Source organism: Pseudopipra pipra, chromosome Z (assembly GCF_036250125.1).
Source record: "Pseudopipra pipra isolate bDixPip1 chromosome Z, bDixPip1.hap1, whole genome shotgun sequence".
NCBI lineage: Eukaryota > Metazoa > Chordata > Aves > Passeriformes > Pipridae > Pseudopipra > Pseudopipra pipra.
In genome coordinates this window covers 1,300,689-1,867,022 of record NC_087581.1, presented here as the reverse complement: position 1 = coordinate 1,867,022, position 566,334 = coordinate 1,300,689, and the positions used below count along the sequence as shown (strand labels likewise).

Sequence of the window (566,334 nt, the reverse complement as noted above, 5' to 3'; positions counted from 1 at the left end):
AACTCAAGTACTCTCAGGCATTTTCTGACAGGTTTTTAGTGTGCCAAGTTTGTTCCCTCCTGAGAGCAGGAACTAGGCTCTGTTAGAGATGGCTCTAGTCTGGCACCTGCTTGTAATGGGATTGAGTGTGGAAATTGGCAGGAGGGGTAGGGAGCTGCCTCATCTTCATGCACATAATCAATAGCAAAACATTACTTAAAAAGTAAAGTGGTTTGATGGTGTTTCTGTAGGGCAAGACATGCCCTGCATTTTCAGTCTTTGATTCATACTGCTTAACATGCCATGAGATGGAGCTCGGCGAGTGACTCACATTGTGAAAGCTCTCCAGTTAGCTCCTGGTGCTCCCTCTCAGCAAGTGTGTCATGGTTGTTTCAGCATGTCTGCGTCTGTTCTCCATCCCAGATCCATAAGCCTTCAAGGCTCTGTTAGGGAAATCCCTAAGCCCAGACATTGGAGGGGTGGCACCAAAGCATGTGTGAGGCTCTTGCCAGGATCAAGGAGCTCTCACTCTGGATTAGGTCCAGCCTGCATGAGGCAGAGTGTGATACAGCTCAGTCCACCTGCAGACACCAGGCAGAAGCATGGAGGGCTGAAGGAGCTGGAGGAGCTCAGCCTGGAGAAAAGGAGGCTCAGGGGGGACCTTCTCACTCTCGGAAATTCCCTGACAGAAGGGGAGAGCCAGATGAGGGTTGGGCTTTGCTCCCAGGGAACAAGTGACAGGAAAAGAGGAAATGGCCTCAAGCTGTGCCAGGGGAAGTTTAGATTGGATATTAGAGAAAATTTCATCATGGAAAGGTTTCTCAAGCTCTGGCACAGCTGCCCAGGTCTGTGGTGGATCCCCATCCCTGGAAGGATTTAAAAGCTGTGTGGCACTTGGGGACATGAGTTAGTGGTGGGCTTGGAAGTGCTGGAGAACGGTTGAACCCGATAATCTTGGAGGTCATCTCCAACTGAAATGACTTTGTGATTGATTCTCTGACAGGAAACCCATGGCTCAGGGAGTACAGGCTGTGGCAAACCACTCCATTTTGCAGGAGAAAGGAACCTTGCTCTCAACTTCCACCATGACTGTGTGAGGGTCAGGCCATTCCCATACAAAGGAGATGTCATACCAAAAATTCTCTGAATTAACATCATCATGTCCATTGCAGATGTATACACATCCGTGCTTCTCAAGTGTCAGCCTTTCTACACACGAGCTGCTCATCCATGTACTCCTGTTCCAGTGTGGGATTCAGCCAAGGGCTCCAGTGGTCCTTCTTTTAGCATTGCAAGGTTGTTTGCTGTTCTCCAATAACCTGGTCATTGATTTTGATCTGGAGCTGCCTCTTCAAAAAGTGACAAATCTTGATAGGATTCTTTGTTTATACACTGAGGATGTGGGGAATGTTCCCTTTCTGTTGCCTCCTGTTCTCGCCTTGCACTGTTAGAAATCTGACTCTACTCTTCTTCCCTGGAGATACACTGGGGTTTCTGTCAGTTTGGGTGGGATGGGAGCAGTCTTTGGAGAAGAGGTAGGAGTTGGGAGGCCCTGGAATGAGACTGCTTTAGCTGAGAGAAGGACAGCACGAAGGAAAGACAGCAAGGGACTTGGAGCTCGGAAGATCTCCAGTCAACAATAGCCTAAACTAACAACTGAACTAACAACCTGTCTGGGTTAGAAGTGAGACAGAAGTGCTCACATGTGGGTGGTATCATAGAATTACAGAATGGTTTTGGCTGGAAGGGACCTTAAAGCTTATCTTGTTCCACCCCCTGCCACAGGCAGGGACACCTTTCACTATCCCAGGTTGCTCCAAACCCCGTCCATCCTGGCCTTGAACACTTCCAGGGATGGAGCAGCCACAGCTTCTCTGGGCAACCTGTGCCGGTTCTTCCCCACCCTCACAGTCAGGAAATTCTTCCTAACATCTAATCTAAATATCCCCTCTTTAAGGCCGTTAATACTCCTGAGGATGCTGCTCCTTTTCTCTGGACTCCTACACCAAAAGCAGTGACAGAATTCCAGCTGAGCTCCAGAGGAGCATGAAGGGTTACGGACACTTGTGTGGTGACAGGCGGTCCTGGGCAAGGCTGAGCACGTCCTGTGGAGCCCAGCCAGCAGGGCTGACCTGATATAACTGGGAGCTGGCACTGGATGCTTAACTTCAAATGGCCCAGGGACTGAACAGATGGCTCCTCTTTATTTGCATGCTACTTGGATTTGTGAGTCAAGCAGAAGAATAACTTAATTTTTGACATTTGCTTCTCCTCAGAGCCCAGCACAATTTATGTTATACTGGCATTTGCGTGAAGGATGTTGCTTTAGGCATAAAACCCATCCCGGCTTTAACCCTAAAAGGAGACAAATAGGCAGGAACCATGTTCCTCCCCAGCTTTTTTGTAGGCTCTGCCAAGGGATATCACACTTACACAGTGACCAAAGAATCAGGAGAAAACAGTCATTTGGGGCTTGTGGAAGGAAGGGGCAGGGTTGGAGTTAAACTGGACTGGAAAAATATCTCATTTGTAGGCCTGAAATGAGAGACTGTTTGTGGATGAGGTTTACCTCCTATTAAAAATACCCTTCAAGGCCTGTGCAGTTACTCTTGAGCACGGGGGATAAATTTAGTAGAGTCTTGTTCCTGCTGACATAGACTTAAGTGAAAATAATATATACGGCCAGGGCACAACATCTGCAAACCAATTAAAAACCTGGCTGATCACACCCCCGATGACAGTTGCCGTGACTAGTGTGTCTGCATGCCACCCCTTTGAGAGGGAACAAAACAGATCCTGCTTGGCTGTGCAGCATCTCTGTGCATCTTCCAGTGCCTGTAGCAGCTAGTGGTGATTATTTGATAGCTCAAGTCCCAACAGTGAGTCCTCCTCGCCCTCACGGCTGTGCCTGCTGCCCCCAGTAGACTTGTGTGGTCACATATGTGATATTCAGGGGTTTGACTGCAGGTCAATAGTAAAAGTCACAGGATATGAGAATAAAGCTAATTTTCTGGCCTGACTGGCCTGACTGGAAGGTGTGAGAATTAGCCTGGGTAAGGCTGTGTGTGCTTTGACCAGTGAAAACACACGGTTTTTTTCAAAGGCTGTATTCTAAATACTTAGTGCAAATACTTAGTCTTTGTTTTCCAGAGGGCAAAGTGCAGTTCTTCTTCACCTGTAGTTTTAAGCGAAATATCAGGTGTTGTTAGCGAAACTGTGAATGGGAGATAAAGCAGCCAGAGCAGGTAGATCCATGCCCCTGAATTCTGGGGCTACAATCTGTTTTCCAGACAGTTTTCAGCATCTCTTGCGTTCACTGTGATCCCCCTCTTGTGGTTGGTCCAGCGCCTGCAAAATTTCCCTACCTGTGCCTGTCCAGCTCAATGACATCGTGTTCCCCAAACAATGCAACTGGAATATGGTGGCTCCATGGTTAACTGCCCCTCAGCTGAGATGCTGTGACCATCCTGGTGTGTACTAGAAGACAACCCAAATTGTGAGGCGAACTGCATCATCTCAAACCTCTCCTGTTGACTGTTGCCCCAGCAGCCTCAGTTACCAACCTTTCATGGAGCTGCTGGCCTTGTGTGAGCTCTTTGGATGCTCTGGTTGGGAAGTAAAACATGGTTTAAACCATATACATGGCAAGTTCAGCTGATACAGTTTCCTTCGCCACATGGACAGGCCATGAGCACACACAGGAAGGATTTAACAGCCCAGCTCAAGGGCCATAACTTGTTATATTACAATAACTTGGTCACATCTGATGGAGTGTTTCACATTTGGCCTGAGCCCTCAGTGAATAAAACATGCCTGGAGCACTCAGCGATTGCAGTGCTGCTTGGAGGCAAATAAGTCTTCTGTATAATCTCCTCTACATCCCATGTGAAGCATGAATATTGGGAAAAATTTCTTCATGGAAAAGGTGGTCAGGCATGGGCACAGGGTGCCCAGGGGCAGTGGTGGAGTCCCCATCCCTGCAGGGATTTGAAAGCCATGTGGATGTGGCACTTGACAGTGCTGGGGGAGTGACTGGAGCAGCCAAAAGGTCTTTTCCAACCTAAATGATTCTGTGATTTCGTGAAAAACTCCATTTCAGTTCTGACCTTGTTGAATTGGTCACTTTGAAAATGAGACTGTGTCCAGTGCTCATGTAGAGGTACTTGGGTTGGGAGCCATGGCATGGGGTTCCCATTCCCCTCAGCTGGCCCATCATCTCTCTTGTGTCTTAAGGGTGGCCAGGACCTTTGTGGATTGAATTCCTGTCTGTGAAGGCTTTTTAAGGTCATGGCCCACTATTCCCTATTCCTTCAGTGCTACAAGGAGGGGGGACAGACACACTGAGCTCTGTGTCCTCTTTAGGACCCATCCATGTGTTCAGATCCAATCACTGGAGATTGGAGAGAGATCCAGAAGTGAGACCTGTTTGACTCTCCTCTCAACTTTCCATCAACTGTTTTTTCATTCCAGAAGGGAAACACCCGATGTTGAAATAGGCTGGCAATTTGTGTGAGCCCTTTTTTGAGACGTGACACAAGTGCATGGTGATGCTTCATCGTTTTCTCCATCCTTCTCCCCGCATGACTCTCCACAGCCCCGGGCCTGCACCAGACCCATGCACAGCTGAGGCACAGCTCGTAGCCCGAAGGCTTCTCTGATTAGGAGTAGCGGGGCTGTGCTGTGTGGAGAGAGTAAGGAATTGCACTCCCTCTCGTGGCTATGCTATCCCCTACCTTTTCTTGGAGCAGAAGACCCTAAAACTTCGCTTACACAGCACACCCATGGCCAGTGCAAGTCCCCAGCATAACCAGAGTCAGCAGTGCAGCACAGCCCAGCACTTAAGGCACTGGTAATTAGGCTTAAAGTTTTGCCAAACTATTAATTGTTTGGGGAAAAAAAAAAATTCCATGCCAGATGTCTGCCTTAGGCTGAAGTTCTCCAGAAAGTTTCGGCCAAACTATTTTGTCCATTTCCAAGAATGAGGGGAAAGCACAGTGTTTTGTCCAGATTTTGAAAAGGAATAATTCCATGAAATTGAAATAACGGAGAAAAGCCTCCATCTATTGAAGAAAGAGCATGCAATTTAGTCCCACTGTCAAAAAGTGCCATTTGCTACTTCCAGGAAAGTTTGTTTAATTTTGAATTAGTTATAAGCTCTGCAAATCATGGTTTGCATGTGCTCAACAGACCCAGTCACAGATTAACAGCTCTGCTCTCCGAGGACTGTCCAAAGCAGGCACGCTCCAGCTCAGGGCTGCAAAGGCTGGAGTATGGAATGGCTGCTTCCAACACGCTAGAAATAAGAGTTGTGTGAGTGAGGAGAGCTGGGGAGAGCTGCAGGGTTCAGAGGTGGGTGCTGTGATGGGGTCAGAAATGGGTAGATGCTGCTGGAAATCTCTTTATGAGAGGGATAACACAAGCTGGCCTAGAAAAAAATAAGGAGTAAGAAGATTCCATGAGAGGTAGAGCAGGCACCCTCTCTCTGCTCCTCCAGAAGTGTTTTTCCTTGGGAAAGGAAGGACAGATTCCAAAATGACAAAGAAGGTGATTCTGCCACTCTGCCCCCTCAAGTGGGATCCCCCTGCAGAGCTGCCTCCAGCTCTGGGGAACAACAGCACAGGGATGTGAAGCTGCTGGAGAGAGTCCAGAGGAGGCCACGGAGATGCTCCAAGGGCTGGAGCCCCTCTGCTCTGGAGCCAGGCTGGGGGAGCTGGGGGGGTTCACCTGGAGAAGAGAAGGATCCAGGGAGAGCTGAGAGCCCCTTCCAGGGCCTAAAGGGGCTCCAGGACAGCTGGAGAGGGACTTGGGACAAGGGATGGAGGGACAGGACAAGGGGGAATGGCTTCCCACTGCCAGAGAGTTAGATGGGATATTGGGAAGGAATTCCTGTCTGTGAGGGTAGTGAGGCCCTGGCCCAGGCTGCCCAGAGAAGCTGTGGCTGCCCCATCCATGGAAGTGTTGAAGTCCAGGTTGGACGGGGCTTAGAGCAATCTGGTCTATGGAAGGTGTCCCTGTCCATGGCAGGGGGTTTGGAATGAGATGGTCTTTAAGGTCCCTTGCAACGCAAATCATTGGATGAATCTATGATCCTGTACCCCCAATGCTGGGTAACCTCCTGCTCTGAGCAACCTTCCCATGCAAGGAGAGTTTCTTCTCAGAGCTGCTACAGGGGTGGCACTAAGAGATTCAGATTTGGGCTGCCGCGCCGTCATCCCAGAGGCAATTTCTGAGGGAAAGCAGGAATGCCTCAGGAGCATGTCTAGGGGACTTTCAGCTGATATGGGATGGAGATGCAATGACTGATCTGTGGTGTCCATGGGAGCATTTTCCACCCGGCAGCACAACGTTGCAGGGACTCGGGGCAGGCTGACTGGAGCTCTGGGCTGCTCCTCCCGGCACCTCTGACATCTAAAGCTTGCACTGGGTGTCTGGACAGAGCCCCACAGCGTGCCTCGTAGACTCGAGTGCAGATAGCATCTGACTCTCTTGTCCTGGCAAGAAGATTGTCTTCCCTTATAATGCTGCCATCCACATGCCAAAAATGCACTTTTGCCATCCAGTGGAGGGAAGGTTGTTAAGAATGGAGGCATTGACACAACCTGCCTTTGGGGGAAATGGCACAGAGCAGCAGCATCCCTAGTTCAAGAGGCTGTCTGAGTTTAGCAATAGTCTCTTGTTCCCAGGCTCTGGGCCAGGGTAAATTGGCTGCAGTGTACTTTGGGAAGGAAGATTTTGCCTCCAGGAGAAAAAGAGCTTAGCACAGCTCTGTCAGGAGTCCCCCTTAAGCTCATCCACACAAAGGGATGGGTGCCAGTTCCTCGGATGGGCTTGTTACTGGCCTTCCTTGGGTGTAGCAAAAGCTGCCGTTAGCAGGTACAGTGAAGAAATCCTGATGTGGGGGCAGAGGGGAGGTAGGGAGGCAGGAGGGGCCCACGGATTTAATTTACTTTTCTGAATTAGCCTGGGTGGATGGAATGGCCTCTCCCCGAAGGGAAGGAGAGGAAGGCAGAGACTAGGATGGCTGCTGTCTCCGTGCTCTGAGCTTTGCGAACGCGAGCGCGTGTTCCCCACCGTGCCAAGTATTTTAATGCATCACGCGGTATCTGGGAACAATCAGAGCACAAAGAGCCCCAGCTCTCCTCCCTGCCCAGCCCCTGCTGCCCTGGATGCATCCCTGCCCCTGGGTCTGGGTGGTGGATGAGGCAGGAGCCGGGCGAGGTCCTGCTCTAACTGAGAGGTCCTGGGGGCTTCTCCATTGGCTCCATCCAACTGCTTTGCCCAGAAGTTCTTCAGGTTTCAGGACTGTTTGCACTGCGAGGGAAAGGGTGATTTGGAACAGGCACAACAACTGGAGTCTTATGGCTCCCATCCTTCATGGAGAGGAGTGTGGCTGTGGCTCAGGTCTCTGTGTTGCCTAAACAAAGGTCTCTTTTATTAGCTGAGGTGTTTGAGGCTGTCTCTGGGCTTGCCTTCAACCACCACTCCATGACATGTCTCCTGTGAGCCCTGTCATGCCCACCAGGCTCCATCTCAGTATCTGGAGCATCCCAGTGGCATTGGAGACCTACTTTTAGGTGGGTAACTGAAGCAAGCCCTTGACATTCATGCACCACAAAGGTTGTCCTGGGATGTGCCATTTCTGCTGCTCAGCTCAGCAGTAACTTTCTCAGATGCTCTGTTCAGCCAGGTTGTCTGGATGAATGGGAAGGTGTTGGGGTTGTTTAGCCTCCCTCTGCAGGAGAGACGATGGCCCCAAAATTCATGTCAGGGAGCAGAACAAGCTTCACTTCCCCCACCTGGGGGCTTCAACCTTCCCCACACATGGATCAGACATCCCCATTTCCTACCTGAGATGCAGTAAGGCAGCAGGATAGAGACCAAAGACAATCTCTTTTAATGGTTGTTACCTGGAGCAAGTTTTTGTTTTTAAATTACATACACCTTTAAAAATAAAGGATAACAGCTTCTTGAAAGTCCCACGCTTATTACACTCTATTAAATTTCCTTAATTACCAAATTTGCAAATGTTACCAGAGCAGTGGAGCAGTCACAGCCAAGGTAAAGCATATGAAGCCCTGGTTTCTTGAGGGACTAATACACCTTTTTACAGAAGTTGAGTTTTCCGCAGATTCAGGGAGACTATTTATTTCATTTCCATTTGCTTGCCTTGCTCAACTCAATGGTTTCTTCATCCAGGGCTCAGAAGAGAATTGGCAACTGAAATAAGCAACAAAGCGTGCTTTAAACAAGCAACAAAGTATGTATTAGTCCTCCAGGGATAAAAAAATGAGGTGTGAAAATCCACTAGTTCTAAAAACCTGATTTATGGTCGCTACATACATCTGTCAATTTGGGTCATGGACAACGGGACTTTCTTCATATAAGTCAAACTGGTGTTTCCCTTTCTATTTATCCAGCACATTTAGGCTTCATCCCTAAGAGCTCTGGTCGGGAGCTGTCTGTGCTGTTTGACTCCCTCATCCTTCAAAGCAGGGTGGCCCTCTACAAACTGCTCATGGGGTTTCAAGGGCCCATGAGAATAAATTTGAATAAACTCATTAATAACCCATTTGTCCACTGCATTACATTCCATTAAATTCTGTGATTTGGTACAAATGAGTAAATACATGTGGAACTTCCATTGTTCTATAATGCAAAACATCTATGTTTTAAAATCCTGAAAAATGGGTATTCATTTATATGGTGACCTAAATATGTGTTTCTGTCACAAAGCAGAGCTGGGAGGGACCTCAGCTGTTCAGCTTGTCCATTCCCTACACCCCAGACAAGGTTTGCTGTGACTTTTTGCCCAGTTTCATCTCATTTGTCATTACTGATCTTCAGTGATGGTTATTCCATGATCCCCACTATGATCACATATCCACCTACTGAACAAAATGTACCAATGATTTATAATTAGGTGGAAATCAGCATATTTTAATAGTTACTAGCAAATGTCCTATGGAAAAAAATAATTCTCACAGCAAAACAAGATTATGTTTTCAAATATGACCACTTTTGAAAATCTTCATAATTTTCGCATCAGACCTGCCCCCTCCCCCCAGACCCTTCACTCTGTTTTTTCACCTGGATCAGCTCACTAATCTGCTTCAGGACAACTGAAAAGCACAGGGTGATGTAGTGAGCAGTCAGAGTGGGGAGAGCAGGAATTCTTTAAGCTGGTCTTGCTGCAAGGGAGACAGTCCTTGCTTTGAACCGTCCCGCTGCCAGTTCAACGCGGCTGCTTTGCTCACCTTTCCCTTAACCCAGCAAGTTACCTGCCTTCACCAGCAAGTTAAAGCAGAGAAGAGCTGCCAGGAATGAGCTCAGGGTCTCCTGTTGTTGTAAAATCATAGCAAAGCATTTTGCTTTTCAAACGCCTGTCTAACCCAACGGGAATAATTTGCGAAGGAATCCTGACTCTACTTGTCGTTCAGTTCATTATCTTTATGATCCCGTCCCTAAAAACACTTAATGGTTAATAAACCTTGAGGAAATGCAATCTTACAGGCAAATCTTTTGGCTGAGCATCTGCTTCAATACTGGGAAGGGCTGGTCTTTTGTCTCTTTAATTGCCTTTTTGACCTTTTCAGAATACAGACTTTTGCATTAGCCATAGGACAGATGTGCAGAATCGGTCACACTGAACCCCTGGCTACATGTCCCCCACAGATGCTCTTGCTCCACAGCTATTTTGATGCTAACCTTTCTGCAGGTTCTATTATTCATGCCAGAAAGACTCTTTAAAAACCCCAAGGAAGAGTCCTGGCATTTCCAAAATGTCCATAGGGAGACCCAGTGGCGGTTTGGAAGAAATCTCAGCTTTGTGATGCCAACTCTCCAGCCTGTGTCAAGATATGAGTGCTGGGCCTCATTTGCATAGATGCAAATGCTTTAGAGGAGAGATCAGCATTGCTGCTCCACGTCTGCAGGAGAACCTCAGTCCCGAGTGAGGTGGTCTGTGTGGTCAAGGCTGGACTATCCCACACAAGGAAGAGCTTCTGAGATCAACCTAACACCATCTTTGGCTGAGCTTGAGCACTGGCAGCAAAGACAGCAGGTAAATCTAATCCTGAGCACAGGTCTGGGTGTGTGCTTGGCTGGTCACATCATCCTGGCCTGAGTGGCTGTGGTGTCTGGGAGGAGATGATGAGACCATGGGGATAATGAGTGCATGGGGATGATGAGACCATGGGGAGCAAGGAAGAGCACTCACAGAATCACTGTTCTGCATCATCTCCTGCAGATTAATGCACAAGTTCATCCCCTCTTGCAAAGCAGTTCCATGGGGAAGCTGTGTCCCTTTTTTTACTCAATAACCCACGGGTTAGCACACCCATCTGGAAGTGCTTGAGGAGACCCCTTCCCAGCTTCCAGGAGATGAGCCACCTGGCAAGTTATTCTGCACTGGGGCTTGTTCAGCTTCTTTCTCTGTTTTGTATAAAATAATTAACTGGCGGGGAGAGAGAGACAGGGAGAACATGTGAGTTTGCAGCTCATTGCATAGGCATTAATCTAGAAGGGGAAGACCCAGTCCCTGCTCTTAAGACTGTTTAGGTGAAACAGAAAACTGCCACAACTTCACAGACTCTCCCCAAGGACTTTCTTTGTACACAAAGGAAGCCAGAAAGTTAAACCAAGACTAATGAGGAGAGATGACTGAGGAATTTCTGGATCAACAGTGGCCTCTTTCATGTCACTGCCCAGTGAAGCCTGAAGAACACCTATCTCAGTTGTGGACCTCAGGCCCTTAAGTCTTTTCCTGGATTGAATGTCATCAACATGGCCAAGCATTTTGGAAGTACCTGCCACATCAGCATTTAAACAAAAATGATGAAGCTAAAAGGAAAATACTCGTTTCCCTTAGTAAGTTCCCAGAATATTACCCCCACAGGACAGAGAAGCGAGGAAGCAGGGAGTTTCCTGGGGCAATACCTCCCCAGCCACACGGGTTCTGGCAGAAGGAGTCATCCCTGGTGGTGACTGCCATTCTCTGTCACTCTTTGACTGCACTGTCTCTTGCAGTAAGTGGCTTAATATTGTCTCTGCCCCCTTGAACATCAGCCTCAGGTCCAGAGGTCCAGCTGGTGGTGATGAGGTGAAGTGTAGGTGCAGCTCTGTCCTACAGGAGCTCAGGGGTTCCTGCTCTGTTTCTGAAAGGCAGAGCTGGTGTTCAGGAAGTAGAAGGTATGGCTGGAACACTTTTTTCTACCCAGTTACATCTATTGATGGCAGATTGCTTCCTTAAGAATGGAGAGGAGATACCCTCATTCTTGCCCAGTTCCTGTGTTTTTTAGAGTGAAAGGCCCTGGAGGAAAGGTTTGCCCTTACTATAGACATGACATAGCTGGAGCTGCCTCCTGGCCCTCCATCAATGATATGTCACTGCAATGCGAGCCCTTAGATAGTGGTGTGTTTAGAGAGCCTTTGTTCTCGTGCTCAGTGAATTGATCTCCATCTGAGAAAGTATCACTCACTGTCAGAATTAAAAAACAGCCCGTGAAAAAGAAAAGGAGCAGCCTGACTTCAAAGGGCCGAGGTTCTTTTCTTGTGGCCTCTCCTAACCTGCGCGCAGCTGAAAAACTTGTTTGACCCAATTCATTTCAGGCCTGCTTCTTCCCCTCCAACAGACAAAGACGCACAAACAATAAGCTCATTCAGGTGCAGAAGAGGGAGGGAAGCCCAGAGACCCAGGCGAGGCTCCCGCTGCACACACCCTGTTCCCACAGATAAGCACAAAGCCGGAGGAGTGACAGGTTATCTCGGGCAGATCCAGCTACATGCGAGGTCTCCTTGAAGTCGGCCGTGTGTGTGTGTCGGGAGATGGTATCTTTTATTAGGCCAACTGGTGGAGTCAGAAAAACTAGACGAGCTCTCAGGGGCTCAAAGCCTTCTACAGGCCAGGGAAATATCTGGGCCACCCGAAGCTGGGAGGTGCATGGAATGTCCTGGGGTGGAAGGTGGGTAAAGGTATGTACCAGGCTGCTCATGCCTGAGCTTAGTGTCTGGTGGGTTGGGTGGCACAAAGGGAGACCTTATAGTGACCTTCCAGTGTCTAAAGGGGCTCCAGGAGAGCTGGAGAGGGACTTTGGACAAGGGATGGAGGGACAGGACAAGGGGGAATGGCCTCACTGAGAGAGAGCAGGGATAGATCAAAGATTGGAAAGTAATTCTTCCCTGTGAGGGTGGTGAGGCCCTGGGCCAGGTTGCCCAGAGAAACGGTGGATCCCCTGGAAGTGTTGAAAGTCAGGTTAGACATGACTTGGAGCAACCTGGTCTATGGAAAGTGTCCCTATCCATGGCAGGGGTTGGAACTGGATAGATGGTCTTTAAGATCCTTCCAACCCAAACCATTCAGTGATTCTGTGATGTTTAAGTGATTTTTTCCTTTTTGGGACCAGTTTTTCTTCTGACTTACTGCATGACATCTCATCTCTAACTGACATATGGCCAAGGGTGGGAATGCAGCAACAAACCCTCCTATCAGTTTAAACTGCTATGAAAAGGTCTTTCAAGGTCACTAGGAGGCATAAACAGGGTGCCTGGGCTGGCAGCTGTGACCTTGGAGGTCTCCAACACCTGATAACACGCTCAGGAGAGTTATCTCTGTAGCAGAGGTACCAAGCCACTCCAAAGCAGGGCTGACTGCAGCAAGCAGCCCTTTCTTCCAGCAGGAACACAACCTCATACAGAGAAAATCCCTGGATATTTTTTTCCCCCTTTCTATTTTTAAGCACGCTCCAAGCTAAAATTCTCATTTTTCTCTTCAGTGATGCATGTGCCTGCATTTCCTCGAGCTGATATTCATTCCTTCCTCCCTTGTCTTTTCCAAGAGGAATGTCTTAACATTTGCAAAAAGTAACAATTGTTTTTGCACTTCAGAAATGTGAACATGTCACTATAGCAATTATCTCTCAAACCTAACTAAAGAGGCCTAATTCTGCCTAATAGGAACTTTGTCACCTCTGAGCACTTTTCTCTTTATTAATGAGTCACTGTAAAGCAAATTATGGCTGGTGTCACTGTCTCGGTCCTGCAGCTGGAGGTAGCTTATCCATAAGTAATCATGCCACCAGTGCCTACAGGTACAGTTCCTTGCAGGGATCAGTGAAGCTCTGCAAGGAGACAGCACCCTGAGTGGTTTTGAGCTTGTGCATCAAGGCCAGGTTGGATGAGGCTTGGAGCAGGCTGGCCTAGTTGAAGATGTCACTGCTCATTGCAGGGGGTTGGACTGGATGGCCTTTAAAGGTCCCTTCCAACCCAAACCATTTAATAATTCCGTGATCTCTGATAATCATAAGGTTTGAACACTGAGATACATAAGTCACCATTCACCAGAAGAGCTGTGGTTTCCATGTCTGTGCTCCACACCTACGTCCCTCTGGTTAGTGACCACTAGTTAGTTGAAATACCTGGAGTTTCTTGTGGGCTTAGATCACGTGTAAGGACTGTTACAGCTACTCAGCTGTGGTAGGGTCTCGTTAAGCTTCCCTAGTTAGCTATGCTGGTGCTCTCAGCTGCCTTATTTTCATAGAGTCACACAACAGTTTGGGTTGGAAGGGACCTTTAAAGGTCATCCAATCCAGTCCACCTGGCATGAGCAGGGACACCTTCCACCAGACCTGGTTGCTCAGGGCATATCTGTCTATCCTTCCTGTGTGTCCCTGTTGATGTGGTGACTGCACCAGAAAGGGCTGGAGAACTAGGTGACAGGAGCTATTCTCTGTCCTGATGGACAAGGGTTAGGAAGGTGATACATAGATTTATCTGTCCTGCCTAGGAGGTGCTGACAGTCCCTGTGTCTGTCACCTGAAGGTTTCCCTTGAGCCCCGATAATCTGAAGTGTTATAACTCATAACTACTATCAGGCACTTCCAGAATAGCTGGAGTGGGAAGACCTCCCCCAGCAAGCTCCCTGCTTGTTGCTCCCAGCTCTCACACTCCTGGGGGAGAAATAATCTCCTGCCAAGATATTTCACTCTTGCAGAAAAAAGATTTGGGAAGTGCACACGAGAGGCTAATCCTGGCGTTCATCTCCACAGGGCTTCAAAACCCTGAGCATCATGTACAGCTCTGAAAGGTGTCTTTGAGCCGTTCCCACCAGTGGAGTGCATTAGACTCCCTCAAACCCAGCACACACATCCCTGGGACAGGCAGTTTATTATTTGTTCCTTAGTGAGGCTTTACCCAAGGTCCACACCCACACCCAGTCCAATCCCACGCCTGCTGCTCTGCTCTAGCCCCGCGATTCCTAACCCATCTATCACGGCACATTTATTCTGACACCCTGCGAGTGTGCAGGTTAGTGCTGCTCTGCCAGGCTCAGCACAGGCTTCTAAATATATTAGTGGAGGGGAAAGATCTGGGATGGCTTCCAGTTTTGACCAAGGTCACATTGGTGAGTGGTGGTGTGCAGCGCCAGGGTATTATCCACAGCATCTTTCGCCCAGCTGTATTCCAGCTGCATGCAGCATTCCTGGGCTGCAACAGCATGGAGAAGGGTGGCAGTAACAAGAAGCCTGGGAGATATCTAAAATTCTTCTGTGGGCGCGTTGTGCACCTCAGGATCTTCGTACCTCTGGTTATTTTTCTACCAAAAAACCCCAAACGCAAACGGTGTTGCTTTACCTGCCTCAAACTGTAGACTCAGGCGTAATGCTTTTCAAAGAGCTCGGAGCTTTGGGCTCTTGGATTCATCCTAGCAGACTATTTTCCCATTAGGAGACAGCCAAATGCTCCAGGGAAACATACATTGCTGGAAACGGCACCTGCATTCCAGATTTGCCCAAGTCTCTTGATGATGCATCCTAAGAAGAGCTCTCCTCCTAGCCACAAGAAAGGGCTGGGAAAGTTTAGGCAAGGCCAAGGACTGGAGGTGAGACACATCACAGAAGAAGGTTTGAAATCCCCCCTCTGGCAGCAGTGACTCTGCGACTCTCTCCATGGGAAACGGAAGAGACCTGGACTTTTAATTGCAGCCCAGGACTGGAGGAGGAGACCCAGGAGGAGCAGAAGGAGTGAGGAATAAAGAAGAGGTGCATAATTTGAGAGAGTGAGGAAAGAGACAGGAGGCTCTGGCTGAGTCCATGGCTCAGCAGAGGCCGGTTTATGAGCCTGGCAAAAAAAAAGCAGGAGGGGGGTTCACACTTTTTGGCATTCAGTGGGGTTCAGGAGCCCCTTAAGGCTGGGACAGCTTCCCTATTTCTGCAGCAGGGCAGTGCTCCAGAGAGCAAAGTCTAGGGGAAGAAGGAGCAGTTTGCCTTAAATTACCTCTCCATCTTTCTGGGCTCAGTGACCAAGAGCTGTGCTGGGGTCTCACTTAACCCCGATAAATGTGGCACTAGGAAGGGTGCTGGGAGTGTTCTGGTGTTTTCCTGTGGTTATTCATTCATGGTGAGGCAGAAAGTGGGGTAGGGGTTAAATTTGTCTTCTTAAGGAAACTCCATCTTCTGCCTGACTCTCCCTCTAAAGCTATTAGATACATTTCAAGCTGGGAAAGGTTTAGGAGTTCCAAAGATACCTTTATGCCTTGGGTGCAAATAAGGCACTAGGTAGAAAAGAAAGACCTTTTCAGTGCCCCAGAGAGGGGAAGGCTGTCAGGGGAGGTTCCTGATTCATGGATAAGGCAGAGCAGTGTTATGGAATCCCTTGTCCGCAGGATGAGCGTTGGGCAGGCTGTGGAGAATCCAGCTGTGCCACGCTGATCTGGTTCTCTGAGGCCACCCTGAGTCACTAATGTGGTTTGTCAGTAGAGTGGGTGATGATTTGTCTCCTTGCCTTTATTTTTAGCTGCCTTGGGTCAGCAAGACAACTCAGACAGCAGCCCTGGGGGACCTGTGTCTCCAGATCTAATCAACTGGCTCTGAGCCAAGCCCTGTGATCAGTAATTCCTCCCTTCTTCCCAGCTCATCCTGCTGCCACTGACCAGTGCCTCCACCTCCTCCTGATGGCCCCAGCTTGTGACTGTGGTACACTGACCCAGCCTGACAGTGTGGAGGTCTCCAGACCTGGTGCTCAAGGTCTGCTCTTGGTTTAACCGTAGCTTCGTTCCGAGGTTTTGCACATGAGTTTAGTGCCTGGGCATCGAGATGGAGTGCACGCCCCTGATGGGGTATCTGCATTCTGCTCCTGCCCTCCTGCACTGCCTGCATAAGGAGAACCAGGCACAAGAGTACACCTGCTCTGTGAAACCCATGGACTTCTCTCCATCAGCTGAAGAAGTGAATTGTTATTAACATGTCACAAGTACTGGGAGAGAGCAGATGATCTCTGTGGATTTGTCCCTAAGTAGGACTGTATCTGAAATGACCACGTGGCCTTTGGAGCACCTGGCAGTTCAGGATCAGTGCCAAAACTGTGCTCCAGTCCTGCTCTGGGCTTCCAGTGCTGCCTGGAGGACAAGGGCAATGGCAGGGATGTTGGCCTGCAATTATCCTTCCACTCCGTCCCTGAAAGGAGATTGAAAAATCAATGTCACAAGGCACAGTTGGATCAGGGCTCTGTGGACTCTCTGAACTGAAGCATAGTTTTGGTCTAGAAATCATCTAACAGTGTCTTGCAAAACTTCCAGGATTTCTTGAGCTGGACTGGAACAGAAATGCCACAGGCAGCACTGCCAACCCCATGCATTCAAATACCATGAGTCAGCCCCTCATCCTCCTTGACTCTTCCAAGTCTCCTTTCCTTTTTTTTTTTGCCTTGAACTATGAGGTTAAACTTGGTTCCTATTTTCCAGGTTTATCTGCTCCTCTTCTCCCCCACCTTTTGTGGAGGCCAGAAACTTAACTGTTTTAGGGGCAGGGGGGGATGTTTCTAAAAGGAAGAGGAGATGTGATGCTCTAAAACCCCTGGAGCAGAGCCCTAAGTAACATTGTTATGTGGCTTCATGATAAATTTGGGAGATCTGGCAGCGCTTCAGTCTGGCTCCTTGTTTAATTGCCTGCAGATCCTGCCTTGTCATTAACACAAGAGGTCAAGGTACTGGCAGGAGTTCTGTGATTTGTGAAGGCATACTTAGCTTATAAAAACACCTCTGTCTTTGCCTCCCAGCGAGCCCTCCTTGTTCATCCAGCTGTTACTGCTGTTCTCCTTATCCTGAGCTCCTTCAGCAGGCTCTTCCTTGCCTTTGTGAGGTGCCTTATGCAATGCCTCTGCTCAAACATGCTTTTGGCCAGCTACACACTCACTGCAGCAGCACCTGAGTGTCCAAAATGCTCATTAAAATTAGTATATTTTAATAATTGTTGTCCACAAAATATTTTCTTTCTCCAGGGAAAGGAAGCAGAAAGGAAGATAAATGAGCAGAGTCCAAGGAGCATCCAGCAACATCTTTGAATAAAGAAAGAGCATCTGCCAGGATGCAGCACATAGGCAACAAGCAGAACACCTGAGTCTACCGAATCATAGAAATAATTTAGGTTGGAAAAGACCCCTAAAAGCCTCGAGTCCAGCCGTTCCCACAGCACTGCCAAGGCCACCACTAACCTATGTCCCCAAGGGCCACACCTACACATGCCTGGTCTTTCTCAGGTCTCCCTGAAGATCAGGGTTTGGGGCTGAGGATTTCCTCAAAACCTAGAGTTGCTCGTGACTTGCTCCAAGCCCTGTATCACTCCTTTTACCTGCAAATACTTACTACCTTCTGACAAGAAGATGATGCTCCAAAGAGGCAGAACTTGGGTAGACAGCATCCAAGGTTATTCTTTTCTTATTCCTAGATTATCAAAGGGCTGACTTGTGTGGGCTGTTGTAGGGAATCCTAGTATTTAAAGGGACATTATGAAAAATATGGAGAGAGATTTTTACATGGGCAGACAGTGATAGGACAAGGGAGAAAGTTTTTAAACTGAAATATGGATTATGTAAATTAGATATTAGGAAGAAATTCCTCCCAGTGAGGGTGGTGAGGCCCTGGCTTAGGTTGCTCAGAAAAGCTGTGGCTGCCCCATCCATAGAAGAGTCCAAGGACAGGCTGGATGGGGCTTGGAGCAACCTGGGGTAGTGGAAGGTGTCCCTACCCATGGTAGGGGGTGGAACTGGAAGAGCTTTATGGTCTCTTCCCACCCAAACCATTCTGGGATTCTATGATAACACCTGTTCTGCTCTGCACTGAAGGCAGTTGCTGAGCCTCACAGCAGCCCATCGCTCTCATGTTTCAAGAAGCATTACATTCCTGGCTGTCACAGCTTGCTGGATCTGAAGGGTGTGCAGAGTCCAGGGTGCTGGACCACATTCCTGAAAGGACAGTGTTTTGGGCTGCAGCAGCAGGAGAGCGCGGGCTGTGAGGGGTTTGGCGCCTGGCAGAGGGAGGGATGGATGCTGTAAACAGTCTCTGGCACCCCTGTGTGGCGACCTGCACAACCACAGCCCGGGCAAGGACCTCAGCCTTCCCTGGGCAGCAGTTCACTGGCAAGGAGTATCCCGGGAAGCATTTCTAAAAGGCCTGGAAGAGGTGCTAAATCCTTATCTGTTGAGGCAGCAAATCCCTGTGAAGGATGGGAGCCCTCTCGTCCTCTGTGAAGGGCCAGGAGGTCCTTACAGATCTGGGCACCTGGAGCCAAGAGAATCCTGGAATTACAGAATCTCAGAATTATAGAATCACTGAATGGTTTGGGTTAAAAGGGACCTTTAATGCCCATCCAGTTCCACCCCATGCCATGGGCAGGGACACCTTTCACTAGACCAGGTTGCTTCAAGCCCCGTCCAACCTGTCCTGGGACACTTCCAGGGATCCAGGGGCAGCCACAGCTTCTCTGGGCAGCCTGTGCCGGGGACTCACCACCCTCACAGCCAAGAGTTTCCCCCTGAAGAAGAAGAGCTAAGGAAGGGACTGGGTTTTACAGTTTCAGCTCAACCATGGCTGCTGTGTCCCCACTGCTGGGGCAGGGAGCAAGAAAATTATGATTATTTTACTTTGATTGACCGCCATCAGTGGAGATATAAACTGCCTCTACCCAGAGAGTTTAAAGTGTTAAAGTCAGACTCAAATAACAGAAATCTGGTGCACTAAGGCTGTGGATGGTGCAGCACTGATGCTGTTAGCTGGATTTAACCCTCTTGTCCATCCTCCCAAATTACTTTGGTGAAACAGCTGAGAAATCAAAAATAACCAAAAATACAACTTGCACAGTCAGGCCAGCACCAGGGAGCACATCCAGGGCTAAGACCCCCACTCCTGTCCAAGATCATGGGATCCCTGAGGCCTTCCAGTCCCTTTCCAGTCCTCCCCATCACTGGATACCAGCTCCCATGGTGCCTGGCTTGGAGGCAGTACGTTCCAGCCCAGTGCTCCAGGATGGTGCCCTGAGCAATGGGAAGCTCTTTCTCTCCTCATTCATCTGGCCTCCAGCTTATCCTGCTGTTTAACAGAGTCCTCTTGCTATGTGTGCTCCACAAGCCACTCCCTAACAAAATTTCCATTCCTAGGGAACTCAGGAAAGGTGGATTTTCCCCAATCCGATTTCCTGCCCCTCTTTGTACCTCCTGGGAGAGGCAGGAAAACCCTCAGGAGGGCTGCAAAGGTGTCAGAGTTGGAAGCAGGACCCAGATTTCTTGCCTCTGCACTTTTCCCCGTGCAAATGGTGTTCAGGGAAGTGGAACAGGTCCTGAGCTATGCCTACAGAAGATACAGCCACATATGATACACGATCAGAGAAGGCAGAGCCACATATGGGTGCGAGATGAACTCTGGAGAATGGAATACTCACAGCTTCCAGGGGAAGAACAAGACAGCATCCACAGGAGGTTAAGGAGCAAGTTAAACAAACTTTAAACTACTTTCTTGCAAAGATGCAGCCAAGGGACTCACTGCTACAGGCTGTCTCTGCCTTCTCACCTCCAGCCCTGGCTTCAGGGAGGCCCTGAGCTGTTTTCCTGGAGGAGGGGTGGTTAGAAGGTACTGAGTTGGGAGCTGCATTGAATGCACACCCCTTAACTTGTGGCTGCCAGAAGCTCAGTCACTTCTTACCATGCTTTTACTGGAAGCGTTTTCCCAAGCAGTCCCATCCCTAAAAGATTAGGAGATGATACCTGTCCCCATGGCAGGAGCAGAGCTTGTTGCACCACCCTGAGCTCTGCAGCCTGGCTGACACCTGGTCTGGAATGGGTCTGACCACAATTACCCTTGGAGTGACCTCATAAGGATGTGTTCAGCCTCAGGATGCCTTGGGCAGGGGAAACCACCCCTAAACTGCTCTAGGTGGGATGGATCAGCTCAAGACTCAGCCCAGGCACTGAAATCTCAGTGATGAACATCTCTGCAGCGACATCTCTGCAGCGACGGGAGCACCCCCAGCACGTGGTATGTCCAGATAAATCCAACCTGACAGCTGGGAGGGGAGCAGGTACCATGGGCTCTTCTGGTGATCTCCATCACCAGCCAGTGCATTTTCCAGGCTGACCATTTCATTTCCCAAATTTTCCCGAAAGTAGCACTAGGTGTTAAAGCTCCACTTAAAAAATCTTCCCATGTAAGAAATCTTCAAACCTTCCTCTGATAGTGTATGAACCCTGCCAGGATGGTCTGACAACAAGGAGGCAAAGGGACCTCCACTTGTCACAGTCCCGGGTCACTGGGGGAAAGGAACATCCTCAGGGATGTCTGGGAACACACTATCCCTCCTCCCTGTCTCCGAGGCACAAGGGAAAAACTTCATCTTGTGCAAGACTGTGGGCAGGGAGGGACGGGTGACCTGAAGAAAGGGCTGCAAGAGCAGAGGACTTCATGCATCTGGTCTGAGCCCAGGGGGCTGAAGGCAGCCAGGGAATGTGGTGGATAACAAGATGCAGTGAGACAGCCTGTCTGAGAAGGTCCCTCATGGCAGCTCCCAGGGCAGTCACTGGCCTTCCCATGGCCAGCACGGCTGGGGTTGAAAGCACAGCGTGATCCTCCCATTCCACTCCTGGGATCCGGCTGTTTGAGCTCCCTCAGTGCCCAGCTCCCAGTTGTGTGGGAGTGTGGATGTGCTGGAGGGCAGGAAGGCTCTGCAGAGGGAGCTGGACAGGCTGGATCCATGGGCCAAGGCTGACAGGGTGAGGGACAACAAGGCCCTGTGCTGGGTCCTGCCCTTCGGTTACACCAACCCCCTGCAGCTCCAGGTTGGGACAGAAGGGTTGGAAAACTGGGAAAGGCCCTGTGGGTGCTGGTGGCAGTGGCTGGACACGAGCCCAGGTGTGCCCAGGGGGGCAAGAGGCCAATGGCCCCGGGGCTGTCCCAGCCGTGCTGTGGCAGCAGGGCCAGGGCAGTGCCCTCCCTGTGCTGACACTGCTGAGGCACCTCCAGTGCTGGGGCAGTTCTGGGCCCTCAGACAAGAGAGACATTGAGGGGCTGGAGCGTGTGCAGGGAAGGGAACGGAGCTGGGGAAGGGTGTGGAGCAGCAGGAGGGGCTGAGGGAGCTGGGGGGGCTCATCCTGGAGAAAAGGAGGCTCAGGGGGGACCTTCTGGCTCTGCAACTCCCTGACAAGAGGGGGGAGCCAGGGGGGGATCGGGCTCTGCTGCCAGGGAACAAGGGACAGGAAAAGAGGAAATGGCCTAAAACTGCATCAGGGGAGGTTCAGATTGGATATTGGGAAAATTTCTTGACTGAAAGGTTTGTCCAGACCTGGCACAGCTGCCCAGGGCACTGTTGGAGTCCCCATCCCTGGAGGGATTTAGAAGCTGTGTGGATGTGGCACTTGGGTACTTGGGTGGCCTTGGCAGTGCTGGGGAATGGTTGGACTCCATGGTCTTGGAGGGCTTTTCCAGTGTAAATGATTCTGTGAATCATGATTCGTTCCATGGGATGCTCTGTAAGACTGGCAGGTCACCCCTGTCGTGCTGAAGGGAAGGCCTGGGAGATGCCCCCCGTGGGCCGAGGTGGGAGGACTCCCCCTGTGTCATCTGTCTGGAATCAGTGTGCAGGAGGGGTGGTGGGAAAAGGCCCCCTGGACCCCACAAGTCCCGAGCAAGGCCTGGCAGGGAGGGGATGCTCATGGTGGGGGCCGGGGGGGGATTTTGGCAGGGCTGCATCCCCAATGGGAGGACAGGGGATCAGGGGGTGCAGGCAGGGGATCGGGCGAGGGAAGGCAGGGGTTCAGAGAGTGCAGGCAGAGGTTCAGGTGAGGGCAAGGTCTCAGGATGGGGCAGGCAGGGCTTCACAGGGCAGGCTGGGGATTCAGGGGTTTGGGGGGGTGCAGGTGGAGGGGTTCAAGGGGGTGAAGGCAAGGATTTATGATGGGTGCAGGCAGGGGTTTGGGGGTGCAGGCAGGGATTCAGGAGGTGTAGGCAGGGGTTCACCGGGTGTAGGCAGGGGGTTTTGGTGGGTGTAGGCAGGGGCTCGGGGGTGCAGGGGAGCAGGCAGGGGATTCAGGGGGTACAGGGGGGTTCATTGGGGGTGCAGGCAGGGGTTCGGGGGTGCAGGCAGGGGTTCAGTGGTGCAGGCAGGGGTTCGGTGAGTGCAGGCAGGGGTTCGGGGATGCAGGCAGGGGTTCAGTGGTGCAGGCAGGGGTTCGGGGGTGCAGGCAGGGGTTCAGTGGTGCAGGCAGGGTTTCGGTGGTGCAGGCAGGGGTTCGGTAGTGCAGGCAGGGGTTCAGTGGTGCAGGCAGGGGTTCGGGGGTGCAGGCAGGGGTTCAGTGGTGCAGGCAGGGGTTCGGGGATGCAGGCAGGGGTTCAGTGGTGCAGGCAGGGTTTCAGGGATGCAGGCAGGGATTCAGTGGTGCAGGCAGGGGTTCGGGGGTGCAGGCAGGGGTTCGGTAGTGCAGGCAGGGGTTCGGGGGTACGGGCAGAGGCGCTGCCCGCAGTGTGCGCCCGCCGCCACCAGAGGACGCCAGAACGTCACCTCCCGCCACTGCCGGGAAAAAGGGAACCGGGATGGGGGCACCGGGATGGGAATATTGGAATGGGGGTGCTGGGATGGAGGTACCGAAACGGAGATATTGGGATGGGAGCACGGCGGTGGGTGTGCCGAGGTGGGATCACTGGTATGGGGGAACAGGGATGAGGGCACTGGGATGAGAGTATTGGGATGGCGGTACTGGGATTGGGGCACGGGTATGCGGGTATTGGAGCAGGGGTACTGGGATGGGAGTACCTGGGTAGGTTCACTGGGAATGGGGTCTAGGCTGGATTTGGCCAGGAGAACCTGGAGCATGAAGGCTATCCTGGATGGGGTATTTCTAAAGGGGATTAATCTTACTGAGATTAAAGATAAATCGCATTTTTAGGGAGCAATCGTCTGTTTTGGCCCCGTGCAAGGGGTTACAGTGCAGCAGGCCCATGGGGAGCAAGTTGTTTCCTTCCAGCTGTGTTGTTTAATACATAATATCCTCCATCAGAGGCTGAGCCACTGTTAGAGCAGGAATTCACAGAATCACAAAATGGTTTGGGTTGGAAGGGACCTTAAAGATCATCTCATTCCCACCCCCTGCCATGGGCAGGGACATCTCCCACTATCCCAGGTTGCTCCAAGCCACGTCCAACCTGGCCTTCAACACTTCCAGGGATCCAGGGGCAGACACAGCTTCTCTGGGCAACCTGTGCCAGGACCTCACCACCCTCACAACCAACAATTCCTTCGCAATATCCCATCTAACCCTGCCCTCTGCCAGTGGGAAGCCATTGCCCCCTGTCACCTCATCCCCTGTCTCCAGCTCTCCTGGAGCCCCTTTAGGCTCTGGAAGGAGCTCTCAGGTCTCCCTGGAGCTTCTCTTCTCCAGCTGAACACCCCCAGCTCTCCCAGTCTGGCTCCAGAGCAGAGGGGCTCCAGTCTTGAGACAGAGAGCAAGAGATCTTTCTGTTCCCAATTCCTGAAGGACATACTCATTCCAGATCATCCAAATATCATTCAGTTCAGTGTTGTAGTTAGTGGCAACCTCTCCTGATGGGATTGGTTTGATTGTGGGTCTTTTGTTCTTATTCCTAGTGTGTGCATTAAATACGATCCCATCTGTAGATATACCAGTATTTCATTTTTCATCCCATCTTCTGGTCAAGGACAGACTCATGGAGAAGTAGGACTTTTGCTTAAAATAAAACACACTTTTTTCCCATTCTTTCACTAATCAGGGTGAAGAACCTAGGTATTGAAGCTTGGGTTGGTGTCTTTTTTTTTTTTTTTTTTTTTTTTAATTTCCCCCTTTCCCAATTTTCTATCTCCATAACTCACAGGTAGGGCTAAATTTGGAGCTTGGTCTTTGGGCTTGATGTGACTGTAAAGCCTTTGGAACAAACCACGCAACAGTGTTGTTGATAACACAGCCAGGGGGTCCAGGCATTTGGGGGGTGAAAGGATTCAGCTGACTTAGTGTGTCTCAAATCCTAAAGCTTGACGAGGTCAGAGGGGCAGGGAGTTTCCTGCCAGGCAAACAACAGAGGAGGTTCGTGGGCGTCTAATCACCTCCTGGGTCTCCACAGGGAGGGGCTCCTTCCTGCCCAAGGAGGAGCCTGCTCCTCCCCACCGACCCCAGTATGGACACAGGATACTCAAATTAGAGGTTTGGCAGCTCCTAAGGAGGGTTTCTTGCCCTGCCCAAGGCTATGTTGTGCAAGTTGGAGTTGGGACCCACAGAAGAGATCTCTTTTCTCTTTCTTGCCTCCTTTCTGCCACACACAGGAAGGCCAAAGTGGTGGAGGTGGGAGGAAAACCAGGGGGGTGAGAGATAGGTGAGGGTGGAGAGGGAAAGCTCACATCTTGGTGTGGATTGAATGTGAACTTTACAATGTTTTCTCAGTTTATGGTGTGCCAAGACACCTGTTTTGGTCCTGTAGAATTAGATTTTGGGTTACAAATTGAGATATTTTAGAACAGGTTCAGCTGCAAGGACACAGGGATCCAGCTCCTGGGATGCTCTGAGATCTGCCCACTGGTGTGTACCGGAGGTGCTGTGTCGCCCATGCAGATGCTTTAGGGTGTCTCAGATTGCACAAAACACCAGTGTTTGGGCAATTAAGCAGAGCCATTTCTATTTTTGAAGCTGGTGCCACTTGGGATGCAAAAGAGCATCCCTGGGACTCACACTGGAACAGCAAATGCCATTCTGCAGCACAGGAATATTTGGGTTTGTGCTAAACCAAAGAGCCATTCAATAAAGGGGGATTCTGCCAGACTTATTCTGAGTAGAAGGAAAAGGTTTAAATACAAAACACACACCCCTCCTTAGTTTTTTTTTTCCCAGATGAGATTTTTCTCTCTGCTCAACCAGATCCACAAGAAAATATATCCTGATGTCACTGCTGCCAGAGGCTGGTTATGGGAGCAGTGGGAGCCTGTGTGGGAAAAGGGCTCCAGGCAAGGATGTGGTACATGTTACTGCACAGCTGGAGATGCTGAGGGTGATGGTCTCTAAGAATCACAGAATCCCAGACTGGTCTGGGCTAGAAAGCCCATGTCATTCCAACCCCCTGCCATAGGCAGGGACACCTTCCACTAAACCAGGTTGGTCCAGGCCCCGCCCAACCTGGCCTTAAAGAGGTGTGGTCGAATAAATTGTGTGTTTCGGTAGCATTCCTGGAGAAATGTGGCTCCAGGTTAGTTTTCTGAGCACCCAGGTGAACACATCAGCAACTGTGTTTGTGCTGAGTGTCCTCGGGCCAGAGGGTGAACAGGAATAACCCGTGTCAGCAAACACCTCCAGCTCATGAGCTGCAAACATCCAAGGCTGGAACAAGCTGTGTGCTAAAACTGCAGAGGAACAAGACCAGCTCCTCTCAGTGCTTGTTCAGGGCCTGACTCAGGTGGCTCTGGGGCTTGGCTGCTGCCAGCAAAGGCTCAGATGTGGGGAAAAGGGTTGGGAAGAGGAGGCTACAGGTATATCAGGGTCACACTAGTGAGAACCTTTTCTCCCCGTGGCCACAAGCATTGCTGTAAATTGTTCTCCGTGTGACAAACTACAGCATGAAACCTACAGAAAGCCAAGAAAACAGCAGCTGCTGCAGCTGAGGGCTCAGAGGCAGGAACCCAGCTCTGTTTGACTATGCTTTGTGTAAACTTGGCTGGCACGTTTCACCTGCCGTGAACTGCAGCAGGAGCACAGGGCGGCGGTTCCAAAGGCTGATCCCTGCTTTGTTCAGAGCTGGAGCTGCCCTTGGATGTGGTGTGGGATGTGGGGCTGCTGGGGCAGGGGAGGCAGCCGGTTCCCTACTCTTAGACAGTTTGGGATGTTATGAGGAGGGAAGGGGATAGGGAAGGATGGGGCTGTGGGTCTGCAGGGAATGTGCTTGACATGGAGTTAGTGAATCCAGTGGAAGCAGGGAGGAGCTCCTCACTCTTGTCCTTGGTTTTGCTCCCCCAGTGACAAAAAGGGCCTTTGCTGCTCTGAGGAATTATATATTCTCGTTATTATGGGGAGTAACATAATAGTATCAGGGCTTAGAGAACCCCAGAATGGTTTGGGCTGGAAAGGACATTAAACCTCAACTCATCCTACCCCCCTGCCATGGGCAGGGACACTTTCCATTGGCCCAGGTTGCTCCAAGCCCCATCCAACCTGGCCTTGGACACTTCCAGGGATCCAGGGGCAGCCACAGCTTCTCTGGGCAACCTGTGCCAGGGACTCACCACCCTCACAGCCAAGAAATTCTACCTGTACATATTCCCATATATTATGTGGATCCTTCCAATATTTCTTCCTGATATTTTATTTTATAAGTACACCACATTATTTGTGTGGATGTGGTGTATTAACTCCTCTGCCAAACCATCTGACCCCACAGGACTCAGGTAGCAGGAGGCAAAGGCACTGACAAGCTACAATTTAATGCCGAAAATGGGAATCAGAAACCTCCTCGTATATGTTGGAAGTATCTTGGCTACTTGGGGCCATCATACGTGTTATCTGGTCTTTGGGCTTGCAGCACTGTGAGGGACCATAGGATCATGGAATCACAGGTGGGAAGGGACCCTGGGGATCATCTGGCCCAACCTTTCTTGGCGAAAGAGCCCATTTTGTTCATACACACTCAAATCTCTTCGCAACCAAAGCTCTTTCTCTCCAGACAGAGTTCCATGGAAGTGTCCAAGGCCAGGTTGGACAGGGCTTGGAGCAACCTGCTCTAGTGAAAGGTGTCCCTGCCCATGGCAGGGGGGTTGGACTGGATGATCCTTAAGGTCCTTTCTAACCCAAACCATCCTGTGATTCTGTGATTTTAACTCATCTGTTTTCCCCTCAGTGCCCTCTCAGGGTGGCCACAGCCCTGTCACAGACAGGGATGCCACAAGCTTTGATGTTTCTCTTTGCATCCCAGCACACCCAGATAATTTATCCGGGATTTCCAAGGTGATGTTTGCATGTGGATCTTTCCCGGGGTGAGCAGGAACAGACTTGCTGAGCCATGGCCAGGAGGGATGGTCTCCTCTGATTCCTCCTCTTACGCAGCCCAAAGGGCCCCACCCCGTAATCCCCACACAATGCCCACTGTTTCATTTAAGCCCCAGCACACTGTTTCAGAAGCCTCTATTAAATGCACCCAAAAAAAGAAACAACATGATTAAAGACTCCATATGAAGAGGAATCCACCACAGCCCCCGGTCCCACACCCTTAATTCTCTTTGCTCTGAAATGCTTGCAGCTAAGTTTGTCCATCTTTCATGTCCTGCCATGCATCCCTGTATTTCTTGATAATTTCTTGTTCAATTGCAAATGCTGTGTCTTGGAGAGAACAAATAGAAGAAGAATTATTCAGGGCTATTTTTGTAGCAAAGTTCAGCTCTTTCTGAAGTCAAATCCCTTTCAGGAGAATTTCCCTTGCTTGGGAAAAGGGACCAGGCTTCTTTGTTCTTTAAGACTGTAGAAAATTATTTCCCATCACCATGCTCTGGCAGTGACTCTGGCATGACTCTGACAATATTTGCTGCCCTTCCTTACAGCTTAACAGAATCCAAAACTGAATCAAATTTAGCATTAAGAAAGGATTTTCCCCGATGGGATTGCTAAGTGCTCCATAAATGCTCAGAACCTGGACAGATGGCTGTTGGAGGTCCCTTCCAACTTCACTAATCTATTCTAAAATCACAGAATCCCAGAATGGTTTGGGTGGGAAGGACCTTAAATCACATCTCATTCCACCCCCTGCCATGGGCAGGGACACCTTCCATTGGCCCAAGTTGCTCCAAGCCCCATCCAACCTGGCCTTGGACACTTCCATGGATCCAGGGGCAGCCACAGCTTCTCTGGGCAACCTGTGCCAGGGCCTCACCACCCTCACAGACAGGAATTCCTTCCCAATATCCCATCTAACCCTGCCCTCCGGCAATGGGAAGCCACTCCCCCTTGTCCTGTCACTGCAATCCCTTGTAGAATCCAAAATCTCACAGTTTTCTGGAAGGTGCTCAGGATTTTGAGGTGCCCGACTTCGCCATACCCTGCTTCTCCAAGTGGTTGGAAGGGCCTTGCAAATATCATCGATTTCTAATCAATACAGATTTTCTCAGATCCAGGACCCGAATGATGGAATGATGGTTTGAGTCTACTGTTCCTCTAACAGTCTGCACTTCAGCCCCTCTGAACAAAGCCCAGCCAGAAAACGTGGGGTTGTTATGTATAGAAATTAAACATTATCTGCTGGAAGTTGTGTTATCTGGAATCCAAAAGCAGGTCTTTCATGATTATTTTCCCTTGAAGAAAGCAGTTTCTCTCTGCAGAGTGCACTTAATTGTGTTGCTAGTTCTTTTTAATTAGGATAATTTAGAAATTAAGTTAAATTAGACATTTTATTTCGGAAGTAGAAGAAGGGACACTGGAATATCTGCTGACTGAAGCAGGCTGTGCCTGTTCATCCTTGGTCTAGCTACAAAGACCTGCTAATAATTATTCATAGGAGCAAAGCTAAGCAAAGATGAACTCAGCGTCTTCCCAGATTTTGCTGTCACTTCTGAAACAAAGGAAATTTCCTCACTCAACAGAGGGAGGAAACCTAGGAAAACTTCTCCCTCTGTCCTATCCCTGGGGAAAACAGTCAAGTCCTGGTACCTAGGAAAGCCAGGGTGGTGTGGAACCATACCTGCCTGGGGGTCTCCAGCTGGGGTACAGCACTGTCATACTACAGGGATGCATTAGAAAAGCAAGTTTATTTTACAGAGAAAGCTCTGAAAAAGCTTGCTGCTTTTTTTATGGCATTTGGAGGATTTTTATAGGAAAAATCATGAGAAATCTGAGGGCCATTAGCAAACCAGGGTGCAGTGTTGGGGACAAACTTTTTACCAGGGTCTGTTGCAATAGGACTAGGGGTGATCATTTTAAACTAAAACCGGGTGGATTTAAATTAGATGTAAGGCAGAAGTTTTTTACAATGAGGGTGGTGAGGCACTGGCACAGGTTGCCCAGAGAGATGGCGGATGCCCCATCCCTGGAAACATTCAAGGTCAGGCTCCCCCAGCCCCTCTGGTCCTCCCCTGAGCCACAGGGACGCACTCCAGCTTGGAGGGGTGAAAAGTGTCAGCCTGAGGAAGGTGAAAAGATCTTTTGTTATTCCTGTCATTTCTGACTTCATGCACTGTGGATCTGGGGGCAAACAAGTAGAAGTTTTGCTCTCAAACAGCCAAATCTTTAAGCAGCGTCTATCCTAGGGAGGATAGTATGACAAGAAGCTTCAAATCTCCGTCTCACGTGTCTGCTATCCTGTGTGGAGGTATGAGGATATCTACAGCGTGTCTATATTCTGTCCCAGCGTGGTTAATATAAACCTGCCCTGCTCTGATTCCCAAAGGCCAGAGCATGATAAAATACCTGCCATATGCCTGGCTTGCCTGTGGTTTGATATTGTTATCTCTTTTTTCTCCTATCAAAAGCAAGAACGTGTCAAACCCTTTTTTTTTTTTTTTTTTCCTAACTGCTTTTGCAGCGAGCAGGGAATGAAAATGTTTCCCTTTCCTTCCCAGTCACCTTACTGGGAAGGCAGTGGGGCTGAAACTGGGGTAGCTGGCAGGTCCTGAGAAAGGGAGGTGAGTACTTCAGCAGGGTGTATTTTTACCAAAGCCATGTGATAAGAAGCGAGGCCCTTGTGAAGATAAGCTTGTTTGTTTTACTAACAGACAAAGGAAAAATCCTGGGCTCTTGTCATTGCTCAGCCTGACCTGCTGGCATGTGGAAACCACAAGTTTGTGTGATTAAGGACTATCATTTCATAGTGTGGAGATGCCCAGTGGGAAAAAGAGGATGAAAGACTCAGGCGGTCTGAGGCATTTCCTTGGTGGAAGGAGGGGTGTAAGTTCTTCTCCTTGGGGGAACGGAGTCTGAGAGACCCTGATGGTTTCTCCTTTGCACATAATATATAAACAGTACTTACTTGACAAAAACACACCTTTTCCAGGCTCTCCTATGTTTGATGGGTGCTGGAGAGCTGTTTGCTGCCAATCCTCCTTCTTTTTTGGGGTGGCTCTGCTGGTAGGTAGAACAGAGAGAGGATCTGGGGGGAGAGGGAGTATCTCCATATCAGAAGGTGAGACAGGGCCAGGAAAGGCATCATTAGAAGATGAGTGAGAGATAACAGAGGGTGAAGGAAGGTGAGTGCAGAGGATGTGGGCTCCCAGGAGCAGGAGAAGCAAGAACCTGGACTGCTGGCATCAGTAAGTGTTTGGTGAAAGCCTCTTGGACAGGCTCTTCCCCACCAGATCCTGAATTAACCCAAGACCAGGCAAGGAAGCTGCCACCAGCCTGAAGGAGTTAAGCCACAAAACTGCAGCACCCTGAAACTTCTAATTTTCCCAAAGAGGGAGATTTTCTCCTAGGACTTGTCCTAAGGACCAGAGATGGATGTTCAAAGAGTCCCTCTCAGCCCTGGCTCACCCGGGGCTGCTGGCATCCCTACAAACACAGTGATGATTAACACCTGGTGAAAGCTGACTCACAAACTGCTTTACCAACAGAGTTGGCAGACTCTGCCCGTTTCACAGGTGTAAAGCTGAAGCTGAGGACTGAAGGCTTTCATCTATCCTCACCAGCAGCCCAGCTCACCCAAACCCAAGCCCACTGAGTCATACTGCCTTCTACCCCTCTGCAGCCAAGGGTTGGGCTACCAGCCCCACATCTGTACTAGCCCTGGCTCTGGCAGAGCCAGCTCATATGGTGCAGCTATCACAGCTCAGTGTGGTGCCCAGCCTCCTCTACTCAGTCTTGTTTCAGATTAAAAGTGTACCCAGTGCACCCAGCACTGGTGCTCAACCTTGCCTAAAGCTTGGCTTTCCTCCAAAGCCTCTCAGTTTTAGTCTCCTTCTTGCTACTACATCATTCCAGGCAGACTTTTGGGGCTGCAGATTGCTTAAAAATTAATGTTGTCACTAAGATTGCCTGCACAGAATATACAGAGTGATGAAATGGCAGTCATAGACTCACAGAATGCCTGCCATGAGCAGGGACACCTTCCACTAGCCCAGGTTGCTCCAAGCCCCGTCCAACCTGGTCTTGGGCACTTCCAGGGATCCAGGGGCAGCCACAGCTTCTCTGGGCAACCTGTGCCAGGGCCTCACCACCCTCACTGTAAAAATCTTCTTATATCTAATCTAAATACACTCTCTTTCAGTTTAAAAACATTCCCCTGTATCCCATCACTTCAGCACCTACTAAAAAGTCTGTCCTCACCTTTCTTCTAAGCCCCCTTTTAAGTATGGAAAGGCCACAATAAGGTGTCTCTGGAGATGAAAATTAGAAGAGCCTTTTGCTCTTGTTCTCCATCCAGCGCCCTCGATTTCCCACATCCCTCACCCAGTGAAATTCCCCTACTTCTTCTCCCACCCCAACAATTAGCAGTTCCTTCTCCCTGCACCCCTGTAAGCAGCATTGCAATCCTCTGATGGAATTAATATCCACAATAAGGGATTATGGAAAAAAATCCTATTTGCAGCCAGAGGAAGAGAGACATATTTCTGGGTTACTGGAATATTCCCTGGCCAGACATGCCTCTGCAAAACACACTTGTCAATTAATTTGAACTCCCTTCTCCGGCAAACCTGGACTTGTTGATGTCCCTGACAGAGATGTTTTCTGTCACCCTATGGAGGCATCTGACAGGATCCTATCCTTGCCCGGCATAGAAGGACACCCTTCATCACCCATCCCAAATCCTTGCACTTCCTCTTCCAGCTCTTGGCTCAGCTTCCTCAGCAGCCTGACCTTTGCAAATCCTTGTGGCTGGAATCGTGGTGATCCTTTAAATTGGTAATTTGTTCTTACCTGGATAATCATGCTTTGTATTTCTAAGGCCTCTTTAATCCAAAGATGTGAATTAAATCGGGGGAGGAAGGTAATGAGCTATGTCCAGGTAGTCTCATTATTCAACTGAATTATGTGAAATACAGGAAATTAAGGTTATTATTTTAAGCTATGTGGGAGGTCAAGGAGAAAATCCAAATGTTCTGAGCTGCATCTTCTCACCTGTAGCATGGAAACCAGCATCAGAGCAGGATTTCAACCCATCTGCAGCAAAGCAGTCCCCACAAACCCAGCTCTCCAGGAGCCTGGGCCATCCCTGTTTCAGGCCTTCCCCAAACAGCAGTGAATTTAGCCTTGACTTGCAAACAGCCTCGGCACACTGATTACTGTGCTGGATACAAATGCCCTTCTAAAAATAACTGAGAAGTGGGGGAAGGAGCCTGTCCCCACACTCAGCATTTCAAAACCACCTTCTCCTCTTGCCATAGCCAAGCATTGCTTCACCCATGGGTACCCTGCTCCGATATTTGATTTTTATTTTAGATAGATAGATAGATAGATAGATAGATAGATGCATGTATATATATATATATGTATATATGTATGTATATGAGAGAATATTGACAGTTTGGTGCTGTCTCCTGCCACAAACATCCTGGCTGGCCACATTCACACCCCATCACCTCAGTTCCTCTCTAGGTTTTCTTCCAGGCTGTCCCACCCCATAAGATTTGGATGGAGGAGGGACTGCTGGAACCCCACATCCACCACCACTGGACCCCCAGGCACAGACAGAGATCTCCACACTCAGGAAGGAGGACAGAGCCACTCACTCAGACTCCATCAGGATGGGAAGAAAGACCTTGTCTGTCTCCAGTCCTTCTCTCCTACAGTAGGTCTATTATTTGTGCTTTTAAAGGAGGTCTATTTGCTTTCAATTCAACTGCAGCCCGACCAAAATAATGATCACTCTGATTCTGGCAGGAAGATTGTTGACCCAACTATTTTAAGAGCTTATTTTCCTGCAGAAGTCTCTGAGGGAGCATCTAAGCACTTAATGCCCATGGTCACTTCTTAGAAACCCACTGAGGGCACTGCTGTGTCTCCATGCTGGCAGACATCCCCATCATTCCACCTATGCCAGAAGGACTTGGGGAAGAAGAAAAGAATTCTCACCTTCTTGAGTTTATTTTTTTTACCTGTATGTATAGCTGAGCTTTCCGTGCAGGGGATGTATAATTTGAGCAGAACACAGTACGCTGGATTTTGCCTTCAGCTACACTCTCTGAAGCCAAGATTTGCTCCAAGCTAGAGAGGGAGTGCCAAGCTACCAGCACACCACAGCTATGAGCAAGGTACTTTGTAAATACTCTCTGTAAATATTCTGTATTTCCCCTCCGAATCAGCAGATTCCCATCATTGCTAAGGCATTTTGAAGGGTATTGCCATGGCAAGGCCAGACTTTGGCACAGCATGTTTTGGGTTGCAGCTTGTGCTCTCAAATAACTTTGTGTCCCTGGCTGCTCTTTCCGCCTCTTGCTATTTTCCTGGGACAGAAATCTTGAGGTTGGAGCACTTCCCACTGGCAGAGATCCACCAGTTTCCACTGAATTACGTAGGAGAGAGCTTAGGAGGAGCTCCTAAGATCTTCCCAAAGATGCTCAGTGCTTCCCCAGGAACAGCTCTGGGAGGATGCTGAGGCAGGATACGTGTCCCAGCACCCTGTGGACTCTGTGCTTAGCAGCATAAGGAGCCAGACAGCCTGCCTGAATTCCCTCTGCTAAGGCGATGCAGGAACTCCTCTGACACCTCACTACCTCCCTAAATACAGGCTTTTAATAAAGAGCCAATTTAATTTCCCAAACACTGAGTCATCTTGTGTTATTACCTGGCATATGGTACCCAGAACAGCAGCCACAGCATCTTTTCCTTGAAAGAAGGATGTTTCTGTTCCCTCCTCCATCCCTGGCTTTTACGACTCATCTCTTTTTTTTCTCTTTTTTTTTTTTTTTTTCTATTTTAAGCAGAAATCTTCTCCTATCCCAACTTCCCTCCTTTCTGAGCTGTGAGGGGATTAAGCCAGAAGCAGGGATGACAGGAAGAGGCTGGGATGTGCAGGTCGGAGGGGCTGAGGGACCAAGCAGAGGGGAGCAAGGTTGCACCTGCCTGGGGATGGGACCAGCAGCTCTGCTTTGCTCTTTGGACCTGGAGCTGTGCCAGCTCCTGGAGAAAAATCCCCAGGTACCGGAAAGCTGCCCTTTCTTCCTGTTGGGACATGTTAATAATGAACACCAAGACCAGCATGGCCGTGGAGCTTCAAACCCACACGAGGGTGGGAGCACTGGGGTGAGGTGACAGAGATGGCACCTTTTCCCAAGTCCTGGAATGATGCTGCCCAGCACCCATCTCTGGGCTTACCTTTAGTCACCCTGCTGTTATCCCTGTCCAAATTCTCCCCACACCCACTAGAGGAATGAATCCGACTCCCTCCCACACTGCCACAGACACCGTGCTCTGAGGGATGGGTCGTTTCCAAAAATCTCAGGCTGGAAGCTGTGTGCCCTGATCCATCGGGGTGAACCAGACCCCCCCATCCTGCCATCCCCCTGCTTTCAGGAAGGATGCAGGTGAGTGCCTGGTGGAATCCTGTGATGTCTCCAGGCCAAGGATGCCTTGAGCAGGTTGGGGTAGGAGGGGAATGCACAGAGAGGTCCCACCAGGAGGGGCCAGGATTTGCTGTGCCCACCCAGGAGCTGGACGCACACGTGTCATCCTGTTCACACCATTGATTTTAGGAGCTGGTGTTCTCCAAAGAGGGTGAGTTGCTCTAAATAACTATCTGAGATGAATTGTTATGATTCCAGTTGCACTGGAATTCCAAAAAAATTATCATTAATACGAGAGCAGATCGTACCCTTTTTTCCCCCCCCTAGTCCTGCCCCCATGCACCAGGAGCATCCCTGTGAAAGCCTAGGCCTGGGGGCTTTCGGATTAGGGGCTTGGGGGCTGGAGGAGATGTGGGGAAGCTGCGTGAGAAGATGAGCTGAGAAAAAGGGATGTGGGCAGAGCTGTTGTCTGCCCCCATGAGCTCTGCACAGCAGCTCAACCGTCACTGGAGTGATGCTATTGGCACTCAGATTAATAATTAAACCATAGCATGTTCATAGATAAAAATATGAAAAGCCAGGCAGTTCCCCTTTGCTTAAAATACAACAAAAATAATAATAAAAAAAAAAAAATTCTGGAGCTAAATTAACAATGTGCTCTCCCAATTACAGCCACCCTCCAGTGAATATCAGGTTGCCATGACAACCTGCCCAGCAAAACGATACAGCCCAAAATAAAGCACAGCAGGGAGAGAGATCTTTGGAATCCGATTTTGCTGTCAAAGTAGAATTAAGGTTTCTTCAGAGGCCAACGATTCTGGTGAATTTATGGCTGCGGTCCTTCCGTTGATGTTCATTAACGTGATCCATTTATCCGGACGAGTGTGACGGCAGAGCTAGACAGGGAGCAACAAAGAATCCACGGCTAGACGTTGAGTTAACCTCTTGAATACAACCCATGCAACATGAAATGGGGAATGATTGCCGGGTGGGTGTTTTTGGGAACCTGATGTGGGAAGAAGAATGTGGTTTCAGTTGCTTGTAGGAACATCTCTTGGTGGTTTTGAGCAGGTCTGAAGGGGCTGAAGGGATCCAGCTGGCTAGAGGAGTGTTTAAAATGTGTTTAAATTCTGGGTTTTACATTTCTTGTCTCAGAATTTTCTGTGTTTATATAGAAAAACTTGGTTTATCTGCCATCCACAGGGACCCTGAGAAACCTGAGAGGTGGCCCTCAAACCTCATGAAATTGAACAAGGCCAAAAGCAAGGTCCTGCACGTTGGTCATAGTAACTCCAAGCACAAATACAGACTGGGTGGAGAATGGATTGAGAGCAGCCCTGGGGAGAAGGACTTGGGGATGTTGGTGGATGAGAAGCTCCACATGCCCCAGACGTGTGGGCTGGGACCCAGAACCCCCCATGCCCTGGGCTGATCCCACAGCATGGGCAGCAGGGCATGGGGGGATTCTGCCCCTCTGACCCCTCAGGTGAGACCCCCCTGCAGAGCTGCCTCCAGCCCTGGGGAACAACAGCACAGGGACGTGGAGCTGCTGGAGAGAGTCCAGAGGAGGCCACGGAGATGCTCCAAGGGCTGGAGCCCCTCTGCTCTGGAGCCAGGCTGGGAGAGCTGGGGGGGTTCACCTGGAGAAAAGAAGACTCCAGGGAGACCTGAGAGCCCCTTCCAGTGCCTAAAGGAGCTCCAGGAGAGCTGGAGGGAAAAGGGCCTGGAGGACAAGGGGGGAATGGCTTAAAACTGGCAGAGAGCAGGATTAGAGGGAGGTGGATCAAACTGATCTTTAAGGTCCCTTCCAACCCAACCATTCAGTGATTCAATGAAACACTTGCAGTTTCTTTCCTTTAAGCCCAGTTTAGAGCCCCCTCCTTAAAGCCCAGCTGGATGCTGCTTGGCTGTGAGGAGGTAGGATGGGAGAGGATGCGGCTCTGAGCTGAATCCCAAACGATACAGGCAAGGGACATGAGAATCCCAGTGTTGTCCCCGGGTGCTGTGTATCGGATGGGTTAGTCCCACCCCAAACGCTGCTCTGAGCTCTGGCTGGTCTCTCACCTGCACTGACGGGGTTGGGAGCTCGGTGACTGGGGCTGCCGGGGTGTGGGGATCTGGAGTGTCTCTGTCAGATCCTCAGGGTGTGGGACCCCGGGGGTCCTTCTCAGAGCCCCGGGGTGCAGGATGTGAGGGGTCCCCCTCTCTGATCCCCAGAGTGCGGCATCTGGAGGGTCCCTGTCAGACCTGCATGGGCGCAGGATCTGAGGGGCGTCCCTCTCTGATGCCCAGGGTGCGGGACGCGGGGAGCTCCCTGCCGGAGCCGTGGGATGCGGGGATGTGGGGAGTCCCTCTCAGACCCCCGCGCGTGCAGGGATGCGGTGTCTCCCTCTCAGCGCCCGGGGGTGCGGGATGCGGGGCGCCCCTCTCAGATCCCCGGGGAGCGCGGGATCCGGGGGGGGGGGTCCTTGTCAGAGCCCGGAGGACGGGATGCAGGGGTGCAGGATGTGGGGGGGGTGTCCCCCTCAGACCTCCGTGCTTGCAGAGATGCGGCGTACCCCGGCCGGAGCCCCGCGGGGCGGCCAGGCCGGGCCGGTCCCGCACTACATCTCCCGGCAGGGCCGGCGGCGGGCGGGGCTCGGCGCGTCACTCCCCGCCGCCCCGGCCCGTCCCTCCGCCGAGCCCGGAGCCGGAGCTGGTGCGTCCTGCCGGGCGGTGCCCCCGCCGTCCCCCCGCCGTCCCCCCGCACCCGGCGCGGCGCCCATGACCGCCCCGTCGGGGCACTGACCGCGCCCGGCCCCGCACGGTAAGCCCGGCCCGGGGGGGACGTGACACAGCAGCGCCGAGGGGGGGAGTAAGGTTCGGGAGGTGGTGGTGGGGGGGGGGGCGCATCCCGGCTTTTGTCTCCCGTGGAAACACCCGAACCCCGCGGGGAGGGGGGTCGCGCTGCGGATGGAGCCGGTTTCGGGGCAGGTCTCGGTGGTGGCGGTGCCCGGGCGGCCTCGTCCCCGGGGGGGTCCCCCCCTGCTCGGTGACAGCCCGTGCGGGGACGTGGAGCCCCCCCCGGTATGTGCCCCTTCCAGCGGGAGCGGCCGCGGAGAGCTCCGGGGCTGCGCTCGGCTGTGCTCCCGGCCTCTGGAAGCTTCCCGGCCGCTCCGTTAGGCTGGCGAAGGGCAGGACTGGCCTCCCCCCTCCCGCCGCGGCGAGCCCCCCGTAGACAAAAAAGAGAGGGACCCCATCGCGTCCCCACCGCAGTGAAGCGTCGCCCATCGCGGTCCCCGCCGCGGCAGAGCCGGCGGCGGATCCCGCACAGCAGCATCCGCAGCCACAAAGGTGCCACCTGAGCACCTTCGGGGGGGGGGATATCCTCGGTAGGATGCCCGCTGCGGGGGGGTCCGGGGCTGGGAGCAGTCTCCCACCTCCCAGGAGGTGCTTTGCCCATCCTTGGCGTCGGGCTGAGTTTGGGTGCAGCGAGCGAGGGCTCACTGGGGACCCTGTTTTGTTGTTATTTTATGGTTATCGTTTTCCTGCAGAGTCACTCTGGCTGCACGTGGTCTCGGGGGCCGTGGGTGACAGTAGGGGACAACAGATGCTGTGGCAGCGGGGCAGCCGGCGGTCCTGGGATGCTTTTTGCTGCAGCTGCCCCCAGCAATGCTGAAGGGCTGGAGGCACAGTTGCTGTGTGTCACGGGAGTCCCAGTGCCTCAAATCTCAGTCCTTGGAGTTATTTTTCTGTAGAATGAGACTGAGGTTCTCATCTCCTGGGGCTGTTCCTTGTGTCAGGCTCCTCTGGAAGGGGTGAGACCCCCACCAGTGAGACCCCCACGCGGTATGAGGCCGTAATGCCATCAGTTTGGAAAGTGGCAGATGCTGTTTCCCAGCATGATGAGGAGGGCTGGAGTGCCACAGGACCTGGTTGCTTCTTTCAAATAGGCCATTTCCACATGTCCATGTGTGCCACCTTCATTCCTGTTCCAGTAGTCCCCGCTGCTCTCTCTCCACCACTCAGGCAGGTTATGGGATGAAGCTTGAAATCACGGCCTTGTTAACAGAAATTAAAGAGGTGGAAGGAAGCAGAGGATATACTGAGCTTGCAGGTTGTTTCTTTCAATGCAAAGATGCCAAAATAAGACCAAGTGATTTAACACTCCCTCCTCTCCAAAATCTAGGAAGGCTTTTTGATGATGGAGCATCCTCTGAGCATCCAGATGCTGACAGGAGGGTGCTGCATGGGATGGAGAGGGAAACATTCCTCTCTGTTTATGGCTTATGTGACACTGGCAAGCAAATATTCACACTTTGTCTCCAGTGAGTGGGAAAATCCATTTTATATTGTTCATCCACATTATTTTTCCCCATGAGGACCATAAAGGCTTTGCTCTGCCATTGCTGAACCCGAGGTCCAAAAACAAAACCTTGTGCTGCATCTTATTCCCTGAAGCCTTGGGTAAGATTTGCAGGCTGTGGTTTCCCTGTGTTAAGTGTGTTAACTTTGGCAGAGAGACAAGCAGTGTCTGTTTTGGGAAGCTCAGGCTGTGCATTTCTTTTTATCATTTATAAGATCTCATGTTGCTTTCAAGGCAGAGGAGCAGCAGTTGGGTGCTGCAGGTGAAGGTGATGTGAGGAAGAGACTTGTCTCAGGTGAGCTGGAGGGTAAAGCCCAACACCCAGGAGCTCTCCAGCTGATGGGAGAATGTAGAAACTGCTTGTGGAGATGAACTGCCCTTGCCATGGGATTTGGGAGAGGAGTGAGCTACCTGAGAGGCTTGGCTGGGTTTGGCACATTCATTCCCATAGCTGAGTCGACCTCATCCACAAATGGGATGGGAGTGGTCTATGAAGGGTTCCTGAGAGCCATGAAAAATAGTATGCAAAGCATGAAAACATACTTGATAGCTGTTAGTCCTCGGTCCAAAATGTGGAAGGGAGGATGACGAGGTGCTGAGCTTTATCTCCAGAAGTCTCTCCTTCATCACTTCATCTTCCATGAGAATAATACCATTTCTTCTCTTGGAGTGCCCTCACTGTGGGGTGAACTGCTCCGTTGAGTTCGCTCTACTGTGGTCTCCTGGTGAGGACAAATTTTGCTGTGCTGACTCTCCTCTCCTTTATCATTTTGTGTGTCTCTCTCCTATTTCTCCTTGCAGCCATCCTTGCTGCTGCTTGGAAGCAACGGAGTGAAATTGTGGTAGTTATCACTGGTTGAATTTTTTGCCTGCAGGTCTGTGCAAAGCAGCAAGAAAACCCTCCTGGACTGTATTTAATTTCGTGTTCTTGCTGCTCAAGTGAGTCTTTGGGGTCCTGTGTATTTGTGAGGAGCTATAGCTAAAAGTATAGCAAGACCCTGTGGTTTCTATGGAAGCTGGGGCAGCAGATGAGCTTTTTCAGGAGCTGTTTGGGACACATTTAACTTTCTGCCTGTCTATTTTGATAGAGCCATTAAATATTGTTAGTGATTTCATTGTTCTTCAGTTTGGCAGAAGTGTTAAGACATTTATGTTACACTGTTGTTAAGTTTCAGAGTTAACAGTTTGATGCCCTGTTTGGGGTAGCTCTTGGTCTCCATCATGCTGGGGAAAGAACAACTAAAATCTTGGAAGTGTTGAGGCTTCTGGACAAATAATCTCCATAAATGCCTTGGGATGTTGTTGTGAAACTCCTCAGAGAAGGGGCAGTGCTGCTACCTGAGTATAATTAGCAGATTACTGAGTCATATGAAATGAAGAGCTACTGTAGCTAGCCAATCATTTTATGTTTGTTTGAGACCCTGGCTATTTTATTTCATTTATTTATATACGTATGTGTGCATATATTTATATATATTCATTTACAACACAGTTTTCTTGCTGATGATCCTAAGAGAAATAAGTCTCCTGCTCAGTTCAGACTGAAATGGAAACAACAATGCATGTTCTTAAAACTTTTGTGCATTAAAACATCAACTTTGCTGCCGAAAAGAGAGGATTTGTTTCTTTCACATCTTCCTTGGGGTGTGCCAAGGTTGCTCTTGGCTTGCTGGATTCTGCATTGTCATTGTCTTCTGCAATGTAGAGGTACCTCAACAGTGGCCAGAAATCGGAATGGTGTCTCTAGCATGGATGGATTAAGGAAAATTTATTATGGAAAATAGTGGATTTGAGATCTTTGCTGTTTTGGGTTAGCTTTTGGAGACTCCTTTGAGGCAGTCCATGGACCTCTGAGGTTTTAGGCACCACAGGTTTGCTATGAATAGTCTTGTGCTTACTTCAGGAAGGTAATTGCTCCCACCTCCTCTCCTACAGAGACAACCCTTGCCCTCCCCGTCCCCCGGGCACGTAGCAGTTGTGGTCCAGGAGGAGGAGAACTCTTAGGTGGTAGGAGGACCTGTGGTGACAGCCCGTGGTGGCACAACTAAACTTCTGCCTCAGCTATCTCTGCAGGACCAAATCCTGCCACACCTGTCAGCCAGGAAGCTACTATGGGTGTATTTCATAACGTGCAGATGCTTATTGAGGGCGTCTCCTCCGTGGCAGACCAGCACTGGCTCAGCTTCATCTTCTTCCCCGGAATGGCTTTGTCCATTTGGGGTGGTGGAAGCCATCTGCATTTCCAGCAGGATGGAAAGGGTTAGGGGTGGGGTAATATGACCATGGTGGGATGGGGATCAGGGATGAGTGGCCCCGTCTCCTGGTGTCACATCATGCCTCGGTGACACGAGGATGCACGGAGGTGCCCACAAGCTTCTTATTTCTCACCAGTGCTTTTAATTGGTGGGTTGGGTTTGCGTGGCCAGGTTTTGGTAGCAGTGGGGCTACAAGGGTGGCTTCTGTGAGAAGCTACCAGAAACTTCCCCCATGTCCAACAGAATCAATTCCAGCAGGCTCCAGGATGGACCAGCCGCTGGCCAAAGCCGAGCCCATCAGAGGTGACAGTGACCCCTTGGGGATAATGTGTTGAAGGAGGAAAAAAGTTGTAGTGCAGATGTAAGTGTGGCCAGAGAAGAGCAGAGTGAGAATATGGGAGAGACACAGCTCTGCAGATGCCCAGGGCAATGCAGAAGGAGGGGCAGGGGGTGCTCCAGGCACTGGAGCTGATGTTCCCCTGCAGCCCATGGTGCAGCCCGTGATGAGGCAGCTGTGCCCCTGCAGCACATGGAGGGCCACTGGAGTGCAGAGTTCCACCTGGAGGAGCCCACACTGGAGCAGGGGGATGCCTGAGAGAGGCTGTGACCTTGTGGGAAACCCGTGCTGGAGCAGGGTCCTGGCAGGACCTGTGATGGAGGGAGGAGCAGGTTTCCTGGAAGGACCTGTGACCCAGTGGGGGACTCAGTCTGGAGCTGTGCTTGAAGGATTGACCCCATGGAAGAGTTGCCCACATTGTAACAGTTCATGGATAACTGTTGCCTGTGGGAAGGACTCACATCAGAGAAGTTCATAGTGAACCTCTCCCGTGGGAAGGACCCCGGGCTGGAGCAGGGGAAGGAGTCCAACTCCTCTCTCTGAGCAGTGTCAGGAACAACGTGTGATGAACTGACTGTATCCCCCACTCCCATCTCCCTGTGCCGCTATGGGGGAGGAGGCAGACCTTGGGTAGGAGGGAGGGGTGTGGGGAAAGTGTTTTTAAGATTTATTTTACTCCTCATTATCCTGCTCTGATTTTGTTGTTAATAAATTCAGTTGATATCCCCAAGTTCAGCCTATTTAGCCCGTGGCAGTGATCGGTGAGTGATCTCTCCCTCTCCATATCTCAACCCATGAACCTTTTGCTATGTTTTGTCTCTGCTGTCCAGTTGCAGGAGGCAGTGACAAGAGCAGCTTTGGTGGGCACCTGGCATCCAACAAGGGTGAACCCACTACGATTGGCCCTAATGCAAAAAAAACCCCTAAAAAAATCCCCAACCTTCTCCTGCCTCTGGAGCAGGCTTGGCTCGCTGGGACTGGTTTGTACAGCCTATGCCACCCTGGGAAGGCTTCTCCACCACTGGAGCCTGCCCTGCACCAGAGCAGAAGCTGCCAGGAGACACGCGGCTGCCACCGGCTTCCCCAGGCACCAGTGATGGGGAACCATTAGCAGGGTTTGTAATTAATTCTGAGAAATGCTTTTCAACTCTCATGAAATCCTGGAGGAGCTGTGTTGATTGGCTGTCATTCCCCGGGACCATGGGAGAAGCCTGGGACGAGCTGGTGTTCACAACCAAGGTGCCGCCGGTTGCGTTGGGTGGGAGCTGGCCCAGGACACGAGTGGCTGGGCTGGCGTGGGAAGGGTGGCTTGGGAGGCTGTGGCACGGGAGCGTGGCACAGTGCAGCAGGACAGTGTGTCCCTGTGATCAGCTGTGTCAGGGATGGCACCCAGTCCACCCCAAACCAGCGCTGGAAGGGTCTGCTGCAAGGGCGAGCAGGGATGGGACAAGGGGGAATGGCTTTAAGCTGAAAGATGGTAGATTTAGGTTGGATATAAGGAAGAAGTTCTTGGCTGCAAGGGTGGTGAGGCCCTGGCATGGGTTGCTCCAAGTAGCTGTGGCTGCCCCTGGATCCCTGGAAGTGTTGAAGGCCAGGTTAGACGGGGCTTGGAACAACCTGGGATAGTGGAAGGTCCCTGCCCATGGTGGGGGGATTGGAATTGGACAATCTTAAGGTCCCTTCCGATCCAAACGATTCTGTGTTTCTGTGAAATAATCAGGTGTGATCCCAAGTGTTTTTGTCATTTGATTAAATCTCACAGGTCTGTCTTTGCTGGCACGGCGCTTTCAAGCTAGAACAGAAGAGTCTGACACCCACCTTCCTACAACCTCCTGTCACAGGGAGTTGTAGAGACCGAGAAGGTCCCCCCTGAGCCTCCTTTTCTCCGGGTTAAAGTGCTGGTTTGTTTTTGGGTGTTGCATCTCTCTGCGTCACCCATCCAGAAACAAAACCCCCTAGACTGGAGGACTCCTGGGCGCCGTGTCCAACTGCAGTGAAGCCGGGGGGGATTTTAATAACCTGTCATCAAAAACACCTTGTTGGATGTCTGGGCAAGAGAAGAAAAGAAAGCAGGAAAGGTTGTGGTTGTGCTGTGATTGTCAGCTGGAGGTTAATAACAGTGTTGTGTGTTTGAGGTGGTGTTTGCTTTGCACGGTGAGAGGAGAGAGGGGTGTATGCCTGCACCCATGGGAAGTGTATTCCCTTAAATCAGGGCATATTGTTGATCCAAGGAATGTCTCTTCCCAGACAGACGATGGTCTTGGAGGCATCTTTGATTACATTTTTCTCTGGCTCGGGAAGCCAGGCTGGTGACACTAAAACTTGCAGCAATAATTTTTGCAGCTGTAGGTTTTTCTGTAGGACGTGGAGGCTCAGGGGGTGCTTTGGGAAGTTATTTCCTTTATTTTTCTTGCTGTGTGCACATTTCACCATTGCGAGCGAGTAGATGAATTAGGTGGGGCTTTCAGGGTCCTTGGGGGTCTCACCACGGTGGCTGCAGAGACCTCTAAAGGAGGAGGGGGCCACAGATGTGGATGAAGAGCTGCAGGGGACCAGCTATGATGGGGTGATGGATGGCTTTCTCTGGCAGCTTTTCCCCCTTCTTTTGAGATCAGCAGTTCCTCTCATCCTGACGGCAGCTCTGCAATGAAACACACACACTTCTGGAAAGCTCTTCTGGTGAATGCTGAGTTTTCCATCCCTCCCTGCATCCCGGTTCTATCCATACCCGTGTTGGCCTGGTGCAGGGAGAGGAGCGTTTTTTCCTGCCTTTGCAGATGCTTGGAGCAGCATCAGTGGTGAGCAGGACATCACAGCCCTCTGGAGTGCTTGGTTCTCGGCAGAGCTGCAGCATCCCTCCCTGCCAGGATGCTCTCAGTGCCAAGATTCGCCCCAGGGTGACGGTCCCTCCTCCCTCCCTCCTGGATTTCGGAGCATCCGCAGAGCACACATTGTTTTTTCTCGGAATTGATTCCGAGAAAGAACATTTGCCTGGCTTTTTTTTTTTTTTTTAATATATATTTTCATTACATGGGGTGAGAGATTTATTTATCGACTGCAAACAGCCTCTTTGAAGCTTCTCCCCTGTTCTTGTCCTTGCTCCTTTTTTTTTTTTTTAATTAACAGCAATGAGGCTTATGCACTCAGACTGGCTGTCACTCGCTATTCCTCCAGAAGCTTTCTTAACCCAGGGACTAATTTCAGCCAAGTTTGACAGAGGAGGGCACATCTTAGAGAAAAGAACTTACAGGCTGTAAGAAAAAGGGTGGAAAAGGGAAATGCAAATTTCTTCTTGTCTCAAAGGAGAGGCTGCATCAATCATGAGCTTAAATATTATCTGTCTGGGTGCAAGTGGGTCGGTTAACTCATAGCTACCTTTAGCAATTCACTACATTTTCTTTAAGGAAATGAGCCAAATCATCTTGAACATAGGGAAGGAGCAGCTGGCTGTAGGGATGCTGCCAGGGAGGGCACGTTGGGATGATGCTAGATGACTTTTAAAGGCCCCTTCCTACCCAAACCGTTCTGTTCCATGCTGCCACTCTGCTGTCCCCAGGTTTTGTGCTTGTGCGTGACCACTGAGCTTGCAGTGAAAAGCTGGTGGCTGATTTCTCTCCAGAGGCTCCTGCCTGTACAGGTATCCTGCAGTTCAAAAGGTTTTTTTCAGCCTTTATCTTATTCTCGCCCTGTACCTGCTGGGATGGATAATCAGCTTTACACTGTTACTGCTCCTGATACAGATGTTTCACGTGTAACCACCGAGAAGCTCACGCAGGGTGTTTTCACGCTGAGGAGTGGGTAAAATCTGTCCCCAAAAGCTTGCCCAAGCTCTTCCCAGTCTTGCTGCAGTTTCCCATTAAGACTGAGGTCATGGCTGACACCATCACCTGGAGAAGATGAGGCAGCAGTGGTGGCTTTTCGGCATCATTCATGGTCCATGAACTTGCCTTGGAGCTGGAGCTGCTGTTAAAAGTCATTAGTGAGCCTCCAGTTCCCAAAGGAGCCAGGGATGATGCTCTGCCTCTCTCTGCTCCTGTCCCAGTTGCAGTTGCAGCTGCAGCACGAGGCTGCCTTTTCTGTCCCTTCCCTGCTGCTGTCACTACATGCACTTTGATTTTGATTTTTTTTTTTTAACTGGGGATTCTCTTCCTTTTTTGTCAGCTCAGAGAATGATTTTCCTTACGCTCTTCGCTATTTAGAGCTGTGGGGGAGGGAGTGACTCAGCCTTTCCCTTGCTCTGATTTGCACAGTCATCCCTTGCTGGCTTTGCCGAGGTTTTCCTTGAGCACCTCCAGTTACGCTCGCTCCATTCAGCAGGAGCTGTCTCCCTCCCTGCCGCATGTTTTGGGAGGGAAGGGCACGGTGGGGAAGGATGAGCCGCCAGCAGGAGCTTTCCCCGTGCCAGGAGGAGAGTAAAGCAGCGAGGAGAACATGCTGCCAGACCCGTGGCAGCTCCAGGTCTCCTGTCTGCCCCTCCTCCGTGCGGACATCTGTGGGGGAAGGTCCAGCCAAGTGAAAATTTGAGGGCTAGCCCAGTCATAATATGAAGAAATGATGACGTTTGATGTCATGGGCTCTCCCTGGGGAGGGGGTGACTCTGGCCGTGCTGCTGGCACTGCTGAAGGATGCCCAGGCACTGCTGGGAGAGGTGGGTGTGGGTGATGGATGGAGGGTGACGCCAGCTCTGTGCAGGGCTGCTGCCAGCTCGCCTTTCACGGCAGAGCTGAACCGGCTGCTAAATACCGGGGAGGACACATTGCTTGCTCTCTACAGGGCTTTCAGACACTGCTGCTCAGCCAGGGAGTCACTAAATTGTCTGCCACTCTTGATACCAGGCATTTGGTGTGCCGTGTTCTGTAGAAAAAAACAAGTGCATTAGTTTTCGGGTTAATTATTCTCCTACCCTGGAAGCCAGCACAGCTGCCTGCAAGCTCTGCTTCTCCCTAAAGGGGAGAAGGGAAAATAAAAAGAAGATGAAACCTCCAAGCACCCCAGAGTCTTCCATCTCCCCTCCAAAATCCAGATACATAAGCCCTGAAAGCAATTTTGATCTGCTCGGGGAATTCCAGCATGTGCCACTTACCCCTTCATTTTGCAAAGTTGTTGGAGTAGGAATTATCTTTGTCTCAAATTATTCTTGTCTCAAATTTTATTTTGTCTCGATTATCACTTTCAAGAGTAGTAATTTGTATGTGTTGAGATCCCTGGTGTAAATGGATAGGATCCAACAGCACTGAGGATTGGCACTATGGATATGAACCTTCATCATGACCCTGTTGTGCCACAGAAGAAAAGCTGGAAAATTGGGCCTTTTGGCATTTTGGGTAGTGGTCTCATGTCATGGAATCAGTGCCAGCACAGGCTGGGTTACGTTAGACCAAACTTGTGCTTGGCTGAAGCATCTCTAAGGTACCTCCAAGTGCGTAGGGGCTACCTGGGAGTCCTCATATTGAGCAGCCTGGTGCTGGTAGCAAAGGTACCATGTTGAGTGCTCCAAAACAGGGCCTTGACTAGCCCAAAATCTTGGGGCAAGGAGCACAGAGCCCAGGACCCAGTTCTGTCTGATCTTTTTTAGGATCCCTGTTGAATCAGCCCTGTCTGCTTCAGCCAGATGTTACTGAGAAGGTTTGGTAGTCTTGCAGGAGGCAGGTTTCACCTGCCCCTCTCATTAGGTGCTGTCTCAAGGAGCTGTTTGCCGTGGAAAGTGCACGGAGGAGGCTTTTTCCTGGTAGTGAGAGCTATAAATACACAACAAAAAAGGCTGGTTGGAAGGATGAGGGAGGCACTTTGGAAGGAAGCCATTTCTTTGGTCTGGTATCCAGCAGATACTGTGGTACACTTACGGGTATGCTGGGGTTTGAACTCTCTCTGGTAAGTAAATATAAACTGAGAATTTCCAGGTATTTTTACAAGAAAACCCAGAAAACTTAGACAATTGTTTCTTGTAATGCCCATGTCACATCACACTTCTCCTTCCTTGAGTCCCTTGATCCTTGCCCTGGGCCAGCCCATTGCAACAGGTGGAGTGTAGGTGCCTGGGAACATCACTTTGTTTTTTCTGTCCAGTTCTGGCTGTTATGAGATGATACAGGCATTAAAATCAAATTTTATGCTTTAAGCTTGGGTCATGACTGATGTGAAAAAAACCTTGTAATTGAGGAGTTGTGGAAGTTGAGCAGCCAAGATGAATATTTGCGTGGAGGTGGAGGATCATGCTGGGAAAAATGAAGTTGGTCATCACCTGGAAATACTTCAGTAACCAGACTTGGGTTTGATTTGCTTGTATTCATCTTTTTTTTCCCCTCTTTTAAGAAATCTAACCACATCATGAACCCTTTGAGGCCTTTAGTTAAGCATTGTGGTGGTTGTAAAGCATCCAGTGGTGTGACTCTTGTAGCTGTCTGAACTGGATGTCAAGAGGTGGATCTGTTGGCAAGTTCTTCCCTCCATTCCTTAGTGCTTTTGACATTTTCCATGTGCCTGCAAGTGTTACACTGAGACTGGCTGGGAGTGTCAGCCAGCAAAGCCTTCCTCTGCTTCTCTCCACAGGCTAACAAGCCTCAGGCTGTATTTTGCCACTTATTTCCCTAATTCTGTCTGTTTATCCAGCAGACACATCCATTGTGTGCTTCCAGCTTCTCTCTCCTCAGGTTTCTTCCACGTCATCCAGTGATATGACTGAAAACCCATAGCCTTGTCCCTGCAGCACCTACACTCAGCTCAGGCTGTGTTAGCTCTCCTCTGAGCACCTCTGTCTATTGATTAAAGCATTAGGAGGAACTTCAGCTTGGAAGCAATGGGTTTGATTAGCCAATTATTTTAACAAAAAAGCAGTGAACTTTGATTAAAAGTACATGGGGAGCTGTAGCCTCTGTTTTTTGATGTGTTGTAGGCGGGTCAGAGTGCATCACCAAATGAGAGCATCGGTCGGGAAGCTAATGAGGGGATTTTGGAGGCCGAGTGTGCACATCGTGCATGAGGTGTTCTGCATGACTTAGGAGTCTGGAAAAATATCTGTATATTTAGGTGGGGCTCATGGTTTTTGGCTAGTGAACTTCATGGCTGCATGAAGGATGTAGAAGACAGTTGAGTCTGTAGGAAGCTCTTCTTGTGTGAAAATAGGGTTTAACTTGGATCAATCAGTCAGTAAAGTTCTTATGTCCTGAAAGACTTCATGTATTCATAGAATCCTGGAATGGTTTGAATTGGAAGGGACCTTGAAGACTACCTAGTTCCAATGCCCCTGCCATGGGCAGGGACACCTTCCACTATCCCAGGTTGCTCCAACCCCCTCCAACCTGGCCTTGGACACTTCCAGAGATGGGGCAGCCACAGCTTCTCTGGGCAACCAGGGACTCACCACCCTCAGAGCCAAGAATTCCTTCTCAATATCCCATCTAACTCTCTGGCAGTGGGAAGCCATTCCCCCTTGTCTTTTCCCTCCATCCCTTGTCCCAAGTCCCTCTCCAGCTCTCCTGGAGCCCCTTTAGGCACTGGAAGGGGCTCTCAGGTCTCCCTGGATCCTTCTCTTCTCCAGGTGAACACCCCCAGCTCTCCCAGCCTGGCTCCAGAGCAGAGGGGCTCCAGCCCTTGGAGCATCTCCGTGGCCTCCTCTGGACTCTCTCCAGCAGCTCCACGTCCCTGTGCTGTTGTTCCCCAGAGCTGGAGGCAGCTCTGCAGGGGGTCTCACCAGAGCAGGGCAGAGGCTGGAAAACTCAGCAGCTGACTGGTGGGAAAAGCTTGCTGGTATCAACACAGCTGTGTGGGCTGGAAGCACTGAGGCTTCAACACGAGCATCTCATGCTGTTTGTTGTTGTTTGGATTGCTCTGAGGATCTGTTGTGGGTTGCAGGGCAGGTGGGAGTGTTGGTGTGGTGCTCAGAAAGAAGCAGCTTAAAAAAAAAAATGTGGAGACTCCAGAGAAGGAGTGTCTGCCTCCTCTGTTAGGAAAAGCAAGTGTCTTTTGGAAAGGTGGGGGTTTGATTCAAATCTCTCCCTGCAGAGAGACCCTAAAGCCCAAGCAATAGGTGACTGCTTTCTATTTTTTGGGATGGAGGTTGGGCCTTGGTAGTTGGTGGCCAAATCAGACAGGCAGATGATGGTACAGAGGTGGGGAGGAAGAGCGAGGAGGGGGTCAGGGCAGTGAGTACATCCTCCTCTTTGGTCTGCCTTTCCTGTTTGCTAATTTTGATGTCAAACATCTGGATGTGAGCTCAGTTTGACCCCTCCTCTGGGGCTGTAGCTGAGGCTCTTTCATGTCCTTGAGCCCTGAGGCTGCCAGGAGGGGCAGAACTGATGGCAAACCATCCAGGAAGGAAGTGATGGGTAATAAAAAAGCTTCTGGCTCCCTTTATACGGGGAAAAGTGCATCCATACCCTGTCAGCACTCCCTGTATTGGGACCATCCTCTTTGCCTCCTAGAGCAGAAGGCTTTGCCCTCTGTGATTGTCGTGTACTTGGGCTCACAGCAACCTATTTCCTCTCCTGAAGGTCAAGCTGGACTTTCAGGCCGCTTGCTGCTGTGAAGTTTCTTTTGCTTTTGATTAAGCTGGACATTAGACTTTGCAGCTTTGTCCTGTAAGTCTGGGCCAAAGGAAGGTCTCCCTAGGTAAGACCCTGGAATTACTCCGGATTGAAGCTCCCTAGAGGTCCTCTCATCCAGCCCTCTGCCCAACATAGAGCCATCTTCTACACAGACTCTTGGGAATGGTCCTGTGCAGGGCCAGGAGTGAGAGTCTGTGATCTTTGTTGGTCCCTTCCAACTCAACATATTCTGTGACTCCCTGAAAACTGCCTGCTCAGGGCCTCATCCAGCTGAGTCTTGATGCTGTTTCCAAGGATGGAGACCGCACAACCCTGTGAGTCACTTGCTGGGTGCTGAACCACGGCTCAAAGTGCAGGAATTTTCACGTGTTCCATTGGAGTTGCCCAACGTGCACCCGCCGACCCTCAGAGCCGGAGCTGAGCGGGTGCCGTGGTTTGGGGCAGGGAGAGGTCTTTTCCTGCTCCCAGTCTTTTCCACGCCCCTGCCGTTTTCCTGTGGGGTTCCTCAGCTCCTCGGGGCCATCACCACTTTCTAGCAAGGCAGCAGCGTGTGTGTGTGCCTGTGTGTGCTGAGAAGGCTTATCGCCAGCTGACCTAATTATTGTAATCTCGCGCTTCCCTAGATAGTGCAGGTTTCCCTGGCTCTCCGGAGGCTTCCCGGGTTTTTCCAAGCTGCTGTTTGATTTATTGTCTGTCTCTTAATAATATCATTCATTCACTCAGGGTGGGTAAAGCCTGGGAATGAGTTTTGCAGCCAGGCAGGGTGTAATACTTGTGAACTGCCCGTCCTGCTCCAGTGGCTGTCCTGCTGGGTTTGGTGGTCTCAGCCTGCCGGACTTTCCAGGCAGCCCCCCTGCACAGCTTTCCTTCATCACAACTCTCTGCTCTTCCCTCTGCCCTGACCATACACATGCATCCCCTTTACTGCAGAAGTCCTCTGGCTGCCAGAGTTAGTGAATGAAAGTTGTGCAGTGACACTTTATGCCCCTGCTCATGGATGCGGAGTTGTTGCCTAGCCTGGTGGTTTTTTATTGTCTATCCCATTTCTTTCATTGCCATTGTTGTTGTTGCCATTTTATTGTTGTTGTTCCCCATCCTATTTTTTATGTTGCTCCCTATCCCATTTTTTGTCTCCCTATCCCATCTTTTTTTTTGGTTCTCTATCATGGTTTTTTATTCCCTATCCCATTTTTTCTTCCTTCTGCCCTCCCTGCTGCAGATTCCCCCTTCCCTACCTGCCCCCTCTTCCTGTTCAAAATGGGTTTATTTTGCTACAGATATAGGACAGGTGCCTTTCAGAGGTGCCACATTCTCTTTTTTCAGCAAGACAGGGATTTGCAGAATGTTAACAAGATTTAACGGGTCCTTCAACATGAAAAAAATAAAGCCTAGGAGAGTGAAAAAGCCTGAAATCCAACACAACAACAAAACACTGCAACTTGGGGTGAGTTCCCTCCATTCATACACTTAATTTTCTTCCTGAAAATTGTAGTTGGGATTTATCCCTGTGCTGTCTGAAAGCCTCCATGGTCCCTGTTGGGCAGAGAATAACCTGATGTAACGTGGTGTTTCCTTGCAGGAACAGGGCTTACTGCTAAGCTTCCCAGTTAAACCACCTGATGGGATCAGCAGAGGTTATCAGCACCACGGGGGCTTGGTGGCAGAGGGTTTGGAAAACAACCAGTCAGCAGCATTACCCTGAAAACCTGTTTTGTTACAGTTTTTTTATCCCCTTGTCCTGTGCAAGTTCCAGTTTGACCTGAAAGGGAGTGGGAAGCATCACTGGAAGAGCAGCTTTGTCTGAGCTGGGGCTTCTGCAGCCCTGGGTGTTACCTTGTGCAGGGCCTGATAGTCTCTGGAATGTAGATATTTTCTCCTGGGGCAGAGCAGCCCATGGAGGAGTTGGGAACAAGCCAAAGCAAAGGCATTGCTGGGAGGATAAGGCCTGAAAGGGCTGGCACTGGAGTTGTGCCTCATGCAGAACTGAGGCTGCAGCAGTGTCCCTTCTGTCTGGGGGAATGTGGGTCCCATTTTCCTTATTCCCCTCTTTTTTTTTTTTTAATTACATATATATACTTTCCTGAGATTCCTATGACTTTCCAACGTGTAAGTGAATTACAGTAAGACTTTAAATTAAATTTTTTTCCTGAAGCACTGCTGCATCCTTTGGGTGGGTACCCCAAGTTATCCTTAGATATTCTGAATACTCCTCAACATCCTGCTGTAAACCATAAACCAAATAATTAATGCTAAGTAGTTTTGTTTTGGTTTGGGGTTTTTTTTTTTGCTTAATTAGCCCATAGAAAAATCATGGTATTATGGATAGTTGTGGAGGATAAGAGGGCTTTTAACTGAGTTCAATGAGAACAGATATTTTATTCTATTAAAACAGGAAACAAAATAATGTAAAGTCCCATTTGAATCCAAAATGAAATCTGTCTTTAATTATTTTACACCATAATGAAGAGCTGTGGAAATGTAGTGTACGTCACCATGACATAAAAGTAAAAATCCTTTGTTTAAAAATACCAAACCCCCCCAAAAAGAGAAGAAAGATTTTTTTTTTTTCGATGTTCTTTTCCCAGTGTTTTGGCTGCAGTGACTTGACCAAAACTATTTAAAATTCAGTGAGCCAAAGCTGGGCTGCTGGCAAACAAATTATTTTTAAAAATATTATTGTTATTATGTGAATGGGTTCCACCTTTTGCTTCTTCAGGGGTGAATTCTGTTCCTCTGGTGACTGTGACAGAGGAGAAGTATGTTCCTTGCCCCACACTGGAGGAGGGGACATGTGGGGCTTGAGTGCCAGGTGTCACCTCTGGTTCCGGGTGCTGGAAGACCTTGAGCTCCCTCTGGATGTCATGGTCACGTGGGAATGCTCAGCAGCAGCAGAGTGTCCCCATGGACTGGGAATCCTGAGCAAACACAAAAGTAAAACACTAGCACAGGTTGCCCAGAGAAGCTGGGGCTGCCCCTGGATCCCTGGAAGTGTCCAAGTCCAGGTTGGACGGGACTTGGAGCAACCTGGGCTAGTGGAAGGTGTCCCTGCCCATGGCAGGGGGTGGAACTGGATGATCTTTAAAGGTCCCATCCAACCCAAACCATTCTGCAGTTCTATGAAAGCTCCATCAGGAGTGGAGAAAACCTGCTGAAGCCCCAGAATTCTGTGTTTATCTTGCCATTCTTTGCATTTTCCTCTGAAGTCTCCAAGTCCTGCACTAACTCAGCACTAGACACGAGGTTTTATTTTCTTTATCCTTCATATTGCATAATATATTGCAAAACTGCCTTTGCCAGCCCCTTTTTAATCTCTGCTCCTGAACTGCTGGATCATAAATACCCCTCAGATGGGCATCCCTGCACTGTGCAGATATCCAAGAGCTGGGAATGATGGGCTTCCACCTGCAAGGCCCTTGATGTGAGATACCAGCTGAGTATGTAGCGTTATACAGCCTTTTGACTAATCAAATCCTTCCCAACCTCTTTTTTTTCATCTTTTTTTTTTTTTTTTTAACAAAACTATGTAGTTTGGGCTCTCTACTGGCATCTCTGAGTTCAAAGGTGAGTAGCAGGCGTCCTGCTATGATGTTTCTGCTGAAGCTGCTGATGCTGCTCCCCTTTGCTGCAATTACAGCCCTCCCCCCACACCCTCGTTATGATTAACTTGGGGGCTCTTAACCCCTTGGGTATGAGCAGAGGTTGGCCAGTGCAGGGAGGTGCTGGAGGGGGCTTTCTGAGATGATGATGTGGCCTTTGGTCCCTGCAGCCACGTTTGGTGGGGTTGCAGCATGTGGAGGTCATCATGGGAAGACCTTCATGGTGAACATGAAGGACCCTTTAACAAAAGAACAAAAAATGGTGTAAAACTCATTTGTGGCTGTGTTTCTTTGTTGCCCCCCGTTGCCTACAGGTCACCCAGTTGCTGCAGGGGGATCAGTCCTAGGCGTCCCTGCCTATGCCAGGGGGTTGGAACAAAATGGTCTTTAAGGTCCCTTCCCACCCAAACTATTCTGTGATTCTGTGATCCAAGACCTGGGGTTGGCAGAAGGGGCTGGTGTCAAGGACATGGACAGCAGGGTGTGTTAGGACGTAGGGTTGGTGAGTCCCAAAGCTTTCTTGATCAAGGCCAGTTGTCTCTACTGTCATTGCTGCTGGTGGAGGTAAATAGACACTCCCAAACCTCATGTTCATTTCAAAACATACCACTTGTCATGTCCTGGACGTACCTGCCTTTCTGTTTGCTTTGTGTTAAGGAACACCTCCCTGTCCTGCTCCTGTCTGCTGGGGCTCAGCTGAGTCAGGCTGCTTCATTTACCTCTTTTTGAACAGACCCAGAGGCCTCCTGGGTGATAAACGGAGCTGTGCTAGTGCCTGCACCGTCTTTACACCCTGGGGTTTGTCAGGCTGCGCTTCCCATCCCCACTGCTGGCTCCTTGTCACCCCTGCCTCACTGTGAATTAGTGGGGAATAACCCAAGGGGGAATGGGGCTGCCAGGGAACGGCTTTCTGGGAGATGTGTGGCAATACTGCTGGTGCAGAACACCCAACAGAGTGATAGTCTGGATGTGATTGCGAAAAAATGCACTTCAAGCCTCACAAAGGAGGCTGGTGGCTGGCCAGTAACTCTGAAAATTCCTGTCTGGGGAGGTGCTTTCCCTGCTATTTTTAGGCTGGTTCCCTAAGACAGGCGTTTTCCTGGTGAGTTGGTTCAAGCTGTCCCATCAGCTGTTGGAAGGAGCTAAAAGCTGCGGTTGGATTTGAGAGGAGGGTTAAGCTTGTGGCCTTAGTTCATGATGGTTGGGCAAATCAAAGCTTGGGGAGGGTCTGATCCCCACTTGTGCAGGGCTGGGCATTCCTGCTGCTGGGATTTTGGTCTGTGTAGTGGGTTCACAGGGAGCTGGAGCCCACCCCTGACACACAGAAACATCCCGGGGCTCGTGGGACCCCTGATGGGTGCTGTGGTGCCTGTGCTGTGTCATGTCCCTTCCTGGGGCAGCTCTTGGGAGCCCAGTGCAAAACCTGGGTCCATCTGGGTATCACGTTTGCTCTCCTAATTGCAGTGGGAAGCTATGTGGGAGACTGTGGCAGGAGATCCCTGTAGACTGGAAAATGGATTTAGGTTCTGTGAGGGCATCCAAGAAGAAATTCTTTTATGAAGAAATCCTTCCCTGTGAGGGTGGGGAGGTCCTGGCACAGGTTGCCCAGAGAAGCTGTGGTTGCCCCATCCCTGGGAGTGTTCAAGGCCAGGTTGGACGGGGCTTGGAGCAACCTGGGATAGTGGAAGGTGTCCCTGCCCATGGCAGGGACTGGAATGAGATGATCTTCAGGGTTCCCTTCCAATCTAAACCATTCTATGATTCTGTGATCTTCCTGAGCTGCAAGAGCTGTCTTTGCTGTGGCCAAAGAGCACCATCTGTCTCAGAGAACTGGCTTCAGTTTGGATGGTCCCTCTGGTTGAAGTTACAGTGATTTTTCCATAATACAGTCACTTTGCTGAATCAAAACTGACTGTCTGGACCACATCCAGTCCATGTCACCAGGAGCAGGAGCTAAGGAGGACACTGTCCAGCCCCAGGTGAAGGGAAAACTTTGATGACTGGCACAGTCTGGGGTCAAAAGTATGAGGGAGTCAGATGTCCTGTTGGGTGTATGTTGGGCTCTGTCCTCTCCCAGCCAGAAGGTTTAATCAAGTAGGTAGGACATGGGGGATGCTACTTGTGGCTTTTTTTCCCTGCCTTTGCAAGCAGCTGTAGCTCTTATATTAAAATGTGGAGGAAGCCAGAAGCAGGGACAGCAGTCCTGGAAAGTTCAACTCTCATGACACTGATGTCCCTTTCCTTTGCCACCTCTGTCACAGGGGACCTGCTCAGGGTGACCATGATGTAAAAGCCAATCTACAGCTTCTTTTATAACTTAAACATTTGTATGCAGTGGAGTAGTGGGGGTCTGGGATCCAGAGGCAGGTTCAGGAAATCTTATTTGTTTGTGGGTGTTGTTGAGTGGGACTTTTTAGGGTGGTTTGTTGGGGTTTTTTTTAGAACTGAAGATAATTAAAGATTCAGAAAATCTCTGAATATACTCATCTGTGCATGGAGTCTTTCAGATGAGTTTAACTATCTCAGAGGGGACATGGTAAGTTGTTTTCCACTTCCCTTTGCAACGTGGCAGAGGTTTACTGGATGATTTTTCTTTCCAGTTCTAGTTGAGCAGCTCATGTTAGGCAGAGGTACCCTCTGAGTGAGCCAGCCTTCGGGCATAGGGAATTGTCTCTCCTTCAAATCTCCTCCTTGCTTTGCTCATGTAACCCCATCCCAAACGTCACCAGACTGGAGGCCAGGAAGGACTTTTTCCTTTGGTTGGAGCAGCAGGAACCCAGGGAACATTTGCTTTTATCCATTGCTGATGGTGCAGAAGGTGACTGATGCCGCAAAAACCAACTTGCTGCCACATTTCCATTTCCTCTTTCAAAAAATCTTGAATTTGGGACTCACCTGAGGCTTTCCTACCCATGGTCTTGTTGCGCAGAAAAGTTTATTCTCCAAAAAGAGGAAAACCATGATGAACGGGTGCAATTAACGGGGATGGAGGCAAGATTCCATGAGGATGTGAACCTTATGGGGCTCAACAAAGCCAAGTGCAAGGTGCTGCTCCTGGGTCAGGGCAGCCCCTGGATCAATCCAGGCCAGGGATGAACAGATGGAGCAGCCCTGGGGAGAAGGTCCTGGGGGCTGGTGGGGGAGAGGCTGGACATGAACCAGCCCAGAAACCCCCCTGCCCTGGGCTGATCCCACAGTGTGGGCAGCAGGGGAGAGGAGATTCTGCCCCTCTGCCCCCTCAGGTGAGACCTCCCTGCAGAGCTGCCTCCAGCCCTGGGGAACAGCAGCACAGGGATGTGGAGCTGGAGAGAGTCCAGAGGAGGCCACGGAGATGCTCCAAGTGTTGGAGCCCCTCTGCTCTGGAGCCAGGCTGGGAGAGCTGAGGGTATTCACCTGGAGAAGAGAAAGCTCCAGGGAGACCTTATTGTGGCCTTTGAATATTTCAATGGGGCTTATGAGAAAGATGGGAAAAGACTTTTGAATAGGCCCTGTACCAGTAGGTGAAGGGGTGCTGGTTTCAAGAGTGGAGATTCAGTCTAGATACAATGAGAACATTTTTTTGCAATGAGGGTGGTGAGGCCCTGGCACAGGTTGCCCAGAGAAGCTGCAGCTGCCCCATCCCTGGAATTGTCCAAGGCCAGTTTGGACGAGGCTTGGAACAACCTGGTCTAGTGGAAGGTGTCCCTGCCCTCGTCAGCGGGTTGGACTAGATGGCCTTTAAAGGTTTGTTCCAACCCAAACCGTTTTGTGATTGTATGAGTCCCAGAAGGAGAGGACCAGCTGGCTCCTCCTAGCATAAAATCCCACCCCCCCCTCCAATCCATCCCGAGTGGCAGCTCCAGCATTTTGGCTGGTGGCCAAGGTATGTCCTCTGAATTGCTGCTGCACGCTGGTGTATGGGCACAAAAATGCTTTTTGCCAGTGAACTGCGGGCATGATTAAATAGGGATTAAGCAGCCTCCACGCCTGCCCTGCTGCTGACCAGGCTGTGCTGCTCCTGCCCCATTCCCTCCCTGCCGGCAGCCACCAGCAGGATGGATTACTTCAGCAGGTTGACATCTCAACTTGGGAGCTGGATGTGTCTTTTAGGATTACGGAGCTTTTCACAGCCCAAGTGCCCATTATATTGCCTGGGTGCCTGGGAAGAAAAGATCTCCCTCCTGGTAATGTTTTCCCTTCAGTTATTTACAAAGGTCAGTGCGTGGCGCCTGGCGGAAGGAGCGCTCCCAAAGCGTGTGGATCAGCCCGTTGTGGTGATGCTTTTATTTAGGATGTGGGCTGTGCTCTCTGCCTGCACAGTGCTGCCTGCACGGGGAGTTCTGCGCCGTGGCTGCTGCTCCCATGGGATCAGGGCTCATCCGCTGGGATTCTGGAACAGCTGAGCACAAATCAGGTGTTGGTTGCCCGAGGATCGCTGCCTGCCATGCACATCGTAGGGGTGCACTCACACCTGCATGGTGTACGTGTGCAAGCTCATCTGGCAGGAGAACATCCTTGTTTCACGTCTCCCAGTCTGCAGTCCCTGCAGCCATCACATCCTACCCAGCCTGCACTCTGGCTCTCCAAGGAGAGACAGTGCAGCTCCGAAGAGCAGACCATGGAGCGTGCGTGAAATCCACATTTTTATTCTCTTTTTTGCTCTTTCTTGAAATATTAATAATAATTGTTCGGTATTTTTGTCTGGCAACATTTTCTTTGTAAAGGTGAAGGATGGCAAGGATGAGATGTCGTGTGGGCTCTTATTCCATTAGCTTTTAGTAGAAGCAGGGGAATGTGGAAATGGATTATGTCTGACTTAAGTCACAGTTTGTAGCATCAGCCAGTGTCAACTGGGTTATAAAACTCAGGCTGTTAAAACCCCTGTGGTTCAGGGGTTGGTGGTTGGAGGCTTTTTATGACCTGCTTCAGAGTTTATATCTAGAAAGGCTGATGTATTTGCATGTATTGAATTTGTATAAAGATCTGGGAACAAGAGCGTGCCTTGCCATTGTGCTGCAGTCAGAGTGATGCTCCAGCAGTCTCCTTGCCCTGATATTCCATGCAGTAGAGCATCATACCACAAGGTGAGCCCACAAACCCACCTCCACTCACCTCCTGCAGTTCAGACAGTGATTTTCATAGTTTTATGCTGTGTTTTCTTTCCTTTTTCTTAATAATATCCATCACAAGCCAAAGGTAACGTCTTCCCCCCCAGGCAAGAAAGTCCATCTGATGGAAAACCGCTCCAACCTCACGCACAGTTTTGACACACTAAAAGACTTTATGTTTCTAAAGGTGATGTGGCTTTGGTTTTGTTTAAAAAGAGGAAAGAAAAAGATCCACTTCCCAACCACAAAAAATTGCTTATTGCAGGGAAGCAAGCTACATAAAAAATTGTTGTCTGGGTGAGAATGAGGGATTTCTGGCTTTCTGGTTATTCCTCTCCCTTCCTTGCTGGATCACTGTGTCAAAGGGGCTGTTTTGGGTTGGATTCTGCAGCACTTGTTTTGTCTCCTGGCTCTCTCTGTTTTGTCTTTCCCCCATTTATTTCTGTGTTTGTTTTGATGGCTCTGTTTCAATGCACTGTGGCGTTTGCCTGCTGTGTTCCATGCCAGGCTCATGAGTGGCACTGCAACGTGGCAGCTGTTGGGCTCTTGTCCTGTCACTTGGGCTTTTCTGCATCACCAGGTAGCTGAAATCAGACCTGAGACTGGAGGGATGATGAAATATATCAAATGCTCAGCCAGCCATGGATGCATCAGTATCTGAAAAGCCCCAGCAGCAGACGCTGAATGCGGATTTCAAAGGTGTTTACATTTTAATTAGAAAAAGTTCAGATCCAGGATATAATAATTTACATTTCAGCGCTTGATGTTTTATCTGCGTCTGGAAAGGTACCGGTTTTGCAGCAGCAAATCCAAATCGGGCACGTGATGCTTCATGGAGATGCAGCAATACCTGGACGCAGGGAGTCATGGTTCATCTCCATTGCTTTTATTTTCCATAGTAACTGTTCCTGCGGGTTGCTGGATACGAGAGCTGGCTGCCAGCAGCGAAGATGAAACGGCGCGCCTCGTTCTCCGAGATGCTCTTGCCGCTTCGGAAAGACACCTTGCTAATTACTTGTTGTTGGAAATGGGCTGGATTAGGAGGGAGAAAATATTGCTGCGGGAGGAGCTCATTAAAAGGAGATGCTGGGATGGGAGCAGGCTGTGGCCGTGCTGGTAGCCAGGAGATCAACCCCCCAACACAAACGGTCAAAGGTCCTCCTGCCTGTACTGCTGCCAGAGGGTGAGCTGGCGGATATTTCAGGATTTCACCTGACCTGAAGGTGCTGATAAGAGGCAGATAAGAAGTAGAAAGGGTTGTCCTGCACCAGCTGCTCAGCCCTGGTCTGTGTGGTCGAAGCATCCTTCACCTCCCAGATCTGAAGGGGCTGAAGGGACCTCCTTTCCCCTGCATGGTGTGCGCTTCAGCAGTGGCTTTGGGAAGCCTGGCTTGGAGTCTTAGTGGGCAGGCAGTGTGAGGGAGGTGGTGGTGGGGGGTTTGACCATGTGCTGTTCCTGTCAGAGAGGCACCAAGCAGAAGAGGGTATCATCTCACCCTGGATGTCCATCACCACCTGGGCAAGGTGATGTCCAACATCACTGTAGGGAGCAAGGAACAATGGGGTGGGTTTTGGAGCCTGGACAAGAGGTGTGGCAGTTGGTGTTGGTTGCTCACGAGGCAGGATGTGGTGTCTGGTACTGGGCTGGAGCCTTGCTGTGTCTCACTGCCTCGCTGTGTCTCTTCAGTTTGGTTTTACCATCACCCCATGCGGACAAGTAAATCTGGGCTGCTGAGGTACTTCTTGGTTCATGTCCCACGTGTCTCAGAGCAGAAGGGACACGTCACAGCAATATTTAAAATTTATTTGTTATAAACTCCCGAGGGAGAACGAACACAAGAGGGATGATGGAAGTCCTGTCACAAAACACTTTGGAAGGTGGCTGCGTTGGTACGTGAAGAATTTGCACCACAGCTGCCTTTTTTAGGAAGCATCTCTTGTTCCTAGAAAAACCTGGGATGGTAAATCACATGTGGCAAGACAAAGGCTTTCAGGGATCTGTCAGGACAGCTCTGTAGCTCCTCACAGCCTGTCTTTCCAGCAGCTGGCCTGTGATGGCATATCTGAGAGATAAATCTTCTACAGAGGAAAGCTGCTCTGCATTCCTCCTGCCTTGCTTTGGAGTCATGGAGGAATAGAGGACTGGCCTGGGATTTTTTCAGTGTTTAACTGGAGGATAAGTAAGGAAGAGACATGGGTTTCCCAATTAAATGCCTTAAGGGAGTAATTTAAGCTCATATCTAAACAGCTGAGCCCAGGTTGTTGGAAAGATGAGCGGTCACTTGCCCTGCATTGGAATTTGGTGGTGGTTAGAACTTTTGAAAATTGAGATAATAACGTAGTATTAATTGTGAAAAAGCCTGATGCATGAAGTAGTTCTGTCTGAACCATTATTTTAGTATTCTTTCCCAGTCACCTTGTGTGTTAGCATAAAGTGTTAGCTCATGGCAGTATAGTTGTGAGGTAAACTTGTTTCCAGCATTCACTGTCTGGGGGAGAGTGTGAGTGTGGAGTTCCTTTTTTTGTCTTTGAAGGCCACAACCTTCAAAGAAAATTGTCATAGGTGCAAAAGCATTTTAGGCTTTCAGCATCCATCCAAGGGAAGAAAAGAGCTGGCAAAAGCAATCCCTTTTTTTAGTTTCCTTTGCTGATGATCAACCATGTTGGACCCTGGGCAGGAGCCAGGTTTGCAGTTGTTGTCCAGATAGCAGGTCCTAATGTTGGTTTGTCTTGCTGAATTGGAGCAAGAGCTGTCTTGTACTTGGGTCACACCAACCCCCTGCAGCTCCAGGCTGGGACAGAGGGGTTGGAAAACTGGGAAAGGCCCTGTGGGTGCTGGTGGCAGTGGCTGGACACGAGCCCAGGTGTGCCCAGGGGGACAAGAGGCCAGTGGCCCTGGGGCTGTCCCAGCCGTGCTGTGGCAGCAGGGCCAGGGCAGTGCCCTCCCTGTGCTGACACTGCTGAGGCACCTCCAGTGCTGGGGCAGTTCTGGGCCCTCAGACAAGAGAGACATTGAGGGGCTGGAGCGTGTGCAGGGAAGGGAACGGAGCTGGGGAAGGGTCTGGAGCAGCAGGAGGGGCTGAGGGAGCTGGGGGGGCTCATCCTGGAGAAAAGGAGGCTCAGGGGGGACCTTCTGGCTCTGCAACTCCCTGACAGGAGGGGGGAGCCAGGGGGCAGTCGGGCTCTGTTGCCATGGAACAAGGGACAGGATGAGAGGAAACAGCCTCAAGTTGTGCCAGGGGAAGTTTAGATGGGATATTAGGGAAACTTTCTTGACCAAAAGTGTGTTCAGGCATTGGAAGGGTCTGCCCAGGGCAGTGTTGGAGTCCCCATCCCTGGAGGAATTTAAAAGCCATGTGGATGTGGTACTTGGGGACATGGGTCAGTGGTGGCCTTGGCAGTGCTGGGGAATGGTTGGACTCCATGGTCTTGGAGGGCTTTTCCAGACTAAACATTTCTGTGATTCTATGAGAATGCCCCAAATGGGTTACTTCTCCATTGCTTCTCTTCACGTATCAGACTCACCACTTGTTTCCACAAGTCCAACAAGCCCAGAGCAACCTTTGGGAGAAAGGGGATGGACCTAAAATGTCATAAAAAAAATGCTTGTTCTTATTATTTGCTGATGAAGGGTAAAGCTGTATAGTTGCCATAAAAACTGTACAATCCTGCTAGAGCAAGAACCCCATTTAGATCACTCTTAATAACAGTTATTAATAATAATTATACATTACAGTAATGCCGATAATTACTAAGTTATAATAAGCAGTTTGCACATCTATTGACTTCTTCTGCTGATGATTCCTCATTTAATGGTCATAATAATGAGCACAGCATGAGCCCCATAGAATCATGGGATCCTAGAATGGTTTGAGTTGGAAGGGACCTTCAGGGTCATCTAGTTCTAACCCTCTGCCATGGGCAGGGACACCTTCCACTAGACCAGGTTGCTCCAAGCCCCATCAAATGGAAATTTGATGTTGATCTCTATTAATTATCATTAAGGAATGTATCTGGGATCTGGGAATCCTTAGTGCTAAGCCAACACAGATCCAAGGGGTTACCACTCCATGAAGAGCTCTCAAGAACGTTTCTTTGCTCCATGTGGGAAGATACCAACTGCCTTGGTGCTCAAATGTGGGTTTGGGTTTTTCTTTCAAAAGCTCTTTTTTTTGTACATGTTTTGAGGGTGAGGCAAGAGGGGAAACCTGCTTTTGGGCACAGAGGTTTCCTGACTCATGGCACCAGAAGAACAGGAGACCATACAGCTCTCATGTCAGGAAACTGGGGTGGAGAGGGTTGATCTTTTAAATGGGAGAGAAGGTTTAGTGTTAATGGGGAGAGTAAACCTTTGCAGGTGGACTTGAAGTGGTCTGGATCTTGGTGGATGCTTCCCTTCCCAAGATACCTCCTGCCAAGGAGGAAGGGCTTCCAAAGGTGTTCCTTTGAAAGGGCCAGGCGACTTCAAAGAGGAATCATCCTGTAGGACCCAGAAAATGGGCCTCTGTAAATCTTTGATCGTCTTGGTTGTGTTTTCTCAAATGGGTTTTACAGGCACACATCTCACACTTGGTAGATTTAGGTAGAGCCCAGAATTCAGCCCAATCCTCTGAAAAAGCTTCCAGAGGATGGTGGCCAAAACAGTGCTTGTCTGAGCTCTGGGACATCCCTGGGCGGGCTGGTGGCATTGGAGAGGGCAGCTGCATGCAAACTGGTAAAAATCTAAATCTGAAATGGGTGAGAAATGGGTTGGCTGACAGTGCATATTGGCAGCGGCACCGGCACATCGGGATGTCGATCTCTGTGTCATTACAGAATTCACAACAGCTTGGTGCAGACTTAACACGTAAAAATGATTGCAGACTGTGACTGTGTTTTTTTCTTATTGTAAGGATTAGATGACAACCACCTCACTGTCCATGCCTGGACACCTGCACCAAGGGATCTTTGTGTACAGTGATGATCCTGTCTCAGGTGTAGGTGGTAACTCACGACCCTCAGACCTAGGGGAGTTTTCTTCCTGAAAAGTGATGGTTTTCTTTAGAGAGATGTGATGGTATTGCAAGATGACTTGGTCTCAGAGTTTCCTACTAGAGATCCATAAATATCTCAAATATGTGGTTTGTGCTGTTTTGTTGTACCTGGTGACTTCTGACAAACCCACTCCCTTTCAGTTCACCGTCTCTGCTGTTGCTAATCACAAAATGTTGGTTGGACACAGCAGTGAGCACCCCAAAAGTGGAGGCATGCGTTAGCCCTTCCTCTACTTTGTGCTTTATCGTGGGTGTTCAAGGGGGAGCATCCCCAGGGCTGGATTTCCTCCAGTGCCACCTTCAAAAAAAATTAAAATAGGCAAAACAACTTCAGGCCTTGTAATGTGTGGCCCCAAGGGATGCAGGGATAACCTTTGACCCTGCTTGCACCATCCCAAGGGATGCCATGATGCCACCTGTCCTCTACCTCATGTGGTCATTTCTCATGCCATCACTCATGGGAGCCTCCTATTCTCCCAACTCTTTCTTTAGCACTTTCTATTTCATAATTTGTCCCTTCCATTTGGTAATTGGCACTAATTAGCAAAAGGGGTAGAAGCATGCCCTCCTCCAGGGCTCCACACTCTCTGGGGCTCCTCCTTTTTTATTTCTTGACTTATTTCTTTTTTCTTTCTCCTTTTTAATGCGCCACATGATTTTTGTTCAGGAGCTAATGTGTGATATTGATCTACATAATGAGCCTTTTTGACAGTCTGGGCACATTTGGGAATAATTCCTTGAGAAGAAGAAATCCTTAGGCCAGAACTGCTCGTTCTTGGCAGTTTCCAAATGAAGCCACAATTGTTCAGAAGTGACAGATGAGAAAATAGTTCAGGAGCTGGAAATTACATGAGCTGGGAGCAGATTTACTTTTTTTCCCCCTTCCCTTCCGGATGGCATGTGGCTCACTCTGAATTTGCTTAGTAATATTACACTTGTCTCAAAGCAGACTGTAAATACCAGCTCCTGGTGAAGAAGAGGGTGAGGGATGAAGTTGCTGTGTCCTGGGGAGCTCTGTGTCTTCTCCCTCCCCGCTGCAGGGAAGGAGGAATATGAGTCTTACCACAAGAGATTCATCCAAAGCTTAGTTCTTTCCAGACATAGAATCACAGAACATCCTGAGTTGGAAAGGACCCACAGGGATCATCCAGTCCAACTCCTGGCCCTGCACAGGACAACCCCAACAATCCCACTCTCTGTCTGAGAGCGTTGTCCAAACACTCCCTGAGCTGTGTCAGCCTTGGTGCTGTGCCCACTGCCCTGAGGAGCCTGTTCAGTGCCCAGCCACCCTCCAGGGGAAGAACCTTTTCCTGAGATCCAACCTGACCCTGCTCTGACACAACCTCAGGTCATTCCCTTGAGTCCTGTCACTGGTTACAGAGAGCAGAGATCAGCAACATGCCCGGCACAGGTCCAGGAGCGGGTGGTTTCTTTTCTTCCCTGTGTGATTGGCACTGGAGAAACAGGGAGAGGACAAGAGCATCATAAAGGCCCTATGTCTTCTGTAGAGCCACTCTCCTGCAGTGAGAGGTTTTAAAAATAAATTCTGTTGTGCTCTCTGTTTCACCTCCCTGCTGGACCATTTGCAGTCACACCACCGAGTCAGCATAATTTACTGCCACAGTCCTAGAGAAGCTTTTCAGTTATCATCTTCTTCCTACCCCTCCTCCATCATTCACGGCTTCTCACCCTTATCCAGGATATTAAATGTGGACTTATTAAATTAAGCATTTTAGTTTTGGTTTTCTTTCGTGCATGTGTCTGGTGTTTTTCAGCAGTGTGTTTTTTAAGAAGGAAGGCAGGAAATACGTTAGTCGTCCTCAAATGTAGGAATATTACAGAAATGGAACCTTTTTCTTTGCACGCCTGGAAACTCTAAATTTGACCACCTAGGATTACGATAAATGCAGATGTACAGCGAAAAAAAAAAAATAAAAATATCCTTTCCTGTGGTAACCGACGGGCTTTGGCTGTTGGTTGTTTTTTGTTTTGGTTTTTTTTTTAACTTTTCTTGTGATTACTGGGAAATATTCTCCTTACCCTTTTTTTTTTTTTTTTTTTCATTTCGCTCCTTACCATTTTTTTTTTTTTCATTTCGCTTTTTCCAGGCCCGCTCCGTTCTTGGCGTGCCTCCTGAAGGGATGGAGAACTCGTCGGTGGCGTCGGCCTCCTCGGAGGCGGGGAGCAGCCGCTCCCAGGAGATCGAGGAGCTGGAGCGCTTCATCGACAGCTACGTCCTGGAGTACCAGGTCCAGGGGCTGCTGACGGACAAAACGGAGGGGGATGGCGAGAGCGAGAAGACACAGTCCCACGTCTCACAGGTGGGAGAGGGGCTGTGGGGCTTGTGGCTTGGCGTGGGGGTGCGTGTCACGGCTGAAGGAGCTTTTCCGGGTTTTGTACGCGAAGGAGAGTGGGATGGAACGCCGGATGCGGGGCAGCTTGATTGCCTGGTGGTATTTATGGAGATAGATAGATACAGGTACAAATATAGATACAGATATAGGTGTGTATATAGATAGACACATATAGATATATGTGTATATATACACATGTATATACACACATATATATGCATGAATATATATAAAAATACACATATATGTATATGTGTGTGTGTGTTTGTTTATATACATATTTACTTACATATGTGTGTAAGTATATATATATATATATATATATATATATATATTTTTGTGTATATATATTTACTTACTTATATGTATATATGACGTCTCCATCCAGTTGGTAGCGGCCTCCTGATGCTGGGTTTTGGGTTTTCAGGATCTTAGTGGTCTCCTGATACTGGGGTTTGGGTTTTCTGGATCTCAAAGGTGTGTCCCTGGAAGTGTCCAAGGCAAGGTCTGACAGGGCTTGGAGCAACCTGGTCTAGTGGAAGGTGTCCCTGCCCAAGGCAGAGGGGGTGGAATGATGGCCTTTAGTGTCCCTTCCAACCCAAACCATTCCATGATTCAATATGAAGGATCCCATCTTTGTCTGATATCAGCAGCATTTCTCTGATTTGTCTGGGCTGTGCTCAGCTGGAGCTGAGGGTCTGACCCACAGCTCTGGACCTGGTTTGTATTATCTCAGTGTAAAGAAACTGCCAATCAAAGGAACCTTTTCAAGAATAGATTTTGCTGAAGAGGTCTTTTACAATTTGAGGATTGAAGCTGCTGAAAGTGTGAGAAAATAAATTTAAGAATCTAGTGATCCAAAGTAGTACTTCATAGTGCATTTTTTTTAACCCAAGGCTGGAAAATGTCTGTGTTTGAAGTGACACTTTGGAGGGGCTTCATGTCCAACAGGCAAGTGCTGCTTATTAGCATGTCAAGATTGGAAAAAGTTGTGAATTAGAACTAATTTAAAGACAGTTTTACAACCTCTTCCAGCCTGTCCACAGCTCTGCCAATAAGCCTGGGCTCCCTCTGCATCTTGAGGACAAAAATTGCTAATTCTTGTGGCAGCCCATGTACAATTTTTGCATTAAGATCCTTGATTGCAACAACCAAATCCATCTTCCATTTGTGGAAATGGGATTTTAGCTTTCCTTCCTGGCCTGCACTGAAAAAAAAAGGAGGTGCTGGGCTTCTAATGTTAGTTCTGAGAGTGTTCCCTTTCAAGATGGTTAGGTTTTACTTTAAAAGAAAAATTCATAATAATCAAAGATCTGAACGTGGAACCTCTTAATTAAACCACTTTTAGAGGCACCTCAAATGAAGCAGCTAAATGTGATTGTACCCCAGACCATTGGTGTAGGAGTTTAATTAAGATTTGTGTGTGAAGCTTCATCAAAATGTGATATTTTGTATTTTTGGGGCTGTATATCGGACAGAAAGTGAGGATGGGCTTTTACATAAGTCACCTGCATTTATCAAGCCATGTCTCAAAGGATGCGTTAAGGAATTATCGCTTGTCTCTCAAAGATTTTTATTTTTACCACCTTGTATCCCAAATTTGTATGGGAAATAATCAGGAATTTTTATTCCCGATTTTCTCTTCCTGATCACTACTTAGCAAAGCAAGGAATAAACACACACATATCCTGCAGCTGGCTGGAGTAATCCTAGTGGAAGCTATCCTGATAGAAGGTGGCATGTTCCCTCTTAATGAGAGCTAGAGGAAGAAGGATGGGTTTAGGGGAAAGGCATTGGACTGAGACCAAGAAATTTGGTTTTAACTGCAAGGATCTGCCAGCAACTAAATCTTTAATGTTGGGCAAGTTACTTAATCTCTCTGTCGTTTGTTTCCTTATGGCTGCAACAATGTTTTCCCTGCCTGAGAGAGGATAAATCCATTCACCCGTGTGTGAGAGTTGCTCGGATGGTACCACATCCATGGACAACTGCTCTCTGTGCTGGGGGAGGGAAGGGGAGCCACACTGTGCAGTGCTTCATCCTTCACACCACTCCCAGGGGGGAGCTGAACCCATCACCAGTTTAGAGAATCACAAAGTGTGGATGTTTTCAGTCTCGCTCCCACTAGGGAAAAGAGGAGAGTCAGAGAGAAAATACAGTTTTATTTTGGTTGTGGACATAATAATGAGTGAGCTGTACCTCGAGAGAGGCGTGTGGTGGCACTCAAAATTATTAAAGGAGATAGGCACAGGTCTAGCAGGAGGCTCTCAAGAGTGATGGCACCATGAGCCTCCTCAACTGGGTCATCAGAGGTGTCAGGAGACTGATGGGCAGCTCTTTAATGAGGGGAGACTGAGGTCCCTCCATCTGTGATCTAGAACAGGCTCTCTGACAAGGGCAGGAATCATGGGCAGTTCTAGTGGTGACTTATTTTGTGGCTTCATCCATACCTGTCACGGAGCTCTCAGGTTTGTGTGGAATTGACTTCCATTTTCTTGGAGCATTGCCCTTGGTGATGGTGCAAAGTGCTGAGTGTCTTATGGAGCAGCCATGTGGTTCCAAGAAGGACCTCAGAAGTGGGGCTGGTCAGTCTCAATTTTGTTGGGGTAGTGACAAAATGTCTTTAGGATTAAGCAGCATCTCTCATGTTTGTCCAGTGAAAGTTTCTCTTTTTTTAATTTTTTTCCCCCAGTATGATGCTGCCCTTCATTTCTTTTGAGGGGAAAAATGAAACCAAAACCTAACAAATGATCCCAAATTCAATTATTCTGTTGGAGGCACCTTACTATCAAACCTTGGGGGAAGCTGGCCTAAGCAGCTCGTGATCCTCTGTGGCCACATATGGCAATGGCCAAACCTACTGCTTCGAGCCTCATTTTCTGTGTTGTTTAAAAATAAAAACACAGGGTTTTGACAGCTCAGGGCTCATGTCTGTCCCTGAAGCAAACAGAGTTAGGAAAAGCAGAAATTTCCTAACTTCCCGTGGAAGACCTCCATGGAGAAGAGCGATTAAGTCAAGCCTCCCTGTTGTGTACCACCTGAGATTCCAAACGCTGTCTGAGTCTGCAAGGAAGCGTCTGGGATGGGTTTTATTGCAAAGCATCATTTCAGGTGCTTCCCTACGATTTTTCCTGTATCTTCCCTCTATTTTCTGGTGCCGGGTGGAGCGTTTCCAAGCCAAAGCCTTTGGGATCATCCTCAAAAAGGAGGGGGTGCCACGGGCGCACAGCGATGCCCGCGGCTGCACGGTGTTTTCTGTGCACTCTGGACTGACACAGCAGTTTTACCCAGCCTGGCTATTATTTTACACAATCCCCTTTTTTATCCCTTTTGCAGTGGACGGCGGATTGTAGCGAGCAGCTCGATGGCAGCTGTTCCCCATCCCGAGGGAAGGGCTCGTCGTCTCACGAACACAACCAGGTAGGGCTTGTGTTTAGTTCTTTCCTCCCCAGACCTTCTCTTTTATTCCTGCACTGCCTCGTCGTGCAGCACGGAGCCTGTCTGTGCTGCCAGCTTTCCCTCTCCCATGGAAGGGGAGACGTGTCCCTCTGCTTGGCATCTGAAAGCTCATTCCTGCCAAAACCATGGGAGGTGGGCGACGTCCTGATGTGTGGATGGATGCTTTGACCAGGAGCTTATTGCTCTGCAGTAAAGAGGGAAAAATAGAGAGTCTCCCATTTATTCCTGAAGAGCTTCTTGTTGCCACCTGTGTGAGGGATGGATTTGAAGCATCAGAGCTGACTTGGAATTATGAGATGTAGCTGGAGCGAGGGATCTCTGTGTAGCTGGATGTCTTGGTTATGTGCTGCAGCACAAGGATGGTGTTACAGGGAAGAGGATTAAATAGCTGAGAGGGTGAACTGGGAGAAGAAGCAGAACTGCATGTGCTGAGAGGCTGTGTTGGGCGTGCAGTAACAGAAGCCAGGCATGAGTTGGTTTTTGGTGGTTGTATGTGGTGTAAACACCAGTGAAGAGTATTTACCAGGCACTGCTGGAGGTGACTGTCCCTCCTCTACGTGAGCACCCATGTGGGAAAGGGTTGGGAGGGGTAGAGGCATGGGTTTGACCACTGTCACCTGGCTGAGGAGCTGCAGTGTCACCATGAGACCATCAGCTCTGTGAGAGCAGCGTTTGCCCGAGGAGATATGAGACCCAGGTATCTCAGGAAGGGCAAAACAGCATTTCCAGTTGCCCTGGCTGATGGATGTCCCACCTGGAGAAGGGGCTTCAAGCTGGTGGGTTTTGTGTTCTTGCCCTGCTTGGTGTCCTCCAGGTTCATCCCCATAGGTGGGATCCATGAGAAGGAACCTGGGAGCCCCTTGCAGGGTGTACAAGAGGCTGTGCCTTGTGCCTGTCTGAGCAGTGTGTGTCACAACTCTCATTTTGGGCACAGTTTCTTCATACATTGAGCCATGCTGGAACTCCTTGGATTTGGGATGGGGGCTCATGCATCCCCTCCCTGCCACAGGCCTGGATGCAGGGATGCTGGGAGCATCTATACCAACACCTGCACCCAACAAAGACAGGATCTTGTGTAGGAAGGTTGTACTGAATGGAGGCACTGCTTCAGGTGAGCCTCTGAAGGTGCTAGATGGAACTGTGGATTTAATTTGCTATAGCTTTGATCTGCTCCGAAATATTCAGCAGCAGAACCTCATCCAGGCTCCCTCCCAGCATTGCAGACAGATGCTTGATACTCAGCTGGGAGGTTGGCCTTGTCCATCGAGCCTCCTTGGGTGGCTTGGGGTGTTGGCAGGACCACGTGCTTTCCCTGGGGAAGAATCCAATCCTGGTTCTTCACCCATGGGTTCTGTTGGTGTGGGTACCGCAGGAGGATGCAGGAGTCATGCACGAGTGATACTTCTCTGGCATCTTCCATCTGCCTGGTGCTATGGGCTCTTTTGTTTCAACTTACGTGGGTTTTGGGGGGTTTTCTTGCTGGATTTTTTTCTTTTTCCTGGGAATTAAACCTATTTGATCTGCACCAAGACAGAGCTTCTTTTCCACACACAAATACCATTTGCTGATGCCGAAGCTGTTTACCCGGTGTTTGGGCTGTCTCCCAGCCTGCAGCAGAGCTAGTAATTATCTTTCTCCATGTTTGGCTTCCTTTAACTGTGAGTAACAAATTTTCCTTGGCACCAAAGAAGAGCTGGAAGCTATTGTTCTTCTGTCCAGCAAGCATTTCTCTTGCTGCTACTGATATATGAGTGAAATGCTGCTGGTGAGGACCAGGTGCAGTTTATTACCATTTCTGGCTGTTGAGTTTTTGCTAGTAGCTTTCAACGTTTAAAAAAAAAAATCAATCATTAATAAGGTGTTTGTCTTGAATGAAAATTATCAGTCACTCTTCAAACCTCCTAAGGAAGAAGCTGACTAATTATTTCCCAATGGATGTAGGGGGTGGGGTTTTTTTGTTACGGTTTTTTATGGATTTCGAGGGGTTTGGACAGAAAATTGAATTCCTAATTTTCCTATTGTGTTTCCAGCTGATATTTCTGCATTGCTGGTCTTAGTTGAAAAATACTTGGATGTGAGATTTCTGCTGGCTTCAGCTGCTGTGGAAATGTGGGTTATGTGTCGGTGACCGTGATATGCCTCACGTGGTTCTAACCTGGCCATCAGAAAGGGCATTTGTATGGAAATCTAGGTTAGTCCTGGAAATATATGCAGCATCTGGTTCATTTTCTGTGAAGGCAGAGTAGTCCAGGGCTGCATTTTCAAAAGTAATTGGCTTCCTAAAGGTTATAGGGGAGCCTAGAGAGAAGCAGTGCCTGAAAATCCCCCTATACATCCCTAAGTACCTGATACCTTTGAAATTCTTGTCTGTAGGATCCAACAAGTTTAAGACAAACAAAAGGAAGATTTTTTTTTTTAGTGTGCATAGTTATGTACTGTATTTGTATAGACATTTATATTTAGAATGTCTGTATATAAGCGTCTACTGGTTGTTGTATAAATGTGGGGCTGAGAGTGATTTCTGAATAATAGGGATTAAAATTAGGTATCTTGGTGCAGCTTGAAGTCCAGGATATTCCTAAATTACTGTTTTTCTGATGTCATTGGGTATATCTGGGAAAGAGCATCCCAGACTTGTCCTGCTCTTGCACTACTTGGTGAGACATCTGTTAGCAGCTGTGGGAGACTATATGGGTGTCAGTTCCCATAGTCTGGCAACTAAACAGTGGCTTAAAAATGGAGAAAATCCCCCCTGGAAAACCTTTTACTCTGGTCTTTCCAGTCCTCTGGGCAGGTGGCTGTGAGAAGATGGTCTGCTCATGGGGGAATGTCCTGAGATTTATTTTGTGGACTCCTGGTGTGCTGAGAACATCCTGGTCTCACAATTATGTTCAGCTCATCTGTAACCCCTGCTGTGTTTGAGTGATACTCCCCAGAAGCTCTGCTGAGTCTCACTCTGTGTGAGCCTCTAGGGTGGAGACCACTCCATCGAGCTACTTCAGATGTTATCTGAGCACCTTATTCCCTCTACAAATGAGGAAAGTTTAGGTAATGGAACCATTTTAAATCCTTTTACGTTTGGATTTTTTTTTTTCCCCCCAAAAAGACCCAGTGGGAAGATTTTATATAATACTTTATTTGCATTCCCCTTGTGAGGCTGTGGCAAGTAGGAAGCTCTTTGATATATTTCTGAGAGCAATTCATTAAGTAAAAGACTTCTGGTATGGTATGTATTTCAGGAGCCAGCAGAGCTCTTGGTACATGAAAGGCCTGGCAGCAGCTCCATCCCAGGCTCCCCTTGTGTAAAGGTCATTAAGAAAAAACAGGGCAACTCTGCGGGTTTGTCCCATTTCTCCAGGCGGTGGGAGAGGGAGAGCTGCAAATCCTTCTTCCTGGCCAAGTCCAGCCCTTCCCCCACAGTGGCTGTCACCCACCATCACCAAGAAAAAACCCGTGTTGTTGGCAGTAAATGGGACTGGCTTTTATTCTGCTGCTTGTTCGCCTGTGTGTCCATGTCCCACCAAGGGCAGTGGGGACTCAGTGCATGATGTGGGACCTCAGAGGCTTCTCCAGTTGATGGTCATGTTGCCAGTCCACTGTGGAGCAGAGGAGCAGGCAGAGTGTGTGGATCACATCTGGATTATCCTACACCTTGCTCGTAGCACACTTCTTCTGTCCTCCCTGAGGAGCTGGTGGTGGAGGAGATGACTTGGTTTGCCATTTAATAGGAATATTAAACCAGTAGAAACAGAAGCACTCTGGTGGCAGGAGGAGGTTGTGGGTTTCCACTCTTGGGCCTTGATTGAAGTCGATTAGCTGGCTGGAATCATGAGCATCCCAAGGGCTGTGCTATCATAAGATTTCTGACAAGGGCCTGGAGTAACAGGATAAGGGGGTTTGGCTTCACACTGAGAGAGGGAGGAGTTAGGTTGGATATTAGGAAGAAATTCTTGGCTGTGAGGGTGGTGAGGCCCTGGCACAGGTTGCCCAGAGAAGCTGTGGCTGCCCTATCCCTGGGAGTGTCCAAGGCCAGGTTGGACGAGGCTTGGAGCAACCTGGGATAGTGGGAGGTGTCCCTGCCCGTGGAAGGGATTGCAATGAGATATCTTGAAGGTCCTGTCTCTCCATGCCCTAGGCATGTAGTCATGGCTACATGAAAAAGCTGCTATGTTGCCAAAGCAAAGGCAATAGTAGGTGTGGGGGGGATGTGTGAAGGTTGTCTCTTGGGAAACAGCAGTTTTCAAGGCACAGTGTAACTTAGTTTTATGGAGAGTGGAAAAACCAAATTATCCGTGCAAATTTCTCTTGCAATTCCAGAGAATTTTTTTTTAGCAGGCATTAGTGCTGCTTGACTTCCTGGATTCAAACACCAGGAAATCCTCCCTGATGGATGCTGCAGAGGCAGGTGGCAAGGAATCGTGGTCTTGGATGGGTGCCCCCTCACTAGGTCCAGAGTTGGACTGAGGCTCCTGTGATGAGATCTGCTGTCACATAAACTTCTGAAGTCAGCAGGGAAGTTGTCTTACTGGCTTAAATCCACTGACATCAGCAGGCAGCGTGTAATGCCCCAAATCCTTGGCTAACCAGACCAGCTCTGGAAAGTGAGTGGGCTGGCAGGACCTCTGTCAACAGAGATGTAATTCATTTCCTCCTGCTGGTAGACAGCCTGTGTCTGACTCGAGTTGCCCATCCTTGGGTCTAGATCTGAAACAAAAATCGAGAGGGATGATCCCGGGGGCAGTTTGGGGTTTTCCATCTCATTGACATGCTCGTATCATAGCCCAGAGCCAGTCTGTACAATGAATTTGCTTGAGGTTGGCCACCACAATGAAGGCCTGTTGGGACAGGTGGGTGCTGGCAGATGCTGCAGTTGCTGTTGAGTTGTTTCCAAAAAGAAAAAGGGAAAGCAAAAGACATACACTGGCTTTGTCAGACAATACATGTTGGTGTATCCCTGCCTGATGGAGGAAGAAATTAAAGCCCTGAGTGGAGTGACCTGCTCATGATCAAAGAGCAGCTCTGAAAAAACCAGTTGCTTAATGGTTTTCTGCCTGTAATTGCTGGGTGATGTTCCCTCCCTGTACTGAATGGAGCTCTGCTCAATTACAGTTGAAGAGGACTCCTGAGAAAGAAATCAAGTCCTTTAGCTAATGTGTGGGTTTGACTTTCTCTGGGAGTTTTGTTTGGGATGCACCTCATGGAGCAGCACCACCCCACAGGCAACTGACACCAGTTTGGGTGTATGAAGGTCTGGGAGAGAAGAGCATCACTGCTTTGCTGCCTGATTTAGGAGAAGTGTTGCTGCTTTCCAGGGATGGAGGAAAGTGTCTTCTAGGCCTGGTGTCACTAGTGACTCACTTGGGAGGACATGTCGTTTTCCATTTGTGTAGGATGGACAGGGTGATACCTGACTGCCCGCTGAAGGGAGAGCTTCCCACACACTACTTCTGTGAAACTTGCAGTAGCTGATTTGCCTTTGAGACCTCCGTCCTTCCAGATTTGGATGAATAGGTCAGTAAGTGCTGAAGCTCTTGGCAGGGAAAGGGTGACATGAGCCATTTCCTTTAAGGCTGGGGCAGATGGGTTTCCATAGCACATCTGGAGTTCTCAGTGCCATTCTAAGTGCCTCAGTGTTCCTCATCTTTGCCCTGGTGTGTAAATGAGCTATCTAGCACATCCTTGGCTAGCACATCTCTGATGTTGTCTGAAAGAACACAACCACACTTGGCTTGGCACTTCCCTGGGTAGTCCAGAAAGATCTTGTAGGCTTAACCTCCCAACTTCCAAACCCATCAGGTCCTTTGGTCCTGTATTGTGGCACGGTTATAGATAAAACCTTATTTCAGTAAAAAGAAGAGCTCCAAGTGATGTTTGCTGTCCCTTCTGATGTGTCTTTGCCAAAGCAGTGATCAGAAACTGTACCAGAGTGGAGAGAGCTGGAGAAGGTGGACATGGGCCTGGGGAGGGAAGGAGGAGAGCCAAAATGGTTGTTTTCTGCATGATATTTTTATAAGAGTAAGCTTTCTAATGTTCTTATAGCTTTGTGCAATGCACTGAGAAGAAAGAAGATGGAAATTTTTGCCTGCTAAAATGTTTAAAGTAACCTTAGTGGGTTTTTTCCTAAAAGATGCGTTTTAAGTTATTAAAATAATTAAATCATTGATTTCCTGTAGAAAAGTTAAAGTGGTTGTTCTTGAGTAAGTCCAGAAGAGCAGGGGGGTGCTTGAAGTCTGGTGTAAAAATTCTGCATAACTGGAAGATTTGGCAGGAGCACAAAGTGGGCGTGTGAAAACCTCTGCTGCAGAAACGCACCAGAAAGAACCTTTTACATGATAGCTGTCTTCTGTTCTGACCAGGATTCAGACCAAAGTTTAAGAGTCATTTGAAGGACACCCCACGGCTTGATCTGGGGAGATCCTTGTAGGTGCAGTGATGGGACTGTTGTTAGGCTGGGGAATATCTCAGAGGCTTTTGGGTCCTGAGAAGTCGGTTAGCTTTCTGTCGTTTTTTTTCTCTTTCCCACCTTAAGCTGTGAATGCTGTACATTGAATATTGAATTTTTTACGTGCAATTGAACATGAATCCCATCCAGAATCCGCTGATATCTTTGGGACACTTAAAGCTTGTGATATTGCCAGGATTGGTCTACATCCCTACCAGCACAGCCCACTTCAGCCATACTTATCATCACTGAGAGCAACCACGTAGGTGATCACTGTTGTTTCCATTTATTGCTTGTGCATTGGGGAAAGTTATCTTCTTTTTTCTGCAAATAGGATTTTCAGACTTTCACTGAAGCAGTAGCAAGTATTAACTCTTGAGCTGGCAAAGGCAGCAGGATTAATTAGTTCATGCCTCAAAGAGCTCGGTACGAAGGTGAAAATTGCAGTGTAAGTGAAACATATGATTATTGCTAATTAAAATGCAAATGTTAGGTTTGACAGCTAGTTTCCAAAGGAGGGTGGCTGGCAGTGTTTATGTGCACGAGCCTCGCTGTTCCCAAGAAGGTGCAGAGCCTGGCCAGAAGGATTGGCATGGATGAGAGCAGCTGCTGGGAATCCATCTCTGGAGAGGGTGATGTTTTCTCTCCAAGTATGGCTCAGAGGTCCCATCTCCTGATAGTGAGGGTAGAACACAAATGGCAGGTGGAGGAGCACGAATAAAAGCTGAGAGCACAGAGTTCAAGGGTTGTTTGGGGTCTTGGAAGAGACTGGGAGAGTCTTGGTCTTTTGAGGGCAGGGCAGAGAGTAAAAGGGCCAGGTGATGGGGGATTGGGCAAGGGATGGAGAGCTTCATGGCATCACAGCTGTATCTTCAGCTTCTGTCAGCTTTGGCAAGCAATCCTGTTCCTGCAACATGCTGAATTTATTTAGCAAGAGCACTGTGTGGGAGACACAATCCCGCGCTTTGGGATGGAGGAAGAGCAGTGCCACGACTCACCATTGCCGAGCCCCGGCTTTCTGCTGAAGTCCAGCTGCCTGTATGGGTTTGGGGATGGGTTTTTATGGTGAAGGGGTTTTTGTTGCTTGGTTGTTTTTTGAGTGCTCTCACCCAGTCCTTGAGCATCACCCATGAGGTTGGTGCGAGCTTCCCTGATCCTGCAGAAAGGAGGTCTGCAGAGAGGGCCCATTTTAGTGGGAAATGGCTTTATTAAAGGACACAAAGCCACCAGAAATGTCTGGCAGAGTTTCTGATGGACTTTTTTTTTTTTTTTTTCTGGAGTTTTGCATCCCTGTCAGCAAGGTACCAATGAAAAGTTGTTCACCTATAGCAATTAGTCAGAAATTTCGGGGAAATATTGAGTGTAGCTGTGCTGGTGAGTTTGAACATGAGTATGTCTAGGCCATACTCATTTGGACTGTTTCAGATTGAACAGAAATTTCAACAATTTTTAGTTTAAAAATTTTTATTTTAGAAATCATTTTTCAACATAGATACTACTAGTGCATGATATAGATAAGGAGCATGAACAGGAAAAAAGCCCCAGGCCATGAGTTAGAGCCAGGAGACAAACTGATTTAGTGAAAGGGTACCTGTGATTGTGATCTAACTGGTTTGTGCTGTATCCACTGGCTTTCTTGGTGGATGTTGATACATGGTGGTACTTATCTCCCTGTTTCTCACACGGGTTTTATCACAATAAAATGCCAGCTGAATTTCTGGAATTGGCAAAACCTCAGGCTGTCTGCAGAAAGCCATGATTAAAAGTTGGGTCAACTGAACATAACCTGTGTAAGTGTTTATTTTCAGTGAGACCTGATCCCACCGTAGCGTTTGGCACCGAAATTTTGTGTGTGTGGATGAGCAAGGTGTTCAGAGTGTAGGATACACACTGGTGGTAACTAGTCCTTCAAACATCTGGGCAGTGAAGGTGCCTTTCTCCCAACCACCTTTTCAGTTGGTGCACCTCTTCCCCTCATCAGATGAGATATTTCTCACTTCTCAGGATGTCTGCAGGCTTGGCTCTTCCCCAAGGCTTCCCAAAGTGGCCACCTGCCCATGTCTCACAAGTGACATGGGTCCAGTGTTTTTTCCCTCCGTGCCAATTTAACAACTCTCTCAATTTTGTTCCATTTGGTATTTCTCAGCCATTGGGAGGTTCGGGTCAGGGTGTGCTCAGAAGGGAAGAAGGTGCTTTAGCTGTTGTAACATCTGGTGGGAATAACCACAACCTTTCAGATTTCATTTATACTCAGCTTGAAAACCAGTTGGTCTCCTCTTTTGAAGTCAGTACTGAATTTAGGCTGTAGCAACCACAATGTATTTGAGCGTGCTTGAAACTTATTAGGTTTGAGGATGGAGAATGAGCAGCTGGAACAAAGCAGAAACGAGCACTAGCGTGTTTTGTTCCCAATCCCTCATGTTGGGTAAATACTTACATGTTTCCTGTGCATTAAGGTTCACACTGGACCATTGGGTAGCATCACCTTGGGTAGTTTAGGGTCTATTGTGCAGCTGTCTCCCCACTCCATCCAACCCCAGTGGCGCTGGTGGAGCTGGGACCTGATCTGTGCCTTTAAATTAGTGGCCTGGACTTGGCTGTTGTGTTCAACAGGAGTTTGAGTGGTGAGTCCTTTTGGCTTTTGAAGGCCAAGGTGGCCCTGCCCCTGCCTTAGCCCATGGCAGTGTCTGCAGGACCTCAGGTAGCCCCACGAGGATGTCCGAGACATGAGAAACCCTCTTTTAAGTGTCAGCTCTCACACCAGTCCTAAAACATATGCTTCCCTTTGTGCTTCCCAGATTTGCAGAGAACTTGAAAGAGTTTGATATTCTGCACTCTGTGATTTCGTGGGTTTCTGATCATTTTAGGTCACTTCAAAAGTCTTTCCCAAGCCTCTTGCTTTTGGAGCAATTAGCCTGACAATATCCACCTTTCTCCCCAAGCACCTTGTGGGATGTTTGTATAGGACTGATCAGGTGAGTTGTTCTGGTTTTCAGATGAGTCATTATGCCCTCAGGGCTGAACAAGAAACCTGCAGGTTGCTTGACAGCCCAGCAAGTAAGAGAATAAAGGAGAACACTAGGCACAGCTCCTTAATAGGCAAAAATAGTTGTTTTTGTAATGTGTCTTCTGGTGAACTGAAAGTGTTTTCAGGTGTGTGAGTAACTAGATTCCAATACTGGGCTAAGCAGTGGGAAAAACTTACTGAAGTGTTGATTTAGGCCTGGGAGGAGAATTAAGGAAGTAGAATAGAATGGAATAGGATAGGATAGAATAGAATATAGAATGGAATAGGATAGGATAGAATAGAATTTAGAATGGAATAGGATAGGATAGAATAGAATTTAGAATAGAATAGAATAGAATAGAATAGAATAGAATAGAATAGAATAGAATAGAATAGAATAGAATAGAATAGAATAGAATAGAATAGAATAGAATAGAATAGAATAGAATAGAATAGAATAGAATAGAATAGAATAATTTTAGTTGGGAAGGACCTACAATAATCATCCACTTCAACTGCCTGTTCAATTTAGGGCTGACCCAAAGTTAAGGCCTGTTGTTAGGGACGTTGTCCAAATGCCCTTAAGCAGCTTCAGAGGATGTGGGGTTGCTGAATAAGCATAATTAATTCTCATGAAGATAGAGAAGGTAAGTATTATTTTTCCCCAGGCGTGCACTAGAGCCAAGTCTTATCTTCATCTTCATCGAAGCCTCCCACAATGTCATCCCTTTGCAATGTGTAAATAGAACATGCTAAAGGATTCATGAGAAAGCCCCAAAATCAGGGTGTTGGGCATGGGGCATAGTTTTGTAGGTGCTGGCAGGTGTGGTCTGGGAGCTGGAGCTCTCCTGTCTGGCCAGGTCGGTGGTTTTTGAGTGTGCAGGACGGAGCTGCCCCTGACTAAAGCAACCTGTTTGTTGTTTCCAGGAAGAGTGGGATCACAGCAGCAGTGGGAGCACAGGATCCCAGCCGGGGTCGGGCTCCAGGCAGGGGTCTGGATCCAGGTCTGGCAGCCACAGGAGAAGCAGCCAGTTCAGGCAATCGACCAAGGTATATCTGATAGTGCTGTGCTGAAGTTGTGTCCCTTGCTTGCTGCTTATTGGAGGCATCCTCCCCACGACATGTTTGCTGTGTGTGTCACACATAGGTGTGGGTGCATGTCAGTTTTGAAGGGCACTTCAAAGACCTAATTAATTCAGTCATAATGTGTGACCTGTTGAGATGTGCTGACTGCCTTAGTATTGGGAAAGAAGTTCCTTAGTCAACTGGTTTAGTGCAAAGCAAGTCAGGGGTTTTTTAATTTATTTGAGGTCTTGGAGTATTTAAATTTTGGGATATTAAGAGATGTCTGTAATTATTTGCTGACAAGTCTTCATTAGAAGTCGATAGATGAGTGGATACCACATAGATGGTGTTGAATGGTAACCTTGAGTGCAACTGCTTTCTGTGTGAGATGTCTATAGGGCTAGATGGGGAGTCACCTTCCTATTTACCCTGCAAAAGACTGTAAGAATTCACTTTTATAATTTTAGGCTCATCCTTGAACTCAGACCCTGACCATTCCTGTTTGTTTCAATCAGCCTCTGTCCTTTTTTCTCTTGGAGTTTCTCTGCTTATGCACACGGGAGCACTGGTTGTGCCAGAAGTGAAGGGCAGACTCTGGGAGGTTTGGAACCAGTGGTCAAAGTCCTGGTCTGTTCATCCATTTCATCCTCCTGGAGAGCTTAAGGAAACCAGTCTGTCCCCCTGATGCTATGGTGGGAGAGGACCCACAGGACCAGACTGCTGCTGGGAAGTGGTGGTCCTTTCTGGTGGGAAGGAGTGAGACTCAGCATATCCTTCCTTCTTTGAGCAGGAATAATACTGTCTTCCTCAAAATGTCTATATTTTTATCTGTATTTTTCTTACGAGACCTTGAAGTTTTCAACAAGGAAATCTTTCATTCATGCCTTTTCCAGACAGTTCAGTACCTATCCATCCTTTTTGTTCCCTACCAAAGTGCAGCCAAGGGGTTGTGGGCAGCAGAAGAGCAGGAGGGGTGGGGGAAGCTCCTCAAACTTAGAACTGAAAAACGTTTAAGAAGTAACACATGGCACAGGATAATCCCTGGTTTATACCACGGACTCAGGCGCCCACCTGGTGTTGTTCTGCAGCGATGAGCTAACACAGGCGTGCAGCAAAGGGCATGACTTTGTGTTTGCTTTCTGGAGGACGGTGATGAGGAGCGGCGAGAGGTGGGACGCTGAGCTGGGCTTTGGGAAGCTGCTGCGTGCATGCAAATGCTGACTTTGTGGGGAATTTGCTGAAGCTGCATGCATGGTAAACAGGCCAGAGTCCACGTGGGGCCGTCCCTGTTTGTGCTGGCAGCTGGGCAGCGGTGGACGGAGGTGACGTGAGCTCGCAGGGGCTGGAGGACAGAGGTTGTGGACATGTGTTTAAACCTCGCTGCCTGTAGGGTCTGCTTCACCGGATCTCTCATCTCTCTGAGTAGCACTGGTGTTATTCTTGTCAGTGTGCCTCTCGTTCATCATTCCTCGTTAATTAATTTTCATCGGCACTGACTCCTTCGCGGTGAAAATGATTATCTAAAGCTGAGGGTTGGGTCATGGGGAGCTGCACGTTAAAACTGCTGAGGGTTGTAATTGCAGTCCTGGGGGGACTGACAGCAAGTCACTTCTTTTCGTAAATACATGACGGTTTTTTTCTCTTTTTTTGTACCTGGGCTTGAGAATCGGCTTTTTGAAGTCTTATTATTAAATTTTGGCACTGCTGTGAGCATTTTAGTAAACAACCTGCAGCTCAGGGCAGCAAGGATGCTGCCTGTCCTGTGAGTCGAGACAGAAACTGGTTCTAGAGACAGGTAGTCGAAGACCTAAGGGGTGTCTTGAAATGACCATGGTGACTCAGGACTTAATGACAAGGTGTGTTATTGGGGCCCTGGCGCCGTCTGTATGGAGTCTGGCTAATGCTTAGAGTGCCTCTGAGAGGTTATGGGGACATCATCTCAGAGGAAGTTTTGGGTGAGAGCACCAACTGCTGCCTAGAAGCTTGGACCTGTCTGACCTCCTCATCACTTGAGATGGATTTGTCTGCAAGAAGAGGTATCTCTTCTTTGTGTGACAGCCAGGAAGGCCTGCACATGTGTGTTCTCATTATACTGCATTTGGATGCTTGTAAGGATTTAGGAAACTAATTTCTCTCTATGGTGGGAGAAAATCGTGCTTACATTTGCCTAAAATAAAAAGCTCAGCTTCCGTAACTGATCACGAGAGTTTGATGTATTTCTGGCAGTTTGTTTCTGAGCAGAGACATGTCAACTTGCAGATCCACAGAGGTTAAAATCATAATCCATAAACCCCTTGGAGGAGACTAAAAAGGGAGCAATTTGGCTGTGTTTGGAGTATGTGATGTCTAAATTGGCTGTTGTGCTGGGAATGGCTGCAAAGTGTGACCATCTGTAGTGTTCCCTGGGGATGTGTGTCCTGACACTGGTTGGGGAAATGTTGCTCATTTGGGTAGATTGAGGTCTGGGACTTTATTAAGAAATTATCAAATTTTTATGAGTGTTTAGTGTCTTGGTTATTACTAATAATGTTTGAAAATGACAGAAATTATACAGTGGGGAATATATGGAATCCATCTTCTCTAGCATGTGGGTTTTTTTACCAGAGTGGGACCATTTGGGCTGAAATGCTTAAGTAATCTAAAAATGTGCCTGTTCTTAGAGCAAAGAGAACCATGTCACCACAACTCCTTGAAGAAGAAGGATAGCTTTCCCCATCCTTATTGATGACAGCAGGCTCTGGTAGAGCTGCTGATGACGAGTATCTCCATCCTTGGAGGTACTCAAAAGCCATCTGGATGTGATCTTGGGCACCTGATTGAACCAGAAGACCTTTAAAGGTCCCTTCCAACCTGAACTATTCTGAGGTATTAGGTGGGCCTGCTTGAGCAGGAGGGTTGGACCAGATGAGCTTCAGAGGTCCTTTCCCACCTCAAAAGGTCTGTGACTGTGAAGCTGAGTGACTTCATGGCTGAGATTTTACGAGGATTTATGATTTGTGATTTTTTTATGAAGTTCAACAAGACAAAGTGCCAGGTCCTGCCCTTGGGTTACACCAACCCTCTGCAGTGCTCCAGGCTGGGACAGAGGGGTTGGAAAACTGGGAAAGGCCCTGTGGGTGCTGGTGGCAGTGGCTGGACACGAGCCCAGGTGTGCCCAGGGGGGCAAGAGGCCAGTGGCCCCGGGGCTGTCCCAGCCGTGGTGTGGCAGCAGGGCCAGGGCAGTGCCCTCCTGTGCTGGCACTGCTGAGGCACCTCCAGTGCTGGGGCAGTTCTGGGCCCTCAGCCAAGAGAGACATTGAGGGGCTGGAGCGTGTGCAGGGAAGGGAACGGAGCTGGGGAAGGGTCTGGAGCAGCAGGAGCATCTGAGGGAGCTGGGGGGGCTCATCCTGGAGCAAAGGAGGCTCAGGGGGGACCTTCTGGCTCTGCAACTCCCTGACAGGAGGGGGGAGCTGGGAAAGGTCGAGCTCTGCTGCCATGGAACAAGGGACAGGACGAGGGGAAACGGCCTCCAGCTGTGCCAGGGGAGGGTCAGGTTGGACATGAGGAAGAATTTCTTCTTGGAAAGGGTGATCAGGCGTTGGAATGGGCTGCCCAGGGAGGTGGTGGAGTCCCCACCCCTGGAGGTATCCAAGGGACTCCTGGAGATGTCACTCAGTGCTCTGGACTGGGGGACAAGGTGGGGGTCAGGCACTGGTTGGATTCGATGATTTTGGAGGTCTTTTACAACCTAATTGATTCTGTGATTCTGTGGGTCTCAACCTGCCCAGAGGAGCTTGGTGGGTCATGGTGGTCGTGGACAGGGTGCACTTTTGCAGCTTGTGAGGGATTTTTGTGTTGAAGTGAGTGTGGATTCACCCAGAAGCATAGGAGCCCCTGTGCAGAGCCAGGACACCTCCGTGGCTGGTGTTGGGAGAGGATGTGCTGGGCTGTGCCATAGTCCAGATAGCTCCATGTGCCTTCCAGTGAGTAACCACCTTTCCCTCTCTCCTAGAATGGCAACAAGGAGAGCAACCTTGACATGCTGGGCACAGACATCTGGGCTGCCAACACCTTTGACTCCTTCAGGTAAGCTGGTGTTAAAATGCTTTAAGAGAGAGAGGGACTCTTAGATGGACTGTGCCTTCTCTTAGCCTTCACCCACAGGCCCCTCCTGCTGGTACCTGGGCACCAGTGAGTACCCTGTTAGTACTCACATCGCTGCTCCTCCTCCTCCCCATCCCCTTTTAGCCCATGGCACTAAGCACAGCTGATCTACATAAATCATCCTCTCCTTTGGAGAGGCCACTGGATGGGTTTGCAGTCCAAACACCTGAAACCGGTACCAATACAGTTACTTGTAATCATCTGAGAGCTGCACAGGCAAGACTTGAGTCAGCTCTGAGCTACTGCTCCAGGACTTACTTTTCCATTAGTTGGAGGTACAATCACGTGTTGGCTTTTTTGGTGCTGGGAAGAGCTCTTTACCTCGTGTTTGAGCATGGGGAAAGCGGTGAAAGATGAAGAATCTACAGGGGTTGAGTTATCACCTGCCTGCTCCAGGCCATTGGAGCAGACAGGCTGTGCAGGGCCAGAGAGAACATCTCCATTGCATGGACTGGACCACTACCTTTTGTGGTAGCCCTTTCATAGAGAGCAAGTATAGTTTTCAAGGTGTGTGCTGTATCAAAATTAGGGGTTCAGATCAAGCAACAGGAGCTCAGCATATCTAAAAAAGGAGAAAAAAATTAAAAGAAAGGAGGTGCAGCAGTGTGGAGGTTGGAGGCCCACATCCGTGTGCTCTGCAGCAGGGCGTGGTGCTTCCAGAAGTACCAGCTTTCCTCGTCTGCAGGCTCCAGTGTGCCTTCTGCTCTTCAGCTCAGTGGTGTTTAATCAGTACTGGACTTTCTTTCTTTGTTTTTTCCCTGTTTTTCTCACCTAGTGGCGCGACGTGGGATTTGCAGCCTGAAAAACTAGATTTCACCCAATTTCACAGGAAGCTGAGAAACACCTCCAAACATCCGTTGCCTCACATAGACAGAGAAGGGTGAGTGCCCTGTGTGCAATACTGTGCTCTCCAGGAAGGTCTCTTAACTTCTCCCTTACTGTAGGAACGCTGGCTTGGTGGCAGACCTCATGTGGAGGACATGGGAATAAGGTGCTTGAGGATGCCACAATCAGTCTGTCTGGCTCCTCTGTTATCCAGTGTTGGGCTGGAGCAGAGCTGTTCTCTGTATTTTTGCTCTGTTTGGTAGGTTCCAGTCTTTAAATAACTATGGGTCCGAGTCTTCCAGATGCAGGTCTCCTAGATTTAAACACCTCTGGGTACTGGGAGAAAGATCCTGGTTTAGCGCTGATCCTGGTTATGGTTACTGTTCTCTCCAACAAGATTTCAGTGAAGAAATGAGCAACAATGTGATTCATGTAGATCCAAGTGCTCATCCCCCATCTGCTAGGCATGAAACTGTGGGAACATTCAACAGCTCCTTTTGCTGGTGGCAGCCTCCATGGACTTCCATAGTATTGCTGGATTCCTCGTCAGCTGTTGGTTGGTCAAGCTAAATAAATGTGTACTGGCACCAGGTGGGTCACCAGTGTTGCTTAAATGGGTATCACTTTTTCTCTGGGGATTCTCTGCAGGTGGAGAAACAATCACTACCTGAAAGGAGGTTGTAGCCAGCTGGGGGTCGGTCTCTTCTCCCACGTAACAAGGACAGGACAAGAGGAAAAGGCTCCAAGTTGCACCAGGGGAGGTTTAGATTGGAAATTAGGAACAGTTTCTTCACAGAAAGGTTTGTCCAGCCCTGGAACAGCTGCCTGGGGCAGTGGTGGAGTCCCCATCCCCAGAGGGATTTAAAAGCTTTGCCATGTCATATGTAGGGGTGGAAATCCTCTCTTGGACCAGTTTTTCTGTTGATAAGTTGGTTTTCCCAAAGTACTGGCCAATGCTATGTGCCTGGTCTGCACATCTTGTTTAGAAGACACAATTAGAATTATTATTAGAACAGTTGATTAGAAACAGTCTAACCAGGCCAGCAATCCCACCCCAGCACAGGCTCAGCACCTGCAGGAGGCCCTTGTACTGCAGAGCGACAGGAAGAGTCACACAACTCAATTGTTTTCTGCAGTGTAAGTAAGGTATAATGCAGGTATATGAAGAGCAATTTTCAGAACATTTGGAACAATGGAACACTAAATTTCTAAGTCGCCAAGTGCCTTAGTCATGTTTACTCCCATTTCTTCTGATGGATTTGAAAAATGAGATGAAGGGGCCCTCAGTAAAATGAGATCTAATATGCCCAGTGGATGATGGCACTTGCCAGATGATGATGTCAGTGACATCTGCTACATACAGGGAGGATGCAGCAGGGTCTGTGTTGTGGTTTTCCTCCATTCCCAGTGTAGTGCAAATGCCCAGGATGCAAACGGGTAGAGAAGGCAGTGTGGAGGTGAGATATTTAATCACTCCTAAGTACTACAGCCATAAAACTTGGACAAGAATTAGTGTATCTGCAGAAAAGTTAAACAGATGCTGTCAGCACAAGCAGTGCATCTCCCAGAAATGCGGGTCATTCTAAGTAACTTGGCTAAAATAGAGGAAGCACAGACAAAATTGGTTTTATTTTTTAGCTCTTAGTTGGCCGTGTTGTGCATTCATCAGCGCTCTGTGCCAAATCTGTGCTGAGTGTGATTCAGATTGCTGAACCTCCAAGAATCTCCACCTGCTAGCTAGGCATTTTCTCTCTGGCTTGAATGGGAAGCTTTTTTAACGATGTGTCTGTGCAATGAAAAAAATAATAGGGGAAAAAAAAAGCATATGCTGTTCAGCTGTGTTTTCAACACTGTAAGTACCAAAAGGACAATTTTATTCCTTAGTCTGATCTCTTACCCAAGACTGGCCATGTAGTTGCATCCAGTTATTTGACCTCAAGGGACTTTTGCTTGGATGAAGTGTTTTCCTCCAGAAAGACATGAATTTTATTGGAAGATGCTGTTTGGTAGTCTGCTGAATAATCGAAGTGGAGTGGTTAAGCAAAGCTGAGGAGCTATACTAACCTGACTCATTTCTGACCTGAAGTTGTCTGGCTTTAATTTCCAGTGTTATCTCTTGCTCTGCTTTTACTCTTCCAGATCAAACCTTTGATCTTCCAGATCAACCTTTTGTAGCTGATATTTCCTCTTCATTCCAGGTATCTCTCAAGCCTTTAGTTTTTCTGGTAGTCTGAGAAATTCCTCTACCACCTCTTTGAAACGTGACTGCCAGTGCTTCCTGTGGTCCTGTAGATCAGGCTCAGCCATTCTGTCTCTAGAGGAAAGCTGCCTTCAACCCCTTAAACCCTGCCTCCTCCTCGTCCCCTGCCTTTATGCCACAGTTTAGCATCAGAAATTCGGCCTGGAACAGTCCCCATCCTTTTCAGATAACCTTTTCCTACTATACATTCGCCCATTCTATACCAGCAACTGGTATTATTTGTCCCCAAATGTTTGACATTTTTCTCTTATTTATAAATGTATATATATATCAATGCAAATATGTATGTATACGTATTTGTATATGTAGACACATTATATTTTTCCCTTTGTAACTCAAAGTCAGGATTTCATCTATGGTGGAAAGTCAATTGTTGAACACCTCTGATTTCCTATAACTATAGAATCATAGAATGGTTTGAGTTGGAAGGGACCTTCAAGATCACCTGGTCCAACCCCCTTCCATAGGTAGGAACACCTTTGATTAGACCAAGTTGCTCCAATCAGCCAAGGTTAATGAAATTGTTTGCCTTCAGCTTGCTGTTTCTTGAGCCTGGCACTTCAACACATGCCCATTTTTTTTAAATTTTTTTCTCCATTTGCTCCAAGTCCACCAAGATCTGTTTTTCTCTGACTTCTAAGCACTGATTACCTGCATCTGCTGTACCAAAATTCCTATTGTATCTTATTCAATGATGCCTCGTCACTAATTGACAAAAAAATATATTATCATTCTTGCATAATAAAAAAGATCATCTCAATTGTTTATAAATGTAGAAGGATGATATTTACTGACCATTTTTTCTTCTTCTATATCATCACAAACTCTCTGCATCCAGCTAGTAGTTACCTTTGGATTGGGGTTTTTTTCCTTTCTTGATACAAGAAAGTCCTTCAGCTGCCAGCTCTGTGTTTGGTGTGTGAGTGCTTGGCTTCTCACCCCAATTTTTTTGTCTTCCAAATTGTCTGTTTATGTTTATATCGATTGCAGTTTGCTGTCTGAGATGTATGTTTGTGCTTGCTCGCTGACACCTTTCTCAGCAGGGGAACTGGAGCTCCCGTGGAGACCAACAAATGAGCAGTGCTTCAAAGGAAACGTCTTTCATTACTTTTTTGTGTCCTCACTTTTCTTCTGTCCAGGTGGGCTGCGCTTTCAGTTTTGCTTGGTCTGGGAATCGAGTAACCCAACGCCACTGCTCAGGACTGCCTTTGGTTTTCTCACTGCTGCCACTACCAAGAGTGTTTGAGCGCTGTGGCAGATGGTGCAGGTGGAGAGGACTGGGAAAAGCATTTAATTTTGTATTAACAGCTTTGCGCCCGCGTGGGAGTGTTTCGGAGGCACAGCATACTCGCCTCAGAGAGCCTCTTTGTTTTCATGAAGGTCCCTTGCAGTAAGAGCTGATCTTCCCCATGTGCTGTAATAGACAATTAGCTGTGTCTCCAGCGAGTTTTCACGTGGTTTTGTTTGTTTTCCTCTTGCCACAGGCTTGGAAAAGGGAAATACGAGGATGGTGACAGCATCAACTTGAACGACATAGAGAAAGTCCTCCCAGTGTGGCAGGTAGGTGACAAGGACATCTGCCCATGCTACAGTGGAGACCAGCACTGCCTTCCCTGCCTTGTGTTTCCTTAGGAAACCCCCCTCAGGAGTGGGAAAGTTGCTGAGCACTGGTCCTTTGGGGGCTGGGATGGAGATTGGTGCCTGTGATTTCGGCTGTTAGTGCTGGGCAAGGGCAGTTGCCACGTAGACTTTGTTGGGAGGTGATATATTGAGGCCAGGATATGTATATATACATATATATAAGTACATGTACACAGGACTCGTGTGCTTTAGAAAGGGAGATTCTGAAAAGCATCAATCCTCCCGACAGCTCCAAAATAAATTGCTGCCAGGAAGCCAGCAGTGCTGGTGTGCTGACCCAGGTGTTTCCCTTTTGGAGTGTGCCTGTGTTTACATGCCGTGATAATCCATGTGCGTGCTTTCTCCAGCCTATTCCTTCTCCAGATCTCTCTTTACGGCCCAGTCTGACGCTTGGATGTTGGGGAATGGCAGGATGAGACCCTCAGTTACAAAGTCAGATTGAATAAGTCCATTTGTCAGCATCGTATAATTTTTCATTTTACAGAGCCCTGGTCCTCCAAGAGTGTCCTGGGCTAGGCAAGTTCTGAGGATGTTTGGTGTGCTTTTGCTGAAATCTCTGCCTCCAGAGGGAAAGACAGAGACATCTCATGTGCTGTGGTAGCATTACCCTTTTCAGCGCTGAGCCAAGAGCTCGCCAGGCTTCTTGCTCATGCATCATGTGAGGAATAGCTTTGCTCATCCTGCAAACCATGTGATGATCTGCCTTACTGTTTCTTTTGGGTGAGCTGTTTGGCACTAAATACACGAAGTAGTGGAAGGAGTGGAGAAGTGCTGCTGACTTTGGCAGGGAGGAGCATTCCCTGCAGCTGCTTCCTGCTCCGTCTCTTCCATGTTTGGTGTGTCTGGACTTTAGGTCACAGGGAGAAAACATCAGGTTCAGCTGCTACAAACCCCAGTAATTCTGCAAAATAAGGTTAGTTTTCCCCAGGGAATAACTGGGAAATGAGGAATCGAACCATCTTTGGTGCAAGGAGCTGATTTTCTTCAAGAGGGTTTTAATGAACAGCTATTAAATAAGTCGAGTCCTCCTGGTATGGTTATCATCTCATCGTGCCCTAACACCAGGTTGAGTCCATCGACTCCAATGAATTAATTGCAATATTATACCTTAATATTTAGCTTAACTGTTAGTGTGATGTTTCTAAGCTGGAAGACTTAGTGGGAATGCTGGATCTGGTGTTTTGTTTGTGCCCCTGGGCAGACCCGTGCGATGCTGCGTTATTTTGGAGACGTGCTTACCTTGGCATGTGTGTCTGTGGGAATTAGGAGCCAGGTAGTTCTGGGTGAGGATTTGTCTTTTTTAATGCCGACAAGTGAAATACTTGCAGACAGCTGGTCTAATCCTCACATGTCATTGTTAACTGGATTTGAATGCAACCGTGCAACGCTGACGGAGATTTTTCTGGTCTTTATCCCTTGTTTGAAATGGCTCTGTGGAGCAGTGTGTGGGGGCATAAGGGAAAGTATTTGTGTGAGACTATGGAAGGAAAATCGTTAACCTTCCATGGGGTTGTCCCATGATGGGGCTTTGTTTGTTAGGTGTCATGAAGAAGAGGCTTTTCAGGTTGGAGATACATAAGCTCTTATTCTGTCTGTGTTTAAGAGCTCCTGGCTTGCTTACAGCAGCCATGCACAGGCAGGGGGGTCGGTCTGAGCATCCTCCAGTGCCACTGGGGTGGTCTGAGAACCCTCCAGTGCAACTGAACCAGTCCAAGCATCCTCCATCATGACTGGGGTGGTCCAAGCATCCCCCAGCACAACTCAGATGCAAATGTTTTGCTGCTGAGTGTACTTCAGCAGCTGTAGAAGGGTTAAAAGCAGTATATTTGAGAGAGGTAGCAGGTCTTGCTTGCAGGCTTCTTGGAGATTTGGATGCCTTTGATATTAAGGTATGATAGACATAGGACATGAATCTTGAACTAATCTCAGGTATACATCCAGATGTGTATGTGTATCTCTACAGAGAGATGCAGTGACATCCCTAACAGGTTAAACAGAATATTCTGGGTATCTGGGGGCTAAGCAGGCTGTTCTGGATATCTGGATGTTAATATGTCTATACATGAGTTTTGCTGCTCGAATCTATCAATAGTGTTTTATAAAATATTGCAAGGAAAGCCTCTGACTGTTTGGCAGTTAAAGGGTGAAGAAATAAACAAAAAAACCCCCGAAACAGCGTCCCCGAAATCCTCTCCTTTTGTTTGGAAATCAGAGAATGCTCCCTGGGGCTGCTCTCACAGGACAGCCCACTCTGCCATCTCGTGGACATGCACGGGCAGGTGAATCCAGCTCTGCAATTCCTTCACCACAGCTGGTATTTTTAAGCTTTCTTCTGCTTTTCTTCGATCTTTTCAAAACTCATCTGACATGCTGATTTTTACTGGTAAATAGGTTTTATTTTTGAAAGCTTCATCGCTAGGAGCTCATGAGGTCATTGCTTTGGCTCAGCTCATGAGCTGTAACCTCTTCATCTCTCCTTACTCATAAAAGTCTATAGTTGGATTTGGGCACTAATTCACCGAAGTGCTGCCAAAAGGCTACTCTTTTGAAGATAAGTGTTCCCCGTTCATAAGAACTGCTCTTTATTGCATACCAGAGAGGATCAATTTGCTGCATTAGAGAGGCGCAGCTCAGGTGCAGAGCTGCTCGTCATCATCTTCTCGGTTTGCACCTCAGCTGATTTGTTGAAGGAGACCACATAACCACCTTGACGTCATGAAGACGTCACAGGGAGGGCTGAGTCAGTGCCTTTTGCTCTTGCTCCCTTTGGCAAACGCTTGGGAAGGCTTTCAGTCTTGGATGTGTCATAGCCGAGTGCTCCAGTCTTTACGCACAGGCTTCAGACTGAAAGCCCTGGGCACACTCTAAACTTACCAGAAAAAACAACCTAAGAGGTCGTGTCCTGCAAGATCACAGGATCATGGAGTGGCTTGGGTTGAAAGGGGCCTTAAAGCTCATTTCATTCCACCCGCTGCCATGGGCAGGAACACCTTCCACTAGACCAGGTTGCTCCAAGCCCCATCCAACCTTGGACTTGGACACTTCCAGGGATGGGGCAGCCACAGCTTCTCTGGGCAAAATCCAACCCCCTCCTTCCTGTAAAACTCATGAAGGATACAGGAGGCTGCATGTCACAGGGATGTGCTGTGAATGCTGCTAGACACGAGCAGAGAGTTTTAGGACATATCCCAAGTGGTTTCTGGACTGGTGTCTCGCAGTGTTTGGCTTTCGGTTTGCTGGACTCCTGCCTTCAGGATGGGCTTGCCCTCCTCAGAACTCTGGGGATGTGCCTTCGCTGTCCAGCTGTGTGGCACTTCTGAAAGGCATATTGGGCTTTGCTGTTGTAATGGGATAAACTTGGAAGGCAGCATTGGTATCATTTGGTTTGGCACCTTACTGCCTTGCAGCTCATCTCCTTCCATTTCCTTACTGATGTTTGACCCTTTTTGTCATATGCTTGCAGTTACAATAAACTGCTTGTTTCTCTTCTGGCTGCAGTCGTCATCCAGCTTCCTTGCTGGATGAGAACCAAGGGAGCAGCTCCTTAGGAGAAAGGCAGACTCTGTAAGTTGTTCGTGTTCCTCTTAGCACCACTGTATTCCTGATTTTGTCCGAACAGGCTTAGAAACACCACGATTCCCGATCATGCTGGGATCCCACCTGAATTTAGGCACCTACAGGCATCTCTGCCTACTTTCCTTGGGATCCCTCCTCACTGACAAGTATTTTCAAGTCAGACCCTAAAATTCTGGGAGGGCTGAGATCCTGTGAGTAAAGGTGAGACCTGTGCATGGATTGCTCGCTCGCTTGAGGTTCCCGCCCTAGCTGAGGCATGGACACATTGGGATGTGATTTGTGGCACCTCAGTGTAGAGGTCTAGGAAAGTCTGGATGATTCCCATCTGAGGGTACCCACGTCCTTTCCCTGTCAGCTCTGCAGGGTGCCTAGATGGACCAGCTCACAAGTGGACTTGGTCAGATATGGATATCTCCCCCTGAGAGAGATGAAGCCAAGCCAGGTGTCCAGGGAGAGAAAGGTTGGATCCCCTCTGCTGTCACACTGCATGTGAGAAGGTGGGATCAGTGTCCAGCACTGATGTGAAGGGCTTGCTCCTGGAGCCTGCAGGTCACTGGCCCTCCCAGGGTGGTGGTGGCAGGGCACCAGGTCTCTCTGGAGCTCAGGGGTATCTCTTTGGTGGGGTGGTGTTATTTACTGTCACCATACGGAGTCATCCTCTCCACATTGTCTCTTGCCTGCTCTTTCTGCACTACAAGGTCGGGCAGTTCTCGTTTTACCCAGCATGTTGGGCAGCTCAGATCCTTCCTCTCCCAGTAGGCTGTTCCACACTGGTGGAGCCGGGTTGGGCTCGTCCCTCTGGCATCCCCTCCCACTGGGAATGACCTGGTTGATGTGGTGTGGGCCCCTTGTGCTCTATGTCTCTGCTGTCACTCATCAGGTCTAACCCTGATGTCCTTTATGTGTACATCAAACCCTTATGAAGAAGTCGGGGTTTCTCCCCGGGAACCCCGAAACAGAGATTTCTTCTCCTCACCCCCAGTTCTTGCTGGACTCTATCCAGAACATGTAGGCATGGCATTGCTTTCAGAGGAGGTTTCTTGTCTGAAAAGCCCATATCCCAAGGGTCTTTCCAATACTGTAACGGCTAAAACCACTGTGGAAAGTCCCTGTCAAAGAGCCAGGGTTTACTTGAGTATAGGTCACAACATATTGGGAGTCAGAGTTCTACTGCTGAGTAAAAAGCTTTTGGTTTGCCATGGCTTCCAGTAAGTCACAGTCTTTCTGTGGCCTGTTTTTTGTTGTTTTTAACCCAACTGACAGTGACCATTGCCTTGGCTTTCAGTTTGGAGAGGGAAAACTGCCATGGTCACCTGTAACCCCTTCAGCATCACTCCCAAGTCAGAGTAAAGGACACCATTATCCAAGCAAGGCCATTGGCATCCCCAAAGCACTGGAGAGGAGAGGTCTGGACCAAGGCTGGCTTATCTCCCGCACAGTTCATCACCTCACAGGTTCTAGCAACATCCAAGCCTGGGCTGTGGCAGAACAGCACAGTCACTGTGAGCCCTGAACCAGGTTATAAACCCTGTGGTTCTTATTGGACATGCAGGAAAGGGAAGATCTTCCAGTGGCTCTATCACATTATGATCATCTTCCATATCACAGATTCGTTGAAAGATTTAGGTTCAAAAAGACCCTTAAGACCATCCAGTCCAGCCATTCCCCAGCACTGCCAAGGCCACCATTAACCCAGGTCCCCACGTGCCACATCCACACAGCTTTTAAATCCCTCCAGGAATGGGGACGTTACCACTGCCCTGGGCAACCTGTGCTGGGGATGAAGACATTTTTCCTAATATCCAATTTCCTGATATCATGCAATAGCCTTATTCAGTGCACAAAGGAAACACGAGAGAAATGGCCAAGAGCTTTGATGTTTCCATCACTATTATAATTATTATTACTACTACTACTACTATTATGGTTCAGAGGTGGTTCATGATTTTAGGAAACGAAATGGGTTCTCCCTTCTCAGGACTGGTGTTATTTTTCTGGCTGCCATTTAAGTCAGGCAGACTTAGCAATACTGACTCATAATTCCTGGGATTGTCTTCCCAGCCTGGTGGGCACAGAGATGCCTGTTTTATAGGTTCCTGGAGCTGGTACTGGTCAGCTAGGCAGGGTTAGGGCCAGGCTGCCATACTTGCAGGATGGGACGCATTGGGATGCTGTCACACCCTGCTTGGATCAGCTGGTGAGGGACATGGGTTTGGAATAAGCAAGGGGGGGATGGTGGAAGGGGTAAGGGTGGCTTATGCTGCAGCTCTGATGGTTGGCTGGGTGTTAGGTGGCCGAGGGGACAGGACCGGTGGCAGAGGGGAGCCCTTGCAGCACTAGAGGGCACTGCGGCCTCGCTGCATGGCCCCGAAACACAGCTCTGTGCAGAGGAAACCAGGCTTTTTCCAAAGGCTTTTTCCAAGCAGAAACCTTATTCTGCAGCGGCTGTGCCTCTCACCCTCCGGTGCCAGGTCATGCTGCTCTCCATCCTGTGCTGTGCCCACCTGGGGCCCAAGGTGCATGTCCAGCATGGGGGAACCTGGGGCTTACAGAGGGGGAAGGTGTTTCTCTGTACCTGGGGCTGAATTTGGATAGTACTGTGCATCCTCCTGAGCCTCATGGCATCCCTGAGCAGAGCAGGGTTAAAACTGAAGGTGTCCCCTGAATAGCAGCGGCCTGAAGGGAGCTGATATCTGGGCATCAGATATACCCCACAGCCCAGGTTGCCCTTGCTGGCATCGTGACACCTGCCCAGTTTCTCTTGGAAATCCCACCTTTGCAAGCATAATCCTCAGCTCTGTGTGTTTCCTGTGGGATGCTCCAGCAGGGCTCAGTCTGAAGCCATGCCTCTCACGCCAAGGTGTGCTGAGGGGTCCTCCCTTCCTCTGGAAGTGCTGCTGCCCCATCAAGTGTAGGATGTTCCCCTGAACACCCACATTCCCATTTGTCCACCTGTCCCTGTCCCCCATTTACTCTGGATTGTACCCAACCCCACTTGGAAGGACATGCCAGCCTCAGGAGGAGGGAGCCATCTCTACTCGGCCATCTCTGCTCCTTGGATCCCAGTTTGCCAGGCACTGGTTTCTGCTACAAACTAAGATTAATAACAGGATTTTGGCTGCCTTGCAGCTTTTCCTTGGGCCAAGCTGATGGAAGGGTAGACATGAAGAGATGGCAGAATTAGGCTGGGCTTACCGATAGGGGCTGGTAGGTTTTGGGTTCATGACCAGGAGGCAGGAAGATGGGAGAGCTGGGTGAATAAGTCTGTTCTTGGGAGGATGATGAATAAAGATCCTCTATTTTGCTTTTAGGGAGTTCACAAATAGTTTTAGACCTGTGAACTGCAGTTTTCTGGGGAATTAGCTGTTTTGGGTAAGGGAAATTGTACAGAGGTATAAATAGCAACTCGATAGGCATTTAAGGCTCAAAAATGGCACCACATTATGCTCTGTCTTAAACACAACAGAGAGCAACACGGATTTTTCCCAGCCCTACAGATGACTTCCCTTTCAGAAAGGTTTGCTTTTATGCAGCTATATAATATCGAAAGCAAGCCTGAAAGGTTTTGTTTTGGTTTTTCCCAGTCCTTTTTACAGACTCCAAAACACACCCCTCACCAAATCCTGCCTGAATTTTAACTTCTCAGTAATGTTACATCTTTTTCTCCCTTGTTTTCCCAGAGGATTCATTAGAAATCTGAGAGGGTTTTTGCTACAGTCCCTTGAATTTGCTGAATATTTTCCTGAAATGTGGAAGTAATATGGAATAATGATTAAGTTAAAGAAAAAGGTTATTAAAAGTAGCAGAAAAAAAAAATCCAGATTTCTAAGGATCTCAAATAAAAACTCAGTGTCTCTTTGGTCAAGCAGCTATTTCTGCTGGCTTGGCTATTTCCACATCCTAATCCCCTTCCCTGTTCTCCGTGAAAGACCTGAATTTTTAATAAAATAAAGGAAAGGAAGGAATTTTCTCTCTAAAAAAAAAGCAGGCATACCACAGGACCAGAGAAGAGAGACGTGCACACATCCCCGTTGGTGGAGGGACCTGCAGAGCCTAGAAACACATCGCTCTCTAAAGATCCTGCTAATGGGGGTTGTCCTCGTCCCTTGTCCGACAAAATAGGAGGTTAATGTTTCCTGTCACATTTATAAATTTCTTCTTAACCAGAAGATGCTCCCCCACCCTTTTCTGCTGCCTTTCCTCTGATGTTGTGGGAATAGAAACCAATACAATAAATGAGACCAGAAGTTCTTAAAATGTGAACTTCCTGCCTGGAGGCAGCAGGTAAGTGAATCCCATCCAGCCTGGGGAGATGTATATATAGCTATGGGTGTAAATATATGTATTTAGTGGCTGGATAAGTGTTTATTGCAATCCAAGGTGGTTTGGTCAAAGATTGTCATTTAAGTGGGAAATTTATTGCTGCACATGACGCCTGGATGTCTCTTCCACGGGGAAAATAAAGACTGTTTGTGAAGGGATTAAATGATGTCCTAGCTGTTGTAGCAGACCAAACTCTGTAACTCAGGGGTTCTTTCTAGTCTTATGTTCCTATTGTCCCTCATTTTATGCTTTTAAAAATACTTTTGGGGGTTGGGTTTTTTGCAGATCACAGAATCATGAAGTGTTTTGGGCTGGAAGGGACCTTAAAGATTATCTTGTTCCAAATCCTCTGCCATGGGCAGGGACACCTTCCACTAGACTAAATTGCTCAGAGCCCCATCCAGCCTGGCCTTGAACACTTCCAGGGATACTCCATGAACTTCTCTGCTGGCTCCAGACATGGCTCCAATGTGTGCTGGCATGGTCAGTGAAAGAAAACTCTATGGCATCTCCCCAAAATGCCTTTGCTGGATGGTGGGTTTGAAGGATTTCGTTGGGGCTAAAATAGGAATAGTGAGTGGAGTGTGGTCTGCACACCTTTGATCAAACGGTGCTGCTCCAGTGCCCATGTCTCCAAGGGTTATTCCTCTTTGCCCTTCACCTGCTTGTACTGCTGTGGAGAAACTCCTCATTGTTGGCTTGCTTTCTTTTTAATTCTTTTTCTTTTATAATTCCTGTAATGTATGAGCAGAGAAACCACTGGAGGATGATAAAGCTTCATTTCTTCCTGCTTTTGTGACCCGCTTCATTATTTTGTTTCTCATTGTATATTCTTCTGGGGCATCCAAACGGAAAGAAAATATGTGTGCTTGTAGGAGCTGTTTGTTTCCCTTTGGCTGGGAAAAATAGGACCCCTTGGCTGGGCAAAATAAGCAGGTATCACAGAAGATATGGATTGCTTTTGCTTGTTAGTTCTAGGGAGGGAACTGCTGACATTTGCTCCACCACGCATCTGTGAGCAACATTATTCCTTCAAGTTGGTGGCCTGTGTACACCTTCATTGGCCAGGCTTCCTCTAAGGGCTATGCACAAATACAATAGAAAAATATATATTCCTTACGTTTAGGTTGCTGCATGTTTTCTGGGTAAGAATGAGAAGATTTGGGGTCGGTAGTTGCATGGACATGCTCTGAAGGAGCAGCAGAAATTTTTCATTACTGTTCCACAACAATAATCCAGACCAAAGCCAGTTTTTAACACTGAAATGTGAAGCACAGATTTGCCTTTGTTGTAATTTAAAAGAAAACACGAGTTCAGGATGGTGTCCAGGTACCATCACACCGCTGCTGCTGGACTCCATTGGCACACTATGGAATGATGGCTGTGGCTGGTCTGCTCCAGCCACAGGGCCTGTGGTCAGTGAAAGCTTGGATTTCCAAAAGCAGATGGCTAGGGTGGGCTTTTTTAAAGTTTTCTTCTTGTTGAAGGTTTATTCCCATCCTTGTTGTCCATGGAGGTTGTTCAGCCCTGGAGCTGGGACCTTACACCTGCCTGAGAGGAGGGTGTAGCCGTGATGAGTTGGTCTGTTCTGCCAGCTAACAGACAACAGAGCAAGAGGAAATGGCCTCAAGTTCCACCAAGGGAAGTTTAGACTGGATATTAGGGAACAATTTCTTCATGGAAAGGGTTGTCAAATGTGGGAATGGTGGAGTCCTCATCCCTGGAGAGATTTAAAAGCCATGTGGATGTGGCACTTTGAGACATGGGTTAGTGATGGGCTTGGCAGTGCTGGGTAATAGTTGGGCTCGATGATCCTAGAGGGCTTTTCAACCTAAACGATTCTGTGATTGTATGATTCTGTCTTTGATTTAGACAGCACTGGGAGACATGAAGGATGAAGGAGCTTCAAGATAACCTGTGGTTGTACAAACAACTCAACCTAAAGGCTGTGGATAGCCTGGGGACTGGGCAGGTGACTGTGGATCATGGCTGGACTTGTAGGTGCAACCAACGTGCTGAAAAATCATCTCCTTGTGTGGAAATTTTGATCTGGAAACACAGTGATGGGTTTTGATACCTGGGTTGTTGCAGTAGAGTTTCCACTCGTGGTTGGTTTTGCTGTGAGTGCAAAGCCAGCCCTCTGTGTCCTAAGGTTTCAGGAGCTGGTGCAGTCCCCGTGTTCCCTGTGGCATCACTGCCCAGCACCAGCAGTGTCCCCACAAAACAGGTCACCACCCCTACAAGCAGAGAAGCAAGGAGTTGGATTCACACTGAAATGGTATTTCAGCCAGAAAGAGCAAAAGCATTAAAAAAAATACCCTGACCATTAATATGTGAGCGTCCACCTTGTCGTGCAATCACAATATCGGTTTTCTGTTTTATTTTTTTTTTATGGTTGGCTTAACAATTCAAAGGCTACACTGCGCTTTGGTTTTTCCAGTCTGCTGCATCGTGTGACCCCGGTGACTCTGAGCTAAGCCTCATTATATAATGGCGGGGTGTTTTTTTGGAAAACCTCCATTTAATCCTTTCGGAGCAGAATTTGCTGGTTTTTGTTTTCTTTCATATCGTCGTCTTGTTTCCCCCCTCCGCCTACCCCTTCCCCGGCGGGCGTGCGCTGGAGGCGTCAGTCTGGGAACAGGGTCCTTTCTTCCCTTCTTTTTTTTTTTTTTTTTTTTCAAATCTGCAGAGAAAGGAAAAAAAAAAAAGGTTTATTTTCGTTTGCTTGGGTTACAGCGCCTTTCCCCACCGTCGGGGGGAAGGACTACGTGATGTGCAGCAGGTATTTTGTGAATGGAGCACAACCCTGTGACTCCCTGTCGCTTGACCGAAGGGGGAGGCAGGGGAAGGAGAAAGAAAAAAAAAATAATAAAAACCACCACCCAGTGACTCCATCTGACTCGTTTTGGCTGGAAAACTTTTTCAGCACCGTGGTTCTTAAGCCAGGAGGAAGCTTTCTTCTGGCCCAAGAACAATAAAGGGGTCAGCAGCCTGATCCTCCCTCCTACACCCTCTTCCTTCCATTGTGAGGGGTCTGTGCAAATATCCCAGGCTGCTTCTGCTGGGGCCTGAGGGACCTGAGCCACACATGTGACATTAAAGAGAGAGTCCGTGAACTTAGGAATCCTGCAAAAACTAAAAAAAAAAAAAAAAAAAAAGAAGAAAGAGAGAACAAAATAAAGTCTCTGAGGGGCTCTATTTCTGGTGTACTGTTACACTTGGAGAAGGTACCGATGGGTGTTTCTCATGGTGGAGGGAAATCCGTCCCCTTGCCCTGTCTAGGTGCTCCTTCATGATGCCACGTCAGCATCTTCCCCGCCGTCTGCTCAACGAGTGGCCAGATCCCCACCAAGGGAGGTGAACATTTGTGTGTCACCAGCCCTTGAGCTCCTCCATTTCTCTACTTGTCCAACGTGGGGAGTTTCTGCTGCTCCCACAGTGCCAGTAGAAAGCCTGTGTGCTGCAGGTGTAAGGTCTCCAGCAAGGGAGGAGAAGGAGGCACAGCTGCCTGACATGCAGTGCTCATTCCAGGGATTCACCACCACCTGGGGGCACCCAGTTTTTCAAGCCAGCACCTTTAATGACACAACTGCTACTCCTCAGATGCATATCACAGACCAGGAAGGTCTCAGCCAGCAATCCCTGGAGCAGAAGGTCTTTGAGGAGTGCTGTGGGGCCACAGCGATGTGCCCGCCAGTCCTGTCTGTCATTAAGGCCACCTGCATCTCTCTGGGGAGGAGGCTGTGCGTGAGTCAGAGGGCTGCTGTGGATTCTGTGGTATTTCTGGTGAATCCAGAGCAGTCCCAGTGGTGATACTCTTTCCAGGCAGCATCAACCAGACTAGATGCCACCTGCCCTCCCAGAGGAGAAGGTGGGGCCTGTGCCCTTCTAAGAGAAGCCGAGTTCAGTGCAATAATCCGTATATCACGTGCTGGAGACCTGATGCATTTCCCAGAGGGAGAGCATATGATGCTCATCAAGTTGCAGGAACCCACCTTCTTCTTTTCCTGGCGCAATAACCCGCTAATAGCATGTGTGACCTCCTGTCGCCGTGTCCCAGCTCGCTGGACTTTGGCACCAGGCAGTCGCATGAATCATGGTGGTGATTTTGCCGCAAGGCGGTTCCTGTCGTTATTATCTCCTTGCTGTGTTGATAACGCTCTGGTGGTGATGGTCAGGATTTCCTCGCACTACAGAGCTTTCCTGAAGATCAGCCCTGAGAGCAGTGGAGGAAGTAGCCGTTACGAGATTGCTCCTGGCTGCTGAGAACTGGGTGGCCAACTTCAAACGTACGTGCGACCCGACATGATCCAAAGAGCGCGGCGGCAGCTCCTCTTTCCCCGCGTCTGCATCGTCAGTGTGGGTGGGTGGAAACTCCTCTTCTCCTGCAAGTGCTCCAAAAGTTGAAGCAAGACTGGGCATAGTTATGACAAACTGTCAGACAGAGCAGAAGCCCTGGAAATGGAGATGAGGGAGAACTGTCCCATGTCCTGCCTGAAATCCTAAGGGAACGGTGTGGTTATGTCAGGGGAAGTTTAGGCTGGATATTAGAAACAGGTTCTTCCCCCAGAGGGTGGCTGGGCACTGAACAGGCTCCCCAGGGCAGTGGGCACAGCACTAAGGCTGCCAGAGCTCAAGGAGCGTTTGGATGATCCTCTGGGGCACAGGGTGTGACCCTTGGGGATGGGCCTGTGCAGGGCTGAGGTTTGGACTCGATGATCGCTGTGGGTCCCTTCCAGCTCAGCATATCCTGTGATTCTGTCATGGCCAGGGAAGAATTCAGGGTCTCATCCCCACCCCTCTTGCAGTGCCACAGTTTTGGGACTACACACACTACAAGGTCTTTTAGTTGAAAGGAAGGCTACTTGTAGTTCAATTTATAAATACTTAGGCAAACAGATTTTTTACTGAAACTCTTTTTTTCCTTTACAAGTGCCCGTGTTTGAAGGTAAAAGCTAGTGAGCTGCAGGTTCTTCTTTCAGCCTTGGTATTATGCTACTTTTCTCCTTGCACTCTCTGATCCCTGCACACAATGTCTTGCTTCAGGGTTTTGGTGGTGCTTCCAAGGAGAGTAATAAATGATTATTACATGGGCTATGTTGACCTGGTGGAGGGCAGGTGAAGTATGACAGATTTCCAATATACAGCTCCTTTCCTGCTGTTCCAAAGAACTAGTGCCCAGCTGCCAGTGGCCAGTGAGGCCACGAAAACGGAGTGCAAGTAGCTCCAAGGGTTGCAAGTGCACCTGAGGCTGGGAACCTGCTGCGTGAGAGGTGGAGCTCTGTGACTACTTGACCATCCTGACATTCCTGTCTGAAGGAGAAGAAAACTGCTTTGTTTGGCTTCTGCTTGCCGTGTCTTTTCATGGTGCAGTTTGCATACAAGGCAGGACTTGAATTTATTCTGCCAGTCCTCAACTTCTGAGAGTTGTTGATGCGGGAAGGGCAAGGCTGCAGAGCAGCAGCTGGTGACTGTGCTCTTCTGGGAGGTCTAAGGTAGCTTCCCTGAGATGAGACTGGGTCAAAAGGAAGGTGTTGTGGCAATGCAGAAGTCTTTCTGCACGTGTTGCAGTGAAAATTGATCATTTAGTGGTCACCTAGAGTGGTTTGCAGTTTGGATGGAGTGATCCAGGCATCTTTCACAGGTGCTTTGCCAAAGGTGCTTGGTTATTTGCTATGTTTATCACAGGTGAGTCAGTCATTAATGCCCTGGTGGAAAGGACTGAGTGTTCAGGAGCAGAGGGTAAATGGAGCAGAGGATGGTTAGAAGTGAATTGGATGGGGACAGGTAAGGAATGGGAGTGGGACTTTGTGATGTTTCATTAGCTCACTTTCAAGTCTAGGCAAGTTGCTGCTCCTTGATGAGAGGAGTCCTGTATCTGAAGAAATCAACAGAATATCTCCATCTTTATGTCCAGGTTTCTAACCTTCTGCTTGTCTGTTTTGTCCATGTCTTCCAAGACTCGCCTGTTGATGCCTGTTTGGAGGGGTTGCCTCTGTGCCAAGAGGGCCTTCACTCTGCCAGACCTGCCCACATACCCACAGCCACCACGGAACTAGCATGGGTAGATGCAATTGAAATAAGGTTTAAAAGCCCATATGAAAGGACATAGAAGGGGAAAAAAAAAAAACAAACCCAAACCAACCAACCAAACAAAACAAAAACCAACCAACCAACAAACAAAAAAAAAACTCCAGTCCTGCAGGTTTCCTTCTTCTTCCACCAGAAGTGTCCACGAAATGGCTTTTCAGATCTTAACACTTGCAGAGAGACACATCCAGGGGACAGGTTCAAGGGGCTCCTGCCCTGGGAGGTGAGGGCTGGGGGAGCTGTGAGTTTCTGCTGGAGCTGTAAGGAGTGTCTCCGGGCTGGGAGTTGTGTACAGTAGGAGCAGTCATCAGCCTTGTCTTACGTGCGCCTTGTCTCACTGGTTCGGATCGCTTCCCCCGTGGAAACCATCAAGAATTTCCGTTATTTCCTTTCCTGAGGCTTTGTTTGGGTGGGGATTTCTGGAAGGTATTTCACAGGCAGGTATAATTAAAGAAAGACATGCTCTGCCTGGAGGCTTGACAAGGCTTCTTTAAAGTCAGGCCTTCAGCATGGTGGCAAAACAGAAACCGTTTGTTGCCTGGCCCGATGGAGGGGAGGTCGGGGAAAAGGGGGAGCTAATCAGCTGGGAATCATCCCAGTTAAACGCTGCTCACCAGGGTTAAGGCCCTTATCCAGCAAATCCTTGAAATATGTGCTTAATTTTAAGTCCCCCTGACTTCAATCTGTTTACTCTTGTGCTTAACTTTAAGCATGTGCCTAAGTGCTTGGCTGGCTGTGGGCCAAGGCAAATAGTAGACTTAGGAGCAGATTCCCATAAAGTAGATGCTTTACTGGACTGGAGTTCTGTGGGACAGCACGGTGTCATAGCAGGTCTGGGGTGGTGGAAGGGGACAGTGCTGTGTATTCCAGCTTGGTCAAGTTATTCAGCATTGGGTACCACAGACCTGGGGCTGTGCATCCAAACAGTGTAGTCTCTAAACAGGCACCTGAATTTCAGCTACTGTATTGCTCTGCTCTGAAGACATCAGCCTCACCTGTAGCCTTCCGTACACCACAAACAGACTCTTGGAAAAATACTTTTTTTTTTTTCCTCTTAATTGAGAGAAAGGAACATGTTAGTGGAGGAAAATAATCTTGATTTTATCATCAGAAAAGGAAGGAGAACAGATTTTATGACCTGACTAATAAATCTTCATAGGAATTTGTGTGACTGCATTAACACAACAAAAAGGACTCCTGTATTAGCCCAAGCTTTTATAATGGCTTTATCTTCTTCTTTCCTGTTCCAAGCTAATTCCTGAAAGCCTTCTTTTAATCCCCCATTTTGCTCATCCAGCCTGGACTTCTTAGAATGGCAGCGGGCTTTTTTTCTTTATATTTAATCTACAAATGACAGCGCTTAGAGCTAATAACTGCAGACGTGGCACGCACGAAAATGAAAAGCCACCATCAGAAAAGAAGATCTGTGTTTTTTGAAAACACCAGTACCAGGGGTTAAGGGAAATCTGCAGCTGGAACAAATACAGCACTCGTCTAACTTCCTCAATAACTCTGCCGGGGGAGCGGGCAGTTGCCAGACGAAGGAAGCGTGGTTAGCCATCGAGTCTTTGAATGCAGCTCCATTTCCCCCTCAAACCCATGGAATTTATATTAACCTCCAGCTTTTCTTAGCTGGTGGGAATTTTTTTTTTCTTCTTTTTTTTTTTTTTTTTGCTTGAGGAAGAGCCTTGCTTTTGTTGCTTTGGTTTGCAGGAGGAGCGGAGGAGACGGTTCTGCTCCTCGTGCTGCGCTCCTGCTGGCGGAAGGCCATGGATGTTAAGTGAATAATTTCTGGCAGTGATAAGGAGAGAAAGGCTGAGTCTGCCAAGCACAGAGTCACAGACATCTGATGACTTGTTTTTGGGAAAGGCAGGCTTGAGATCCCAGCCTGCTGGATTGTCTCTGATCCCAGCAAAGATGCACGGAGGAGGAAGGGCCCCATGTGCCTTTAGCATGGGTGTATATGAAGTGGGCAAAGAGCAATATCATAGGATTGAAGAATGGTTTGGGTTGGAAGGGACCTTAAAGTTCGTTTCATTTCACCACCCTACCATAGCAAGGGACACCTTCCACTATGCCAGGTTGCTCCCAAGCCCCATCCAACCTGGCCTTGGACACTTCCAGGGATGGGGCAGCCACAGCTTCTCTGGGCAACCTGTGCCAGGGCCTCACCACCCTCACAGGGAAAAATTTCTTTCTAATCTAGTCTAATCTTAATCTACCCTCCTTCATCTATATGAGAATGCCAGCAAGGTTGTCTAAAACCACTTCCAGTGAAATACTTGTCTACCTAATTTAAGGCCACAGGAGAGCTATCCAGGTGACTGTGGAGTGTATCTTTTGCATCCTGGGCCTGCCGTAGGGTTCCTGTGTGACTTCAGAGCCACTGTGAAGGCATAGCACCTGTGGGATGCTTATGGGTTTGGTGCTGATGGTGATGGGCTGGAGTCCTGGGCAGAGAAGGAAGCCGGCTGAATGGACATAGGAGATGTGCTGGTTGCCAAAATTACCATCTCTCTGCTAACAAGCAGTTTGATGTCCACTTCCGAGTTGCTCATCACACAGGGCATCTCCAGTTTTCCTGTTGTGCCCCGTTCTGCTCATTACCCATACTGGTCTTGGTGGCCACTATCTCAGACCCTCTCCAGCTTCTGGAGCTAAGCCTGTCATACAAGCCCAATCCTGCCAGCTAGGAGGGCATCAAGGAGATTAGAAAGCAGTTGAAAAAGCTGTGATGAGGAGGGACAACAAGACATCCCAGTAAGCAAGGTCTTTAGTGTTGGTCACTTAACACATGAAAATATATCCAGGAGCTGTGTTGGTCTGTTGAGTTTTGATGCTGATTCTTATGGAACTGTAGAATTGTTTAGGTTGGAAAAGACTTCTAAGATCATCAGATCTTACTGTTAACCCATGTTTGCCAAGCCCACCACTTAACCGTGTCTCCAAGTGCCACATCTAAAGGTCTTTTAAATCTCTCCAGGGATGGTGACTCCACTACTACCCTGGGAGCCTGTGCCAGGGCTTGATTACCTTTTCTGTGAAGAATTTTCTCCTAATATCCAATCTCAGTCTAATCTTTTTTGTTGCTGCTTGGTTCTGATGAAACACCTGAAGGTGTGTCCTCGTGACCAACGTGAAATTAATGGAAGAGGCTTCACCCAACACCTGGCAGTCAGTACAAAAGTAGCTGTAACTTATGCTTTCTCTGGCAGGAAAGCTGATGTTTGAATGATACCACTGTCTTTGGAGTTGTCATGGTTGAGGTTCAACCTTTGCAAGATACAGTAGAACAGTCATGGCCATCTTGCTGCCTGTCCCGTAGCAACTTTGGGTAGGAAAAAGAGTTTTTCAGGACTTTTTTTTTTTTTTTTTTTGGTGGTGATGCCAGATCCATTCCCAGGTGCCACGTTTGGACACTGCTGTAAAGCAACTACAAACGTGCTTTTCTTACTCGTCCTTGTTTTACCGTTTCAGAGTAGCCTGTGGCTCTCAGAGGTCTCCAAAACATCAGTGAAAAATCACCAGCGTAATTAATATATGATGTGATATGATTGATAGTCTGTGGCCAGTGCATCATGTTTTCTGTGCTTTTCCCTGCATTAAAACCCATTGCAGCAGGAGGGATCTTAAATCCTGGAAGCATAAAAGGAAAATCCTGGGAGGGATCAGGTGGGCGCTCAAGAAGCAGTTTCTTCTACCCGGGTACAGACTGGCAAGGAGAAAGTCAAACCCTTGTGTTGCACAGCCCACAGTCCCATGAAGGAATGGAACTTTTCAAAGGGAAGAAGAAGGCTTTTATAGGATTTGCACATTGGGGTATTTTCCAAGCTGGGGTGGCTGAGACATGGGATCCTTGCTTGCTCTCTCTGGGCTGAACTAGACTAAGCAGCGACTTCAGAGAGGGGAAGAGGCATCTCTTTGTGGTGTAATCCTGGGGAAAGTGCATTGGCTCTGTCTTCAGCCAACTGTGAACAGGAATATCTGTTCTGGGAAAATGTTTCCAGCACAATACAAGGGACTTGGAGAAGGAAAGGACCATGCTTCAGCCACGGAGGTCTATGAGAATGGTCCACTGGTGGACCAAGACGGGCTGCCACCACCATGACCCTATTCAAGTTGATGCCAAAATTCCCGTTTGCTTTGGTAGCGCAGTGTATGGATCACAGTGTTATGGATAATGGCAAAAAATGCTTGTTTAGTTATTAACTATTGCCGGCAATCTTAGGGTGTTGAAAAAAGTTCACGCACTTGGAAGGCATCCAACGGGAAGTGCCAAGGGCTGAGCAGTGAGAAAGTTCTCCTGGTGCCTCTGGATCTACCAGATGTTGAAAGAAAAGGCAAGCCACCTCTTGTGTGTAAAGCTGTGAAGTTGTCACTCTGTAAATAAAGGGTTTTCATTGCCGTTGTACTGTCCCAAATCCTGGGAGCTTGCATGATCTGAAGTTCCTTCAGGCTGAAACCCCAGTCCACCCAAGAGCAGATTTTTGAAGGCCTGGTTCTGGGGCATTGCACAGATGGACATGGAAAACACAGTATTTTGTTAACAAATAAGGATGAAATGAAAATATATTCGGATACAGCCCTTACCACCTGCCAGGAGCGACGCTGAGGTTGGAGCACAGCTGGGCAGAGGAGGCTTGTGCCAACACTGGGGTTTGCACAGAGATTCAGCAGCTTAGAGGTGACCTGGGCTCTGGTCCCAAACTCCCTGACGTCCTGTGGGGTCTGTTTGTAAGATCACCTTAAAAATTATTGGAGGAGGCCCCTGTTCTGCCTGCAGGTCTCTTCCTCGTGACACCATCCACCACAATGGAACAGTGGGGAGGTGCTGAGGGTGGATGGGGATTGAAGGAACCTCCTGCCATCTCACCTGCCTGCTTCAGGTACCAGGTACCAGGAAAAACCAGGCTGGGGAGCATGAAAAATATAGAGGGAAAGCGTATTTTAGAGAAATGCGAGGTCCCAGAGGGACCGAAATAGCTCTAGTTACAAATATTCCCATAGCAACCTCATAACACTTTTAATTCCCCACTACAGCAGTTCCTCCCTCACCCCAAACTAGTGCAAGCCAAGGAAAATGTAGGAAATGCTTTTCAGAGTAGAGCAGCCCTTTTTCAGGATGAGCTTGGGCTACCTGGACAGACTGCAAACCAAACAGCCTGTCTTGGTCTCAAGTGATGGAGGCAGTATTCATTCCCAATAGTAGCTGAAAAAGGCTCCCTTTTCCAGGGAAAAGCAAGCCCAGGTCATCAACGCGATTTATTTTAGTGATTCTTTAAATATTCTGCATTTAAGGACTCCGAGCAATGGTGTGATTATATCTATACTTACTGGATAAATGTATTTATTTATGGATGGGATGCTTTACTGCTGACAGTACAGTTTGTTTTTAGGCCTGACCAGGGTAGAGGAAATACATACAAATAAACAATAAACCTAAACAACACTAAAATAACATCAGTTAAAACAATTAGAGTTACTTCCACTTGCAAAGTATTGTTCCCATTTTGCTATAACATGGGAAAAACTCCATTTCCTAAGTCAGCTCGTAACTGATTTGGGATTTGCGGATTCTGGTAACAAAAGGGGATTTCTTTTGTCTGTTATTTATACTCTTCCTATGGCACCATGTGTCTGCGTTGGAGTGTCTGGAGCACCCTGTCTCAATGCAGCAGTGTCTCCAGCCTGTCCCCATCTCCGTGGCTTAGCTGGGCCTTGGTGGCACTGGCTGGGCTTTTCTTTCTGCCCATCCCGGTTGTGCTGATGTGTGTACGTGTGTGCTTGCAGAGGTCGTTCCTCCTAGGAGACTTTGTCCTGGTTTTTAAAGTTTTATTATCTCTGAGTTATGTATAATTCAGGAGCTTAGGGGCCGAGAGTTAAAAATAGACCCCGGAAAACTCGCTGTGAGTAATCAGCAGAAGGCATTGAGGAAGGTTCAGGTTATGTTTCACTTGGGATGCTTTGCCTAATTATTCTAATGCTTTAATTGCATTTGCATCCTTCACCCCACACAGGGAGTTTCATGCTGGGTTGTTCTGCCTTTCTCTGAGTCTTTTGTGTCATCCCAGAGCTGGATGCAGAGGGATGAGGTGGGACAGCTTAGCTGCTACCAAGTGTTTAGTGCCATTTTCAGTGCTGTCTTCCCTCTAGCTGTGTGTCTGCTCTCTGCCAGGAGCCAGTAACAAACACCAAGGAGAGGTGATGGGAAAACAAGGATCTAAATTATACTTTTTTGGGTCTGGGACTGCTTGTGTAGAGTCTGTAAGTCATGAAAACACCCTTCATTCTGTGAGAGGGACTGTGTATGCCAGCATTAACACTCAGCAAGTGGAAATCCAGGAGGTCGTGTCCTTGGGGTTCTGTGAGAGGGGAGAGCCCTCTAGGAAATAGTGCTTGTATTTTTAATGATAACTGAAGAGTGATATTTAGCTGTGACAGTCCTGATCACAGCCACAGCTGTCTCCTCTCTGTGCTCTCACTGGTTTTTTTTGGGGGGGAGAGAGTCTCCTTCAGTGTGCTCATCATTGAGGCAGGTGTGCTGCAGGTACGTGCTCAGCCTTTGCTGGCAGCCTGTGATTTATAGTGTACCCCCCAAAGATGCAGTTAATCAGGAAATCCTCCAAACCAGGATATCTCCCATGGAATGACTTAGAATCATAGAATGTCCTGAGTTGGCAGGGACCCAAAATGATCATTGAGTCCAACTCCTGGCCCTGCACAGGACACCCCAGCAATCCCACCCTGTCCCTGAAAGCGTTGTCCAAATGCTCCTTGAACTCCTCTTTGAGGAATGTTGCGTGATTCACCAGGCAAGCACATCCTACTGTCGAGGTCCCTTCTCTACCACAGGACTTGTTGGATCAGTGGTGGCAAAGCTGTGAGAGTTTTGCTCATTTTCCAACTCTTGGGTGGCTGGAAGCTAATTCCTCTTTGTCATCCCTATAGTTTAATTTAGCCCTGGCTCCAATGACTGAGAAGAAGGTGTCTTCAAAGGTTATGGGACCCATGTGTGCTGTGTTGTGGGTGAGGAAGGATGGGAGAGCCACAACCATCAAGTGTTGTAAGGATTTACCTGCCCTTTATCCTGTGTGAGAAGTATTTTGTAAAATTGTTTTTTCTATTCCATGGATGTTGAGCACCAACTGCTTCCTTATTCAAAAGCAACTCTTATTGTAAGCACCTTCCAGGAAAAAATGAATAGCTTGCAATTTGAAGGAACAGATTTATCACTTACATTTTAGCAGAGAGGAAATAATTTCCATGTGGCTTCCTGACAGTGTTTGGTGTCCTTCCATGGCCTCCAGACCAGGTCAAGGCTTTGGTTTGTGCCTCAGCTCTCTCCTTTCAAGAGGTAAAAAATTCCCCTTGTGTGAGAGAGGAGAGTCCCCTCATGTGACAGACCAGAGCCGTGGGAATTCCTGGAAGGGGAAGAGGCAGGTGGCCTCTGAGGAGATAGCTCTGCTGGAATTGCCCGCAGGACTTACAGATGTTGATATATCATTGAATCACAGAATTACAGAAAGGTTTGGTTTGGAAGGGACCTTAAAGCTCATCACTTTCCAATGCCCCTGCCATGGGCAGGGATATCTTCCACTAGAATCACCTCCTAGAAATGCTGGCCTTGGATGGATAGAGGTGATGGGGATGCTGCTGGTATGGAGGTGTTATTCATGTGCAAGGGCATACCTGGGATGGTTGTACTGAATATTGGCACATTCAACCCCATAGGCACCAGGATTGTGGGACTGGCACACATATTTAATGAAAGTTAAATGTATCTGCAGCTCTGTGCTGTCTCAGACTTTCCTGCTGTGGATAATCCATCCTATAGACAGATGAAAGCCTTATCATGGGGTGTTGCATTTCACTGGGTTGGTTTCTGCTGATCATGTCTGGAATTACAATATATTTATCTTTTTATACTCCCTCCAACCTTGGTATTTCTGTTGTTGCCTTTGCACAGGCAGATGGGGTGTCTTCGGGGCTGCTGTGATCCCGGCCCCACCTCACCCTTCCCACTCCCCTGGAAAATAAATCCCACCCTGAACTTTGTGTGCCATAAAACCCAGCGAAACTCTCAGCTCCTACCTCAGGCCTAATAACCTGTTTGTTCAGTTCAGGCCTTCTGCAACCATTTGTTTAAGATAAGCGAGGGCGGATGTTTCTTGAGGGCACAAAAGGCTCTTCAGATAAACCTCCTGTGGACTGATCCTGTGGAGTGGTCGGATCATTTCTCTTCCTTCTCTCATCAGCAGAATTTTTTCCCATCAGTCCAGTTGTTTTTCTCAGCTTTTCGTTCACACTCAGGGTTTCAGTGTTGCTGTTTCCAGTTCAAGCATCTTCACCTGCTTGACCATCACAGGCTAGGAGTGTTTATGGAAGGGACTGAATAAGTTGGTGTGAGTGAAGACGGTTGTTTTCTCGGGTGTTTCACATCTGAAAGTCAGGATGTGTTAGACATGAAGACCATGGGGATGAAGCAATGAACCTGAACATCTAGTGGCCTCTCCAGTCTTTGTGAAACACCCATAAGTTCAGGCACCTCAGGCAACTGTTGCACTTCAGAAGTGGAGAAGGAGGGAGGGTGCAGATTGGTCCCAGATAGGACCCTCCCTTTTGTAAGGCAGTTGTTGTCAGATGCCAGAGGAGTTGCTGTCATTTGCTGCCTCAGGGTGGTCACAGAAAAACCAGGGACAGAACACCCCCCCACCACCTCATTCCTGCTTATCTCCCTGTGGCTTGGGAGTGTTCATGGATGAGAGGCTGGATGTGTCCCGGCCATGTGTGCTGCCACTGAGACCCCCATGCCCTGGGCTGATCCCACAGCGTGGGCAGCAGGGGAGGGGGGATTCTACTCCTCTGCCCCATAGGTGAGACCCCACCTGCAGACCCCACCTGCTGTCCAGCAGCAGAAGGACATGGAGCTGCTGGAGAGAGTCCAGAGGAGGCCATGGAGATGCTCTGAGGGCTGGAGCCCCGCTGCTCTGGAGCCAGGCTGGGAGAGCTGGGGGGGTTCAGCCTGGAGAAGAGAAGGATCCAGGGAGACCTGAGAGCCCCTTCCAGTGCCTAAAGGGGCTCCAGGAGAGCTGGAGATGGACTTGGGACAAGGGCTTGAAGGGACAGAACAAGGGAATGGCTTCCCACTGTCAGAGGGCAGGGTTAGATGGGATATTGGGAAGAAATTGCTGTCTGTGAGGGCGGTGAGGCCCTGACACATGCTGTCCAGAGGAGCTGTGGCTGCCCCATCCCTGGCAGGGATGGTGGAACTAAATGGTCTTTAAGGTCTCTTCCAACCCAAATCATTCTAAGATTCTACCAATTTACCATCACCAGTAAAAGAGGCAAAGCTGGTGCCTTCCTCCAACTTCTCCAGATGATGCTGCTGCAAAGGAGGCATGAGAAAAATGATAGCAAAGCTCCTTCTTTTAGCAGGGTAGCACTAAAGCCAGCCATTTCCCTCCTTTGTTCCTGCCCCTCTTCCTCCTATCACTCCCAAGCCAGTATCCTGCAGGTTACTGGGCTGAGATGTGGGTGCTGGAGAGGGGCAGGTATCCATGCAGGAAGAGGTGAAGGTTCTTGGGTTGCTGCAGATTGCCAACGAGATTTTGAAAGCTTTATATTTGTTCTTTCGTTAAAATTTGATGTAAGTGGGTCTGAGGCAGCAGAGAGGCAGCTGCCAGCTTTCTGGATTACCACAGGCAGGTGGACGGGGATGGAGGTTGGACAGACGCCTTCATAAGGAAGGTAAAGCACAAAAATGGTGCACATGGGCTTCAGACCCGCTCCCTCTGACCTCTGTTTGCAGCAAGTCCAGTAGGTGACAGAGTTCCCTTGGTGTGTGCTAGCTGGCCATGTGACAGTCACCTAAGCTTGCCAAGTATCACCTTATCCAAGAGTTACTTTCCCCAGAAAATCTGACAATGTGTATGCACGTCACAACATAGCTATCTCTTGAGAACAGGCCCAGGGAGCAGACCATTCCTGAACAACCCTTCTTTTCCAGAGCTTTTGGCCTTTCTTGCTGGAGCATGTATGTTTATGATTTAAATTGGAACGTACGTGCATTAGAAGTCTCATGGGCATCTCAGGTTCTGCTCCAAGCTTCCCACCATGTAAACCACAGAGTGTTTAGCTCCAAAGTTGAAAATTACCCCTGTTAGCAATCCTTCCTGTGACCATGGGCTGCTTGTGCTTTGCTTTTCCCACACCCCTCACTTCCAGAACAAGCATTCTGAAATATTGGTTTGTTACCTTCTCCAGCCACCTGCAAATAAATACCAAAACAAAACCCATGTGGGAAGGAGACCAAGTGCAATTTTGCTGCCCACTGAGGAGTTGCAAACCTGCCTCTGAAAACCATGAGCACCTGAGTTTGATGGTGCTTGTTGCCCAGGCAGGAGCAAAAACCATCCCTCTTGTGTGAGTCTTCTCACAGACTCATTGCAGAGCAGAGGGTGGTTTTCTCCCTTGTGAGACATTTTGTTTCGGAAATGTTCGGAGATTTTGGCTTTAAAAGGAGTATTTCTGCTGAAAGGTGCATTTCAGATCCACATTGTCCTCAGTGAGCTGGCTCTACTGAAAGCACTTCCACTGCTGTCCTGCACAACCCATGGTGGGGAACAGCCTCGAGACAAGAGCCAAAGCTCTCACTGTTCCCTTGAGATTCAGGCCTGTCCCCACCCACCCATCACCTTTGGTCTTCTCTGGCCACCCTGCCCTCCTTACAAGTTGCTGATATTTCCTTTTACATCAGCTCTCTGCACAAAAAAAGTCAACTTTTCTGCCTTCCAAATTTAGCTCTGTTTAGGCACCAAAATAGACAAGAGTAGGGATCGGTGACTGTTTTTTTCCAAAACATTGTCTCATGACTAGGACTGAGGAAGGGAACTGCTCGGCAGGAGAAGGGAGACATTTGGTTTTCCTAACGGGGACACGAAGTTCTCCCATGTTCAGGCACTGGCAGTGTCCAGGAGTGCTCCTTGGATTAGGAGCTTATTCCCGTGCAATTAATTCGTCTTTCATCCCAGTGGCGTCAGCTGCTGGTAGGTCGAGGTCTGAGGAAGCACAGGGATTCTCTGCAAGGAGGACATGTGGGAATGCACCACTGTACATACGGTTTCTAGTTGGAAAGAGCAGAGACTTTAATGAGGGCTTCGGAAATTGGTCCTTGTGTTATGCGGAGATAGTTTCATTTTTCCAAGGTAATTGTATTTGCACGTGTGTCTGCAGTGAAGCTTAAATTCTTAAAAACGCCCCAAGCTTTAGCCTCCTGTGGTAATGCAGCATTAGAAACAGCCTCGCTGATTATTGCACTATTTTTAGCCTCATTTCCTAAACTATGTGGCTGATGTGTTTGGGCTGTGTGTGTCTCCTCCTTCCCTTCCTTTTCTCGTTGAGTTTGGTATCCATTGGCCAATTCCAAGTAATTTTTCACAGGAACAGAGGTCTTGGCGATATTAAGCCCCTCCTGTGCATTCAGCGAAAATGAATGATTGGGAAAATAAGTGGTGAGGAAGACTCAAACCACAGCCCTCAGTAATAAAGGTTCAATATGAGCAACCTGGTCTTGTGGAAGTTCTCCTTGCCCGTGGGAGGGGGGTTGGGACTGCGTGATCTTTAATGTTCCTTCCAACCCAAACCATTCTAGAGTTCTGCGATTCTAAGCTATTATAGAATCCTAGAATATCCTGACTTGGAAGGGACCCACAAGGATCATCAGGTCCAACTCCTGGCCCTGCACAGGGCAGTTCCAACCATCCCACCATGTGCTTCACCACTAGACCCTTCACCATGGTCGTAGCCCTCCTTTGGACATTTTCTAAAAGCTTTGTATTTTGGCTTGGTGAGTTCTGTATTGGCTTGAAGTCTTGAGGAGCAAAGGGGTCCAAAGGGGAAGGCTCCAGCTGCCATGGGAGCTGTAGGGTTGTTGCAATGGCAGTTTCTCCTGGCTTTTTGCAGATGGTATGGTCAGGATGGATGGTCACAGTTAACCCTGATGGTCTTTGGCTCAGTGGTGCCTCTCAGGCCTGCATGCCTAAATTCATTGTCATCCCCAGCAACCTCTCTCCTCCAATTACGTAGTCCACCAGAGAAACTCAAAATATTATTATCTCAGTAACCACTACAAAAATGAACTGTAATTTTTAAAGGCTCTTCGTGCAAAGAGAGAGGGACTTCTTTTTGAAGTCGGTGTGTTATGTTGTCATGCCAATGTCACAAAGCCGCTGTTCAATGAGACACATCCCCACCCAGCCCTTGCCCTTGCCCAGGCTGCTCCCTCATGGCCCCTCATGTGTGGTGATTCACCAGCAGCGGCTGGAGCTCCAGGCCGAGATAGATTGCGATGGAAATAAAAGGAGCGACTTTTACAGGGCTTTTATTGCCAGCTGGGGAAGTACAATACTGCATAAATAAAATTCATTATGGTTATGACAGTTCTGTGGTCCCTGGAAAATAAATAACACTTTGCACTTATGCAGGGCCTTTCATCCAGGAACCTCGGAGCTCTTCACGAGCATTAACAAAGCCTTGTCATGCCCATAGTAGGATGGCAAATACAGCATCCCACTTATCAGATGAACATACCACGTCAGAGTCGGCACCTTCAGTGGAAAGAGGACACTGGAAAGACAGCAGCTGGAGTTACACACAGCTCTTCTACTGCCTTGGCTTAGAATCAGAATCCTAGAACGGCTTGTATTGGAAGGGGCCTTAAAGATCATCTTGTTCCAACCCCCCTGCCATGGGCAGGGACACCTTCCACTAGACCAGGTTATTCAGAGGCCCCTCTAGTCTTGCCTTGAACAATTCCAGGGATAGGAAGTCCACAACCTCTCTGGGCAACCTGTGCCAGGGCCTCACCACCCTTATAGTAAAGAATTTCTTCCTAATTCCTAGTAAAGAATTTCTTCCTACTATCTAATCTAAATCTGTCTTCCTTCAGCTTGGGCTTGGGCACATCATTTAACACATCCTTGTCATCTCAGTTTTTTCCAGTAAGATGTATGCCACCTGTCCTTTCCATGGAGTTGACTTGTTCATAGTGGGCAGGCTCAGCAAGGTGCTCATGTTGTGGTTGTTCCCTTCCTAACAGCACAAGAGCACAGACCTGCCAGCTGTGTCCTCAAAAGGATACTGAGACACACATTTTTACAGCTGGGTTTTGGATAAATATACGAAGGAAACAGCCCAGGGAAAGTGGGTGGCTTGGGTGGACCAGAGTTGTGTGTAAAGTAGGTGAATTCCCTGTCAATGGTGTATACTTGGATTTGTACAGACATGATCCAGTTATTTGCCCCGTGTGGTTTCTCCCACGCAGAAACTGCAGGTGACTTCATTCCCTGCTCTTTGAGGGCCCTGAGAGGGTACAACAAGTCTGGGTTTTCCAGACCCGCTTTTGTATGGGCTGGGATTTTGTAAGGATGTTTGGATGGGAACCGTTCCTTTTACCACGCTCACATGTGGGTGCACAGCTCTGTCCCACTCTGACCCCTTCCGTGCCGATGCCCCCTGTCTCGTGGAGCTGATTGCTGCTTTTCCCTCTGTTTTGCAGGGTTACCATCCGTTGCCTCATGAAGCTGAAATCGCACACACCAAAAAGCTGTTCAGAAGGAGGAGAAACGACCGGAGGTAGGTGAAACCTCTTTCATGTTTTTTTTTAATCTTTTCTTCCTCGCGCACCTTCCTCCACTGTCTCATGGACTGTCTTGAGACAGGGCTGCTGTTGAGCAGCTGTCAGCACTGGATTAATATATAAACCCTTATTTGAGCACTGACATCCTGAAAATACAGTCTATCCATCCCCTCTGGTTTGTCTTTTAAATCTGGAATATGTCCTATATTGCTCCAGGAGTATCTTGAGGACCTTCTCTTCCCCTTGTAATTATTCCAACATAGCCAGATCTCCTCACTTGTAAGAGGCATCTGGCAAGTTATTATCTGTTAAAGCTTGAGTCCTTGGGCTTTGCTTTTTCTTTTTTCTATTGAAAAGCAAAATTTGTTGACTTTCAGGGTCACCTGAAAAGTGGGTATGGTTTGGTTAAGAGGGGATTGCAGTGAGCCTCATGTGTCTGTCTGTGGGAAGGAGGGGATGTGCTAAACAGGCAGCTGAATTCCTTTGGCATTGGCGATTTCAATCCATTGAGTTAATTTAATAGGGTCCATTGGATATTTAATTGTGTAAAATGTATATTTAATTATTGAAGGGCATCTAGAGTCCTTGATATGCATCGTGACTATGGTTAAATGTGAAAATAAGCAAGGAATGAGGGAGGTAGTTACTACATGTAGCTTTATTTCTGCTGACTTTTTCTGCTGTGGCTGAGACAACACATCCGGGGTAACAAAGCATTTCTGAAACCAGGAGTTTGTTTGCAAGGTGATTCAACAGGAGGAAAAGTGGCCAACGTTTTCTCTGAGAATGAAATCTGTACCTGAGCTGTCACAAGGGGGGATTTTCGGTGAAGTCCTACAGATACCTAATAGCAGTTGGAGTGTGTCCTCAGGTCGCCCTATGGCTTCTCAGAGCAGCCATGGTGCAGTTAACCCTATGTGTGGTTTGGTTTTCCCAAATTTTACCAAGTGACAAAAAAAACAGCTGAATAGAGTTTTCTTAGGCATGCTAGAAACATTCCTCTGTGGGGCAGGGCGGTTCACGAGCAGCAAACTGTTTTTCCTCTTCTCGTTGGGGCTCCCTCCTTTCCTCTTGTATGCAATTTAAAAGACAGTTTAGTCTTGTGATTTAGGGGGGGAGTGGGAAAGGTCTCATTTCTTCTGGGTTGCAGCCCTGTGATCACCAAAACGTGGTTAAAATCAAGCTGAAGTCTGCTGTGTTGCAAGAGTTGGTTTACTTGAAGCACTGGGCTGGGCTCCCTGAAAATCACAGTGGAGGTTGGAGCATCCTGCTCCCATCTCACCTCACTAGGTGGGTCTTCCTCTGCCATCCAAAGAGTGCATGATGCTTTGGGAGAGGAGACCTTCAGAGCCACGTGGTCTCCTGCCTGAAGTCCCGTGACCAAAGCTGCAATGAACCATGGAACTGCGTGTTGGTTCTTCCCTCCCATCCGAAAAAAACAGCCACTTGGAGGGATCACTCCAGGTGTGCACTTTTTCTTTCTGGTCCCTTCAGATAAACCATCAGCAGACAAAAGCATTCAGCCCCTCAGGGCCTCCCTGCCTCTTACACAGATGTCAATGAGGGATAGCAAAAGAAACTGCCTTGGGCTGGGGTTGGAAGATCACGGGGTGAGATACAGCCCAGACCGGGTAGCACTGGGATAATATCCCGGCATGAGAGGAAAAAGGCCCTAAAACCCGACTGATCCAGCATCATTCTGGAGGAGACATGGGGTCATTTCAGCCCTAAGCAGTCACAAATGAGATAAAATGGAAAGAACACGCAGTCCTGCAGGAGTAGTCAATGCTTAGACAGAAAAACATATTTATTTTAATTCCAAAGTGGTAAGAAGCCTGTGTAGAGGAAGATGGAGTGAAAAAGCAGTCTTTTAAATATTTATTTGAAAGGATAAGGCATGATCCCTTCCCCTAGACTTCAGCTTGGAACCTCAGCAGCCTCATTCTCCCCATGCAGCCTCATTCTCCCCATGACACATTGTTTGATGCTGGGGTTTTCAGGGTCCCCTTGTCTCTGAGGTGCATTTGGGACTAGGAGTCCTTCTAGTGTCACTTGAGTTGCCTCAGAGAGGACTTGCTCCTTAAAATTGATTTCTAGAAGTAAGTTAGGTCTCAGAATGGTCATTTTATGTGAAAAACAGGATGGAAATAGGGAATGGGAAAGGCTAGGAATAGGGGGACAATAAAAAAGGGAATAGGAAAAAAAACCAGACTGTATTGGAGCACAAACAGACTACGAAGCTGTTCACACTTCATTGCAATGCTATTATCTTAATGTCTGAGGTGTCATGTTCTCAGTAGGGGGTGAGGAGCAGGAAGAAAAGCTTAATTTCTGATCTGGTGGAGCCATACAGGTGGCATAAAAATCCCTCAGGGTGAGATGTTATGGCAGGAAAGAAAGCCAGGAGATACAGGCTTTCTGTTTTAAATCTTATCTGGATATGGAGGCACTCAAAATTGCAAGATTGTGGGTTGGGCATCAGAGGCAGCAGAGAGGCTTGGGAGAGGCTGAGCAGGGCCATTTGGTGGTGGTTGGGTTGGGAGGGGGTTTAGGAAGCAGCTTGGGATGCCTGGCCCCAAGGGAAGAAAATCTGGTTTCTTAGAAAGGAGGAGAAGGTACTTTAGAAGGCACCACTCTTAGAAATGGGAGCAGCCAAGGGCGGGAGTGGGGTTGACATGCAATAGATTTGCAAGAAGAGAAGAGGTTGTCCTGCTAAATTGGTTGAAAGCAAGTGTGGCGTCACTCAAAATCCTGGCCACACCTGGGGCTGGTTTTCATCAGGCAGCTTTTCCCCTTCTCCTGAATGTGGTGAGCACCCTAGACCCCACCAGCAATGCCTTTTTGTGGTGCAAGGGCTCTCCCTGCCCAGGACTTGTCTCATCCAAGGTTGACAAATCCCAAGTGATGGATGCCATGGTTGGTGTCCTCCTGTGAGCAGGAGTCACACAAGTGTCCATCCAGCTTTGGGTCGAGGTGTCAACCCCCAGTTTGACCTCTGCTCAGCACACAGGTCCAGCTGGCCTTGCCTGGTTGTAGCTGACTTTCGAGTTGCCTGGATCTTTATATAAAACAGTTATTATAAAGAAAGTTGATAAAGCACATTAGTACCCAGAAATCTGGTTTTTTCCAACTGGTCTTATAAATGACACCAATTCCCTCCCAGAGCGTGTGTGGGCTTCTCACTCCTCTGGCAGTGACATTCAGAAGGGGACATGTCTTGGACCAGTGAAACACCTTTTGTTCCTCATGCTGATGTCCGGCCCTGCTATAAATAACCCCTGTCCCTGCTTCCTTCACGTCACCTTTCCTCGGGAAATGCTGTCACTGCGTTGTGGAGGAGCACAGCTCACTTACCCTGAGGTCTCTGTCATGCACCTTTCCCTCGCCTGGGGAGAAGCAACCCTATGGACATGCAGCCAGAGCTCACTCCTTGCATATGTGCTGTTTTTACCTTCCACAAGTCATTTTTTCCCAGAGAAGCTGTGGATGCCGCAGCCCTGGAAGTGTTCCAGGCCAGCTTGGATGGAGCCCCTGAGTAACCTGGTCTGGTGGAAGGTGTCCCTGCTTATGGCAGGGGATGGAACTGGATGGTCTTAAAGGTCCCTTCCAAGACAAACCAAACCAATCTGGGATTCTGTGATTTTTCCCTGGATGCATACCTCATTTGTTGCATAAGACAGGGATGAAGAGGGAATGAGGTGTTATTTAAAAAACCTGGATGCATTTTCCATGACAGCAATCAACATCAGAGCCCCATCTGATGGAGGGTTTGGTTGCACAGGGCGTTGTAAAAGCTTACAGGAGGTGGTGAGGTCCTTGCTGCAAAGAGCTTATAATCAGGGCAGGAAACGAGGGAGAGGTGCTGCCCTCCCCACCTCTCCTGGCAGAAATCCCACACCTGGTGTGTCCTCTGTTGGCTTAGAGTCACGAGGTGTGACTGCCATCTCCTGATGAGGGTGATGGAGGGCATCACCACTTGCTGGGACCATGGAAGGAGAGCGGCAGGGGCAAGTTTTTTCATACATGTCCAAAGGCACCAAAAGCCACTTGGTTTGATCTCCCATAGGCAACCACCTCTAGGGAAGGAAGGAGTTTTCCTGGGTGGTGGTAGGACCTCTCCTGCAAGAAAAAAAGTAACCTGGGATACGGGGCACAACAGACCTGTTTCTCAGGTCCTCTCCTCTGACCTTTCCCAGCCCAATGCCTCCCTGCTAGCAGAGCACACAAGCTGTACTGAGATGTGGTCTCCTTGGGCCACTTAGGGCTTAGTTTGGCTCCTTGTTGTTCAAAAAGTTCCCAAAGCCACTATTTCTTAAGTATCCGTTGAAGCACTGCAAGTCAACTTTGTGTTGTACAGGGTTCCTTCAGTTCCTATGACATCCTGGTATGATGTGTTTTGGGATGGAGGGTCCCGCTGGGTGAATCCTTTGGCCTGGAAATGCACAAACAGAGGCTTGCACCAGCCTTATAGGAATGATAAAAAACATTGCTCAATTTAGATAGGATTTACAGGGAATACATGGAGTTGCAACAGGTTAAGACAGGTGAGTTTGTGCCTACATCTTGGTCTTCTGATTGAAGGTAGTGAAATGGTTCTGTGTTACCTGAGAAAGGGAGACAGTTTTTCTGAGGACCAGGAAAAGGTTGCTGGGGAAGTCCTAAAGAGTTTGTGCCATCATAATCACATCTTGTGGGACTCAAAAGTCAAATCAGGCTGAATACCTTACGAAAAGGAGATCCTCAGGTGTGCATACATACTGGCTGCTACCTCACAGGGCTCTTGGTGGTTCTTGTCTATGGACAAGGACAGGAGAGGATGGCAGAGGGAAGCACAGGGTCTGTGAAAGGATGGAGTAAAAGCCTAAGAGTTAATCAATTCCCTCTCTACAAAAGGTATCTGAATTCCTCTTTTCAGTAAAAGAAGTGGGAGTCCCTCGTGCTTCTTCTGTGTAGCTGGTGTGTCTGCAGGCTTTGGGGTGATTAGAGCCAATGAGGGGTTGCTCTGCCTGTCCCAGCCAGGCAGGTCATGCTGGGGACTGTGACCACCTCAGGTAAAGGACTGTGACATGAAGTCACCCTTAACTGTGACTGAGTTTTGTGTCATCTCCTCCTTCTCCTGTTGGATGGGATTTTAAGAGGGGTGTTTCTTCACCTGGGAAATCCATCCTTCATAAAGCCCTTGCGTGGCGAGCTGGAGCAGAAGTCTGTGTGGGTTCTCCTGGCTGATGTATGGGGAGAGGGGCTGGGAGCAAAGAGGCTTATGAGCTCCCCCCATCTCCCTTCAGTGTGTGCCAAATACTTATAGCTTTCGACCACAAGATTACAGAAATGTCCCCAGGTTTCCTCTTGCATTGACTGAATTTATTTACTTCCTACCGTCAACTTGGCTTTACACTTAAACGATCAGGAAAAAACAGTCTGTATTACTGTTTTTTTGTGTGTGTTGCTTTCTGGACTTAATTAGATTCAGAGCTGGGGGAGGCAGAAATATCCTCCTTCCCCGGAGAGCCCCGGGTGGCAGCCAGGGACGGTTTCCTCTTCCTGAAGCAGGAGGGTTGTGTAAGCACTGCTGACCGTCCCGCTCACGCCCACGCCGAAAACCGGGTTATCTGGGGTGAGCACATGGGGTGGGCATCCCTGTCCTGACTGCCCAGTCAGAGCCTGAGCTGCTGAGAAACCTCCTGGGGCTCATCCCAGCCAAGCCATGTGGCCCTGGCCTGGGTCTTACATGGAGGTGAGCGTGGTCCTGCATAGGGACAGCCCAAAGGACGGTCATGGCGGGCTCGGGGCCAGGCAGGGAACGTCCCATATCCGTTGGCGGCTCCACTGAGGAGCGTAGGCAAGCTGTGATATATTTCTTTTCCCATTATATTTAATTTTACAGACCCTCAGGGACACTCAACCACCTACAGTGATTAGTTCGACTGATTAAGCTGCTTTTCCTCTTGTGGCAAACTCCTTTTGTGAAGGGTTTTCAATAGCCATGCTGCTCAGGACATTGTTCCTGTACAATTTCCTTTCAAAACACCATAAAGGGCATTCTACCACTTCACCCTGTTGTAAAACATCACAGGAATCAGCTTGGCCCAGCTTGCTCCTTCGAGGGCAAGATCTCCTCATTCAGGGAGAAGATACAGGGTCAGGTGGGAGCTGCAGCACCACATAACGCTGGAGGGAGGTGGAGCCATGAGCAAGGGGGATTTAAGATGAAATGAGATAGAAAGCAAAAGTTCGCTGCCTTTTTTCTTTTTTTTTACTTTATGTTTGTTAGTATGAGGATCCAGAGTCACCCAGGGAAGTGAAGGATAAATAAACTTGGAGGCTCAGAGAAGGAAATGCTGCTTCGCACATGTCGGCTGTTTCCAGCAGAGGCTGAGGATACTCTCGAGATACCCAGGGGTGAAAGGTGCAGGGGGAGAAGGGCTGTTTCTGTTGAAGAAACATGCTGCTGTGAGCAGCAAGCAGATAAAACAGGCCATTTAATTGAGACTGGAAGTCAGAGGAAGATCTGCCTTGGTTGCCACCAAGGAAGAAACAGAGGTAGGGAACTGAAGGGAGTTGCAGTGACACAAAGTCCTTCCTCCCTGTGTTTGTAGTTACTCCACATACCCTCTCATGAGGCTATTGCGTAGGTCTGTATGAAGACCTGGTGTCATTTAGATCTGGTTAGTCCATCAGCTGCTCTTTGGTTAAGGTGATGATGGAGCAGGGCAGAGATGGCATCAGGAGGGGTCAAGCAGGAGCCTTTCCAACCCGCAGAGCCGCGCTGTCCAGACGTGCTGGCATCGCCCTGCCCTGCTGCCCTTCCTTCCAGGCGTCGAGGAGAAGGCTCTGCCAGGGGTCACGGCACTGGGACTGCACTCCTGGGAGGAGGTTGTTCAGAACAAAGCCTGCACCAGGCTCCCCATTGAAGGAGCAGTCCTCAAATAATAAAAAGCCACCTCCTGACACCCCGTGGGCATGCTGCTGTAGTGACTCAGCCACAGGTGGAGCTGCTGGGTAACACTGCAGCTTCTCGCCAAGAGGGACCTCTTGGAGGTGAGGTCTGGAGGTTCTTTGGCTCCATCAGCACCCTCTGCTGCCTTTGCACTGTGGCTCAGTAAACAGGACACAGCATGGCAAGGGGTAATGGCTTTAAACTGACAGGGGGCAGGTTTAAATTAGGCATTATGAAGAAATTCCTGGCTGTGAGGGTGATGAGGCCCTGGCATGGGTTGCCCAGAGAAGCTGTGGCCACCCTATCCCTGGAAGTGTTGAAGGCTAGGTTGGATGGGGCTTGGAGCAACCTGGTCTAGTGGAAGGTGTTCCTTCCCATGGCAGGAGGGTTGAAACAAGCAGTCCAAGGGAAGCACCAGTAGCAGTGAGGTGGAGCAGTTGGTATTTATCATCCATCAGGGAGCTTGTTTTGCCTGTCACCCATGTCTCAAGCTGTGGTGGGGTGAGTAGAGGTTTTCCACCCAGCTGCTCTTGTTTCTGCCATTGTGAGCAGCACTAAGACCTTGCAGACTTGAGGGTGTCAGTGAAAATATGCCCAGCCGTGAGTCACCCCCGAAGGCAGATGGTTGCAGCTCCAATCCTGCTGGCAAAACATACCATGGAAGGCAATGACGTGTTTACAGCTCCTTTCCTGATGCTAGCAACAGCTAAAAGGTTTTTACATTTTATGTAATGCAGGGAAAAGGTACTTCTGTAAATATCAGAGACCTCTGTGGCTCAATACTAATGTAAAGAGAGAGATAAACTTTTGTGAGTTCAACAGGACATGCTCCACATGAGCAGGACTTGAGGACGTGCATGTCTATTACCATTCTCCAGATATGCTCGGTCTTCCTTGTGTGTCCAGCTAAAGACGTGGTGCAGAAGGGTTAAAACATACTCATCTAAGCAAATTTAATCCTTTCCTTTCATTGTTCCTTTCTTTTTAATGCCAGGAGGCAGTGGCAGGAGCAAGCCGGGTGCGTTTCCCAGCTGCAGGGTTGCCACCTCTCTATTGAGAGTGGCTTTGTCATTACATAAAAACTCTGCAACACAAGACTTTTTATTCCCTATTTTTTCACAATCTTGGTGACCTCAGTGACCCCTGTCCTGCAGACTAAATTTAACCTGAATTGCCAAGCTGCCAGTAGACTTTATGGCATCAGGAGGCTTTTGCAGGTTGTTTTTCTCCATCTCTGCAGCTGATTGAAAGACTTTATGTACCACTGGCAAAACATGTTACTGTTATGAAACCTCAATAGAAACGTAATGGCCTGCTGGATAATCCCAGAGTCTTATGATGTTGCTTCACAAAAAGCAAAATAATTGGTCCAGAAAAAAAATCCGGGAGAACTTCAGTGTTCCCTTGTGGAGGGATACCTGATTTCGTCAAAACTCTGTATTTTTAGGTAACTTGTTTCTATATGGCACAGGGGGCTGATCTGGAGGTCAGTGAGTTGTTGTCATCAACGGCTCCTCGCAAGTGTCCAAGGCCAGGCTGGACAGGTCTCAGAGCAACCAGGCCTAGTGGAAGGTGTCCCTGCCCTTGGCAGGGGGTTTGCAACAAGATGATCTTGAAGGTCCCTTCCAACCCAAAACACCATGGAATTCTGTGATTTTCGTGAGCATTAGGGAATGGGGAACAGGAGCTCATATTGCCTCTACAACTAGAGGAGGTTAGGAGAGTAACCTACTCTTAAGTTACAGGCTTTGGTGGGGGAACATGGGAGACCTCATTTCAGCTCTCACCTTTATCAGGGACTGCTGGGCTTCACCTCCATGATCACAGTTGCTATATCAGGTGCCCTAGCACAGCTTGAAATCCATGCAAGGAGCTGGCAAACACCAGACCTTTTGAAACCAGCACCAGAATGGGCCAGAAGCCAAACAAGATGCTATAAAGCATCTCCAATGTCACTACCATCTGGATCCCACCACATGTCCATAGCTATGTTGACCATATATGAACTGGAGGCCAAAGTTCCTGTTATGCTCAGAGGGGATGTGTTCAGTGAAGTTTTGGAGGATGCTTCACCCCCACATTAGTCTGGCCATCTTATAGAGAACAGATTTCCTTGCTTTATTTTGCCTTCCCATGTTGACCAGAACCAAGGAAGTCTGAAAAACAAAGAGCTGTGGGAGGAGTTGAGCCAAACCACCTCACACTGGAGGAAGCTCCGGGACAGGGATTTGTTTCTGGGCTCTCTTCAGCAGGAACAAAAACTTCAGACTGGGGATTCTGATCTCACGTGACATTGAGACCTTCATTACAAGGGCATGTAGTGACAGGACAAGGGGGAATGGCTTCACACTGGCAGAGGGCAGGGTTAGATTAGATATTAGAAATTCTTGGCTGTGAGGGTGTGAGGCCTTGGCACAGGTTGCCCAGAGAGGTTGTGGATTTCCCATCTCTGGAATTGTTCAAGGCCTGGTTGAACGGGGCTTGGAGCAACCTGGTCTAGTGGAAGGTGTTCCTACCTATGGTAGGAGGTAGAAACAAGTGATATTTAAAGATCCCTTCCAACACAAACCATTCAATCATTCTACAATTCCATGATCCTATTCTCTCCTGTCTCTTGAAGGGGAAAACCCTTCTCAGCCAAGGAAAGCAAGGGTATCCACCTAGACATTTTCATGCTCACATAGAGTACTGTCTTGGTTCTTCCTGAGAAGCTTTAGGGCAGCAGTCTCCACTTCAGACACTGCCATGCCATTCTGGTGCCTGTAGAAAATGTGCTTGTGTTTGTACCTGGGAGACACACGTGGCTGATGAGATCCCTCACCCCTGTTTAACTGAACCCCTTTCTGAGGCTGCCAGAACAAGCCCCTCTTACCCATCCCCTGGGGAGGCTGACCTCAACGAGGTCTACCAGCCAAGCTGGCTGGGTGCTGCTGATGAACAGGAGTTAGCACCAGTCACTGGTGTTTCAGCAGCCTGGTTGAGGTGCGTAGTAGCCTCTTTTTGCCCTTGTTTTTCCATAAACAGCTGTCAACAGAAGTGTTGTCATCACAAGTTGAAGGGTTTAGCCCTGAGTCCCTTAAAGTCTACTAATATTTTCATTCCAGTTAACAATTTGCACCTTCTAGAAGGTTTCTTCCAGAAGAGAGCTGGTGGGTGGATGTCCAGTTGATGCATCTGGTACATCCTAAGGCAGGAACTGGCTGAACTGGAGGGGTCTGAGGAGATGGTGGTATCAGGAGGTGCGTGGCTGCAATGCTTTTGGCCTTTCCATTTCAGAGAGAACATGAACTGAGCCAAACCCTTGGGATTTAGTGGGATTTTGGCAATGTGGTTGACGAGCTGTACTCAGCTGTGCCTAAGCTGTGTTATGGATGTATATGTGCATAAATATTTATGCCTTGATGTGTTTTTGGCACATGAAATCATGGGAGGATCAGGACTGGACCCTAAAGCACTGTGGCTTGTAGTCCTATGTGTGAATTTTATTCTAACTTATTCTAGTGTATTTAAAGGACAGTATTAGTTTAGTTTATGTGAAAATCTTCTCATCTGCATTGACTGTTATCTAATTCTGAGTTCTCAGGCATCATCTTCTTGTCCACTGTTTCATGTCTTATAAAAAAAAAATGGTTTTACCTCTTGTTTACCTTCCTTAATCTTTTACTGTGTGCTTAAAGATGCAGATATACACACATGTGATACCAGGATGTACACACATATAACCAATCTGTCCCGGCATCTTGTCTCAAAAAATGTTTTCTCAAGGGGACTTCGCGAAAGGAAATCTCCACACGTGTTCCCACAAACATCCCATTGGCAAGTCAAGAGGTTGGGGTCCCCCTCACGTGCATCCTCTTCAGGCCAGGTAGTTTTTGTGCTGGAAAGATTGTTAAGGGAGTCCCAGCTCCATCACTCAGGAGCACGCCATGCAAGGCATTTATTTGAAAGCTCTCTACAAGAAGCTGACAGCCCGCATTCACGCGATTTTCGTGCTGTCTTGGAGGGGTTGCACTGTTTCCAGAGCCACTCCCTTGCCAATCTATTCATGGCCAGCGCTAGGGCTACTTTCACAAATAAAAATAGTCACAGGGACGGCCCTCACCCTGGACTCGAGGATTGCAAGTTATCTTGGGTGAAGGCGAAGGTGAACGTGTTTTACGGCTGGCATGAGCGTGTCGGTTTTAAGGCTGTGAAATTTTGGAAGAGCCTTAGAAACCCATTCCCAGGGGTCAACAGGACAAAGCTCTCCTGCTGAGAGAGTGAATAGAAATGAGTTCATAATTACAGAGTATAGTAGCAACACATTTGCTTTTTCACCGTTTTAATTGAGGTTTTTCAGAAAGGAAGAGAACTTAAAACAATACAGAAATGTCTTTTGTTCTTTCAGGGCCATTTACTGAGAGCTTTGCAGTGAGAGGAGAGGATGTTTATTAAAGAAAGCAACAATATTAAGACGTTATTTTAGGGCCAAAGGGCCATTCCTAGCTGGAACAAAACGAAATGTTTGACATGGACTGGATACTCACTGACAATTAGCATTGAGCTAAATGATTTGCAGTGTATTTACTGAACTTCTGTTGGAACAGAGGAAAGAGAGAAGAAGGGAAGGAATTGAAGAAGTTGAAACACCCCTTTCCTTCTCAGTAGGATTTCCAAATCAAATTAATTAGATTTAACAGCACATGGTTCTGAAGCCTTGAAGCAGCATCTGGAAGTCAGGGGTTTATCCTCTTCCTTATGCTCCTGTCTTGTCCATGCCCTCCTGGGAGCTGATGGGACTGTCTTTGTGGGTGCAGAGGGAACATCCCAAACTCAGTGGGGATGTCACAGCCACGCATGCTGAGCAGGTTGCAGAGGAGTTGAGCCAGCTTAGTGGTTGCTATGAAAATCTGCCTCTTCTCCTGAGCAGACTCATGACCAGTAATTTTTTTCTTTTTAAGGACGGAAGTAAGTCTGGTGGTGTACTTGCCTGCAATGATGAACAGCAATACTAGCATCTGGATAAATCATAGTGTTTAGAGTGTAATGATCAAAAAAAACTCTTCTAGGCAGCTGAAAGCACCTAAGCAAAGATGATAAAATAATAGTTGCAGTTCTGCTTAAGATTCAGAAACTTTGCACTGGTAATGAAGGACAGGTCATGTTTTCAGGAGCAACTGCACTAAAGGTGCATCTCAGAAAGCAATCATAGAATAGTTTGGGTTGGAAGGGACCTTGACAATCATCTCATTCCAACCCCCTGTCGTGGGAAGGGACACCTCCCACTAGACCAGGTTGCTCCAAGCCCCATCCAACCTGGCCTTGGATACTTCCAGGGATGGAGCAGCCACAGCTTCTTTGGGCAACCCATGCCAGGGCCTCACCATCCTCACAGCCAAGAATTTCTCCCTAATATCTAATCTAAACATGTGTTCCCATAGTTTAAAACCATTCCCCTTTGTCCCAGTCACAGAACACCTCCAAATAGAAGGATCCCCTAAGGATCAAGTCCAGCTCCCTGCTCCTCACAGGACTGCCTAAAACTAAACCATATGATTAAGAAAGCTGTCCCAGCTGAAGCTGAGCATCCTTGAGAGCGAGGTGAAGATCTCCTTATTGGAATGCTGGTCCTTTACGATGAGTCTCCTCACGGGTTAAGTGTTCATAGCCATGACAGTCCCAGCAGCTGGTACTTGCTGCGCTCAGCCGAGGGGTTTGTTACCGGCAAACAGTTGAGAGACAGATCGTCGTTTCGGTTTGATTGTCTCCAACATCGCTGGGAGCTATTACACTAAATTAATTCTCCGGGCTGCGGGTCCCCAGGGGAAGATATCGTCTCGGCGGTTTGCTCCTAGAAGGGCTCAGCTGGGTGATTGTGTTACTGCGGCCTAATGAATTACGGCGCGCGGGTAATTGCCCACGCGTGTGCGCCGCCGGCCGTGCACGCAGCCCCTCCGCCCAGCCGGGAGATAACCTGCTCTACCTGGCGTCTGCCGTGCTGCCCTCTGTCAGCGGAGGGGCAGGAGTTTTTAATTTGCACGCTAGGCGTGCTGGGGCTGGCTCGGGAGGTCCGTGAGAGAAAGAGGAGAGATGCGACGCCTTACGCGAGACCAGGTGACCCCAGGAGAAGTATGAGAAGAACGGGGTAGGCATGCAGCGCTGCTTCCCAGAAGTGCTCTCCTCTTCTTAATGGTTGAACTCAATGATCCTAATGTTTCTTTTCCCCTTTAAGTACTGAAACGCTGCACTAAGGTCTCTGCAGAGCCTTCCCCAGGCTGAAGAACCCCAGGTCTCTCAGCCTTTCCTCACAGGAGAGGTGCTTCAGCTCTCTGAGCAATTTTTTTTTTTGGCCCTCCACCCAGGTTTGCCATCTTTATAAAATCTGACCTTCATAAAATTTGACCTTTTTAATCTTTATAAAATCACAGAATTACAGAATGGTTTGTGTTGATAGGGACCCTAATGCTCATCTCATTTCGACCCTATGCCACGGGGAGGGACACCTTCCACTAGACCAGGTTGCTCCGAGACCTCTCCAACCAGGCTTTGGACACTCCCAGGGATGGGGCAGCCACAGCTTCTCTGGGCAACCTTTGCCAGGGCCTCACCACCCCCACAGGATGAATTTCTTGCTGACATTTAATCTAAATCTCTCCTCTTTAAATTTAGAACCATTTCCCCTTGTCCTATGACTATCTGCCTGTGTAAAAAGTCACTTTCCCTTTTTTTAGTAAGCCCTCTCTGGAAGGGAAAACTGAAAGGCTGCAGTAGGGTATCTCTGGGTCACTTAGGTGTAGGGTGGGCCACAGGGAAGCAATGCAAGAGCTGTCCCCAGGGCAGACGGCCAGAGATGAACAGTAGAACACCAGAGCAGTGTTTTATCCACCTCGAAACGCTTTTTGGCAGAGGACTGCTCTCAGCATCTCCCCTTTGCCTGCGAAGAAACCGAGGCAGAAGGGAGGAAAGGGGCTGTGTTTGGACCTTCCCCCACTGCAGACCTTGCGTTGAACCTCGTGGCCACCAGATATGTGTGAACCCCAGCACCCACGAGACTGCCCCTCAGGGCTGCTCTCTCAGCGTCACACGGTGCAAAACACAAGTGACTACGTGATGCTATTTCAGCCGGCCAGAATTGAGGGAAGGAAATATAGCGGCAGGTTCCTCTGCACTAGGAAACCGATCTGTTATTGAAATGGCTTTCTCTTTGGTGGAGTGTTTCCGGCACGGCTCCTCGGCGCTGGAAATGGGTTTATCCATCTACACCTTGTTTTCCAGCACGGGTCCGTGGAGCTGTTGTCAGAAGTTGATTGCTGGAGTGAATGTGAAGTGAAATAATCTTTTTCTTTCTCGTGCTTTCAGTCCTCAGATGTAAATGTGCCGTTGCTGGTGATGCTTTGGAATGAACACTCAGGGCTTCCCGCTGCCAAATTGCTCCCCGAAGTACATGGCAACTGAACTCAGAGACAAGGGCAAGCACATGTTGATGCTTTAGATGGATATAAGAAAAAGGCTTTATGGCATCCACTGTGTCACATGAAGTCTTTCTATGAGACCTGGCCCAGCTGAACAAGCCCAGCAGCACTTCAGTGGTGTGGTTGCACCGTTTGGGTGGTGATTTCCAGTTTTTGGCCATGACAAGTAGCCAGCCTCTCAGCAAAAGACCAGTTACCACCCACTCCTTCTCCCTCCAAGTCCAACTGGGGGACGTTGGCCCCGGAGACCTGGGAGGGAACAACGTGCTGAAGCTCTGCAGGGCCTCCTGGCATGGTCAGTGTGTGAAGAAGTTGCCAGCTCAAGTTGTTTGGGCTCTTGTTGCAGAAACAATATTTCTGTCTGACCCCAGTTAGCAACTGATGTTTGCAAAATAAAGAAGTCAAGGCACTGGAAATACTTTCCATTCCGGCTCTTGTCTCAGCCCAAAATATTAGTATTAAAAATATTGCATCTATTATATGCAACTAATGTCTTTGCTGGCACATAAATCACCCAGGGATTTTTCATCTCCATATTAAAAAAAAAAAAAAAGCTAACTATGCTCTATTTTTGGATATTTGTTAACTGTTTTGTTTCCATTTATTCCTGCTGAAGCCACAGCAGTCTGTCTCCAAGGGACCATCTGTGGGAAAGAGAGTCCCTAGATTGATTTGGAAGGTGTCAGGGTCATTGACAGGCATGAAGGCGCTGAGTCTCTGCTCTTTCTCTGATAATGTCTTTATTTAGCGTGACAGCCTCCGGGGCATGAGTGGACAACAGGCTTCTTTCTTTCATTTAAACTAACATTGCTCCAGCCATTCCCAGCATTGTGCAGATGCTATGGATCATCCTAATTTCCTGATTAAAGCTGGGGGCGCTGGTCCCCAGGCAGCAAGGACCAACAGCTACGTGACACTGGAGCTGCAGAAGGTGACCCAGCTCTGTGCCTCGCCCCCAAGCAGTGTGTTCCCATGAAAACTGATGAGTGGAAGCTTATCCAAAAGAAAGTAAATTCTGTGAGTGAATCAGACCCTGACAGAGCAAACCCATGAGAGCATTAGGGATAACATAAGGAAGGAGGCAGGATTTGGGTCAAGAGTAGACAACTCCTCTTGTTGAATATGACTCTGCTCATTGCCAGGAACTAAAAGACCTGTAAAAGCTCCCTTCCAACTCAAATCATCTATGATTCTATGAACTCTTCTTCTGACAGTGGGACAGAGCATTTCAGAAAAAGCTTAGGATTGTCACTGGGTTGCAGTAAATTGATTTCCAGATTAATCCTGGCTCCCAAAACTCCACACTAAATGTTATAGCCTGCCACATCATTTTTAAAGAATTTTATTCAATGTGTTTGGCAAAGGCTTCTGACACACCTAAGTCCAAAGCATCTCTGCAGCTTGGGTTGGTGTTTTACTGGACCCCTGCGTCGGAAGTAATTGCTTGCCATTGACTTTGGGTCATCTCATGTGTCTGGACAGCTGTTAGGAGATCCTGTCAAATCTTGCCTTAGCTCCTACGGGAAAGACATTTATTTCTTCACTAGAAAGCACTGGTATAAATAGGATATGGAAAAAAAAAAAAAACTAGGATGTCTCCTTGCTGCAGGTCAAAGAGTCACAGAGGTCTGAAGGAGGACAGCTGAACACAAAAGGCAGCAGGTGGGGGCTCATGGTACTATTTAGGATGTGTCTTGAGGGCTAGGACCATGGAGGGATGGTGGTGGGCTTTGTCTGTGCATGGGTTTAAAGTTTATGTGCATCTTGTCTGTGCATCTTGGCATGGGTTTAAAGTTTATATCTCTTGGAGGATTATCAGATCTCAGGATAACTGATCAGCCTGGGTGTATTTTTAAAGGAGGCAGCCTGGAGTCTGAAGTATAAGCTCTTTTATTGCAAAGTAGTAAAAGATTAATCTATATTCATTCGAGTCACATTCTTACCAGTAGTCCAGGATCCATTCGTGTTTGGGAAATGTTGTATGCTCTGGTTGTGTCTTAATTTAAACTATTTCATCTAAACTGGATTCAGTTCTTTGTCACCGTCTTTTCCGATGGTTTTCGTGTAGTTTTTGCAATCATGTTTACAGTACGCTGAGAATGCAACAACATAATTCCGAGTAATGTAGTTTATGAAGAGAACCATTTCCAAACAACTTCCATTTGAAATCATTGCAGTGATTTCTACACCAGTCTGGGCATTCAGCCTTGAAGTCCAGGGGGTGCCTTCCTAGCTGGTTGCCCGCTCTATGCAACAAGGGCTTCCATCTGGACATCCCTAATGATTTGTGGGGGATCCAGCAAAGCATTAAAAGAGCTGGTTTGGAGCTATCTCACATGCCATCTGTACTTGGGATGTCTTTCCCAAGCTGGTGTTGTGAAACAGCTACTTAAATTCCTCCTGAAGATTCATTTCCATGAAGCTTAGAGGAAAATAGCTGACTCAGGCAGCCTGTGCAGCCAAGCATTTCAGTGTGTGAGAGCTTTCTACTGGACTTCAGCAGTAGACACAAGTTCGCTCTTCGACGCTTTTGAGTCTGTTCTGAGGGATGTTGTGCCATGTCCTTCAGCCCAGCAGTGCTGTCTCTGCTCCTGCAGCACAGCCTGGATTGGGTGTTCGTGTGCCGGTCCTGTGAATGTCCCACCCATCGCTGTGGGGGGAGAAGTTCTTCATTTATCCGTTTGCTTGAGAGTCAGTGGGGATTTTGGATGTACAAGGCATAGAATAGTTTGGATTTGGAAAGACCTTTAAAGCTCATCTAGTCCAACCCCCTTCCATGGGCAGGGTCACCTTCCACTAGACCAGGGTTGCTCAGAGCCCTGTCCAACCTGACCTTGAATGTTTCCAGGGATGGGGCATCCACCACCTCTCTGAGCTACCTGTGCCAGTGTTTTACAACCCTCATTGTAAAAATCAATGCTCTTGGTTTTATAGTGAGTCTAATTATGCTATAAAGGCCAAACGAAATCATCTCTAACAAACAAAGGCAGATGTGATGTCCAGGCACAAGAGAAGTTGTGCCCATGTAGGCAGCTCACATGAAGGTTCTGTAATGCTTTTCCCAGCAGCCAGAGGCTGTGAGCCTCATCAAAAACATCTCTACCCCCATAGCGTTGTTTTTGTTGGCTGTACTTGTCTTCTGGAGTTCACTGTATGTTTTCAAAGATGCACACGTGTAAGACTTAAAGCATGCTCTTCATCTCAGCTGTTCAAAGGTGGTTCTAAATCTCGATCACCACCATTTTGACAGGTGGATTTTCTACACTTCCAAAATGCTGTGTCTGTCCAGACAGCGTGGGCTTAGTCTAGCATTTGGGGTGGCCTTTAACCCTAGTGACAGAAAGGCATGAAAGAAGTGTGAATAATTTCATTTTTGTTCTCAGGAGTGGACATGACATCTTGTTCCCTTCTCATCTGGGAAAAATGCAAACAAAAATGAAACTGGAGCCAAGTGAAACCAGTTTGAGAGAGAAAGCCGAAGGGAGAACACACACAAATCCTGTGTTCTTCGTCCTTGGAGCTGTTGGTTGTTGCTTTCGGGGGGGGGGGGGTTTGAGGTTTTGGATTAAATTGTGTGGAACTGTCAAGCTTATTTGAGTGTTTCTCACTCTCAGACATAACAAGGATAGAAAATGGCCAGAGCTGGGCTGTGATGCACTAAAGCAACGCTGAGTTATTATTATACATGCACGTGAAACATCAGAGCACCTTTGATGGAAGTAGGTTTGGTGAAAATACCTTTGAGGGAAGTCAGGCCATTTTCCTTGTTATATTAACAACAATATTCCCCAGACCTCCAGGACCAGTTTTAGATGTTATAAAATTCCTCCAGGTCCTCACTGAGATCCTTTAGGCCATCCAGTTTGGACCACAACATCCCTTAGGTGCCCAAAGCCAGTGATGATGAGTGTTTTTGACCACAGCAGTACTGCCATGCCCAAACCTCTGCAGCAGCACCTCCCTGGGGGTGCCAGTGCAGTTATTTATGGAGCTGCATCACACAGAGTGAAGCAGCTGGTCTGGCTGGAATACACTTAATTCAGAAAGGCTGAGCCTGGAGAAATTGGTTTATTCAAGGGAATGTTTCAGAGGACTTTGCTTCTTCATGCCCTTTCCCTGCTGAGGATGAGTATCCTGGGCAGCTAGCTAGTACAGCTGGGAAGAACCCACTTGCTAAATTGTGAGTTTGACTCAGTAGTGACTCTAAGAGGTTTTGTTTCTTTAATTTCCCTCCCTGAATGGAAAGTTGTGGTGGGATTTTCAGAAGGGAGGTTGAGAGCGGTGGCCTGTCATCCCACAGATCCAGCCCCAGTTCTTCATTTTCAGGTACAGCTGCTGAGTTCCTTGGGGATGCTCTGCTACTCCAACTTTGAGGGGTATCATGAATAAGTGGGATCTGATGTCCTCATGAGAGTGGAAGATCCCACAGTGTCCATTTCTGCAGCAGATCCTGGAAGTGTTCAAGGCCGGGTTGGACGAGGTTTGGAGCAACCTGATCTAGGGGAATGGAACTGAATGATCTTTAAGGTTCCTTCCAAATCTAACTAATCTGTGATTCTGTGATCTTAATCTGTCCTTTATAACAGCAGTTGCTAATCAGTGTTAGGCAAGTGAATAGCAAAGCTGATCGTGAGATACTTCCAACACTTAGCATTATATTCCTGTGCATCATGGCACAGAGATGAGACCCTCTCTGGGCAGGGGAAAGGGTGGAGAGAAACTTACGATCTGCCAAATGCGGCGAGGAATGTTTTCTTTCAAGCTTCAGAGGGATGAAGGGGATAGAGAAGGTTTGACCTTGACCATGTCACTGCTCTTCATTCTCAGCCTTCTGCCTAAGTGGCTGCAAGTCCACATTAGTTCGTGATTGTTGGATGGCCCTGGCCACGCCCAGCAAGTATCAAGCTTTGCACAAAAGCAGGACTAAATCAAAATTTCTCCTCTGCAAGGAGCTTATAATATCCTTGAAAGTTTGTCCCATGGGAAGGTTGCCTGGGATTGGGGGTGTTCAGACAGGTTCTTCAAAGGCAGGAACCAGCATGTCGAGAGCACCCAGTCCATAAGTCCAGGAACAGGATCTTAGTCTGTCTGGCCATACAAGGTGCTCTGCATCATGGGGGAAGTGTCTCGAGTGCCACTAGAAATGCACAGAATCACAGAATTGTTGAGGTGGGAAAAGACCTCCAAGACCATGGAGTCCAACCATTCCCCCAGCACTGCCAAGGCCACCACTAACTCATATCCCCAGGGGCCACATCTGCAAGGTTTTTGCATCCCTCCAGGGATGGAGGCTCCACCAATGCCCTGGGCACCCTATGCCAGGGCTGCACAACCCTTTCAGTGGAGAAATTTTCCCAATATCCAACATGAATCTTCCCTGGTGCAACTTGATGCCGTTTCCCCTCATTGTGCCACTTGTTCCCTGGCAGCAGAGCCCGACACCCCCCCCAGGTCCCCCCTCCTGTCAGGGAGTTGCAGAGCCAGAAGGTCCCCCCTGACCCTCCTTTTCTCCAGGATGAGCCCCCCCAGCTCCCTCACACACTCCTGATCAGACCAGTGCTCTAATGTAACTCCCTACCTAGTGTTTGTAAGAATTGCCAAACCAAATCTCCATGCAACCACCAGGAGAATGTAACCCCATGTTGTCCTCCAGCTCTCCACATGCCAGACAAATGGTTGGGGCTCTTGGAGGACTTGACTTGCTTGGAGGGGGGATACAGGCAGGGCTGACAGGACAGAGCAACTGTGTTTTAGACCACAGCTGTCCACGTGTCTGGAGTTATTTTCCCCAGCCTTGTGCCTTCCAGCTCCTTTCCTTGGGAGCAAACCATGTAGTAAAAACTTGCAGGAATCCTGTATTTCTGAGCACGTAGGCTGGTAATCACTGAGACAGCTGAAGCCTTAGGTTCGTTCTCGTAGGCTTCTCCAACAGAGCAGACATTTGTCAGATCTAAATTCTGTTGAAAGGTATCTTGTTTAGTTAATTAAATAAAAGAATGGGTGGAGAAACAATAGCAGAAGCAATACCATCCTATTTCCAGCTTGGCAACCCCGAGTGTCTGCCCTTGGTTTTGACTACTTTTCCAATTTCTTTGTGTCTCTCAGTTTCTACGATGACTGATGGCCAAATCCTCAGTCCCACTGAAGTCGGGGGAGTTTTGAAATTAATTGGAATTCGGCCTTTGAAGTGAAAATAGTTATTTAGTGTTAAATGGAGTCAAGAGATAAGAGGCCTAGATTGTGCTGTCTAGATACTCTTTCTCATAGCTGAAGTAGGGCCCCCTGCAAGGCATGCACAGCTAAGGATGAGCAGAGAAGGGCAGGGGAAGGATTTCCCAGTAACTGCGGCATTTTTCTGGGGTGAATTCTTGCTTTTCTTGGAGATGTTGCTGTGTGATTTGGGCTTCAGCATTTCCTCCCTTCAGCATCTCAGACCTAAAAGCCTAGGTTGGGAAATGCCTTTGTGTTCCTACCTGGTCTGGTTCCCTTGACACATCACTCCAAGGCACCATCTTGGGACAACACCTCAAGCTGCCATCTGTGCACCTACATTCCTGCCCTTGGACAAGCACGAGGTTGTTTCCATCAACAACCCACAGTGGGTGCATGGTGGAGTGCCCAGGTCCCCCTCTTGCCCTTTCCTGGAGCTCTGTGTGTCTGCAACTCCTTGGTCACACCTGAGAGCAAGGACAGGTCATCCCAACCTCCCAGGCTTTGAGATGCTGTGCAGTCAAAAAAACTTTTAAGGTCTGGGCCCCATTCTCCCTGCTTTGGCTCTTCTTCCCCACAGATCCTATTTCTTCTTGGCTTTTCTTCTTCACTGGGGTGTTGGGAAGATAAAAGCACAGAACTAGTCTTTGCCTGAATGCTGGATGATCATCTACACCCCTGCCTGCTGCCAAGTCACGGACGTTGCTCCTTGTTTGCCATTCTCCTTCCTTTTATTTCTTGCATTTTTTTTCCCCCAGGCTTGTTTAACTCTGATATTTTCCATCCTGTGGTCAGTGACTGCAGAGCTTTGGTCTGTGTTTGCTCTGCCCCTTGCCATGTGGGTATCACCTCTTATCTGTCCTGAACAGGGATGGAGCTATCTGTCCTCCCCTGTCCTATTGCAGGAGCCCCAAACTGAACAATCTTGCACATTCCACATTGACTTAATTGGTTTGGGTTTTTTTTTTTAATCTTAAACCTTTTTTTTTCATTCATGGCCCTTAAACACAAAGGGTTTGGCTTATAATATCGCTATGTCTTTAGGAAAAAAACTGTCCCTGCATGCATTTCTTGCAGGAATTTACAGCAGAATTTTAGTTCCCAGCTCATTTTCCATGCATTTTACCTTACTTCTGCTGAAATTGAAGCCATGTCTGTGTGCAACTTTTATAATTTCTGTGCAATATTTACAAATTAAATACAGTAGCAGACTGTCTGGCTTATAACCCAAGACTTGAAGTGCAACCAAACAGTTAAAACTCAGATGTTTTGAGAGAAGAGCAAAACCGCAGAAAACAAAACTCTTGCACACTTAAGCTTGTGAGGGCTTAGTAACAGATAAGGGTTTTAACTAACTTTTATTTTGACATTCCCTTTTAATAAGCGTTGCTCTTTACAGAGCGGTTTATGTGATTGCGTTACTGAGAGGAAACAAAGAAATGCCAGGAAAACTTGATGTGGAGGATCTGTACTCATAAAATACTTGTAAGCTCCAGAAAACAGGAAAGCTTTTCCCATCTCCTTTTTCTTTTTTTGTTGTTGGGGTTTTTTTTGTTATTATTATTTATTTATTTGGTTGGTTTTTTTAATTCTCTGACATTCAGCTTGCAAAAAAAAAAAAAAAAAATTCAAAAAAACCACACACTGAATATCTCAGAAAACTGGATCTGGTGGTCTGAGACTAAACACAAATTCCTTCCACTGCCACGAACAAGCCTCTTCATCCCACGTTCGCCAAACATGAGCCCTCGCTCTTTATGGTTAAAAGCCAGTTGGCCTCAGAAAATAGGTTTTAACTCCTGGGGATGCCAAGGAATACAGATTCCATGGGCAGATGGCTTTGGCAGGCAGGGTTGGAGGCTGTTGAACCACTGACCATTGAAATGTATTTGTGAATGGCTGCTTCCTTCATCTGAGCGCCCTGAGCTGAGCTGTGCCAGTGATGAAAATAAAGTTAATTGCTGTGGGACAGGGTTAAAATAAAAGCTGCTATTTATCTGAATGGAGGTGAGGGTTTGGGGTAAGGGATGAGGCTGAGCACGGGTTTTATGGCTACAAAACCAGTACAGATGCAGACTGGTGTGGTCACCACAGCACTCACAGTTGTTTCCCTGTTTCTGGGGATGATCCTGGGGACATGTCCTGTGCCACCCTCAAGCACTGCTCCCAGCAGCTTTGTGAGGAGCGAGGCATTAAAACATCCCACGTGCTCTCAGAGCCAAGACTGAGTGTTAAAAAGGCAGCAGGCAGTCAGGGAGCTGCAGGTGGGCATAGGGTAACCCTGCATCGTCTCAGGTGAAGGCAGCCAGTGCCAGGACCATCTCCATCTTAGCTGCATCCTTGATGATGGCATTTCAGCTCTGCCTTCTTCACTGGGGATAGCCACGCTGCAGCCTGTTTGGAAATCTGAGATGTCTGAGGCTGCCAAAGCATTTCTTCCATTTGACTGTTGTTTTTTTGGAGACCTGCCATCTCGGCTACTGGTTACAGCCAGCACATAGGGGCTTGCTCACTCCTTCTGAAACATTGCAGTCTCTCGAGTAAACCATTTTTTGGGCAGTTCCTCCTCTTTGTGGTTGTTGAATTTCCATGTTATCCATTTGGAGCTCTGTGCATGCAGCCCTCCATCTGGAGGTTGTGGTCCTGCCTCCCCGTGCTGCCAGAGCCAAGCATGGCCCTCATCTTCTTCTTCAGCCATGCATGTGTCCTGTCCCAGTGTAGCAATCATGAAGGACATGCATAAAGTAAGGCCAAACAAAACCATTTGGTGTGGGCAAATTACCAGTTTACTTGATAATTTGCTTTTTAGTTTATTTTTTCCCACCCAGAAATTCCTGATCCACTTAAAAAGTTTCACTGCAAACCCATGCAGCAGCGTGCCATGTTGGCAGGCAAGAGGAGCAGGTGATGCTGGTGTATCCAGGTGTATCAGGAGCTCCTTAAGACTTCAGAAAAAAATAACTCCTGGTATTTGTAGCCTACCTGACTTCCTGCTGCTCAGCTGGGCTAACCAGTTTTTCCCTGGTTAGTATGGAAGAAACAAAGAAACCTGGGGGAGTTTTTCCTGGGAATCAAAGTCATGTTATCTAACTCAAGAAAAACTTCCAGCTGAAATACGACTGTTAACTGAAAGAGATTTAGAAGCATGGGTTTGTGGTAGATTTTAGATGCCAAGAAATTGGCTCCCTCTTTGTGGTCCCCTCCCAAGGGCCGAGCTGTCTGGTGGGACAGATGTGATGACCAAGCAGAACCATGGAGGAATAGATTAACTAAAGACTTTCTTTGACTTTCCAGGCGACAGCAGAGACTTCCCAGTGGGAACAAGTCTCAGCAGCACGCGGATCATCAACAAGGTGGCACCAAACATAACAGGGACCACCAGAAAATCTACCAAGGAGGCCAGGCCCCTCACTCCTCAGGCAGGACGGGCCACCACGGCTACAGCCAGAACCGGAGATGGCACCACAACCAGAAGCACTCGCCCAACGACAAAGAAACGCACAGAAACGCCAAAGAGACTGAGAATCTGAAAATCGAGGACACCTCCGCCTGCACGGTGCACATCCCCACGGAGGCACCCCGAGGCCCAGAGGCTGTGGAGAAGCAGCCTCAGCAGTACACCCCGGAGTCGGAGACCAAGCGGAAGGACAGCATTCACGAGCGCATCGGGGAAAGGCCCAAGATCAATCTGCTTCAGTCGTCCAAAGACAGGCTGCGGAGGAGACTAAAAGAAAAGGTATTATTTCTTAGGGGAACCTCGAGTTTCTGGGGTTTTTCGAGAATATGGCTGTTGGCCATTCTCCACACAAAGGTGGGGTGGGCTCAGGGGACCTTCCCATCAACGCATCTGACTTACCTTAATCTCCGGGTGTCAGTGCTTCTCATGAGGCGTCTTTGTGCTTCTTTAGGAGGCTTTTTATTGACATAATTAAGGCTCTGTGCTTGACTTCTTGGTTGAGGTTGCTACCAGCTTGAGTTCTCCAAGGACTGGGAACTCTGCTCCTATCCGTGAGGGAAGGCTTCCCCCTACCCTTGGGGAAGGGTGCACACACAAGTTCCCTCTTGATCTGCAGAGCTCATCCACTTTGCAAAAAAACATCTAAAAAAGGCGATTTGTCTGTCCACAAGTACAGAGCTAAATGCCAAGCTTTGCCTTTTGAGTGCTGAATAGTTGGGCTCCGGTACTTTAAAGTTGATATCCATTTATCTCTGCAATGAATTGAAATGCCCTTATCTTTTCCCCCTTCCTTCCAACAACCCAACAATAACAAAACTATTGCATGCAAGTGACGGAGGAGAAATCCTTTTTGGAAACAATATTCAACCACAGATTTCTGAGGAATCTGGAGATGATATCTCCATTTGCCCCCTGTGAAACTCAAATTCTTGAGATTCTTCCGTAAGGCTGGAAAATGCATCTGAGAGGGTATCTCTAATGAGATTTCCAAAATACAGAGCAAAAATAACATGAACACATACGATTCCATGGGAGTGCATGCTGGAAATTTATACCTTTGAATGCATGAGGATTTACTATTTCTGTATGTGGCATGGGGAGGAGGAAGAGATTTTGTTAGTTATTTTTATGTTCTTTAAAGCAATGGGAGTATGGCAGAGACCTTCAGTGTATTCATATTAATGCTCTTCTCGGGAATTTAGAGTCTCATAAGAAACACACACATAAGCACCCACTTTTGGGTGGGTGTTGTCAACACAACCAGCCTCCTGATGGGAGGTTTGGACAACTCCAACTGGTTGGTGTTGGTGTTGTCCAGAAAACTGCTACAGGTTTGTACTGCATAGCACAGTGTAAGACTGAGGTGGAGGTGCAGAAAGGAGCAGGCCAGAACAAGTGGGATGCAATGCCTTACACTGGGGAGAAGGAGCAATGCACGATAAAATGTTGAAAAGAAGCAGTAATTTCTGTGGTAATGATGTGAAGTGAAACGTGTAACAGCCAAGAGATGGAAAAGCTGAGAGTCTTTCGAATGCTGATGTGACATCTTTGATCTCAATTTACATTCTTAAATATATATTAAAAAGTGGGTATTTTTGCAGGATTGTTGTCTGAGAATTTTGCAAGCATCGGTGCACTTTCTAAGCAGAGACACAAAAAATGTCCATTATCATGATGTCACAGACACCAGAAGCTGGTCCGAGATGCCAAAGCCACTCAGGGCATGATGGCTCAGGACCCTCAAGGACATCTTCTCCCTGAGCCAGGGGGGAGGACTTTGGGATGGAGTGCTGTGGGAAATGAAGAAAGAGAACATTTCTGGGGCAGGATTCATGCGCTTGTAGCTTTCAATGCTGAGATTATACCATCATGCTGCTAAAAGATGCTTTGTCTTTTCTCTTTTCTCTGTCTGTTTATATGTCTCCCCTATCCTCTTCCCCCTTTGCTGCTTGTGCAAGGACAAGGGCTGATATGTCTGTTTTTTCCTTGTGTAACAGACGCCTTGTCTTTCCCTTTTCACGGACCAGGACGAAGTTACGGTGGAAACCACCGACCCTGAAAAGAATAAAATGGACAAACTAATTGAAATTCTCAACAGCATGAGGAACAACAGCAGTGATGTTGACTCCAAGCTCACCACATTCATGGAGGAGGCCCAGAACTCCACCAACTCTGAGGAGATGCTGGGCGAGATAGTCAAGACCATCTACCAGAAAGCGGTGACGGACCGCAGCTTTGCTTCCACAGCAGCCAAGCTGTGTGACAAAATGGCCCTTTTCATGGTGGAAGGAACCAAGTTCCGGAGTCTGCTCCTCAATATGTTGCAGGTAATGAGAAAAAATAAGTTTGTTAGATACCTGCAGCATCACCTCACCTGGTCTTAACCATCTGTTTGGAGCTGAGCTGTTTCCAAATTCCCTTTGAACCCAACTGATGAGAGAATGGAAGTGTAGCTGCCATTTTGTCTGTGGTTACCATAGAAAATGTGGCACTGAGGGCATTGTCAAGTTGCTCTTTGTTCCTATTTCGTGAACTCTACGTGGAATTACAGAATCTCACACCAGGGCCCATCTGTGAAATGAGTCAGTTGTTTGAGGCAGCATCCCCATGGCATGAAGTGAACTGGGAGGGTCTTACAATGTGGGCTGTTAGAGTGGAGGGTCCATCTCAGCACCAAGTTAAGTCAGGGTCCCTGAGTGGGCTGTTGGTTGCATCACCTGGCTGAAGGGCTCGCTCTTGGTTTCTGGTTGCAAAAAAACTGGAGTAATTTGTGCCTTCACTCATTATTCTGTGTGGCTTGTTTACTGATGTCTGCAGAGCTGGTTGGTTGTTCTGCTCCTAAACCGTCAGTGACAGTGAAGTTGCGGGGGGGCAGAAAAAAAGCAGTGGCTCTGATAGCTGGTCCATGAGGTTAATGGTTGGACTTGATGTTCTTGGAGGACTTTTCCAACTTAGATGATTCTCTGATAGTGGTGGATGATGGGGGAAAACGGCTGTCCTCAACTGCCCATGGTCTGCTGAGAAGAGCATTTTTTACTGTAGTACCACCATCAAAGTGGGGGTTGTTTTCTGGGAACCTCCAACTTTCTGCCTCTGGAGACAGAGTTGAAACCATGAATTTCCATCCTTAATTTAATGTGCATTTCCATTGGCCGTTCCCCCATACACACACATCTCATCTGGGGGACATACAGAGCTCCAGTTTTTTGACTGATATTGTTCTTGCTGCTGTTGTTGGAGATCCTGTCTTGGATGCTGTGCCTGGCTTTCTGTACACTGAGTTGACCTTTGGGCATCACAGCAAGCAGAGAAATAAGGAACAAATTAAAATTATGAAAATCAATATTTAATGTAACCTAAGATAATTCTGCAAAGTTTCTGCTCCAGTTTTGCTTCTGTCATTGCTCTGTCCCTATGCCCACTCCTTCTCTTCTCTGCCCTGCAAAGCCCTTGGGCAGCACACAAACCTGCCCATTGCCTGTACCAGGTGGTGATTTTCTCCAGATCGCTTTATTTCCAAAGCTATTATAAATCAGAGTGAGACAAATTGCAGTCAGAATCAGTCCCAGATTTAGCAGTAAAGAGGCTGGAGGCAGCTCTAGACCCTCTGTACATCCCACTCTTCCCATATCAGGTGGTTCTTGTGTCTCTTCCTGTTTGGCTGAGCGACCTAGGAAATCCAAAATAAAGTCTGGGAACGACGGCCAGGGGCAGCAGGGTGTTGGCAAAATATTGAGGCTGATGAGGGTCCTGAGTTAGGGAGGACTCTTCCAATTTGCTTTATTCTCTCGTCCCAGCATTTCCACCCATGCCAACAGACCCAGTAAACTGATTTGTACTGCAGCATCATGGGCAAGAATGAGTGCATTCACATTCAACTCTTCACAGGATGAATGTAGGAGGATAAATAATATATCTCCTATCTCCAGAGAGTCTCAAAGTGCTTCTCAGGAACATGTAGCCAGTCACAGTGTGATTTGGAGCATGGTGTCTACTGGGGAGAGATGAGGAGAAATGAAGTGCAAAGAGTGAGCAGGGTGTGCGGGTGATCAAGTTCATGTGCTGCAGCAAGGAGAGAGATGCAGAAGGGATTTGTTCAGCCCCAAACTGCACATGTTTTATAAATGTCTTCATGGGACAAAAGGTGACAGATCACCACAGGTCAAAAGCAAAGTGCTATGTGAAATTAAATAATTTAACATTTCCTTTCTGATAGTAAAGGATTTTGACTTTCTCTAAGCACAGTTTCTCTTTCCAACCAAAACAATTGGATGCACTGACACAGATTCATTAAATACTTTGGTTAAGCCCTAAACCAGGAATTGTTTTATGCATTCAAGCTTGATAGCTCTGGCTGGAGACAGACTCAGGTATGAGGCACAAAAGTCATTCCAACTGCCTTGGTATAAAATAAGGGGGTTGATTATTGATATCAATATGGTATATTGGAATTGATCTATTATGTATTATCAATATCAGTAAGGCATATTGGATATTATACCATATTATGGAGTAATGTGGATATCCTATTGATATAATAATACATTGATATAAATCATTATATACCCATATATCTATATATAAAAATAAATATTGATTTTTATATATATTTTTTATATATATAGATATATTATGATAGGTAGATAGATAGATATATGAATGATGATTTAACATTACCTAGCTTCAGTCCTGACCCCTCCAGCACATCAGATATTTTCCATCAGCCATTTCTAGATAATTTACCATTAATCAAAAAAAAAAAAAAACAAAAAAAAACAGCACCAAAATAAAAACCCACCCCCAAAAAAACACCCCTTTAATAAAATGCCTGCTCCAGAGCAGGATTTGTGTCTCTCTAGCACCTTTCAGACTAATCTGATCCCCGGACGTAAGGAGCTCGGCTCGCTGGGCACTGGCGAGCTGGGGAATTACTCTGCCGGGGTGTGATAAATCGGGATCAACGTGATCCCCTCCCCGTGCTGCTGGCGCCTGGGGCTGGAGCTCTCGCCCCCCCATCTGCTCCCGGCAGATGCTCCTGTTTTGTAGGGGCTTGTTTGTCCCTTTCTCTCAGGACTGTGAAGGCAACAGCTCTGCCCCACCAGAGGATCTCAGAAATTAATGCATTAACCTGCTGAGATGCCCTACAGCATCCTGGTACCTATAGACAGCATCCCTCTACCTATAGACAGTGTCCTCTACCTATAGACAGCGTCCCTGTGCCTATAGACAGTGTCCCTCTACCTACAGACAGCATCCCTCTACCTATGGACAGTGTCCTCTACCTATAGACAGCGTCCCTGTGCCCCACTGGACCTTAACACAAGCAACAAGGCCTTCTGCTGCAGAACAGGCAGGAAACTCTCCTTTTAACCTGGATCCTCTTATATTTTCACCTGTTGACAAGGCACTCATGCTCAAGGGTTGCACATGTTCACAGCTTATCTCAGGGGACTTGTTTTGATCCCAAAAGAGATGCCAGTGCTGCAGCACTGGAATGTTGTCACATCATCCCCCTTCCTGCCAGCAGCTCCTCTAAAAGCTTCCTCCCAGCCAGTGTTGGTACATTTCGTGCTCTAAGGGGGTCTGTCAGGAAAAACTGTGGTTTGAATTTATCCATCAGTTTATGTTTTGGTCCAAAATCTTGACTGAGTCTTGGGTTTGGGTGCTGTGAACCTTTCAGGAAAAGTGATGTGGAAAGGGGAGTTGTGGAATAGAGAGATGGTAGGCTTGGGGAGATGCTGCCATGAGGGAGCTGGGCACTGCAGGGGTCATTTGGCATCTGGGTTGTCCAGCCTTGACACAGACTGCCTAGGCACTGTGGAGGCACCATTCCTAGAAGGATTTAAAAGGCATGTGGACATGGGTCAGTGGCGGACCTGGCAGTGCTGGAGGAATGGTTGGATTTGATGATCTTAGAGGGCTTTTCCAGGCTAAACAATTCAGTGATTCTGTGATTTGGGTTTAATTTTCTCCTTGTTGAGTTTGGTTTAGGGTTTTGGTAGCAGGAGTGATTTTGAGCTGTGTGAGCCCCTGGGATAGGCCTGAGTGACTTGGGCCTGGGGAGCTTGAATGGCTGGGGACATGCAAGAACATCTTAGTGGACACATATACAGTTTCTTCACGCCTCTAGAAATACCTTCTTAATTAATACATTAAAAGTAAGTCTCCTGTGAGAGGTTTTTGGTTGTCAGTTTCACTCACTGGCATGTCCAGGCTCTTTTTTTTTTTTTTTCAGTTGGAGGGTGTTAAGCAATGTGCCACAAACCCTTCACATGTAACATAAGTTGGAGTACTCCTCTGCTGGAACAACCGTGCTCTTTATAGCAGAGCTGTGTCTGCATCTGAGCTATGCAGAGCCAAGTGTATTATTAGAGTGGACATCACTGGGGCTGTAATTGTACACTGCTCCCCTTAGCAACCACGGCCAACAGCACATCAAACAGAAGGCTGATACCTTCTTTTAATAATAATAAAAAAAAAAAAAAAAAAAGACAACCACCCATCATGAAATGAACATCCCAACACAGAGCAGCAGCAGAGCCCACTGCAGAGAGCCAGTGCCTGGTGGAAATGCCTTGGTGCCAGTGGAAAGGGGCTGGTTCCGTTGCATACCCTGTGGCACATCCTGCTGCGTGCCCTGTAGGGTAGGTACCCTGTGGCATACCCTAGGGCACACCCTAATGTATACCAAAATTCATACCCTAATGCATACTCAGTGGTGCACCCTAGTGCATATCCTGTTGGATACCCTATGGCATATCCTAATGCACTCCCTATGATATATCCTAATGCTTTCCCTATGAACTACCCTGTGGTATACCCTAATACATACCCTAATGCATACCCTATTACATACCCTAATACACGTCCTATTGCACACCCTAATGCCTACCCTATTGCACACCCAAATGCATACCCTATGGCTCACCTTATTGCCTACCCTACTGCATATCCTGTTGGATACCCTATGGCACACCCTAATGCTTTCCTTATGGTATATCCTAATTCTTTCCTATTGCATACCCTATTACATATGCTAATACACATCCTATTGCACATCCTAATGCCTCCCCTGTTGCACATCCAAGTGCAAACCCTATGGCTTGCCTTACTGCCTACCCTACTGCACTCCTGTCACACACACTACTGCACATCCTGCTACATTCCCTGTGGCATACCCTGCTGCACACCCACACGGGGTTTCTTCATTGTCTTACTTTAACCTCTTGGTGACGCAGAAATGGCCCTTCCTTGGTCACTGCTGTGCTTGGTTCTGGTTGTAGAAAGTTCTTAGAAACATAGAATATCCCAAGTTGGAAGGGACCCTCAAGCATTATCAAGTCCAACTCCTGGCCCTGTACAGACACCCCAGCAATCCCACCCTGTCCCTGAGAGTGTTGTCCAAATTCTCCTTCAGCTCTGTCAGCCTTGGGGCCGTGACCACTGCCCTGGGGAGCCTGTTCAGTGCCTGACCACCCTCTGGAGGAAGAACCTTTCCCTAATATCCAGACTCTACATTCCCTGACACAGCTCCATGCTGTCCTGTCAAGTCTTGTTGCTGGTCACCAGAGAGAAGAGATCAGTGTCTCACCCTCCACCCCTCATGAGGAAGCTGCAGACCCTGATAAGATCTGACCTCAGTCTCCTCTTCTCCATGCTGAACAGGACAAGTGACCTCAGCTGCTCCTTGTGTGGCTTTCCCTCTAGACCCATGAGATGAACTTAAGACAAATCCTGTGGGGTTTGGCAGAGGTTGCTCTTGGTTTTCAGTGAACTCACCTGGATTTGAGATGGTCAGTGTGAGCATTTCTGGAGAGGCTCCACCAGGAAGGTGGTCAAAAGTCCATTGTTGTCATCCCAGGTGGAGGACGGAAGAGGAGCATTTAGGATGAATCGTTTCTTGGGATGTAGACATTGTGGCACGAGGTACTGGAGAATTTATGGATTCCCTTTAGTAAATGAGTGTGCAAAGTGAAGTGTTTACCATGCTAAGCATGAGGATTTGGGAGGAATGAGCTGAAACACTTCCGGTCCTGTAGGCTTCCTCCTCTTCTTTGAGCAAACAACCTCAAGTGATAGCAGCCCTTTCTGCATCAAAGGGGTTCTAAGTTGTAACAATAGACTCTGTGGGAATTGGGACATGGAAGTTGGTTGGACTCAATGATCTTAGAAATCTTTTCCAACCTTAATGATTCTACGATATTCTATGTTATTTTAAGTAATACGCTAATGGTTAATGCTGAAAGGCAGATTTTTTCCCCCCTTCAACATAATTAAGGTTTTGGTGAGGAACGGTTTGTGGTTTGGCAGAGCTGGAGGCAGGAGGATCCAAGTGCAGCTGGCGACCATCTGACCTGTACACCATGTCCAGCACTGACTGCAAAAACCCATCAGCCCTCTTTCCCTGGGTGTTTTTAATGCAATTTAATTACAGATGGTCCAGTTTATGCACACAAAACAGAGCAGTACTCCTTGTCTCTGGAAAGACATTGCCCAGCAGACACAAGAGAGGTTGGTTCACTGAAAGACAGGGAGGAAAAAAGGTCTCAAGGTCCCTTTAGGGGACCCTTTAGGAGCAAATCCTGAAGATATAAAGGTGTGTTTCTCGTGTGCCACAGGGTCCACTCACCCAGCTCCACAGAGCAGCACCACATCCATCTCTTCAAACAGTGTGTAAGCCCAGTGTTGCAGCCTTTGGTTACTCTTCCAGAAGAGTTTGATGAGCTCTTCCCATGGCGAAGTGATAATTTGATGGGGAAAGCCTCCCCAGCTCAATCTGCTCCCCACAGCTCTTCAAGGGCAGTGAGGAACATCTTGGTAGTGAACCTCAGGGTTGGTGTGTGTGTGGGAGCTCTGCCAGCCCCTCCAGGAGCCCAGCACAAGCAGAGAAATAGCAAATGATGCTGCCCTTGTGTAAACACCTTCATTTGGGGGTTTGCAGAAGCTTGTAGAACTTGGAAACCTTTTTGCCTCACATGTCTGATACAGACAGTGCTGTCCTGCTTTTGTAAGCCACTGTGGGACTCTGCCTGCTAAGTGCAGCTTTGCAGAGATTTATTTTCTGTATGCTCAGGGAATTCAAAGGCAATTCTACATTCATGCACACACATATACATGTAGTGCTTGGAGGGGGACAGGGGTTGATGGGAAGCCCCTGTGGGTGGCTCTGAGGATCCTGCATCCTCCTGCTCTCAAGCACAGAGAAAAAGAGTGGGAAGGAGAGAACATCCCCCGTTGTTTGCCCACACTTGTGTCTCTGAAGGTGTTCTGTAATTCTGTAACGGGGTATTTATTATTTTACTTGTAGAATCATAGAATAGAAACCTGAGGTGGAAAAGACCAACAGGGGATCATCCAGTCCAACTCCTGGCCCTGCACAGGACACCCCAGCAATCCACCCTGTACCTGAGAGTGTTGTCCAAACATTCCTTGAGCTCTGGAGGCTTTGGTCCATGACCACTGCCCTGGGGAGCCTGTTTGGTGCCTGACCACCCTCTGGGGGAAGAACCTTTTCTTCATATCCAACCTAAACCTGCCCTGACATACCTTAATAGAGAGCCCCTTATTAAAGTTCCAAATAATTTAAGAGTAAACTCATAAAAATGCCAGAGTACTTCTGAGTTCTTTTGAAGTCAGCCTGGACCTCTCACCTCGTGGCATGACCTACATGCATGAAATTCTATCAGCTTTATGAAAATACACCTTGCTTACATCAAGCTTAGACAGTTACATTTTGATATCAGCAATCTCTCTATTTCACTGATTACCTTCCTCCCTAAAAACTATTCTTGGTACTTCATTTTAATTATTTATTATTTTTGTATTCGATCATTCCTTATTTCCCTTATGTGTTAGTATATATTTACTTATTACATATATTAACATCTATAACTTATAAGGTTATTTTTTTTTTTTTTAATTCTTCTCTTTTTCCTTTTTTTTTTTTTTTTTTCCTTTTTGATCTTCTTTCGCGTCGTCATCCGGGGCCGAACCCGTGCAAGTGTCGGCATCAGGCAGGAGAGGGAGCCAGGGGAGCGGGCTGGCTGCCTGCCTGCGCCGGCAGGTGAAGGGCAGAGCTGGGCATCGCTCAGAGCTGTCCCTGCCGTCACCCCTGGGTCCGGCCAAGCCTCTGCTGTGTCTGCCCGTAGTAACAACGCCGGGCTTTGCCGTGGAGGTTACGGGAGCCGCTGGCAGACGGGTCCCGTGCGGGTCCGGGAGTTACTGGAGAGCCCTGGATTAAATATCGAGCTGCCTGCTTTAAACTCGCCGCTTTTCCCGGGCGGAACGGCGGCTGCAGGAGCCATTTGTAGCCTTTCCATGACGCAGGAAAGTGGTGGTGCCGGGCAGCACCTCCTCGGAGGCTGCTGGTGAGATGAGGGGGGTTAGCGGAGCACTGAAAGGGGTCTAGCCCGAGATCTAGGGGTTTAATGAAGGGGGGGGGAGGCAATTTCCCACTGGTAGGACGGAGGGAATGCAGACAGGAGCTGTGCCCCACAAGCACTAGGAGGTCTCTGAGCTGGGAGTAGTTGAGCCAGACCCCAAATTAAACGATCAGTGGGATTGCGCTGTGTGTCAGCCCGAGCCCAGGGATGAGTTTTGGGGATCACAGCCCTTTTGAGAAGGAGAGTTGCAACTGGAGGTGACCACAGGGCCAGTGATGTAGCAGCAAGTGTCACAGGGGATGCCAAGGGGCTTGTCCCCACAGCCCTGCAGGTCACTGGGGTCAGGAGTCCATCTGATGCAGCTACAGTCATGGCTCTGCACGGAAAAGGTGTTTAGTTCAGGGTAGCAGTGCATCATGCAGTTGAGAGATTGATGGGAAGCAGGTCTAAGATTCTAAAAAAAAACCTTTAGAGTGTAAAGACTGGCATATTTGACTTTATTCATTGTCCTGGTAAGGTTTTTTATTGCAGTGCTCAGGTGTGTTGTGGGAAATAGCCATTAGCTGTACTCTGTAAATAAACAATGTGTGGTTTCTCATGGATCCTTTACACCTTGGAGGAGCCAAGATTTCAAGGCCATTGTGGGGACCAGCCCCTGCTCCAGCACGTAATGTGACCTCAGGGATGGTACCTAGTGTCAGTCATCTCTGCTGGGTAGTGGATGCCCTATATGAGCATCTTCCAGTGGTGGTGGGACTCAGCAGAGGCTCCTTTTGGTCCTCTAGGCTGCTGGTGAGGAATGTCAGGAGCATCCCTGGCTGAGCTGCTGCTGCCTGCTAAAAGCACAGCCAAGTTCAGATCGGGGGGCTTAAGGTGGTGGGGCCTGTGCACACCCTGTGTGTGGGGCTGCAGTGCAGAGCAGAGGCTCTGCTGGGCTCTAGGTGGAGACTGTAGACTGCTCAGCATGCCTGCATCCTGCCTGCATCCTGCCTGCATCGCTGGGACAAAGCCAGGCAGCAGTCTGCCACTGGGGTGGGCTCCTAGCTGCCCCCAGCCATTGATGGTAGGTGAGGATGCTGGGGGTCCTGATAGGAGAGGCAGGGATAAAAAAAAAATGAACCTCAAAATTCATTTATGTATTGACTGAGAGGTGAGGAAAGGGAGGGGGACACTTCAGTGTTGAGATCCCTCCAGCTCAGGCTGGACTGGCATCAGCTCCTACTCTCCATTTGCTCCTGAAAGGCTCAAATCCAAGCCCGGGATGTGGGAGTATGTTCCTGCCAGCCCAGGGACTCAGCTGGCCTAAGGCACCCTCCTGACAGACCATCTGCTCCTGCCTGCACCAACATAAATCCGGCTCAGGCTGCTGCAGGCACCCCAAGGTGGGGATTTCAGGATGCTGCAGGGTTGGAAGACCCCTGCTGCCCATACCCATAGCCCCCTTGGGATTCCCAGCCCTAGTCTCAGGTGGTTCCCTTCTTCACCTCACCTGGAGAGAGGATTTTTGGAGGCTCACTAGGGACCCTGTGATGCATCACCCTGATTGCGACCCCTCCTGAAAACCCCCACATCCCCCAGTCACTTTGACAGTAAATGAAGCATCATCCTTCTGACACAGAAGGACACTGGAGAAGCACGTGCCAGGGACATCACCTCCTGAGCCAAGGCCAGAGCAGACACACAAGCCAGCATCAGCCCAGAGATGGAGTTTGGGTAGGAGGATATTGGAGAGGGCAATGCTCTTTTTCTTTCCTGGGAAAGGGGGGAAATGAGATAACTTGTGCTTTGCCCATTCCCTGGCATCCCTTGGACACAGGTCCATGACATACAGGGGATGCTGTTGTGCTCACCAGGAGGAAATCTCTTGGTTTAAGGTTTTCTAGCTGAATCACAGGAATTTGTACAAGATTCAGTTTCCAACCAGATGGACTTTATTGCTGTGGTGGCAGCCAAAGGGATGATCCTGTGTGACCTGCAGCATGAGCACCCTCATCATCCCCCAGCCAGGCTTAGGCTCAGGGGTTTTTTTCACTGGTGGATATTTTTGCATGTTGCTCTCTGTCAAAATCTGAGTTTGGAGGATCAATGCTTCCATGAAGTCCACATCCCTTTTACCTCCCCTGAGGGGGATCATTTTGCACAGCCTCATCTTTTCCTGCTGCTGACGTTTGAACAAGCAAATTGCAAAATGATGGTGGAAAGGGGCTTCAGCAGGGTAAGTCCCGGGAGCAGAGGAGACAGAAGATACTTGGGGTGTGAGGAATGAGACATCAGAATTATTTCAAGTCCCTGTCCTCCAGCTTGCCAGGCCTGATACTGATGCAAAACACAGCATCTAAGTCTTGGGGACAGGAGCAAAGAATGTGAGGCTGGATGATGCTTCCCCATCTTGACACATCCTCTGGTCTCATCAGCTGTGCTGCCACCCATGGGGTCCCCCCATGCTCTCTGCCCTCACTGAGCATCCAAAAACAGTGCTTCCTTTTCCCCTCCCAGTGATAAATTCCTTCACTTTTCTTTCCTCTTTTTCTTTTTTAATAGCTATTGCTCTACGTATTAATTTTTTATTAAAGAGGGCCTAGGAGGCAGCGCTGGGAGTCCAAACCCAGCAATAAGGTTGGACAGGTCTTTGAGCAACCTGGTCTAGTGGAAGGTGTCCCTCCTATCCAGGGGGGTTGGAACAGGATGATCTTTAAGGTCCCTTCCAACCCAAAGTATTCTGTGATTCTATGATAACACTTCCAGTCCAGGAGCAGCAGGAACTGAAAGTGAAGACGATGGGAGTGAAGTGCCCATCAGCTAAGGAAATAGTGTCAGGCTGGAAAAACAAAACCTTTCCATTTCTGCCCAGTTAATAAGAGTAAGGTGTGTTTCTTTGGATCTCTTTAATATTCCAACCCATACCATACGGTGATGCTCAAAGTCTGCTGATATGCTGCAAAATGAGTCATGGTAATCATGAGCATCCCTTTGGAGATACAAGGCATGGAGGCATCAAAGAGATGCAAAGTATGGTGGGATCGAAGGCTTTTGCTGGTTGATGTTGTTTTCTACAAGTCTTTTCTGTAATCTCAGCTTTCCCAGCATGGACAGGCAACTTCGGGGGCATCGTAAGGTGCTCCATACCTACATGCTTCAAGGGATGAGCAGAAAAGATTAATGCATCTTTTACCTCCCTTAAAAAAAAAAAAAATGAAAAGAAAAGAAAGAAAGAAAACAACAACATTTCTTATAGCAAAAGCTCCCTGGCTGCATAGAATTTGTAAGTATTAGCCACTGAGGAAGATTTTTCTGAACTTCTTTGAGTAAATAACATTTTTTAGCAGACTGGTACTTCACCTTCAGGTCTTGATTTTCAGGGATCTCTTGTCCCCCATCCCAGACCTGTGTTTTCCAGCAAGAGGATCCAGCACCGGTACCCAATGGCCATCGAATGCCTGGCCATGGTGGTGGGAGGGACACAGTGAAAAGCAGACGGAGGAGATAAGAGGGTTTTCAGCCTTTTTGCTTTCCAGCGTGTTTGCTCAGCGACGTTGAGTGCTGGGCCAGAGCCACCACCTCCCTGCAGACTAAACAGTTGCAGTGTTTTCTCCCATGACCGAAAGAATTTAGTAAAGGGTCCCGGTATGAAACTTTACACGAACTCTGGGTGCCACAAATATCTCTGGCTGGGAGTCTGTTAACTCCTCCAGTTCCTTGATCATCCATGTGGTTCATTCTCTGGGCAGATGAGAGGAAAGCCCATCCCACAACAAATCTGGACAGCTGCCTGCCGGACCCCCGTGCTCTCCCACCCACCGAGTTTTTGTGCATCCATCTTTCTGGGTTTTTTGCTTTTTTGTAAAGGAGGGAGCCAAGAATTCTGGCCATAATGGGGCGCTGGAGTACTCAGTTCAGGAAAGACCTGTTAGAGTGGGTCCAGAGGAGGATACTCCAAGGGCTGGAGCCCCTCTGCTCTGGAGCCAGGCTGGGACAGCTGGGGGGGTTCAACCTGGAGAAGAGAAGGCTTCAGAGAGACCTTAGAGCCCCTTCCAGGGCCTAAAGGGGCTCCAGGAGAGCTGAAGAGGGACTTGGGACAAGGGATGGAGGGGCAGGACACAAGGAATGGCTTCCCACTGCCAGGGTGCAGGGTCAGATGGGATATTGGGAAGGAATTGTTGTCTGTGAAGGTGGTGAGGTCCTGGCACAGGTTCCCCAGAGAAGCTGTGGCTGCCTCATCCCTGGGAGTGTCCAAGGCCAGGTTAGACGGGGCTTGGAGCAACCATGTCTAGTGGAAGGTGTCCCTGCCCATGGCAGGGAGTTGGAATGAGGTGGTCTTTAAAAGTCCTTTTCAACCCTGATTCTATGATGCCTCATACCTCTTGGACCTGTTCATAGCCACCTCTGTGCACTGACATCCATCCAAAAGTTGTCAGCTTCCCTGCATCGCAGAGTTCGAGAGCTTCCACTTCAGGGGCAGGATTTGGGGATGGGGAAAGCCTGGGGGGCTTCATTCATCCATTGGTCCTGGCTTGAGGAGAAGCAGAGGCCAAGCCTCAGTGCCTTGCACTCCACAGCCAGCTCAGCAGATTGATGGTCCCAGTGCCATCTCATGGTGAACACCACCAAGCATGTACTTCCTGGGAAGGTGTCAGCATCCCACAGGAGAACATTCTGCTGCCAGCTGCCAGGCACCCAGGAAAATCCCTCCTTGGACTGAGCCAGTGTAAGCCAGGAGCGCCTGTGCGGAAAAGCTCCTGATGGCAAAACAGGATTAGCTGCCTGCTTTTCCCCAGCTGGTTTCATTCATCCACAGACAGGCTGGCCTTTCAATGGACACAGCTTCAGTTCGAGTGCAGGAGGAATTCCTCCAGCCCTGGTGCCTGGACCAAGCAGCACCTGCTTCCAGAGCCACTTTTCCTCCTCTTATATCCCTCTTTCCTGTCATGGCCTGTCCCCATAGATCTCTTGTCACCTCCACCTTATAAAGAGGACACATTGCTTGTGCAGAGCTTAGAATAAGAATGCATCCTGCTGGCAAAATCCAGCTGGTCCCTCCTGCATCCTCCCAGGCTGCAAGGCTGGGCACACATCTCAAGATGTGGCGTTTGCAAGCAGGATCCATCTGTCAGCCACAACTGGTGTTCCCAGTCATCACCCCAAGCTGGTGTTGGGAGTGGGATGGGCATTTTTTCAGGCACAAAAGTGACCTCTGAACAGATGTGGGGATGGTGTTGAGACTGACCCTGCCCTAATGTGGGGAAGGGTTTGCTAACTGCCCACCAAACCATCCCCACCCATATAAAGTAGCCTCCAAATATTTTTTTCTGGGATTTCTTCATACCATTATGGTTTTACACTGAGCTCCTGCCCGTGGGATGAGAGATTTACATTAATATGTTTTTCCATGGAGCTGGGGTGTCAGTGCTGCTGCAGATTGCTGGGATGAGCAGGGATCCACTGTGTTTGATCCCCTCTCTTCCTACCACCTCTGTGGTAGTGGAGGAGGGGATTGCTGGCCTAGGGTTGGGATGCTCTAAGGGACATGGATACTTTGTCCCCATCACGGAGGGGAGGACTCTTGTTGTTTCCCAACATCTGAAGGTAGCCCAGGGTTTCCCACACACACTTGTAAAGGCAAAGGACACATCACTGCCTCGAGGTTCCCACAGTAGCAAGACTTACATGAGTAAAATGAGTATAACAAGGATCTTCAGAAATGCTGCAGAGGAGCAAGGCTGCTGAGTGACAGCTGCCTCCTCTGGGCATTACAGCCATGGGGTGTCTGCAGGGCTGAGTCAAACGGTTGCCCCAGCTGCTCTGATGACAACCCAACAAGGAAATTAATTTGCATTTCTTTGTGGTCCCTTGTCTCCTCTCCAGTCCCTCTTCACAGGACTGAGAGATTGGCTTCTGGTTCCCAAACACATCATTAGTTCCCTATCTGTGTGTCCTGCAGATTGCAGATCTGTCTGTGTCCCTCTGCTCACTGTAAGATCCAGCTGAGGCTGGTAATGATGTTTTGCTGTGTCTGGGTTCATGGGATAACAAGCCTTTAAAGTGATGATAAACTGCTGTTATCCAGCTGAGCTGACACCCTGGCACGTGTTTGGGAATCCGGAAAGGTGTGAGATAGGAAGGGCGGCAATAAAAATTAAGTGACAAGGAAGACAACTCCGTCACCTGGGTAGCGCTGGAGGAGGCACTGGCAAACACCCAGGGCAAAGTGGTGTTTGCTGTTGGTAGTGCACAGACCATGCTGCTGAATTCACCCTCCTGGTCCACTCAGAGCCCTCACCCGGACAGTCCTCCAGGATCTCTAGCAACTGCGAGGTTAACAGCAACATTTTTATTTGCACATCCGTCATTATGTCCCCACCAGGGTGATTTAAACCTGAGATAAATCAATAATTAACTCCTTGCACCTCCGAAGCCCCCAAGGACCTCACAGACATCACTAGCTCAAGCCATGAGACGCCCACGTTGGGTGGGTAATTGCTGCTGATCCCAGATTGGGAGCCAGATATAGAGAGGTCACGGTGAGACCAGGGGGCAGGAGGTTCAAGTGACCACTCACTTGGTCACCTCGGGGTGTTTGTAGACACAGGAAGTGCCCACAGCTCCTGTTGGCTCTGATCATCAGCTGCCTCAGTTACCCAGACCTGGGAATTTAAAAATCATTGTGTTCCTAATCCTGGGAGTTTGCCTATCCTTTAGAAGAACCGGGAGTTTTCTGACCTTACTTTCCCCTTCCTGCCCAGATTCTTCTGAGAGAAATAAGCACTGTTTGTGTCTGCCTGGTGGCTGAAGGATCTTTGCTGAGTTGTTCTTGTAGAATTGGAAGAATTGCACATCCCTGGAAGTGTCCAAGGCCAGGTTGGATGGGTCTTGGAGCAACCTGGTCTGGTGGAAGGTGTCCCTGCCCATGGCAGGAGACTGGGACAAGATGAGCCTTAAGGTCCCTTCCAACCCAAACATTCTATGATTCCGTGATTCTATTATTTGGTCAGTGACATCTAATGGAAGTTACAAGTCATCTGGTGATCGACTGATGGGTGGTAGGTGTCCATGGGGTGATGGTCACAGCCCTGGTAAGCTGGACCTTCACTGTGCAAGGCATTTTGGAGACCTCTCTGATTAAAATAATTCACAGACCTGAGGCTGTCGTGAAATCAGGTCCACGCCGAGGGCCACCGATGGGATTTCCTCCCCTTCCCAAAAGGGCCAAAACACCCCGAGAAGAAGCTGGTGCACGTTCATGGGGTGCAGATCCAGCCTGGAGGAAACGACGTGATGAAAGTCTGTGGGAGTGAAATGCCTCATAGCTGGGTGAAACCAGGACCTTTGCAAGGCTGGGCACAGGGTGTCATCTGTAATTTAAAAGCTTTATCTGCTTTAAATGTCAATAGCTCCTTTCTTGGAGTCATAATAATTGCCATGATTTGCATGTCTCAGTCACACACCCCAGAGAGCTTTGCAGAGGGAGATGAGTAAATCATTCCCCTTTGCTGGATGGGAAATCAGGGTACAGAGGTGATGGGAGCCCACACAGGGCTGGAAATGAACCTCACTCTCCTGTGCTGCTCTTTTCCAGGTCCTGCATGGAAGCTGTTGGCTCAAAGCAGGTTTCCTATCATCATCTTCCTCTGCTTTGTCTTGTTGTCCCTGTACTGGCAGTGTGGGCAGGAATGGTGTGGTGGGATCTCAATGTGGTTCTGTCCTTGGGTCAGACAGAGAAGCCTGGAGTGTTGCTGCGGGGGGCTGAAGGGAGAGCAGAGCCCATGGAAGAGCTGATGGTCCTGCCATGTCCCACCATCTCCGGCAAAGGAGTTTGTGTAGTGGTGTCCATGGAGTGAAATATTCCCAGTGAAGCTGTGAGTGGTACAGAGAAGCTCGTTGAGACCCTGACCATCCATGGGCAGAGCAGTTTGATCACTCCCTGTACTGTCACAAGTTCTTCCAGCACCTCCCGAGCTTCTTCTGAATGCCAGTGCTACAAACTACTCATCTCACTGGGTTATACTCCTCAGAAAGCAAAGCTACACTCCAGAACCTCCTCCTAGCCAGGACCTAAATACAAGTAGAATTTAAATTGTAAGCAAGGAGCAATGCAGTGATGTTAACTGTGCAAAATATCATTTATGGAGTCTAGGAAGGTCTGGGGAGGGAGTGGGTGGAGGGTGTGCTTCTCCAGGACAGCAGCAAAGGACGGAGGCTGTCTCAACCTCTACCCACCAGCTCCCTCCTCCAACCCACTTGATTTATCTCAGGCCCCTTCCAAAGAGCCATTTAGGGCTCCAGCCTTTTGCAGCACATTGCCAGGAAGATCAACTATTTAGCACAGCCTCTCTCAGCTTTTTATATAGCTCCTAGCACGGATATCTAAGCATTATATATTTCTTTTTGTGCAGTATTTCTGACTCAGTATTTCCTGCCTCCTTGACAATGACTGAGTAAACAGCAGAGCTGCCAGAGGAAGAGCCCTGTGTTTACAGAGCAACAAGCCCAAATGTGTCTTTTTTTTTTCCATCAGAAGGTGGCGATGCTTAAATTAACCCTCATTTTTATCCCACACTAAACTTTTGCCCTCAGTTGCTGCTGACAGAGTCAGCCGTGAGTCGGTGGGCCCAGATCTGGGGAAAAGTTATTTGGAACTCGTCTTAAAAAAAGTGTGGCAAACTCCCAAGGGATGAATTTTCAGCTGCAGCTGTCTGGGCTGGAGTGAGGGCTTAGATCCGATGGCAAAACGCTGCTTCTCATCCCACTTGACTCTGCTGCCCACCAAAAATGTTAGAGGATGGGTCTGCCTCCTCTCCCATGGAATGGCCATTCCTCTTGGCTCTTCTAGCTTGGTCCTAGGCTTGGAGAGGTCTCAGGATAGTGTTGCATGCCCTGCACCTACACTGGGATGAGGAGTGGGCATTCATTTGGGTGCAGGAGTGGAGACGCCCAAGATAAAGGTGTTTTGAATTTCCATTGCTGGCAGGAACTTCAGCCAGGCTTACAAAGGGTCCGACAGGGGATGTCAGAAGATGGGCTGAGCCATGGGCCATCTCTGTGATGTGTGAATACAGGCCACCCTGACCTACTGATCACATATGGTGAGGCCCAACATGATGAACATGCTCAGCCTTCAGGTTTATGCCCCAAACTTGTCCTGTATGAGACCTCTTTAGAGGTCCCCTTGGCATCCTCCCACTTGCCACGTGGTTTCCCGATGAATTCTTCTCCCAAACCAGGCAGAGGTGGTCAACCCTGCTACCTGGTATAAATACATTTTATTTTAAACTATAGGCACTGAATGAAGGTCATCCCGTAAACACACCCAGATTATCTACAGGCCAGAGCACCCCCAAATTAGTAATACAATTCGTGTTTAAAAATACAGCCAAACTGATGAAAGATAATTTGCTTGCTGCCCTGACATCACCACCTAGGCATGGGGCAAGCCAATCCACAGGTTATTTTTATATAACTCCATGAGGCGTTTCCAGAGCAAATAAAGTTCACTGGGCAGGGCAGTGACCCAGCAGTCTGGTTTCAGAGCTTTTCAGCCCCCTCAAGGCTTGTCACTGGTGTGTGGAGGTCTGCAGGTCAGGGCATGGCTTCATCAGAAGTGCCCCGGGCATGCAGGACGTGGGGGTTGTTCCCTGCTGAGCCGCTCTTCTCTGCTGGCCAGCTCCTCAACTTTCCCCTGTGGTTGCTCTGCCTCATCCCTTTTGGTTGCACACCCTTTGGTCTCCATGTTCTCCAAGGGTCTCAGGTCCTGCTGGGAGCATGGCTGACCTGCAGCCAGGTGAATTGCTCGTGTAAATCCACGGATGAAACAACCTGGATGGTCTCCTCAGACAGGGACACCCCAAGGGAGGTGGGACACCTCTGCATGGGTGGCATTCAGGTTGGCTTGCCCATCTGTACACTCTGTGGTACTGGTCAAACCTGCTGTCCGGAACCCAAATTTAAGGATGGAGCACCTTCCTCGTGCACCCCTCATGCCAAATCTAAAGCAGATGGGTCTGTCAGGATGCTTCAAGATAGTCCTGGCACTGCAAGTCCAGCTGCCATGGAAGTTCCTGCCAGGCCCAGCCCTGGCCTGTAGGCAGGTGTGGCCTAGAAAAGAACCTCTAGGAAGGTTCTTTTCCTACTTTGTCAGAGGAATCCGTATCACCCCCTTCTTTTACAGAGTGCATGCAAATCATCTCCTTTTTCAAAATTTGGCCCAACCTGAGTCTGCAGATGGAGCAAAATTATTCCTACTGTGGCATCACATTCTGGGTGAAAGTGATCACGGTGACTTCTGCATCCATCCCACATTCCATCCCCCTCTCCCATCCTTCATGGTGGTCCATCAAAGTCTGCACAAGCTTTTTTGTGACTGAAGGAGACAGGGGACCCCAGTCCCTTTTCTTTTACAAGGGTCTTCTTCAGCTGCAAAGTTGGGGGCAGTGTTCATTCATGTCTCTGCTGAGTGGCATCACCCACGGGCTGCCACAGGATAATAAAAAGAGAGTGATGAGTGGTGACTTCCCTTCTTGCCCAGCTCCCATCCCAGGCCTGATGAGTTTGGTTTGGTTTGCTGGTTGTTTTATGGAATTTTTAGGGGGTTGGTTGGTTTGATTGTTTGGGGTTTTTTACAGAAAATATTTTTTTAAGAGAAAATGTTGAAGTCTCAGTTTTCTCTGTTGCAAGGTTGCAGAGCAGGGCACTGTGTTTGAAGCAGAAACAGGAAGGGGGAGAGTTTCCTGCAGTGGTTTTTATTCTTTCCCAGTAATCCGGGACCACAGAGCCCATGCAGTTATCCCAACCTGCTAGGAATTTCCCAGCATGCCCCAAGGATCCCAAACTACAGTGCAGCTCTCCAGGTACATCAGTGTGGACTTTCCCAGGCAGGACAGGGAGTGTTGGGGGCAGGATGGGTTGGGGGCTGGAGCTGGGTGGAATGCTGCATGAGATGCAGGAAACAGTGCCAGGGGATGGAGAGGTCTCAGAGTATCAAGGAAATGCTCCAGGGTTCAAAGGGAGCTTTTTTCCTCCACTTTATTGGTGGACAAGGCAGATGAGGGGCATGGAATGCTCTCGCTTGGTTTTTTAATTTCTCAGTAATTCAGGGCATCATTTCTCTTTGACTTCTTTTTTGCATTAAAATTCAAGTGAAAACTCCAAAATGAGTAATTTGGTAGCTCTGGGATGATAACTTGAGCTGGCAAATAACTCCTCCATCACTGCCCAGGGACTGGCTGGATAATGAAAGGATGAACTCTGCAAACTCCCCCAGAGAGTCTGGGAAGACCCAACAGGATTTGGCTGCAGGTTGACGCTGGAGTCGCAGACACAGTTGGGCAACTCACTTATGGAAATGGGTGTAGAGAGGAATTAGTCATCACTGTTTGGTTAATAAGTGCCTTCATTATTTTACAAGTCTTTTTCCTGCATATGCAAATACATATTTTATTTTTCCTTTTGTAATGGAACATATAAATAGCTCCTGCCTTGGATTTTCTGTTCATGAAGTTGTGTCATGAAAATAATCATTGTGCTTTTGCCTGGCTTTCTTTAGTAGCTGCTTCACTTACCTTTGTTCTAAATGAAAGATCTCCTGTGTCTTGTCCAGGGCACGAGGGTGAACTTTGGTGTGGTGGCTTTTATATCTCCTCTGGCTTTGCAGAGAGCAGCAGCAAGGCCCTCTGTCTCAGGCAGGAGGAACAAACTCAGATGAAAAAGACAGAGGATGATTTATTTAGTTGCTGGATTTCAAATGTTGTGAAACCCACCCTGGGAACACACGGTGTGGAGAACGAACTTGTCCTCCACTTTAATATTCCCCTGCTTAGTGTCTACTAATTTTTAGTACTAGGGAAAGGTCACTATGGAGACAGACAAGCAAAGTCACATGGGATGTCATTCAAGAAGCTCTGCAGCATCACTTAGAGCCCAGGGAAACCTTCTTGACTCTGAGCACGATGCACTCCCTTGTGCCATCCTCAAGAAAGGTTTTTATTTGCTTTTCTGTGTTGTCCCGTGCTCTTTGCCACACACTCCCAACACAAACATCCCTTTTCACATCCTGCCTTTGGACAAGCCCCTGTTTTCTCCCCAGCTGGAGGACTGATGGGTAGGCATCTATCTCCGTGCATGCTTCCTCCTGATGTTGATCCATAAATCACGTCACTGGGATAATCCTTAGTCATAGCAACCATCAGCTCAGGAGCAGGATGACCTTTTAATGCCAAGCCCAGGCTGCCCTGATCTTCTGGTTGGGCAGGGAGCCAGTCTCTGCCATTATTTTGTGAGACACCAGCGAGCAGCCAGACCATTAGGATGTTCCTGGCCAGACACTGAGTCTGCTGAAGATATTGGAATGAATGGGCTGGGTAGGTCCACCTGGATCACCAAGCCCAGCATGGCCACCAGCTTTTCCCCTGCATTTTATTTAAGGTCTTGGTTGTGCATATGGAAAAAAGTCCCTGTGTCTGCCCTAGAGGGACAGCAGGGCACAGGGGACACCGTCTCTAGTGCAAGCCATGGCAGCTATTGCAGGAGCTGGTGGTATTTCTACAGTACCTGCCTTCTGGAGGCTTTGCTGTTTTGAAACCCCAGCCACTCCGCGTGCATTGAGTAATCTCCCCACTGTTACCAAAGAGTCAGTCTGTCTGTCTTCCTCCCCCCACCCTGAGTTTCAATTTCCTCCTAATTCTCTCTTTAGACAGCCGTTGCCTCTCCGTGGCGATGCGGTTTTGCTGATGCAGCCTCCTGTCTCTGTCCCTCTTGCAGAAGGATTTCACCATGCGGGAGGAGCTGCAGCAGCGGGACGTGGAGCGCTGGCTGGGCTTCATCACCTTCCTCTGTGAAGTCTTCGGGACCATGAGGAGCAGCACTGGAGAGCCCTTTCGAGTCCTGGTCTGCCCCATCTATACCTGCCTCAGGGAGGTAAATGCCTTCAGAGTTTGTCCTTCTCCACCAAGCTGTCGCATTGCAGTTTGGAGATGCCCACGGTTCGTAGATGACAGTGGAAAGGTTGTGGCTGCCCCATCCCTGGAAGTGTTCAAGGCCGGGTTGGACTGAGCAACCTGGTCTGGTGGGAGAAGTCCCCGCCCATAGCAGGGGGTTGGATCAAGATGATCCTTAAAATCACTTTCCACCCAAGGCATTCTAGGATCCCGTGTTTGCTTTATGATTCCTAGAGATTTGCCTTGCCAGCATCAACGCTTCTCACCTCAAAGGTACCTACATCTGCAGGGATGCTTGGCTCTTCCTGCATGTTGTGTTTCTGATCATTAAAGCACAATAATTAAAACACGTGCTCCTTTTGTCTGAGGGTTTGCAAAGACCAGCAGTTGGGATGGCAAACCCAGTGTTTGAGTTTGCAAATCCCGAAGTTGTGAAAATCCCCACCTCCCCACCTAAGCGGCTTAAAAATCTTCTTAAGGCAGGTGAAGCCACCTGAATGGATGAGGCAGACTGAGGGGAGGAAAGAGGGAGAGAAATTAAGTCCCTTATGCCCTTACTCCCCACCTAGTGAAGAAGAAACCCAACCCTGTCAGCAGCGTTGAGGGCATTTCAGACCCTGAGCTCCTGATGAGCTCAAGTCAGACCCTGAGCTTCCCCACGGCTCAGGGTGGTGGCAGAAACCTCAGTGAGTATGTTCAGAAGAGACAGCTTAAGTGTTAATGTTCAGTAGAGGAGGAGAGGGCTTCCCCCCATCCTGTTTTAAAGATGGTTTTTGCCTCCCGCTGCTGCCTGTAGAAGGCTTTCTCAGAAAACCCCGTCTCGTTCCCCAGGGTTGGAGCTGTGAATCTCAAATTGTCAGTGGTGCTTCTGTCAGGCCATAAATAACTCGCTGTAAAATAAGTTCTCCGCTAGACCTCGGGCAAGGGGGGGATAAAGAAAGTGCTGGTGATGACTCTTTTACGTGCATGGGAAGTTTTCTCTGAATGCAAACACACCATAAACGTTTTGTCTTGTTGGTAATATTGTGGGTAGGGTTCACAGATGGTGACTGTAGCTGTGAGGAGGAGCACAGGCATCGTGATGAGGCACACATATCCAGAGGAGGAGGTGGGACAGGAACACTAAGAATAGCCAAACTTCCCCAAAATCTCTGCCCACAGAGGTATGTGTCACCTTACAGGGAAGATCTTGACGTCTAGCAAAGTCCCCGTTTCCCTCTGCTTCCCATCATACTGGTGACACAACCCAGCCCTGATTCTGCCAGGATTTTTCCCTGTCCGCTCCTGTCTGCCCTTGCCGTGCCATCACAGTCCCTTTTGTCACCTTTCTGGCATGTGGGGACATGGTGGTGATCTAGAGGTGAGCAGAGGGATATGAATTTCATGTATCAGGGATATTTTTTGCTACAGGGCAGCTCCATAATAAGACTTTACTAATTATATCAAGATGTCATGCATAAATTTGCACTTAAAAATACATCTCTGTTCCTTAGCAGGACAGGTCTGTCCCTGTGGTGTTGTTTTGTCAGAGAAGATGACTTTCCTAGATGACCTTTAATAATAAGATCTTTAAGGTCCTTTCCAACCCAAGCCTTTCTGTGATTCTGAGACTCTTAGCTTAGCTGACATGGGTGAGCCTGACTCTCCCAGCACTCATGCCCCAAAATGGTTGATCTGTGACTGCTCACTCTGCAGTGCTCTGACCTTGACTCATGCTATTCCTCTTCCATGGCTCTTGCCACTGTTTTTTGATGCTGTCAGCTAATCCTGGTGCACAGGGCCAGCCCAGGGGAACAGGATCACCTATTTATCAACAGTGATAGATGCCAGGGTCCAAGATGGTTGCCAGAACCAAAGCCAGGCTGTAGACACAACCAAGGAGGTGGTGGGCTCTTCCAGCTGCACCCAGTAGAGGACAGGGGCATCTGCACAGGCTGGTCCTGCTGGTGCTCCAAGAGGGTGTGGAAAGTCCCTAATTGTGCAGAGTGCTCATCTCTTGGTGAGCTCCATGAACCACATGGCCTTTGTGCCAAGGGAGGAGGGAGTGTCACCATGGCCTGTAAGATTTGGACCTCCTTGAGACAGATTCACAAGGTGCAGTAGCACGCACCATGGGTATTTTCTCCTTCTGCTGATCAGCATGTATGTCCCCATGTACAGTCTCAGCCCCTCATTCCTGACTCCTTCCCCCTTGGGCATCCCCCAGCAAACCCCTTCTGTGCTGCCCACAATCCTGCACAGCTCCCTCTGCCTTCATCCACCCATCCTTTGACCAGAAATCATTAGCAGAGGCAAGATAACATCACTCCCTCTGCCTGTCCTTTCAGCTCCTCTTGCTTTTTAGTTTCTCTTTTTTTTTTTTTTTCCTTTTTCCCTTTTCCTTTATAGCTCTGGCAGACTCAGCCAAAGGTCAGAGAGGGAGTGAGCAAGAGGAAGGGGAAAGTTGCCTGATGGCTGAGGCAGGAATGTCTCTTCCCTTCTGCCTGCAAAGCTTCCTCTCTCCAGCTCCTTTCCTCTCCCCCCGAATAAAAGTTCATTAACAGCATCATTAGCTGGGAGGGAGGGAATGAGGATGGCAGTGAGGACATCCGTACTGGGTGAGGAGGAGCTGGGGACGTGACTGGGGCGTTGGGTGAAAACACCAGTGCTATTTATTGAGTGATGTGGATCAGTTGGTTTTGTGGGCTGAAAAAGACCCCAAAAAATCAAAAGAGAAGTTCATTTGAAGTGAGGCTGGAGTGATAAATGCTGGGGTTTGCTAGTTAATGAAACCAATGCTCGTCTCTATACTTGGGGAAGCAGGCAGACCACTGTGTTTGATGTCAGACAGAGGAATGGGTGTCTGATGACAGCAAAAGAAATTTGGGTAGAGCTGCCACCTCACCCAGGCTGTGTTTTGGGAGCCTAGGGAGTGGCTGTGCCCCTTCATACCAGCATGGTCCACACCAAGCCCCCATCCCGGAGGGCTCTGCCACATCCTCCTCTGGACCTGAGGATCCCTGGGGCCGACTGCTGGAAAACAGGGTGGGGGGAGAAGGAAGGGTCTGCTGCCACGTCCAACACCATGACTGCATCTCCTGAGAGCTCAATCCCCAAAGAAACAATAAGTTTAATTTCCAGAACTATTCTGAGGGTTTGGAGTGAGATCTGTACAGGTGGAGAGTGTCTTCACAACAACGCCTGGTGGGGTCAGCATTGGGATTTTAGGCAAAGAGATGGTTTACTAAGGGCGATAAAAGGTGGTTCATCCAAATGGTTTGATGGAGCACAGTGAATTTGAATGATGGTTTCGATCAAAACACGGTTTTATTCTTGGAACAGTGCGTATTTTAGGTTGAAGAAGGGAAATGAATCCCCAAGGTGAACCCAAAGATCAGAATTGGAGACAATCGGGGAAAGCAGGAGAGCCCTTCGCAGATGAGAACAAGAGGACTATTGCAGCCATCAAATCTGGGAAGCCTGTGAAAAGAATAACAAAGCAGAGATGTTAAAAAGAAATAAAAGAGCTTTCCTCCTATTCTTCCCTCAGAGCTTCGGGGAATCGAGGGTGAGCTGGAAAAGGGCATTGTTCCTGGGATAAAGGCTTTCCCTGGGAATGGCAGTGCTGCAGCCAGGGCACTGTGGGCCTGGCCCTTGCCTGCTTCCCGACCTGGCTCTTCTCATTTAGGAGCAGTGGTGGCATCTTCCAGGATGATATTCCTTCATGGGTCTTTTATCTGTCTGAAGGAAAACAGATTTAGCAGTTCTGGGAAGTTGTCCTGGCTCCTGTGCATGATGGTCTCAGCAAGAGGGAGTTCCACTGTCTCCTCCCAGCTCTCCTATAGCCCTCTTTGCTCAGGCCTCACTTTACTTCAGAAAACCACTCTGAGTTTGTCCCTGTACATCTCATTCTGCCCTTCCAGGATGGTGAGGAGTGAACATGCTGACATCCTTGCCGCCCCAAAGCCTGTGCCCCATGTCCGAACCCTGAGGACCACATTCAGCCCTGCTCCAACACTTCTTCACATTGCATGTCCCCCAAAACCAACTAAAACCAGGAGAACAACCAAGGGACTTTGATTCTTGCAGCCTGGCCATATTTCTTCTTTACCATGGCCTTTGGCAGTGTCAGCAAAATGTAGAAAAGGGGTTAACGCAAGGGAGCAGCAAATGTCAGTTGAACCATCAGAGCCCTGTGCGTGGTGCAAGAAGTGCCCCGTGGCTACTGAAGATGTAGAGATAATAAATAATATTACTTGCCATCTATTGTTCACTGATTGTCACCACTTTTGCCTTCCCTAGCTCTTTACTAAGCAGAGTTGGAGCTGGCTGTTCTTCATTCAGCTCTGTGCTGCTGTGGCTGCGTGTGTGTCAGCGGGGTGGGCATGGGCCACCCCAGCTCAGTGACCTCCCTGATTCATCCCTCACTGCTGCTGGGGAGAAGGAGAATTAGCACTGGATCCTGAGAGACCCAGCCCAGTTCTTGGTGATTGCTGAAGTCTGCAGGGAAGGAGGGCTGGCAGCCAGTGTGGAGCCACGGCCACGCTCTGTAGGAGCCGGGACAAATGAGTGGTGTTGGGAGGTTTGGCTCCTCTTGTGTCTCAGTCTCATCCTCAGTGGATGCTGATGGGACACTGATTCAGGAGGTGCCTCTGGGGCTGGGAGCTGCCACCTTCCTGCCAGCCCCCTGCCAGGGGCAGCTACTTCCAGCCAAGGTGGTTGGTGCTGAGTGCTGCTTTGGATGCATTTGTTTATTTTTATGACGCCATGTAGCAGCCACACCTGCCTTTACAGCCAGGTAACCTGAGCAGTTGCCTATGGCAACAGAGCGAGGAGGTGGAAAAACTGGCTTGGGGGACTTAAGCTCAAGAAGATGCCAGGTGGCAATGCCACTACTGTCCCCTCAAGGCACCTTGCTGGCTGGTGTCCCACGGGCAGGCAACACAGGGTGGGCTCTGCGTGCTCTAACCTCCCATAATAATCGTATCCCACCCCTTGCCCATGTCCCTGTGCTCTTGTCCTGCACTTGCCTAATTTATTGTTGAATGTTTAAGTTTCGTCTTGACACTTTCCTCCACCCCACTCAGGTCCCTCTGGATGGCAGCTCCTTGAGCACATTTGGGACGTCCCCAAATCTCGAAATCCCCAACCCCTAAATCTCCAAACTTCACAAGATTGTGCTCCTCACCTCCTCCCTGCCACGGATAAGGATGCTAAATAGGGCAGGTCCCAGAATCATGCCTCAGTACTGCTCATCCCTGGCCCTCAGACAGAGTTGGGTTATAATCCAGTAGCTACAACCCTCTGAGCCCAACCATCTGGCCCAAATTTTTTCCCATCCTGTTGTCCACCCACTATGTCCTCGCTTGGATATAAGGGGATTGGATATCAGGGGTGACAGGAAGCAGCCCTGCTGTGGCACCATCCCACTCTCAGGTGGGATGCCCCCCCAGGTGCATCGGACAGGGCTGTTGGGGCAAACAGGAGCAAACCCCAGGAAGCAGCTCATCAGAGAAAGACTAAGGAAGCTGCAGAACTCCTTCTTGCGGGAGGCTGTGGCTGCAGGATCAATTCACAGAGATCCCTCCAGCTTGAGGGGGTTATTGCTGCTGGGGCTACGTGGGTATGCAGGGGATATCCCCAAAAGATATCTTGGGTCAGCGACCTGACCCAAGGCAGGCGCTTTTAGGGTCTTACTACCAACCCTGGGGACTGAGGGCAGCTCCCAGGAGCCGTGAAACAGCAGGGATCAGAGCCGGCAGACTGGCAGCAGGCAGGACAGTTGCTTCTCTGCAGGAGTTGTCTCCTACCTCCAGTCTGGTTGGCAGAGACAGTCCCATTTCAGCATCGTTTAAAATCTTGGCACACTCCCATCGCTTCCCTGGCTGGGTACATGCTGCTAACTGAAAGCCTCGGGGTGGTGGTGCAGGGAGGATAAATACTCCCCGTCTAATTGCCTTCCCCCCACGTCTGAGTCTGCGGTGCAGCATGTAGACGGGTATCCACTCCCCTCCCTTCTCTTAGTGCCTGTTATCTCCCGAGGCCATGCTGTGTAATTTAGCAAAATATTCTAACACAGTAATTAACGTCTGAACTTCAAGAGGGCACTGCCTTTTCACTGTCTCCTTCAGAGGAAGAGAAAGGAAAACCTTCCTGGCTGCAGTCATGAGCGAGGAGGGTGGTGCTGTTTGGAAAAGAAAATTGTATCTTTTAACGTGGGTTGTGTTGGATTTTTTTAATCACTCTCACTTTTTAAAAAGCATCAGCCCTTTGAGTCGAAAAAAGGGTCTTTGATAGTATAATGAGATGCTAGGATTTTTAACACTGATTTCCTAGTCAGAGAATGAAGCAGAATTTTTGCTTTATCAAATGAGCAAAGACACAAAGGGGACTGGATCTTGACCCCAGACTGCTATCCACCCAGGTAGCTCCACGAGGCCAGATCTGAGGAGAAAATAAGTCATTTATGGAGAAGGGGACTTATTTTCTCATAGAAGTGCCCTTCTGGTACCCCCCCAGTCTGGTTCTGCCAAAATCAACTGTTCAGTCTCCAGTCCAGTGGGACTGGGACAAACTGGGAAGTGGTTTGTATGGGGAAAGAATGGAAGAGGGTGAGGGCTGTGGGCATGAGAGGGAAGGGATTTCAGAGAGGGGCAGGAAAAAAAGGAGACTAGGGGTCAGGGACACATGAAGGAGAGCAGAGGAGAGCAACAAGTGGGGAAATATCTTGGGAATCCAGAAGATGAGGGTTGAAGACGTGGAAGAGCTTGGAGAAAAGTCTGGGATTTGGAGCAAGTGTAGCATGCTAATCTGTGGGTTGATGTGGACCTTCACAGCCATGACAGGAGGTAGAGTGCAGGAGCAGGGGTCTGCAAAGAGCAGAGATGGGTGACTGTCTGGAGAGCCATGCTCCAGGCTGGGCTGGATGTCCCTGTACCTCCACACCTGCCTTGCCATAAGTACATAAGTAAATAACCATGCTAAAAGCTCCCACAACCGTAGACCCCCATAGCTGTGCTGGCAAAAACACTCCTGTGAATGCAGCTGATTTGGGGAAGCACCAAATTTCCTTTAACCCTGGTCATTTTGGTCAAAGGGCAGGGTTAAGGAGATCGGGTGTTGTTTGGGAGCAGATGAGGGAAGACCAAACCAAGGAGGGCTGCCCAAGGCCTTCGAGCCCAGCTACCCTATTGAGTATTTTATGTGCAGGAACATATTCTCGGAAAGCCACAGGACTTCTCTAGTCCCAGCATTAAAACCGTGGTGGCGTATTTCAAATAGGGGAGGGGAAATGCCACCCTTTTCTCTCTGGGACCCACGGAGAAGGCAGCGGAAGCAATTTGGGCAGATAAAGAAACGAAGCTAGATACCATCTCACAGGATGGTCCCTCCTCCTCGCGTGGCTTTGTTTTTCTCCCTCACCCTCCTGTACCAGGCATTGTTAGTTCCCAAAAACCCTTTCAATGGGATGTAAACACAACTATTTGCGTCTGCCGCCATGCGCTCTCTCCCTCTGCAGAGCCAGGAAAGCGGAGAGCCTCCGGCCAGCCAGGGTGGAGCCCGCTGCAATCAAGCACGATGGTCTCGCCACTGTTTCTTTCCATGTTTTGTGTTTCCCCGGGACCCTTGGGATGAGATCACATCCTCCTCTCCCAGGGTTATTATGTCTCCGGCCGGGCAGGATGAAGCCGGTCGTCTGGGTGGCTCGAACTCCCCGTGCACCCAGACTGGGTGGCTCTGCTCGTCTGCCTCACTCACCTTCGGGTCCTGGAGGTCCACCTCCAGCCAGGGGATGTGTAACCACCAGGCTACTGTTGGATTGCAGTGTCTGGGTTGATGAGTGACCAGATTTTCTTCATCATTGTCTCCACTAATTGCCTCTTAATGGTTTCCATCTTCGCTGGAATCCCTTCTGCCATTCCAGATCCGGGGAGAGAGAGTCATGTTTCATGGTTTCCCTTGTCTACAGTGGAAAGGAGTAGGAGGAGTTTCCCACGACTGGGTACAGGATTTTGTTCCTCTGGCCTTAATTCAATTTGCTGTTAAGTATCTCTGAGTTCCTCAGGAGCCTGACAAGGAGGATAACCAACATTTTGGTTTACTCGGTGCAATAAACAAACTAATCTCTTCTTACCCTCCACCCGGGGAGTCCTGGTTGTGTAATAGGAGAACAGAAGTCTCCTCCTCAGCTGAGAGGAGCACATCACTGTAAAAGGAGTTGGTGCCACCAAAACTGCTTTAAGTTGTCCAAAGTATGGTAGGGAAAGTGCCTGTTATGGACACAGCTCTGAGGTAGCCATGCAGGCACAAGCAGCTCCAGCACAGAGGTCCTTCCCCCCTGTGCCACCTCATTTGGGGAGCTGCTTAGGGGATCAGCAGTGACCTCTTCCTAATGGAGCAGCAAGAGTTGCTGTCAGTGTGTTCTCACCCAGGCTGAGACCACAACACTTCAATCAGGCAATTGGGAAGAAGGGTCCCACCATGAGATGCATGGGCTGGTGGCACCTTGTGCATCATCCATAGGCTTGAAGACTTCCCAGATCCCCAGAGAGGCATGAGCAGAAGGGTGTATGGAGAGAAACACCATTGCTGGTGGAAGCAGCTGGACACAGACTGCCTCTCCCAGCTCAGCTGTGTTTTCAAATCCCAACAAGTCACGTTTTGGAGCACAGCAGAGCCTGTGCCTCATACAGGGACCAGCACAGACAGCTTCATAATGGAAAGATTTTATCCAAAACTTTGTATTAGGGCAACCTTAGCATCAAATGGATGAGCAGAGAAGATGTGACTTATGCCTGTGGACTTCTAAAGGTGCTCACTTGTTTCTTCTCTAGAAAAAGGTTCCATCTGGCTTCTCTTTCTCCTGGAGAGGGACTCGGTACCCCTTTCAAGAGGGTGGCACTGGCACAGCTTTTTGATGGGCACAGGATCAGCTCAGCTGACCTTCTGATGTCTTGGGTCAAGGAGCTGATATTCTGATGGAAACAAATTGTAGAAATCCTGAAGCTGGCCTGTTGGTGGAGTGTTTTGTAACTGCTCATCCCCCACACCCATGTTTGTACTCTGTGTTTTCCTCAGTCCTGGCTGTTTCCACCACCCCCTGCCTTGTGACAGTAAGAAAAGCAGAGCTGTAGCATTGCCTGTAGCTCGGAGAAGTGCGTGACTCTCCCCATGCAGAGCCATTTAGTCCCGTGGATCTTATCTCAGGCATCTTCCTTAAAGGCTTGCGACAGTAGGTCGATAAGGGGCCACTGGAAAAGCAGTAAATTGCTATTGATGTCTGTCTGCAGAGAACCCGTCAAGCACAGCAGAACTGGCTTGTGCTCCCAGGAGGACCCACCCAGCAGACTGTGGGGATTCCAGGAGGTTTTGGGGGCAGGAGTTCCCCAGCTGTGGTCCATTAGAGCACTAAGAGTGCCTGCAGAGCCATGTTAGCAGCACAGCACACCCTGCACCTTAACCACACTGCTGGTTATAGGGGATAATCATAGAACCGTAGAACTGTTTGGGCTGGAAGGAACCTCTAAAGCCCATTTCATTCCAAACCCCTGCAATGGGCAGGGACACTTTCTACTAGACCAGGTTGCTCCAAGCCCATCCAGCCTGGACTCACACACTTCCAGGGATGGGGCGGCCACAGCTTCTTTGAGTAGCCTGTGCCAGGCTCACCCTCATTGTAATTTCTTCTGTCTATCTAGTCCAAATCTCCCCTCTTTTGGTTTAAAATCATCACCCCTTGTCCTTTCATTATAGGCTGCACTAAAAGCTCTCTCCCCATCTTTCTTATAAGCCCTCTTAAAAGGGGGTCTCCACGATGATCCCAACCACAGAGCTGGAACAAATCCATCCTGTTGAGGACAAAGTCCATCACTGCCCTTAACCAAGGGCACTTCTGTTTAAAAGCAGGGCTGGGAAACACCGTCTCTCCTGCGCTTCCAATACAGTATGTTCGCTCTGCCTAACCTCCAAGTGGCACAAATAGCTGATTTTTTTTTTCTTCCCAGCCAAAACATGTCTCCGTTTTCACCCATTTCCTCGTTTCACACCTGTGAGCTGGTTACTACCCCCGAGTGATGCGTTCGCAGCGCGCTGGTTGGTTCCCCTGTGGCCGTGGTCCACGCTCCCAGGGGGAATACTGGCAGGCACCTCCTTGTGACCTAGGTGCAGATGAAAAGCATTCCTGTGGGCAGGGACCGTGGAGTGGTTGGGAGGCTGGAGCTCCTTGCCCGGGGCTGTCTGGGTGTCCGTGCGTGTTGCCACCTGGACGGATGAACCCGGGATGCCCGTCGGGGGAGCCGGGGCGAGCGGCGCGCGCGCTGTGGTCAGTCCGGCATTCCCCGAGTCTCTCCCCGGCCTCTCCATGGCTCTCAGTGGGTATTTCCAAGGTTTCCATTCTCTCACGCTGTAGTCATCGCCGAAGCATCAGAAAACACGGCGTTCTGAGGGGTAGTTAGTGGCAGGCGTCACTTATGTGTCATTTTGCAAGCGATATCATACACAGTAATTAGTGCTGTGCTGTGCAGGAGAAGTATCATTGCAGCTGGAAAGGGTAATGTATGCGTTGGGCTGCTCCCACTCCATCTCCTGGGGGGGAATTGCTGAAGAACACAATTGAACCTGCGTGGTTTGCTGATAAGGGGTGGTGGGGCAGGTTCTCCTGTCCTCCTTGTGGTGTGGGCACCCCTGAGAACACCAGGTAAGCACTTCAGCTTCTCTGCAGCCCAAGTGATCTCAGAAAGCAGATAATAAACCCAAATATTAGGGGTGAGTCCCATCAGCTCAGCTCTCTGGTTTGCTCCTGGTGGTCTGCACCTCTTGCACGTGCATCCATTGCTGTTCAGGAGGACCAAGCTGGTTCTGTCTGTGATGAGGCACAGCTACAGTTTTGGGGTTTCTTTGGTCCTTCAACTACCACTGCATGCCCACCCCATGTGGCTTATGATACTTACCTCTGCAAAGATGTAAAGAGCAGGTTTTGAGTCCATGGAGGCCAGGGAAGGTGGGTCCCAGTAGCACGTCATGGAAACCAGTTGCAAGAGCCACCCTGCAAGGCAACCCTGCAACTCCCCCACCACACATAGCACTTCTAGGAGAAGACCCTAAAATTTATTTATGGGTTGCTCATGCAAATATTTAGTACCCTAAGCCCACTGCACTGACCCTGCAGAAGACCTTGCCCGATGCTCATCTCTCAGCATGACCCAGAAATTCAGAAGGGAAGGCGCCCGATATCTTCCACCAGTCTGCAGAGCAGCCAGTCTAGCACCAGAAACAAAAGTGAGAAGCCTTTCGCAACCAAGGCTGGGTATTATATGACTGGCCGGGCAGATTCTGGCATGCAGCCTCTTCTCTTAGGAAATCAAGCAGACTCTTTGTCTGCTTTCCAGCAGGAACTGCTGCTTTCATTGCCCGGCTTCGCCCCGTACGGGGGAAACCGGCTGGAGAGCAAAGGGAAGTTTTTCTCTCAGACGGCCCCAACCCCCGGGGGATGATTACAGGTTAAACCGAGAAGCATGTGAGTCTCAGCTCACCTGTCCTGTTGTCTGCCTCGTGCTCCTTTTTCAAATCCCTCGTCCACGTTTGGTGGCCGGTTTGAACCACGTGGGAACCTGGTGGAGAGGGAAGGGATGGTGCCCGTGGTGGGAGTTGGGCTGTGGCATGCAGCAGGGAGGAGCAGCTATAAATGGTTAAATAAATAATAATTCCAATGTGGGAGTGCTAATTTAATTGGTATAGCGTGTTTACCTTAAAATATTGTAAGTAAATATGAATTAAGTTGCGAACGATGGATGCAACTGGCTGGGTGGTCACACAAGTGCCGGTACTTCAGGGCTGTGATTTCCCTGGACCTCTCAAACCATTTGCACCATTTTTTTCTTGCAGCCCCCATCAGGGCTGACTCAGGGGTCAGAGAGCTTTGGGAAATGCTGTGCTCCTGCAGAAGCAAGCTCCCAGGTGCTTTGGGGTGGCCTGGTGCTCACATGGGGCACCGTGGGTGGGGATGGAACACCCTTTGAGAAACACATGCAAGTCATCATGGATGGGTGAAGAGGTTGATGGTGGCAACCCTAGGCAGCATGGTCCTTCCAGTCAGCAAGCTTCATTGCCTGTGCCAGGCTTCCTCCTGCCCCATCATGCAGGGGTCAGCAGCAGATAGTTAGTGCCTGCACCCCAGCATGCTAGAAACATGATCAGGAACATGCAGAGAAACAGAGACACCTTTCTGATCCTCCACTCTTTGGTCCGTTGCACTGATGCAGGTGGCTGACAACCATCTGTGGCCATGGATTTGGACTCTCGTTCCCCACAGCACCACCAGGTCTGAGTGGTGGACCCTGCTCTGCTGCACAGGGATGTGCCTGGGCTTGGTGGGCAGGTTGTGGGCCTCCCCAGCCTACGTGTCACAGGCAGGCTCACCTGTGGCTCTTGGGACTGGTATCTCTTGGTACCTGGGTGGAGCAGTGAAGTACATGGTGCCTTGGATGAATGAGGTGGGGCACAGAGTGCCTGAATGGAGTGATTGAGCAATGGAGGACATCCTGGATGGACAAGGTGGTGTACATGGTGTCTCCATGGACAAGGTAGAGTAAGTGGTACCCTGATGGATGAGATGGAGCACATGCATTCTCCCTGTTCAGCCGAGTCACATCAGGTGAGGTCCAGGAGGGCAAGGATGAAGTTAGAGGGTGCCTGCCCAGGGCTAGGGGCAGGATATATTCTGTTTCATCATAGGTAGGTAAGACTGTTATTCCCTAGCCAAATGCTTGACAGTGACATATTCATCCTCACAAACACCTTTTGAGGTAGAGAAGTGTGTCCCAATCCTGCAGGGTGGGAAGATGGGGCAAGGAAAGCCCAAGTGAAGTTGCAGCTTTTCCACTGAGAGCAGGATCATTGAGGAGACCAGAGGATAGGCTGGAGCTGGACCTTCTTAATCAACCCTAACTCCATTTTCATGCTTGAGTTTTCATATTATGTTCTTTAGTAAAGAACAGCAAAAATAAGAAAAGTGAATATGTATTTTATTTGTGGCCCTACTTCATCCCACGCTCATGAGCTAAATACCCCAGGAGGGAATTTCTGGACTACTCCTGTTTATATTTTTCCCTAATTTATTTTTCTTTTTTTTCTTTCCTTGATAGTGTTAGGTTTAAAATATTCTCATGGGTGGTTTTTTGTGAAGAATCTGTGAACTGTTTTTGAGAACTTATCTCAGAGCATGTGGTTTGGGCTTAACTAACAGTTTCCAACCAGCTCAGCAGAAAGATAAACTGGGGCGGGGGGAAAGGAGGGGAAAAAACACTGTTGCACGACTCGAAAACCCTGGCTGAACCTTTGGCTAATGTGAGATAAAACCAGTGGACAACATGCTCATGGAGATGGTGTAAACATCATCTTCAAAGTGAACGAACTGCTCTCTGCCAAGTACAGAAGAGGCTGAAGACAGAACTCTTGAGAGCAATGATAATTCCTTGCATTACCTCTTTTTTCCCCAGCTATTTTCCAGCCGTTGTGGAGCTGGTAAACAAACAGGCGTTTATTTGTAAAAGAGAGGAAACAAGGAAAAACAAGAGTGGGAAGGAGAGATGATAAGGCTGAGAATCACAATTTGTGCTAAAGGATGTGACTTTCAGTTATGCCAAGCAACTTTTATAAGGGCAGTTTTAATCAGTTCAACTCCTTTTCTGAAGTTTGCCTTGCCCTAATGAATTTCAGAAACTAATAAAGCCAGTTTTCCCATTTTTTTCTCCTTTTTTCTCAGTGGTTAGTGCATGCACTCAGCTCCCCACTGCATGCAGGGATTAGCTTGGAGCCATCAGGCGTTGTTCATCCCAAAGTGATGAGGTGGAAGTGGCCATGGCCTTGAGCGTTGCCAGTACTTGTCATAAAGATGAAAACAAAGAAAAATGTGTATTTTTGGTCCCATTTCAAGAGTCCTTGCTCATGGTTTCAAGGTTTGTGGGGTGAGTCATGCTGAGGTCCCACACTTTGCTGCTGTCAGGTAGAGACATTGACTGTCACTGCATGACCTGAGTCTGAACCAAGTAGGATGAGCATCTTCCTGCACCATCCCATGCCATGCCCAGCAACATTTTGGGTCTTTCTTGAAAGTTGCTTCTGCTTGCGAGCTCATGACACAGAGTTCATGGAGAGCAGGGTTGGAGTTGGTGCACCTGAGACTCCCTAGTTTCATTGGCACCCCTTGCACCTGCACCACTGTATAATCAGCCTAGAAGGAGCCATATTAATTAGGGTGTATTGGATGTAAAACTTTCCCATCAGGTAATTTTTAGGCTCTCCAAAGTGTCCCCATGGGGATGGGGAGGTTTGGTGGTGGGTGGATGCCTCTTGGGCAGAGCCTTTCCCTCCCAAAGAGCTGCTCCCCGGTCTGTACTGCTCCAGTGTTGTTGACTGATGGTTGCATTTAGTCACTGTGTGTGTGAAATGAGTGTGCTTTCTCGTTGCCTGCCATGGGGTAAAACAAAGCATTGTAACCTGAACAAAATTTATTATGAAAGTTGTTAATCTAAATTTTACCCTGTGTTTTGCCGCTGTTTACCTGAAAATTTTGTGTGGACAATCTCTTTTCTTCCCTCTTTTTGATCTCCTGTTCTTTTCTCCTGGAAGTGTCAAAAGCCAAGCTGCATGAAGAGAGATGCAAGGAAGGTCATAAGGGAGGAGGAGGAAGAGGAGGAAGAGGATGATGAGGTCATGGATTTCTCACTACTTCTCTCTTCTCTCTTTTGCAGTTGTTGCAATCTCAGGATGTGAAGGAAGATGCTGTGCTCTGCTGCTCCATGGAGGTAGGGAGGGACCTGCACATCTGCCCTAATCCTCATTGCTTTACCCCTTCTGTCCTTGGCCATGCATGTGTGACGTTTACAGACCCAAACAGTTGTGTTGCTTCTTTGAATTATGGAATGACAGAATGGTTTGGGTTGGAAGATATCTAAGGTCATTTGGTCCAACACCCCTCTGCAAAGAGCAGGGACAACTTGCTCCAGCAGGTCCATGTTCCTCCTGTGCTGAGGACTCCAGAGCTGGATTCAGGACTCTAGTTGGGGTGTCACAAAAACAGAGTAGGTAAAAGACATCATGGTGAGATAAGAGGTGGCCCTTGAGACTCTGTCAGTGGACTCCTGGTACATGTAAATGGATTCAAGAAGTTTGGTAGCTGGGGTCCCATCACAAAATTATATCATCCTCCTTCCTTCAAATCTCGCCCTCCATTAATTTTTTAAGCACAGAAACACCTGTACTGGAGCAAAAGCTGTCCTGTTGCTCATATGAGAGGTTTGCACTGCTCAGCAGCAGTTTCTCAGAGAAATGCTGGTACAAATATAGCTGAGTTTCATTAGTTACTTTTTTGGGAAGTGATTGGCCCATGGGGATAGATGCTTTCCTTGCAGAGAGCAGTTGAAATTGCAGCCTGAATGGCTAAAATTCAACTAAGCAACAGGCAGCCTAGGAGAAGGGTTTGACTTTTTAAGGTGAAGACCTTGGGGAGCTCTGCTTTGGGGAGCCTTCCATGCTGGGGGACTCACCACTGTCCACCCCAAGCTTGGACCTTCTCTGTGGAACCAGCTAAGGCTTATGCTGCTCCGTGGAGGCTCTTTAAGTAGTAATTGTTTCAGAAAAAGCCTTTGGCTGTGCTCAGCAAAGCTGCACAACAGGTATAAATGCAGATCTCGGTGGAGCAGGATTTGTTATGCACACAGGAGTGTTCTGCTTATTCCAGCTAATGACTGGGAGTCACTGGGAGCTGTGAATCAGCGAGTAAATGAAGGGCCAGGTAGAAGGCAGGAATACCACATCACAGCCTGCACTTTGTTTTGACAATAGCGTGATTTTTAGGTGGGATTTTTTTTTCTTCTTCTTTTTTTTTTTTTTTTCAAAAGAGATCCAGCGTTGCCGCCTTTGAAGTCAGTGGGAGCTGAACCATACGCTGCTCCTGCAGCCCGGCGCTGATGCTTTTGAAAACCTCGCCCTTCATGCTCAGCTCTTGGAGCCTGCTGCTGCTGGGTGGTTTTGGTTTTCAGAAGCCACGACGCCTTTAACCTTGCCTGCACCACGCAGGGGAGAACTGGAGGGACAGGAGGTGTCTGTAAAAGGCAGTGGGGTGTTTTAATATTGATAGAAGGATAGAATCACAGGCTGTCTCAAGTTGGAAGGGACTCGCAGGGATCAATAATCCACGACTGACCCCTTCTTCTCCCAACAGCTGCAGAGCACTGGCCGGCTGCTGGAGGAGCAGCTGCCCGAGATGATGACGGAGCTGTTGGCGATTGCACGCGACAAGATGCTGTGCCCCTCCGAGTCCATGCTGACGAGGTCCCTGCTGCTGGAGGTCATCGAGCTGCACGCCAACAACTGGAACCCCCTGACACCCACTATCACGCAGTACTACAACAAGACCATCCAAAAACTGACAGCTTGAGGGGCAGGGCGAGGTGGGGTGGGAAGGGACGAGGAGAAGACACGCGCCTCGATGGGATCTGGCAAGAGCTTTTCCGATTTAAACCCCCCCAGCAGACCAAACCCCAGCATGCTCGAGAATATGTTCGTGGGGTGGGGAGGGAGAAGCATGTTTCTTTTTCAGCCGCGCCGCCAAGTGCCACCCCTCCTCCCCGCCGTGGTTTTGTTTTAGGGGTTTCTTTTCTGAACTCATTGCTCAAGCGGCAGCAGCGCATCCCGCCGGGTTATTGTTTGGCTTTCGAAAGAAGACACAGAATTTGGAAAAGGAAAAAAAAAAAAATATAATCCAAGTGGAGGCTAGCATTGTTTTCACGCCGTCCTCCTGCCTTGCCCTGGCCAACTGGCGGGAGACAGCAAGCAGCAGATGTCTCGGGAGGACAAAGCCAGACACACACTACACCAGACGCTCATAATTGATGGCTTTTGTCGAGCGGGGCTTGCGTTAGGTTCCCCCCCTCCTTCTCTTGTTTTCAACTTTCTGTGTGTCCCCCCACCTACCCGCCACCCCTTCGAGAGCAGATCGGAGAGCAGGACGACTTTCTTATTTGCACTGGCTTTTCTTTTTCTCGAGCATTTGTAATTTCTTCTTATTTTATTGTATCGTCGAACGGACAATTGCGAGCAGCTCGGAGGCGCGTAGAGCAATGCCTTCCCACAAGCTGGCTAATGGTTTATGTGAAGATGCTGAAGCAGAAGGAGTGTTTTAAATGAGTCCAAAAGCCACTGGAGAAGTTACATAGCCACTGTCATCTTGCCAGTAACCTCTTTGGTGGATTGAGAAATGTGTTCTCTGAGCTGGGGGCTCTAAAAAAAGGGGATTCTGCGGCTCTTGCTGTTCAAGTTGCCGTTATTCCTCAGCCACTATAACCCTTTTTTTTTTTGTAATACTTTTTTTTTGTTTCCATTGAAGGAGTGCTTTATTGTAATTACTGTCACGGTTGTAATTATGCATTTAAATCCAGGCCTGTTATAGTTGGGCCTAATAATGTACAGGACGAGGGAGAAATGAAGGTTTGATGTTCTTCTCTGGAGACTGGTCAAAGAGAAGACAAACAATGTATGGCAAAACAAAAGAGTGAAAAAAGAAGACGAAAAAATAGATAAAGCCAAAAATAGAGGTTTTGAGCCTGGCTTCTAACTAGCTGAATATGCTATCCAGTGTTTCTAGGTGTGCAGTGTGCAGGAGAAGCTGTGTCCCGTGGTCGGTGTAAGTGGCACCATGTCATTGAGGGATGGGTGACTGATTTTCAGAGAGGCAGACTTTTCTTGGGGATCCCCAGGTTGCTCCAGGATCCCCTCGTTGCTCCGTGCTGGAGCATCCCAAGGGAGAGGGTGGCTGCAGGGAACGATGTTGAGATGCCACCTGGGTGAGGAAATGCCCAGAGGTTGAGGAGGCTGGTCCGGAGGAACACCACGCCGTTGCATCGCTCCCCAAATTGTGAAGAAGATTTGATCATCTCCTTATTTGTTCATCTGTCAACACTTTGACTTACTAAATCCCTCCAGGTGCTTATTTTAGTGAAGCCTAATGAGGGTGCAAGCTGCCCCGTCCCATCTGCACAGCAGATGAGGAGCCAAGGAAGGCACGATGCCGGCAGCCCATCCTGTTTTTTCCAATTATTCAATTTACTTTCCTTTACTGTGATAAGAGAATTCATGCTGCGATGACGGCGCGCTTGGACCCCGGACCAGGCAGGCTGGGTCTGAACACAGTAGCTCAAACCCATTTTTCCGAGGAAGATGTTGAATTTCTGGTGGCTTGTAGAGAAGACAGATTTCACCCTGACCTCTTTGGATGTGCAGTATGTTCTTGGGTGCCTTATGAATGTGTTGGTCTGTACGTGATGGGGAGGAAGCTTTTGCTGCAAAATTTAAAGGGCAGAAGTTTTCAGCAGAAAATGCATTGCAAGAGGTGGGAGTCGTGATGCTGGAGTGCAAAATTATTTGGATTCTCATCTGATTGTCTGCTGTGCTTATTCCGCACATGGAACAAGAGGAGCAAGCTGAAAACGGGAGCTTCAGTTTTCCTGTCTGCTCAGAAAGCAGCAAAATGATTTCTGAGTGCACCGGAAGTGTCTGGAAAAATGAATTTTTACTTCGTGGATTTGAGCCCAGGAACTTTGCATGGTGACAACGCCTTGCGTTGGGTCAGCTTCATTAGTAGCAATGGGGTTTGAGAGTATTAATGAGCAGATGAACTTCATTAAGGCAGCAAAGCCCATCAGTATTACAAGGCTCAGGGTTGTGCCCATTGCTCTTTGTTTTTTCCTGCTCCCTGAGTTCTCAGGGAGTGGAGTAGAAGGGGATATAACACCCATCGCAGTGCGCTCAGGCACAGCATCAGTCTTCTGGGAGAAGACCTGAAAACCAGTTTTGTCTTCATTTTTTTTTTATTTTTTACAGAGCAGAAAAGTCCTATAACAGGGACGCAGCCTGATGGGTTGGGGTGCCAGGGATCCTGCCAGCAGCGATCCAGACCACCACTCCGGCCCCTGCATCTTCTCACATCCCCCAGAATTTTTTCTTGGGATGTAGTGAAAGAAAAAAAAAAAAAAAAAAAAAAAAAAGAAAAATCCAGTGACTTGGGGATTTTGTTTCTAAAAACTTGAATTTTCATCAGTGCATCAGGAGGCATTCAGAGTCAAAGTGTAAGCCACAAGGCAGTATTTCTGCTAAAGCGTTTCCCTACCCCTGCCTGCTGTGAGGGTTTATTCAATTTTCCCATTGCAGGGCAATCCTGCAACCCCCACTGGCCAGGCTTGGCCCATGACTTTCCCTTCCAACACTGGGATTTTTCCCAACGAAGAACTTTTATGTGGAGTCTGTTTGGTTTTGGTGTCTTGCCATTTATCTCTGCTATTAACATGGGTTCGTCCAGCCATTAACTGCTTTGGTACATCAGTCGCTCTGTTGATATCCGAGAATAAAAGTGTTGACCAAAAATGTTTTTTTTTTCCCCAAAATTACATGCTGCCAATAGTATCTTTCTGAAGGCCATCTGTAGGAAGCCAGCAGGCACGTGGCATCGTGCACCGTGTTGGGAGAAGAGGCACCACAAGGACATTTGATGAGGAGCAACGCTGGGGAATTTTTTTGGGATGCCTGGTGAGCACCTGGGGATCTTAGAGCGTTTTCTTCTCTTTTTTTTTCTCCCTTATTTGTCTTTGTGTAGAAACGGTCGCCAAAGAGCGTAATTCTCTCCATTGTGTATTTTTAGGTGCAAAGCCACCAGCTACGTCTCCCCAGATTAGCCAGACTCCATCTTTGCTGCTCAGTAAAAATCATCTGTGTGGGGTTTTGCTACGTTGTCCCCATGTGGCTACATCAGCAAAGGGGGAAAATAACCTCTTTGGGCCAAATATGTGTGGGGCCAAACCTCGGGCTGGTGCAAGAGCGAGGGGCTGAAGCCTCTGCGAGGAGTGATGCTCCACACCGTGGCCATGCCCCTTTCCCTTGGATGCTGGGCAGGTTTTCTGACTCCCTGCCAGATTCCCCAGCATCTAATTCACCTCATTCCTGGTGAAATTCTTTCCCAAACTGACGGTTTTTGCTACCCACAAAGTGACTTGCTTGGTTTCCCCATGAGGGATTTCACCCTTGTTTGGAGAAGTCTCATGTACAGGAAGGTGAAACAGAAGTGGGGGAAAAGAAAGGAAAAGTTAAGTGATTTGCTTGGTTCCCCCCTTCCCTTGAAGGAGATTAATTAGTATCTATTCTTAGCATGATTGATGGCTTTGAAAGAAAACTTGTCAGAATAACTTATGATTTATTTTCATGCTTATTTTTATAACATCCCTCACTTGGAAATCACTCAAAATCTTAAATATGATTTTTTTTTTTTTTTTATTTCCCTGCTGGGTACTTTATGGCTTTACACTAATTTTACTCTTCTTGGCGTTAGCTATTAGACAGTCACAGTGATATTTTCAGTATTCTTTCAGGAGAAATTATACTAAGGGTTGCAAAGTCCACTGTCAATAGCCAGGGGAGCTGTGGTGTCCTGCAGAACACAGAGTTAACGCTAGCAATTTTTTTTTTTTTAATGTATTTATTTGCATTTGAAAAAGCAACATTTTTAATTTAATCATATTTGTTAAACTAAGCGCTTTAAGAAAAAAAATTTAAAAAAAAATTTAAAAAAAAGCAAAAAGGTTTTGGGGAGAATAAAGACTAGATATTCATACTAGAGAAATCACAAACTCATCGTTGTCAGCATTTCAGAGACTGTTAAAACAAGGGAGCTAATAACTCTTTGTGGCAATTCAGTCTTTGTTTATAGAACATCCAGACCCACTGTATGCTATAAAATGCATCATCTGAGTAATAAATGTTTTAAGCTTGACATTTCCCCATCTCTTTGTGGGTACACGCTATCGCTTCTGCTGGTCTGGGAGGGAACGTCCTTTTGTTCAGGATGGAGGAAAAGGAATATGGAGGGGGGAGGAGAGAGAAGATTATCCCTCATGGTGTCTGCTTGGAAGTACAGCTTGGAAGTGCTCTGTGGGGATGGCTCAGCCTGTGTTCCTGATGCTGGGTCACATCCTGCTGCACCTCTGGGTGGAGTTGGTCCCTCTTGCTCCTCATCACTTCTCACGGGGTTGAGGATGAAGCCCATGGGAGCAGTGCAAAGGGCTCAGAGGTCCATGGGTGATGGATTGGGCCACTCTCCTGTCTCTGCCTCCACATCTACCTGTTCCCATCTGTTTGTGCCGTACCTCAGCTGAGCCTGCACGTCTGTTAGAGGACCCCCTCAATTTATCACATCAGTTTTACCCAATGCTATAGCAATGAGGGCTTGCAAACCACTGCTGCCTGTTAGAAAACAATCTTTTAAAAAGTTTTTATTCAGAGGTCTCCTCTGGAAAACCCTTCTCTAGCCCATGCAGGTTAATTATTGGCTAACTGAAGTGCATGTATTGGCCTGAAACTTGTCCTGGCCTGAGGATGGGAGAAAGAGGGGAAAAAGTGGTGGAAGGTGAAACAAGGGGTGACAATAACACCAGGATCCTGCAGGGAAATTCATGTTCCTCCCCAGCACTCTAATCCCCATGTTCTCTCTTCATTTTCCTTATGCCAGAGCATCTTCTCATTCAAATAATGGGCTCACGGGACACAACTAAGCATCTCAGATGTCCTAACTCCCCTGGGGGCCAGCCCCTCCCAGATCCAATATGTTTGCTCCAGAGAGCAGGGCTTTGGAGAAAATTCCTATCATTAGCCAACGTGTCTTGACTTCAGCATGGTGCCCATTCACTGGAAACCTCACCTACTCCCACCTCTTTAAGGAATAGTGGGCTTGAAACTGAGCCTCAGAAAGTTGAATGTGGGATCATTCAGGATTTAGATGGGATATTGGGAAGAACTTCTTGGCTGTGAGTGTGGTGAGGCCCTGGCACAGGTTGCTCAGAGAAGCTGTGGTTGCCCTATCCCTGGAAGTGTTGAAGGCCAGGTTGGACAGGGCTTGGAGCAACCTGGGCTAGTGGAAGGTGTCCCTGCCCATGCCAGGGGGTGGAACTGGGTGAGCTTTGAGGTCCCTTCCAACCCCAACCATTCTATGACTCTATGACCTACCATAAATGACCATGTGCCACCCTTTCCAAGGAGCCATCCCTAAACGTCCCTATCATGAGCCCCCACCTACAGCCAGACCCTACAGCTCCAGGTTTTGCAGGAGCTGGACCTGTTCCACAAAATCAGGGTTTCAAGCATCTGGACCAGGTTTGGGAAGAGTTTATCAGCAATGGAGTTGGGCTGGGAGCAGTGAAGCCAAGAGCAGAGATGATCCCTGGGCCCCTGGGACCACCAAGACACATTAAATGAGAAAATAACCTGCAGTAACAGAAAATTTGGAGCAGATGGATGGGCATCCATACAGAGCTGAAACTTTCAAGATGCAGGAATATTTCTGTGAATTCCTCATGACTGCCAAAATCCCAGACAGCAGCAAATAAAGAAACCCTATGGATCACAGTAAGTTTCTTTGGCTTTCCTAAAACATGGCAAACCTGCAAATAGCTGAGATACAGGATGTTCTCTTCTTCCAGCAGCTCCAGTCCTGTACTGGATATTAAGGGGAGTTTTTAAATGCTTGTGCTGGTGGCAAAATGGGTAACAAAGATAAGTAAGCTTAATGTAACAGCACTGCTGCTGTGTTTGCCAGCTGAACTGTAGCTTCAATGATTATTGCTTGGGATCCAAGAAAAACATTGATAGTAAAACAATAATGCACACTACAAGAATATATGACCTCTTCCTTTTGAGTCCAACGTTGAGATCCTTAGCTATGAAACTGGAGACTTGTGTGGCTACATAAATATGACTACTGAGCTTAGCTTGATGTCTGTTCTACTCCTCAGGACTTCTCTGAATTCCTAGGGACAGATTTCTGCAAAAAATATCACATACTTAGATATTTGGGCTATATTTTATTGATTTAAACACTTACAGGATGCCTACACTGCCTATACCTCTTGGAGAGTCCTGTGGTTATCCTTTCTGTCACAGATTAGCGTGAGGTCTTGAGGACAGATGGTCCCAGAAATGGAGCCTTTATGGGGAGGTGGTTTGGCTTTCCCCTCTGTGCCAAGGCACTGCTCCCTTTGGAGCTGCAGCCTCTGAGGGGGGTAAAGTGGTGTTGCAAAGGACAAAGCCTTGGTGGATGGGATGCTCAGCTGATGCCTCATTCCGTGCCAGATCAAAGCCATTTCCCACCAGTCATGGCCATGCCACAGAGTTAATGGGAAAAAATACTAACTCCCTCTCAAGAGAAATACTGAGATTTCAGAATTCCATTCTGTCCTAAATCATCCCAGTTTTTTCACCAAACAAAGCGTTTTGTTTCGATGTATGTTATGTTGCTGTAGCAATAACATTTAAACAAATTGTTTGGATTTTATTAGCTCAGACCTTCTCAATAACTTCCCATAGAGCTTTCCCGTCAGAAGTTTCCACTTTGGGGAAAGTGATGCCAGGAGATGGCAAAGGTCTGATGGGAGAAATCACCTCTACCATGCGCTGCATGGTCCTGGCCTGGCTTCAGCCTCTGCTCCTCTTCCTCCAGCCCTGCCACAGGGAAATGCATCAGCATTTCTGGCCCCACACATATCATTCTTGATGTCCAAATACATGACATGTGGCCTCCTGTGAAGCCAAGACTTCAAGTTGAACATCAGGAGGAATTTCTCCCTGGGAAGGCTGGTCAGGCACTGGAAGGAGCTGCCCAGGGAGGTAGTGGAGTCCCCATCCCTGGAGGTGTCCAAGGAACGACTGGATGTGGCACTCAGTGCTCTGGGCTGGGGGACAAGGTGGGCATCGGGCACAGGTTGGACTTCATGGTCTTGGGGGGCTTTTCCAACTTAAATGATTCTGTAATTCTGTGAAGTTGTGGGGTGGGGCAGACAGACCCTGCTGATGCTGCTGGTGACCCCACGTCAGTCATCGGTGACAGAGCTGTGAGAAGAAACCAGGTCTTAGGGCAGATCCCTGCCTTTGCAACTGGTGGAGGTGTGGTGGACACAGTTGTCCAAGGAACTGGGCTGCCGTGAGGGTCTGCATGAGTGTGAGAGGTTATAGAATCATGGAATCCCAGAATGGGATTTGGGTTGGAAGGGACCTTAAAGATCATCTACTTCCATCCACCTGCCATGGGCAGGTCAATAAAATGGTCCATGAGGTTCCGTGGCATCAAGGACCAGTGCAAAGTCCAAATGGGTGATTTTGGAGACCATTTCCACACTTCTACCAGCAGCACCAAGCCTGAGTTTTAATTGGAGGGTGCCTGAAGATATAGGTGGATGCCCCAGGTTTACCAGTCCAAGGGACAAATCCTGTCTGCTCTTGCTTCATGCACGCACCAAGGAGAATTTCCTTCTGGCTGTTGTCCTGAGGGTGGAGGTGGGGAACAAGCTGTGCCCTCTTACCTTTAAAAATAATAATCATGAGCTCTGGAGGAGCCTTGGCTTTTTTGGCACAGAGTCCTATGCTCTGGCATCAGATGTGCAGGAGCTGGAACCAGGCTGCCATGCACAGGTGAGTTGAGAGCAGCATCAACCTTGTGTGCCATGGTCAGGTTGGGGGTTCCCCAGGTCCCTTCTGTCAACCGCAGCCAAATTACCTGGCACTGGCACTTTCTTTTTCCACGTGGTAAAACCCAAAATAAATCCTGAGGAGCATTTACTACTCCCTGCCTTGATGATAAAGTCATAGAATACTGGAATGGTTTAAGTTTGAAGAGACCTTAAAGTTCGTCATATTCCACCCTCCTGCCATGGGCAGGGACACCTCCACTAGACCAGGTTGCTCCAAGCCCCATTCAACCTGACCTTGAACAATTCCACGGATTAGCACACTTCAAGCTCAGAAAAAATTTTAAACTGGCTTTTTTTTTTGATAATTTAAAATGTTGAGGTCCAGAAGAGGTCAAATTCAGCTTTCAAAGCAAGTCTGGAAGAGGCCAGATAGGGTAGGTTAGCGGCTGTGCAGCATGAGGGTGGGAGGAAAAACTGCACCAGGGGATGGCTTATCCAAAACCTGTCTGGTGGTAATTACACATGTCGGCTGATGAAAAACTGGTTTGAGGGCAAACACTGTAAAAATATTGCTGTGGGGAGAGAAAGACGACAGAGATTGTGAAATCCAGTTGGTAGATTGTTTTACAGCGAAGGTAACTTCTATCCCCGGGGCTGGATTTTACAACTCGTGGAAGAAACCAACCCCCAGTTAGCAGGGCTGCTCTGCTCTTCTTTTCGAGCAGAAAAAAATGCAATGTATTTGTTAGAAAACATGCTTTTGTGCTGATTTCCTGAAGATAAATGCAGTCCTATTTTTTGGGGGGGGGCGATGAAGCGTTTGGGGGAGGGATGGAGTTGTATGTAGTGACTACTATTGGTTTTACAATCATATCCTCCTGTATGTATTTTTATAAAAATCACATTTCTGCTGCTGCTTTTCTGAGCACTTAAAGGTGGTGCTGTGGGGGATCACTGCTCTCACAGGGGTTCTAAACCCAAATAACAGAGTACTGATGCTTGGGCTCTGTTTTTCAGCCCGTTTCACCCATTTTTTTCCCCCACATTTGCTCTCTGTCCTGTAATTTGTATTTCCCTTTGCTCCTTTGTATTTACAGGGAGGGTTCCTTCCCTTCTCCAGCTCTGTGCTGTCACCTTTGGGCACCTCAACTCCCTTTCCACAGCTGAGGATGTTGGAGATGATGAGTTGTCCTTGTGTCAGTTCCCACCTGCACTCGCCTTTTTGGGGACAGAGTCCTTGGTCCCTGCAGTTCACATGTAGGTTCCCAGAACCTTGCACAAGGATTTTCTCCCTTTGTTAACACCTTCTGCAACACTTTAGATTTGTAAAATCATAGAATCAGAGAATGGTTTGGGATGGAAGGGACCTTAAAGCTCATCCAGTTCCACATCCCTGCCATGGGCAGGGACACCTTCCACTAGACCAGGTTGCTCCAAGCCCTGTCCAACCTGGCCTTGGACAGTTTCAGGAATTGGGAGTCCACAACCTCCACTTTTCCAGGGTTGTGCTGTACTTGCATCCCAAAATCCCCCCAGGAATCACCACCACCCATGCACCAATGTAAATGCTGCAAGGATGTTGCAGGGAGTCTCATCTCCCCTGCTCATCCCACCCCTCTGTGCACAGCCCTTTGCCTCCCAGTTCTTCCCCTCGTTACACTCTCCCCCACTTCTAATTGCTCCTGTGGTGCTGGATCAAAGTGGCACTGGATAAAGGTGACACTCCTAAGGGAAGCAATGGGGAAAAAAACCAAAACAAACTCCAACAAGCAGTTGTCCCTTGGAGACCTGTCCCAGCCAGGGGTGGTCCTGGCTGGACACAGCCTGGTCCTGGGGACAACCAGCCCCATGGGATGGTGATGCACCCTCAGCAGAAGGTCCCATGGGGTGTCTGGGAGATGTGGCCTTGTGCTCATTGTCCCGTGGGACATGGGCAGGAGGTTTTGGGGACACCCAGGGGGGCTGGAGGAGGGGTGGGAGTCAGGGCTGGATTACCCCCAGGGCGCCGTGCCGGAGCCTATTTTCTGGTGGGAACTGTCAGGATAAAATTAGAAGTAGGTTGAACTTTATCTACAACTTGAACTGAGGCTGAACTCAGCCCTGTTTTGTTTTGGTTTTTCTAAGTTCAGTGGAGTTCGTAGGGAGGGAGGCAAGTGGGGGGGGGCACTGGATTATTTTATTATAACTTGCTCTTTCTGTGATTCCACTGGCGTTTGAGTGCTTCATCAGCTTGGAAAACCTCTTCTTGTGGTAGTATTCCCAGTTCAAGATGGTGATGTGGTGGCTCAAATACTGCCACGGGCATTTTTAACATGTCAGATATTTGGGTAGTGCAGGGCTGACCAAGCCTTCCCCTGGCTCAGCCTGGGTGGGAAGACAAAGGGGAAAACTGGGAGTGAGTTTGGAAGGTGACACTGTGCAGAAGGAACACAGTAGTCTGAAATGGAGATTCTTCAAGGGATTTTTGGCACAGTTCTGTCCCAGGTCAACCTTCCAGCATTGCCAGCACTACTCCTGATCCTCAGTTTTGTTGTGGCCACCCCATAGTGATGAATTTGCTTGCCTGGACGTGCACCAAGGGGCCTGGGAGCCAGAGCCATGCTCCACGTCCCTGACCCCCTGGGTTTTGCAAGCTCCTGGCACCCGTGCAGAGGTGTGTGGGTGGTGCAGAGAGCACGTATGGCACCGTGCACCTCGCTCTGGGGATGTGACAGTCCCCTCTGGGCCACAGGAGTGCAAGTAGCAGCACAAGGAGACGGTTGTGAGGATTTCACTCAGAACCCATAGCAGAGCTGCAAAGGGACAAGTGGCACTGCATCACTCCAGGGCCAGTTGTGCTTCCCAGTGAGCCAACCGTCCCTTCCCAGAATAGATAGGAGGCTTTTACCACATGATTATTTCACCTCCTAGATTACTCAAGAGTTTGTAGAAACTTTACCGAAATTTTAATAGAGATGCCTCCTAGATCACTGACAAATTTAGGGAATGCACAGGGCAGACTCATTTCCTGGAATAGGACCTACTGGAGGAAAAGTCCCTCCAGGCTGGCTCCTAACTATGACACATTTGATAGCCATTCAAGGACTACTGGGAAACATGTGTCATTTGTCTCCGCAAGGCTTCAGACAGTTTCATCATCACTTCTGAATGCTCTGTGAAATAAAACCAGCTAACATCTACTAGCAGCCATACAACCTCTGGGGCTTATGTAGTATGTGTCACAAGAATGTTTGGGGTTTTTTTTTTTATCCCCCACAGTTTTACACCTGGTTGCAAAGTGGCTTTGTCCCTATTGCACCTTGTTTTCCTTCCTGCTGTCTGGGTGACTGGCGCTGTCCCGTGGAGGGTGGCACAGGCTGTGGGTGTGCCCGAGCTGCCACCACTGTCAATGAACTTTGGCACCTTAAACCATGGAAAACCCGACGTGCCGGAGGGAGGGATAGGTGCCCGGCGTCCCGGAGATCGGATTGCCCTGGGGGATTTGCTGGGAGTCCCATGACGGGCCTGGAAGGGAGCCCAGACCGCCGGGCACCGCCGTGCTTTCCACCCAGGGCGCTCAGCCGGGGTCTCCGGAGGACAGCTGGTGGCCTTTGTCCCTTACTGTCACCCCAGTGCGTGCAAACCCCGATCTGGCACCAGCCCAAAGTCTTGCCAGGGGGTGAGTTGAACCCACCACATGGGGCCACCTCTGCATGGGATGGTGGCACACGGCAGTGGGGCAGCCTTGGTGTGATTCCCCCCCGTGCCTGCATCGCTGGTCCCAAGGGGCCACACCCCTGCCTGCCTATGAGAGGTATTTACCAGGGCTCACCCCATGGGCAGCTGCCTGAATTTGCACCTCAGGGTGTTTTTTAGGACAAGTCTGGATCCCCAGCCATGACCCACTTCCCTGCGCTGCTTCAGGTGCATGGGATGCTCCGTTCAATCTCAGTTCATGGGAGCTGTAGCTTGGTCACCAGCATCGCCCATCCTCATCAGCCTAGTGGGGTCATCCCACATCATCAGGGGCTCTCACCACTCTGTTTCACCTCCAAGGTGTCCCATAGGATTTCAGCACCAGCTGTTTTGCAGGCAGATGAGGAACTCAGCACTGCAGAGGGGTTTTTTAATGTCACCCACCTCAGCCTCACCGTCCCTAGGAGCTGTTCCTAGGAGTCCTTGTCCAAGAGCTCAGCCTCCAGGAAATGCTGTTGTCAGCTGCCTCCATCGGCTGCTCCACTTGGAGCTCCCAGGGCGCCCGATCCCAATCCAATTTCTACTGGAAGGAGATAAGACAGAGAGAGGAGATAAGGGCCAGCCAGCAGCCTGGTCACCCTGAGTCATAAGGGACAGATGTCAGCACAGAGGAGACATTGTCCCTTTGGGACAGCTTGGTGGCACCAGGACTGAACCTCTTGGGGTAGATTTGGGGGATGAATTAACCCTCCTTCTGGGGTGTGCCCAACCAAAACTGGGCATTCCCGATCATATATGGGGAGAGTGTTCAAGTTCAGGCAGAACTAAGGGGTCAGGACTAAGATGCTCAGTTCTCACCCCTGTGCACACTACAGGGTGAGAGTTTTCCACCCTTTCCTCCCCAAAAGCTCCAGCACAGTCTCACACCTCTTTTCCTAAGCACCTCCTTTGCACCCATCTCATCCCCTTCTCTGCAATACCAAAAATGGCCAGATTAGTGACAAACATAGTTCAACATGATGGTTAGGGACCACCCACTTATCCTCCCAGCTGGTCAGTGACAGCTCACCAGTGAATGTCTTTTAATTAAAATTAAATGGTTAATAGGAAGCTGAGCAAAGGTCTCCCTCCTGGCTCCTGGCACAGGTGCCAATGGAAATCGTGCCGGGGGCTGAAGTGCTCAGTGTCGTAACAACCAGCCTCCACCTTGTCTCTTTGCCAGGGCACTAACGTCACCACAAAATCCTGCTCCCAAATGCCGCTGCCCTGGTGCAGATTAATCTGTGCCTCTCATGGGGGACAACCCCACAGGCATCCCTCTATCCACGGGCTCCTTCCCAAAAGGGTCTCTTGTCTCTGATCGGCAATTTTGGTAGGAAATGTGTTTTTTTTAAGCCCGGGGCAAGTTGTATTTTGACTGTTGCCCATTTGAGGGGAGGGTATTAAAAAAAAAAAAAAGGAATTACCCAATACAGAGCAGTTTCCCAAGGTTGAGAAGCAGGAGGATGGAAGTAATAATTAATCGGCAGTGGCTGGTGGGGGCTTTGCTCACCTCAAACAACCCGGTTTAAGGGTCACTTCACACAGGTACCTGCAATACATAAAAGAAAAGATCTTGTCCTGGCCTGAGGATGGGAGAAAGAGGGGAAAAAAGAGGTAGAAAATGAAACAAGAAGTGACAACACCACCAAGATCCTGCAGGGAAATTCATGTTCGTCCCCAGCACTCTGCTCCCCATGTTCCCTCTCCATTTCCCCATCTTCTTCCTCTCAAATAATGGCCTAAAGGACTAAGCATCTCAGATGTCCAAACTCCCCTGGGGGCCAGCCCCTCTCAGATCCAACATGTTTGCTCCAGAGAGCAGGGCTTTGAGGGAATTCACTATCTTGCCCATCATTAGCCAGCGTGTCTTGACTTCAGCATGGTGCCCATTCCCTGGACACCTCACCTTCTCCCACCTCTTTAAGGAGTAGTGGGCTTGAAACTGAGCCTCAGAAAGTTGGTTTCAGGATCTTTTAGAATTTAGATCAGATATTAAGAAGAACTTCTTTGCTGTGAGTGTGGTGAGGCCCTGGCACAGGTTGTCCAGAGAAGCTGTGGTTGCCCCATCCCTGGAAGTGTTGAAGGTCAGGTTGGATGGAGCTTAGAGCAACCTGGTCTAGTGGTCTAGTATCCCTGCCCATGGCAAGGGGTGAAACTGGATGATCTTTAAGGTCCCTTCCAACCCAAACCACTCTGTGTTTCTATGACCATCATCCTTGATGGAGCAGACATCATTAAACACTCATAAAGATGAAGTTAGGTGTATTTTAATGTACATTTTATTCTCGAGTGGCTTGAATCAAAATATGCAGGAGAGTAAATGGAGCTCTCTGACCAAAACCTCTGCAACATGTGCAGACTTTTCAAGCAGAAAATAAGTGCACTGAGTCGTTCTTGCATTTTAAACACCCTTAGCAGACATGCAGTTCATGCACAACAACTCACTGCTTTGATGTACAGATCCCAGTCTTCAACTGGAAAAAATATTCCTAGCTGTGTGTACTTGTGTAGGACTGGTGGGTTTTACTCTAGCTGGGGGTCTGATGTCCTCTGTCTGAAATGGAAACCCATATGCACTAGTGGCTGCTGCTTAACTCACTGGTGATCCTGTTCCTGCAATTCCAAGGTCCTCCTTATCTTCAGCAGAGTCAGCTGTATCCTCAGAGCTAATTGCAATAAATAACACAAAATGCTTTTCCTTATCAAAATGTTTTTGTGCAGGAAAACGTAATTTCAGAATGGATAGAAATGTGGTGATCTTGACCCATTTTCTTTTAACACCTGGCTGGGCTGCTCCCTGCCCAGCAGAAATACGGAGACTTCACCCGGAATTTCCTTGGGATCCTGTGAGCTGCAGCAGTCCAGGGGTTCCCAAAATTATGTAGATCTCAGAGGACCCCCAAATTTCTGGTGGGTGTTTCATACCTCTGTGGGAACAGGGTCCCCAAACACATCTGAGTGATGGTTGGGAAGTTTGGAACCGCTGAGCTGGTCCTTATTAAACCTCTCCAAGCTCCCCTATGGTCCTGTTGCAACTTGGTGCTGAAAATAACTGCTCTTACACACCCATCCCTCACCCCTGCAAAGCTATAAAGAGCTGGCAGATGGCTGGATGACAGCTATTACAGTCCATAATAACGAGAAGAACAAGGATATTATAATAAATAGCATTTACCCAAATAAGTGATGTCTAATGAATCCTGGGTAATGATTTAGTAATAAAGGTGGTAAAGTAGTAACAGAGGGAGTCTGGAGGATGGTGTGTAAAGTTCTTAGAAAATTAAAAGATATCCCAAAAAAGGAAGGACCTGGAAGGACCTGGGGCTGTTTAGTCTAGAGAAGAAAAAAAAAAAATGAGAGTGTATTGTAAATCACAAAATATGGCTGTTGAGAGAAAGGAAATAAACTCTTCATTATCACAAAAGGAGGGCTGAGAAGTCATGGGCTTAACCTGCAGGAAGGAAGATGCAGTCTGGGTGACAGAGGCCTGGAAAAAGTTGCCTGAAAAAACATTGTAGGGCCACACTAGAGATTTTTAAGAACATGTTGGAAAGTGGCTTAAGGATGTCGGGATTGTCCTTGGGATTAGGAGGAGGTTAGCTGATTTTCAGTGCTCTCTTCCAGCACCATTTTCTGTTATTCAGTTTATTTTGCTTCCCTGATTGGATTGTGTTTTGAAGTTCAAAGAAATATCTCACTTTAGCATTTCTGTCGTTGTCTGCAGACCAGTCTTCCAGAGGGAAGATGTCTTCTCCTTCAGCAAGGACAACAAATATCTAAAGGGGGCCAAAAAAACAGCAACAGGGATTACTAATAGCAAACTCCAGGGATACAGTAGACATTACTCCAGATATTAAAGGTCCAACGCTGAACAGATGGGAGCTCAGTTTCTAAAATATCATCTTCCAGAGAGATATACCAACCTGGAGAAGGTCTGTTTCCATGAGATGTTGTGTATCTGTTGATAGCATTCCTGGCAAAAACACCAGCATTAACGTGATAAATCCTTTTGATGTTCCTCAGGCTTAAAGTCCAAGGACAGACAAAATGATAGGAAGATGGAGATGAAGAAAAAGCAGGCAGGGCTTTACATCTCAGAGCTTATTTGCAGAGGAGGGATGTGGCATGGAGAAACACTCCAAATAAAGCTGGGTCTGGAGAGCCTCTGTTTGGGAAGGTCCCAAAAATGAATGAGGTTTTAAGGAGGGGTTACAAGAGGAGGCCGAGCAGGGAGCGGTTAGGAGGAATTTTAATTAACATCAGCAATTGCAATGTTATTTAATAGGGTCCAAAAAAACATCTGAGAGCAATGAAAGCTGAAACCAGCATTTTCGGAACAAACAGAGGCAAGTGTGGGGCTGAGGGAGCGGGAGGGCTGGCTTCCTGGGGGACGAGGGGCACCTGAGGAGGTGGAAGTTTCTGGGGTGAGCAAAGTTGGGTGATGGGTGTTTGGAAGAGTTGCTGGGTCAAACACCTCGGTGGAAGAAGGACTGAGCATCCCTGGGATAGGAGATGGCCTGGCTCCTAGGGCTGTGCATGGTACAGGGGAAGCACCAGCCATCTGAGATGGCATTTAGGGAGGTAGGGAACCAGCAGCATCAGAAACTGGGGTCCTTTTGGGACCCAGAGGCCCCCCAGGGTGCATTGAGGGGCTGCTGTCTGCATTAAGCACCCTGCCGAGGCAGCTGAGCCCTGCATTCCCAAAGGGATGCCCATTCAGGCAAGAAATGGAAGAATCTGTCCTTTGTGAAGGCAGGGTAAAGGCACTGAGGACAGGCACCCAGATTTGTGCCACGAGGGTGGGAGAAACCACAGAACTGCAGCAGCAGTGCAGGGGAACAGTGGCCATAGTGACCACACAGGTCCATCACAGGCAATTTTGCTCTCCCGGGAGCCTGGCACGCATTTTGTCCCCGCTGGAGAGGGCACCACGGCCCACAGTGGGGTTTGCCAGCCCGGATAACCCCACAGTGAGTGCGGGAGAGGCGGCCAGGCTGGGCTGAGCACAGCACACCAGCCTCGGCAGCTCAGGCTCGTCCCGTGCCCAAACTTGTCGATGGGGCTGTTCAGAGCGATGACATAATTACAGTTTCAATCGCAGATTAATAAGAAGTGGGGTTTTTTGAGCAAACTGTGAGGCATGCCTGAACTGGAAGGGCATTTCAGCTCCCCGCTGCCTGGGAGCTGAGGGTGCCATGCCCTCTTTGATGTCTCTTGGCTCTTACAAACACCGGCAGCGGCAGCAGCACTCATGTCCCAGATGCAAACACCCTTCCCGTGGTGTGTTCTCTGTCAGGAAGGATCACAGCTTTCATCTCCAGCACTCTATTGGGCAACAGGTCTATAAATAGACTGGGGAGAAGCCATCTCCAGCCTCTAAAATAAACAAATTCTGCTGGTGGAGGAAAGTCATCCTAGATGCCACCCAACGCACAGGGGCTGATAACTGAGAGGGAGGGGAAAGTAAGGCAGAAGCACTTTGGCCGAGGTCACTCAGAGTGTTTCTGTGATGTGACAAGCTCAGGGATGCATCTGGAAGGCTGCAGCAGCAGGAGAAACTGGCAGAGTGAGGCCAGCATGGACTATGAACCACTGTGTAACTGTGAGATGCGGAAGAGAGATCACACCCATGGGCCAGATACCAAAAGCCAAGCTTAAAGTCCAGGTTTTAGGGTTCTGGGTCAGACTCTGAGATACAGTCACTCAAAACAAAGCCACAGAGGAGCAGAAATTTGCTTCAGGGAATGATGGATATGGAAGAATGTATCCGTTTCCTTCATGACTTCTTTTCTCTGTGCAAGGTCTGCCTTTTCCCTCTTCCCCCATCCTTCAATCCAGCACAGCTTACTTGGAGTAGGTTTGGAGGCTTCAGTGCCTGATGGAGGAGCATTTGCACACCTCTGGGCACGACAAGCCTGGGACTGTCCTCAGCTGTTCCCAGGGAGAGTCCCAGAGCCCAGCCAAGCCCTGCCAATCCAACTATTAAAAAAACCAAAAAGAATTGCTCCCATCCTCAGGCTGATTTAAAAGTCAGGATAGCCATTTTTTCCCTCCTCTCCCTCTGAGTCTTCATCCTGCACTTCTAAATTTTCTTCTGCATTTGGAGGACTGGAGAGTTGTGCTTTCCACTTTTTCATGCCTACATGGCTCCTGGAGCTCACAGATGCTTGTCAGCCTTTTGCAGCCACTCAGAACACACCAAGCAGAATCCACAAGTGGGAACCTTGCATGGAGCTTCAAAAAGCAGCTAAGACTTTGGCATAGAAATGTATAACCAAGATCTGCTGTACCTTGTGCTTTCCTGCTCTTCATGTAGACCACCTCCACTTTCAGGTCCAGTTTAGACATTCATCATATTCTGCTTTATTATTATCTTGTGCACCTTATTGCTTCAGCTGAGGTAGTTCACTGGACCATGCATCTCTACTGGAAGGAGATGGGTGTATTAGAAGCTGCTGAGCTCTGAACACCAAAATCACCCTGGCTCCATCTTCCTGGAGCTTCCCAAGTTACAAGCAGGTCTGTATCTGGAGATCGATTTCCTCTAGCAAAGCAGGTCCCTATCTAGAGATCTGTTTCCCTGCAACAAAAATATGCCCCAGGTGAGAAATTTTCCTCCTGAACTCGGCATGACCTCCAAGAGCTGAAAGGCTTTGGATTAGGAACGTCGGGGTTGACTGTGCTGAAAATCAATCCAACCCTGGAGCCACGCTGCTGCCAAGTGTGGTGATGCATCCCTGCAAAAAAAAAGTCCCAAGAAATGTTGTTTTGATAGTATGCACACTAAAACATCAGTGTTGGCCCGGTCCAGCAGTCTCTCTCAGGCTAGAGGTCTCCAGGGGATAATCCCAGTTGTGGGTTCAGGTGCCACTGTCCTTCTCTCCAGGGGCAGCAGACGGAGCTGGCAGCACCTCCAACTTGGAAAGCTGCTGCATGGGCTTAATGCTTCAACTGCAGCCTTTTGTCCCTAAACAAAATCCCTAAAAAAAACAAAAAAAAAGACCCTGAAGGGTTAAAGTAACAATGAAAGTTTTACGAGTCCAGGCTGCAGATGTTGCAGGCGGGGAGATGAAAGCAAACCTCTCTGCCTGGTTGTGGAGGCTGTAAAGCCCTGAACAGTCCATCCGATGGAGGCGATTCCCTCCGTTCCTGCTCCACTCTGTCTCCTGGCTGGAAGTGGATCTGCCAGTGAGCCCACAAGCAGCACATCCCTGCACGAGGCCTTTCCATCCCCACTGCTCGCCCTTGATCAGTTATTAAAAACAGAAAATTCTCCAACCATGAAATTCATCCCAGCTTCCCCACGGCATGCTGGGCTGGAAGAACCAAACCGCAGGGCCAGAGCTCCCAGGGAAGGAGTAAATACCACTTCCAGCAGGGCCTTTTGGGGTGCTGGGGCATCTCCAGGGGTTTGGTTTTGTTTGCACCAGTGTTGCCCCTTGACTCCTGCAGCCAACTCAGGTGAGCACACTGCTCACCCACTGCTCTGTGGGATCCCACCACCCAGCTCCCATCAAGATCAGGAAGGTTGGTTTCCCTTCTGTCACCTCCATCAGGTCTGTTTCCCACAGTCTTTCACTGGACCCCTTTTACATTCTCTTTATTTTCTAGTTTCTGCCTTTTGCAAGCTCTCAGACTTGGCTTACCTTGCTGATGAGAGGCAAAACTAGTTTCCTGACCCATTTTCCACTGGAGATTGGCTCTAAACTGAGCTGACAAGCTTTGGTAGGTGTGATACTGGCGCTGAAGGTTGGGACCCCAAGCTGTCCCACTCCTTCCTTTGCAGGGTGCTTTGTGCAAAACAGATACCTTTGGGGTTAGAATGTGATTTTTCCTATTTTAAGCATATTCAGATTGACATTCTCATCTGGGCAGCTGTAGGGAATAAGAGGAGACCCCCTTAGCTCTCACACAGCAACTCCCTGGAGGTCTCTGGTGGTCCAGCTCCAGACTTGGGTATCCACATGCCTGAGAATAACTTGCATATTTTCTACAGGGCAGGGGATATAAATACATCCATGGTAATGCCAGCCCTCTGTATCGCCACAACAGCAAAATTAGTAGTTAGTGCTTTGCAATATGTGGGATTTTTTTTCCCTTTTTCCCATGCGTGTTGTAACCCTGGTAACCGACAGCACCCGCACCGCCGTCTGACTCGCGCTGCTTTGTTCCCGTCTGGTACAAAAAAAGCCTGCAAACACTTCACCACACTGAAAGCTAATGAAACCACCCAGATTTGACTCTCAGAGCTGATCTAACAACTCAGTGGGCCTCAGCCTTCCTCCCTTTAGCCCTAACCTTGCTCAAATGCAAGGGATGGAGCCACCATCTCTGAGCACCTGCCCACAGCATCAGGATCAGCTTTGCTCAGAGGGACTCAACATCTCTTGGCTGAAGGAATTTGGAACACCTCCAACCCCTCCATGGCACCTACAGACTGAGCTGTGTGTGGAGGGCACCCAGGCACCCTTAATCTCTTGTTTCAGCCCGAATGGGCAGAAGTAAATACGTCAGATGACGTGAGGCACATGCCAGGGCTGGGGACAGGGACACCAGTATCCCTCTGCACAGGGTGTCTTAGCCGCTGAAGAAGAGTTGTGCTCCTGATCAGCACTGCTTTTCCTTGCTCCAATGAGCATCCCAAAAGCCCAGACCATCACTCCAGCCCAGATAGAAAAGCAGACTCTTGTTCCCACCACAGGGTCCCTCCAGGAGGATGAGTCACAACATAGCTCTAACTGCTTCGAGCACAGCTGCTGATTCAGGTCTTCTCCCTCCACACAACCTTTGTCATTCCTGGAAGCAGGAGATGAATTCACCCTCAGATTTCCGTCACTTTCAGACTTCATGAACCTTGTCACAAGGTTCAGGAGTTATTCAGAATCACAGAATCATAAAATCGTCAAGGTTGGAAAAGACCTCCAAGAGCATCAAGTCCAACCATGTGTGCAGCTGACAGCCAGATGGATGTGTGAACATCAGAGCCTCTTGGCTTTCAAAAATCAGAGTGTCTAAAAAAAACCCAAGAGGATGGTCAGATTCATCAGCAGGAGCAATTTGGCAGTTTATAAGGGTGATCCAGTAGCATGACAAAGAGGAAACATCCTGGGCTTTTCCACCAGAGCTGATGACAAGGACCTTGGCTGGTAAACATTACACAGCAGTGACTTCCCCGTTAACCACAAGAACCACCCAGGCCTCTCAAGTGTTTCATTTTTTGTTTCATTTCATCTTTAAGCCACACAAAAATTTGTACTGTGACTTGCGGGAGAGTCTAGGGATGTTCCTCTGGCTCCTCTGTACAAGGCTGAGAAGGGACTCCTCCTGCCAAAGCCTGGTGACACAGTGGGATCACAGGGGATGGACCTCTCCAGCCAGTGTTGGGTGTTCAGCCATGGGTGTTCAGGTCCAACCCCGGCCTTGCTGTCACCCCCAGCACCTCACTTCTCATTGCTGCTTGTGCATAGACTGCTTTGGGCAAGGTCTTTGTAATGCCTGGCCCAAAAAAGCCCAGAACTCACCATGTGAGTCCATGATACCATATGGTATGGGAGAAGCTCCATCCATCACTTCTTGCTGTGAATATTTTTCCCAATTAGCTGTCCCAGCACATTTTCATCTTCTCCCTTAAACCACCAGACATTTGTCCCCACCTTGATATGCCTCCACTGTGTGCCCAGCAAACCAGGATGAATTTTAAAATGCACGTAGACAGCACAAAGAAAATGCTGTTTCCATGTGGGGGGGGGTTTTACTAATTCCTCCTAAGCCAATTTTTCACCATTTTGCCTCCAGAAGGCCTTTCAGACCAGGGACATGGGCAGAAGGACCCATTCATCTCATGGGCTGGAAGACAACCTGCAAGACAAGAGTCCACAGATACCTTGGAGAGTCAGGGGAGTGAGTCAGATGCTGAGCATTACCTGAGACTGGGATCATGGCTCTGCACCACTTGCAAATGGTTTTCCTATGTGAAAAACCATGATCTCAAGAGGGTGGAATTTTACCACCTTCCCTTGCAGTACATCAGCAGCTGACATTTTGACAATATTTTATGTATGATTTAGCACAATAACTGCATCGTTTGACCCCTCTTTATTGCACTCCTCAGTTACTGCTTGGCAACACTGGGGGAAAAAAGGCCCAACCGTGCTGTAATTTACTTTGTTGCCGTATGTCATTAGAAGATTTAGTACTGATGATTCTGGAGCCATGGTCCAAAGCAAGAGCACAGTTAACATGGACAGGCTGATGTCAGACATCCCAAATTTCCAGAGAAATCCTTTTCCGAGGAAGAGAGGAGGGAGACATGTCCTGCCATCCACTGGAAAATCTGGACTTCAGACTGTCTCAGCCACCTGATGTCTGAGCTTCTTAAGTGGATGAGATTTCCCTAAGGTGATTTCCAAGGAGGGAAGAGTGGAATCCGCAGCTAAGCTGTACAGAGCACGTGGATAGGTGAGGTCCCAGGGCCTCCATTGTTCTGCTGGAAGATGTTAATGGAGCTGGGGAGTACCTGAATTTAGGTGCTGAGGGCATGAAGCAAGAAGGACATCATGTTGCTGTCCAGGAGCAACCCGTCAGCTGACGCATTTTCATTTGGGAAGGACCTGGCTCTGCTCTTGATCCTCCACCCAAGGGCAGGTCGGGGCTGTGGTTCTGTTCAGACCAGGTTTACTCCAGGTCAGAGCTTTGCTTCCTATGGCTGCAACTTTTCTGAGCCCTAAAGATGGATTTACAGCATTGGCAAACCCCAGGCAAGGGGAAATTCTTCCTTGCTTAACCTCCAATCTCTATTTTAACCTTCAGACTACCTCCCACTCGCCCCAAATCTACCAGTTCTAGGGCTAAGCGAGCTCTGGGTGAATGGGGACACATATGAACCTGTGCTCAGCAACCTTCTGTCACGTTCTTTTTTTTTTTTTTCCTTTCTTTTTGTTGCATTGAATGAGGGCTAAAATTAGCTCAGCAGGAGGTGAAGGCTGGAACATTTTAGCTAAAGCTGTCATAGCACTGAAAAGCCATAGTTTTGCTGATTATTTCTCAGCTTTCTTACTGCGAACAGCATCACCAGGCCGTTTATTTTGACAGATGAATGCAAGCAAAGATCCCATAAAATAAAGTGATCCATGAGGCTTTTCAGGTCATTCTCCGGATGATTTAACATTTGACCTGGAAAAGCATGTCCAGCTGAAGGTCTGGACAGTTCAATGTGTCATAGCCATGGCCAGGGGTAGTCAGGTAAGGGGTGTGGAGGATGTCCCAGACCCTTCACTGCACCTTGCAAAAACAGCCCGCTGGCACTGCACCCATCTTGGGGGCACCTCCATGGCCAAACTCTGGGCTTAGCTGGATCGTTTTTCCTCTTTGCACTGTCATAGAACAATAGAACAGTTTAAAGATCATCTCATTCCACCCCCCTGCCATGTGCACCTTCCACTATGCCAGGTTGCTCCAAGCCTCATCCAACCTGCCCTTGGACACTTCCAGGGATCCAGGGGCAGCCACAGCTTCTCTAGGCAGCCTGTGCCAGGGCCTCACCACCCTTACAGCCAGGAATTTCTTTCTAATAGTTTGAAGCCATTCCCCTTGTCCTGTCCCTCCAGGCCCTTTTCCAAAGTCCCTCTTCAGCTCTCCTGCAGCCCCTTTAGGCCCTGGAAGGGGTTCTAAGGTTTCCCTGGAGTCTTCTCCAGGCTGACCACTCCCAGTTCTCCCAGCCATGTCACCTCTGTCTCCATGACAGAGCAGCTTCAGCCTCTGAGCATTATTGTTACCCTATATATTCTGGAAAGCTGCTGTGAAGAGTTCATTTAGGGGTACAGTATTTCTATCCTCTGCTTTCGGCTTTCGGGATGAGCAATTTCATGTAGTTTCTGTACCTCACAAGAGGAAACCCTGAAAGACAGGAAGTTTAAGTTATTTGGTCATATCTCATGGGCTGAGGAGTGAGAACAAGAACCAGATCTCAGTTCAAGGGACAAAGCTACAATTTTACTTCAGGGCTTTTACCACCAGGATACAGCACATACCTCATGGAACCAGGTGAAAACATCTGCAAAACATCTCTGCAATGCAGAGTTCTCTGGTGTGTCCACATGGCTCAATGCTACTTTGGTGCCACACATCAGAGGCAAAACTATCATCTCATCTCTTCTGGCTTAAGATCCACAAGCAGTTTTCAGAAGCACAGTTTGGAGGTGGGGGAAGTACAAGTGAACCAAATATTCCCCATCTTTTGGTTAATCTAAGGCAAAAGCCATCCAGCTGTGGCAGCCCCATCCCTGGAAGTGTCCAAGGCCAGGCTGGACGGGGCTTGGAGCAACCATGTCTAGTGGAAGGTGTCCCTGCCCATGGTAGAGAAGTGGTAGAGATGATCTTTAAAGTCCCTTCCAACCCAAACCATTCTGGGATTTTTCAGATTTCTGTGCTTGTCAGACAGCTGACTGTAACCCCAGAGTGGTCACTGATGTGGTGGCTCCTAGGCTTGGAATGATCTAACCCCAGGTCACTACTGCCCACACAGACCTGCTCACACAGATCAATCCTACAAAAACTCACACATAAGGAGTCAACAATTGGCTTTGCAATGAAGTTGTCTGGTTCATCCTTCACCTGCAGAACCTTTGATAGTGTTCCTTGAGCTCCTGACACGTCATCACTGCCAGCTTGGCTGCTGGAGCACGCAGGTGTCGTGTGATTATTGGATATTTCAAGTTTGCTGGCCAAAGCCAAATTGTAGTGTAGATGGCATTGTTTCAAGACTTGTTCTTACAGCTGCCTCTCAGTACACATCAAGCAAGACAGAATGGCTGCATTCATCATGCCCTCAGCTTTCCATGCTGATTCCCACCTGAAGGACAAGGTGAGAGCCTGGAAACTCCCACACAAACCTTGCACACAATCAAAAGCCGTTATGAAGCTGGTTCATGGGTTCAGTAACATGAATCCAGCTGAAGACACAGTCCATTCAGAGACAAGCAAATGCTGTATCTCAGTAAACCCCTCTGGGATGAGCACCTCTCCACTGAACAGAAGGCACAGCATGGAGCTTTTGTTCACAGAGTCTGATCTGCTGCTACGTCCATCCATCACCCGAAGGACAGCAGAGGCTGCAGTCACACTCCTGGGGTCCAGTCATTTTGGTGGGGTAGAATACAAACCTTTTATTTCTTCACATCCTCCAGTCTCCAGGACTCTGGCAGTTCCACTCAAGGTCCCTCTCCCCAAAAGGCAGGAACCAGCTGTAGGGATCTTCTCCCTGGCAGAGCAGGTGCGCAAGGGGGATGTGGGGCAGTGAATGCCTAAAGGAAGGGTGAAGCGGGGCAAAAGGAATAAAAACCTTTACTTCCGGAGGGGTGGGAGATAAAAGGGGTGGGAAATAATTGGGGAAACCCACGAAGGCTTCCTCCTCTTCTCAAATTTTCCTCCTCACCTGGTGGCACAGACACCTGTGTCCCAGCACAGAGCAGAAGCTTGGCCTCCCCAGGTATTTCAGAGACAGGGACAGCGTCTAATGTGAGCTGTGTCCTTAGCACTGGGGTTCTTTCAAGCTGAAATTATGAAAAACAGGAACAATAACCCAGCAGATTTTGGGCAGCCAGTCCCTCCACTCTTGGGGCTGACAGGGTACACTCAAGCTGGGGAGCCCAAAGCCATGTGCACCAAGTCGACCCAACGGAGCCCAGATCTCAGGATGAACCCACCCCGGTGCCACCCACACCAGAGAAGCCCCACACAGGGCTGGGGTGGGTGCTCCCATTGCTGACCCCACGCAGGACCCACTTAGAGCAGCATCTCTCCTGCCTGCCTCCCCCCCACCACTAAAAAAGCCACTTGGCACAGCCTGGGATCAAGTGTACATTTTTATTTTTTAACAGAACATAAACTCCTTTAGAAAAAAAAAACAACATTCAGCTGGATGATAACACCCATAGAAAAAACACCAATCTCGTGTTCTTTTTTTTTTTTTTTTAATTTGGCATTTGTTATTTGCATTTATATTAAAGCAAAGTGCATCTTTCTTATTTTTTCTCGTTTATACACATTGCACAATACATAAATAATGATGCTTATAAAAGTCTTTATATTTACAAGTAATAATATATTTATATATAACATAAAATACATTTTTTTCTTTAATAAATCTCAGGGTTTTTTAAGGAGTCCTTTTTTTTTTGTGTGTGTGTGTGTATTTCGAAAGCACTACAATGCTAAAGATCCAATGAGAATGCTCTCTTGTTCAATTAAACCTTTATATTTAGAAAAATAGCTTATGTTAAGGTCTAAACATGCTCATTGAGCTAAGAACAGTGTAAAAGTATCATACTCGTGTATGAATTCAAGAAGAAATGAAAGCACAACTGCATTTCCAGATAAGGTGGTACCTGGATAACCTGATCTAAGCAGGTTACAACAGACCAACTATGGTGAACACTTTGTCTTTTTGTTTTCCCCATTTGTTTTTTTTTCTTTTGTTTTGCTTTATGGTTGGGTTTTTTTTTTTAGGCTTAGGCTTCTGTCGCTTCACATCTCAGCTGAAATTACCAAGCACGGGCCATGGGCGAAGCTCCTCCGCTGTTGTTTTCTCCCCTTGCATCAAATCCACGGCCGTAAAACACACGGAAAAAGCAGTGGAAGGATGAACACAGTGACAAGACACAAACCCAGCAACAAGAAAAATACAATAAAAATTCAAAAGGGTCGGTAAAAGACCCGGTTGGGAAAGTTTTGCACCATCCTCCGGCGGCAACGCAGGGTTAGCACCGCTGGGGAAGGGATCTCGGTGTCACCGTCACCAGGGTTGGGAAGGTGGTGCGTAAAAAATACAGGTATCTTGTTGATTTGTCCAAGAGAAGGAGCTGTAACATAGAGCAAGTGGCTTTCAAATCCGTCGATCCCCTTCAAAGGTGTGAAATAATTATCTTATGTGATTCTAGATATCCCCCTTGCACCCTTCTCTCACCCTTCTGAGTCATTGGTCATTCACACTTCTAAAAAATAGATATATTTATCAAAATACCCCCAAGGCGAGAAAAAAAAAAAAATATCTTTCCATAAGCTATTTCTCAAAACGAAGAGAGGGGTAACAAACAAAAAACAAAACAAAACCAAAAAGTTTGCATGAAAAGCAAGCACTCAGAAGGAAATAGTAGCAGCAAAGTAGTATAAATGTCATGAGTCCACACTGTCTCGAGTCATCGGTTATTAAAAATAACCTCCAACCAGCACGGGCAACTGCTGATGAACTGTCTCGTGTAGCACTGGCCCCAGCCTTTCACAAAGCTGATCTGAACGGTAAATCCGGTCCACGGCTGCTGCATGAACTCGTGGTCGTTGGGTCTCTGCAGGCTGTACGCCTTCTCGTAGTCAAAAGCCTTGATGGAAAAACCCGGAAACACTTTGTGAACCAGCAACGTCCTGGAGTCGGGGTTGTCCAGTGTGGCCGACTTGATGAAGATGGGGTAACTGCTGCGGTTGTACACCCACACGCCGTCCACTTCCTTGGTGAGCTGGATGCCATAGCCGATCTTGCTGCGGACCTTCTGCACCAGTTGGCTTTTGTTGTCTGAGTTGAGCTGTCCGAGGCAGAAACCATTCCCCTGAGGTAGATCATAGAAGATATCCAGGGAGGGCTCTTGGACAGAGTACAGCCGACCCACGCGCGTCTTCTCTTCCCAGTATGCCACCACACACCAGTGTGACCTATCCCCTGGCTCCTGAAGAACTTGAGAATCTACAGAACAACAGAAAACAAAACAAAACAAAAAAAAAAAAAAAAGGAGAAATTTAGCACCAGGGGAGTTAATATGAACCAAAAGCGATGCAGAAACAGCAGGACCTTGCCCTGCCCGTGTCCTCATGATGCTCTCCATGCACAAACCAACATCCACAGCACACCCTCTGTTTCCAAAAGTCATGTTATCAAGAACATTTCCAGGTTTGGGGGACTCCTGTGCTGTTCCAGTGCCTAGCTTTAGCTGGATTTATGGGTCCTAAATCACCAGGTCCATCTTTAAAGGTGGCTTCAGACACACCAGCAGCCCTGAGGCACAGTCACCCTCACCCACACCAACACCAGGACCATCTTCAGTGCCAAAAGGAGGGGAGATGCTCCAGCTAGCAGCATCCATCAAGACCAAACACACTAAGGCCCCTTATTTTTATACCCAACAAATGGTGGATTAATTTCCATAAATAATGATCCACTGTTCACAGGCACAGAAAAAACATGAGATGCTGCTAAGACAACCACATTGAATCACTCCATGGGACCAGAGGGGATGGGAACTTGCCCCCAGTTCATGGGGCATTTTACTACTCATATATAGAGCCTGGGTGATGGAGAGGATGGACATGTCAGACAAAACTCTAACTCATGGGAAGCACCAAGAGATAGATGGAACCAAAAATCTCACACTTATTAACAAAAATGGCTTAAAAAAAACTCAAAAAAAACCCTAGAACTAAATTCCCTTAGCTCTTCTTTCAACTTCCTTCCCGATAGCTACCCTGTGTGTGCAGCAAGGATATGATGTAGGAGTAAAAAGCAAGGGAGGAGGAGGGAAAAAATGTGAGAAAGCCCCTTTTCCTTATGGAGGATCCCTAGCAGGCTGGCGCTGCTCAGTGGGTAATTCCTTCCAGCCTCAGTAGGCATGTTAAGACCTGGGAACTATTCATCTCTATAATTGTGTTTAAAAAAAAAAAAAACAAAAAACAACTAGCTGGGAATGCAAGTTAGTGAGCACTACCAAAATAATCCCCTGCACCATGGGAGATGAGATGGTGGGTGACCCAGCAACCCAAAGCCCTCCCTGTGGCTCCTCAATTCTCCCCCTCCCCATGGCAACACGCTGGCTTCCCTGTTTTCTCAATTTTTTTGCTATTAATAACCCGTTTCCTCAGCGCAGGCGTTTTTCTCCCGTCTCGAGTTGTGTTTGAAGCCCTGCACTGTGCTTTTAAGAGAGAAAGAAAGAAAGAAAGAAAAGAAAAGAAAGAAAAGAAAGAAGAAAGAAAGAAAGAGAGAAGAGAAGAGAGAAGAGAGAAAGAGAGAAAGAGAGAAGAGAGAAGAGAGAGAGAAAGAGAGAGAAAGAGAGAAAGAGAGAAAGAGAGAAGAGAAGAGAGAAAGAGAGAAAGAGAGAAAGAGAGAAAGAAAGAAAGAAAGAAAGAAAGAAAGAAAGAAAGAAAGAAAGAAAGAAAGAAAGAAAGAAAGAAAGAAAGAAAGAAAGAAAGAAAGAAAGAAAGAAAGAAAGAAAGAAAGAAAGAAAGAAAGAAAGAAAGAAAGAAAGAAAGAAAGAAAGAAAGAAAGAAAGAAAGAAAGAAGAAAGAAAGAAAGAAGAAGAAAGAAAGAAAGAAAGAAAGAAAGAAAGAAAGAAAGAAAGAAAGAAAGAAGGAAAGAAAGAAAGAAGGAAAGAAGGAAGGAAAGAAAGAAAGGAAAAACAACCACACACTTTTAATTTCCTCATTTCTATGCCAGCGAGGAAATGGAGGCAGCTACTAAAAATGGGCCTGGCCATGTATTGCCTCAAAATAGGGACCCTGGCTCCCAGGTTAAACCAGGGTGAGGGTTCCAGTTGTGGTGGGGCAGCCCCTGGGACAGCATCTGTCAGGGTGCAGCTTGGTTTGTCCTCCCACCTCCCTTTTTTGGTGCCTCACAAGACTTTGTTGTAGACAACTTTATATCCTGCTGGAACCAGGGACAGAGGAGGAGGAGGGACAGAGTGGGCAGTTTGGGTTTCCTCCCCACTAACCCAAATAGGGTGCCCCCCACCCAAAGGTGCGCTCAGAGGGGCAGGAAATACCCCCAAAGGTGGAGTTTCCACCACCCGCCCGGGAGATGGAGGAACTGGGGTGCGGGATGCCTGGGACACAGAGGAATTTGGAGAGGATGATGCTGGATCCAGGGGAAGGATGCTTCTAGATCCATGAGGAGGATGGTCCTGCATCCAGGGGGATCTGCACTGACCACCCACCACCCTCCTCCCCACTGACTGCCTGCCAGAGCCTCTTGGGTTTTGTTTTACAGCAGCTGAGGGAATTCTGGAGCAACAGCCATTGAATCCCTGCTGAAATTCCTACAGGTTTTTATCTATTTTAACATAAAAGCATCCCTTTCAGGAGGGAGCAGGGGGTGAAAAAAGGACTTTTTCACCTGTCATTTGTGCTTGCATTGGTGAAGACCACTTAACAACCAGCCCGTTGCCACTTACAAAGAGTGAGTTAATTGCCAGAGCATTTAAGGAAAAAAAAAAAAAGGAAAAAAAAATAGCAAACTGCCTTGGCGATGAATGAACAGGCCTTTATGGAGGGCTGGAAGTTCATGAATGAATCCCACTAGGTTTTTCAATGACACGGGGTGACCAGACCTCAAGGACGAATCTTAGGTAATCCGGGATATATTTTTTTTTTTAAGGAGCTGATGCCAGCACACAGTATAAATATGCCAGAGCCTCTTCCGTTTGCGGGCTTCGGCTGTTGACTGGATGTCTAGTCAAAAAGCCATGAGAATATAAGGGCTGAGCTCGGATAAACAGGCTCAGGCCTCCTTGCCAGCCACCACCAAAGCTGTTTTTCACAGTTGCTGGGACCCCATCAGAGCCTCCTCACTCCCACCCACCTCCCCAGCTCTGGCATCCGCCAGGAAAAGGGGTGGGAAACGCCAGTGGCATCACCCGGGCAGGAGAGAAGGAAAAAATGACTCAGAGATGCTTCCTACAGTGACAGACTTTTCTTTTTTTTCCCCCTAAAAGGCTTTTTTTGGTGGCAATGATGTGTGCAAATGAAGCAAATAGAAGGATTTTGCCCAAAAGCTCAGTTCATCCCGTGGAACCTGGGGTCATGGCAAGGACCCACCATCCAACTCCCATCTCTGCTTTCTGCCAACTCACACAAAAACCCAGATCCCAGGAAATTCACAGCCGCATCATCCTCAAGACACCCTCGTGTGCGACAGCCCACAAATGGTTGCAAACGCTTTGGGATCCCTGTTTTGAGTTAAAAGCATGGTTTTTACGAGCAACTCGGAGCAAACACATCCCTTTCTAAATGCCTGGAAAACTCCCAGCAAACCGGGAGTGTTCCCATATTCCAGCAAACAATGATAATGTTTAATGCTATAAACATCCGCGCTATTATTTCGTTATTAAGCACCCCTCCATTTGCTGCTATCAACTGGGTTTATTAGGATTTTCCATGGTTCCCACTGCAGCCTGTCTCGGGGCTCTGCCAGGCTCCCCCCACCCCACCCCAGCGCGTTGTGCAAGCTTATTGTGCAAAAATAATAGTATAGAAATAACTGAAAATGAAGTGAGTCCGCCCTCGGGAATTTAGGGAATTAGTTTTATTGATCAACTCATAGTTGGGTAGACGGGGAACAACCACCCACAACAGTTCCTCGCAGAGGGGGGATGTCAAGGCAGTAACTTGATACCCCAAAGTCCTTAGGGTGACATTTTTTGTAATTCTGATGCAGACAGTTCATCACCAGTGATGCCCCAGCACAACCACTTTATACAGTATTTCAATCCCACTGGAAAACTCTTTTTTTTCCCGTATTTTTCACACCTCCCTGAATTTTCCTGAGGGGCTGCCCTGACTTTGCCAACGCAACCTTTGTCCTCCATAAAAGCACCATCCCAGCTACTTTCCAACATGCCAATCAGCACAAGAGGCTGTGAGGTTCCCCACTTGCCTTGACCCTCAGGGACACCAAATCCTGCCCAAAATTGCTCAATAAGAGACCACAGCCAGGATGCCTCTACACTGGGGGTGTGCCCATGCCGCCTGTGGGCTCAGGGCATCATCCTACTCCAGGCAGGGATGCTGCTGAAAACGCTTCATCCGTACAGAAATCCTGGAGGACTGGATACCAAAGCAATAACTCCAAAAAATTAACAGCTGCTGAAACCAATGGGGTCCAGAGGACGGTGAGTATGGGAGATTCACACCATGGAAACACCCGAGTTTAACAGAAAGGCCCCACACTTGGTTCTTCCAAGCCATGGCAGGAGGACTCATATCTCCCATCACTTGGAAGTGGTAGGAAACTTCTGGTGTGGCTTTTCTCCCCATCACATGAACACTTCTAAGATGATGAAACCATGTCATCCGCAGGTTTTTTTTCCAAGCTCCAGCAGTTTTATTAGGCATTTGGGAAGAAAAAGTGGTTTGGTTTTTTTTTTTTAATTCACAAAGAACCAAAGCATTTTAGCAAAACTGAATTTAAAAAATAATAGTAATAAACTAAAACAACGTAGCTCCTGTCCACCTTTTGGATCTCAGCCTTGTGCCAGGGCCAAGTTCATGGACAAGGAGGGGAGGTGGGCTGGGGATCCTTTGTTTGTGTTCTGTTTTGTTTTGTTTTGACATAGGTAAAAGTTTTCCTGCAATCAACGGACTTTGAAAGAAAACAGCAAGTTTAGCACACACAGAGCTATCTCACCCACCAGGACTGCCCCCAGCAGATCACGTCAAGAGCTGTCAAAATCGTCACCAGTATCTGCAATAATAACAACTCACTGCTGAAAATGGGAATAAAACAGTGTTCCTGATGAGGTTTTTAAATGCCTGTAACTGGATCTTTCATCAATGATATTGGGATTAGAGGACAATAAAATTATCCAACTGTAGAGTTGTTTCAAACTACGTATGAATGCTTTTTCTAATATATATATATACTTATATATTTATTTTTTGAAAGGGCAGTTTTGATCCCAAGCATCTTCTCATGCTCTTCCTAAACTACTCACCATCTCACCCCCTCCTCTCCCTCATTCCTCTGTGATCCCTGGGTCTGGCTTCCCCATCAAACATCAACCCTAACACAACACTCACCATCATAGCATCTACCCTGAACTGCTAACAAAAGTCTTCTCATTTTCACAGAATCACAGAATGGTTTGGGTTGAACAGGACTTTTAAAGACCATCTCATTCCAGCCCTCTGACATGGGCAGGGACACCTTCCACTAGACATGGTTGTTCCAAGCCCCATCCAACCTGGCCTTCAACACTCCCAGGGATCCAGGGGCAGGCACAGCTTCCCTGGGCAATCTGGGCCAGGACCTCCCCACCCTCACAGACAGCAATTCCTCACCAATAGCCCATTTAACTCTGCCCTCTGGCACTGGGAAGCCATTTCCCCTTGTCCTGTCCCTCCAGGCCCTTGATCCCAAGTCCCTCTCCAGCTCTTCTGGAGTCCCTTTAGGCACTGGAAGGGGCTCTCAGCTCTCCCTGGATCCTTCTCTTCTCCAGGTGAACCCCCCCAGCTGTCCCAGTCTGGCTCCAGAGCAGAGGGGCTCCAGCCCTTGGAGCATCTCTGTGGCCTCCTCTGGACTCGCTCCAGCAGCTCCACGCCCTTATCATGTTGAGGACCCCAGAGACCCGGAGAGATCCCTGCCAAGCTTTCCAGGAGACAGCTTTCTGCTGGAAAACAAGTGCTGTGGGCACCTGCTGAGGAGCAGATGAACACATTACAGTCCTTCCCCCTTTATCCACCTGCACATACGGAGGGCAATTGGTGCTTTAAAAAAAAATGGGCTGGACTGGTGTCAGCACAACGTGTTGTCTGGCTGGGCCGGGGCTGAGACCAAGCTCAGCACGTCTCACACCCGGTAATCTCTCTTGGCTGACCTTAAGTGGCATCTGTGTGCCCGGGGCAGAGACATGATCACTGTCTTCTCCTACTCTTTGAGATGGAGACACAAAACCTGGAATTTTTTACAGGTTTTGTTGTTGTCATGCTCTTCCAGGCGTTCTTCGGGACAGCTCGGGCACTCTGGTTGCCGCTTTGCCCCTCCTATTATTGGAAAGTGCTGATTTTGTAGGATCTCGGGAAAAACACATCCCCCCCCAGCCCTAACTCGAGAAGTGAAGTGGCATAACATCAGGGTGAGGAGAATGCAGAGCATGACATGCTCATCAAAACAAAATAAAATGGGCACCCAAAAGTTAAATCTCAGGTTATTTACAGGGTGAACAGACAAAACAAAACAAAACAAAACAAATGAAACCCCAAGAAAAATACTTAAAGCCAGATTTCCAGGTATGTTTTGCAAAAGCAAAGGGAAAAAAAAAAATCCAAATTAAAGGATATACCCTGCTGCAGAAAAGGGTCTTTGTGCCTTTAACGGAGTTTGTGGGCACTCTGGAGACACCACCCACAGCAATGTTTGCCCCAAACCTTTTATATCTCCCTGCACACAAGGGCTAGACAGCTTCACCTTCCTCACCACCCCCTGATTTTGATGGCTGGGATGGTTTCTGAAAGCCTAATTTAGGGGATGGTTATGTGTTAAGCTCCTGTTGTTTGCAGAGAAAATAAACCCTTACCTACTGCAGGGATGCCACCGCCCAAGGTGGCCTGTGGGGTCCGTCCACCTCACCAGCACAAGAGCCCCCAAAGAGCTGAGACAGTCAGTCACGTCAACACATACTTAGGGAGCCTTTAATCTGTGGATTATTGACACGATAGACCATAACATCTCTTTAGGAGCCATTACAGCCCATCGTGTCAGTAGGTACTTATGCAGTCCTTAATCCGCGGATTGACAGGCTAGACCATAAATTTGTGTCTATGCCTAATTAGGCAGCTCTTATTACTCAGCATATACAGTAGTCAGGCAGGCTAAAGAGCCTTAAGATTATTTCTTTAATTTATTAACAAGTTGTCCACCCAATCACTCAAAAGGCCCCTGGCTCCTTGCAAAATCAGTCAACCTTGCATGAAAATAAACATCCACCTGAGTTTCCCCGCAAGACTTCAGTTTGCTGATGTTGTCTAAGGGCGAGTTCAATGAGGACAAAGAGGATAAAACATGGCAGAAGCCACCAGGGGAAGGAGTCTCTTATTTCCCAATATTTCTGGGGCTTTGGCTCAGATTTGACTCAGTGGCCACCTACAAGTTCGGGAGTGCTCCACTCAGTCCCCAGGTGACCCAACCAAGAACTTCCATGACCTTCACCACAGCTGGGAAACCCCCTTGTGAAATCAGGACAAAAATGAGGTCAGGTGAGATGGTGGGTAGAGATGACTCACCCCTGAGGACATCCCCTCAGGCTCCCACCCCAGCTTGATGGCATCCTGAGCCAACTTTCTCCCAGCCTGGAACCCAGCCCTGACCTTTTGAGGGTTAATTCACGGATGGGACAATAAAATCAAGAAAGTAAAGTGAGAAAGGAGCCCTCTAAGAATGTTGCACACAGAGCACACACCAGCATGGCAGACACCAAGGCTGAATCAGAGGAGCTGTTCAAGTTTGAAAAATATGGGGTGATCAATGTCCCCTGCATTGCAGGACAGCAAAGAAAGAACCCAAGTGAAACTGCTGAGTTCATGGAGTCCACCAAACCAGAAATTTGATTCATAAACATCCCATTAGTCACTGTTCCTGTCTAATTACGGTGATTAATCAATTACCATGGCTAAAAACGACTCCAGAAGAGAAGAACTCTTTTTTTGTGACCATTCTCTTTAAAAGCCAAGCAAGGCTGGAGCTACAAGGAGGTGGAGCAGGGGGGGGAAACACACAGGCACACACCAAAAATGCCTGTCTGCCTGTCTCCAGTGGTTAGAGGAGCCAGCTGACTCCAGTTTCCTCCGTACCAGGCTTCAGGCCTCATCAGCCATGCAAATTATAGAGTATCGTGCTGTCTGAAGGCCGAATTTCGACTCAGCTCAGAGAAAAGCCTTAGAGGAAGGGTGGGGATGAAGAAGCCAGCCAAATCCATTCATAATATTTACAGTAAATGGGCCTCTTTGCTGTTGTTTAGTATACAGTCAGCCTAATTATTTTTGAAGTTTTAATTTAAAGAACCGTCTTTATCTGCCTCTCCTTCTGCACCCCTCAAAGGTGTGGGAAAACTTTTCCCTTGTTTCAAAAAAGCAGTAGGACGGGAATCCCTTCCCCAAGCTCCAGCCCAACAGTTGGGTGGGACACAGGGATTCTTCAAGAGGGGAGACCCTTCCAGAGTGGTCCTGCCAACATCCATGGGATTTTTAAGAAACCTAGGCCATCCAAATAGCCACAAGGGCATGCAGATCCTTGTGGAAAACCCCTAGAAATGCTATTTTCGCTGCATGTGTCCCTGTTGCTGTTCTCCCATGCTGGTGGGAGGACTTGCTGGCTCGGGAGGTGCTGCATGGTGCTCCACTGCCCTGTGCACCCTCCAACCTCCTCCCCTTCCTTGAGAGCAACCTGGAATAATCACACTTTCATAACAAATCAGACAAGAGGCTCCTCTGGAAAATACAGGAAGCCCGAGCCAGTGCTCATGAGATGATGCCATGGGAGCCCCAAGTGACTCAAGGATGGCACCAGCCCCAGCTCACAGAGAGGAGCAGCCACCTCCATGCTTCAGCCGCAGTAACTACCAAAGACACACCTCTTCTCCACCCATACCCAACCCAGATCTCAACCAGAAAACTTCTGAGAAAGAGAAACCAGCACACAAAGGGATCCTGACTTACAGCGATGCAAATCAGACGCGAGGTGAGCTTGCCAAAATATCTTTCCCGACTTGGGTTGTGCTGGAGGCTCCTGTGGCAGCATCCTGCCCATCACCTTTCCTGGATAAATCCACAGACACTGAAGCCACCAGAGGCCACCAGCTGGCCACACCAGCCATGGCATCACTGACCCCCTCAAAGCAGCCACCAAGCTCGAGTTTAGAGGATGGCCTTAAAAAGCTTTGGTAATTTAAAAATAAAGCTCCACTGTTGCAAATAGGGTCACTCAGTATCTGGTGATGCCCTGGGGAGGGTAGGGATACAGTCACACCAAAGCCACAACCTTCCACTGACAACATGTAGCTATGTGGGTTACACGTTAAAAACCTTGTAAAGACCTTAATAAAAACTGAAGTAGAGCAGTCTAGGATTTCCAAATGGGATACCCAATACACAGATGTGTGTTAGGATTTTTTCTTTCCCCCCCCAACTGCATTCCATACAGACACAGACACAGCATCGCTGCCGTTCTCATTTCAGTATTTAAAAAAAAGCCTCTCCCTGCAGCACACCAACCCAGAATTCTCACCAAAGACTGAAAACAGACGTAAATATATGTTTCTCACCCCGGCAAAAAAAAAAAAAAAAAAAAGCCCACCTCCCCCAGCTCCTTTTCCCAGAGCAGCATCTCCCTCACAGGGATGTAAACGCATGGAAAAAGCAGGGTAGGAACAAAAGTCCTTTTCACGCTCGTCGTGCCCTGCTCCATAACAATTATGAAAACTGTTTAGCTGGGCTGGCATTTGGAGCATTTACTGCATTCCTGCCAATAAATTCCAGTCCCAGATCCGATGGAAAAGGCTCCCTCCCTCCTCTTTCCCCTCCCTCACTTGCCTTCATTCCTCCTGGCTTTCTTTACAACCTAATACCCTGTCGACGCGGGGCCAGGGCCTACTTAGGGGGAAAAAAAAACACCCAGCGCCAGACTGGAGACAGCAGGCAGACTGAAAAAGTTAATCATTACTTCTGTCTGCCTTCATAATCTAATCACGCCTATTCCTAAGAGCAGGCGAAAAGCACGCTGGAGTACAGGCAGGGTCACCACCCAGGGACGGACAGACGGACAGCACCAGCCCCGACCCGCGCAGGGGGCAAGCGCGGGATGGACGTGTGGGATGGACAGACGGGACGGACGGCATTGGGACGGAGTTCACAAGCCTGGCCACGCACACACCCCTCCCCTCGCCTCTCACTTTGCTCTGGATTAATAACGCATAGCAATTATAGAGAATATTATATTCATTAAGTAATTAACCCTCCCGGCGCTCTGGCGGAGCTGGCACCCCCTTCTCACAGACGGAGGCCAGCAGAGGTTTGCCCCAGGCTATAAAACAGGGCAGGTTGGCAGCACCCAGATTAAAAAAAAAAACACCAAAAAGCTCCTCGTGGCTCATCTCACCCCAGTTTTGGTGGCAACAGCAGAGCAGGGTCCCAGGAGGGGACCATGTCATCATCGGGGTGCCACCACCCAGAACCATCCTCCCATGGGGACAAAGCTCAGAGGATTTGTGCTGTCACCAGCAGCCAGCAGCATCCACCCACGGGGACAAAGCCCAGAGAAGTTGGGCATCACCAACAACCAGCAGCATCCTCCCATGGGGACAAAGCTCAGGGGATTTGGTGTGTCACCAGCATTCTCCCATGGAGACAAAACCCAAGGGATCTGGGCATCACAGAGACCCAGGAAGCATCCTCCCATGGGGACAAAACCCAAGGGATTCAGGCATCACTGAGACCCAGCAGCACCTTCCCACAGGGATAAAGCCCAGGGGATCTGAGGCTTGGCAGACCCAGCACCACACCAGCTTCCCCAGTGCAACATCTCAGGTGAGCCAAGGCTTCTTGCTCTTGACACCCAGGATACATTTTCGATGCTTGGCTGTGACAAAGAACAGGAAAACTACAGGCCTCTGCCTATGATTTATGGGTTTGTTCCTTATCGTGAGCTAAGAAGTCTCAGCCTGGCTTCCAAAGTAAATGAATTCATCACTTCAAACGCAGTGATGTAACTTCAGGCTCCCAGCTCCTTTTCCAAATAAAACTCCTGTTATTTGATTCCTGCTCGAAGAATGACTTTATGGAGTTATTTACTCCGTCCGCTCTGCCTGGGAAGGTGCTGTCGGAGCCCAGCCACAGGGTCACTGACAGCCATCCCACGTGGGCGAGCAGGACCTCATCTCAGGGTTTAGTTTCTCGACTATTTTGCCATTTTCCCTGCTTTTCCACTCAAAACCCCACCTTGCACACCAGTGTGTGAACAGACACATAACGCCTCTGGTATTATTTTGCATCACCCGCCATGGAGGGACCTCCTCCTCACCACTGATGCCCGGTAATTTTTATCATCCCTAAATTCAACCCATAGGTTTCCATCACCAAAAATTATTGGATCCAGAGTCAACTTCACCACTTTCAAAAGCCATAGATGTTTGAGCTTCCACTACCTTCCCAACCGCCCCGTTTCTCCAACACAAAGCCAGCACTTATTGATGCAGGTCTGGTTCTAACAAACAAAATCTATTTAACCTGTATATGTATAATATAGAATTCTACACAAATATGGAATCTGTCCAATATACAATGAATATATTGAATATATTCATTATATACTGAATATATCCTGTATAATTATACATATAGTATATTGACTATATTATCTCCATATACATTAACCTACACAAATAGGCTGAACAGATTTTGCTGAATATTTAACCATCTACAGTCTCTCTTATGATGTATATCTATAGCTACATATTTGCAACAAGGGTTAAGAGCCCCCAGCTGTTCTGAATTATTCATGATGGCAAAATTTGCCTTTCCACCTGCCCAGGTATTCAAGGAAAAGCCAGGAAAGCCCAAGGGGGCCAGGACTTCACCCCAAAGGTGGCTTGCACCCCACCAGGGATCTCACTTCATCCCTGAGGGAGGATGAGGAAGGACCACAGAGCCAGGTAGCAGCCATCACACACAGAGAAGCATCACAAGAGCATCACCAGGACCTCCTGCAACCATCCCACGGTGCTTCAGCACTGCCAGCACAATCCAGCCGGGGAGGCTGAAGCCAGTATGGTTTTTTTTATTCAGTGAGGTTAAAAGGGTAGAGAAGGGCTGAGCCAGCTCTTACAGGGTGTTTTTTTTATTTTTTTCTTTTCCCCTTGCAAGTTAAAACCAAGATAATGACACTGGGTGGGGACCAATTTGAAGGGCTGAGCAGCCAAACCAAAATTAGTCTCCCAGCCAAGAGCTTCCTAGGCCTCACAGTTTGGGGAAGGAAGCTGAGAAAAAGCATGAAAATAAAAAAAAAAAGATTCCTTGGGAAGCCAGAGCGTCGCACTCAAGCAAAGGTGACCCTTCTAGTCAAATATTTTTCAATAAAACAAATATAAAATCAAGTGCTGGAGTAGCCTCCCTCGGAAAAGCAGGGCCTATGGGATGGTGTTTTTTCCTCCCTTTTTTTCTCCTTCTTTCTCCTCCTCCCCTGGCACTTTCTTTCCTTTCACTAATAACTATGTTTTCTTGCTTTTTTTTTTCTTGGCTCTTTCCTCATAAAAGACTGATGTAATTTCCTGTCTTGTCCCAATGTTTCCTGTTAATTAACAGGGTGAAAGTTATCATCACGCATTTGAATGGTAACCCAAAAGAGGGGAGAGGAAAAAAAACCAAGAGAAAAATTAATAAAAAAGAAAAGCAAAAAGAAAGAAGAGAGTAGGACCATCTGCTAGCAAACACCACATCACATCCCCAACAGCACAAAACCCCCCGGAAAAAGCTTTTTGGAACCGATGACTTGAGACCATGGGCAAAGATCCCCCCCAAGGGTGGCTCTCACAGCAGGTTTGTGCACAGGGGATCTGAGCCCCCACCCTTCCCTGGATGGGGATGGAAAATCCCTGCAATGCCTGCCCACAAAAGTTTTTTTTTCTTGCATTACAAAGGAAAATATAAAAAGAAGGAAAACGAGAATAAGAGGAAAAACAGGAAGAAGAAGGAAAACAAGTATAAGAAAAAAAAGAAGAAGGAAGAAGGAGGAAAGAAAAAAAGTAGGAGAAAATGAAGGAGAAAAAGAAGGAGAAAAAGAAGAAGAAAAAGAAGGAAAACAGAAGGAAAAAGAAGAAAAAAGAAGAAATAGAAGAAGAAAAAAAAGCAACAAAATAATGAAAGAGAACAGACGTAAAATAAAATAACCTGCAGAGGAAGAAGCAGATGGCAACACCCAAGACGTTGCCTTTATTAAAAGAAGAAGTTGAAGAATAAAAAAAAAAAAAGAGAGAGAGAGAGGGAGGGAGAGAGAGAGAGAGAGAGAGAGAGAGAGAGAGAAAACCCAGGGGCTAATCCAAAGACAGCAGGCGGAAATCCTGCGAGCCGCCGAGAGCTCCTTCCCTCGCCCGACCTCAGCCCCGAGCAGGATCAGGCCTCCCGCTCCTCCGTGCCCTCTGTTCCTCAACAGCAGCCGTGACGCAGCCGGTACCCCGGCGGCACCGGGGCCGGCACGCCGAGGCGGGGGGCGAAAACAAAGCGATTCAGGCAAAAAGCAAGGGCGGCTAGAGCAGAGACCGTGCCTCGGCGGTTAATAATATCTCGGCGCTGAAAATAAACTGGAAAGGAAGCTCCTTTGTGACAGTAGGCAGGCGGCCAGGCTGCGGCGTGGGTCATTCACGCCGGCGGGGGACGGCGGTGGGGCTGGCACCCACCCACCTGCCCAGCCTGTGGCCCTGCCGGGGCACAGCTAGGGCTGAGGAGCGGGTCCCTGCACACAGTGTTCTTCCTGTGCGCCCCAGAATGGGGTGTACCCCGTTTCAAGCCAGCACGGAGGTTTACGGTCTTGGCCGCCGCCGTTCGAAATAGGCATCCCCCCATGCCGGTGGCGGGGAAATGCATGTGGATAATGTTACTGGTTCCTCTAGTGTAAGTGATACCCACTGGCAGACAGCAGGGATGGAAACGATGCAGCCCGAATCCCTGCCAGCCCGGGGCTGCTCCTCTACGAGTGTTTTTGTCCCATCGAGTTTTAAATGTCCCCAATGATCAAGTTGCCGGCGCTCACCGGGGCGGCCACTGCGAGCAGGGCATGGTTTGGATTGACACCTAACTTCCAAAATTCTCCTTTGCGCCCTCGTTACTCCCTAAAAAGTGCCACGTACAGGGATTAAAATGCGATTGTTCCCCTCACACTCTCCATCATTGGTCCACACCACCATCCCCCACCATGGTGGATTCTGGTTGCAGGGTCTTCTTCTGCATTTTATCATCAGCTGTTCCAAAGGTTGGGAAGATCAATCGGCATCTGGAAAAATGGATTTAATGGAGCTGTACGGGTATGGACTGAAATAACCAGTACCTAATGGGGGGAGCACCTCTGCCACCATGTCTTTATAAAACACATCATAGAAGAGTATCTAGGAAAGGCTCAAGAGGCTCTGGAGCACTTAAAAGTAATTATTAAATGGATTCTATTTGCTTTGGAAGGATTTTGTCCAGCAAAACACGCGGAGCTGCGAGGAGGATGCCCCCTGCATCCCCGCGGCAGCACAGGGACTATCCTGGCCATGTCCCAGGGGGGTCCCCACAGGGTGAGAACCCCCTTAAAAAAAAAAAAAAAGAGCCCTCACGGGGCTCAAGGAACCGGAGCGGGTGGCCAAGCCAAGAGCCCGGGGCCGATGCCAAGCGCCGGCTCCCTCCTCCCAGTCGGCCACGGTCAGATGATGTGCGAGGCGAGCCGGGAGGCTCCTAGTCTGGCAGGCAGCCTGCTCTGCTCCAGAGGCTCCAATGCTGTCATCCTGGCGTTAACCCCTGATAACCTTGTCCTTTCCAGGACAGGACGGTGGTTTTTAGGTAGGCAAGGGGGTATGGGGGAGGGGGGAGCCGTGTCTCGTACGAGGCTGGGAAGGAAAGAGTGCAACGCCCCGAGAAGCTCAAAGCAAATAAAAAAAAAAAAATATTACAACGACACAAGCTCAAAAATAAACCAAAAATAAGTGACTTAAAGAAAAAAAAATTCCCAAGCAATTGTTTATCCCTGGGACAAATATACAATCCTAGTTCCACAGGAAGAAGTCTCAATTTCAGATTATAATAGGATGCCAATTTGTAAATAAAGGCATTTCACAGGAGGTTATAAACTCTGTAGGAGAGAGAGGTAGGGAGAATGGGAAAACACAGGCAGGACTCTGGCAGAGGAACAGCTCAGGATCCTGTTTACATGGGCGGGGGAAAAGCAGTGGGGAGCCGCTTCGGGGGGCAAATAGCTCCGGATTTGGACAAGGTGCTTCTTCCCTGGTGAGCAGATACCAGCAGGGATCAGAGGCATAGTGAAACATTCCCGGCCTGTCCGCAATTTTGGAATGAAATGTCAATCAGCCAAGAGGTCCCTTAAACCAGACAAGGTCCCACAGCAGGGAGCGATGCTGATGCTTTTCCAGCCTATGGAGGTCTTTTCCCCATCTTTTTGGTGTGGAGTTGGGAGGGAGAAACTGAGTCTGTGCCTGCTGCAGAAGTGCCTTGCAGGTCTCCCAGCCTCAAGCCTTGCAGAGCCTTGGTCCAGTGTTCACCAAGCATCATCACTCAACATACACTGGCTCTTGGAAACCCTGGGGCAGTTCCAGAGTCTGGGCAAGTGAACAGGATTGGGCCAAAATCTGGGCAAACTCTCGGGTTTGGTATTTTAGGAACAACCTCTATAAATAAAAGAGCAGTGGAGGCGGTGAGGACACAAGCCAACTCATCTTGCTTTCCCTCTCTGATGACAAGCTCTGAGCTTCTTGGAGAGCTTTGCTTTGCCAGCAGATCCAGCACTATTCACCTGTCCTGCTGGAGAGTCACCCTCTCGCCCACCGTGGACACCACAACCTCCCATCACCCAAGAGCCACTAGTCCCACACTACACAGGGGTCAAGACAGAGATGTCCAGGTCTGGGGGATCACACTTCATGGAGACCCAGCACCAACACCATCAAACACTATCTGCTCACTTCTACCCTTGGAGCAGAGCTTCTCCATGGGTCCCACAGGAATTTCACTCCCACCAATCCAATGCCACTGGACCACAGGCCAGCCACCTCCAGGCTCTCCAAGCATAGCTTTGCTTGTTTGAAAGAAGTCATAACCAAACACATCTGCTGAGAACAAGTCAGCTCAAAATACAGGAAAACCACCCTCTGTCTCCCATTTACAGGAATTATTTTTATCTCAAATGGGATATTTTTGCTCTTTAACCACACTGAGGACAGAGAGGATCTGGCTGGTAATACCCGAGCACAGCCATGTCAGTGGGAGATAACGTGAGCGAGGAGTCCTGACCTACCCACAGACTGACCACTGACAAAAATAAAGATGATATAAGAAAAAAAATAAAGGCAAGAACACATAAGTGAGATTCAGTGCCTCAGGGAAAGCGCGGGGTCCGTCAGCTGGAGAAGGGGATGGCGGGGGAAGAGAGAGCAGAGGTGGGATGAGAAGAGGACACCAAGCACGGTGTGAAGGACTGCCCAATATTGCATTCCTCGGTCAGGAAGGAGAACAGAGAGAAGAAGGAGGGAGGAAAGGAGCAGCTCAGATCAGTTATCACAAAGGGGAAACACTCCCCGTACATCTCCCCGCCACGCCGCTCCCCTTCCCCCACCACATCCTCCAGCGCCTCTGGTATCCATCAACAAAACTGCCTTCAGCCTCCAGAAAGAGACAGACCCCGGTGGGGGCTGGATCTGAGACTCCTCATCATCAAAGGATCCTCATAGAGAGCTGCAAGGGGCTCTTGCTTTGAGCCCCTTTAATGCTCCCCTTGCCACCACCCCGTCAACCCCCCCATGTGGTTTCCCTGCCAGAGGGGCTGCAAACCCCTGGCTGTCCCCATTCCCGAATTCTCAGGGCTGAGAGCAGTCTTCCTTGCTATATCCTGCTCTTCCAACTTCAAGACATCAAAGCAGGTCTACTGACCTTGATCTCCACTGCTACAGCAGCATCCACAGCCCATCATTGATGGCCAAAGCCTGCAGTGCTACAGGAACCCACCACCACCCACCATGATGTCTTTCTCCTCTGCCACCCGGTACAGTTTCCAAACTACCAAAATGTTTGTTTTTTTTTTCTTTTCTTAAGCCATCCTTTCATCAAAGAGCTGCAAATCCAACCTGTGCAGTTCTGGAGGGGATAAGGGATGCTGGACTCTCCACCCGGCGTCACCCGTCCCCATCTGCCCAAACATAGGTAAGACCAAGCTGAAGAGCGGGCCGTGTACCCTGCCAATAATTCATTAAAGCCCCCTTCAAACACGCTCTCCTGCTAACTAAAATATGCAGGAGGGGGTAGGAAAAAAAAAGGAGGAGAAAGTGAGCTTTGGAGGATTGTTGCAAAGTGCGTTTATTTTCCTTTCTTGACTCGGTCCCTCCAGTTGGGAATTTTCAGCTCTGCACTTCTGCACGCAGAAGGGAGATGCCAGTAAATCAGAGCAAATTCAAAACAAATGCTCTTTCATGTGGAGGCATTCGGCTTTGTTTCAGGGCTTGGGTAGCTAACCGTATCCCTTCATGAGCCAACTCTCCTATCAGCTCCTCATTAAACTAAATGGCTACAATTACATTTGGGGAGGAAAAAAAGAGCGGTTAATGATCGTAAAAGGTTCTGTTTCCAGGCTTGGGGAGAGGGGGGAACCTTTGATAAGAGAGACAAAAAAAAAAAAAAAAAAAAAAAAAGAAAATCCAGTGAAATAATAACAATATAGTAAAGTAAGTAAAAAATGTATTTTCAGGTGGAAATCTGCTTTCACTGGGGGAAGAAGCTCAATTAAGGAGCTAGAGGTCCCCTTCCATGGCCCTTTAGGAGGCACCAGGAACAGCCATGTTATTTCCTGCAGTCCAAGCCCCCACCTCCCGCCTTCCCTTCGGGAGCAGAGCAGCCAGACGAGATGTTATCAAAAGGCTGAACCTTACAGAAAGCCCCCTTTTAAAAGCGAGTACTTCCTCTGCTTATTTCATGTGGTATCCTGTGGAACTGAACTCTCTCCTCCCCTCTGCAATGGGTGTATTTCAGGAGGAAAAAGGAAAAAAAAAAAGATCTAACAACATCCTTATTTATTGTGTTGTTTTGCTTCTTGTCTCTTCTTTCCACAGTCTCTTTTTTTTTTAATTCCCTGAAGCTATAGGCTCCAATAGCAAAAAAAATAAAAACCCCAAAGTCTTCTGAATTTAAAAAAAAAAACAAAACAAAACAAAACAAAACAGCAACAAGCTTCTCTGTTCCCTCTCCCCCTTCGTTTGATTAATTCTCATTAGGGCCTTTGAACAAACAATATGCTCCCCTCTCAAATAACAGACAGGGTATATATTACACCCAAAAAAAAACAAACAAGGCTCACTTAAAGACATCCACACCAAACGCAGTTCCTGGAGAGAGGCAGGGGCAGATGCACGCGCGCGTGCGGCCGCCGACGACCTACTTCTGAATTCCAGTTTCAGGGCGATGAATAAATCATAAATCAAGGAGACATCACCACAAAGGGAAGCACCTTCAAACATCAGCAAGTACTTGCAGGTACAGGGTTTCAGACACTTTAATGCTGGTGGAGACAGAGCCCAGCCACGAAGCTGTCCAATCCGGAATGGGACATGCAGCGCTGGAGATATCACACCTTGGAAAAGTGGTTGGGAGTTGGACTAGATGACCTTTATAAGGCCTTTCCAACCCAAACCCATTCTGTATTTCTATGAAAAGCCCAAGAAGGGTGAGGAAAGAGGGGTGCCTTCCAGCCCCGCACTGTGTAACAGCACCTGCACGCTGACGGAGATGGCAAATGAGTGATCGTAGAATATATCAAGTTGGAAGGGATCCATAAGGATCACCGACTCCCTCTGCAATAATCTCTGCATGAAACAGAACCACCTGTCCTCCCCGGGCACTATGACCCTTGTGCATCAGATGCAAGGTGCTGGTGGCCTTACCTGGAGCAAAGTCCAAGCATGGTTCTCATCCCAGAGACAACAGATGTCACCACCACCACCACCAAGTCAAGGAGACCCTGACATTGAATCCTTCCTAAAAGTACATCTACTCCCATAATCCACATATCCAAATGAACAGTCAGTCAACATCACTTAGCCTTCCCCAGCACACCTCCTCCTGCCTCAGTCCAAAAATGAATGGAGTCATAAGGCTGGAATTCAAAGGAGAACCTCACCAGGGATTTCAACACATCCTCTGCACAAGACGTACACAGCTGCCACCGAAGTGAAACCCAACTTCCCCTTCGAGCACACCTTTCTCAGTGACACACATTCCCAAACCCCCCCAGCATCATTTCACCTTCCCTCGGGACCCCCGGTCAATGCAACCCACAGCCAAGATCAAGGACAACAAGAGATGTCTTACCTGAAAGCCCCCCAGGGGCTAGACAATTAGTTCCCCCTGTTTCAGTGGAGGAAGGCACAGAGTCTGGACAATCTGCTGGAGCAGAGGAAAAGGGAAAAAAAAAAAAAAGAATAATCAGTATATAGGTGGTTCTTTGAAGGCTCCCAGCATCGCCGCAAGCAGAACACACATTCCAAAGGGCTTAGCAGGAAGCGATTACTAATTGTCCGCGCAGAGACAGTAGTTCATCAAGAAGCATCCACCCTAACTCGTTGTCTCAGTCAAGGCTGCGCTTCATCGCCAGCCAACGCTGATTATAGACCGGCAGAAATTACAGGCTGGCTGCCACCTCTCCGGCCCCGTCACCGGGTAAGGAGATCAAGGTTGTCACCGTCCTGATGTAAGCGAGCTTCCAAAAATGCTTAAATCATGGCTTTATGCACCCGATTTAGTCAACACCTGTAACTCACCAAAACGGGAACCGAAAGGGAAACGTCTCATCGCCGCCTTTTTGCGGCAAACGGGCTAAGTTTGCGTTCCCATGCTCAATTTTTGTCACCGCCAGCTCTGACAGATCTTGCTGTCAACTCCTGGGACAGGTGGGCAACTGGACCTACTCCACTCACAGTCAGAGGGCAGGGTAAGATTGGCTGCTCCATTAGAGGTTTCTCTTGATGTGTGGAGCTGTTGGAGCTCAAGGTCTGGACCTTTCCATCCCAAGCCTGCTCCGCCAGGTGACAAATCAGAAGCCAACACTGATCTCCTGGTCTTACATGCAAACTCCAGCTTCTTGGTCACTACCATGCAGAACTACAAGCTCAAGGACAAGCCTGAGAAGACCTGTAAAGTTCATGCAACTTTCTGGTCCTTAAGGGCTTTAGGTTTCATCAAATTTGGGCTCCCTAATGACATCATTTCGCTCATGTCTGTATCTCAAAGCGAGGGCCACCACCAGGAGAGCAGAGATGATTTTCTCCCTACTGATAAAGCAATTCTTCCAGATCCCATCCCTGAAATCCCAGTGAATAAGAAATTCCTGTCTGCATAACCTCATTTTATCAGAGTGAAGTAGAAGCCCTAACAGGAATATACAGTTTAACAGGATATACTTAATCAAACCGAAAACAATAGGGGAGACAGGAAATAGACTTACTTGTGAAACACTGTATACCATACGCTCTCTAAATGCCTTGGCTCCCTAAAGGCCTTGTCCTGCTTTCTATGCTTTAAAGAAACAAGTTTTCCACTTCTTTTAACCCTTTCTAGTCTAGATAGAAGATTCCCCCCACCATTACCTTGGGATAGCTTCAACCTGCTTGGACTACAGATGCTTTCTTAAATGCAGGCTGGACCACCCTGCCCTGCCCTGGGCTCCCTCTGCTCCCAGCTACAGCTCCCCGAGGAGTTCCTGCAGATAAGGAACATAATTGGCCCTTTGCACATTCTCTTGCTGTAGGGATCAGACACGACCAGGTCCTCTGTTAGCACATCAGACAGGATTTGCAGAACAGAATCCTATCCCAACTTAAAACGCACAACACTAGCAATAGGGGCATGTGCTTTCATGACTTCATCAGCTCCCTTCCTGTGTCCCACCATCCAACAGACAGTTCCCCTCATCCACGAACCACCCTCTGAAGTCTCTTTACAAAACACAGAGCTAATGCACCTTAACTCTAGACCAACCATGACAGTCAGGTATGGGATAAGCCCAAAGGCAGGACTCTCATGGCTGAATTCATCCTGGCACTCTTCCCATCACCTTCAGAGCTGCCCAGGGCTCTTGTTAGTAAGGGGTACTAGAGCTTTTTATCCTCAGCACCATACAGGTCATAGGATCAGAGGTTTATCCAAGCCTGCTGCACATCAATCTCCTCCCAACGCTGCCTTCCCAGAGTATGAAACCATTGCAGAGACGTACAATTATTCCTGGTGGCCACCAGCCCAACCTTGCGAGGTCTCAAATAGCTCCCGGAAGCTGCCAAACTTCCAGCTCCCCTGAAAGTTGATGCCACAGGAGGGCATTTGGCTCTGCAAAGACATCTCAGCGAGTCTCCTGCACTCTCATACTCCAGCACCACCATGACCAGTCACGCAGGGGCACAATGGAACCACTTGCAGCCCCTTGTCTCACTTAATGATGAATCAACAACCTGCCTGAATTATTTGAGGGCACTACTGTCCATCTCGCTTTCAACACAGTTGCAAGTGGCAGCTCCTGTAGGGACATCAGGAATGCTGAGCAGCCCCACACCTCCAGAGCAAGCCATCATCATCCATCCCTGCAAACATCCTCTTAAGGAAAAGTCCTCTCCTTGATGAAAGCCCTCCCCGATCCCCAGCAAGTTCAAGGCCAGCTTGGACAGGGCTTGGAGCAACCTGGTGTAGTGGAAGTTGTCCATACGTGGAAGAAGGTGAGCTTTAAGGTCCCTTCCAACCGAAACCCTTCTGGGACTCTATGGCCAAGCAAGTCAGCCTGACCTTCAGCCTTCCCACAGGTAACCCAACCATCAAGGGCAGATCTTTCCAGTCTACAAGGACACAAACAATAAATCTACCCTACCAACACACAATCTGACATGGCATTTCATTGCCTACAACAGACTCCAAGCTCCCTGTCCATCCCTGCTTTCCTCCAGCCTGCAACACAGCCTGTCTCAGCCTCCATCACCCAAAAAAGGAAGAAACTGTTTATCATGAGGGTGGTGAGGCATTGACACAGATTGCCCACAAAGGTGGGAGACCCCCTATCCCTGGAAACCTTGAAGGTCAGGCTGGATAGGACTGTGAGCAACCTGTTCTAGTCGAAGATGTCCCTGATCACTGCAGGAGGGCTGGACCAGATGGCTTTTAGAGTCTCTCCCAACACAAACTGTTATTTGATTCTATGATCACCAGTTCAGGTGCTACCTGCCTGTCTGCCCATATGAATCACTTACAAGGCTTAGCACTGAACATTTAAAAACTTTTATCACCACTACCACGCTTGATGGAAAAGCAGAAGTTTCCTCCTGGATGAACATCCCCAGCCCCGCTGCCAGAGTCTAAATGTAGGGCTGTTCCCACACAAGATCCCTGGGGAGAAGACACTGATGTGCATCGGCCAGGTAAAAATCCTCACACCTTCCCACGGTCACCTACTGTTCCCCATCCCATCTAACCAGCCCATGACGAGCAATCCTCAACAGCAGCTGGGGAGCTGTCGCAGGAGACAGCACCAATGCTGGGACGGGAAACCCTCCGCAGAGGAAACACTGAGAAACCCTGAGCTTGCAAAACCCACCTGCCACAACAGACTTCCAGGCTCCGCTCGCGCCTGTCGCAGCCCCGGTTAGTCAGACCTCAGCTGCCAAAGGGATTTTTCTTTCAAAAAGGAAAAAAAAAGGACTTTTTGGTGAGTAACCCAGTTGTTTCTGTGCTTCCGATGGGCAGCATTAATCACTTCCTATTGGCCGATAGGAATAACTTTTCCTTTCGAAATGGCACATTCATGTTCTGCGGCTTTTCTGTTTACACACATTTTGCTACCTTATGTCAACACTTGCTAATGAATAAATATATCATTCGGCTAACTGAAAATAAGATCCTGGCAGAGGCAGATTGGATGTTTAAATGCTGCTAATAGATTTATCCTAACATCATCATCGGGAAACCAAAACCAAGCTTTAACCCTTCACTCCTGCAGCTCCAAACCCCTTTGCACCCCATGCCAGGATTGTCAATAGGTGAAAAGGCCATGAAGGCAGAAATAAGGAAATCTTGGGGGACCACTCCAGGGATGCAGTCAAAATGATGCCAACTCCCACAAAACTTTGTAACCCAGCAGACTCCCAGAGTCTCTTACAGAACAACCCTTCTGCACCCCGGCACATGCCCGGAGTGCTGAACCTACTCCCAGTATCCCTCTTCCATTCATAAGCTTTTATCTCCTGTTTTTTACACCAAGGCAAAATATCTCATGCCTTGTAACCCGATTGTTTGTTAAACAGCTCTGCTTATTTCCAGGAGGCACAGCAACACTTATCTAACACTTAACTTACAACTAACACAGTAACTTACTTAAGTAACACTTAAGAACACTTATCTGTGTTCTTAAGGAGTTTGCAGAGGGGGAAAAAGAACAGTACCGCCTCCAAGGGAGCAGTGGGCAGGACGGGACCCCACAAAGGTAGCAAAGCAGCTTCAGGGTTGGGGTTTCTTTTAGTCGCAAGAAACTGAAGAGAGGTAATTTCACAAAAGCCGTTTCTTTGGCCCAAAAAACCCCAAAACAAATAACCTGATATTGGTCTTCACAAATACCTCTGCCTTTGCCTCCCTGCACCGCCGTGCCTCTCCTGTCTGCCATGACCACAGAGACCACCGTGCTCCAGCCAGCACTCCAGATCCACTAATCCTCAGGGAGCCAGGAGCTACTCCTCCCGAGCTCCCCCCCCACCCCCCCCCCCCGCCCCGTTTCCGATTCTCCCCACCTCTCCTCCTTCCAGCCTGATTTATCTCACACTCCGCGAGCTCGCTGCCAACCAAGAGTTTATGCAGACAACCGCAAAAGAGCTGGTGCCAGCCTCAAATGGGCTTCTCCCCTGGCACCCTGACATTCAATTACAAGCAACAGGCATGCAGAGTGGTGCTAAAAATTAAAAAAAAAAAAAAGAAAAAAAAAAAGAAAAAAAACTTTTCAACCTCTTTTCCTGGGTTTCTTTTTTTTTTTTTTCAACCTGATGAGGCAGGATTAAGCTTCTGTAAAACTCAGAAAGATTTCTAACAAGTCTGTCAAGGTTCATTGAGATTCCCAGGCATCATGGAGATGCTGTGCTGGATCCCAACCTAAATCCCTAAAAATTCGCCCAGGGGTGCGGGAGCATTGCCATTTTCAACTGGAGCTCATGGTTTTTCCTGGCTGGCTCAAGCAGCACAGGCCTGTGCTGCATTGCAATCCCTCTTGGAGTTTCCTGCCAGAGTTTTAAAATCCTACTCTGTGCACAGGGTGGCTTAGATAAATTATATGTTAATTCTTCCAGGGGTAGCAAGAGGCACAGAAGCACTAAAGCGGCCCAAAAACGAAATGCATGACAAAGTCAGGACACTGTTTTCCCTGAGAAAGGGTCTGTTTTCCCTTTTTTTATCTCTTTTTATCTGTATTGAAAAAAAGTCCACTTACCAGTTGGTTTGAGAAAATCCATTGGATATCTGGAGTAGGGTGGAGGGGGAGACTCTGGAATTAGAAAAGTACAGAGAAAATAAAGGCAGAGCCATGAGAAAGAAAAAAAAAAAAAAGGAAAAAAGATAGGAACTTATGATAACAGTGGCATTCTTTTAGCAAAACTGTTTGTCTTAGCTCTGGGGGTTGGAGGCAGGGCAGCGAGGCGGTGATTGCCTTGATATTTAGCTGTCAGATAAACAAAAGGGTCCGTCTGGCGCCAGTCTCCCTGCTATCTGCCGCTCGGGCTGTCTGATCGGGGCCTCCTTGGCTCGGCGGAGCCGCGGCAGCGCCGGGGCCGCCCGGCCCCTAATCCCCCGGCACCGCGCGGGGACGGCGGGGAGGCAGCGCCGGGGCCCCCGGGAGGGGAGGGGGGCGCCGATGGGGAAGGGGGGGGTCACCCCCTCCCCTAAATACAGAAGAAACACATAAACCACGGCAGTGGAAAGGTTTTGTGCGTGTGCGATGGGCTTTGTCGTTTGTTGTGGGTTGTTTTGGGGGTTTTGGTTGTTTTTTGTTTGTTTTGGGTTTTTTTTTCAGGAAGAAAAAAAAATGTTTAGTGGGCTGGGAGGTGAGTGGGGCTGCACCCATGCGTTCCTGTATCCCCTTCACACATGCATCCCCTGAAACCCTTCCATCTCCCGCACACCTCTAGCCCCTGCACCCCTGTATGTTCTCCATCCCCTGTATCCCTGCATCTCGTCCCTCCCCTGAGACCCTGTACCTCTATATCCCTGAATCCCCTCCATCCCCTGCACCCTTATACTCCTGCATCACCTCCATCCCCTGCAACTCTGTATTTCCTATACCCCTGCATCCCTGTATCCCCTATATTCCCGCAATCCCTCCATCACCTGCACACCTCTAGCCCCTGCACCCCTGCATTCTCTCCAACCCCTGCACTTTTATGCCCTCCATCCCTTGCACCCCCTATATTCCTGCATACCCGCCATCCCTTACACCCCTGTTAATTTCTCCACCCCCTAGCACCTCTGCAGCCCCTCCATCCCCCCCTGCATCCCCAGCACACCCCCTGCCATCCCTCCCCGCCGCCCGTACCTAGCTCGCAGAGCCGGCTGAGGTGGTGCGGGTTGCAGCAGACGAGCTCGGGGTGAGCCTTGCCGTAGGATTCACAGCAACATAACCGCTTCACTTCTGAGCAGTGGCGGAGGTCGGGCCAGCGGAACACCTTGCAGAGCAGCACCGGCAGCGGGTACCAGTGCTGCCCCAGCCGCGAGTCGGCCTTGGCGGGCAGCAGCAGGCAGGGGGTCCGCGCCCCGCCGCGGGACTCCACGGCGTGCAGCAGCCCCTCCAGCTGCCGCTCCTTCAGCCGCTTCAGCACGGCGTGGGTCAGCGCCTTCAGTTCCGCCTCCGCGCCCGCCGCCGCCCGCCCGCCGCGGGCCGCCTTGCCCGGGCAGCACCCGCGACCCCCGCCCAGGTGCGCCCGGGGCTCGGCCCCCGCCGCCGCCGCGCCGGGCTCGCCCGCCGCCGCCTCCTCCTCCTCCTCGCCGCCGGGCGCGCGGCTCCGCCAGAGCCGCCGGACGAGCACCGAGCGTTTGGTCCTGAACATGCGGGACGAGAGGAGGGGCCCCCGGCTACAAAACGGGCATGTCGTCCGCCGAGCATGAAGGGGCCGGCAGCCGGGGTGCGGCGGCGGCGGGGGGCAGCGGCGGGGGGCAGCGGGGCCGAGGCGGGTCGTGGCATGCGCCAGTCTCCGCGCTGGGGCCGCGGGTCCCGCCGCCTCCCGCGGGGGGATGCGCCGGCCGCGCCTCCGCCCGCTGCGAGAAAATTAAAATTAAAAAAATTGCACCCCCCAAAAAAAAAATAAAATTTAAAGGACGGAGGGGAAAAAAAAAAAAAAAGAAAAAAATAAAGGGAGGAGGTGCCGGGGGGGAGGGAAGGGGGAAGGGTAAGAGCCGCCGCTCGCTCCGGCTTTGCCCAAAAAAGCGAAGAAAAAATAAAATTTAAAAAAAAAAAAAAAATCCCCGTCTAGAGCCCGCGGCGCCCGGCGCGGGGGGAGGCGGGCGGGGGCTGCCGGCGCCGCGCCGCCCTGCGCGGGTGCGGAGCGCGGCCCGAGACGCGGGGGAGCCTCGGGCGCCCGGGGGCCGCGGCGCCCATCAACCCGCCACGCCGGGGAAGGGGCGCGGGGGCAGGGATGCGGCGCACGGCAGAATCGGGAGGCGAAACTGAAAAACGCGAGCCAAACCGGCGTCTTATTTATAAAAAAAAAAAAAAAAATTATTAAAAAATTAATAAATTTTAAAAACCAACCCTAAGGTCTGGACGTCGGTTTAAGCATCTGTCACAAAAGAGGCGGACGAGCGCATCCAGAGTGTTGTATCCCTTTTTTAAAGCCCAGGTCGTCCTGATGCGGGGTTTCGGGGCGGGTTTTTTTTTTTGGTTTTTGGTTGGTTTTGGTTTGGGTTTTTTTCCTCCTTCTTCCCAGTGGTTTTAATCCACACGGAGTCTTGATCCGGCTGCTACGAAGAGAAAGAAAGGAAATAAAAAAAAAAATAAAAAAAAAATAAAAAAAAAAAAGAGAAGAAGAAGAAGGCGAAAAGTGGGGCTGCGTCCCTCTTCTTCCTGCCTGCCTTGCCCAGCAGCCGCGCCGGGCCGAGCCGGGCCCGCCGCTCCCGGCGGTGCTTACATGGGTGCGGGGGTGCCCGCCGGCCGCCGACCCTTCTCCGCGCTGCCGGCGCCTCTGCCGCGGTGCCTTTTTTTCCCCTCCTCTCTCCTCCTTCCTGCCTTCCCCTCCTCCTCCTCCTCCTCCTTTCTCCTCCTCCTCCACCTCCTCCTCCTTTCTCGGCTTGGCTGCCTTTTTTTTTTTTTTCCCTCCCCCCCTTTTTTCTTTTTTTTTTTTTTTTGTTCCCCCTTTCCCCCCTCCCCTCTCTCCGCAGCCTCCCTCCCTCCCTCGCTCTCTCGCTCGCTCGCTGCCCGCACCTCGGTGTGTGCCGTGCTGCGGGCGCGGGGCGCGGCGGGAGCGGAGCCGGCGCGGTGCCTGCGCCCTCCCCCGGTCCCCCCCGCCCCGGCGGCGGCTTCGCAGTGCGCAGCGGCCCGGCCCGGCCCGGCCCCGGCCCCGTCACGTGGGCGTCTAGACACCGTGTCGCTCCGGGGAGAAAAAAAAAAAAAAAAATATATCTATATATTATATTTATCTCCAACCGCCCTTTTGCGCAAGAGGCGGCTTCGGGTTGCGGGGAGGTTGTGGGTCCGTGACACCCCCCCCACCCCTGTCCACCTTCATCCCTGCCCCTGGATGGGGGTGCGGAGATGTTGGAGGGGGTGTATGTGTGTTCCCCCCACCCCACCCCAACTCCGCACCCAGTGGGGAGCCCCCGGGGCTGGAGGGGTGCCCGTACTCAGTCTTTAAGTATTGCAATATTAAACCAAATCAACCTTAAAAAAAATTAAAAATATTGATATGGTTCTGCGTGTCGAATAAGGGCACGGCACAAAAAGTAGTAGTAATAATAATAATAGTAATAGTAATTTGTATTTTCGCAGCACCTGTCACCAAAGGACGGGAAAATATCCCGTGGGGGCTCGTTACACCCCGATTCTCACGGAACGCAAAGCAAAACTGATGAGCACGCGGCGCTCTGATATTCTACTACTAGTGGTAACAATCCCTGGCACCCTGAGTGCTCCACAGATCCCCCATTCCAATTCTGGACCTGCAGAGGGCTGGGAAACTGAGCCACCAAGAGGCTGCGCTCTTGGGCCAGCCCCGCGGCGCTCTGTGGCCGAGCTGGGAAGTCCGGCCAGACTTCCTAGCGCCAGGCTTGGCAGGGCAGGAGAACTCCCCAGGGGTCCCCATCCCGCACGCACTCCCACGGAGGAGTAGCTCCTTTTTCACAGAATAACTGCGGGCGGATAAGTTGCTTTAAGGTCACTAAGTCAGTTATCACGTCGGAAGGAAGAGCCAAGGCTCTTAAATCACGGCTGCTACAAGCAAATACAGTTCAAATCCAAACCTGAAACGAAGGGACCCAACTAAGCACCACACCAGCCATAAACCACATAAAACAGGGGATGACCTGTGCCGTGCAGGCAGGGCATCCCCGGGGGTGCCTGCCCTGGACCCCTGCCTTTGGTGTAGGCAGGAGGGCAGGGATAATTTTAGAGCTCAGTTGTACAAATATTCACGTGAGTTGGTTAGGGATGCTCCAAACAGGCCTGGTATTTGCAGAACGTGGATCTAAATTAGCTAGAAAGGGGCTAGTTTTGGAAGCAGCCGGGTCAAATCTTAACAAGACTAAACCCACCCAGGCACAAATCTGCTCAATATCTTGATAAATAGTAGGGAAAAAATTGAGGAGGGGAAGAACATTATTTTCTTGCATCAGAAAGGACAATTTAGGAGGGCTTGCTATACAGCTGGAGTCTGAGGAAGCGGGTGGACTCCTCACTGCACCTCCAAATAATTAAAGGCAAAAGTAAAAGATGCTCATTAAGCAGCTCCTTGAATTCTGCAGTAGCTGATGCTGTAGCCAAGGTGGAGTAAGAGCGGGAGTGAGCTGTGGGGAGCCCAGGGCACAGCCCTCTGGCCTCAGGGTGACAGCAGGGACCAAATTGGAACAGCATCAGTGTCTGGGTCTGCTGCATGTGCAAAAAAAAAAAAAAAATCCCACTGCATTTAAAATGGTCACTTCTGCAGTCTGAAAAGTGGAATTTGGGTAATGTTTTCAGTTCAATGTCTTGTTCAGCAGCCTCTGAAGTGACCTTGTGTACACCAAGGCTGATTTCCTCACTTCCTCAGAGAACCTCAATCCCTTTTTTCCTGTGATGCATGTGGTGAATTGAGAGGGGAAAAAAAAAGACCTCATTCCCATGTTTGCTGGTGAAAGACACACTGGACACGTCCATTAATCCATGCATTACACTTCTTAATTTTTTAAACTTCCCAGACTGTTATAAAAGAGATCAAAATTTTCTTTTCTTTTTTCCCACTTTTGGTTCCTCTTGCTTCACCACTGAGGACTACAATTACTTTCTTGTCATCAAGGAAGTGAAAAAAGTATAACATGGTATATACTGCAAAGAGATGGAGAACAAGAATGGAGTCCAGAAGTTAATATAATTTTTTGGCCCTGCCATAGGTTCTCCAGGTGACCTTGGGCACATCCCTTTCCCTGTGAGTAGAGACCTGGGTTTTGGCACCTCTGGTTGCCCATTGGTGCACCTGGGCCATCGGTGCTTGCCTAGTTTTGTGATCTCTGCAAGTGAAAATTACCCCAGAAGTGCTAAATATTAAATAAGTGATAAAGAACTGCTTTCTAATTAACCCTGCAAGCTTGTTTAAATAGACCATATGTATGTGCCCATATGGAAAATACAGAAATAAGCATAATGAAGCTGATAAGTATGGGCATGGCTTGGGGGGATGCTCAGAAAGGAGGTTATACCCACAGCCTGAACTGCTCTGGATGTGTTGCTCAAATGTCAACCTGGGCCAGAAAACTGTTCCAAAATGTACAAGGGACACTATTAATCCCTGAGAAGGAAAAAAATCTGTTTGAGTCATAGAATCCCAGACTCCTTTGGACTGGAAAGGATCTATCTTACAAGCTCATCTCGTTCCAACCCCCCTATCAGAGCAGGAACACCTTCCACTAGACCATGTTGCTCTGGTCCCGTACAACCTGGCCTTGGACACTTCCAAGGATGAGGCTTCTCTGGGCAACCTGTGCCAGGGCCCCACAGACGAGAATTTCTCCTTTCTGTGTAGCCTGAATTTTCCCTCTTTTAGTTTAGAACCATCGCCCCTAGTCCTGTCACTCCAAACCCGACTAAAAAGTCTGTCCCCATCTTTTTTCAAAGCCCCTCTCAAGTACTGAAAGGATTTATATGACTTACTGCATTTTGGGGATGTGTTTGTACAATGTACTGCATCCCTCTTGCCAAACACATTAGGTCCTGGATGTAAAATCCCACGGAGCCCACCCTCCCCAGCCCTAAACCTTCATTCTCACGGGGGTTTCTGGGGGCCTTTCTTGAACCCAGCTGGCTTTGAAGAGCTAAAGCCGAGTTAATTTGCATTGCAATTCAGCCTTTGACAGACAGTTGGAGCCAAGGCACTGTTAACCTAATTGTTTTGCTAACAGCACCGGGGTGTGAGACTCACCAAAGGCACTTCCAACAAAGGGGATAAAACCAGACTTGGGGGGAAAAAAAAAAAACAACCTTTTCCTGACATCATTACCGGGTACAAACAAACAGAGCTGATCCCTCTTCATACACTTTCCAGGCGAGGGTCAACAACAAACACACTTTGCTCTTTTGGGGGTATGTCTCTCCTTTTCACAGCAGTGAAAAGCCATTCAGGGGAGGTAGGAGAGAACAAGCCAGGCTGAAGGCAGGGCAGAGGCAGGGCAGGCTGGCTCCTGGCACTCTCCCATCCTTTTGTGCACATTAGGAATAGCTAAGCCTGTGGCCCTGCTTCTATTTTTATGCATTATTTTGAGAGCAGAGCTCTCAAGCAATGTTCAAAGTCTGGGTTATGATGCCATTTTGACTGTAGCCAAAGTCTCCTTCCACTCCAGCAGCTCGTGTCGAGACAGCAAATTCAAGCTACAAGAGTTCAGGTCTGCAAAGAAAAGTATTCTCCAGGCAACCTTTCTCTGTGCTGAGTGGCAGATCACAGGGAGACAGGGACCTCATGCTCTCGCTCTTGTCACGCAGCACTGCAGGCTGAAATCATTTCAGTGCAGGTGCTCCTGGGTGTAAGCAGCCATTCCAACACTGGCATTTTGGAAATGGATTCAGTGCAAGTGTGAGCAAGGGGATATTCACTGCTTCCAGCTCTGGGGTCTCCAGTGTAAGAAGGACATGGAGCTGTTGGAGCAAGTCCAGAGGACGTCACAGAGATGCTCCAAGGGTTGGAGCCCCTCTGCTCTGGAGCCAGGCTGGGACAGCTGGGGGGGTTCACCTGGAGAAGAGAAGGATCCAGGAAGACCTTAGAGCCCCTTCCAGTGCCTAAAGGGGCTCCAGGAAAGCTGGAGGGGAGTTGGGACAAGGGATGGAGGGACAGGACAAGGGGGAATGGCTTCCCACTGCCAGAGGGCAGGGTTAGATGGGAGATTGGGAAGGAATTTTTGTCTGTGAGGGTGGTGAAGCCCTGGCACAGGTTTCCCAGAGAAGCTGTGTCTGCCCCTGGATCCCTGCAAGTGTTGAAGTCCATGTTGGACGTGGCATGGAGCAACCATGTCTAGTGGAAGGTGTCCCTGCCCATGGCTGGAGAGTGGAGGAAGGTGAGCTTTAATGTCCCTTTCAAGCCAAAACATTCCATGAGTCTAAAAATAAGAAGAAAAGGCCTGGTGAGACAGAACCTTGCCTGTGCTTAACAGGCATGTGGAAAACCACTCCTTTCTCAAGCCCTGGGAATTGATCCATCCAAACCCAGCACCCAGCAGTAGCTATGGCAGGCACCAGTGCTGGCTCTGGGGGGCTCATGTGGATGTGGTAATACTTTGACTCATCAGAGCACTCACACATGCCTGACTTTGGGTATGTGCTTTGTTAGCTGAAATTTTGTTAGCTTTACAGTTCAGCTGCACGAATGTTGTATTGCTTAGAGGAGTTAAACACAAGGCACTCTCCTTTACCAGGACTCCCTTATGGCAACGTAAAGGAAATTATATATATAAATATGTATTAAATCTATAGAATGTCTCCCTAATGCTAGTGGAAGAACTTGCTGTTTGGAATGTAAGGTGCCAGTTTAACGATGCCCATCAAAGTGGAACATGCATGGTTTAGGGATCAGGCTGGAGGGAAAGAAAGAACTGACTTGATCTGGTGTCAGAGGGTGAGTGCTGCTGCTGCCAGGAAGGATATGGTGTCCCACAGCCACGACACAAACCAAGCTGGACAGCAGGAGCAGTGCCTGCCCTTTGTGGCCTCTCTGGTGGCCACTCACAGCCACACAGTGTCCACTGAGCTGTGTCACACCCCTGTCCCTCAAATGACTCGTGGCAGCAGTGCTGTGTCTCCAGTGGGGCCGAGGTTCAGCCCAGCTCCTGGCGAGTGTCACCAGTGGGATTTATGACCAGGAGGTGAGAGGGATTTAGGTCAGACAGTCTGGGAGGGGATGATGCTGGAGCTGGGCGCTGCAGCACACGAGAACACGATGTCATTTGGGAGCCAGCAGCCAGGCAGAGCAGACGCAGGGCTGTTGAAGGGGAGGTGTAAAGGGAAGGATTGGAGACAGGTGGAATATTTTACTTTAGGGACATGGGAAAGCCTTCAAAAACCTTTGGCAGGGACATATGCTGAGAAAGAGGGTGGCTTCTTCCTCCAGCAGTCCAGCCTAGAGATCCTAATGCCTTGGAGCTCCTTAGGATCTAGCAGGGTGGGAAACTCAATATTAGTATAAAAATACAGCCTTAATGCACCACCTTATGTGTAACTCTTCATCTGTATTGTACCTGTACTTCTGTGTTTCAGACGCCTGAAATAGTAAACACATTTGTTCAGGTTTGTTTTGGTGTCTAAGCTCTCAAAAAGAGATTTTTTTTTTTCTATAAGGAAATAGCAAAGTGGCTCTGCTGGAGCATTTTGAAGGTAAGCACATGCGGAGAGTATAGCTGACACACTCCTTTCAAAATTTCAATTTCCGTGGTGGAAATCAAAATCCTCTTTATTTCAATTAAGTACATTTTCCAGGTGCATGAACTGCCTGCATGTTTTATTTGTAGTTACCTATAGTTACCCATGGCAAGCTCTGGACCAGATAGGGGGATATACGGAAAGAGTTGGGGCTGACATGAGAACTAGGAGTGTTTGTAACCCTATAATTCCTTCTCCTGACACCTCCAGGGCTCAGAGGAGACAGAGACTTTATGGTTTCAATTAGGTTTGCCAGTAGACCTACCCATGGCAGGGGAGTTGAAACTAGATGATCTCTAGGGTCCTTTCCAACCCAAACCACACTGTGTTTCCATGATTCTAGGACGCCAGGGTACATCCCATGTGAGGATGCACTACCTCCTAGACTCTGAATACACGGCACACACAACATTGCAACACCCATGCCTAGGAGCACTGGGAAAGGGTGGGGTGTCCATCACTTAAAAGCAGCATTTTAGTCTTAACCTTATCAAGCCAATCCCTGAATTCTGGCTTTAGGGAGATTTATCAGATCGTGAAAGATGGGCTTCTCAGATGCAGCCACAAGGCAGGGATGTGCCCTCCTTCTTACCCAGAACAGAGGACTGAGGTGCCACTGCTCCGCAGGTCAGTTTACCAGCGGGAGGAGCCCACAATCCCCTTCTTAAATACAAACAAAAACACGCCAAACCCTTTTTGTCAGAAGGCAACAGCTGTAAAAGGGATGGCAGAGTAGCAGGCAAAGCAAGAGGAAAAACTCCAGCTTCTGTATTTCCTATTGCTGGCAGGTAGGGGTGTAATTTTGGAGTTCCTTCCTTTTTAATGGGATAGGTCATAACCTTACCATCATTTATGTGTCTTTCTGTGTTTATTGCAGTGGCCTGGCCAGATGCACTGTGGAGCTGATTTCTCTCCCTCAGACATTAGTCATGTCCTCACGGATGACAATATACCAGCCTATGCTTTCTACTGACATTTCCAAGGAAAATTCCCACTGATGCTAGCAGGACAATCAGCCTGGTTGCAAAAAGAGAATTCTCATGTTTATGGTGGGTTGTTTGGGATCAGTGTGCCTCACCCTGACCTACAGCTTGACAAAAAAAAATAATCCAGTGTTCAGACATCCGCGATCAAGGACTTTATAAAGCGCTGACCTTTTCCGTGTGGAGTATTGCAATTACACTGTGCAAATCTGCTTCAAGGAACAGGGTTTGGATTTCTCATCCTCAAATCCAACACAAATTCTTGCTTAAAATAACAAGTTGTTGGATGCTTCTCTATCTTCTGGCTCTCCGGGAGCGTTTTAGCTCTAGATGACAATATTTTAGACTTAGGTATGATACACTTCTGTGATGTGCATGAGAGAGAGTGGAGAAGTGCATGCAAATAATTATGAGATGCTCCAAAATCCTAACAACTGAGACAAATCATGTCTTTTAACTACGGTGACTTAGTCAAGAAATACCTGCATCAGCGGAAAAAACAAAACAAAACAAAACAAAACAAAACAAAACAAAACAAAACAAAACAAAACAAAACAAAACAAAACAAAACAATGTTTTGATAACAGTTCATTGAGCCTCTCAAAGACTGAGGACAACCCAAAACCAAGATGCTCTGCTAGGAGGATACAAGTGAGAAGTGAAGCATCGTTTTTCAATGGTAATGATCCAGGTGGAGCAAACTGCTGTTTGTGGTGGATGCTTCGTCAATAGTAATTGTGAAGTGAGGTTTTGGTGGTATTCAGGTGATGAGCTCCAGCTGGTTCAAACCTGCACGGGTGCAGGGAGCCTTTCTGCCCCGAGTTACTCAGGTGGGTCGTCTAGACAGCAGGCATAACCCTTCGTACCCGATAATTTATGAATTAGTAGAGACAGTGTATTAAAACAGATAATTGAAAAGTCCTCATTTGTCTAAATGTAGGGCTGGGATTCTTTAATAGCTTTTTACAGATATTAAACCCAACTGAAATGCTTTCATGACAGTCTTGCACATGGCTCGGTTCCAGGAAAAGCAACCTGCTGGGAATTGATTTTTTTTTTTTCTCTAAAATATCCAAGTGATGGAAATTGCTTGAGAACTGGAGAGTGGCACTGAAATAAAACTGGAACTCTGCCTGATAGTCACTACCACCAGGATGAGAAAATTCCTTTCAACCTGAAATAAGGGAGTTTCAGGTAAACAAGAAATATAGGATTGGACGGGACCTGACTACCCTGATTTCACAATCCAAATTGCATAAATTGAAGAAAAAAGAAGTATTAGTAGTGAAGTGTAATTTAAAGATTGGATTTTCAAAAGCGCATTACCCAAACCTGCACATTCATTTCATCTGGAGGGAGGAAGGCACGCCATCTGATACCAATGATTAATCCAAAGGAGGCCCGGACATGTTCTCCTCATTTAAGAGGAAAAATTACATATTCTGTGAGAAGGTAAAAGCAGCTGTACTGGCTGAGATACCTGTGGGTCCTCTAGAGACTGCAGAACACAGCCCACCTTTTCCCACATGTATTAATACTTGGGTTTTTTTCAAAGACATAAAAGTACGTTTGGGTCTGAAACATCCAAAGTATATTAGAGGCACTCTTTTTTTTTTTTTTCCCTCCATTTTATGTTTTTGTGGGCATTTGCTGCCATAATTTAATGGCACAAAGTTGAACCACCCAACACCATATATGGAACAGAGTAGAAAACTGAATTAAAGCAAAGAGAGAAAGTGCACTCTAATGGATCCTATGCTAACTGTGCCTTCAAGTTCTGAGAAAGACCTTAGATATTAAAGTTTGTCACTACAATCAGCAAAATTAAAAAGTTTTTTTTTGTTTGCTAGCCTAGTGATGATATTTAGCTGTAATCTCCCCCCACTGCCTTCCAATATTCACCCCCTCAAATCACAGAGATGGTGAAGAGCACTTCACAAAGAATTAAAGCATGAGTTTATAGCCATTGTTTAAAAACATAATTAACACGGTGTTTAAAGTAAAAGTGAGACAATTACCACCTCCTAAAGCCCTTAAGAAATCTGAGCAGCAGACCTCCTGCCAGACTGCTGATATCACCAGCACCATAAACAGAGCTGTGCAAGAACCATCCCATTCACAGCCCCAACAGATACTGTCCTTACCTGCTAAGTATTATTATTATTATTATTATTACTATTACTCTCTCTGTTTATGGTGATGTGCTAGGAAGTCTGCAACTCAGGTTTCTCAAGGTCACACTGACTCCTACTGGGAGCAGCCTCACCTCCAAAGGGTGTCAACTGCAGTTCAGGGCTCTCAGGACTTTTCCAGCACCACTTAGTCCCTTGGGAAGGTCACAGAATCTGGGAGTGGTTTGGGTCAGAAGTGACCTTAAAGACCATCTCATTCCAACCCCCTGCCATGGGGTTGGTTGCTCCAAGCCCTGTCCAACCTGGCCTTAAATACTTCCTAGCATAGAAAGAAGGGAGAGCAAAATTTCATCTTCTCGGGTCGAAGCTAGAAACACCATGACACGCTGTCCTGATACCTCTGGTGAGTCCTAGGGTGAGTCTAAGTGCATCATCTTCCTCCATCTCACATCTATTTGCAGAACATCAGGCAACCTAAACTGGCACTGCTCTGAAGGTTCATTTCGTTTGGACTAGCTAAACTATTTTGCAACATATTCATTACAGAAAAATGTGATAAATTAGATTAAGTAAAGACAGAAAGCCCCCTTAATTTGCTCTGAACTGAGAACTACTCAGAGCCTCAGAAGCAAGGATTCATTTCCGTACACCTGAACTGTTTTAAGCACTACCTCCCTGACTGCAGAGTCCTGTCCCCACCAAGGCTCTCACATAGCACCAGCTGGGATGCAGCCCTGGATAAAGGATGTAAGACAGCTTCTGAGCACCTTTCAGTTGAATGAATGGGAGATATTTGGTGACAGTAAAATATTAAAATTATTTGTAGAAACACGGAATTGTTTAGATTGGAAAAGCCCCCCCAAGATTATGAAGTCCAGTTGTTCCCCCAGCACTGCCAAGGCCACCACTAACCCATGTCCCCAGGTGCCACATCCACACAGCTTTTAAATCCCTCCAGGGATGAGGAGCTGTGCCAGGGCTGCACAACTCCTTCTGTGATGAAATTTTCCCTGATATCCAGCCTAAACCTCCCATGGTGCCACTTGAGGCCATTTCTTCTCATCCTGTCCCTTGTTCCCTGGGAGCAGAGCCCAATCCCCCCCAGCTCCCCCCTCCTATCAGGGAGTTGCAGAGCCAGAAGGTCCCCCCTGAGCCTCCTTTTCTCCAGGATGAGCCCCCCCAGCTCCCTCAGACGCTCCTGCTGCTCCAGACCCTTCCCCAGCTCCGTTCCCTTCCCTGCACACGCTCCAGCCCCTCAATATCTATCTTATCTGAGGGCCCAGAACTGCCCCAGCACTGGAGGTGCCTCAGCAGTGCCAGCACAGGGACATTACACAACACACAATTACACCTCAGTCCATGGAGCTGCCCTGCTCAGCCCCCACCAGTCTCCCTGGGGCTGGGGATTCCCTGCCACCTTCTCCTCTTTCTTATTCTCTTCTTCTTCTTCCTCCTCCTCCCACTGCCCTTCGCCCTCAGCAGCCCTGCCCAATGCCACCACTCCACTTTGCCAGATCCTGTGCCCACCCTGTTCCATGACACCCTTTTTCACCAGGGCCACCCCCCTGCCTCAGTCTACCCAGCATGACTGTGCTTACTAACAGGTTACTCACTGAGTAATTACCCCAAGGCAAATCAACTACTCACAGTCAGAAGGCACACAGTTACTCCCCTCCCAGACTCCAAAGGGTGAAATTCTGCTTTGCAGAACTTATTTTACTTTTTTTTTTTTAATTCACAGTGAACACGTATTCCATGGTCTGTCTGGAAACTAAACCAAGAAGTAGCAGAGGGGAAAAAAAGCCATAAAACAAACCTAATTCTCTATCCCTTCCCCCCCAAAAAAAGAGAAGAAAGTCTGTCATTAGATGACATGGTGTTAAAGGAATGTTGTAACGTACAGAAATCCCATGCCATTATATGCACCCCTGAGGGCAGTGTGGATTTCTGTTCCAGCATCTGCCAAGGCACTTCATCTCTGTTCACTAGACTGGATAGGAAAAACTCAATTAGCTCATACATCGTTTGACATTGATTGAAATAATTAATGTCACTATTGGTACTTACCTGGCTGGGCCATTTATAAGACGGTGTTCATCTTGCGTAAATTCGGAGAGAAGAAAGTTAAATTTCTGGTGTAATGTTGTGTAGGATCTCCTCAGGATCTCTGAGAGAGAAAAATCCCTACAGACTGCAATTCCTCTCCCTTCTCCTCGACACCCATCACGGTGTGGGTGTGACACCCTTGGTGTTTGCTCCCAGAAGATGCCCAGGGAGCTTTGTGGTCCCGGTGACACACAGGGTAAGGCACAGGTGAGTGATGTGCTGCAGCCCAGGCAGGTTTGATTTGGGGGCTGCTGCCTTGTGTCTCAACAAATGATTGCTTCCCAAGAAGTCTGCATCAGTTCTGGGGGGAGATGGTGCCACTGCCCAGCTGGGAGCAGCTGGTCTCATAGAATCATGGAACGGTTTGGGTTGGAAGGGACAATAAAGTTCACCTCATTTCAATGCCCCTTCCATGAGCAGGGACACTTTCCACTAGACATGGTTGCTCCAAGCCACGTCCAACATGGACTTCAACACTTCCAGGGATCCAGACACAGCTTCTCTGGGAAACCTAGGCCAGGGCCTCACCAGCCTCACAGACAAAAATTCCTTCCCAATATCCCATCTAACCCTCTCCTCTGGCAGTGGGAAGCCATTCTCTGTGTCCCATCCCTCCATCCCTTGTCCCAAGTCCCTCTCCAACTCTCCTGGAGCCCCTTTAGGCACTGGAAGGGGCTCTCAGGTCTCCCTGGAGCCTTCTCTTCTCCAGGTGAACCCCTCCAGCTCTCCCAGCCCGGCTCCAGAGCAGAGGAGCTCCAGCCCTTGGAGCATCTCCGTGGCCTCCTCTGGGCTTGCTCTGATATCTCCATGTCCTTCTGATGTTGGTGTCCCAGCAGTGTGAAGGTAGCATTGCAGGTGGGGTCTCACCTGAGTGAAGCAGAGGGGCAGAATCCCCTCCTCACCTGCTGCCCACAGTCTGGGCTGTACCCAGCCCACACTCCTGGCCACAGCTGCCACTGAGTGTCTGCAGGCAGTCAGAAAACAGCAATTTCCTTAAAATAGCGAGGGCATGACCTTGTCTGATAGAAAGCAAGCAATGATGTGGCATTTCACCATGTAATCCTGCTGAACTCAGGGCCCCTGAGTGCTGGAGAAGTAGGGCTGTCCCCTTGCAAAAGCGTATGTCCTGTTGCTGTCTCCCTCTGTGTGGGTGCAAGTCCCAGGAATCCTGACTCCTGGCCTCGCTGCCAACTTATTTTCATGCAATGGCAGAAGTATTGCAAAAAGTCTGAGTTTTTCTTCCTTTCTGGTTCAAGAGTTTTATCAATAGGAAGAAGGGAGGCAGTGAGTGAGGGGAGGCTGAAGGGACTGAGCCACTGAGGGGAGGCAAAGAAGAAGGGTAGAAACAAAATGACAGGTAATGCTCAAACACCAGAAGCTCTGAGAGACCTGTTCCCTTCTTTCTCCAGGTTTGGGTGCCCAAGTTTCCTGCCTGTGAGCAATTCCCCATGCTCCACTCCCTTTCACGTCTGTCTGCTCCCTCGATACCACCATCTCCATGACTTGTCTGGAGATAAATCCTTCAGTCACACTCAGGTGTCTGAGTGAGCCATGGTGGTGTCATGCTGGCAGGTGTCAGTGGGAGTCACCAGCCTCGTGTCTGATCCGCAGACGATTACAAAGGCATTTGAAACCATTTTTGCTTCCCCGTTGCTTCCTCTTCCCTATTTCTACTTCCCTCTTCCTGCAGTTAATTGAGTTTTGCTCACCGAGAGCTGAACTTTGCAAACCAACCCATCCTTAATATTTAAGTGACTGCATTGCAGGTAGCAGGCAGCTCCAGATGGCACTGAGAGGCATCCACCTCTTGACCCATGGTGCAGCCTGACACTGCAGGTGGAGAGGTGAGGCTAAAGGGACACAGTGTCCCAGAGACACGGAGGGAGGATTGTCCTTGAGAGCAAAACAACTTGCGTCAGCCAGGACGCCCAGTGCTTTGGGCTCAGTGATACAGGGTCATTAATAAACAGGAGGGAGAGACAGGGTATAGAAGGATCATGCAGCTACGTTATAACCCTCCGTTGTATTGCACAAACTTTTATGTGAAATAATCCCCCGAGAGCCTCCTTGAGAAATAAATAGTGTTGCCCGCTAATATGAAAACACTAAAGAAAAAGGTCATTTTTGTGAATGAAGTCTTTGGAAATAGAAAAGTACTCTTCCCTCTTGAGTATGGTACGTTGAAGAACGCACGCATGTGACTATAAAAGCCAAAATAAATTCCTTTGGTACGTACTTGATAACAGTGTAGGGTCACGTTTGCACTTCTGTATGTACATACTTAAGTGAGGTGTCCCTTCTTTGTAATTCCCCAACATCTCTTCTTGAGCCAGCATTTGTAAAATGATATTTCTATATTTACTTAAGCATCTATTTAAAGAGGAACCCCTCACAATTACTCACCACACAGATAGATGACACTGTTTGGCTGTGTTTATTTAGTTTCTATTAGCGATTGGCAAAAAGTCTATTGTGGCTTCAAAGCAGATATAGATGAGTGACCCACTGATCATAAAATAAAGTATGATGATGCCTTCAAGGCGTTGTGGGAAATGGCATGTAGAGAGACACGTATCACTATCTCATCCGGCCACTTTGTGATATAATATTAAACCCAGTCATTCTGGTAGGGTTGGCTCAAGATAAGATGTCCATAAAGTGATGGCAGTCTGTGGTATGGAATAACGAGAGGAATTCAAGGGAAGCTGTTAACTTCAAAACATGAGTTCATTTGTCACTGCAGGCGAGACATCTGTCTCCAAGTCCTCTGTCAGCGATGATGGACAAAATATGAGCCACCAGAATGTTAATCCCACGTTGCTGGCTTACTGTTACCTGCTGGTACATGGTTCATCCTCAGGAACCCAAGCACAGGCCGTCCTTCACTTAGTTTCACTCATCCAGAGCTTGGTCATGGAGTGATGTGGATGACACAGGCAGAACAGCATCTGGACCGGGATCAAAGGACATATGAAAATTTACTGCTTGTCATCATGTGTTTCACTGCCCTGGGTAGCTCTGCTCATGGAGAACTTGCAGAGTGCCTAGTCTGCCCTTTATTTGGCTTGGTCATTGATGCAAACACTTACCAAGTCTGGCTCCAGGTGAATAGTTCTTAATTAATACCTTTTCAGCAGACTTAGCCTTCCAGGTGAGGTTGGTTAGCACAGGAACTGGTCTTGTCTGTGCTCAGAGGAGTTAGCAGCAGAATTGTACCATTGCACCCAGATGCTTCTTGCTCAGGAAATACATCTCATACCAACTTCTAAACCCTTCCTGTAAGGTGTTGCTTAAAGTCCTCTCCCAGATGGCATGAGCTGGAAGAGCAGGAGGACCTGTTTGTGCTGATCATCAAAGTCTGCACTTTTGGGAGGATATTTTTGCTGATACTCATTGGCCCTGCCAGTCAAACCTCAAGTCTGGCCATTTTCTTTCTTTTCATTTTCAGGGTGTAGGTTCGTGTCCCTCTGTTAACCTGTCCACCCACTTGGATGCTGAGCCATTTATGGAGCAGGAACTGCTCCCTCTCGAGAAAAAAGAAGTCCTCCAGGATTGTGGGGGTGCTGGCACTGAGAGATAATAAATAACACAAACTATGGTTTTCTTGCAAATTTTCGAAATATTACGGGTGAGATGAAGATAGAAGCAGAGGACTGAGTTATTCGGTTCTCACGCTGTAGCCTCATGCCTTGTGGAATGCTGGGCAAACATAATCAATGCAAACAAGTCAATGCAAGAGTCCAGTGGGGTTTATTTCGAATGAGACACCAAAATAACCTAAAGAAATTTCAGTATGCCTGGAAACAAAATTTGTTCCCATGGAAGGCAGAGCATCCTCAATTATTACTGACACCAGGGAGAGCTTGAAAGTGTTTACAACTTTTGTTTGGGGTAGAATACTTTTAAAGGTAGAGGTGTCTCTGTCTGGGAAGTTGGGTTTGGTCAATACACAAGCACCTTATTTTCCTGATGTTGACCTTACTGGCAGATGGGTAACCATGGGCAAGCCATGAGTGAAATGAGCAACAGAAGTGAGAGAGCCAATGAAGAAGGTCTTAGGAAGAAAGAGAGATGTGTCTACAGCCCAATGTCTATCCCAGTGCATACCTCATGCATAGCACTTGGACTTATGGGCTTTAATAAAAGACTGATCTATCAAAAATCTTTTCAGGTGGTTGTATGTGATTGTAGGATGTGCACAACAAACAGACCCTTTCTGAGGGCTGAGCTTGTCTCTCCTGGACAAAGTGAATCCAGAGTTTTTTGGCCTGAGAGTCCCAGTTTAGACTGTAGGATATTTTTATTTTAAATTTGGGAATAGGCTTCTGTATCATCCTGGCACCTTTTGTTAATTTTACCCCAGGTCTGTGGTTTCATTCCTCTGAAGTGCTGTATGTTATTTCGGATTTATATATATATATGCATACATATATATATATATGTATATACACATAAATATATTTATATATTTATATATATACTACTGCTGTCAATCTAATATCTGCCAATCTTTCCTTATACTCACTAAGACAGCACCTTGTAGACCTGGCTTTGCTGAAGGCAATTCATCTCCGGCTGGAACTTATTGACTTTAAACAGTTAGATATTGGATGAATTTCGTCGTTTATCCTTGCCTTTTGATGATGCTGCTATCTGAAGGTTATCTACTACAGTGATTTCATAATCCTTTTGGGTCTCTTTCATATCTTCAAAAGGCAGGAAATATTTTTTTTAGCTGTTCAAGAGCCACTCGTCTGCAGGTAAAGAATTTAACAGCTTGTGGGAGTGCTACTTACTGCCAGCAATAATGTGATTGATCTTTCCTGGAACTGAAAAAATGTTTCTTAGAAGTGACATTGTGAGAGGCAAAAATTGAGATGTTTTCTTTCACTTGTCTACTAGGAACACTTAATACAAGAAAGTAAATACCTAGTATTAAAAGGGGACATATCTACTTGGACTTCCGTGGCAAAATTCAATTGTTAACTTTTTTTGGAAGGGGGGAGATTGTTGCTTTTATTTGTTTTAAGATTTGGAATAGAAAACGAACAGTTTACTCAAGGATTTTCCAATTAAGATGTTTGTGGTAGAACAACTGCACCCCCCCCCCCCCCAACATGTTCATAGTTAACTTCATTTTCTTTTTTTGGTACAGGAGGATTAAGAAGAAAAAAACCAAATTGCATAAGCTGTTGTATGACATATGTATCCAGCTGGTTACGCTGTGTTATCTTTATTCTGGGATTTGTATGTACTGAGCCCCAGTACATCATTTTGGCGTGTATCTCACTGTTTCTTCATTCAGATTTACCTGATGAACTCTTCCTTGTATAAGCAGTGACAGCTATTTCTCTCATGCTTCAGGAGCTGTACTGTTTTATCTCAAGGCCACGGTGCTGCCTTCCCATCCCAGGCACAAAAAAGTAGGCAGAAACACAGGGCCAAAATGTTGCAAAATATTTAGATGAAAAAAACAGACATAGTCTTCACTGAGCAGAAGCATGGCTTTGAGCAACCTGGTCTAGTGAAAAGTGTCCCTGCCCATGGCAGTGTGTTGGAACTAGGTGATATTTAAGGTCCCTTTCAACCCAAACCATTCTGGAATTCTAATTATCCCATAAGAACACTTGAATAAGTTGCTTAACTGGCTTTTGGTCTCCCACTGTAGAAGGTTTTGCATTCTGGAGTTGATTTTGTCTGGCAAATGACTACTTACTTAATGTCCCATCTTCCCACACCACAGAAAAATAAATAAATGCCTTCTGTAAGTCAGGAACCTTTTTATGGCTAAACATGTCTACTTACCATACATGGAATACGGACTTTCCCTCAAGAGGAAATAGAAAGGGGTGGGAGCACACTGGGATGGGGGTTTTATGCCAGGGCTGGCTTATGCAGAGTCTTCTACCACACTATCCCCGATGGAAAGGGCTCCTTCAGGATTCATGTGCACTGTGGGTAACCCGCTGGTGGAGCTGGGTGACAGATTAGCTGACTTCATGAGCTTCTTTCCAAGCCTCATGCCTCAGTTAGTTTCCTAAGAGGAAATGACACTCCCGTTATCTTGGTCTGATGCTCTCATCGGCACGAAAATTATGATGTGAAAATATTTACTAAAGTTTTTCTTCTACTTAAAACAAACAATAGAAGAAATTGCATAGAGTCACAGAGCAATTTGGTTTGGACCTTGAAGCTCATCAGATTCCAAGCCCCCCATTGCTATAGGCAGGGACACCTTCCACTAGACATGGTTGCTCTAAGCCTCATCCAACCCAGCCTTCAACACTTCCAGGGATCTGGGGGCAGCCACAGCTTCTTTGGGCAATCTGGGCCAGGACCTTACCACCCTCACAGACAAAAATTTCTTCCCAATATTTAACCTAACCCTGCTCTCTGTGATTTTTAAGTTATTCCCCTTGTCCTGTCTCTCCAGAGCCTTGTGCCAGGTCCCTCTCCAGCTCTCCTGGAGCCCCTTTAGGCACTGGAAGGGGCTCTCAGGTCTCCCTGGAGCTTCTCTTCTCCAGGTGAACCCCCCCAGCTCTCCCAGCCTGGCTCCAGAGCAGAGGGGCTCCAGCCCTTGGAGCATCTTCATGGCTCTTTTTTCTGTTGTTGTTGTTGTATTTTGTTTGTTCTGGGACATGAGGCCTGGATTTCCTTCCACTTGCCGATGTGTCCCAACTCCTGTCAGTAATTTGGACAGGATTCCAGAAAAGAGCCTCTGACAGGCCAGTTGCAGGTACCCACTTACTAGCACAGCTTTTCCTAACAGTTATCCACTACCCATTGGTTTACACATTGAAGCTTGGGGTTATCTGTGCATATAAATGTTTATTTTAGCAAGTATATCTGGGTGGTATTTTTAGTAGACATAATAGTAAGTAGTATTTTCATACTAAAGCCTGTGGTTCATCAGACTTTTCTGCCACGTATCTTATCTCTGCAATATAACCGTCTGTTGAGGGATATTGTGTACAATGTAGCCTTCCTTGTGCACCACTTAATCTACACATGATTTATTTGCTTTAGAAAATAGAGGAAGCAAATAACCCCCTGGTGTCTCGCTTCAAAGAACTCCACTTAATGCTGTGTGACAGTATCACTCTGTTTAGGATGCCTTTTATCCTTCTAAAAAACCTCCAAAGCATACAAAACCCCTGCACAGAAGCAAAAATGCACAGCCCCAGGCAGTGCATTAAGTGAGGCTCTCTGGCCTGACCTATCCAGGTAGCTGGCATGGTGGAGAACAATCAGAAAGCTCTTCAGCAACCAAAGAGAAACTGCCAAAGTCCTTACTAAAACATCCTCTTCCAAACCACTAGCACCACTTGCTTTGTACAGTGAAGCTGTAGAGATGTCCCCCACTTCAGTGTTTATTTTTGCTGGCATAATTAGCTGATTTTTTTAACTAGTAATAGTGCTTAGAAGTGGCTTCCTTTAAAAAATTGTTTTAAGCTGTGCAGATCTTCTTGGCTCTGTGTGTGTACAATGCCTCGAACTGGTAGGACCCCAGTGTACTAAGGCAGTGCTGCTAATTAATTCTTGGCTGCAGAAGTCCTGATAAGAGTAAACAAAGAGTGAAATTAGCTCAGGAGAAGACACAGGAATTTGCAGGCAAACCCACATCCTTCCATGATATCATTGGGAATCCACCCATACTCCACCCATACGTTCTGCTGAGCCCTGGCTGAAGGCAAAAGAACTGATTTTTGGGAGGGTGAGTCCGTAGATCCTAGAGAGACTCAGTGTAATTTACAGCCTGTAAGGATTTTATTCCCATTAGCTTGGAGAGCAAAATAATTTGCATTTACTCTCAAAGGGTGAAGCCAAAAGCCTGAGCCCCCACACCCACGCTGGTCATCACTGCACCACCCAGCAAAGCCCCTCGAAGCCCTTGGTCCTGTGAGATGGCTGCAAAGGTGCACAAAAGGTTGATCCTGTGCTCTTTCAGAGGCTGCTCTACTGAAAAGCCCCGTGCATGCTTGGGGGAGGATTCTAACAGCAGACAGGGAGGTGCTGTCGAATGCCTGCCGATGGTAACCCTGGGCTGGGCAGAGGCAGCTGCCTGAAGGATGCTCAAAATGGGGCTGGTGGAGATGCTCCCCCAAATCCAGCAGACATGGTAGCATGGGTGATGCATCCCCAGGAAACCTCAGTGCTAAACTGCTGCCAAAAAGATGATTTCCCCCCCCCCCCCCCAAGGGAGGACTGCAATGAGGAGACGTGTGGAGCCTCACAGTGCTGCCATGTGTTGCCATGACATTGAAGTAATTGCTGTTACTTTCTCTCAGTCTTTCAGAATCAAGTGACCAATTTTGCCCACACTCATCTGCGGGAGGAAAGGAATTTTCTGTAATTCAGTAAATAGATACATTATACCTACGCTTTCACAACAGCAGTGAAGTGTTTTTACTGTTTCTACTGTTTGCTAACACGTTGCAAGTTCGTGTGAGCACAGTTCGGAGTTGATGGTAGAACATAACGAAATGCAACCTCAGGATTTTCCCCAAGGGGCAATAAGAGAAGAGAGGAATAAGGGGAGAATACGAAGGTGGAAGGTGGTAAAATTATGTCTAGACCAGCTACTTTGAAAAACAAATCCAGTTCCCTCTGGATGGCTGCCTTTGTGTTTTGAGTTGCAGCTCCTTTACATGGTGGACGCTGTGGATGCTCAGATTTACCATTTTTTTACAACATTCTTGACCACACTCTTGGCAGGGCCACCTAAGTACCAAACTACTTGACCCCAAGCTCCATCTCTCATGCTTTTCTTCTCAGCAAGAGCTGTTACATAAAAACTTTGTTGTAGGTAATCCAAGGTGAAAAACAATTAACTAAAAAACAGACTGGATCAGGAAAGACTATACTGTAATAAAGAGATGAAGTGAGCCCTGGCTTAGTGAGCACTGGGAAACTTGATCAGGTCTAATAAGCATCCTGAAGTCTGGCTGCCCCTTGCAGGTCATGGTGTTCCTGTTGTAAAGCCTGGGTATCCATGGTGGGACGAGATGTTTTCAGATAGTTCCTGACAGTCCCCTTTCTATAGGCAGCAGATTATCAGTCTGCTGATGGAAGGAAGGCTTCTGCCCCACTTCTCCAGTTTGGAAGGAGTCCCATTCAGGATCTGGCAATTTTTGTCCGTCTCCTCTCATGGATTCCCATTATCTTAGAAAAATCTCTGTGATAACTAAGGCTAAAAGGACTCCTCACCCAAGGAGCTTTGGCCTTTGCCATGTAACAAATAGCAGCAACAACTCAGACTTCTCCAGCACTTGTTAATTGTTTTACATTTATTTTGGACTTTGACATTTATTAAAGGGGATGAGGGAATATATGATTTTCCTCCCCATCTTGCAGATAGAGAAACTGAGGTTAAAGAGATTTAACTCAGAGCAAGACCACCCAGCCAGCCCGTGAGGGAACTGGCAGATGAACAAAGACCTCTTGATTTATTAGGAAGCATTCATCCTAGAATATATTTCTCTTTCCTCCCAGTGGACTCAGCACTGTCCTTGCAGTGTTCCTCTGCCTCCAGCACTTCCCAGTGCCGACGCACTCAGAGCCTTCCCGTGTGAAACAGGGAGTCATTTTGCTGAGGCATGTTTTAAAACCAGGTCTGGATGTGACCAAATGAGCACCTCGAAGGTTTCCTTGAAACCCCTTCACATCCGAGTCATCAGGATGACTTTGGAAAGCAACCAGAGCAAACAATCCCCATTCTCTCAGAGAAATGGCAGTCCTGGCTCCCTGCTGGGTGGCATCAGCCTGTCGTGCCTCCACCCTGTTTCCGGACATAAGCCCTTGTCCATTTGCCAAATCCAGAACTGGGTTATTATTTCCATTGCTGCATCTCCAGAGTTCACTCATTTTCCTTGAAGCCTGTCCTAGATGTGAAAGACTCTTGAGTGTCTTTGGATGATGGCAGGATCTCCGTGAAGCACAGCTGGAAGTTGCACTCGTTGTACTTCAGTGAGAAAATCCCCCCCAAAAAAAGACCTTTGCATTAGGGCTGGAGCCCCTCTGCTCTGGAGCCAGGCTGGGACAGCTGGGGGGGTTCACCTGGAGAAGAGAAGGCTCCAGGGAGACCTGAGAGCCCCTTCCAGTGCCTAAAGAGGCTCCAGGAGAGCTGGAGAGGGACTTGGGACAAGGGATGGAAAGACAGGACAAGGGGCAATGGCTTCCCACTGCCAGAGGGCAGGGTTAGACGGGATATAAGGAAGGAATTGTAGTCTGTGAGGGTGGTGAGGCCCTCTCAAGTTTGGCCAGAGAAGCTGCGTCTGCCCCTGCATCCCTGGAATTGTTGAAGTCCAGGTTGGATGTGGCTTGGAGCAACCATGTCTAGTGAAAGGTGTCCCTACCTGTGGCATGGGGTGAAACTGGATGAGCTCCAACATCCCTTCTGTCCCACAGCAGTCTGATTCCATGATTCTGTGATATACCCAAGAGCTTAGATTGCCCTTTCCTGAGAGAAAAACTGTGTGGCTTCTCAGCCTCTCACAAAACCCCAACATAAGTGTGGTGGCTGCTCAGTGAACCACAGATAAGGAGAAAATGGGGACTGGTGCCCTGAGGACAAGGACATCTCTGCTGCTCAGAGTAGCCTGACCAGTACATGTGTCTGCTTTACTGAATGGTGAATTGTAAAGGCTCTTTTCAGCTCTTATTAAAATACAAACATCAATGCGTGAGAACAGCAGACTGAGTACTAAAATGGATCTCACAATTAGACAGCAAAATATTATATACAGCTTCTCCTTTTCTGAAAATGGCTGACAAATAAGATCAGGCCAATCAGTGTGTGTTACTGAAACAGGCACAGCCTTTTCAAAGTGTGACAACTGTGACTTAAGAGCAAGAGGAGGATCTTGATATTTGGTCCATACTAGATAACCCATAAGATGATGGGTTAGAATTGCAATTGAATTACAATTCCAACTATTGTCAGAAATTATTTGCACTAAATACCCTGTGAATTAGCTTCTCAGTCAGGTCACCAGGCAAAGAAGCAAAAAGAATCTATGTGTGACTATATGCAACTGGAGAAACCACCCTGTGTTAAAAACACTGGGTCCATTCCTTTGGGGTTACATTTTGAGTACCCATGGCTGTTTGTGAAATTATTTTGCTTTGCACAGTGAAAAATCCCTGACCTTCCCTAATATCACAGAATTTGCTATTCTCATTCAAAAAAGAAATAGGAAACGGGTTTTAAATTAAACGTCAGGGAACAAGGCACATGCTAGGGCTTGTTTTTAAGGGGAAATTGACTGGCACAGCCTGTACAGTCATTTTTATTATTATGGCATAACTCCTCCATCTTCCAGCACGTGAGTGATTTTACTGTGCCTCCAAAGAAGATAAAAATGTCACTGTTGTCTGCATGTGACTGGTTGAGGTTAAGCAATGAAGACACAGACCCTTTGACCCACAAAAATTCAAACCACTGGCCCCAGTCCATGCACCATGTACTTCACTTGGCTTTCGGAAACATCAATACCCATCTCTGCCATTGGCTTGTATCATTTCAAAGTATAGCAAAATCAATTTTTAAAGAGCTTGTCAGTGTGCTGAAGGTGTCCTTGCAGGAGGGTTGGAGTGGATGCCCTTTAAAAGACCCTTCCAACCCAAACCATTCCATGATTCCGTGATTCTAACGTGTTCATGTGTTCTTGCTTTCTCCCTAACTAGTTGGATTTGCAAAGGTAAGTAAAACCAGCACACGAAGAATAAAGTTAGCTGTGGTAATCCATAAGTAGAACAGCAAACTCCTCCTCTTTGTTGTCTGCAGAACCCACCTTTCACCTTCTCCTCCCTCTATCAGTCTCCACCAAATGCTGTCCGGAGTCTGACACAGCCATCAAGTGACCAGAGGTGGTGGTTTTCCATGGGCTTGGCATGGGAGGGATGACGAAGGCAGGCTGAGCCTGGGCCCCTGGACATCACAGTGGCATGTGTGTGCTTCTCCCCTGCCTCCAGGCACCGTCTCCTGGCACGAACTTTGCATGAGACACATTGCTAATTCCACCTGGTGGTGCACGCTGGGAGTGGCCCTTATGTTGTAGGCCAGCTCTGGGTGTCCTGCCGAGCCACAGACCAGAGTATGAGTTATACTTAATTAGCATTTACTCATCAGTGCCTCAGCTACTCCTTTGGCCTCAACCCCTGCTGTGGCCACCAAGAGCTGCAGCACCCCTTGAAGAGCCCAGTTGCCCTTAGATCTGTACAAAGAGGGGGGACTCATACAAGGGGACATGGGCCATGGCAGGCAGCACCATCCCAGTACTGCTGAGGACCTGGCATGGAAATACAGGCTCTGACTGGAGACAAGCCGATCCATTCTATGAGAGGAGCAGTGATGGAAGGATGATGAGGACGCTGCCTGCTCGATTCCCCAACAAAACATGAACACCCCATCATCTGATAATGACAATGTTAATGTTCTTCTCACAGAAGAACAGCCCCTCTGATGTCGGAGCACACTTGGATACCTTGCAAATACAGGATCACTCGACCCCACCAATTATTCTGTATCATAGAATCAGAGAGAGTTTCAGTTGCAAGGGACTTTCAAGGTCATCTCATTCTGCCCCCTGCCATGGGCAGGGACACCTTCCACTAGAACAGGTTGCTCCAAGTCCCACCCAACCTGGTCTTCAACATTTCCAAGTATCCAGGGGCAGCCACAGCTTCCCTGGACAACCTGTGCCAGGGCCTCATCACCCTCACAGCCAGGAATTTCTTCCCATCTAACCCTGCCCTGTGACAGTTTCAAGCCATTCCCACTTGTCCTGTTGCTCCAGACCCTTGTAAACAGTCCTCATCTTTTTTGTCAATTCCCCTCAAGTACTGAAAGGCTGCAATTAGCCTTCTTCTTCTCCAGGCTGAACAATCCCAACTCTCTCAGCCTTTCCTCTTACCAGAGTTGCTCCATTCCTCTGATCATCTTGGTGCCTCCTCTGGACTCACTCCAGCAGCTCCATGTCCTTCCTGTGCTGAGCCCCCAGGGCTGGAGGCAGCACTGCAGGGCAGAGGGGCAGAATCACCTCAGAGAACCTGGACAGGTGAATGGGGACAGACAAGTCCCTTCCCTGGGAGGTTTCAAGCTTAAGGGCAACACAGGTTCAACAGCCCCGGTGCCCGACCAACTGGTTTGAATAAGTTATGGGCTGAAAATCTGGAACACTTGTTCTTGTGAATATGAACGGTGATCCCTGGGTGCTGATGTTTATCTGACGAGGCCATCTGAATCATTGGAAAGTACATGCATGAGTTCAAAGCCGTCAGCTAAGCTGCCTTGCCTCCGTCTGTCCTTAGTGTCAAGCGAGGCAATCTCCGTCAGCCTGATGTTTTGTGTTTGGGCGGCTTCAAAGACCCCTGTGAATGGATGCAAGGTGCTGTGCTCAGAAACGGTCCCTGCCCACAGAAATGAGAGGGAAATAATTGTATAAAGCTGTTTTCTTTTTTTTTGTTTGTTTGTTTGGTTGGTTTTTTTTAAAAAAAAAGAAAAAGAAAAGAATTACCGTTTCCCGAACGAGAGATGGTGGGCCCCAGGCAAATCCTTCCTTCATTCCCTGCAGCCATGTGGCTGCTGCAACGGTACTGATAATTTAAACACCTCACACTTCAGACAGGCCCCTGATGGCAAAAAAAAAAAAAATTATATTTTAATTAAAGTGGTTCAGACAGAGTCTCTCTCACTTGCTCCTTAGATGCCGGTTTTACAAAGGACATTTGTTTATAAGGCTCAGCTGGATTTTTCTTAAGAAGTTCCCTAAGCATTCCAGCTGCCATCTGTGCACCTTTGTTGTTCGAGTGCATTAGCAGAACTTCCCCAGTTCCATCTAAATTGATAAATTCATCCAGTCTCCATTTGATATCACCACAGAGCAGCTGCTTGTGGAGTTGCTTAATCTCCACTAGGACACTGTGGCTAAAATCCGAGCTCACATCCATATGAACGCGTGACACAAGCAGGACACTCTGCCTCTGCAGGGCTTTCCAGGCCAGAGGTGTCTGAGGCCGTTCAGAGCTGGATATTTAACAGTTCCCTGAAAACCAGGCTGGCTGCAGGTCTCCCTGGAGACCTTTGGTTGCCTAAGCAGAAGATCCTCTTACCTTGGTGCGTTTCGCACCCCACAGTTTGGTTTTTTCCCCACCCAAAATTCATTTTGGGAGATGCTGAGGTCACTGTGGTGCGGTATCTGGGGCCAAAGCTGGGAAGAAGACTGCTGTTTATTCAAGGAAATATGTTCTATGAAAGCCTTTCTGTTAATCACCTCTTAATCATCTGAAGGGATCAATGTTACACCATGTTTTGTCTGCAGGCAATGAGATGTGGATGGTTAGGCTCTCTTTAAATTACATCTGATAGAGAAACAGAATCTACATTATTTTTAAATCTCCTTATTTTCCTTCTACATCTCCTCATGCATCTTTCTCAGCTGACAGCTGGGGTGAAATGTCTGCCACAGAAGTTTCTCCCCAAGGTTTATTACAGGGAAGAGAAATTATTTTCTCTAACATTTACATAGTGAAGAAAATAAGAACCACTTTTCCCGCTTGTGCCTTGATAATTTTTCATCAAACAAATAAACTAGACATGAAGTATCAAGCTTCCTCGGTATTAGTGTCTCAGTTCTCTCTCTGAGTGCACTACTGTTGGGATCACAGCCAGAAATCACTCTTCTAAGTGACCTGCTGCTTTAGTAGAACTATTTCTCCCTGCAGCACAGCTGGGTTTGTCTTTCTGCTCTGGCCCCACTGAAGACAACTGCAGTTTTATCATCGATCTTGAAGGATTCAAGCCTCGAGCTCCTGTATTTCCATCTATGCCAGGTTTTGTTCCCAACAGCTCTTAAATTTAAAGAACTCAGTTTTAGCCACCAACTAGAATTGTCCCACCTTGAGAAAGTCCGTCCTTACCGAGCAACGTGCCCTATGCAGAAAGGGCAAGGAAGCAGTTCATGGCTTCAGGATGTTGTCATGAAGCCAAGGACAAAGCCAGCACAGCCTTGGGCATCCACATCCAGGACCATGCCCTCAGCCAACATCGCATTCCTCTCCACATCCCTGCCATGGATGCAGGGAGCCCCCGGACAGCCCAGCATGTGCCGCTGGGGCAGATGTGGCTGTGCTCTCCTGCCTCCTCCACCTCCTCTGCAGTGACCAGTCAACATTAAAATCCTTTGATGAGCAAAGGGGATCAACTCAGAATAGTTTGGACCATGCTGCAAAACATCAGCATTCCTCCTGACACCCTGCCTAGGAGCAGGTTCTGTGCCTGGGCACCACCATCAGCACCAGCATATTTGTCCTCATTTCACTGAGCAGCTCCTCTGTGTGCCTGGAACCTCCTATCCTGATTGAGGCACTTGATGTTTGAAGGACAGAATGGTTTGGGCTCAAGGTCATCTCATTCCGCCCCCCTGGCATGGGCAGGGACACCTTCCAGTAGACCAAGTTGCTCCAAGTCCCATCCAACCTGGCCTTCAACACTTCCAGGGATCCAGGGGCAGACACAGCTTCTCTGGGCAATCTGGGATGCAGGGTCTCACCACCCTCACAGACAGCAATTCCTTCCCAATATCCCATCTAACCCTGCCCTCTGGCAGTGGGAAGCCCTTCCCTGTGTCCTGTCCCTCCATCCCTTGTCCCCAGTCCCTCTCCAGCTCTCCTGGAGCCCCTTTAGGCCCTGGAAGGGGCTCTCAGGTCTCCCTGGATCCTTCTCTTCTCCAAGTGAACACCCCCAGCTGTCCCAGCCTGGTTCCAGAGCAGAGGGGCTCCAGCCCTCGGAGCATCTCCTTGGCCTCCTCTGGACCTGCTCCAGCAGGTCCATGTATTTCCCATGCTGAGTTATTTCTCATGTAAACTCTCCATAATTATCTGGTACCCAGTGCTGTTATGGCCCATCCTCGCTCAAACCCCACAGCACCCCAGCAGCTGCACTGAGGGACGACGGGAAGGACCTTCCTCTGCTGCCTCCTTTAAGGTTTTGTTGATTTCTCTTCCCCCACAGCTGACTTCCTGAGTGCATTACCCACATTAAGAGGCTCCCCCCCTCAAACCGCACACTGCAGCGCCCGGCCCTGCGTCACAGCGCGCCCTGAGAAAGAGCAGGAGCCTGAAGCAAGTGGGAAGCCATCCATATGATCCCACAGGCTGGCCTCCAAGCATTAATGTTATCAAATTACAGCCAACGGGAGCAGATTAATGCACAGCGTGCCCCACGCTGCTGGAGGAATTACCGCGCTGATCAATGCGGTGCTGAGAGGGCAGCCCCGGCTCCCCCAGGCAGTGCAGGCTGGGGCTGTTAGAGGAGAAAAGCATGGACACAGCTATGGGATCAGCTGTTTTGATCTCAGGGATGCAACAAAAAAGTTGTGGAGTGTGGTGTCTTCTACCCCCTCCCCACCCCCCACAAATGGGCAAAATGAAATGGAAACACAACCCCAAAAAATATTTGTTGTCCCAGCGGTGGGTTTTCAGCAAAAATTCAGCATCACACTTGCCAACACACTTGGTGAAGGGTGAAACACAGGAAAATGGAGCAGCTCAGACCAGCTTTCCCTGTCCAAGATGTGGATGGGGGAGTCCCATCTGCTGGTTTTCTTCAGGGGCATTGGAGGCTGAGCAGCATCTGTGTGGTGTCCCACCCCTGAGGGGAAGGGAGCACCCAGGGTTTGTAGATGCTCATGATCAAAAGGAACAACAAAATCTGAGGGTCTGCAAAAACTCACAAAGCTTTTTTTAGTAAGTTAGACACCTGGCCTGTAAACTGGTGTGTTAGTGCCTGACCTCCCAATGTAAGTACACATCAGTGGGTTTTGGATATAGGGGTGCGGTGAAAGGGAAAAGAGAGAGGGATGAATTAAAGAGGGGGAAAGAGGAAGAAAGGAAGGAAGGGAGAAGGAGAGATCACCAGTCCTGATGCTAGAGTTGGTCCAGCTGATGAGATGTCCAAGATCCTTGAAGTGGCACATGGGCTTCGTGGGGGTACCTTTATAGGTAAGTTTTCACCACCCTGGAGAGAAGTTTTTCACTTTCTATGGAAATTAGTTCTCATGTATAGTCCTTTCTTCCAGACCTTTCTGGAGGCTTCAGAGGTCTCGTGTGGTCTTGATCCCTTCTACAGCCACAGAATCACAGAATTCTTTAAGTTGGAAAAGCCCTCCAAATCCAACCTGTGCCCAACCCCCACCTTGTCCCCCAGCCCAGAGCACTGAGTGCCATGTCCAGTTCTTCCTTGGACACCTCCAGGGATGGGGATCCACCACCTCCCTGGGCAGCCCCTTCCAACCCTTTCCATGAAGAAATTCCTCCTGATGTCCAACCTGAACATCTCCTGCTGCCATTGAGGCCGTTTCCTGACCCTTGCTCCCTGGCACCAGAACCCAATCCCCTTCTGGCTCCCCTCTCCTGTCAGGGAGTTGCAGAGCCAGAAGGTCCCCCTTGAGCCTCCTTTTCTTCAGGATGAGCCCCCCCAGCTCCCTCAGATGCTCCTGCTGCTCCAGACCCTTCCCCAGCTCCGTTCCCTTCCCTGCACACGCTCCAGCCCCTCAATGTCTCTCTTGGCTGAGGGCCCAGAACTGCCCCAGCACTGGAGGTGCCTCAGCAGTGCCAGCACAGGGAACTTTCCAGTTCCACCATCCCAGCCTGGAGCTGCAGGAGGTTTCTGTGACCCAAGGGCAGGACATGGTACTTGCCCTTGCTGACTCTCACACCTTTGGCCTCAGCCCATGAATCCAGCCTGTCCAGATCCCTCTGCAGAGCCTTCTGTCCTCTAGCACACCAACACTCCCACCCAACTTGGTGTTACCCACAAACCTACTGAGGGTGCCCTTGATCTGCTCATCCAGATCATTGATAAGGACATTAAGCAGGACTGGCCCCCATCCTGAGCCCTGGGCAACACTACCTGGGATTGAACTGGGTGTAGCACCATTTCCCACCACTCTCTGAGCCCAGCCATCAGCCAGTTCTTAACCCAGCAAAGAGAGCACCTGTCTGAGCCGTGGGCTGCAGCTTCTCCAGGAGAATGCCACGGGAGAGAGTATCAAAGGGTTTACTGGAGCCCATGCCTGCTTCTTGACCTCCTGTGCTGGTTTGTCCACAGAAAAGTGCTGCTTTACCCCTGCACGGCCCCTTCTCCAGCCTTCCTTAACCTGGTCTTTCTCATGCGTGATGTCACCAACAAGGTTTGTCAGTTATTCACAAAAGTCCTTGGTTGGCCCCACAGCCATCCAGCTATCGGTGTTGGAGACATGCACACCAGCCCCTTATCTTCTGGGACTGCACGAGCTACTGCAGGCAGGGGGTCAGCAATGGGCAGAAATCCGAGCTTTGCAATGAGAAATTATGGGGAGACTCAAAAACTGGGGTTGTGCCCAGCTAGCCAGGGACCATTGTGGGCGCTCTGTACGTCAGGGCAGGAGACGGGATTGTTCACATGCAATGAGAGGATGTTTGCTTCGCTTGCAGTGAGCATTTGTCAGGCTTAAGGGCATTGCTCAAGGGGAGTGTTGACAACAAAAATATGACTATTCAGCATTTCTGTGTCATTTTACATTTTCAAGATGCCTTTCATTAAAGACATTAAACACGAGCTAATCTTTTGTTATAGATCCTCTGCAGCCGTTGAGATGGGATTAGGGCTCAAATTGGGTGGGTATTGAAAAAAAAAAGGAAATAAATTAAAAATATTTGTGTTTATTTAATGAATTTAAAAGGGTTCATACCATGGTCCATTTATTATGGACAATAATGAGCACTCACACATCTCATATCAGGCCTGTAAAGAACATCTTGGGCAATGCTGAGCCGGTGCAGTTCCAAACTAGACAAAACGGTGACAAAAATCACAGAATCCCAGAATGGTTTGGGTTGAAAGGAAAATCAAAGCTCATCTCATTCCAGACTCCTGAGATCTTGGTTCACCATCTGCAGTGTGTGGATGAAAGGACTTCCACAGCACCCAGAGATGCTGGAAAACACCCAGATTCAGCAACGAGGATTATACACAAGGGCCTAGCTAAGGAGTGACGAGGTTAATTGCCACTGCCTTGGTCGAAGATTGGGTTTTTGTGGTGCCCTTAGTGGGTTCCTGTGTAAATGGCACTGGGCAGCTGGGTGGCCTCGCCCGTGGGTGATCCTGGAGGGGTCAGCTGCAGGGTGGCCACTCTACAGGGTAGCTTTCCCATGAGATAATTCCCACTCTTCATGGGTATCAGCCAGTTTCAGTGTCTCTCTGGACCATGTGCCAGCCTGGATGCTCCCCAAGCATCTCTAACAGGGAGGGGAAGGTTGCCCCCAACTCGAGCAGCCCTGGGAAGGTTCTCAGCAGCTTTGGGAAGCTGTTGTTTCTTCGATGACTAATGGTTCAAGGAACTTCACTTTTAGGTTCAGTGTTTTCAAACCAGGAGAAGTCAAAGGCCCTGAGTAACTTCCCCCAAGCCAGAGTACTACCCTGTGTTGCCACACAGTTGACCACAGAAGGGCTTTGTAAGGCTGGAGCCAGAGACACTGAGGGTGAGGCAACTTGCCCGAGGTGACATGGACATTGGTGACACGCTGGGAGCTGACTCAGGAGATCTGGGCACAGAGTCCACTCCCTGAACCACAATCCTCTCTGTCCTCTGACTCCTTCCACAGTGCAGCTGCAAGGGAAGCTCTGGGCAGACGCTTTGGGAAGCAGAGTAGCTCTGGGGTGCTCCTGGTGACCGCAACCACAGAAATGATGGTCACCACCGACTCCAAGGACAGCATGGGACCTGGCTCCTCAGCGCCACGGGGCTGCTCACTGTCCTCAGACTCACAGCAGACCTCGTCAGGGGTTGGGGCATCACTTCCAGGGGGGGTTCCACTGACCAGCATGGTCCCTCACACACATTACAGGCACCCCAGCACACACATCTCTCCATGGCCCTGCTTGGCTGGAAGATGCTGGTCCCCCTGGTGCTGGTGATGAAGTGGATGGAGGGGAGAGCTGCACACTCAATAATTCCCAGCCAGAAGACTGCCAAGAGGAAATGCACTTCCCGTAAAGCAGGCGCTGTTACCGACTTGTTTGCTGGAACTGCTTGAGTGGTAATTACGCTCCCTTAATATTGACATATTTAAATAGTTTCCAAGCACAATAAAAGTCCTACCCCGGTCCTGCCGCCTCCTTTTCCAAATTTCTGTGGCGAGCTCTCACTTTGAACAACGGATTATCCGGAGGGGCGTGACTTGCCCACGTCTTGTTTATCGAGCAGCAGTCCAGATGTTCTGCTCTCATTTGGATGCGCTGAGTGCCTGGTGGTGCACTGCCCCGTGAAGGAGTCACGGACATCCCCCACGATGAAAAATGTGTCTCTGTCCCCAGCGTGCTGCCCTGGATGTGTGAGTGTGCTGGTCACGACCCCCGGCGCACGCCGGGGTCCCGGCAGGGTAACGCACGGCGGCGTCAGCAGGGAAACACCCTGCATTGGTGTTTCATTCATTACTTGTCACCAGTTCAGAGACATTCTGTCCCGAGCACAAAAAAGAAAAAAAGACCATCCCCTCTTACGTTGTTGTTCCCTGCGTGGGCCACTCTCATGAATGCTGCGAAAGGAGGTTCAATTTTCCCAGAAAGAAAAAAACCCAAACCATCTCACGCTAAAAACGTGGTGGGAATCCGGGTTACTCAATGCCTTGAGTGGCCCCTTGGGTTCCTCTGTCTGCAGGACACCCCATGCACAAATCTGCCTTGGGCAGACCCCCAAATTTGGTACCTTTCCCCTGAAAAAATAAGTTCCCTTTTCTCCTCGACTGCATTGCTGCGGTTGTTGGTCCCTCTGAGCATCCACACAGAAAAAAGGTCCAGGCATGGCTTAGACAGACTCCTGCTCCTCCCAGTCCTGGGCAGCCTCTGGGTGGTCTGGTCTTGGCAAACACCTCCTTGTGTTTTCCTCTCCACCCCAATATGGGATTTTTCACAGAATCAGAAAAATCCCAGAATGGTTTGGGTGGGAAGGGACCTTAAAGATCATCTTGTTCCATCCCCCTGCCATGGGCAGGGACACCCTCCACTAGACCAAGTTGCTCCAAGCCCTATCCAACCTGTTCTTGGGTTCTTCCAAGAATGAGGAGTCCTCAATCTCTCTGGGAAACAATTTTTTATTGTCACCGAGTTGGTCAATTTGCTACATTGCCTTGAGGCTAAAGGAAGGAAGACATTCTCACCCTTGTGTGGTGAAAGTCAAAACAGGAAAAACTCTCATGGAGGCCACGAACCACCACGGAAATTGCTCAGAATCACTCAAAAATGAGAAATTTCCCCGGGAATCTCTGTAAAGGATGGAGGGGAGTCTGCTCGTCCTTCCAGGGCGCTGGTTGGGTGTCAGCTGCTTGCACAGAAGGGAGTGTGTGTGTATTTTAAGTACACCAAAGGGATGAGAAAAGAAAAGGAAAAGCCAGCAAAGAGCCGGGGAGGTTCCAAAGAGGGAGCTGGGGAAGTGCAACGCGAGGAGGGGGAGCAGGGAGGCACACGGGGTGTGCAGGAGTGGCTCCAGGCAGGCTCGGGCTTGGGCCAAGGGCTGTTGCAGCCTCCTCGGTCCCGTGGTGTTCGGGGAAATGGGACTCCACGTACTTTCCTGATTAATACACAGAGTTGCAGCAAAGAAATACCTGGCTGTCATCATCAGTGTATCCTCCCAGAGAAAACGATGTTGGCAGGACCTCGAGCAGGCCCAGCGTCGCAGGCCTGGAGCCAACAGTGTGTTCAGTACAAGTTTCTGCATCTCCCTGTCTTTCATCATCTCCCACACGCACCCCTACCAACCCAAGGGTTACTGTCGAGGTAGGAGAAAGCTGCTAAGTGAAGACACTCTTAAAACTTGAAGGGGCAGTACTTCAAAGGCATCAGTAAAAATCCATCTGCCCCGAGCCTAGTCCCTCTCCATCTGGCCTTAAACTGGGAGTGCAGGGTGCCAAATCCTCTTCTACGTCTCTTAAATCAAGAGGATTCAATGGACAACTTCTGGTCCTTATGGTCCATCACAGGGCTGGGGGCACTGCCTGGGAAGAAGGTGTAGCAGGCCACTATTCCCAACTTCACGAGCCCCAGATCTGAGCTCCAGACTTAAAGAAAAAGCCCTGGGTCCATCAGCCAGGTCTGAGGAAAAAGCCCTGGATCCATCAGCCAGGTCTCTGCAGGTTGTGATTTGAAATGTTTCAGAGATGCTCTTCATCCTACTCTATCTTTTTTGAGGGATAAGGGAGGATAAGGGTCTGCCATGGCCGGAACAGCTGCTGCCCTTGCCAGTATCTCCTGGGGGTGCACATCAGAGAGGTGAATCAAAGGCTTTCCAGGACCAGGTCCTAAATTGTTTTGACCTGAAGATGGCTGTCAGTCCTTGAAGCTTATCAGAGACAGATGTGATGCTGAAACTCATCGGTACAAACAGGGGTTTGGCTTTCTGTTGACTACAGATCAGCCCAAGGCCACGAGCTAGACATGAGATTTCAGGTGTAGGCTGGAGGGAAGGCCTTGGGACTTGATACTGACGGTTAGGGGATAAGCTGCCCTGCCAGCCTGGGCATGAGATACTGGGGAAGGAGGGGATTTCTTCCCCGCTCTTGATTTCAGCAGGAGCAGAGGGTTATACAACAGCGAGGCAGATGGAAATGTCACAACAGCGAGCTTGGCAGCTGCACAAACACAACTAATCTGCCCTCGCTTAATGCTCGTAGCCACAACATAAACACACGTGGGGCACAAGGTAATGGATGAGGTGAATCCATCAACGGCAGCCTTGGTGCACGGGGCGTGCTGCCCTGCGCCCTCCCAGAGCCCTCCCAGAGCCCCAGCTCCCCAGGGAGGGCTGGAACCTGCCTGGGAAAAGCCTGGTGTCTCCTGAAGTCCTGCCTCAAGTGCAGCTGAGATGTCACCTGTAGTCACTGTACTCATCCATCACCTCTTGGGGGACGAGGAGTTCTGCACCTAAACCCAACCAGTGCTGTGCTTCCTCTCGTGGCCCTTCGTCAGACAGGGTGGTGCTGAGAAAAGGAGCCACTTTATGGGTAATGACAGAATTATAATTAATAATGACGTGCCATTTTGACACACATATACAAATGTAAATGCTATATATATATACATATACATACCATAGATACACACATGCACACTATACACATACATCCAAGCTACCTACCTGGGCTCAGTCCCTTCCCAGTCGGTTTACTTTCTTGCTAATTATTCACTCTTTGGGGCAGGACCATGGCTTCTGGCTTGTTCTCTAGCACTGCTCATGTGGGTACTCAATGGACTTTCATTTGGCTGCACACTCACTGACAACAAGCATGAAGGTATCGACTGAAAATGGCTGTTTCTTCCCCAAAATAATCGAGAATGGCCTCTGCCATGTGCCTCCAGTACACACCAGTGGGGAAGATGGAAGGAGGGAAGGAAGGGAGGGGAGAAATGAAGGAAGAAGGAAAAGAAGGAGAGAAGGAGGGAAGGAAGGAAGAAGGAAGGAGGGAAGGAAGGAAGACAGAAAGGAAGAAAGGAAGGAAGGAAGGAAGGATGGAAGGAAGGGAGGAAGGATGGATGGATGGATTCCTCTGGTCTTGCTGTGGATGTGTGATTTTATGAACTCTCTCCATCTCACCTTCATCAGGAGCTCCCACTTCCCTGGCCCAAACGTGCTCTATCAGGAAGGAGGAGAAGCCAAGCAAGGAGACAAAGGGAGCCCGAAGTTTATGGCTATTGTTTAGGTCAATAATGTATCGATTACAATTTTGTGTGCTAAAAGCTTGACCTTTTAAAGGGCAATTGGCGCCCGTGAGATTTGATTTAGGAGAAAGAAAAGAATTTAAATTTAATTTTCACTTCGTATTTCAGTTGGGAGAAACTTGCAAGACAGGAGACGCCACAGATGTTTTTTTTGGGGGGGGGGAAGAGGGTGAGGGTTTTTTTCTGGAGCCATCATAAAGAGCTGCATTCCAGGGTGAAAGTGTCTCTGTTGCTTCTCTACTCCACAGCTCAGCACTGCAGGTACACAGACAAGACACAAGGCGCTAAGCAGAACATTTAATATGAAGCCCAGACAAGTAAATACTGGATACTGAATATCCCACATCCAGGAATGACAGTGGGCTTTCCCCCTGTAGGAAGCAGCAGGAGCAACAAAACTACACACAAGGGTGTTTTGGGAAAAAACCCGCAATTTTAGGTCCTCAAGCACCTGTTTTGGGAGAGGTTTTGAATTTCCAGGTACAGGTTTGCCCCTGTATGGTTTATTTCCATTATCCCCTAGTTGACACAGTCCTTAAATAGTGACAGACAGCTCTGGTGGGGCTGAGCACCCCAGGTCTGCTGTGCCCCGAGCACCCACACCCAGCAGGATTCATGGGAGGGGGGGGCACTGCAGACTGGGATGCAGGAGCTGTGCTGGGAGAAGGGATGGACCCTGACAACGGCTTCAGGGGCAAAAATAGAAGCAGCAGGGCGAGGACAGCTGTTCCTAGTTTAAATTGCCAGTTTTTAATAAGCTGTTTTGTTCTTTGAAAAGCATTTGTTTCATCATTTCATAAACAGGAGGAGGGGCTGGGGCAGCATCATCAAGGATGTCACCTACTTTGTCACTGCTCCTCTCCAGATCCTCAAAGGCCTCCAATTTTCTCCCAGTGCCATCAGATTCAGGGTTTTCAGCAGCACAAAGTGACTATAAGGAAGACTGAAGTCTGCCATTCAGTTTGCCAAGACATCTGGCAAAAGCATTATGTACAGCTGAACATTTCATCACGTCTGCCAAGACATAGTCATTTCGGATTAATTTTAAGACAGTTTTTAAAGTGATGATGAAGGATTGTGCCGTGCGCTTCAGCAGGCATTAAAAAAAAAAAAAAATTAAAAAAAAAACCCACCAACCTCTCTCTTCTTTAAACCTCTCATTCAAATTGTCCCAGTTTGGCAGCTCTGGGGTGCATTTGATTTGGAGGGATTCGCCAGTAGTGACACTTCCATTTATCTGAGCTCGTGTAAGTGCTGGCACAGCCCATGGGTGGTAGCAGTGCCTTCAATATTAAACATGGCCACTTGGAGCAATTCATTTACAAACAGGCAGCACAGCCTGTAACATCCGAAATGCATCCACCCAGCAATAACCAGCATCTATGATTAAATGCTTACAAGCTGTAATCTCAGCTGGAGCCCTGCAGTTTGGGGTTAACTACCCTCCAAGAGCAAAAGCACTTACAGCGCTGTCACTCCAGAGCAGCCCCCAGTATTCCCATTGAAGGGGTGCCAAAATCTGTAGTCAGTGACATGCAAAGGAGAGATGTAGCTCATGGGTTGCTGCTTTTGAGATCCCAGCTCATGCAAGCCTGCAGCCATTTCCATGGCCCCATCAACTTCCCTGGGCAACCTGTGCCAGGATCTCACCACCCTCACAGACAGCAATTCCTTCCCAGTATCCCATCTAAACCTGCCCTCTGGCAGTGGGAAGCCATTCCCCCTTGTCCTGTCCCTCCATCCCTTGTCCCAGGTCCCTCTCCAGCTCTCTTGGAGCCCCTTTAGGCACTGGAAGGGGCTCTAAGGTCTCCCTGGAGCCCTCCAGGCTGAACCCCCCCCAGCTGTCCCAGCCTGGGTCCAGAGCAGAGGGGCTCCAACCCTCAGGTCTTTAAGGTCCCTTCCAATCCAAACCATTCTATGATTACCTTAAATCCTCATGTCCACAGCCCACAGCACCTCCCTGCCCTGCTCCCGATGAGTCGCTGTTCTCAAACTCACAGCAGGAAGTGCAGCTCTGCTGTCCAGGTCAGTGGAGGTTGTAACAGTTGCCCTTTTGTCTTTGAAACACCATTATCTCCCTTCAGCAGAACTTGTTATCAGCGCCATGGGCGATGCTGGTGACGTGTGTTGGTGTCTCATGCAGAAGAAGGATGGCCCCAGAGCTCTTGTCTGGTGATGTCACAGCCCGGGGATGTCCTGCCAACAGGATCCTTTCCTGAAAGGGAAAAAAACCCAGGCAAACTCCCTGCGTGCATGACCCTTTCCCTGAGCCCTTCACACACATCTGGATGTCATGAATGACCCGTGAATGACCATGAATGAATAATTCTCAGAGTTTAGGTTCTGCCTTCTAGCCAAGCCCCAAGTAATACCCAGCCACCTCCATCCTAGCCCAGGCAACCAACTTTGTGACACCCAGGACGACATTCCCCGCAGAAGTCAGTCTCGAGGAAATATCTGCACCATATTGAGAGCCCACAGCCATCAAAGCTGCTGCCAGAAGGTGTCCAGGAGCTGATGCTTCATCCTCCAGGTGCTCAGGATGAGGCTGTTGTGTGTTGCCATCAGATGTGCAGCTGTTACCTTAAACTGCTAGTTGTGAGTCAGTAGAGTCTGTTATAATAACAGATAATAAATATTATAATAACTCCCCCCAAAATCCCCAAATTCAGAGCAAACCAAACACAAAAGCAGCTGCGACCCTGAATTTTATGTCATTACTGGTACCAATGGTACTTATTTTTAGGCGAGGTGGCCAAAGCCCTGCTAATGGGAAGAAACGGGAAAGGATTTACAGGGGTCAGGTGATTCTAGAAGTGCAATTGTATAGAAAACTCCTGCTCTTCCAGGATTTACACACACTGAGATTTACACACACTGAGCCCAGTCCATCAGGAGAGACCCCGGGGTTGACTAAACGTAAGATGGTATCTGACCTTTAGTTGGCTGAATTAGACAACGTACACGAGAATGAAACCGGTAGAAAAGGTTGTACAAAAAGCTTTAGAGTTTCCAAAGAAGGGAGGGGGGTTGTTTGCTTCTTCCTTTCCTGTTTAACTGGTAGATCAACAATCTAGAGGGACACAGAGAACTGTTTGGGGATTTTTTTTCCCGTAACTTGCCTAATACTCTTCGGTTTTAGGCTAGTAGGGTCAAGAAAAGCCAGGACACCTGGCAAAGGCAGCCCAAAAACCTTCCAAAGTGAGTGATTCCCAACTCATTCGTAGCTTTCCACCCACCAACTCAGTTTCAGAGTGAGATCAGAGTTTCACTTTGAAGAAGGAGAATTTCTCCCTCGCCAGAGATATATGCATCAGGCTCCACAGGCACAGCCCACAACAGACAGCAACTGGGTTTCCTGCCTGTTATCCCCAAAGCTTGGTCTTCTGGAAAGGATGGTCTTCTGAGAACTGACCTCTCTTCTCCTCTCCATCCCTGAAGCGACGGATTTCCCTCTCCAGAGCTACTCAAGGAGCCCAAGCAGGTGGTGTCACTGGTGACCAGCACTCAGAGCAAGAACAGAATAGAATCTCAGAACGGTTTGGGTTGGAAAGGACCCTAAAGACCATCTTGTTCCACCTTCTGCTGTGGGCAGGGACACCTTCCAATAGACCAAGTTGCTCCAAACACCATCCAACCTGACCTTGGACACTTCCAGGGATCCAAGGACAGACACAGCTTCTCTGGGCAACCTGTGCCAGGGCCTCCCCACCCTCACAGAGAGGAATTCCTTCCCAATATCCCATCTAACCCTGCCCTCTGGCAGTTTGAAGCCATTTCCCCTTGTCCTGTCACTCCAGGCCTCCCCAAAGCCATCTCCATCTTTCTTGTTGGCTCTCTTCAGGCACTGCAAGGTCACCATTAGATCACCCCAAATATGAGCGTGGTCAGGTGAAGGCCCCCGTGACACATTCATCCTGTCCCCCTAAAAAACAGAGACACAACATTGGCTTACGTGGGGTGGCCAGAACAACAGGAAAGAGAAGCTGAGGGTGCAGCAACACATCACATCTGGTCTGGTGTGGACAATCCAGTCCCTGCTCTGTTTTCCCCCACGACCGTCAAGGTTGAGTTGTCAAGAGGTGAGATTCCATATGACACTTCCCTTCTTGCACCAAGCACTGATTCAAACAATTATTTATACAATAAATAAAATAACATCCTTCTTACTGCACATCCTGGAGGATGTTATAAAGCCTTGTGCACATTAGGCCTGATGACCACCCCAAGACTCACCCCACAGCAGCTATCACAGAAAACAGAACACCACCCTGTACGTACTGTTTTATTTTTTTTTTTATTATGCATAATAAATCTTTCACACAAAGTAATGAAAAGGATCCCTAAGGTGAAGGAAAACAAGAGTATTTGTGACCGTACCAGAGTGCAGACATCAGGGCACTGCCAGACCCACATCACGCTCCAACTCTTGGAAGAGCCAATGGATTTTAGTGTAAATCTTGGTCTGGCTCTGCTGTTCCAGCTTTAGGTGGTAACTCCAGCTGTTCCAAACCAGCTGGGATCTGGGAGCACAGCATATTATTAAACACACAAGGAAATTATGCCATTGGAACAAACCTGTTCCTTCTGTACTTCAGTGTCCCCACAACGAGAGGACAGTGAGAGACAATTCGCTGTGCGACTCCCACGCTGGTTCAGCAGCTGGTTTGACCTATTCTGTCAGACTGCTGCTTTATGTACCCTTCTCTTTGTAAAAAGCCCTTTCACAGAAGAAATCAGGCTCTCTGCAGTCTGGCACCTGGCTGAGTTGTCTGCTCCGGTGAGGCCTCTCTCGCCCCGGGGTGGAGGGTGCTCCCCTTGGGCAGGTTCAAGTTCTGCTTAAAACAGATGAACACTGAGCCATCCCAGTAGCTTCAGAATCCCCAGTTTAAAAGTGCATCTTCAGACTGACCTCTCCAAAGCTGGGCAGCCCTGCTGACTCACAAACACTCTTAGTCTTTTAATAAAGACAAAATTACGAATCACTACAGTAAGTAAGAAAAGTCATCCCCTTTTGACGTTTGCTCAAAGAACAAAACAAAACAGAATAAGTTCAAAAACACAGCATCAACTTATGTGCAGCTCAGTCATGGTTCATTCATTTCTCCTATTTGCCTAAGAAAACACTGCATCCCCAGTCTTAACATTGCCTTTTCTCAAAAGCTTCTGCCATAAAGTCCTAAATGCTCCAGGGCTGTAGATATATATATATATATATCCCTTTGTAGCTATATTTTAATAAATCTGGAAAGCTCTTTTTTTTTTAAGCCAGCAATTCCATTTGTGTAGGACTCAAATGGACTTCCACCTCTAAACAAGCAGATAAAAGGAAAGTACAATCTTAGCACATCCTTTAGGGGGACCAAACAGTGCAAGAAATTCTATTTAAAGCCACTTGAAGGACTGTCTGAAAGCAAATGCACCTGATTCCTCAGGTCAACAAACAAAACATGCTGGAGCAGGCAGTGAATACAGAGGGTTGCCACATATGTTTAGGAACTGATTCCTTGAAATTGGAAGTTTTGGCATGCAATGCACTGGTGACAGTCCCCCCCCACAGCAGCACATGGGATGGGGAGAGTGTGCACACGTGTGTGCAACGGGCATCGTTGGGAGTCTCTCCCAAAAAAATATCCCCACTTTGATACATGAGATGTTCTTTCAAAATCACACCACATTTCTTCTGCTTTTCCCACTGCTGAAACAGGTGTATCAGGAAAGGGCACTTGAAAACAACAACAGAAAGAAAGAGAAGTACTCTACATTCAGATAAATTTATACTTCTGCCATAAAACCTTCAATACCAAAAAGAGGGGTTTCAACACAGAGCTTCGTCAAGGATCCCCAGGACACACTGTCACCATTACGCACATTACAGGACACTGGTCTACTTTACAATCTTATAATTATTTTCTTTGGACTTTTTCCAACCACCCCCCTTCCCTACACCTTCAATTTCCAGGAACAACTTTTGTACAGGAGCACAGAAAAACAAGTCTGTAAGGGACTTGACCCCGAAAGCTGGTGTTTCTAGCCGTATGTAGAGTCAGTCAAAAAAACAACAACAACAAAAAAAGACTTGCTATTGAAAATCCTCCCACAAACATCTAAATCAAGTGTTTTGAATCTGCCTGGGAGCTAATCTGATTAAGATGCTGCTTGCTTAGTTCCCTTGGATGACAGTGTAGACACCAATTTCAGGACTGCAGCCCTGACAGTGCCACGGAAACGGAGGGCTGTGAGTGAAAACATGGGATTAGGTAACAATCAACCCACGGCAGAATCCAACAGACCATAAAAAGCTTGACCCAACGAAGCTGCCTCGCCTGAAAGAAACAAAAACACAAACGCTGCTTCCAAACCAAAGCCTCTTTCCTCATTTACCCCGTTAAGTTAAAAGAAAAATCAGGTTTGTGGTTGGTAGTAACATCACACCCCATGTGTAAGGCCTCATTTTCATCAAACAAGCTCTAGGTTATGGGTATAAATACAAGGGTGCCTACAAGTCCCTCACACCACAGCCTGTCACCAGCGTGTCGGTGGCAATCTGCTTCCAAAAATAGGCTGTACAGTGGTGGCAACTTCATTCTCTGTAAGCTTTGGGGTCAGAGGGTGCATGTTGGAAGGGGTCACGTATCAACACGCGGTGCAGAGGTTCGTTTTATGTAAGAAGACAGAGTTGGGTTGGGTTGGGTTGGGTGTCCTTCAGCCAGAGTCCATGGTGAAGAGCTGGATGTCGTGGGGGTTCCAGTACAGGGCCACGGCAGAGTTGTAGACCAAGGACCACACGTAGGGGATGAAGAACTCCTCAGGCTGCTCCTCCTCCACATACTTGAACTTCAGCTCGGGGAACTTCTGCAACAAGAAACCAAAGTCCAGTGAGGGGAGGTTTGCATGTCTGTTTGCAAACACACAGCCCATGTAAACACTGAAGAAAGAGGTCTGGTCAACAAAATAATGGGAGGAACTAAACCATTAGACCCAAAGGAAAATATTTACAGGATAAAGAGATCATTTATAATTTCTTCTTTGAATGAGTGCTACATTAGCATATTGTATTCAACCCCTTTACTGTTGGTCACAATCCATTTGCATGTTAACAGACTGAACACGTGAATCGTTTACAAAACACAAAGGTCCTAAGGAAAACTGTCATTTTCAGCAGCTTCACAAAGGCCTTCTTGCTTTTGCACATACAGACCTGTTTATTGCAGTTTTCCCTAGAAAGCATTTTGCTGTTAATTTTACTTGGCTCTTTAGCAGGAGAATCCTTTGGAAAGGCTGTAAGAATAAACACAGCCTGTGATATCACAGAATATCCTGAGCTGGAACAGACCCACGGGATCATCAAGTCCAACCCCTGGCCCTGCACAGGACACCCCAACAATCCCACCCTGGCCCTGAGAGCACTGTCCAAACACTCCTTGAGCTCTGTCAGGCTTCTTGCTCTGCCCACTGCCCTGGGGAGCCTGTTCAGTGCCCAACCACCCTCTGGGGGAAGAACTTTTTCCTGAGATCCAACCCAATCCTCCCCTGACACAGCTCTGGCCATTCCTTCGGGTCCTGTCTCTCACCAGAGAGCAGAGACAGACATGCTGCGACTTTAGTTTCCCAGTCCTCTCATCCCACCCCCCTCCCAAAGCAACACACACTGAAAACCCACTGTGTTCACTCTCAGTGTGCTTTTGGAAGGGCTGAGTCTACTTTTGTACTCTGGTCTTCACTTTATCCACTTCTAAATGTTGCCTGTGCCTGAGCTTGGCAGAGTCTCAGACAAAAGCCGCATTGCAATGATCACTGGGGTAAGATAAAACACGATGCATTTTATTATTTATAAGGCTGTGGCTAAGACTAAGAATAAACTCAACGGTGTGACATGATCAGAACAAGCACAGCAATGGCTAAGGAGCCTCTTTGCCCATTAATAATGAAGGGATTCCCTATCCTATTTCTTGAGCTCACAGTGTCCCGTTTCCCAGGGTACAGGACTTCTGGCTTGATCAGTCTCCTTTAAAGGAGCCTTTCTTGGCCTCTTGGTTTTCAGGGTTATGTATTTAACTTCTGTGCACTCAGGTTATTTGTATTCTTGGAGCCAGAAAACATGGAAACCTGTAGAAAGTTGTAGAAAACATGTAAATGTGGCACCTGGGGACGTGGGTTAGTGGTGGGCTTGCCAGTGCTGGGGTAACATTTGGACTCAATGATCTTGGAGGCTTTTTCCACCTCAAGGATTGTGACTCTATGTTTCTACTCCTTCCTTGTGCTGCTGCTGCTGCTACTGGAGCAGTTTGGTGCAAGTGCTGAGCACACAATTACACCAAGACACAAAGGTGCCACCTGTGCTGTGCTTTACAAGGAGGATGTCTCCATGGACAGCTTCTTCCAACCCTCCCAAGTGACAATGTGCCACCTCCTACATGTCTCCATGGACAGCTTGTCCAGCTTGGCTCAACCACAGCCTTGGGTGACAATGTGACATCTCCTCCACCACTGAGGATGTCAGTGCCACCTTCCAAGTGCTCTCACATTCTGGAGCTGCCATGGTTTGGCTCATTTTGGGGTCAGGCCCTCAATCACAGCTCTACTTAGCCAGATGACAATGTGGAGCCTGGGAGGAACCATTTTGACTGTCATTATTGTACTTCAGGACTTTGGAAGGAGTGGGGAGCTCAGCCTCAGAGCAGTCAGGGAGGGAAGGAGGACACCACTATCTCTGTTCAAGGAACTAAGGCACATAAAAGATCAGGTTGTTAAAGGCACTTCTGCACTTAACTCCTGTTGAGTTCAAAGCTCAGAACCTCAAAGATACATCAGCAAGTTTAATTTCCTGTGTCAGACATGCAGTTTGTGGTAGAGAAGCTCTACAACAGCCTTTTCACGCACCCATCCCACTTTCTACCACCTCTCTTTCCCAGGTCTGTTTTGATGAGCCTGTTTAATGTTCTGCATCACTTTATTTTCTCACTCTCAGGCACCTTGCACCCATACTCACCCCCATCTCTCATTTCCTGCCTCCTATCCTACTCCCACCCCAACTCCCTTCCACTGCATCCTTATCCTCTCTCTTTAATGTATCTTTCTATTTTGAACTTGCCCAAGCAAGTTTTCTTTTTTCTCATCAGCCTCAAGAGATCCTCCTTTTCATTAATATCCTCTATCCCTTCCCACCACATCTCCAAGTTCTCAAACTGTCCCTGCCTTCCTCTTCTGCCACCCTACCCCTCCTCTCAGGACACTATAATTCTTTTGGAAGGTTAAACCTCACCCCAATCAAGCCCTCAAGTATATTTTCATTACTATTTATTTTTAAAAAAAAACCCTGATATTCTACTCTGCTTATCCTCGGTGCAGTCTTCCCCACTTCCCTCCAAAACATCCTGACTTGTGGTCAGTGTTGACAGCAGCACATTCCCTTCAGCACTGCATCAGCAGAATGAATGGTTAAACCTCATGGTTACACCATGGAAACATTTCAAGGCAGAGAAAAGCCTTAAACAGCTGCCACTCTTCACCCCAGGGGCGGCTGCACGCCAGGACTGCAGCCTGGAGTAGTCCTTCTGGGAGGGAAGGGGGGAAAAAGTGATTAAAGATACTAATTTCAGTTGAATTAAACACAGATAACTTCCCCCCACACACACGTTCGGGGACACAGATGCAGCTACTGCTTTTGCAAACACTTGTGGCAGTAAGCTGGGAGCATTCTGGGCTCTTGTGAAGCCTAACAAACATCTCCAGCCCTAAAGTGTAGGTAAAATTGTATTAGAAGTTCCAATAGCTCCATCTGAGATGCTCAGGTCTTACTATCCCATTATCTCTCAGCTGGAGGGGCAGCATAAAATAAATCAGATAGCATTCATATTTTCAGGCAATAAGCCATGCATTGATTTTATTATTAAGCTTTTCTTCAGGCTGATCAATGTTGCCATTGATTGCAATCGTACTGCAGCAATTTAATAATCAATTTCAGATTAAAGGTTATAACTCACTGCAGTCAGTCTGCACTCTCTCACACTCAACACATGCCTTGAACAGTCTGCACTGTATCTTGGAAATGTAGAAAAGGAAAATGAGACTTTTAAGCAGAGGGATCATACACGTCGCCATTACATACACACAATTTTGAATGCGTTTGTATAAAAATAATGTAAGTAATGGCAGGAGTGACGGATTTGTGATGGTCCACCTGAACAGTGGGGCCAGGACAGCTCAATGCACGGAGAATCTGAATTGCAGGTCAGCAATTCAAACCCACCTTCTTTAGACGGCTGCAGTGATGCCTGGCTGTGTGCTGGCCACGGTTTCTCATTCATTAAAAATGAGAAATCCTAGAGGCCCAGCATGGAGAGAACTGCACCAGCATCTTTGGGATGTGGATGTGGCACTTGGGAATATGGTTTAGTGGTGAACACAGTGGTGCTGGGTTAATGGTTGAACTTGATCTTAGAGGGTTTTTCTAACCTCAGTGATTTTGTGATCTACCTTGCAAGATTAACCATGGCAGTCATCCACTGCTAAGATGAAAAACTACCCATACTGTCTCACTACAAGGGTGTTTGCTGAAAATAGAATTTATTAACAAACAAAACCACCAAATTTAAGCCACCTGAAAAAGTTTCTTTCTTATCTGACTGACTTTAAAACTATTTGTAACAGTCAGAATTAGAAACCACATAAGAAGCTTTATTGAGGCCAAAAAGCCGTAAGATTTTCAATGGGTTCAAGGAATGGTTCAAATCAGATCTGTGCCATTTGCCTCCTGCATGTACTGCTTCCAAATGAGTGATCAGGAGCCTTAGCCATGTGTTGCAGACAGGAGGTGACACTGAATGAGTGTTTCTGCAGAGCTGTAAAACAACCAGGCCACAGGAGTCTCAGGGCACTCCCAGCAATGTCCCAGCCAGCACTGTTGAGTTTCTGTCATGGTTAACAAAATTCCCAAAGTGGCACATCAAACCAGCAGTGCACAAAACCATTTTCTTCTGCTTTGCTGCTGTTGTGTCCAACTTACTCCTGGAAAGACATTTGCTCCCCAGCTGGTGACACTCCAGTGAACCTCTTTTGAAAAGAGGGACCGTTCTAAGGCATCTTAAACAGTAGTCTTAATAACAGAGGACAAGCCCTGGCACGGGATTAATCATCCCTTTTTTTCCTTGACAGTCCTGTTTGTGACGGTGTCGAAAGATGGAGCCCCTCTGCTCTGGAGCCAGGCTGGGAGAGCTGGGGGTGTTCAGCCTGGAGAAGAGAAGACCCTGGGAAGACCTGAGAGCCCCTTCCAGTGCCTAAAGGGGCTCCAGGAGAGCTGGAGAGGGACTTGGGAAGGCCTGGAGTGACAAAACAAGGGTTTCCTGCTGCCAGAAGGTAGGGATACTGGGAAAGAATTCCTGTCTGTGAGGGTGGTGAGGCCCTGGCACAGGTTGCCCAAAGAAGCTGTGGCTGTCCCTGGATCCCTGCAAGTGTCCAAGGTCAGGATGGGCATGGCTTGGAGCAACCTGGGCTAGTGGAGATGTCCCTGCCCGTGGGAGGGGTTGGAACTGGATAATCTTCAAGGTCCCTCCCAACACAAAACCCTCTGTTATCCTATATACAATGCTGTTTACAATTAAAGTTTTTGAACACAAATGGGTCCACTGGAGCCATTATTTGCATTTCCCTCCAGCCCTTATAGAGGAGGAACAACCCCAGATAGTTTAAAACAAACCCGAGAGCCGGAGGTAACGCTACGGTTTGAGCGGCACAAGTTAAACAGAGACATCACTTATCAGCTCCGGTGAATCACTCCACCACTGCACCCTATCTTGTTTTCTTCTGCCAGACAAAGCAGAAGTCAGATTTAGTGGTTGGGACGAGGGTACAAACGAGACAGACCGAGAACTTTGCAGACTGTCTGCGTTGTCAATCATATGATTCGATGAAAAACCACAAGAAGCCCGATGAACAGATGAAGAACTGAACTGCAGTAACTCCCCCACCGCAGAAGTTCAACAACATCGGGGTGTTTTGGTTTCTTTTTGGTCTTTTTTTTTCTCTTTTTTCAGTTAACGTTGAGGAAGAGAACATCATGGCCAGCCAGCAGCACCTGGCCCCGCTCCAGGCAACGCAGTGGCATCTGCACTGCAAGGTTTGAGCTGTACGTTAAATAAAATAGCCTTTCCCTTCAAATCAACCCTTGGAGCTGCTCCTAGGCTATAGTGTTATGTGGATGATCTCCACAAAGATAATATAAGCAAGGGCATATGGAGCTGCTTTAAGAGCGATGTCTTTGCTTTATTCCCCGATCTACATGTTTTACTGGATGAAAAGCAGGACTCGCCAAAGAAATGGGGCAGTCACTGTGGAAAATAAAGAAAATAAAGAAATTAAAGAACTGTATTAATAAAAATGTGGAGAATCCTCTTTTCCTCTAGTTGTGGTTAGAAACTCTGGTTTCTGAAACAGCAATCAAGTGCAGGTCACTGTTTTCAAAAACAGGTGACTCTCTGAAAAGGAAAGTACCATTTCCAAAAGAGTCTGAACACATTTGACAGTCAAATTCATGGGGACTTTCCATCAATCCAAACCTTCAAAGTCTTTCTGAAAGTGGGATTTGTGTGTGTTTGAAAAGCTTACTCTGAGTCCTGTTTGGTAACCTAATGACATGCTGGCAAATTATGTGTTTCATATTGTTTCAGCTAAATATAGCAGTATTGCCTGCAGAGCATCTGTAGGATTGGACTTTATTAGCAAAATACATCAAATGGCAAAGAAAAAAAAGAGACAGGGTTCAGATTCAGCATTGTACCAAGTCTCTATTCTAGGGTCCATAATGAATATTTACTCTAGCCATGATTGCCCCTACAACCTGCCTTGCACCAAACACGCCAACCTGTAAGGAGTTTGGGCAAAGGAAGCACACTTGTTATTGTCTGTAAAATCCACAATGCCACCTTGAAATCTGGTCCCCAAAACAGCAATCCTGGAAAAAACCTCAACAGTCATGCCTGGTACACTGTGCATGGTATCGATACTCAGGTATATATGTAAGCATTGACATATTTGTTTTTTATATAAATACAAGCACTTGAGTTCTTTAATGGAGCACAATTCGTGGATGCAAACATCTCAGTGCTTGGTTTAAGACACTGATAGACTGAATTTTTGCAATTATTTAACTCTTTTGAGGTGATAAGGCCCTTTCATCTTCCTCCGGTTCTGTTCGTGTCTGCGGTGCTTCTCTTTGACTTCAGACAGAAAGTCAGTGTGGCTTTGGCGAAATATCTGTTTGGGCTACACCACACCTGCCTGATACCATCTTTTTCTCCTTCTCAGGCCCGCAGCACAGACAGCCCAGCAGAGGACGGTGGTGGGGAGATGAGGGAAGCAAACAGGAAACGTGCTAGACTAGGTGTGAGCCGCACATCTTGTTCAGAGATCTGCGTGAGGAATAGGTGCAAACTGAAAGATGGTGAAGAAAACTGGGGCTCAGAACATGCCAGGAGGGTTGAGAAAGAAACAGAAAACTCAGGGTGATAAGACGTTCAAAACCATCTATGCACAAGCTAAATATGTTAAATATAATAAATATAGTATTATGTATAATAAAAGAAATGTAAAAGTTTAAGGAATTACACCAGCTGTAGTAGACAACAACATTTTACCCAGGGAGTAAAATTCCGTAAGACAGGTAAGCCATACTCTCCTATTGGGACACAATCTTCCTGGTTCAGCAGGGCAGGTAAGTTAATCTATAGAGAGACAGCTGTTTAGAAAGTTAGGATCATTGATACGTGACTTCTGTCTTCAGGTCACTTTGAGTAAAGGTTTGTACAACCAGAGCTGCAGGAAAATAAACGCTCAGCAGTGAATTTTCAGTGTTGGATGTGAACCACCACCAGAAAAGCAGACGTGCCTCTGGTCAGAGTTCAGCAATTACCATTTTATTTTAACAGAGTACTGAGAAGCCAGGTCATTTGGGGAAAAATTAGCCAAACAGCTCTGCCTAGATGTTTATTGGTAAAAACACAATGATTTAAATGAGTTAAATAGTTGTGCTAAACCTGCCAGGGCACAAAGCTTTGCAGGGTACCATAAGAGGAAGACTGCATTTCTTTCTGGGATAGAATGGCAAACACTGACAGCTTTAAAGTCCTAGAAATTCAGGGATGCAAATACATCCACACTTTTTTCTTTTCTACCCAGCTAAGTAATATTGCTGATAAATGTCAATAGCTCCAAACCGTGCCATAGAAATTATTTTTGTCTTCATATTGAGTTGTTAATCTATACAAATTCCCAAAGCACTGTATAAACACACATATCTAAACACAGGACGAGGCCAGGTAGCCAATTCAGGCTCTCCTGAGTCCACTTCAGAAACACCTGGACTCTGGGCTACTTTTAGACAGGACAGTAAATAAACTAAAACACTGGTCAGCAGCTGTAAGGACAGGCTGGGAGAGCTGGGGGTGTTCACCTGGAGAAGAGAAGGATCCAGGGAGACCTGAGAGCCCCTTCCAGGGCCTAAAGGGGTCCAGGAGAGCTGGAGAGGAACTTGGGACAAAGGATGGAGGGACAGGACACAGGGAATGGCTTCCCACTGCCAGAGGGCAGGGTTAGATGGGATATTGAGAAGGAATTTTTGTCTGTGAGGCTGGTGAAGCCCTGGCCCAGGTTTCCCAGAGCAGCTGTGTCTGCCTCTGGATCACTGGAAATATCCAAGGCCAGGCTGGATGGGACTTGGAGCAACCTGATCTGGCTTAGTGGAAGGTGTCCCTGCCCATGGCAGGAGGTGGAATGAGATGAGGCTTAAGGTTCCTTCCAACACAAACTATTCTGGGATTCTCTGAAAATTCCTTAAAGCACTCAGTTTGAGAAAAAATGGGGATCCCTGCTCAGCTTCAGAGATACTGTGTCTTCCTGGAGAAATTTTGAAACAGGAAGAAAAGATTAGGAAGATGAAAGACCAAAGAAAAACTCAGATATTACACACTGTTAAGCATCATTAACCTCTAGAAAACACTGTATGTATTATACATACATAGTCCCAACTCAAGGATTTAGAGCTGTAATTACAGTTTGCTTGCCCTGTCAGGATTGTTCTCTATGCCATGTTCTCTAGACAGACACACATTTTTCCAGAACACTTCCAAGAAGACAGTTCAATACCTAGGAGCCAGACAGAGCCTTGCCTTGCTGCCTGACCAGGGAGAGACGGGGAACTGCAACAGGAACACTGCGAGGAATTTGCAACACTCCAGAATATAAAATATATGTTGGCTTTACCAAATAATAAGAAAAAAGTGGACTAGAGATTGATATATGTAATTAAACTTTTAAGTTCAAGGATGAAGGCGTGACATGTAAACGAGGTATCATCAACAAAAAAGACTACTTTCATTCACTTCAGAGCTTAACCCAAAACAATAACTCTTTGAAAATACAGAGGCCTTTTAGAAGAAAGAATATAGATTTGAGCAAAAAGTAAAGAACCTTGAAATGACAACAGTTAAAAACAAAGAGGGTTTTTAAAATTGAAGTAAAACTAATAAAGATTTAAACATGTGGAATGAAGAAAGCTACTGACTCAACTGACAAAAATGGTTCTAGGTCCTGACCCCGCTCAAGCACTCATGACCCACACATCAACTACTCAGATAAATAAATAAAATCCTTTGTGTGCTTTTGAATTTAGGGAATTAAAATCTCAAAACCAGAATAATCCCTGGACCCATTTCTCAGTGGCATTCAAGGGCAGCACAGCACAAACGGGGATGAGCCTGTCAACTCAGAAAACTTCTATTGATGTGAAGTGGAGGTATAAGCCCTTCCTACCATGGGATTTGCAGAAAATGCACATTTCATAACAGCAGTCCCTATTTTTACCAGTGCTAAGGAAGATGCAAATGAGTTTAAGCCCTGGCTTCCTGTGCTTCACCTCACAACCCATCCGCCTCTAGATTGATGTGCAGAGCTTTATGTGGCCATGAAAAACAGTAGGTTTGCAGCAAACATCTCTGTTAAAACTGAAATGAGTTTAGAAATCACTCATTCACTGATACCTTTATACAGAAGACTTGTACAGCTGCTAACAAAAGGTCACAAGATTAGCAGCAGAATTCAGACACTTCACTCTGCTACAACTCACAATTAAGACCATGATGCTTTAGCAGTACCCTCAAAGAAGGGCTCAGGCATCTAGAAATTTTTTAAGTCTCAAAATTAAACCCTGCAACCTTATAAAGACTTTCCAAACACCAAAATACCATTTGCCCTATTCAAGGGTGCAAAAGGAAAAGTTTAAGAAACTGGCTGTCATAACTCAGTTGGGAACATCTCACTTTCATGTATTGTGTAAATTGGTAGCAGGGGGAGGAACAACTCTTCGAAGGTCTCACATTGGGCATACACTCAAGTTGTCCTAAATCCATACATGTACTGTTTGGATCACTCTGCCAAAGACAGAAAATATAAAGTTCAGCAAGCAAGTGAAGGCAGAGCAGGATCAGTTCTGCAGTCAACCAGCAGATCTGGAGCAAATCATCATCCCTGGAGGGATTTAAAAGCTATGTGGACGTGGCACTTGGGAATATGGGCTAGTGGTGGACTTGGCAGTGCTGGGGGAATGGTTGGACACGATAATCTCAGAGGGCTTTTCCAACCCAGACAATTCTGTGATTTTGTGACCTGTGAGAGACTGAGGTGCTTGATCAGTCCATAAAAAGCTCGTGGTGCCTTCAAGGGCCTTTATCAGCTGGTCAGTGGGGAAACCCTTACATAAAACAAAAGGGTTTTTTTATGGTTCAGGACTCACCAAAGATAAGAATAATTCTTGCCGTGCAATTTGATTACTTGCAACAATGTGAAGGAACTCAAAGGAGGGTGAAGTAGGGGTGAAAAAAGCAAAGTTTCCTATTGGAGATACTGTAGGAGAAGGCAGCAAAGAAGAATTAACTCCATAACTGTGTATCTGTTTTTTTTAAAACAAAGCCAATGCTATAAATGCCAAACAATATTCCAGTTCTCCCGCCAGAGACGATCATCTGCTAATTATTTTCTGAAAAGTGAGTTCCACACTTTTAATCCAATAGATATAATTTATTAAACTTTCTTTTAACAGTAAAGAAAAACTCACTGGAAAAAGGCCTATGAAATGTATGAAAGATGGAAGCTTTGGAGAAACTAACCCTGCTGAATAATGAATGATATGTGTAGCTATATACTCAAAGACATGGTAGAACTACTCTTGACAAATCTTGGAGCCAACTATGTATTTTAAAAATTTTGAGCAGTGAGTGCTACTGTCTAAGTCAGAGCAGTTGTTTTGACTTTGATAGCAGACTACTCTAAAATACAAGGAATGTTGTTTATCATGGAAATGCTTTGTGCTCCAGATAACATCACGGATGACTGCCCCACCTAGGCTAAGGCACCATCCCATCATCCCAAAACAAACCCCAGATAAACCTCTCACTGTTGCCCGGCTCCTACTTCCACCAAAAACTCAGCTATTGTGCAAATAAAACTCTTACCATGGTGTGTGCCACCCAGAGGGTGTTGGACACACATGTGACAATGAAGGAAACAACTGAATTTCAAGAATTTAACCCACATTTTTGTGTTTCAGTAAGACACCTGAGCAAACGCTGTGCCTTGCTGCCAGAGGGATGCACCTTAGGAACCTGTCTGGATTATGTACAAATTCTGGCCCAGTAACAGGTAAACACTGCTCTTTTCTCACTTTTTTTTTTTTTTTAAATACGGATTGTAATGCCCAGGGTTAGATTCTTCTTCACCCACCCTGGAAAAGGAGATGGAGATTTTGCCACCTGACTTGATCCCACCTTGTGCTTGGTGGTGGAGCTGGTGATCACCTATGGAGTGCTGACCTCCTTGCTTTTCAGGATCTGAGCTGGGAAGAGACTGAAGCATAATGACTGCATAAACCCCACTAATTTCATAGTTTAAGGATTCTTCCTTTTGCAAATCACCTACATGACCCCTCTCTGCTCTAATACAGTCTTGGGATTATCCAGAAGAACTACAAAGCATCTAGAGGTCAAAAATGCTGTTGTCACCCGCCTGTTTCTTTCACCCCAAATCCAGAGTTACTGCAATGTCAGTTTTGTTTTCTCATTTAGTTGCATAGAATATATTCCCCCAACACAAAAGGTGGCAGGAGAAGAGCAGAGTGATTCAGTTTGCATATTTTTCCAGTGACGAGGTCCCAGACATGCTTTCACTGGATATTGGTGCAACGCTGCATCCAAAACATCCCACCAAGCCAAAAAGAACATTCCTTTGGACAACTGGGACCACGCTCCTCTCCGTTATCACTGCACAGGGGTCCAAACTGCCGCCCAGACCTTGGCTTTGCACACCAACCAGAGAGATAAGACCCCTTCTCCCAGCTGAGCTTTGATTTGCCCCTGGGAGGCTGACATTTGCAGCACATTTCCTCGTGTGGAGGGCTCCTCACGGGTCGCTTTACGAGGTTAGACGTTTACTTAACAGCAGCCACAGAGACGAAGCCGAAGCCCGACATCCTCCTCCGGTCCCTCCCACCCAGCACGGCGGCGGGGCTGCACGCCAAGCCCAAACATCCTCTCCCCCCACCCCCACGGAGGAAGACCTCCTTTTGATTTTGTACTTTTTAATCTGAGAGAGCCAGGCCTGTAAATATTACAAAAAAATGATAACAATGACTTAAGAACAGAGACAGACTCGCTGTCACCAACTGTTAACTCTCAGATCAGGGCAGCCTAGGAAGTGGACCCTTATCTGCCTGAGGCTCAGGACACACTGACTAACACCCCATTGAGTCTGCAGACCTTTGGCTCCCTAATCTCCCCAAACTGGAAAACGTACACCCCAACGGACATACTCCCTTCTTAAGTATTTCAAGCCTCTGCAAAGAGACAACCAGTGCCATGGGATGAGCAGCGCTGCCCCGCTGCATGCCAGGAAATCCCATTTATTTGTCTCAAGGAGCGAAAGGTGAAATGACAGTAAGGCCTCTCCAGCCACAGCACACGGTGTCAGACTGCAGCCTTATCTCTGCTGGGACTGCCAGACGAGGAATTGGTGCCAAATGTGGACGTTTACACAGTTATTTTGCGGATGTGGACCTTCACAGCTTTTTAAAAAAAAATAATTTGCCCTAACGTTAAGACTCCAGTGAAGACAAACCCAAGGTTTGCAAGGGGAGGGGTTAACCTGACCTCAAAAAATAACTAGGGTGCCTTTTCTAAAAATGGATTTTTAGATTGTTCATTCTATCTGTATTTTATTCTATATTCTATTATATTCATGAAGGTTGTGATAAAAAGTTCAAACTAGGTACTGGAAACATGCCTTTATCAATGATAGAGGAAAGCAGTGAGTAGAAGGGAGAAAGGGAGAGCTACTGCTGAGTACAACAAGGATTGTTTCAAGGTGGAGAGCATTTTTACAAGTCTTCAAGCTGGGCAACTGCATCTCCTTGACTGCCTGAGCAGAGGGAGTCAGGAGCTGACTGTGTCCAAAAAGGATGTTTGCTTGGTGTCTTCCTGAAGCCACCAGTTTAAAAAGTAGCACACTCTTAGAGTGAAACTGCTTTTTCTTCTAATGCAAACAACCACCCGGATCTGAAAAAGGGCCCCAAGTGAGCTGCTTTTCCAATAACAAATGAAAATTACTTGTATTTTCTGTTTCACTATGCTATAGACACAGCATTTCCAGATTTGTTTGCCTTCAATGACCTCAACTGTATTAAGACTTATTCTGGTAAAGACTGTCCTTAGGACATGAATCAAACATTTCTAGAGAACTCTCCAGCTCAGGCCGGGGAATTTTTGAAGTCATTTATTCATAAACGCTATTATGTCCTTTTGTTATCAAACATAACTGCCCCCTTCCTCCCTGTGCATTCAGGTCAGGATTGTTTACCCTAGTGGCAACAATCAGGGTTTGCTGGTCTCAGCTCAGGAGGATGGAGCTTGGCAAAACCTGACAGGACAGATAAGCATGAGGAATTCAAATAAAGTTTTGCTGCCTGACTCTGAGCTCAGAGCTACAGGCACCACTAGAGTCTCACGGGTCCCACATTTGAGGACAACACCTAAGTTTAGGGCCTGAGCTCTCCTCCCACTCTACTGCACAGGCACAGAATTTCCTGCTCTTATTTGGAGCTGCCAGTTGCTCATACCACCTAGGAGACCTTCCTTCAGTGAGATATCTGATACAAGCCTCAGGTTTCCTATGTAAAAAACAATCCTTGCTGTGGACAGCTCACGTGCTGCAGTGAAGGAGGGACAATCTTCCTCCTGGAGCTTCTGGATGCTACTGCTGCCACAGCATCATCAGAGTGGGAAATTGTCACCCCATTGCTACACTGTCTGTCCTCAAGCTGAACTCAGCTCATGAGCCACAGCTCCCACTGCCAGAGGGCAGGGTTAGATGGGATGTTTGGAAGGAATTCCTGGCTAGGAGGGTGGTGAGGTCCTGGCACAGGTTGCCCAGAGAAGCTGTGGCAGCTCCATCCCTGGAAGTGTCCAAGGCCAGGTTGGATAGGGTTTGGAGCAACCTGGGCTAGTGGAAGGTGTCCCTACCCTTGGCAGGTGGTTGGAATGAGATGGTCTTTCAGGTCTTTAAACCATTCTGTGACTCTGGGATCTTTTGTGACAGAGAACTAGTATAAATCATCTAGCTGGCACGGAAGGAGTAAATGCAGGACTCTCTGTCTCTTCTCATGTCCTGTGCTCTAAGAGCCCACAGTGACTGAAAACACTTTGCACCTGCCTGTCTCTGCTCCCAGGGAACAAGTGACAGGATGGGAGGAAACAGCCTCAAGTTGTGCCAGGGGAGGTTCAGGTTGGATATTAGGGAAAATTTCTTCATGGAAAGGATTGTCCAGCCCTGGCACAGCTGCCCAGGGTAGTGGTGGAGTCCCCCTCCCTGAAGAGATTTAAAAGCCATGTGGATGTGGCACTTGGGGACATGGGTTTGTGGTGACCTTGGAAGTGCTGGAGAACAGTTGGACTTGATGGTCTGGGAGGGCTTTTCCAACCTACAGGGCAAGGAGAAAAGCTGGGTAGAAGGGAGCATAGTAGGGTTTTTAGGGTACAGAGTCAGCATGAGAACACGGTCAAGGAAAATCAGTTTTTCTTTGCAGGCTCAACAGACTGTGGGTTGAGCGCCACAACCTCAGGAACCACAAATCCAGCCTAAATCCACATGGATTTAAGATTCAGTGCCATCATCTGATACTACAGAACAACTAGAGCTACAAGAAAGGCATGGTGACCTAAACCAGCTGCCCTCTAAATCCCAGCAGCAGAGCCCTCAGCAGTGATGGTGGCAGACATGAGAAATCCCCTGCTTGGCCAGGAAAAAGCCATCTCCAACACTAATCATCCTCAGCAGGAACAAACAGCCCGTAAATCAACTAGAGAGAAGCTCTGCAACTTGCACCAAAGGTTGTGACAAAATTAAACTCAGTATGGCAATGCAGCGGAGGCAGCCATCAGCTGACAAAGTACATCTCTTCCTCATTCTCACTTCTTGGTGCAGTTGCTGTAAACATTCAAGATATTTCTCTGATTTATGCATTTAATTAGAAGATATCTATAACATTCCTGCTGTTTACATTTAACCCAACACTGCAATGAAAGCTGTAATTTTGTCTAGGATTTATATTCTGTACTCAAAATTATTTTGATTCCTTGATTTAAACATACACACAGAAGTGAAAATGTGTCAAAATCATGAAAATGGAAGAGATTATACTCCATTATCTAGTTCATCTGTCATCCAGGGCAGCAATTTTCTGAGGACTGTTTTTCTCAATCTGCCACATGTTATGGAAACTTAATTCAAAAGACTAATTCAGAAAAGACAGCTAAACCTTAAAAGTGGAAGAGCAATTGGATCAGTATAATTGGAAGTTGGTTACATGATTTTTTTTCTCCCTCTATCCTGTATTCAGTTGTCATAACTCAACAAATCTTGCACCTTCTGCGATAAAGTTATTGGCCTCTGCCTCATTAATTTGCATTTTATTTAAAAAGTGGTTAATACTTTTTTTTTTAATGGAATCAGAAAAAATGTGGTTTTTTATTAATCAGAGAAACTAAAAAATTAATTTTAAATGCAACTTTTTTTTTTTTCTTTACTTTTCAGCTACTCTGCCTATACCAAAGGTTTGCAGTAGGAAACGAACACAGGGGTTGGAAAGAGCTTTCAGTTGAGGGGGGGGGGGAATAAAAGGTCAGAACATTTCAGTGTAATTTTACTTTGCTTTGACCAAAGTCGCAAGATATTTGGAAACAACACGTCATGCACATGCAGCGCACTTGGCACTGGACTCTTCATTGGACTCAGAACATATGCAGCAGAGGGAGGGAAGAACTGCACAACACATGTGAGGCAGATTCAGTCACAGCAAAAAACGTAATGAAAGTATAGGGAGGCTTTCTAGGGAGGGGAACTTGGGGAATGTTATTTAGCCCGAGCAACTGCACAGCTCCGAAGTGAGGAGGGGCTGGGCCTTGGCCTGGAGCCCTCCTGTAAGATGTGCTGGACAGGGAGTGATGGGCTGCTCCATGAGCACTGGGCTCCTGCCAAGCTGCTGCGAAGCCAAAGCTCTGCAGCTCTGGGCAGGGAAGCTCCTCTGTGCTCCCTTTCAGAAAAAAAAAAAAAAAAGGGATCATCCTTGAGGGTTAACAGAGTTCAAATGATGTGGCAGGCCAGCAGAATGGAAGTAGCTTTGAGAAACGTACACGTGCAGAATGTTGTTTACCAGGGTCAGAGCTCTGTTACCATGGGGAGCGACTTGGAAAGTCTCACACTGCTTTCCCATCATCTCATTTCTCCAGTGCTTGCTTTCTGCCTTGTATTTGGTGTCTCTTTCTTGTAGTAGCTTCCTTAAACCAATGAAATCAACCAATTTAATGTATCTGGTGTCAAACAACAGATACACAGACTGTTTCATGTTAGAATCTAAGCAAAGTTTAAATTCTTCTGCTCAAAATCTCTACTTGTGTCCTTCCTTCTGATAAAGTAAGAGAATCATAGAATTCTAGAATGGTTTGGATTGGAAGGGACCTTAAAGATTATTTCATTCTACCCCCCTGTCATGGGCAGGGACACTTTCCACTAGACCAGGTTGCCCCAACGTGGCCTTGGACACTTTCAGGGATCCAGGGGCAGCCACAGCTTCTCTGGGCAACCTGTGCCAGGGTATCATGACCCTACAGCCAAGAATTTTTTCCCAATATCTAACCTAAACATCCTTCTTCCCATCTAAATGACCCTATCTTTCTAAATGTCACTGAAAAATTAAATTTAGGGACTATTTCTTTATTTTTAAATTGCACATTTAAGTCAAAGCAGACTCACAGACAATGCAGTATCTCAAGAACTCACACGGAAAATCAGATCCTGCTGCTACACTCACTTCCAGTCTCATTGAGTACAATGGAAGGCCAAGACCAGGCTTCACTTGTGCATAAAGAAGTATTTGATTGATCTCTTTTGCCAAACCATGCTCCCTTTAGTGACTGGAGTTTGTGTGTCATGTCCTGACCCTGTCCCTCCACGAAGTTTGCAGAGTACCTAACGCCACCTAACACCAGCTCCCCCAGCTATTACCTCTGGCAATGCCCTGAGCTAAGACATTCTGCCACAGGCAGAGCAGCTTGGAAAACATTCCTCATCACGGGTGACAGCAGGAAAATGCCACCAGTTACCCCATTTTTGTCCTCCAAGACATTATTCCTAACAGCAATGGCTGCTGCTCCTCACTGCCCAACAGCGTCCTCCTGGGTAAGAACCAGCTGGGGCACCTTTCACTGGACACGAGATGAAGATGCTGAGAGGTCCCTCTCATGCTGTCTCTGTCACCAGTAGAGCACAACCAGACTCTTCTGATCCAAGGAAGGAGAAGATCTTTGCAGTGGACTTCCCTTGTGTCCCTTAGAGAAATATTTTTCTGCTCCCTACAGGTAGCATAAAGAATTACACATTTACAATTACACATTTATTTCATAGCATCATAGACTTATGAAATGGTTTTGGTTGGAAGGGACCTTTACAGATCATCCAGTTCCACCCCCCTGCCATGGGCAGGGACACCTTCTGTTATCCCAGGTTGCTCCAAGCCCCATCCAACCTGGCCTTGAACAATTCCAGCGATGGAGCATTCAACACCTCCCTGGTCAACCTGTGCCAGTCTTTCACCACCCTCATCATAAAAAGTTTCTTCCTCATATCTAGTCTGAATCTATCTTTTTTTAGTTTAAAACCTTTCCCCTTCGTCTTGAGTGAAAAAAAGAAATAAAAACCCCTTTAATAACTGTTGTTACAGGACACTATTCCATCTTCTAAAGCCTCTGCATGTAACTGCATGAATTCTCATCTGAGAAGTAGATAATTACAACCCACAGGCTGCCACAGGCAAGGTTGAGACATTAATCAGCTTGGCTGGGTACAGGGCTGTGACTGCAGTTACAGCTCTGCAGAGCAGCAAAGGTGATGGCAAAGTGAAGACAACCACAGAAGATAAACAGCAAACTCCTGCACCACTGATCACCCTGCTCCTAGAAGGGTTTTGTTTTCCTTTTTTCTATTTTTATTGGTTCAGTCTCAGAATTAAGCCTCAGAATGACAACATATATTACTGTATTTATATAATATTACTATATTTGCATTTATACAGTTCAATTTTTTACTTTTACCTAGCACATGTCTCCTGGCTGAGCAGGTAGGACCTTGTCATCTAAACTTCTCAGTTTATTCCCAAAACTAGTTTGGGATAGTGAAAACACTGTCCAGACCTCTGCAGAAGGCTGACCTGCATAACAGTGTTATACAATAGCTCTTCAGAAGCAGCTATGGCAACTCCAGAATAAGGTGATTTCATTCCACTGTAATTGTTGAGCTTTGTAAAGAAAGCAATGACTTGGGAATGAAGTGACTGAATCCAGAATGCAGCTTACAGAAGGTAACTGGAATAGTTTTCAGGGGTGGAGGGGACAGACATTAAGCCTCCATGTAAATATTAGTCTCCATGTAGACAGCAGCTTGGGAATAGGAGTGTCCAGTGCAAGCCCACCCTTCATCCTCATCTTGGCCAATGCACCTCATTCCTGAACTGCAGAATCACTGTTACTCAAGTCACTCACCCAAGCACCACCCTCCCACAAGCTACCTTGGCTTCTTGTGCAATACCCAGCTCTGATGCACTCCGTCATCCTGGGATGAAATGTGCTTCCCTGGATTTCAGTACGATAAACACAGCCCTCTGTATGAGCAGGATGCAACTCTTCTAGAGAACTATAACTGAACTACAAGTAGGACATGAAGGAGAAAATAAAAATACACAATATACTGGATTTAAAAACTACTACTGTCACTATAACCCTGAAGCCAGTGAACCTCCGCCAGTGTGTCTGAGAATCCTACATGTAAGGTCTTTCTACGTGCATTTATACAATTCAGTTTTACTACCTAACACCCTGAAATAGTCTATTTTCAGCCAGTCCTTTATCCTGCATGTATTAACGAAAATTAGGATCTTAAGAAAGTGTTGAAGAAAGGTGAGGCCCTGGCACAGGTTGCCCAGAGAAGCTGTGGTTGCCCCATCCCTGGAAGTTTTCAAGGCCAGGGTTGGACAGGGCTTGGAGCAACCTGGGACAGTGGAAGGTGTCCCTACCCATGGCAGGGGGATGGGAACAAGATGAGCTTTAAGATCCCTTCCAACCCAAACCACTGGTATGGTTCTAAACCCAAACCATGGTTCTAAACTGTTTGGAGCTTCCCCGGATCACAATAAAGGTCTTTTTGGGACCATGACAAGTTCACTCATTTTTCAACATATTATAAAGCAAGTGGATTTGAGTGTTAGTGCCACTTTGGCCTTGACCATCAACAGCCTCTCACTGACAGACATGAGGGATCTCCAAGCATGCACAGCCCCCAGCCATCTTCTGGCTTCCCTGGTATATAACAGAAAGGACCAGTGTTCTGAGATTCTCAGGAACATACCCGATGCACTATTTTAAAATGGAAAATCGTATTTATGCAAGGAATGCTAAGTTTGTAATATTTTTTAGTTAACTTGAGCTGCAGACACAGTTTTGAAAACATCTGATTTTTCCCGAGTCTCAGTTATGCCAGCAACGAGGCCAAGTCACCCACTTACCCTCCCCTGCAGTGGCTCAGCCTCGCAGGATGCAGGCTCTGAACAGGGTCCCTGTGGCTGGCACCAGCCACAAGGCTGATCCTGCAACTCCAACCATGTCCCAGTGAGAAGCAGATGAGACTTAAAAGGCACTTTCACAGGTTGTGGACGAGCTGTTCTCAGTCACATTTTATCTACAGCCAAAAATTGTCACAACGCTAAATAAGCTATGAGAGCTCTAAATATTCTCATATTTAAAAGACAAAAAAAACTCTGACGTACTAGACTGCAAAAATTCTGTTTACAGGATCTTGGTATAAGAAGCAATGGAATTAAGTGAGGCTGTATTACTTGCTGCCGCTATCAATTGATGCAGCAAGCACTTCCAGACATAATAATTACCATATGCGCGCTGTGCTTTACCTCTGAGCTTATTAATTTCATACATGGCAGGTTACAACTATTGATTGCATTAAAACATACTGATGTGTTACAACAGAAATGCTCCTGCTGCAACACATCGTTGCACGAACTAGAATGATCCAAGTGATACAGAAGCAGCCACCTGCACCCACCAGTGGACAACTTGCAAATGGTCATTTGTACATCCCCTCCTAAACACACAAACACAGTATTGAAAGAGAAGAATGACAGCAGCGAGCTCAGATGCCCAGGGAGAAAATTAGGGGGTCTTAAGAGACAGGTGTTAACCACTGGAGAGATGAAAAATCCCTAGGAGAATGTCCTACCAACATAAATAAATTAATAAAAATAAAGTGGCTCTTTTATTTCTCACTGCAATCTGCCCCACTGAGAATTTGCTAACATTTAGGTTGGATATTAGGAAAATTTCTTCACCAAAAGGGCTGTCCAGCCCTGGCACAGCTGCCCAGGGTAGTGGCGGAGTCCCCATCCCTGGAGGGATTTAAAAGCAGTGTGGTTGTGGCACCTTAGGATGTGAGTTAGTGCTGGGCTTAGGTGAACAGTTGGACTGGATGATCTCAGAGGGCTTTTCCAACCCAGACGATTCTACGATTGCCAACCAGCTCTGCCCTACAAACTTTGGAGTGACCTGAAGTTTGGTGAGTCTCAAAAAAAAAAAAAAAGGCATCTGGATTTCTAGAAGTGCATTTGTTTTTTGAAGTTTGCTGAAAACTTGATCTACAATGAAAGATGATGACATCCAAATAGCATCTAAAAAGAGTGGTGTCTACCTTGCCGTTAGACAACTGGCTTTCTAACTACATGCAAAACCAGCAATACACTCAGAAACAACTGCACTTGGTTTTTTTGTTGTCATTCTATCTGCATAATTAAAGACATATTTCTATTCAATTCTGGTTAAGCTTCTAAAAATTATATATAACCTGCTTTAAAGACTCCCTGTAAACAACAAGACAATGTTTACATTTTTAATAAATTTTAATTTACACTCCTCTACTTTAGAACCATATTTCAAACAAGAATACACTGAATTCAATAGGCAAATCTCATATTAGCATAATTCAACTGCCCTAAAATCATTCAGTTGTCCTAAAATAATATTTATAAAGACAGTGGCAACTGTGATGCAAAGGAGCAAGTACAACAGGCAAAATTATCCTGCATTAGTAGTATATTCATACAGGGTGAAAGTGTGTCAGCAATTTCCAGAAACCTTTAAAAGTAGGAAGGAGCCTGGCTTTTTTTTTTTTTTCCCCTCAGCAAAAGCACTATAAACAAGGCACAAAGAGTTAATACATCCTTCCTACTTCTGAGAGCAGGAATGGGCCCGATTTCGTCAGTGAGGTTTGGCAACGTGTGAAATCCTGTAACCAATTCCATTTCCTGATAAATGAACGGTCCACAGGGGAAAGTCAGCCAGAGGCTTTGGGAACTGCCGAGTGCTCAGACATGACCGAGAGGCTCCTGGAAGGAGCCAGACTGTCTCTTTGCTTATCGCCGCCCAGCCGAGCGGCACCAGCGGAACGCCGGCGCTGCCAGGCTCCATCCCGGGCCGGATGGAGGCACAGGGCGATGGCGCTTCATCGGCACGTGGGATCCCCCCAAAAAACAAACCAGCACACCCCTCACATCAGACTTTAGGGACAGGGCTGGGAACACGTGGTTGTGTAAAACAGGCGTTGGGACGGGGCTTGTGACGGGTCCGTGTTGTTTATGTGTTTCGGAGTCAAGCGCTAGGAGTGACTCGGTATTCTGGAGTTTAGAATCTTCCCCCCTTGCCCTTCCAACAGGAAAAAGCCAAATACAGAATGATAAATCATTCATTATTGGGTAGATTCTGGCACTAGTGAGGCTTTGAAGGAGGGGTTTTCAGTTGGAGCTGTAGGGTGTGTTGTGTCGAGAGCTGAACGTCACTCTCCAGTTTTAAAACCGCTCTTGGTTTTAAACTATAAATGGGTTTTTTGTGAACTTATCATAAATGTGACTGATAGACTTACTGAATGTTAACAGTAAATATCAGCTCTAATTGCAAAATGACAAATGTGCCTCAACCCAAGCTCAGCCCTGAGTTTCTGAGCTATTTAAATAACAATTTTTCAGACAGAGTTAATCTGGATGTTTGTTCACTTTTGTATTATTACAGATCAATTCACAACTCACAACGCTTTTATAGGAAATTCGAGTAGCTTTACACAAACAGATTTGAACTTCCAAAAGTCTAAAATTTGAGCTTGTAAAAAAAGAATAAAATATTGCCAGTCTGATGACCCCTGAAGGGAAGTTAAAACAAAGAAAAAAAAAAAAAAGCTCAAATAATAACTTCAGGCCCTTCATTACCAAAATCCTGGGTAACTTTTCAAGTGGCTTGCAGGCTTTTAATAGCAACAACGTCTGCAATTGATTAGCTCCCCCAGCACAACCAGATGTCTCAGGGACAGGGAGAAAGTACTGTGGGTTTGGAGTTTCCTGGGATGCAGAACATCCTATCACTGAAAGACAAAACATCTGAAATGGAAGGTGAGGAAGCTAAAGAAATATTATGCTTGTTCTCAAAGTGTCTGAATCCAGTTTTACTGCATTTCCTAGTTCTTTGGAAAGCCCAGGATAAATTCTTTCTTGCTCCCAAGGAAACTGCTACTCACTTGACTCAGTCTGCCCCCTTATCACACCCACCACTATCCATGGCTCTGCTGGGATCTTGGGTGCTTTCTGCTCAAGGCTGTGACAAAAGCCAATAACATAAAAAAACCCCAGCTCTCTATATTCACTATCAACCCAGGTCTGCAAAAACGGTACTTGGTCTTGGAGGAACATCAAAGCAGGACTTGAGACATAACACCCACTCTTAGACCAAACAAACTCCCCACTCCCACTTCTCCTTCCATGACTTTACTCACGTTAATTATTGCACCCTTTAGCCTTCAGATGAGAAAAGCAAAGGGAATAGCCGAAAGAAGGATCTGGTCTTCTTTGGAGCATTTGGATATTTACAACTCTGATGCCTTTAAAGGATCCTTGATCCTTTTTGAGCTACTGCTCTGCTTCAACCAAATACTGAGATGACTCGACCTAGAACATTGCATAACAAGCAAGAAACACTACAGCAGGAAAACAAGTAGTGTTCTTTCTCCTCTCTTCAGGCTGTGGCTTTAAACTGGGGGATAACACTGCAGGGTATGGAGTGCCATGGACTGGTTGACATAAGTAAAACGCAGCACTGCAACATTAGCATTTCTATCACAGAACAACAGAATGGTTTGGCTTAGAAGGGACCTTTAAGTTCACTTTGTTCCAACTCCACAAGGCAGGGAAATCTATCACTATCCCAGGTTGCTCCAAGCCCCATCCCACCTGGTCTTGAACACTTACAGGGATGCAGCAGCCACAGCTTCTCTGGCCAATCTATGCCAGAGCCTCATCACCCTCACAGCCAAGAATTTCTTCCCAATATCTAATTTAAACCTATAACAAGTAGTCAAAACACATCGAAGGGATTTAGGCATCAGTGTCTTATTTCAGTTATAACCTGTAAAATAAATCACTCATCAAAAAGGATGGTTAAAATGTAAACTATTCAACATGAGAGCTTGCAACATCTGAATGGTTTTGGTGTGGGCAACTAAGACCCACTCCCAGCTCCTCTGAACTGCCCGTTCACTGGTTAACGGGGCTCCATCGCCACTTCAGCCCAGGTGGTAAAGCTCAGGAGTTCACAGACTCAGTTTTCCTACTCTGTTCACACACAGCACAGGAAGAAACACAAGGACTCATGCCATGAGACCCTGACCAGGCTGCTGACCATCGCAACAGCTCAACTTTCTGAGCTACCGCGCAATCAATGCGACGCCTACAAAACAGCAGCCAGGGAAATACAGGAGAGGGCAGGGAGAAGTGAAGCGCAGTCTTTCTTCCCTCCTAATTAATACCAGTCACTGTGAGCCACATGCTCCCCACCACGGGACACGCAAAAGTCTTGGGTCCTGCCTGGTGTCCTGCTCACATCATGCCTGGTGGCATCTCGTAAGCATGAAGATATAGCTTGACAAACTTAAGAATGTTGGAGCCAACAGCAAAACTCTCCAGTGAAAGCAGGATTTTCCCCATGGAAATGAATGCTTCAGTGACTAGGAAAAAAACAAGGCTGAAGTTCTCAGTTTATTCTTAATCTGAGAAGAAAAGCTTTATACAGCGCTCTAAGTCGAAAGCATGATTACTATTTTCTGTTCGAAGGGATTTTTGGCTGCTTTACAGTAAGAAACTGATATTACATGAGAAACAGTTTAAAGATCAGAGATTCAAGAGTTTGCTAATGCATATTTTCCTATGTTGATGCTGCAATGATGTTTATATTACTCTTCAATAGGGAGGTGTCAGAAAAGCATTAATATGTTTTTAACTGTGTGCCAGGCAGACAAGCAAAATAAAATAGCTGGTTTTTTTTTTTTCTTGTTCTAGTCAACAATGTCAAAAGTTACTGTTTATTTTTCTCCGCCCCCATGGAAGAATTTATAACCACTGAAGTAACTGAAGTTAAAAAGATGTTTTTAATCCCAAAATTGAATGACAGCCGCTGTGTAAAAGCAAACCTATATTGTCTGGGTTCTCAGGAACATTCACATTTGAAAAATTAAGTTTCCTGGATTCGTTTGAGGGGTGGGGATTTTTTTTTTTTCTTTTTTAGGTCCCTTTTCCCCATAATGCTAGGAAAAAAAATAATTTAAAAACTGTGATACTGTATAATTTTCACATCTGTAAGAAAACTGGGGAAAGGTGGAGAGCACATCCCCTTTTCAAGCTGCCTTTAGAGTAACATGTAAATACAGTGTCAGTTCCAGCATGAGTGAACTCTCTTTGGGAGTGCCAAAGAGAGGTTGTGAATGCCACAGTGCACACCACTGGTGTTGGAGCTGGCAGCACTCAAACAGATAAAATACTCAGCTGTAACCCAGACCTTGCGTGCAAAAGGACTCCTCTTACACCACACCAAAGAAACCCAAACCTTCACCTGCATGTCAGTCAAAATCCATGCAAACACTTACGGGAATAGGTATCCGTATGAAGAGTTCAGGTTGGGGTTTTTTTTTCACATGAATGTATTAAAGGAAACTTTGAAAAATAAATAAATAAGCTTTATAAGTGACTCACCAACACTACCAGCCTATGCCAACATTTCAAACATCTTGAGTCCAGCAATATGAAGCACCCTGGATTGTAAATTTCAAGGCAAACTACATTTCGAAGGACTGAAGCATAATTTATTTCTCTTTCCCAAAAGCCTCTAAGTTAACTGATTTCTTCCATCTTACCTGAAGGATGCTTCTGAAAATGAAGTGTTGTTAGTATTCAATCCAACTCATCAGCTGTATTTGCATTACACGTAGCTACAAACAAGGCTCTCTAAAGACTGCTGAAACCCACTTCTAACCAAGGAACAACAGGATTCACCACATTTTAAAAGACTTTTGAACAAATAAGCGTTCAAAAGCCTTGTAGATGTGACACCTGGGGACATGGGTTAGTGGCGGCCTCTGCACTGCTGGGGGAACAGCTGGACTTGATTATTTTAGAGGGCTTTTCCAACCTAAGCGATTCTGTGATTCTACGACTTTAAATCCACAGATGTCAAAGCAAATTTACTTTGGCCCTTGGCATTTTCAGTGTTAAAGGAAAGCAATCAGGTATACAAGTAAGTTCTTTTGTTGCCATGCCACACGTTCTACGTAGCTACTCAGGTCTACCTCCTATCAAAGACACATTTCTGTGGATTATCATATTAATGTTTAAAAGTGAGGGAGGTATTTATTTCTGAACTAAAACTCCAAACCTTTCGTTCCCTTCTGGGATAATGCAACTATTTTTCTTTCTGTAAGTTTTTAAAACGCACAGTCAAGAGTTCCCATACTATGCATTATGTCAGCAAGTATCTAACTCCAAGCACTATAATAATCACAGTTTTTCCATAACATTTTTCACGTACTTTAGATCTTGCCTACACACAAGTTTGCACCATTTAATTAAATAGATTTAAATGATATAAACTCTTGCTTGGACGCACCTACTATAAAGTGGTGTCATTCAGTTTAGTTTCAGCTCATTCTCAACAATTTAAGTAGCCGGGCTTACATTAATAGAAAAGCACCTGCATGAGGGTTTGCCCTGGCTCAGACAGACAGACAGGTTTATAATCCCACTATAAGATCAGGCAGAGTCAGCTGAGTGCAGACATGTCTTCGGCTGCTCACAGTTTCACGATGATAAGTTGTTTTCTGACCACAAAGCCCATCAAAACTTTCAAGATGATTTTTTTTTTCCCCCTGGAATTTTGATTACTCAAAATAATATTTCTCAAGGGACAAGGAGCATATTCTTTTCTACTCGAGATCTCTGAGAACAAATGCCTTCAAAAGAAATGTGAGTTATTGTCCATCACTTACAGGTCAGCTCACGGAAGCAGGGAAGTCTGACATCTTAATTGAGGGTACAAACTGTCAGAAGGAAATATACAATCCATAAATATTCTTATTCTTAGCATATGGTTGGTGTTTTGGAAAGGCCCAAAAAGCACTCTGTTTAAAAGTTTCTTACACTTCTCTCACTAATCTGATCTTCTTCAGGTTAAGGGTTAACAGCAGCTGAGGGTCAGCAAGAGGAAGTCTGTGTTATAGGCGCCTGCCTAGCGTCAGACCTAAGGATGTATTAGACACAATCAGCTTCCACTATAATAAGATCTTTGACCTTTCAGCCAGATGGGAAAAAAAAAAAAGATAAATATCAGGAAGAACTGTATGAATTTATTTTTTAAGGAAGTTTTCTGTCTCTCTTGCTTAGTGCTGTGCCCTGGAGATCTGTAAAGGAGTTGCTGGTCTCTGTAACTCCTCTGTCCCTACCTCTTTATGGTGTCACACAGAGTTAATTTTTGCACTATTTCACACAAACCCAGGCAGCAAGGAACTGTTACAGCAGTAAAACAAACACAAGAAAGCTGTATGCAGTTTTTAGAGCAATTATAGATCTGCCCCAAGGTTTAATTTAGATCATTAAAGACCATTGGTCTGCATCGTGAATCCATTACCTGGCCATGGACAAATAACAAGCACTCAGGACTATGGACAGCAGGACTCCAGGAAAAAAAAAATCATCACGAGCAATCCTAATAAAAGGTGGGGCAATGGGTGGTCTGTTGTGATCAACAGAGTGCATATATAGGAAACTTCAACCATTTCCTTTGCAATCTGTGATGCTGTGTGAGTGCTGCCCATGTCCTGCCCCTCTTCATGGTGTGATGGCACAACTGACTGTTGAACAGATGTCAGTTCTCCTCCCTGGGAGGAGCATCTGCAGAAGCAGGAAAACCATTCTAGAGACAGCTCAGTACCCAAACCAAGAAATTTCTTAGGTTCCTTCAGTAGCGGGGGCTTCACATGTGCTTTCTTTTATGGCTACTCCTCTTTCCAGATTTTCCATGAGCACAAGTCTGAGAAGGAGTGGCTGAGTGAGCTGGGAGGGCTCAGCCTGGAGAAAAAGAGGCTCAGGGGGAAACTTCTCCCTCTCTCCAATTCCCTGACAGGAGGGTGAAGCCAGGTGGGGCTCGGGATCTGCTCCCAGGGAACAAGGGACATGACAAGGAGAAACAGCCTCAAGGTGTGGTAGGGGAGGCTTAGATTGGATAACAGGGAAAATTTCTCCATGGAAAGGGCTGTCCTGCCCAGGGCAGTGGTGGAGTCTGCACCCCTGGAGGGATTGAAAAGCTGTGTGGATGTGGCACTTGGGGACATGGGTTAGTGGTGGGCTTGGCAGTGCTGGGGGATGGTTGGACTTGATGGTCTTGGAGGCATTTTCCAACCTAAATGATATTCTATGAAAATACCTAAGCTTGAAATCCCCTGTTGAATTCACTGCCACCTCAGTCAACAGCCACATTATTTTTATGACACTTTTGGTAGCTGAACTTTTGGTGCTGGTGCTGCTTCCCAGGGTGATGTGCTCGGGACACAAAGGTGCTCTGGTCCAGGTCCCAGGCAGTATCTGCTATAACTCTGATGACAACTTACTCTTGCCCTGTGCTCTGCTGCCTCAGTGATTAGGAGCTTTCTCCAGTGAAAGAGATGGAAGCTGATGGAGTTGGAAGTACATTGTTAATAGAAGGGGAAACATATGAGAAGTGCTTTTAACACCTAAAGCGAACCGTGTTCTGTCAAGAGACTTAAGGCTTTTACCTCTGCTCCTTTTACATATTATGTGAAATTTTAATGCCCATTGAACTCAAATGCACTTTAATAAATATTGAATTTTGTACCATACCAAAAAGGTGCAAGTTGATGGCATAGTGGTACATCTGCATAGCACATGAAGAACATCTGACAGAGCACACACTGATGACAAAATACTCATTGACATGGAGAGAAAAGGCATAGGAGAAAAACACAAGCAGCTCAAAAAATGCTCATGAAAATCAAATCTCTACCTGAAGTGGCTTAGCTAATGGGAACTTTTCTTTTATAAAGCATTAAACGTGGCCTCCCAAGTGTGATCACTCCATGAACCCAAATGTCAGCTTCCAGTCACTAGCTGGCATTTGAAACAAGTTTTCCCACTTATTGCAAAAGAGTGATTATCTGCTGGCTAACTCCCCTTGAAACCCTGAGATAACTCACAGGCTCCAGACACGGTCCCACTTCTCTCACGCTCCTAATCCAGAAAGTACAGATAGTTCACCAAAAGGGAAGAGAGGCAGCCTGAGAACTTTAAAAAAAAAAAAAAAAAAGGAACGAATGAGGCCAATTTTCACCTATCACTGTGATCTCTAAATTGCCTTTAATAAGCTTCTGCAATATACCAGGGAGCCTGGATTGTGGGCTGCTCGTCTGCGAAGGAGACAGCTCTATCTCCACGCCGTAGCTTCTGCCTCCATCCCTGGCATATTAACTTCATTTATCTCCTCCCACAGACTGAGGGAGAAATAACCAGCTCTTGATTTCAGCACCTGCCCTTTATCTCTCTGTTTGTGCAGAAGTCTTCTAAAAGGCTAATTACTCAGCTTGGACTTTCTCTGCCTTCCACAGTGCATGGCTAAAAGCATACGCTTAAAATAATGTTAATTGTATTATTTGTCTCCAGTCAGACTGCTCCAGGACTGGAAGGAAAATCTGAGTTAGATTTCCCATTTCCCAACAATTATTTGCTAAGAAAATTCAAGATACCTTTCCTAACACAGACACAGACACACACACACATATAATATATATTTATCCATAACCTACTCCTACCACACATGCTCACTTTGCAGCCCGTGTTGCTTCCCACAGTGAAAAAGGAGCAGGAGCACCAGGATGTGCTACAAAACTGATAAGCTCCATTATGCAGATCAGGATCGTGGCTCTAAGTGCTGTTATTTTTAGTTGACTGTTGATTCATGTTTGAACTATGGGCTAAGCAACAGACTCGGACCCGAGTGCATGTAACACCTCTTGAATGCTCACTTCCTCGACAAAGGCCAAGATAAGCAACTTGAAAACATTCACTTGAAAACATCCGTGCATACATTAGGTACTTCACATAAGAAAAAAACCATCATTGTCTGAGCTGCAAGGAAACGGAGTGCTTTAGTCCTCTTTTCTCCAAATCATACCCATGTTTCAAATGCCTCCCCCGAGTGCTTCAGCTGAAGATGGTTATTTCTAGGAGGTAGGAATAATGTCTCTGCAGGGTCTCTTGTACTTTAGAGCACTTCAGTATTGCTGTGGCAAAAGGCAAAGATGGCTTGAAAATTAATTAGCAATTAATTGCAAAGCTGATCCATAAATTCTCAGGGTTGAACTCCACAGCTTTGCACACTGTAATTACATGTTGGTTGTTCAACACAGATGCAACAGATTTGTAATTCTTCCAGACATTGTCCAAGCTGGCTGGGCACAAGTTGACCCCTATCCTGTTTGCACCTTGAATCCTGGGGTCAGTTCTGGGCCCCTCAGAAGGACACTGAGATGCTGGAGCATGTGCAGGGAAGGGAATGGAGCTGGGGAAGGGTCTGGAGCAGCAGGAGCAGCTGAGGGAGCTGGGAGGGCTCAGCCTGGAGAAAAAGAGGCTTGGGGGGGACCTTCTTGCTCTCTGCAACTCCCTGAAAGGTGTCATCAAAGAGAGTGTGGGTAGGGCTGCTCCCACCCATCCAGACTTGCCCAGAGAGTGTCATTAAAGACATGTGGATTAAAGCTTTCTCCTTTATTTAGCTGCTGAAAATTCCTCAGAGTTGCCAGAGTTATTGTGTAACTATATCTTCAGTCTGATCTTAATATGAGTTTGTCAAGCTTTAGAATAGCTTCCCCTGAAAACCTCAGAGACTGAAGTGGGAAGGCCAGAGGAACTGTGAGACTCTCCTATGAGAGAGGTACAAGGACAGAAGGTACCCAGACTCACAAGGTCATTTCTACAGGAGGGAAACACATGCTGCTCATCACCACTGCCTGTGCAAAGGAAGGATGTTATTTGCATGTACAAATATATGCATGACTACATGTATATATATATATACACACATACCAAGGTCAATGTCATCAACTTTTCTTCACAGAGGACTGTGAAGAAAAAACTTGCTCTGCCCAAACTGCTGTTCAGCAGAATTATTAAAAAAAAAAAAAAAGACAAAACTTCTTCAGTGTAAGTGGGCAGTACAGAAGAATTACGTGCCAGGCTGGCTGTGTTCACTTGGTAACTCTGTCCCCAAACTCAAGTCCTCCAGAGGAAAGGGAATTTCTCCAAGCCACACTAAGCATCCTTAAAACTGGAAGTACTCGACTGCTTGGTGAGGACTTTCAGAGCTTGGCACGTCACAAACTGTTGGTTTGTTGCTTTAAGTGGCAATATATAATTTTGAATACTGTATATCATTAACACAGAAAATTTAAACTTGATGGGATTTCACTCCAGAAACAGCATTTCTGTAAATTGTGGCCTGACATGTGAGTCTATGTGGCACACTAAGGAACTGACAAAACCTTAATTTTTTTGTAAGCAGTGAATTTATTTGGTGATGCCTCTTTGTCAAGAAGGAATCACTGCAGCCTCAGCAAAAGAGCTTTTAATTATCTGCACATAAGTATAAGTTGTCACAGACAAAGCCAAAGTTCCAGTGTTCCTCTGTATCCACAGCATCACAGTGTAGCAAGGACACAACCTGAAGGGCCGGGTTTGGATACAACAACTCCTCTGGTGTTACTTAGGCTATTCCTGTACTGCGGCTCAGGACTTGGACCATGGACCAACCTCTCCCAAAGTAATTCAGTCTGAGTGACTAAATACGTGCCATCTCAGGGACACAGGGAACTGCGGGAAAGACATTAGTATATGCAGCCAGCTAGACAATTCCCACTGGGTGTTTTAAAATTACCAGGGTATAAATAAATTACCAGCCGTCGCCAATGGCCGTGCGGACTCAGTGTGCCTTATCAGATGATATTTTCCTAAAGTTACCACGAAAGAAATGGGTCTTGAGAAGACACTCTCACTCTCTTATCACAGAGCAGGAACAAAAATAGTTCTGCAGAGAGTAGACCATATTTAAAATATACTTGGCATAACAGAGAAGCAAAATTCATTGTGTTTAAAAAACTCCCATTTACTTACTTACCTACTTACACAGATTTCCTTATTGTAGTATTCAAACATCACACAGCCATTAATGGATTTTAGCTTCACAAAACCTGTCAAGTTGGTAAATCCCTCAAGAGATCTGAGAGATTCTCAGAAGAGAATAGAGAGGGCTGATCAGGATTATACAGAAAGCTCATCATCATGTTGACCAGTCTTACAGGTCCTGAACTGATTTTCACTAGGTTGGGTAAGTCTTAACTAAAGCCCCAGAAATTTATCTTTATAGCATTTGATATAGACCCAGAAGGAGGTGCAGAACACTAGAGAAAGAAGAATAAATTAACTGGAAAAAAAAAAGAATGATCAAAATTTGGTTACAACAGAACTAAACAACAGATGGAGAGGTGAGGCTGCTTCTCCAAGAAGCGATAAAGAACACCTTAGCTTCAGCAAATTTTAATTCCTCCACATGCTTCAATTTAATAACTAATCATGAAAACTCACCCAAACATTTAGCAGAAATTAGGAATTTAAATATAAACATATACATACGGCAATCAACAGCATAATCACTTTTCAGTCACTATTGATAGGAGAAATGATGCTTTGACATTACAGATATAAAGGACAAATATGAGTAATTGATTGGAACAGTACACTTTAATTGATGAGGTCTTGAGCACTTACTCTTAGCCTGTCTTTGGGCAAAGCAACAGCTCCCTGCTTGATGATTTCCAGAACTCGCTCCACTGACAGCTCAGCTCCAGCTTGCTCTAATCGGGAGCTGAAAAAGCTGATCACCTGGAATGAAACATCAGAGCACATAAATAAATAGAAATGAAGAGATCTTTGTATCAATTTACGCACGAAGCTGTCATCTTCTTTCTCAGCATTGTGTATCTGTGCTTCTTACTTGTTACTGCTTGTGTCACAGCCAGGGAGACTTTGTTAATGTCAAGTTAGCGCAATTCTCAGCATCCTCCCGCAGTCATTTTTAACAGACAGATGATTTTACAATTTAACACACACAGCTGAATTAATAAATTTACATTTTCAAGTACTGTGCACTGACATATGCCTATATTTCTATCTGTCAGTTCTGCACGTCAGGATTTTTTAGGTCTTCCTGAGCTAGAAATTTACTCTGACTGTCGAGCATTAAAGTAAAATCATTATAGTTTCAACGACTCCTGGACAAAAGGTTTTATGACAAGTACAAAATATCTCAGTATGAAAGTCTACATGATTTCCTGGGGGTTTTTGTAGCATTCAAAACCACAGCGAGTGGATGGGGGAAAAAAAAGTCCACAAAGTTCCCCTTCTCCCCAGATTAATGATCTGAAGTGCCCCAGGTACCTTCCCCATTACACATTCCAGGCCCAAGGACCTGCACGTTCTCTCTCAATGCTCACATCCCCCAATCACCTCCTCGGTGAGGCCAAGCTGATTTTCCCCATATTTCCCTCCCCACCCCCTTTTCTGTGACCCAGCTGGTTCTTGTTAGCTAGAACTCAAACTCAGTTAGGTCAGGCTTTAACTTTTATCCCTCTCCAAGCTCAGTAGGTCACACCAGAAGCAGACATCCCACCGGCAGTTCTCCATGTGGGACATCAGAAAACCTCCATTTCTATTGCTACTTTAATCCAAAAAGAACACACTTTGCAAAACCCATCCCTTATCCCAGAGGAACTCCGCAGTCACGCAGGGGATACAGAACTGAAAACAACACAAAAAGGGTCCAGGGAAAAGTTTCAACACCTGCTTAAGAGTCCTTTGGAAGTACCACATGAGCCACTTGGTAGAACCTGTCTGCACTTGAGCACCTGGGTACCCTTGGGCTGGAGGCAAGCACAGCTTTCCCTCATGGCAATGCTGACGGTAGTTCCCCAAAATCCCATCAGCTTCAGACACACTCTCCATGGAGAAATACTCATGTCCACTTGTAACTGAATCACAGCCCCAGTCCATCGAGTAATCTTTGTTAATTCTCCCAAGTAGAAGGGGGGAAAAGTGTATTATACTACAAAATCTCTGCTGAGCTCTCTTTGTTCTGTAGTGAGACACAGCTGGAGCCAGAAACCATTACCCTAATTATGCCTCCCAGCTCAGCTGCTGTTCATAAAACAAAGACAGCTGATGGCTCGATTACTGTGAGATTCAAATTTGTTGTTCCTTTTTGTGACCCCCCTGAAAGCCCAGCCCTTGTTCTGAGCTGGCAGACTTGCTGGGATCTCTAGAAACTTGCACCGAGTGAGATAGAAGCAGGTTAAAGTTGCTGGAAGTTGCTTTTTGAGGTTGTTATGAGGTTTTGGTGGGGTTTTTTTTCTGTTTTGTTTTAAACAACAGAAGTATGGAAATTAGTCAAGAGAAAATTCAGGTTTAACCTTCTGTGCTGTCCCTACTATTATCTCCATAGTTGAAGAGAAAGGGAGAATTTCACTGCCTCTGGCAGATGCTGCAGGTAGGTTTTTACATTCTTACAGATAAGGACCTGTCGGATCTCTGTGATCTCTGATCCTTGGAAAAAAAAAAAACAGAAGTAGGAAGACATGCTGAGTTCATAAGCAAAGGAGCTGGAGGGAGGGACCAGAAATAACAGAGGAAAACGGCAAGAAAGAGCTTGTGCAAAGAGCGTGAGGACCTCGGAGCGAGGCTGACATGGTTTTGGCAAAGAGTCTGGGACAAATTGCTGGTGGAGGATACACAGCTCACAGAGGAATGAGCAAGTTGCCCGCAAACTTCGAAAGAAAAAAACATCTTCCTGCATTTCAACACTCCTCTATTGTCAGTAATCACTGGTGAAACCCATCCTCGCCCAGGGCAGGCTCCTGCAGGGAATCCATCCCACTGGCGCTGCCTTGTTAGCTCAAGTTCTGCTAAACCACAACAAAAGCAAAATTTAGTATTTAGCTTTTAATTAAAAGGATAAAATACTATCATAATGCAAACATGTAAAAAACCTGAATGAAGCTCACAGATACTACCTGAATTCTGACGTTTCCTATTTTGGAAAGTCAAACCCTTCAATCTTAACATGTTTTTAAAAGACTTACGTTTTTGTGGTAAAGGTACTAATCTTGGCCAGGTAATATTTCACAAAGAACAAAAGCAAGACAGGCTTCCACTATTTTCAGGCTATGTCAGCATTTCACAAAACTTTGAATGGCTATTTTTGATACATAGTTGATGACTGAAATTAAAAATACCGACTTTACAATACCACTTACCTGTAGGTGTTATTTGTCTTACTACTTCAAACAGTATAGAATTGGAGTTACTCTCTTTTGGACCTTGAGAGCACAATACCCCAAGGAGATACTCAGGTACCCAATGAGTACCCCAATCAAATAAGAAAAAAGAAAAATAAAAATTAAAAAGAAGAAGATGAGTTATACAGAGAAGATCCTAAAAGAGGCATTTGCTTATTACCACTGTATCAGGAATAAAACTAAAAAGCATCCAGCATCACAGCCCTACTGCCCAAGCTCCCTCTGTAGCAGAGGGTCTAACACTTTACCTACTAATCTGGCCAAATGTAAAAATACAAAAGCTTAAAATTTAAGGAAGAGCAGCCTTTTCCTTTGAAAGTGCTTTAATTATCTTCCACCATTAAGTAACAGCTGCATTTAAAATAATAATGAAAATTAACAGATTTCAACTCTTTATCCAATTAAAAAGAAAATGAACCAGAAAAAACAAACTGGGTGAATAATAATAAATGAGTTTCAGGTTTTAGCACATGTTTTAAAGCCCAATGCTGAGCATATGACTGTAATGCATAAAAAAACACCCCCAGATCTTAGGGCAAATAAACAAGGCTGAGAGAGGGTGTCTTTTTGATATTCTGAAAATTAATTTTCTCATTATTTAGGCAACTGGGCTAAGAAAATAGAAAACAATTGCAAAGACTGCTCTAAGAAGAGGAATAAGAAGAAACTCCAGAAGTTGCTGTGAATTACTTGTATCCAAGTCCTGCTGAGTGCTGAAAGGCCTCTCCATGCAAGGAACATAACCCGTTCTGAAGAGCTCTCCCTCCAGTCTGGCTTCCATATTAACAGAGATTAAAAGGCTCGTCTAATCCTGGATTAGACAACCCCTCATAAGGAATATCTGACCACTGTCCAGATAAAACAATGCACTGAAAGCAACTGGCACAGTGCAGAGTCTAATCCTGGCTGTGCGAGGTACCCAGACCTGTGGTGTGGTGGGCATGAGGGACGTGGCCTGGTCACCACCGGCTTGGGAATCTCCAGGCTTTGTATTAAAATATCATTAATATTTAGAAACAAAAACTGGTTTCTATAGTGATTTCCAAAATTGGTTTGAACCACAGACTCATGGAATGGTTTGGGTTGGAAGGGACCTGGAAGACCTTCCAGTTCCAAGCCCCCTGCCATGGGCAGGGACACCTTCCACTAGAACAGGTTGCTCCAAGCCCCATCCAGTCTGGCCTTGGACACTTCCAGGGATGGGACAGCCACAGCTTCTCTGGGCAACCTGTGCCAGGGCCTCACCACCCTCACAGGGAAGAACTCCTTCCTAGAGGTCAATGAGAAACTCATCTTTAGTCCTTCTGTTTTCTAAATAATAAACTTACAGGTATTGTTGGAGATTAAAAGCACTACAAGAAAAAGATTAGAATGATCTCGACGTGGTTTTTGTTCAAAAGCAGTATTTTATGTTTTGGAGATTTATTTTTTTTTTTAATTCTGAGGAAACAACCACAAGTGTCTATTAATTTCACCCAACTACTGTTTTCAATTGGGCTGCAAGGCTGAAGAAAAGAAGTATTTCTCTTTCCTACAGCATGCACCAAGCAGCAGAGGTATCAGGGGCAAGGTGTTTTCTCCACCTGGATTCTGTCAGTGGATGCTGAAGTGCCGTGAGACCCGTGGCAGCCCAGGCAGTGGCACTGCCTAACTAACACTACAGCTACTCTCTTTCTCCTCCAGCTAAAAATAACAGCATGAAGTGCTGCTGCCTCCTCTGCCTGCAACTGTAAAGGTCAGCTCTGAAAGAGAGAGGAAGAAAATCACTCGGCACAAAATGAAAACATTTTTAAGCTGTTTTTGTCAATTTTTAATTTTTCTTCCCCCCTTCAGAAGGCGACTGAAAGGGAAAAACACACATTTTGACCCTGGGTATTTTTATTTCCAGCCACGCTCACCACTTCGAGAGTGATATGATGTACTGATGGCGCACTGAAAGGAGACGAAAAGAAGAAAACAAACCTCTTGTCATAAAGCATCACAGGATTAGCACTTCAGCTAAGTAGGAAAACATAAATCACAGCTACATTCAGTTGCCAACAGTCATACCTGGAGCAAAAGAGAGGCAAAGCCAACCCTCGCTGATCTAAGGAGGGATGAAACAGCTCCAGGTGATTCAACAGCAGGAGAAACACAAGAGGTTTATCAGAGAACTTGAAGTACTGAAGCTTTACAGGTTCATCTTGAAAAGAGGAGCATGTTCAAAGACATGTGAACTTTTCAAGATGCTATGCTCTTCTCTCCCCACTATTAGCAAAGCAAGTGGGGAGGAGTGGGGAGGAAAAAAGACAGACAAAAAAGACCTAAACAAAAAAACCCCTTAGAATGTTTAACCAGGCTCTGGTAATCAGCAGGATCAAGATTTTCCGACAGACATTTTAAGGAAAACCATGAAAAGTTAGTTCTCAAGTCCTGCAGGTCTTGCAATAGGAGTTGCTATGCCAGAGCCAAACCAACTCAAGTGACTTTAAAATCTAGCAGGGAAATGCCTTCAGAGAATTAAATTCCTAGTAGGAAATTGCACCAATCGAGTCCTTTGCATCACTAAGCCATTGCCCCCGACCTCCTGATTCCTATCAGACTATTTTGCAAACAAAATTCCAGCAGCTCCTAGTCAAGCCTGTCCAACCACACGGTATCTGTCACTCGCCCATAGGAAATATGAGAGCAGTGAAAGCCAAGGAGTTCTCGCCGTGGCCATGAACCAAATGCATCCATAGGAATGACGAGCGAAGATTCCCCACCAAATTCCTGACACATCTGAGGTTGCTGACCAAGTTACAGACCACCTCTGAAGCAGAGGCATACAGACAGTTCCCAGCTGAAATATTTCTGCACAAGGCCAGAAGAGGAACCATAACATTCCTCTCTGGTCACCATGCAGAAGAAGAATATCCCATTTAGCTAAATAAGATGCACAATATCCTATTAAGATGGCTTTCTAAAATGAAAAGTAAATTAATAGGAAACAGAAGGTATTTTGATTTCAGTTTCTTCTGTACAGCATTAATGGTTCCCATATGTCCCCAGTCAGCTGGGAATGGTGATTTTTAGATCCTTTATAAAAATCCAGGGACAAATAAGTAGTTTTCAATAACTGATGACCCTTAGACTTTTACCCATTCTTGCCTCAATGATGATGCACACAGTGGTTACATGTTATCTCCAGAGTAAATGGAATGGCACAAATCCTGAGGTGCAATCCAGAGTTACTGTGGCTAGGTCTGTACCACAGGTAACCCTGGCAATTCCTGCTCTGGTCAGAGCTCTGGAGGAGCTGCAGGGCCCCTTCCATATCCACCTGTGCCTACAGATCTGTTCTGGTCTGTCCTCTGCCCCAGCGTCATCCTGTCAAATGTCTGCTATCCAGAGGTCTCCAATGCTGAAGTCCCTCGAAACCTACCACAGTGCTTCATTATTATTAACCTTGGAAAGTGTTTCCTTATGACCTGCGAATCCACAAGTATGTGAAAAAGATTATTCCACTTCCTTTCAGAGCAATATTTTATTTGAAAAATGTCACATCACTTTCACCTTCCTTTGGCAAATCAGCACCTTCAGAGGTCCTGTTTTCTTCAGCTCTTATTTCTCCCTCAAAGAAAGACTTTGAGGTTCTGGAGTGTGTCCAGAGAAGAGAATGGAGCTGGGGAAGGGTCTGGAGCACCAGGAGCAGCTGAGGGAGCTGGAGGTGCTCAGCCTGGAGAAAAGGAGGCTCAGAGGGGACCTTCTGGCTCTGCAACTCCCTGACAGGAGGGGGGACCCCGGTGGGGGTCAGGCTCTGCTCCCAGGGAACAAGGGACAGGATGAGAGGAATCAGCCTCAAGCTGTGCCAGGAGATGTTAAAGGCTGGATATTGGGAAAATTTCTTCATGGAAAGGGCTGTCATGCATTGGCAGAGGCTGCCCAGGGCAGTGGTGGAGTCCCCATCCCTGGAGGGATTTAAAAGCCGTGTGGATGTGGCACTTGGGGACATGGGTTAGTGGTGGCCTTGGCAGTGTTGGGGCAACAGCTGGACTCCACAGTCTTGGAGGGCTTTTCCAACCTAAATGATTCTGTGATTCGAAATCCAGCTAAGATGTCACCAGCATGAGTAGGCTTAGAGGACACCTCCAGGCTGTTCTCCATTTCCATACCCACACAGAACAACAGCAGATGCCTCTTTCTATTTGCACCATCAAGTACTCATTACTACCTCCTCAGAATATTTTCCAACTAATTCTCCATCAAATTTTTAGCCTTTTCACCTCTTCCATGCTTCCTGTTGGTTGATGAGAACATTATGTGCAACAGAGTTAAAACACTAAGTATTAAAGTCAATATATGTCATATCTATTTTATATATTCTTGACAAGGCAAGCTGGCAACTGTTCTGGTGTCCAAAACTCACTACAGACCTCACATATTCTGTATTTTGGTCATATTTCTTCAATATGGAACATTACCATGCTGTCTGTTAGTTTTTCTGCATGAAATACAAATGTGGACTACAGTTTAGGATCAGAGAATCTCATACCAATTGGTGGGTGGAATTTGCTGGAGCAGAGGGATGTCAAAGTGACCCAGAGTGTAACATGCACCTTCTGCTCAGGTGGATCTCTAGTGCCATCTGATGATGGGAATCACAGAATCCCAGAATGGCTAGGGTTGCAAGGGACCTTAAAGATCATCTCATTCCGCTCTCTGCCATGGGCAGGGACACCTTCCACTAGAACAGGTTGCTCCAAGCCACATCCAACCTGGACTTCAACACTTCCAGGGATCCAGGAGCAGCCACAGCTTCTCTGGGCAACCTGTGCCAGGGCCTCCCCACCCTCCTAGCCAAGAATTCCCTCCCAATATCCCATCTACCCCTGCCCTCTGGCAGTGGGAAGCCATTCCCCCTTGTCCTGCCACTCTATGCTATCGTCAAAAACTACACTCATGGTTCCACTGTAGCATGGGTGCAGATAATCCAAACACACTCTGCTGTTTAATGACCAGAGAAAGTACCAAGAGAGGGCTGTAGCACAGCCTCTGTAGACATACTTGGGGGCTTCAGAATGGTAATTTCTCTTCCCCAGTCTTTCATTACCAAAAGCTGCAACAGCTTCTATTTCCACCTGCAATTTACACAATTTGTGCCACAAAATTCCATTGATCACAACAGCCTGAAACCCAACACACCTCCCCAATACATGGGAAGTTGTTGGATCCATCCTCTTCTGAATAACCAGCCTTGGCCACATGAAAAGCCTGGCCAGCTCACTATTCTGTTTGAAAGCATGCTGGGATGGATGCTTAAATGAGAGCAGGAGAAGAATAGGGAGATCCTCCCCATGAATACATCCTCTCAGCCTCCAGCAACATACAGTTTAGAAATTTATTGAGCCAAATCTTAAAAGTTTTTCTTTTATGACTCTTTTTAGAGCACATCTACATTTCAGACATCCACAATGTCCCACACAGCCATGAGGGTGGAGTTCCCAGCTCTACCACTGCAGAGAAAAGCCTGACAAGTTCTCAGAGAGAGAAACTCGTTTTTGTTTTTCTAAGACCCTGCCCACATGGTCCCAGGCAAGCTCCCTGCAGTGTGTACAGTAAAAGTAACATGATTTGCCACTTTTTCAAGGGATAGTAAGACCAGTTAGAACGTTTTGGCTGTAGCACACAAGACAAAGATTGGTTCTGTACAGGATGGTAGTGCTGCCAATACTGTGTATGAAGTGCAGGACGTGACAGGGTAGACGAGGAGTCAGCTGAATCTCATCTTTTATTCAGATCTACAAGCCTGACAGCTCTCACCACTTGCCAGCTGGTGACAGGTACATTTTAAAAAAAAATAATTTTAAAAAATCTTTTTTTTGACATCCTCGCTTCTCTAACAAAGGAGTTATTTTAAAATTCAACATGCTCCCTTGGAAAGCCTTAAATAGTTTCTGAATGCAACTGGCATTATGCTGTAAGCCAATATTAAATAGTTTTGGGGAGGAATCGTTTAAATTTTTGAGGAAAACCAACATGTAAGTGTTACAAAGGAAAGGACATCCTGCTATCTGTGGGAGGCACGGGGCTGCATGCAGAAGGATCTGGACACCACCAGTTATCCTGAATTTGGATGAGTAACCAGAGAAGGTCCCTATCTCAGTCGGGAATGAAGACTACTGTTATCTTCACTGCACCATATCCTCTTTACACAAGCTGAAAACACCTTGTCCTAATCATCCAGGCAGTATCACGGTGGCTGTAGTCTGCAGCTGCTGAAAGTTTGGAGAGTTTTGAGCTTCAAGTTCTCCTCTCTCCAAGCTCTTGCATGACCAGAAAAATGTGAAGTGAGAAGACAAGGGATAGGTACAGAGCAGGATTTCAGTTCCACTTTTAAAATTACCCTCCTTTATGGACCAGCAGATTTTTAGCCACACTAAATGTTTTATTAACCGCAGCAAGAGATTTAGCACCCTGCTCAGCCCTCCCTTTCAGTATTTTGCATCTAGTGTGGCTTCATGCATTGCTCAGCTCTGCAAATACTGACTGGAAAAAAGGGAAACTTTTTTTTACACGTAAAATTTTTCTAGTAGGAATCATTTTTCAAGTTCTCAATATGAGCATTAAAGCCACTATCAGATGCAGCAATAATTAACAACTGCTTCCCAAAGTCATAGACCATAGAGAGCCACAGTGGTTGCAGTTTCTCATCCACAGCTATTTTCTTTTGTTTTTTTTTTTTCTAAAATGTTTCCTTATCCAGTGGGAAGGTTGTTGTTTGTAGGTGAAAACAACACACAGCCCAGAGAATATGGCAGCTGAAGCCTGCTCTTAGCTATTGAAAAATAATTCCCTGTGATCATTAATAAGCTGGTGATGGGAGTCAGAGAAAAAAAAAAGGATTGTTTGATGATGAAAATCTGCTTTTGCTCTCCTGACAGACCCGTTTCTATCAAGGGGCAGTAAAGAGAAGCTGATGCTGTCCTCCCTTTGGAGGGGTGAAAGATGTGTCAAAGCTTGGGAATTCCTTATCAGAGGCAACTCAAAATCCCTCTGACTCTGCTGAGTTAAAGATACGGGAAAAGGTTGTTAAAGAAATTAGAGGGTTGGAACTAGCTGGTCTTCAAGGACTCTTCCAACCCAAACCATTCTGTGTTTCCGTGTTGCCCCGAAGTTGTTACAGCGGAGACCCAGAAAACAGGAAAGAGAAACTCAACACGTTAAAACAAACTGATGAAAGTGATGAATATTTCCACCTCTCAAAGGAGATCAAATAACCACGTGCAAACCACCCCTGGTATCACATGCCACTCACCAGATCTATGTTTTGCATGATGTCCTGGAAGGAAGGGTGAGTCCGGAACTGCTCGAAGAGATCCCGCTTGTAGAGCAGCGCGTACACCAGGTTCGGGTTGTGATGGAGGGAATTTGTCAGGCAGGAGTTGATGATCTCCAGCATCATTCTGATCACCTCCTCGATCACGTTCAGGTCTTGCGCCTTTAAGAAAGGAATAAAAGGTTAGCGTGCCCTTTTCCGTTGTAAAATACACTGAGTAATAAAGGCAGTGCACATGTAATTATTATTAATGGAGCTATTAGATGGTTAATGTCTCTCTGGTGAGCAAATCTGGCACCCCAGTATCTGGAAAGAGATATGTTTTCTCCTGTAATCACCAAAATTTTAATTGAAATGCATCACACTAGTATTCAGCCTCACAGCTTGATTCTCTCAACAGGAGCCATCTCCTCATGACATAAAGCATTATCTTATAGCAATCAGCCAAATTCACCAAGGGTTAAATGAACTTAGTCTTCTCAACCTTTCCTATGCTAAGTAAAAGCGCTTCAGTTTATATTTAATTTAACACATTTTCTGTTGAGCCCCTGCTTGGGGGAGGAGGGAGAGGGAGAAGAGAGAAAAAATATCAGAAAAATAAAAAATGGCTGGTGAAAGAGAAAAGCAAAGACAGCAGAAGTAAAACTGACTGGATCAAACCCCACTGCACCTTGAACGTCCATCACTGTTACCAGACTTTGTCCTTCTGAGCTTTTTTTAAAAAACTATTTTTCTGGCATTGAAGAATACTTGTAATAAATGAAAAAGAAGAAGTCTCCTTTTGTAGTGCACTAAGCTTTAACACTCAAGATAAACTTGTAGAGCTTTTCATCTTGTCAGTGCCTTTGACAAACCATTCCTGATGATTCTGAAACTCAAAACTTTCTAAGCTGAACAAGCTGGCATATGAACTCCTGCCAGCCTTCTGAATTTCTCTCCCTGAGCTTCACATCACGATATTTCCAATATGATCGTTCAGATTGGAGAGCTGTCTGTCCTCCCTTGGAATAGAGTTAAAAAAGGCAATTCTACCTTGCTTGTACCGTTTGGTCTCTCCATCACATCAAACACAGGACTGGGAGATTTTACAGGTCTGGCAAGAATGTGAATCACATTAAACCAGCCTGAGTTTTTCTGCTGGGTACAAAAACACTGAAATCACCAATATTTCCCTTTACCAACTGCCCATAAAGCTCATTTTCTGAGTTACCACATGGCACTTAAATTCTTCATAATGAGGCAGTACTTGTAACAGCATTTTGTTGGACTGCCATTCAACCTGTACATAATTATTTTCTACTATAAAGTAGCACTGTAAGAATTGTTACTGGCCAGATGTACATTCTTACCAAGGCAGAAGACAACACAGGAAGTTTTCGCTGTCCTGTTTAGACTCATGAAGAGCAAAATTCTTTGCTACCACTCTGGCTGCTTTCAATGCAAAGCAAAGGTGCATTTCTTCCTGAAACTGTAGATCACAGAATCTCAGAACAGTTTGGGTTGGAAGGGACCTGAAAGACCATCTCTTTCCACCCCCTGCCATGGGCAGGGACACCTTCTCCTATCCCAGGTTGCTCCAAGCCACATCCAACCTGGCCTTGGACAATTCCAGGGATCCAGGGGCAGCCACAGCTTCTCTGGACAACCTGTGCCAGGGCCTCAGAACCCACCCAGCCAGGAATTCCTTCCCAATATCCCATCTAACCCTGCCCTCTAGCAGTGGGAATGAAATAACTGCTTCAGCTGCAATCTGAGGAAAAATCCACACCTAACTTATCTTGGTGGTGATGCTTGCCTATCAACTTGGATTTATTTCAGAATATACTGGATTATGGCATGTTTTTAAAAGCTCTAAGCACTGGCATAATTCCCTCCCCCATGCAGCAAGGTGAGCTGCTGACCAAGACACTATCCTAAAATACAGATTACATGACTTTTACAGAACATTATGATTCAGAATCAAGTGAGATCTATCCAGTTACCAGAAAGGTAAGAAACCGCACAACTACTTTTCAAAAATTAAATGCTTTTTAAAAAAATATGTTCACCTTAAACCCCAGACACACAGCTAGATGAAGCATAAAGCATTGCTAACCATCTCCAACTAGGTTGGAGACTGTTGGTGGTCAGCTTCAATCAATGAAAAGTTGCAGAAGTTATTGCTCAGTAATTAAAGTTTTTAGGAGCTGATGGACAGAATCAACCATCTGTTTTTCAGCTGCCATGTTCCAGGTGAAGAATCTGGGACTCTAGTGAAGGAAAACAGGAGATACATTGAAGATTTTTACCCACAACTGACTAGACCAAAAAAAAATAAGTTATAAGAAGAATGACCTCCATGAAAGATAGAGAAGTGGGACTGAATCCTGGTATTGCATATACATTATCAGAAGAACTGTACTCTCCTAAAACTAGTGATAGAAGCATTTCTAAAGGCTTAGAAGTCTTCAAAACAAAGGAAAAAACAAGCCAAGAGCCAAGGACAGCATCTGGACGAGATAATGGAGAAATGCTGTAAGAGCTGATAAAATGTCGTGTGATTTTTCTGCTCTGTATCACCAGTATCACGGTACAGCCCCTCTGCACCCAGACATGGCATCAAGACAGGTATAAACAAGGCTACAAAAATGTTTTGCCGTTGAAGTTTATCACCCTGTGTATTATTTTCAGAGTAGCTGAACACATCTGAAACGGTGCATGTGCATGGCCAAGTCAAGGACTACCCCACCATCCTCAGCAGCAGTGTAAGACTGTGATGTTTTTGACTGGATTAGCTGTTATATGGAAAGAAAAGCCAGATATTGATTTGCAGGGGATGAATAGACACGTTTCAACCTATTAAACAGTACGTTTAACCAAGAGGAGTTCAAAGTAACAGCATTTTCCTATGCTTACAATTGACAAATTCAATGTGGCATTCACATTTAAAATTATTACAGTATTCCTTTACAAAACAGGGCTCAGAAAATGGCTCTGTTGACACTGATGTGTACCAAACCTCCCCCACCTTTTTTTTTGGCTTTTTCGTTTATACCCCTGGAAATAATTATACCAATAATTAAAAGAAAGGTGGCAACTAAAAGCTTGGTACTGACTCTGTGAGACTGAAATTAAAACAGCAAAAGGGATGGGAATGCAGTCACAGCATCAAAGGGTAATCCTAGGGAACCACCTCATGTTCCTTCTCCGGAGAGGAATTAAATGTGGTGCTTTTCTTGCAAAGATTCTAATTTTTAAGGCAAAAAGCCAGATGCATAGTCATGTTCTACCTGTACAAGGAATAAACCAGGCAGCGACAGCTACAAGAAGCCAGGTAGAGTTTTGGGTAGTCTGGGTCTCTTTTGTTAAAAGAAAAAGGAAAAAACAAGTGATCGTGCCAGAGGAAAGAGAATGGAAATAATCTGAGAGGATGCAGGGGAAAATATGACAAATGAGAACGTTATCTGGAGAAAAACAGTTTGAGTTTGATAAACACTACGAAGGAAGACACAAAAGTGCAAAAGCAAGGCACATGACGGGCAGAGTTGGATGTTCTTGGATCTGACCAGGCTGGAATACTGTTGCTTTCCTTACTGCAATACAATTGCTAATTAGCATGTCATCCTCCTGGGTAAAGAGTCCCGGATTCAATACTTACACACTGACGCGTAAAACCACTTGAAAAGTAGAGGGCTTATAAAAATCAAAGTCAAGCAGCCTAACAGCAAACCCCAGGCATGTGCTCATAGTTTGGTTCCTTACAGACATATTTACCCATCAAAACACTGTCAGTGCAGGCTGCAAAAATTCAGTGTCACCAAAAACCTGTTTAATTTAGGGTACCCATCTTCTGGTTCCCACAATAGAACATTCTGAGTGCTCATCTTTCTAATTCAATTTGACATCAAATTAATTTTAATTTTTGTAATAATAAAGAACTGGTAAATAAAGTTCTGTTATGAGTTAATGCAAATCTCCAGCCTCTAAATGTCAACAATTCTGAGGAGATAAAGGGAGGCATGTCCTTGTATGATTCAGCTTAAGTTTGTATAACCATCCCTCGTGGGGATGGCCCCACAAACCTGAGCTGGGGTAACACTTCAACTGCCCGTTACCAGCAGTGACAGCACAGCTGTATCCAAGGAAATGTTGGGAGTCTTAATTTCAGGCTGAAATGATGAATGAAATAATTATTTTCTTTAGGTTAAAAATTTAGACTTTCAATTTAAGGGGGCTTATAAGAAAGATAGGGGCAGAGTTCTTTGTAGGGTCTGTAGCAGTAAGAAAAGGGGTGATGGTTTTAAAGTGAAAGAGGGGAGATTCAGACCAGATGTAAGAAGAAATTGTTTGCAATGAGAGAAGTAAAACACTGGAACAGCCTGCCCAGAGAAGCTGTGGCTGTCCCATGCCTGGAAGTGTCCCAGGCCAGCTTGGATGGGGCTTGGAGCAACCTGGAATAGTAGAACGCGTCCCTGCCCGTGGCAGGAGGTGGAACGAGATGATCTTTAAGATCCCTTCCAATCCAAACCATTCTGGGATTCTATTCCATGATTCTAAAAACTACTGGTGCACAAACTTAAGTCTCATATCATGTCCACATAACAACTACATATTTCAGATTCTATATTATTATCTATCATTATGTATTTATTTATTGCAAACTGGAATTCACTTAAATGAAACAATTTTTTTCCCCCTGTTATACCTGGATGTATAGTAATCCCCAGTCCAAAGTAACAAATAATTTTAAGCCTAAACAGGTCTGCATTGCAACTTTTTTTACAAATCTGAGCTCTAACAGAGCACCCTTTCCTTTGTGGCAAGATCCATATGAATGGTGTTATGCACCACACGACAACGAGTATATCGACCCAGGTTGCTGCTGCCTACTAAAGAAGCTCCATTTCTCACTGTGCATCCATATTGCAGTAATTTTCCAGACAAATAGTGCTTTCAGCTAAACAACTACTAAATGTACAGTTAGCACAAAAAAGCAGGAAGAAGCTAATCTGCCTCAAAAAACAAAACCTGAGCAGGGATGGGAAAGGCAATACCCAACAACTCTACAATGTAAACAGGGTAAAAAAATCAACACAACAGGAAAGGCACATTAAGACTTTGAAGTCTTAATCCAAAGAAACCTGATGAAGTAAAGTCAGTGTGTCACATGTAATAGCAAAAGAAACATGCAATGGAAATGCAGGCTGACAAAAAAAACACATGTCCAAACACAGTCCTGAACTTATTGCTTATGACAAGAAATGGCTTTCAGCAAGTGGGATCTTGCTGCCAGTAATAGGATGCTTTGACATATGAATTTTCAAAAGGGCAAGTTTCTTTATGTCACAGCTTGGTGGCTTTAGTTCACAACTGACACTGCAGGTCCCTCTCCAGCAGAGCAAGGAGTGCACACAGTATGAAAAAGCTGTGAAGAAGCTACTTAAAACAGCTGGAGACACTGTAACAGTTTCCTTCCCAGGAACTCCACAATTCACATCAGCAAAACCACCTTGGACTCACCACTCACCCAGGTAGTTCTGAGTGACCGCTTAAAGGGCATCTGCTCCCTTTGCCTCTCTAAGTCAGAGAATCCCAGAATGGTTTGGGTTAGAAGGAAACTTAAAGCTCATCTCATTCTACTCCACTGCCATGGGCAGGGAACCTTCCACTAGAATAGGCTGTTCCAAGCCCCATCCAACCTGGCCTTGGACACTTCCAGGGATCCAGGGGCAGACACAACTTCTCTGGGAAACCTGGGCCAGGATCTCACCATCCTCCCAGCCAGGAATTCCTTCCCAATAACCCATCCAACCCTGCCCTCTGGCAATGAGAAGCCATTGCCCCTTGTCCTGTCCCTCCATCCCTCATCCCAAGTCCCTCTCCAGGCCCTGGAAGGGGTTCTCAGGTCTCCCTGGAGCTTCTCTTCTCCAGCTGAACCCCCCCAGCTCTCCCAGCCTGGCTCCAGAGCAGAGGGGCTCCAACCCTCGGAGCATCTCTGTGGCCTCCTCTGGACTCTCTCCAACAGCTCCACATCCTTCTGCTGTTGTGGACCCCAGAGTGGAGGCAGCTCTGCAGGTGGGGTCAAGCCCTCCTCTCCCAGCCAGGCAGGATGTAGGAAGAGGAGTCAGAGGAAGGTGCAGCAAGCACCAGGTACAGCACTCCATATATCAGGGAGGGTTGCACCATGTCTGTGTTGCTGCACCCACAGTGGGACCCACCCATCATCCTCAGCTCTGGGGCTGAAAGCTTCCATGTGGATGCAGGGATAGAAGAAAGGTGAGGGTGGACGTTGCCCAGGCAACATTAATTATGGCTTTTCTCCATTCTGAGCCCCTATTCACGATGACTCACTATAATTTTTCATCAATGAGATTCCATAATTTGCAAACATAAATCATAAAAATTTCTAGTCATAAATGACTACTTCCTCCATGACGCAGACATGACTATAAAGGCAATTTTGTCAGCAATGGAAAACAAATGGACACACATCCCGAATATTTAACAGGTACCAAAAAGACTAAGAATGCCAAATTAACCCCAAACAGCTCCTGCCATTCCTTTTACCAGGGAGAAACAAGGAGGAAAAATTTGGTAAACTGTTCCAGATCCATAAGCTGCAGCCACAAAATGTGTAGCTGAATGAACAGTTCAGTTCATTTTCCATCACATTTTTTTTTCATCTGGCTTTGTACATGCTAAGGAATACTTCAAATAATTATGTTTTTGGACATTCAGTAGTTAGTTCTTCCATGCCTGCCTGAAAGCCACCCATTACAGACTCCAGGGTGGTTTTCCACACTCTTCTGTGTGGAATAGACAAGTGACACTTCAGGGAATTTCACCTTGATAACATAATTTAACAGCATCTACAATTATAAATGATGTAAACTTCCCTTTCCTTTTTAAAGAGGAATATCTACAGTTAAATAGTTTCAAATAATTTATTTTTAGTTGCTTTAAGAGAAGCATATGTATCTTGTTTGTATTAGCTTTGGGGAGATTCCAAGAGAGCTGTCTGAATTTCCTGCATTTTCAGCAGAAAATAAAACCTTCAACAAAATAAACTCACTCTGCCAAAGGAGTGGAAGAGCGGAGGGGAAAGAAGGAAGCTCACAAGAAAGCTGTTCTTACCCTCACTGAGCAAAGGAACTTCAAAGCCAAGCCTTTGGTGACCGGAATCTTATCTTCATCTCTTTTACTGGCAATACACTTCAGCTGTTCTATGTCAAACCCAGACAACTTTTGGTCAAGTAGGTATTAAGTGAAAAAATGCAGGGCCTATGGTGATTATAGCCTCAAAAAGTAACTCTGGCATCTCTGATCACTGCTTAGAAATGAAAGCAGAGCTGTCACACCAGAGCAAAGTTTGTTGCCAGACACTTTACTAAACAAACTGTCCATCCTGACACTCCTTCATTGCCCTCCTGAATAACTGAGCAAGCTAAAAGGGCGGGTTTTCACCCATGTCCAGCCAGCCCATGTGGTAACACAACATTTCCAACGAGGAACACGGTGCTTCTAGCCTGTACCACGATGCCAAAGCCCACCACAGCCCATGACAAGGCTACGCTGTAGGAGATGCCGTGGTGGTGTGTCCTGTCCCTGGGAAAAAGGCCCAGGAGCTGCTGCTCCAAGGGAAAACACACTAAATGACACCTGCCAAGGCAGAAAACCCAACTGCTTGGAAGAAACCCTGTCTGCCACAGGGTTGGGCTTCAATAGCCACTGGCCAAGGAAAGACAAAGCTGTTTCTGAGGGCACGTGTATATGCGAGTGAAGGTGTAGGTGCTTTATTGGTACTTCTTAAGTGACTTCATTGTGTTTGTTATCCAGCTGACCTACAGCTAATGCACAGCTCATCTCCTGGCCACACCTTCACTTTCATCTCCTCTTCCATCCATGCTCTTGCTATCTTGGAAATTCCAATCCTAAAACACTTCATGTTGAAATAACTTAATTTAGCCTTTACCTCTCTCAAAGTCCAAAATCAATCAAAAATACTATAAAATAGCCCAAATTCCCTCAGTGCTTTACTGACTCTTGGTGATACTTCACCATCCTAGACCTCTGCCCATTTTACCTGTTTACTGAGGACTTTACAGATCAAAGAATCTCAGAACGGTTTGGTTTGGAAGGGACCTTAAAGTTCATCTTGTTCCGTTGGCAAGGGACACCTTCCACTAGGCCAGGGTGCTCAAAGCCCCCACGATCAATCAATCAAATCAAATTATTTTCATCCCAACTAGCTTAGAAAAAGTAAATTACTATGCTAGGCATCTCTTCAAGAGGCAAGTCTAAGTCCACCAAGAAGCTCCAGCACAAGGGGGTCCACCTCAGTGCCCAAAAAACCTGACAGTCACCAGCTAGGGGCTCCAACATTGCACATGAAAGAAGACAGCATTTCCAAACCACATTCAACAATGACAACAAAATGCAAATACAGCTTAGTAGAACTAAACCCAATCATTGTCTAAGGTACCACAAAACTGGGGAAGCAAATGCTGCTAGGAAAATGACAGCATTCCTGCTAAGAAAATTAAAGTTAAAACTGTGAATTTGTATTTTTGTCAAATCATACTTGAAATACTAATGAGGTTCTCTTGCTGTTGAAAGGAAATGGAGATTTCTCCACTTCTCCTTGAAACTAAGCAGTATTCCCTAGAGGTATGGGAAGATTTTGTTTAGTTTGACTGGTAGAACAGGAAAGGACAAGTTCCCTATGCAACCCCAACTCCACCATACAAAGGTAAATAGATCATTATGATACAGGCTTTAATTAACAGAACCCATCTACCTTGAGAAGAGTTCAAGGACTTTAAAGGCATTCCTCAAGTGAAAAATTTCTGATTCCAGCCCTACACACTCAGCTTAGCTGCAAAATGTCACCAACAAATCAGTTTGGAGGAGTCATTCAGCAATTACTGATGTGGGAACTGAAATCGTGATACTCATCATGGAATCACAGAATGGTTTGGGTTGGAAAGGACCTTGAAGACCACCTCATTCCAATCCCAATTCCACCGGTAGGGACACCTTCCCCTATTCCAGGTTGCTCCAAGCCACATCCAACCTGGCCTTGAACACTTCCAGGGATCCAGGGGCAGACACAGCTTCTCTGGGAAACTTGTGCCAGGGCCTCAGAACCCTCCCAGCCAGGAATTCCTTCCCAATAGCCCATCTAACCCTGCCCTCTGGCAGTGGAAAGCCATTCCCCCTTGTCCTGCCACTCCGTGATCCAGTAAAAAGTCCCTCTCCATTTTTTTGTAGGCTCCCTTCAGGTACTTCCTAATTCAATTTTTTTCAATTGCATGGCAGGTGTCATACAACACAAAGTTTCCCATTTATGTGTTTGATGCATAATGGTACTTACTGAAATCTATAGACTTACAAGTATATTTCTGAAAGACAATTTCTGAAGAACATCTCTGAAGGAAGTAAGTGGTCTTCCAAGAAGGAACAAACTTAACAATTGCGTAGGTTGGTACAGTCACTACATACACACTCATTTTTGTGTTTCAGTATCTACCTAAGTCCAGATTTAATCATCCTTGTCATATCTTTATTGCTGCTTCAGAATGGGTTCTTAACCTTTTCATCCTATGTGATGTTTTGAAGTAGAGAAAGCCTTATTTCTATCATGAAGAAGAATAAGATGGAAAAATACAACATCTTGCAAACAGCCAGAAAAAAAGACCAATTAGCAATTTAAACCAAACAGTTTTCTTCACATTTTCCCTTCACACCTCCCAAACTTTCCTCTGTACAGTACACCACAGTTACAGGATTTATCCACTAGTTCTTTATAGCCCCAACATCATCTCCGGCTATATTATCAACTATATTCTTCACCCTCGGTATTATGTTTAGCAGTAACAACTATGATACTCATTGCAAAAATTATATATTCACATATATTAGCATATTTCCCATGAATCAACAGCTGTCATTCAAGAAAATCACTCAGTGCCACAGATTATTCAAATCTTGGGCTCAGTTCTGGGCTCCTTCATGACAAGAGAGACATTGAAGGGCTGGAAGGGAACGGAGCTGGGGAAGGGTCTGGAGCAGCAGGAGGGGCTGAGGGAGCTGGGGGGGCTCATCTTGGAGAAAAGGAGGCTCAGGGGGGACCTTCTGGCTCTGCAACTCCCTGATGGATCCAGGGGGGTAGCTGGGGTCTTCTCCCAAGGAACAAGGGAAGGGATGAAAGCAAACAGAATCAAGCTGTGCCAGGGGATGTTTAGGTTGGATATCGGGAATATTTCCTCATGGAAAGGGCTGTCAGGCATTGGCACAGGCTGCCCAGGGCAGTGGTGGAGTCCCCATCCCTGGAGGGATTTAAAAGCCGTGTGGATGTGGCACTTGGGGACGTGGGTTAGTGGTGGCCTTGGTAGTGCTGGGGGAAAAGCTGGACTTGATTATTTTAGAGGGCTTCTCCAACATAAACCTGTGATTCAACGATTTTGCAGACCTACCTTTAGTGTCTAAGCGATTTTAATTGGGAAGATATCAAACCAACCTGAACATACAGCAATCCCTGACTAAAGCTGTGAATTGCATAGAAGGTGAATTCCTAAGTTCTCCTCCGGTTCCACACCGATTAGATCCTGTGGTTCAGCATCTCTGCCGTGAGATTTCAAAACCATTACTGACTTGGAACTATGACAGTTGTCTCCCACTGAAAGTAGCACTCTGAATAATTTTGACTCTGTCTAAGGGAAGAAACATGACAAGACTGTGTAATTCAAGTTCTCAATAACAAACACAGCCTGTGTGGAGTTTCCATAATTTCCATACTATCCAAGCAGAAGGTCTTCCGGTCCTGATGACACACAGGATGTCAGTGGGAAAAGTCAGTGCTGCTCTCTACCCAGCAGCCAAAAGATTATGTATTCCTGCCCTTGGGGTGAAAATTGCTATTGAAATTTCTGTGGGAGGCATAAGAAAGTCAAGAAGGCATTTGCAGAGCAGACATATCCATCATTACAATGTGGGGAATGCCAAGGAGGCAAGCGAAGGGGTGTTACTGCTGAGGCCACACTGCCCCTGATTCCACAGTGCAAGACTCCTGCTCTGCTCAGACACCAACAATCACTGCAAAAGTAAACCAAAGTGGGCAGCACATTGATAGAAAATCACAACAAAATGCAAAAAACCCCTGCTGACGGCCTCATGACAATATCAGGCATGTTTAAAAATAGTAGTGACGTAAAAAAGGTTGATTCAACATGTTGCTGTTCACGTAGAAGGTGACTGTGTGCGTACAGAAAACTTCTTATGGTGGTTCAGTATGAAGCACCAGCAGTGCATGATACAAAATGTCAGGTCTCAGGTGAGAGACACTTGATAAGGGGATATGGTAGCAGATTCTCAAACTGCTGTGAGCAGTAATATGCTGCTTTACAGCCATCATCTTACACCAAAGTTGAAGATAAACCATGGAGAGGGCTTTTATTTCTCATGATATATTAAGAGATAGCAGCATGGTTAGGAAAGTAATTCAGAAATATAACTCTTTATGAGACCACTTGGAATACATACATATTCATTCTTTCAGTGGTGTTAAATATTCTGAAAATTAAAGGGGATAGATTAACAAAGGTGTGAGAAGTCAATCATATTAAAAGGAAAAATTGCATTACTGATCTTTGAAGTGGTGTGCAGTATAAAGGATCTATAGATAAGTCCTTTTAAAATATTACAAAGTATAAGAAAGTGTTTTTATTTGTTTTCCTCTTACCTTACCAACTCTTCAAAACGAGTCACTGTCGGTAAAAGTATCATTTAATCAATTAAGATTGGCCCAAAAAACCTCCATGAACGAATTTCAGTACCCGCTTTCTCCAGCTGAATAAACTGCAAATCATAAGGAGATAAGAAACAGCCCTTCTGAGGGCTGATAGCAGACAAACCAAATAAATGGGGTAACTTTTAGATTGAATGTTGGTTTTACTACATTCCATCTTACTTTTCAAGGACACTTGGACACAAGGACACTGCATCAGTTCTGAAAAACACAGGCGGATGACCACTGCTCTGCTTCCTGCTCAATGCTCTGGAAGCACAAAGCAGCTGTAGCCTGAAGGCCAAAAACCAATCCCTTAACTGAGACTTGGAAAACTCGAAACTCACATGAAATAATTGTGGAAGTCTGTGTACATAGGCACGTGTTCCCAAATGAGCCATAAGCAACAGATGACATTTTGTCAGATGTTGAAGCAAAACACTCTTGATAGAAATACGTAAAAACTGCATTATCCAGCTAAATAAAATTTCCTAGAATATTTATGAAGCCTCATCTATTTTGGGACCAAATTTAATTTTGTGCAGCCTGGTTCATCAAGTGCAGCAGTGACAGACAGGGACAAGATGAAAGATTACTGCTGAAAGGCAGAGAAGCACCTGGGTATGTTGTATATCCATCTGGAGTCAGTCGACTCTTCCTCAGCAAAATCTTGTACATGATTATGATTGTTTACCTATAGTTTACACTAAGTTTTCTAATGAATTTTAAATAACATAGTCTACCACAAGGTCAGATGGCTAATTTCTTGCAGAAAAATGATTTTATATTTCAGAAAAAGTCCATGAAGCCTTTTTCCATAGGAATGTAACATGACTCTTGCTATTGACTTGATATATCAAAATCCAAAAGATCAGTGTGGGAATGGGAAAACTTATCATTATTTGTTCTGGTAACTCTTTTGTGGCTGCACTGAGTAAACATCTAATTTCTCTGCAAGTGCCACAGATTAGTTGCTGGTGAATGGCCGAAAGACCTGCTTTTAGGAACTGCAACATCCATTTTCCCAGTTTATTTAGGAAGAAGAGATACACTTGAGATAATGATTCTGATTGCAGTGAACAAAACAAATTGAACGTGCAACGTTACAATAAATCCTATTTTCTCTAGAACAGGACGGTTGTTTTTTGTTATTAGCAAACATTATCTTTGAGGTCAAGAGTTTGGGTTAGTACACACATAAATGATGGAGTGGAACAGGCTCTGTACACATTGTACCAGCTTGATGGCAACAAAAATGGATCAGAACACAGTGTATTTGATGAAAATGTCGTATATTCAGTAGCAGGACACAGCTTGGGCTCCAGCCTAAATAAGTACAAGAGCATCTGTGGAAGAGCTCCACCACATTCCAGAAACATATCTGAAAGACAATTTTAAGAAGAAAAGGTATCTTAATTGTCCCAGCTTTTTTTTTTCAGATGAAGGCAATCAGACATCTCCCAACAGTGCTGGGGACAAGAAGTACAGGAGTATTAAATAGCAGAAATATATTAGAGACTTTTCTCATGAATGTTTTAAAAGATACTTTCCTGACATGATTTTATATTTGGTATTTCACTGGCAGAAACAGATGTAGAGTATGACTATCAGCTTCTTGGTTTGGTTTTCTATTTTGTTTTGTTATGTTTTTCTGTTTTGAGTCTTTGTTTTGTGTTTTTAAAATGTCTTTCCCCCTTATTTTCCCCTAAAACATGAGAAAAATTTAAGTTGGCATAAATTAAGAAAGAAAAAAAAAGAGTATTTTTCATATGTGTTATTCCAAACCTTCTCCTGCTGTTGCTGTAGTTAAACCCTAGGAAGCCAGACATCAACTGAAAGCACCATCCCAGATTGCTCCAAGCTCTGTCCAGCCTGGCTTTAGACACTTCCAGGGATTCAGAGGCAGCCACAGCTTCTCAGGGAAACCTCTGCCAGGGCCTCACCACCCTCGCAGACAGCAATTCCTTCTCAATAGCCCATCTAACCCTGCCCTCTGGCAGAGGGAAGCCATTCCCCTTGGCCTGTCCCTCCATCCCTTGTCCCAAGTCCCTCTCCAGCTCTCCTGGAGCCCCTTTAGGCCCTGGAAGGGGCTCTCAGGTCCCTCTGCAGCCTTCTCTTCTCCAGGTGAACACCCCCAGCTCTCTGTATCTAACAGAGACCTTGTTAAGAATTGCTACTTTTTGTCCAAATTCTGTGTTATTGTTTCTGTAATTAACCAATTCTGTGGAATAACTCCAATTTATAAAAACTGATCCAGCATACAAAATGTGCAGTGTATTCCTCTAATTCGCTTAGTTCCTGATCCACAAAAAAATGAAACATTTCAAAGAAATTGCTGGATACATGTAAGAGAATTGAAAGTTCATCTTTCCAATTGCACCCGTGAAACACATTAGGGTGTCTCTATACAATGGAATAAACATGAATAAGAGAGATTCTTATAAATTTCTATTTCTTCTAAATACACTCTTCACATGTTTTGAGAGGTTTCCTGTGGGAGTTGAGGACCACGAAGAAGAACAGCATCAGAGATGGAAGAAAGCATTACAAGAATCCATGGAAGAGGAAGATGAAGTTTGAACATAAGGGACTTTCAGCAAATACAATGGAATGAGTGGCTTTTGATGTTTGTTATATTTTCCTACTTTGTACTCCCACATTTTTATGGAAAATCCCCTCACGTTGTTGATTCCTTTTATCCCCATGTTGGCTGTGTAGCTGCCGCAACGCAGATGTTCCATACAAGGTTATGCCTCTCCCCTTTAACCCTTATAGAGATGTAACCCCTCCTTATTCTCCCCGTTAAGGCGAGTTCCCTCCTTCTCTTTCCCTAAATGTCATGTTCACACCCCCACTTCCAGAATGTTCCTTTCTTCCCCTATATAAAGGGGAAGCCATGTTAATAAAGGGCTTACTTACTTGCTCATCCACCTACATACCTACAACGAACCCTGAGTAAGCGTCCCTTATTTCCCCGCCGGGCCGTAACAAATGGCACTCAAGGCGTGAGGCAGGTTTTGTAGGTCCTTCACATTGAAGGAACTCGCCTGCCCACCTAGGCACGAGTATTGCCGGAGAGAGAGGCGAGAGGCGTACTCCGATGGCCTCTCCCAGCTGAACGGCGGATACGCGCTACGAGCGGGCTGATCCACGCACCCAAAAAGAAAGAGGTGAGCAGCTGCGGGCAACACATCTTTTCCTGTGATTTCCCCTACCCATTCCAATCAAAAATTTAATCATGGGAGCTCAACTATCAAGGAGCGAAAATGAAGTATACCGCACTTTAAAAACATTAATTGATCAACATGGCCATACTTATGATAAAAATTCGTTAAAGTCACTAGCCAAATGGATAGAAAAAAGAAAAGAATCAGTCTCTGAAATTCTAAACTATGAGGAATGGGACAAAATTGGAGAAAAATTGTGGAAAGCAAGCGATAGGGGAGACAAACTTGCAATTAAATCGCTAATAGCCTGGCAAATGATTTTACTTGTAGTAAAACAACAGAGAAAGACAAGACAAAAAAGTCCTTGGAGAGATTCAATGCCTCAAAATGGTAGCTCTCCTGTCTCCTCAAAGAAAGGTGGGAACTTCTCAGAAATCCAAGATGGCAAGCAAAGGGGTGGTGACCGAAATGGCGCAAAAAGTAATCCTCAAGATGGCGTTGCGGCAATGGGCTGGAAAACTAACTTACAAAATGATGACATAACAACTAACACCTTAGCAACGCCAGAACATAACAACACACAAGACATGTCCATATCCTCTAACCCTGTAATGACATCATCACCCTGGAAATTAGAAGGTGAAGGGAGTCATCAAAATGGCAGTGCCCATGATACTTCCGGTGTAAACTTCCGGAAAGATGGCGCCATCCATGATACACTATCAGACACAGATCCAACAAACCTCAGCAGTAGATGGGCCATTCCACGCAAACAAGCGGAGGAAGCAGGAGACCGAGAATTTATAAAAGGTTTTCCTGTTTACACAGAAGAGGGCCACCCACCAACATGGCAACCGCTTTCATACCCTGTTCTCAAAGATATAAAAAAGGCAATACATGAATATGGACTTAATGCGCCATTCACAATAGGATTATTAGAATCATTATTTTATGCATATACGTTAACACCAAATGACATAAGAACATTAACAAAAGCAATCCTTACCACCATGCAGTATTACATGTTTGAGAACGAATGGAAAGCCTCGATAAGGAAATATGTTGATGAGACTTTTGCATACAGAAGAATATCTATTAATGATACCATTAATCGCCTTTACGGCGAAGGGCCATATGCCTCAAATAACCAACAAGCGAGAATCAACATAGAAGAACTAGATCGCACAAAAAATTTTGCCTTAGTTGCAATTAAATCAGTAGCTGATGCCTCCACTCCTAGTCAATCATTCACCACCATTCACCAAGGAGTGAAAGAACCATTTTTTGAATTTGCTACCAGACTGAGAGAGGCAATTTCAAGACAAATTTCTCATAAGGAAGCCCAAGAAGCCCTATTTCAAAAATTAGCTGTTGAAAAAGCTAATGAAGATTGCCGAGAAATACTAAAACATTTAAAAAATCCTACGTTAATGGAAATGGTAGAGGCATGTCGTCATGTTGGCTCACATAATTATAAAACGAAATTACTTGCAACAGCAATGAAAGAGCCACAAAAATGTTTTAATTGTGGAGAAAGCGGTCACTTAAAAAAGGCTTGTCCAAAAATTAAAACTCTGCCTCCTTCTCTTCCACCTTATCCATGCAAGAATTGCGGGAAAGGCAGACGTTGGACTCACACTTGTAGATCTAAATATGACATTTCAGGAAGACCTTTACCACCTAAAACACCACCAACAAAACAGGAAAGGGCCAGTACAGGGAAACGGGGTGAAGAGCACCAGAGGGAGCGTGCAGACACAAAAGACCCTCCCGTACTGTTAACACTGCCAAACACTACCCTCAGCACCAGAAGACACAGAAATGTAATCCTACAGTGGATAGATTTATCTCCTATTATACCATCAACGATTTAAAATAGTGATTTTCATATAATTCCTGTAGCACCATCAAAAGAAGTTTTCGTTGATGCCAAAAAAGGCATCATAATTGTACCACAAGTAGTAAAGAATTTAAAGACTAATTCCTTAAACATTAAAGTAAATGTCGCTTTTTCACCAGTGACAGTTTCAGATGAATCACCAATAGCGCATTTACTGTCTTTGTCTCAACTATCCAAATTTTCAACTGAAGAACCCTTAGAAGTGAACTGGGCACAATCAATTAATAGTGAAAGACCAATAATAACTTGTTCTGTCTATTCTCCCGTAGTAGGTCAAACAGTTTCCACTGTCGGATTAACAGACACAGGAGCTGATGTTACAATTACAGCAGAAGAAGACTGGCCTCGACACTGGACGCTGACCTCATCATTCACTCACATCAATGGGGTAGGTGGCTCCCAATCACCCAATCAGAGTGCAAACATCTTGACAATTACCAGACCGGAAGAGAGGACAGCAACTGTCCAACCTTTTGTTTTGCAGTTACGTCTGACTCTTTGGGGAAGGGATGTTTTATTTCAGTGGGGAGTCTTAATTTCATCAAATTTATAATAGCGGCCACTGGCACGTAGCAGTTACCCCATCTACAGTGGAAATCAGAAAAACCAATATGGGTAGACCAGTGGCCATTAAAAGGAGTAAAGCTGAGCATCCTTTATCAATTAGTAGGAGAACACTTAAACAAAAATCATATTGAACCTTCTGCTAGTGCTTGGAACTCACAGTTTTTGTTATAAAAAAGTCTTCAGGACAGTGGAGACTTTTACAAGACCTTAAGAAGCTCAACGAGGTCATAGAGCCGATGGGAGCACTGAAACCAGGCATGCCATCGCCTGCAATATTGCCAGAAAAATGGCCCTTAGTTATAATCAACATTAAAGATTGCTTTTTTCATATCTTACTTAACCCTAAAGATTGTTTGAAGTTTGCTTTTTCAGTTCCCTCAACGAACATTGCTGAACCACACCAGAGGTACCAGTGGAGAGTTCTCCCACAAGGAACGAGAAATTCGCCAACTCTGTGTCAGCAGTACGTTGCAGATATTTTGTCTTTGATCAAAAAAAGGTACCCTTAAACCATTTTGTTCCATTACATGGATGATATATTAATTTGTGATCAAAATTACTCTGTGGTGCAGGAAGTTTTACAAACAACAGTTAACACCCTAAAAACACATGACTTGCAAATTTCAGAAGACAAAACACAGCGAGAATCTCCCTGGAAAAATGGGATGGAAAAATCACAGAATCCTCCATCACCCCACAACAAGTAACTATTAACACAAAGATTTCTACTCTAAATGACCTGCAAAAGCTTTTAGGTCAGATCAACTGGGTCTGTCCCGTGTTAGGTATAACCACAGATGAATTACATCCTCTTTTCTCTCTTCTAAAAGGAAATCCAGATCTTACCTCTACCAGAACTCTTACCCCAGAAGCCACACAAGCCTTGAGAGTAGTAGAACAAAAGTTAGATAATCAACAAGGACACAGAAAGCGAGAAAGTGAACCTCCTGTATTAATAATCTTAAAAGGTCAAATGCAACCATTTGGGATGCTGGGACAGTTTTACCATCAAGGAATTGAATTTTGTGTATGGGAATTGTTGTTTCTATCTCATCAATTTTGTAAAACACTAGTAACCTTTCCAGAAATGTTGAGTCAATTATGTTTCAAAGGCAAGACAAGGTGCTGGGAGCTCTCAGGCACAGATTCACAAACAGTGTATCTGCCCCTGACCTCCGAGCAGCTTGAAAAGCTGCAGACAACGAGCCACGACTGTCAAATTGCCATGTCAAATTTTACAGGAGAAATTAAAATTCACCTTCCTGCTTGCAACTTTGTTCAGAGATTAAACCAAATTCCACTTCAATTGAATCAAATCTATCAAAAACTCCAATAAAAGGTGAGAAAACAGTATTTACAGACGGATCAGGGAGAGCTAGAAATGCGGTAATGATTTGGAAAGAAAAGGATAACTGGCATCAAGACATCCATAAAGTGAAAGGTCCTCCTCAAATGAGTTGTCTGCAGTTGTTTGTGCCCTGATCTTGCTTTCATCCCGAAGTATAAACATAGTCTCCAATTCCCAGTATGTTGTTGGGATTGAACGAAGGGCTGAAAATTCTTACTTATGTGATATAAACAATCAAACCTTATTTAACTTATTTAAACAATTGTTATTTCTTATTCAGAATCCCAACTTCCCATTTTTCATAATGCACCTCCAATTGCAGACCTCCTTGCTTGGTCCTGTAGTGGAAGGGAATTGCCTCACAGACCAACCAGGAGGTTCGACAGTTATCCCACAGCGCTTGGAGCAAGCCAAACTGTCACATGAATTTTTTCACCAGAATGCAAAATCGTTGCAAAAACAATTCGGTATAACCCAAAATCAAGCAAAAACAATAATACAAACATGTCCAGATTGTCAATTAGTATCTCCATTAAAACCAGAAGAAATTAATCCCCGAGGGTTGGAACCCCTCCAAATTTGGTAAAGTGATATAACTCATGTTTCTTCATTTGGTAAATTAAAGTATGTACATGTTTTGATTGATAATTTTCAAAATACATTGTGGCAACCACACATTCTAGTGAAAAGAGTAAAGACGTGAAAAAACACCTTATGACAGCATTTACACACACAGGAGTGTAAAACAGATAATGACCCTGCATACCTCTCAAAAACAACACAAGAATTCCTAGCGCTGTGGGGCATCGAACACAAGACAGGCATTCCTCATAACCCTACAGGGCAGGTAATCGTAGAGCGCGCGCACCAAACAATTAAAAACATGCTAATAAAACAAAAAAGGGGGAGTATGGGACTAACTCCCCAAGAACAACTCCAAAAAGTCATACGTGTTTTAAATTTTTTAAATCGAATAGAAAATGAAATCACTCCAGTACAGAAACACTTTCTCTCTTGAGACAGTCCCCAAACATCAAAAGCAAAAATCATCTATTTTTGCTTTTGATCAATCACAGGTGAATAGGTGGGTCCTTTCCTTCTAATTACATGCGGGAGAGGACATGCCTGTGTCTTAATAGATAAAGGTCCCACGTGGATTCCATCAAGATGGACCAAGCCATATCACCATTTCTTCATCACCTTCATCCTCATCATTACCTATGGATTCATGAGCTGCCATCGAGTACAGTCAACTACCCTTCCTTCCTGGACCCACTAAACAGAAGAAAACGTTTGGGTGAAGTTGGCAAATAAAACCGGGTCAGATAATTCGTGTTTATCTATTTCAAATTTGAAAAAGCTGTTTAAAAGTTGTTTATAGAGTATGCCCTCAAAACAAGAGTTTAACGAATTTCTACGTAGTCATTCATTCATTGATATTGAACCTCAAGAAATAAATCTCTTAGGTTCAATCAAGACTAATCATTGCCTTGTGTTCAGAAAAATCACCACTACATGAAAAATTACACAAAATGTAACACCTAGAAAAAACATATATACACCAATACTTCTATTTGGTGCAACGGAAAAAAACCTAAAAAGATTGCCACAGAAACAATTGCTAAACCAATGGCTTTTCCACAAGGCAATTTTCTGATCTCTGGAGAAAGAGCCTGGGCAGGAGTCCCTTCCCACCTGGTAGGAGAGCCTTGTTCAGTTGAGAAATTGGCATTATTTAACCCAGGGAAAACCTTTCTCCCAAGTCAGAAACCATCTACTTTAATTCGGCCACCAAAAATTAAAAGACCATTTATTGCATATTAAGGTGCTGCCCACCACTAAAGCTCCACAAAAACTTGATTGGAGATTCCCCAAAGGTATTCCATTTCCTACCTCTATTTCAAAAGTACCAAGAAAAAAACAAACCACAGTAAGCCCGTCCACTCTTCCCTCAAGCTATACGCTGCCCCATCCAGGTCTCTTTCCATTTATAGAACACCTACCATTTACAGAAGACTGTGACCCTAATATCTATATTTGGTCAAGAATGAAAAATTCCTGGAGTAGCTTTATTCTACCAGGGATTGGAACTGCACATGCTTTGTCACTTCTGACACATATGGGGTATTGGTTGGCCAAGGAGGCCAACACCACCAGCATAGCCATCGAAGGCCTCTTAGCCGACACCCAAAAATTAAAAGAAGTTACCTTACAAAACAGAGCAGCCATAGACTTTCTACTACTTGCTCATGGTCATGGCTGCCAAGAATTCAAAGGAATGCATTGTCTCAATTTTTCTGATCATTCTCAATCGATTAGTAGTAGCATCTCCGAGTTAAGAAACTTAATAAAAGAGATACATGCATCTCCCAAGTATGCATCTCTCCCAAGTATAGCTCCAACGATCTTTTTGATTGGTTTCAACCTCCAAACGCCCCCAATTGGCTCAAACAAATAATTATAATTTGTTTTTCAATTCTGTTTTCTCTAGTTATAACTTTGTTAATCCTACCTTGCCTTTTTGCTTATGTCAAAAGATTTATTATCAAGAATGTTTCCTCAGCGTTCTTTTTAGAAAACAAAACAGGTGGAGATGTGGGAGTTGGACCATGAAGAAGAACAGTATTAGAGATGGAAGAAAGCATTACAAAAATCCATAGAAGAGGAAGATGAAGTTTGAACATAAGGGACTTTCAGCAAATACAATGGACTATTGCATGAATGCACGGGTTTTGATGTTTGTTATATTTTCCTACTTTGTACTCCCACATTTTTATGGAAAATCCCCTCACGTTGTTGATTCCTTTTATCCCCATGTTCTCATTGGTTGTGTAGCTGCCGCAGTGCAGATGTTCCATACAAGGTTATGCCTCTCCCCTTTAACCCTTATAGAGATGTAACCCCTCCTTATTCTCCCTGTTAAGGCGAGTTCCCTCCTTCTCTTTCCCTAAATGTCATGTTCAGACCCCCACTTCCAGAATGTTCCTTTCTTCCCCTATATAAAGAGGAAGCCATGTTAATAAAGGGCTTACTTACTTGCTCATCCACCTACATACCTACAACGAACCCTGAGTAAGCGTCCCTTATTTCCCCGTTGGGCCGTAACAGTTTCCCACAAGAAATTTCACAGAGAACAAGCAACTACTACTGTCAGTAGGGATAAACAAAATGAAAATACTCCCTTATACATTTCTTTAATGCTGCTTTTAAGGCCAGGTGATGAGGAAATCAGTTTTCAGCAAGTGGCTTATTTTGCTGCATGTGATACTTCATATGAGCAGCTCAGAGGAACCAATGCTTTTTCAAAACCCACTTTTGGTTTTGAATTTCTCCCTATATTAATTATTATTCTTCTCCAAACCTCTCTCTTATTCACTTCGTACCAAGACTGTCTTTCAATCTTGCTTGACTCATACCCTTTAAAATATTCCCCTTTCCTTCATCCCATCATTTCAGTCTCCTGGCCACCCACACTGCCAATTAACAGCAGTTGCATAACATCATAGGTAATATTAACAACAGCCATTAGTGGGAGAATTGCCCTCAGCGAGACAGTGGGAAATGCTGTTCAGGGGGATAATACCTCTGCAAAAGATAAACTGTGAGCTGATGTCTCTTATCATGTCTCTCAAAATCACTGAGTCTTGGTTTACCTTCATTTCTATTATATTCTCTCTCTTTCTTTCCAATTTCAAATCATAGATAACTGCAGTGAAAGAATCTAAAGAACTTTGTTATGTTTCCTTTTAAAATAACTCCTTACTACTCTTTGATAGAAATGGATTGCTCTTTATAATCAACAACCAGAACTGTTTAAAAAACTCACCGGTTTGTCCATAAGTGTCCCTGTAAAGTATGAAGAGAAAAAATTGGAAATGGAAGGTACAACATGTTCCATCACTGCCTCACAAAGCAGTGCAAAAATAAAAATTCCAATTCCAATTAGGTATTTAGTACCAAATAGCCTAAAAGGTTCTGTACAGACTTCCTTCCACATCCATTTCCATTAGTCTACATGGCTGCATGTTTAAAAAAGCAATTACTGAGATGTTCATAACATATGGTCACATATTTATGGTTTTGAAGCACTGCATTTTTCAATCAAAACCTTGCTTTAGGAACACTAGAAATTGTTTTCCTGCATTGTTGAAATACATTGCTGTTACAGAAATAAATCCTGCTCTTTGGAGAGCTACTGCATTAGGCTGTTCTGTTTGTCTGGTGGAGCTATGACGAAGATGAACCATCCAGAACAATCGACTTCCGAGAAGCCCTGAACAACCCACTCCCGTGCGGGAGGCAGCATGAACAACATCTAAAGTCCAAACCAAGTAAGAAGGATGCCTTGGAGATCAGTACTGTCCCTTTTTTTCACTCAGGCACTTCAAAATTTGTCATTTGTCTGAACTGAGCTTCACGGCACTTGGCTTCATGGCAGTGAATAAACTGTGTTTATAGACAGGCTTTCTCTTATCAATGTATCACATTTTCTATGTATAGTTATGCCTCAGACCCTTCTAGAATCCCAGTATTCCATCAGGCTTCCAGTTCCCTCCAATGCAGCTCAATTAGCTGTGCAGGAGAAAAATTAGCGTACAAAATTCCACTGCTCAACATATGGAGATGTGAAGGAACCCCAAGATCTCATGCATTTCTAACACGAGTTCTCGCAACTTCTTTAGCTTAATCATCTTCTAAGGACGATCATTTGAGCAGCCTTATCAAAAGCACGTCCTTTGAGTTCAAAAATGCAAACAAATGCCATAATTTATACCCTCTCCTGCAAAACAATGACAATGCCCTAAACCTCTAGAACTATTAAAGGAGGAAAAGCAATTTTCCTCCTTTAATAAACAAAAAATTACAAAGTTCATGTTTGGCTTGCTTCAAATGTGTCTAACATGCACAACAGTAGGTTTTTAAAATTACTTCAGCTAGTGTTTGTATTGCTACTGTCTATAGTTCTACTTCTTCCAATTTGTTCTCGTTTCATAGATCTGAAGAATTAAAGATTTTCAATCAGATGGTCATGAGATGCTGCTGCCACAGAAAATGTTCTTTTAAAAAAAAAAAGTAATTTTCATCCTTATTTTCCAAAATACTGAGAATTTTCAAGTGAAATAAGGCTTAACAACACCTATATAACACAAATACCAGACACCAATGACACTTCTGTAGAACTCCTGAGTGATGAAAGAACATCACCTTTTTGAAGAACATCATGTTCTTCAGTATATTTGCTCAAAAATTCTTCAACCACAACCAGTGTATCATTAAAGACACAATAATGCAAAGACCAACTGTAAATAACTATTAGAACTTCATAGTAATATGGAGAAGTTTAAATAGACTGAAGTCCATCAACATCTCAAGGATATTAGGATAGTTCTTTTGCTTAAGGATAATTTATGCAGCATTTTCACAGGAAAGTTTCCAATTCATTTGAAGGAAAGTACTGATTAAGAATTCAGACAGAACTGCAGAATTCAGCTATTACTCAATACAAAAGCTCGCTTTAGATTTGGGTTAGGTTGGTTATTTCAGTCTATTCTGAAATAGCTATTTTTTGGCGATACAAAAATAGGGGGATTAGGTAGGAGTTATAGTCTTTAAAATATAATTCATCTGAAGGAGGGTATGACTAATATTTAGAAAATGTATTTATAGGCCTCCTGCTCTAAACTGGAGACAGGCAAACCCAAGAATAACCTGACATTGAAAATGTTACTTCATGAGCCACCAACTCAGAGTAATCAAAAAGAAGGTAAAATAGTGTAAAACAAGGTCCCATTAAATGCAACTTAAATTGCTAGAATCCACCTACCATATAAAACCCACTAAAACATTATATTGGTTTGCCATATGCTGCTTTCAGTAAACAACATACTAGTAAAAATGTTCTTATATAATCATATTTTAAGTTTATTCCACTAGACAACAAAAGGATCTAAAAATTGACACACAAAAATGAAGGTTTTCTAGGCCATTAACAATGCCTGGCCAATGCAATCAAAAAAACCTACAGAGTTACTTGGCGACGTACAAAATTGGAAGAAAATAGAGGCAAAAAGGATATTGAAGAGACCTGGGCAGTGCTTTGGGTGAAAAGCAGGAGTTTTACTGAGTTTTAAAGAAAGATTATGACAAAAAAAACTACCTCAGCTTTTTTTCCTCACCCCCGTATTTGACAAATATGGACATATCTCAATTAGGAGTCTTGATTTAATTTGTAAAAGTTTCCCATTCTGCCAACAGTGTATTCAATTTTACATATTTTGTGTGTTCTCAGCAGTTACCACTAAGCAGTATTTTTACAGACTACCAGCTAAACAACGTTAATTGCATCACACTAACTCTATTATGCTTGACCAGTTTATTTGGAAGTGGGTTTAATTTCATTTCTGCATCATTACTGGAGTCATCAGATGATCGCAGGGAAGACTTTCTACTTCTTCACGACAGCACACGTTTATAGCAAAACACCTCTGTGTGATGGCAGAGTTCTGCACTAAACTGTTCTCCTTAAGATAATAAAAAACCCCCCAAAAAATAGAGCTGCAGGATATCTAATGCAGTATTACATATGCAAGCACAGAAGATATTATAGGACCTAACAACCTTAGAGGTCTTTTCCACTCCAAATGATTCTATGATTCATAGAATTCATAGAATCCCAGGGTGGTTTGGGTTGGAAGGGACCTTAAATATCATCTCGTTCCAACTCCCAAAACATCACAACGCTTATTTAAAGGTCAAATATTGTTCACATCAATAGTGAATGAATTAATTGTTTGCTAAAGGCTGGATAAGCTAAAAATAATTAACTTCTTTGCACGTAACTGAATCTAGAACATTTATGGATTTTAGATCTGTTTCATTACGTTTGAGAGGCAGCAAATACTGCAGTTCATAGACCTGATTTCACCTACTCTTTAGCAATACCAAATTTCCAAGATAAATAGGGTGCCCTTAATTATAAAAGACAATTTCTTCCCAGGGAGTAAATGAAACAGGGAACCTTTTAACATCCATTGATGTGCAGAGGGGAGATTATGTTGGTTCTCTGTTGTAGAAACTAAAACGAAGGACTATTTATGAAGTACTTGGAGCTTCGAATATAATCAACTGTAATAACAAGATACAAGTTTCCCCCCAAAAATATTCCTTTTTTGTTGAAACCACTTTTGTAATACTGCTTTTTAATAACTCTCATAATGGCCGAATTAGAGGGACCCCAACTGAAGTCATTCATCCCACATAAAACAAACATTGCTTTTTCTTCTTAGCTTTGTTTTACAAGCTACATTACTTCCAGATGACGCTCGAGGGGCCTAGGAGTTTCAAGAGTTAGATGGTTAAACAGACAGCTGCTTTCTATTTACCATATAAATCAGGGAAAAATCAAAGAGGAATCTAAATATTGGAATTCATTTGGCCCATTATGGAGCACAAACTGAGAGGGAAAAGAAAAAAAAACATAGAAATTGCATCGCCCAAATGCAAAGCTTAATTCTGGTTATCAAGATGAGAGAGAAACTCATCAGCATTTGCAGAATTCCAGGCCTCCATGTAACACCAGCTGTGCACAGCAGGTAGATTTAACTGGATTGGGAAGGAGTCAGGAAAAGTCAGCTCTGATTGGGAACTCTCCTGGTATAACCAGGCTTTGCTACTGCAGACTTCATATACATAAATAGATATTAAAATATATATTTTTATATATATACACACACAGAGATCACTACATTCAGATTTTCATATTTTTCCCTTCGGATTGCCAACATGCATTTATTTCTATGCTAGTTAACCCAAAAAAACCAACAGATTTTGGACAGGGGATTAAAAGATGGCTCTTCATATACTGACAGGAGTACATCTATAAATATGAAAATCTAACATTACATACATTGCTTCTACCCTCGTCGAATTTCATCCACCATCGAAGTGCTGCTTAAATGATAGTCCTATATATGAAATAATGGAAGATATTGGCACTAAGTGGGATTATTTTTAGAATTTTTCCTAACACATTTAAGCTTCATCTGGATAGAACGATGTATCTTTTTTTTTAAACCAAAATTTAGAAGGTAGGACTCAAGTGACGATGCGTGCCAAACTATTTGAATCTAAAACTATTCCTGTATTTGATTTTTATTTTACTCAATGTTTTGCATTAAGCAAATTCTTATTTTTTTTATATCATCAAGAAAATTCTGCACCCCTGACAAAAGCTTGCCAAAATTCAAAACTTAGTCCCTCCTTCTCCATCCCTTCTCTCGCCAGAAAGAGTTAAGGAGAATCTCTCGTTACCAGCTGTAGTATAACAAGCACTGAAGGGCTCAAAAATCATAAGCAATGCCATGAAATCCTTAAAAAGCAATTACTTGGGTAGATGGTAGCTCCAACAACACGTCTGACGTGCTACTTCCCAAGGGAAGTTAGCGTGTCTCCAGTTGTGCTGTTAAGTACCTCTGATTTAATAAATTGCATTAGGCTGTAATCAAATTACCAAGAAAATCATTGATATGTTTACTTAAGTAATTTGTCTTGATTTGAACTGAAAGAAGCAAAAATCCTCAATTATTTTACTACCAGTTTTCTTGTTTGCTGAGAATTTTAGAAAATGTGCTTTCATTGAATGCGAGAAAGCAATAAAGATAAACTTCACTGGATTTTTCCCATTTCTTCAAGCCTGGAGACAAGGACAATGGGATCAAAGTGTGGTATTTCAAAAGAGGTCAGTGCTACTATGAAAATGATGAATAATAAACTTATGAAATAATGAGTAAACAAAGCAGCATGAGAATTAGTCTGACCAAGGATCCTGTCTTTGAGGCAATGGTTTAATGGCAGGGGGTGGTTCCCTCTTCCCTGCTGGCTTCTTCATCCTGCTCCTGAATCCCATCACAATGACAGGAGTTTATCAGGAAAGGATGAGGAAACTGGTCCAGTCTTAATAAATGAAACAACTTGTTCTTTTCTTTTTTAAAGACCAGAAAAACCTCAACAAGAACAATGTGGAAAGGACCTTAAAGCTCATCTCATTCCACTCTCTGTCATAGACAGGGACAACTTCCACTAGACCAGGTTGCTCCAAACCCTGTCCAACCTGGCCTTGGACACTTCCAGGGATTCAGAGGCAGCCACAGCTTCTCTGGCCAGCCTGTGCCAGGGTCTCACCACCCTCACAGCCAGGAATTTCTTCCCAATATTTACCCTAACCCTGCTCTCTGTGAATTTGAAGCCATTCCCCCTTTCCTGTCCCTCCATCCCTTGTCCAAAGTTCCTTTCCAGCTCTCTTGGAGTGAGTCCCTTTAGGCCCTGGAAGGGGCTTTCAGGTCTCTCCAGAGACTTCTCTTCTCCAGAAACCTGTGCAGAGCAGGTAATATGGGAATCATCCCTTTCTTTATCAGAAACACAACGGGCTTCAGGACTTCAGACATTTCAGCCACCTCAGTTCCTACAATCTTCCTCATTCTTACAGACAACATAAATATGAACTTTCAGAAGCAGAATATGCTGAAGTGATGAAACCTGGCCCAAACTTTTATTTAGTCAACTGACTATGGCTCAGATTAAGTGGGAACACGAGCAATTGGAGAGGGGAAAAAAAAAAAAGACCAGAAAGCCATCCACAACAGTTTACCTTATCCTTTCAAAACACAGGCCATGAACTTATTTCACTCTCTCCTGCACCAATCTTTCCAACTGCTCTTCGTTTCCTCTACCCCCTACATCATACCAACCATAGGAGACAAGAAATTCAGTGAAGTGTCTGAGCCTCTTGGCTGTACTCCAGAGTACAAAACCTACAAAATATTTTTCAGCACCAAATTCTTACACAGCCCCAAAATATATGTACGTATATATATATATATATCTTCACACGCCTAAGTGTGCATGAACATACATATATATATTTATGTATATGTGCTCTTATACAAACACATGTATGTATCATGCTGTTTGCTTTTCTCTGAACAGTGGGGATGGCATTTTAGGAAGAAAATGTAAGGATCTTTCTTCATAAAATCAGTATCTTCCTGACAAGAGGCTCCTATTCCTCAGAAGTAAACCCATGGAAAAAAGACAGAAAAAGGCCAAGGGGTCTAAAGTCTTGGAGGCTTTTAGTTATTCATGCCCATGCAGATGAAAGAGCTTTATCCAGCCTGTGTATCACCTCACAAGGCAAACAGGAGTGGGACCTCCTGCTCTTCAACCACAGACTAATTTGAGGGTGTTCTTGCCGAAATGTTTCAAGTTCCGAAAATTAAAGGTCTGAGAGCAATTTCTGAGAGGGAAATCAGAGGGCCTAAACCACGGGTGCTGTTAGGAGTTTCACGTGACTTAGGGCATGGTAAGGCAGCAGGAATACACAGGAAAATCCTGCAAGTGATTAATTTGCTTTACAAACCCACATGTCTCTGAATAAAAAAGTGCCTCTAGTTTGTAGGGTATGTGTCAGAGATAACTAAAAGAAGCAGGTTAAGAAACCTGGTTAGTTGTATGAGATTTAAGTCATCAAACCATTATATCAAATTATTTCTTCACGTATTTTTATAGTTAATGCTAGAGTAATATGATATGTAAAGTCTCAAGCAGGCATGTCCCGGACCTTGTATTAACCCTGAAAATAAAACAGTTGTTACATTTTCATCCTCAAAAATCCAAAACAACTGATAAATCAAGTCTTTTTTTTTTCTTCACACAGTATTGCAGCGAGAGTTCAAATGAGTACAAACCAAAGATACTTCAGCAGCACAAAGATATTATTCAAGTCCTTGCAAGACGTCTCCTTCTTGTACTGAAACTAGAGATTTTCCAACAAGCCATGCAATTAAATTACAAAATTGTTGCCTATTTGTGGGCATTGGCTCAGGAAACTGAAGAGAAATGTAAGTATCCATGTGCTCACAACATACCAATTTGCCCCATGACTACAGTAGTCCCCCAAAGGCTCACTGGGAATTGTTTCCAATCATTTTTAGGTATTTTAACATAATGTGGATGCCAAAGCCCCATTCTTAAAAATAATGTTTTCGACTGTGTCATTTAAATTTCTTGAATTACAAACGGCTCGAAAATCATGAGTTGACAGTAAGTTTCTTCGCTCTGAATCACTGTGGGTTTGCTCTGCCATTTTTAAGTGTAATTCTTGCGTTTTTTAAAGATGTCTCAGACATGACATCATTCCTACAGGTTCCTGTATTTTGATGTCGGTGATTGCTCAGCTGTCACACTTCGAGAATTCTTTGCAGATTTAGGAATGTGCCACTTGTTTTTGAATCACCCACTGTGACATCCAGTTTGATACTCACATAATCAGGACATGGAGAGTCGCTTGAACCCAGGGAACCTCTTAAGGACTGTGTGGCTTGTTCCAGCACTTTGTTGTGTTTTTTAGACAACAGAGAAAATAAACTGGAAAAAAAAAGGATAAAAAAAAAATCAAAATAATTTCACAATAATGTCCTGAAATAGTTTGACCATTCAGTCAGAAGAAATGTTTTATTATATACACAAGATCTTTAGAATGCAATGCACGATAGTTATATGATTTATTTATTTATTTCACACCTTAGTAAGTAACAGCAGTTTGAATCAGAAATATTCTATACAATAAATGATGTGAAGAACATTTTATGTTCATGATTAAATTCTTAAAAGTCAAACTGTAACAGAATGAATGGCATACATGCATTTTTAGTTCATAACTAGTTTTTGTTCACTAAAATGCAAATTTTAAGTGCAGCACCTCATGCAATACACTGCAATATATCCTTAAGCATCTCATGTATTATTCATTGTAATAACCTAATTGCTTAGACAGGAGAAATCCAAGTACATGACAAAAGCTTTGGGTGTTTGGACACTGAGTTACTGCATTTACTAGCATATACAATTTTCAAATTTATTTTAGCTTAAGTTAAGGAAAAAAGGATTATCTTAGTGCTTATAAGTAATGTGTGAAATCAGAGGTCCACATACATATGGGAAAATAAACATATTTTTCTTGCATTTTGAAAAAAAGTACAGCAGTGGTACTCATAGAGGGTGGTATAACCTGATATATGAGGAGAATGGTGGAAGCAGCAGCAGCAGGCAAAGGCCACCAGCCAGTGCTCAGCAGCTCCAAGGAGTCAGATACTTCTCTAAAGCCCTGTGTACCTCAAAAACAGCTTTCAACTCACAGATAACCCCATCCCAATCTTAGAGCTGTTTTGATTGCAGAAGAGCTTCTAAGATCATCAAGTCCAACCATTCCCCCAGCACTGCCAAGGCCACCACTAACCCCCATGTTCCCAAGTGTCACATCCACATGGCTTTTAAATCCCTCCAGGGATAGGGACTCCACCCTGGGCAGCCTGTGAAAGGACAACCCCTCCCACAGAGAAATTTTCCCAAATATCTAATCTGAACTTCCCCTGGTGCAACTTGGGGCCATTTAATCTTGTTATAGCTCAGATGTTTTAAGACTTTCTGTGTTTAAAAACATTACTTGGGCTTCTTTTTGGACCATTAGAGGACTCCTATCAGGCTTTCCTAGGATGACTATGTGTGTCCTCAGAGGGTGGAAAGGCTGCTATGACCAATAAGCACGAATAAGGGTGAGGGTGGTGAGGCCCTGGCACAGGTTGCCCAGAGAAGCTGTGGCTGCCCATGGATCCCTGGAAGTGTCCAAGGCCAGACTGGACAGGACTTGGAGCAACCTGGGGCAGTGGAAGGTGTCCCTGCCTGTGGCAGGGGGTAGAAGGAGATGAGCTTTGAGGTCCCTTCCAACCCAAACCAGTTGGGGCTCTACGAACAAAATTCACTTACAAGTGGCAAAAAACTCCCTCATTGTTATACTCTGGATAACCTCTATTTCTTGGAACTGGAGGACAGTTTCACTGCTTGGAGGCACGTAATTGGAAAGCTTTTCTGCCTCAGGAAATGATGCTCAGCACTTTGAAGTAGTTCTCTGAATTTTTCAAATTTAGAATGTATCATTTTTTGATGAGATCTTCACAAGGCGTAGATTTCTCAGAGTATTGGTGCTCGTCCCCACGTTGCTAGTCAAGAGCCTCAGGAGAAGGCTCTTCCAACAGTTCTCACTGCCATGACAAATTAGTTACGCTTCTCAAGCTCAAATCTCAGCTCTTGAGAGCAAACTCAGTAAGTTCCACCACTAGATACAGTTGTGGCTTTCCACCTTTTTCGCCTCCCATAGTCTGTGATTGCATTCACAGTCTGAAGTGGTTTTTTTCCAATCCAGTATATTTGGATGTGCAAACTTGTTGTCCTTGGTTGGAAGCAGCAGCACTACTTTTCCAATTTTTGAAGGCTCGGATTTCAGAGATACTGTCATCAGCACCATCTAGTGCTGTGGAGACAGAATAATCAGCTAAAACCAGCCCGGTGGTGCTTATGGGAGGGTGCAGGAAGAACAGGTTAAATCTGGTGTCTGAATGCTTCTGAAGATACAGACAATTTCACGAAGAGGAAGAATTTGGAATAAAAAGGATTTCCAACTCGTAGATTCTTCTCCCAAATACATAAAGCACTTCTGGCTCAAAAGGAAATTTAAATATAAACAAAGAAGAGGGATCAAGATTTTGGAAAGTGCATTTATTCAATATATGTGAAGAGGAAAATGCACATACACTGGTATTCCACATGGAATTGGAATAGCAAAAAGCAAATTTATTTTCTCTGGCAGAAACAGAGAACTGAGAAAAAGAAGGGTAAAGGAAAAGCATAGAGGATTATTTCTTCAGATCCTATTTTTGCTTCCTTAAATACTTTTTTTTTTTAATTAAGTGTACTATAACTAAACTAGAGTTTATGGCATAAGCAAGCCCTTGGTGGCTGATCTCTAGTTCCAAAGGAGCAGTGAGGGGCTATTATACATTGTCTTTGGCACAGGGGCTTCCCCTCGCGAAGTTCTGCATTCCTGCCACAAGCTCATGTCCCTCACACCATGCTGAGACAATTCTTTGTGGGACCACTGCCCAGGACACAGATATTCAGGTTAAAAAAAAACCCCTCAACACAAATTCTTTTCTTCATAAATCCACTATCCTTCTCAAAGGACCACCCCTTAGAAGAGCAGAAGGGCAGGGACACATACGCAGGAATTTCTGATAATAAATTTTTCATAATAAAAATACATAGAACTGCAAACTTAACTGGAACATTACAGCTAAACAGAAAAAAAATAAGGCCAGATATGTGATTTACAGATGAAACTGGAGCTCCCACAGAAGTACTGTTGCCTCCTGAAATGGTGCAAAAATTAGACACCAAGTCATTCACTTATTATTATGCCTCTGACTCCAACTCTGAAAAACACCTTGATAAATATCAGATTAATTTTTAAAATCTCAGTACAGACTTAGCTGCAATCATCAAAAGGCATTTGTATGAACTTTAGTTCATAAATATCTTTCACCATCAAATAAATTCTGCCTTCTACAGGAGGTGCTTGATTTTGCAAAGTCACATCTGCAGTGTCTGTAAAACACTGGGCTTGATTTTGACTTTTAAGGCATGAATAATGCAACTTAAAAAAGCAAAAATGCTTTACTACAAGCCTGTTCTCCTATCCACAACAAGGTAAAAGTGCCAATTCATGGAGAAGTGGAAATTAAGACTGTTTCCCAAGTTTGCCTCACCTGTCCTAGTCACACTTCTATTTTTGCCTCAGTAAAAGTCAAGTTGAAATTGAATAGAAAAATACATATACTGTGTGGTCACCGAGGGCAGCCTGCACAGGCTGACAAGAATATGGATTTTTCTACCAGAATAATTCCCCTCTTTCATCCCTTCTTCTCCATCGACTGTCAGACAGGCTGTGGAGCTCTACAGCCCTTTCACCTTCCCCATCATGGACATTTTATAATAACAAAAAATCATGTTCAGAGCAGTGAAAACATCTTGGTACCTCAACCCATCCTTCACTCACAGAAGTACTTAAGGGCCAATGCTTAGCAAACAAAATAAAATGCCGGAATAATAGCAAGATGAGATAACAGCTGGCATCTGTTATGAAGATTATGAACTATCAGCTTGGTATCATTCGGAAGAAATTCTTGGTTGTGAGGGTGGTGAGACCCTAGCACAGGCTGGCCAGAGAAGCTGTGGCTGCCCCTGAATCCCTGGAAGTGCACAAGACCAGGTAGGATGGGGCTTGGAGCAACCTGGGATAGAGGAAGGTGTCCCTGCCCATGGCAGAGGGTGGGAACAAGATGATCCTCAAGGTCCCTTCCAATGCAAACCATTCCAGAATAATATGATCTGTTACAGATCACACCATGGATGAGCTCAGCCAACAAGGAACAACAATCTCAACGTCTCATGTTTCTGATTTAAAGGAATTAAAAACAACATTGGTTTCTTGTCTCCCCCTATGGAGAAGTTGTTTTTAATTTATCACAACGCCGAACTTCGATAAGTAAAAAAAATTATTACAGACTGAAGAGTAATAGTTGCTTAAATACCAGTGATTTGATTAAGTGCTACTTGCACACACAATAAAATTCAAACCTGTAATACATGAACTTAACGCTTTCAAAAAGTCAACTCCACAAAGGCTGTAGATCCAAAAAAAAAAAAAAAGGAGCCAATAGGGAGACTCATTTAACAAGTTCCTCAGAAAGTCTGATTTACATCAGCTCCAAACAGCTCATAAAGTACACTTCTCACATCAGAAAATAAATGTATAAAATGGAAGTTTTATAACAAAAAAATGGAAAAAAAAAAGATATGGGAATTAAAATTAAAAGTTGAAAGGAAATCCAAAGTTAGAATTTGCCAAAAACCAGAGCTTTCTGAAAGATTTCCACAACTTTGCACAGGAAAGGTACTGGTGTGCTTTATTTTAAGAAAATAAATAGGATGCCCCAAGGAAATTACATGTCAGTTTATCCCAAGCGTAATAATGGAACTGTGATTGCAAGACTCATTCCAAGGAGGATATCACCGGCATTGAAAAATACACATTGTCAATTTTTTTCAATGAGACTAGCAATCAAAGAAAGCACAATAGCACCCCTGTTGCAACAGGCTTGTACATGTCATTCATATGACTTTGTACCACATGGGATTATTTTTTTTTTTTATTAAGACAGTTGAATGATAAAAAAGCAACACAGGATGCACTCTATGAACTGAAAGTCTCAACAGCCTGAAAAATCTTCACATTTGAATTGAAATAAATTTTCTTAATAGGGCCAAAAAGGAATATATTCTTGGCCTGTCTAAATACCTGTCTAAAGCTACTAAACACTTGCTAAAGCTAAAAAAATACTTTCAACATACAGGATATATAAGGTGAGAGGTATCATTGATACACATCAACGATAAAGAAATGCCAGTGGCTGGAGCTGTGCCAGGGGAGGCTTAGGTTGGATCTCAGGAGAAGGTTCTTCCCCCAGAGGGTGGTTGGGCACTGAACAGGCTCCCCAGGGCAGTGGGCACAGCACCAAGGCTGCCAGAGCTCCAGGAGGGTTTGGACAACACACTCAGGGAGAGGGTGGGATTGTTGGGGTGTCCTGTGCAGGGCCGGGGGTTGGACTGGATGATCCCTGTGGGTCCTTTCCAAATCAGGATGTTCTACGATTCTATAAAACGTTATGTGCATATGGCAGAGTTGTTACAGGAGTGGCACATAAAGAGAAAAGGCATTTTGATTAGATTTTTCTTTACCTTTCAAAAAATTGGACGCGAGATCAACTTGCAGAGATTTAATCCAGCCAAACTTGAAAGGCATATATGGAGCAGCAAAGAATCCAATCTGCTCCCTAAGTGTGAAGGATCTTGCCCTGTGTGCTGACCAGCTGCCCATAGTGCATCAAAGCTGCTGGAAAAGCAACTGACTTCGGTTTTAACTAAAATACGGCCTCTCACAACAGGAGAGACACTGAGGGGCTGGAGCGTGTGCAGGGAAGGGAACAGAGCTGGGAAGGGGCTGGAGCAGCAGGAGCAGCTGAGGGAGCTGGGGGGGGTTATCCTGGAGAAAAGGAGGCTCAAGGGGGACCTTCTGGCTCTGCAACTCCCTGACAGGAGGGGGGAGCGAGGTGGGAGTTGGGCTCTGCTCCCAGGGAACAAGGGATAGGACAAGGAAAAATGGCCTCAAGTTATACCAGGGGAGGCTTAGACTGGATATTAGGGAAAATTTCTCCATGGAACGGGCTGTCCTGCACAGGACAGTGGTGGAGTCCCCATTCCTGCAGGGATTGAAAAGCCCTGTGGATGTGGCACTTGGGGACGTGGGTTAGTGGTGGCCTTGGCAGTGCTGGGGGAATGTTCAGACTCAAGCTTAGATGTCTTTTCCAACCAAATGATTTCAGAAGAAAAAAAAGTTACTGCAACAGAAAGTTAAGCACCACTACAGAATCATAGATCTCTTACAAAGGAGGGTGAAACCAGCCTAGAGATGCAATAAATTTCTATTTACAGTGTCATAGCAATGGCAGAAAGGAGCAAAAAATCTTAGAGGAAAGAGAATCTCAATACCAAGCGTACGAGATGAGCTCAGACTGATGCCACGATACAGAGAAAGAGATGGAAGCCTTAAAAATAGGGTCATGGACAGAGAGTGGGAGACAGACTGAGGACATCAGCAGAGGAAGGTCAGATTGAGTTATATGACAGGAAAAAGGGATAAGACTTGGATTTCTCCCAATCCAAATCACTAATGAGCTCTTGAATTTTCATTTATCTGAATATTTAGAAATATTCTATATGTACTGAGTGGAGAGTTACTTGAGGACTAAAGTACTGTTCCACAGAATTTATTTGAAGCTTGGAATTCAGACGTTCTGAATCTTTTTCTCCTCGTTCTCCCAGTTCAGAAGTGCTGCAAGCAAACTGAACAGCACACAAACACTAACCACTATCTGGTGACGGAAAAAAGCCAGTTCCACGGATCAAAAAATTCGATGACGAATGTTCTCAAACAATTCAGCAACACTCCGAGCTGTTTATTCTGTCTGCTCCCATATACATGCCAAATGTACTATTGTTCTTCATTTTAAAGAATTAAATGTAAGCCCTAAAAACCAAAACCACGTTACGCAAATACTCCCTAAACAATAGGGTTTTACAATGCCACAATCGCATCAGAAAAAAGCTCCTTTCTATAGCAAGTGCTAAAAATATCTTATTTTTGAAACCTGACATCTGAAACTTAAAACCATACCTCGATTCCTGTATATGTAAGGAACACTTCTTTGGTTTGACTTAATTTTTTTAATGAATTACAGGAAAAAAAGAATGTGCTATGACACAAGAACTCTATACAAGGGCTGAATAAAGTTTCATGGATGGTCACACAAGACGTCATAACAAAACAAATGCCCTGTGCTGTTTCATTTCAAACACAATAAATGCATTCTCCTAAAGTCATGTACAGGGGACAGATTGTAAGCAAGTGCAGCCTTTCTGAGGGTGATGGAGAAGTGCCCTGTGAGCACTTAAGGATCCCAGCCCTGGGAGAAATTCACGTAGCACAAATAAATGCAGAAAAAAAATTACTAAGTCCCCAAAGCCCTATGTCTACTAAAGAGCCCCTGAGGCTTTTTACATTTGAATTATCCAAGCTGTAAAGGCATATAAATAGAAATATGGAGAGAGAATAGCCACGGAGAACTCCAGGGGCCTTGCAGGGCAGTTTATTCCATGGAGGGACACTGATCTTATTTATTTGAGCACAACTCTAATGCCTGGGAGATATTTAGGATCCCAGGAAAGGGAATTTAACCAATTAAGATATCAAATTGCTAACAAGAAAGTAAGAACACACTTTATACCTTTCTTCCTAATCTTGTACAGTGAAGCATGACTAACTTCTCCTGAATAAAGTTTTGCTATACTTCCTATTAGGTCCACCTGGCTTGTGGAGATGATGTGAAACCAAGAGACTCACAGTGCCCAGACTCCACAAACGTCACGTACACAAATAACATCATTTGTATGGGCACCACTGATGGACAAAGGGGGGGATCAGGGGATTAAAAGATCTTCTCCTAGGGAGTAAAAAGTCCTCATGAAGCTGGAATTCCCATGTCCTGACTTTGCTGGACAGTGATCTGATTTTTTTTGGCTTTTCTTGTCTAGTGCCTTCTCAAAAATATGTTTGTGTCGCCTTGGAAACAGGCTGTGTGCCTCAGCTGCTGGATATTACAGGGCAAATCCTGAAGCACAGAATCATAGAATCCTAGAATGGCTTGGGTTGGAAGGAACACTAAAGATCATCCTGTTCCACCCCCTGCCATGGGCAGGGACACCTTCCACTAGAACAGGTCGCTCCAAGCCATGTCCAACCTGGCCTTGGACACTTCCAGGGATCCAGGGGCAGCCACAGCTTCTCTGGGCAACCTGTGCCAGGGCCTCTCCACCCTCTGAGTAAAGAATTTCTTCCCAGTATCCAATTTAAATCTCCCCTCTGCCAGTTTAAGACCGTTCCCCTCGTCCTGTCTCGACACGCCCATTTAGAGAATCGGTCTCCCAAGCCACCCTCACGCATCACAGAGGATTTTAATGCAGCCTGGGTAAGCAAATGATTTCTGTCCCATCTGCCTGTTAAACAGCAAGCATTAAGGACCACTCTTTCAGTTCTCCAATCCTAAACTTCATCATAATAAATGATGTACTTTGAGATATCTTCATTCCCGACAAAAGCAACCCATTAATTTTAAAGAGCATCCTTTTATCTGCCACTGCTTACGTATCAAGTCATGTGATATGTATGTTATCTAGAAGCCATGTGCTATAAAGCCATACCACATTCTGTCTCATAGAGGACAATATTATTAATTAGAATATTATTATAATAAGTAGAAAAAACACGCAGTCACCACACACTGGTATGTATACAAGCAAATTGAGAAACAACTTAGAACAATTAAGGGAGGCTTTTCATTAACGAACAGGATTTCCTGCTAAAATGGAGTTTAAAAGACAATGACAGCAGTAAAAGCAAGAAAGAAAGGAATTTGATGTGGCAAGACTAAAGTAAATATTTACAAAATAAGCCAAGAGTTTAATTTGCAGGGACCGGGAAATGTATTTTTCAACCGAAGGCATAAACTGTTCGGCAGCTCGTGGCCTCTTTCCAGCCAATGTTGGGAAATTGATGCTCCTATCACTAGAGAAGCAAAAGGAACAGAAAGCAGTAAAATACTTCCCCTGTATCTTGGTACAGATCGTTTTATTCCCCTTTAGTCTGGCATGCCAAACAACATCCTTGAAATTCCACTCGAAGGGCAGGGTCAGGCGAGGATGAGGAGCACAGATTAGGAACACCATCTTCCTAACTCCCCGTTGTGTTAAAGCATAAACTGAATAATCAGGCTGGGGTCTTCCATGGACTGAATTCCCCCAAGCAAATCTTACAGAACACGGTGATTTGGCAGGGCACTTTGCCGAGCACCCTCTCTCTCCTGTATTTTCCTCTAATCAAGAGAGTAGCAACTTGGAAACTGAATTCTGGAAGGCTGAAAGTTAAGGGAGGAAAATGTCTGCAGTCCAGTACAAACAGAGTACATGTTTTCAAAGCTCAGATTATAAAGTTTATTCTGAGCTTAATATCCCCAAACCTGTCTTAGGTGTCTCAAGGCATGAATGCAACTCCTTTCAATGATCCCTGTGTTTGCCCTGTTATTATTTTGTAAGAATATTGAACGGGCAGAGCCCACAATATCTCTATTTCATCTACTTGCTCTCCATTCAACAGGGTGTCTCATAGCTGCTGAGAGATGACATTTGCCTTGAATTAGGACAAAGCTCTGTGGGTGAGAATAAGAGGAAATTGCTGGAGAAAGCAGCCTGAGCAAAACTCCCACCCAAAAACCCAAAGACAGACTCTGAACAAAGAAACAACAACACGCAAATTAAAAAGACACCAGTGCCACGTAACCTAAGGTCCAAATCCCTGCCCTTTGAGCAGCTTTTATTTGACACAGCTTTGCTCAAACACACTGGGTGTGTATGCACACATGTATTTATATGTATTTGGGCCCTTGCTATACTAATAAAGAAAATTTCTGTGCCTCTCTGAACTTGCTCTGACAGGAAGGAATCTGGATCCACTTTAGGAGTTAACAGACTTGTTTCACAGGCAGAAGGTCACACGGTATGTGCATTGTTAACAGCCCTCTTTAGGATAAGACTTAAGCAGAATATGAGTCTGGAGCCTGCTTCTGTAACTAAGAGGCCTCATGGACCTTGCCCTGGCAGTGGGAAGCCATTCCCTGTGTCCTGTCCTTCCATCCCTTGTCCCAAGTCCCTCTCCAGCTCTCCTGGAGCCCCTTTAGGCCCTGGAAGGGGTTCTTAGGTCTCCCTGGAGCCTTCTCTTCTCCAGGCTTTGACCTAACTTCATAAAATTTTCAATTTTCAATACTGAAGCAGTAGAACAAGAAACAAGCTGCTGTGAGGACACATCACCGTCCTGTAGACAGACAATATTATTTCTGTCTAATGCCTTAATTTCCTTTTCCCCTGCCTTTCTTCTGAAAGGTCTCTTCACCCTTCTTGCTCCACAGGAAGGAGTTTACTGTTTTCCTCGTGGACTGACCTTCTCTTTGGTCAAAAAGAAATAAAGAAAATAAGTTGGACTGATCAGTATTGTACTTATATCATTTTTTTATCTTTTATTTAAACGTATTTCATATATCAGTATTGCATTTATTTACAACAAAGCCATTCCTAAGGACCCTACAGAAACAACTAAAAATTCAAACCTGACATAGGTCTCACCACTAAGGTGTTCTCTGAAACATAATTTTGGATGCAAGGACTGTTTCTCGTGTAACAGTGAGGCCATTTCTAAACTTCCAGAACCCCATAAGGGAAGAAACTGAAAGATAACACATTTATATCTGTGGATATCTTCCCCAACTATTCATGATTAGTAGACTTTTTCTTTTTTTTCTCAATTCCCTGTCTTTTCACTGTGAGTATTTGTGAACCGCTGAAAAACTGTTATGAATACCACAGGCTCTAAAAAGATCAGTAATTAAGGAAATGAGTATTTTTTGTCTTCCGGATAAAGTTTAGATGGCATGTGTTCAGTGTGCCTGAGGCCACACGGGGAATAAAGACAATGTAAAAAAACCCGAAGCAGTGAATAATGCTACATTCAGAACAAAGCACAATGCACAATCACTTAATTAAGCACTGTATTTTGCTTTTGAAACAAAGATAATGAATTAAAATTTCTCAAATAACCTTAATCTATTATTTCCTGAACTTTGAGTGAAATTTCAACACTGATCAGGACAATTTTTAGGCAGTAAGTGCATAAAACATAATAATACATTGAGTGTATTACCACCTCATTCAGCAGAGTAGCACCATCCATACTGTGATTTTGGCTCAAATATCTAGTTTTACTGTATTTCGAGACATGAAAAAAAACCCCATATTTTGAGTGGCACTACTAAAAAGCCAAGGTCAGAGCAGAATTTTGTTCATTCCCCCTACCAGAAAGTTCTTCAGCAGGATGTTCCTTTTTGGTGCACAAACTGCAATTCCCAAGGCACACGTTCTCAAACCAGCACATACAGAATTTCTAGGCAATTTTCAAATTTAGCTTATGCATTCCTTTCTGAATAAATTATGTCAGACACGAAATGCCTTAGAAGGAATAGAGAAGAGGACTTTATAACTCAAAATTCACAATACAATATGTGGTATGATATCGCCCAGACCAGCTCAAGAAAAGGGCCCATGGGAACCTCACGAGGTTCAATGAGATTGACTGCTGGTGCTGCTCCTGGGCTGGGGCAGCCCCTGGATCAATCCAGGCCAGGGATGAACAGATGGAGCAGCCCTGGGGAGAAGGTCCTGGGGGCTGGTGGGGGAGAGGCTGGACATGAACCAGCCCAGAAACCCCCATGCCCTGGGCTGATCCCACAGCATGGGCAGCAGGGCAGGGGGGGATTCTGCCCCTCTGCCCCCTCAGGGGAGACCCCCCTGCAGAGCTGCCTCCAGCTCTGGGGAACAACAACACAGGGACGTGGAGCTGCTGGAGAGAGTCCAGAGGAGGCCATGGAGATGCTCCAAGGGTTGGAGCCCCTCTGCTCTGGAGCCAGGCTGGGAGAGCTGGGGGGGTTCAGCTGGAGAAGAAAAGGATCCAGGGAGACCTGAGAGCCCCTTCCAGTGCCTAAAGGGGCTCCAGGAGAGCTGGAGAGGGACTTAGGACAAGGGATGGAGGAACAAGAGGAATGGCTTCCCACTGTCAGAGGGCAGGATTAGATGGGATATTGGGAAGGAATTCCTGGCTGGGAGAGTTCTGAAGCCCTGGCAGAGGTTTCCCAGAGAAGCTGTGGCTGCTCCTGGATCCCTGGAAGTGTCCAAAGCCAGGCTGGATGGGGCTTGGAGCAACCTGGGGTAGTGGAAGGTGTCCCTGCCCATGGCAGGGGGTGGAACTGGATGACCTTGAAGGTCTCCTCCGACCCAAACCACTCTGTGATTCAATGATAAATGGATGCACCTACAAACAGACACACATACTTTCCCCAGAGAGAGAGATTTGTTGGAAATATCACCTTCTCTGCAAATAGCACTGATCTGCAGAAACACATATTTGGAAAGAGATGAAATGCTTAAAAATTTTCAGAGGCACATGGAGGTACTAGTACTTGGAAAAAAAGCAAAAATGTAGGAAAAAGATAGGATAATGTTTTTCAATACCAAGACCAAGATTAAGTTTAATTTCTATTACTAAACCTATCCTGTAATATCATAACAACATGGTACCTGAAGAATAGGTACCACAAATAAAAATGGTCTACATCCTTCACTGTAATATCAACATCCATCTCCTTTGTTGCATTTCTGTGAATTTCTCTGCTTAGATATAAACCCGCAAAATGTAGCCTGTCATAAATAAACCTCTTTCCAAAGGACAATTCATGTCTAAATAGATGAGAAATAACAATAGGTGTTTTCATCCTGAAAAACATCTGCGTCATTGAAAGAAAACATTTATCAAGAATATTAAATTTTTTGCAAAGGATGTTAATATTCAGTCAAAATCTAAAAGCAGTGAATGCTGAACAAAACAAGTGATAATGAAGCATTTCATAAGAGTGCAATTCACTATGGAAAAAGCTACAGTTAATGATCCACACAGAGGTTAACTCGGCTTTAGGAAGCCCCAGCCTGCCTTTGCCCAGTTCAGTGTAAGTGCTGTGCCAACATCCTGGGAAGTCAGCCCACAGCATTTTCTTAATTCCTGTTATTTAACATTTTTGATTTATTTTCTTTATTTCTTTCTTCTTAGGAGCTACAGCCTCTCAGCAGCACCCATGCCCTTTCCTATGTATGTCTTAGAGATAAGGCCAGGGCCTTTCATCTGCTTCATTTTCTGTGTATCTGTACTATGAACAGTAAAGTTGACCTTCCTAACATCACATCATAAATTCAGAGTGTTTGGTGATTTTCTCTCCCTTGTTCTACAGCTCATAAAAAAAAAACAAAAAAGGGGAAAAAACAACCTGTGAAACAACCCTCCATCCCTGAAGGGAATTAAAAGCTGTGTGGATGTGGCACTTGGGGACAGGGGTTAGCGGTGGCCCTGGCAGTGCTGGGGAATGGTTGGACTCAATGGTCTTAAAGAGCTTTTCCAACCTAAACGATTCCTTGAAATGCAGAGCAAAGACCTGGGAAGGTTAAAAACACAACTCCTGGGTATGCCATATACATATCAAGAACATACCACGGTCTTCAGCATGTACAGAACCCTTCCAGAAGTACCCTACAGGGAGTTTGGAAGGCTCTAAATTACTCATCGTTGCAGGAAGATGACAGTTTTGGAACAGATCATCTGGAAGGCTTTAAGGAAGCAAAAATGTTTGGAGCACTGAGTTCACCCAGCTTTTGTCTCCATCACCAGCACTGCTCTCCCAAACGACAAACACGTGCGACCCAAATCACGGCGGCTCGCAGCAGGAAAAGGCTTGTCAGCATCCTGAAGGAGCCCGGGCCTGGACCTTCCCTTCATCTTTTATAAAAATACCTTCCTTATTTAGCAAAAGTCACGTCTTACCCAAGTTTCATAATCCAACCTTGACAGAGCTGAAATGTAACCACGTTTCCTCACTCTGGTCTGCCTGCCAGTGTTTTTAATTTTATTCTCCAGCGAAAAGGGTGTTACAGACATTGCCGGTGAGATTTAGAAATGTTAAATGGGCATGAACAGCCCTTATGTAAGAGAAGGCAGGTTTTATTTTAGGTAACATTTTAAAGCTATTGTTCATTACTTTTCAGCAGGAAAAAGGTCATTATTTCCCACATAGACTGTCATCCAAAATTACCTTACCCACTACTGAACATGTCATTCTGAAGAGAGATTATTTTATTGCCTTCACACAATCACACTCAAGTCTCCGGATTGGTGGGAAAACTAATACAGATTTGATTTAATGATTCATTTCAGCATTCTTGCTGTTGTGCAATATTTTTCCATCTTAAAAACTAACATGATAGCTTTTAAGTCCCAGTCCCTCAAGCTGCACAGTAATTAAATTTACATTGTCTTCAATTTATTTGGAAATTAACCTCCTTCCCACAGAGAAAAGAGGTTGTGCTTTACCTCCCACTCAGTTTTATAATCTTATTCCCCTGTGTAATTCTTTCTGCCTCTATCAATCTAAAAATCCTCCTAAATTCCAAAACAATGCCCTCCCCAAAATGTACTTTTTAAAAGACACATTTCTGTGATGTTCCAGTTCACTCTGTTTTTCCCAAAGCAAAGACAACACTTCCAAGAACGGAATTCATGATGATAAAGCAAACACTAACAATTTATATTCTATACTGTACAAGAAGTAAATAAAACCCTCATGGGTTGGGATGTTAATTCCCCACCACCTTGGGAAACAAACACTCAACCACTGGACCAAATATAAACTGTATTTCAATAGAATATTCAGAAGAGGCTTAACAAGGCTTTCTAGACACATACAAATATATTTCTGAAATTCAATTTATCCAGTTGACTGAACCACAGAATCATAGACCATTTAGGCTGGAAAAGCCCTCCAAGGTCATTGAGTCCAATCTGTGCCCAGTGCCTCATCCCCACCTTGTCCCCCAGCCCAGAGCACTGAGTGCCACATCCAGTCCTTCCTTGGACACCTCCAGGGATGGGAATCCACCACCTCCCTGGGCAGCCCCTTCCAATGCCTGACAGTCCTTTCCAGGGAGAAATTCCTCCTGATATCCAACCCAAACATCCCCTGGCACAGCTTGAGGCTGATTCCTCTCATCCTGTCCCTTGTTCCCTGGCAGCAGAGCCCAACTCCCACCTCGCTCCCCTCTCCTGTCAGGGGGTTGCAGAGCCAGAAGGTCCCCTTTGAGCCTCCTTTTCTCCAGGCTGAGCCCCCCCAGCTCCCTCAGACGCTCCTGCTGCTCCAGCCCCTTCCCCAGCTCTGTTCCCTTCCCTGCACACGCTCCAGCCCCTCAATGTCTTTCTTCTTGTGAGGGGCCCAGAACTGAATACAGGACCTGGGACACCTCAGCAGTGCCCAGCAGAGATCACAGTGATGACCAAACCCATGCATATGAGTTTTCCCAACCTCGCTGGTGTAATCTGGATTAATGCAAGGCCAAAACTATCCTGGATAATAAAACAATTTGTAAATGTGAACAACTATACAAACATTATAAAGGCTCTCAAAGATACAATCAAGATAATCGTGGTATTCTCAAATTAAGCCAAGTTGTGACAAACTGATGCAGTTGAGGCTAGATAAATGGACAGGGAGGTGGACAGAAACCTGGCTGAACACATGGGGTCAGAGAGCTAAGACAGCAGCAAAAAGTCCAGCTGGAGCCCAACCATGAGTGGTGCATCTCATGTACTGATTCCAAAGGAGGCCACAGAGATGTGCCAAGGTCTGGAGCCCCTTTGCTCTGCAGCCAGGTTGGGACAGCTGGGGGTGTTCACTTGGAGAAGAGAAGGCTCCAGGGAGACCTGAGAGCTCCTTCCAGGGTCTAAAGGGGCTCCAAGAGAGCTGGAGAGGGACTCAGGACAAGGGATGGAGAGACAGGATAAGGGAGAATGGCTTCCCACTGTCAGAGGGCAGGGTTAGATGGGATATTGGGAAGGAATTCCTGGCTGGGAGGGTGGTCAGGTCCTGGCACAGGTTGCCCAGAGAAGCTGTGGCTGCCCTTGGATCTCTGGAAGTGTCCAAGTCCAGGTTGGATGGGGCTTGGAGCAGCCTGTGATAGTGAAAATTGTCCCTGCCCTTGGTTGGAACAAGATGGGCTTTAAAGATCACCTTCAACCATCCATCACTCTGGGACCAATGCTTTCTAACCTCTCCACTGATGACCAGCTGGTGGGGCTGACTGCAGCTGTGGCAAGTTTGCGGGTGATAAAGAACTGGGAGGAGAAGGGATGCAGCCGGGGGGATCAGGACAGGGTGGAGAAACACACCAAGAGAAACCTTGCTTAAATCAGATCCTGGATATTGAGGGTCAACCAGAAATAGCAGCTTTGCAGCAAGGTACCCAAGGCTCCCGGGGAACATGGAATTGAACACACTCCAGAAATGGAGTAAACACAGTCACGGGCACCACAGGCTGCACTAGGCAAAGCACTGCCAGCACACCAAAGGAGAGGATCCCTCCTCTCTGCTCAGCACTGGGAAGCTCCCCTGGAGCACTGGGCTCCCCAGCAGCAGAGACATGCATGTAGTGCAGCAAGTCCAGCAAACTGCCACAAAGGTGGCAAAGAGAAAGCTGAGAGACCTGTGATTAGCCCGGGGAAGAAAAGGCTCGAGGGGATCTCAGTATGCACAAATATCTGATGGGAACGTGTAGAGATGATGAAGCCAGACTCAGTGGTGCCAGAGAAAGGGCAAGAGGAAATGGGCCCAAACTGAAATACAGGAAATCGCATTTAATCATAAGAGAAGAACCACAAGTTACTCTGAGAGATTGTAGTGTCACCATCCTTGGAGATATTAAAAATCACCTGGGGAAAATGGCTCTACACGACCCTGCCCTTGGATTTGACAGTCTCCATGGGTGCTTCCCAACCTCGGGCGCTTTGGTGACTCACTGAAATCACCACGAGTATGGCTAAACACTGAGCTCAGATCAATAAACAACAAAGTGCAAGGAACACTGCCTGTTGGGAAATGAACACCAAGTCAAAGTAGAAACCTGCAGAGCTACAACTGCACTAAAAAGCACTCTAGGAAATATGGAAAATATCCTTTAGGGCAAAATTCTGCAGTAGCAAGAGGATGGCTTGCTGATTAATTACAAGGATGCAGCATCAAAAAGACCTGATTTTATTTATTAGGTTGGGGTTTTTTTATAATCACCAATTTTTAATTTCTGCTGGGTGAAGGTCACACTAAAAGAAAGGACTTGAAAATTTTGGACTGTGGTAAAAAGGAAAACATCTCTGTTTAATTCCCGTAAAACTCTTCTGCAAAACTGAGGAGCAATCACTGAATTTTCACCAGCTGGAAGTCAAAAACCCTACCACACTATTGCTGACAGATAGCTTCCCTCAGAGTTACCTTATTGTATCTCACCCATAAAACTAGACTTTTCTTGCTTATAAAATATTCTGATAAGTAAAATGGAATATAGGTGAGACGTGATGGTGCACCTCATGCACCCAAAAGCATTTGAAGTAACCAAGTGCGTGAGGCAGGAACATTAAATGGAAACTTTAAAATCTTGTTTCATTAGTTACATGCATTGAACCAGTTTTCATCCAGGCTGACGCCCCAGAAAACTCTTCCAGCATTCAGAAGAAAAGCCAAACGCTAATCACTGTCCTGGAGGTTACACCGGGGCTGCAGCATTAGTCATCTTTGGAAACCAGTTGTGGTTGTTCTTATTTTCCTCTCCCACTGCTTTTTCTGATCTGTGGCTGGTGCAGTGGGAGCATTCTCATCAATGTTTTCTCATAAATTCAGCTTACAAACACGAAAGAACAAAACCACTTAAGAATAGCTCACAGCTCTCACCCCCTACATCCTGCTGTAGAGTGGGGATCCAAAAACTCCTTACACAACTTAAATCAATCCTTCGGAGGATTGGAATAAAAAGCTGACTAATTCCTCCCCCTGCTCCTTTTTTTTTTTTCCACGTCTGAATTTCTTGGTCAAATAGGCCAAAATGTGAGAAGACACGACAGTCCTTGTAGTTGGATGTTCTCAACAGAAGCTGCAAATGAAAAGAACAGAAGAAATCGTTCTCATAGTGTTATTAATTCTGCAAATCTGGAATGGCTTGGGTCATTTAGATCAGCGCGAATGGATCTGGATGCCCATTTTCCATTTTTTAGCAGTTACACCTCCAATAAGTAGGTCAGCAATGTTCCCTGTTCCCTCCATTCAGCTCTTTTCCTCCCCGTCCTGTCCCAGCCACACAGGACCCAGAGGTTCGGGGGCTCTGCCTCCGTTGTAATGTGCTTGTGACAGCTCACTGGTGGCACCTGCCTCTTTGATGGAGAATCCCTGATTTAAATTGAACAGCTGGACAGCTGAGAGACCACCCAGAACTACTCCAGAAGGAGAACCATGAGGATGACGCCCCTAATCACTTATATCGTTAATCAAATATTAAATAAAGAAGATTTTATTTTTCTGCTAAAAGAAACCCAAACAAACCAACTTTTCCATACTTGTGCTAACCAGAGCTGCAGTTAACAGGAGAATGGAAACTCTCAGGTATTTCCACTGAGCAGTTCTGCCCTGTGGCTCCTGTGCAGAATATCTCTGCAGCAGATATCACAACATCTGTTTTGAGACAGTCTGGGCTTACTGAGAAAAAAAACCCTTAGATTTTACTATATAAGGTTTATCTCCCAGACTCATCACTTTTAAACTAACATACCAGCCCCAAATCAGCAGACCACTCAGCCATACATCTTACACACATCTCACTAATCAAATTACATTTCAAGTGAAAGCCACCTACAAAGCTACAAGTATGTTGTGAGGTTTTCTCTTTCATTTTCAACTGCACTCTTGATTCTTGGGTTTATTGACTAAAAATTACTGCTGCACTAAAATTCCATATATTTTATGAAGTGGGACATTTTCCATCCAACTGTAAAATCCTAAAACCTTAAAACTCTTTTCTTTTACATTAACAAAACAAATTCCTTGCCGCCTCTGTTCTTCAGACTCCTTTACCAAAATTTAAAAGTTCATTCATCATCACTGTTCATATGCATGATTTGAATCCCTTAATCACCTACATCCCTGTCTCCAAGAGACACCTGCAAAGGTTTTTGCTCCACTGTTCTTACAGTGTACTTGTGAATCATTTGTTAGTCAAGGTTGGCAAAGTTCTTCGAAACGTTTTAGTACTGAAGGCACTGCCCAGTGCCAGGTAGACACCGAGATCTCTCTCAAGAGACCCATGTATATGGATTAAACATTTAGTTCTCAATTGATATCAAGATGTAGACACCCCTCACCATTTAGAAGGAGAGAAAATAGCATATATTTTGATGCTTCAGGCATTCTGGTTGGAACATCTTAATCAAAATTATCAATTGTGATAATTCTAGCCGCAGTCAATGCTTTCCACTAGTTCCATCCCAACAAAAGGAGCACTGGAATCACAGCTACAGTCATGAGAGCTCATGATGAAGAGGGCTTCTGCATAAGCCAAAATGTAGCTTTGGTGAGAATCCGTGCTCTAATGCGACAAATGGGAAGACATTTTGAATCAGTAACATATGTCTGTTATTCTCTTAGGGAATAATTTTCTATATTTAGACAATAATTACACACTTCACGAAGTTGCCTTCCCTAGTCAAAGTTCGTGCAATGCTGTTTGGAAAACCAAAACAGACACCAGTGCATCACCTGGATGGACAAAGCAAAGGACACCCGCAGGCACTCCATGCTGCCAGTGACAGAGATTTAAGGAAGCTGCTGGAGAGGTGACATCCTGCCCCCGAGGAAAGTCAGCAGATACTACAGACTCGCTGCACCTCAGCAAGGCTATTTGGTCACAGCAGAACAGTGGCTTAGGTGAGCATAAATCCTTTCTCCTTCCAGTTACAAACTATTACACTACGTTCAGTCTGATGTGCACTGCTTTACTAGTGTTCTCCTGAACTCTTCAGGCAGGCTATAGAATTTTCCTCTTTTTAGTCCCAAAACAATAGCTTATTTACATACTTATAAAAGAATAAGGCACCCTCCCCAACGCTGATTAATCGCCAAACATTACGTAGGAACGCAAAACCCCCGGCCTCTGAACATCCTGCTACAATGGAAATGTGTGAAAGTAATTTTGTTCCAACTTGATCTCATGGGAATGTGGGCTCATAAGCATCCAATTAAAAATAATTCTGACCGACCGAGATGTGTTTTAGCTTCACATGCTCGTGTGGTAGAACACATCTAGCCTCATGCCTGTGATGAATTTTTACCAGAGTGGGAGAAACAAAGGTTATCACATAAAAAGAATATCACTCTTGCAGTTTTTCCCCTTTAAATTTCGCTTTTTGTGCATGAGAATGTAGGGTTTTGGCAATCTGTGCTGTTTTGTACTGTTCAGGTCAGATCACCTGGGGAACCTGAGAAGATAACACTTGTAATGGGAAAACTGCAAATCAAAATGCAGCCCCTTAAAGAAATCTGTAAGGCAAACAAACCAACAAAATCTTGCACGGCAATCTGCCTATAACTTCCATTTTTCATGCCAAAAGAAGCCACTTTGATCAGCTTGTCTGACACAAGCCATAGGAATTCCCTCAGCTACTTCCTCCTTCGAGTCCAATAGCTTTGGCTGGACCTGGACATATCTTTTAGGAAAACTTCCAATCTCATTTAAAAATTCCAGTTTTGGGAAATCCAGAGCCTTTGTTAAACTATTCCAGTGACTCATTCACCATGTAAAAAAAAGATGGATCAATCTCAGCTGGGTTTGCTTCAATTACCAGATACTGGAGTGCATTATATTTTGCATAGAATCATAGAATGTCCCGAGGTGGAAAGGACCCTCAGGGATCATCCAGTCCAGCTCCTGGCCCTGCACAGGACACCCCAACAATCCCACCCTGTCCCTGAGATCACTGTCCAAACCCTCCTGGAGCTCTGACAGCTTTGGTGCTGTGCCCACTGCCCCTGGGGAGCCTGTTCAGTGCCCAACCACCCTCTGGGGGAAGAATCTCTTTCTAATATCCAACCTAAACCTCCCCTGATACATCTTAATAAAAAGAGCCCCTTGCTGAAGGATTTACCCTTAAACTTCCAAATAATTTAAGAGTAAACTCATAAAAATGCCACAGAGCACTTCTGAGTTCTTTTGAAGCCAATCTGGACCTCTCACCTCATGGGATGACCTACACACATGAAATTCTACCAGCTTTATGAAAATACACCTTGCTTGCATCAAGCTTGGACAGTTACATTTTGATATCAGCAATCTCTCCCCTTCACTGATCACCTTCCTCCCCAAAAACTATCCTTGGTACTTTATTTTAAATAGGGCAGGAGTTAATGAACCAAAGCAGTGGGTTTCCACGAGACATGCACACACTTGATAAGCATCCAGTTAAACCGCATTTGAGACTTGCAAGCCAGACAATTCTTCACCCACTGAATACCCACAGCATTGATTTTATATCTCACTGGTTTCTTAATCATTATGCTGTGCAGTACGAAGATAAATAATCTGTAATAGAATTATTTATAAACAATTCAGCTCTGCCAAGTCACTCAATGTTGAGTGTAAAGTGATCCTTCCATAATAAACAACTCCAATCCTTCAATAAAATTATCAGCAGCTGACTAAAAATCACAATCTAAAAGCCATAAAATATTAAATTATGTTCATTCAACAGATCTCTGACCATTTTTTTTAATTCTATTTATTTTCCCCCAAAGGAAAATCTTGTTCCACATCATCACAGCAGCCAAAGAAAAAGCCTCATCTCCTGACCTGTGCTTCCAGCTCAGGAACTCAGAAACTGAGTTTCCATAAAAATTTGCAGGCTGCTCTACAGAAATCTCAGCATATGGGTATTTACAAACCAGCCTGCATCCTTGAAGAAATACTAATGCAGCTTGATTGTCTCTTTTTTCCCCCCTTGTCAATTTTCACTTATTCTTACTTCCACTTACTTCTTAAGTGACTTAATTAAATTCTGTCAGCTGTTCTATGGTCTACCTAAGACTGAACTTTAAAATACACGTTCCATAACCACTGAAATCAATGACTATTACAACAAGTCACAGCATTGGGTTGGCATTGAAAACAAAACGTAAAACTGTGAATATTAAACCCAGTTGGGAAAAGACCACCTTTGAGTCTTTAGGTTAAGCACCAGTAATGGCAGCAGTAGGAATTTGTCGGTGGCACAGGTTATCCCAATAGGACAAGTAAATTTGCTCATTGTCAAAAAACTGTACAATGTCCAACTCTGACATTAAAGGGTGCAGGAATGATGCCATATGTCTCAAAAACAAGAAAAATTTCACATATCACTCTATGATAATGCAATGATACTGCAATCCCTGACTGGGTACCAATCCTCTTCCCATCAGCCTTCCAGCTTGGCAGGATGCTGAGCAGAGATCACTGAATACTGCTTGTGGGGTTAAAAACACCCACAGATCATTTGTCAGACACCAGTTTTGGAGGCAAAGTGCAGAATCTTACTAAAATACTCCGCAGAAAAAATGTTTTTAGTCAGCACAGTCAAAAAGAGAAACAAGTCTGTTTATTCCTTAAAAGCGCTGAAATCTACCAAGTTTTTAGATCTTTTTATTGGAGAAATACTGGGGGGGGGGGGGGGGGAGAAATATTTTAAACTAAGTTGTCTGACATTCCAAAACTAGTTTTCTTTAGTAAGAGATGAAGTGAAGCTGTTTCTTGCCTGTGACAGATCCAGATTCTGCCATTTTCATTATTCTACTTCTTTTCCTGTGACGTAAGTGGGGCTATTCATAAAACTTCTGACAGGTTAAGCTCACAATGAAGTAAGGATCAGTATTTTTCCCATCCCTGGAAGTGTTCCAGACCAGGCTGGATTGGGCTTGGAGCAACCTGGTCTAGTGGAAGGTGTCCCTGCCCATGGCAGGGGGTGGAACTGGATGAGCTCTAAGGTCCCTTCCAATCCAAACAATTTGATGACTCTAAGCCAGGCTGATGTACTGACTATTTCACTTGCGCTAACTCAGATTTTTATACTAACTGCCTAAAAACTGAATGTAAACAAACACTCAAGATGATCTACAGAATCAGAGAAAAAGAATTCACATCTGTCAAAACCCATTTGAAAGAATATTAATTGATGTACATCTCTATTTCCATTAATTCACACAAAAATCATTTAAGGTTCAATAATAAATGTATTTGCCTTACACTTTTCCCCACCTTTCCTTCACAGACTAAAGCCAAAGAAAACACATCAGAATTGCAAATGTTTTATCTGTTTTTGAGGAGGATACCCTGACACCTTTCCTGTTTGTACTCAAGGACAGGCCAGAAACCCACACCAGGACAAAGGACTGGGATACAGGCCCTCCCTATGCCCCAGCACAGCTCACACTCCAAGGAAAAAGGAGCTGGCAGCTGGAGAATGAGTTCAAGTTGGCTTTAAGCAGCACTTCAGCATCACTTTGCAGCACCAGAACCATTTCTAGCAATTAGCAGTATTTCTTAGAGCTAACCTCCAAGGCCCTGATCCCGCAAAGGCTGCACATTCTTAAATTAGTGTAATTGCATAATTCTCTTGACTCTGATGGCATTGGAGGAGGATGGCTGCAAAGCTTATCCTCTATACGCTTGAGACAATATGCCAGAACATTTCTGAAAGGGAGTATTAAAATCTTATTAGATACATTTTGCTGTTTAAACAAACCTAGCATTAAGCAATAAAAGATATGCAAAATAGGTAAACTGTGTGCCAGCTTGACATTGTATTTGTTGGTCTTTTTTCTCTGGGGGAAAAAAAAAAACTTAATTCAAATTAGTCCATAATAATTTTTACCTCTACTACATTAAGAATATGTTTACTCAATTTACAAGGCTCAGCAAAACCATATTTCCTTTCACACACAATGTCAAGCTTGCTATGAAAATAAAACTGTCCTTAATTTGTTTAGCGTCCCAGAACTAATCATTTCTTGTTAGCTGCCTCTCTACTAGCACATGCACTAAGACAGTTCATCTTCAAAAGCAATTTTCCTGAGCTTGACTGCAAGCCAAAGAGTTTTAAAACAAAAAAGGGAACACACACGAGCATTAAAACATCACACGATGAACATGCAATGCAAAAGGAAACCACAACGGTAAGAGTGGGAGAACATATTTCACATGACGAAGCACAGTTATTGCAGTAATCAATATATAGCACAGCCCCAGCAGAATTATTACACGTTTGAAATGACAGATTACAATCCCAGGCTCACTATTTGTGCAACCTAATGCAGTGCATAATAAAACAGGTATTGTATCTTCTATGATTGTAGAATTTGGAAAAGAAATCGAAGTGACACTGGCACTAAATCCCAGTTAAAGCTGCCTGGAGAATTGCTGTTGTGGGCCTACTCCCCGTGGGATAGCAAAACATGTACTATTTTCCTTTCCCTATCCCCCACTTTACCCATAGCTGTTCAGGAAGTGTGGGATGTGGTGTGCCTATGGCTGCGACACATCACAGCCACTATCTTACACACACCCACGGAAGCTTGAAAAACTTAGAATAACAGATTGGTTTAGGCTGGAAGGGGCCTTAAAGCTCATCCAGTTCCACACTCTGCCATGGGCAGGGACACCTTCCACTAGACATGGTTGCTTCAAGCCACATCCAACATGGACTTAAAGACTTCCAGGGATCCAGGAGCAGACACAGCTTCTCTGGGAAACCTGGGCCAGGGCCTCACCATCCTCACAGACAGCAATTCCTTCCCAATATCCCATCTAACCCTGCCCTCTAGCAGCAAGAAGCCACTCCCCCTCATCCTGACCCTCCATCCCTTGTCCCCAGTCCCTCTCCAGCTCTCCTGGAGCCCTTTTAGGCCCTGGAAGGGGCTCTCAGGTTTCCCTGGAGCCTTCTGTTCTCCAGGTGAACCCCCCCAGCTCTCCCAGCCTGGCTCCAGAGCAGAGGGGCTCCAGCCCTCGGAGCATCTCCATGGCCTCCTCTGGACTCTCTCCAGCAGCTCCACGTCCCTGTTGTTCCCCAGGGCTGGAGGCAGCTCTGCAGGGGGATCTCACCTGAGGGGCAGAGGGTCAGAGTCCTCCCCTTCCCCACTGCCCACGTTGCTTTTGAATATGTTTCATTCAAAAATAAATATATTTGCACACAAAATGTTTCAAAATAGTAATAAAAACCTTAATTCTATGGGATGTACAAAGACAGGCAACACCATCTGGGGGTATCAGTTAATTATCCTCTGCCTTTAGTAATTTATAAATTCCATCTCTTCTCTAACCAGGCTGTGCAGTATGTAATACAGAAGGGGTGCATGGATTCATACAAAAAACTTTTGGAGACTCAGTTATGCTGCTGCATTTGACGCTTACACACCCAGGCAGGCAGGTTTCCTGTGAATCCACTTTTCTAATCATACAGTACCAGAACAACAGAGATTTAGCCATTAAAAGACGCTACCTCTATATTTCTACAGCAGCAATTTCTATTCCAAATCCTCTATTCTCCTCCTGCCTCGGAAAAGGACAACCTGCAATGAAAATCTGTGATTTTACAATCTCCCAGACTGATGTATTCTAATGTACCTCAACTGATGCATAAGTCCCATTTCTGAAAGTGATACCAGTAAACTATTTTTCCATCAGTTTCAGTTCGGGGAATAACTAGATGAACTTTTCGCTCTAAAAACTTCACAAGCTTGTTACATGAGAGAGCATATAGTGCTATCAGTTCTTATTTTCACACATAAAACACCTGAAAGATGCAATATGCATGGAACAGCACTTAGTCTCCCAAGGATGATTCTGTCATCTTAACCTTGTAGTGTTGTCGCTGTACGGAATTACCAAAATTTCACGGAAACAAGCTGGGAGAATTGTGCTATTTCTTTTATGTTTTCAGGACATCATTCCTACATGTAAAACATTACATCTTAAACGAGATTCTGCCGTGGACTCCCCTCGTTATTAGTATTCATTTTTAAATAAGCCTTTGAAATCTTAGGCTTTTGACTACTTTAATACCATATTCCTGTTCCAAATTAATCCGGAGAATGCCCCTGGGACAGCTAGATTTTCATCTCCTGTTGAGATCCTTCAGTGTAACTCTCCATCATTATGTACTACTATAAAATTTTTTCTTCTGTACAAAAAAGAGCTATTTCAGCTTGCATGCCCTATTTTCTTCCCTTGACAATCAAGCTGGTTTTACTTATGTTTACTGTGTGGTCTCTTGCTATTGTATGCTTTCTTAGCTGGGAAGCTGCATTTCCACCCTGGATGCTTTCCATGTTCTGATCAATTTTGTCACGCAATTTTTTCCTTGTTTTCCTAAAGCTTCTAGGATCATGGTTAACGTATTCAATTATCCGCAGCATCAACAGTGAAATAGTAAAACTTAAATTTTTACTTGGAGTAAAGAGCTTAGAGAAATCTTTTGGTATTTCAAGCAGAACTTATTTTTAAACTCACCCCCTTTACAGTTTCTTTATAGTTTTTGTAGAATAACTATAATTCTACACCATGAACAAGAACTATATATTGTCATTTTGAGCTGATGGATTCTCATCATTCTTATTCCATACAATCAAAACTGATCAGCCATATCAAAAAAGACAGATCTTTCTTAACTGTCAGTCTCTTCTCCCAAATAACTAGTGACAGAACAAGAAGAAATGGACTCAAGTTGTCCCAGGTGAGGTTTAGGTTCTATACTGGAAAAAACTTCTTCACTGTGTTGTCCATCCCTGGCACAGCTGCCCAGGGCAGTGGGGGAGTCCCTGTCCCTGGAGGGATTTAAAAGCTGTGTGGATGTGGCACTTGGGTCATGGGGTAGTGCTGGGGAATGGTTGGACTTGATGATCTTGGAAGGCTTCTCCAACATAAATGATCCTATGATTAACTGTCATGAAAATTTACCGAACTTGAGGGAAAAGCTCAATGATTTCCATTCTTGAAAAGCAATTTGTATAGACAATATTACCAAAACAGTGGGTGTCAAGGAAGTGTTAGACAACTTATATCTCTGCACTAATTCCAAACAAACTATGCAACTGTATGAAAGGTTTGTGAATTACAGCTCATGATTCTTATGTCATAGCTTTGGAAAAGGACTAAAATGTTTCAACATAAAAAGCATTTAAAACTTCCAAAGGCCACAGAATTTGTATTCTAAAGTTAAAAAGACAAAACCAAACCATTACTAGACTCCCATTTCTACCACACTTTTTAGGATACACATCAAGGATGCCATCAAGACACAAACCATCCCCTTAGAAATTAAAATTATTCATCAGTTAACTGAAAACATGCACAGATCAGGCACAGGGCATGCAGCATGCAGTAAATGGAGAGCAGAGGTTAATAACCTGGAAGCATAGGATCTGAGAATGTGAGAACAAGTTAAAGACAAGAGTTCCTCTCCATTGTCACTGAGGGTCGAGAAGCAATGCTGCAGCGTAGAGCAGTGGGAGTGGGGGAAATACAGTTTGTCCAAGACATACACATATCTCCGCAAGTGGCGGCAGGTATAACTGAAAGACAAGGGCAGAGGGAGACAAAACAGAAAAAAGAGGTATTTTCCTTTAAGAAAGCTAAGTCATGGTTTAACATCCTTGGTTTTTGTGCCAAGAGTCAATGGAAGATGCCAAGAAAGCAATGGGGAGGTTTGACATAAAACAACAGTTTCGAGAGACGGAGGGATCCCTTCCCCTGCGCCCACAACGCTGGTTCTGTCACTACTGCAAGGGGAACCTGCCAGGTCTCAGGCACTGGAGACACAAGAATTTGGGCCTTTTTTGGGTGTGTCCCACGCTTCTTTTTTTTTTTTTTTTTTGGAGACGATACTATCTCAAGGAAAGTCTTATGCCTCTCTGCACCTGCCCTAAAATTGTAAGTGCAGAGGACTGGCCCTGGTTTACAAAGTTTACTTTTTTAAAAAATCGGAGAGTATTCACAATATTTAACTTATTTTCATGAAAACTGACACCTGACTCAAGGGAAAAAGTTCCCACAGAATTATTGATCAATGTGAACTGGCCTTACAGCCTGGGATTCCAGTGGTAGAGTACTCACTCCTGTATTTAATTCTAGTTCCTCAAACACAGCGCTTTATCATAATCAAGTTACACAATTAAGACCTCGTCAGCTTTTCCACGAAAAACTACAATCACTTCCATGAAGTAACTATAGAGCAAGCAATAGAACACTTAATATTCACATTAAGCAACTCTGAATGCTCTTGAATAATAGATATATAGCCTATGCCTACATACAGGACATCCTCCCACTCGTAATGGAAAGGAAAATAAATTCATTAGAGCAGTTCACCTGCAACAAACTGCCTCACTGGTAAACTCTGAAGCACGTACAAAATAAAACCTCAACCATCTTATGTTATAGGGTTTGCACAGAAAATGCTTCACTGCATAATGGTGCTCAGCCCAGAGCATGGCAAGTGTGATGATGTGATGTGATGATGTGACTCAGTGATCTTAAAGCTGGACCTGGTAATCCTGGAAGTCCTTTCCAACCTAAATGATTCCATGATTATAAGTCCTCCAGCAAGCCTTAACTAGCCTAAGGTATTGTGAGATAAAAAAGTCAGTTCATGATGGTCCTACTAAGCTATCCCCACTGGAACCTGGTATCTCTCCAGGAGAAACGTACCCCCGGAGTGCTAAACTGGAAAAGCTTCCAGTGAAGATTTACAAAATTAAGTCTCCTTTGATGACTTTGGCAATAATCAACAAACACATGAACTCTAGGCTACAACACCCCCACCAAATCAATGGCTTCATAGGTGAAAACTTGGCCAGGGGGTTTTGTACCCAACCACCTGCATTTCACAGGCTGGTATCTCTCTACAATCCCTGTTGGACATAGTCAAGTGTCGTTAAAGCACAAAAGGTACAAAGGTACAAAATTATTTGTGTACCTTGGGCAAAGAATAGGACAGAAAAGAGTGCCACCAGCAGCTGACCCCTGGGTATAACCAGCGGGGCTCTAAGCCCAAGACTTTATCAAACCCAACAGCTCCCATTGCTTTGCTTTAAACAACATTTGCAACCCGGTTAGATCAGTCACCTACCTTTGCTCTGGAAGTTGAGAAACACACAGTCCCTTTCGGCACTTCATTTGCAGATATAATAATTTTCAGGTGAGGAAGTAGCTGCAAGGAGGCAATATCCTAAGCTTTCATGCCTTTTTTTTTCCTGACCACAGCTTGTTTTGAGCAACACAGAGTATTCTCTATGCTCCACAGGCCAGGGATAGAGAAGATAAAGAATTTACAGGATCCCACACTGAGGAAAACCCTCAACCCACAGGCCTGCCCTTCCAGATACGCACAGAGGCCACAGACCTTTTTTTCTAAACCAAATTAAAGAGTATATTTTAGAATGACGACGTTTAGAAGATCTAAATGCTCGTAAGTCCACTGTTCCCATTTAGTATATTTTACCAGCCTTGTTACCAGAACACTGTACCTTATGTCAAGCCTCTATAGGTCTCACTCCGGCCATTCAATCTGGTGAGACTAGTCAAGAAATTGAAAGGACCTTCAGCTGCAGAATCACAGAATTGTTTGGGTTGGAAAGGATCTTCAAGACCATCTGCTTCCACCCCACTGCCATGGGCAGGGACACCTTCCACTAGACATGGTTGCTCCAAGCCACATCCAACCTGGCCTTGGACACTTCCAGGGATCCAGGGGCAGCCACAGTTTCTCTGGGAAATCTGTGCCAGGGCCTCACCACCCTCACAGACACTGATTCCTTCCCAATATCCCATCTAACCCTGCCCTCTGCCAGTGGGAAGCCATTCCCCCTTGTCCTGTCCCTCCATCCTTTGTCTCAAGTCCCTCTCCAGCTCTCCTGGAGCCCCTTCAGGCACTGGAAGAGGCTCCCAAGTCTCCCTGGAGCCTTCTTTTCTCCAGGTGAACACCCCCAGCTCTCCCAGCCTGGCTCCATAAGGGAAGTGATATCACTTTATCTTTGACTCCTGCCAACGTTCTCCATGGACAGGAACAACAAGACACTCAGTCACAAACATCACATTTAGGCTTAACTGATCAACTGGATGAGACCACAGCATGTGGTAACGAAGAGGAGAAATTTATTAGGCTGTTCCCATTTTCAAAGCTGAACTTGTTTACTGAAAAGTCTGATTTTAAACCCATACCAAGAGCAATGCAATCCCACAAACCTGTGGTTTTTTAACAGTCCCTTTGACCACCAGAGCTTGCATCACATTGAAGATTTAGCATCTCCATCATTAAATCCTCCAAGGTAAACCTGAATAAAATCAAGGCTTAGTTCCTTTAAGAGCACGTACATTAAGAAAAGTTGACACTGAATTTTCACTGACTAATCATGTGTTTGAAACTGGCTTACTCGATCCACCAGAAATCAGATGTCCAGCTACAGCTACAGCTACATGTTACTGACATTTTTGTTTTCTTTATGTTCCATGGGGCACATTTCTTTTATTTTGCAGCAAAAGGCAACCTTCAACTACAATATAGTACTGACACAATTTGAAAAAGCACTACTGCAGAAAATAAAGGCCATTATATTTGATTTATGGTGTTTGTGTGCATGTGTATTATTCACATATTCTGTTTATTTGGAGGACAAAACTGTAGCTTACACCGTACTAAAATCCCACTCCAAATGATTGTAATCCCCTCTTATAAAGAGCCATCTGATCAACATTCTGAGTTCTGATAACACAGTAGGACAGTGCCAACTTCTAATAGCTAAAAAGTAAAGTGTCCTATAACATAACTATATGTTTATGAATATGTATATGAACATGTTTCCTTTCCTGATCCTGGCACTGTCTAATCTTGCCCAGCAGCTGGTATAAGTTGAGAAGGCAGGGAGGAAGCTGCATTATTGGCTGGCAAATAAGATCCAAAAAAAAAACCCCCCCCAAAAAAAAAAAAAACAAAAATCCCAATAGGAAAAAAAGAAAGGAAAAAACCCCCCAAACTAACCACATCAGTCAGCTATCTACCTTCTAGAAAAATGGAAAAAAAAAAAAAAAAAGGTCAATTTGCTCAAGTGGATAATTGCTCCTGCTTGTAGCTCTCTCCAGCTTCTGGAGCTGTCCTTCCCTCTTCCACCCTGCCAGGATAGCCTGTTCTCATCAATATTCTGAGAGGTGAACACCTTCATCTGACTGCTGTGAGAATACTCTCACCTGCTTACCCCAATCTCCTCCAATCCTGGAGGCTCTGGTCCTCCTTGAGAGCTTTTCAGATTTGTCTGAACCAGCAGCAGTTAAAATGAAGGCTTGAGACCCTCCCTGCACACACTCTTCTCTGCCTTACACCCAGGCACATGTAGGGGAAACGTGATTTTTATATACATATAAAAATTAACCCAATACATCTATATTTATTTGTAATTTGATGCAGGTTTGATGAAAAGTCTTCTTTCCACAGAGTTTGGCCAACCCCAATCAATAAAGATATTCTGATGACAGCAGTTAAACAAGGACATTACAGACACACTTCAAAATCAATGGGAGTGTCATGTGGACAGCTAGAGGGAAGGTGGAGGTTCCCATGTGAATAGAAGAGAGTATTTTCAATAGAAAGGGACTTAAAATGACTATCTAGTCCAATTGCCTGAGCAATTCAGGGCTGACCAAGTTAAAGCATGTTACAGCAGTGGCACAGGTTTCCCAGAGAAGCTGTGGCTGCCCCTGGATCCCTGCAAGTGTTGAAAGCCAGGTTGGACGGGGCTTGCAGCAGCCTGGTCTGGTGGAAGGTGGCCCAGCCCATGGCAGGGGGTGGAATGAGATGGGCTTTAAGATCCCTTTGAAACCAAGCCATTCTATGGTTCTGTGATTGATGACCTCTCTAAGAAGTCTGTTCCAGGGTTTGACCACTCTCCTGGTAAAGAAATGCCTCCTAATGTCCAGCCTGAACCACCCCTGTTCAGTTTTGAACCATTCTCACACATCCTGTAAGTAGATCCTGAGGAAGCTGCAGGGAGTAAGTCGTCCCTCAGCCTCCTCCACTCCAAATTAGAGAAGCCCAGGCTCCTCAGCCACTCCTCACAGGACGTGCCTCCCAGCCTTTCCTCCAGCTTTGTTGCCGCCCTCTGGATGCACCCAAAGACCTTGACATCCTTCTCAAACGGTGTGTCCAGAACTGCACATGGTGCCCGAGGTGAGGCGGCACCAACACTGAATAAACTGGGACAATCCCCTCCCTTGGCCCACTGGTTTTGCTGTGTTTGGGGTGCCCCAGGATGTGGTTTTCCTCCTGGGCTGTCTTGGGTTCCTGCAGTTTTACTGAGCCTCCCTGATCATCTGAAAGCCCTCCAAGGATCTTGTGTGAAACACACAGATTATCAAAACCAGCAAACAAATGAGACTTTCCCCGAAGATTCTTCCAAACCTGCTGTTTCTCTGAAAAAAACTCAACATCCTAAATGGTCACTGCAATTGTTTTGGTTTAGGTGATCATATCACTTCCAATTTTTAACTCAAACTCGAAATTAATTCAAGAAGTGTACACAAGACTACAGCCACAGACTAAACACCTAGCAAAAACAAGAGTTTGAAAATAAGAAGTGCTGAAATTCATTATATGTTTACATTTATTTTTTCATTCAAAATTTAAGACTTGAAGAAGACAACGGCACTAAGCAAAACATTCAAAGCCATTTACATCCTTATTTGTTTAAACTAGAAATCTGATATTTTCTCTAGTGAAGTCAACTGCAATTTTAAAATAAATATATCAAAGGCAAAAATGTAAACAGCACCAAGCCAACATCTTAACAACACAGAAATGAAGCAAATTGGGCAGGGTATAGAAAAGTGGTATAAACCCAGTATTCACTAACCCCTCTATAAATACAACCTAGGTTGAAACATCATATACAGAATTCAAAAGAAAAATTCCCAATGCTAATGTTTAAGTAATTGTAATTCATAATCTTCCCCTTGGCGCATGCCAGATTTTATGAGGGCTATAAATCTTTAACGTTATTGAGAAAAAGAAAGGTCTTGAAGACATACATGCCATGTGTATTAGCTCAGAGAAACTAGATTAATCTGCAGCAATAAAAAAAAAAAAAAAAAAAAAAAAAAAAAAAAAAAAAAAAAGCCAATTCTGCTAAGCCTGATTAAATATTTAGGTCATATCATTTCTGCGGCAGAATTTGAAAAATGCACAGCAAATAACATCTTCGGCCGAGTCTGAAGACTTAATCACTGTGTTTTCAAAAGGTAGTTATGTTACAACATGACTCTATGGGAAAGCGAATATGAAAGTCTTTAAAAGAAAAATAAATGAAAGTATAAGCTAATTAAACTAGTATGCACTAGTCCACACACCGAACTATCTCTGTACACGTGGGCAGAATGTCATGACGCGCAATGAACATTCCACTATTGTTCATGTTTGATAACCTGTGCTCTAGGAAGTCCTATTAGTCACTGCTCTTCTGTTCCCAAAGACAAAGCCAACTGAAACACATTCTGTACTAAAATACTACGCAGATGATAACAACTTACTAGATCATCCACTCCATGAGAACTGCTGATTTATTTGCTGCCTAAAATATCACCTATTGATGTTATTTCATATGGTATAAACAGCTGAAAAGCAAACCATCTATCTGCCTATCTCAAGGCCAGTCTGCATGGGGTTTGGAGCAACCAGGTCTTGTGGAAGGTGTCCCTGCCCATGGCAGGGGGCTGGAACAAGATGATTTTTAAGATCCCTTCCAACCCAAACCATTCCAGGATTCTGTGATATTGCTAACAGTAAAATACATCATATACATCATGCAAAATTAGAATTTTGGATTACACTTTTCATTTTTGTTTATTATACTGCCACTGAGGATGAACTGTGGTACTGATGAACCACAGCAGAAATACTACTGTGTATTTGGTTTTCAGTGCCAAGACTGCTATTAAAGATTGACGTGCTGTGTTCACGGAAAGGTGGTTTGGGCTACTTTAGGGTGAGTTTCTGCCACTGTGGTGTTAGCACAGTTAAGCTTCTCAAAAAATTCCTCATTTTTCATTCAGTTTTCTTAAAAATTATTATTCTTATCTTAGAGTCATAATTACAATGAAAGAGACCTTAGGAGGTTTGTAGCCCAACCTCCTGCTCAAAGCAGGGTTAAAACTGAATCCACACCTGAGCAGGGGTTTATCCAGTGGGACAGAGACTCTACAACTTCTCTGTGCTGTTGTGCCAATACTCCCCTGACAATGAAAAATTGCCTTCTTCCCTCAGGCTGGAACCTCCTGACCATTCTCACTCATCTTTCTGTCACAAACTTCCTTTTAAAGAGGCTGGCACCCTCTCCTCAGTAACCTTCTCATAGACCTGGGAATGCTGCTCACCCCTTCTCTGACCCTCCTTGCCCTCAAGCCTTTTCTCCTGCAGGCTAAACAAGGCTGGTTCTCTCAGACCACCTTCCTACACCAGCACCCAACCACCACAGAGCCCTCCACTGAACTTGCTCCAGCTAGGCAACCCCTCTCCCGTGTCTAGGGGCCCAAAACCTGGATGCGGTTTTCCCGACATCTTCCACTGCTCTTGCATTGTCATGAGTCAGCTCCCATGGGGCTCCCAGGTGCTTTTCACCAGGTCCCATGGATATGGATGTGTCAGTTCTCCAGTAATCCCTGATTTGATCCTTTTCCACTGCTGGCACTTTCCTTCTGCCTCGACCCCCACCTAACTTCCTCATCTAAGCAACATTCTCATAGCTTTCTAAAAATACTTCATCCCTGCAGGCCTTCTTTTCAGATACAAGCATCCCTAAATTTATATCTTATAGCATAGACTGATGACAGGATTGTAAATTACATTATTGCAAAACAGCAGTTTGGGGGCGAGGGGTCATTATAGGGTTAAAGGTGCCATAACAACACAGAAAAGAAAAGGATGAAAATTATTTAAATACTTAAGAAGTGATTATTTGTGATAATGTGTCACAGACATAAGTTCCCATGCCCTGAAGCAGCACTCTGTCACAGTACTGGCCAAATGTACAAAACAGGCTTATAAGAGGAGAATTATCTCTATGCATGAAAGTATTTATAGGAGGGCAAGGAAATGAAAACCAAACAAGTTCTGGAGATGTCTGATAGACTGAAAACAAAAGGAGAAATATATGAGATTCTTCTATAGAAAGGCCAAATTACTTCTGTACAGATGAAGTTCCATCAAAAAGAACAAAAGGATTTGTATATTAAAAGCAGACACAAGCAACTGATGACCCATAAGCAAAAAAAGATATGAAAGAGCTTGGAGGAAATGTCTATTCAGTTCTGATGTTTCAGACAAAGGGCGAAGGCTTTAATCACCCAGATGCACTGGTTACTTGGAAGGCACATATCCCTGGCAGCTTAAGAGATGCTACTATGGGAATGTTGTTTTGGAAACCTCCTGTGCTTTTATCCCTTGGCTAGACACTTGTGATAATTCACAGGCTCTGCACGGGATTACAGGGATGCTACGATACCCTCATTAAAGGGGACATTTACATCTCCGTCTGCCTGGGCCTGGAAAATCCTCCCTCAGGAGTAGGGAGACACTGCAAGAGAGGGCACCACGTCAGCCTCTGCCCTGCTCCCCAGCAGGGTTCACCCACCTCAGCCCCTGCAAACTGGGGTTCTTGGAGAAACACCCACTTGCGGACCCGAGCACACAATTAATGAGTTACAGAAGCATGTCTCTACACAACTTCATAGCAAATTTATCTATTCACTGCAGAACTAAGTGTATTTACTTTCCCTAAAAGCCTGTTCTTTCCTTAACTTGCTGAAGGCCATTTCCATTAAAAAGGTTGAGTCATTCAATGGTTATAAAGGCCTGGTGCACATCAAAGTTGTTAAATCCTGATTCTCCCGTGTCAGATGATTCAAAGTGCAATATTCTCCTTGCAAACTACAGTGAGAGTACAGTGTGGTGGTAAATACCTTGGTTTGAGTACTTAAGAGACTTAGAAATTTCATAAACTGTTATTTTGTATTCCTAAAAATCCATTAGAAAGCCTGTTTGAAAATCCTCACTGAAGTGTGGGGTCTGAACGAACTGAAAATTTCCATGTGTGGTGGAAAGGAAAGTTTTCAGGAGCAATTTGGAGGGCACAGACACAGGTTAGTTGAATGTTAAATTGATCTGCTCCTCTCCCTGCAGGCACTCTTACCTATTCTGGCTTCACACACTAGACATTTATAATGACATCAGTTAAAACGTGAAATAAGCAGCAGCCAGACAAGGAAAAAAAAAAGGAAAGAAAATATTTATAATCAATCCTATATTTTTTGCTATATTTTTGTTTCATTCTGATGTTTACTTAGAGCCATAACACTATTTCAGTTCGTCAGATAAATCTTTGTAAGTTCATTAGTCATTTATTTCTTTAGATCCCAGTGAACTGTTTTTTCCGAAGAGACAATTTCTAAAAAGGAAAGAGTACATGCTGTATCTGAATAAAGCATTAATGAGCCAAATACCCTGCAACTGAGGATAAACGACAGGTTCAAGCAAGTCATTATCCTGAATCACCTCTACTTCTGTTAAGGAACACTGTCCCATAAATATGCACCATTCAAAACAAACTAAGACAAGACTGCAGTTTCTAGGATTCTATGGGAATGGCAAATAATAGTTTCTAAAAGACTGTTAGAAATCCCTTGGTTTTTTAAATCTCAGAAAAATCTTCTGCAGGATTAATTACTAGTAATTTGAACAGACATTTTATAGTACAAAAGCTGTAAGTATCACATCCAGATGATCTTCCAACCCAAAGCACTCTAAGATCCTCACTGTACACTGTACACACAAATCCCAAATAATATGGCTGGATACAACCCAGTAAACATTTTAGTGGCCTTAACCTTTTTCCAGGGCAGCTAAAAGAAATCAAAATTATACTAGCAGGACTGGAATAATGTTCCTGGCTTCTCATTTTTGCTTCCTTTAGCTATTAAACGTGCAGAAAACTTAAGTGATACAACTCAGAACAACCTCAGTCTCTGCAAATTCATCTGTAAAACAACACTGGAAGTGTATCAGAAAAATAGTAATTTCTCTCAGTAATTTCCTCAGATATTTCTTCCTCTTCCTCACAAGAGATTCACAAGATCAACAGTTTTAAGGTTCCACCGAAGAAGAAAAGTTTAATTCCTCAATTTGAAGACTACTGTCAAATCATAGTGTTTCCAAAGAGCTTATATGGCACAGTAACTATGAATAATTAAATTCACAATAATTAAAGATGGCACTACGGGGGCCTTTTCCCTCAGAACTCCAGCTCTCTGTGACGTGTGATGGTCTAGATCCTGTGAAATAGGGATCAAGATTCAACAAACCTCAGTTCCACGCTGATTTGCAACACGTTCATGTAATCTCACATCCTGCCAAGCAATGGCTTGCACTTTGTAAGACACTGAAGTGCCACATGATTTTCTGGATGGCAGAAGACAAATGAGTTGTATCAGTGCCTTTCCTCCCCCACAAAAAATGACAAAATTAGAAAATTATCCCACTGGATGTGGCCCACAAGTCAGCAGAGACACAAAAAGTGGTTGAGGGAAGAGCAGACTACCTTGTCCAAAAGTGAGCTCTCAGAGTGGTGCATATCTAGGTACTAAATACCTTTTTAAGCCAGGTCAGCAATCAACAATGTCATTTTTAAGGAGTCCTGTGCCATTACCTGCAGAGCAGAAAACAGTTCAGCCACTCTGCTCCACGTGAGGAGACGCTGAGACAGAGAGAAGCAACCTTTCCCCAAGACCCCTTTGTGGTTCACCCTGATCCAATCTATCTGTAAATAAAGCTGGGAGTCTGTCCATCTGGGAAGTCTCCATGACCTGTGAGCTGGGGGATTCTGGGCTGCAAAAACACTTCCAAAGGCACGCAGGGCACTCGGCTGCCCACAACAGATGGGGGACCAGAGTATTACTGTCCCATCAGGCGCCCACTCAGAATCCCCAGCAGGTTCAACCAGGCTTAAACCGAGTTCAATGATATTTCCATGTTGGAAACAGCTGATATCAGCCTAAAACCTCGCCTCCATATGTTACACAGAGGCACAAACAGGCGAGACCACATGGAGTACTCTTCTTGTTGTTGACACAGCAAAAGCAGCACTTTAGTACATCTGACCACAACTACACTCAATTCTAAGTAACAAAGGATGCTTCTTTCCTTTTAAAAACTAACTTCATTCTATTTGCATCACTAAGTCATACCAGCAACAGCACATTTGCTACCAATATTCCCTTTTCCCTTGTCTGAACAATTGTTGTCTTCCCTTTTGTCACAGCCTTTCCTACTAATTGCAATGACACCTCCCAATTTTGGAAGGGCTAATCAGCTTATAAGCTTCCCCACAGCTAATCTAAGTCAACAAGCTACTAATAAGGCCAGCATATGTTTCTTTTATTTAACGCTATTGAGATCTTCATAAATCACTTCTGTCTCCCAACAAAAGCCACTCCATAGATTTGAGAACCTCTGTATGTTTAAGTAGTAACAGTAACAGAACAGAACAGTGTAAGAACCTGTACACAGAGCCCTGTGTCCGTGAACTGCTCAATGAAGAGCAAGGCAAAGCTGCCCGAGGTTGACCAGGTGACTCAAAAGCTCTCTCCAGGTACCCTGCTGTGCACACAACTGACAGTCCACAGGTGAAAAGCAAAGTTCAGGCCCAGTGGCTTGAAGCTGCCTGATTTTCCACTTCCACAATGTCCTCGTTCAAACACAGCCTGAGCATGGGAATACCATGAAGGCCCTTTTTCTGAGAAGACATTAGTTTCCACTCTACTTTGAACATCTAATAAAAATGGGATTATAATTTCGCAACATACCACACTGCATGGGGGTTAAAAAAAATCTCATTATAAAGCAGTTCATTATAAACAGAATATCACTTTATCATAGAAACACGGAATGTTTTGGGTTGGAAGGGACTTCAAAGACCATCTGCCATGGGCAGGGACACCTTCCACTGTCCCAGGTTGCTCCAAACCCTGTCCAACCTGGTCTTGGGCAGTTCCAGGGACCCAGGGGCAGCCACAGCTTCTCTGGGCAACCTGTGCCAGAGCCTCACAGCCAGGAATTCCTTCCCAATACCCCCCCCCCCATCTCTGTGAAGCCATTTTATAACCGGGCTAGACAATAAATGCTTTCTCCTCTAAACTAAAGTCCTGCAAAACTATTTCAAAGTTAAGAAGCACTAAATTAGTCTTCAAGGATTTTAATTCTTACTTTTGAGGCAACACCAACCAGTCAGTTCTGTATCCCTCCATATTGAAGAGAATTTATTGCTAAAATCTCTGTCTTAAAGCACATGGAAAATGCCACCAAAGTGAAGGACACAGTGGGAAAAAAAAATCAACACAAATTTTGCAAAGTAACAAATTTACCAGGCAGAGTATTGTATGGCAATGTAAGTTTGCTGGGATAAACAGGTCATCTGCTTTAAAGCAAACACAGAAGACCAAACAACTGCCTGAGCTGCAGATAAATAACCTGAAGCTGTATCCACAGAAAGATGGTCTCTGCCTGTTTATCTCAGTGGCATGATTTCCGCGTGAAAATATTTGGGGACAGGAATTACCAAAAGCCACTGTTGGTATGAACAGATCCCCCCAAAGCACAGAATTAGAGAGCAGGGCTGCAGGGCATCCTGCACCACCAGTGAAAACCAACCTAACCCTAAGGTTAAAAACCTCTTTTAGGAAATCTAGAAAACAGTCATACTGTTGCCATAACTTTCACAGAGGTAATTTCTTCCTAGCACAGCTACTGTGTGATGTAAAAGAGAAGGAAAAGTTACCCGTTACTCTTGAACAGCTCAGACTGCAGATATTTATATTTCACTATCAGAAACGAGGGATTTGTGACTATCCCCCCCCTGATATCCATAGAGGCAGATTTCACTGCTGCAATGAAACTGCTCATTACCCTCGATTCCTCCTTCTCTTCTTTTCTTTTGGTTATAAAAAAGGAATTGGAAAGCTGATGCTCAGAGGGTTCAGTATTTAACAGCTCTGGCCACAGGGCATTAATTCCAAGAAGCCCTTTCCGAGCTTGATCTTTTATTATGATATAATTCAACTTGTGAAGCCTCTCAATCTCTGCTGCTGTGGGAGCAGAGTCTCTTTTCTCTAGGGTTTTCCATTACAAACGCTTCTCTATTATGATTGAGAGATCAGTAAACTGAGGTCTAATTTAATGGCCCAATTAATAGACGAAGGTTTGAACCCAGAACACGAAGACCTTGTCTATTGATCATTCCTACAGTGTCATCACAGCCCAGGCCCCCTGCATGTGTGGTGTGACACAAACCTGTGTGTTTCAAAGATTCCCAGAGCTGTGCAGCTCTAGGCAGCACAAATCCCTTGTTCCAACAGTACCAACTGCTGCAGAAAGAAAAAAGGAGGGAGGAACTAATGCTCATGTTATGTGTTCACAAAGGTAGAGGTCGGCGATTGTGTCGTAAATCCATCACTGACATCTTACTCGTGTTATCTTGCTTTTTGATTACTGAAAACTGACACCGCTGAAATTAGACTTTTTAAAAATTATTTTTCCTGGGGTCAACAGGTTCCAACTCACAACTCTAGAACAATTTCAGGAGGTTTTCTATCTGAAAAATGGCTCTAATTTGACACCATTCACTCCCCTGCTGGAAGAAAAAAGCCAGAATGACGAGTTTAACAGAACTGCTAAATACCTTATTCACCTAATTTGATCTGCTCAATTTAGACATCTCCTTTAGAGTCTGAAATGACTAACTAGCTCAAATCTTACAATTTACAAATCACGACTCCTGTATGAGAAGAAACACTTATGTTCCATACCCAGGTTTCCAAACAAGAATTAAATCAGAAAGCAAACAACTTTGAAGCATTCATGCAGCAACCTGGTTTTTTCTTCCAAGTTTTTCTTCTCAAGAAGCATCTTTGAATTGGGTAACTCCATCTCACTAGTTCTCTGCTCCAGCTATCCCATCACTATTCTCCAGTGAAAGAGGAAGCTCTGTGTTAAAGAGCTTCCTGAAAACATTGTTGACATCAAAGAAAAAAAGGCAGGAAAACCAGAATGCTCACAGAGTTTAAAGCTGTGTGGGAGAGAAATTTGTTTATCTTCCTCTGTGAGCAGCCTAGTGAGTTTTGAGCCAGCAATTACATCTCATTATTGGCACTGCTAAAAACTATTATTAAGCAATTTGTAATTTCTGATTTCATCACATTCACACACTTAACAATTTCAGATTTTTCAGTTCAGTGTGGCCCCCAAAATGCAGGTCAGATCACACATGTCCTGCTCCTCCATAAACATTTTTCTTCTTTGCTGAACACGCAGGGATTCACACACATTTCTCTGGGCAGAGAGCAGCCCTGAGGAGAAGGGGGTGTTGGTGAACGAGAAATTTATTTACAGTAAGGAAAATATTCAAGGATAGGTTGGACGGGGCTTGGAGCAACTTGGTCCAGTGGAATGTGTCCTGTCCCATGGCAGGGGGTGGCACTGGATGGGCTTTAAGGTCCCTTCCAACCCAAACCATTCTGGGAGTCTATGAAATACACTGCAATCACAATACAATTTTTCTATAGAAACTTACACACTACAACCTAAAGACAATTTTTAGTCCAACATCAGCCAAGCTAAAAAAGAACAGCTTAAAGTAGTATCAGGTACTCATTCCTAAACAACTGTCAAACACAATTTCACCCAAGAAAATCCCACCAGACTCATATAGGAGGAAACCATACCAGAGAAGTTAAATTACTAATGCAGCAAACCACGAACCAAATGTTTTTTGGGGGCAGCTGAAACTTCTCAAATACAGCAGCACATATCAGAATGGATGGCAATTTTTCACAGCAGCTTCTGAAACACAACTGACCCTACAAAATGGTGAAGACTTTGTTGAAGAATGAAAAGGGAATGCAGGGCTTCATCCTTCTCTCAGGTGAGAGACTTGATGAACCCCAGCAATGCAGTCAGACTTTACAAGCATGGATACTTAAGCACTTACAACTGTATTTAAAAGAAACCTACACCAACCTTTACAGCCTCAGGCTTTGCTCTCACAGCAGGCACAGCAGGGCTGTGATGACACTTGGGTACAACCCACTGCATCCCATAGCACACACAAGCTGAAGTCTCTGATCTGTATCCTTTTTAAGCACACCTTCTTTAATTCCACCTGACTCCTACAAGCATCAGGAGCATTGTCACAAACCTCTTTCCTCATGCTGTTCCCTGAATCTCACTGAGCCCTCTATGACAGCCAAAGAAACCAACAAAATATGACACTGATACAACTACAGGCCACCTTTTGATATTTAAGTTCTTTAAGTCATCCAACAGGGAAAGGTGCAGCCAATAAAGTGTTCTTTGGGTCTCACACAGCCCTGCACATGAACAGCTGTGGTGATAGTACAGAAAAAAAGGAAAACTGGGTGGTGTTTCCAGCAGTATAAAGTCATTTAACGTTAAAAGTGCATGTCTAATTAGTGAGGTGTATGGCAACCTCTAGTGGCATATGCCTGCTTAGAAAACAGCAAGCATTCCAACATATGAAGCCATACAAAAAGCATCTGCCTTAAGTGATCAGCTGTCTTCTTGTCACTGACTTCATCCAAATGACATGGTGATGAGATGACAGAACACACCGGATCCGGGGAAGACCCTCCATGTGTTCCATATCCTAGGGCAGGCAGGCCAAGTTGCAGAGAAGCCAAATATCGTGGAAGCTGCTCCCAAATACGCTAAAAAAATTAATGCCAAATGACTTGCAGTTTTGAGTGACAAACTGAATACCTGCACCACTATGCAGGTATATTTAAACATAATTTAAAGATACTACAAACACCAGCACTCCACAGAGCAGTGCAGTGTCACTATGCTGATAAAACAGCTCTGTGTAATTAAACACAAATCTCTGATAACAGCAGACAGAGAAGAGAAGGATCTAAAAGTCAGGGCAAACTGCATCAGAGAACATCCAGCCTAAAGTAATATTGCCCTGGATTTTACTATGAAACATCTCTTACTTCTATTTTTACTTCCAGCAGCTGCTTGTGCAAAATTTATACTTGTGATAGATTTATACAAATCTGACAATTTTCATGCTTGCTGGAACGTGGTACAAATTACCCAAATTATGAAGTCGTATTTTACCGAGGTCTTAAGTGCAGTACATTGAATATTCCCAGATCATTCTTTCATAGAAAATAGGCTTCAGAATTTAAAACAATTGGCTGTCTCTGCTCAGAATGGGATTAGGAAAAAGCCTGCGTGGAAACGGAATTACTTCTCACATTAAGGAAGGAGTCATTAGAGCATCTGGTGAGGCTTAAATTATGACTGCCTATTCAGTTGTATTGCTAAGCAGTTTTTAAGTTAAGTGTTTCACAGCTACTTAATTTAGAAACCTATACCCTGAAATACTTCATGTAATATAAAGTACTCTTTTCTTTTTAGGCTTTTCCTTCACACAGAACACCTTCTCTTTATGGATACTGTGCTTTCTGCTCTCAGAGATGCTTGTACTCTGATGGCAGAAGCAGAACAGGAGTATAAATATAAATATTCTGCTTTGGCATCATGGAACATCACTGCTAGTTAAATTTAATAATTGTGGGTAACAGACTTCCTCAGGTAGAAGAAGGAAGAAGCATATATGACTTAAACATCAATCTCTTAAGAAATACGTGTATTCTTACTACTTTTCTTGATAACCGAAACTTTATAACAAATCTGTGTATTTTGAAAGGAAATCAGGTTAAAATACCTTCTTTATGGTGCTTAAACCTAACAAGGAACCCAAGGCTGTAAAGCTCCTGAGAAGAAAACACAGTAAAGTCCTACAAGCAACAGGCTGCCCCCAGAACGAGTTCTTCCTTCCAGCCTGCCCATGTCCTGGTCCCACTGGACATTTTAGAACAGATTTTAATACATTTTTATACTGGGATCCTTTTATTTATAAGCAATCATGATCACAGTGACAAATTAAATCCCAGTCTTGGTGGTCACAGTGACAAATCAAATCCCAGTCTTGGTGATCATTTTTGTTTATTGTCCAGGTGTACAGTTTTATAACTCCAGAATATAACTCCAGTCCTCTCTCCCTAATACTCTTTTGTTTATTTAAAGTCACCTCCATCATTACAATTTCCACTATATAATAATATGAAGCATCTGGCTATGAAAGGCAGAAGCTTAAAAGTAACAACATGGAATATTTATGAATTATGTAAGAATATCATATTATATAATATAGAGTCTATTGGCATTTTGTTTCACTTCTTCAGCTGATGAGTATGACCATTTTCTCTATCAATTCTTACATTATTTCCAACTGGAAAAATAAACTCCAACCCTCAAGGTGACCAGTGGTTGGGATGACCAATATCCTTCTCAAACTGCTATCCTATGAGACTAAAACCTCTACAATCCTCCAAATGCACTGAGGTCTCAGACTAATTTATAGAACCAAAGAACAGAACCATAGAATTGTTTAGGTTGGAAAAGCCCTCCAGGGTCATGGAGTCCAATCATTTCCCAGCTCTGCCAAGGCCACCACTAACCCATGTCCCCCAGTGCCACATCCACAGGGCTTTTAAATCCTTGCAGGGACAGGGACTCCAACAGTAGGACTCAACGATCTTTCACTGTGACAGAATTTCCTTTCCCTGTTTTCTGCCATCCACCCCACTGCCTTCTTTCCACATGCACCGCTGTCAAGCACCAGTGGAAGTCTGTCTGCCTTCAGTGAGAATGTCAGCAAAGTCATTTTGCATGTAAAATCAAGCAGCAATGTTAAAGTCATATTGTAACTGGGCATGTCTAGAGATACGGGGAATAAGGATCCCAAATGTCAGAGCATCCTACTGAAACACTTACACAAGGAATGCAAGAGAAATTCTTGGGTCTTGAGACTAGCGAGATAACCTCTCCCTCTCCCATCTCTTACTCTGGGCTGCAAAAACAGCATTAGAATAAAATGGAACAAAAGCAGAACCCAGGATCATGGGAAGAAGCTCAGAAGTGGCAAATGAAGCATCACAGTAAAAACCAGACCAAGTTTTTGAGAACCAAGGAAGCGTATCTCACACCATGCCAGCATCTGTGATTTCAGGATGTTGCAAATGCTTGGAAAACTCAGCTCTATGTCTATGAGTTTTGCGAAATGAAGACAGCAGGCATTTAAGACAACGTCTGCGATAAGTAAGGGGAAAGTAGCTTCTGTTCAAACTCTGAACCCTCATCACCACAGCCAAGGGAATGAAAAGAGCGTGATTATCAAGCAGGGAAAAGGCAACAACAGAATGCATTCATCCTGGTTACCTGTCCACACTTTTACAAACAACCATTTCCAAAAGAGAAGTGGCTTGGAGAGAATTAAATCCTTAACAACAAGCTGTTATCTCTTGTTAACCCAGTCCTCCACAAAGTGCACAGGCACGCAGTCATAATTTCCTTATTTTTGGCACACTGTCTGTACCTGACAAGCACCATAACAGCTTATTCCAGATCACATTAACAAGGACCTTCCCAGTTTCCCTTGGAGCATGGAGCAGGGCTGGCTGCCAAGACGAGAAGGATGCCTGATGCAGGATTATCTGCCCTTACAAAGTGCTCTGCAGCACGGAAACAAAATAGGAATGACCCACTTCGATATCTACTTCTTTAAAGTTATGGCCCTGTTTTAGAACCACAGCAGATATTGACTATTTATTACTATACAGGAAAATAAGCTTTATCCATTGAAAAGCATGGATTTAGGTTTTATTGCCCATATTTGCAGGGTGCTGTCACAAAACGACCATTCCATTATGTCTGATTTAACAGAGACCTTTAGCCAAATATGCAGGAAGAAGTAAGTTGAAAATCCATCCTGCATAGTAGTTGAGAACCACCATTCAGTGCATTTTTATAATAACATGATACATGACTGAAAAAAAACCATAATTCACAAAAATCCCTGAAAACCTTGAGGTTTGAAAGCAGCTACTGAGCTGTTCTGTTAAGAGAACCAAAAGGCAGAAGTTTCTCAGACAGACAAGACAGTGGGGTTTTTGTCCATTCAGAGCAGGTTCAAGTATAAAGCAAGTTAAGATTTATTCTGGGATTATTTAGTTACTCAGTTATCATTTCTGCTGCTTAGTTCATTGGTATCAATTAAGTCACATAAAATCCAAACTCCAGTCCTGAGTTTCAGCAAAGATGATTTTCAGAGAAGTCTGTATATTTACCTGATGATCCTCTGAGCAGCATACTGATGAAGAGAGCGGAACTGGGCTGACATGTTTGCTAAGGCTGCCAGACAATTTGTATGAAGGTATTTGTCCTGTCAGAAAGAGGAGGAAAGATAAAAAAAACAACACATCAAACTGTTCTTTTGACAGACACTGACACCTCCTGCAGGAGTCATTCAAAAGGCTGAGTAATGTATGTTGTTTTAAAGGACAGGGTCAAAAGCACAGAGTGATTCCATACAGATTTCAGGGTGTATATATCTATATGTACAGACTTGTAGGTGTATGTCTTTGTATCTTTAGCGATGTTGACTTACAATGGCATCACAGATGTAAAAAATACACAGAGACATCTTCCTCTTCTCTCCCTTCCTCTCTCCCTTTTGTAGTCTTATCCTGAAACTTTCTACTTCATAACTCATCTCCTTATTAACTCTTTCACAGCATTCCATATATCCCAAAACTATAACCATAGTACACTTCAGGGAACTGATCCTCATTTCAGCATCCCTGAAACCACTTGACCAGATAAGCAACTAACTGATTGCCCTGTCAAAGTCAAGGGTTTTTCACAGAAAAAAACCTGCCCACTTATCCAATCCAAAAGGGATTAGTTTCCCTATTCAAGTCTAAAATATTCATTTGCATAACATAACAGATTCTAAATATGACAAATACATGCCAAAATTGTCCTCCTTCCTTTTCAATTCTTTTGATCATAAGAGCAAAATCTTTAATTCTTCCAATTTAAAACACAATTAATTTTTTTGGCTGCTTTTTAATGCAAAAAATTCTGTGCTTTTAACTGCTGAAAATATTCAGAAGTGCACAATACTATGCTTATATGTTTGAAAAAAATTATAAAACCAAATTCTTGAAAAATGCACAAAACCCATCTGATATGAGCCTATAAAGGTGAAGAAGTAAAATTGCTAACAATAAGTAGAGTTGAAATTCTCTCTTTTAAGTCATTTAAGAGGGGCAAACAATCTACAATGATTTATTTCTTTTCTTGAACCTAAGGAACTCCTTCTTCTTGTTTGAAGATGGGTTTGATGCCTGACTTAAGGTCTTTAGAGAATCCTACTCGACGAACTGGATGACAATACAGAAACTGTGTTACAAGTTCAGAAACACCAAACAGTTAATGTACCTGATTTGTCCATTTTCCGCTGCAAATCCAGATGCCACCTGGCTGCAACAGAATGAATAAAATCCCACACCCTGTTTGAAGTTGGGAGTTAGAAATCCACATGCAAGGGCTCCGCGTAACTCACCCTTGTCCGTGTCATGTTGTACTGGATGGTTCTTATCACCACCAGTATCAGGAGACTCCCAAGTGAGATCTCTGTTAGGACACGCTCAGCATACCAAGTGATGTTTTTCAGTATCTGGGGGGAAAAAAAAAAAAAAAAAGAACAAGGTCCTTCAGCACCTATGTCTGAATAAAGAACGTGGGAAGCTGTCTGGAATCTCATGTTCCTTAAGACAAATTCCTTAAATTACCTTCCAGACTCAAATGTCATTTAATTTTTGTATTCCAAAGCATGAGCAAAACAAAATTAAAAAAAAAAAAAAAGGTCAGACCTCTGCAGCATTATCACCTAGGAGATCTCACCAACTTTAAGCCCTGTGGAAACACGCCAGCTGCAGAAAGATTACTACATTTAGTAATTCTCTATTTTCTACGCCCTGTGCCACCACACTCCTATATTCTTTTTGATTTTAACCCTTTTCACCTTAAAAAGACTCCATTTCCACCCTAGACACGTGAATACTGCTGCCAATTCCTTCCCATTTTCCCTCACCACAGGCTGGGCAAGAGGCAGCATGCAGGAGGAGCTCTGACTGATGGGCAAGAGCTCACACGCTGAGGGTCACGGGGCAGATCCACAGGCGAAATGTTGACTCCACACTGATGCCTTTCTCTTGCCAGACACAAGGCCTCTTCCCTTAACACTTAAACAGAGTCATCAGCTGGGTTAAGGCTTTCGTATCTTTCAGTGCTCTCCACTATTGGGGTGGATGAAGTTTACCACCATTTCCAAACTTATTGCAGGAGGAGAATCACTCCATTCTTTCCTTGTACTCCGCCAACCAACACGGAGGAAACATGTGCACGAAACACCATGACTTAAAAGACTGGTAAAAATGAGTCAACAGGAACTGTCCTAAAAACATGGAAAAGATCCTCTATAAATTCAGGGTTATTCTGGGTCAAAACTTAAATATGTTTAAGAAGGACTATTGCACACAAAGCTGCTGCTCTGTATAACTTCATCTTGGAGATACTTAAGTGTGTTTTACTGAAACTTCAGATTCAATGAAAATAATATGGATGTTTGAAAAATTCCAAACCCCATCAATCTCAACTATCAACCTCTATTTAACCTCTTCTCTACAGAAGTTACATGAAAACGCTTCTGACTATATTCAGGTGTCTCAACACAAGAAGGACGTGAACCTGTTGGAGCAGGTCCAGAGGAGGCCACGGAGATGCTCCAAGGGCTGGAGTTCCTCTGCTCTGGAGCCAGGCTGGGAGAGCTGGGGGTGGTCAGCTGCAGAAGAGAAGGATCCAGGGAGACCTCAGAGCCCTTCCAGTGTCAGAAGGGGCTCCAGGAGAGCTGGAGAGGGACTTGGGACAAGGACATGGAGGGATAGGACAAGGGGGAATGGCTTCCCACTGTCAGAGGGCAGGGTTAGATGGGATATTGGGAAGGAATTGCTGTCTGTGAGAATGGTGAGGCCCTGGCAGAGGTTGCCCAAAGAAGCTGTGGCTGCCCCTGGATCTCTGCAAGTGTTGAAGGCCAGGTTGGACGGGGCTTGGAGCCACGTGGTCTAGTGGAAGGTGTCCCTGCCCATGGCAGAGGGTGGAACTGGATGAGCGTGAATGTCTCTCCAAACCCAAGACATTCTGGTATTCCATGATTCTCTGTCTCTTGAAGCTCTTTCACAGTACAAGAGTCATTTGAAATAGTATTCTGCTTATGACTTCTATTAGTTGGTAAGCTGATGCAGTTTGAGATACAGAAGTCCTTTCTTTACTATATATGAAGAGACAAAAGTTCAGAACATTGAAATAAATTTAAAATAAATTTTAAAAAGATATATCCATTATCACACATTGCACAGTACCTCACTCTTTGTCAGCACCTTCCTATTTCCCACATGGAAGCTAAAATGAAGCCAATGACTGCAACCCATAGATGGGAAAACCACTAATTAATGGCGAAGGTGACAAACATCCCCAGCTGCAGGCTCAGGTGGGGTGGGTTCTGGTAAACACCTTTTGCTAAAAGGATCACAAAATCAGAATACGGGGAAGAGGGGAAGGCTTGAGAGGTATTTAAGGGAAGAATGGTCAAGGCTGAGGAACAGATAGGAAACACGAAATCACTACAAGAAAGGCTTCCACAAATAGCAGGTGATGAGTGGATGCGGAAGCCAGTATAATTTCTGGTTATAACAAGTCACTAATACTATTTTAAGACAAAGTGGTGATGGTATAAATGAAAGCAAGTCATCCAAGGAGTTTCAGTAAACAAGGACAACAAGTTGGTATGAACAACACAGATGATTAACAGGAAATGCCTGAAAGACAAAGCAAAATCCACACCTATTTTAACCAAAAAAGGCAACCGAAAAGTTAAAAAGCTGTTCGTTGGATAATTAAATGATTACACATATATGAACTTCTCTGCTAGAGGAGAACTTGATCATCCCAACGCTGCTAAGCACAAACCTATGATCAGACATAGCAAGTTCTTGGGTTACTTCACAGCTGCAAAATCATAAAATAAGTGTAGACAGTCATTCTGGTTGCCATTAATTGTGATTCTTAATAATGGCTTATTTATGACTATGTGAATATACCTGTTTTCAAGAGAAGATTTTATATATGAAAATTAATTAACTACTTGGACAAAAAAAAAAAAATATCTCAAGCTCAGCATTGGAACCTTCCAGAACAAAAGTATACTGTTATTTGAAGAATATATTATATGATCATTAAGTAATGGTTACACTCTGTAACACATAAATATAAGAGGGATAAGTTGTGGTTGCACATTTCATTTCCTGACTTTTAAAACCTTATTGAAAATCTAACATACTCCTTGTAAAACACAATATAGCTATGAAAATGGGAGGTAGAAAATATTATTTGTTTTGACATGATGCACAATGCAAATCCAAACACATTTCCAGAAGATTATTGAAAAGACATAATTGCACTCGATTTGCTCTAAAAAAAATACCCAAGGGCTGGGGTGTTTTTTTTTTTTTCCTCTCTGAGACAAAATACACTTAGTCCAACAAAAAAATATCAGCTTGAATCATTAAATCTCTAATAAGGTATTTTTTGTAGTCTCTCATTTATGAGTGAAATAGTAAAGCAACCTCCTCCCACAAATAAAATTAGCCCCATGTTTCCTCCCACTCCCTTTGGTGCTATTTTGTGGGGCACATCCCTGTACTTTATGAAGCGAAGTGGAAGCTCCTGATTCACACTAAGCTGGGACTCAGAACCAGGTCCCATCAAATCCTCTCTCCAAAAAGGTGCCCCAGTGGGACAAGAGGGATAGGACTGGGACAAGTTAGGTATTCTCAAGCAGGACCTTGGAGCCCTCCATCCACATCTTTCTCATCCACCCATGGCTCCCTGTGTTATATACAAGCCATCGTCCTTCCAGTTTTCCCTCCCTGTAATTCATTCCCAACTCTTTGCCCCCACAGACCCCATTCCTTCTCAGTTCTTTTTTTTATCAGCTTCCACTCCCCCACGCACACCTTACAATCATGGCATCACAGAATGGTTTGGGCCCAAAGGGACCTGAAAGCTCATCCAGTCCCACCCCTATGCCATGGGCAAGGACACCTTCCACTAGAACACGTGGCTCCAAGCCATATCCAACCTGGCCCTCAACACTTCCAGGGATCCAGGAGCAGCCACAGCTTCTCTGGGAAACCTGTGCCAGGGCCTCACCACCCTCACAGACAGCAATTCCTTCCCAATATCCCACCTAGCCCTGCCCTCTGGCAGTGGGAAGCCATTCCCCCTTGTCCTACCTTGCCCATTCCAATCTCTCATCAAAAGAAAGCTGCCTCCATCTTCCTCAGCATTTTGTCACTCTGTTCCTGTCCTGCCTCTTTACCCATTTCTTTGCTCAGCAGTCCCAAATCTTACTTGTTTCTTGTTTAATTCTTATCTCTCTCCCCCATTACACCATCCCATGTTCCTTGTACAGCCAGCCACAGCCTGTTTCCAATTCTGCCTTTCACATCAGGGCTCCTGTTCCTACACACTTTCAACGTGTGGATGTGGCACTTGGGGACACGGGTTAGGTGGTGGCCTTGGCAGTGCTGGGAGAACAGTTGGACTTGACGGTCTTAAAGGACTTTTTCCAACCTAAACGATTCTGTGTGGTTTCAACCACTGCCAAGCAGCAACAGAACCACCACTGGGAGCAGAGTGCCATCCCAGAGGAGCTGGAAGCAGCACTTACATAAGCTTCGGCTAGTCCCTATGGATTTCACCTGACAACATGACCCCAGTGCAGGGGAGGATGCAAACAGCCCAGCTGGCTCTGGGAACAGCAAAATGAGAATATTCAGTCACCACGGACGTCAGGGCACCTCCAGTTACATACGTGCTGCGCAGATGGAAACAGACTCCCCGTGCCCCCGAGACTGGTAATTTGGTCACAATTAGTCACATTATCAGCAACAGAGCCCTGGCACAAAGGCCACCTGACAAAGTTTCAAATGCCTAATGCAAAACATGAAGTTACCAGAGATTGTTAAAAAAACATGCTGACAGCTGTAAGCACAGACAAAGACGTGTTCGCGCCCCGGTCTCGCTCCAGAAATGGCAAATGGTTCTCCCTGAAACTCTAAAAACATCAACCTGGGAAAGGCCAGTCACTGAGACAACTATTCCTTGAAATAATATACTTACTCCTAAAAAAATAAATAAATTCAAGGTTAAAAAGTTACCTCTGAGAACCTGTTACCTCTCCTCTCCTCCACAACGAAGAAAGCAACCACAGCTGGTAGGCAATGAAACAACTATTTGAAAAACAACAACAGCAACCACCACCATCCCTCACACAGCTTTGGGTTTCAGAAGCATGAACCATGAAAATACTCTAAATTTCAAAATCATCTACCTGAAAACAGTGCCACAATTGACCAATCTCACTGATTTGCAGATAACATTAAAAAGCAGAAGGAAAAAGGAAAAGGCTCAGTCCTGGGGTGCTCTTGCAAGAATAATTAAAGAAAAAAAAATTAAATGTTTTGATGAATTACTCTTTTTAACACCAGGCTCCTGGACACCTACAACTCAGGGAGCACAAACTGCAGATGCAAAGAGCAGGAGCTCAGATCTACATATACCAAGCAGCAAGATTCTCAGTTTTCCATAACTTTCCTCATGAGATATTTTTTAACACACTAAAAATAAACAGTTAAATCGTGATTTACAGTCTATCACCATTTACTACAGCATGCAGTGCTGTAGTAGTACTAAAAGGTTACTGCTACATAACATTTTGTATTATGTTATTTTGACATCTGGTGTAATTTTATTTACAGTTTCATAAATCAGAGACCAAAAATCACCAATACATGTCTCCTTTGGGGAATTCCTGTATTTACTCATTTACTCTCGTAGCAGCAGTAGTAGTAGTAGTAGTAGTAGTAGTAGTAGTAGTAGTAGTAGTAGTAGTAGTAGTAGTAGTAGTAGTAGTAGTAGTAGTGAAAGCAATTGAGCTCTTTGTGGTTACAGTGACCCAGCTGCATTCAACCAATTGCAGGACCTATGCTTTTGATCATATTTTCCAGGCAGTTAAGACCACATTCATTTTAAATAAAAAAATCCTTCAGCATCCTACAGCAGTCAAAAAGAGTTTTTGTGGTTTCCTGAGCTCTTTACCAGCTGGTATAATCACCAGATTTATAAAACTTTGCTTACTAAAATTAATCTGAAAAATCAATAAATAAATGTGGGTTAAATGCCACAAAGGAAAATAGCCCATAAATGGACTGTACAGTCATGCTTCTTATAAGAACAGTACACAGGATATAGAGCAGCAGAGAGAAAAACAGGTTGATCTAAAATACATCTTTATTTCTTCATAGCGACAGAGGAAAAAAACAGTCCTGCCATAACTGCTAAAATCTGGTAGGTATTTGTGGTGAATTAAGGTTTTGTGAAACTGATGCTAGATGCTCACATTTTACAGAAAGACCCACACATATTTTCTGACTCCCCCAATTTCGCAGCCCTATAATATCCTCTCAGCCTTTAGGAGACAGGGAGTTAATATTTAAGAAACTTTGAGACAAATTTCTTACTTTTTATTGCAGTTTTTGAACTGTAACTTGCTCATTCATACCTGAAAACATCCACTTAAACAATCCAAAAAGATGGGTGAGGGGAAGTGATTTATCAGCATGATTTGAAACCTTTTTCCCCCCCTCACTTACTCCCCATTGTAGGATCTGTAGGAATCCACTACCCAAACCTGTATCCACCACCCAGAGTTCACAAGAGAAGACGTGATGTTCACATTTGTGCTTTCACATCCACATTCCTCAGTAAATGGAATGGCACAGAAGATGTAGATCACGAAGATAACTTTATAAGTAAGGAATCCTTTCTGTAAGGAACACTTAAGGGTTGGTATCACAGTTACCAACTCATCTATGTCACAGTTCATTCAGGTGGCTTTCAGAGCACACAGTTTAAAGTTTGAACAAGGACAGACCTCCACTTTCTCCTTCACTGCATCCAATCCATCCATGTGACACTCAGATTAAGAGAAGGGGGCAAGAAAAAGCCTTTAAGTTCAATAAAAAAGGCACTGCAAAGCTGCTTTGCCTCCAAATTTGCTCTCTCCTTTGGCATCAAACATGCCCCATCCAGCTGAGAATGGAGAAAAGGGTAAAAGAAAGAATAGTAAGGAAAAGAGGACCACAGGAGGAGGAATTAAGACTATTCCACACCTGTTCTCTGCAGTGCCTTAGCACTGCTTTGGCTTTTGAGGGCAAAAGTGTGCATTTTCATAGCTTTTTCTGCAGTGTGGCTGTCAGGAGAAGCTCAACAGACAGTGCTGCAGGCTCGGGTATCTCACAGCCACCTCTCATTATCCACCTAAGAAGCAAATCCAGCAAAACTCTGGCCACACTCTGTTGATGAACAGATGCTTCTCACCAGGCACAGAGGGGAGGAAAGAAGCAGTTAGTGAAAATCTGAAGTAAAATCAAAGATTAAATTCAGAAGAAAATGGAAGAAGCAAAGGTATGACTGAAAAAAAAAGAAATCAGTGCAGGGTAGAAGGAACAAGGTGGGGGTTGTGTTTTTATTAAGATGGTAGTAGTAAACCAAGATCCACACTGCACAGCAAACACTACAACTCTGCTGGCAGGGTGAGCTGAAAGGCAAGAATAAACCGGACAAGAAAACTTGATCTGTGTTTTCATTTCACAGTTGGATCCTCATTAAGAAATTTTAGGGAAATCTTCCACTTTTACTCATCCAGTAAGGAATTTATTAAAAGACTGCGTGTAAAGCCTTCAAATTGAATGAAGAATGATGGGGGAAGAGACTGAGGCAGGAATGAAGCCTTGTCTGCTCTGCTCCGACCCTCAAGAAGCTCAGTTTATGGGAGAGGTTAAATGACTTAGTGACACAGAACCCAAAAATACACATCACACACATACACCTCTGGTACACATTTACAGGTTCAAGGCACACGAAGTTGGAGGCAGGAGAAAAAAAGCTTCAGGAAAATATTTCTGTCATCTTCACGGTTACTATAGGTGCTCCTACTAAAAGCTGCTTCCTAAAAGGTATTGCCAGGAAATTGCATATAAATCATCTCTTCTTGCTTTCTACTCTCAGAGCTACAGTAAATAATCTGAAATTTCAGAAAATAAATGCTGTAACCAAAAAAAATTGCCTCTCCTTCCAAAACAGGCTGGAAATTTACCTGGGAAGAGTTCTGTTTAGAAACTTTGAAACTAGTTTGCAGCTTTTTTGCCATTTCAATAATTTCACATAAACCCAAGAGAGTTTCTGTGTCCCAGTCTAAAAATGAAATTAAAACAGTGCAGATATCTCATGCATTATCACAGTTTTAGAAGCTGGGAAACTAGAACATAGTTGTCCAAGGTATTGTCCAGCAGAGATGGTCAAGGTCCACCAAAGTTAGCCAAAATTTGGATTCTATTATATGGACAACATAAAATAGAAACAAATCTAGCAGAATGACACAAAAAGAAATGCCAAGTAAGGAAGTAACAGTCAGTCTGGAAAATAAAACTCCAGCTAAAAGCTAAAAGCTGCATCAAACCGGTTAAGCAAAGATTTTAATTAGAAATAAAAAAAGGCTTCCTGTTTTTTTCCCCTCTCCTCTAGGCCCTCCACTTCCACAGCAAACATTCAGCATCTTTGAGGCAGCCTGCCTGGCTATTACCACGTTACTTTTTAACAGGAACACCAAAAAAGACAAAGAAAAAGAGGTATATGCAGCGCTTCCTCTACAAGAGGGAGAGGAAAAGTTTTGAAATTGCTCTTCAGGTTACCCATCCTTACAAAAGAAATATGTATCTGTCATCAAATTTGGATGAGCCCATTCAGCCTCCTCTGAGGGAGCATATCTGCCAATGTATCTTCATACAAGTAAACACTGAAATAATGTTTAGAGCTGAAGGATTATTTACCAAAACAACAACTCACCACTTCGTGAATGGATCGGTTGAAGCCATCGTCCTCTGTGAGGATCAGCAAAATGATAAGAGCCATGTAAACATGGTGTGAGTTCCTTTCCTCAACGTGGTACAGAATTTCAAGAATTGGCAGAACCTTTAGGGAAGCAAAAACGTGCCTATTAGTTTATTCTTCAAATACTTCAGACAATAAACAGAGGAGGCCCTAAAGCTCCCATGTCCTTCTCAATATCATACCAATTCCTCCCTCTTTAAATAACCACCCCTAAGCAGTGATTTTGTCTCTGCAAGAGAGTCTAAAAAAATGCTTTCGTGTGGTCAGACATGGAATTTCAATCCCTAATAAATGAGATTCCCAGTCATACCTACCATAGGCCCCTCACGCTTCAGTTCTCCTCTCTACACTACGGGGAAAATCAAATTGCTAAACAAGATTCTCACCAGTTCAAGCAGGAAAACAGTTGTTTCTAACCATCTGTGCTACCACATGCCTGGTGTGAAAGGACTTTCCTCATCAAATCTAGCCATGTAAATTGGAGCTGAGGTGAACAGAGGCATTTTGAGTCAAATCCCATTTTGGTGTGCGAGGATGATCCCGGAAAAGAACCAGTTTTGGTTGGGTTAAGACTAGAAAAGGCCTGTTTTTCCAATTTTAGATAATATGCAGCCAAAGAGAACTGACATTATGACGAGAGTTCAGCCCAAGGTCTTGCAACATTTCCACCAGGATGAACAGTTTAAGCCAAAGTCTTGCAATAATAACAAAAATGAGATTTCATTGCAACAGCAAGCATACCTGAATGCTAGTCTAAAGTTAATCCAGATGCAAACGCTGTCCCTCTACCAACTGAAAATTAGCTTTCCACTGGCTCAGTACGACGTGGCTTTCCCAGGCTGCAGAAATAGGCCTAAATCACAAAATACCCTGGAAAAAGGAACTGGAGAAAACTCTCAGTTCCAAGAAGCTTCTAAACACCTAAAGGCTTGCTGTTTTTCAAAACAGGCCAAGTGCAGCAGGATGAATCATGTGAAACCTATTCTGGTGAGCGGCCAGGACACTGAGTGCTTCACAAGCCTCTGAAGTTACCAAAATGTTCTCTCACAATCAACCATCCTCAAAACAGCTGGAACATACTAAAACAGTTTCTATTAAAATGAAATGAGATTGATTTAAATGCTGCAGGCCACAAAACCTTTTGACAGATGCTTTGGTCGGGGTCAAGACAAGACCGCAACAGAAGCTGAGGGACAATATATTTACAATAATATTTTTATTACTATTAATTAAATATGAAAATAAAAAACATTACATAAAAATATTTACACATTGCAATCACGCTTCCCTTGCCATTTTAAAGGATCCTTCACAAACTTCTCTCTCCAGTAGAAACTTGAGTCAACATCTTTGTGTTTTCTGAATATCGGTCTTGACTAAAGACCAGGTTTTCCCTAGAACGTGTAACTGATGTATGGCCAAAAAACATTAGTCCTTTTCCTTGGGTGGGGGAAAAGGGAGACAAACATTTAGTCCACTGTTTAAATTATTTTAATTTTAGTCTACTTTTCAAATTATTTCTACCTCCAACACTTGCATGCAGCTTTGACTGCACAAGCTCTAAGTCCTTTCCCAGTCCAAGAGTTATGATAATAAGCTGCATAGAGCTGGAAGCAACATAAAACTAACCAAGAATTGCATTTACAACTGGACTATGCAGGGAGAACAACAAAAGCCTTGCTGAAGGCAACCAGTGGAATAACTTCTTGGTTTTCTAGGCAGATCCCAAGTAGAATCATTGAATGGTTTGGCTTGGAAGAGTCCTTTAAAGGTAACTGAGATCCAGCGTGGTTAGTGTTAAATAATTCCACACAAAGCACTCTGGCAAAGCATAATCCTTCCAAACAGCTCAGAATATCTTCTCTTTCTATGCACATTAATATTAGTTCAAATTGTAGCTGAAAAAGTCCATCCATGTTCCTCAAGTGCTCTGAGTCCTACCAGTGTGTGGCTACCAACTACATTTAAAAAGCATGCCTTGATACTAAGACATCAGAGACATTTCCCTATGAGCCAATATGTCAAAGTCTTACTAAAATTTCATACTAGCTACTGAACAGCGGACTGGCTTTCCAAATTACTGCAATCAATCCTCCTGCCCCAAACAAACCTCTGTTTTTTCAAAACCTCTTCCCACCTCCACTGCCCTGGCCACAATTCCCTTTCTACTCCTGTTTTAGGCTTCTCTCCATCTACACACCAGATGAAGCTCAGGGAGGCAAATGGCAACTCTTACCTGCCATTTCCAGATGAAAACAGAATAAATTCACACAGTTTCTATAACCCTTCCTCCTTCCAACACTTTTTCCTTTATAGTGATTGCAAGGTGCACACGCCTTTAGGACAAGTATTACTGTGCTCAGAACAAAAGCTGTTTGACAAGCCACAACTTAAATAAAAAAGTTAGGATGTAAGATTCAATTAAAATTCTAATTATATTAAAACAGAAAAGTGAAAAGACTTTGGGAGATGCCAGTTGGAATCTGGAGGAGATAGTTTTTTCCAAAAGAGGAAAATCATCTCAGGGAGCTTCCTTCTTATGCGATGGCTTTGTCCACCCAGGCACTGACAAGACAACAGCCACCTGTTTTAGTATTACTGGACCTTATAGTCAGTAAACCACCACTACTGCTGACACTCCCCCATCAGGAGCAGCTTTTAACTGGCAAGACACAGCCACCATTAAAAAGTTACTTTTAATCCTCAAAACAAGTGGCAGGTAAAAACAGACACTGAAAATTGCAGGTGCTATATTCAGTCCCAGGCTGGTTTCCCCAATAAAGAGTTTTAAAATAGCTTGCCTTTAGAAATCAACAAAACACAAGCACTAACCTGCTTAAGCCAAATTTATAGCACAGGCAAAAATATTGCTGTACCATCAATTGATATAAATACATCATTATATACATTATTTCAGTCCAGTCATGTCGAGCAGCAACAAAAGCTCAACTCAGCAGCCAAAGCAAACACGTTGAATAGCTCATTTCTTATAAGCAGAAATCTCACTGGCATTTTTAGTTGCAATATTGGTGTTAATTGCACTTTCAAACAGGAAAAGGCTTAACATTCTCTCATCCACAGACCACGATGCTATGCCTATCAAATATTTGTTAATTGCATCCTATTTCAACTGTCCCTCCACTTTCTGGAAGGCCAAAAAAGTTGATTCGCTAACAATAAAACATGAAGCTCAACAGAAGGTGAAGGTATTTACCTATAACTGACAGTGAGAGATTCATATACAAATGAATCACCACCCCTCTCTGCAAGCAGGGAGTCCTCTCTGTTCAAGGATTCCCCCTTATGAAGGCACATACACGTCCTGATGCTTCTCAAGCTCTTCTCTGACCTACCATGTAAGATTCTTAAGCCTCTCACAGTTTTATTTGTAATTTTAAGGCAAACAAAAATTAAAATTCTCTACACTGTCTCCATTTTTCAACAGCTTGTAACTATTTTATGAAGTATGGTAGTACACCACCAGAAGACTACACAGTGTATTAGCACCACCCTTGCCATACAGGAAGGAATAACCAGCTCCAATATTCAAGGCCCTTCATCTCATTTACAAGCCCAAGACTGAATTTTTTCACTGCAGGGTTGTAATTAGGAGATAATGATTTCTTTGTCCAGTAATCCTCCTACTCCCCCAGTTCTTTTTGGGTCTGTGTTACTGAGCAATTACAATTGCTCTTCTCAGTTGGTTGCTGCTCATTCTTACCTACTGGCCTGATAAAAACAAGAGGATTGGACAAAGATGCCAGTAACTTGTCAGTACAGATCACAAAAAAGCAGCAGTATGCAGGAAGAGCAAAATAAGAGCAGGCAGTTTCAAATGTTGGTATCCAAAAAAAACCAAACCACCCCCCAAAAACATACTGTTGACTTTTCAGTGATGCTTGTCTGAATTTTCTCAGACTTTCCCACATAGTGTTAAATGCTGATGATGATTTCTGGGACTTTCTGATCTTTTTATTTTTTTTTTTAGGTGATAATATATGAAAATATCCCACATTGCAGAGCATCTGAGTACCTGCATTTGGAGTTGTTTTGACACATGCACCTCATGGTTTTTCTGGAAGTTTTACAGTATATCAGACAACATGATTCTAAAACAAAGCACACACCTAACCTTTTCTTCTCCAAAGCAACCTGGTCTAGTGGAAGGTGTCCCTGCCCATGGCAGAGGGTTGGAACGAGATGAGCTCTAAGGTCCCTTCCAATCTAAACCATTCTGGGATTCTATTTGATGACTCTAAAGATACAGCAGATTGTTAAGGTTAGCAGCTGTTAAACTTTTCATATCACACACTAACTGCCCCAAAAATTATACTTTGCCATTTGTTCACAGAACTCATGCAAAATGACTCAGCCCCTGCCCAGATAATCCTCAGCAGATGACACAGTTCAGTCTTGAATCAATTCAATACCAACCATCTCACCCCCGTTTGCCAACAGTGGCGTCTATCAACTCCGATTTTAGCAATACATCTGCTGGAACTTGGACTGAAACCAAACTCACTCCATATCTGCCATCAAACAGGCAAGGGATCTAATTACCTGGCAAGATTTCAAATATTAAAATGGAAAGAGTTCACTATTCCGTTACCAATCCCCCTAGACAGCCATTATCTTATTAAAGGAATGCTTTTTAATAAGTAAGATTTGCTAAAGTGGTTTGTGACATGACTAAAGTGGGGAGCATAAGCTAATTTATAACCTACAAAAACCATACCAGGTGTCTGTTATATTGCCCATTAACCACAATCCTATTTAAGTGGCTAAAAACTCACTACAGCTGTATTTCTATAAAACCTGTGAGCTGCTCCATGAGGAGTTTCAGTCTCAGGTCAACCCTGTAAGACATTTGGCATGTTAGTCAAGTTACAGCTCATTTTGTTAACTGTTATTCCTGAATGTACACAGTAAGCTCGTGCAACTTTTTAGTCCAAATATCTAAAACAGATAAATAAAATAATGAATAGAATGATATTTGGCACCAGTTTCTTTACACTATGATCACAGAAGTGAGCAGGTTTGACCTGGATCATAATAGTGGCACAGAGAAAGAGGGAAAGAGAGACAGCCTTGTAGCTTTACCAGTACTACCCTTTACTGCAGTGACATGTTCTGCATCACACTCCTGAGATGACATAACAAAAATGAATAAGTGAGCTAGAACTGGTGAAAAAGTGAGACAGGACCTACTGCTCCCACTGCAGAACAGGGACCACTGGCAGCTGCTGACACTCAGGTCCAGCCCCTTGTGATGAAAATCAGGCAGGCAGAGAAAGACTTACCAGATTTTCTATGTCTGTGCGTGCCAACACGTACGTCCGCACGTTGCTGTTCTGGTGCAGAAGCATGTACAAAAGGAGAGTGGCCTGATCAGACTTCTGCTGCTCACACAAAGCTGTGTATAAGCTGTTAAAGTTAATCTGGAAAGCGTGTGGATTTGACGATGAAAAAGCAGTGTTATCTGAAATAAAGAAATAAGAGTAAATCTTGAACAAATACACTTATCATTCAGATAAAAATCCCTTGGTGAAATATTTTATACAGACACCACAGTGAGGAGGAAATAAAAATCATCCATAACTCCTATCACCAATGGTCATAAACCCTAATAGGGTCTCATGAAGATTCAGCTGTGCCAAAAAGGCTGAGGTTGTCCTCCCACGTGAGCACGTTAGACCCCTCTACCTGCACAAAACACTCTTCTTTTTTCGTAAAGCTATTCTTTTTGTCCAAATGGCTTTCCCTGCTAAGAAGGAATGTGGTCCCAGGAGCTGCTCCAAGTAGAACAGCTACAATATCTTCTCAGGAACGAATATGCTGACAATTCATGTGTTTCCAAACCCTGCACCCCACACTTCCAGGTTTAGTTCCCCGGCATCAATATGGAGTATCTTGGGCATGAAGGGGATATGTGCATAGGTCAAGACTATTCTGGTATCTCAGTGAAACACAGATTTTGTCAGGACCTTAGATGTGTGTGGTGGGGAATTTCATGGGTTAAGTGGTGTAAAACACGACATCACATCGTCTGACATCCCTCAAAGTAACAGCAGTTTGTTGATATTCACAAAACACTCTGTGCCAGAGCTGGAAGTGAAAATAGAACAGATTTCTGTTCACAGAACCTTTACCAGTTTCAATAAAAACTGGTAAACATCTGCACAGATCTCTGTGGTCTAGAAATTCCCAGTGGAAACAGAAAAGGCTAGAACTCAAAGGGGGCTTTTAAAAAAGATGGAGAGTGACTTTTTACATGGGCAAATAGTGACAGGACAAGGGGGAGTGGTTTTAAACCAAAAGAGGAGGCATTTAGATAATAGATTGGGAAGAAATTCTTTACACTGAAGGTGGTGAGGCCCTGGCACAAGTCGCCCAGAGCAGCTGTGGCTGCCCCATCCCTGGGAGTGTCCAAGGCCAGGCTGGACGTGGCTTGGAGCAACCTGGGCTAGTGGAAGGTGTCCCTGCCCATGGCAGGGGGTGGATGGAACTGGGCGATCTTGAGGGTCCCTTCCAACCCAAACTACACTGTGGTTCTCTGATTTGTAGCCCGTATTCTTGGTAAAGTTCCTAAACAGCTTTCAGCACAGAAGAATGCGATAGTCATCACTTATTTTGAACAACACTTCCACCCGCTTTGGAAGGAGAAAGTGCTTGGAGGCCCTGTGGGAGCCCCCCAGGAGCCCTGGCTCCCCTCAGTTTTCTGAGGGCCCGGCGGAGACGACGTGCTGGGGAGCCGCCGCTTCCCTTGGCCTGGGCGAGGGGTGGCAGCTCCAGCCATTCAGCTGGAGTCAGCAGGAGCCCTGGAGCAAACCCTCCTCCTGCTGCGGGAGCCGGGAAGCGCTGCCGCGCACACGGAGGCGAGACACAGCCCCGCTGCCTGTCCCAAACCAACGTACCCACAGAGACCCAGACCTGCCCTTTCTGAACTACTGACCACGCTTGTGGACCAACTGGTGTAAAACCTCCTGCTTTGGGTGAAAATTCCTCTCCACAACGGGAGGTTTGGACGTAGACAGCAAAATCAGAACAATTCCATCCTTGATGTGCCACAGTTCATTAGCTGAGAAGTGTCCATTGACTTTCCAGCTTCACCTCAGTGGATGTTTAAACTGTGCCACTTGGATTTATAGCCTTTCACTATCAGTAATAAAAATCTAAATAGTATTAAAGAAACTTACCAGCAACAGCAGCACAATCCTGTATTATTCTATAGAACATTAGGCTGATCAACAGAAAAACTAAACTATTCCAGACTATGTAGAATAAAGAAAACTACCCTGAATTCTACTAGTGTTGTCACAATTAAATTATATAAATTACTTAAAAAAAAAACACACCAGTTTTCTTTTTGCAGTCACATGCTATAGATCATTGTGACAGCAACCAGCTTTCTTTTTTCATCTCACTTTCCTCATACTAAGCCCTCAGAATGTTTACAAGAATCAAATTTAAGCTCTAATTATGAGTATCACAAGTGGAAACAAGTTTCTGGAAAATCATAAGTCGTTCTATAACCATGCATATCTAGAGAAAATACAGCTTTTTATGCTACTTTTGACATAGAAGAAGTTCTTTTAAAATTTTATAATGATAAGCCTATAACACTTCTCAACAAAATTTACTGGCTACTAGTGAATTTAATCAAAGTCAACCAAAATAAAACATTAATGGAAGTCTGCACTTTAAAAAATAGAACAAAACAAAAACTTTATCAACAATTGGATCTCAACCACCTGTAAATGGCATACAATAAATCCAAGGAGCATGTTAGGATTCAGAATTCTTCTAATGAGAACAAATCTCCATCCTCATGATCTAACAAAATTTCCTTGGTAAAGGTAAATAATTTAGAGCTCAACCTGCTAAATACTTAATGGTTAAAGGAATACAAAAACTGTCTGAAAGTGAGTAACTCAGAGGGATTATTGTGGCTTCATAGGTTGTCACATTCCTCCTGAACTCTGTGCATGCTGTCAACCTGCACAAAGCCAATGAAAGGTAAAACCCTATGGCTCAAACTCAGAGATTTAAGTCCATAAAACATATATGGGAAGTGTTGGGAGTCCCCATCCCTGCAGGGATTTAAAAGCCATGTGGATGTGGCACTTGGGGACATGGGTTGGTGGTGGCCTTGGCAGTGCTGGGGAACTGTTGGATTCAATGATCTTAGAGGGCTTTTCTAACCTAAACAATGCTGTGATTCTATGAAAAGCAGCACAGCTGCTCACTGAGGTGCCCAGACAGTCCAGGCTGTGTCAAGGAACCACTGTGTCCCAAACAAGACCCTCTGTCAGTCAGAGGGTCAGCACAGCACCTGCAGTTACCTGATACAGAGACTGGAACCAGCCTTCTCAAAAACAAGACAAGCACTGAAAATGCTCTGAAGCCTTCCACATACGCAAAACTCATGAAAGTGCTTATACTAACCTTATTAAAATTATTAAAATTAATCTTATTAAAATTATATTTTACCTCACACTTGCAACAGAAGAATATAGTCAGCAAATCCATCCAGGTAGTAATTCAATTGCTTATCTTCACTCTAAGGAACGTGACTCCAGCTAAACAGGATTCCTCTGTAAAGTTTTAGGTGACTCCAGCAGACTCTTGGATAGCCTACCTACTTATAAGTCAGTTTTATTTATACTTTATGAAATTACGGAGTCACAGAACCATCAAGGTTGGAAGAACCCTTCAAGATCATCTTTGTCCAACCATAAACAGGACTAGAACCACAAAGTTTTCTAATCTTTCTCAAGTCTGAAGGACAAAGTATCCTCCCTCTGTCCCTACCATTACATTCCAGCAGCTGAGGAACGTCACCTCAAAACTCCCAGAAGAAAAGGCACAATTACTGCTCTTCCACAGGCTTGCTGGAAGAACAACAATTTTTGGAAAGAGAACCCCTAAGAAATCACAGCAACTTAAAATTCACTTTCAACAGCTCGTGCTTACAGATAAGAACAGATACGAACCTTGTGTGTTCTTGAAGGACATAATAGCTTGCCTGTAGGGGTTGGGCATGTCTGGGGCATCAGTCAGGTTGGCCAAGACCAGCAGCAGCAGCAGGCTCTGGCTGGCGAGCGGGGAGCACTGCTCCAGCTGCGGCGACGCTTTGCTGCCCACCCCGCCGAGCGTGAACACTGTCCACAGGCCAGCTGCAGAGGAAAGCATAAAACAGCATGTTAATGTTTCAATAAACAAAACTCCTCTAGAGGCCAGGGTTAGATTAGTTGTGAGGGAGAAATTCTTCCCTGTGAGGGTGGTGAGGCCCTGGCACAGGTTGCCCAGAGAAGCTGTGGCTGCCCCATCCCTGGGAGTGTCCAAGGCCAGGTTGGACGGGGCTTGGAGCAACCTGGGATATTGTAAGGTGTCCCTGCCTATGGCAGGAGGTGGAATGAAGTGAGCTTTAAGGTCCCTTCCAACCCAAACCATTGTGTGATTCTACATGGTGCACGTACCAGTCCAGTATTAAAGGCATAATGTACAAAGTCAAAGCAATGTCCCCAAATGCTGCTCGTCAAAACTCATTATCACACAGCTTAAAGTTTGACGTTTGAGCCTGAAACACAGAGTCGTTTTCATACTTACAGCACTAAAAAACAAAAAATAAACTCCAACACTAACTGCATTTGAAATTCCTGTTCCCAATTACAGCAGTGTTGGTGAACCAAGCTGACCAGCGACGTGCCTAAGTACCAATCAGAGGAGAAGGAGCATCAGAGGACCCTCTTTATCCTTCTCCAGAAAGTCCATTAGTCCTTATTTCCCTGCCACTGCTCATGGCACTCTCTTACACCACTGAAAAAAAAAATAAGAAAAGCAGCAAAACTGAAAGAGAGATGCTGCAAACTCAGCATTACTGGGGGACAAAGTCAAGAAGAAGGACAAACCCTCTATGTTTATCACATCTGAGCCCCTGATACATTCCCAGGGGAATAAGAAGCAGCCTCTCTCAATCACAGTGTATTGCATTCCTCCCCAAATGCCTGTCCAGCAGTTAATTTTTCTGAGTGTATCTTCAAATTTTATGGCACAGACTGAGCATTTCATCAAATTATTCATTTAATAGGTCAAAGTCCTGAATTATACAGAAAAAAAAAAAAAGCTCAACTAAAATAAAAATAGAAAATTCTTATTTCCTCTTTTAATTAATGCCTAAACTGAAAATTAATTACAATTTTCCCCACTTCTTAAAGAAGACAGAAAAAATTAAGGAAGTTTAGTTTTCAATCTTCTAGTCTGAGAGATTCAAGGTGCAAAGGATAAAATCCTGTAAGCCATGTGAACGCAAAGCATTAAGTGTAGTGCAACCAATTAAAAAGAATTTCAAGTACTCTTAGCCCTACAAAATTTCAAACCATTCCAAAGAGCGTTTTTCTTCAAATGTAATTATACAGTCAGATTATGTAATAAACCAGTGCTCCCTCATCAGCACAATTGCAGGGCAATTACTGCCATGTCAAGGGCAAGGGAACTAATGCCACTCAGTGTTAAGCAGCTTGAGGGAGTTCTTATAATAAAAAGCACTGTAATTACAGCCTTCTTAGCAAAAATTTAATGTTCCACTAATAACCCTTTATCACCATGGTTTCGATCCACTGTCCTTTAAATCGGAAAGAATGATGCTGACCATGAAGTTAGTTTTTGAACTCTCATGAGTTATCCAGAGGGGTAACGTGCAGAGAAAGTACTGTAAGAAAACCGAAACAACCATACATTTATCATAGGTTAAGTAAATTCAAATTTGGCACATTGTCTTTCTTAAACTTCAGCTTAGTTCTCATTTTTTGTTTTCCACCACCCCACCCTTCTGTGGCTGGCATCTGCCACTGCTACACCTTTCCTCAACAGTCAGGAAAGGGGGGATGTGGCCAAAATACTGTCGATTAATCTGAATCTTCCACCAGGGAGAACGAGGTCATCATATGAGACAGAAATCTGCACATTAATATATGAACCAAGTAACTCATATTTCAGATTCTGCTTCTTCAGAACATCACAGAAACAAAAACAAAACAACAACAACAACAAAACAACAAAAACAAAACAAAACCAACAACAACAAAACACAAATAAAAATCAAACCAAACCAAACAAAAAAACACCAAAAAAAACACAACACCAAAAAAACCCCACAGAATAAAAGGAAGAAAATGCCATATTTAAAAGGGATGAAGGCCAGGCTGGACGAGGCTTGGAGCAACCTGATCTAGTGGAATGTGTCCCTGCCCATGGCAGGGAGGTGGAATGAGATGAGCTTTGAGGTCCCTTCCAACCCAAACCATTCTGGGATTCCATGATTCTATGAAAATTCCTATATAAGCCAACAGGATAGCCATAGGTGGCTGTAACAGTACTAGTGTTGCCTGGCACCACTACAAGCACGAAGAGAAATTTGGCCTAGACATCAACGTACAATTCAACACACAGAGCTTGGATTTCTTTCACGCTGAATTTTCACTTTAAATTTAATTTACTCCTATTCTCTTGTCATTTTTCCATATTCTCAAGGGAAATGCAAATTCACCAAGTTTTCTTACAGCTTTCTAGATCTCTGGGAGGTGGCCAAGACAGGATAGGGTTCTCAAAACTAAACCACTGAACTGTGAAACGGAGGGAGGAGTAGATTACCTGAAATAGCATTGTGAGCCAAAGTGCTTCTGAAGATTTATAAACTCTTGAAAAGCCTCTACACTACCAAATACTACCTTTCTGGTCCTAATTATAAGCCCGATAAAGTTAATAATCCATAACCCTAAAACAGCCTCTTCAATGTTGTTGTGGTTTAACACTACACAGCCAATCATTCGCTCCTCCCTGGTGGGATGGAGGAGAGAACTGGAAAAAAAGAACTGTAAAACTCATGGGCTGAGAGTTTTTCTGTTCACTAGGACAGAAAAGGATGGGAAAATGATGATGATGATGATGGTGATGATAATAATAGCAATAATAATAGTAATAACAGAATATACAGAAGAGTCTTCCTCTCTGGGGATATTCCAGAACCATCTGGATACAATTCTGTGCCACGTGCTCTGGGACAACCCTGCTGGAGCAGGGAGGTGGGACCAGATGACCCACTGTGGTCTCTTTCACCCTGAACCACTCTGGAATTCTCTAATATAACTTTATTTCTTGACTCGGTTCCACATGGAACCACATTGCTAGAATGTTTGTCAATTTGAGAAATATAAAATCCTGCCAACTATTTCTGTCAAATACCCGGATACACTTTGATACAGGTACTGACTGCTTTCACCTTTAAAACTAAATTATAGATATATTTTTGTCCTTCTCTTCCACCAAAGTACCCATCACAGATTTTTTTCCCCACTCAAACAATGTAAGGCAGAGCAAGAAATGCAGGTCTTAAGAGCAAGGTATGTTTTTTTGCAACAGAGAACCTGAGGCCTTCTGTAAGACGGTTGGAAACACAGTTCACAGTCATGAAAACAAACCCAGGACTTTAATGTAGTTTGACAGTCTGTGAAACAACACTTAATGGCAAAATGAAGTTATGACACATCCATCAAAATAGAACTTTCTTTCACCTGACTGTTATTTAACACAAACACAATTCTGCAGAAATCTCAGCCCAATGCCTGGTCCCTGTTACACAACGAGATACAAATAAGGTTCATGTTTGTACCTCCTTGAAGAAAAGTTTAAACCCACTTATTTATAGTTTCATGTGACTAAGCAGAATTTTAAGAGTTTGATTCTGAATACATTTTAAAACCAACAGACAGGTAGGAATGCAGAGGGTACTTTAAAAACTCATTATACTCATATAAAGCATTGCAGTTTATAGTCAACAACTTCTAGCAGTGTCTACCATTATTTTAAGTCAGTATATCAACTGACTGTGAGGTATAATTGACTTGTGAGCTCTCCTGGGGTAGTTATTGAACTACTTGCAGTCCTTCCACAAAATGTGTTATTTACCTTCCAATCTTCAGTATAAAGGCTTGGATGACAAATTCTCTGAGCTTTCCCCCTGGACAGAGCATTAAACTAACGCTGAGGAAATTGGTATTACTTATTTCCAAGCATCTTTCACGAAATGAAGATTTAAAATTTTTTTAAAATCTAATAGCAGCTGCAAAATGCAATCACAGTAATAACTGAACTTCAAGCTTTCCTTTGAACAGCCTATTCTTCATTAAGTTTAAATACAGACATTAAATTTCAATTCATACAGGCAAAGCCTTTTTGAGTATGCTCATGCCTCTCCTCAGTGGAGCTTGGTAACAAAGCAGATCATTGCCTCTTCTCTCATCTCACAGCCCAAGTCCCCTCATACATCATCAGCATTTTCCCAATGAGTTTTATTGCTTTTGAAATTATTTTTCAGAGGGCACCAGGTTGAGGTGCAGCCTCAGGCTGCTTTCAAGACTGAAAAGGATGAAACAAGAGTTTTAGTAGACATGAATATCTTCAAAAGAGATCTTCATCTTGATCTCTCCCTGTCATTTTAACATTTCCAAAACAACAATCCTGCTCCCCTGTTGCAAAAATGGAAAGAACACAAACAGATGAGGCTATAGAAGTTGGCAAAAAAACTGCCAAACACCAGAAAGAAAACCCAACCACAAAGAAAAAAAACTGAAACGGTTCTAACTTATGTTTAGCAATCTGTCCAAATCAAGTCCTAGCTCCGCACTCTGATTTCCTATTTCTGAAACTTTCAGCATCCAAAAGATTGTCCAGTGCTGCAATAAAATCTAAGGCATCAGTAAATACAGATGATGAACTAAAGCAAAAGTGATTTTCATTGCATCTAATTGATACCATCCTGTACTTCCTCCACTAAAACCAGCGAATAATGTATTATTAAAAAACATTACAATTACTATTTAATTCTTATTACATTCAAGCAGCAGCTTTGGGAACTTGAGGGGTTGTTTTTTTTACTTTATGCTTATTATGCGTGTCACATTTCTTAAGTCAATTCAATGGCTCTCACACTGTGGTCTGGTGAACACTTTCTGGTGGCCCGTGGAGAGCTGGCAGATCACTTTGTGCTGGCTCTTGTCCTCGTTTCCAGCTGCTACATTGTGTTAGAAGAAAGCTAAAAATACATAAATACTTTCCTACGGTTACTTTTCCATGTAAGCAATTTCTCAAGTTGCCACGGGGATGTTATGTGATAATGAATGGGAGAGGAAAAAGTGGTCCACGGAATGATGAACAGGGATCAGTGAGGCAGCTGTTGTATCAAAGGCATTTTACACTCTATGAGCACATCCTCAACGTCCCAGATCTTTAGTTAGGCAACTTAAAACTGCAGACTGTGAGGAATACTGGGTATACTTGCTTAAGAGACTACAAAAACAGCAGCTACGTTCATTTTAGGAAAGTCCCATTGCAGGTTTGGGAAGATTCATTACAGCAAGAAATGAGCAAAGCTGAAGTATAGGAAATACAGAATAATTTTTCTGTGTTTTATGAACCTGCATGTTAAATATTCCATCCTCAGGCAAGATTAAGCTCATCTGGAGCATAAACACACAAAACTACGACCGCTGACTGAAAAAGTGCATCTGATCAGAGCATAAATATTTTAGGTAGGGAAATTACAAAACTCAGAAGCACAAAAATGGCTGTCCTAAATACTGCAGTAACTTTTTGTTTGCAGTTACTCCTTAACTGCAGTAACTTCTTCAGCTGGCAAAAGATCTCATAAATTATACATTTTTGCAACATTATACCTGGGCATAGTAATAGAAATTACAGAAGTAACAGTTTTTAATTTTCAGCAGTATTTTTCATGCTCTCCACTGCCTGACACTGGAGTAACAGAATTAACCCAAGCAAGTTTGAGACACAGAAGGAAAAAAGTTTTACAAACAGCTATAAATGAATAGTTTCTGGGTGACACACAGTCTAGCAAAACGAATTCACATTTTACATACTGGTAGGCTAGCTGCTCTCTAAGTCATTAGCAGGCTGCAGCAAGACTTCACACGTGGGAGATACTGAATTTAAAAGCATTTTGACACAACAGCTATGTACCAGTCCATCTTGACTCTGCCTTTCTGGAGTACAGGAAAGGCACATGATGAGTACCAGAATCAATTTGTGATCACTTGTAAACTGCATATCCAGGCTTAAAATCCTATCAAACTACCACTTAGTCCTTAGTGTGAGGTCAAAGTCACACATTTCAACAATCTACACAGTGGATTGCCATGGGCTTTATATCACATGCTTCATTATATTTCAGGTGCTTTCCTCTACTTCAGGTGCTTTATTATAATACTTTATTTTCAGTATTTAGTTCCTAAGTACTACAGAAAAGTGACTGAAATGCTATAGAAAGATTAAGAGCATGTTTTAGATTACTTCTTTAAATGTTAAAAAGAAAAAGTATAGAACAAATGTTTTAAAAACCAAGTTACTTTCTTCTTGTCAAATCAGTGAGACAGAACGACTGTTCTGTATTTCATATATTTCAACTGGCTCATTGAAATATATGACTGAGTATGACTTAATTGTTTGAGGTTTTTCACACTTAATAACACTATTGTAAAGGCGACCAGTATTTCATCCCACTTGCCAAGAACAGCAGAAGGTAGTTATTTCTGTGAAGCCAAGCTCTGCAACACCAATTCCCTGCCTGCTCCACTCCTGGTCACTGGGAACAGCCCAGTGCATGTCTGTGTATCCACATTTTTAAAGCACACCCCAGGCATTGTTCCCAATGCTGCAGCAGGACAGGGAAGCCGCAGGGAATGGCTGGGATGTAGGAGCCGCTGGGGAAAAGGTAGCCCAGGAAATCTCCACATAAGCCCTCCAAAGCTGGAGGAGTTCCGACGGGCCTGAGGCTGCCGGGGCCGTGATGTCATTAACACATTCTGGAAGCAGCTTTTCAGGAAATGAATCATGGAAGCAAGCGAAATGCAAAGATGTATTAGGTAACTGTGTCCATCCCCTACCCATGCAACAGTGTTCCCTCCAGTTTGTTATTCTATCCAGTCTAATTTTAAGGAACTAGTAATGGAGCTTGAACCACATCCTTTGGGAAGAGTGTTCCATAATCTAATAAACCTCAATGTTGAGATTTTTTTCCTAATATTCAGCCTAAGCATTACTTTGTTCAGCTTCATCTCCTTATTCCTGTAAGTGGTTCTACGAAATACCATAAAACATTTCTTCCCCAGTTCAGTGTTTACAGCCTTTAAATAAAAGGCACAGTCAGGTCTCCTTTGTTGCCCAGCCAAATTACATACACAGATTTTTCTTTCCTTTCTTTGAAAGTCTTTTCCATTTTGCTTCCTGTGATTAATCGCAGCTCCAATACTCTGCGCGACCTTTCAAATGTCATGGAACTGAAAAGCATAACAAACACTAAACTTTGTAGATTTACTATAATAAACAAGCACGTTCCTCATTTCACTGCAAAAATAGTGTTTATTTCCTTTTAAAATTTTCATATTATTTTTTATCTCTAGATTTCAGGAGATGTTCACTGTAACATACAAAATGTGACAGACTCTCCTCAGGGGCAGGAACCCCATCTATTCCACCATAACTCTTCTCCTGGTTTTGAACTTCAAAATAAAGAGACAACCCCCTTCTCCCACGACCATGAAGCTCAGTTGCAGACTTGCAAACCCATCAAAGCTTTTGACACCACAGCTCTATCAGAAATGTATAAAGACACCCCCAAGAAAGTATTTCGCCCGAAAAAGTACAGAAACATTTAAAAGCAAAGTCAACACCTGCAAACTCACTGAAATTACACTGCATATAATTATATATATTATTTACGGTTGGAATCGGCAACCTTAGAGGTCTTTTCCAACCCTAATGATTCCATGAGTCTATGATAAATTTAACATTTGCAGATGGGGTCTGCTTCTCTTAGTTGTACAGAGATGCTGAAGCATGGAATAGCTTTGTTAGCTGGAAACCCCTGATGACATTTTTAGTATCTGTAATTGGAACATGAGTAGCAGACATACCCAGACACGTTGAAGAATTAAGTAAAGCAAGTTACACATCACGTTCCTGAATCAAAAGGCTACCAAGTCTTCAATAAGGTTGGAAATAAATTTAATAAACCACTAATTCACTTCTAGAAATATATTAAAAGAACTATAGGAAGGGAACATCTTAAATCAAGAATCTTCACATTTTTATTAGCTCCAGTCCTGGCCTGTTGCTGGCAACACCTATTTCAACTCCTTTGGACACAAGTGATAAAATTTTTGAGATGGAACGAAATTCCTGCTGCGCATTTGAAGACTCTCCAGCACAACTGAAGCAGCAAATGTGACCACAATATCAAGAAAAAATAAATACAGGTTTTATGGTATTATACAAGAGCACAATATCACAGTATTATGACTACTTGAAACCTGGGAAACTAAGTGCAAGCTCGAAGAGGGTGAGAGAGAGGAAAACGAATGAGAAATGTGGGAAAAACTGCAAATCCACCCAGTGCTGGATTGAATTTTAGAGGAACTGTCTGACTCAATCATCCTTCAGCCTTGGAACAGCAAACCTCACGACAACAGAAAGTTCACATAGCGAGACATTAAAAGGGACTTGTTGGATGGTGGGGTTTTGGGGCTTTTTTTGGTTTGGGTTGTTTTGGTAGGATTTTGGGGAGGAGTAGTTAGTTTTCAGGAGTTTTTTTGTTTGGTTTTGTTGTTGGTTTTTTTAAGTTATTATTTATTTATTTATTTTTGTCTTTAATAGAAGACTCCTCTGGCTTTTGCCCAGGGCATCATCCCTGTACTTTATTGTTGTGGTCAGAATGGGAGGGAACACAGTGAACGTTTATAATCCAACCAATACCGGGATTTTCAGTAACATTTTTTTGTCCACTCAATTGGACAAAATGCGAGACAGAAACAAATGTGGAAATCTTTAAAAAAATCAAGCCCTGGAAGTATTATTTTTAAATAGTGTTAATCAGGGCATTGATATTAACTAATGCTTTTGACGCAAGACCCTCAGAAGAACTTCATCCCCACACAGAAGGGGAAGGGGGAAGAAGAAATCCAGACATCCATTGACTGAAGTGACCTGTAACGTTGCTAGACAGATCAAGGCATCCAGCAAATGACTTTTCCAGAGCAGTTAGCATTTTATATCAGTTAGTCAGTTTAGCACACTGCTCCTGTTGGCTTGTTGTGATGCCAGGCACTCAATTCAAAATGAACCTGTTTCTTGAGACATGAGAACATGAAGAACATCAGCAAGTAGCTTCTGGGAAAGTCTCCCTCTAAAGAATTCTGCCTAATAGCCTAAAAAAAGAAAAGTATAATAAAAATCCAAAGAGGCAAGGGAGACCTAATGTTTTTCTGAACTCAACTGCCTAAACCACAAGATTATTTTCACCCTTCTATTCCCTTACTTGTTAAATGTATGCAGCTCAATTTCCATGGCAAATATCATGACAAGGCTTATCCCAGTTCCATGAGAAGATACATCCCTTGGCGGACTTCAGAGATCATTCTTGCCACCAGTCATGGGGTCAAATCCAGACTTAGTTCAAGTCTCTTGCAGAGCCACGCTGGAAGAGCTGGAGGTGTTCAGTCTGTTCAGCCTGGAGAAAACAAGGCTTTGGGGAGACCTGAGACCCCTTCCAGAGCCTAAAGGGGCTCCAGGAGAGCTGGAGAGGGACTTGGGACAAGGGATGGAGGGACAGCACAAGGGGGAATGGCTTCCCACTGCCAGAGGGCAGGGTTAGATAGGATATTGGGAAGGAATTCCTGGCTGGGAGGGTGGTGAGGCCCTGGCACAGGTTTCCCAGAGCAGCTGTGGCTGCTCCTGGATCCCTGGAAGTGTCCAAGGCCAGGTTGGACAGGGCTTGGAGCAATCTGGTCTAGTGGAAAGTGTCCCTGCCCATGGCAGGGGGTGGGACTGGGTGAGCTTTAAAGTCCCTTCCAACCCAAACCATTCTGTGATTCTACGAACTTCAGTATTCAGGAAATGACAAAGATCAGCTTTACCATGGCAAAAAACTGAGCTCCTCTCTGTGTTTAATCAGGCAAGAATTAAGCAGCTCCAATGGAGCAGGATGAGATAAGGGGTAAATTCACTGCCTGCATTCTAACAGGACCGATCAGCAGAACTGCTGGACTCAGCTCTGCCAGGATGAATCTCTCCTCCTGGTCACAGTTTGCATTATTCCCTCCAACCCACCACTGAATTATGTCTCAACAGCTATAACTTGGCACCTTCCCAGCCTCATCATGTCCTTCCTTCCCTTGAAATAGATCGTTTTGGAATGAACTGCCCGGGGAGTCCCCATCCCTGGAGGTGCTCAAGGAACGACTGGATGTGGCTCTCAGTGTTCTGGGCTGGGTGACAAGGTGGGGATCGGGCACAGGTTGGACTTGATGATCTTGGAGGGCTTTTCCAACTTAAAGGATTCTGGGATTCTGTAAAATAAATCCCTGCTTGCTCCTTTCTCCAGCCTACTGCCCATAAGCCAGAAAAAGATCCCATACAAAACTGAGAAGCAATAGCCAGGCCAGCAAAGTCAGCACAGATCTCCTGATTCCCTCCTAGGCCTCACTTTCCCTCCTCCAAACTTGTGAAGCACCTGAGCACTGGTACCTGCAGCAATTCCAACTGGTTTCTCTTAACAGAGCCTTCAGGAGAGCATTTAAAAACAACTAAATTAAAATTCCTAATGTAAGTAGGGCTGGAAAACTCAGAGTTACACAGTTTGGGAGTGATTTGCTCACACTTCTTGGAGCCTGCCACCTCTCCCGAGTGCAATGGGCATGTTGTTGTTTAATGCACCCTATCCCATCCCATCGCTATTTTCACTCTAAGTGTTGACATTCTGTCAAACAGTGAGATAACTTCTTCCTCTACTCTACCTGCTGCACCAAGGAAGAGGAAATCCCCGAGTGTTAACTCTCCTGCTTGAAACCTGGTCCACCAACAACTGGAAGAAGTAACTGCAGGGAAAGTTCACCCTGGATGCTGGAATGGGCTATCAGATTTCACAAGGGGTGCTGTGTCCCAAGCCCCACTGGCACGACACTCTGTGGAACACACTTCACGAAAGCTCAATGTTCAGATAATTTTGTTGCCAGTTTTTCAGCAAGTTTCTGCTCCATGAATGCAAACGGCAAGTTTCGGGATCTTGTAAATTGGCCAGATTTAGTAAACTTTAAGAGGGACTGTAAATGGCACATCTCTATCCCCAGCTTCACTCCCCTAAGCCCCCCTCCCCAAATCTCAAGAGCCTGTTCCAAGGCATGAAGGCTCTAAAACTCCTCAATAAAACAGATGTAAGAATTCAGCATTGGTTAAGTAACATTTTTCCCTAACCTCATTCTCAGGAACAGAAGAACTGTTTTCAATTAAAGCAGTGCCAAAAAAAAAAAAAAAAAAACCTTAAAAAAAAAAAAAGAGCCTAAGGAAGACGCTCAGCATGAAAAGTTTCATCACAAACAACTGAAGTTTGGGGGGAAAAAAAATTATGAGCCATTGAAAATTGGATTTCACTACAGAAAGTGCTATATAAGCTTATCTTGAGGCATCAATACCAGCTTCAGCCATATGCACATTATTAAAATGGTAGTTTTAATGATGAAGCGCTGAGGAAAACGGCAGTGCTGAAGAATGAAGTCCTATCCTCAGAACAAGCGTGCCACAGGCAACATTTTTCATTATCTTGACTAGCAGAAAATGCCTCCTCAGCTGAAAGAACCCTGCGTCCCTGCTCACCACTAAGGGCAGGACGTGAGTTACTGAGAGGCTGATGAGCTGTTTTATGTCAGCACCTGCCCTTTGGCTCCGCTCTCTGAACTGACATCAACTCCAGAGGCATCAGACAGGAACACATTTCTGTCACCAGACACCACGGCTGGATCCAGACCAACAAAACAGAGCTGCAGCACACGAGATCCTGTTTGAAGTCTTCCTATGGATCTAATACCGATTAAATTCCAGTGTCTTTTGGGTAGATGGCCAGCGTGGAGGGAATCGTGTTGGGAAGGGTTTTGGTGTATCAAATTTGCTGACTACAAAAACACAACACTATGGGGGGACAAAAAGGCTGACTAAGTATTACTGACTCTGCCTCTATATTTTTTTCCCAGCAAAAATTGATAGTTAACATTGAAATTATATAGAAACATGTGCTAACACTCCCCAACTTTACTATTAAAGACTAAAATTACATATAATGTATTGAGAAAGTTTTGGTTCCAAAAACTGATTCACCAATTTATGGAATGAATTACATAAAGATTTGCATTTATATGAAAAATTATATTTAGAGGCAGTTTATTTTGTCTCTAGCATGCATGTTCAGTTCCAAAATGTTTTATCTTCAGTACCCAAAATTTTTAGCACAGGGCGAGGGATTCCTCTGGGCTTTTCCTGTTCCTAAGGATTTTGCAATAATGCCAAGCCATGAAGGAGAAAGAGTATGCTCTCTGGGGGGCACAGTTAGGAAATACTGTGGACAACCCATGACTGTCTCTCTGCCATCACTTACAACAGGGCTATGCCCAGGCCTGAGAAGGAGAAGCTCATGTAACTTTTTAACATAACATTTGACACAATTCTCATTGTGCATGAGACCAATCTGGAAGTCAAAAAGCCAATCTGGGAAGATGACTGCCCTTGAGGGCGACACATGATATCAATGCCTCCAGATTTCCACACAGATCTCACTCCTATCGAAGCCACTTGGCCATCCCAACGTACCCCAGGCAAGCCCTATGTTGTGTTCAAACTTTGTAGGCCTTTAGCATCAGCAGCTGCCCCTTGTGTAGAGTCACCTTTTTAGGCTTTTTAGGTTTTGAGTAGATAATTTGAATATTGTTATATTTGAATATTCTAACATTTTTGCCATCCCAAATGTTCATAGAATTGCAGAATGGTTTGGGTTGGAAGGAATCTTAAGGCTCATCTGGTTCCATTCCTTGCCATGGGCAGGGACACCCTCCGCTAGACCAGGCTGCTCCAAGCCCCATCCAACCTGGCCTTGGACACTTCCAGGGATCCAGGGGCAGCCACAGCTTCTCTGGGCAACCTGTGCCAGGGCCTCACCACCCTCCCAGCCAGGAATTACTTCCCCATATCCCATCTAACCCTGCCCTCTGGCACTGGGAAGCCATACCCCTTGTGCTGTCCCTCCATCCCTTGTCCAAAGTCACTTTCCAGCTCTTCTGGTGCCCCTTTAGGCTCTGGAAGGGGCTCTCAGGTCTCCCCAGACACTTCTCTTCTCAGGATGGAACTCACCCCACATTCTCACAGCCATTATCAGATAACTTTGTGCAACGTCACAAATGCTGCCAACCCGTCTGGAAGGAAGTGACAGCAGGGCCTCGTGACCAGGCCCTTCTCAAAACCATTACAATTGTCTGCACAAGAACAGACAATGAGAAACACCTACATGCTGTATATACACCTTGCAAAATCACCTGACATTGTTTGGTAAGAAGGACTCCTGCACACGTTATCACAACCAAACAGCATGTTTCATTAACCTTGAAGCGAGGCCCAGCAGTTAAAACACGAGGATAAAGATCAGGACGCTGGAATTTTATTCCTATCTGCAATGTCAAATGATTACATAATTTTAGCCAAGCTTCAAGGATGTTATTTCCTCTATTTCCCCTATCTGTAAAAATGAGAATTTTATACTTAAAATGGGCATTTAACCCCTGGTTCCCTTGGTCTGAATGTGAGCTGTTCCAGAGCTAATGCCCCAATCTTCTAAAGACCTCTGAGCCACCGAAGAGAGTCAGAGCAGATTATATGTACACTGGAATAGATTATACACACAGTGTGTATATACATGCACACATACATATATATACACATACAACTATCTAATTATATAGAATAGATCTAATTACAGAGATAGAGTTATTCAGATAGATAGAAAGACAGACCTTGACAGACATCCTGACAATGACAACTGCTGAGAGAATTAATTCCATAATATAACATATAGAGGCTCGACTCAGAAGCCAGCAGTGAGTTAGATGGATAAATCTGAAGGCAAATTTGAAATTATGCAAGCCAAAAATTTTTTCCTGTCACTATTTTCATATTCTGTATTATCTACGTTTCATATATATACTTAATATATTTACATATGTTATATTTATGTGCTGATATACATCTTACAAAACCACCTGAAATTGTTTAAGTGGGAATCTTACACACTGTCACATGCAAACAGCATGACTGCTAAATATATGTTATATTCATATAATCTATTCTATATTTATGTAACAACTCATTCCTATATACAATTTATGCATGTTTTATTTTTATATTTCTATGTATTTCAATAATTGAATAGTATATTTTTGTATATACATACTAAATATATAGATATAGTATACTTGGTCACATATATTTATATTATTAAATGTATTTATGTTTATATATTTTCTGTATAGTCACTATATTTTATTTATATTATGCAGTTTTTATATAATAAACACACACATCCACACACAGAACTAGTGAGTACCAAACAACTGTCAACTGCTGTGGTGCCTAAAAACATCTCCCATTCTTGGTGGAATTAATTTGATCCAGATTTTCCTTCCAGCTGAGAGTAAATTCTGCTGAAACCTCCCACATATCTACTTTTCCTTCTTTTGCAGATAAGGAAAAAATCTTTGCTCAAGGACATGATGTGGCTACCCCATTCCTAGAAGTGTTCAAGGCCAGGTTGGATGGGGCTTGGAGCAACCTGGTCTGGTGGAAGGTGTCCTGCCCATGGCAGGGCTGTGGAACTGGATGATCCTTAAGGTCCCTTCCAGCCCAAACCATTCCAGGATCCCATGATCTGATTTTTTTTCCTAAAAACCAAAACTCCCACTAGTCTCCCACACAGTATGTCCATAATTCATAACTGAAGTCCATTAACTACAAAACGTTCAGAAAGATTAAGAAACAGGTAAGAAAACAGGCTCAGTTTATGAATTGCTGGATGGCAATAAAACAACTTAAAGTCACCACATGAGGGCTCAGAGAGGATGTGGATCAGGTATTAGAGACCCCAAACAGAAAAAAAAAAAAGGACCATGACACAACTGCAGAGAAAGGAGACTATTAAATTTAAAAAGATTAAGTCTTTTCCAAATCAGGAAAGAAAAAGGTACATAAGCTTTGGCAAGTTCAGTGCTAAACCAGATTGAGTCAAGCCAAAAATAACCCGGGAACAGCTTGCTAAAGGTACGAAAATCAACAGTAAAAGCCTTTTTGAAGAATCTGAGGTAGACAGGTCCTCAGAGAAGCCAAGAAGCCATGGAGGTGTTAAGGGAGCACCTCGAGAAGGTTAGGCTCTGGCTAATTAACTACACTAGATCAACATTGGAAACAGGACTGGTGATCTCTCTTTCTTCCTTTCTTTCTCCCTCTCTTTAATCTCTCTCTCTTTTCCTCTTCCCTTTCACCCTACCCCTCTCATCAAACCCCACTGCTGTGTGCTCATATGGTAGGTCAGGGACTAACACACTGATTTCCAGGCCAAGTGTGTAATTTACTAATAAAACCCCATAAACTTTTGTGGACCCTCTGACTTTTGTCATTCCTTTTGATCACAAGCGTCCACGAGCCCTGGGTGCACCCTTACCTTTAAGGGTGGGAGATCACAGGCTCAAGGGGAGGCTGCCTTTGGAGTGCCAGCCTTCAAATGAAGGGTCAGCAGAAGATTTAGAGGAAATTCTGGATTTTTTAAGAAACGCAGCATTTTCAGATTGTCTCACAAGACTCAATACCCACATCAGAGCTTCAGCTGTGTCCCTGAAGTGATGCATGCCTTTACTTTTTACTGTTTACATTAATTTCACACGTAGGAATCCTCACTGCAGACACAATCACAGCTACGCCAAGCTCCTCTTCCTTGGGTTTAAGTAATTAAAAAAAGCATTAGCAGTTATAGAAACACCTGCCTCCACAGTAAGGAATGTCCCAATGCAGTTACAGCAGTAAAAGCTTCAGTTCTAACTCAAATACCTAAAATCAGTATGAATTTCCGTAAACATGCCTTACAAACTCAAGCAGAGGCCATGGACCTTGTTAGCTAGTTATTAATCACTATTTGAAACAAGCCCAAAAGAAAAAAAAAAAACCACAAAACAAAAGAAGATGCTGCTTAATTAATATACTTTTAAGCGAACACAGCATTAATTTGTTTGAGGAAGGCGTGAATTAAAGGACTCCAAAATACATTCAGAACAAATTGGAAAAACAAAATGTACAACATAATCCACTATTACATCCCAAGCTTTTATTTCCTCCTACACCTCTCATGCAGACGTAAGAGTTTAATGATAAGACACCCACACCCACACATGATTATAATTTATGGATCATGGACCACTTTTAATTCTAGTTAAAAGCATCTGGCATTCCAGCAGATTATAAAATCCCTTCCTACGCTTGGGAAAGCATACAATGACGATCCCATAACGGACACCACACTCCATAAGGAATGCTGTCTAGCACAACACCCACACTAACCAGACAGAACTATACATTTTAATTTATACAGCCATTACTCCTTTTCAAAGCTTGCCTCCTAAGGAGGATACAGGGACAGGGAAAGAGTCAGTTCTACACAACAAAAGGGATTTATTTGTACGTAAGGTGCAATAATTATTTAGTATTTATTTTCCATCTTTAGGAGTTGCATTGTGCTTGTTTCAAGTATGTGCCAAACCACAGCGAAAATTTAATTTAAAATTAATTAACTGGGGAGCTCTAAATATGTGCCGAAGCAAACTTTTACACAGTTTATATGCTTTACAAATTGACTTCTGCAATTTGCAAATATGCCAGTTCTTGACATACCAATGAGATGCTGAAATGACTTTTAAAAAATGACTCCAAATATCTGAGCATGCCATGAGTTTGAGCAGACTGGTGGTGTCTGTGGTGGGGAGAGAGAGTGCAAAACACAGAGGGGAAAAAAAGATGCTATTAAAAAGACAGGAAGAGAAACACTGTAAGAGTGATTGAGAACACATTATTTTCCAATACACAAACTGCAAAAGCTCACAAGGTTATTTTTTCTTCTTCCAGTGAAAATACTAGGAAGCCAAATGGCAAAGACAAACATTTTCTATTTAGCAAGGGCAAAAATTCCACAAGTAGCCACACATTATGTGACAAATCATTAACCTGACTAGACAAGCTACATAGGATTATGTTTAAAACACTTTAGTTGAGTATTCTAGAAAATACTACATTTTATTCTCTCTATACTGTTCTAAGTAAGTTTGCCTTCAGTTCTGAAAGGCTTTTACAAGTCGACAGAGTGCACCAAGGGAACAGGAAAACCGTGGAGGAAGAGACAAGACTAACAGCCTACTGCTTGTTTTCTTCATATCACTTGATGCACTGGTTTCGTAAACTTCCACAGCCCCAGGAGAGCCCATATTAAACATAACGCATTTTCTACTCATAAAGCAGCACCAGCACAAATGGCAAACACACCCAGACCAGCCACACAATAGTTTTCTCTGCATTTGTTCATTTTAATGCTGCAATTAAATCACTCGGCTGCACCAAGTGCTGTCACCAGGACTTTGTTTTGTGACTGCTACAGCAGTTCAAAATTGTTTGCTTGGGAAACAGTACAACTTCTGCAAAGCTTCAGAGTGTTTTAGAAATTGGGATAGGGAAAGTAAATATATCTCAGAAAGGGAAAAATTTACATAAATCTTCATTAATAAGCAATTTGAATCAATACAGTAATTATAACAAAAAAATGCAGTGACAGCAGCCACAGCAAGTTAAAAGGTTACAGAAAAATTAAACAGAACATTGGGCAAGAATAGGAACGTGGCTAATGAGCACATTTTCCATGTAGGCTAAGACTATTTCAGGACAACCTTCTTAATTGCAAAAATGTAAAATGCTGCACTTCCAATTGCATAAAGCCTTTACATAACAAGCAGTTCTCTAACCTAGATTACATGTGATTCCTGTCCAAGAACAACTGTGACAAAAATCAGAGGCTCTATAGCTTCTGTCCATCTCCTGGGCTGCTTGGACCTAGAAACAACAAACACCACCTCGAGGATGATGTTGTGCAGTAAATCCCTAATTTAACATTTTAAAGAAAAGACAGCACACAAAATCCCCAAACTGAACAACTGGAGAGGAGCTCACGAAGTACAAAGAAGCCTGAAACCAGTAAAGATTTATCCCTAATGAAGTGGTATTATGTTTAAGCATGCTAACAAACTCCATTCAATGATCACTGAACTACTCCTGAGATTAGCTGAAAGAGCAGACCTGCCACTAGACGTTGCTATGTGCAAATCTTAGATTTAATTTTGGGAGAAGATGCTCCAGGTGCTGTTTGAGAGAGACCTTGGAAGACCAACACTTCTTCCGAAAATGCCAATGGAAGAACACTTTGCCTCCTCTACCCTCTTGGTCAGAGTTAAGACAATTTGAAGAGGCTGAATAAAAGTCATCCCAAAAGCTTTCTCATTACAGTCATCTGATTCACTCTACCAAATGTTTGGCAACATAAAATCCACGGAGAACCACAAGTAAGGTCAGACTTGGTAGCAATGAAATCCCCTACCTATTCAAGAAAGGGAGGCGTAGTCCCAGGCTCACCATTATTCTGTTAAAGATTCTGCTTGATTGGGTAGTTTTTTTAATTCCAAAAAACTACTTCAGATTTCATAGAACCACAGAATTGTTATGGTTGGAAAGACCTCCTAGATCATCAAGTCCAACCATAAATTTGTTGCTATTCATTTGTTTTCTCGAGACTAAACAACTGGATCATTGAGGAAACTTAGAGATAACATATTTTACAGAATGCAGATACAGAAAGAATCCCAGAGTGGTTTGGGCTGGAAGGGACCTTAAAGACTACCTCATCCCACCCCTTGCCATGGGCAGGGACCCTTCCACTGGACCAGGTTGCTCCAAGCGCCGTCCAACCCAGCCTTGGACACTTCCAGGGTTTCTAAAGGTTAAATTTTTCTAATGTAAAACCAGTGCTTACACACTGACAACACACTCTGAGTGGCAGAGTAAAGCAAAGTTGGTTACTTCAGATGGAGCAGGTGAGGGTGCTGACAGTCCCCCAGGAAATGCAAGACTGAAGTTTCCTACTCCTTAATTCTCTAAAAGAAGAGAAAGAAGGGGAAAAAAACCAAAACCACAAAATACTAAAGAAAATGAAAAGCAAACTCCTGTGCAAGGCATGGCTGCTGTGCCCTTCCTAAAACCCTTCAGCCACAACACCAGCTGTGAGCATCCACCAGGACATCTCACCTGTGCAGACTCTGCCTGTGATGGACAGAAGTGACACAGGACAGTGATTACAGTCTCAGGGTGGAAAGACACTGGGTCTGATGCAGAACAGCCCTGTGCATCCCATTATAACCACTGTGTGTTCTAGGAATGGGGTTACTGATGAATTCTGCGTGTTTTAGGTGTACCCTCCTCAGGATCTGAAGTGCAAAGTAAGTCCAGGAAGCCAACCTTAAATACCTGATTGAAGCCTGATTAGAAAATGCCAGCTGAAGCCAATCTGAGAAAGTCTACTGATAAAGTCTTTCACCTTCCAGCACCCTGAAGACTTGCAGATTGCCCCAGATGCCTATTAAAACCCAAAGTCCTGTAACAGCTATTTAAAACAGAACCCATGTATGTGCTTGGCAGAAATAAATGGACTTATGCTGGCTGTGGATGTTAACTGCAGAATAAAATCAACTCAGTGTGAGGGGTTTGTGTGAACTAAGACCAAAAGGAAAGTAAAAATTCTCAGTTCAGACTAAAACTACAGGTCTGTGTATTTATCAGCTATAGTATCTCAAAATGCTGAGCAAAAATCCAAAATATTAACAGGAATGCTAAGAAATTCAGTCTTTTAACAAATAAGGAATTATTCCAGAGTTAGACTCATTCTAAAATTTTTCATTTAGACAGAAAGCCTTGTCCAAACCTTGTCCCGTTCCTGACCACAATTCTCTTATGAAACTTATTTTTAAATTTATTACCTACCCAATTCAGCAGAAGAGTGACAAGGTCTCAACTCTGTCATTATTAATATCCACAAAAAGAAGACAAGGTTTGGATCTCGGCCAAGAAAAATTTGTCCATTGAACTGCAGTATTTCCAGCAATAACAATCTAATTCAAACCTCACAAAATGCTCCAAAAGGAGTGAGAAAGAGGGCGATGCTTGGCACAAGGGAAGAAATACTGTCTAGAGACCAATCTGGAAAGGCCAAACATGAAAGCATTTGCTTAACATGCTAAATAAAAATAATGTGCAGGAGCCTCTCAGACCAACACGCTCTCCCCTCTGGCATGAGCAAGGCCCTAGTGATACTCCAACGAAGGAAGTTTTTTTACCATTACCTTCTGGATATACACTCACATCAGGAATGGGTTTACATCCACAGCTGTAAATTAGGCAGGAGTCTTCATGTCAGGCAGCCAAATCATACCTGGGTTAGAGATATCATCCTCCTCCCTACATCTACTCTGCCTTCCCAGCTCCATGACATCCCCATTCTTTCTGTTTGACAAGAGCAGAAGACAATATGGGAAACTCATGCAATAAGGGATTTCCTTCTGTGCCTTCCTCTCCAGCCTGTCATCTCTCTAGTCCTTCCCCTTACTTTACATGGCAAAAGAGATTCAGCTCTCAAGTTTGCAATGCTTTGTTTTATTAAACTGAAATATTTGTCGACAAAAGATTAAATGAATAAAGCTGTATCCCAGGTATGGTGCTAGTAACAGAATTTGTGGATCCCATTAATGTTCCCAGTAAAATGGTTAGAGAAAGCTTCCTGTGGGTGCTTAATTCCAAGTCTTTAAGCTCTCTCTTAAGGTTAAATCCTTGGATGGTTTGGGTAGCATGTGGATGGTGCCACACTGCTTACACATCCTTGTGTTATTCCAATTGCACTAACTGGTATAATGCAAAATTATAAAAAACCCTCATCATCACTATAACACCACTACAACAACTTTACAGCTACTCTTGTGAGACTCAGAGACCATCTCTTGTGGGCACCTTCAGGAATGGCACCATATATCACAGTCATCAGCAGAGCATCAGCAGAATCCAGCAAAATGCCATTTCTCCCCACTTGCTGCAGCCCCTGCCCCTGAGTCAGCAGCTGAGCATGCACAAAGCAGCACCTCACTTCAGTCTGAGACATGTCCCCTCACCTGTGGCAGTCACCATCAACCAGACACCAAGTGACAGGGCTTGGCAGCAGCTCTGGGCTTGGTGTACATTCAAAATACGAGTAAAAATCAAATTACTGAGAAGCGAGCAAAAATTCACTTTCCTCTAAGGATAGTAATTGAATTTCCATGTAATGCAGAAATTTATTTTTCAATAATGGAAATCCATTCTTTTCAACTAGGATGTCTATTCCTAGGTGTCACATTCTTTTCCTGTTAATAGTATTTTTCTTTCCCCAAAGTGACTCACTCTGGAAAATGCCACTCTCTTGAAAGAGAAAAATTGACAAACGAACCCAAGTGTCACAAAAATGAATGTTCATGCTCGATGCCACAACTACCACATACTGATAACTTAAACCTCAATCACAAAAGTTCCAAATTACTCAACAATAGTAACTGGCTTCAGGACAAGTAAAATCTGTAACTGTGAAAATAGTTTCTACTAATACACTGCTAAGCACATGATCTGCTTGGCTTTGCTCTGCTTTGGCTGGGAAGTCTTTCGCAGAAAGACGGAAAAAGTTTTTGATGGCTTAATCAAAAGGAAAAATAGCCATTTATCAGGTTATGTAAAAATCTCATACTTGTGTTGGAAACTACAAATTGGCAGAACACATTTAATTACCACTGGCTCTTCTAGAACGTTAGGTAAAAAATAACGATGGTATAATCGCATTAAGGGTTTGTCTTTGTTGGTTTAAGACAAAGATTTTAGTCAAAGGCCTCATTAAATCTTAGATCATTCTGTGCAGAGCTTAGCTCCTCCGTGGGTCTACAAAAACAAGGAAGTACAACTATAATCCACAGAAATAAAAGAAAGATGGAGAGACTTCCAAATTTTTTAGGTTTAAACATAGAGGAACATTTTCCCCTCTTGAACAAAAATTGTCCATTAGAAACTACAGCTCTTGAAATTAAATTATTTCTGAAATCAACCCTCAAAATCAGGACTTCAGTCCATACAGGCAATACTGTAAATATGTGCTCATAAGCACATTCCCAACAAGGCTCAAGAGAAAACATGCTCTGAGCCACAAACAGATAAGAGTGTGGCTCCATCAAGGTTGCAGTACCTCAAAATTACAAAATTAATTATAGCCAAGACTTTCGTGGTATGTCCCCTTATCACAGAATGGTTTGGATTGGAAGGGACCTTTTAGCCCATCTCATTCCAACATCCTGCCATGGCCAGGGACACTTTCCACTACACCAGGTTGCTCCAAGCCCCATCCAACCTGGCCTTGAACACTTCCAGGGATCATGGGGCTTCTCTTATCCTCCAAAATATTTTTGTCTCTCACTCTGCAAATTCAACACACTCCTTGCATTCTAACCACAATTAGAAAAATGCACACAACTGAATTAAAAACAATGCTGCATAGGAAAATAAAAACTCTAGTTCTGTGATACGGGTCAAGGACGAAAGTTTCTGTACAAATCTGCAAGACCACGATTTAGAACTGCAAACATCCTAATGCATACAAATATTTTCATTACAGATTAATCAGATTCAAGTGTTCCTCTGATTCTGAGTTTTGGTGCCAGTGGAAGTTTTGCTTTTGTAACACATTTATGTTTTCCTTCATATCCCTTAGAGACACAGCAAAAACCTACCACAGCCATCATCTCCTAAAAGCACAGCATTCCTTTGCACCATGTACATTGTATATGTATGTACAGTTATACCTCTTTCTACTCGTGTTAATGACTTGGTTATCAAGGTGGTTAATTATCCACCAACTTCTGGACGGGTACTTCACATTGGCAAGACAGGTACCATTTCCTGCAAGGAGAATTCTTGTCTCACAAGTACAGTGTTAAATAAGAGTTCATCAGCAAGCTCCTTATACAAACTATTCTTTATATCTAAGCATTGCAGTTGAGTAAACTGACATCACAGATCAAGGCTAGATTTGCACCCTAGATCTGAGCTGTTACGCAAATTAAAATATCTACTGCTAATTGGAAAACCGTAAGCTCTGCTGTAGGTGCAACAAGCATATTTGGGAAGTTCTCATGCGTCAATTTAAGGATTTAAAGATTTAATGCAATTAACAGGTAAGCAAACTCACTGCTCCTCTTGTCCACTGAAGTGGTAGATGTTGCCTCCCTCTCCCAACCACAACTGATTGCATCCCTAACTGTGGAAAGGTACTCTTCAGTTTTGCATTTTCAAAGGCTGCTTCAATTTATTTGAAGCTTTGAAGTAATTACTCTTCCTCTCTGATAAAAATCATTGAAAGGAGAATAAAACTGTTTCAGAACTTGACCTACTTTGATCATGACACAAAACTTCCACAACTGAAAGGTGCTGTTCCCATCAGTAGTTCTTTCTATGCCCAACATAATAGATATCATACGAATAAACTTCTCTTTCACTTTGAACGTGTCAAAAGATCTACCAGACTTCAGGAGTTAATTGAGGAATGGGTGAAAATACAGATTTTCCTTGCAGATGCACTAAAAAAAAAAAAATCTATCATTATTTATTTTGGGGAAGGAGCAGGAAGCTAAAGGTAAAAGAGAACAGGGAACAGAAAGCACACAGACACACTTTGATCTACCCCCCTTTCACCTATAATATAAAAACAGTAAAAATAAAATCATAAAGAAAAAATGCAAAATAATAGGCCACCTTCACAGAACTGGTACTCCAGCAGCCTACTGGAGGAAAAAAAACAAAACACCTAGAAAATGTAGATAGCTAATCAATATTTCCAGACAGGCAGTGCACAGCATTGCCTTTTCATTTCTTTAGCCTTTACACACAACAACCAATAAACAAAACCACGAAATTTAACTATTAAAAGGTGTCTCACACACCAGGCAAAGCAGCTCCCCTGCCCTGCTGAACATGGGCAATGGTTAATCTGAATGATCTGATGTCTGAACACTCCCACCCCAAAAGATGGCACAGACATCTGGCAGGACAATGAAGGGAAAACAGTTAACGTGTAATTTAATAACATGTAATTTATTAACAAATGCAGCTTTGGATGGATTTAACCCATTAGCAAACCTCAAAAACACATGGTAAGAAAGAACAGAAAGAATAGAATTTGTTGTGCTTTATCAGTGTTCCTCACCATGGCCTGAAATGCAGCTCAGTTTTTTCTGTCCCTTCACTTTCCAAGCCATCCAGGGGACCTGCCAGTAACCAGACATCAAGTGTAAACCATTCATAATGTGGCATCAGTGCATCTGGAACCCGACAGATCATCCTTTTTCCTGAACTACTGAACCATTTTCATGAGAAGATGTGTAGCAGAACACCCCAGTCTGAGCAGCTCACCGCAGATACTTTTAAAATTATGAAAAATAAATCCCTTACGGAGTTGTAACTCATAAGTGTTACTTTAATATCCCATATTACTGAAAAAAAACCCCATCCTTTGACTCCTGTATTAACCCTACATAGTCTGTATGTGCCATTCAGAAGGATGGCCACCAAAAACTCTAGCCCTAGTCATTGCAAGACACCAAGTTTTAAAATTTTATTTAATACATCGGCTTGCTTCTAAGTTTCCTTTAACAAGCAATTTCCCCTGAAGAATTAAAGAAAAATCATCTTTGAGCCAATAGGCTTTCTTTTTTTTTTCTTTTATAATGGGTTATTTGAAGCCGCTCAGGTTTTGGAATATCAGGATAAATGTCAGGGAGATAAATCACCAACACACCTCGTGAAACTTGCTGCAGCACTCCCAGTAAACAAGCTGGAGCATATGGTTACAATTAGGATTTGTATGACCACAGAAATCAGAAGCTCTAGTCATGAACCACAGCCTCACTGTGCTGTGTACTGACGGTCCCTACTCCAAGCAGCTGACAGGATACATACAGCAAAAGCAGAGCTCCCAACACTCCACAAGCCTGGACAGTGTGGGGCAGAAAACATAGAAAAGAGGCTTTACTGACTTTAAAAACACATAAGACTTGAGAATGTTTAGTATGAAATATTCAGACACTGTCATAAGGGTGGAGTGGTGGCAGACAAGGGTCCCCAGCAGCATCAGCCTCTCCAAAGGAAAAAAAACCCCTACGGATTCACAGAATCCCAGAGTGGTTCAGGCTGGAAGGGACCACAGCGGGTCACCTGGTCCCATCTCACTGCTTGAGCAGGGCCATCCCAGAGCACGTGGCACAGGATTGTGCTCAGAAGGTTCTGGAATATCCCCACTGAGAGAGACTCCACACCGTCTTTGGGCAACCTGTTCAGTGCTTGGTCACTGCCCAGCAAAGCAGTTCTTCCTCATGTTCAGGTGGAACTTCCTGGGCATCAGTTCCTGCCCGTTCCTCTTGTCCTATTGCTGAGCATCCCAGAGCAGAGCCTGGTCCATCATCTGACCCCTCCATTCAGGTACTTACAAGTTCACTGGAGACAATGGAAGACTTCCATGATCTATCAAGCCCAGGAACATACAGTATAAATTGCTCTTCTGGGAAAGAATGCTTTGTTATCACTGCCACCAATGCCTATGAAAAGAGCAGAGTTCACAGAGGAAAAGGTCTCTGCTACCTGTTCAGCTGGTTCTAATTAATGGTGGCTTACTATCAAAAACATGCTGGTGGAGCTAACAACACTGATCAACCATTTTATGTAATCCCAGAATGGTTTGGGTTGGAAGGGACTTTAAAGCTCATCCAATTCCACCCTCTGCCATGGGCAGGGACACCTTCCTCTATCCCAGGTTACTCCAAGCCACATCCAACCTGGACTTCAACACTTCCAGGGATTCAGGGGCAGACACAGAGCTTCTCTGGGCAACCTATGCCAGGGCCTCGTCACCCTCACAGACACCAATTCCTGCCCAACATCACATCCAACCCTGCCCTCTGACAGTGGGAAGCCATTCCCCCTTGTCCTGCTGTTCCAGGCCCTTGTCCCCAGTCCCTCTCCAGCTCTTCTGGAGCCCCTTTGGGCCCTGGAAGGGGCTCTCAGGTCTCCCTGGATCCTTCTCTTCTCCAAGTGAACCCCCCTAGCTCTCCCAGCCTGGCTCCAGAGCTCTGGAGGGCTCCAACCCTCAGAACATCATTATTTCTTATATAATTATACTACAACTCTTCTGGTTTCAGATCTCGGCAGTTGAAAAGCCCCAAGAGATTGGTGGAGCTAGAGCCAAATGCTACCTGAACTGCTGTTGCTGTATAACCATTCTATTTCCTCACATCATTCATAAACACAAAGATACATTAGATTTTAAAAAAAAACCAAAAAAACACAACACAGTGTATGTACATCAAAGGAAGTATCTAAGTGCTTCATGGTGAACACATCTATGGCCTGGAGGGATTTATACCAGAGGCAAGGTTTTTCTGTACTACTGTGGTTAAAGCAGAAGATGAGTTTTTCTCATGAAAACATGAATACTCTCCAAGGGGACACTGAGGCACAGCTCTGGAAGCAGTTCAACCCAACTCCAAACCAGCTGATGTGGCGCTCATAGCACCCAAGCACAGATTCTGGTCAGGATGGAGCTGCTCTGGCACTCAGTTTGCTGGGCAGCTTTTTCAGACTGACCCTGACACAGCTACACAACTATTAACACTCCACCACTTATCCTCGCAGAACATGTGCTTGAACTGCCGCCACTTGTTTTGTTCTGGGTCAGGCACATCTTCAGAGAAACTAAGAGAAAGGTTAAAGGTCTGGAAACCATCTAAATCCTCCCATCCAGGGAGGCAGAAATATCACAGGTATGGTGTCAAGAGGATGACGCTGTTACAGACTGTGAGAACAAGCAAGGACGAAGACGAACAGACAGAAGTGGGACAGAAAGCTCAGATCCACGTCTCCATTGTGGTGAGCATGAACAGACAATTAAACACTGACTAAGCACCAGAGACAGACAGGGCTGCAGCTATGGAGCAGATCATACACCCGATCTGTGGCACATCACGAAAAGGCTCTGGAAGGTACAAACAACCAGCCTGAAATATCTGTTAGCAGAAAAAAAGTTGGTGGAATCACATGAAATAACAGACACATTGCTGGTAGCTTTTTGTGTCTCTCTCCTTTGATGTATTTTCATCTAGATATTACAAATCAGGCTACATAAAATTGAAGGGAAAAAAATAACATAAAACACTAAATATTAATAAATAGTTTTCTTGTAAAGTTAAAGATTAATCTGCAAGTGCTCCTATTAACCAGAAAGTAGCACCAATAAAAACAGGAATAAGCTACAGTATATTTAAATCACAAATGTACAACACAGGTCAGATGCCTTCAAGTAGCCTAATGCTGAATAGCATAATGCAGAGTAAAGCATATAGTTGCATGATATAAAGCCATTAATGGCCAGGAATGTTTGTCTGGTTTCAACCAAAGACATGAGAAAACAAGTCATTATTGATCACTATACACAGAATTCTGCAATTAATGCTACAACAGTATATTTGTGGGCAGGTTAGTTATGATGAAGACTTAGGTGATTAATGAAGATGAATCTGGTTATTGCCTCTTCTTTAGTTCCTTACAGATTTAACATTGTGCCCATTACATCTGTAAAAACCCAAACAGCACAAACCAAGTCAATTAGATATTACTGTTGCAGTAACTCCTTAGTCCTGCAAGATGAATTAAAGTGTTTGGGGTATTTTTAATAGCAAAGTATAAACTGGATCAACTATTTAAAAGGAAACCATTTAAGTTGACTTCTTTTTCAATAGTCTTGGGCAGCATTAACATTTCCCTGTCTTAGCACATCATCTGTCTGGCAGTTCCTTGCTGTAACAAGGATTTTATTTTGCAAGCAATAAAATGACTAATTAAAAAAAATTTGCTTGTCCACAAAAAGTCAAGTTGGTTGACTGCAGACCATGAACTGGCATATGCTAATATTATTCAAGAAAGAAAGAAGAGGGCACTTAAAGCCCACAAAAATACTTTTTTTCGACAGTAAGTTGGTTCAATGTATGTTGTGAACCACAAAACGTGAATTTCTGGTTTCCAATAAATGACTTTCTAATATCTAACCTCTACTAGCATGCATGTTGATGTCATTTATGCCTTCACTATACTGTACCAAATCTAGTACTTGACAATTATTTTCACACCCAGAGAAAGACTTCAAAGACAAAACAAAGCTGACTTAGTAGAGAAGAATGTCCTCCAAGAAGTTACAAAAATTATATTCATTATCTTCCCCCTCCTTCCAAGCCCACAACTGCTCCTTTAACCACTGGAGGGTCATGGAATTGGCAACACGATGCTAACCCAGGTATTTTATATCCAGGATGGAGAAAGAAGCTTGCACACAGATAACCTGGACACAGTCAGTGGCCAAACCCAGGAGTAACTGGTGTGAGGATGTTGCTGTGTGGTTTCAGACTGAAGGAGGCTCATGAGAGGAAAAAAAAACAAGCTACGAAGGATGAGAAGCAGGAGAAGGTTAACTGTGGGAAAGGGTAAACTTCTGCTCATATTGTGTATAATTATCACTCCTGCTGAATCACAAGGAAGGAAAAGGGGGGTGGATTTAAAATATGGTGCTTATAAGAGTTTGTTGATCTCCTGCTGCTGTGTAAGCGACTACAAAACAGTCTTAACTTAATACATGGTCACACAGATGACTGTAGTATCAAGTTAAACAATGTAAAAGTACAATAATTATTTTAGGCCTCAAATTTCCATATGAAAAATAAATGTTTTTTTAAAACCGGCCTCCCAGCTCCCTTCATCCTAAGTAGATTTCAGTTAGGCTACTTCAGCAAACTTATTTTAAGCATTATGTGGTATTTAAAAAGCACTGAGCAACATAAAAATGAATTTTCAATTCTTCCATTCTTCTTTCAATCCTTATTCCATAAAGACTACAAAACACACAAAAATAACACAATACAGAAATTACATTGAAGTTTTCCACAGCTGTTCATTGCTCAAAATTTGCCTCTGTTCCATAGCAGACTACGAATTTGCTCTACTCTGATTTGTACTGCACTCTATCCATGTACCTGATCCTACATTATCCAGAGGATTGATTTGATATCATTCAGGGATTAGATGGGCAAATATGCCATTTACTTTACCAACTCTACTGTGTTGAAGTTTCACCTATAGTCCAACTTCATATACAGGCAAATAATATTTAAAAAAAAAAACAACATAAAAAATAATCAACCAACTGTTTGGGCACAGACAGAAAAAAAAAAAATCTCTATTTTCTAACAGGATGTGGTACTTATTTTTTCCCCTTTCCCAGGCAGGAAATTAGAAAGCTCTTCATAAAAGGCTGCTCCTCTCAAAGCTTTAAATGACTATACTTAATTTGCTGGGAGATGAGATGGCACTTCAGGTACTGCTGAAAGAAGCAAGAAAACAAGTGTAGGCGTACGCTGAGGGAGTTGTTAAGGGAATGGTTCAGGAGTGAAGGGGCTGGAAGTGTAGGAAGAGACAAGAACAGACGTAGGCTGAAACCTTAAGAGTTTGCATTAAGAAATGGAAACTTGAAATACAACAAGTAAAAAGTTATGGGGGATATGATATCGGAGGTGTCACAGAGGGAGGCTGGAGTCTGGCAGTATGGATGGACTTTACAAATCAATCAAGTAACCAGAAGAGGGGAAGGAAGCTGTTCTGCCTGTGGCAGCACTAAGGCAGAAAGACACTCAAGAGATCAGAATAATAACAACATGATCAGGTAGTAAGTAACAGGCATCAAAACACAGAGCAAGAACTGCAAAAACTACAAACCAGACACTGAAAACTGCTGCAGAAAAACAAGTTCAGTGCCATTTTCTCTTGCAATTGAAATGAAGGAAAACAATGCACTTGATGGAACTCTGGAATGAAAACACTGTAAGGAACAACTCGATTAATTTCGTCGTTGATTAAGCACACTGCAAACCAAGCATACTGCAAACCAAACGCTTTCTGTCGCGTTTATGTCACAAAGGCAACCCAAACACGCAGTCGTCTGCCCTGGAGACCAGGAGATGGTGTTCCAGCAGCACCGGGAGCCGCGTGTGACAGACGTGCTCTTTTACTGCCTCCGTGAGGAGAGCCCCGTGCACTGCCACGGACTGGGAAGTATTTTCTGGCAGACCACTTGCGGCCTGAACTTTAATATTCCCTCGGGACGCTGCCAGTGAATGGATTTCACAAAAGAGCAAAATAAATAGTATCGTTTTTAACAGCAGCTGACTTGCAAAGCGTTATTTAGTTTATCAGGGAGAAGGAAAATAACGTCTACCTTTACTGTTAGCACTGTATTATGTTTTATTCTTATTAGGTGGAAACAAAAAACCTTCACGAATAATTTTTATGTGTAATGCACACACCAGTAAAACACATCTGGTGTGGAGAAAAGAGCAACCACCAACCAAAAGAGAGTATATAGCATAACAAACATGATAAACTTTTTTCTGAACAAAGAATGGCAGCAAGTCTTTCCTATTTTTCAGGCAGTGCTTCTCTATAGCAAACAGTCGACACGTGAAAGGTCAGAACGTAGTCATACTAATCAGGAAAAAATATTAGTCAACTTACTGGGAAAGGCATTCACTAAAACATGTTACAAAAATTCCTATCTGGGTCGCTCCCTTACATCACAGAACCCCTCTTGGAGGGACCCCTTGAGACCACCTAGTCCAAGCAGAGCCACAGAGCAGGTCACCTCATCCACTGAGTAACTATAAAAAACAAAGCAAGCACATAAAACTATTTCTTCCAACATTTTAATTAATCGTAATCATGTGATTTATCAAATAGGGCACTACTCTGTTGGTTGAGGCTTTTCTAATATGTCAGTAAAAAAAACAAACAGGGACTAAGTGATCCTTTCACCATCTGCTGTCCTGCAGGTATAATTGCTTCAGATTCTAACACATCCTGAGGTCCAAGCAGGCCTGTGGACAGCTTTTCTACACTGGCACCACTTGCTGAAAAAGAAATGGGCTACAGGTGTGTTTGCAAGAGAGGTCACATAGAAGGCAATACCTCATATGGTCTGAAGCACAATTTATAGAAAATCAGACTCACTTGCCACCCCAGATGCAATTCCATAAAGCAATCCTCCTCCATCTGTTTGCTGCTGAAAGACGTGGGTCCCTGGAGGAGGGCTTCTCTCTTGTCTAATGAAATTATACAGCAAAGTTTTCACAAGTCTGCTGGTGTATGGGAGACTGGAAAGAGAAGGAAAAACAGCTTTAGTTGACTCGCAACTGACAAAGCCCAGGCAGGGTGCAAAGGCTGGAGTTTTGGCATTAAAGACAGTTAGTAACTCTCCCCCCGGGCTGACCAGACTGGAAAGGGAAAGAACACCAAGGTTTTGCCCATGCAAAGCTGCCCAGACTCCAGCAGGGCTCTGCAGGAGCACCTTCCCACAGCAGGGTCATGGAAACCACCTTTTGTTTTCTTTTTTCAATACCACTTTAAAATAAACCATTTAGTTTGTGGAATCATTGTATTCACTTACCTCAAAACACAACCAGAAAAATATTTATGCAAGGGAAAGAAACATTGTATTTGTTCAGTTTTCACTCCATGCTTTGGTTACACAGAACAGGTAACAACAGCATTTCTCCATGCCCACAATATTTCTGCCTGTGTGTGCAACTTGGACCAGTCTTCTCCAATCTAAAGGATTCTACAGTTCTATGAATTTGCAAAGACCAATGAAACAACCGACTTCATATCAGTGAATTTGACAAATGCACGTAAAATTTGTTGGGTTTAAGTATAAGTTTATAATATTTCCTAACAGAGGAGGATTTCCACAGAAGCAAACAAATAGTGTGATTTAGAGGTGAAAAGATAAGAGCTGTGTTAGGATGAACCCTCTAAACATCTGTAGAAGCCCAGAAGATAAGGGGTTAATGTGTATGTCCCAGACACCAATAGCTGGCTGTTGAACCAACCAAGGCTTTTTAGGAATCCCAGCCAAGGATTGTTGGTAACAACCCACGTGAGAAAGACCAGGATGTGGCTGGAGAAGGGGCCCTGTGGAGGGAGGGCAGCACACATGTCCCTGTCCTGGCTCCTGGAGATCAGCACGACACAGGGGCAGGAATGAGGCTGAGAAATGGGCACGGACTGTAGCGGGGGATCAAGACCACCCAAAGCCTCCAGCCCACTCCCAGAAAGGTCTGGAAGAACAGACTGCACACGAGAATTAATTTGCATGGGAGGGTAAAACTTAAAAGGTGCCACCAGGAAGTCCGGGTGGTGCTCCAGGACCTGGACATGCCATCAGCTGAATAGATACTGGAGCCAGGACTGGTGAACTCTCTTTCTCCCTTCATTTCTCTCTCCCCCTCTTTGATCCATCTCTCTGTCTCTCTGTCTCTCTTCTCCCCTCACCCCATCCTTTTATCCAAACCCATGTGCTCACACCAGGAGACCAGGGACTAAGCTTTGTGAGTTTTTGCAGACCCTCTGACTTTTGTTGTTCCTTTTGCCTATGAGCATCTACAAACCCTGGGTGCTTCCATCTCCTCAGGGGTGGGACACCACACCAGTACCCTTCCAACTCTTCACATTGCTCTGGGCTCCCAGGAACTGAATTCCCACCCCTCTTCCAGGGGCCAGGCACCTGCTAATCCCAAACCAGATCTCTCAGACCACACACTAACTCTTCTCTCAAACATTCCCCATTTCCCCCCAAACCCTCAATTCCTTCAGTCCAGAGATTTAAGTGTCACCAGACCCCACACATCCTGAGGCTCTGCCTCTACCCTGCTGATGTTTCATGTTTGTCTGTCCCATGCTCCAAGCTGAGCCCCCTTCCTTTCATGTCACCCCAGAGCAGTATCTCCCTTTTACGTGTAGTAGTAACTTCAGAAAACAAGATAACAAATATATTCATCAAAAATCTGCCCACATGGAACTTAAAGTTGAAAGAGGATGAATGGGAGCCTAAAATGCATATAAGTCACTGTGACAAAGCATTTAAACACAACCACCAACTTGCCAGAACAAGTGGTATTACTCACACAACTGAGTTTACCACCTGCCAAGTGCTCAGCATAGCACACATTTGCATCTTTCCTTTTTATTTGTATGGCAAGAAGGCTCTAGCACTTCTGAGGTACATGGGTTCTCTAGGTTGCAGTGTTACAGGAAAAGCCCCAGAGCTGAATCAAAAAAAAGAACCATCCTGAAAAGGAAATGCTGTTTTAAGTTAATGGAATTACCCTCAAAAACAGAAATTATTTCCAAAATAGTTTTACTGAAGTCTGGGCTGCGAGATTTAAACCTGAAACCCTCCAACAGCCTTTACAAGTGTTTGCTTTCGTGTTCTCTTTTCTTTTCAGCAGAACAAGTCTTCTATCAAAATTTATTTTTGCTGCCTTTTGTTTCCAGGTACAAACAACCTAAACAAGTGACCAGAAGCATTTGCTCTGCCATCAGGCACCACACCAGAGCAGGACATACCATCGACCACGCATCAGGTATCTGTGGATGATGCTCTCTCGCAGAATCTCTTTGTGGAATAACTGGCAGGAGAGGAAGACGATGAGAGTTGTCACAGCTTCCAGAGAAATACTGTATGTAATGTCTCTGCAGGAAAAAGGGAAAATTTGCAGAGATTAATCTGTTGGGTTTGTTTACAAGCTGACTTCCAAGAACACTGGGTAGCTTCACCTGAAGTTATAGACTGTGTAGCACAGAGAGTGTCAATTGGGAACATGTAAACAACAAATTCAAGAAACCCAGAACAACTTCATACCAAAACAGGGTTGTTTTTCTCAGACATAAGTATTTTTTTTATATGCCAAAAGAAAAAACAACGTAAAAACACTGAGGTATTGCCCAGAACACTAGAGTTGCAATTTTCAGAGTACATTTCTACCTAAAAATAATAAATATCTCTCAAGAGTGCATCCTTTGTCCTGTTAAACAAAATTGTCACAAAACTATTAAGCAAAGTCAGGGAATGTCCATCTAGCCAAACAGAGCTCCATCTCCCAGGAAAAGTGGACTCTTATGAAAGGAATACAATACACAAATGCTAGTTCAAGTGTACAAAAAGCTCAGGGTATCACATACATTGTTCAGTTTTAAATTATATTTTCGAGGTAATAGTGAAGTAGAAAGTCTCAAGATATTACACACAATCCCAAAGGATGTGCTGTAATGGTTAAATACTGACAGCAGACAGTTCAGCAAAGCTCATTAAGTTAAGGTTGATTAGGAAAGGCTGTGCAGCAAAATGCATGACAGACCCACTATTTAGGATATCTTGTGCTTTCTGTTCCCACCTCTGCCTATAATGACTTTGCTAGAGGTCTTATTTTTAAAAGGGAGAGGAAAATGGCATTTGCTACTGCAATCAGTAACAAACTGCAGGCTGCAAAAAACCTTTCAAAACACAATGAAGTAACTAAGACTTGAATCAGTATCATCCTTGCACCAAACACCAAACAACAAATCAGCATCCATGTGTGTTTAATCAGTGACAAAGTTTTTCTTTGTTACAATGCCTCCTTCCAAAAATTTTATTCTCAACAGTTAAAACAGGTATAAACATAAAACCAAGTGCCCTTCCAAACGATGATGACTTGAAAACTACAGTGCAACCTCCTGAACCAAAATAAATTAAATGCAGACAAGTCTAGATTTTCATTAGTCTCAGGATTGGAACTGGTGTGGTCCTTATCAGAACAAAAAGGGTTTCATTTAGAAGAAATCAATCTGATTTTTAACACATTCAAATATTTTAATATTCTCAAGTGTGCTGCCAGATGCACTGTAAATACCATGCATTACTGTGAAGTGTAAAAAGAAGTTTCTGGGTGCCAGAGAGTGCAGTTATTTACTCAAAGTCAACAGCAAACTGGAATCACAATTTCCAGGATCACTATCCATAGAACTGCAGCACCTCTTGATACAAAAATGTTTTTGAAAGTGAAGGTTATGCAAACTCACTGTTTTTATTTCCTCTCACCTGATTTGAGTATTTGAACCCCTAACATCTCAAATTATAGGTCAGGAAGAGACATATTGCTCGAGTAACATGCTCCTTGAAAATCATGGAAGTCCATTCTAATTACGTTTTGTTTCTGTGAGTTACCTGACTTTTTGCCCACTCCTGAGGAAGTCTGCCAGTGTAAATGATGATAATTAGATCAGGCCAGAGGTTACACTCTGATCTGATTCCACTGCAAATTCATCTCAGCCAGAAGCATGGCTGTGCTGGGAGCGGCGCCCGCTCCCTCTCCAAACCAGGGATGCTGTGAAATCCACCACCCATGCTCATCCCAAGCAAAGAAAGGAAGACAGACATATACATAAAAAAATTATCAGAGCTTTAGCCACCAGCAAAAAAAAAAAAAAAGGGTAATTTCATGACACACTACAATATGTCCTGGGACACTCTGCAGAGAGGAAACAAACTTTGGAGTCCATCATACTTTTTCTCCATTTCAGTCATTCATTCCTTTAATTTTTATGATAAGCCATACAAGTGTAATAGCAAATTTGAGGAAATGTTATAAAATTATTTTCTGTTTTGATAAGAATCAGCATTAAAAAAATAAGCAAAGAGATTATTGTAATGCACTAAGTAAATTTTTTTTGGGAAAAAATCTGCTTTCAATATCCTTACATAACTCTGAAAGAAAAAAACAAACAGAAAGCTGAATTCATGCAGTCAGAGTTAGTGAGCTATTCTCATTTTCTCCCCATTCAAAACCCAGACAGGGCACATCTAACTGCAGAAAAATTCCAATCAACCTGTAGAATCTGTTCAAATTAAATCTGCTCTGACATAAACACAACCAGGGTCCTGATATCTGGGGTAGCCCCTCAGCTACAGTCACCCTTAATTTATCAGCACAAGGATAAAGCTTCAGAGCAAAATTATTTTCTCCACCAAGGGTCAGATGTATGGTTTTCTGAAACTCAAGCATTTCTAAAGGGTCACAAGAACCACCAGGAACCTCTTTTAACTTCAAAGAAAATATACTGTTTATTTATATTTAGAGACTATAGAATAGGGGGTCTTGTTCTTGATTTTTTTTTCTTTTTTTATTCAAAGCTATCGGTCATACAGAATGCCTTTACATGGAATTTATGCTGATCTTCAACTTCCTCTTAAAACTGATTGCAGATAAGGAGGAAACTAGAAATAATGAACTCATGTATCAATTACATGTCAAAATTATTTAGCCATTCATTTCAGAAAACCAGAACAACTGCATGTTGTTTTGAGCTTCTGAGGTTTGGTTTTTTTTCCTCCCCTTCTCAAGTGTCATATAAAACAAACTCAGATAAAGCTCACGTTCTGGGTAAATGGACTTCATAGAGCAGTGTACCAAAGCATACACAGGTTTTTTCTTTTTCTGCTTCTAGATTTTCTCTTTCAGAGATTCAACAGTTATTCTCAATTTTTTCCTCTTTCTCACCTTTCCACTGGAGGATATATTCGCATATGAGGTGGGAAAGAGATCAGATATTATTCTTTTGTCCCTCAAGATGTTCGTCTCTCACGAGGAAAGAATCTGGCACAGACTGAACTCTAGAAGTGACGGCAATCATCTCTCTCTTTGGGTTCTCTCCTTACTGCAGGTAGCTGTCCTTGTACTGCATATTTTACTCAGTGACACAAAACAAGTGCCTGTTCCTTGAACCAGATGGAACAGGTCCAGGTTCTTGCACATGACACCCACATTAAAACTGATTTCTGGCAACAAACCTTACATACAAACATTTACTCTCTAAAGAAAAGACATGTCATATATATCTGAGATTATCTTAAATTATGGGTTCTTCACAGAATGCCAACTTGAGCTCCAAAATACAATATTCCCCCGTACTGCCACAATAAACTTGTGCATGTATTTAACACGTGTTCAGTATCTACATTTCAGTGAGAAACTGATACATCAACGAACTCCTTCCAAAAGCAAATGATGCCAGATCATTTCAACGAACACTTTTAAATTAAGCAACCACATGCAGTTTGAATTGTAGTAATCTTTAGATAATAACTCATTAAATCAAAAGACAAAAATTAGAATAATAGAATCACAGAGTGGTTTGGGTTGGAAGGGACCTTAAAGCTCATCCAGGTCCACCCCCTGCCTTGGGCAGGGACACCTTCCACTAGTCCAAGTTGCTCCAAGCCCCATCCAACCTTAACCTAACTACTGTTTCCAAATGGAACAGAACAAGAACTACAGTCCTGTTAAAACCTCAGCTCCCCAGTACCCTTGGCATCTGCTTTTTCCATTCAAAACCATGTGGATGACCTTCTATCAGCATCACCTACCAAGAACTTCCACAATCTCCCTATGTGTCACCATGCTGCTGCTGCTGGCTTCTCTCCAAGGCCAAGCACGGCTCACAAGTGCTTTCTGTGCTCCCAATCATTCAAGCTTTGTTCCCTGCCTGCGAGAGAGAGGTCTGTGACAGAGGAACCAAAGTGAAGCACAGAGGCACCATAGAGGAAAATCTCAGCTAGGAACTCCAATTAACACTCTGAAGGCACATGCTGTTGTAAACACTTTAATTACTCAGTGAAATGCAGCTATTTCTATATCAGCACAGAGAGGCTGAGACCTCGTAAATGATTTCACACCTACAGAGCAAACAGCCTGAACAGTCAGAAACCAAACTCCGAATTTCAACTCCCACCCCTAGACCAAGCCCCCTCCCTGTTCAAATATTTTGTTGAACTTTCACCCAGCCAGAGCTGTCTACTCCGAGTATTAAAAGGTTAAAAGGTAACCCATTTTCTAATTTAGGAGAGTTGCCAAAAGGGCTGATTCATACAAAAACTCTCAAATCATACAGGAACCAGGTTTCATTTCCCTACTTCCTGAGGGCCCATCAGAAAGGTGAAAGAGGAGTCACCACAGAGAATAGGATCAGTTTTGGAAACTGAAAAGCAAGTCGAGTATCTGGTTATCAGTCTCAGGATACAAGTACAACAACTCAAAGAGAACATAATCTTTCCTCTTGGAGTCACTCCTAATTTTACACTCACTGATGGCACATAGGCACCGTGGCAGCTGATAATGCACTACACTCATTACAGCTGACTCCAAACATTTGGGAGCTGTCCCAAAGGGGCACTCAACAAACACTGACTGGAAGCAGAAAGTACCTCTGACACTTCCTACTGCATCTCCCCACACTGGGTGTTCTGGACTGGGAGAAGAATGAGAGTGAGGAAACAAAACCTCCCAGAATGGTTTGGGTTTGAAGGGACCTTAGAGATCATCAGGTTCCACCCCCTGCCATGGGCAGGGACACCTTCCACTAGACATGGTTGCTCCAAGCCCCATCCAACCTGGACTTCAACACTTCCAGGGATCCAGGGGCAGACACAGCTTCTCTGGGTAACCTGGGCCAGGGCCTCGCCACCCTCACAGACAGCAGTTCCTTCCCAATATCCCATCTATCCCTGCCCTCTGACAGTGGGAAGCCATTCCCTTTGTCCTGTCCCTCCAGCCCTTGTTCCAAGTCCCTCTCCAGCTCTCCTGGAGCCCCTTTAGGCACTGGAAGGGGCTCTCAGCTCTCCCTGGATCCTTCTCTCCTCCAGGTGAACCCCCCCAGCTCTCCCAGCCTGGCTCCAGAGCAGAGGGGCTCCAGCTCTCTGATCATCAAAAGTATGGAAACACTCTAAAGGCAGTACCTAAAGGATTAATATAACAGTTGGATTCAAGAGCCTTTATTCCCAGACCTGTTCCTAAACCACCTGAGACTACGTGACTTTGTCCATTTTCACCTCATCAGCATTCAGTTCTTCCCTCTACAGATTAAAAATACTAAAAAAAGTTTTGGACTCTTGAACATTGCACAGAGAATCCATATTCTTCTGTATCTACTTTTCATATCAACAAGTCTTGTTAGCTATATCCACTAAATCTAATCAAAAGAAATTACTTTCCAAACACCAGAACACAGAAGAGCAGTCCAAATTCCCATAAAAATGGACAGCTGCAGTGACTCCCAGGTGTAGCTTCCAACCCACAGGGAAGAGGCAGCCACAGAGAAGAAGATGACACAGGTGATCAAAAAGCTACAGGCTTCTGGACAGAGCCAGACCACAGGAATCATGTCCTGCACCATCCAGGCAGCCTAAGTGAAAGGCAGACCTGCTCCACAGTCTCTCCGTGCCTTTGCTGCTGAGACCCTGCAGCCAGGGTTTTTCAAGATCATCTTTTACAAAAAAAGTGCTGAAAACCATAGCAGAAAGCAGATTATTAGGAATTTGAATACACAGCACAACGTATGATGGACTGTACAGACCTCTGATAGTATGCTCTGCGGTTAGAAAGTTTGTTGCAAGTTGAACACTGGTTAAAACTTGTGTAGTGAAAAGACTGGTCATGGAGAAACAGTGATCGAAGTCTAAAATAAAAACTAAATTAGAACAGAACAAAGAATATGTGATACAGATAAAAGCTTTCCTTTTCAGGACCTTCAGACACTCAAGACACCACACATCTGCCATCACAAATGAGGATATGAGTAAGAAAGAAAATCTTCCAAATACATAAATATGTTCTATTTGCTCCACCCCAAGGTGCAGCAGCAAATGAAACTCCCTTTATACGAATCAGACTCCTCCTAAACAGAGCACAATAGTCTCAAACGTTGAGGCTCTTCAAAGTGAAGCAACACAAATCTCTCTGAGTTTGAGTATTTTCGCTACTTTCCACCTCAGTTTTAGCAGATGGAAGTTTGCCTTTGGCCATTAGACAAAGTCACCAAAAATGCAAAAGGCAAATAGCTTTTCAAACAATGGAGCCTCCACAATCTCGGTAAAAGTTCCCTGAACAGACCTCCTTTAAAAAGCAGCATTCTGACCTATTCTTTCGAAAATAACAGAAAAAGCATTCAAATATGACACTCCTGAAGTAGGACAAAAACAGTTCTTATCCTTTTCTCTGCTCACAACTAGCAAGGAAAAAGGGCTGAACATTTCCCTATGTCTGCAAGCGGCACCGTTTCTATGCTGCAGCGATTCTGTAGAGCTTTTTAATCAATTATATTGCCCTTCTTCCCTCCTACGTTCGACTTTCAAGTTCCCACGAAACACAGCAAGCATCCTTAAATGAGTCAAAACATTAACATTTAAGCTTGCAAACAACTAAGACCGCCACCTAAAACAGCTGTAAATACAGAAAATACTGGAATGTAATAGAAATAAAACTAACTTGTACTGGCACCACAGGGTGCTACTAAGGAGTGATGTAACTAGATCACAGTATTTCATTTTTCCCCCCATATGCATTTATAGTTTTTAATGAAGTGAAAATGCACTGATAACAACCAGATGTTCAGCTATGGATACCAGCTCTTAACAAGCTGCTGAAAGAAGCTTTTATAATTCAAAGCTTTGGGAGCTCTATCCTGCAACAAAACGTTAGCAACAGTTTCTACATAAAAGTCATACAATTAAATTAAATACTAATGTTGCATCTTTTTGCCGACTATGCAGTTTTAATCATTAGTGTACACTCTTGAGTGCTAAGATTAACAAAACCAAAGAAAAAGCAGAGTATCCATAACATTCCCAAGGGAATCATAAATCAAACATCGACACACGGTAACACAAATGTTATAAGGGACTGTATAAGTCTAATTCTTGAAAAGCAATAATGCTGTATTTTCTATAAAATTAAACCTGAAACCTTGTTCCCTGGCATTCTGTACAAAGCTGCACAGCCTGTTTTTCAAAAAGGTAATTCAAGATCTTTTTAATACCTCTCAGACACAGCACTAAAATGCTGCACAGTCCCAGAGTCCCTTCTGCAACCTATTTCTGCCTTAAAGCATATTTGCCTTTTCCAGTACAAGCTAACTTTGAGAAATACTTTAATTCATTGCAGAAAACTGAGACACTCCTAAATGTGCTCTGCTATACATCTCTGCAGCCTTTCCCAACAAAAACCAATTACGTTTCATAATAAGGGATACAGAGAGGTGGGTTACACATTTGCCATTTATCTAGTTCCCCATCCCCCACCTTCCTTATTAGCTCTGAGCTAGGCCGCCCACCTGCAATTTCCAAGTACGTCCGTAGGTTGTTTTGTACTCAGAAATGAGCTTATTCTGCCAGGGCAGCTACTAGAGCAAGCTGAGAGGTGAGCAAGCTCTGCCCATGCTTGGGAAGGACTTGAGCCTTCATGAATTCAGTGTCCCTGCCAAGCCCAAACTCTTACACTTAGAATCCTGGAATGGTTTGGGTTGGGAGGAAACTTAAAGCAGGGACACCTTCCATTAGAACAGGTTACTCCAAATCCCATCCAACCTGGCCTTGGACACTTCCAGGGATCCAGGGGCAGACACGGTTGCTCTGGGAAACCTGTGCCAGGGCCTCCCCACCCTCACAGACAGCAATTCCTTCCCAATATCCCATCTAACCCTGCCCTCTGACAGTGGGAAGCCATTCCCCCTTGTCCTGTCCCTCCAGCCCTTGTCCCAAGTCCCTCTCCAGCTCTCCTGGAGCCCCTTTAGGCCCTGGAAGGGGCTCCAAGGTCTCCCTGGATCCTTCCCTTCTCCAGCTGAGTCCCCCCAGCTCTCCCAGCCTGGCTCCAGAGCAGAGGGGCTCCAGCCCTCAGAGCATCTCTGTGGCCTCCTCTGGACTCTCTCCAGCAGCTCCACATCCCTGTGCTATTGTTCCCCAGGGCTGGAGGCAGCTCTGCAGGGGGGTCTCACCTGAGGGTGCAGAGGGGCAGAATCCCCCCCTGCCCTGCTGCCCATGCTGTGGGATCAGCCCAGGGCACAGGGGGTTGGTTTCAGGGCTGGGCCATGTCCAGCCTCTCCCCCACCAGCCCCCAGGACCTTCTCCCCAGGGCCGCCGTCCCTGGAAAATACCACACACGGGTATCCCAAGCACCTGATGTGACACTCAGAAAACCCATCCAAAAGCAAGGAGTGCTGTTGCACAGGTACCTCTCCTCCTGCATTCTGGGGACGGAGATGTGTCTTCCCTGCTTCAGAAATAAAGTTTCAGTGAAGGACAAAAACAGAAGCTTAAACTGGGGTGCAGAGAAGCAATATATTAAGACAGCAGCTGCCAGCTGTATCCACTCCTTCACCAAACTGGATCTACAGAGCCCAAGGGACACACTAATTGTGACAATCCTGTTAAGGCTATTGAATGCTCCTAACAAAATCTTTGCTATTCTGAATGACACTTCAAAGACAGGCTCAGCATAGAGATTGTAATGGTCAGCCACAACAAAAATTCATCTTTAATAGCAGCTTTACAGACACACGCTCTGTTACAGTGCCACTGTAAGCTCCCAGAGCTGCCTGTCCTCTAGTAGGTGATCCTAAGTCTGACACAGAAATTATTACAAGTTTGAATATTTCATGTATTCCACTCAGTCTATTCCTTCCCCAAATTCACATACTAGGCTTGTAATTCTCTCGATTTATTCCAGCTGAAGACAGAAATTATCTATCCCCTTGACACAAAGTTGGAAAAGAATCTACAGTGATTCAGGGAGAGCGAGGTAAGCAAAAGGTAAACTCACTACTAAAACAATCCTGACCATTTTCCTGAAAAAAATCAGTATTGCAGTAATATCTTAAAACATCTTTATGAAGAAGAAGTTTGGATTGTCTATTAGAGAAACAAAGGTTTTCCCATATCTCCTTTCCCCTACCCTGCCTCCCCTTTGATGATATGGGAATAAAATTTTTAGTTAAGGCCATATCACATTGTTAAACATATTCTAATGGTAAACAAGGCAATAATACACACTTTTTAAAGTGTTAGTATCTTATTAATAATTCAGCAGCATGCTACTTCAGGAAAAAATTAGCTAAGAAAACAAAACAAAACAAAAATCTTCCACGTCTGTCTCTTACGAAAAGTTTTTGATATAGATGAATACTAAAGATTATGGACAGGCTTTATAACTTTTTTTCTTTAATAAGCCATTATTATCACTAGATTATACAGCAAACCAAGTGCTTTCAACAGCTGCTTCCACTCCCAGCAACTTCATTCACACAGGAACAGAGATGCTGGCAGGTTCAGCTGCTGAAAGGGGGTGAAGAACAATCACGCCAGTAAATCTTCTTCTGCCAGAAAAGGCAGAATAAATGATATTGGGCTCCACGCACACATTGGTACTTCCAAGAAAGACAAATAAAACCCTGAAGGATTTATGAACTTGCCCGTGTATCGCAGTCCTTTCAGCCCTTTGTACTTCCTCTAATCTGCTCCGAACAAAGAGTGTATCTGTTCCAGGAAGTCCTGACAAGCTCTGCAGAACGACACTGAATCATACCACTAACTCATTACACACTACCTACACAAAACCCTCCTGTGATGTTGACAGAGCCGTATTTAATGAGAGGAATGTTTCAAAAAGCACTGCATCTTTGTCAGTTCTCCAGCCAAAAGAACAATTCCAAGTACAAAATCAGCAGAGATTGTAACACATAATCTGAAACTCTTTCAGAGCTGAGAATCTTCAACTGAGGCACTGCATTTTAAGGCACAGACTATATTGCAATTTAACACTAAAGACACTGCTAACACTATCTTTAGTAAAGTTTATCTTGGGGAAAAAAGAGGTGAAAATTCATCAGAACAGGTATGGAAGAACAAAGTAAGGTCCCCTGCATATAACACTGAAGTATGGTTTATGTCACATATCCCAGAGAGATGTGGAATCAACATCTCTCAAACACAGCAGATGCCTGAAAAAAAGAGCCATGTAAACAAATCTGCAGATCTACAGAAACATTCCACTTACTCATTTCTCTTCCTCAGACATCAATTTGCTGGTATTTCAGAAATTAGTGACATGATTTCTGAAACGAGTGACATGATTTATTTTTGCCGTTTAAAACCCCACTCAACTGCAGAGGAACTTTAGTTTTCACCTCTCTGCATCCCCCAGAGATGAAGTGACACCTCCAATGTACCATCAGCACAACCCCTTCCACCAGTAGCTGGCTGTGTCCAGAGGTACCTGAAACAAATGTCAAAACTCCTCCACAACTATATGGAATAACTTCTGCTGATGGTGTGAAGTGTGTGTGAGATGCTCACCATGTAGTTCTGCCAACAGAACACTCAGGGCTGGCACTGACAGCAGGGTATCATTATCAGTACAGCACCATCATGTGGAACATTCACATGCAAGTATTTAAACACTATAAACCCATCACTACAAGTATATTGTCTCAAATGATCAGTTTATACAAGAAGGCTGAAAAAAAAGAAGCCAACTTACAAGAGTGGAATTTCAACAATAAGCTGGATGAGGCAACACAGCAACTCTTCTATGAGGTCTTCACACTCTGCTCCTGAAAACAATCACATCAAAAGATTTCTTGATTTTCAAATACCAAAAGAAAACAAAGCTTTAAGAACACAGATTCACATAGTCAATATTTAAATCAAGGAACAAACACTACAAGAGAAGTTCCACCTGTTAAAGGAGATGAGATTTTTCATCCTGAAATAGGATGGGATTATCACCAGAGAAAATGGTGATGTCTTCACTTTTTTACATAAAACAAACAACTAATAACACGTGCATGAATTAAATGAGATGGTGGTACTGTAGGAATATGCTAATATTTAGCACATCAAGCCTTACTTTACTACTTGCATAAGGTCATATTGAACAGTGCTATTACTAACAGTTGAACTAATCACTACTGACTTCTCACTGGTCCACAGTCAAATCTCTCAAAATTCCCATCACTTCACACATTTTCCTCCCCCCTTTTGCTAAATCAAGTGGAGAATAATCAGAGACAGATAGAAAACACTTTCACTTGTCTAACATACACTGAATATTCCAAATTGTGACCTGCCAAAAGAATGCAGCTACAGAGCACATCACTGCTGCTCTCGAGTAATGTACATACAGTTTTTTTCATTAATATATCTTTACTTATTGAAGAGGTTTTACACATATCAATGACAAGTAAGTGCATTTTAAGGGAACAGAAATTATTCTCTAGTCATACACAATGCGGCAAAATGCATTAAATGATTCAAAATTATTTTAAAACATTCAGCTGTTCTAAGCAATAAAACTGGTGGTATTTTACATCAGCACTGCAATTTGTAAAAGCAACAGGAAAAAAAAAAAGACTTGTAAGACTCACTGAGGAAAAAGCTTATTAAACCATCTGAAGTTTTCATATAATACTAAAAAAAAACCAGAAGATAAATCTCTTGGTTCATCAGGATTTTTTCTGCTTTCAAAAATAAAATTATGAAGAGAAACTTACAGCACCATAAAGAAGTGGAGGAGTTTATGGTGGTGAATGGCTTAAGAGCAGGCACAGTTTATCCCCTGCATTACAGCACTGCAGCAAAATAATTACCCAAATGCCTGTTTATTTTGTATTTTCCAATAAATAAGTCTTGCCATAAACACAACATTATAGTCAGGTTACAACAGTTTTACTCTGTTTAACCCAAGTTTGTTCTTGAGCCCAGGACTCAATTTTAAGAAGCACACCGGGGGGAATATTCACAACAAAGCAAAATTATTTCTTTCCACAACTGATTTATTAAAAACACATTAAAAATTGTCACCTAGTGAACTGCACATTCTAAAGGAAATCAGTTTTTTATCACGGAAACGTGGTTTCCTTTATATAGAATCCCTCATGAGTAACACAATGTAGCTCCTGTTAGTAAAAACCGAGAACTGCTCGGAGTATTTAACCTTGGACAGAAACCACAGCCAATAATGGAGCCCAGATAATGTATTCTAAAGTAACTTGAATGTGACATTTTCCTGAGGCTTTCTGAATCTAGAAAATGCTTATAAAGCAAAACTTCTGCTAGTTCCCAGCAGGTACCTAATTTTTTCTCTTGACAACAGAGGAAAGGGAATTGAGAAAAAAGGATGAAAAAAGCAAAGTGAACGAGTTTTTAAGATATTGTTTCTTCCACCATACTACGCACACAACTCATCTGAAGAGAGAATAATGTTATTTGAACACAAAAAAAGGCTTTTCCCCCAAGACTATATTCAAAATGAAGGAAGAAAATATTGGGTTAGCACAGTCACATAGAATAGATGATGTCTGGGTTTTTTGTTTGTTTTTTTTTTTAAACAGCTTAATTGCTGTAATCAATGTCATTCAGCTACAATAATTAATGTGTCCTTTTCCCCATTGGGGCACAGCATTCTTGTTTAATTTTCATCTTGCCAAGACAATGAGGAGGATACAAGCCAAATCTATAACGTGAGAGAGAGCCATAAACATGGAACACTCTGTGTTTTGACAAACAATGCCTCTTTCAATAGCAGGATAAAGACAATACACACAAGACTCATTCACATTAATAGATCACATACTTGGATCAAAGACACGTGTAAAGCCTTGGGGGAAATAAGTAAAGGGTGAACCTGTCCAGATAAGATTAGAGCAGACTCACAGAGAGAGGAATCATAGGTGCATCTTCCAAACTCCACTGCAGAACTGCAAACACACTCAGGCTTTAAAATGTTCTGTTATGCCAAAGTACCATTTTTACATCAGCTATGTTTAAGTCCTCAAACACATGGATTACTTAAATTCACAGGTAATTTGCTAGATTTTTACTTTTCGGTGGCGTTTGTTTGGTTTGGTTTATATATTTTTATATATATAAATATATATATTATATATAATTTTATTTTTTTTTATACACACACACACAAACACACACTTTTCCAAAGCTACACACCTTTCAGACACTGGATTAGCACACAATGCACAGGCAAAATGGCTTATCCAGAAGAAACTGTACATGCCAGGAGGTTCCACTTCTAGCAAAACCAGCTTCATCCTTGGCCATGACACAGAGTCCAACATCACAACAGTCTTTCTTCTCAAGAACCAAACCACTACATTGCCAAGACCTGATCTGAGCTGCTGTAGCAGCTGGATGTGCCTAATATAAATAAGATATTCAGGCATAGCAAGGTATATCCTCACCTTAGATGCCACTTGTTTTTCTGCCCTGTTGCTCATACAGATAGGACAGAACCTGGACACAATTAATGAGATAAATCATTTGTTGCAGAACAGAATTAAGGCTTCCTTGGGTTTTGTGGTTTGATCTTCAGCTCTGAGGACTCTCAGGAACTCCCAACTTCCATTTAAGAGTCCTAATAATAAGTACATAAATTAATTGCCATCCCTCATTTCCTTTATGTGACAGCTGAACACTCACAAAATCATTTAAGGGTTGCAGTAAATGTGTTGTTATTTATTCCCTCCTCTAAGTCCTCTTACTTGCTTTAATACACCAGTAACAGCCCACAGCAGCCTTGTGATAAAACAACTTCTTCACAGAGAGTGGATAAAGCTTCCTATTACAGCTCAGGGAATAGGTTAAATGAATTGGTGGTCTGATTCAGGATATAATACCCAGCATGTGCTCTCTTACACCTCTGAATCACAACACAGCTAAAGACTGTGCAGCAACAATGGGATGCAGACAGTGGAAAGATGAATGATTTGCGTTGGTGAGACTAACTCCAGCTTCAGATCAACAGATGCCAAGTCCAGTTTGGGATTTATTATTATCAGGATTTTTTGGCTGAATCTTAAAAGAATATGGTTTAAGTCTCTGTAAGAATTTTCCTGCAATCAAAATTATGCAATATCCTCCAAAATTATAAGCAAATTCCCAATTATGGATGAAGATGCAAAGGCTGTACTTCCTGGGCTAAAGGATCACGTGAAAACTGTCAAAAGGAAGAAATTTCTACTCATGGTATGACTCTTCTGAAGTAAATCAAAAAACAGTGCTGCTAGTGGGGACTAAACCCTGTGCAATTTCTTCACTACAATTTTGTAATGGTCAGCTACAACATATCCATGCACTCAAACATCGAAAAAACCCACATTTTATGACACAAAACACAATTGCACAGCTTTCTTCTGAGTTTAAAACACAGTCTAGCAGGGAAAAGCACAAACAGGACATTCAGAAAAAGGCAAAGCATATGAACTGCAAAATCCGGGAGGAGATCAAATATCCCAAGCAGGTGCTGATGCTCTGACTGCAGCGTGAGCATCCCAAGGTGCTCTGAGCTCCCAGGTGCTGTATTTAAACTCAGGGAACACAGCACTGAATATATTATCCAACTAGAAGGATAAAAATGTGATGCTCACAGTTTAAGCAGGCAAACAAACACCACCACAGTGTGATTTCCAAAGGAGTTTTGATGATCCTGAGAAGAACAGTTACCTTTTCTCAGAAAGAGAGACTGAACAAAACATGAAAACGCATCACAGGAAAGAGAGGTTGTTTGTGTTGTTGGGTGGTTGTGCTGTTCTTTTCAGTAACTACTCACCAGGCATTAAGGAAATAAGGAAATTTCAAAATTCAGACACTGTAATAAAGCTTTTATCTATATGGACATTTTATTTATATTATCTAGTAGATATAATAATGTCTTTTATAAGGCTTGTTTTACCATACCATGCTTGCAATCGAAGAATTATAAATAACATCAAGCTCCAGTGAACAAAAAAACAGCAAGGATGACTAAGAACGCAATTTTTAAAAAGCATGTTTGCCAAATACAGTAAAACCTCAGTAAAACTACTTATAAATCTACGTCAACTTCACAATAACAGGCATGGTCTAGTTTCCAAAGAGTAAAAAATAAAACTTAAAAAAAGCTACACTTGACTTCATTATAGGAAGGTAGTCACCTTATTCCCACACTCTACAGATATTTTGAAAAACCAGTGTGAAAATTTTTAGGAGCCAAACCCAGTGGCTGTGTAAACTCATCCCATTAGGAACCTCAATACCCTGAGGAAGGACGCAAGAACCATCCCCAGCTGGAAACACGAGGAGGAGCTGAGGAGCGGCTCATTTCCTGCCTCCCCAGCAGACCACACACAATTACCTTCCTAATCAACAACATCCCATGAACAATCTGCTCGGAGATAATTGCTAAGTACATTTGCCACCAATATGCACAAAATTATCGCTAATAAATGTCACTGTGAATTACAGTCAAGTGCTACTAGACACAGTATAAACACGGATCTACCCCAGTGACAAGAATCACTTTCCATACCACGCTGCGAGGAACTCCCAGAGCAAGGAATAAAGATCACAGGGGTTCAACCTAACAAAAGTATCAGCTTTTCCACCCATCCCACTGGGTTATGCTGTACACTGCAACAAGAGGTGGGCCATTTTTTCAGTCCAGGAACTAACCCACAGCAGTCTGCAGGGATAGCTTATTACAAGCAGGTTTTCCTTTCTAATGCATCAGCGAGCTGACTTCATTCCTGGAGATCACTCATCACAGTTTAAATACATTAAACCATTTCAACATGTAGCACTTAATCTTTTGGCACCAGAATTCTGATTTCCCCAGAGCAGTGGCGGGCGCCAAGGAGTTAAACAGACTTTAACGAGCAGTTTTCACTGCTCAGTGAGCAAGCAGCGATTCAGGGTCCTCAACACGCATCCCCCTTGCAGGAAACCCACAGTGAGATCCTTCTGGTTGTCCTCCCACAATCCACTCACACTGTATCAGCATTCTGAGACGTTCTTGCCTTTATGGGGTAAACAACATGCATTTGCAAACTGAACAGCGCCTGGCCCTGGCAGTGCTGGGTTAGCGGCTGGACTCGATGACCGCAGAGGGCTTTTCCAACCTGCATGATTCCAGGACTCACAACAAAGAGAAGGAAACCAAGGCTCCCACGCCAGCGTTATCCATCATGTGCTTTGCAACTCTGTAAGAGCATCCTGATACAGCGCTACGCAAAGGTTTGTGGCAGACAGCGTTAACACTGTCTTTTTGCTGCAATCTAACTGATTTTGAATGCATTCATATCATACTTCTTCAAAAAGAAAGAACAGGAAAAAAACAGCTGGATTACTTGAGCTTCTTCCCTGCCATCTTCCATCTTGTGTAATACATGCTCCATTTCCTGGAGATGCACCCATTTTTGAACGTTCTGCCTAAAATTCTTCGGCTTTTCTTGTACTCTTATACAAACTCTTGCCCAGCAGCTGCCTTTTCAATGGATCAAGTCTAACCACAGTACTGTTACCTTCCCTCACTAGATTCCTAAAAGTTGCATTAACTCCACTCCGTGGCTGCTGTTGTTTTATGAAAAATATGTGAAAAGAAGCATTAATTTCAACACTGCTGTTCCAACATTAGTATACAGTCAGCTTCACCCTAGTTCTGTCCTGTTCCTCTGAAGAGGAGCGTTAACACCTTTCAAACTGTGTGAAAATGACAAGTAGGTCTGCAGCATCATTTCTGAACAACTGTTTAAAAATTCCCAAATTAATCCAAACCTCTAGTGCTTAATTCCTAGTTTTAAAGCAAAGTTTGGGATTCTTAGTCCAAACAAAACACAGAATCACAGAATTAATTAGACCCTAAAAGGTCAAAGGCAAAAGACCCTTAAAGTAAGTCCAACCATTAACGTGACTCTACCAAGTCCAGCACTAAACCATTTCCCTGAGTGCCACACCTACAAACATGAGAACATTTTATTTTCTCATGGGATGTTTGTTTCACTAGTACTAGTGGGTACCTACCATATGAGCCTGGTCCGGCTTTCTCTTCGTAAGTAAGGTGAAGTTGGAGCTCCTCTTCTGACATTCGACTGATGAATACCTTCAGCAGACAGCAAATAATGAACAGTGCATTGTGAGCCTGCCAGATAAAGAGGTGGCTAGAAAAGAAGCAGAAACAAACAAGAATCAGTAACGCTTCACCAGCAAGCATACATCAAAAACCACAAGAAAATAAGTGCCAAAGTAGACAAAGCCCCTGGAGCTGAAGCAAGGAAAATCCAAACTGCTCAAGCAAGGAGTTCAATTGAAAACTGAAAACACAATGGAAATGTATTTAAAAGTAGTACAGAAAATACAACCTTATTCCCAACGACATTTATAGTTACAAACACCAGAGTTGACAGAAGTATTAGTCTTTGATGGTTCAGCAAACATCTGAAGGTTTCTAGACACTATGGACTCAAGGCACCCAGACACTGGAAAAGTTCCAACACATTTGAGATCTGAAAGCTTCTCTGGCTCCATGAACCTTATCCCTTCTCCCAGTCAAATAACCTTCAGGTAACCATAGGCATTCATGGACTTCATAAGCACCACACAGCTTTCCTATGCAACTCACACAAATATCTGCCAGGTTTTATGCCTGGAAGGGGAATATAGCTTCATTACATTTTCTTGAGTCCCAATAAGTAACTGCTTGGAAGGCCATGCAACAGCACAGAGTCAACTACCACTTTCAAGGTATCTTTGGATTAAAGCAGCAAAAGCTCTCCAGGCAGGAGCAACTTCTTTCTCCAGATACAAGCAAAAAAACTGATGGCAGTCCTGGGAGTAAGGGGGCACCAAAAAGGAAGTCTTGTTTTTGCAGCCTCAGATCTGATGAGAGTGGGACATTCATCTATGGGGGTCAGGGACCAACTGTGGAAAGACTCCTGCAAAAGCCCCACAGTGCTGCACAGGTAACCTCCTGGAGTTCTTTCCTACTGCTGAAAGGGGCAAGCAAAACCAGAGGCAGCTGCACAACATGACATGAAAGCAATATCTCGATACATATTTATACATATATTTATAAATATATATTTTATATATTTATATGTGCTTTTATTATTTATATATTTTAAACGTTTCCAAGATAAAATACTGGCTCATTCATTAAGCTTGAGCTAAAAAGCTCAGGTGATTTTTAAACAGCTCTAAACCAGTAGTAATCCTAACTTACACCATTTGTACACAAATATGTTCATTTAAAACACAAATATGTCTTTTTCATCAGCAACCTATCTACTATTGTACTTAATGTTCTGTGTCTGGAAAAGTACTAGACACTTGTTCTGCTTCAAACCACAATATAAGAGAATTCCAAGGTTTGGTCTGTGAGCATGTTAATGAGTAAAGTAAAAAATTCAAGGGCTAGCAACAAAAGGAACATTTAAAAAATTATGGCACACAAGCTTTTTTCTCCAGGGACTTACTTCTGACATTCTGCCGAAATTTTTAATTCTTTGGTTCTAGAAAGAAAGACTTTAATCAATGACCCAAGGTTTCCTGTCCGAGGATTCTTCTCAACTAGATAAGGAAAAATAAGATACAATTACACAGCATGTCTAAAGTGACACTATTTCATTCAAACAACATATAGAAAAAACCACAAATTTCAATGTCTTAAATATTTCTACATAAAGCACAGTATGCCTTGTTTGGCTGTACAGGTGTTGTTCTTTTAAGATTCTCCAGCACATGATTTACCACTAAATAATTGTTCTCTAAATACTATTTACCCTAGATTTAAAATAGCCCCAAGGTGGGATACTCATACTGCTTCCTTTCCAAGACTTGTCTACACCACAGCAGTCTCCTGTCAGAAAACCAGGCAGGTTTTCACAACTGCCTTTTACCTTACTGAAACACCGTTGATCACATTTATATTATTCCTTCCTTTTGTCCTCTGATCCCTTCCCCTTGCTGATCAGATTAGAGGGCAGAGGGAAGTAGGGATGGAATTGTTTTAAACCTTTCAGTCGTATCATTCTGTAAAACAGCTAATGGCTGAAGTTTCTAAAGGTTTGGGATATGCATAAACACAATCTTTACACTGCTTTAATCTCACTAGTGTAACACGTACAAATAGAATACTGAAGACATGAATGTGCACGGGGATGGTGGTCCTTAATTTTTCTGGAAAAGCACGTGGAAAAAAACCTGTCACAATTTCTCACCTAAAGACTTGCAGACTGAGATTGTGGCTTCTTCCAAGAGCTTTAAGTCAGCGCTACGGAAGAAAGAAAAGAAAAATGGTTACACAAGCAGCTGGGTTCCTGCACTGGAAGTGAAAATTCATTACAAAACAGTCATAAAATACTTCTATGAAGCACTTAATTTCAGCAATCCATTAGCTGGCAGAGGTCAGCCTGTTAAACCTGCTAAAGCAGGGTTCCCTAGAGCCAGCTGCCCAGGACCGTGTCCGAGTGGCTTTGGAGTATCTCCACAAGCTCTCTGGGCAACCCATTCCAGTGCTTGGTCACCCTAATACCAGGCACTGCAACATGTATTCGAAGTACAGCAACTATAAAGCAGGAAACTAACACTCAGAAGTGAACTGTCCAAGTGAAATGTCTCTTCTTCCAAGTAACAAGTGACAGGACAAGAGTAAATGCCCTCAAGTTGTGCCAGGGGAGGTTCACGTTGGATATTCAAGGAAAATTCCTTCATGGAAAGGGTTGTCCAGCTCTGGCACACCTGCCCAAGGCAGTGGTGGAGTCCCCATCCCTGGAAGGAATTAAAAGCCCTGTGGATGTGGCACCTGGGGACATGGGTTAGTGGTGGCCTTGGCAGTGCTGGGAGAATGCCTGGACTAGATGACCATAGAGCCCCTTTCCAATCTAAGGAATTCTGTGATCATTTGTGTTACCACTACCTTTGTGGCCCTAGTGCTGTCATACTTAGTTTGGCACCACTGAAAATACAGCAGCCTACAGAGTGAACTTGATTTTTTTTGCAAGAAATTTCATTTGAAATTATATATTTTTAAAGCATGAATTAAAAAAACCTTAATCCAATATTTAACCTCAAGCTAAGCGTTTCCTTGAATTAATGTTATTATACTAATGCAACAATCACATCAGAAACACCAAATTTTTTGTAACTTCATTAATTGCCTGTTGATAAGCCTCAGAAAACCATCATCAGAGAAGAACAATAAAGCAGTAAAGCAAAACCAGCCAACGACCACTGAAAGTAAACACCATCTGCGTCAAACACATACTTGCAACACTACAAATCTACCAGTGCAGGACAAGTGATACTCAAAAACATCCTCAACAGATGGGAAAACAAGATGAATAACCAGATATTGTCTCCAGTGCCGCACTGAGCCATACGAAGGTGTCTCAATATTAATAACTAAAGGGCACCCTGTCCCATCACCCTCGTCATTAAAATTTCTCACTTCTGTCTAGTCTGAATCTTCCCTCTCCTAGCTATTGTGAATCTACCCTCTCCTAGTTTAAAACCATCACCCCCTGTCCTATCACTGCAGGTCCTACTGCTCAGGGCTTTGGAGGAGACTGTACAGCCCCTACACAGACTGAATTAACTGTATGTAATACAGGCTGAACAATTTCAGAGCTCATGCAGCCACATCCTTGTAATGAAAGGTATGACAACCACCATCCTCAGAATAAACAGGAGAGTGGCAATGTAATAACACCTGAACAGTGCTAAGCCTATAAAGGTTGGTGGTACAGCCTCTGTTGCAGCACTACTCTCACACAAAAATATAGCAAAACTGAATACTGCAATAATTAGATTGCCAAAGTCGCTGTTCCTTCCTAAGCATTAAGTTTTCTGAAGAGTAATCTGATTTATACAAAACTATCAGAGACTAACTCTCTGTCCCACCTGCTCAACCCCATCTCAGCAACCACCTACACCTCTGCCAGCAACCTAAAAGACAGTGCTAGGGGAAAACAGCCCTCCTTCTTTCTGCTTTTAAATTTAGATTGGTAATACAATCAACCTGAGATTATCAGTGGTGCTGTGTGGGAAGCACCTAAACCCGCTCCACTGCCGAAAACCCTGTGGAGATGTGCTCTTGGAAGCTGTGGAGTTTGAGCTGTGACCAAACTCCTGAGGACTAGAAGACATTGGCAGGAACAGCAGCAAAAAGAATTATTTCAAAACCCTTCAATAGGAAATTATTCAAGATAAAGACATCAAACATATTAAGTTTTAAGATGGCTGCAAATTTCCCTGTATACCAGAGTAATTTACTGTGCAGTGAGCTGACAGCTGAGACAGCTCTTCACCTACAGCTGAATATCCTAAGACAACTTTATGCAGATTGGCTTGTCCTGATATCAAATATCAGCATTCGTTCCTCTCTTATGCTTTGAAACATAAGATTCAGAAAGAACAAACTTACACTTTGATATATACTTTAAAAACAATGGACTTGGTCTCGAAGGTGGTCTCTTGTTTCAGCACTAAAAACATGAGGAGTAATTAAAAACAAATGGTATTGAGTAAGAATACGCCACCAGCAACTACACACAACAGGTTCATGACAACACAGTTTTCTAGGTCTGTGTGACCTTGCACTGAAAAAAAAAAAACAAACAAACAAACTTCTAAATTTGCCCAGCTGGCTGCTTGTCATCAGGATTTATTCCTTCCTAAGAGCAGGGAGGGTGAATATTGCATAGGACACCAACTCAGTAGAGAATTCTTAGGTACTGAATAATCATCATCTAACACAACGTGACCCACCTCCCACTATTCAAAGATCCTGGGGACACAGTCTGAGTGGTTATTATAATTGCTTCAGGATTTAAACCATAAATGCAGACATGCAGCTTTGAATTATGGTTCATTTTCCCCTCATTTCTAAGCAGTTAGAGTTGAAAGTATAGTGTTCTTACAGATTTTTTTTCTTCCCATTGAGTTATTAAAATCCACACAAAATCCTCAAACAAATTCCACAGAGCTGCCTAATTTCTGCAAGTTGCCAGGATCAAAAACAGTGAAAAACCAAGCAAGGCCTTCAGATCTTCAGCAAAGCTTTTAACACTCGAGTCATTCTTTTTCCTACCAAAATGAAGTGCAATGCTTAAAAACTACCTACAGCCCACTCGCTCTTACTCATACAACAAGAACACAAAATTGAATTTTGCCTCACACAAGACACACAAAATTGCCACACACAAAATTTCAGTTCACTCAACAGAAACCCTTGGTGAGGAGGAATTTCAGCACAAACACCACCCCAACACACACACACACACATACATACACCAGTGAAATGGTGTTCTTGCACTGAACAGAAGTATTAATACTGTTACATCCCCATGGATAGATTCGTGGAGAGAGTATGGGGGGGGTACAAAAATAGCAGCTCATTCCCAGGTACTTGGGGGCAAGCTTAGCAGTGGCTTTCTTTCCTCTGCTTGGGCAGGAAAGTGGAGTGAGAGACACGGAGGAGTGAGAGACTAGGTATTTTTTTGTGCAGTGAAGAGACACAAGGTAAATTACAGTAACACTTAGCTAGAAAATGGCAAAGCTAAGAGTCATAAGGTGGCACAAAAGAAATGCTGGAAGCAACTGTGGTACTGACTTTGCTCTACAGTCCCTGTGGAGATGACATCTGGCTAATGAATTAATGTAAGAATGGAAACCTGACACTAAAACATTTGTCTTTTCCTTAACCCACAGAGCAGCACTGGTACTAAATATTCAAACTGTATTTCAGCACAAACAAGAGCCAGCACAGAGCGAAGCTCCTTCACTTCGCTGATCAAAAATAAAAGCTCCAATTTTCTCTAAAAACCCTCACCTGAGGAATATGGACTGCCTTGTTGTCAAATATGTATATAGACATATATATTTTGTGTCCAGAACAGGGAACGGAGCTGGGGAAGGGGCTGGAGCAGCAGGAGGGGCTGAGGGAGCTGGGGGGGCTCATCCTGGAGAAAAGGAGGCTCAGGGGGGACCTTCTGGCTCTGCAACTCCCTGACAGGAGGGGGGAGCCGGGGAGGGGGGGGGGGAAGGGCTCTGCTCCCAGGGAACAAGGGGCAGGAGGAGAGGGAACGGCCTCAAGCTGTGCCAGGGGAGGTTTAGGCTGGATACTGGGAAAATTTCTTCATGGAAAGGGCTGTCAGACATTGGAAGGGGTTGCCCAGGGCAATGGTGGAATCCCCATCCCTGGAGGGGTTTAAATGCCATGTGGATGTGGCACTTGGGGACATGGGTTAGTGGTGGCCTTGGCAGTGCTGGGGAACTGTTGGACTTAAAGCCTTGGAGGGTTTTTCCAACCTAAACAATTCCATGATTTTAGGCAAATATCTGGGAATAACATGGCAGTTTGGGACTAAGTTAAAAATGCATTTACATCGTTCCCCTTCGACACAATATATTTTTGTAACAAAATATCTATGGGAGAATCAAGGAAACCACAATCTTTCAGCAAAGCTCATGAAAAACCCCACACGTTTTCCAACCTAAACCATTCTGGGATTCTATGACATGAAACACCAATTTCAAGCCACGGATCTTTAACAGCATGATCACAATGACCTGGGTGAGTTTGTTCTTGTAATTATGTATTTAAACTGGCACTATCTGAACTAAGCTCCTACCTTGTTTTGGGAAAGCTGTACATATTTACATATTTATCAGTTCTACAATTTTCCAAGGAATGAGCAGAAGGTACCACCTGGTGTGGGGATTCAAACAGGCTGTGAGCACAGGGGGGAAACACTGAGGATTTAAAGCAAAATATTCTTAACCACACTGGCTTGACTGGCCCACTTAGATCCAAGCAAGTGTGTGAGGTGCAGAGTTGCTTCCCACACACTTTAGGAAAAAATTCCAGGCTTCACAGGAGTTCCTGCCTCATCCTGTGACCTGATGGTCAGCATTTTCAAAGTAGTTCATAAAGGACAGAAATTATTTTATTTGCTTTTTTTTATGTAGAGGGTTAAGTCCACAGACTTCAGCAAAACTAAAATTAATAATAGCAAAATTTGCTCCCTTGACAGCACAGAATTCTTTAAAGAAAATGGTTTTATCTTGTTTAATTTTAGAGGTATAAAATCAGGAGAGGTTTAACAGTGGCAGTGATGATTGTCTGTAACATCCCAACACCAAGCAGTAAGAGTATTTTGCACACCAATTGCCACCACAAACCCACCTATGCACAGGCAAAATCTATGTGACTCCAGCTACCACTCATCTGTGGTGGAAGTAAAGAGTAACCAAGGATAATCGTTAATTTGTTGGGATTTAATCACTTTGTAGTTGCTGATCAGAGTACAAGGAGTTTCTTCATCAGGGAACGAGTTTTCTGTAAGAAACATCTCCTCAGTGGAGGTGGGAAAGAATGGTAAATCGAGCAGTCTGCCAGTCAAAAAAATTTCATTGTTTTCATTGACTGCAGACTTTTATTTTTGGCTTCAAACTACCAGACAGCTGGATTCTGTGGTCAGCTATTATGGCATATACTGTAAAAAAACATTACTTCCAAAGAGAAGAGGGGGAAAAAAAAACAGAAGGAAAAAAACCCAGTAGCATTATGAAGAAGATTATTTTAGAGCAGTTGAATTCAGTTGCCTTACTATAAATTTATTATCAGTCAGTCCCATCGACTTGAACAAAACCACAATTACTAGAAGGCAGCAAAAGTTTCTTCCTGACAGCAGTGAACTTTGAAGAACGTGGTCTTATCCCCTTTTAGTTTAACAGCATCACCATACAAGAGGTTTCAAAGTGGCAGTGACTTTCGTTAAAGTGTCTCAACATGGCAAGAGGAAACATTCTGCATACAAACTGTAATTACAAACATACCAGGACACCTGCCCTTGGTATGGTAAGAAAAAGACCCAAACCAAAGCAGACAACCACCCCCTTTAAAAAAGGAGGCTGCTCCCAAAGGAGCAGCTTTCCTGACTATTTTTCCTCATAGTAAGGCCTTTTTTCTTTGCCATTGAATACAAAACAGGAGAACCAGCCCATTTAGTCAATTCATACTGTGGGAATGCTGATTTTAATGGACTAGTTGGAGGAAAGACATCAAAGAACATAAGGCTGCATATGATTTATTGTACCACTTTAAAAATGTACCACGTTAAGGCAACATAAAAGCTGCTCGTTTTTATGTCTTTTCACTAAAGGCCCATGCACACTATTCCTGAACCAGCAACTCATTAATAACTCCAGGGAAGGAACAAAGCTGAACAGTAAATATTAGGCACATGATTTTCAGCAAGTTCTGCTTTAGTTAACTTGCAAGTTTTCCATCAGAAAATAATTGTAACTAATACCACTGCTAAGGAGGAGGTTGCATTCTTGGTAGCAACTCGTAGGAGAGCCAGACAAACACAAGGTCTGCCTAGACTGAGAGCTAAGGCTCCAAAGTAAACTTCACAGCTCTTCATCGTAACAATAACTAAAAAAGTCATCCAGAAAAGCTGTATTGTGTTTTTCCAATATCCAAACATTATTCAGATTGATAAGTCAGCCAACTTGAAAGGTAGAAGTGGAAGATTTAAAGAGGTTTTATACAATTTTAATTCAGCTCCCAGGAGTCCATTCTGTGCAACAAATAAAGACCCATGAAGGGGGAAAAAAAAAAAAAAAAGAACATGCAGGAGTGTGAAATTGGAGCACCAAGTACTTCCAAATGGCTGAAACCAGAAATTTCTCAGCAGAAACTTCTGTCAGATGATATCACAATAAACCTTTTACGGCAGAAAGTATGAGGCAACCTAAAACTAAACCGCTGGTAACTTTCCCTTTTACTATCACTTATGTATATACCACTTGTCTCCTACCACTCCTAGACTGTGAAAGGCCCCAGTGGACTCCCTTACCTGCCAAATAGCTGAGACTGGCTCTGGCTGTTACTATCACTCCTGGCAGGGGAGTCACAGGGATTCACCATCAGCTCATTGCTGATAACTGACAGCTGATTCAGAATCAGGGTTTGTGAATACACAGACCAGAATTAGTTACACGTAATATTTCCTCTTAATACTTGCTAATTATTAAGAAAATCAACATTACATGAGGAAGAACAAACAGCCCAGAAAAGCAGAATGTTACACTCCTGGCAGCCAGCTCTGCTTTGACCACATGCTTTCCCATTCATTTTTGGATGGTTAAAACAGCAGTTTTAAGCAATCCCACCTTTTAGCCCAACAGTCTGCTGTGCCCCCCCCAAAAAATCAATCCCTCACTATGCCAGAATTGTTTTGTGGCGCCAAGGTATGAATCACTCTAGGGAATTAACTCAGCTGAAAAAACAAACACTTTTTTTTGGCCGTGTTATTTTTCAGACAGATTAGTTCCTGATTAAACCCACAACAGAACCAGATAAACACTGGAAGAGATAGTGAAAGGGCAAGAGCATCTTGCATCAGTGTTGCTGACAGAGACACAGTGACTTCGCAGTCAGCAGTGCTGGTATTTGGCAAACCTTATTCCCCAGAGAAAACTACCTCGTGTTCTTCACAGAAACAGATCAAGAAGTTAACAGGACTGAAAAAAATAAACCCAGTAAAGAAGGCATGGCTGAGGAAATGAGCAATGCTAAAGAGAGATTAAGACACATAGGGCTAGGGAGAGAAACCAAAGGAGAGAACCAGGAAGACGAGAAACGGATGAATAGAGGAAGAACAGAACCAAACTGAAAGGGAAAAGAGGGAAAAGCAAAATAAGGACACAAAAGAGAGTACAAAAGTGCCAAGACAAGCAAAGCAAAAGAAAAATGAAGACAGACAGCAGAGCATAGAGAGCAGTGCCATTATAATACAAGATACAGTATCATGTCCTTGTGTTTCTCAGAGTAGAAAGACAGTAATTCCCCATCTCTCAAGCCAAGCCCTAGGCTTCTGATTTAGAAGATTAAAAGACTATTGTTCCTCAGAAAATCCAGCTCAGTTTGGCACCTGGGACCAGCAGCACCTGGACTAACTTGGAACAGCTCCTGTAAAGCAAAGCACTAGTCACACGTCCCTCCCCAGAGAAAGCAAGCATGGAAAAGTGTTAGAAACCCTACAAACTTCACTTACACAGATTCAGATTCCCCTTAGATGTCTTCCTTGCAGGTACTGGTTCCTTGCTATGGCCAAGGTTTCTTGAACAAGGTGAACATGCCAGGGACCTGCTGCTGAAAGGAGGAAATCTCCCTCAGCCCCACCCCAGCAACTTCCCCACATTGCTGGTTTTCCCTTGGATATTTTGGCTTTGGTTGATTGCTTTTCCTACTAACATGCATTTTCCCACTGCCTTCTCTTCTCATGTATTTCTCCCCCTCTTTCCCTGTGGTACTGCTCTATGTGGGACAGAATTATGTCCAAAGCAGCATCCAGAAAAGACAACCCTCTTCTCCTTGGGGATCATATTAGTCCCATCTTTGCAAAAACTCTAGAGTATCACCATTTACCTCCACAAAAACAACCCACAACACTTATATGGCTCCCAATAACACTTGCAAACAGTCACTAATTTTGCAACAGAAAAAGTAAATTTAAAAAGAGAAGAAAACTTTAAAACTCTGTCCCATTCAACTGACTCCCTTCCACAAGCCACGAACCAGCATCTTGCTCCTGACAAAGGTATGACCTACACTCAGGCTTCATTAAAAACAGAGTTAACTTGACAAATTGCAAGCTTCTAGTCTCAGAGATGAATATTGACCTCTATTGTTCTGTTCCTGCAGGCAGGGTTATCTGATACAGACAATGGCTGAGGGTGCCAACATCATCCAAAATCACTTGTCAAATGGTTCTCTCAGACAGATGTGCAAGTTAATGGGAAATTTCTGTTTCCCTCCAATTATTAAGCTGCAGAAAAAGATGCCTCTAAAAATATTTCTCCTCCAGCTGCCAGGCAAGAGCACCATCTGGTGTTCAGCTAATTAAAGCTTTCAACCTGAGTTTGGATCATTTTTGTTGTTGTTGTTTACTTTGTTTTTTAATTATATTTACTGCTTGGGGTTGTTTGTTTGTTTGTTTAGTTAGGTTTTTGCTTTGTTCAGTTGGGTGGGGTTTATTTTTAGAAAATCTACTCTGTGCTGGATCTGATTCTGTGAATAGCAAAGCAAACTATGAAAAACTCTTTAACTTCCACAGAGGAAGGAAAAAGAGCAGAACCACTCAAAGAAATTGCTGGGGTTTTATATATAACTATTTTCCCCTAAAAAAACCCAAACAATAGACTATTATATAACTTGGAATATTGTACGTCTTCTTAGCCATGGGTAGGCCGTAAATAATTCTTGTCTCATCAGGGATCTTAGAGGAAATACAATTGTTTCCTCACACACTCCCAATTACAAAACATCCTTCACAAGCTCTACAGCCCTCCACAGCACTGCACCTTCTTCCTAACCTCTGGATATTCTCTCCAGGCAGAAGCCAAAACACTTCTTCCTCCTCACTCTTCACAAAAATAGCACCTAGTAAAATGCCTCACAGTTATTTACCTTAACCCATTTTCCACTCCAGCTGTCTGAACTTTCACTTATTCACAGAAAAGCATCAGGTCACAGTTGTAAAAGGTAAAAGCGGTTTAAGTAACACTTAAAGGTGTTAAGTAATATCAGATTGTTCTTGTAAGAATGATTATCAGCACAGAGGCCAAGGAATTTAGCAATGGAGTTGGGTTAACAGAAGTCACAAGGACTTATATTCTCTGTTCCTGGAGGTGTGCTATGGATCCTCTCAAAAATACTAATTCTATTTGTATCCACACCACTTGCTGGAATGAAAAGACGTTCAAAGCTTGAATTTTAGATATTTAGAAAATATCTGTACGAACACAACATGCCAAACTTCTTTTTAAAATGCAAAAGAAGGTGAAAAAAAGCCATATAGACTAAAAAACTAAACAGCTAACCTATAATTAAATCATGGAAGACGTAAAATTCACTGTAAGTTGAGAGGAAATATCAAGAGTTGGAATATTCAGCAAGTCCAGTCACCCCAGAGGCTTCACCAAAGAAAAAGAAAGCTTCCTAAAACAACAAGGAAAAGAAAAAATTTCCCCCCCAACACTACAGACCCTATTTCAGATCTTTCCCAGGAGAATGAATAGCAATTACAGCCATCATGAAGAAGAAAGAAACCCACATGAATGGAAAAGTTGGTGGAAAACATTTCCAAACTTAGGAGCAACAGCCTATTCTACACAGGCATTTATTCCTATGCTACTTAAAACAGGAACAATTAACATAACCACTCATTTGCTTTTGAACTTGTCACTTCTATAAATACGTTATCTAAGTTTAGTTCTTCAGCACCCTCTTACCTGTTTGTTGGAGTGGTGAAGCTAAAAGACAGCAGCTGATTCCAGAACGGGTCATTCTCAGAGATGGGCTCTGCTCCTGACAACTTTTTTAAGTACTCGTTTTCTGGAAGCTCACTGATGCTGCTGCTGTTTGCTCCCATCTTCTTTGTTTGGCAAATCTCTTTCTAAACGTTCATTTCTCTGAGGAAATAAAAAAGAAGAAGAGAGAAACGTTAAGTCTTTTGTACAAATAAGGAATATATGGATCCTAAATTAGACAGCACTAAAGCTTTAGTTCATTCCCTTAAAAAATCACTGAGACGTAGAAATCAGGTGCAGAGGAAGACGTTAGACTTTCTTTCAAAAACTTAGGAGAATAACATCCTCATCCAAGGAAGTTAGATGTTTCTGTGGTATATATTTCAGTCATCATCTCACCTGGATTTTAATATATCACACTCAGGACAGTTTTATCAGTACCAGGGCTGCTACCAGTGGGGGAATCTGCAAAGAATTCAGTTTTAACAGGGGTGACAGGGTGACAGGTTGACAAGCAATTCAGGAATACATTTTCAAACTGAATATGCACAGACAGAACATGGCTGCTTCTGTAAAGATGCAGTGTGCCACCAATGATCGACACCTTGAAAGCTCCTGCCTTGCCAGAGAAAGCACAGCTATTGTTGTGCTGTTATCCAGCAAGGAAATGTACAACTGACTATCTCTGTAAAATAATGTGGTTGTTCCTGGGCAACTACTTCAAAGGGGAAAAGATAAAAAATAAACCCATCGGAAACACAACTGCTTTTTGAAAGAACAGTGCAGAAGTTGGCACTCCAAATCCTCTTTTCATTACTAGCTGTGTTGTACTTGATCTGTGCAAAGAGTGAGGTTTCAGTTCTTCATGCTGCTTATCACTGCCTCTCATCTTTATAAACAACTTAATTAAAGAAAAAAAAAAACACCACGATGCTATCAACTATGTGCCAGGGATGATTCCAAGTATCTTACATCTTTCCAGGATATCAGATTCAATAATCTTCCATCTTTTGGGAAGAAATAACTGTGACTGATAGCTTTAAGAGTTTATATGAAAAAAAAAAAGCATTCCCAAGATAAAAGTGCTGTGCAACATATTACTGTGCAAGCCAAACACTCACTCACGAGCTGGCATAAGACACAAGAACAGGGACAGCTACCTTAGGAGATTCAAGCTACTACCCACCAGCAACTCTTCCCTTGACAAAGATACAGGATCTGTTTCATTAATCACTCCAGTACTGATTCTCTCGACTTTGCAGCAGCAATTACTTCCAGAAAAGAACAGTATAAATATGAGGAAAGCTTACTAAGAACAAAGAAAGATATGCAAGGAAAAGCTGCAATGTTTGCAGCCATCATGGAGGTCCCTGAAGAACTTCTCTCTCATATTTAGAGCAAATGTACAGTACCTAAATATTTCAGAAACAACAAAATGCCAGTACAGAGAGTAGAATATAAGATATATTAAGCAGTAGAAGGTGAAATGCTACAAGAATGAGGACATTGTTTATTATTTTCTAAATTTTATTTGTAGGGGACTCTACTGACTGGAAATACACCACTCCACACTCCTTCCCTCCATTCCAGCACTGTCACTATCAGCTGCTCTAGAGGACAGGATACTGAAAGATGAAACCTTTACAATGACTCAGTATCTCTTCTCCTTCAACAACTCCACCACCATAACTCTGCCAAAATGCACCCAGGGAGCTCTTTGTTTTTATGGGACAGTTGGGTTTTCACCACCTCCCTTTAGACCTGACCCAGTGGGAGATGCAATAACCTTACAACCTTATATACACACACCTCCCTTAGCAAAAAGCTCTGAAGACACTGCCTACAGCGCTTGAAAAAGCTGGTTTTGTCACAGGGGCTACCTGCAGGAAGAGAAATTTAAAGTAGCCTAGGAGTGAAAATGGGACTTTGTGCCAGGGAATTCTGTGGAAAAGCATTAAAGGACTATAAAATGTAATTAGTCTAAGAGGATTTCCAGAACTCTGGTTGAATGCTTACTCACAGGACCAAATGAGTGCCTCTTAACCTGAACACAAATTTTGTCACCTCAAAGAAAAAATCCCCCGAATCAGTGTATTCTGCCTTCAAAACAATGCCAGTGAATACTAAAGCTATAGAATAAAGTAGAAGAGAAACCAATTTGTGTAATATCTGAGAATACTGGATGATCACTTTGCAAAGGAATTGAGGTTGAGCTGGTACATGGACATCTCAGCTCTGCATCCCCTCGTTTCACAGAATCACAGGATGGTTTGGGTTGGAAGGGACCTTAAAGATCATCTTGTTCCACCCCCTGCCATGGGCAGGGACACCTTCCACTATCCCAGGTTGCTCCAAGCCTTGTCCAACCTGAACGTATTTCCAACATGTTCAACTACCACAGAAGCCAACAACAACACTGTTGGTCCTGGACCCATATTTTGACTTAGGTCCCTTCCCTGCACGTTTATATGACTTAGAGAGATTTAAACCATTACTTCTTGGAGAAAAGACAAGTCTGGTCTGTGTCTGCATCATGTTCCCATTATCTGCTCATGTTTTCCAGTTCACTTGCTCCAGGAGGAACACCTAAGGGAGAACAGAACCAAGAGGCAGCTGGAGGCCTGCCTTCAAATCCCTCCACCTTAACCTGGAACTCTTGAGTTCCCCATGTCAGAGCATTGACAGTGTCCAAAATCCTTAGCCTGTTCTCCTAAGATGAGTAACGATATTCTTTGTTTCCCAAACTATTCTTACAGCTTGCTGCAGCTCCCCAGAGCCCCCCATTTAACCCACTTTCCCAGAAATATGAGAGCAATGGGAACAGGTTGCAAGCTAATTCTTGAAAAAGAGTCTGCATACTTTCCAGATTTCCAGCAGTATCCCAGCAGGTTAAATTCCATTAACACAAATCCAAAACAAATAGTGCTTTAACTGCAAGTCTCAGCAAAATATTTGCCATGTTTTTCTTCAGAGTCAGTGTCAAATTGCAGTGCCCAAAAACACACCCAGTTCCGTGGCCACAGCCACACTCTCGAGCAACACGACGAGCTGCTGGCTGGAATTCCTAGTGAGCTCCCCAGCCCTAATGCCCAGCTGGCTCCTTCCAAACTCCAGAGAACATGTTTGACTCCACAGCCCTGCCCTGAAGTGACAGGAAAACAAGGCACTGGCTGACTATTTTCTCCTCTAGATGAAATAAACACCAAGCCATTGAGATCTGTCAAAAGAATGCGATTGCTAGTTTGAGCTCCAGATAGTAGTTTGTAGATAAGTGGACTTGGCAAGATTTGCCTTCCACTCATTTGGGAGCCAACAAATCTTGGAGCAATCAAACACGTGGCTTTTTCTCTCTTTGTTATATCCCAGGAGGTTTTTTTCCCTCTTGTAAGAACATTATATTCACTATACTCCTCCAAAGTAAAAATCTCAGCAAGTTCTAGATGACCACACTTACAAACAACATAAAACAGGTGTAACAGAGTGGACTCCTTCCTAACTCCTTCCACCAGGACCTTGTGTTATCTCAAAGCTTGCTGAAGTGCTCTGCAAGGACTTTTTGACGCAGCCTGAGCACCTTCAGCTCCTACAACTTGAGCAGCCACAGGCCCTGCTTTAAATAAGCAAGACATTTTTGAGGAACTCCAGCCACCAGGTGACTCAGGAAACAAGTCCCTCCTTAAGAGTTCATGAATATCCTACAGCAAAAATGTCAAAAAATAATTACAATTAGAATAAATAGTATCAACATTTCATTTCCAGGCATTTTAACAACAGTAACAGATTAACCCCAACGTTTTAACTTAGCTGGTTACATTCTAGCCATGATCTCGAATACATTTCCAAGACAGATGTTACTACACAATATTAAATTAAATGCTAGTCACCACCTTAAATAATTTTCAAACATGCTATTAAATGTTTCTTTTAGAAACAGCTGCCTTTGGCTGAAAAGGCCACTCAAATGTAACACACAGCCACTTAAATGTGGACATTGCTCTTGACTAAGAGGTGCTATTGCTGTGCCTGAATGCTGGTTAAGGCAGTAGAGGTTCAACTGCCCTATAAAGTCTTTAAACAACATAAAAGGTTGGTCAGTATTTGGAACACAATTACAACAGTATGTTTTAGATAGTATTTAAAATTTATTTATCCGTGATTTTCCCTACTTTGACTTGACTTCCATAACAGCCCCCGCTGCATAGAAGGGCTGCTCCAGGGGATTCCAAAGTCACTGCAAAAAACAAGGCTGAACAGCTTCTGCTTCCTCACATGCTGAAGTGCAACACACCCAAGAAACACTAAATCATGGCAAATCCTCTTTCACTCCAGAAAAGTCAGTCCTTACCCCAGCAGTAAATTACCAATGAAATCTAATTTTTTTTAAACTTGAAATACACTAAATAAATGCATAGTTCATTAAAATTAAAAAAGTTAAATCTCCTCTTGAAAAATCAAATCTAATTATTTGCTAAAAAAAAAAAAGGAAAAAAAGGAAAAGAAAAGAAATTCAAACACAACTTATTAGCAACTCATTCAGTTTAGATCAGTGTTATTACACCCCTGCAGAATCACAGCCTGGTCTGCAAGTGTCATGCTCTATTATACCCAACATATGTTCAGTCCCAGAACTTGGCTCCACGATGCAGCAGCAGATGCTCCACACCAACACAAGGGAGTTTGTTTTGCACATCAGGACTCATTCCAACCTCAGATTGCTAAGGGCAGATATAAATCCCGAATTTACTGTTTCTTCTAAAAGATTTTAGTATTAATTATTAACAATGTTTACAAGAATATATTTTTTCCTCCGAAAGTTAAAAGCAATTCAGCAATAGATACCTGCTGGGTCTGTGCTCATAAGTGTAACTGAAGGTACAGATGTGTACTACTGAACTTGGGAAAAAACTAGTCATGCTCTCTAAACTTTCTATTTAAATAATTTTAGACAAGTAATTATAGTTCCTTTCAGGATTAAATCTTCTACTGGTCTCACAACCTAACTGCCAGTGTTGACATTTTGTTAATCTGTCCAGCCCAGCCAGCTCCCCCTTCCAAAACTATCCTTGCAATGACTGTGCGGCTGAGTTTGCAGACAACATGAATAATATAGATGATATATATTTTTTCCTAACATAAAACTTCCCACAGAGTTATGAGACTACTGCATTATATATATATGATTCTCCATGCAACAGAAGACACAGAAGTTATATTAACAGTATGCATTATTCAGCCCCAATATGTGAATTTTACTGTCCACACAGCATATTTGAATTCTGACTACTCATTCATATTACAATAATATTCCACTGGAACACAGAGTGGTTTGACTGGGAAGGGACCTTAAAGCTCTCCTCATTCCACCCCCTGCCATGGGCAGGGACATCTTCCACTAGCCCAGGTTGCTCCAAGCCCTGTCCAACCTGGCCTCGGACACTTCCAGGGATCCAGGACCAGCCACAGCTTCTCTGGACAGCCTGTGCCAGGGCCTCAGAACCCTCACAGGGAAGGATATTTAGATCCAAGGATCCAATGCTTTATGGACTAAATATCATACACAACTTGCCAACAGTGCATCCACAGCTAAAGAACAGTCTAAAAAACCCAAAGTTACACCTTATAGATGTATATTCCTGTGCAGGATCAGAGTGAGTTGTCTGAAGCAGCTGCACAGCCTGGAAGTCTCTTTCTATTTGTTTAATGTGTTTCAACTTGCTTTACTAGAGCAGGGAAAGCTGCAGTAAACCAGAAGCCCTGCTTATTTTGCCATCTTTATGAAGATACTCACCTTCCTGCTCCCAGCAAACCAGCTTTTGCAACTCACTAACCTACTTCTGTCACAGCCTCAATATTCTGTCCCAGCTTATTCCCTAATACAGGATTTTATTCCTACTAAAATATCCCTATTTTCCACCCAACACACGAAATATCTCAAAACTTCTCTAGGGCCTCTGAAAGGCAGGTAGGGAGGTAGTCAAACCAAAGACAGATCAAATTAAGTGCCAGCTGATCTGGGCAAGATCTTGCATGTGCTGCTTTAATACTCACCCCTCTGCACCTCGGCTTCACTAAACCTGTCCCGTGTTTCATCACATCCCAATGACTGCAAAATCTTCATGACCTAAGAGATCTTATTTCTGCCCATCAGTAAACAAACCACAGAGCACTCCAGGGCCCAAGAAAACGTAACAAATAAAACAATATGCAAAAAGAAACAATATCACCTGGTCCTCCACTGTACCTTAGGATCAGAATCTTTGTATGGATTAACTGCTGACAGAAATACCAACAGGCTCCATACAAAGCAATTTTCCCAGAGAAATTGGAACTGGGGAACACACCTACCCAAAGGAACCAGAATAGGGGTCATAGATATTAACTGCCATGACAGGACAAGGGGGAGTGGCTTCCCACTGCCAGAGGGCAGGGTCAGATGGGATATTGGGAAGGAATTCCTCTCTGTGAGGGTGAGAGGTCCTGGCACAGGTTGCCCAGAGAAGCTGTGGCTGCCCCATCCCTGGAAGTGTTGAAGGCCAGGTTGGACAGGGCTTGGAGCAACCATGTCTAGTGGAAGGTGTCCCTGCCCATGGCAGGGGGGTGGGGCTGGATGAGCTTTAAGGTCCCTTTGAACCCAAACCATTCTGGGATTGTATGGAATGAGCACAGACACTGTAAAACCGAAGAGATTTGATTTCAGGAGCTGACCTACAGTTTCTCTTACCTACATAAGGCCTTCTGCTCCGTTCCAGGAAAGAAGGCAACATTAAGCAGACCTTGTAATTCAAATCACAGCTATGTTAGCTCTCCAAATCTCCTAATCACTCTCTGAAAAACAGGGTGACAAAGCTCCCTCAATAAGGACAGCTTTGCAGCTTCCCAGGCATATTAAGTGTTTATGCACCTGCACTGCCTGGGCAACTGTTTTGAAGAAGTTTTGGTGCTGTCGCCAAGGCTTGAAAAAAATAAAAAAAGAAAAAGAAAAAAACCCAAGAAATAAAATTTTATCTTTCTGCAAAGATAAAAGGCAGTTATGCAAATATTTCATTAATACCAAGGAATCATTCACTAGTTTTCACACAAAAAGAGGCACGAAAGTTTAAGAACTTTGTTTTTACCAATTAAATCAGTAACATTTTGCTAAACAAAACTAATGATGCAGAAATACACAGCAATAACAACTCATGACTGTAAAAGGAATCTTTAGGGGGAAAAAAAATCTTTACAACCCTCAGACTTTAGGATTTTTTGCCATTTTAAATCTGAGGAGAGCACTGAAATAATCTTTGTTTTTAAAGCATGTTAAAGAGTCAAAGTATTTCAGCTATAACTCAATGCCTGGCAATCACCAAATAGAGTCAAACCACTGTTAAGAATTCACCTTCTCTGACACCCTAGTCACTTACAACCAAACTACCTGGGAGATTTCAGAATGGAATAAATGTGTTCTTCATGACCAATTAAAAAAGTTTCCTACTGTTTTTAAGTTAATGACTGATGCAGAAAAGACTGTTTCTGCTCACTTTACTTTTCACTGATGTGCAATTTTTCTTCCCTTTTCTGCAGCATATTTGGCGACAACTCCTTTCTCCAATTCCCTTTATCCACCCCCTTCACTTTTTCACACTGCAACTGTTGAGACACATACAAGCACCCAAAAAAAACCACCTAAAACCAAAAAAAAAGAAAAAAAAAGGTTTTGTGAGAAGTAGCAGACTTTTGTGAAAAATACAACATGATCATGATGGGGTCTATCCTTGCAACTTGGGGGCCAACACCATCTTTCTTGGCTTTCTAGATAATTCTCCATTTCTCCTCTACCCAGAACTTTTCACACACTACCAAGTTTGACAGCTACTGCCTGGGGTTGTGGAAGTCTGTACCTACAACCCTTCAACTTAACCTTTGCAGCAACACAGCACACTAACCATTCACCAGGTACCAAAGTACCTTCCCTGAAAGCTCAACACCTTAGGACGGAAGCACTTTTGGACAGCAGTAAGAAATGCCACAGGATTATGAAGTGGTCCCCATAAACCTTAAGTACAAGGAAAATAAAAACGTCCATCTTCAGGTCTTAAGGCAGCTCCCAACATAAATTATCTGACTTGTCCACTGTTTATTCTGCTGGATGAACAAGCACAGCATCCCTTTCAGTCCTCCTGGACTATTCTACTGCCTTCCTCTTCCGCAGCAAGAGCCTGAATAAAGCAGCACTGCAGTGACAGTAGTGTGGTCCTTCTGGCTTCCACTGAAGCCTGGGGAGTCCTGCACGTAGCAGAAGTGATTTATCTTGATAGATTTACTGCAGGCAGAGAAGGCCCCTCACAGGGAGGGCACGCAGCTGAAAAAACGAGTGACGATGCTGTGTTTTCTGCTCCAGTTCCTTCTCCACAGCGTTTTCGTGGGAGTCAGTCGTCAATAAAAGCCTAATTCTGAAGAGCACAATCTGCTTCCTTCACATCCCACCTACGGGACAGTTGTTCTGCTCCCAAACGAAGACGGGATTTTTCAAGACCTTCACAGTGAGGCAGAGTATTTCAAGCAGAAGGAATCAGATGTGAGCGAGCCCGGATGTTGTGGTGGTTGCCCAGACTGCTCCACAAGAGATGCTATAAATCACCTCTGTCTTTGACAGTTCACCCTACACGGTTTGTCGTGTTGGAATGGAGTGTTCTGAAAGGAGGTGACAGAAAAACGAAAACCTGAATTCTGTACACGAGACTGACATGTACAGCTGGTCTACTTTTTCAGTGCCATCACAGAAGCTTTACACATTTTAATTCATTCTTTATAGTAACACGCAATCACTAACCACCAGGTTACTGGTGATCCAAACAGCTAATGTCTGATCATCAGATCTACTAATTTTGATAAGGAGATGCCTGTTTAATAATCTCAAAAAAAGCTTATTTCAAATGAACTACTAGTCACCCTCACTAGTCACCTTCACAGCCTCACCCTGAAATGGAACTACTGACTCACAGGCGGAAAAAAAAAAAAAACAGCCCTGCTCAAATCTCTTTTCTCTAAAGTTATTCAAGATCCAAAGAAGCCTGACACAAAAATACCATTCCAACCTTTTGCCTCATAACAAAAACTTGTGATACTGCTCTAAAACATATGAAAATGTTACGTGATGGCACCGAACACCAATAAAGCAAATGTATGCTTGTGACAAACAATAATCCTGTTTTGAAGACCTAAACCCCCAAATTGTTGTATTTCCACCCACCAAGTATTGGCCTCTCCATTAACACACAATCATTAGGTGACACAACTAATTTCTGTTAAGCTTTTTGTCCTCTCTGCCCTCAGTCACCATGTTTTGTCAGGGGCAGGACAGTGGGTACATGTTCAATCTCTGGAAGGAGCTTTTTTGATTCCCACAAACACCTTTCTGTTAAGAAGTTCAGAGCGCTGCCATTTAACTTTTACAAGCAAATAAACATTTATAGAATCTAAGGACTTCCTTGTCCAATTCCCACACATGCAACAAAACATATCTCTAGTTCATGGACACAAAAATCCACAGGATCTGTTAGGGACTCCTCAATTTTGTCCGTTTTTAATGCTGGCAGTTACACGCCCACACCAAAACACCATACTTGTGGCCAAATCTCCCTGAAGACACAAAAGCCTCTAAAATTTATCAGGAGCTAACAAAACTTAAAGCTACAAACCCGATAATTTTTCTGACGTAACTCCTACATAACATTTCGTGAAATAATTACTGCACCAATCTGACGAATTTGAGAGTAGAATGACAGAATCAGTTTTAGAAAAACATCCTATGACAGAGGGGGAGGAGGAGAGGTGGTGTGGGGGCAATTATAAAAAAAAAGTTACCTCTATCCTTATTCAGACATTCCTACACACCAAGGAAAGGTCAGCACTCAAACACAGCCAGTGTTTTCTGGAGTATATGCAGAAGTAATTTCTTTAATCCAATTAGTAAGCACAGTTAGAAAGGAGGAAGGCTGGGTCAAGCACACCTTACAATCTCTGTGTAAAAGGCTCAGCTTTCTGCACCCATTATGAAACTGTTACAGGTAAATAACACACTTTGCAAAAGTTTCAAGAAAGGAAAATTAAAATACTATCTCTGCTCTTTGCAGTGGGCAGGTACATCTGTAAATCTGGTGTTTGCCCTCACCGGTGAGGCTCCTGCTGCCTGCAGGATGGCTGTGCCGGAACTACGAAACAAGACCAACAAACTGAACTTTAAACAAGAGCGTCAAAGGGATATGGAGCTTAAAAAAAAAAAAAGACTAATCAAGAATATGCATAAAGAGACCTGACCTGGCATAACTGCACATCAGTACCAATGTTGTTGGTTTTATCTTCTTCCAGCGGCCAAAAAGAGACTTTTAACACCACAGATACAGCAGTGGTCTTCAAAAACACAGCGTTACACCAATACCCTGACAACCTAGGATGGATTGCAGTGTCAGAAATTTTGTTCAATATGGGAATGTTTGTTGAATCTGTCCCTCTTTTTTTTTTTTTTTTTTTTGTTTGTTTTAATACTCAGTACACATACCTAAACATCAATTTATAGTAAACCATTCAGTTTTCACCACAATTAAAACAGGCAGCCAGGTTGGATACGACACAAGTCAGGAAAAACCCAGCATGGTTTAATAAACTGTGTAGCTTCTTTATGTAAGGAGTGTTAAGGTTATTGTTACACACAAAGATTTTCTCCCAGACATAAATAAAACCTGCCTAATGGCCAAAGTAATGTTTCAAAAAGATTATTCAACCACCTTTAAAGCTTCAAACAGGTGCTCTGATGTCCATTAGAAAGTCTGCATTTGTTTCAATATTGGTATATGTTTCCGTATTTCAAAGGTTATACAATTATTTTGGCATCTGTACTCTTCTTGAATTGGGAATTATGCATATTTTTACAACAGGGCTGTTCGTGTCTGCTTTAGAAGTTTCTCACAGCTAGAAATCTATCCACAGCATAAAAAAGCATGTTGTGCAGAAGGACAAATCTCTTTTTTATGTGTAATAATTTTTTATTATATTACACATCATGATTTACATCCCCTATCTCCAGGATCTACTGCAAATGAAATTATACTTGCCAGAGTGTGGGATTACTACAAGGTGCAAGAGGCTTCCCACTCTACAAAATACACTTTGAAGAAATACTGTTATAATCTTTAATCTCCCACTGTGACATCAGCTCATCAGCCACCAAACAGGATTTCTTGCTTTTAGTGACTTTTGTCAGTCATCAGCATGTTAAAAACACCTCACCAATGTAAAAAACAAAGTATGTTAAAAACTGCCAGAGGGCAGGGTTAGATGGGATATTGGGAAGGAATTGTTGACTGTGAGAGTGGGGAGGCCCTGGCACAGGCTGCCCAGAGAAGCTGTGGCTGCCCCTGGATCCCTGGAAGTGTCCAAGGCCAGGTTGGACAGAGCTTGGAGCAACCTGTGAGGTGTCCCTGCCCATGGCAGAGGTGGAATGAGATGTTCCTTAAGGTCTCTTCCCTCCCGAACCGTTCTGGGATTCTGGGATTCTGTGATCTTGGGATCTTCCTATTAATCTGATAAAAGCACTGGAAGGAAGCACCAGAGCCACCTGAGCTTAGCAATAATTTGCTATAAATACTTTATTGCTGACTTCAGCAGGAAATATCAGGGATTCGAGGCTGTGCCAGTAAAACACCAGCACAGGGCTGGAAGAGGAGGATCTAATGGATGCTCCAGGTAGGTTAGAGTGCTGAGCTGGGTCCATCATTCCCTGGGCCATCCATGGGCTTCTGCTGATACAGCAGCAATGTGGAAAGGCAACACAGCCTATAGAAAGGACAGCACGAGGCCTTCCCAAGCTCCTGGCAATCCAAGGAGCAAGAATAGTTTTGAAGCCACCCCAACTGGAGCAACTTCAATGGTTTTCAGCTGAGAATTGACACAACGTGGGGTTACACAACCCTGCATTGGGAAACTGGGCCCAACCACCCGGGAGCCTCTTTCCACTCCCCTGCACTCCCAAAAGTGATCCGTGCAGGGAATATCAACAGCCTGGTCACTCCTGCAAATACCTCCAATGATTAGAGGTGCAGCCCAAACACGTTATCCCTCAGTACAGGCAAGGGGAGAAATCAGATTACGGCCCCGCGAACTCCCTATGCTCAGCACAGAAGATTAAAAAGAATAAATAAGTTTAAAAAAAAAAAAAACGGTCCTTGGCATGAAGGCAGAGGAGGTAATACAAAGCCTGGTAAGAGACAAATTCTGTTTTAAAGTCAAATATGCCTCACTTTCAATAAATATTGTCTTTCAGAAGCATGAAAACAAGTGGCAGGAGAGAACAGGAGGTGGAGTGAGCAGATCTGAGATGGTGCAGAGCACCAGAAAACGCTCTGGTTCTCAGTAAGAGGATGGAAAATACACCAATTTATCACCTATGCAGGAATAATAAATGTCATTATGACCACAAAACAAGAAATACGGGTGTGAACCTCTGGCATTCCGGTAATACAGGTGTGAACCTCTGGCATTCTGGTACTGAGGGCACATAAAGGGACACAGGGGCATCCTGGGGACCCTGAGGGGATCCCTGGATCCCTGTCAAGGGAGCACCTTTGGGCTGGATAAAGGGACACAGGCACATCCCAGAGATTCTGTGAGGGATCCTTGGATTCCTAACGGACACAGGCACATCCCAGGGACCCTGTGAGGAATCCTCTGGATCCCTAAGGGGAACAGGCACACTCCGGGGACGCTGTGAGGGATCACTGGATCCCTAAGATACACAGGCACATCCTGTGGACCTGCGAGGGATCCCTGGATGCCTGTCAGGGAGCACCCGGGGGGTGGATAAAGCGACGCCGGCACATCCTGGGGACTCTGCAAGAGATCCCTGGATCTCCCCTAAGGGATCCCTGGAGATGCCTCAGCCCGGCCGGGGACACGGCGGTGCTGATGTTACTCTCCGCAGCGCCGGTGCCGACTTACACAAGCGCATCCCTCCCTCTGTCGCGACACGGGCCCGCGCCACGAGGGGACGGTGGCGTTGGGAGAACCGGGGGGAACCTCGGGGGCCCCTCTCGGAGCCGGCGCCCGCCGAGTCCACCCGCGGAGGCCGCGCTTACCGTCGGAGCCGGGTCGGTGCCGGGTCAGAGCCGGGTCGGTGCGGGGTCAGTCCCGGGCCCCTCGGCCGCCGCCGCCGCTCCCGGTCCCCTCACGGCCCCTCTCGGTCCCCGCCCGCCTCCACGTCGCCGGCGCGGCCCCGCTGCGCGTGCGCGGAGAGAGCCCGGGGGCTCCCGCGGGGCACGACGGGAGTTGTAGTGCGGGAGGGGCGGGCGCGGAACGCCCGAACCGGGAGCGGGACGTGACCCCAGAGCGTGAGGGGGGAGTTGAGACCCTCTGACCCCTCGAGTCTGACCCCGCCTGCAGAGCTGCCTCCTGTTCCCTGGGGAACAACAGCACAGGGACGTGGAGCTGCTGGAGAGAGTCCAGAGGAGGCCACAGAGATGCTCCAAGGGCTGGAGCCCCTCTGCTCTGGAGCCAGGCTGGGAGAGCTGGGGGGGTTCACCTGGAGAAGAGAAGGCTCCAGGGAGAGCTGAGAGCCCCTTCCAGGGCCTAAATGGGCTCCAGGAGAACTGGAGGGGGAGTTGGGACAAGGGCTGGAGGGACAGGACAAGAGGGAATGGCTTCCCACTGGCAGAGGGCAGGGAGAGATGGGATATTGGGAGGGAATTCCTCTCTGTGTGGGTGGTGAGGCCCTGGCACAGGTTTCCCAGAGAAGCTGTGGCTGCCCCTGGATCCCTGGAAGTGTTGAAGGCCAGGTTGGATGTGACTTGGAGCAACCATGTCTAGTGGAAGGTGTCCCTGCCCATGGCAGAGAGTGGGACAAGATGGGCATTAAGGTCCCTTCTGACCTAAACCATTCTGGGATTCTATTCTGTGACTCTATTCTGTGATTCTATGACATGCTCTGCAGACCAAGGCTGGTATTCTCTGAGCAGATCACGATGCAGGTGTGAGCAGAGACCTTCTGGGCAGGTAGGACAGGGGAGCAGCAGCAGCAGCAGACCTGCCTGGCCTGGGATTTGGGTGCAGGACTTGTCCCACTAACCACCTCCCCTCGTGGAAAGGTCCTTCCTTGCATTACAGTCCAATGCCACAGCCTCTGCCTCACCTTCCGTGCCCATGCAGGCTGCAGGTCCAGCTCCTGAGTGAGTCACGGGGTGGCCCATGGCAGGGGGGGTGGAATGAGATGGTCTTTAAGGTTCCTTCCAACCCAAGCCAGTCTGGGATTCATTCTGTGATTCTTTGCTCTGCATCCCACCTTTTCAGTCAGAGGGACACAAGGTAGCTCTGGAAAGTGGGACTAAGAGCTGGTGGGACAGATAGAAGGATGAATTACCAGGCCTAGCCTTGCCCTCACACTCCTTTAAGTCATTGGTTCTGGTAACCTCCATCTCTGAGGTGCTTTTTGTGCCACCAGTGGCTGGTTCCAAAGGTACCTGTTCGTTTCCCTAGAAATGAAGCCCTTCCCAATGTAGCCCTGAGCAGAGTCCCACATTCCACATGGTGTGTGATTCCCAATATCCATCCGGGCTCTTACACGTACCCGTAACCAGGCTGTGCATGCAAACAGCACAGGTGGGGTGTGACCACTGTGCAAACATTGCCACCTTACCGCAAGAATCCTGGCATGGGGTTGGCCCTCACGTCCACACAGTGCCTGATCGGAATGAAGGTGGTGCAATAAGGGTTGTGCAGGATCAACAGGGCAGCTGTAAAGCGCTGTGTGCACAGAAAAGGAGCTGTAAAACAATCCCCACGCCAAGAACGAGAATCGCTACATCTGCCTGTGTATAAATACATCTATTCACAATGTTTCAGATAGTTTATGTTTCAATGCCCTACCTCTGGAAGTGTCCAAGGCCAGGCTGGATGGGTCGTGGAGCAATCTGTGTCCCTGCCCATGGCAAGGGAATTGGACCACATGGCAATTAAGGTCCCTTCCAACCCAAACTAGTCCGTGATTCTAAAACAACAGTGAAAGAAGAATGCAGCACTATCACCTAAAAGCATTTCTAAAGCAAGAGAGTCACTGTGGCAAACATGGCCTTCCAGACCATTTCAATTAAATTACTGCAGTCAGGTTCACTGAAACACAAAAATAATGGCAATCTGCTAAAACCAAAATATGATTTGGTTCAGTGAGCATGTTCTAACAATCGGAAAACCTCACAAGGAAGATAATCCCTTCTTTTATGTCCTTGGAAGTTTAATGAAACAGAATTAGTTCTCACTAAAGGAGATTTAGTTAACCTAAGTGTAAATTAAATTTCTCTTCATTTCCTTCACCTGCAGCCTCTGAAAGGACTGTTCTTTCAGCAATAGTGTTCTGCATTGTACAGAGATCAAGAAGGAATGACTCTGAGGACTGAATTTCAGCAGCGAGTCCAACAGCTCCCCAGAATCCCAGATGAGCCATGATTGCTACATCTGGGTAATAACAGGATATTATGTTAATATCATTACATCAGAATTTAACTGTGTTCTGTGAACACATCTCAATAAAGATCACTTTGCAGTGAATTTATTATCAGTTTAGACATCCTTAGCAGCTGCTCACATTACACTTAACCTGCCAGAATTTAATTTCCGTTCAGAATCAGGCCCATCAAAATAACCTGCAACATAAAATTTTATTTAAGAATTTTTTTGCATACACTTGCAGGTTTTTTTTTAAACATGAATTTCAGTTAACTTCTTGTCATCGAGCTACCTGTGCAAACCAGCTTGTGGAAGGCACCACGTCACATTTAGACCTTCCCATTAAGAAAAAAATACTTGAAATTAGTTGATTTGAATTATGGTTTTTCAAATATTTATTTATTTATTGATCCTTCCTCAATAGTATTTAAATAAAGCCAGGTGGTTTTAATTGTGAGGGTCTTAGGACTGAATTTACAGGAGTACTTTTGTCCCTAAAGATGTCAACTCCGCAATTTTCTAGAAATCTGCAGCTTAAATTGAGCTGCTACTTGGTCTAGAAAATTCTGGCAGATGTCCACCTGCTATCACCAGATACCTAAACCTTTTTAAATCTTGTTTTCAGTGAGTAACAAAAATATGGGAATTTTCTCACTTAAATTCACTTGCTATATATTATTCTCATGTGAGGATTTCCTTGATTTCTGTCTACTTCTTCTCCTTAAACAAGGCTTTGTGCACTTCTTTGCATCCCAGATGATCTCCTCCACTCCTGCCCAGTCTCAGGCAGTTCCTTTGCTTTCACATGATTTCTTTTTTTTTTTTTTGCTATTCACAACACAACAGGATTATTGACCTATTCTTGGAAAATAATAGGAACAGAAGAGTTATAACACAAATCTCCTGCCAGAGTTTCCAGTGAAGTGCCTCACTGAGGTAAGTTTTGTGATGTAGATTACTCATTTCAGGGTTTAGCTGCAGCTAGTAGAAGTACTGGAACAGCATTCCAGAAAGCATAAACATGTAGTTTCACTTGCATTGTCTGCCTCTTTTGGTTTTTGCATTTTTTTTTTCAGTAGGCCTGATGTTTAAATACAGGGCTGATACAAAGCTGGAAGCCCAGTGCAGCCTGCAGTCTAATTCACTGTACCCTTTATTTTCCATGTTATTGTCTGATGCACTTCCTTGTGTAATAATATCCTAAATAACTCAAAATAATTAATTACACACACTTTGTAAATTGACTGCCTAGGTTTACAGATTAAAGGAGCCCCAGTACAGCTCTTGCTCTGCTTTTTGTTGTGCTCACATCTGCTAGAGGTGGACACACTCTAAACTTCTGGCCTGTTTGTGAGGTGCCCAACACAGTAAAACAGCGGCTGGGGTTACCTGGTACAGGAAGCACAAGGGAAGGGACAATCTTTTCAGCAATGCTCAGGATATCAGGACACATATTCCTGTTCAGCTGCTCAGCTGTAGCTTGGACTCTGCACTGCTGAGGCCCCTCCAGTGCTGGGGTAGTTCTGAGCCCCTCAGCCAAGAGAGACATTGAGGGGCTGGAGCGTGTGCAGGGAAGGGAACGGAGCTGGGGAAGGGTCTGGAGCAGCAGGAGCGTCTGAGGGAGCTGGGGGGGCTCATCCTGGAGAAAAGGAGGCTCAGGGGGGACCTTCTGGCTCTGCAACTCCCCGACAGGAGGGGGGAGCGAGGTGGGAGTTGGGCTCTGCTGCCAGGGAACAAGGGACAGGATGAGAGGAAATGGCCTCAAACTGTGCCAGGGGAGGGTCAGGTTGAACATCAGGAGGAATTTCTTCATGGAAAGGGTAGTCAGGCATGGGAAGGCGCTGCCCAGGGAGGTGGTGGATCCCCCATCCCTGGAGGTATCCAAGGAGCGACTGGATGTGGCACCAGAGCTCTGGGCTGGACGACAAGGTGGGGGTCAGGCACAAGACTCGATGGTCTTGGAGGGCTTTTTTAATCATGATTCCATGATTCAGTTATTCACTGATCTAGGAGGAAGCTGTATCTGCGACACACTGATCCTGTGGGGGATTATGTTCCAAGGATGAGGCAAGAGCTGATTAAACAGCAATTCCAAATTCACTTTTGAACAGATTCGCTCATTAAGGGAGAGCAAACAGCATTAAGAAACGTCTTACAAGGGGTTTTCTGTGACTCAGCTCATTACAGAAGCAATGGCTGTAGCAACCAGGGCCTGATATCCATCAGTGGATGCTGCAGATGGATTCACACAAGGCCTGACCAAATCAGGCAGTGGTAGGAAATGATGCACCTCACCAGAGGCATTGGGTGGGCATAATTAATTATCTGGTAGGAGAAATCACAGTCACAAGCACAACACTGGACCACAGTGACACGGACTGCCTGTATAAAAAGGTGTACCTTTTTAGGCATGTCTGGGGTAGGATTTTAGGGAAATTAAACCATAAATAGCAATCCAAAACTGCTGGAGTGGTTTTGGTTTTGAATCTTTCAAAGAGTGCTCTGGTTTGGCAGAGAGGGGAAAGCAGGAATTATCAGTTTGATTCTTTACTAAGCACAGGGACACTCAAAACACATCATGGTTGGTACTCAAGTCAGCAGCAGAGTCCATCTTCCCAGGAGGAGGCAAAGCTGGACTTGCCCAGTTCACTTTATCATGAAGTCATGGAGTTTTAAGACCTCCTTCTGCCTGGGGCCTGTCTACAGGTTTTCAAAGATTTTAGATGTTTATCACTCAGATGCCCAAGAACAATTGTATGAAGCGACTTATATTTAAAGAAAATCCTCGTTTATTATAGTTAAAATTCCACAAACATGTTAAAGAGGTTTTAGTTGTTTTGTTTTTTTAAAGCCGGAACTGCACCATTTAAATCACCACAACAGAAGATAAAGCAATAATTCTTTTGCATCATGCCTCTGCTGCTCCTCTTCAGGAAACAAACAAACAAAAAGACATAGTATTTAAAGGACAATAATTAACAGAAGTATCACATCAAGAGTTTCTGTTTTAGCAAGCTAAGCAAATTTTGCATATAGCACAACTCCTCTACCTCATCCACAGATTTGGCATGAAAAATATAAATCCCCTATAGTTTAAACAAGAGCTTCTGTTGCCACAATGCAATCCACAGTCCTTTAGTGAGGTCAAGAACAGACACAGCTTTTAAGGTGAAAGTCTCAAGTATTCCACTAGCACTTGGTGAAATTAAGATGCTAAGATACATTTACCTTCCATAGATAAGTTTATTCATAAGTTATTTAACCTAAACTCTAATCACACCAAATAAATGGTAGATGAAAAGTAGTTCCAGCAAGAAAAATACAATAACTTCAGCTTTCAAATATTTTAAACTAATAATGAACTAGATGCCATTTTAGTGGCAAAACAGACTCTCTCCTGCAAGCAATAAAGGTTTCTATTCAGCTAAAATGTGCAAAGAAAACAAGTCTCAGAGAGCGAGAAATATCAGCAGTTCATATTGGACACAGGGGAATAAAATCCTTAGGAATTAACTCCTCTAATCCGTTTTCTTGTCATAAGCTCCTGTGGATCTCTTTGCAGCAATTCCATTTGCAATGCTGTTGCTTTCAAACTGCAAATAAAAGACAGTGCCATTAATGGATGTCGAAAAGAGGACTTCACACCCAAACAGCTGGAGACGAAAATGGGTTTTGGGGGCAAGGCCAGTGAAGATCTATGAAGAAATCTGCTGCAAGAACCAAAAGTGGTGGTGTCTGCGCAGATTTGCAAATAATAATCCCTTCAAAGGGAAGGGGGGAAATGAGAGCAGAGACAACGTTCACAAGTCTTTTAATTTTGACAGAAGAAATAAATAATAAATGCACAATTTACATGCACTAAACATCTTTCCCCATTATGACTGGCAGAGCTGTCTGAAGAGAGGGTTTTGGGTTTTTTTTAATTCTGCTTCATACATCTGGTGAAATTTACCAAATATTTGACTTTTTTCCTTCTCTGAAAGAATAGCCAGTCCTTAAAAAAAGCATAAATTAATTAAGCTGTTTCAGGAAACAAGAGCAATTCCTATCTCTCCAAGGCCAGGAGCTGTCTTGAAGCCACTATTTCTAGCTGGCTCAGTAGTGGCAAGTCCTGTCCATAAGAAAATCTCCCCAAAAAGCTCTGTAAAAACACCCAACTATTAACCCTTCTGTGGTGCCCACCCTGAACTACCCCTGAGTTTCCCTGGTTAGCTAAGTGAATTAATCTTACTTTATAGCTTCCAGATTCATACTCCAGGCCTCTTTTTGCAGCTGAAGGTGCTGGAGGATCCCCAGAGCTGCCTCCTTGTCCTTGTTTTGTGCCTGTGGGATCTTCCACAGCTTTCTTGGGCCACACACGTTTGATGAAGGGGGCGATCACGGGGTAGATGTACGGCTCCAGGAATTTCTTGTAGACCCAGAGGAGGACAGGAATGACAATGCAGGGAATGCACACCATGGCTGCCCCTTGCCCTGTGACAAAGGTGGTGAGGGAAGAAAACAGCTCGGAATGAGAATGTTGTATGTCATGATCCAAGAAAACATATTAAATAAAGGCTGTAGTTGATATTAGGACATAGAGTCTTCTTTAATTATAAATTAGCTGTTAAAAATGCTGCGTGTTTCAACATTACAAAATCCTCAAGAAGGGGAACATTCATCACATTTTAACAAAAAACCCCAGTAATTTGTTACTAATTCATCAATCTTACAGCTGCAACTCAGAAAGACTAATTCAGAAAATGAGAGTTTTTGCTAAAACCACAAAAAACCAGTTTAAGCAGCAAGATATTAGCCCAGTTCTTGCTGTAGGAAAGAGTCCAAAGGGTTTGTTTTTCTTAATCTCTTTTTAATTAAAGGGAAATTAAACAGCAGCACTCCAAGTCATCCAATGGTCTGCTACCACTGAAAGGCAGGACCGTGGGAGAAGGAAGAAAATCCCAGTGAGGATTTGAGAGAAACAGAATGTGGGTTATTTCCTTCCTCCTGCCCAAGAGGAATCCCTTGATCCCACATCAATCCCATAAAATTAACTATTAGAAAATGAACCATCCCCTCTCTCTGTAACCCACAGAGAAGTCCTCAAAATTGGCAGCCTGGAGTCTGTGCTTAAAAAAAAAAAAAAAAAAGGCAGAAAACCAAAGCAGAGGGGCAGAGAGGTACGATTGGGAGAGGAAGCAGTTAAGTGGGATTAGAGCTGTCCCTGCCAGTGCTGACGAGCAATACATTAGACACACTCTGCTGCTACAGAGCTTTGCCCTTCACATTCCTCCTTTCTAGGCTGCTGACATCTCAGTTCTCGCATTAAGAAGCAAAACAAAAGCTTTCCAAGATGGACAATGAACAGGCAGACGTGGACGCTTCGCCAGGGAAAAGTTTTAAGCTATCCTACAGATTTTAAGCCCTGTGAAAAAAGAGAATATCCATTTTCAGTTGACTACTTCCAAGTTCTGTTCTGGCTGCTTCAAATATAGTTTAAATCTGCTCTCTGAAGTCTAGGAGGAATCTTAAATTGAGACAACATGACTCAGGTGTTCTCTTCACTAGAACTTCCTAGACACTAAATTTCCAGCAAGATGTTGAGGATTCATCCAGCTGTTGAATAAAGTGGCTGGAGGGAACACCCCAGGATATAGAATTATCACAGAACCACAGAATACTTTGGGTTGGAAGGGATTTTAAGGATCATCCAGTTCCACTCCCTGCCATGGGCAGGGACACCTTACACTAGAACAGGTTATTCCAACCTGGCCTTGGACACTTCCAGGGATCCAAGGGCAGCCACAGCTTCCCTGGGCAACCTGTGCCAGGGTCTCACCACACTCACAGCCAGGTATCCCTTCCCAATATCCCATCTAACCCTGCTTGCTGGCAGTGTGGAGTCATTCCCCCTTGTCCTGTCACTCCCATGCTCTGTCCCAAGGAAACAGCATGTGTTGTGTTTTGTCTCTGCAGCCACTTCGTGTCAAGATTCCAGGCCGAACAATCACCCTTACCTGTGCCAGGGTCACGAGTGACCCTCTGGAGCCACTCGTCCCAACAGGGGGAATCACGGTCCTGATGGATTCCTGCTGTCACTCGGTGATGCCCCGTCACCTGGTGAGCAAGAAAAATACGTTAAAAAAAAAATAAAGAAGGAAAAAAGGAAAGTAGGGAGGAAAAAAAAAAAAAAAAGGTCAGGTTTTAACAGGTTATTTCTCTGCGACAGGAGGTTTCGCTCCTCAGTGTGAGACCCCACACGCCGGGGGCACAGGGAACGCCGTGACAGGAAAACCTCAGGGCGGTGGGGCCTTGCTCCCAGTAGATGTGGAGGCTGGAAAGGGCCACGCGGACAAAAAGCCCGTTTCCCCCCGTTTTCTCATAAAGGACGAGCCAGCCTGGAAGGGCGAGTTATGCCAGGAGACGTTCCCGTTCTGCCCTGCGGAGGACGTTCGGGCCGGTACACCCTGCGCACTCGCGGCGAGCGGCGGCGCCGGGCACGGCCGGCTGTGCTGGAGGGGCGGGGGCGAGGTGGGATGCCGGGATATCGGGATATACCGGGCTATGTCGGGATACCGGGATCGCCCCCCGCGCCCCGCACTCACCGCGCCCGCACCGGAACGGCCCCGCGCTTCCGGGGCGCCGCTTCCGCCAATGGGAGGGGGCAGCGCGCGTCACGTGACCTCCAACCCCGCCCCATCGGCTGCGTTAGAGGGCCCCCCCCCCCCAAAAATTCCAGGGGCAGGAACAGTGTCCCAAATTATCACGGTGTGGGGGGAGTAACGGCGGTACGGCATCGGCACCCACGCGGGATCAGGCGGACCGGCTTTAGATGGGATACTGGGAAGGAATTCCTCCGTGAGGGTGGTGAGGCCCTGGCACAGGTTGCCCAGGGCAACCCTGGATCCCTGGAATGTTCAAGGCCAGGTTGGACAGGGCTTGGAGCAACCTGGGCTAGTGGAAGGTGTCCCTGCCCATGGCAGGGGGTGGAACTGGATGAGCTCTAAGGTCCCTTTGAACCCAAACCATTCTGAGATTCTATGATTAATGGCAATCCTCACAATTTGCTCTCTTTTGACAAAGAACTGCTTGGAGCAACCCGGTCTACTGGAAGGTGTCCCTGCCCACGCCAGGGGGTTGGACTGCATGACAGTAAGGTCCCTTCCAACCCAAACCAGTCTGTGATCCCATAATTCTCCCTGCCCATGTCCCACCGGTCAGAACCCAGAGCACAGAAACACACACACGGAGTAGTATCTTAAGCTTTCTTGTTTTATTTATGTACATCTGCCTGTGCAGATTTACTCCCGGGCCATGAGCTTCTGCTTCTTCAGCTTCTTCTGGGAGATCTGAAAAACAGACACGAAAACGGGAAAATGGCGGAATGAGAAGATGGTGAAATGTGAAAACCGTGAAATGAGAAAACGTCTTCCCAAAACATCTCACAAGTTAATGTGCAAGATCTTCTGGAAGCACTGAGAGCTGTTAGAAATTCCCTCACTGATGATCCACTGATCACACCTGCATGCACACAGGAATCCCTATGCTGCTCACACACTCTGAACTCAAGTTTAATTAAGTTTAATTGCACACACCCCCACCTTCACCCAAGCAGTCAGGGAATACTGTGGTTATGAGAGGGAAGAACAAACCCCCTGCACAACTGAGAAAAAAAAAAAAAGGTTCTTAGGGTTTTTAAGTGCTTAATATTGTGTTAAAATTAAAAATGGGGTTGCTCAGAAATAACTGAATTTTTTTCATGGGAATTCCAAAGGTGTCCTAAGATAGTCATCACAGCAACCCCTCTGCTGAATGCTTGGCTCTCATGACGTGACGGAGGAAAAGGCACACAGGGTCCTCCATACCTTTTTCTTCTGGGCCACTTCCTCCTCTGGCTTGGGCACGATCTGCTCCTTCTCGGTGAGGATCATCTCGATGTGGCACGGGGAGCTCATGTAGGGGTTGATCCTGCCGTGTGCCCGGTACGTGCGCCGGCGCATCTTGGGAGCCTTGTTCACCTGGATGTGCTCGATCACCAGGGAATCCACATCGAGGCCCTGCAGAGAAGTAAAACCTGTCACTTGTTTTCATCTGCAAATCAACCACCTCTGCAGCAAGAATGTGAGTTACTGTCCCAGTCACCACTGCTGGTGAATGAACGCCCAAGCTTGGCTGCAAGAGGGAGCTGAGGGTTTTCCAAGGATTCACTAAAGAAACACCCAAGCTTGTCAGTGTCAAGGAGCTGAGGGTCTTCCAAGGATATACCAACAAAACAGCCAAGCTTGGCTGTGTCACAGACCTGAGGATTTACCAATGGAACAGATGAGCACAATGGTGCATGGATCTGAGCATTTAGCAAGGATTTGCCAACAGAACAGCTGAGCTCAGCAGTGTCCCAGAGCTGAAGATTTATGAAGGATTTACCAATGGAATACCCGAGCATGGCAGTGCCATGGATCTGAGGATTTACAAAGGATTGACCAATGAAACAGCCAAGCTTAGCAGTGTCCCAGAGCCAAAGATTTACAAAGGATTTAGCAACAGAATACCCGAGCATGGCAGTGCCATGGACCTGAGGATTTACAAAGGATTCACCAATGAAACAGCCAAGCTTAGCAGTGTCAGGGAGCTGTGGATCCACCAAGGATTGACCAAGGAAACGACTGGGCCTGGCAGTGCCATGGAGTTCCCTGACCCTCCACATCAGTGACACGGGTCAGGGTCGCTGACAGGCAGCACAACAGGGACACTCTGTGCTCAGTAACACCCACCTTGAGCTCGGCGTTGCTCTCTGCATTCTTGAGCATGTGCAGCAGGAACTCCGCGCTCTTCTTAGGCCAGCGGCCCTGGGTCCAGCCCCACTGCTTGGCCTGGAATGAGAGGGCAACAGTGAACTTCTGCTTTTATCCCAGTACAATACAGTTCACCCATTAGGCACCACGAACTTCCATAATCCTAGAATGGCTTGAGTTGGAAGGAACCTTAAAGCCCATCTCATCCCACCCCCTGCCATGGGCAATGACACCTTCTACTATCCCAGGTTGCTCCAAGTCACGTCCAACCTGGCCTTCAACACTTCCAAAGATCCAGGGGCAGCCACAGCTTCTCTGGCCAACTAGTGCCAATGTGAAGCCGGTCCCCTTGTCCTGCTCTCGGAAACCTGTGCCAGGGCCTCACCACCCTCACAGGCAGCAATTCCTTCCCAGTATCCCATCTAACCCTGCCCTCTGGCAGTGGGAAGCCATTCCTCCTTGTGCTGTCCCTTCATCCCCCATCCCAAGTCTCTCTCCAGCTCTCTTGGAGCCCCTTTAGGCACTGGAAGGGGCTCTAGGGTCTCCCCCGATCTCATCTGGGCACACCTCCCCCGTTTCCCTAGCATCTCACCTGGGCATACTACCCCATTTCCCTAAGATCTCTCCTGGACACATCTCCCCCATTTCCCTAGGGATCTCACCTGGGCACAGTCCCCCGTTTCCCCTGGGATCTCACCTGGGCACAGTCCCCCGTTTCCCCTAGGGTCTCACCTGGGCACACCTACCGACGCCCCCGTTGTAGCGCCGGAAGGGGACACACTGCTTCTTCAGGGTGACATCCTTCAGGTACTTGGTGGCCTTGCGGATGTGCATTCCCTTGATGGCCTGTGCAGTCTCCCGGGTGTTCTACAACACAGAGCACACAAAGTTCCTCTTAACACATCTTTCCAACGTAACCATGGATTCCAGACCCTTGTCCTTTGGCTACAAAGGAAGTACTCACAAAAAAACCCTCAAACAATGAAGAATAATTAATAACACTTTTTTCTTTGCTATCTGCTTTTCTAACCCTTGGTGTAACTACCACTGCTGATTCTGTGGCTCCAGCACGCTTTTACTGTTTTTTACCTAATGGCTAAATCCAACCAAGAAAATTTCAACTTTTGTTAACAATGTAATTCCAGGCAGTGCAATTTTCCTGTGAAGGAACTGTAAAGGGGAGAAAAGAAAAGGCTTAGAACAAAAAAATAAGGATAAAACCTCAGTGTTAAGATAGCACTTACTAACTGCAGAAGTCAGAGAGTAACTATAATCCTGATGGTAATAAAAAGGCAAACCAAAGTGAAAACTTGTGATATTGGGAAGGAATTCTTGCCTGTGAGGGTGGTGAGGCCCTAGCACAGGTTGCCCAGAGCAGCTGTGGCTGCTCCTGGATCCCTGGAAGTGTCCAAGGCCAGGCTGGACGGGGCTTGGAGCAACCTGGGCTAGCAGAACGTGTCCCTGCCCATGGCAGGGCATTGAAGAGGGATGATCCTTAAAATCCCAGTCCGGGGTTCTTTTAAAAAATAATATAAAAACTAACAAAACCAACATAAAATACAACCGAATTTGCACTTCCTGCTCACTACACATTCCTTACCTTGAAGTGCACCCGCAGGTTGGATCCCCGTGACTTGCACGCTGCGGGAGAGAAAAAATACCAACTTTTGAAATCAAAACCTCAGCGGCTTCCCTGTGGTCCTACACGAACTCTCCCAAAACATCAACTCACATTTGGTGGGGTTCTCCGGGTCCAGGGAGTAGCGCACCATCTTGGGAGCTCAGCTGGAAAACACCGATTAAAACAAAATCACATTAAACCCGCAGCACCCCGGCACGCAGGGCCCGGGCCGCTCGCCCTACCGGCGCGGCCGCTCAGGAATTTCGCTTTCTTTTCACGGTTACATCCAAAGGTGTCCTAAGAGAGTCATCACCGCAGCCATGGAGTCTCACAGGGAGTGCTGCCCCTCCCGTGCCCCCACAACCCCATCGGCCCCCTGCCTGCCCTCCCGCACGCCACCCCCGGGAATACCGCGGGCGCGGGGCGCGTGGGACCGCTCCCGATGTGCGGGAGGGCGCTGGCGGGCGGGACGGGGCGGGATGGGCGAGGATGGCGGCAGATGGCGGCAGGCCCGGGCCGACCATGGCTCCTCACCTCGGGATGGCGGCGACGGAGAGAGAGAAGTGGGGGCGGGGCGTGCCCGGAGCGCGTGCGCGATCTCGCGAGATTTCCGCCATGGCGGCGGGGCCGCGCCCTGAGGGGGAGGGAGGCGGGGCCCTTCTGTGGCGCGCGTTGTGAACAAAACCCGACGCCGTTCTGTTCTATGGGCGTCCAGAGGAGGGCGACGGAGGCGGGGAAGGGCCGTGAGGGGAAGCCGTGTGAGGAGCGGCTGAGGGCACTTGGTGTGCTCAGCAGGAGGAGACTGAGGGGAGACGTCACTGCGGTTCCAACTTCCTGGGGAGGGGCAGGCCCTGAGCTCTGCTCGGGGGGACCAGGGACAGCACCCAGGGAATGGCCTGGATTTGTGTAAGGGCAGGCTTACGTTGGATCTCAGGAAAAGGTTCTTCCCCCAGGGGGTGGTTGGGCACTGAACAGGCTCCCCAGGGCAGTGGGCACAGCACCGAGACCGGCAGCGTTTGGGTGATCCTCTGGGGCACAGGGGGTGACTCCTGGGGATGGGCCTGTGCAGGGCTGAGGGTGGGACTCGATGATCCCTGTGGGCCGCTTCCAACTCAGCCTATTCTAGGATTCACACTCGGCTCACAGAACAGGTGCTTTTAGTGAGGGAATCACACAATCCCAGAATCACACAATTCTTTATTAGAAAGGGCTCAGAGAGTGCATTGCCATATCTGACTTGGCTGTGCTGATCCTCATGGAGTGAGATGATCATTGAGGTTGGAAAAGCCCTCCCAGACCATCGAGTCCAATTTGTGCTCGATCCCCACCTTGTCCCCCAGCCCAGAGCACTGAGTGCCACATCCAGGCGTTCCTTGGACACCTCTGGGAACGGGGACTCCGCCACCTCCCTGGGCAGCCCTTTCCAAGGCCTGACCACCCTTTCAAGGAGGAAATTCCTCCTGATGTCCAACCTGAACCTCCCCTGCCACAGCTTGAGACTCTTGTCGTCTTATCCTGTCCCTTGTTCCCTGCGAAAAGAGTCCAACCTCCACCTGAGATCACATAATCACAAAATTGTTAAGTTTGGAACAGACCTTTAAGATGATCGAGTCCAACCTTCATCCCAGCAGCCTTACCATGTTCACCATTAGGTGGCAGCTTAGGATGGGAATAGAGCAACACATCAGTCACTGAGATGACCAGGAAACCAGAGCAAAGAGACTTGTGTTTATAAATCAAAACTGCTGTTTATTGCGCCGTTATAAAATAATCACAGACTGACTCGTTAAGATGAAAGATATTTCTTTTTTCCATTTTAGGCAGCGCTTGTGACTAGAACTGTTTGGGAAATCTGACAAAGCAGCTCAATAAAAGCAAAACATTTTCTGAAAGCGGTACCTGGCTGCAGCAAAAGGCTCATTGAGACAAGTTTGATAGAATGGGAAAAGAAAAAAGAGGCACATCTTCCTGAGAGGGCAGTAATCTGGTGTGCAGGCAGCTCCCCAGCATGAGACAGTCTGGGTTTAACTCTGAGTTTAGATAAGCAGAGCAAGAACTTGCTGCCTATCTAAATGCAATAACCAGGATGTTATTTTTGTCTCTCTTGTTTAGAGTTAAAAACCTCCAAAGCTTTGCTGCTAGAATTTCACCCAGGTGAGAAGAGGAAAATATTCAAGCTATCACAAATATTTACATGTCTGGAAAGTGTAAGAGCTCTAATTGTGACTGCAGCTCTTCATTTACCTGCCTTAAAATGTGCCTTTTACTTTGGTTTCGGCAGGGGGGAAGCTTTCTGCAAAGTCTCCAAACAACTTCCAAGCACTGATCTCCAAGGAGGGAAACCTGGGACATGGCTAAATATTATTTCTTATTTTTAACATAGAATCACAGAATGGTTTGGGTTGGAAGAGACCTTAAAGCTCATCCAGTTCCACCCTCTGCCGCGGGCAGGGACACCTTCCACTAGCCCAGGTTGCTCCAAGGTCCATCCAACCTGACCTTGGACACTTCCAGGTATCCAGGGGCAGCCACAGCTTCTCTGGGCAACACTCTATAACACTGGGTTTCCAGATACAATAAATTAAAACTGGCTGAAGCTGAGGTCCTCAACACTTCCAAAGCCTTGCCCACCATACTGCGGGAATCCCCTCTCACAACACACCTGAATGCAACTCTCCTCCTCTGTCCTTACTGCCCTCCCCCCACACCTGTTCCCTTGTTCTTCCAGGGCAGGAGCGCGGCCTTTCCATGGGAAGCACCTCTACACACAGCTGCTTCTTGATAGCAGAGCACAGGAGCAACGCTGCAGCCAGGGAGAGCTGGAGGAGAGGTGTGAAACACAGGTGGTTGACACATGGTGGGGATTATCACCTGTGCTCATCAATCAAACCCAAAACAAACAGGAATGCTTTTTGTTACTTACATTTTCTGTTTCCCCACAGGTGGAACTGTTTTGCTCAGCTGCTGAGGGCTCGCAGTGGTGGGAGGCTATCATAGAACATCCTGAGTTGGAAGGGACCCACAAGGATTATCCAGTCCAACTCCTGGTCCAGCACAGGACACCCCAACAATCCCATCGTGTGCCTGAGAGCATTGTCCAAATGTTCCTTGAGCTCTGGCAGACCTGAGGCTGTGACCACTGCCCTGAGATGCATGTTCAGCTTTACTGGGAGGTTGACAACTGCTCTCAGGGGCAGCCTAGCACATATCTGGTGTTGGCACCCGGGATGAGGCAGCTGAGCGTGTGGCCTTGTTGGGTTTTAACCAGGTTATTCCCCTGGTGCACCACCTGCCTTGGATATTTAGTTTGTATGAGCTGACTCAAAAAGAGCTTTGGGTTCCTAAGCAGAAAATTCAGGCATGTAAGTCCAAAATCATATTCCTGAAAACTCCTGCGTAGGACACAGCTGCCTCCTAATTCTCAGTTCCATAAGAATTCATCTTAAACTCCACTGGTGCCACCCCTCTCAGCTCCCTTGTCCCTGGTGCCTGTGCTGTGCAAGCCCAGGGAGACCTCCCTGTCCCAACAGGCACTGGCAGCAAACATCCATCTGTGCTCAGACCTGAACTCTGTGCTCTGGGAGCCCCTGCTGGTAACATCCTCCCCTGAAGGGCTGATGACAATGGCAGCAAAGGCTTCTGCCATCCCTTCTCCTCTGGAGCCAGACTGGGAGAGCTGGGGGGGTTCACCTGGAGAAGAGAAGGATCCAGAGAGACCTGAGAGCCCCTTCCAGTGCCTAAAGGGGCTCCAGGAGAGCTGGAGAGGGACTTGGGACAAGGGATGGGAGGACAGGACAAGGGGAATGGCTTCCCACTGCCAGAGGAGAGGGTTAGATGGAATATTGGGAAGGAATTGTTGGCTGGGAGGGTGGTGAGGCCCTGGCACAGGTTTCCCAAAGAAGCTGTGTCTGCCCCTGGATCCCTGGAAGTGTTGAAGTCAAGGCTGGATGGGGCTTGGAGCAACCGGGAGTAATAGAAGGCGTCCCTGCCCATGGCAGGAGACAGGGACTGGATGAGCTTAAAAATCCCTTCCAACCCAGAGCATTCTCTGATCCCATGATTCTCTCCTCTGAATGTGTCCTCGGGGCTGGAAGGGGACTGCACCCCTTAGCCTGCCCTGGAATTGCCCAGCACGCAGCAGGGAGTGAACGGGCACAGGAGTGTTTTCTCATGTAAGTTCCTTTGTGGCTTTGGCTGTGAATGAACAAGTTTATCAGTGCTATGGGAACTGCCAAGGCAAATGTCACCCTAAGTGACAATCAGCCAATGCCCCTGACAGCCACCATCCCTCCTGGCTGGTGGAGGGACAGGTGGAGGGACAGGTGAGCTCCAAGACTGGCTGGGGTTGTGTTTTCATGGCAGGTTTGAAACCACAAAGAGTTCACTTCCAGCCAGGGGACCTTCCTGCTCACCTTCCAGCCTGACACTCAGCTCAGACTTAGGGCAGTCACTTCTACTAGAGGGGCACGTGGAGTCACAGGAGGCTCAGTGCTAAAACCCCTTTAACACGTGGATCCACTGGGATGATTGGTCAAGCTTAACTCCAGCTCAGTAAAACACACCACATATCCTCCATGCTGCGGGAGGGGGCTCGACCTGTTCTTTGCACAGGAATGGAAGCCAATTCCTCAAACCTCTTTGTAGATTTCTTGGCATTTCTCTGACAGACCCAGCTTTTGGAGTCTGAGGATTATGTGGGGATATTAAACTGTCGTTCACAGAAATTACACACAAATGGGTTCCTTGTCCTAATGCTTAAGCAGGAAATCTTCAAGACAAAGACATTTTAAATTGAAACCAGATTGAATGCTGCAAACGCTGGAGCTTTCCAGCCTTCAAACAGCTGCCTGCACCTTCTTTCCCTAAAATCTTCTCTCCTGACCAGCCTAAGGACTCTTGCTCTCCTTCTCCCACATACCTGGCTCCTCCAGAGGCACAGCTGACCCCCATTGTTTGCCTTTTCTTCCCATGGACAGCAAAACAGAAGCATTTGGACACATGGTAGATGAGCTCTCCAGTTAAGCTGCTGTCCACAAACATGTCTTAAAATCTACTGGCAGTGAGTCCCAGGAGCAAGATCATAGAATCTTAGAATCCCAGAATGGTTTGGGTTGGAAAGGACCTTAAAGACCATCTCATTGCACCCCGCTGCCATGGGCAGGGCCACCTTCCACCATCTCAGGTTGCTCCAAGCCCCATCCAACCTGGATTTCAACACTTCCAGAGATCCAGGGGCAAATTTCTCTGGGAAATCTGTGCCAGGGCCTCCCCGCCCTCCCAGCCAACAATTCCTTCCCAATATCCCATCTAACCCTCTCCTCTGGCAGTGGGAAGCCATTCCCCCTTGTCCTGCCACTCCATGGAAAAGGGCAAAATGCATCTCCAGAAGATGGACTGACCTGCATCAGAGATTTGCTCTGTGTCTGTAATTCTGTCTGGGTCACCTGCAGAGCTCAGTTATGTTATATGTTCCTCCCTGTGATTTTTAAGAAGAGATGCTTCCGCAGGGGGCCACAAGTTCCTTACTGAAGCAGATGAAATTAGTTACATACATATATTTATGTGTTTATATCTGTATATATGTGTACATATATAACTCATCGTAAGTGTATCACCTAAAACATGCAAACAACTGAAACGCTTTTGATACCCTGTGAGTCCTCCTAGAACGTGGGCAACTCTTTGCAACAGGAGATTAGCTACACATTCTACTTAAATAATTTCTGTCCTGTGTATGCTGTACATAGACCAGAGGTGAGGAAACAGTTGAGGATCTGCCCTCCCTGTCACTGCTGCTGGAGTGTGACGCAGCAGGCACAGCACCTTCCCCTCTCTGCTGGGGACCCGCCTGCCAGGATTGCAGTCAAAACAACAAAAAAAAAAACACAGCAATTTGTGATGCTGTCTTAATACTCAATATTTTTGGAATGCTGTCCGAGCGCTGCGGGTTCATCCACCCCCTGCACGCCCAGCTAGGAGGGAGTCACTGGTAAAACAAACCTCCTGTGTGATTAAATAACCTTGTAGCTGAAGTTTGTGTTTATTCAGGATAGTTTTTGCCAGCAAACCATTTACGCAGGTTGTGCAGGTCTGTGACTGCTCATTCCTGGCTTGAATGGCCAGAAATGGACCAGCCAGTGGTCATGATGAGTAAATAAAGGCATCATGTAAGTGCCCGATCATAAAGCCTTTTGGGGATAAATTAAATCCTGCGTTTACATTTGCCCTAGTCTCTCTTGCTCATAACCACGAAGTACTGCTTTAAATGTGCTTTTGATTAATGAAACCAAAAATATCCCTGGAATCAGGGATATTGCCCACAATTTAGGCACAAATTAAACTATTGGGCATTCTGTTTAAGCAGAAGAGAATGGTTGTACCCTGGAACAGGTGGGCCAGAGAGAATGTCCTGGGCAACCAGCTCTGGCTGACCCTGCTTCGAGCTGTAGGGAGGGTGCTCTAGATGGTCTCCGCTGGCCCTTTCCAACCTCAACTTTTCCTTATCTCTGAATCCTGTCAACATTTCTAAAGCTGAATGTGCCCTGTACTGTAAAACACGGCCTCAAATTCCCTTTCTTCTCCTGTACCTCCAATATGGATCAAAGAATCCTTCTCCTCTCCTCTGTTATAATCATGATTATTAACGTGGCGGTGATGGGTTGACAGTTGGACTTGATGACATTAGAGGTGTTTTCCAGTCTTAAACGATTCTATAATTCTATCTCCTCTTTTTTTCTGCTCCTTTGCTCAAGAGTTCCCCTGGATCAGCTGATAAACCACAACCAATGCTGATTTTCCCTTCCAGGGGCTTCTCCACCTCCCTGCTGGCAGACAAAGCACACAGGGACCCAGGACAGGAACAGTCCTTGCAGGAAGGACCTGGCTGTGCAGAGATCTGCTCAGAGCCTGTGAAACAAGGTTGGATGATGCCTGTTAACACAACCTGTGCCAAAGTTTCAGCCAGCAGGCAACTTTCTGTTCATGGCATGGCAAGAAGCTGCAGCTCTGAACATCTCTTCCAAAATTCATGTCCACAGCAACCCTCCCAGCACCTTCATGTTTCATCCCAGTGCATGGCTTCTGTGTTCATTTCTTACTAGTCTTATTGTCAGAGATCTTCCTCAAGTTTCTGCTCTCTCCTGCTCTGATGACTGCAGTGTCTTCCTCTCCACCAGACTCAGACTTCCCTGCTTTGACCCCAGATGTCACCTCTGAGGTCATCTCTCCCTCCCGACTCACCCCATGCCTCCCTCTCCCAGTCATCCAGCTACCTCCCCCTTTGCTATTGCAACAACTCTGACACAAGCCCCCCCTTTCAAAGCTTTCCTATCTGTTTAGCTTACTAATCCTCTCTGGCAGAACTGCCCTCCCCCTCTGCAGCCTCTCTGCTCTGCTCTGCCGGGTCTTTTCCAGCATGGTCCAGTCACATGCCAGTGCTCAGGAAGGTCATATGATGGGTAGGGACTGCCGGGCAAGGCTGTGGCAGGCGGCTGCTGAACGGGGTCCCTGATAGGTACCACACCTCCAGCTCCCACCCCCCTGCCAAGGGCCACCCCGTGACTCACTCAGGAGCTGGACCTGCAGCCTGAATGGGCACGGAAGGCAAGGCAGAGGCTGTGGCATTGGACTGTAATACAAGGAAGGACCTTTCCACGAGGGGAGGTGGTTAGTGGGACAAGTCCTGCACCCAAATCCCAGGCCAGGCGGGTCTGCTGCTGCTGCGGCTCCCCTGTCCTACCTGCCCAGCAGGTCTCTGCTCACACCTGCATCGTGCTCTGCTCAGAGAATACCAGCCTTGGTCTGCAGAGCATGTCATAGAATCACAGAATAGAGTCACAGAATAGAATCCCAGAATGGTTTAGGTCAGAAGGGACCTTAATGCCCATCTTGTCCCACTCTCTGCCATGGGCAGGGACACCTTCCACTAGACATGGTTGCTCCAAGCCATGTCCAACCTGGACTTCAACACTTCCAGGGATCCAGGGGCAGACACAGCTGCTCTGTGAAACCTGTGCCAGGGCCTCACCACCCTCACAACTAGGAATTCCCTCCCAATATCCCATCTAACCCTGCCCTCTGCCAGTGGGAAGCCATTCCCTGTGTCCTGTCCCTCCATCCCTTGTCCCAACTCCCCTCCAGCTCTCCTGGAGCCCCTTTAGGCCCTGGAAGGGGCTCTCAGGTCTCCCTGGATCCTTCTCTCCTCCAGGTGAACCCCCCCAGCTCTCCCAGCCTGTCTCCAGAGCAGAGGGGCTCCAGCCCTTGGAGCATCTCTGTGGCCTCCTCTGGACTCTCTCCAGCAGCTCCACATCCCTGTGCTATTGGGTCCCAGGGCTGGAGGCAGCTCTGCAGGTGGGGTCTCACCTGATCAGGGCAGAAGGGAAGAATCTCCCCCTTGACCTGCCTGTCACACTGCTGAGGATCAGCCCAGGGTATAACTGACCTGTACAGAGAAGCCCTTTTGTTCTCCCTCTGCACTGACCTCAGTGTTTCTGCCTGTCTGACCTTGGACTGGGAATTCCTGGGATGAACATCAGCACCGTCTGTACATTGCAGGCAGGAATATGAGTACAAAGCACTAAGAAATGCCCCAAGCTTTTCTTAATTAATTACAGAGCCATTGAATCTTCCTAATAAGATCCACACACGCAATAAACACAATAAATGGGAGAAATTAGGCAATTAGGAATAAATGGCCAGAAGCTGAAACAGTGCCTAGTGGGGATCAGCATCCTCAGGGACATCTCACTCTTGCCCATTTTCCCACTGCACACACTGCAAGTGGATGTGGCAGATGTCCTTTTCATTGAGACACCAAGGAATGGGACTGGTTTCAGGGATGGGACAACCGATGAATTCTGAAAGTAAAATGTCCAGGCTGGTGAAAAACTAAATGAGTAATATTGTTGTTGTAAGTAAAGCCAACATCTGAGAAAAGCAGGAGGCTCCCCGTATCTCTAAAGATGACTCAAGGCTTTCTCATCTCAGGCAGATCCCAGCACTACACCCGCACAGATTTGTGAAGGCAAAAAGTTCAAAGGAGAGGGTTAATTAAAAACAGGGTGCTGGAGAACAAATGATGCTGACCTTGATGATAGACAGCATCGTCTTGTGCTGCCTATTTCTATCCCCAAACTGTTTGTCACCCTCCTTATGAAAAACAAAAGATAGTGCGTAAAGGCTTTGTTTGTGGTTTTAAAATAGGATTACTCTTCAGTGTGAAACACAGTGAAATACTGCCAGAGGGTCTCCTAAACACCAGCTGAATCAGCAATCAGGACCAGAAATAGATGAAGAATGTGTGTGAGCTGACACAACAACCGCCCAGGAAGAAACAGTTACCTGAGATTTGCAATTGTAGAGCTTGGGTACAAATTAGCAGTAACAGTGAGAACTAACTTCATATGTTTTTATAGCGCTTTGCTAAAGTAAGCAACAAATTAATTGGTTTTAATAAAAAGTAATTTTCTTTCCCGTAGGCACTGGAAGCTGAGTGGCATGCTCAGAGTTTCCTGGTTTTGGTGTCCATCCAGATTTACAGGATCAGTTTTGAAAGCCTGAATGCCACTGAGAACAATTTAAAGTGGATGTAGGAGTGCTGAAAATTAGTCATGGAATGGGTTTGGATTGGAAGGGACCTTAAAGATCGTCTGTTTCTGCCCCCCTGCCATGGGCGGGGACACCTCGCACTAGACAAGGTTGCTCCAAGCCCTGTCCAATCTGGCTCCAGACAACTCTTTTGGGGTTTAGTCTGGGGAATTTTCAGATAAGAAGGAGGTGTCGGCTTACTAATTACTCTGCCAAAATGCCAACTTGCAAGATCTTATACCTGTCAATGACCAGAAATTAGCCCAAAATGACCCCAATCCAGAGCTGTGCCAGGTCTGACAGACCTATCTCGGTGTGCAGGAGGGCCACTGCCTGCGCTGCCAGTCCTTACAGTGTCCTCTTGAGCTGCAGCCCAGCTGAGGCTGAGTGCATCTCACTGGTGGTGCTACCACATCCATGCCAGCCTTGGGCCAAACGTTGCTGCGGATTTGAAGAAAAAGTGAGTGGATAAGATTATATACACTCTAAAGCAATCCCTAAACCAAACAACTGTCCTCAAACTCCTCTTGGGACGCTCTAGCAGCTCCAGGCTCTACTTCAAATAAAGGCAGAGGAGCAGTCTTAGTAATTTATTACTTTTTTAATATTTTCCCTTTGTTGGGTGCAGGAGAGTTAAAGCACAAACTCTGCTGGGAACTCATCATCCGACACCTGAAGGGTCAAATGATCACAAACTTCCGAGACGTTTCTCCAATTCCCCACCAAAGTAGGACCTCAGAAAGAAGCAGAAGCAAATATCCCCCTAGCCACCCACGACACCTCTGCACTGCCAACGGGCTTGGCTCCAAGTCCATGTTCAAGCCCAGACATGCTCAGCATTCATCCAGCTTGGATGGAAAAGCATGAGTTTTGGGTAAGGCATAAGAAGAGAGAAAATGCATGTCGTTCGTCAGCGCAGGCCTAAAGACATCCCTGTCTGCAGAGTGGATGGAGCAGGCCCACCACACACCACCAGGTCTCCTGTGTGACACAAAGCAGCCGAGTAGTCTGGATCCATCTCACGTACCCCGGGACATGCTGGGAATGACAAGCTGAGTTTCACTTGTCCACTTGGGCACGGGGAACAGGCATCAGGACACACTGAGCTCTCGCTGGCTTTCAGCCTGTGCTGCTGCACAGCTCTGCTGTGGCTGGAGGAGGCCAGAATCACCTGAGGGTCTCTGCAAGAGCAACATGCTCAATAAGAGCAACTGAGGACTAATGCAAGGCATAGGCAAGGGCGAAAAGAGATAAAAAACATCATAAAAATCACTTCATGTCGCTCAGGCATGTCTGGAAAAATGGTAGAAGAAGTCTGAAGACGTGAGAAGAAATTTGTCCTCGGTGAAGGGTGGTCCAGCAGCAGGACCAGGGTCCTGCTATGGTGAGGGGGTGGCCGGCAGGGATCAAAGCCTCAGGGAAACCTCCCAGTGGATGGTGATGCCTGGAGGCAGGTACACACTGTAACCATCCTCCCTGTGTGACAACGGTTCACAAGAATTAGCATTTCCCAGGAATGTGGGGATTTATTCTTCAAGGCCCACCGTATCTGCCAGTACTGCAGCCCAAACACTGCACCAACAGAGCATGTGCTTGATAAGAACCCAGGAACAGATGCCAGCGGATTTAATGTGGGACAGGAGGCCCATTGGAGGTTTGCAGACTGCTGGCAGGGTCAGCTGTAAATATTCCCTCACAATCAAAGGCATTCATCTAAGGATTACATGCTGGGGGCTTTGTGGTAAAGTAAATTTGCAACTAACAGGACCATTAATAGTCAGACAGTTTAGTGGCCTCACTGGCTGCCATTAATTTCCTCCCAGTCATTTTTAATACATCTAAATACCATGGGGATGTGGGACTTGAATGAGGTGGCTTAAGAAATAAGCTTAGGAGGAGTAGGAGAAGGGGTTACCTCCGACAAAGAGAGCTCAACAGGGATCGAACAGGGATATCAATAGTGAGTAAGGCCACTGAAGCATGTGAGCTGATTTCATAACCTGATGGAGATTAGCCTCTTCTGTGAGCAAACAAACCTATCCAGGGGTATGAAGTATATTGGTCCTATAAAGCACGTTCATGGAGGAGCTGTGTTTGAAAAGCTGAGGAGGGGAGACGAGACTTTGTGGGGTAAAGAACGGCTGTGAAACAAAGGCACCATGGCCTGTTTTCACCCCAGTTTGGTGCTCTCAGAACAAAAGCATCCAGAGCAGAAACTGTGCCACATAAATAATATCTCCTCCCTCTGCAGCAAGCACTGAGTATAAAATAATTGTGGTGTGATGGGATGAGGACAAACCAGGAGGTCCTGGGCTGAGCAGGCAAGGATTAACCCGGGATGATGTTTCACTGCAGAGCTGCCTCTGCAGGAATGCAGACCCCTTGGGGGGTGCAGTCAGCTCTGCACAGCCATCTGATGTGGGGGTCCTTCCCAGGCCTTCGTCCCAGCTCAGTGCACTCTGGGTTGCTGCCATCCAAGAAGACCTCCCTTCTCTTGGTTTCTTCTCTACCTCTCCTCCCCCATCATCTCAGAGATGAAGCAGGCAGAAGGAGTCAAGAGGGGAAACTAGCACTAATTCCACTGAATTCTACTGCCCGAGCTATGTTTTATAACAGAAAAGAAAAGCTGTTTTATAACAAAAAAAAAAAAAAAAAAGAGAACGATCCCTTCCTTTTTCTCCCCTCCTCCTCCTATCCATAAATCCTACTCCTTCTGCCTTTGGAGAAATAGAATGAGAATAGAGAAGAAGCAGGCAGGAAGAATGGAGGGTGGGTAAAACACTCTCAGGTTTCTAAATGCTGAATTAAAAGTTTTCTGGATAGCGATAATCACTCCCTGACACTGAATGTCTGACCTAAAGCCATGACACCAATCTCTACATTGTGTGTTTTTGACTCTTGCTGTTCCATTGCTTTCAGTAACAAGCACCTCATAAAGCCAAGAGCCACACATTTCCCCCATCAGGAGTGCTCAGGTGTTCCACTTGTGCTTTCCTAGAATGCAATGTGATGCAATCTTAGCCGTAGGAATACTGTGCACATCCCTCCTGCAGCCTCTCATGGGGGTGGTGGTACCCAGTCCTGGGCAACAAAATATGCTCTCTGCTGCTCTTTCCACGGCAGGTCACCTGTGGGAGGATGAGGGATGTAATGTTGGCAGCACTGTTCATGCAAAAGGCTGCTGCTAATTTTCCTTGTGATCTCCAGAACGGCTCACACCAGAATTGCTGTACCTCTGCAGGTCTTTTGAGAGGTGGTGTGATGCTGAAGGGTTTCCCCTTTTCCTTTAATGCTCAGCTCTTTAACGGTGCAGCCATTTCTCCAAGGAAAGGAGGTGTCAGCATGCTAATTTTAAAGACAGGGAAATGGAAGCATTAAAGACAAAATATTTTACAAAGGTCTCCCGGTTTCAGTCTCCTTGAGCAGGACTGGGACAGCGTGTTTCTCTCAGAGACTGAGCTCCTGCAGAAGACACTGACCATAACCTAGGTCTGAGGTGCTCTGCTCATATGGAAACAGCATTGAAAGTGCCTCCTTGATGGATGCATGGACACGTAAACCTCTCAAATTAAATGGTGCTGCTGCTGCAAAACCTGCCTAATCCTTCCTCGAGAGCACCAGGAGACTCCAGATATTTAAATATTTTGGAATCTTAATTTACATATCGCACTAATTTTAGCTTTGTGCTACTAAGGAAAAAGCTTAACTCCTCTCATGTCCCTTCTACCTCCACATCTCATGACTCTGCTCTGACTCACCACATCTGGTGCTGAAGAAGAAACCAGACTCAATTCACTCAGCACCCACCTGCAAAGAGCTTGTGACTACAAATGAGTGAGACATTTTTGTATTTCCTATAAAAATGTTCATGATTTCAGAAACATTCCTCTTCTACTTTTCGACTGAACTGAGACCTGTAGGAAATCACAGTGGGAATGGAGCCAGAGTGAGAAGACAAGAGCCAGAAAGATGCCTCCAAGAACAGCCACTATCTCCCTGAGCAATGCTGGGACACCAGCTGCCTCCAACATCCCTACAAGTGCTGTAATTCTCGAGCTTCCATCTCTTTTAAAGTGGATTATTATCCACTTTATCCTGGTTTATTATTTATTACTTATTACGATATCCAGAAATTCCATCTGGGAGCCATGAAAAAACTTTCCCAGTGAAAAACTAATCAAAACTAGGAGTTTTTCCTCAAAATTATTTGGCTTAACAAACTGTTATTTTCCAAGCAGCTCTGGGTGGGAGCCTCCTTCCCCCCAGGCCATTAGGGTTACAGAGAGGTCAGTGCAGAGCCACAGTCTGTGCATTGATACCATGCCCATCACAACAGTTCCAGAGCATCTCCCCAGATGATCATCACCTTTTGGCCAAAGCAGCCAGGAATTATTCTGATGCATTTCTTCCTTGCTGTTGCTAAGCTATTCTCACTGCTACTGTCATTCTTGGAAGCCAGGGGCAAACACCAGGACACCCCTCCCCAGAGCCTGAAGTTGCACAGACAAAAGGAGGAGCTTTACAACTGAAAGAGACAACAGAAGGAGAATGAGAAGACATGATGATTAAACCACAATAATGTCACGGTGGCCAACAGTCTGGCAGGGTTTTGTTGGCACCAGGAGTTTTTAAAGATGATGAAGCGTTGGGTGATGAGGCTTAGCTGATTAATTTCCTGCGGGACTAAGTTGTGGGCCAGGAGCTGAGAAGCCTCTGTCCATTCTGTGTCAGGTCAGTGCTGTCAGGATGCTGCTCCTCGAGAGGGACCACGCAGCTGCAGGAGACACTGCATCCTCAGTACACTCTGCTCAACCACACGCTCCCTGAGGAGGAGCGTGAGCGTCATCTCCAGCCCCCTGAAATAGAACGTGCTCCAGGAGCTCCCAGAAGATGTGTTCAACCTGCAGAGTCAGGAACTAAGAGGTTCTAGGAATGATCCCCAAAGGGGAGAAGAGCAGCAGTCCCCAGCCACAACGTGTCCCATATATGAGAGCTGTGAGAAAACCTTACAGAATAAATAGAGTAGAATTAATAGAATAGAATAGAATAGAATAGAATAGAATAGAATAGAATAGAATAGAATAGAATAGAATAGAATAGAATAGAATAGAATAGAATAGAATATTTGAAAGTGACCTACAATGATTGTGTAGTCCAACTGCCAATCCACACAGAGTCAGGAGGTGGCTGGGCTGAAGGAATGCACAGCTGGAAAGTCAGATGTCTCCATAGATACTGGTGAGGGCTAAAGCAAGTCCTGTATCTGATTTTCCATAATTTCCCTCCCTCCCTCTATCCCTTCCTTCCTCCCTCCCCCCCTCCCTTCTTTCCTTCCCTACTTCCTTCCCTCCTTCCTTCCCTCCTTCCTTCTCTCCATCTCCTTGTCTCTCTTTCCTTTCACCACAGCCCTTACTCAAAATCCACTGCTGTGTGTTTACACTAAAAAAATCAGGGACTAACACACCAATTTCCAGGCCAAGTCTGTAATTTACTAATAAAACTTTGTACATTTTGCAGACCCTCTGACCTTCATCATTTCTTTTGACTATGATCATCTCCGAATTTTAGGTGCTCCCTTCCCCTTAGGGGTGAGACACCACAGTACTAATCTTTAACCATCATTTGCCTGCACCTTTTTTCCTTTACCCACCACGGACCCTGGTGCCTTCTCCTTGCTTTCTGCTGTGAGTTTGAAGGGAAAGAAGAGCCACAGGGCTGAGGAAGAGGAAGAAAAAGAGAGGAGGAAAGTCATGTGTCCCTGAATGTGACCTCTTCTTATACTGTATGGTGAGACACTAGTGCTATGAAATGAAATAACTTGTCTTGGATCAGTAAACATACAGGTAACAAAAAACAAGGAATAAATGGTACAAAAGCATTTATGGTATTGATAATGTGACTGCAGAAGGTGGTGGGCTGCAAGTCAGGCAATGCCCTTAAGGAAGCATCTTGTGCCCAGTAGGTCCAGAGGGCCCCAAGTGGCAAAGAACTGGGGGTTTCCCACAGATGGAGCTGGAATTCCTAAACCCCTACTAGGCACCCGAGTCAGGGGGCACAGCATGAGGGGGTCAGCACCCATGAGCCCCCCCAAGCCCTGTGAATTCCCCGCATGGGGCCACTTATCTCTTCTTACCTCCAGGGTGAGAACACTGGAGACTTTCCCATGACTCCCCCTAAACCCTTCATGTCCCCCCTGCCCCTCGAGGTGAGAGTTCTGGGGACCCCTTGTGAACCCCCCAAACCTTGCATGTCCCAAAAATCCCCTTGGCGTGTCAATGCTGGGGACCCCCGTTAGCCCCCCAAACCCCTGCATGTCCCCTCCGCCCCTCAGGGTGAGAGCTGTGACACCTCCCAACCCCCCCCACATATCCCCAAAATCCCTTGGGGCACCAGCGCTGGGTGCCCCCGTGATCCCCCAGACCCCCCTCATGTCCCCAGAATCCCTCGGGGTTCAGCCCTGAGACCCCCGTGACCCCCCAAACCCTGGCATGTCCCCAAAATCCCTTGGGGTCCCAGAGCTGGATCCCCCCGTGACCGAGCAAACCCCCCGTATGTCCCTTCTGCCCCTCGGGGTGAGAGCACTGGGGACCCCCTGTGGCCCCCCCAAACCCCCTCATGTCCCCAAAATCCGCCGGGGTACCAACGCTGGGGTCCCCCCGTGACCTCTCAAGCCCCCCGCGGGTTCCCCACGGGGGGCGTGGCCTCCCATTCATGCCTCGCGTGACGTCAGAGAAGGCGTGACCAATGGGAGCGGCGCTGGGGCCCGGCCCCGCCCCATCGTGCCACGAGCACCGCCCCGCGCGGCCCCTTAAAGCGCCGCCGCCGCCGCCGCGCGTCCGTCCGTCCGTCCGTGCCTTCCTCCACCCTCCCACCCCTCCGTCCGTCCGTCTGTCCGTCCTTCCTTCCGTCCGTCCTCCCGAGCCATGAGGAGGCTCGTCCTCCTGCTGTGCACCGGCGTGACCTGTTGCATCGCGGCGCGGGGCGCGGAGGCGGGAGGTGGGTGAGCGCGGTCCCACGCGGGACCGGGGGAGCGGCGGAGCGGGCTCTGCCCCGCCGGGGCGGGCGGGTTCGGGGGCGCTTTGCTGACCCTTCTGTCCCCGCTGGGCTCGCAGATGGCAGCGCGGAGCGTGTGCCGGCGCCGAAGCCGCGGGTGAGGTTCGGGGTGCGCTCGTCGCCGGACGCCGATGAGGATGGGTGCGCGATCGCCGTCGGCCAGCACCAGTGGCTGGAGGACTGCAAGTTCAACGTGACAGCCAAAACCTTCTTCATCATTCACGGCTGGACAGTAAGTACGGAGGACCCCGGGCAATGCTTAGTCTCTGCTCAGAGCGAGCAAACTGCCCTGCACACGAGCTGTGTCTCCAGAGTATTTCTGTTCTGGAATTTCTGTGGCTGCCCTGTCCCTGAAAGTGTCCCATGCCAGGCTGGATGGTGCTTTGAACAACCTGATCTAGTGGAAGGTGCCCAAGGCAGGGGAGTTGGAACTAAATGATCTTAAAGGTCCCTTCCAACCCAAACTTTTCTAGAATTCTATGAATATGTGAGAATTGTGAAAACTTTTCATGTTTCAAGCACTGTGGTCTCTGCACCTGAGGTCTCTGAAACAAAGCAATGTGGGTCAGGCTTAAGAACTCTGTGAAATCACCCAACTCATTCATAACTGCACAAGATCACTTTATAGCTGTATAACGTGAATGTGGTAAAGGGAACTTTGGATTTTTCCCTGCAGTCCAACTAACTGACCACTATGAATGCAACACTTGACTTGACACGTGCTTAGACTTTCTATAATCGTAGCTGGGTGCCCAGAGCCCTGACATCTGCTACGAGGTCTCCCTGATAAAGGAACAAGAGGGCACACAGCCTTTATCAAACTTTTTTTTCTGCTATTCATGTGGACAAGTGTGTGCCACGAGGGGACTTATCAGCTCTGCCAGGGCTTATGCAAACAGCAGTGCCAAGACTGGGCAATAATTTTACAGCCCATCAGAATTTCTGGAAGTCTTGAGAAAAAGAACGATAAGGTGCCACGTAACGAATGCTTCTCCCTCCTGCCTTAAAAGGCAAGTGGCTAATTACAGCCAGAGTCTCTCAAAACCTGTTTTTCTTACTCCATTAGTGCAGTGCTGAGAAGTAGTGGGGCTTGCAGAGGAGCAGCATGCAGCTGGAGCAGAATATGTAAATGATATACAAATAGCTTAACTGTGAATGCGTCATCTTGGTCCTGCAAGCTGGAAACTAACACCTGAATCTCTCTCTAGATGAGTGGCATGTTCGAAACCTGGCTGGACAGCTTGGTGTCTGCTCTTCAGGAGAGGGAGAAGGATGCCAATGTGGTGGTGGTGGACTGGCTTTCTCTTGCCCACCAGCTCTACACCGATGCCGTGAACAACACGCAGGTTGTTGGAAAAACCATAGCAAGGCTGCTTGACTGGTTACAGGTAACATGAGTGGAGACCAGCCTCTGTTGTAATGCTCCATGAGGGACTGTTGCACAAGGGAGAGCCTTCACCAGCTCCAGGGTGCACCAGTGGGGCAGGCTCTGGTGTAATCCCCACCCCAGGGCTTGGCAGGGTGCTGGCTCATAGCTGAGGTGCTGCACTCAGCGCGTGCAAGCGATACCCTGCTTTCCTGGGAGATGCTGCCTCACAGGTGCTTGGATCAGTGATGCTCAGGTGGATTTCAGGTTTGGAAGTCCTGCCCTGAGCAATGTGAACTCGGGATTTGGGCATTCAAAGTCAGTGCTGGCTTGGCAAGAGGGTGGGAAAGGAGAAGGAAAGGCCCACGGTGCTGTGCTTGGCTTCTGAGGCTACAGCTAGTGCTGAGGTCTGGTGGCAGCTCCCTGGGGAAAGGCTGCTCCAGATGCTGCCTGAACAAAGGATGGCATAATTCGGGTTGGAATATGGGTAAGCCACAAGTACCATCCAGACCATCCTACTTGCCTTGACAAAATATAGAACTAAGCATACTTGTCTGCCCCCTCCCTCCTTGGAGTTGGACTTTATAGTCATGCAGACAGGACCAGCACCAGATGCTCTGAAAGGCAGGGGGTCAAATGACCATATCTTTTTTTCCTTGCAGGAAGACCCACTCTTCCAGCTTGAGAATGTGCACCTGATTGGGTACAGCCTGGGTGCCCACGTGGCTGGCTTTGCTGGTAACCACGTCCGTGGGACTATAGGCAGAATTACAGGCAAGTCTCTTTCCTTTCCTTTGTGGCAGTGAGTTTCCCCGAAGAGGCTTGTTTCCTGTGTTGCTGCAATGTTGTTTTGGCCTTATTCTTTCAGAAATTACAAGTTTCCTACCTGTGGCAGCAGTGGGAAGAACAGGTCTCTTCACATTAAAAATATAGCAGAGGTTTGATAAAAATCCTCACTGAGGACAACCTGATCTTGAGTTTACTTGGAGTTATATGTGGGTTCAAAACAAGTCCCACTCAAACTCTTGCTGTCCAAATCCTATGCCTTTGAGTGATACTGGTTTTGTAATTGTAGCTCATAAGCTAATGGAAGTGAAAGCTTCTGAGTGCTGTTTGTACCACAGGATGTCTGAATAAAAATTAAAAAATCACACAACTCTAACCCCCCATTCTGGAACTAATGAAAGAGTTTGTTTCCAGCTCCAGGGCAAAGCTGATTTCTACAACTTAGAGCATAGTGCAAGGGATTGAATTAAGCATTTAAATGTGACAAGGGCAGTAAGAATTCCACAAAGCCTAGCAATTGCTATCTGTATTCAGTTAATCAGGAAAAAAAATCACCTAACAGTCAAGTTGGAGAACAGCTCAGGAGTGCAGCTTCAGGTTGAGGGGTGAGGCTCAGGGGTTAACAGAGCATCCCAAACCCATCATGGGATCTCAGATGCAGGGATTACCTGGCTACTGCTTAAATTGTGTTAGCCCCTCCAAATGTCCAGTCTGAAAACAGCCTAAATATCTCTGAGGCAGCTTTATCTGCCAGCTGTCCCTGGGGTGCTAGACCTTGGAGCTGCCTCTTGGAGTACCTCTTCACTGTGACCTGGCAAAAGCTCTTTGCTTCTAACAGGCACTCTGAAGCCATCTGGTGCTACTATTGGGTTGCATTGCCCCAAAAGTGCTGTGAAGCACTTTATTTGTTCCCTCAGTGAGCCTGCGGTGAAGAGATCTTTGGGGACAGTACCAGCAATGGGGCCTGGGACTGTCTGTGCATCACCTGGTGAGGAGAGCTATATTCTATATGAAATAACCCAGTTTTTCACCTGGCATCTTGTCTCTGACTCCAGGCTTGGATCCAGCTGGCCCCATGTTTGAAGGAGTGGATCCCAGCAGGCGCCTCTCCCCCGATGATGCCAACTTTGTGGATGTCCTTCACACCTACACAAGGGAAACACTAGGTGTTAGCATTGGGATCCAGATGCCTGTAGGCCACATTGACATCTACCCCAATGGAGGAGACTTCCAGCCTGGCTGTGGTCTGAGTGATGTCTTGGGAGCCATTGCTTATGGGAGTAAGTTCTCATTACATATTTTGCCTCTGGTCAGTGTAGACTGCTCACAAACAGACTTGGGTTGATGGTGGGGGATGATGTGTTTTACGAAAGGGGAGAAAACCATTTTTTCCTTCTAAACTCTCTGTACTACTGGAGATAGTTACTAGAAACTACACATGGCTTTATTCTGAAGTAACATGTTCTCGCCGCAAAATGTGGTCTTCTTATGCTGGGACTAGGGTCCTCTTAAAGCTCCCTTCATGGTAGGGACTAAGTGGACAGTCTCCAAGCATCTTCCACTAACCTCTTGAATTGCTACTATTTGAAACATTTGGCCATGGTCAGCTCATCTTGGGCTACCAAAGAGGCTTAGCTCGCTTCACCTTACCAGCTGCTGGGGGGTGACAAATGCTTAAAACCGAGCGTATCCCTCACAACTCTGCTTCCCCAGCAATCGGTGAGGTGGTCAAGTGCGAGCACGAGCGGTCTGTGCACCTCTTCGTGGACTCCCTGGTGAACCAGGACAAGCAGAGCTTCGCGTTCCAGTGCACCGACTCCAGCCGCTTCAAGAAGGGCATCTGCCTGAGCTGCCGCAAGAACCGCTGCAACGGCATCGGCTACAACGCCCGGAGGATACGGCACAAGAGGAACAGCAAGATGTACCTGAAAACAAGGGCTGACATGCCCTTCAAAGGTACGCTTTCCCTCTTAGGAAGAGTGTGGTCTCACCTGTAGGAGCAGCCTCCCAAAGTCAGCGCTGGGAAGGATGTAGAGGTGGAGGAGCAGCATCGCCTCAAAGCTGTGCAGCTCCAGGCATTAATGTTCTGCTGTTACCTGGCTGCACGGTCCTGTGGCATTGCTGGGCTCCTTCCTCTGTGTAAAATCAACAGGACCTGGCCATAAGGGCACTCTGCCTTTTGAGCAGGACTCGATGATCTCGGAGGTCTCTTCCAACCCGATCGATTCTATGATTCTATGATTCTATGATTTTAAAAGTCATACATGAGCAAGGCTCAACCTTAGAGCAGTGTAAGGTCTGGGCAGCCTTCCCCAGAGTGGACCTTCTGCTGCTGTTGTGTAAAAGTCAAATTCATAATCAGTAAGGGCAGAAAAAAGTCATCAGTGCTGTCTCAATAAAGGACTGGTCTGGCTTTTGTCCGCCAGCAACATTTCACACGGAGCAATGCTGAGCAATATAGTTTCTCAAACTCGGTTCCATCTCTGCTCTCTCCTTTCTCCCCAGTCTACCACTATCAGATGAAAATGCATGTCTTCAGCTACAAGAGCTTGGGAGAGGTTGATCCAACTTTCTCCGTCACCCTCCATGGCACCAATGGAGAATCTGAACCCCTGTCTTTAGAAATGTAAGTAAGCTGCCCTGTTGTGTTTAACTAAGTAAGAAGGCCACCTAGACAGGGTGGAAGCATTTTTTTTTCCTCTTCTAACACTAGCATTGCACCCCAGCCTGGCAGCCTCGCTTCATCACCATTCAAAAAAACTTTTCATCCACTAAGTTAATTATAATTTTTGGCTGAGAAAACAATTTGATGTGCCCAGTCCTCTATGCACGAGGCTTCACAGCTCCTTGCTGGAGTACTTCCTCTTGCTTTTCCCCTCTACCGTTTGGATACAGCCTGAAAGCACCCATGTCTCTGGAGGCATTGCTGACCTCCTTTAGCCTCTCCCAGGAGAAAGACAAGGCATAAAATCCACCTCTAAGCTATGGAAGTATGGCTGAGCTAAATACATGATGCGTTGTATTGAACCAGCTATCTGAGCTCACTTTCTTTAGTGTAATCAACAATTAACTGGTGACTGTTGAACATGCAACCCTTGATAAGCGGCAAAGGGCTCTGTTTAACCTCTTACGTGGAACGAAGGAGCTCCTGGCATGCTTCCATAAGGAAGAAATGCAGAGTCTCTCCTTTTCTTTCAGGCTTGATCTAATTGGCCTGAACGCCACGAACACCTTCCTGGTCTACACTGAAGAGGACATGGGTGAACTTTTGAAAATAAAGCTCACCTGGGAGGGGACATCTCAGTCATGGTATGATCTGTGGAAAGAGCTGAGGAGCTACTGGTATCGGCCCGTGAATTCCACCCAGGAGCTGCATATCAGACGGATACGTGTGAAATCTGGGGAAACGCAACAGAGGTAACAACCGTGCTAGGCTGCGCGTGAGCTGACTCGAAACTTCAGCCAAAAGGAGAAATGTTCAGGACCTGGCAAAAAAAAGTTGGTGTTCTGAACGTAGTTGGTGTCTTGAGCTGCGTGTCATTTTTAGTGTCACCGCTCCTTCAGGGTGTAGGAGAGCGGGTCATGGCCAGCACAAGGCTGCAAACTAAGCTTTATGCAAAACCGGTCACCGCAGATCAGATCTTTTGCTTTATTTAGATACTGTGACATCCCCTGGGGACTAAATTAGCCTCCTTCAAGGTGGTTTAGGTGATACTTGAAGGGATAAAATACTAAGCATTGAAAATACAGAAACATGAGTGGTCATGGCTATTATTTCCAGGCATAAGGTTCTGATTTGGCAGAGCAAGCTAGACCTGAAACTGCAACCAGTAACATAGTGCCATCAACCCCTTAAGTACTATATTGCTCCTTCTGAGGTCTGACAGGGGGATTGGAACTAGATGATCTTTAGAGTCGCTTCCAACCCCAGTCAATATCCTTAGATCATAGAATTGGCCATAGAATTCTAGTGGAAGATTCCCTGCCATGACAGAGGGTTGGAACTAGATGATCCTTAAGGTCTCATCCCACCCAAATCATTCCCTGATCCTGTGATTCTGTTTGCAACTGGAAAACTACCTGAGCATCCAAAAAGTTTTAAATCTGCCAAGCATGTAGCACTGCACTCCCACATCATGTGTTAATGTTGTTCTGAAGGTAACCCAGATCTGTCAAAGAGCAGCAGTTGACACTGACAAGCTCCCACATTTCTAAAAACTTTAAATAAGTGTCACCTATCATCTGAAAGGTATTGTGCATCCTCGTTTCTACACTCTACGAAAATAGGGGTAGAAGCAAAGTAGAAGCAAAGATCCCCAAATAAATTCTGATATAGGAAATAAAAACCCATTCAGAATGCTAATGGCGTATCAAGATGCTCTGTGGGATGCATGTTAAACCAAACAACTTGGCTTAGAACTAGCTGCAACCCATATTACTTGTTATTTGTTAATCACGGAGACAACAGTTCACCTCCTCTTGACTTCTGATTCCTCCTTGTAGGTTTGCTTTCTGTGTGGAGGATTCCCAGCTTACCAGTATAACTCCTGGCAAAGAGCTCTGGTTTGTGAAATGCACAGAGGAATGGCAAAAAAGGTATGGAAACCAGCCAACAGAAATTCTGTCTGATGCATGTGGCTGTGCTGGGATGAGTGGAGCCTTTTGGGTTTTTTTCACTCCTGGAACCTGTTTTTCTTTCAAGAAGGTTAATAAATTCTAGCCCAGGACTCACGGGTATTAGACTTAATTTTAATGTGTGCCGTAACTGTTGCTAACTAGATGATTTATCCTCCCTCCTGACCTTGGATTGTCACCTTGTACCTTTGCATGTTTACTACCAAATGGGTGCAGCAAAATCCTTGGTCCTAATTGTGGTAGAGGCTAAAATGAGGTTCTGCCAATCCCCAAGATCTGTGTAATAGTGGGAAGTTGAGTAGAGGTATCTATTAACTGCCCTGTAAAACAGGGGGAAGCTGGGAGGAGTGCAGGAAATTGCCTCGAAGATTGTTTCAGCCTGGTGGAAGACCTTGAGCTGCCGAGAAATCCCTTGATTAAAGGTTGAGGTCAAGTGCATGAGCAGGACAGAGCTGAGGATCTGCCATGGTGTTACAGCACTGACTCCGTTGGCTTCATCTCCAGCCACGCTGATCTCCTCAGGTTCAGGAGGGTGCAAACTCTGCCACTAACGAAGCATCTCAGCCCTGTTTAACCTTTTGGGGGACTTCCAGGCACCTGGATCAGTCCTCAGAGCATGACTTCCAGAAAGTCTGGTCCCAGCAGTGACAACTGGATTGCCTCAGATGCCTCTGGTCATGTTTTGAATGAATGAAACCCTGTTCATTTGTCTAAATGATAGTCTCCCTTGGATGAAGCCCAGCCTTTCGCCCTCTCCTAAAATTTCAGTTTGCAAACTTAGAGCTTTGTCACTTCCAATCCACAGGACAAAGTGCTTGTTAGGACTAGCAAAGCCCTGTGGAAGTCGAGCTTTGCACAACCCTCCCGAGCAGCAGAGCTCGGCTCAGAAGTGTGAGCTGGTCCTATTCCAGGACCAGTTTTTGGCAGAAAACAGCAAGCTGTGCTACGGACAGTAGCAAACCAATCTGTGAATGAAACCCCTGTGCAAAAACTTGTTGCTCTGCCACAAGTCCTAAAAGATCAAGTAAACATTCCTGCAGGTACAATAAAAGGCTGTTTCGATATGCTACTCGGTAACCCCCATAAAACAGAATTGCTGGCAGATGTGCCCTGCCTGCTTGCTCGTGGAGTGCAGCTTGTGCACGAGGCAGAGGGGCTGAGCTCAGCTCCAGCACACCACTTTTTTTGCTAGGAAATGGTCAATCCTCCCAGAAATGGCAAGCGATTACTTGCTGTTCAGCTCTCAGTTTCTGCCAAGTCAGTGGAATATTATAGTTCCCTGCTTGGAGACTGAGACTCCAAACATCTGTCCTCTCCGAATGGAGCTGCACAGGCAGAGTCTAGCTCAAGCCCTGTAATTTCTGTTTGCAGCCTGCATAATGTCTGCTTGAGGCTCTCACTGAGTAGCTACTGGGCGAAATGTGGCTTTGACAGAATAAAATACCAGCCTGTACTGTCCAAACCTGTTCTTAGCACACCAGAGGTTCTTAGAAATTCTTTGTTATTCCTATTAACTTCTGCGTTTAACTAGGGTTTTTTTTTTTCCCCTCTCTGCTTTTTCCCAGATCTGTCTCAAATCTGCTCTGAAGACTTCCCTAAAGACTTACAGCCAAGCAACCCAGATGCATGAAGACCATGCAGGTGGCAAGATGCTCTGGGAAAAAAATCTGGCTTGGTAGCACTTAAAGCAACTAGCTCTTCCGGAAAAAACAGCTTGGATTGGATGCAAGAAACTGAGGAGCAATTGATGGACCTTGGTCCTAGACCTAGAATAACTAAAACTCCATCCTCCCTTTCCCAAGGAGCCTGGTTTGTGTGTTTAACCTTACCTTGACCTGTTACACGCTGCATTTTTCCTGCCCTGCTCCTATTAACCAGGACTGTGCACGAGATCTTCACACACCCAGACCTCAGCAATGATCTTCTGGTCTGCTTGCCAGTGGAGTTGAGAGGATAAATAACCACGCTAACTGCCCGCCAGGCTGCGGGTGACAGAGCTGCTGAGAACAAATTAGTGCCTGGTGCAGGAGTTACCGTGGGTCCAGTAGCACTATGGGCTGTGGGAAGGTGTGACCAGCACAGGTCAAGTGCGTGGGGTTGTTCAGGGAAGGGGTGGGAGTAAGCACAATGCCACTTAACTTCAAGTTGTCTTTTGCTTGCCTTAAAAATAGTCTGTTCCGTGTCTGGCCGATACCGAAATCTCTGTATATTACCTTGATAGGATGGTAGTGCTCTGTCCTCCCTGTGCCTGGGGCACAACACGGTGCACGTGGGGTGGTGGTGGTGGCAGCTGCTCCCTGGTCAGTGTCTGCAGTGAGGCTGCCCAGTCACACATGGGGATCCCTTTCTAAGAGGCAAAGAGCAGCTACCCTCCTGCTGACCATAGGGGATGGAGGAACGAGATGCACCGTGCTGCTTCAGGAGAGCTTTGCACCAGTCCTTTTAGCTGCTGAGGACACGTTCCCCTCTGCTCAGATGCTGTCGTAGTACCAATGCATAATTAAGATCTTATTTTTTAGTAAAATGTTTAAACGAGCCAAACAGCCAACCTCCTACCCTGATTGCTACGACATCCCAGTTGGAGTCCCTGGTCCCAGGTGATCTTGGCTTTGCTTTGAGTTTGGCAGACTCTACAGCTGTCCCGTTTGCTGCAGCAGAGTGGACCTTGTCAGAGGTGAACTAGGTTTTGTTTTGCTTGGTTGGGTTTTTTTAGTAGTGGGTTTTTTTTGTTGGTTTGGTTTGGTGTTCGGTTTTTTTTAACCTTTTTTCTTCCTAAGGAGAATGATGTGACAACCGTTGAGCTTTTGGCATGCAGAAAGCCAGTCTCAAAAATGGTGTTGCCAGGTGGTGCACTGAGTTCTGAAGACTTAGCAAGTCCTTCTGAGGCCTGCAGATCTCTTGAGTTTTTGTAGAGCTTCAACCCAACCAAAGCAAGCACATTTGGGGATATTTTTTTCCATGGTTTTATGCAAAGGCTTCAATAACTGAAGCCTTTGGTAAGTGTCTGTGACTTGTCACCGTGCCATACTTAGAGCAGTTTCAAAGCCCTATTTGTATATTGTGGTTTTTGTATGACTTAAAACATAATTTATTTCTCATATTGTACATATGTAAACATTTTTAAACATTTTGGTTTTAAGTAACAATTTTTATAAGCCTTAAGACAAAAAATAAAGGGCTCTCTAAAAATAAGCAAAGTCTTCTTATTGATCACAGAATTCTTTAGGTCGGAAAAGCCCTCCAAGATCATCAAGTCCAACCATTCCCCCAGCACTGCTAAAGCCACCACTAACCCATGTCCCCAAGTGCCACATCCACAGGGCTTTTAAATCCCTGCAGGGATGGGGACTCACCCCTGTCCCGGGCAGCCTGCAGCCAGGCAACCTCCTTGAGACCTGCAGCCAGGTAGGTGCCCTTAGCCAGCACCTCCTCCTGACTCCTCCAGGCTCTGTTGCCAAGGTCAGATGGTTCTCTCCATGCACGTACCACTTGCTGCCTCCAGTCACTCCCCATCTCCTCCTGCTTTGTAGAGAGGCCCATCATACATTAGGAGAGGGGGGCCAAGGACATCCTCCAAGGAGCCCCTCTGTCTGTCCTGGAGCCCCTCTGCTCTGGAGCCAGACTGGGAGAGCTGGGGGTGTTCAGCTGGAGAAGAGAAGGATCCAGGGAGACCTGAGAGCCCCTTCCAGTGCCTAAAGGGGCTCCAGGAGAGCTGGAGAGGGACTGGGGACAAGGAATGGAGGGATGGGACAAGGAGTAATGGCTTCCCACTGTCAGAGGGCAGGTTAGATGGGATATTGCTGTCTGTGAGGGTGGTGAGTCCCTGGCTCAGGTTTCCCAGAAAAGTTGTGGCTGCCCCCAGATCCCTGGAAGTGTTGAAGTCCAGGTTGGACAGGGCTTGGAGCAACCTGTTCTAGTGTAAGTTGTCCCTGTCCATGACAGGGGTGGAATGAGATGAACTTGAAGGTCCCCTCCAAACCAAACCTTCCTGTGATTACAGGTTTACTTCCAGCTTTAGCCCAGCAATGAGGATGTGATTTCAAGGGATCATCTTTTTTTTTGGCAGAGTGAATAATAGAAAATCAAAATCCTTCTCTGGGCTGTGGTGGAGGGGTGTTCTGGCTGCCCCTTCCCCACAAAGGCCATAAACCACATTCAGCAGGGAGCTCTACCAAAGCCTTTCGTTCCCAACCTGTTTTCTTTCAGACATGGCAGTATCACTACTGCTTTTGGCTGGGGAAAAAAAAGATTGTGTGTTACTTGCTCTCTCTGGCTATTGCAGTGAACACAGTGGACTCTGGAATTGTTGCTGTGCCAGGCTAGTCAGAACAGGTTCAGACAAACTCCTTCTTCTCCTTTGATTTCCTGCATTAATGCTTTTTTCCTCCATTAAATGTCACTTATATTTTGCCTGAAATGCTTCACCTGTGCCTAACTTCACTAGGTAGCCCACTGGTGAATACTTTTAAGAAAACTTACCTAAATCTGATAGCTACCTGAGTTTTCCCAGATTTTTCCAGCTTTTCCCAGCAGCCACATCACCATATTTAAAGGGAAGCCTCTCACTGTACTCTGACTGTGCCTGACACAAATTGGTGGCACAAACCCAGCAGCAACAGAAGGACTCTGCAAACAAAGTAAACACCTCTGAGCTGAGGAAGATTTACATCAAATTACTTAGCTAACCTTTTTCCATGGAAAACCCAGCAGTGCCTGGCTGTGAGGAAAACTGCCTTGGTGAATGTGGCGGAGAGATGTTTGATGTACTCTGCACCCCAGAAGTGGAGCTTTTTTCCTGATGTGTCCCTGTGGGACTTCTTTTCACTGTGTGTAAAGTGTGTGTGTGTGTGTGTGTGTGTGTGTGAGCTAATACCACAAGTCATTCCAGATATCTGCAACTCATTTTTCGGCTACTACCCCTTGGATACAGCTGCAGCACAAGGGCTGGTGACTCTTGCAGGGTGAGCCCTCTGCAAGGACAAGCAGGAGCTGGCCTCTAAAGGAAAAGGTTGAAGAATATAAGCTCACAAGAGGGGAGAAACAGGCTGTAGCTCTTTCACATCCATGGGCATCCTCTTCAGGCATCTGGCCCTTCACACACCAAGTGTTGTCTCCCAAATGCACCATTCCTGCTGCTCCACATATGTTGAGGAATCACACCTCCTGGCACATCAAGATGCATCCCTGCACAGCTCCCTTAGTTAGGAGTTTGGCTGTGCATTGGACAAGTGGGAAAACAAACAGAGGAGGGCATTTTTTGAAGTGTCCAGAGAATTTAGGGTATTTTTGAAGTCTCTAAACAGCTTAGGAGTGGCAGAGAGGGCACATCCCAAGTCTGTGTGAGGCAGGGCTGAGGCTGGACATGCTGTGGGGCTGACCACTGTGCTCTCAGCTGCCTGGCATCCCTCCCCCTCCCCCAGGTTTCTTTGGGGTCAGTTTTTCACAGCCACTCCATTCAGCCCCATGAGTCAGGTCCCACCAAAGGTCAGGCTGTTCTCTGAGGAACAATAGGCCCAGCACGGGGAATGTTTTATAAACCCCCTCACCCCTGTCCAGGGCCATCCCAGCCTCACAGGCAGCAACAACCAGGCACTGCTTCACCAAGTATCACAGAGTCAGAATCACAGAATCCCAGAATGGTTTGGGTTGGAGAAGGACCTTAAAGACCACTTGGTTCTCCCCCTGCCATGGGCAGGGACACCTTCCACTAGACATGGTTGCTCTGAGCCCCATCCAACCTGGACTTCAACACTTCCAGGGATCCAGGGGCAGACACAGCTTCTCTGGGAAACAGGTACCAGAGCCTCACCACCCTCACAGACAGCAATTCCTGCCCAATATCCCATCTAACCCTGCCCTACCCTCCTGTCCCTCCATCCCTTATCCCAGGTCCCTCTCCAGCTCTTCTGGAGCCCCTTTAGGGACTGGAAGGGGCTTTTAGATCTCCTTGGATCCTTCTCTTCTCCAGGTGAACATCCCCAGCTCTCCCAGCCTGTCAAGTACACCCCAGAATCCCTCTTTAGGAGGCGCATTGAACACAAAGTCCATTTGGAGTTTTCTGCTCCCTCATTTCCCAGGGTAACAGCCCCCTTTGGCAGCGCTGAAAGGTGGATCAGCAGAGGACCCCAGTGCAGCAGGTGCCAGCTGTCTCACGCTGCTTCCAAACTACAAAAATCTGGGCAGAAAAAAATTGTTTGGGAAGAAAAAGATCAGACCAGCCTTTCAGGAACAAGGACATCACACTCTTTGCTGGCTTCCCATACTGAAACAGCAACCCAGCCCTGCTCCACCAGGTAAATATTTTCAGTGGTCCCCAAGAGCAGCCTCTCCAAGACGTGACTGTGACTGCCCAGGAAACCCAAGATCTTGCTCCTCAGCCTGTGATAACGAGTTGTAATTTCACGCCTGTTCCGATGCTGGCATTCCGACATAAATTATACAGTTCACTGCCTTCCCAGCAATCCCATCCAGCCCAGCAGCAAACACAAAGGACCCGGCAACTTCTGCAAGTCCGTGTAAGAGCATGAGAGACCTCACGCTGCCCAGAGGGATAGGTAAAGCAGCTTGACCCAGAGCTGACCCAAGTTTAAAGCTAAAAATCAGATCATTTTTTATTGCTCGATTACTGGCTTTTCCTATCTCTGTCCTTTCTGTTCCAGGTTGTTTTGCAGCTGTTTCACAAAACTTCAGCATATTTATGGCAATCCATATAAAGAAGACAAAAAGTGCACACATTCAGAATCCTTTTCTTCTGACCTGACTTGTAATAACATTGAAAAATGAGAAAAATGGACCAACAAAACAGGCTTTCCAGGCCATGTTGTTCCACCTTTGCTTATTACTGGAAACAGGCAAACCAGCTCAGACAAAGTAAGAAATGACACGAGACTTGGACCAAACCTCAGTGACTTTTTTTTCCTCCTTTCCTTTCCATATCCTGTTTTTGGCTGAAAACAGATGTGTCCTACAAAGCTATGAAGAGAAAGGCCACACCAGCTTAGCTGGAGCTAAGCAAGGGTACTGAAATAATCATACTCCCCTGCCATAAAATCTGCAGATGTTAATGAGAAGAAGAGCCTTGCTCTGCAGATCTCTGTGAAACAGCCAATCTGTCGGTTCTTTGAATAACCCAATAAAGAAACATCCATGGAAAAGATGAGTTGTATTTTATTCATGCATTGCCATGGAGGGAACATCCAATGATCTCAAAATAAGCTGGATAATAAAGCTTAAAATTCTCTCCAAATTCCAAATCAGTGGATCTGTGTGATTTGCAGAGGACTAAGGTTATTCAAGAACCTTGCCGCTCTCTTTACAAAGAGTTTATTAGTGTTGTCTTTATTGCTGAGGAACACAAATCTGTTCAAACACAACAAAATCAACCCATAGTATGAGAAGATTAACAGATTTACCTTAAAAACACTCCCCAAGCCAGTGAGAGAGACAAAGCCCAGATGCCTTCACCTTGGATAACAGCTCAGCACACACACCAGAACAGTTCATGGTCTTCTCTCCTGAGCAATCCTCAAGAAAAAAAAAATAGTTGAGGAGTTTATTTTGCTTACTAAATATTTCTTCTAATAGTTCAGCCTGGTCTGATGTGGTCTAATCCAGATATAATATGGAAGCAGGTAAAAGAAATTGAAAATTAAAAGGGAGAGAAGGGCCATGGAGATAATCCAAAGGCTGGAGTCCCTCTGCTCTGGAGCCAGGCTGGGAGAGCTGGGGGGGTTCACCTGGAGAAGAGAAGGCTCCAGGGAGACCTGAGAGCCTCTTCCAGTGCCTAAAGGGGCTCCAGGAGAGCTGGAGAGGGACTGGGGACAAGGGATGGAGAGACAGGACAAGGGGGAATGGCTTCCCACTGGCAGAGGGCAGGGTTAGAAGGGATACTGGGATATTGGGCAGGAATTGCTGTCTGTGAGGGTGGTGAGGCCCTGGCACAGGTTTCCCAAAGAAACTTTGTCTGCCCCTGGATCCCTGGAAGTGTTGAAGTCCAGGCTGGATGAGGCTTGGAGCAACCTGTTCTAGTGGAAGGTGTCCCTGCCTGTGGCAGGGGGTGGGATGAGACGATCTTTCAGGACTCTGTAACACTCCTAATGGCTGTTATGGTAGAACATCTATCCCCAGGGGAGCAGCAGCACATTTACACACTGTACCTAATTCCCTTAATGATTTCCCCAGCCAAAGGAGCTAAAGCTGCAACAGCAGGGACATGACACGACAGCTTCTCTGTCAGTTGTGTCTGCAGAGTTTCCTCCTGACCCCTCTCGAGTCCTTGTCCCGAGAGCTCCAAGCGGCCGCTGTCCCACGGGCTCGGGGTTCACTGCTCGGTGGGACCACAGCTCAGGGATGCACAAGTGTTCCAGCTGGCTCCCCTTAGACATGTCCTGGAGTGTCCCCTTGGGCTTCAGCAAGGCTCTGGTGGTTTTTAACCCATGGAGAGATGCTGGCCCAGGGAGCTGGCGCTGTTGGTGGAACGCCGAGGTGAGGAGCATGTGCTGCGCTGTGCAAGACTGGCAATGAAAGGCATAAATGCAGAAAAATTAAAACTCTGCACACATTTTTGTCAGGTTTCTTCCTCCCATCATCCTCAGTTATTGATGCAAATTCCTGTGTGAAGTCCAAGCCACACGCTGCCTCCAAGCCAGCTCCAGTAACAACATCAAAGCCCTGACCTAGGCTGATTCTGTGTTCTGGCCAACAGCTACTTAACAGGACATGATGAACTTTATATCCAGTTCATCTTTACAGAAATGAGCCAAGAGAAGCTCCGGTTTTTCAGTTTGATCCAAAGATCCTCAATTAACTTTTGCTACTCTGCAATAGTGCTCTTCATAGTTGTTTCCCCTTCTCAACTGGAAGACCATGAGAAAAAAGTGGAGAAAACCTGTTAGCCACATGGGAGAAGCAACAAACCTGATTGTGTAAGTGAAATGCTGATAAATGATCGAGGAAAAAAATGGAAAAGAAAAGAAAGACTTAAAGAAATAACCCACCAGTGTTTCCTTTTCTTCTAGTTCTATTACAAGTTATTAAGTAGCGGGGGGAAGCAAGGACAAAACCAAATAGACTTGTGGTATTTAATAGATACTATCTCCTTATGATAATCATCACTAGTTCTGCAAATAACTGGGACAAGAGAAAGCAGCCAGAAAAAAATTTTCCACTCTTTCACTTCCACTAAAATTATACGTTAAAAAAAACCCCAAGCATTTTAATAAAGATTGTGTTAATTCAAATCACATCCTCTGCAGGTCACTGGAGCCAAAGCCAAGATCTGCTCTTCATCATTAGTGCCCAGAAAACATTTAGAAGACAGATTTTTTAGATAATTCTTTATAATCACTATCTATGAAAGTCAACCTGCACCCATGTTTTTCCATTTGCATCCTTGGGTTGGCTCCCATCTGCTGAGCACTCGCTATCCCATAGATTCATATCCATGTTCCTCATTGCTTTTTCTTCCAAGTTTTACAAGAACAGGCCTCTTCCATTGCTGCCCACATTTTAGAGATCAGTGAGCCCATGCTTGTCCTCCAAAGACTCAATATCTGCACCCAAATATCAGCTACTCTGCTCAGGTGAGACCCCCCTGCAGAGCTGCCTCCAGCCCTGGGGAACAACAGCACAGGGACGTGGAGCTGCTGGAGAGAATCCAGAGATGCTGGGATGGGATATTGGGCAGGAATTGTTGTCTGTGAGGGTGGTGAGGCCCTGGCTCAGGTTTCCCAGAGCAACTGTGTCTGCCCCTGGATCCCTGGAAGTGTTGAAGTCCAGGCTGGACGTGGCTTGGAGCAGCCTGGTCTAGTGGAAGGTGTCCCTGCCCATGGCAGAGTGGTGAAACGAGATGGTTTGAAGGTCCCTTCTAACCCAAACCATCCTGAGATTCTATACAAACCCCAGTGGCTGTCAGTGTAACCCCACCAGCAGCACTGGGAACAGCTACCCCTCTTACCCACAAGTCCAAGCCCACCTCTTTCTCAGTCTTTTCCTCTCACCTTCTGCTTCCCATTCCTCACCTGTATTAACTCCTCCCCAGCATTAAGTTACACTCCATCCGTCCGGTTCAGTGTCACCACTCTCAGCCCACCCACTGGTCTGCCATTACCCAGGAGGTTCTTCCCACCATCATTCCTATCAAACAGCCTCCCAGCACGGGACTTGACCAAGGACAACCGACATTCCAACTCCCTCCAAAGCTCAGCTGACATCTTGAGCTCCTTCTTGTCTTCTTCCTGGGTGCACAGCCCCCCTAATATGTAACCCCTGGAAGGCTCTGAGTACTCTCCTCCTCCTTAGCAGAGGAGTGAAAAAAGCACAGGAGAGCATCTAGGGCAAGCTTTGAAATACCTGAGGATGAGCTGCTCCTTCCCTGCAGCAGAAACCCCATTCCCAGCCCCAGTACCAGGCAAGTGAGATGAGCAGTGACATTGCCTTAGCAAGCTGACAGTCTTCCCATGTCTCTGCACCTCCAGGGCCACACATCAAAGCAGCTGAGGTCCAGGAAACGGTTTTATATGATTCTTTGGCAAACAGTGATAGAGCAGAACTTGTTCCAGCCAGGCCATCTGCTCCCTGCCATAACCCTTTGGGTGCTGGCAGAAGAGGTTGGAAGAGATGCAGCCCTTGTGCAGAAACCCTTGGAGCTCAGTCCTCAATTGCATTCTCTCCTAGGACCCCCCAGGAGAGGCACAGCTGGCAGCCCCTCCTCACCTGCATCTTATAAAGGAAGGCACAGGTGGGCAGAGGGCACACCTGCATTGCTGGGCCCTGTCCCTCTTGGTTGCTGTCACCTGGTGAACCCCGTGCAACAAAAAACCTTCCAGCCAGTGTGGAATTTCCCACCAGGAGCTGTGGTAACAGCAGCAGGCATGGTGCACTCATCCACGGATGGAGGACACCAGAGTTCCAGGCTGTTTGCCACTTCACTGGAAGTTTCTGTAGGAGCCAAGAAAACCTCAAAGGCATTTAGAGGGCTCCCTCCTTGATCATATCACCCTTGCCTATATTTGTGGTCAATTTGGGAATTGAAGTTGAAGGACTGTGTCCTCACCCAGTCAGGCTCCTCATCATCCGTGGGGATCCACAGTGATTGTACAGCAGCAGAGCTGTGGTCTCTGCTCACTCTACCAATCTGAATTTTATTTAAAGCCAGGATAAAGCCACCTGCAGCGCCTGCCTTGCTCCAGCTCCAGACCTGGCCATAGGACTGGAACAGCTGCTCACTGCCAGGGTCGAGCCGGGGCTGATTTACACTTTGGGAGATGGGCACACCAGCAAGCCTGTTTGTTTGTAAACCAAGGATGATTTATTCCTCTTGGTAATTCAGTGTCCTTCAGAAGGGACACGATGTCAGCCCCATTCAGCAGCCCTTTTATTTATTATTTTATTCCTGCATAATCCGTGCTTCAGACAAAGAGGCACATTGTTGTACTCTGTGGCTGGCAAACAAAACCAGTTTTTTATAAATTCCTGCTGTGTTGTTTTTATTTCAGTTTTACTGTATCAGCTTTTAACTTCCATTAAAAAAAAAAGAACATTTTATTTAAGAAAGAAGCAAAATTTGTTTTTGTAATCCCACTGAGTTACCTCCTCGTGCAGTTTCAGCAGCATTTTGTTGCTCCAATGGCCAGGAGGCTGTTTGTGCCAGCCTATCCAGACTGCCTTGCCTAGAGCATCTTATTGCATAGCTTCAATGGGACTGAGCTCAAAAAACAAAGCAGAGGACCAAGTTCAGGCTTGAGCACATGCGGATGTGGCTTTTCCATCCTGCTTTTTGGGAAAAAAAAAAATCATAGAATCTGGAACGGTTTGGGTTGGAAGGAACTTTAAAGACCATCTCGTCCCACCCCCTGCCATGGGCAGGGACACCTTACACTAGAATGTGTTGCTCCAAGACACATCCAACCTGGACTTCAACACTTCTAGGAATGCAGGGGCAGCCACAGCTTCTCTGGGCAGCCTGGGCCAGGGCCTCGTCACCCTCACAGCCAAGAATTCCTGCCCAATATCCCATCTAACTCTGCCCTCTGCCAGTGGGAAGGCATTCCCCCTTGTTGTGTCATTCCAGGCCCTTGTCCAAAGTCCCTTACCATCTCTCTTGGAGCACCCCCCATATACAATTGTTAAGATGGAGCAGCTGGGGCCCAGCAGGTTGCAGATTTTAGGAGCCATTAACTTGAATTTTGCTGTGAACAGATCCACTCCCCGCCCGGCAACAAAAAGTCTCTCAGTGCTTGTTAAACTGCAGACAGTCTCTGTACCCATTGCAGTTAAAGGTGACCTATTGCAAAATGCACACCAAGCATCCCCCTCCTGGCTACTGGACTCCCCAGAGTCTCTGGAGATGGTGCTGAAGCAATCACAGTTGTATTATTTTGACTGGCTGGCTGACCACAAAAAAGGGTCTCTTGTCTGTATCGCAGAACAGCAAAGTAGTTCCAAGGTTGGCCATCAACACTGACACTGAAGGACAACCTAAAGGTCATAGACTGGCACAGACAGACCAAATATGCTCTGAAGCCCTTGGCAAGCTGCCAACAGCAGACCATGAGGTTGCTGGTCTCTGTTCCTGCAGGATGCTTGAAGCCCACCCAGACCTTGAGGCCAGAAATCCCTCAACAGCATCCCCATAATTCGCTATTCTCACTGTACCTACTGTCCACAAATGCAGGTGAAACTGCTTCAGGTCTGGACATGAGCTGCTTGCTGAGGTGTGAGAGGTGGGAAAGGACGTTACCCGCAACCCAGCCTGGCTGAAGGTGATTTTCAAGGGCGAAATCTATTTAAAGACAAACATTTATGCTGGCCCCATCTTGATCTTGTGGTTTTTCTTTCAACTGAAAGGCTGCTGGGTCTAAGACAATCCTACTGCAGACCCACGGCAAGCTCAGGATGGTTGCAGAGGGTGTGAAAGCTACCAAGGGACGTCTTACAATGTGCCAAATATGACCCCAGCTCCCCACGTGGCAATCCTGCACACAGCTGTGTGCAAGCACAGGTTAGAACGAGCAGACAGACAGACAGACAGAGTCCCTCAACCCCATGTGTAACAATCAAGGACCAGTGTTGTCCAAGGGTGAAAAAGGGGCAATGCTTAGTTTGGCAACTACAGACTTTTTCATCAGTAGAAGAACATTGTCAGAGCTCCCACCTCGCTGGAAGCTGCAGAATAAATAGTCCCTGATGTTGTGTCACCAAGGGATACAATTTTCAGCCTCTGGGGACAATCTGGTCCCCAGTGTTTTTCTTGCACCCTCAAGGGAGCACACCAGAAGGCTGCTGATGTCCTTTGTTAGACCTGTAAAGCTGCTGGGCAGCCTCCCACTGGTTACTGTAGAAAAACCAACTTGCTCCACTCATCCATGACCAGACTTCCTGAGTCACAGCCCAGGGGTGTGTTCTCCAGGCACCTCCAGAGTGGTGGTGCTCAGTCTGGGGAGCTTCAAACTGGAGGGGCCATTTGCTGTCAGGTTGCAAACCAAAGCCAAAAGTAAGTGACAAACTGACTAGGAGCAGAGCAACCCTCTATGGACCATTGGCATTCCTGAACTGCCCTCCGAGTACAGGCAGCATCGAAAAATAAGTGAGGAAAAGTTAGGAAAATTAATTTCATCCTTATCCCTGCTCAAGCACTTTCTAATCTCACAGATGGTCCAGAGGGGACAAAGACACAAAAAAAGTCTAAAAGAAGAATTCGTGCAGCAAAACCACAGACAAAGCACTTTTCTCTGCCCATGACAATAAACAGGTTAACCCATATTGACTTTCATGTTTCAGTTCAGGGGCCTAAAATAACTCATATGAGCAATTCTCAGGTGTTCAGGTGCCCAAAGAAGAACGTGGGCTCAAACAGGGCTCTTCTGGACTGTCTTCAGAGGATGCACCCAACCATGCAGAGGATGAGGCTTCTCTGCCTGTCCCTTGATGACCTCCACTTTCTGGTCATCTTCTGCTCTTAGCATATCCCTTATTCTTCAAAACACTCAGAAAACAAATCTAAGATGATAACAGTCTCTGCAAAAAGCCCTTTCCTACAGCAGAGGAGACTTTACCATACCGAAACCTGAGCCCCCAGACCAGTTCTCCAGCATGTTTACGAGAGCTTCTGCCAGAACTTGACATTTTATGGACTTTGTGGTTGATGCTTTCACTTGTCAAGAGACAAGAAACACAGGTTTTGCACAGGGGTTTCTACATATGCAGGAATTTCAGTCTTGGAGCAACTCAGATTTCTAGATCTGTAGATAAATCCTCTTCTCAAGACTATGCTCACCTGCTGCAAAGGGCTTGGACTGTATGCCAGGTCTTCCTTGACTGCTTTCCTGTACCTCCTGGGAAAGCTGGCCTAAGCTGGAAGACACTGAAGCAGATCTAAAACCACTGTTAGCCCTGCCTCTGATGTGAAAATGAGTGAGTTCAGGTTATTAAATGGGTGTTTTGATTTCCAAGAGCCTCAGAGGTGGGGAATGCTTGTCATGCACCACGACCACGATGGGGTCCTGCCCCAGGGCTCTCTGCATACGGGACAGAGCATAAGAACCCAAGGGAGCTACCCAGACAACCAACAGCTACGGCAAGAAGCACATATTCTCACTTCTTTTCCCTTAGACTTCACTGACACATATGTAAACCAGGCTGGACGAATGAAAAAAGGGGCAGAAGCACACCATGGGATGAGTTTTGGAGCATGTGGCTGCATGGACCATTGTGTTCAGGCCATGGTAGAAAGGGCATAATTATCAGCATCATGTCTGAATTATCAGCATCATGTGGAGCTGAAGGATGCATCCACCTATCAATACACCTGGTAAGAAAGAGACAATTGCCTCTGATAACCCCCCTGCAGTTTCTAAATTGTGATTTTTATCTCTTTTATAAAAACATTAAAAAAAAAAATTTAAAAAAAGAATAAACAAACAAAAAACCCCACCACTACCAAAAAAGTTGACCCATCATGGTCAACTCTTCATCTCTCATGACAGCAAAATTTTAAGTCCAGCTTAAATTCTTAAAGTGAAATTTAAATCAAACTCGAACACACAAGATGCAATACCTGACTTTTTTGAATCTATTTGAGACTTCTCCATCTCACCCAAATTACAGCCCATTTAAAATCTTCTCCATGAGCACTTGGAAGAGCTCTGAAAGCTCTGGCAATTTTGACATAGTGAAAGACAACTTTCCAAAGCAAGATTCTTACCTCGACATATTGTCTTTACCTACCAAAACCATCATCTCCCCAAGGAATCGACAGGGTTTCTTTTACAAAAATCTGCCATGTGGCAGTGGGGAGCTCAGTGTTTAACAGCACCAAATCCTCACTCTGCTTTTTAACACGAGAAACTGTCCCAATGGTTTGGTCACAGAATAACAGAATCATTTGGGTTGAAAGAACACTCCAAAATCATCAAGTTCAGCTATTCCCCCAGCGCTGCCAACGCCACCACTAACCCATGTCCTGAAGTGCCACATCCACATGGCTTTTAATTCCTTCCAGAGGCGGGAACTGCTTGTTTTGCATTTTCAAATGAAGAGCAAACAAGAAATTAGCTAGTAAAATCCTAAAAAAAAAAACAAAAAAACAAACACAAAACAAGAGGAAATCTTGAAGAAATTGTGTCAGACACTGTACCATCTCAACCCTATTTGCTACGAAGGATAACAAGATAACATATTTTCCTTTGTCTCTCAAACTAGTTTTGGTTTGTTTCAAACCATATTTCCAGAGTCTGGCTCTGCAATGTGATACGTTTGTTGACCAGGCTGAAGGATAATCTCTTTTTCTCTCATCTGGAAACATCTGACAACATGCTCTGCATTCACAGAGTACCTTTAATCTTGAGTGAAGTGTTCATGGACCTTGGGCCTCGTTCCACTTTCAGCTGCATCTGTGCAAGCCTGTGCTGGCCGGGAGGGAGATGAATTGGAGGAGAGCAGAAATATCACAGTGTGTGCAACAGCAAAACAAGAATTAACTCCATATGAAGCCCATTTGTCTCTGGCAGGGCTTATTTGTTTTCTCTCTGTTTTTCTTTATTCCTGGTGCTCAGCATAAAGGGAAGATAAAGAGATGGCTGTAGATCACCTTACGTAGTAGAGCAGAACTTATTCCAGAGGATTTAATTGGTATGGGAAAGAAATTAGATCTTGGAGGCCTCAAAATATATCAAAATTCCATTATTTTTTTCAGGTGCTATTCAGCTACCCCTAAATAAAGAGCAATTGCCCAGGGATCACACTGCATAAAGCAGCACCATGAAGTGTGAGGAGGGAAATGAAGGTAAGAAGAAGCAAAGTGAATCAACCAGGTCACAAAACTCATCAATGGCTCAGTTCTCTGCAATGAGAAGCACCAGTTAAATCTCCCCAGGGAGGCACAGCTTCCCTCCCGTGCCCTCCAGGTACTATCAAGACCTTGGGACAATGAACCAAAATCCCTACAACAGTAATACAACATGCAATATTCCTGAATGACCAAAGCTTTTATAAATTATTACAAAAGTTTCCTCCAGTCCTAAGCTCCCGGTTCAGTGACGAGGTCCCCCCGAGACTCCTCTTCTTGGGAGTAAACAAACCCAGCTCCCTCAGCCATTCCTACAGAAGTTAGGCATGCCTAGGGATTCTTAACCTTAAAAAAAAAAAACAAACCAAAAACAACCAAAACGACCAAACAAAGTAACAACACTGGCACCTTTTCTAATCCAACCTCTTTCTCTACCTACATGAATCAAGGAATTTCATCTCCAAAACATCCCCTGTGGGATTCGCTAAAGTTTTAAACACCTTTTTCCCTTGATAAGGGCAGAGAACTTGAATGAAATTATTGAATGGTTTGGTTGGAAGAGACCTTAAAGCTCATCTTGTTCCACCCCCTGCCATGGGCAGGGACACCTTCCACTAGAACAGGTTGCTCCAAGCCCTGTCCAACCTGGACTTCAACACTTCCAGGGATGCAGGGGCAGCCACAGCTTCTCTGGGCAACCTGTGCCAGGGCCTCACCACCCTCACAGCCAACAACTCCTTCCCCATATCCCACCTAACCCTGCCTTCTGGCAGTGGGAAGCCATTCCCCCTTGTCTTATGGCAGTGCACACATTGGATAATAATTAAATTAATGGGTGGAGATGTGAATATCCCAGTCAGTGTTTACTGAACATCTGAAACTGCACAGGGACTGTATTTTACAGTATGAGGCCATTCTCTTGCCCAGTTTTGCAGGTTCATGACATTTGGAGCACTCAGGCTCACGGATCCTGATCCAACCTCTACAACACAGTCACTTTGGGGTGTGTTCAGGCAACATTTTTCAGATGCTGAGGAAGTACAATGAGACTCTCAGACTTAGAAAAAGCTCACTATGCATTTAGGCAGTTGGATAAACCTGAGCAGCTCACTTTAGGGCTGTACCAGTTGCAGAATTGGGCTCTCCACCGTATGACAAGGGTATTGCTTTTGCCTGGGCTTGAGCTACTGCAGGGTTATGGCTCTTGAGATCTTGTCCCAAGCAGTGTTGTCCTGAAAGAAGCAGTTAGATCTGGGAAACTCTCCCTCTGTGCCAGAAAGAACAGATGGCTCTTAAAGAACTAGACTCCCGCAAGCTTGTAACCAAATTAGGGTTCTGGGTAGAAATTCCACAAACAAACAGAGGTTTTGGGGTTTTTTTTTTCTTTCTTTTTTTTTTTTTTTTAACTCAGGAGATTGGTCTTTCTGCATCAGAGAGATGTGCTCAGTCCTGGAGCCTGTGCTGCTGGCCAGGCTCCAGGATTGAGTATATCAGGTTTCTGCCTGCATATTTGCACATGGCTTTAGATTTGGGAGGAGAAGTCCTTCTTCCTGTGACACAGCCCTAGCCTGTCATGGATTTCCAGTTGCTCAAGTACTGAAAGTTGGAATGGATTTTAAAAAGCATAGGTCCTGTTTAGACTTCTAAGGAAAAGCAACTTCAGTTTCGATCCTTGCAGCCAGTTTTTATGCTCACCCTTGTGATTTTTTTATTCCCTTCATGACCTGGATGCTTACTTTGGTGTCTAAATAACTTTCTTTGCAGCTGAATTTGGTATCAGTGGTCACTTTTCCACGTGCTTGGGCATCTAATGAATCAATGACTCTTTTTCCCTGGTCTCTCTCTCTTGATTCAGTCATTTGTCATCCAGAACAATGGCATCACTTTTCCAGGTGTTGAGTGTTCACCCTGTTGAACTCACCTTCTCAGCTGTTTGACTGCACCTGACTTGTTTCCGTCGTGTGGGAGACTGTTGTGAGGATGGATCTGACTCAGCACAAACACATCTAGGAAGCTGATAAACCTTTATTTTTAAACCCTCTCACCATCATCCCCCCCCCCCCCCCCCGTGTTATGTTCCCTGTTATTGTTGAGGTTTTGCATGCGTGTCGACCACATCCAGCTTCCAGTCTTGTCCTCGATCAACCTCTTGTCCCTGGTAACCTCTGGGACGTGTCTCCCTGGGTCTGTTTGATTGATCTGCGTTGTCATTTTCCCTCTGCTCAGTTCCCGTTGGCTGAGGCTGGTGGTATTCCCCATCCTTGGAAGTGTTGAAGGCCACGTTGGACAGGGTGTGGAGCAACCTGGTCTAGTGGAAGGTGTCCCTGTCCACGGCAGGGGGCTGGAACAAGGTGGTCTTGAAGGTCCCTTCTACCCAGAGCGGCGGAATTTCCTAGGAAAGCCTTCAGCTTTTTGGAGTATGGAAGGTAGAGGGATTGGTGGGATTGGGAAGTCCTAAGGGACTAACTCTCCTGTGCAAACCCCTCTCCATGTGGAAGCGAGAGGCAGCTCGCAGGTCCTTGGGGCTGCGGGTGAATGCGGAGCCGCCAGCGTGTGCCAAGTCCCGGCGGTAAATAAAACCAAGCTGCCCCTCAGCTAAGCCATGCATCAAGTAAACCTCCTGGGAATGGGATCAGTGACTCGCTTCAGATGCAAATCGCTGCTCGTCCTGGCGGAGCCGCGGGTTCACGTGCGCGCACCACCATTCTCCCAGCCCTGAAAGCCAGACAAGGCTTAAATGAGTAATAAAGTACCTAATTGGACTTTGACCTCCGGCTGCGCCGGGCCCGTGTGTGAGTGTGGATGTGCCCGTGTGTGTGTGTGGGGGGGTGTTTTCCCCCTCCTTGGCTGGATTCTTCCCTTGAGTCGCTGCTGCTGTCTAAACGGTGTGGGTCTGCCCGTCATGGTCTGCTGCCTCTTGGCTGGGTTCCACCTGGCAGCTTTCCTGCTAAGCCCATCAAACAAAAACAGTTCCTCTGTAGGGTCTTTCTTGCTCTCTGTGGGGCTGGGAGCAGCCAGAGAGGACCCTGGGACCACAGTGTTACTGCAGCAGGGAGAGCGGGAGAGGTCTCCACCATCGCCCACCGTGTGTCATGAGCAGGGGTCTGTCCCTTACAGGGACAAACTTTCTAGCACGGCTTGCTGTGACAGGAGAGGGGGAATGGCTTCCCACTGCCAGAGGGCAGGGTTAGATGGGATATTGGGAAGGAATTCCTCCTGACTGTGAGGGTGGGGAGGCCCTGGCACAGGTTGCCCAGAGAAGCTGTGGCTGCCCCTGGATCCCTGGAAGTGTTGAAGTCCAGGTTGGACAGGGCTTGGAGCAACCCGGTCCAGTGGTAGATGTCTCTGCCCATGGCAGATGGTCTTGAAGGCCCCTTCCAAGCCAAATCATTCTAGAATTACTTACAGATCAGCTAAATGACTTGCTATGCTGACCCAAGCTCTGCACATGTCTAACAGCATCACACCAAAAAGTTTGTTATCCAGAACCTGTGCTGGGGACTCAGGTTGCACCAGACTCTAGGGAATTAGTGGTGGGAGGTGGCCATTTCTTGTCTGGCCACCTCTGTAGCTGAATCAGCTGAAGTCTGGGTCCTCAAAATCTGGGAAGAAAAAATACAGTAATGTGGGCTGTGGAGATAAGGAGAAACAGTAAAAACACAAAGCGTCAAAGCAGCAACACACAAAATGCAGAAAAATTGAGGAAAAAGAAAGATAAAATCACAATGATTGCATGAGAGGAAGGGAGAAGAATAGTTTGGATTGATAGAAACATTTCAGATACAGCTGCTGAGCAGAAACATTTGCCAAAGGGAGTTTAGCAGATGGCAGGTGCAGACTGCTCGCTATTGCTGTCTCTAGAGGTGTATCCTCACTTTTTTGGCTCTTCCCATCTGCATACTTTCCTTTTCTTGTATTCAGGCTGCAAATTGTTTGGGACAGACACTCTGTTTTTGGAGCGTGGGGGACTTGGCCCAGCAGGACTCCAAGCACTGAGAATTCTAAAGGCAATTACAATGAGGACAGCTTAACCCTGAGGAAAGGAGTTCTGACAACCCAGAAACAGTCAAGACTCTTTTTTTTCCTGCCAAAAAGTTAACTTGTGATGAGTTACGTGTTTGACTCCATACACATGGGGTACATACATAAACAGGAACACTAACATCTCTCTACGGGAAACCTGCAGAAATTCAACAGCAACAGGTGTTTCTCCATCCAGCCTTCATCCCATGGTCCCACCGAAAGCCTCTTTCCGATGGGCATTCCCCAACTTCTCCTCGGCTTTCTGAGGCTGCTTCAGGTAATTTTGAGCCATGATAATCCTGCTTCACTCTGGTTCACCACCTTTGCTTTGTCAGATCATTTCAGTGATTGCATAAAGGATCAGACAGACATAAATAGCCCCAGTGAATATCTAACTGTTAAGGAGCATATGTGTTTATGTCATGGTGGGCCTTCTCTGTTAGGATCCTATTTATCTGACCACGGAGCTCATCTGTGTGTTCTATCCACCTACTTCAGCCCCCAACTGAGTACCTCTGTCAAATCCTCCGAACGCTCCTAGAAAGTTTAAAATTAGATCAAATCTCCGTGGGTGGCTCTTACTTTAAAGGGGATGATATCCAAACAAGAGGCTGAACTGCACACTTTTTGGAAGCTGCTCTGGGGGTCTCCATCCATCCAGTCACCCTTGTACCGGGGCCAGACGCTTACATTTGCCCAAAGCACAGCCCTCAGAAATGCATTAGGACTGGGATCAAAGAACAGTAGAAACGGACAATCACTGCTGGACCGCTAATCCTGCTCGTCCCCAACGCAGTACAAGCTTCATGCCAACTGAAACACAGCAATTATTTGTTGGCTTTAATCACTTCAAGCTCAAACTTTTTTCTTAAAAATGCTCCTTCAAACTTCAGCCTCCAAGCCAGCTAGAATGGAGGTAAGTGCCTTTGGCAGGGGTCCTGCAGGAGGACACGAAGGCCCACATGAAGCCAAAGGATCACACTTCCAGATGGTCATTTGACCAAGTGGAACACCAAGTCGATAGATACATGATGGATGTGTCTGTCCACTTACACAGGCATTTTTCTAGGTATAGTGAGGTCATTTTCATCACCCCTGGGACACTATCTGTCAAATCTGGATCTCTGAATCAGTTTTTCAAAGAGAACTGATGATGCTTCCCCATGTGTTTGCACAGAATCCAGTGCAATAGGTTTCCAAATCTGAAAGGTTTTCCAGACAGACAATACCAAAAGCTAAGCATTCATAATGTAAAAGTGCAGTCATTTTCATAATGTAAAAGTACAGTCATTTTCTTGTCCAATACAAGATAAAAATTAGACAAAATGTGCAGAAACATTTTAGAGTAGAAGTGCTAAGGTAATCAGACAAAAAACAACTCAGTACTTTCCCTTTTTTCTGTTTCAAAATTCAGGTAATGGAGATTTACAATTCATTATATGTAGCTTCATTTCCCATTTATCCAGGATAAAAGGCTCATTGTAGGGGGTGAGCTCAGCTGAAGAAGGAATTTGGTGAAGTACTTCTAGGAGTCCATGAGGTTTGGAATGACTCCTCATTTTAGGATGTGGAAGAGAGGCAGAGAGAAAGGGGCATTTTTTTTCTGAAAACAGGGTAAAGCAAGGTCTGTCTCAGATTTAGTACTACAATGGAGAGACCACTCACCTGAAACATCAAAGAACACTGAGCTGCAATCTCTTCTTCGGGCTTTACACAATTATTTGTATAAATGAGAGCTGTTTCAACAGGAGACACTGGCTGAGGGCAGAGGACAAAGCTGAAACCTGGGCAAGGATGATTTGAGCCTAGTGCTCTCTCACCCCACTTAAAATGTTTCAGTGTTTGAGTCAAAATGGATATCCCCTCCTTCATAGGGTTGTGATGTGCTTTGGGAGCTTGGAGGCATGTTCTGCAGCAGCTTGGCTGGGGATTTGGGAGATTCCATTATAGTGTCGTGGAATCATTTAGGTAGGAAAAGCACTCTTAAGATTATTGAGTCCAACTGTTCCCCAGCACTGCCAAGGCCACCACCAATCCGTGTCCCCAAGTGCCACATCCACAGGGCTTTTAAGTCCCATCAGGGATGGGGACTCCAACGCTGCCCTGAACAGCCTTTTCCATGAAGAATTTTTCCCTGATATCCAGCCTGAACCTCCTGTGGTGTAACTTGTGGACGTTTCCTCTTGTCCTGTCTCTTGTTACTTGGGTGTCCTGAGCACACATGCCTGTGGTTGCAAACCTTGCTGAGTCCAGCTTTGGATAGCAGGTGCCCAGCTGGATTCAGTCCTATCCAAGCTGCCCTTGGGAATGTGGTGTGAACTATCCTTCTTATGAGGCCCAAATTTTGTTTGGGGTCATATAAACTTGGAGTGGGGGAGGTCAAAAAGGGAGGGAGACACAGATACCTTTTGGGGGTAGGGTGAGAGACACAGACACCCTGCAGATTTCAAAGGCCCTTTCTTTTGTCTTTGAGTTCTTTGAGCCCAGCAAGTTTATTTTCCCTTAGAGTCTCTATTCTTTCTCTTTAAAATGAATGTTTAATTCTGTTAAAATCCCTCCCAGACTATAAATGCCAGTGTTTCTCCACTTGTGGTGCTGCACTCACCATCAAAACAGTCCTCCAAAAGCCAGTCCTCCAAATTCTGGGAAAAGCAAGGTTTTCCTTTCAGTTATGACGGATCCTCATGCTGTCTGGGTTATTATGTAAACAGAAGATCTGCAGAACTGTCCTTGTGCATGGGATTCCCTTGAAAAAGTGAAAGTCCCTTGAAGCAGGCAGGGTTGTTTTGATTTCCCAAGACAAAGAAAGTTTGGACTCGGACAAAACAATCTGATGGGAGATACAAGCTCGTGGTTTAGACTCACCAGGCTTCCAGGAGGAGCAGTGGCAATGGGAACAGACTCGAAGCCAGTTTAAATGACATACTGAATATTCAGATATCTGTAATGAAAAAGCAAGTTTTTTTCAGCACTGAAGGGAGCAGTGCCACTGAGATAGAACTGAAAATGTTGCTTCCCCCTGGGGCCCAGCTCCGCTCTCTGGTCGGCAAAAGAGCGATTAACATATTTTATTGTTTCTATTTCCCTGCTTTGCATTGGTCTTCCCAGCCCACATCAGGGAGAGGGTTAGAAAGGAGACGTGTTCCTGCTGAAAAGGCCTTTTTAAGTCTCCGATCTGGCACTTCTACGTAGGATTTTGACCCGTATGAACAGGGAGGCAGCAGCTGTTAACAGCGGGGAAGGCGGCTGGAAGGGCAGGGTGTGCAGCAAACAGCTGGTATTTGTGTTGTCAGCCTCCAGTTTGAAATTGCTGCATTTAACAAGCTGAGGGGTTGTGTTGCTGCTGCAAATAGATGTGCTTAGGCACAGCAGCTCTCCAGGAAAAAAAAAAAAAGAGCACAAGGCCACAGCAGTATCTGAGCCTGAGGTGTTATCTGCAGCTTGGATAGACTTTGCTGCCTTAAAAGCCTCCAATCCTGCCCAGCCTGGTCCCACTGAGACCAATATCATCTTGTCCACGGTTTTTCACAGCTTCATGAGGCAATGAATAAAAAAGGTTGGATCAGATGACCTTTAAAAGTCCCTTTCCAACCCAAATGATTCTATGATAAAATAGACCTTCTTGACACCTTTTTTTGAAGCTTCTACCTGGTGATATAATTTGTTGCACTTCTGTAGTTGGGCTGTAAGAGCGTGGATGCAAAATAGGCAGCTTGGTCATCAGAATGGGATATGAAATAATCTTTTTAGTGCTGTACAAAACCATGCAGTTGCATCTGAGTATTTACAGATGCACCTTCTAATGATATGGAGATACTGATGACAAAGCTTTATTCCTGGGCATAATTACAACACCTTTCATTTTTTTAATGCAGTTTCATCATTTCCCTTAGGCTGGCAGCAGCTACAAAACTCTGCTTTAAAGCTGGTGTCCACGTTGGAGGCACTTTTTTCCACGCCAAGCTTTTCCATCTTCATTTTGATTGTCCAGAAGGAGTTAAGGGTTTGAAGCAGTCACAGAAGTTTCTTGCGTCCCAAGACACAGAACAGCCATGGAAAGTTAAGCCTGCAGCTCTGAGGCTGGAGGTAGGACCAGAGGGATCATGGTGGGAACTCAAACCCAGCATGAGCAGATGCCTCGTGGCCCACTTTGGAATATTTGTAGCTGCTGAAACCAGTAAAGTCTGGCAAAAGCCACGTGATGTTAAGAGGCAGAATGGGTTCACTTCAGCTGGTTATCATGAAAACGGGAATTGAATTCACAAGTACCAACGTGACCCTTCTCAAAGGTGTATCTGCTGCTTTTGGGCTCAAGCTGCTTGTGGTAAGCAAGGCACAGCCAGGATTTTGGGTTACTTTACCGTTTCTTTCTTGTGAGACAAAAATATCTGATATGAAAAATCAATTACGCAGAGGAAGAGGGTCAAGATGGATTTTCCTGGGGTGAGGCTGAAAGCCAAAAATTATGATATTTAAGAGGTTTGCTGCACAACTATTTGGCTTTGTGTCAGATTTGCAGTTGGTTCTAATGCACAGTATTTCTTAATATATGTGTTTTTCTAAAGTCCTAATTTCTTAAATTCAAAAATTTCTATATATAACTGTACTGTTACAAGGTCACGAGGTTTCTTTCGTAACTCTTGCAATTTGCTGTGATGATTTTTCTAAAGCCCTATTTCTTGTGTTTGTGAGAAACTCAGTTTTTGTTAAACAAATAAACAAAGCTCCTGACCATCTATGAGTGTAAGGCGAAAAAAGGAAAAAAGAAATCATGAAAAACATGACCAGAGTATAACCTGATGGTGTGAGTGGATCCCCTTCCCCAGGAAAAAAGGTATCATTCCCAGGGGTGAGAGATGTTCTGCATCGCTGGAAAGGGGACCTGGACCCATGGTTCACATGCTGGGGATTCTCTCTGGAAATAATAAATTGTGTTTTCTAGGTTGCCTTGAGGTGTAACACCTTCCAGAGGAGAGATGGCTCCTCAGGTCCCCCCCCAAGAGGGCTCCTCCACAACCTCCCTGGCAAAGTTATCCATGGGGTTGAGGAAGGTGTGCCTCAGCTGTCACCCTGGGGAAGGTGCATAATGTACCCACAGCCCATGGACAGGAGAGCTACTGGCTTGGGAAGGTCCTTCCTAGTGACCGTCTGGCAGCTGATCACAGAATCACAGAATGGTTTGGGTTGGAAGGGACCTTAAAGATCATCTCATTCCTGCCATGGGCAGGGACACCTTACACTATGCCAAGTTGCTCCAAGCCCTGTCCAGCCTGGACTTCAACACTTCCAGGGATCCAGGGGCAGCCACAGCTTCTCTGGGCAACCTGTGCCAGGGCCTCCCCACCCTCACAGGCAGGAGGAATTCCTTCCCAATATCCCATCTAACCCTGCCCTCTGGCAGTGGGAAGCCATTCCCCCTTGTGCAAAGTCTCTCCAGGCCCTTGTAAATAGGTCTCTCTCTATCTTTCCTGTAGGCTCCTTTTAGGTACTGGAAGGCCACAGTTAGGTCACCCTGGATGCTTCTCTCTTCTCCAGAGTGAACAATCCTGATTCTTTCAGCCTTTCCTATTCTCATAGAAAAGGCGAAGAAAAAGAATTGAATATCTCCTGATAAGCTGGAGACGTTCAACGCACTGAAGTATTGACACCTTAGAGACAAAACTTCTCTTTTTTTTTTCCACCTGCTTTGGTATCTGCAGAGGTGAAATGGAGGTGTAGGAAGGGCAAAGATCTCGGCAGTCTCCCAGCCTCTCTGGCCCTCCAAGGATCCGGGTGTTCTCACCAAAACAGGAGACCAACATTTCTGTGTTGCTTCACTGCAGCGTCCGTGCTTTAGGGAAAACTCATTTCATGTGGAGACTGGTAACTCCTTGGAAATTGAACGGGGCTTGGAGCTATTCCTTACCCAATCCTCTTGCCTGCAAGTATCCATGTCATTCACAAAATATATGGGAAATTTGTTGTCACTCATCGCTAGGGCATGACGGATTGTGCAGTCCTGCCAAAGGTGGGTGTGTGCAGTCTGGCCGTGGATCTCTAGTGCAAAAAGGAATGTGCAGGATTTTCCAGGGAACATCTGGGGAGCAAGTAGGCAGGAAGGAGTTTAGTTTGGCTGAAGCTTCAGACACCCGAGGTCCTGTTGCATCTGCTCGGTGTGCAGACTTCAGCTGCTCCAGCTCCCTCCCATCCTGAGCTCTCTCCTGGGGGTTCAACCCTCCCTGCATGCAGAGAAGAGGGGAGGTGGCTCCCTGGTCCTCCAGTCCCCAAGTCCCACATTGCATTTAGCCCCTTATTTCTAGTGGATCACCCTCCCAAGCCCACACACAGCAATGTCTCCATCATGAAAGTGCTCCCACCTTGCAAACCCATCAATACAAATATTGTAGCAACAGCACCTCTTACAGCATAAAATATCTTCAGATAAAATTAGCTTAAGGCTATTCCTTGAGAGAGGAAAACACAGAGTGGTCAAAATAATCAAAGACATGGGTATAGGTAGAGGTTTACTTATAAAAATCTGCGCTTGTTTGGTAATTGTTCAATATATTAGCATTTGGGCAAATGAATTACTTGAGTCTGAAAATGCACTACTGCTTCCACATGCCTCTTATAGTCATTTTTGGATTGTTCCACAAAGTACAGTACAACTGACATCAGCTTTTGGTTTTCTGAAAAGTAACACAGCTGGGAGAAAGGAAAATCTCAGCAGCTGAGAGAGGAAGAGAGAATTCCCTGCTTCCACTTGTTCTGTGTGTGTGCCCAGTCTCTGCAGTCTCTAGGGATCTTTCAAAGACCATGATTACAAAACATGGGAAGGTGTGTTTGGGAAACTGAAGCACCAGAGAGTAGCACCTCAAACTGTCTTCAGGTTGATTTATCAAAAATTTTACTGCCTTCACAGTTAATTAAATCCTTTGAATGTGCTGGTGTGATACACAGGGGATGAAGGATTTGTTGCAGTTGTTGCATGATGCTGGGAGACGTGCCACGAGCCCATGTAGTGCTGGGAGTGACACCCTCCCCTCCTTGTGCATCCACCCAGTGTGCTCCTCGAGGCTGCAAGGGATGCTGCCACAGCCAAGCTGATGCAAAGGAAAGAAAACAGTGAGGTCTAAGTGGAGGAATTAAAAGTCTTGTCATTTCAGACCCCTTTTTCCTAACACAGGCAACAATTATTTTTATCCTCAGTAGGATTTCACTTTTCTTCCTCTTTTTCACAAAAAAAAAAAAAAAAAAAGGGTAGAGAGAGTGAGAGGGTGAGCACACCATACTTCTTACTTTTTTGGGGAATCATGGCCCTATTTCACTGTATCAGAACAATACTGGAAAAAATAGATGTAGTTTTGGGAATATCTTGCAGGTGGAGTTATAATAAATCAACTAAGCAGCAAAACAAAAAGAGCTCTTGGCACCCTGTTTTCACATGCACAGCCAAGATTGTTACTTTGACTTGACCCAGGCAAGGGAGGGAGTGCAGCCTGTTCCTCTGACACGCTGAAATGCAAAGGCTGCTTTGTTCTCTGTTATCAGCAAAGAGTGGTGATGAGCTTACTGTCCTGCTCCATCCCTGAGATAATCTATATTTTATTACTGTGGGTTAGACAAAGTGCACTGTGGTTTGGAACAATAACAAAAGACAGAAAGCCCCTCCGAAACTGGGAAAATCCTCACCCTTCACTTTTGCATTTGTGATAAAGTGGTATTTTTTTGTCAGAGTGCCCACCCTGAAGCACACTTTAATAATATTAGTGCTTATTACATGTAGAGCGGCTTTTCACGTCACATGAGCCAGGCTTGAAAGCAAATCCCAGCCTCCCCGTGAAATCCGCTTGATCCTCGTGCTGAAATGCAGCTATTTCCAGATGATACAAAGCACCTGTTTAACGGGGGGGCTGAAGCAGGAAAATCCCATATTCCAGCCAAAACAGCAGGAGGAACTTCTTGACTATTTAACCAAATTACTCACTGGCCACATAAGGTATGTTATGGGTCACTGTCATGCTTTGACAAAAATTGTTCCAACACGAAAGTGCTCCAGCAACTTCCTGACCAGGGCTGAGTCAGAAAGAATTGTCTTCTGCTCACACCCCAAACACACAACCATCTTTTGCCATGACTACAGGGGACCAGTGTCTCGCCACAGGCGGACCTGTTATTAACATAATTATGGTGTTTGAAAGAAAAAAAGACGATCCAAAGATGACCAGAAGGTCAAGGCTCCTACTTGTGGAGGAGACCTTTGAGCACATTTCAGAGTGAATTGCAGAATCACAGAACGGTTTGGGTTGGAAGGGAACTTAAAGCTCATCCAGTCCCACCCCCTGCCATGGGCAGGGACACCTTCCCCTATCCCAGGTTGCTCCAAAGCCCTGTCCAATCCGACCTTGAACATCTCCAGGGATGGGGCAGCCACAGCTTCTCTGAGCAACCTGTGCTGGGGCCTCCCCAGTCTCACAGCCAGGAATTTCTTCCTGGAAATCCCCCTCTTAGTTTAAAAATGTTCCTGCTCATCCTGTCAGTATCTGTTCCTGTAAAAAGCCACTCTCCAAGGAAGATGCTTCCTAATGCAATAAGGCACTAAACACTGCAGAAGCTTCTAGAGAGAGAAGAGGAGCTGGAGACTACTCAAAATAAATGTCTGGAGGGCATTCAGGGACCTGTTCTTCCCATGCTTGCAAAATCTGAATGAATAGGCTTGATCCAGATCCAGATCCCAGTTGTGACAGGAAAATTATGAAATGACTCGAATTTGCAGAGTAATTAAACTGACCTCTCCCCTTCCTGGCTTCACAACATGACATAGTAATTCATGGACTCCAGTTACTCGTAGCCTGTTGGTCTGACACCATCCATCACCCACAGAGTCATCCATAAAGCACGTGGAGCCCACGCCACCTTGCTCTGACTGGCCACAGGCTTCCAGCCACTGCACCCCGGGAGCTGAAACAACGCAGAAAGCACCAGCCAGTTCACAGTGCCCACAAGATGAGCTGCCAAAACACGAGGGGGATGTCTCTTCATGAGCAGGAGCGCATGAATGGGAGAACAATGCAATTTGGAGCAGACAAAAGGCTTGAAATCTGAGCCACTGAAGTATCCAGGCAGCAGCTGCAGCAAACACTCCCAGGGCAGACCCTGTTAAAGGAGAAGGGTCTGCATTCACCCAGCTCCCTCAGGTCCCATTGCAGCAAGAAGAATTAAGATCTTTTGCTCTCTACAACTCCTTGGCAGGAGAGTGTAGCCAGGTAAGGGTCGGTCTCTTCTCCCGGGTAACAAGTGACAGAACAAGAGGAAACGGCCTTAAGTTGTCACAGGGAGGTTTAGGTTGGATATTGGGAAAATTTCTTAATGGAAAGGATTGTCCAGCCCTAGCACCGGGCAGTGGTGGAGTCCCCATCCCTGGAGGGATTTAAAAGCCCTGTGGATGTGGCACTCAGGGACATGGGTTAGTGGTGGCCTTGGCAGTGTTGGGGAATGGTTGGACTTGATGGTCTGAGAGGGCTTTTCCAACCTGAACAACTCTGTGGTTCTAAGTGATCTCCACAGACCTGGAGCAGCACAAAGAGAAAGGGGCCAGCTGGATGATCCAACCTGGACACAGAAGGCTTCTCCATGCCCTTAGGCTGCTAAAACTTTTGACATTCAAGTCTCAGCAAAAGGTTTGTTACACCCAGTGGAGATAATGGGCACTTTAGAAGATGATTTATCTCATGTTTATGCTTTTTCCTTAGGAGGAATGGACACTCCTGAAGAGCTCCTCTGCCTCTGCTGCCTGCAGAGAGGATCTGCATCACCATATGAGGACAGTCCTCCATGAAGCTACTCTATCCACACATGCGTCTTCTCCAAGGAGTCACTTCTATCTACATTAATATTTCAATTTTTGTTTCATTTTGTTTCAGTTTTGTTTCCCTGCTCAATGTCAGCAACGTTGGAACAGTGTATTCTTCAGACCATTTCATTCCCAAGATGGTTCCAAAACAATTTTCAGTGGAGCTCTTACACTGGTCACATCACCAGTATCTCTTTGAGCATCATGTAATCACGAGTTCATGCTGCACACACGGAAGGGTTTTGGTGGTGGTGGTTTGTAGGGGTTTTTTTGTTGTTGTTTTTTTTTAAGGATGGCTCTGAATGTGGGGTTCTCCCTGCGTTTTCCATCAGAGCACATCTGCATCAGTACAGCACTGATGCTGCAGACAAGGCACACTTCCAAATTTTACCAGCTTTATTCCCAGTATCAACTGTTTGCAGACAGCTGTCCCAGTAATCTGCCTGTTGCAGCTTGTACCTTAAGGGAAGCCAAAATAAGCATATTACTGGAAAGCTGATGGGCAGAGCTGGCCGGGAATATTCTCGCTCTCACTGGTGAAGATGTGTAGGTTTTTACTTTAGTTTCAAACCACATTTTTGATGGAGAGGGAGAATCCTAACTCCGCAGGACAGGCTTCTTTTATTTGGAGTTTTCAATTTGCAGTCGTTTTTTTGTTGTTTTTCTTCTATTTCCTGGAATTTGTCTTTCTGTGAAAGAAGAACCTCACTTCCTTTCTCTTTCCTACCTCTCAGGTGATCCTGTTGTCATTTGCTGGCAGTGACAAAGCTTTTTACATTTCCGTTCATTAGAAAAGCTGAAAATACCTGCAGAGCTTCTGCTTGGAGGCTTGCAGCCACATGCAGGGGCCTGTGCACAGCTGGGAAGTGCCACTGACTCATTATGAAGGATCTCAGCCAGGTGGACATTTAAATCCATTTAAATCCAGCTAATCCATCTGCTGATGCACATATAAAGAAGGGAAACAGAATCAGGGAAGAAAACTACACGACAGGATAGCACTGAAAAGCTCTGTGTAGTGATCCACTGTAGGAAAAGTTGAGCCATTTCCATTGTTTAGTGGTTTGGGGTTTGGTTTTTTTCCCAGATATTTTGGGGGGAGCGGATCTCCTGGAAGGTGGGATGTGGCATCAAAACTCTTTTGTCCCTCAAAGCTTGTGCCCACTCCAGCTACTGCAACCCCCCATCAAGCTGCAGGTGGAAATGCTCCTGGCAGGTCCTGAGCACAAGCTGAAATATCTGCTTAACTCCCTCTGTATCATCCTGGATCCATTCAGTGGGTGGAGTTTGGAGGGAAAAATTTTACGAGGGTAACCCGAATTAAGTGGGACACTTGCAGCTCTCTAAAAGCAAACCCGCAGACACCTCTCATTGCTTCACCTGGGGAGGTTTGATGCTTGCAAGGAAGGTCAGCTCCACTTCAGGCGTATCCCCAGATCCTTTTCATCCAGTTGTGGCATTTCAAGTGGATGAAATTTCAAAGAAACACTTGGAAACGGAGATGTTATTATGAATATAAACAGGGATTAGCTGTTTTTCGTGAAGAGGAGGCAGTGTTTACTGTGGCTGAGCTGTAGAATGGAAAAATAAAAGCATTCTCAAGTGCGTTCAGCTGCGTTCTGCTAAAGGGAACTGCCATGGTTGTTCATAAAAACCTTCACAGGCCAAACACCAGTGGCATTTCTCTTCCAGTGCTGCTTGCACACCTCTACTTCCATGTGAGCAGCTTTTTCTTAAGGGAGAAATAATTGTCTAAAGCCCTTAGTAATTAAGTTCATAGTTTTCAATGAAGTGTTTCTCCAGTGATGGTTCTTTGCTCATCAGGAACCAGCAGGGAGCTACCCTGTCCCCCCAGCATCTTCATATCAACCACAGCCTGGGGAGAGTTTTCTGCTCACTGCAAACAACTTTGTACCAATTGCATACAGGTAGGGCATTCAATTGTCTCATTTTGGAGGTATCTTTAAAAAAACCCAAACATTTTGTGCAGGATGCACGTGACAGACACTCAGCCTCAGGCCTGCTCAGGAAATTGCCTTGCATCTAGAAGGGGGAAAAAGCCTCACCAACTTGTCACCTTCATAAATCAGCCATCTGCAGAATGTAAACTGGTGTAACACGGCTCTATCAGCACTTACAGCTCCCAGTGCCTCAAAAAGGTTTATACAACGTGAACAATTTTGTCTCTCCTAAAAGAAATCCTGTGCTATAAATTAACAAACTCTCCAGGAAGCATGACAAAGATCCACTTGTCGGTACTGACCTTCAGGGTTTAGTTATAGAGCTCATAAAAAGGAGAAGTTTCCCTTGTGGATGAAAGGAACTAAAAAGCTGAGTTTATCTCTAGATGTTTAGGGAAGAAGGTCACTTGCAGCACATCGTGATGTCGTTGCAATGTGAGGAGGTGTTTTGGGATGAGTTTGACAGATGATGGGGGGGAAGCAAGGAGGAGACCAACACATTCCTCTCCTTCCTGGCCTTTACAGGCTCTAACCCAGCACCAGCCTGAAAGAGCAGCAAAACTCCTACTGAACCCAACAGGACAGAGAGAGATATTATTCCATTTGCAAGACTTCACTAACCACGTGTTTTCAGCTCTGTGGCACTGGCTGCAGGAGCAGGGGCTCTTCTCCAAGTGCAGCAGCAACTTCTGCCTATGTTTTCCCATTATCACATTTCTCTGAAATCCTGGACGCAGATAAACGCTGCTGCTAAACCAACCCCGGGGCCAAGAGTTCCCCACCACACTGTGCTTCTCTCAGCTCCACAAAAGTGTGTGCTGATGGTCCGTTGGGTGCAACACCTTCTCCCTCATGCACTTGGACTGGCCAAAAACCCACTAATTCTAGGAAATTTCAGCCATCTGGAACACAAGAAGGATGGGAGACAAAGGGGGAATGGCTTCACGTTCACAGTGGGGGGATGAGATTAGGTATTAGGAAGACATTCCTGGCTATGAGGGTGATGAGGCCCTGGCACAGGTTGATCAAAGAAGCTGTGGCTGCCCCTGGATCCCTTGAAGTGTTGAAGGCCAGGTTGGACGGGACTTGGAGCAATCTGGTCTAGTGGAAGGCATCCCTGCCCATGGCAGAAGGTTGGAATGAGATGGGCTTTAAGGTCCTTTCCAACCCAAACCATTCTGTGATTCTATGATCTGTCATATTTTGAATGATTGTATCAATAGTGGGTTTAACTTGGGACTGGGGGAAAACCACAGGGTTGATTTCCCCCCATAGAGACACTTCTGGGAAAAGTAGTCAAAGAGCTGGCCCAGTACATGCTCTTTTTTTTTATTCCCCATGGACACACTCATGGGAAAAGCACCATAATTCTGTAAGACTGCCCAACACTTAGCAATTTCTTAGTAATTGGTGCATTTATAAAGCTTTTTTTTTTTTTTGCTTCCTGTTTTGCCTGCTCCAGCTCTGAGGGCTTTCTGCAGTGTTGTAAATCAGTGATGGTCTCCAGCTGAGGAACTTGGGGTATCCACAACAAGAGTAGACACACAGCCAGATTTCTTTTGACTCTGTGACAAGATGAGCCTCACACTGCTTTTGTTTGCCCTCTCCTTTACCATAAACAGCTGCTTTCTTTTTAAGGGATGCCAAAACCTTCAGTGGGTCTCTGGGTGTTCATGCTACCTGCACAGTAGCACCAAAGTGGGCCTGGAGATTTGAATCTCTGCTTCTAAGAAATATCCTTGACATACAGTAAAAAATAAAAAAAAAAAAAGCCAAATCTTGAAAACAGGAAACCACAAGTGGTTTCACCTCTAATAAGTTCAACTGTTGAAAAAAGCCCGAAGTAAACCCTGAAAACATTTCTGAGACAAGCTGTCCTGACAGACTTCTCATTCCTGGCTGTTTTCTGTCTCCCACCGTGCCCCCAAGGTATCACCCTGTTTTTCAGAGCATCACCCTACCAGCACCCAGTTAATAGTGTTGCTCACAGCAAAGAGTTCTTATTTTGGTGGTTTTTGCAGCCTTGGCCTTCAGACAACACCCCCCTCCAAGCAGCCTTGTGAATAGACAGGAAAGGAACTTCCCCATCGACCTTCATACCAAGGGAATTTGAATTAATCATGGCAGGAGGAGGTCTGGGAGCTCTGAAGTCTCCCTGGTGCCCCTGAGAAGTCACAGCAAAGGGGATTTCATGTTCATCTGTCCTTCCTCCCCTTGGTACTTGTTATGCACCAGTCATGTGGGGAGCTTGCCCTGCCTCCCCTCCCCAGCCCAAAAAGTCCCCAAAGAGGGACTTACTGAACCCCAAAGGAGCCAGAAGTAGCAAATTCCTGCTTCTGCCCAAACGTGGAGGAGCTGTGGCAGAACACAAGTATTCATATATAAGCTAATAGAGAAAATCATGGGATTTGGTGTTTGTTCTCCTTTGTTTCCCCCCTCCATCTCATTCACATCACAGGTCACATAACCCACCCCATGGAAATCCTTGTACGACCTGATAAATGTGCTGGAGAACACCTGACCCACGTCCAGCTCCTGGCCAGCAACCATCCACCCAAACAACGCTGCTCAGCCTCAGCTCAGGTTGGTGCATAAAAGGCACAACTAGATCAAAAGGCAGTAAAAAAGGAAAAGAAAAAAAAAGCCAAGTGATAAGAAGGCAGGATGGAGAGATCATCCCCTGACAGGCCCTCCTGTCTTTCTGCTTGGCTTCTTACTGCACACCCCGTGTCCCAGATGTTCTGCCCTCTCCCTCATCAGCACCTCCTCTCACCCTGTCTTCCTCCAAGAAAACACAGAACAGGGGTATCCAGGCAGAGAAATCACATCAGCTCCACGTGTGATGTCAGTGCTGTAGCCTGGAGGGGACACAGCTGGAAAGTGGTGTTTTATCTCCCTCCAGCCATCACCATAGGAAACATCTCATCTACAGCCAGGAGAGGAGTATTTCCAGGAGGGGGATGATCTCAACTTAAATAGCCATGTGTAAGAATATATATGGGCAAGTGACTTTGAACAGTCTTGTCCAAGCTTAAAAAACCCAAAGAAATAATAAAAAAACACCCCCAGCTTCCTGAAGTTGTCCTGCTCCAGCAACTATAGAGAGGGTAGGGATGACTAACACTCCTCCTTCAGCAGCCAAGTGAGACACAGCTCACCTTCACAGCAGAATATAGATCAGAGATTATTTTACTGTAAATAGAACTTGTATCCAATAACACAACACTGTGAAATGGGAAAAACATGCAAAGGATTTCAGGCAAGGGTGTGCCTTAACTCCCCAAACACCTGGGGCTGGGTTATCTGTACACAGAGAGCTGCATGTCAAGAGCTTCAGTAAAGTGTGGGGCTGCTGGGACCCTGAATGAGGAAATGAGCTCATCTTTTTACCTTCAAAAATCCCAATTTACATAACTGAAATCTCTTCAGTTCTGTAAAACTGATGTATTTGTTGCCTTTGTTCCCTGACCCAGTGAGGAGAGAATTCCACTTTTGTAAGTACATAATTTGATGGAAATCTGCATTTAAATAATTCTGCTAAAGCTCATCTTCAAATGTGCTTTAACAGTACATGTCATCATTTCAAATACTGATTGCAAATTTGAAAGTGTCTATTCATTATATACTCTAAATACACTAAAAATGACAGTAAGTATGATTTTAGATTGCACAGGCAAAGCTTGACAATTGGACCACATGCTTGAAGACTAGAAGTGTTCATTCTGTATTAATGAAATTATTTAACATAAAGAACCTCTCCTTATTTTTCCAAGTAGTTCATCCGTATTCTGCACAAGGCACACACTCATACTGAATTCTCTGAGAATAACAACATGTAGATACATAAAATAAAAAAGATATTGCAATGGAATAGGTAAACAACAACAAAAAGGCAGGATATGAATAATTCATGATAACGCTTCCCAAACATCATACTTTTCAACTTCATTACCATTCCAACAGTTTTATTGGACTTCTAGCCAGGAAACATTTCTCAGATAAGACTAGTAACTGAGTAAAATAACATCTCCAAGAAAAATCCCCTAGTTCATTTATCAACGTATAACGCTCCAAAATTCCCAGAAAGCTGGAAAAATACAACAGTATATCTGCTCCTTATTTACCAGCCACCTTCTGTCAGACACAGATAAAGTGCAAAAGACCATAATTACCAGAATTAGAGATTCAGCATCCTTGGGTACACAAAGGTTGCGTCCAACAGCACATTTGTGACACCCCAGCACAGCCAAAGGAGCCAACATCCATATGGCTGCTCACACCTCCATCCACACCAGCACATCTTCCTCCTACTCCTTCAAAATAATGACCCCCACCAGCCACTGCAAGCTCTCAATAAGAAAATAAACAGAAATTAAACACTTGCCTTTCTCCTGAAGCGAATAGCTCAGATGGAAATAAAGCAAATGGACCACCAATGGAGTCATTGCATGGCTTGAAGACTCTACTGCTCCTCCACCTGACATCCTCCTCCTGCCATCCCAGTGCTGTTCCAGCCTCACTACCCTGCTCCACTCAAGGTTAGTAGGGGAGAATCAGACCTAACTTATTACCCCTCCCATCTGATGGGGTAATTAGCAGCAGGAGTGATTGTGCTCCCAACCAGCAGCAAAAACACGTGTCCTCATGGCCTCCTGTGAAACCATCTGGGCAGAAATCGATGAGAAGTTGTTGAATTTGGGCAGTGGTTTTCCTGCAAGGTTGATCCTTACCTCCCGTTTTCCACCCCAGTACCTGAGCTTGTGATGAAGTTCGTTATTAAAGAGGAGAGATTTGCATTAAATACAAGGAAGAAGTTTTTTTACCGTGAGGATGGTAAAACAGTGGCACAGGCTTCCCAGAAAGGTAGTGGATGTCACATATCCGGAAACCTTCAAGTGCAGGTTGGACAGGGCTTGGAGCAACCTGGTCTAGTGGAAGATGTCCCTGCCCATGGCAGGAGTCTTTAAGGTCCCTTCCAACCCAAAAGCATTCCATGATTTTATGAACGAATCACTCTGATCGTGGTGACCTTGGTGACCCTCCTGTGCACGGGGGTGGACTCGCCACATCCACAGGGAGGTTTTTTTAACTGAGCTTTTTGATTCCATTTGGATTTCTGGCAGAGACCTACACATCCCCCGCTGCCAGAGAGAGACACTCCCATCTTTTGGTAATTAATTGCAGTTGTGTTCAGAAACAACCCCCCAATATTTCTTCTCACAGGTGAGCTGCATCTCCTGGTGCTAATTCTGAATATGTTCTCAGTGGCAAAGGGCACCTTCAGCCAGACTGCTTTTATACCGAGATAAGACTGACTTTCATGTCTGTGGTAACGAGGTGGCTGACACTGTCCAGGCTCGTGTTAGTTAAGATAGTTCCAGCAATTGGTGTTCCTCCTGCTAGAGGAGGAAACACACAGGTAATTAATTGCCCTAAGTTCTCACAAGCACCCACAGCAGCTTCATCATTGCATTAAGTGGGTGATTTACCTTCTGGGTAAAAGCAGAAACTTTGATTAACTCCTCCAAGTTAATTGACAACCAAAGTAGTCCACCTGGAACTAAGTGATAGCTGCCTTCCTGTGGTCATTACATGATATTCATTAAAAACAATGAATATTGAATAGGGTAGGAAGTATTTTTAAGTCCATCCCTCCATCCGAAATCAGAACAGGTAGTACATAAAGCTGTGTTTCAGCTTTATCCCCGGTGACATCTGATGATGACTGAAATAAGTAAAAAGATTACCTTGTGTCCTGCATATTTGACTTTTTCTCTTATGCAGCAGGGTACGTTATTCACTGCTTTTGAAACAGAAAGGTTTTTGATCTCCAATTATCTTTGAAGAGCACTCTGAAGTTCAGAACATTTCCTAATATCAAAGTATACTCTTCTTCCCACCTGATTTTCAAACACAAAGCAGTTTATCCTCTGTGTGGATACACACCAACCTCATTTTAAATGAAGAAAAACATGAACAATTTCTATTCTGGAGAAGCACAAAGGTATGATCTCTTTGCTTGCACAATGTGACTGGGAAAAAGGTGAAACAGGATGACACTAATTTTAGAACTATGTTGCATTTTTGCAAAGTCAGAGCATCACTCACATTTGACAGTAATGAACTAAAACCATCTTTGTTTCAGACTTAAAAAAACCCCCGAACTAGAACAAGTGGAGTCAGCGCTAATCCCATGGGAAGAAAATACAACCCTGTTTCCAAATTCTTTAGGTTTAAAGGTATAAATCATTCATCCAGCACAGGACTGTGAGGGGTGAGCTAACACACTGTTCTGAACCTGACAACATATTTCCCCTGTCCTTATTAATTAACGTCAGTGAATATGTCAGCAAGAGCATGTGTTCTCCAAAATGCCTTTATTTTGATACACAGCATCCTTTGACCTACCAAAAGCTCATCCCTCCCTGGCAGGAAAACTCACCAGGACAGACATTCTGTTAACCATGTGCAGCTTTGGTGAGCATCCCCATACTGTTCCTGGGATGAGCAGACCAAGAGTCCTGTATATTTTGAGGGAATAACAGTCAGCAGAACAAAAGGTGTCCCTGTGAGTAGCAAGAAGATTCAGCCCCAGATGTGAAACACCTGAATGGAGGCGTCTGTACATGTGCTAAACATCTGAGCTCCCTCCAGAGCCATCTGAGATCTGATGCCCCGTCCCTGCAAGTGTTGAAGACCGGGTTGGACAGGGCTTGGAGCAACCTGGTCTAGTGGAAGGTGTCCCTGCCATGGGAATGACATGATTTCTAAGGTCCCTTCCAACCCAAACCATTCTGGGCCTCTGTGACTGTGTCATGAAGGTGTTGGAGGCTGGAGAGCACTTTGCTTACGCTAAAGCAGATTTCAGGTAGGACCCTGTGAAAGTCCTATTATTTTTTTTTCCCTTGCAAACCAACAGGGAACACGTGTTGTCCATCAGTCTCAACATCGACACCCTGGGAGGTCTGGACCAAAAAACACCCTTTATGAGAAGAACTGAGGTGCCAAAAAGGCGACTTTCTCCAAGGTACCATTCATGTCTTCCCTTTGCTGGAAGGAGCCCAGGAATCTGTCGTGCGTATCAGCACTTGCCCATTCCTAGGATATTTCTAGTGCAGCAAAAAAGTGCACTCAGGCATCATCCTCCGCTCCAAGCACATGCATTATTGCTCTCTGAAACATGTGTTGAAGACCTTGCAAGCCTGTGCTCCCCCCAAGGACAGCTCAGATTCATCTCAGATTCATCCACTCTCTCTCCCAGTGCCAAGAACGGAGGTGAGAGTTAGTAGATACATCATCACAGACATTTGGGGCACATTATCCAAGGTCACCCGAGATGCATGGTGCAACATAAGGTCATTTTTCCTCTCTCTTGTCTGTGCACAAATCCAGGTTAATCCTTGCATGGATTATGGCTTATAATGGTGATGGCCAAACTTCAGATGAGAGGTGGGTCCACTTCGTGCACTTTTCCTCTCTGAGATTGGAAGTTTGCAGTTAAATAAGGAAATAAACCCCCAAAATCCACATTTTGAAGCCCTGAAATCAGCTCTGTGGCTCTTATTTCTACAGCATTTGCCTGCAGCAGCGAGGAGCAAGACACCACGGGGCAGAGGTGGGTCACCATGTCCTTGCACTGACTGTGACACACAGCCCTACCTGTCCTCCACCTTGGAAAGATTTATGAGTCCCTCTTTCATCTCATAATCCTTCACTTTTGCCACGTAACCTCCCCTGAACCTGCCATGAGTCAGCAGGACTTGTCTGCTAAGGCAAGATTGATGCATGGCTTTGGAGCAGATAACGTGTGTTCCTGGGTCAGCCAGAGGCATTTTGGCAGTATTAACCATCTCTTCTCTGGTCCCTGAGCCCCAGAAGTGGGATGGACCAAGTTCAGGACCTGCACAAAGATGTTCCAGGTGCTGCTGCTTCGCTAACCCTTCCCCAGACAGGCTGAGGTTGTGGTGTGATTGTGCTGCACAAAGCCAAGTGCATTTTCCAGCTCTTTTGCATGTCTTGTGCCCCAGAACTGTATTTTGGGCTGCTGGAGAAGTTTTCCTCCAAATCAGAGAAAAACATGAATGTTATCAATTGGTGCATATTAGGGATTGTGTGGTTGGCAAAAATACTTACCCATGGGTTCTAGCCAAACCCTTCCCATGTGGTCAAATCCTACCTCCCGAAGCTCTCCCAGAAAAAAAAAGACCCATACCTAAAGTTGGTGCTGTAGTTTGCTTTAGAGGTGGGTACGTGTCAGGAATGAGAGATGGCTGAGAGCAAGCCCTCCCCTTTGCTTAAAGAAAAGTCCCGGAGCTTGATATGGGAGGTCAAATCTGCCAGCTTAAATCACTTTATTTCTTGGAAGTCGCCATTCCTGGCAAATGTATCATGGCCTTCACCTAAAAGCAACGTTGCCATCACACCAGA

At 45.7% G+C, this 566,334-nt stretch overlaps 6 protein-coding genes, 3 long non-coding RNA genes and 2 other non-coding genes across 20 annotated transcripts; 4 read left to right on the top strand and 7 right to left on the bottom strand.

The window, feature by feature from the left end:
* Window positions 1-31,355: 31,355 nt before the first annotated feature.
* On the top strand, window positions 31,356-33,961 carry LOC135406927 (uncharacterized). Its single transcript, XR_010426584.1, has 2 exons — window positions 31,356-33,452; window positions 33,654-33,961. It is a non-coding gene; the product is annotated as an uncharacterized LOC135406927 (long non-coding RNA).
* A 3,398-nt stretch (window positions 33,962-37,359) lies between these two features.
* Window positions 37,360-184,879, top strand: CTIF (cap binding complex dependent translation initiation factor). 5 transcript variants are annotated; one of them, XM_064642372.1, is made up of 13 exons: window positions 37,360-37,509; window positions 66,007-66,219; window positions 69,589-69,672; window positions 80,088-80,210; window positions 84,217-84,290; window positions 85,144-85,248; window positions 88,938-89,013; window positions 116,639-116,715; window positions 140,612-141,053; window positions 142,802-143,101; window positions 163,907-164,062; window positions 178,812-178,865; window positions 180,284-184,879. In XM_064642372.1, exons 2-13 carry the CDS (start codon window positions 66,040-66,042, stop codon window positions 180,497-180,499), a joined length of 1,887 nt encoding a protein of 628 aa, XP_064498442.1. In that variant the 5' UTR covers window positions 37,360-37,509; window positions 66,007-66,039; the 3' UTR covers window positions 180,500-184,879. The 5 variants fall into 5 exon arrangements, with proteins under 5 accessions (XP_064498442.1, XP_064498441.1, XP_064498444.1 ...); XM_064642371.1 differs by having other exon boundaries at window positions 142,772-143,101; XM_064642374.1 differs by lacking the exon at window positions 80,088-80,210.
* A 21,251-nt stretch (window positions 184,880-206,130) lies between these two features.
* Window positions 206,131-235,339, bottom strand: SMAD7 (SMAD family member 7). 3 transcript variants are annotated; one of them, XM_064643040.1, is made up of 5 exons: window positions 235,258-235,339; window positions 233,377-234,797; window positions 232,279-232,332; window positions 227,142-227,216; window positions 206,131-208,014 (listed from the first exon to the last, which is right to left on the bottom strand). In XM_064643040.1, exons 2-5 carry the CDS (start codon window positions 233,885-233,887, stop codon window positions 207,476-207,478), a joined length of 1,179 nt encoding a protein of 392 aa, XP_064499110.1. In that variant the 5' UTR covers window positions 233,888-234,797; window positions 235,258-235,339; the 3' UTR covers window positions 206,131-207,475. The 3 variants fall into 3 exon arrangements, with proteins under 3 accessions (XP_064499110.1, XP_064499109.1, XP_064499111.1); XM_064643039.1 differs by lacking the exon at window positions 235,258-235,339 and adding an exon at window positions 234,965-235,088; XM_064643041.1 differs by lacking the exon at window positions 235,258-235,339 and adding an exon at window positions 234,965-235,088 and having other exon boundaries at window positions 227,142-227,213.
* Window positions 235,340-248,560: 13,221 nt separating this feature from the next.
* On the bottom strand, window positions 248,561-259,162 carry LOC135407206 (uncharacterized). Its single transcript, XR_010426756.1, has 3 exons — window positions 259,060-259,162; window positions 251,951-252,182; window positions 248,561-249,714 (listed from the first exon to the last, which is right to left on the bottom strand). It is a non-coding gene; the product is annotated as an uncharacterized LOC135407206 (long non-coding RNA).
* Window positions 259,163-274,180: 15,018 nt separating this feature from the next.
* On the bottom strand, window positions 274,181-489,757 carry DYM (dymeclin). Of its 3 annotated transcripts, none has more exons than XM_064641807.1 (18): window positions 489,631-489,757; window positions 476,501-476,678; window positions 466,417-466,469; window positions 465,673-465,766; window positions 464,222-464,358; window positions 457,911-457,983; window positions 447,133-447,258; window positions 444,739-444,881; window positions 413,550-413,732; window positions 409,857-410,035; window positions 404,512-404,637; window positions 396,047-396,160; window positions 394,767-394,861; window positions 375,872-376,036; window positions 348,689-348,791; window positions 318,604-318,786; window positions 308,746-308,859; window positions 274,181-276,752 (listed from the first exon to the last, which is right to left on the bottom strand). In XM_064641807.1, exons 2-18 carry the CDS (start codon window positions 476,638-476,640, stop codon window positions 276,603-276,605), a joined length of 2,178 nt encoding a protein of 725 aa, XP_064497877.1. In that variant the 5' UTR covers window positions 476,641-476,678; window positions 489,631-489,757; the 3' UTR covers window positions 274,181-276,602. The 3 variants fall into 3 exon arrangements, with proteins under 3 accessions (XP_064497877.1, XP_064497878.1, XP_064497879.1); XM_064641808.1 differs by lacking the exon at window positions 489,631-489,757 and adding an exon at window positions 483,240-483,282; XM_064641809.1 differs by lacking the exon at window positions 375,872-376,036.
* Window positions 436,697-438,100, top strand: LOC135407124 (uncharacterized). The gene is made up of 2 exons (XR_010426710.1): window positions 436,697-436,817; window positions 437,894-438,100. It is a non-coding gene; the product is annotated as an uncharacterized LOC135407124 (long non-coding RNA).
* Window positions 489,758-494,755: 4,998 nt separating the features above from the next.
* On the bottom strand, window positions 494,756-498,671 carry CZH18orf32 (chromosome Z C18orf32 homolog). Its single transcript, XM_064641812.1, has 4 exons — window positions 498,574-498,671; window positions 497,986-498,085; window positions 496,221-496,462; window positions 494,756-495,582 (listed from the first exon to the last, which is right to left on the bottom strand). Exons 3-4 carry the CDS (start codon window positions 496,446-496,448, stop codon window positions 495,508-495,510), a joined length of 303 nt encoding a protein of 100 aa, XP_064497882.1. The 5' UTR covers window positions 496,449-496,462; window positions 497,986-498,085; window positions 498,574-498,671; the 3' UTR covers window positions 494,756-495,507.
* A 548-nt stretch (window positions 498,672-499,219) lies between these two features.
* Window positions 499,220-502,998, bottom strand: RPL17 (ribosomal protein L17). 2 transcript variants are annotated; one of them, XM_064641810.1, is made up of 7 exons: window positions 502,916-502,998; window positions 502,493-502,545; window positions 502,361-502,401; window positions 501,493-501,627; window positions 500,740-500,838; window positions 499,834-500,025; window positions 499,220-499,317 (listed from the first exon to the last, which is right to left on the bottom strand). In XM_064641810.1, exons 2-7 carry the CDS (start codon window positions 502,530-502,532, stop codon window positions 499,270-499,272), a joined length of 555 nt encoding a protein of 184 aa, XP_064497880.1. In that variant the 5' UTR covers window positions 502,533-502,545; window positions 502,916-502,998; the 3' UTR covers window positions 499,220-499,269. The 2 variants fall into 2 exon arrangements, with proteins under 2 accessions (XP_064497880.1, XP_064497881.1); XM_064641811.1 differs by lacking the exon at window positions 502,916-502,998 and adding an exon at window positions 502,793-502,902.
* LOC135407911 (small nucleolar RNA SNORD58) lies at window positions 499,700-499,768 on the bottom strand. Its single transcript, XR_010427078.1, has one exon. It is a non-coding gene; the product is annotated as a small nucleolar RNA SNORD58 (small nucleolar RNA).
* LOC135407912 (small nucleolar RNA SNORD58) lies at window positions 502,631-502,699 on the bottom strand. The gene has a single exon (XR_010427079.1). It is a non-coding gene; the product is annotated as a small nucleolar RNA SNORD58 (small nucleolar RNA).
* A 15,796-nt stretch (window positions 502,999-518,794) lies between the features above and the next one.
* On the top strand, window positions 518,795-529,013 carry LIPG (lipase G, endothelial type). Its single transcript, XM_064643234.1, has 10 exons — window positions 518,795-518,962; window positions 519,079-519,251; window positions 520,228-520,407; window positions 521,048-521,159; window positions 522,227-522,451; window positions 522,885-523,127; window positions 523,677-523,797; window positions 524,370-524,588; window positions 525,675-525,767; window positions 527,372-529,013. The coding sequence occupies exons 1-10, from the start codon at window positions 518,890-518,892 to the stop codon at window positions 527,391-527,393; spliced, it is 1,461 nt and encodes a 486-aa protein (XP_064499304.1). The 5' UTR covers window positions 518,795-518,889; the 3' UTR covers window positions 527,394-529,013.
* Window positions 529,014-566,334: the final 37,321 nt, after the last annotated feature.

What these genes read in the sequence shown, in the direction of transcription:
- CTIF (XM_064642371.1), top strand. Translation starts at nt 66,040, where the DNA reads ATGGAGAACTCGTCGGTGGCGTCGGCCTCCTCGGAGGCGGGGAGCAGC. An exon ending in TGCTCCTCAATATGTTGCAG is followed by an intron (nt 143,102 to 163,906) that starts GTAATGAGAAAA and finishes TCCCTCTTGCAG; the next exon opens with AAGGATTTCACCATGCGGGA. An exon ending in TCTATACCTGCCTCAGGGAG is followed by an intron (nt 164,063 to 178,811) that starts GTAAATGCCTTC and finishes TCTCTTTTGCAG; the next exon opens with TTGTTGCAATCTCAGGATGT.
- SMAD7 (XM_064643040.1), bottom strand. Translation starts at nt 233,887, where the DNA reads ATGTTCAGGACCAAACGCTCGGTGCTCGTCCGGCGGCTCTGGCGGAGC. An exon ending in CAGCCGGCTCTGCGAGCTAG is followed by an intron (nt 232,333 to 233,376) that starts GTACGGGCGGCG and finishes TTCTAATTCCAG; the next exon opens with AGTCTCCCCCTCCACCCTAC. An exon ending in AGCCCCTGGGGGGCTTTCAG is followed by an intron (nt 208,015 to 227,141) that starts GTAAGACATCTC and finishes GTTGTTCTGTAG; the next exon opens with ATTCTCAAGTTCTTCAGGAG.
- DYM (XM_064641807.1), bottom strand. Translation starts at nt 476,640, where the DNA reads ATGGGAGCAAACAGCAGCAGCATCAGTGAGCTTCCAGAAAACGAGTAC. An exon ending in ACCGATCCATTCACGAAGTG is followed by an intron (nt 396,161 to 404,511) that starts GTGAGTTGTTGT and finishes TTTTCCCCCCAG; the next exon opens with ATACTGAAAAACATCACTTG. An exon ending in TGCCCAAAGACAGGCTAAGA is followed by an intron (nt 276,753 to 308,745) that starts GTAAGTGCTCAA and finishes TTCTTGTTGCAG; the next exon opens with AAGTTCCCCGAGCTGAAGTT.
- CZH18orf32 (XM_064641812.1), bottom strand. Translation starts at nt 496,448, where the DNA reads ATGGTGTGCATTCCCTGCATTGTCATTCCTGTCCTCCTCTGGGTCTAC. An exon ending in ATGAATCTGGAAGCTATAAA is followed by an intron (nt 495,583 to 496,220) that starts GTAAGATTAATT and finishes TTTTATTTGCAG; the next exon opens with TTTGAAAGCAACAGCATTGC.
- RPL17 (XM_064641810.1), bottom strand. Translation starts at nt 502,532, where the DNA reads ATGGTGCGCTACTCCCTGGACCCGGAGAACCCCACCAAAT. An exon ending in CCCGGAGAACCCCACCAAAT is followed by an intron (nt 502,402 to 502,492) that starts GTGAGTTGATGT and finishes TCTCTCCCGCAG; the next exon opens with CGTGCAAGTCACGGGGATCC. An exon ending in AAGTGGCCCAGAAGAAAAAG is followed by an intron (nt 499,318 to 499,833) that starts GTATGGAGGACC and finishes TCTGTTTTTCAG; the next exon opens with ATCTCCCAGAAGAAGCTGAA.
- LIPG (XM_064643234.1), top strand. Translation starts at nt 518,890, where the DNA reads ATGAGGAGGCTCGTCCTCCTGCTGTGCACCGGCGTGACCTGTTGCATC. An exon ending in GACTATAGGCAGAATTACAG is followed by an intron (nt 521,160 to 522,226) that starts GCAAGTCTCTTT and finishes CTCTGACTCCAG; the next exon opens with GCTTGGATCCAGCTGGCCCC. An exon ending in TCTGGGGAAACGCAACAGAG is followed by an intron (nt 524,589 to 525,674) that starts GTAACAACCGTG and finishes TCCTCCTTGTAG; the next exon opens with GTTTGCTTTCTGTGTGGAGG.